This window comes from Pseudopipra pipra, chromosome 8, assembly GCF_036250125.1.
Source record: "Pseudopipra pipra isolate bDixPip1 chromosome 8, bDixPip1.hap1, whole genome shotgun sequence".
Taxonomy (NCBI): Eukaryota; Metazoa; Chordata; class Aves; order Passeriformes; family Pipridae; genus Pseudopipra; species Pseudopipra pipra.
In genome coordinates, this window is record NC_087556.1 from 16,158,968 (window position 1) to 16,735,683 (window position 576,716).

At 40.8% G+C, this 576,716-nt stretch overlaps 11 protein-coding genes and 2 long non-coding RNA genes across 83 annotated transcripts in view; 8 read left to right on the top strand and 5 right to left on the bottom strand.

The window, feature by feature from the left end:
• Positions 1-491: 491 nt before the first annotated feature.
• Positions 492-110,670, bottom strand: SEC24C (SEC24 homolog C, COPII coat complex component). 7 transcript variants are annotated; one of them, XM_064663757.1, is made up of 27 exons: positions 110,503-110,670; positions 110,026-110,087; positions 94,123-94,261; positions 31,227-31,429; positions 28,198-28,284; positions 25,600-25,741; positions 24,533-24,711; positions 22,871-23,320; positions 21,471-21,601; positions 20,206-20,274; positions 18,345-18,456; positions 17,388-17,515; positions 14,666-14,804; positions 12,679-12,794; positions 11,419-11,543; positions 10,968-11,159; positions 9,838-9,931; positions 7,995-8,111; positions 7,351-7,521; positions 6,865-6,961; positions 6,452-6,597; positions 5,926-6,064; positions 4,994-5,112; positions 4,442-4,621; positions 3,589-3,780; positions 3,075-3,164; positions 492-2,638 (listed from the first exon to the last, which is right to left on the bottom strand). In XM_064663757.1, exons 4-27 carry the CDS (start codon positions 31,399-31,401, stop codon positions 2,498-2,500), a joined length of 3,531 nt encoding a protein of 1,176 aa, XP_064519827.1. In that variant the 5' UTR covers positions 31,402-31,429; positions 94,123-94,261; positions 110,026-110,087; positions 110,503-110,670; the 3' UTR covers positions 492-2,497. The 7 variants fall into 7 exon arrangements, with proteins under 7 accessions (XP_064519827.1, XP_064519826.1, XP_064519828.1 ...); XM_064663756.1 differs by lacking the exons at positions 94,123-94,261; positions 110,026-110,087; positions 110,503-110,670 and adding an exon at positions 39,020-39,110; XM_064663758.1 differs by lacking the exons at positions 94,123-94,261; positions 110,026-110,087; positions 110,503-110,670 and adding an exon at positions 38,330-38,525.
• SYNPO2L (synaptopodin 2 like) lies at positions 41,277-79,512 on the top strand. 2 transcript variants are annotated; one of them, XM_064663763.1, is made up of 4 exons: positions 41,277-41,790; positions 56,028-56,179; positions 58,932-59,593; positions 72,881-79,512. In XM_064663763.1, exons 1-4 carry the CDS (start codon positions 41,686-41,688, stop codon positions 75,196-75,198), a joined length of 3,237 nt encoding a protein of 1,078 aa, XP_064519833.1. In that variant the 5' UTR covers positions 41,277-41,685; the 3' UTR covers positions 75,199-79,512. The 2 variants fall into 2 exon arrangements, with proteins under 2 accessions (XP_064519833.1, XP_064519834.1); XM_064663764.1 differs by lacking the exon at positions 56,028-56,179 and having other exon boundaries at positions 41,709-41,790.
• On the top strand, positions 85,829-103,026 carry MYOZ1 (myozenin 1). Of its 2 annotated transcripts, XM_064663832.1 has the most exons (6): positions 85,829-86,027; positions 88,174-88,275; positions 89,922-90,103; positions 99,095-99,329; positions 101,465-101,624; positions 102,458-103,026. In XM_064663832.1, exons 2-6 carry the CDS (start codon positions 88,200-88,202, stop codon positions 102,687-102,689), a joined length of 885 nt encoding a protein of 294 aa, XP_064519902.1. In that variant the 5' UTR covers positions 85,829-86,027; positions 88,174-88,199; the 3' UTR covers positions 102,690-103,026. The 2 variants fall into 2 exon arrangements, with proteins under 2 accessions (XP_064519902.1, XP_064519903.1); XM_064663833.1 differs by lacking the exon at positions 88,174-88,275 and having other exon boundaries at positions 85,830-86,027.
• A 257-nt stretch (positions 110,671-110,927) lies between the features above and the next one.
• On the top strand, positions 110,928-118,351 carry LOC135418423 (uncharacterized). Its single transcript, XR_010432434.1, has 4 exons — positions 110,928-111,219; positions 113,106-113,238; positions 114,807-114,942; positions 117,872-118,351. It is a non-coding gene; the product is annotated as an uncharacterized LOC135418423 (long non-coding RNA).
• A 12,131-nt stretch (positions 118,352-130,482) lies between these two features.
• On the top strand, positions 130,483-191,927 carry LOC135418407 (inactive ubiquitin carboxyl-terminal hydrolase 54-like). 2 transcript variants are annotated; one of them, XM_064663780.1, is made up of 17 exons: positions 130,483-130,600; positions 154,203-155,039; positions 157,701-157,793; positions 167,265-167,399; positions 168,539-168,652; positions 168,812-168,894; positions 171,302-171,407; positions 174,451-174,597; positions 175,937-176,086; positions 177,332-177,500; positions 180,592-180,762; positions 184,755-184,886; positions 185,191-185,571; positions 186,641-186,875; positions 187,694-187,833; positions 188,870-189,043; positions 191,792-191,927. In XM_064663780.1, the coding sequence occupies exons 2-17, from the start codon at positions 154,893-154,895 to the stop codon at positions 191,875-191,877; spliced, it is 2,463 nt and encodes an 820-aa protein (XP_064519850.1). In that variant the 5' UTR covers positions 130,483-130,600; positions 154,203-154,892; the 3' UTR covers positions 191,878-191,927. The 2 variants fall into 2 exon arrangements, with proteins under 2 accessions (XP_064519850.1, XP_064519851.1); XM_064663781.1 differs by lacking the exons at positions 187,694-187,833; positions 188,870-189,043; positions 191,792-191,927 and having other exon boundaries at positions 130,484-130,600; positions 186,641-186,879.
• A 257-nt stretch (positions 191,928-192,184) lies between these two features.
• On the top strand, positions 192,185-204,698 carry LOC135418428 (inactive ubiquitin carboxyl-terminal hydrolase 54-like). Its single transcript, XM_064663836.1, has 6 exons — positions 192,185-192,190; positions 193,270-193,405; positions 199,483-199,601; positions 200,726-200,866; positions 202,346-202,532; positions 203,244-204,698. Exons 1-6 carry the CDS (start codon positions 192,185-192,187, stop codon positions 203,900-203,902), a joined length of 1,248 nt encoding a protein of 415 aa, XP_064519906.1. The 3' UTR covers positions 203,903-204,698.
• Positions 204,699-215,147: 10,449 nt separating this feature from the next.
• On the top strand, positions 215,148-263,414 carry PPP3CB (protein phosphatase 3 catalytic subunit beta). Of its 8 annotated transcripts, XR_010432427.1 has the most exons (16): positions 215,177-215,393; positions 225,902-226,102; positions 228,197-228,321; positions 231,691-231,802; positions 232,695-232,840; positions 238,021-238,160; positions 238,259-238,336; positions 238,437-238,531; positions 240,060-240,185; positions 241,849-241,926; positions 243,418-243,444; positions 246,615-246,699; positions 247,582-247,679; positions 257,118-257,176; positions 257,803-257,874; positions 263,044-263,414. XR_010432427.1 is itself a non-coding variant. In XM_064663788.1 (15 exons), the coding sequence occupies exons 1-14, from the start codon at positions 215,324-215,326 to the stop codon at positions 257,126-257,128; spliced, it is 1,392 nt and encodes a 463-aa protein (XP_064519858.1). In that variant the 5' UTR covers positions 215,177-215,323; the 3' UTR covers positions 257,129-257,176; positions 263,044-263,414. The 8 variants fall into 8 exon arrangements, 7 of the variants coding, with proteins under 7 accessions (XP_064519856.1, XP_064519858.1, XP_064519852.1 ...); XM_064663788.1 differs by lacking the exon at positions 257,803-257,874; XM_064663782.1 differs by lacking the exons at positions 257,118-257,176; positions 257,803-257,874; positions 263,044-263,414 and adding exons at positions 253,157-253,186; positions 254,879-256,580.
• Positions 260,192-273,750, bottom strand: ANXA7 (annexin A7). 3 transcript variants are annotated; one of them, XM_064663821.1, is made up of 13 exons: positions 273,626-273,750; positions 271,506-271,563; positions 268,780-268,975; positions 268,393-268,491; positions 267,258-267,298; positions 266,769-266,871; positions 266,388-266,482; positions 265,583-265,696; positions 264,173-264,343; positions 262,536-262,706; positions 262,352-262,427; positions 261,058-261,170; positions 260,192-260,545 (listed from the first exon to the last, which is right to left on the bottom strand). In XM_064663821.1, exons 2-13 carry the CDS (start codon positions 271,560-271,562, stop codon positions 260,423-260,425), a joined length of 1,359 nt encoding a protein of 452 aa, XP_064519891.1. In that variant the 5' UTR covers position 271,563; positions 273,626-273,750; the 3' UTR covers positions 260,192-260,422. The 3 variants fall into 3 exon arrangements, with proteins under 3 accessions (XP_064519891.1, XP_064519890.1, XP_064519892.1); XM_064663820.1 differs by having other exon boundaries at positions 267,258-267,301; positions 273,626-273,749; XM_064663822.1 differs by lacking the exons at positions 268,393-268,491; positions 273,626-273,750 and having other exon boundaries at positions 267,258-267,301.
• Positions 273,751-276,947: 3,197 nt separating this feature from the next.
• Positions 276,948-283,971, bottom strand: EIF3F (eukaryotic translation initiation factor 3 subunit F). Its single transcript, XM_064663831.1, has 8 exons — positions 283,663-283,971; positions 283,511-283,581; positions 283,312-283,391; positions 282,116-282,253; positions 280,978-281,069; positions 280,652-280,788; positions 280,416-280,529; positions 276,948-279,544 (listed from the first exon to the last, which is right to left on the bottom strand). The coding sequence occupies exons 1-8, from the start codon at positions 283,943-283,945 to the stop codon at positions 279,467-279,469; spliced, it is 993 nt and encodes a 330-aa protein (XP_064519901.1). The 5' UTR covers positions 283,946-283,971; the 3' UTR covers positions 276,948-279,466.
• A 56,728-nt stretch (positions 283,972-340,699) lies between these two features.
• On the top strand, positions 340,700-507,921 carry SORBS1 (sorbin and SH3 domain containing 1). 50 transcript variants are annotated; one of them, XM_064663717.1, is made up of 38 exons: positions 340,700-340,857; positions 383,038-383,096; positions 422,722-422,829; positions 439,665-439,720; positions 440,567-440,632; positions 442,598-442,693; positions 445,304-445,423; positions 446,936-446,962; positions 447,133-447,248; positions 449,354-450,160; positions 450,721-451,092; positions 453,961-454,108; positions 459,062-459,091; positions 462,694-462,869; positions 463,650-463,713; positions 464,854-464,928; positions 465,269-465,331; positions 468,973-469,020; positions 469,133-469,262; positions 471,231-471,345; positions 474,507-474,590; positions 477,520-477,585; positions 478,148-478,249; positions 479,589-479,638; positions 482,519-482,694; positions 484,279-485,793; positions 486,524-486,609; positions 488,167-488,334; positions 489,773-489,819; positions 491,341-491,455; positions 491,563-491,688; positions 492,732-492,926; positions 494,807-495,535; positions 496,857-496,973; positions 502,731-502,790; positions 503,422-503,612; positions 504,877-504,989; positions 505,794-507,921. In XM_064663717.1, exons 4-38 carry the CDS (start codon positions 439,711-439,713, stop codon positions 505,859-505,861), a joined length of 6,471 nt encoding a protein of 2,156 aa, XP_064519787.1. In that variant the 5' UTR covers positions 340,700-340,857; positions 383,038-383,096; positions 422,722-422,829; positions 439,665-439,710; the 3' UTR covers positions 505,862-507,921. The 50 variants fall into 50 exon arrangements, with proteins under 50 accessions (XP_064519787.1, XP_064519788.1, XP_064519790.1 ...); XM_064663718.1 differs by having other exon boundaries at positions 340,742-340,857; positions 383,041-383,096; XM_064663720.1 differs by lacking the exons at positions 340,700-340,857; positions 383,038-383,096 and adding an exon at positions 396,085-396,208.
• Positions 446,970-450,233, bottom strand: LOC135418420 (uncharacterized). Its single transcript, XR_010432432.1, has 2 exons — positions 450,113-450,233; positions 446,970-447,479 (listed from the first exon to the last, which is right to left on the bottom strand). It is a non-coding gene; the product is annotated as an uncharacterized LOC135418420 (long non-coding RNA).
• A 2,275-nt stretch (positions 507,922-510,196) lies between the features above and the next one.
• On the top strand, positions 510,197-554,424 carry PDLIM1 (PDZ and LIM domain 1). Of its 2 annotated transcripts, none has more exons than XM_064662671.1 (7): positions 510,197-510,358; positions 522,769-522,920; positions 532,191-532,275; positions 542,559-542,749; positions 549,071-549,225; positions 552,152-552,269; positions 553,887-554,424. In XM_064662671.1, exons 1-7 carry the CDS (start codon positions 510,263-510,265, stop codon positions 554,071-554,073), a joined length of 984 nt encoding a protein of 327 aa, XP_064518741.1. In that variant the 5' UTR covers positions 510,197-510,262; the 3' UTR covers positions 554,074-554,424. The 2 variants fall into 2 exon arrangements, with proteins under 2 accessions (XP_064518741.1, XP_064518742.1); XM_064662672.1 differs by lacking the exon at positions 510,197-510,358 and adding an exon at positions 518,381-518,482.
• Positions 554,425-559,391: 4,967 nt separating this feature from the next.
• HELLS (helicase, lymphoid specific) overlaps positions 559,392-576,716 on the bottom strand; it is a 21,218-nt gene continuing 3,893 nt past the window's right edge. For 2 of the 3 annotated variants that reach the window (XM_064662669.1, XM_064662668.1), the window contains exons 3-22: positions 576,555-576,677; positions 575,211-575,270; positions 574,605-574,641; positions 574,447-574,511; positions 573,919-573,960; positions 572,951-573,175; positions 572,195-572,377; positions 571,796-571,939; positions 571,006-571,202; positions 570,236-570,332; positions 569,134-569,295; positions 568,472-568,614; positions 567,164-567,302; positions 565,660-565,743; positions 565,437-565,556; positions 564,384-564,500; positions 563,391-563,550; positions 561,816-561,912; positions 561,533-561,609; positions 559,392-559,913 (exon numbers count right to left, since the gene is read on the bottom strand). In XM_064662669.1, coding sequence (XP_064518739.1) covers positions 559,816-559,913; positions 561,533-561,609; positions 561,816-561,912; positions 563,391-563,550; positions 564,384-564,500; positions 565,437-565,556; positions 565,660-565,743; positions 567,164-567,302; positions 568,472-568,614; positions 569,134-569,295; positions 570,236-570,332; positions 571,006-571,202; positions 571,796-571,939; positions 572,195-572,377; positions 572,951-573,175; positions 573,919-573,960; positions 574,447-574,511; positions 574,605-574,641; positions 575,211-575,270; positions 576,555-576,677 — 2,370 coding nt within the window. In that variant the 3' untranslated portion in view covers positions 559,392-559,815. Of the gene's footprint in view, positions 559,914-561,532; positions 561,610-561,814; positions 561,913-562,244; positions 562,309-563,390; positions 563,551-564,383; positions 564,501-565,436; positions 565,557-565,659; positions 565,744-567,163; positions 567,303-568,471; positions 568,615-569,133; positions 569,296-570,235; positions 570,333-571,005; positions 571,203-571,795; positions 571,940-572,194; positions 572,378-572,950; positions 573,176-573,918; positions 573,961-574,446; positions 574,512-574,604; positions 574,642-575,210; positions 575,271-576,554; positions 576,678-576,716 lie in introns of those variants that run through there. The other variant, XM_064662670.1, reaches the window with a different exon arrangement.

Genomic DNA, 576,716 nt, shown 5'->3' on the forward strand with positions numbered 1-576,716 from the left:
TACACTGCCAGTTCACTCTGAACTTTATTTTTGCAATTAGCACCCCCCCCAAACAAAACAAACCCCCCAACCAATCTACCCAGCTTCCCTGCTTTCTTAACTCTGAAATAGGAGCTCTATTTCTCTGAAAAGTTAAGAATACAGAAGTCATTAAGCTGACATTGCACAAGGTAAGGGTAATATTTGCCAAAGTAGACAAAAAAGCCCCACCCCAATCAATGACTCAAAGCTGTGTTAGCAAAAAGGGAAATCTCTTTGCAAAATGGAAGTTTAGAAGGGACAGAAAGTCAAAAACCAATCACTTAAGCAAATACTGAGACTGAACAGTATCTTTTGTCAGTTGACTCTTGTTGAATTTCTTATCATTCAGTGTGAATAACAACAACAACGAAAAAAAGAGACTGAACTTGGCCAGCAGAAGATTGGATTGTAAAGGAGCAATGAGTTAGACTTCATCCCTTCCCATTTCCCCCCTCCCGCAAAATACAGGGTTTGGAAAAATAAGCAGTGTTTATTTACTAACAATGACATAAAATACATCTTAATATATTTTTATTTCTTTACAAATTAAAAGATGCATTGGAAAAACAAGTGAAGAAAATGAAAGGTTCATTCATGATTTCATTTCCACCCCCACACCCCCCAATATTAATACTAGAAATTAGTATTTGTGGAAGTCTGTGGTTGCTGCACCTTATATTTCTGGGAAGTTCTTTTTTTCCCTCTTATTAAAAATCCTCTAGATTTTTTGGTTGGAGGCAGTACATGGAGTAAAAAGTTGGCCACATTCATACAAAAACGCTGAAGGTTCTGTCAACTACATCTTGAAAGAGTTTCTCCATTACAATTTTCATATTCCCCTTTCTGTGTAGTGATGGGAGGGAAGACAAACTAGCAGCATTAGAAGAAAAATGGATTTATATACACGCTACAGGATATGGAACTAAAACCACAGCCAGATATTTTTTCTGATCTTAACAAGGACTTTCCTATGAAATATCAAGCCCAGATCACATGTTCTCTAATCCATCCACATTCTTCCTTCCACTTTTAGTGCTACTGGTAGCTTAAACTCCTGGGTATTGGAAGAACACTCATTAAGTGTTCAAGCTAAAATATACAAGCCCCCTTTCAAAAGTGAATAAACGAAGCCCTTAGAATTCTGAATTTGATTACACTAGCTCCCTCTTCACAGGAGTCTTCTCATCCACCCTCGCAAAATGGAGCAGCAGAGCAGCCAAAGTGGATGGATTAATCTGTCTGAGGTATTTTAGTTTAACAAACAGGCTTATAAAAAGGTTTTGTGCAAGCTGATCAGTAGGTAGAACAGGGGAGGGTATAAACATCCAGTAATGAGACTCTTTGCTATGGCCCAGATGCTTTCAATAACCAAAATCGGGTACTTATGATACCTACTACAGTACAGTCTAACTCTTAAGTTTTTGTATCTCCTTCCTTGTATTCCAGGGTACAAAGCAATCTCAAAAATCCGCATCAGTATAAATCAAACTCCTGCTTGTTTGCTATGATTCACAATAATATGGTTGAAAATGGCCACTTCCTTATCATCCAGTTCCTACACAGCCCCCCATCACCTTGTTAAACATAGTTTCTGCTTAAGGTTAAGAGGATTTTGTTCCCACCACCATCTGATAGACAGGTAAGCTCTGCAGGAGAGGCCATGGAACATGGATTGAGTAGGACAATACAGAGCCATGCAATGAGAAGGAAAGGAGTCACCACACACGCCAACAGGAAGTACCATCTCTACCCCTACACTGTTTAGAAGCTGTTGATTTTTGCCCACTGAACTATTAATTACTCCATTACAGATCTGCACAGCAACTTATAGTACAGGGAAGATTGTGGAGAGAAATTTGTCCTGCTGCCTCCTCACTTAGCTCTCATTTCATTTTTCATGGCTTTCTGGTTCAGACAGCCGCATGATACATCTCTGCTCTGACACATCGTGTTTCCCTCTTTAGAGAAGACATAAAATGTTTGGCTGCTCCAGCTCCCGTTACCTGACCTACCTCTCGTCCTCCCCACCTGTGCATCACCTTCACACTTGGAGCATGCACACACACCCACATGAACACACAGCAGCTACCAGAAATTTTGAAGAGTTATCGCTTTTTCACCCAATGTTGAATCATGTACAGTGAACTGAAAAAACCTACATTCATTACGACAGGATTAGCGAGCATGGGGTGGGGGGTGAACTCCTGCCAAGCACAGGAAACAATTTAGATGCAAATAAAAGACCTGGTATCAAAGGCCTTTTTTTTTTTTTTTTTTCAGCCCTCACCAGGAAAATATTTCATCTCTCATACAGGATTGGGAAAGGTTGAAAGGATTTCTGCTTATGCAACATGTATTAAAAATTATGGAATTGTACAGATTTCTATGTTGTCCTTTTTGAGGGCGCTGGGCCTTCTGATCAGGTCATTAGTGGAGACTGAAATGTCACTGCTGAGTTCCAGCACCACTCACTCCTCTAGCTCAGTAGCTGCCGAATCTCCTTGTGCATGTGACACAGGAAGTCCACATATGAAGCCCCCCCACTCAGGCTCTTGTCCTCCACTAGAAAGTGTTTGAACAGCATTTCCAGCTTATCTTCTTGCTTCACAATTATCAACTACAAAACAAACAAATAAACAAAACAAAACAAGAACAAAACCAACAGTGAATAGGTAGTAGAATTATTCTTCTTGGGGAAAAAAGAGCAAAAGGCCAATGGCTCAAAAACCCAAAGACAGATAACCAGAATCCCAGCTTATGTGCTTTGACTTCTGTAAATCAACTGGGTTAAGTCTCAATCCTTTCTAAACAGAAGAAAAATACCACATATGTGGTTTGTACAGTAGTATATTGTAATAGGTCTGAAAAAAATAGTTTTAGAACTATGATAAGCAGAAAACTAGTGAAACTTTTTTTTCAGATCCTTGAAAACTTTGAATCATATTTATGAGATTGGGAAGAAATAAGTTCAGAACTGCAGCATTACCAGGTATCACCTGCTCTACACTAAGGGAAGGGGATTTAAAGCTGTGAATGGGGAACAGCATTTTTACCTTCATGTAGCGGGATCTCTGCCCTTGAAGCATGTCAACAATAGATCGTACTTTCTTTGAAAAGGGGTTTTCCAAGACAGGCAGGGCACTCTGGAATGAAAGATATCCAATCCCCATTAGTCATGTGAAGTAGAGCAACGTTAAATAAAACTCAGCAGTTTCGTCATATTATATAAGGGTATGGACATATCTACCCCCATTAACATACAATCTCTTTGACCTCAACTACTTAAAAGAGAATATAACAAGATATCAGAATTAAAGGTCATTTATTTGTTCCATTTAGGTATCAACTGTTCTCTTCACTGTTAGTGATGTGGCTTGCCAAGTAAACCTAGGCAAAAGCATGCCCAACATGCCCAGACTAGGGACATTTCCACTAGTTTCACATATCTGTGCTTCTCTTGTTCCCAGTATGAAAAATGTAACACTATTTTCTCAACTGGCTTTCTCATTGTTTTAAGTTTTGGGTGACTATCACAGACAGTAGCTCCCACACTGCCATCCAGCTCACCAAGGTGTTGCTAATCTGACCGAAGGATGACACTCCAAAGAGGTTCTGGATCAGGCCTTGCTGCACGCTGACTCCCACCCACACAAAGATGTTCAGCCCATTCTCCAGCAGGTATATATCACCCTTGGAGAGACGCTCCTCTGAGTTCCGAATGGCTGCTGGCAAGGAATCACTGTCAACATCTGCTTTGGTCTGTTTTAGAGGGAAATAAAAATTAAAATCAGTAAAATAAAATCAAGGTTATAAAACAATAACATCTTATGAAATCCTGAAAATTTCTGCCACTAAGACCCCAATGACTTTTAATTTTTAGTTCTCATAAGACTACAATAGCTGTGACTGTGGTATCATCTTCCTTAGCTTAGTTTTCTTACTGAATGTGACACAGAGAGATTCTTGGTCAGCAAAAGAGAATATAAGGCTTCTGTGAAATTACTTTGAAGTTCCAATATAACCTCCTGGACTAGGAATGTAATTAGTTTTTAGTATTATTCCAGCAACTATGCTACTGAAAAGTCAGAACAGTATGTAGAGTTGCCTTGCAATGATGAAAATTACTACAAAAAGTTGTAAAAAGCTTTAGGACTTTTTTAAAAAGACTATGAAAGGATCAAAAGTGTCTTTGCCACTGTTCATATGCTCACAGCTCAGGAAAAAAAAGTATCCTCCAGCAAGTTCACAAGATGCAGTAATGCATCTATCACCGAGTGAAATTAAGTGAAATATCCCCACAGATGGCAGATCCCAAATACTTCTCAAATCACTTTCCCTTGCTAACAAATAAAGGCCAGTCCTTAAGACAAGTCAAGACAACAGCAAGTCTCAAGTGGTAAGAATATCCTGAATTACTCACCAGGGGCAAAAGCCTGGGATAAAAGAAAACATTTGTTTCGGCGACATCCATGGATGTCACTAACTGCCGAATGTAGGCACGGTCATCCGTCGTGACCTCCGGACCAGGCTGGAGGACGTCACTCTTCAACACACAATTCAAGTACACAGGAAGTAGCTTCATGCATTCAGGGAGGATCAGCTACAAGTCACAAGGAGACAGAAGCTGATCAGCTGTCTTGCTGAATAAGCCTATGTTTGACAAAATGAAGCTTGCATGAACCAACCAAGTGTGGTACAGCTATGAGGAGTGAAAGCTGATAGCCTCATTATATCATGGACTTGCAAAAGAAACATAAAACTTATCCCTGCTCCCTGGGCTCCAGACAGCTGTTCAAGAAGCCATTCTCAGCTATAGTTTTACTTTCAGCCTCTCTACTTTCCTGACTCTTCTCTTTACAAATTTCTTCTGAGCAAAGCAATTGACTTTATTTGAGTAGGCTAAGTAGGAAGATGATGTCATCACTTTTTAATTCCTGAGCCCTGGGATTCAAGCAAAAGCATCAGAGTTTACCTGTCCAGCAGAAGAGGGACTAGCACAGTTCTTTCGATAGCAAGCAAGGATCTGGGCACACTGGTTGATCAGTGCATCTCGTACAGTCTTCACTGGACTACTCAGAACTCCTCGATATGCTGCACAGGAAGAGGAAAGAGATGGACTGCTGTCAAGTGAGTGCTCATGAACAGCAAAAAACCCAACACTACTTCCACAAAGTAAATCTAAACAACTATTGTTTATGAAAGTGTTTATTCCTTCTGCTTCAATAGGAATATATCATCACTTTCCTACAAGTTTGAAGACCCGAAGAAGCTCATTTACTCTGTTTTATTACATGTTCTTGAACTGTCTATCCCCCCTGTACTTAAAATACACTTATCATAATTGAAAACATGAGGTTCTATAAAAACTCCTTTTATAGCCTGGCCATCTTTCTTTAAAGGTCTGAAAATGGACTGTTTCTGTAATTTTTAATGGCAATAAACATACACAGCTCTAAATCTCTGTTGGATTCCTAAGCTTTTACTGCAAACTAGAAAACGTAAATAGGGTACAATGCAAGAGAGTATGATATTTAACCCAGATCTATGAACAAAGACCACCATTTCCTACTGCCAGAGCATAATTTTGGAACAGTTAAAGAATGAATTAAACCAGTCCAAAAATAAATGCAAGGATGAGTTCAGACAGCTGCCAATACAAACTGTTACTAAAAATATTTAGACAAGAACTTGTATGAAGAATAAGCCTACACCCTCCACCTGTACCTCTCATCCTAACCAGCAATAGTATCGTCACAGCTTTATGCTCTTTCCCGTAACTGACTGAAGTATCAGGATTCCCACCTGATATTTGAAGTAAGAAGAATAAACAGGTGTCATTGGATGACAACAGATATTTTACCAGCAGTTAAAGGTTGCAATTCTTGATACCAAAATTACCCTTACCATACTTAGCCAAGTAGTTGATGAGTGTGTCTGTCTCACAGTTTCGATAGAGGTCAGCAAGCTGTGTGCAACAGTTCAAGGAGAGGTTGTGAATGCGGAGTCGTCGCTGTCCTGCACAACTTGTATATAACAGAGCACACTGTAGAAGACAAAAACGCCAGCATATAGAAAAATGAGGTCCTGCTACAATAAGAAGGGCAGGGTTTGAATATACTTCATTAAAAGCTAGGACTCAGATGCATAAACAAATTAGATAATTATGTGAAAGCCTTGCACAATCAGCTAAAAGCATATGCTAAGAATTGGGGTCAATGAAAGATAACAAGTAGCAATTTTAGCAGTTGTATTAAGGGACCTGGTCTTAGAAAATAAGACTGTAATTTGAAGCAGTCTTAGGTCACCCTGAGAGCAAGTACGCTGAAAGATCAAGGGTATAGAAAGAACAAACAGTTCCTTGAAGAAATGTCTAATAATTCAGTTCAACTGCCAACTCACTTCTTTCTCCTAGAAAGCCTACCCCCCTCACCTGAAGGAGTGCACCACTGTCTTCACTCAATTTGTCATCATGCTTGAATTCCACTGTAATTGTTTTATCACAGTCCAAACCTGCCATCTCTACATCAGTTGTGTTGCTCATATAGAAAGCTCCAAAAAAGTCAGTTGCTCGAATACCTAAAAGTGGAAAAAACCCAACATGAACCACAACTTTCAACAGAATAAAAAGACAGACAGCCTTTGGAATTGACACTAAGTTATCCTGGCAGATTGCAGCAGGGATCTTTCCAGGGTTTCAACAAAGTCTTAGAACTCCAAAGCTTTAGCAGAGCTTTTTGCATAGCCTAGTCTCAATATATTTTAAATTAGGGAAAAATCTCTTACTTCCCATGGGACATGCTTGAAGTAGTCAATTTGTTAAGATTCATCCACGCTAACACCCACCTGTGCTTGTGCGCACTCTCATTACAGCATCAAATCCCACTTCTTTCTGGACATCTCTTCTCAAGTCATTCAGGAACCTATCCTGGTCTGTCTCCAGCTAGAAGACAAGCAGTAATTGAAATTTCATATTCCCATAAATCAGAGCTGCTTCATAAACCATAAAGTCATTTAAAACCAGATATTACCGCCTGCAGTCTCACTGTAAAAGTCAGCCATCATACAAGGCTCAGTGCCCTGCTAATAAAATACTGTGCTCAAAGGTAATGGCATAGCTCTTCCTGTTGTGGATTTTATTATTAACAAAGATGTTTGTGCAAAGCCACAAAGCTAACAAAATCATTTTGGTGAACATCTTGAAATTTAAGTAGCCATTTATTTCCAAATAAATACTTCTTCACTACAATTCACACTATGAAAATAGAAATATTAACTAAACAATAATTCTTACTTCTATCAAATACCACTCTGAGTCAATGTCACTCCTACCTGGAAATATGCATACTTATAGATGGAACCTCCTGTCTGGTAAGGTACTACACCCAGTGTAGCCACATCTAAATACTGGTTTGGAAACAGGAATAGATCCACACAGCAGCCCTGGGCCACACAGTCCTTGGCCAAGTTGTTGTAAAAGCTTGTCTGTGGTTGAAACAAAGTCTAAGAAATGAAATCAGAGATGAGATTAGAAGTTTGTGGCAAGAAAAAGAAAGTGAGATACAGTTTATAATCCCAGTCAATACAATTTTATACTTTAAGTCTCTCTGTAGGGAAATTAGGATCATATAAATTCTCCCTGACTTTGCCTTTGAAGAACTGTTAATTATTATGAAAATTATTACTCATTTTTCTTTAATTGTAAGTTCAGCACATTTACTTTAATTCGGTATTTTATCCTGTATAATAATCTAGACCTAACTCTTCTTGTTCCTAGACCAGAGCTGTCCTTATGATGTCAAGTCTCCAAAGCCCAGCTTGGGAATGGAAAATAAAAGGGGAATGCTAAAAGATATTAGCTGGGACTGTTACATTATGTGCTATCCTTGTGATTTTTAAAATGTTGTTTCAATTATTTTATTCCATAAAGAGTGTAATATACACCCTTATGCAAGGATCATGCAAATCATTATTACCTTCTCCTTATCTGTGTTGATCAGTTTCCTATCATCCCTGTTCTTTAACTTTCCTGGGGCCTCTGCGATGGGCAGAGAGGTGTGGAAAATGAAGAGTTTGCCAGCACATTCAGCTGCCTGCAGGAAAGTGAATACAGTAACAGAGGTTAGAAACATTTCTAAAAATTGTAAAGGAAACTGCGATTCAAGAACAAACATTCAAGCGTCCTCATCACACTTTTACATCAGGGTGACTCCCTCCAGACACACAGGCTGATTGTCACTTGGTTACTTCACTGTTGTCCAACACAGGGAACACAGATTACTGGTCAGCTACAGAAAGGCAAGTTTCAGTTCTGCTGGATTTCTGCTAGTTCCATGGCAGGGAGAAAAGGACTTGCTCCAAGGAGACAGAACAGTAAGCAGGACCCAGATACAAAAGGTTTTGTGCAAATGTGTTGCACTGCCTTCTTTCCTGATTTGCAGCTACTGAGTTTGTGGGAAAAAAAGTCACAGAAGTGGCAAAGAATTTTGTAATCTGAGCTTCAACAGATCATTAATTTTAAACCAACACTCTGTGTCAACACTAGCCAATGCTTAGTAGGTTATTTTCTCTGACACATGTAGTATGTAAAAAAATCAATCAGTAATTTTTATTATTTCTTGATTGAACAATTGTCATGAAAACTGAGTTTAAGAGAGACATTTAAGGATTATCTCCCTGTACCCAGCACTGAGAAGGCTGCACCTTGACCTCTTGGGCTCCTCACTACAAGGAGATTGGGTGCTGTAGCATGTCCAGAGAAGGGCTATGGAGGTTGTAAAGGGTCTGGAGCACCAGTCTTCCTTGAGGAGCGGCTGAGGGAGCTGGGGTTGTTTAGCCTGGAGAAAAGGAGGCTCACAGGAGACCTTATCGCTCTCTACAACTACCTGAAAGGAGGCTGTAGCCAGGTGGGGGTAGGCCTCTTCTCCCAAGTAACAAGCAATAGGACAAGAGGCCTCAATAGGCCTCAGGTTGCACCAGGGGAGGTTTAGATCAGATATGGGGAAAACCTTCTTCACTGAAAGGATTGTCAAGCATTGGAACAGGCTGCCCAGGGAAGTGGTGGAGTCACCATCCCTTGTAGGTATTTGAAAGATGCGTGGCTGTGGCACTTAAGGGCATGGTTTAGTGATGGACTTGGCAGTGCTGGGTGAATGGCTGGACTTGATCTTAAAGGTCTTTTCCAACCAAAATGATTCCATGACTTACATGACAGACAAATAGAGCAAACTGTCAACAGTTTTGGGCAGAATCATACAGGTAATTACATCGATCAGTAGATACAAGTCAGACTTAAACATGTTTAACTTCATCTGGATGAAGTACTAGAATAGAAGAACTTCAGGAAAGGTTTACTTGGTTAGCACATTATTGTGGACAACTTCAACAAATGGCATTCTCTCTTTTTATTTAAGATTCTACCAGAATTTCAGGCACAGGATTAGAAAGACACCAAATTACAGAACACCTCCATGCGGCTTCAGAGACTTCAGCACTTGGTTTTAAGGCTGGAGGGTCTTTTTTTCCCTGTAGGTTCTATAAACTGTTTAAAGCAAAACCCAGACAGATAACGGAGAGTAAGCCACGTCTTGTACTTCGAAAAAATATTTAAAAAAGAATTGGGTAGAGAATATAGGTAGCTACACAAAACTGAAGGTACATCCACTTGAAGAATGAGTCAAGTACTCCGTACATGTAATGCATCTACCACAAGGAGCTTACAAAAAGGTTCAGAATTGTCTTATTAGTGTGTGTTTGCAGAATATGAACTTCAAAGTACTTGGGCTGAAAGCAGTTTGTCATAACAACACATTTACTAACCTTCAGTGCCTCCAGCCCTGCTTGAATTACAGGTGCAAAAACAGTTTCTGTTTCTCTTGTGTCTGCAAACATTTCTGGAATCTGATCCAGCAAACTAGCAAAGAAAAAAGAAAAAAAAGAGGAATTCAAGATTCCATTTAATTGGAAAAGCCACACAGTTGTAGTTGATGATCTACAAGACTGAGGTGGTTTAAACAGAAGTCCTCAATATGTTTGTAGATTTACATAACTTTTACAGTATTTGACATCTCAGCTATGAAAAAAATCCTTTGTTATTCTTCATTGGCTTCCCTCATCCATATCCTCAGTGTTTGCCGTATAGCCTCAACTGATGCCTACTCCCATAGCTCTTCTGTATTCTTTCTCTTTTAATATATCCCAATATATATATAGGTAAGTAAATTCTTAGGAAATACTAGTGACAATTGGCCTCTGTTTGCCAAGCATCCTGTGTACTATTCAAAGATTAATAGGTTTAATCCACAGGTTTGTATTTAGGCTTGTTAATGCATTACAAAACAGGCTGGAAACCTTCTCTAAAAATATGCAGTGCCAGGTCTGGATCCCAAAACATAAGTTAGCTACACACCACAGTTTAATTACAGGTCAAGTATCACGTTAAATAGTTTACAAAAACTTTCCTAATTAGTTTCTTTCCTTCTAGATTTGATCTTCTCTATCCCATTTGCTCTATTTTCTCCACAGAATCAAAACTGGACACCACTGTTGTCTCAGTTTGCAATTATTTAAGCAGTTGCCTTAAAGACAGTGACTCAGTATTCTTATGGCTTTCACTCTGCATCATTCTAGTTGTGTTTTGTTGTGGCTTTGTTTTGGGTGGGTTATTTTTTTTGTGTATGTGTGTGTTTGTTTTCCCTTCTCCCCAGAAATGCCCTTCTGCACTAAATTCCCTTATATATATTTTCTGATACGCTGGACTATGAGCCAAATACACCCTTAGCCCATGAATTTTGCCATCCTGCTTTGCCAGCTTAATCTCAAAGAGTACAGGAAGTTAAATAAAATACATGGAGAGACTTCTAGGTGAGTAACACAACAGTTAAGCACACAACATTTGAATCTACCATACAAGTATTTTACTGCAACCATTGTAAATCAATTTATGTTACCTGGTAATAACTGTCCTGGACTCATTCACATTCACCAGAAAACCATCCAGGAGTGGCACAAACATATCTGCCACATCTGAGACAACCATCATTTGTGGCTGTGCCAGAGAGCTCTTCACGTTATAGAAGTGTAACACTTTGTTGTAGGTGACAAAGCCTACTCGAATGGCTGATTCTTCCATGTTGCCTTCCCTGTAAGAGACACACTTGCCTTCACATCTAAGTAGAAAGGGAAACCATTACACATAATCCAACACAGTAAGGGAAAAGTAAATGGAAGTAAAACTGATTTTCACCCAGAAGAGTATCAAGAAAAATGTTCTGTTTGGTCCTTTTCTGGAGAAAAGCTTGACAGGATTATCAAATAATTTCTTAATTTCTATGGTTTTTAAAGAAAAAAGTAACAGTATCCTCCATTTTCACCGGTTACAGTAGTTCATAATATACCTACCTGGGCAGGTAATCTAGGAGTGACTTTAATTCTTCACATATTAGCCTCACTAAGCCACTCTTCACAGCATTGTAAGACACATCAATCATGAAAATGAAAGCAGGTGGACTGGGAAACTTGTTATTCTGTGGAAGAGGGGGATGAAATCACATTACTGCCATGTAACGTAGCTCACATAACAGCTCTCTAAGACAAACACTGGTCAAAACTTTAATAGCTTTTATGTACTTTTGTACTCATGAGCAGCACCTGTTTCTTCAGATCATTCTCCCACTCTTTTCCAACTAACAGACATGTAATCACATTGTGCTTGAAATGGACTGGTATTAAACGCCCTAAACTGATTTTACCACTGGTCAGAGAAGAAAGTCTAGTTATAACTAAATCATCCATTTACATGACTAGGCTGGATCACAAAAGTAGACAGGGAAGATTCCTGCCAGTTCTCAAGACTTTGGAATCTGACCAGACTCATTATAGGTGATTTCACCAATATAAAGCAAAAGATTTTCCTCTCCAAGAACTGCAACCTTTTCATTCTTAAAGCTGGGAAGATCGCATCTTGTTTGAATAAAAAATTATTCTTATGCTATTAGAATATAATTGGTTTTTTCTCTTAACTCAAAGTAAACCGGTATAAAGTTGCAACATTTAGACTTCTATTTTCCCAGCATATATTTCAGCAGAAATGTAAGCTGTTTGAATAAATATCTTGGACATATTTTTCCTATTCCTTAGAAGTTAATTATTTAAATCTTTAATTTAAAGGCAAACCTGCTCTCACAACATGTATTTCCACACTATTCTTGTGCTTTTAACCACTGTGGCTGTATTTGAAATTAAGTTCAATAGGTAAGGTCTGCCTTAGGCAACAGGTGCCACATTGCATAGTCAGTATTGTGCTTATCTTGAATCTCTCCTACAATCCCTTTTGCCCTCCAGGGACTACTGCACAAGAGTCCCTTCTGTAGAATTCCTAAGGCAACAGCAGCTATAGCTGCTCATATGGCTCCAGAAAAAAAAGAGAGACAGCTCTAATAAAATTATATTACGTCATGTGTGATCAGGACTTCCTCTGCTTTGAGAAGTAAGCAGATAAGCATGTTATTTTACACAATAAAGTGGGTTGGATTAATACTGTTAATTATCTCTGCCAGATAGAAATCAGTCCCAGACAGTTCATGTCATTCTTACTTTTCAGAAAATAAGCTTTTTATTTAAAAGCAAAATAAATATAGTAATAAACACATACTACTGTACCTTGCAATAGTCAACTGTTGCTAGAAACTCATAAGACCCCAATGACAACTCAGGTCGGTCATAGAAGTCTACTCGCTTTCCAGTATGATCCAAATGCTGGAAGTAGTGAGGTGGCACTGGGAAAAGAAAAGTCATTCAGTTCAGTGACATGCCCATGATAAACAATGTGACTAGAGAGCCAACATGACAACAGCTGTTTCAAATAAAACTCCAAGGAAGTTAGCTAGCACTCTGGGCTAGCACACAAGTATTACTAAAAAATATTACTGCAATTGAAGAACATCATTAAAGCAAAAAAACATAAACTTATTCCAGTTGTCTTGCACACCAGAAGACACACTGTATAGTCACTGTTGCATTTTTCTTGAATCACCTTTCCATTCTCATTTTACATTTCATATCAGAAACATCACTACAACACACTTCTAGGATTATTCTGAATGATTTAGTTCAAAGGAAAAATATAACCATCTCGTCTAAGTAGTAACAATGACTTAAAATAGAGTTTGAGGCAAATTACAGGCTGACAAATTACATTACTGACTCAGATCAGGCTTACTAAAATACCAAGCTCCTTATTTTGCTATATGACTTAGTTTTTTTCCTTCCCTTCCCATGCTGCACAAGAATAAAGCCTCCAGGCACTGTTGTGTGCAGAGGCTGCCCTAATCCTTTTATCAGAATAGACAGGGTACTTCTTATGGTGGATTAAGAATGTCCAGCACCCAGTACTTCTGTGCTGGTACCAGTCATCAGAAAATAAAATGGGTAATAATTAAAACTCAGTTTTTGCCTACAAAAGTCAGCTGCAGAAACAAAGCACTCCCATTGTGCCCCAAGAAATACCATGACAGAGAGTCCCTCCTGCAGAACTGCCAGGGTGACAAAATGTGTTCCAGCTATAGCTGTCTATAGCTCAGGGGAGAATAAAGTGAGGTTACCTTTAAATTATTCTAAACATTCAAAATTTCAAAAGTTCAAACCAAAAAGTAATATCATTAAGACTATATATAAGAACCTATCACTATTCTCTCCAAGTACACACCTGGTACAAACTAATTGCCTGACTGTTTTTTGCAGAGAAAACAAAATTTGTCCTCAAGTTTTAGGTACGACTACATTGTATTTTCACAGCATTGCTTTCATCAGCAGTCTCTCAGCATCCCTCCCTTTTCTGCCTTTGCTCAGTTGTTACAGGTACAGCCATTCACACAGCTGCTGAGTGAGCAGGGACAGGGAATGCACACAGGCTGAAAATCACCAGATAAAACTGGTTTTTAAGGTTAGCCATTTCTAATCCTCATTTTGGTTAGTAAAACCAGTTGTACAGCATAACTGAAGTGGTAAGAACAGTCCATTAAAAGCCATCAGTGTTACCAAATGAAACACTGAAAACATCATCGTAAGGTTTGTTGTACCTTACATTCCACTGTGCCTTCAAAACAAATCTAGAGATGTCATGCTATGAGCAGCTGATTGGGAATTGTGCTTAAAAGGAAGCACGTTTTATATTAATTTAGAAGAGCAACTTACTGGCCTGTACTGAACACTCCTATTCAGTTGTAGCAGAGTTAGCTGCAATCTCATCTCTAGGCAGTGTTTCAATAGGCTTTGTGAGGAAAAAAAAATCCTAACTCATGCTACTGACTATATCTTCATCTCAGTCTATCAAAGAAAAACGTAGATATGAAATACCCTAAGAAAATACAATAAATAGTTCTCCAAACCACCAGGCATTATGCTACAAAAATCTCATATTAAAAACTTGGTACAATACTGCAATGCATAAGCACCTACTTAATTTGAACATCATTTCAGAACCAAGCACTGAACATGCCTTATAATGATTTTTTTACAAGACCAGACACACACTAAAGCAGAGTATTCATTATAAATGATCATAACATGATAAAGATTTATTTGCCTGCATCTTGTTCAAAGACCTTTCCGACAGAGCCTATAGACTGATTTCCAGAAGAAATCTTACCCTCAGTGACACAGCTGCAGAAACAACACTGGAACCTCCTTCCACCCTCAATGAATTGCATAAAAGGGCACATGTAAGCTTTGCACCTATTACATCGGACAGGACCGGATTCTCCATGGTCTACCAAATAAGGAAGGGTCTGTGGAAGCAGGAGAAAAAAACATAAAAAGAAAGGTCACATGATGATGAGAAAAAAGTGACCATACATAATGCAGAACTTGAAACTATCTCCCTGTACATTGCATAGGATTTAACACTTTGGCAACTGTGGGAGAGTGTGCAGGGGATGAGAGAAGCCTGAACAACTATTTCATAAATGCTTTCCAATTCAAGCTCTAGCACAGCAGTTCTTTGTGGGTGAGTCATTAATGGGCTATCCCACTTTGTCAGTAGCCTGTTTGAACAACATGACTGCAACACACCGCAGAGACGTATCCCAAGTGTACAAAAAAGACTGAAAGAATGACTGTGATAACCTCATGGGAGTGAGCATACAATTAAAAAAAAAAAAAAAAGGTAACTCTTCACCTCTTATCTCCTTCCCTTGTAAAAAGCAAGCTTTTCAACAAAAGCGAAGCCAGTCATTGCATACATTCAAGAACAGAGAATATCTGTCTTAAAAATTTTGCCTGATAAGACTTATTTTTGAATCCAACCATGAATTCAAAAGTTCTTGTTGTCTTGACCCCACTATACAGCAAGTCATCAAAACTGTTATGTAGCGATACCATTTTTGAACTATTACTGCTAATATAACCTTTTTGCATCTAAATCAGAATAAGATTCTTGGCAACTTCTACAGTTTCTCATCATCAGAATGAGCAGGAAGCACTTTACAGTGATTGAGACAGAACTCATAGAAGTTACAGGTTGCATTCATAGCTCAAAGCACCCTTCATAATCATTAACATAGCTCAAAAGAAAGTTTAACTACTTCTTTTTAAATTTTCTGTCAGTAAAGGTGTCTGGTCTTAATTCTCTCAGTTACCCTCTGATCACGTTTAATAGACAATATATTCACTGAGGAGGAGTTGAACAAATGCTCCAGTCACTTTCCTCTTCATGCCACAGATGTGTCACATCTTTCATTCAACCTCACTAATCATTTATTGACAGTACAATGGTTTTAGAGCCAGAGCTTCTCATTTCCTATAGCCCAGGCTGACCTCTTCAGAGGAAACAAATTTTGAAATTTTCGGAATGGCAGGCAATGTTGGTATTGTACTTCAACACAATCAGCCTTTTTCCTCAGCCTCCCTCTGTGACATGCGAGCAAACTACAAAGTTGCTGTAAACACGCAGTGCTATGCATAACTTTTACTAGCCACTTACTCCCAGAAGACACAGAGATACTTCTTCCCAAAGCCTCAAGCTTGGTTTTCTGAACATTGCATTAACGTAGGGCAAAGGTCTTGTATTTGGCAACCAGGTCCTAAATTTTTACATGTTCTAGACTTATCTGAATGCTATAGTTTCATGAGATATTATTTTCATGAGACATTTATCCTCTCATTACTGCTATGTAAAGCTTTAGCTCTATTTACAGTCTTATTGCTTTGAACACTTGAGTCTTCATCTGTTGGAAAGGCCCCTCCACAGGGAGTTTGCCCTCAACATAAAGAACTTCCAAATAGTAGAAGCTGACTGGTCTCCAGAGCAATTTTCTGACCCTAGCCATGTTTTTTTCTGGATACCACAAGTGTTTGTTCAAAGCCTAAACACACCAGAAGGCCGAACAACTCGTTATTTCTAAAGCTTCTCTAAAAACGTGCAGCTCCATGTGCAGCTCCAAGTTTCTCAGATAAGACCACATTCTCCTTCTGTGCTCCTTTTAAACTTCAGCCACAGCTCAGTTTTATCACAGACCAGTTTTTGAAATTCAATCCATAGTTTAGGAACACTAATGAAATGCAACAGGAAAAAAACACCCTTAAAAACCCAGACAAAATTGCTTTCCTCAGCAGATGCTAAACTCAGGTTTATCAGAGAACACAGAGAACACAGCAGACGTATGTATCCAAATTTAATGAGGCTATTTGTCTTTACGACACTGCTCCAAGCAGGCTAACACCACACAGCAGCCAGAGCATTTAGACTATTGAACAAAATGTCTAACTCTGTAATAGTCTTGAAGCTTTCATGTTCTCAGCAACCAAACGTGAGTGGGTAAAAGGCTAACCAACCACACATTACACCTAGAAGGAAATAAGTGCTGTAGAGGGAAGAGCAGAAACACAAGTGCAGTTCAGCAGTGCCCCATACTCAATGCTGTGCTGTCATCCCACACAGTGCTGTGCATGCACACTAGGTAGCTTAACCAGTGCTGTTTCATACATTCTCCCCTAACTGCACAACTTGGCATTCTAGAAAAGACTTGACACCTGTGATTAGTAGCCATTTAAATACTTTAGACTAAGAAAGAAACTGAAATTAGATGAAGTGTATGCATTTGTGGCCATCCTAGTATTTTGGTTATTTAGTCACAGCTACTGCAAAAATGCTGAAATTATCACAGCAATCAAAATATTAAATGTTTTAAACACAGCATTCTTCTGCTTTACAGATCTCTATCACATACCTGTTGGAGAATCAAGGTTTACCTAGTCTTCATTACCTAAACATGCTCTCTCAACACATCTGTTAAATGCTGCCATCTAACAGCATTCTCCTGGCGAGTTCTGAGTACATGCAGGGCACGTGTACCCTCACACACAGCTCTCACCTCCTCCGGCGGCAGAGTAGCCAGCGGCTTTATGACGGCAGCGAGGGGAACTTGGGACTGTTTGGCCATATCAGAGGTGCAGGGAATATTGTAAGATGTGCATCTTATGTAGCGAGGGCTTGCATTACCTGGGGGACAAATAAAAAATCCCCACAAATTTCAGTACAAGTTAAGTTTATATTCAAGAGCAGAAACAAAGATACCTTCAGTTGTGCTGTCAAGCCACAGACAGATACTACGAGCTTATCTAAACAATCAGTTTCAATCTATGGAAACCTGAATTCAAATAAAATACCTCTTTATGATTAACTATATATAATAGAAGTTCTTAACTGAAAACAAATGAACTTGACTCCCCATCAACCTAAAAAACCATCCTCTAAAAAGGCATTCCTGTTTCACTCTTTTTGCAGACAAACATACTGTAGACAGAAAACTCTACTCAAACTTTTCTACTGTTTGATTTTGTAATTTTGGCTGAAGAGTAAAACACTTGATCATAGAATCAGATTCTGCATTTTTTCTGGAACTTTAAAACTCAAAAAAATTGTGAAATATTGTTTCTCTATTTACATTCCACTTGATTTTAAAAAATACAGTTTCCCCATCCCATTCTAATGATATTGTTAACAAACTTCAGTTCTGAACTGTTGTTCATATTGCTCTCCAGAAGAAGCTTCACTTGCTGCTTTCTGATATCTCTGATAATACTGGTCCTAGGTATCTCCCTTGGAAAACATTTTTTACCTGCAAATTGATTACTAGCTACCAAACAATCAGGAGAACCTAAACTGAGATCAAATCAACACAGCACCTGAAACTAAGCTTCTGTTGGTAAAACACAAATCCCCAGCACAGAAATCATTCCTCAAACTTTTCCTTTAAAGACACAGACAGTTCTGTCACTGACTCTTTTGGGTTTGTGTTTTGTTTGTTTAGGACAAGAAAAATATTTACCTTGATCCTTGACCAAGAAATTCGTAGTAACAAGAGGTGGGACCTGCCCTCGCGCTCCAGTGACAAATGGTTCTGACCCACGGTTACTTCTGTCATCTTCAATCACTTGAATCTATGTTGGAAAACACCAAGTTAATACTTAGAGGCTTGGTTTCAAAGTACTGTAAAGTACAAAATCTGTAAGGCAATGAAAAGGGGACTGGAAAAAAACATTACTATGTCTAAAAATAAGAAGTCTAAAGAAAGTAAGTTTTGTCAAGCAGTCACCTCTCAGTTTGATTTCAAACAGTACTTAATGACTATCAATAAATTACAAGTTGCAAATACTATTTTTCCCTAAGTATTCTTAGTAGCAGCATATTTTATGTTTTAAGGCCTGATCTGAACTCATAAAAGCCAAACTCAGATCAAGAAAGGAATTTTTGGTACTATTCCCTTGTATGACTCTAATCATATTAAAATTAGAAGCTTCTGTAATCCTCAAGTTGAAGTCTATAGGTAACCTATAGACTATAGCTTTTTCTTTCTGTTATGTTCCCACGATTTTCATAGTATGCATTTATTTCTAACCACTGTAACTCTGATCTAAAGACATGCTTGCAAGCTCAGGTGGAAGTCTTCATTACTTTGTAGTGCTCAAGGGTTTGTGATTTGAATTCTGGGGACATGGAAAGTGAAGTTTCAGTAGACTTTTCAATGAATTAAACTTCAAAGCCTGTAAAAATCTTAAATTTCTTAATATTTCAAATTCTTCATTATTGCAAATATGCTTAAGATAATGGAAACTTATTGAACAGTTTTAATCTACTAAAACATCCACTGACCTTTGCCTAAGGACAGAGAATTTAGTTGTACACAGTTTAAACTGTATTTCCATAGTGATAACTGAATGAAAGAATTAAAGTTAACATTCATTCTTCTGATCTTATTTTGCCACCAAACACATATGCCTTTGCCTACAGTAAATTCTGAAAAGCAGAAGTTAGCATGGCAGAACTTCCACTCTCTCACTATGGATTCCAAGCTGCCAGCAGAAAGCCTCCCAGAGCTTCAGACAGTGACTACTCTAGGATAAATCTATTCTCGTTTCAAAAGTCAACAGACTGACTGATGTTCGTGATCTCACCACTGGTACCTGTTACATGATGAACTTTGACTAAATGAGGAAGAAGCAACACAGGGTGACAAAAAGCCAAACGTGCTTTGTTTTTCTTCCCATCCAAAAGGTAGCTGCTTTTTAATTTCTTTATGTAAGATTCTCTAACATAAACATTAAATTTTCAAATTCAAAATTTAATGGTTATGTACGAGCACAGATAATGAGAGAATGTTTATAGCTCCCCATGCCTCATCCTAAGCGACTAGAAGATTTATATCAGGAATTAACATCAAAACAAAACAGTTCTTCTGCAATTTTAGAACTTCAAAGCACCGGCCCAATACTGGTGTATCAACAAGAACAGTAATCAAATTCTGATCCAGACTGGTAGAAAACATGGCTCCACAGGCTCATGCTGTGTATGAGACACAGACTGTATGCACATTCATACTATTGGCTTACACTGAAAATGCCAGCTGGAATCTGATGAAGGTGATATCCCAAAGATCAGACAAAGAAGGGGAGACATTCTTCATGATCTGTTTCTGAAACACTCTGCTTTCTATTGCCTCACCATTTATCACAGAAGATTTTAACAACCTCATGTGGTGTAGTGTTACTCATTTTGATAAGGCAAACAGAAGACAGCCAGAAAGGGTAAAGGATTAATGATGTAGGGTTAGCGAGGTGAAGTTCAGGTTTCAGGCATGCACAGATGGTCACCAACACACAGACTACAATTGACATATATACAGCACTTACTGGACTAGGAATTGCATCTGGGTCTATTCTGTGCCTGGGTTTCTGCTGGGGTGGCAGCTCATTAAGTTGCTTTTTGTTTAATAAAAAGTAAGAGTGCCACAAAAAAAAAAAAAAAAAAAAGAAAGAAAGAAAGAAAAGAGAATAATAAACCAAAAAGTAACAGTGTTACTTCTCTCTACCCAAACCTGTAGCACTGGAATTAGATACATTTGGATATTGGTTCATGCAACAGGAGACACCAGCTTCTACAGCATACACTGACCCCAAAACCTGTCTTGCCAGGATATTGGGCTTGGGCTCTGAACACACTGCTAACAGAGGCAGAGGCTCACCTGCTCATTTTGGTTAGAAACTGGGGATTTATGCCTTAAGAACATGCTAACATGAAGGCAACTGACACAAGCCATTTGAGATCCATTTAGTGGAAGAGAAGAAAGGCAGACAAGCAATTCAAGACATATTCTACAAAAAAAAAAAGTCATAAGCTTTACATAAACCTGGAGTCTAAACAGAATCTTTTTGAGTGGAAGTAATTTCTGAAAAACATCAGATCTAAGATGTAACTCAAGACTAAATTATTTTCACAGTTTTGAAGTACAGAACAGCATCAGCAGCAGTGGAAGGAACAACACAGTAGACTAGTGGCAATAATACCACCAGGCTTAATATTAGTCATCACTGCTAAGCTTTACATATAACTGCTCATCCTTTCTCAGAACCTCCATTCTGAAAGATAATCCCATTTTGAGAAGCTGTCCATAATTGAATGATATAGCATCATGACTTCATGACCCAAAAAACCACAAACCAGCTTTTTGGCAGATTATAGGAAAAGCACCAAGATCACCTCCTGCTAACCATATTTTAAATGTGGATCATACAGTTCACAGACTGTCACCATAAAACCTGAAATTAGTTCACCTTGGAAAGTCATAATGCAAGAATCCAGATATGGAGAAACAAGCTTAATAAAAGCCCTCAAGGATTCTCAGAAGGTAACACAGTATAGAAAAAGACCTAAGGAATTAGAGAAGTGATTTCCATATGCAGTGCCTCTCTTTAGTCACCAAGAAAAATACTGTCTGTGGTCTTATTCATAAAAAAAAGAAGATGGATATAAGAGAGAAAAGTAGAGCAGGAAAACAGACTGATGTTCCTCAGAACAAGGTTTTTGTCAGCTTGTTTTCAGCTCTGGTTTTTGTCAGTTCTGTTTTATCCAAACACACTGTGGAAGAGGTGATGCTGGTAAGAACAGGTAAGCTTACAGGGCTAGGAATGGAATCTGGATCCAAGCGTTTTGGTGGAGGTGGCGGCCCAGGTGGACTTCCATAATTTGGTGTTCCTGGATAGGCTCCTCCATAGTTTGGTTGGGGACCCCTCACCTGCCCGAAGGAACCTTAACAAGAAAGGAACATCAGAATCAAAGAGGGGCTTAATGCTAGGTGTTTCCTCGTTAGGCACTTCCCACTTTTCCTGCCATTATAAAAAAAACCCTCAAGAACAACAAAGTTATGTGCTTTTCAGTTAATTAGGATTAAACATATTTGTCACAGTGTTTCAGCTTACATCCGTACATCTCTACCAACAATCCAATAAACTGATGGATACAGTACTCAAAACTAGACTTAAAGAAACACATATTTTCAGTCTGAACTCTATTAACTCTACCTCAGCCAAAACCAGCACACCAATGTAACTATTTTTAGAGTAATATGATTACAATACACATTAAATTCACGCACTATGAACATTTAAATGCAGAACTGTGTAATAGAAAGTGCACACAAAACAGCCAAATAAGCTAGTGGATGACCTAATTCTTCAAATCAAAGATATGCAAGGAGTTGACTTGGGCAGTTTTGGCTGGTCTGAGGTTACAGTAATAGGTTAATGTGTGATTTTCTCTTTTGTTTTGTAACTATTTGTAGTTATTTCATATTATTTTAGACAATTCCAGTCACTTACAGAATAACAGTATGATTTAACCCATGAGTATTTTTGTAGTTTATAGGAATTCAGACAGATATGTTTAAGTAATTTACCTGGCCAGTTGTGCAAAACTGCGTGGGGGATGGAATTCTCAATCCTAACATTTGCACAGGATTACTTTATCCTATCTATCTGTAGGTGTTATTGATTCAAAACCAGCCAAAACTGTTGATAATTCAGAAAGCTTATCTGGTCTTCTAAGCATATTCAAGATGTGCAAGCTGCTACAAGGAGCAAAATACGGTTATGTGAATTAAAGGAGAAAACATAGTGACTCCTTTTTCAATGTTCAACAGCTGCTCTCATATACATTGTATATGCACAATAAGGCTTTTCAGTATTTAGATGTCTATTTTTTAACAGATGAGGTTGCAGATATCAAGTTAAAGTCCATAATAAAATTTTGATAACAAATGCTGGTATTATTATGGCACTAATTACTAAACAGGTTTTGGTCAAGTAAGCTAGGATTCCTTTAGTTACATTAATCTGATTAACATCTGTATGATAAAGTCTCTTAGAATGACACATGCTATTGTTTATCTTAGACATGAGCACAGGGAAACAAGAGAGAAGTGCTGAAGTGCAGCCAGGAGCCAAGTAACAAACCCGAAATTCTCAGTTTGCAGAATACAGAGAACGCGTAACGTAAAATTCCACCACTAGGAATACTCACCATTCTGCTGCATTTGGTAGCCTGGCTGAGGAGGATGAGTGGGAGGAGGCGGTCCATGGAGGCCACTCATGGGAGGCCCAGGGTGCAGCCCTGCCAGAGCTGCTGGAGGTGGTGGTGAGGTTACATGGTTGGGCTGGGATGACGGTGGTCCAGCAAGGGTCTGCCCAGGCAGTGGTGGGCCTGGCATGGCAGGTGGCCTTGGGGCACCTGTGGTGGGAGGGTAAGAGGAAGGTCCAACCCCTGTAGAAGGGGGAGGTGGGGCAAAACCAGGGACTTGAGTAGGTAGGCGCTGAGTTGATACTGTCTGACCAGGAAATGGAGGCTGTGCCACAGGAAGACCCTGAGGCACACTGGTAGGAGGGGGTCCTTGGGTCGCAGAGTAAGGTGTGTAGAGACCAGATCCTGGTGGACTAAAGCTTCCTGAGACTGGGGGAACCGATGTTGGGGGACCTGGTAAGAATAAAAGAAGATATAATACCATTTTCTCCTATCCTCAAGACAATTAAGATGCAAGCAAGACCCATTTGCTCTAGATTACCTAAACAGGTCTACCACTTTCTCATCTTCAGATCGATTTTCCAATACTAGCAGAGACAAACCTTAAGTGACCATCCTCCTAGATTGATCTGAGAGCTGAAACTCCTTCAAAGGATCTGAAACTTGGTAATTCTTTCATTGTTCTCTCTCTCAAAGTCTGAGCTGCTTATTTTACATAATCAGAATACATTTCAGGATTCAGGGCCAGAAAAAAGGAGCAAAGCCAGGAATATACAAAACAAGAACCACCACAAGTCTATCTATGAACTTCTTGAACCAAAATAAGTTTCTATCTCTAACTCCACACTCCACACTTGAAGCCTGTAGATGAAGAATGGTTTTGAGCTTTTTGGTTTTAACAGCATGAAACTATCATCATCTGTATTCACCACTGTACTATTTCTGAGGATGATTTTTGACAAACGCACATTGCCAAAAAGCTGAAGAAATCTGCATTTCCCTATCTACTCCTAATTTTCCTGTAAAATTTGCCTAACAGTACAAGATGCTTGTTAAAAAGTACTTAGCAAAACAATTTAAAAAAAGTGTAGTCAATCCAGCTTACATATACTAAAGACAAAACTCTAGTCTTCAATTCAAGAAAAGTATTGTAATCTATAGCAATGAGATTGTAGATCTAATACAATAGAACCATATATCTAAATTCAATTTATACTGTTAATTCAGTTTATACTGTTTAAGTAAGTTTCTCCTTGACTTCCAGCAGAACCCTTCACAGAATCATTCAGAGTGATTTCAGCCCTTTGTGATTTATGGGGCCATTTCTCTGTTTTATTGTTTGTTTGTTTGTTTTGAATGGGCTGCTGCACAGCAGTAGCAAGGCATGTAGACTCTCCAACAGCTTACTTAGGGACAGCTGATACTCTCCTTTGTTATTTAGGTCCAGCAGTGCTTCCTGCACTGTCCCCTACAATGGTCTCAGTTCAGTTTTCCCCTATTATGACATTATTAGTTAAGAAAACTACTATTTACTATGGCAGATATCAACACACAGACAATTCCCATAACCATACGGCAATGAACCATTGACAAGAAAAAACCTTTTACTAGATTACCAGCAAAACCGAAAATCAATAGCACATTTCTGTAGCCAGGAAACCTTACCATATCCCAGTCCAGCTGGGGGAGGAGCAGAGGCTGTAGCAGTGCCAATTGTCATCCCTGCCATGTGATTGCTGAGCTGCTGCACGCTGGCTGGGGGGGGCCCATATTGCTGGAACGCAGACGGCTGGCTGACAGGCGTGGATCCTGAGCCTGGCAGGAACGGCTGGGAAGCAGGTGGCCTGGGAAGGAAGATGATAAATTTCACTGATTCCTCATTATACAAGATGTTACCATTCTCTGTGTCTTTTAAAATTGTTCTACCAAATAAACACTCGCTGGGTCTTAATTATATACATGAAGCACTGTAACTCAGTTTTGGAAAAATAATTACATATCCTGCAAGGATCTGAATCCCTTTCATCAAAAAAATCTATTAGCTCTTAAAATACAAATTCTATATTTTTGTGAATTCCATTTTCTTTACCACAACAAATCAGAAACGCTGCAATGGAGTCTATAGGGTGAGCAACAGTAAGGCCTGCACAGCTATGGAAAAAAATGCTCTGTTCCTCAAAAGATTTGAACTCTGCAGGACTGTTGCCACTTTCACCACTGAGGTAATGGCAGTGTCTTTCTGGAGAAGATACTGAAGAGCTTTAGTTGAAGATAACTCAGGGATCTGTAATGGACAGAAGAGGACTCAGAATAGAATCAATACTAAGAAATTAGTCAGCAGTGACAGCAACATGCTTCAGAGATCAATTCACACTGCCAAGGAATCAAACACTATGGCTGTGTGGATGCAATAGTTTTAAGACAAAACAGATCATGGGAATCAGAATTTTTTTTTTAGGGGAAAATGACTACCACAAAAAGTCTTTGGAGGAGAAGCGGCTTTGATCAGTCAGTGACATTTGCTTATACCCTTCCAGAAGTTTTTAATCTCCAGAGATACTTATTTTCTAACACATAATCTTGTTCAAAAACAGTAACAAGGTAATGAAGAAAGTTAATATCCACCAGAGAAAAAAACAAGGTATTTAGTTTGCTCTAGATCTAAAAGGTCTAGACCTAGCATAGGTCAACTAGGGCAAGATTTTGTTACAATTTGCTCTTCTTGTATGTACCTCTGCATCGGGGCTGCTGAGGCTGGAATCCCATTCTGCACATCTCCATGTTCAAACTGACTGTATGCCAGGTGGCCAGAAGGATGAGATGCTCCAGAGGCTGGAGGGGGAGCTCCAGATGTTGGTGGGGCTCTTAATGAACCTACAGGTATAAGGAAAAAAAAAATTAAACTATCACAAACTACAGAAACAAGGACTTGAACCAACTACCATGAAAATCCCAGTGCAGAATTGTTGTATAATAATCCATTTATACAGCTATATTAGAAGTAGCAAAAATGAAAGCACAAATATTTTTAGTCAGTGTCACTGGTTACCATCTCCACACAGATCAATCAGAGAATATATGCTATGGAGGGTCTTCAAAAGACAACTCCATCTTTTATGAAGAAAAAAAAGCATCTTGTCAGTAAGTTACTGAATTCTTCCCCCTCCAAGTCCAATTATTTTTATCCAGACCAAGAAAAGTATTCACATGGAACCTAATGTTCATTACAGGTCAGTTTTCCCTACTTGTAAGGTAAGCAGGTTATGCAAGTAGATTCAGTTTTCAAAAGTTACATTTGACTAATTGTGTTCATATATAACAATGAGAGCCACCACAGATTATTCTTTACAGCCTCTCAAGGTTGAAGGCTAACACAAATACTTTTCCATCTTTCAGACTGAGCTGCTTCAGTCACAGGCCAAACATATTTGCCTCAGAAATCGGTCTTTCCACAGAGGGCACAATATTGGACACAATACCAGCAGACCAACTGCAGTTCCTACTTCCAAGAAAGAGAATATGAACTTCTACTTTAATAATATTATGTTAACAATATTGATAATTAGAACAACTGTATGACCACGTGTGCTAACCACAAAGGAACCTATTTCATGCATGGGGTATCATTAAGCACAGATGACTAAATAAACTGCCCCGTGAGACCAGGGCTGCACACACTTACTGCTGTGCCACTGCCAGTGACCAGCATGGCAAGTTTAAAAGGGACTCAGAAGCCTCCTTGTGAGGAACCATTACAAAACAGGAAATAGGGGGAGCCATTTCTCAATTCTACAGCTAAGTTATACCCCAAAGCAAGATGAAAATACATGAGTTGAAACCTCCTATCTGCTACATGCAATTCTTAGCAAGCTTGGGGATGTAAAGTCAAGGAAGGAATTAACTAGGCCTTGCATGAATAACCCATAATTTCTTGCATTCTTTTCTTTATTACTAAACCTCCCCCCATCCTTCATTTTAAGATTTAGGATTTAATTACTCCTAGAGACACTTAGTATTTTTATATACCTTCCTCTCATTAAATCTTGTCTTTTCTAAACTAGAAAGGTACTATTACAGCACCTTTGTCTTACTGTTTCTCTAGCTAAGCATTTCCTGATCTCTAACCATTTGTATGTTATTTCTGAATGTCTTTTGTGATACCTTTCCAGTTGATTTGATATATTACCATCTATTGTGCAATTTCTTTCCTTTGATAGTACATGTAAACTATTTGGCCTTATCAGCTCTTGTCTTTGAAGGCATAGTTAATCCAATTTCTGGAGGGATCCTACACTTTTTTTAAAATATAAATTAAGTTAAATTTTTCCCCCTCAAACTTAGCAGGCATACCATTTGACAAACATGTGTTTGCTTCAGAAAAAGCTTTGGAAGTATTCATTTTCTAAATCTTGTCACAAGATTTAGAATGGTTACTTCTGTAACCATTACCACAGACTGCTTGAACAGACACTGAAAAAAAAAATCACTTGAACAAGTATAGGTATCTAATGGTTTATTAGCCTAAGATTCATTATTCTTGAGGAATACTCAAGTTCCCCTTCCAACATCTTTGAGATGTTGCTCTTTCTCATCACAGACCTCAAAATCAAGGTTACAGCAAAATGGGAAATTCCTGTGATTTTCCTCAAAGGCCTAAGACTATCTGGTCTTCAATTCCAACATCCTAATCTTCTGAACAAATGGACACCACTAGAAATAGCTATTCCAAAATACCACTAGTTGGAAAGAAGGAAAAATACAATACGATTTCTTGCAGCATTTCTAATTCTTACATCTTGATTGCTAGTTTTGAAAAAATATTTCCTTATTCAAGTCCCAGCTTTTCGAATCATGATTATTCCTAATATATATTTGGTTTCTAAATATAGCCAAGGGAGCTAAAAACTTGTTTCTTCCCTTAAATGAAAGCAGAAGCTATAAAAATCTCATGACTTCCAGTAATACTTCTTTGCAATGTTATCATTTCAAACCTCTCAAGTGGGAGACTGAGTTCTTTTAAACTAAGGATTTTACCTGACAGAACCTGAATGGGCCAATTCAGCTTTTGAAATTAGACTTCAGAAAACATTAGTCATAAGTCAGGTTTTATCTATGAATCTGCATGCATAAGGGATTTCTACTAGGATTATTTCTTCATATCCTATTTATGCTTCTGGAATGCTGCCTACAAATAGATTGGGAAGTGTCCCACCCACCTCTGCCTGAATAATCAGGTACCCACACCTCTGAGATAAGTATCCATATTAAATGGGAACTTAGCACAGAAGAAGTGACAGCACAAACACTCCCACAGAAAGGACACCATTTACCTATGAAATTAGGTGCAAGAGAAGAACTGTCAGAGTTGAGAGATACAGGAGAGCCCTTCGAAGGGAACCCCAAGGAAGGAAAGTAACCTGGAAAGACAGAATACACCAGTAAATCAAGCCTAAGAGAAAGCACCAAGAGACAGTGTTTCCAATGCTAAGGACAGTCTACAGTGCAAAAAATATCATATACCCAAAATTCATGTCATTTACCACATTGTTCCTTAAGCTACATTCCCTCTGTTCTACCATGCATAACATATTACCAACACAGTTCCTGTCTTTACACTAACACAAGTGTTAACACTTTCATAAACAAAGTAAAACAATCCAGCCACAGCCTAATTGTTCCTGGTATTCAGATAATTGTCTTTGCACTTTTAGCTGCATGACCTCATCAGAAGGAAACCAATAAACAGACTAACTGAAAGACCGGGGCAAAATTGTCCTGGTTCTTTCAACACTCTCACAGCAGCTATTTTCAGACAGCACCACAGCACTCCACTTCTGGTCCCAAGAAAGACTATCATCACTGCCACGGCATTCCCACAATTCCATTTAGTTAAGAGTTAGGGACTGTCACATAAATCAGATGAGAAAGACTACCTGACTGAGGCTGGCACCTGTTCCCATCACTTCTCCACTCAGTCCTCCAAGCAATTTTATTGTTATTTTCAAAATAAATCTTAAGACAACTAATTTGAGATCACAGAATAACACTGGCAGTTTTCCTCTCACCCCTCAGTGTTCCCTAAATTCCTGCTGCTCTAGCACCTCTGAAATTAATTCTCTCTCGTCTACATTATGCAGCTACAAAAGGTCTTGCTACAAAGACTTGCAATAAACATCTGATGGAGATGGTGGTAGAAGGGATAACTGTCAGTATCTTTACTATCACCCGTCCGCTATCTCTGGTCATAAGTTGTTTGTTTGACTCTCACTTCCACCTGGATGTCATACTCAGCAGCCACTCACAAGTCAACTTCTTGCTGTTGTGTTAGTGCCCCGAATTTTACATTCCTTCCTTCTAAAGACAGGAATTCTGGGCAGTAACAGGTCCAAAATGCACAGCTTGACAACTGAGATTTCCCTAATACAGTCTGCTAACTCCAGGAAGGATGGTCTCAGCAGAAAAGATGGAAGAAACAACTCCACAAACTATGGTTGGTCTTTGCCTGATGTATTAATAAAGTACATGAGACACAACTTGAGTAGTGAAATACAGTTTTGTTGTCCAAGTGAGACCATCTTGTTGCCCTCAACATCACACCATCTTCAATCATTACTGGCACAAACAAAGCCTGCATTTTTTATCTGCACAAGTTTATATGAATGTTACCAAAGTATTTAGGTATGTCCTTACTGAGCTGTCATGAACCACATTTTTCCTGTTCCAAAATTTAAAAAGGCAAACCAGAAATAATACAGAAGAAAAAAGTTAATTATCTTAAAAATAAATGCAACGCATGTAAAATCTAAAAATTCTTGAAGTATCTGATGGAAGATGCTCATCAGCTTCTTTTCAAAAACACCCCAAACATTCTTCGTATTGCTAACAGCCCAAACCTGTTTTTTATAAATAGCTGCACTGATGAAACTTTTCCAAATCTGTACTAATTTTTGTTCTTCTTAAATTCCCTTCTCTCTGCCACTAAAACAAGTCCAATTTCTCCCCATTCCTTCCACCAGACAGGAAACAATGGCTACAGTGAGGAGCCAAACAGAGAACTCAATGCTTAAGAGCTCTGCCTCTGCCTTCCCAGGACACAGAGTTTCTTTCCTCTGCTCAGAGCTGATTTTCACTACTTCTATAGGAATTTAAACCCTATGTGAAATTAGCTCAAAACTCTCAGATTAAAAGTGCTGTTGGAAGAGATTTATTGAGAGCATGGGAGGAAGAGGATTAAGGAAAGAAAAGGAAGATGGAGCAACTGAATAATTCATTCTTTACCACACCACACTTAACTCTTCATTACTCTACTAACTCCAGACAAAAGTCCCATAGCGTATTTATTCAGCACCCAAATTTCAGTTTCCCACTTCCGTTAGTTTCAAGAGAACTACAGGCACTTCTGTTGTTCTATCCTTCTCATTGAATCTGGTTTAAAATTCAGTAACTTGCAAAAGATTCAAGATGTACTTGTAGGGGGGAATAATATGGAGACTGTTAGCATGATCAGCATAGTCCTTATTACCTTAGAATACCCATCTGAAATCCAAATGAACATTTTTAAGTTCATGTTGTGCTTATTTCAGCAAAACTGAATTCATCGCCACGATTTGAAAAGGCAGACACACTTCTATCAAAGCAACAGTATTTTCTCCTCTACATTTCATATGTTAAAGTCACTATTAATTTCTCAAAGCAATTCAAGTACTTGAAAACAAAAACTCACAAATTTCTCTAATAATTTTAAGTCAGCGTTTCTTTTGAAAACAGGAGAACAAAAGTTGAACTACTTTCTTTCTTTCTAACAAACAAAAATAACAAGGGATATGATCCCGCAGAATCAGTGAAATTCTGGAACACATAAGCTTGCCACATGTCCACAAAACTGTCTATTGAGTTGAAAGGCATTAGAGAAAATAGTTCCAAATACACTTTCTGCCTAGAGTGTATGTCTTAATCTTTCAGGATGGAGTGCAGATCTTTCTATGTAATAATGTAAGGCACTCTCAATTATAAATCTGTTGCAGCCCCTAACTGCTCACAACCTCATCAGGAAGACTGCTCAAGTCAAGTACTCCAGTACCACGGGGGCACAGACATACAGAGAAAAGCAGGTTGTTTCTCAACTTGTTAATTTTATGAGTTATTAAAAACAAGAGTAAGCCTTACTAAACCGGACAAGTGACAGAACAATAACCTCAGAACACAGAAGAACGTGATTTTTAACATCGTGTAAGTAACATACAGAAAAAAAGACAATTGCTACCACAAAAAAGACTTACAATAGGAAGCATACAGAAAAAAAAGTCATGCACACCACAATTCACAGGTTATCAATCTTAAAGTATTGACTGAGAAGTACCTTGTGGAGGGACTGGCTGCTGATATTCTGGCATCGGACCATTGTAAGCTCCATACTGCGAGCGAGGAACCCCCGGCAATGACTGTCCTCCGTAGGCAGGCTGCTGGTATCCCTGATATCCAGGCTGAGGTTGCCCGTAAGGAGGCCCCGTGTGAGCTTGCTGGTTTACACTCATTGTATTCACATCCCCAAACTAATCTCACCTGCAAAAAGGAGGGGGGGAAATGGCTTTTAGCAGACATAAAACCAAACTGGCTGACTTCCCTACCGTTTTCACATAAATGAGAGCTCCTAAGATATTTGGGAAGGTAAAACATTAACGGTAATTTACTCCTGCACAGCAATTTTTTCAAGTAAGATAAATGCTTTACAAGAGCTAGTTAAAAACCTGTATTTTCAGAAACTGTGTTTTCTAATTGACTTTTTCAGTGCTTCCTCCTGGTTAGACTTGTGATCATCACCTAAGATAACAGTACCATCATTTGCTATTCCACAGCAGATTATTATCAAGCTTCCTGAGAAACCTTATGAACTACTGCCACCTCACAGAGTATCAGACCAACAGAAAATAGATTTCATGACACAGATGAGTGATTCCTTAACATAACACTGAACAAGTTCAGCTTTCACCTCTATGTTAGTTTACTGGATCACATTTCCTTGCTACAAGCAACACACACATCAGCATCCACAAAGGCAGCTGCTGCAAGTGTTTGATAGAATCTAGAACAGGACCAACATAGGGAGCTCTAGCCTTTTTTTTTTTTTAACAATAGATTATTTAAAGTCCTTGTTATGTACATAAATTTTAGAAAAGGAAGATATTCCGAAGTCAGAATGTTCACTTAAGAAAGATGTTCAAAATGGAAAATCATCACAGGCAAAGATGGCACTAAAGGAGTTACACAAAAGTGTAAGACCTGAAACAGAGCATCGGAGACAGGAGAGACATTTCTTAGCAAACTCATGCAAGAAATCTAGCTGAACAGACAGACTCCCAATTCCCCTAACTCATATAAAGAGACTGACCTGCTTTTATAAAGAGAAAAACAGAAATGTCATTGGCAAGACCCCGAAATCAAGCAGGCAATTCTCACAAAACCAGGGTATCAAGCAGGCAGATAAGCCACAGTGCCCTCCGGTTGTGGAGAATTAAGGAGATAATTTCATGGGCAGGAGATTCCTTCATCCTGTGTTTCTCACAGGAATATTTTGCATTTCCCATACTCCTTTGCACACTCCATATGTCACTGTTATCCTATTCAGCTAAGACTATCTACACTAACACTGTGAAGTATTTAACACAATTAAATTATTTACTAAAAAACTTCAGTTTATGTAAAAATGCAAGGTACAGTTAAAGCAAAAAAACTAATGTTGCCCTCCTACTTTTCTCCAAACAGTATAATGAACTTGTGTGTTAAAGATATGCAGTAAATCTTAACACAGAGGAGACACAGCTGCAACAGCCACCAAACAGTTGAGGCAAAACCCTACAAGGAATCTACAGTTTAACTCAAGCAGTTAACAAATACCCAAGCTGGTTTGCCTACACACTGATTAGCCTATGCCAAATAATGCTAAGGTTGGTTCTCTACATTACCAAAAATATGATGCCAAAGAATTATTTCAGCAAGTGATACCACAGTTGTATAGCAAATGTACTAAAGGAACTACAGTTCTGTAAGAATTACCTGCATGAAGAAATTCTTTCAGATCCAAACATATAATAAAGGCAAACTACAGAAATCACAACAGAGCAATCTAATTATTTACAGAAAAAAAAAGCTAGCAGAAAACATAAAAACTACATTTAACCTCCTATAGCTAGTAAACATGACAAATGTCAATACTAAAACTGCTAATGTTTACTCTGAAATTAGATATTAAACTTTCTGAAAGGAAATGAAGTTTTACATTTTTGTATAAAGGTAAAGATAGGGCTTTTGTTTAGAAAAAGAACTCATCTAAATATTTAAAGGTAATTTGCTCTTGAAAGCAGTATGTCATTTGCAACAGCTTAAAGCAGTGTGACAGAGTTTTTGATCAGCCTGGTTTTAAACATGACTCTTCTCTTGCTGTCATGTTTATCATGTGTAATCTTCAAAAATTCTGGTTTCCCACACCACCCTTGACTTAGTTCTCCAAAACAGTCTAACCTGACTGGGGTCAGGAAATCTGGACTTTGGGACCTACTCCCTTCCCAAGCTCTCTGGAAGGTTTACCTCTTCCTTCCCAGTACTGCAGCCAGTGTCACCACACTGCAATCACAGACCTACTCTCAGCCACCTCCTGTCCAGTACAAACAGAAAAGCAGGAGAATGTCTCCTGCAAAGGCGGGAGCACAGGGAAGGAAGAATGCATAGAGAATCCTACTATCCCCACACATCTTGGAACATCTGGGCAGGGCTTTCTGGCAAGGAAGGAGAGTTGCTTTCTCTTCTTCCTGCCCCTGCTTATTAGACTGTGCACGAGGAACCTGGCTTCTAATCATTGCTCCTGCAAACAGGTCCTTCCTCCACGAAGAGCTGAAGACATAGTACCAGCATCTCACAAGATTAAGACACTCTTCACAAGTTACACTTATAGAAATCCTTGAACAGGGGAACATGGAATGCTTGAACAAGGAATTACTACAGGGCAGAAGATCAATCTTTCATTCTTTTTTTTCCTCTCATGCATGATGGGACAAGAACTCAAGTATGTCCCCTGCAAACCACTTCTGACTTAACTGCTGTGAGTGTATACTCAGTAAGTGATCTTACCTGACAACCTTTTGCTATTTCCTTTTCAGCCTTCTCTCCCCTCCATCACGTGAATATCAGTATTTCCTGCCTGAGCAGGTAATATCTGTCAGCTTGTTGCTCTCTCCACAATAACACCAAAAGCAAGAGGTAAGCTGATTTAATGCACAACTTACAGAGAAAAAGAGTTTTGAGATAATCCCTGGCACTTTTATGGAAAAAGTAGCTACGCAAAGGAGATGGTTCTAACTCAGTGTCCCAACTGAAAGCTTGGTGTGATAGACCTTCGGCTACCCCATGTGCCAGCCAGCACAGGCTAATCTCCACCACAGCACAAGTTGATGCTTGCTCTACACTGGCAGAGGGTCAAGGAGGGAGACTCAAGAACAAGTCCAGTGCTGAAGCTGAGGACAAGGCTGCGTCATAATTTCGGTTGTTGGACTTGCTCTAAACATAAGGCCAGTGGCATGCTTGCTCATCACTGATGGGAAATACCACAAGGGCAGGGCCAAGAGTATCTGCCTCTGTGAAGGTGGAAGACAGTTGTCACTGAATGAGTCCATTTTCCTTCTTCCCCAATACAAGTTATTTGTATCAAACATTCATTTTGTTTCCACTCAAAAAACATGTATCTTTAAATTAGAACTTGGTCACTTGAAGAGACATGGAGAAAGGGAGAATTTAATGCTCTTTCTTATGACATGAAGGGTGGTGGTGGTGTGGAGAATCACAGAAATAAGACATATACCAGACAGGTAGAAATGAAGAAAACAGCCCATTTCACTGGGTAAAAATACTGAGGATATTCCTTTGCATGTAGTGACATATTACCAAAACTAAGCCAAACATAATACTAACACATGGTGTTGATCATGATATTACTACTCAGCAGTTAGGATACACAAAGCTCAAATAAGCAGGACTGACACTACAGGAAAAATGCTATGAAAAGTGGTCATTACCATAAACAACAACTTTCCTGCAAAGCACGAAGCAGTCGCTCTGTACCATTTTCTGTTCCTCTGCACAAAGGCAGTTGACCATGGAAGTTTTAGTCAATACAGTTACACAGCTACAATTTTACCAGAAAGCTGTGTGTTATACAAGAGAGACAACCAGTGCTGATCAGCCACAAACTGATGGGAGGAAAATACACAGGAATACGGAGGCGGGGCTGGAATATTTTAATTTTTACAACAGCTTCCGGATTCCTTAGTATCCAAACAAATCAGACCACAGTGCAGTTTTTATGGCCTGCTGTAAAAAAACCTAGTGATTCATATGAGCTTGTTTCAATGAGCAAATCTCCCAAACGACTGAAAACTGCATATTCATCATTTCTAATGGTCTGCATTCACTGTTAACTTCCTTTTGAAACTGAAAAGCTTGATCTCATCAGTTCTTGTTCACTTCTAGAGGAAAGGCATACAACAAAATTACTTTCCTTCAGAAAGATGTTAGTGCCTTTTCTAACGGTCCTGAGAAAGAAAAGGCTTGTTTGCTTCAGCTTCTGGGGAGACTGATACTTTAAAAAACAAACAAACAACTCCCTCAAAACAAACAACAAAAAACCCCCCCACACACAACCCAAGACAACAGCATGGCCTCCTATTATTATGCTGAAAATGAAGGAAATAGTCTACTTCATTTCTGAACACAGAAATCCAACATTTCCCTTCTGGAAAAAGGGACAGAAGAGGACAATCAGCATTCTCAGAGACCAATTCAGAATATTGCCCACAGTGCCTTTAATGCTTCCATGCTACAACTTCCTGGAAGAAGTAGCAAAGTTTTGCTGTTCTTATAAACACATAGACTCTGGTGCTAAGAACGATCTTCGAAAAGGCAGATGTCCTTGCTTTTGTTTCACTGACAGCTTGACCACCAGGTCTTCTACAGGCACTCATGGAACACTTAGTTCTTTTCAGATATAAAAAACTCCTGTTTTGTTTTTCTATAGAAAATCCTGGAAATCACAGACTGGCAAGTAATCTAGAAGCACATGGGCCATTTTAACACATGCCTCCCTTACATTTGTCCAAATCAATCCAAATGGCAACACTGGAACCGACTCCAGTTTGGTTGTAAGATGTGGTACTCTGTCTTTCCGCCCGGGCAGATTCTCAACTTGTCACACCACAGGTAATATTTTTTTCATCTATGGACATATTCTCAAAATGCACCTGCATTTTGAGTTAGTGCTAGAAACATTTAACAATCCATGAAAGGTATAAGACACAGTTTTCAAAATGAATCATCTAAGGTTTGATCACTTCTATGTGCATCTAAAGAAGGGCCACATTAAACCCATTTTTTTAGGCCAATTCATCGCCTTGGGCAAGGTACAATACAACATACAGGTTACAAGAGTGAAAGTGGTTAAATACGGAATACAAAAAAACAGCTTAGTCTTGACTAACCTTAAAACTATCACTATTTCCAACTCTTGCCATCACCATCATATTTTTACTTCAATAACATTTTATACTCTTTGTCTCCTGATGAGACTGATTCACATCTCTATTGCTGTAATAAAGCTCTAGGAAAAGATTTGAAAAACACTCAGTTATGAGCATTGCTTCTGAACAGCAACTCTGAGGAAGCAAAAGTCACTGAAAATACAACGCCAACAAAATCATAGTAAAAGCTTTCCCTCTTTCTTAGATACCTCCACATGCATGTTACTTGTGAAGTCATCTGACTCAATCCTATGAACTTTGCAGAAGTATAATTGATTAGAAAGTTACATGAGGAGTTTCGAGTTTAGAGAAGAGGCCAGAAGGAAGAAGAGAAGAATAGGACTATATGGAATAAGACTGAAAAGCATTTTATAATGCTAAACGAGATTTCTTCACATACATTGTAACTATGACCATCTTTCATCCAAAATTTCTGTGCCCTGACTTCCTCTACACTAGTATGCTTTACACAATTTCCATCACTCGCAAGAAACAAAACAGAGGCCAGAATTAGCTTTTCCTAATACATACTGCCCAGTTTACACTGTCTTTTAGTGCTTTCTACGTTAACAATGAATCTTGCTGAATATATAAAAACAAGCTCTATCTTCACAAATTAACCCTAACACAGCTTTTCAAGCCTAAAGTACAAGAAACATCCACTTTCTTCTGTGGAGACCTTGTTGTTGATCACTGTTAGTCACTCTTTGTACCTTGCCCTTCCTTAGCCAACCATCAATTCTTCTTTGCATTTTGACCCTTCTTTTGATAATAAGTGTTACAGGAAGATAATATAGTCCTACAGTAGTAGGAAAAAAACATTCAAAGAGGTACAAGCACCAAACAACTCATTAAAGAAACGATCCTTTAGGTGTCTGTTCACTACTATAACTCAGCTTTCATCAATGAAATTAGAACCTGGAGTGAATGTCACAGCATATTAAGAAGCAATTACATATTCTTTGTATCAATGTCCACTTTACAGTCTGTCTATAGCAATAAAGAATCCTGAGTGGTATAGCCTCAAGCAGAAAGGGGTAGTTTCAGAAGCAAGAACCTGTTCCACATAAAAATTGATAGAAATACTTATGCTTCCACAGACAGTGTGCATATGTGACTGAAAGTAAGTCTCCTCTAAAGAGGAAGGCTCTGAAGTTTTAGGTTACATACATTTCTATCCACTCCATAACTGGAACACCTACTCTACTAGAAGTTTGGTGGAAAGAAAAAAAAGTTAAAGCTAAAGCTCCCTAAACTTACTCAGGACAACTTCATATTAATAAACAGTAAAGACTTTAGTACAAAATCAGCAGTCACCTCCCATTCTAGTGGTGTGGTTTTACACTGCTTGTAAACAACAACAAAAAAAATAACTGCCTGTTATGTCTCAGATGGTGATTTCTGTCCAACATCCCCCCCAACACGTGGTAAAATTGACTACAGAAACCTGTAACAGAAAAGATCGGAAAATATTTTTATGGAATTATCACATTAATGGCTACAAATCAGCTGAGCACTAAACTGAAAAAAATCTGTGTATTTACATGATAGTAAAATATTAACTCTTGTGGACAACTTCTGACATAGGTGTAAGCAATTCACCTATGTTTCATCAACCACTTCCATCAGCCAGCAAGGTTAAACACAATTTCAACTACAGCCGAGTTTGGATGGTTTTGCAAAGTCTCTCTGACAAAGATCTCAGAGCTAAGACGTCACACACGCACACTGCAAAAAATACTCAAGTACATTCCGAATCTAAAAAAAAGGAAACTAACCTTCACTGTACTCCATAAAAAGCATTGCCCTGAAAGAATGAAAGCGAACTCCAACAACAGAAAACAAACACCTTTAAAGCAGCATCTACATGGAAAGCAAGAGTGCCATATTGCATAACCACCTTTTCAAGACTACACTTGTGTTCGGATCATGTCATCTCCTTTCCTTTCCTCCTTCCTTAGACCACCACTAAGTTTCACAACCAAATCGAACCAATCTCAGCCGCCAGGTCTCCGCACGGGACGATCATGCTTTACCAAGCTCGAATGAATGGAAGATTGAACAGCACAGCGGAAACACTAGGGGAAGGCTCCGCGGATTACAGGAGATTAGGAAGGCTGCAGAGGGGTATCTGCCCCCGGCGCACCGGGGCCGAAAAGCAGCGCTCTGTTCTCCGGGTGGGAGCGCCGGCCCGGCTCGCAGCGCGGGGAGCCGCCGCACCACACCGGGACGCCGAGGGCCCCTCGGGGCAGCCCGGGCACCAGGAGCGCAGGCCCCGCCGAGAACCGCCGGGCCCCGCAGGCCGCCGGCCCCCGCCGGGCCGCGGGCGATGCGGACGCTCCCGCCCGACGCGTTCCCGGGAGCCCCGGGGCTCTGCGGAGCCGCCCCTGGCGCGGGGCACGGCGGGCCCAACGCGACACTCCACCGGGGCCGCCGGGCCTCGGCGGGGGAGGAAGCGGCGGCGCCGCAGGTCCGGGCCGCGGCTGGGCCGCCGGGCTCGGTGCCGCTCGCCCGCCCGCCCGCCCGCAGCGGGCACCGCACGGCCGCGCCGGCAGCCCCGGCCCCCCAGAGCCGCTCGGGCCTCACTCACCGCCGCTGCCGCCGCCGCTGCCGGGCCCGCTTCCGGCTCCCGCCCCGCCGCTCCCCGCCCGCCGCTGCCACGTCCGCGCTCCGCCCGCCGGGGCCCGGATGCGGCGCAGGCGCCGGGAGGCCGCGGCCGGTGACGTCCCGGTGGGGCGGGAGGAGCCGCGGAGCTCGTCCCGCACAGGCCGGGCCGGCACTGCCCGCACGGGCCGCCGAACTGCGGGAAGGGCGCGGCCGAGACCGTGGAGCTTTTGGGCACGTGTCCCACGAGCGGCCTGTGAAGGACCGCGACATGGGAGCAACCAGGGCCAGTTCTGCGCCAAGATGCAAAGGTTGTTCACTACCGAGTAACAGCAGGATTAGGGAAGTGATCATCGCGCTGTACTCGGCACTGGGAAGGCCACACCTCGAGTGCTGCATTCAGTTCTGGGCCCTCACTTTGAAAAGGAAATTGAGCTCTTGGAGCGTGTCCAGCAAAGGGCAATAAGGCTCGTGAAAGGATTAGAAAACATATCTTGTGATGAACAGCTGGAGGAGCTGAGTTTGTTTATTCAGGGGGGACCTCATCGCTTTCTACAACTACCTGAAAGGAGGTTGTAGTGAGATGGGGACTGGTCTTTTCTACCATGCCTGCAGTGAAAGGATTAGAGGCAATGGCCTAAAGCTGAGACAGGGGAAATTCAGATTAAATATTAGAATTTTTTTTTTCACTGTTAGGGTGCTCAGGCATTGGAATAGATTGCCCAGGGAGGTGGTGGAGTCATCATCCCTGGAGGTGCTTAAAAGGCATCTGGATCTGGCACTGGGTGATAGGATTTAGTGGTTTAGAGTTTACAGTGGAAGTGTCGGGTTGATGATTGGACTTGGTGATGTTAAAGGTCTCTTCCAACCTTGATGATTTTAGTGTCCTATGATTGTGTTGGTGTGCGCCCACCAGCACCATGCAATGGCACCGAATGAGAAGTGTGGTAGTACTGGCAATGGAATAGTCAACCAAGTAATAGTGTCACAGCAAAACTACATCCTCTGCATGTTAGGGCATCACAGATATCTGTAAAATATATATTAGTCACTGAGAGGTGAGCACTTGCAGAATAAGGAAGAGCTAAACTTGTCCTCAGGATCCTAACAGAAAATTATGCTTAAAGCCTTGTAGCAAAGGGGGAACATGGATTTTAATTCTTCTATAACTCCCTGGCTTGGGATAGCCAGGAGGTCTTGTCTGTCATGATCCAAAAGAAAAATCACTGAAGGACTCTTCTCAACTCTAATAAAACCCCACTTGGAGTCTTGAGTCCAGCTCTGGGGTTCTCAGCACAGAAAACACATAAACCCATTGGAGCAGGTCCAGAGGAAGGCCATGAAATGATCAGAGGGGTGAAGGCCTCTCCTGTTAAGAAAGGCTGAGGGAACTGGGCTTGTTCAGCCTGAAGAAAGCTCTGAGGAGACCTTATTGTGGCCTTTCAATACTTTAAGCAGGCTCATTAAAAAGATGGAGACAGACTTCTTTTCAGTAGGGCTTGTAGTGATAGGAAAAAGGGTAATGGTTTTAAACTAAAAGAGGGTAGATTTAGACTAGATATAAGGAAGAAATCTTTTGCAATAAGGGTGGTGAAACACTGGGGCAGGTTGCCCAGAGAAGTGGCAGATGCCCCATCCCTGGAAACACTCAAGCTATTGGATGGGGCTCTGAGCAACATGATCTAGTTGAAAAATGTCCCTGCTCATTAGAGGGGGGTTGGACTAGATGATCTTTAAAGGTTCCTTCCAACCCAAACTATTCTACTGTCTGGGTGCAAAGCTGTTCTCTTGGCCATGGAGTCTATGTAAGCAGTGCCCTACAGAGAACTGTTTGAATCCTGTCTGTGTAGCTAATCCCAGCTATACTTGTCCCAGTGTCTAATATTATGAGTGGATGTAGGGGATGTCAGGGAGCAACAAGCTGCAGAGGGAGCACAGTACATCTCTAGTCTGCCTTGAGGCTTTCAGGGCAGACACATAGTGCTACTGTGTAGTTAGTAACACCAGCTGCATGGAGCAAACAAGTGGAGAGCGTATCACTTGCAAGCTGGTTTTGTTCGATTTCATAGGGTCAGGTGCTATCACCTGATCTTGTACAAGTTTGTGCCTGTGACATGTCCTTGCCTGAAGCTCACACTAATGAATCCTGAGTACAGGATGACTCTAGGGTTTACATTAGGAATGAGAAGTAGAAATAAAATTATTACTGAAATGCTTTTTAATTTTTAAGTTTTACTTCCAGCTTTAAAAGTGTCAAACAAAGCTCTGGAGAGACAGGAGGTGTGCTATTTTCAGCCACCCTCCTGTGAGAGATCCATCGTGTGTGCGGGGGGGCACAGAGGGTGAGATTGACATGACACGTGTGTAGGACAACTCTGGCCCCTTACCAAGAGCAGAATCAAATGTCTAATCATAGGCAGAGCAGCAGCTGAGAGTCCAGAAGAGCAGTGAAGGCTGGGCTTGACAGTCTCAACTGTCTTTCTCAACTGTCTTGTGTGTGTGTGAACTTCAGGGAGAAAGTGAGCAGAGGGCCTTTTGGGGGACTAGAGAGTGGTGTTGTGAATTGTGAAGATGGGAATAGAAGATACTGCCTGTTAAGAACTGGAATCTGTTTTGAAGTTGGGAAGACAAAATATCTAAAGCATAGAAATCATGGGAGCTGAAGAAGAAATGCTCATCACTCTGTCTGGAGGTGCCCCCTGGGGCTTCCGCCTGCAAGGGGGTTCAGAGCAGAAAAGACCCCTTCAAGTGTCAAAGGTAGGACCTTGAGATGTGAACCGTGAGCGCAAAGTTGTTCTGCTGAACTTAAATATCCCTACTGAGTCGGGCATCTTTCACTACTGTAAAGGAATGCAGGAACTCCTTACTATGGCAGCAGATCTTAGAAGGAAAACTTGGGTGGTGTGGTCAAGCAGGGTGTAGGGTGGGATGCGTGTCCTGAAATAGAGGCTATTGAGGTAGAGACAACTGTCTCAGTGCAGGTCTGTACAGCTCAGACACTTTATAATCTGTATGTCTCTCCCTAGTTGTCAGCAGAGCTGTAACCACAAGGCTAGTGCAGGGAAAAGGGCTCAAATATGGCAGCATCAATGCTTGTGTAAGACATCCAACCAAGGAAAAAATAATCTAAATTGAAGCAGCAAAGCCGTATTTGTAATTCAACTGTCCCTAATGCTTAATTACTATGTTCCAGCTTTCAGAATAGATGCACATTTCTTAGTGTCTCTTCTGTTGGTGAAAGTTTCTCAGTACTGTCTGAAGTGAATATTTTTGATGCTCTACGCAGCAAATATTGGTACCATTTGAAGAATTAAAGGAAAACCATTGTTTGGATGGGAGATGAAATAATAAAAAAGGAATAAACATGAACCTTGATTTGCACTCCTTTTGATAAACATCTGTTACTGTTCTCTTTTCATAAAGACTACTGAATAGCCTAAAAATTAGGAAAAAATGGTCCTCTTTATTAAGGTCCTGACAGCTGCATTAGCCTTGACACAATGGTATGTTGGGATGTCTCCCTGGAAGACACCCAGCAGCAGGAATGAAAAAATGTTATGCCCAGCTCCTTCTGTTTCCTTAAGCAGACCATGTCTCTGACAGAGAATTTTGAAATGAAACATTCTGTGTCATTTGGCTCACCCCAGATCACAGACTGTTTGTAACTTCTGCCAAATTGTTTGGAATCCCATAGCTTGGCCCCAAAGTGAATGTTTCTTAAATAGCGAAAGACGATTTTTCTCCAGAAAAGCAATTTCTGCACATACTCATAGAGATTCAGGTGCTGAAAAGAAAGAATCAGTATCCTTGAAACAGGTGTCTGGCATCAGTGGTTGTTAGGAAAATGTGATTTTCAGTGGCCACATAAACTCTGTAGGGTATAAGATTATTTTGACTCCTGTTTTTTCCTCAGTAGACAAAAAACTGGGACTGAAGAGGGAGGAGATTCTAATTGTCTGTAAAGATTACTCAGGAGGGATTGAACAGTATCAAGAACTAGCCATTACCCAGGCTGTGTTGCACCTTAAGGTGAATGGAATATTGCTCAAGGATTAGTAGCAGGAAGGTATTAACTAGAAGCAGCTCTAACCCAGAACTGGGTGTTGTATTTTAAGTCTAGCGATACAAATATGTATATATAGTTTTACAGTACTTGGGTATTGCATTAAAAATAATTATGGAAAATATAACTGATACAAATCCATTTGAAGCTCAAAGTATACATAATTTTTCAAGCAGGAGTTTGATTTTATAATTGTCATTTTTGTCTATTATTGCCCAGAGTTTAATGGCATCCAGGTGACCACAGGTCACCTGTCTTAAAGGCAACTCCATTTAAACAGTCTCCAAAGAAAGGATTTGTAAAAACTTACCAGAAGCCCAGTAAGGTCAGACCTGAATGTAAACTGCTTAGAAGAGAATAAACCACCAGGAGTCATGTGATAGAACATACAGACATGAATAGCTGATGGGTGCCAGGAGATAACTGAGTGGATACAGATGGTGAACCAGGGATTCCAGTGCTGTCAGTTTAGACAGTTTCAACTTCTAGACTAGAAAAGTCATAGTAGTAATGCTAGGAAAAGATGCTTACCCTTGGATGCTTAGTCAGATTGTTTCTATATACCTTTCTGGATGAATAAGCGAGAAAAAGCTAATTTGGGAAATTAATCAATTAAGTATAACAAATAAGTTATATATAAATGATATACATTGTAGTTATGTAGAGACAGTGGAATTGCTAGACCAGACTAGGTTAAGAGTCACTCTATGTCCTGCTTCCTCTTTCCTTTGTGTTTCCTGCAAGTATTTCAGAGGAACTTGCAAACTTCTCCAATGCATCTAATTTTTGAGTAATGCAATGCAGAGGGTAATTCTTTCCCCCAGGTAGTTGTCAGCGTGCCCTGTGAAGTATCTAAGAATTGACAGTCCTAGTGGTTTACCCTACACAGAAACAGAAAATCGTTTGTGAACAGCTACTACCTCACTTGTCTCCCTAAGTGGTTTCCTAATGAAGATTTGATAACATGAAGCAGCCAGGCCTTCCAAAGACTAAATGTTGCACAAAGTGGGATTTCCTGCTTGAGTTGCTCTTATTGTGTTACAAAGCCCTGCACAATTCCTCACTTACATGATCAATTTACACAGTCACACAGTCTTCTTGCCTTTATTTCTTCTAAAGTCTTTTTATTGCTTTTCTATATGGAAATTACTATAAGATTAGTCACTAATTGCTGTACTTGGTACCTTTTTTTTGTTCTCCTGATATTTTTGTGTCTGCTGTATGCTTTCTTTTTTTTTTCCTTTTTTTTTTGTTTTTTTCAAATACATTGGTGGGCCTCTAATTGGCTGTTCTCTCATAAGCTGTTCACAATGATGGCTTAAATTATTGGCTTTTTTCAAATTGCAGCTACCTCAAAATGTACAGTGGGCATATGCATTTTAAACCATCTTTTCTAACAAAGCATTCAACTGGCTGCAACTAAATAAAGTACATGAACATGTTGGAAGTGGGGTGTGAACCCACTTTTCTAAAGGATACATAGCTGTAGTTTAAACTGTTTCTCCAAGCAAGGGATCAGTTCTATACCTCAGTCTGTCTAACACAAAGGGATAGAAAAGCAGCTGTATCTTCACATGCTGGATCCAGCTGCCAGAGAGCTTCTGTGCCATCCAGCAACCCCCTGTGAGTTATGGGTTCAGGGACACACCTAGAACAAGATGCTGGAATTATACACCTTGTGGAAAGCCTCTTGGGTCACACATAACTAACTACATGAGCCAACAGTGTGCGCTGGCAGCCTAGAAGGCCAACAGCACCCTGAGCTCCATCTAAAGAGGAGTGGTCAGCAGGTGGAGGGAGGTGATTCTGCCCCTCTTCCTTCATGAGACCTCACCTGGATATCCTCAGTGCAGGAAAGACATGGATCTGTTAGGGTCTAGTGCAGCATCTCAAAAATTATCTGAGGGATGGAGCACCTCTGCTATGAAGACAGGCTAGGAGAGTTTTGGTTGTTCAGCCTGGAGAAGAGAAGGCTCTGGAAAGACCTCAGTGCAGCCTTCCAGTACCTAGAGCAGACTTATAAAAAAGAGGGAGAGCTACTTTTTATACAGGTAGACAGTGATAAGACAAGGGGGAATGATTTTAAAATAAAAGAGGAAAGATTTAGATTAGATGTTAGAAGACATTCTTTACTCAGAGGTTGGTGAGGCACTGTAACAGGTTCCTCAGAGAAGCTGTGGATGCCCTATCCCTGGAAGTGTTCAAGGTCAGGATGGATGGGGTGCTGAGCACCCTGGTCTAGTGGAAGGTGTCCCTGCCCATGGCAACGGGTTGGAATGAGATGATCTTTAAGGTCCCTTCCAACCCAAGCCATTTCATGATTCTATGATAACTAGCTTTGTGTTCAAATAAACTTACGGAGCCAAACCAGCCGTGCCTCCTTTGGGATCAGAACATTGCTTCTTCCAGCACTGCCCAGTGAATATTGAGGAAAAAGCTCAAATTTAAATAACACAGGCAAGACTGAAATGCTAGTCTTAACACCAACTGATTATATGTTTCCAGATCTGTAACTGCAAATGGCTATTCCTTTCATCTTAAACTTGCCTACAGAAACACGTACTGACTATTTTTTTCCACTCAAACAATCATTTGCAGTGTTCAGGTGCCAAAAATGTCTAATGTGAATCCGAAGGCTACCATACTACTGATGTGTATATAAAAGGGGTACCATTAACAATTCAGTCTCATAAAAACAGATACTGTCAGAGTAGGGGTAAGACAAAAGAAGAAACAAAAGAAAATTTGTAAGTGTCTGAGGAGCCCTCAGTGAGAAAGGATAGATGATTTTTAAATGAGGGTTGTAATAAAATATCAACTCAGTAATAAGTAAGCTGAAAGAAAAGCAGGCATTGTTATGCTCAGTAGGCAGATACACAGCACAATCAAACATCAATAGAAGATATGAATCATTCTGCAGAAATTAGAAAGGATTGGAATATTGAGAACTAGAGAAACAAAATAAAGGGTGAAATAAAGGCTAAGAACACAAAAAGCAAAGGAAATCTCCATTTTGGTCTTAGTTACAGCAGTGTTCTTTTAAGTTAAATCAGTTGAACTACTGAGGATTCATACTGGGTTATTGTGATTCCTAATGAATCTTTTAACTCTTACCTAATGAAGCAGATGAAACATAGTGGGATTTTACACTACCCCTCACCACAATAAAGCTGATTTGGTATAGCTCAGTAGTTGGGGTGCACATGGCAACATAACACAGGAAATCTTTAACCAGAAAAAGTCATCAGGAAAGAAAGAAAACAAACACAAATACAAGAAGCAAAAAGGATCCATAGATGGTAAGATTTTTATTTTAGAAAGGCTGAGTGTAAGTACCAGATCCTGAGATGTAACTATAAATGGCAAGAAGGTTCACCCACTCTGAAAAGATAGTAAGAGAGAACAATACCATCGGGTTCCTGGAGGATTTCTCTGCAGTAAGGATATGTGCATCAAATGCACTTGAAACAAAACAAAATTTAAAATACCTTGTCTGAGAAAATTGTAAGCACTAAGCCTGGAATTAACCAAAGTAGAAATCTAACATGAAGCTATATTATGGAAATAATTTTTACAAAGATAAACGGGGCAGCTTTAGGATGATGCAAGTGCATGCAAACCTGCCTTTAGGGATCCTGCTACAAAACAAGATTTATTCAGTGAGGGGGAAATGCAGTTACTTGCAATACAAAGCAAGAAAGGCACACACACCTCCAGCACAAGTAACATAGAGGAAACTGGAGTCTTTCCAGCAGGTACTGATAGTAGATGCAAAGGACTTGGGCATATTAGTGCATCATTAATAATGAGCCAGCAAAATGATGAATCTCTGAAAATTAGGTAAACATAAACAAATGAGCCTCAGGCAGCCTTGTCTGACTGAGATAGGAAGACGCTGATGTTACTTTCTAATGCACAAAGAGGAATTAACTGGAAGTACCATACTTACAGTCAGCCACTTTCAAGTAAAATGAATGTAAGGTAGAGCAGCTGTAGAGAAGGAGGGGAGGAGAGAAGGCTTCTTCCACATAGCAAAATGTTGAAAGATATGATTGCTGTCTACAAATGGATATTGAGCAAATACCAGCATCACTATTCAAATATAGGTGACATCATTGTCACCAATCAAATGTGCACAAACAACTAACCAGGGATGTTCAGCAATGACTTTCCAATCTAGAAAAAGAACTGAAAACCTTTTGAATCAGTTTATGAATCTGGAGTAAACAATATGGCCTCTGAAAACAACGTGGGATTGATTAGCCCTGATAACTGCAGAGACTTCTTTCAGTCGGCTATTCTGTACAAATACTCTGCAGCAATGGAGTGAATTGTTAGGGGAAGCAGTGACACAGGATTGTATAGGTTCTAAAACCAAAAATCGTTTTGTTGTTTAAGAGCAGTTCATCATAACCTCCTTTTTACCTCTTTCTCACATATCTCCACTTTCTCCTGTATGTTTGTCTGATGATAATTCACTGTTTCTACTGTCTCCTCTGCCAGATGTCCTTACTGCCTGTATGCCATGTCACTGGTCCCTGTGACCCAAAGCCTAGCTGTTCTGTCCTATTCACCTTTGCTCATGTGACCTTATTCCTGCTGGAGGTGCCAGCTCTAATTCAAATAGGTCTGATCGCTTCCCGATTTGCAAGCACCTTCTCTTCCTCTCCCCTTTTCAGTGGGCAGGCCGTTATTTTTGTTTTCACAAATGTTTACTGTCACATCTAAAACATCACTGGTGGCGGCCTACTCTATAGCAGTCACTAATGCTGATTTTGGAGGGCTGAATATGCCTGCCAGCACTGTGGAAGGAGGGCCTCAAGCTGCACTGGGAGCGCTCCTGAACATGTTTTATGGCCTGTCGGCACTTAGGCAGGTGTTACCCTTGGCTGCTAGAGAGGCAGCGCATGCTGCAGCGCCCGTGGAACTTTCCAAGGAGCAGCTGGGACCAGCAAGTCACTGCCTGCCAGGAAAATGTGGGGGGCTCCAGGGCTGCTGTCTGGTGGAAAAGCTGCAAGCTCTGTACAGTGCTGGGACAGCAGTGAGCAAGGTGGAAAGTTTGGAAGGGGAGTTATACTTCTTTTCAGCAAAGATGGAGGGGTAGGACCTCCAGGACAATGATCAGAAGGTGGCCTAAACAGAAAGCCATGTTATCATGGTTGCAAATGACCACTGTTGATTGTATCAGCTACTGATTTAGTTCACAGTTCCTTGTACCTCACCGTGGCTTAGAGCTACCTTCAAGGGAAGCAGCCTTACATGGGAACTCCCTCTCGAAACAAGTACAGAGAACAGACTGTGTGGATGGACTGCATTGGTGATTATACCCTTTCCTCTAACTCTTAGAATCTTGATTTATGCTCTGTGTTTACTCCCAGATAATCTTTAATCATTTGTTAACTATTCCTTTCTCACTGCCCAAAACACTTCACTCCGTGTTTATTCTTTTTTTTGGTTCCTCCCTCCCTTTGCAAGGCCATGAGGCAATCGTGCCAATGACAAATGTGATGTTGGCCTCTGGTCTTTCATACATTACTGTCCTAAATGTGTTCTCTTCTGCCATGTGACCACAGCTGGGCTGCTCCATGCTTTTTGCTTCCACCAGAGGTCTAAGACTTCTGTGTGAAGGGCCCTGGTAGAAAAGCTCTTCTGCTCTTCCTTGCAGAAGTAAAGGGCCCGGCCAGTGTCATCTTTACATCCTATTTGTCCATAAGGATGCAGGCATAATGGAAGAATTTCTTGACACTTATCAGAGGTGGCAGTGAAACCATACATGCTACATCGATACCTGCTGCATTAAATGCACCTGGGACCATTCTCTGGCACTTTTGCCAGTTGCTACAGAGTGTAGCAAAGCCCAGCAATTAACTTTTTCTGTTCTCCCAAATAAGATGGCTGCATGCCCACAGGCAATGGCTCTGGGAATTATCTGTTCTAGCTCCTAGACTATGCCTGGGAATTGTTCTGGACAGCATTAGCTGGTCTGAGCCAAAGGTGTGCCAAGGATCATTTCAACAGTTTAATGCTACAGTCAGTTGTGGTCCAGAGCTCAGGTTTATTCACTGGCATTAGTCAGCCTGCAACTGGTTAGAACTACTGGATACATCTGTGGAGGCTGAGCCTGGCTTTTGATGTACGTTCATACCTACAAGACGACTACAAAGATGCCCCAAGGCACAGGAAAGTCTCTGTACCAAAGTGCCCTGGATCCTTCAGGTGAATGGGGTACTTCTGTAATCCATACCTCTGGCTGATCCTGTCCTTGCTACTGCAGAACAACAGTGCTTATCCTCCTCAGACTGTTGCTGAGAGGCTCTCTTTGGGTTAGCGACTGCTGTGTTTTGGTGCAGTAACCCACACTTGCAATATTAAGAATGCTGTGTCCAATATTTTTTTGCAAACATAAGTGATCCTCATCCTATCAATATAATAGTAGGTATGTTGTCGTCTTCTAATTTGCCCTCTCTCAGCACAAATACTGTGGAGGCATATTATACTTAAGACTGCTGCTATTCAACAATTAGTAGCAGCTGAAAAGAGTCCTCTGTTTTGAGAAAGCTTTTTATTCAGAGTTCACATATGCTCACTGCCCTTTGGAGCACAGTATCAGCATGCAGGGCTAAGGTTGAAAACACTTTATCCTGGAGGACTGAAGACATATCTCTGGATAACTGGTCTGTGTTCAAGACTCTTCCACTCCTTTCAGCCCAGTTCAGTGCCCAGTTCTGTACCCGTAAAGAGACATTTTGGTGGCTAGATTTGCTTAGGAGCTCCAATTCCCTTAGGTTTTGATTCTAAAATCTTTTATGTCTAAAGGAGCCAGGCTGAGCCTCTAGAAAAAGGACCTACATGGGACATGTATAAGCATGTTTTTTCTGAACACTCAGTTGCTCTTCTCACAGCAGCTAGATGTGGGATCTGGTACTCTTGCTTTTGACAAATATATCTGTTCCTTTTGAATCCTTGCTTCATAGAAAAAACAATGATATCCTGCTGTTTACTCTGTTGAGGGTAAAATGTTTGTCAAGTACTTTTAGTATCTATTCTAGTATATGTGGCATTATTCTTTGTCATAGGTATTATACTTCGCTCACTTTTCAGCTAATCTTCCATCAAGTAACAAAAAGCTATGGAGATAAAGCCTCTTTTCATTTACCTGCAGCCACCTCTGGCTAGAAACTTGCTCCTAGCAATGAAACCTGTGCTAAACATCTTGCTTAGGCAAAGAAGGTGGATTGTTTTTCTCTTCCTCCCTTTGTATTATCACAACAAAATGTTCTTTTAAAGGCAACTGGTTTCAGTGAGAGAAAACCAACAGAGAAAGAAAACCAACAACCTCTGATTGCTTGCATTTGTTTTATATCACCTTGTATACCCTGGTATAAATCAGAATTAAGTCTAGGGCATCTAAGAAGTTGTTCTCCCTTTCCTTCATAGCAATATCCCCCCACCGGTACACTCTAGGCAGTAACAGATTAGAGTAGTCTGCTATGTACTCAGTTGATTGGCCAGCACCAGCATCCTCTGCCACTACCAACTCTCATCACTAAAGTCACCCAAGTCTGTCCTCCCACTCATGATATCTTCTTTCACCACTCTCCATTGCTGTGTTCATCCCACAAAGTATGAGTTCTCTCCTCTCTTTCTCTATATAAAGACTCCCTAATTAAGCTTCACCATGGATGCCCTGTGAAGGAGGTCTGCAGAGACACCAGACCTACTTTATGAAGAGACAAGTCATCCAGTGTCACCTCTTAAAAAGGAATACAGAGTTTCATCGGGAAGTTAATGAACTAAGTAAATAAATGTAATCATAATGGATTAGAGTAAATATTCTCCTGTAAAATAGCTTCCAATAAAAATATGGCATTGCCAAGAGGATGTGATGTTATTTACTACTTAATAGACAAGGCATAGAAGAAGTATCTTAGTGGACCTCTGTGTTCAGGTGGGCAGCTGAGATAAAGACAGACTGTTGAAAAACATCCTGATTTTCAGGCTCCTGCCATTTATTACTCACAGTCTTTCTCCAAGGTGTTTTCTCCAAGGTCACACAAAAAATCATCCAGGTCTCCTGAACGCTCCTCTAGTGATCTACCCACTTTTGCCACAGGGGTATCTTTTCTTGCACAAGTAAAAATTAGACCCTGGTCTTGGAGGCAAAACAAACTGTTCCAGTAACCAAAAAGATGTCAACGCAGATGTTAAGAAAGAAGAAGAGACAGAGAGTGTTTGTTTCTGCTTTTACATCTAACAACTGCTGCGTTTGTGGTTCAGCTGAGCAGGAAGTTCTAGAAGGAGGAGACCCAAATGGTCTCCTACCTTTTGGTAATGCTTTATACACAACAAGGCAGTCCTTAACTCTCCAAGTGAACCCTGTGACAGGATTGCATTTTGCAAAAGGCTCGGAATGAAATTTAAATACTGCCACGTTGCCATGGAGCGTTGGACCCCATGGCATTATAGCTGGTGGGGGAAGGGGAAGCTGTGTGTTAAGAGATGCAATCAGAGATTGGAAGGGCACTGGATGGGAAGACAAATTGTATTCAGTATACAACTCTGACTTGAAGTGATTTTGCTAGGTTGCTGCTGGAAAGATTTTAGATTAGAGGGAAGACTGATAATGTAATTTGTCTTCTACAACAATGAGAGGAGGTGAGAGGTGCCTTGGAGAGGTAAGGGGAAAGATGCCATGAACCTATTACAGGTTATTTTCTGAAAGGCACTGCAAACCACTTCTATTTACCCATAGCTTATTTCCCTATGAAGAAGCAGTGCTGGCCAGCAGGGAAGGTGGTTGCAAAGTTCCAAGACAGGTTCCCTGGGCTGTACTCAGGCAAGATGTGAAGCCACCGAGTTACTATCAGGATTACTCTATTCTTAGCATACCAGTGTGTGTTCAGCCCCCACATACCACTATCTAAATATAGTCCCTACTGAAGGACAGATGCTGCCAAGTTGGATCTGACCCCTCCTCTTGCATTCTGTTCCTGAAAGCTAGGCTGAATTCCCCAAGACACGTCCAATAGTCAGCATGTCCTTTTGTCTCCCCAGGGCTGTACAAGGAAACTTGTACTGTACTGTTAAAGCCTGATCCCAACCCTGGCCTTCCTGACCTCTCCTAACACTGCTCTTCCCTTTAATATCTTTTTTTATTCCTTTCCTCCTCAGTTGTCACCTTCACTCTTTTTCTTTTTTCCCCTCAATTGTTTCAGTCCTTCTCCTTCTGTCTGATTGCACATGATCAATGAGAGGAAGCAGGTAAAAAAAAAACATGCACATGTATGTGCATGTACCTGGGTGCTGCAGACACCCAAACCTCTCTGCCAAGAGCTCTTTTGTCACTACAGAACTCCTGCTGAGAGGGCAGGGAGACAGACAATTTTTTGAGTAAATCTGTTCCAGTTTTTCACACTGATTTGTATTTCCAGTAGCATAAATCAGTAAGACTCTGAAATTAGGATTTCCTAAAGCCATCTGATATCATAACAGGACATTCCTCCAATTAGTCAAGGTATGCCATGGGAGAGTGTGTCTTCTGAGGCACAGAGTGGAAAGTGTAACAGAGAGTTACAAGAGGCTCACAGAATTTGTGGGGCTCCTCACACAAAAGGAGAGATCAGTCCTCGCCAGTATGTGCCAGAAGGTCAGACAGTGCAATCCCCCAGGGCCAGGTCTGGGGCCAGCCCTGACCACTTGTCAGACGAGTCCATCAGCCTCTCATGTGCACAAGAAAGCTCTCCAGATATCTGCTACAGGAAGCAGAGAGGTTTTCTCTTTGAAATGCCACTTTTTCCAGCCTTTACCATATCTTTAGAACAGCTGTCTGGTGACACCTTCCAACATGTCTACAACCTAAGCAGAAGCTCCCTGTTAGTGACACTTCATGTGGCTCACTGGGTGCCCAGGAGAGGGCCTCTGTTAGATATGGGGAGCAAGTGGCTCGAGCCTGAGGGCAAACTGACCTTCAGGATGGGCAGCGAGCCTGGCTTTTGGACTAGGCAGCCACCCTGTCCTGGACCCTCAAAAGCTCAGTGCTGCCCTTGCTGTAAGCAAGGTGTGCAGGTTATGGGTTGTCATTACAGTCTCCACAGCACTGGGCTGGCAGGCATATAAAATCTGGCAGGCATGTCCTGGTCTCTGTCCAGAGGCTCTGCAGCCTCCGGCACACTGCACCCTGCTGTCATGGTTGTGGATTAAGTCCTGTCCTGTCCTTTCTGTTTGACGAGCTTTCTTCCTTCTCTCCCTGCACAATCCTCTCTGCCTTTAACCTCTTTGCCTTCCTCCCTAGCAAATCAGTGGGGTAGGGATTTGGCATAAAAATTAAGCTGTGGATAGTTCATTTCCCTCTGACCCTGGGAAGCAAATTCATAAAAATTCCAGGGAGGGTTTATAAACCTATGGGAGACTGCGCCAGAAGAAACATGTTATTTTCAGACTCGCTAGGTCTCTTCCTGTGCCAAAAGAGACCTGGTCCTGTTTTCCCAGAGAGGAATGGAGACAGGGAGAAGTCCTTCCTAAACTACAGAGCTAGTTTGCAGACTCTTGCAACAGCACTGAAGGACCAATAGTTGCTTTAGCGCGTGGGCTCTCTGTCACTCTGGTAAAATCTGAGCACAGACCAAGCCAGAGCCAGAATCCTCACCAATGACGAGAGAAAAGCTTTGCCTGTTTGTGATGCTCAGCCTGCATGGGACTGCTCATGTCCCACCAGCCTGCTCTAATATAAAGGTACCTGAAACAGCAGCGGGCAGTGTTGGGACCACAGCCTGATCCTCCCTGCCTGGGAATACTGAACACTTGCCTGCAAAGTCTCACATACTATGGGACCAGAGGATCGCAGGAAGCTTACTATTGCTGCTCTGGTTGGTCACCAGCCTACATCCAGTTGGTTTCAGTGAGCATGGAGGAATACGATCGGATGTGAGCAATGCTCTGAGCACCTGCTGACAGCCTTTAACCCCCAGTCTCCTCACTCCATAACTGGAAGACATACTCAGCAAGTATGTTCCTATCCAGTGCTAAGCACCAAGCACTTGGCCATGGAGCAGCAGTTGGCCTTTTGGGGAATACCAGGGGACACTCCTTCTAACCTCTCTTCAACTTCCTAACTCTCTTCCTTAGCCGCCGTGTCAGTAGGCAGCACTGGAAAATGTGTCTGCTCTCTCTTCTCAGTTAACAGCTGCTTCTCGAGGGAGTATCAGGAAGCAGCATTTATATTGTAACAGCAGAAAAGTGGTTCTTCAGCAGTAGTTCATTAGAGACCCACACATTCTCATTCCAGGCTTATATTAACAAGGAGGGAGATAAAGGACTAAAATGACAGAGGCTGATGGATGTGGCAGCTGGGATGAGCCAGTCCCTATTTTAAGCATGCAGGCAAAATTTGGGGTCAAGCTGGAAAGGCTACAGAGCGATAAAGTGCCAGTGAACACAAAAACAACTTGAAGGATAGCCCTCCTCTTTCCATCTTTTTCCCGAACACCTCTCGGTCCTGCTGACAGGCTGACCTGGGAGGAGTGCTGCTCTTGCCTGAACATGGGCCAGCAGGGTCGAGTTCTGGGTGCAAGCACACCCCATGGGTGCAGAGGGCCTGGGCCCTGAGCCCAGCCAACCATGACATGGGACCTCCTTAGGGCTCCAGCCCTCTCCTTCCCTGCTCCCCTACTGCCCCTGCAAGAACAGTGACAGGGCAGCAATCCTCCCACATCCACTTTTCTTTCATAAGGCTGCCACAGAAGTGCAGGCAACGTAACTGAGAGTGGTTGCTCCAGCACAAGGCTGTAAGATATGGGAGAAGGTGCCCTGCTGTGTTACCTCTCTGCAGGATCTGCCACAGTTCGTTCACTGCACCCTCTGTTAAACAGCTCTGCGCTGATGTATCTCTCACTTAACTTCAAGATTCAAAGAAATCTTCTAGAAGCATCTACAAATCCAGTGTATTACTACCTTGGCCCTGACTTCCTCTGATCCATTTTTTCCTGAATATTCTTTTATGTGCAAAATCAGTCTATTATGGGTATTAAGCTGTCCTACAAGACTATCTCCATTGCTTGCCTATACGGGAGAGGTCTGTGGTTTTTGGCTGAATGGGCATTTGGTTTCCTTGCTTGCTTGACTTAACAGAAAGGCTAGGCTGTGTTGGTAAGAAGTTTAACTGATAGATGATAGAAAAAAAGGGAGAGGAAACACTTGGTGTAAGATGGCCATGAGAGGCCAGATCTAGGAACTAGCCTGGAACTAGAGACTCCAACTCCATTCGCAGATATAGCAATGCATATCCTGCACAACTCCTGTTAAGGCTACAGATTTATTCCAAGTTTACACTTGTGTAACAGGACACCATATGGTCTGATGCAGATGTCCAGAAATACACTGGCCAAAGCCATTGGAACAGGAATGCTTAACAGCAGAAAGTGCCTCTTTCACGACAGAGCCACCATCTCTCCCCAGTGTCAGCTTCCATGAGGAGGGTACCTGCAGGGGCTCTGCATGAGAGCCAGGGATCATACTGAGGAATCACAGTAGGGTTGTGCAGAAGAACACACAGTCATGTACAGGCATAGTCTGGAAAGAGTTTCTGTTCCCTCTCTGAAATACAGACTCCCTAAGCAACTTAGGAGATAGGGAGCAAGAGGAGAAAAGCATGTAGATGTTCTTGAGTCTTTCATCTGCCCTGAAGAAGTTGAACTGGGTTGGTGATCAGGTCAGGCCTATGCTCAGCAGAGATGTTCTTGGATTTAACAGGAATGCAGAGACCACAGCCAGGGCTCTGCAAGAGGACTGGTTCTCCACCCTGGCACGAAGCAGTCTTAGGCCTTATTTTATCCTATCAGGGACAGAGCAATAGAAGGGACAGCAGGAGACAAACGACTGAACTAAATAGCTGCTGTTCTTTCCTTCATCTCTATCCTCTCTCCTGCTTTTCCAGATCCGAAAGAGAAGCAAAGCATGCCGTGGAGGCCTGTGGGAAAATGATGTGATAGTATCTATCAATGGGAAGTCATGTGCTGGCCTTTCCCATGCTAATGCCATGCAGATCATCGATTCTTCCAACGGCATGCTCAACATCCGTGTGAAAAGGTAACCTGCACCCAAGCACCAGTGCTGTGACAGTGCAGACAGCAGGGCAGCTTCATCCAGCACAGAAGCTCTCCATACCTAGCAGAAAGAAGGCAGGCAGGAAGCCTTTGGTTTTGCCATACTGCTAAGTGGGAGGACTAGGAGGACTTCTCCATGGCTAACGTGCAGCCATCTCAATGTTTTGCCCTGTCTCTGTGCTGCTCTCCAGAGTGACTGGCTCTGGGGCTGAACTGACCCCAGGCATCCCCACCCCTCAGGCTGAAGGGAAATGTTTGCAGTGTGAGGGCTGTGCTGGAAATAATGAGCTATTTAGGCTCCTATGCCCAAGATGGCATAGGGCAGTTCATCTCAGCAAGTAACAGACTCTGGTTCATTCTGGGTAAATAACTGTTCTGTAGAAATGGATTTGACTATACAATGAATAATTAAGCCAGGACAAGATTACCCAAGTATTTACTACATCAGGCCAGTTGTCCAAAAGTCTGTGAACTCACTTCCACAAAGATTAGAGGTGTGTGGCTGAGTCCCCCTTTTATGGGAAGAAATATCTCTGCCAGTCTCTAGTTCAGCAGAATAGTGGAGATCAGCTCAAATGTAAGCATAAAAATGGTCCCAGTAACGTTCCTCATTCTCCCTGTGCTAAGTTAACCTAGTGCCTCAGTGCATGCTGGATGTGGCCCAAGCTGTAAATGAATAATCATATAAAGATGAAGGCAGAAAAGCTGTGTGAAGTCCCAGTCCCAAAACTACTGCCAAAACAGAAGTCACCCTCAGAAAAACAGGCCCTGGTGAAGGGGGCTGGGAGATGGGATTTTCTACAGTCCTGAACAGGCAGAGACTGTGAGCAGTGAGGAGGGACAGCCACGCTGGTTGCTGACATCTGTAAAGCAGGGGCAGAGGTGGGCAGTGCTCAGAGAAGGAAAGCCTGAGCATGTAGGATGTTTCCCTTGGCTTTAGGTAACACGCTGGTGCCTTCTGATGTGCTCACTCTATACCCTAGCTGTGATTAAGTGGGATGAATAAGTTCTATACAAGGTGTCCAGAATAGCTCCTGGTCCCTTGCCAAGGCCTTGTCTCACCCCATCGGAGCCTATCTGCAGCCAACAGTTGCCTGGGCAAATTCCAGTGGGGCAAAATCAGCACACTTTGAATTAACAAAGTGACAAAGGCAGGCTTCTCATAGCCCTCTGGGAGCCAGCATTGGATGGTTTGGAAATAACATAACCAGTTGGCTGCAACCTGGAGTAGCGGAGAAATCATCACATATCGCTTTCTTGACCACATCTCTGTTCCCACTTCATATTTATGTTCCCAGAAAAAACACCAATCAATCCTGTTCAGAAAGGAGAGGTAGCTGGATGACTCTGGAGTATGTGTATTTCAGAAAAAGAGGGAGGGAGAGACACTGTGATCTGACAATGAAGAACAAGAGAAACTGGCTTACAAGCAGTAATGCTTTTCAGTTATTTGGTTGAATATTTAAAGAAGAAGAAGGACTGTTCTGTATTGCTTGTGGAACTTTGAGTTTGCTCCTCACTGAGAGTTCATAATGGCAAATAGTATTAAAAAAAAATAAACTGCCAGAGAAATTGTCCCACCCTTAGCTTCGACAAAGGTTTGCATTTGATATGAATATAAATTTTTCACAGTTTTGAACTGGGATCCAAGTCATGAATTCCACAGCTTTAGAGAGGCAATGCTGTCTGCCTGGCTTCCTGGTATGCATGTTCAGAAGGCAAATACTTAGGACTCCTTCATAGCTCTAATAAGCCCTGGCAACTCTGACAAGGGAAGGAAGAAGTTCCCAGGTCCATCTTTATGGTCTAGAGTCAAACTGCCACCGAAATCAAGACTCACTCTTGAGGAGAGGGAAGACAGAGCGGGCTCTTTCCCTGTCAGCACAGCCAGTTCTCCTTCCCTCTGGCAGTCAGCAATAGGACTGATTGCCCCAGTCTGCCCTGCACCTACTCCAGACATTCTTCCAGATAACTTACAGACTTGAAGTCGCTATACAAATGCCACTATGGATTGGACTGGCTGGCATGATTGCATATGGTCATCAGAATCCTGGTAGCTAACTTGTGAAGCAGTCCCACAGTGAGCAGGCCAAACATCATGGTGGTCTGCTATCACAGGATACTAGAGCCCTACCCCCAAAAAACACTCGGGCCTTTTAATCCAAAGTATTGTCTATTTACTCCCATGTAGAGGTCAGGGCAAACAAACAGCACTGACTTCTTTGTTTGGAGCCCACTCTGATCTAAAGTAGTTTGGGGGTGCCAGGATCTGCAGAGCTGACACAGCTCCATGGTGCAGTCCCAGCTGCAGGAGCAGCTGGAGTGCAGTGTGGTAGCTGAGGCACCTGTGGTAGCTTGCTGACAAGTGGCAGGCTGAGAGGCACGTCCCACTGTCCTGGGGAATGCTTGCTACACAGGTATTCATATCCCCAGGAGAAATGCCTGGGGAGCTGATTAGGCTGACTGGTAGAATTTTATGCTCTTAGGGCATTCTGATATTCAAGTGTTTAACACCTGGTTTCCATAGAGTTGTGAAGCAGAAAATCAGGATGAGAGCACGTAGCTGATGTCAGAGATGAGTCTGCCCTTGGAGTTTTCACTTCAAGTGGCTGTACCACCTGAAAGACACTTGAAACACCGTTTTTGATCCATAGCTCTCTCACACATGTCAGGGTTTCCTTCTCGCTTAGCCCCACAAACCAGACCTCTCTCACCACTTTTCCTTCTCCCTACAGGATGGTTGGTGGGGACCAGACTGGCCCACGGTCCCAGCGTTCCCCTTCTCCAGGGCAGCGAGTACTCTCCCCCCCATCCCTGCTCAGCCCCCCAGCACAGTCACTCAGCTCTGAACCAGCAGGAGCCCCGGCCACCACACAGCCCTCGCAGCCACGGAGGTCACAGAGGCACCTGGAGAGCCTCACCTCCCCCCCGGACAGCGAGGCCTACTATGGGGAGACGGACAGCGATGCCGACAACGTGGCCCAGGAGAAGCACCGCCGGGCTCGCAAGAAGAGCCCGCGCTCCCCACCTGACAGCACCGCCAGCAAGGCGGATGAACCTCCGGATGAGGTGTCCCTGTCTGAACAGAGCGGCTACGAGAGCATGCCAGAGGCTGCTGTGCAGGGGGGAGCAGAGGTGCCCAGCTCCAGTGGGGTGGCCAAGAGGGAGATTGTCTGCCTGCCTGGCAGCCGCACAGACACTCCATTCTCAGACAGCGAGGGACAGCTGCGGCCACCATCAACAGAGGGACGGGAGCCTTCTCCAGAGGCAATGCTCCTGCCCCACGCCACCAAGGCTATCCGAGCGGAACGCCATCTCATCCCTATGGTGGGGCCAGTGGAACATCCGATTGATGAAGACCTAACCACCACATATACAGAGAAAGCCAAGCAGGCCAGTAAGTCCTCTGTACCCTGCCACTCACTCATGCCCTTTTCTTATGCTGGATCTCCTTCCAAAAGCCTAATTCCTGCAAATATCAAGTGGGTTAGCTCCTCTAGCTTGCAAAGAAGCAGAGTCAAATCAGACCTGCAGAGACTGGGGCTTCCTATTGCAGTTGGGTCTACCTCACCCAAGGGGTCCCAATGAACAGATAAGAGAAAGAGTCTGGGTCTGGGATCTGGGAGTCACTCATAGAAGCTGCAGCCATGCAACCAGCTGTGGCTCTAGCACCCTGTTCAGCTCAGTTCTCCATGGGTACAGAGCCATGTAGTATTACACATGACTAAGGACTGATGAGATAATTTTCAGTCAGCATAGCCCTAAAAGAGTCTTGTCAGTAAGTCATTCACTTCTCTCACCCTGTCAGGGAGCTCAGGGAGGGACTTGTCTCCGTCGACTTTTGGAGGATGTTTTCTCTGCAGGCACTCACTCCAGCAAGGGTGTCCATGTCTGGCAGCAGCTGGTGAACTCTGCTAGAACTGGGTATTGGCAGAGAAGGGTTGCCAGCAAGGATAGGCAGGAGCTGCTAAATCAGCTCTTGAGACAGTTCCTTGTAGTGCAATCCCTGATAGTCAAGACCTTTCCACGTGGAATAAAGTACTGAAAAATGTAGTGTAGTATATGGGTGACAAACCTGAAGTGACCTTAATTGTGAATATCTTTCCTGGTTTCTGCTACACATGGAGTATTTCAACGCCAAACATGAAGGTAGAACAAGACATTACCAGATTTCACAGTTGTGATCTATCCAATAATATTAAAAACAAGGTGATCAAAAACTTATTTTCATATGAGTACCTCAGTGTGTAGTATGATTGACTAATTTACACTTCTCTGAGCCTAGAAAAAAAGCAAGTTTTAAAAAAGTGGTTCAGCTGGGGGACAGAATAGAAAACAGAGACACAAAAATTGCCAGACTCAATCAGAAATAAAGCACATGGATTCTAACTTCTGATTCTCCGCTTCAAATGCTAGACATTTTTACCCAGACCCAAGCAATTATAAAGCCTCTATTTTATCTTTTCCTTGGGCTAAACATTCCTTTATCTGTTCTGCCTAAGGGATCCTATAGAGGTAACTTTCAAACCTAGGTGCTTCCATCAGGCAGGGCACTGTCTTCCTGCTCTTCCCAGCACTGAGAGGACAGACTCAGTTGGGTCCCTTATGTCTGGCCCTGCTAGGCAGTGTAATCGACCTGGTGCCTTGTAGTATTTCTTCCTAGTCTCTATCACTCATTTTCCTTAGGACAAGAAAGAAAGTAGCAATTTCAGCCTCCCTGAAGATGAAGTTATTTTTTCCCTCTTTGAATAATGTACAGGCATGAGGTGAATGTTGAGAAAGGCATGTTCAGCTGCTCCCTGCCACCTGATAGTCCTAACAGTGGATGAGCAACTGCTTTACATCAAGACTTATTTTCACAGACTACATGAGTACAGAAGGATCTCAGGAAAGCCATGTATTTAATTCAGAGCATTTCTGATGGCAAAATAATATCCCATGGCAGGAGGTGATGCAATAATATTTCCAGCTAGAGCTAGGGTTCCCAGAAGCACTGCAGACTGAGATAATATTTTATTCTCTTATTACTCCCCCACTGCTCACTCCCTTTCTGGTTTATGTTTGGCCATGGGTGTCCTTATGTAAGAGTTACTCTGCCATGGATGGCAATTCACACAGACAACTTGGTCTTTTCCTGGGTTAGGGATCTTGGCAGTATATGAGAAGGCACAACTCTACATCCTGATCATGGTGGAGCACAGCAGCCATTAGAACAAAAGTCAGGTTCAGGAGCCAGTAACTCTGTGAAGGAAGGAAGCAAGGAAGAAATATGGAAGGTGTTCATTAGATGGTGAACAGAGCTAAGGAACACCTATACCTGGAATAAACCCAGGCATAAACACAAGAGGTTGTGGGACTGCTGACCTGCACTGGCTCCATGGGGAGGCTGCTTGCAGAGAAGCTACTCATTGGCATGGGAGGCACATGACAGAGCTCACTTATTTATACTAGGCAAGGATTTGACTCCATGAGCAGAACACAGTGTGGTGGCAAGTACCAACAGCCCAAAATCAGGATTTGGCGGTGGGTGGGGTGGAGCAAAATCAGCACAGGAAAGAGGGGGCAGCAGCTCCTGTATAATGCCCTGCATGTCATCAACTGCTGAACTGTGCTTTTTCATCCCCAGCAAAGACACAGTGTCTTGGAGGTCCTTAGAGAGCCAACACCCTTGCAGTGAAGTTTGGGCCTCTCTCTTTCCAAAGTTCATGCTGTATTTGCACATTGGTACTGGTTCATTTTTTCCAACCTATGGGATAAGTGTGTATGTCATCCGAGCCCTCCACAGGACACATGACTTAGATATGCCTGCTCAAAAACCACTCAGAGCATTGCTGGTGCAAACCACTGGGGCACTGTGGGAAGCCACACACCACCCAAATGTGGGGGAACTTGTTGTACAAGTAAAAGGACTTCAGTCTTCATCACTACCCAGTGGCTACCATGCACTCTGGTGTTCTGCTCAGTGGGGTAAGAGAATGGCCAGCAAACAGGGACTCTTTGCTTTATTTTAAATGAACTACAGAACAGTCATATTTGTGAATAGCCAATATTTTGCCTAATCTGTAGAAACAAAAGTACAAATTTGTTTACTTCCCACTAAAACTGTAACTTTCTCTCTTTAAAGAGGTGATTAATCCCTGGGGAAACTGGGGATCTTTAGGGCTCAGTTTGTCATCACTGTACAGGGCAAAACTACGTCCCTTCCTGAAATTATTTATGTGCCACTTGGACAGTGCAGAAGAAAAGGAAGAGATAACAAGATAGAAAATACTAATTAAAAATCCGAATCAGTTTCAAAAGGTTAGCAGAAAGTGGGAGCTCGTGGCAGGGAGAATCAGACTACAGTTGTCATAAGTAGTTGCTAGTGAGGTTCTTTGTTTCCCCATAGCTCCTGCAGTGCCCTTCTCACCCCACCCTCAGAGGCTCAGGATCCATCTGTAGCCAGGGTTGCTTCTTCTCAGCCACCTGTGCTCTCTAAGGTGCACTGTATTTTCACCCCCACCCTAAATCATCTCACAGGACAAAGGGCTCAGCCTTTCTCACCACTGAAAATACCAATTGCTAGTAGAAGACAGGCATACCAAGACAGCAGTCTATTCCTAACTTGCTATCACACTGTGTCAGTGCAAGAAGTGCTTCAAAATATCTCAATTTAAACTTATCCTCTGGACTATTTTTAGTTCCTAGGACTCAAGAGCCTCTCCATGTATGGTTGGGGAAGGGAGGGAAAAATGGGTGGGGAAATTTCCTCCTCTGCTTTATATGGGCCTGGCTGCCTGTGCAGAGTCATCAAAGATACTACATTCCATATCAGAAAAGGAAATCCTTCTTGTTTAAAGCGGATGTACAGCAGCATCACTTGAAAAGATAGGGTGCTTATAAATAAGTGGCCTATTCATCAGAGGGTCATATAGATTACCTCTTCTAAGAGTGACTGCAGTCACATTTCTCTGCAGAGAGGGTGAGTGCAGCAAGCCATCTCTCCACCTATTACAATCCGTATAGGCCACAGGAGCCATGAACAAGATGAAGTACCTGAATGGCAGTTTGAACTTACTGCACCACATTTTCTACTTGGCTTTCAGCTTTGACAGTTGTGACTCTAATGATCACATTTATGTGGTTGTTAGACTAACTTCCTGGTTTTGCCATTCACTGCAGTCTAGGAGACCAAAAGATTCAGGATAGTAGTCAACTGACCTGATCCTACCTTCTTTAAAGCAAAATAGAAAAGCATTCTGCTCAGACCAGGAGATTAAAATTAATTGCCTGAACTATTGATCTTACAGGAAGTCTGTTCCTAGCAGTATGAAGCAATGCTGAATCACCCTTGGCCCTTGCTACTCAGTGAGCAGCCAGCCACTAGGAAAACAAGGACAACAGCTTCCATGGTTGAACAACAGATGGAGAGTCTGATCTCACTTCAGCACACATTAAACTGGGAATTGCATCTACTTGGGGAATCAGTTTACATACAGTGCTGCAGCCTAGTTGTAGGTGTTTGCTTAAGAATACCCCACTTAATAAATAACATTCAACTTTGAATTCTCTGCCACTTGGAAGGCATTTATTAAAGAAGATCACAGTGAGATAAACTCTGGGCATCTAGAGCCCTCTTTCTCTGCTTTTAGGCTTGAGTATGACATTTGAGCTTATGCCTTCAGTTTATGTTCCTCTATCGAAAGCACAGAGGTGATATTGTCAGGCTGATGTATCAATGGTTTGGGCAGAGACTATAAACTAGTGTTGCACATCTTGGCTAGTCTAGTTGAACTTTTCCTTCTTTCTTAAACCATCTCAAAATTTGTCACAAGTAACTGGCCCTCTTCCTTGGGTGTTCTTACTGGAGACCTCCAGCATCGTTCCATCGGGCATCACTCTTGTCCAGCATTTCAGTGAGGATGCTGTGGGTTGTAGCACTGCAAGTGAGGCAGATAGAGCTCTGCTCTGCTCCACCTTTGTACCTCACTGCTATCCTGCTGCCCCAGAGCCGTGCAGAGACATGGATTTAGCTGAAAATATATTAACTCAAAATAAATTTAGCTGTATATAATATTCTCTGGGAGGTGAAAGATCTTTAGTATTTGAAGATGTATGGAGGAAAATTATATTATCCCCAAGATAAAAAGGTATATAGTCTCTTTTGTCCTAGTATTTCCACCTTATGTCATTTGGGGCATCTTTTTAAAACTATCAGTTACTCAGACATTATTATTGTCAGCACAGGGACTCTGCCTCTGGGTCACAGTTCCTCAGACGGGATAGGGGATCATTCATCCTCCTGCTGCTGGTGAAAAGTGTCAGCAGTTCTTTTCCAAGCTCACACTTCCATGGCCCTTGCAGAGCCCCAGCTAGTGATTTTTCACACTGTGCTGCCACATACATTCAGTTAACATACCCTGTCCTTGCATGTGCACTTCTGGTCTGACTTAGGATGTGAAAGATTGATGGGGAACAATGGGATTAACCTAAATTTTACCAATAATACAGATCTCAAAGGTGATTAGAGCAATAATCACACTGAAACAACTATATCTATATAACCCCTGTCTTAGCTAAGCTGATAGTTTTAGCTTCCAGGATTTTGAGTGCTGAGTTGAAAGAAATCACAATGTAAACAGGCAACGGGAATCCCTCTCCCTGTCCAGTTGTTTCCATCAATTCTGAAAGTGATATGGGACTTCCTGACGGGGCTGGGACAAGTCTGCTCAGGGACAACACTGAAATGAGACAAAGTGATAGTGATGGATGAGGGAGAGGCATAAAAGGGTCAGGCATAAAGAGACTTTGACAAGGGGTAATTAAACAACAGTCATTACTCAAAAGAAGCGAGAGAAAATTATAGCTGTCAACCTGGCAAATAATCATTCTCCAGTTTCACTTAAATCCATCGTAGGAAGGGAGATCAGTTTGTTGTGAAATGTGTAAAGCTTCACTGTCATCAGTGTTAACCAAGAATCTACCTCTTTGAAAGAAACAGGAGCAGAAACGAGGGCAAGTAGATTTAACATATCTTGATACACAGACTATACTGAAAGGACAAGGCTGAATCATATTCTCTATAGAGGTGAAATGTAAGGAATTAATAAAAATTGTATCAGAATGGTCCTCAGTTCTTGATAAATACCCTGGAATAATGGGAAGGCTTTCAGGGAAAGAGAGAGAGGATATACCCTTCTAATAACATTGAGGATAAGAAAAAATTAATAATAAATATTTAGCTTCAATTAGGTGAATGAAGTAGTTCTTTTGAGCATACTTTGTGGAAAAATCAACATGGACTAATAGAACATAGAAAGAGAGAGAGTCTTTGACCTGCTCAGTAAGATAAGAATTCATGGCTAAAGAAATACGGTGGACACAGTATGTGTTGGCTTCTCTAAGATACCTGATATGGTTCCACATGACTTTTCCAGCGAGAGAAATATGGATGAGATAGGACTACTGTAAGGTGACTGCACAATTGCCTAAGAATAGAACAGAAAACATAGCTATTAATGGTTCATGATGTCATATTAGCTAACTGGCTAAGTTGGTAGTAGTGTTTCACTGGGCTTTTGAATCTAACAGGACTACCTCTATATTTTCACCCATGTAGCTTTAAACACTAACATGCCAATCAAAGGTCCTCTCCACCTCAATGTTATATGACTGGCAAGGAGACGGATGATTAAAAATCCCAACCCTCCTCTCTTCTGTCAGTGGATCTTGTCCTCTGGCTGCATCTAGACGGAAGGAGCAGTATGTGCTGTGGGGCAACCACAGCCCCGAAACTGCCACTGTTCAGAACGGGACACTAGCTGAGACACCTTGCAGCTTTCCTCTGGTCTTCCTTCCCACAGAAACCCAGGTGTGTGGGGGACACAGGGGAGGGAGGTGGGTTACCTGGACTGAGGAGCTCAAAAGTGTTCCCAGGTAAACCACTATTGTCTTCCTATTTGCTTTTTCAGCTGCCAGTGCCTGGTGGTGAAGCATTGTAAATGTGTTTTGTTTCTCTTGACTGTTGTATTTAGCAAGCAGTAACAGGAAATATCAATAATACCATTTTCAATGGATGGCCTGGGGATTCAGTGGAGTTTGCTGTGTATTCATCACCAGATGACATAACACATGGAGGGTATATGGCTGTCGTGTGAAAAGCTAGATTTTTAAATGTAGTTGGAACTTGAATAGCTGCAGAAAAGGACTAAAATCAATTGGATAACAAGAATATATGGCAAGTGCTACAGAATTAAACAAGTCCACATACCCAGATGGTGAACATATACTTGTCTATATTACTACACAGTAGATTCTGGAAACATGAAAGACAAAGAGACAATGAATCAGTATCCTGCTGTCAGACATAGCAGAATTAGCAGATCCTAGTGTCCTTTTAATTAATGTTTTGTATTTGAGATCTCATTCTCTCATGTCTAGTAAATGCAAATCTGCCTGATGTCTCTCACATTCAAAATGAGAATGCATAATCTCTTTGTTGTGTGTGTTCTTCAGTTTTTGATGCCTGATTAAGACTGCACTCAGGCTTCTCACTTCCTATGGTGGGGTCTATCAGCTTTGTCAAGCCACTTATTCCCACATAAACTTTTACAAACATTGTACCAACATTGTACCTTTGTGACTTCAGACTTAAAATTAGCATGGGCTCAAAAGCTATTAGCATGAAATGGGTAATATCAAAAGACACACAGCATGATTGCATAAACCTTCCTTAGGAAATTGGGCTAAAACGGCAAAAGAGCAGCATTCAACAGGTGCTGTCCTGGTAAAAGAAAGCTGTTCTTTGGCAGAACTTTGGCAGTGTTGTTGCAAAAGACTAAGTAGAGAATATCCAGGGCCTGAGTGTGAGCGCTCAGCACAGAAAAACTGGCCATGTGTGCTGCCTCCTGCACTGAGGACACTTTTACATCGAGCTCAGGAAGAAAGGCAAACTCTCTCTCAACTGAGGGAGATTTTTTGAGTGAACAAGCTATTCAAGCAGGATATCATGAGACTAATGTATTGCAGCCATGCACAGTGATGTCTCCACATCCTCTCTGCCTCGCAGAGCTCTTCAAGATCAGCGTGGCTAAGAATGGTCAAAAATCTACAAAATGACTGGGCATGTTTTTTTTTCTTCCATGGGCTGTCAACTCATCTGCAGAAAAGGTGATTCCTGTTTTTCAAAAACCAGGACATTGCAGTGGGGTAGTGTCTCACTGGGACACTTAAAATCACTAGCCATTTAAGAATAAATACTGGTTTGACAAGTATTTAACTATTTAACCTCAGACCTCAGATACGTACTTAAGTGTTGCAGACTTGAGTAGGACTGAAGCATTTGCCTGTAGCATCCTAAACTGGAGCTGAAGCCATATCTATGGTTTATATTATGCACAGGTTATGTGATGGAAGCGTGCAAATATCCAAGAATGAGAGACATGTTTCCTATCCTGAGAGTTTTACCACTTCTTTCAAGTAAAAGAATATATACTCCTCTGCTTAACCGTTTGCAGTTTAAATAGTGATCAAAGCTTGAAAGGTTGAAGCTTTCAACAGGGGAATATTTAGAAGGTCAATATAACCCATCCAAATCTTATTTTGAAAGGACTCCAGGTATGAAAAGTATGAGATGTCTATAGCGTCTGATGACTTACTGAGATATTTGCAACATTAGCCATGGAAAAATGACCTTGTCTAACATAAATAGCTCAAAGAACAAAATTCTAGGTGATCCCATGTGAAAAAAATAGCAGACAAGTAGCATTTCACCACAAGGAACAGGCTCTTTATGTCTGAAATTACCAAAGTGCTTATTTTCTATGGTAATGTTTTTTCTAGAATTTGATTTTTGGTAATAAAATTTACCATTTTTTGTTTCCTAGAGAACATGAACAGTATCTGACATCACATAAGCCTGCTTGTTCAGTAGTTTTCCTGAGCACATATTAAAGTGCTTTCTTTTAATAAGGCCTTATCTTGAAAAGACTTATACTTTTTACACTTCTCTTCACTGTAATTAGTAGCAAAATTCATTTCACTTCAGTGAAATTTTGTTAAATTAAGTTCATAGAAAAATCTTCATAGGCTTTGCTTAATAGAAATTTTTCCTTCTTGTGGACTTTTCCAACAGAATTCAGTGGGGACATGAAATTAGTGATTTAAATGCTGACAAAAACTTCAATAGAAATTATCCACCACACCAACAGAATTTATGAGAGTTTTGTAACTCTTCCTTTTACTCTTCTATCTATTCCATTTGAATATTCTTAATAGATACTGAGCTGTATTCCCATTCCAATTGCATGTATCAGATATTACAAGGTTTCCCCAAAGAGGATGTTTCTCTACATGTATATTCATCAAAGAAGAGACTGAACCACTTTCATTGCTCTTGCTGTAAGAGCCTCTGTATGAGCCATGACAGTCTCCCTATAGCAACGCTGCCTGTGGGAGTTGTCTCCTTGGCCTGCAGCGATGGCCACTGGATTTCAGGAGGCATGGTCAGACCTTCATTCTTCCAGACTCACAAACACTGGAGGTCTGCTCCAGTCCTAGGCTACAGAGTTGCTAAGGCTGGTGCTGCTGGGAAGGAGAATCACAGCCCCTTTGGCCATGGCTCTGGGGTTCTCTCACTGGGGCTATTGCTGGAGTATAGGAACAGGCAGTAAGGCAAAGTGTGAGGAGGTGCTGAGCAGGCCATGACTGCAGAGATTTGCAGACTCCCTTTACCATCTGTTCCCTTCCTCCCTGTCCACCACAGTCCTTACTACCAGCATCTGATCTCTCAACACCTCAGTCTCCAGTGCTGGAGCTTTGAATGGTGATGCCAAAACGCCACTTCTTGGCCTCCAAACATTCCGTCCCCCTCCCTGTGCACAGCCAGACTCTTCAGTTGTGTAGGTAACAGCCTCTGCTATTTTAATTCAACTAAATGACTTCACTGCAGGCACCCAGGATCCTAATGCTCCTCTGTCAAGTATTCCTCAGTCTTGGTACACAACAGCAATCTGTATCATGGACTGTTTCTCCTCGCACATGGAAGAAAACTGACATACACAAAAAGAAAGATGTTCCTTTCTCTTTTCTCCCTTATGTTTGCCTGGAGCTGTGTGCTCTCTGAGGATTTCAGACAAGGAAAGTTGCTTTCCTTCTGTGTGGGTTTCTTATGCCTGCCCATGCTGGACACGTGCACTGTGTTAGTTTCATCTCTTTGAAGGGCTCTTTGGCACAGAAATTCTGTAACAACCGTGTTACAATTGGTAACACTAACTTGAAGTTTGCACCTTTCAAACCTGAAGCTTGCATCAAAGAAACTGCAAGAATATAGACTATATTTTCTTATTTTAAAATAATAGAGAGGAGTTTCTCCTCACACAGAGTACAGGGTGGGGAAAAGAAGGAGGGTGTTTAAGTGCCAGGTGACAATGTCCATCACACTGCTCAGTGATGAAGACAAAGACAAAAATAGACAAAGTGACCTCATGGCTTTCAGCAGCAATGCCTATGAGACAAAAGAGAGGCTTTAAAAGGCTTGTGGAACTGATAGGAAAGGGCTTGGACATCTCAGAGTTTTGGTTCTACTCCAGCAGGGAACTGCTTTGCTCCTCTCTCATTGCCTCTCTCTCTGTTTATGGGGAGTTGTGAACTAAACGGGCTTTGTGACATGCCCAGCTCTCCAGGTTTGGACTCTGCCTTCTCAAGCTTGGATCAGCCTTATGCAGGTACAAATGTCTGTACTTTTCTGATTTCTTTTCTTTTCTTTTCTTTTCTTTTCTTTTCTTTTCTTTTCTTTTCTTTTCTTTTCTTTTCTTTTCTTTTCTTTTCTTTTCTTTTCTTCTCTTCTCTTCTCTTCTCTTCTCTTCTCTTCTCTTCTCTTCTCTTCTCTTCTCTTCTCTTCTCTTCTCTTCTCTTCTCTTCTCTTCTCTTCTCTTCTCTTCTCTTCTCTTCTCTTCTCTTCTCTTCTCTTCTCTTCTCTTCTCTTCTCTTCTCTTCTCTTCTCTTCTTTCTCTCTTTTCTTTTTTCTTCTCCCTTCCTTCTTTCCTTTCCTCTCCTTTTTACTCTACTCTCCTTCCCCTATTCTTTTGCCTATTCTGATTTCACTCTTGCTTTTTACCTTCAGCAAGTCATCTCAGGAAGGTTTCTCTTTTCTCTTAAACTGCTGTGGAAGATTGTAATTTGAATAGTATGATCATTTTTCTGTTAGGAGGATTGGTATAAGTAGTTATGTGCTTTAGCCTTTGATGATGAAGAAAGTATGAAAAAGAGAAGACCGAGGTGAGCAGCAGGTCCCGGAGGGCCTTAGTTGCCAGCTGCTTCAGAGCACAGGGCAGTTCAGAACAACTTTCCAGGGAAGTTGTACATGGTTGCTAATGCTAAGCCAGGATCAAGAGCTGGTGGAGTTATAGCCAAGACTGTCTATTTTATATTTTGTCTGACAGTATTTGCTAGCCCAGACTCGAGAGTTGGTGCTTTCATAGTACTCTGCTGTCAGAAGGGGCTGTGCAGACCCTCCCTTTGGATGCTGTAGCTCCCTTGCTGTTAGTTCCTGATGCCAGAAATCCACCCGCGAGTCATCCAGGGGCCAGAGTTTCCATATTCTGCACTTGACTAAGATTCCGTAGTGCTGCTCTTTCTCCCTGTAAATTTACAAACCAAATACCACGAGGTGAGGTTTCATAGCTTGTAGCAAGGATGCTTGTAGCAACCTCCCTTATCTCCTCCATTGTGAACAACCCCCAGAGACACACGCATGCCGATTTGTAAGTGGAGTGGACAGTCCTTCAGGGACTGCAGCTTGTTTCCATCATGGAGAGCAGGTCTTTGAGAGCAAGTCTATGACTGCCCTCAAGAGCACTAAAACACAAAAACCTGGACACTACTTCAATCTTGGTTCAGCAGGGTGGAGTTACTCTGTCAGGAAGGGTTCGCAGGGAGCCTTCACTTTGCAAATGCAAGTAAGAATAGTGAGCCATTTTTTCAGCACTGATTTTGCTGTTTCCAGTTTTCTGGGTGCAAAGGAGAGGAATGGACTGTGCATCCAAATGAGGTGATCTCAAACTACAGAAGCCCTCTTGCTGAAATCCCAAAGCAGCAGCATGTGCTATGGAATGTCTGCAAATTTTGAGTGCTTCCTGGAAGGATGATTGCTCTGCGAATCAACACCTTATTTTCAGCATGGGGTGGGAGAGGGAAGCTCTTGCTGCTGTGCTTACTGATGCAGTGTGGAATGATGACACTTGCCACAGTTGTGCAGCCTAGCCAGGTTTTGGGAGACATTTGCAGCCCTCAGGAAAACTAGTAAACTTCTTAGCTAAGCTCCCTGTCCCCCACTGCAGGTGACTTTGCCACATTAGCAAGTTCCCATTGAACGAACCCTTTGTGATAAAATGGTCAGAAGTGAGATCCTGAGAGGACTGAGCAGCTTCCATCATCTCTTGAGCTAACACCATCCCCCAGAACTGCCTGCAGCTCTCCTCTCCCCTCCCACCCTCTCCCTCTTCTGCAGGGCATAATTTTTTACCTCTTTCTTGAGAATGTAGGGCCAGACAAAGTGTTAACACATTTTTTTGACAAATTATTAGACAGTGGATGGTTGTTTCATCTGCACTTTTGTGCTTGGAAAAAGACAACAGGAGTAAGGAAAAGGATGAATTGAAAGAAAACTGAAACTAGTCTATGGTTTAGGTATGTGGGGCTTTTTTCTGTGCAAGGTTAGTGTTGATTTCTGTCACTTCAATACTGACTCAAGACAAGTCCATACTTTCCTTAGGGCAGCTGAGTTTGGTTTTACTATCGAATCTTGTTCACTGCCTGTTTTCCCTGCACACAAAGACAGAGAACCCAATATTCCTCCTTGGGGCTTTACTGACCGCTGGGCTGGCAGAGCAGGTGGAAAATGATTATCCCACACTTTTATGCCAGTGTCCAAAGCAGTGTTGTCTAAGCAAGCCTGTCTAAGTGGATTCCTTCTGGCCTGGCTGATCAGTTGTGTGGATCTAGGATTCTTGGTCAGGAGCAAATACTTGTCTTCCTTGCTGGGCATGGGGCACAGGGAAGGGACTCCAGCAAGGGTGAGAGCATGCCTCCTTTGCCTCTTGTGGTTGCAGAGCTGCTGTAGGGCAGCGAACAGCCCCTAAACACAAGGCTGCTGCACAACACTGACTGTGGCTGGCATTGCAGGGCTCAGATCAGGAGAAGCCTGGCTGTGCCTGCAGAGCATGTCTCCTGTTGCACACATGCATGGTGCTAACAGTAGCAGTGGCTGCTTCCTGAACTTTCAGGGCCAGAGATATTACTTGTTCCTGGGAGTCCTCTATATGTTAAGAGGAAGGTCTGCAGAAAGCAGGGCTCCAGCTTCAGGGTTATAAGTAAATGGTAAAAATTCCCAGGCACTGTAAAAATGCCTGGGACTCTTAGCCACCTCCTTCAGAAATAGGAAATCCCAGGGGATTTCCTCCCTCTGGGAGAAGTTCCCTGCCCACACCTGCATTTACTTGTATTGTGTTTGCAGGGAAAGAGAAAACTGCTCCTGGGTTTCTATTGACAGTTCCTAAAGGCCCTATCATCAGCAAAAGCAGGAAAGAAAAAGAAGGACAAGGGGTTTCCTCCCATGGGCACTAGAACACCTACTGCCATATCACTGTCCACCTTTGCCCACCCAGCCTTTTGCTGAGCTGAGATTGCCTCTTTCTCTCTCTTTCAGAGCTCCACCGCCACGAGAGCATCCAGGAGAAGAACGTGAAAGAAGCCAAAACCAAGTGCAGAACCATTGCATCCCTGCTGACAGATGCACCCAACCCCCACTCCAAGGGGGTGCTGATGTTTAAGAAGCGCAGGCAGAGGGCTAAGAAGTATACATTGGTAAGCTTTGGGAGTGTCGACGAAGACCGCTCCTACGAGGAGGAAGACGGAGTTTTTCCAACTAGTGAGTCTGAATTTGATGAGGAAGGTTTCTCTGATGCCCGAAGCCTAACTAACCACTCAGACTGGGACAACACTTACCTAGACATTGAGAAATCCAAGTCTGACACTGAACAGAAGGAAGAGAAGCAAAAAGGTTTGAGTGAAGCCTCAGGTAAAGGAGCACGATTGTTTGAGCAGCAGAGGGAACGGGCTGGGAAGTACACAGTTGAGAAAGCTCCAGTGCAGAAGAGCCCCCAGCTTGACCCAGCTGCCCAGCCAAAGCAGGGCACAGTGAACGGAGATATGCCTGTGCCAGAGGAGAAGGCAGACAGCATGCCCCTCAGCATCCACCTGGAAAGTGTGCAAGTGCCCAGCAAGCAGCCAGCCACCCTCCCTACTGAGATTCAGGCTGCTCCTAGCCCCACTTTCTTCCCACCTCCCCCAAGCACCCCCGACCCTTTCTCTGCAAGCTCAACAAGCATGTTCAACAGGTCTGCACGGCCCTTTACTCCTGGCTTTTCTGGCCAACGCCCAGCAACATCCTCTGTCATCTTTAGGCCATCTGCACCCAAAAAACCCAGTGAAAATCTGAGTGGGCAAAGCACAGTGGTTTCCCCTTTCTCATTTCCGGCTCCTGCCAACGCACCAGTGCCAACACACCGTGGTGCAGTCAGCTCCTCCACATCTCTGTATATTCCTGCACCAGGAAGGCCAACATCACCACTGGAGTCACAGCCAAAAGGAGGAAGTTCTCCAGAAACTAAGCCTTCTGCCAACACTGCTCGGACATCCACCACTTCTATCTTCCTGTCAACTCCCTCAAAGCCAGGAGGGGATGTGGCCTCTGCAGCATCCCAGCCACAAGTCCATGGAACAGCCTCTTCTTCTTTGTATATTAGTCCAGCACCATCACAGCACATGAGAAGCAGTTCCCCTGTGCCAAAGCAGCCTTCTCCTGCCATCACTCCAGCAATGCCACGGCCTCCTTCAGAGCCCTTAACCTCCAGGGAGCAGAGGATTGCTGTGCCAGCTCCCCGCACAGGCATCCTGCAGGAGGCTCGCCGGCGGGGCAACAAGAAACCCATGTTCAGTAAGATTGAGGAGAAGAAGAAGAACTCACCCAATCCTGAGCTCCTGTCTCTGGTGCAGAACCTGGATGAGAAGCCGAAAGGTGACCACCCCGGGGCAGGCTTCGAGTCTGGGCCTGAGGAAGACTTCCTCAGCCTGGGTGCTGAGGCCTGCAACTTCATGCAGTCCTCGGGCCGTAAGTTCAAGACCCCACCTCCAGTGGCTCCTAAGCCAGATGCTGGACTGGTAAATGGGGCCCAGGACATGCCTCAGCTTAAAGGCAAGGGGGCAGAGCTTTTTGCCAAACGCCAGAGCCGCATGGACAAATATGTGGTGGAGACAACACCGAAGCCGGACCCCAAGCCCAGGACCCCCTCTCCTTCCCCTTCTCTACCCTCATCCTGGAAATATTCACCCAACATCCGGGCTCCCCCTCCAATAGCTTACAACCCAATGCATTCCCCTTTCTATCCCCTGGCAGCCAGCAAATCTCAGGCTAGCAAAGCAGAGAGCAAAGTGAAAAAGGCACCTGGCCAGAAATCAGGGATCAAGGTCATTGATATAATGCGCCATCAGCCCTATCAATTAAAGTCAGCCATGTTCTGTTTTGGGGATCCCCCAAGCCCCAGCACTCAGAATTCTGGTCAGCCAGCCCCGCAGGCTAGCTCATCCTTCATGGCAGCCAAGCAGGTGCCCGTGAAAACAGCCAAGACCCAGGAGATTCGTCGCTTCTCCACTCCGGCTCCCATGCCAGCCTCTAGCAGCCTGGCACCTACCGTGCTTATGCCCCGCTCAGCAACCACGCTGGATGAGCCATTGTGGAGAACAGAAATGGCCTCTTCTGCCCCTGCTACACCAGCACCCTTTAAGGTGGAGCTCAGCCAGTCCCCAAAACCATATCAGAGCTCCCCAGAGCCTGGTCAGGTGGGCCAGGGGCCTTCTCCAAATCCAGCCTCTGCCTCTCGGTTTCAGGTGGCCAGGCCCAAATTCTCAGCAGCAAGAACAGGGATGCAGGCCAATGTGTGGAGGCCAAGTTTTGGCCACCACTGAGGCAAGTACTCCTCCCATCCCGTCTGTGGCCCCGCCGAGATAGTGCTTGTTTTGTCTTTCATGTCAGCTCAGTACATTGGGGTGAGTGACACAAAATGAAGAAAAAAACCCAAACCAAATTACTCCCCTTCTGCACCACCCTCTCCCCCAGCCTCCCTTTGGTCTCAGGTGGGAAACTTCACAGAAAGGCTTACTGGCTGTGGCTATAATAGGAGGAAGAATGTGGAGAAAGGGTACATGTGTGGTATACAGAGACTGGGAACTTGTACACAGCAGCAAAATTCACCTCTGGAGGGGGTAATGGCAGGAGTTGTATCACACGAGGACACACAGGAGGCAGTCATTTTCCTTTCCCAAGGGCTTTGGAGTTACCGCTGAATGGAGGGAAACTGGGGGGCAACAGCTTTTCCAGAAGAAAGGGTGAGAGGTGGGATTACAGAACAGAAGTCCTTTCCCGTTAGACTGCTCCTCTCTGAGCCTGTCAGTCTGTACACAAGCACCTGTGTGCACACACACGTGTACACAGCAATGCTCAGCAGGAAGTGAAAGTAAAAGTGGGGCTTCACCTTAGGCACTTCTCCCAGACTTCCCTCTGGAAGGGCATGGGAAAGAAGGCAAGAGAGCAGAGTGAGCAGTGGTGTTTGCCCATGCACATGTGGGCAGTGTGCCCTGTGCAGGAGAGTGGCCGTGTGTGCCCCATTCCTCCAGTCAGCAGGGCTGGGGGTAAAAGGGAGAGTCATTCCAGCTGATACAAAACATGACTTAGGTCTGGAAGCAGTTTGCCAAAGAGGGCCTTTGAGTGGACTTGGTGGGGCTATCACCAGCTGTGGAAACTGCAAAAGGAGGTATCAATTTCTGAGGATACACAAAATCAAAGCTAAGCTCAGGCAGTGGCTGGCTGGCACAAAGAAAGGCTCTGCAGCATTAGTCCCACTGGAACAGGATATGGATGCTGTAAGTACAAAGGTGGATTGCATGGGAGAAGGTACAGTTGACTTTAAAAGGAGGCAGGATCGAAAATGCATTTGCATATGATCTGTTTGTTTATTTAGGATGGAAGTGTGGCTAGATTAGAAATGGGTCATGACATAATACTTGCTGAAAACTTTGTGATGAGCTGGAAAACAGAGGCCCTTTACAGACATTCTCAGTATGGAAGTGGAGGTCAGGAAAACAGAAAGTCACAAGTAAAATTTCATACTAAATGATTTAGGTATCCTTGGGATCTATTTGGTAAAAACTGAAGTGCTCTGAGAATCCCAGAAGATCTGCACTCATACACATACAGAGCTCAGTTTGCTGGCGATACTGGGGAAAGAGTAATGGTTATTCCCTGAATGTCCCAGGCTAGCCTCCGACTTAATCTCTACACTAAAGGCATACAAGAAGAAAGCATTCCATTTCCCAAGGAAGAATTCAGCATATTAATAGGGACTGTGCATGTGTATGTGCATGTCATCTGTACTCTGGTTTACACACACCCCTGCCATTTACTTTCTGCCTGTGTTCCTCCTTTTCCACCAACCACTTTTACAGTGCAATCCCACAAGTACACCAAGAAAGCATTGCTCCTGAAGCACTGGGTCCAAACACAGCAGATGCCCCAGTTGCAGGGAAGGGGCTTGCCACCTCTTCTTGGGTCAGGGTTGCCCAGCCTTTTGCTAAACCCTTAGGAATATGTATGGGAGGCAGAATGAGTCTCATAGCCCCACTTGAGACAAGTGTCCATCTTGTCCACAAAACTCACTCCTCTCCTTCAAGCAGTAGCTGTTCTCTGACTGGACTGTGCACAAACTTTGGATATACAAAACTGTAGGTTCTGGGGAGAAAAAAAGGAGTGCAAGTGGGGCTGATGCAGTCTATAAGCAGTGCAGCTAGTATGGTTTCACACTAAGTCTGAGCCAACCTTCCTCTGCACGGCAGGAGCTTATGATGTGTAGCTCTTTTCATGAAAGCTGAGTCTATACTTTTCCTTGGAGGCTCTAAAGTCCTTTTAGAGCCTCCAAGCTCAAGGTGTGAGCACCTTGAGATTTTTCACATGTGCTCTCCCATGAAGAAAAAGAAGGGTGGAGAACCTTGCTAGCAGCTCTAATCCTGGACAAGCTTGGGAGGGAGAGAATGAGAGAAAAGAAGTTATACACAATCCTGCCTTTGAATCCTTCACTCTGGCTGGACTTGTTCTGCAGGCCTGTGTTTGCAGTGCACATTCCTGGGGGCCCTGAAACATAGGATGAGCATGCTGGGGAGAGAGGAGGACAGCACTTACACTTGGCACACTATCAGCCATGGAAGATGATCGTCAGAAAACCCTTGGGAACACCTTGAGTTAATGGACAAAGGTGTGGCTGAGTCAGAATAGGTGCTGCACCTGATTGTATGACATAGGAGCAGTCAAGTTGAATTGCTGAGGGGATTGTTTGTGTCCCTGGAAAGCTCCAGAGAGGATGTCTCAGGAGAAATCCTCACCACGGAGTTAATTCAGATCACCAGAATCCACTTAGCTCCAGTGAAGGAGAGCAGCCATGCTACTAAACTTATCTTGGATATTGCTTTCTCACTCATCCTGTACTGCATTGCATTGCCAGCATTTCTGGAAAAAACATCCTGAGTGCTAAAGTAAACTGAATATCTGTGTTTCTTCCCAAACATGGAAGGAGGAGTCTTCTATTTTATCTAGGAAAGATGTGGGAAGGAAATCAAGGACTAGCAGTGCTACAAAAGCTTTGTCTCATCTCCTTGTGGAGTGTTGTCTGTCACTGGCTAGTGGTTTAAGCCACTAGCCTTAGACAGACAAGCCAGCCCAGGCTGAAAGCATTACTGAACTCAGGTGTAGAGAGGGGTTGTGTGGACCAGAGAAAGGGTGCTCAAGATAATTCTGCAGTGAAGAAGTAATCTCAGAAAGTCTGAATCTTACTCCAGTGTCCCTTTCCCTGAGGCCCCTAAAGTTAACTGCTCTCAGGGCCTGAGTGTCTCAGGAAATTCATTTTGCCACTGGAAAAATAGAGATGTCTGGCCTTAGTATGTAAGGGAGATTGCATGTGGTTAGTATTTCAGTGATCCCACTCCAGCTTTCCGGGAGACAATGACACCTGCCAAGGCGTGGTGGCCAAATGCTGCTCAGTGTTAGATGTCATGACCCAAGTGAGTGGAATAACTGCACTTACCCCATCATTTCTGATAATGTAATGGGCAGGAGATGAAAAAAAAGGTAGGTTTGATTGGAGAACGAATATTAAACATAAGAGGAAGAGAAAGAACCAGAAGGCTGGGAATCCTGCATTTTACTTACATCCTTTGTTCAAAGCTATGTTTAGAAGCAAATCCAAAGTAGTGTAATGGATCTCAGCCCTTTACAAACTTTTCTGGATCCTATGCTGACACAGAACATGATCTGCAGAAGCAGAGGGTGTTGCAGATGAGGCCTACACTGCTTGTGGTGTATTCCAAAGAAGGCCTGTAGCTGCGAGTAGGGTGAGATGAGAAATAATACTGAGATGCATCTGTTAAGGTGTAAGGAAGAAACCTGAACTAGTGCTGGCTTTAAGCAGCTCTGCTAGTGTCTGCTTTTGAAAATATTGTGGCTAGCCTGTTAGAAAGGTCACAGGTGATATTACAAGGAATACTTTTGAAGCATATAAGCTTGTTTTGAGCCTCTCCAAATGTCTAATTCCTCAGCTGTTGAACAAGCACAGACAAACCCAGTTGTTTAACAAGTTTTATGTCCCACCTGCTAAGTTATAAGCTGCAGTGGTAGGCCAAACCTCAGTGTCCCCTTTGAAGATGTCTGCATGGGCTCTGATTTAAAACTGCCTATCATCCCTCCTCTCTATCATGCTGCAGGTTACACATTGCAGCTATGGCAGTTCTGGGGTTTTATCTTTGCTTCAGAAGTAACAGTCCTTTCCCTCTGAATTTATGGGAACACTTACCAGAGATAACCTCAAGATCCTGCAGCAGCTGAGAGGAAGAATCTCAGAAGAGACTGTGTGTGATGAGGAGTCACTGATCACCAGACACGAGCACAGTGCACGGCAAGATTGTCCTTTGTAAAGAATATGCTCCCTTTCTGCTATAATATCCTGCACCCCCTATCAGACCCATCTAGATCCTAGAAGAGACCTGTCAGTACTCTGAAAATGGGAGCCCTGCATTAGTGCTCTGTCTGGTGCAAGATGTGACCTCAGAAGACCAGAGCTGGCATCTTTGTTTATGGAAATCCTGTTTTTCCTTTTCTGTTTTGTCCTTTTTTTTTTCCAATCTAAAATCACTTTCTATTTGTTTGTGCAGAAAAATAAACTTGTGATATGCACTTTACAGGTGGTATTTTTTCACTTTCTTTGCTAGGCACCCAGGAGGAATTGCCATGTGTACAGCACATGTAGTTAGCACTATCATCAAACTCCTAAGGCCAAGAGAATATAAAGAGTCCAAAAAAGGATGGGATATCTCAGGAATAAAAACACCTAAGTTGGACTTAAAGCCCCTATACATTAAAAAAGCCCCATGCAAGCAAAAACTTAAGTGAGATCCAAAACTTTGGTACTACGGTCTATAAAATGCTCACTGACAGGGTGAAGAAATTCATGGCCCAGCCTGAGCTGGCTGCCCCATCACTGCCCCTCAGCCTGCTCTAACCTACCCTCTGCTTGTAAATCTGACATCAATGGAAGTTTGTCAGCTCTATTAAATCCAATTATAAACTTACATTGAACGATTCAACTTAATATTAACCAAAAGATCAGAAAAACAAAATCAGCCAGAAAATCAAATATATCCCACTGTATCCTCAGGCTCCAAGTCTAATCCTAGCGCTAACCTTAACTCAGTTCATGTTAATGTCTACTCAGTTTCTGGTTCCCGAGAGGTTTATTGTGTTCAGTTTAGGACAAGTGGTAGGAGGTCACCTTTTCCAGATGCATCTCACTCACAGACAGCAATTCCTGAGCACTGCAGAAGATGCTGGAATCAGCTGTAGGATTAGACTGCAGGCTCTGGACATTTGTCCAGGTATAATTTTGAGGATGTTTTTCAGATTAATTGCAAGGAGATGTTCCTTATGCAGTGGTCTGGAGGTGAATCTTCGAATTATCCAGCATATTTCTGATTGACTTGCTGACAGGAAATTCAGGAAGGGGCAGCAATGTTTGCTGATGTCAGACTTGAGCTTCTGTCCAACCAGAAGAACAGCTCACAAAGAAATAAGTCTGCAGATGCACAGGCTGCAGATTAGGACTGCATCTTGTTTTGCTTAATAAAGCTGGCATAGTAGGATTATGACTCCAGATGGTTTGACACATTGCAGGACGGTTGCTGTACCCAGGGCTCTGATTAAATTCCCTATTAACCTCTACAACCTTCTCAAGTGAGAGTCATTTCCTCTCACAGCAGATCATGTCAGAAGGAGCCAGACAAACAGACTTTGAAAGATGGAACAAAAGCCTGCCAAGCCAAAGGATTACTAAGCACCTACGCGGCAGGCTAGGGATAAACTCAGCCTTCAGTATGCACCTCAGAGAGAAGTTTTAAAACCAGAAAATAGTAAGGTGCCTAGTGGGGATATCTACTCCCAAACAATCATACCTGATGGAAGGAGAATGTTCAGCACTGAGCACATCAGGGTAGTTATGTGGTATGTAGGAAAGATAAAGGGTATTCCCTGACGGTAGAGACCTATAGCTTCAACGGCCACTAGATGTTGCCACTGTTCTTCTCTGAGTTACCTGGGGTTTTGGCATTTGCCTGATGTGGTGTTAAGTCTGGAGGGTTTAAAATCTTAGGAAATCCTTTCGTCCTAATCTATCCTCTTTTGACGTTTACATATGGTGTTGCTCAGTCCCACATACCAGAGGAGAAGGTCAGTCTCATACCAGGGAGTTTTGGCAGCGAAGGGCTTGCTGCAGCTTGGAGGGGATTCCTGGGTGGTAGCATGCGGGTCATGCAGGCAAACAGGCAGCCCAGCAAGTAACACACCATGGGCACGCCAGCTATTTCAACACACACTGCAGCTCTGTGATCAAATCCTACATATTTCCACCCCAGACCTCCATCTCATTGTGCATTAAGCTCACTTAGTGGCAACAGGGAGCCTGGCATTAACTGTTTCTCCTATTTTGGTGCTACAAAGTGCTGACAAGTCTTCCTGATGTCTGTGTAAAAGTGGAAGAGATTAAGCATATATTAAATATTTTAAAATAACAAATATGATATTTATTTGAAAATAATAATTAAAAAACCAATTGGGAAAAAAAATGCCAAATCAAGGGTTGTGCAACATTTTTTCAGAACAGATTGAATCATTTTGAAATCTGCTGCTTATGAGTACCTTCAGCACAGATCAGTCCTGGACAGCAGGGAAAAAGGGGATCAGGGAAAGGGTTTAATTCTCTGTCTTTGGAAAATTAAAGTGGTGAAGACTGATGCTGTTTGCCTGACTTACACGTGATCAAAGGAGACAGCCCTGCTGATGACCACTGTCTGAACTACTGCTTGTGTCCATACAGCACAGTGTAATGAGGCAGATCTCATGCACTGCTCTTGAAATGATTTTGTAGACAGCAATGACTTGAAGCTAGACTTTTTGAAATTAGATGCAGAAGAATGCAGTGCAAAAATAAATTAATTTTGAAGAAATGTGCCAGAGAAGGTAAAGCTTTGTTCAGGCTGTTCCTAAGGCCACTTAAGCAAAGGGTATATTTGGAAAGAGGGAGGTGGTCACAGAGAGATACAGACAATTCCTTGTATGATTAAAAACATCTCCCTGAAGTGCTGAAATGGCCTACAGGCAGCACACCTACTACCTCACTGGCATAAACAGAAATTCCATGTACTTAAGCAAAGATTGAATTTAGCCACCACACTCCAGGTAAGCCCCCTACCTCACCTCAGTGAAAACTACACCAGCTCATCAAGCAAGGCTTGTAGTGATTTGAAGCCCTTAGCATTGAGTAGCATGAGTGTGAAAACAAATACTTTCTTCTCTATGCTGAGTTCATTGCATTGCTTATGGCAGAGATAGCAGATTGATGCAATATTCCCAGTGCAAAAAGCCACAGAGCTGCTGAACCCAGCACCATGGCAGGACACAAGTGAAGTCTCTGCTAGACCTGCAATTGATATTTCTAGACTAGTGAACAGGACATTCCTGTGTCTCAGGAGAAACTGTGTCTAGAGAGGAGAAAGGGGCAGGATTTAGTTCTCAGCCTGGTAACTGAAAATGAAGACATTATTTGAAGGTAGAGTAGGAGGTAAGAGTCTTAGTTAAAGATGTGTCTTGGTGCATAAGTGTCAGACACAAGACTGCTTTATCCAAATCACCCTATAAATCCTGGTGCCATACTAATAGGATAAACACTCTCACATTCCTTCTAGGCTCAAGGCTCAGGCTCTGTGCAGCACACTCCAGATGCACTCTTAGGTCCTGTGTCTCACCCGGTCTATGTACACGCAGATGAAAACAAACTCTGGAGGACTGGGGTTGCAAGGACAGAACAGGACTTCATAGAGTGCTGAATGAGGGTTATGGATCATCTTTCAAAATGGAGGAGGCCAAGGTCTCTTCAGAAATTGAGGCTGACGACAGTCACAGGGATAATAGCACTCAAAAGCCTGGCTAAGAGACTGGTCTAAATCTTGGATTTTCCTACTGGAATTTCTGATGAGTCTGATGATTGGTCTAGGAACCAAAATACTACCCATCACCATGTAAGAAATAAAGAAATCTTCCCACGTGATCATTTCAGCTTCCAGGTACTATTTCTGAGCCCTGGATAAAGCTCCTGCCCTATATTCTCTACTCCCAGCTTACTTCCCTTCATATGCCTGCTCTATCTGTCTTGTTTCCAATTCCTTGCGCCCCCGGCCTACTTCTCACACGAGACCTTGACTAGGCACAGAAATGCTTTGTTCTCATCTGACCACGGTTCCCATCACTCCTTGAAGCTGGACTTGAGAGTCCTTGGCCTTGCCCCTAACCCTGCTTGCCTCTTGCCCTTCGGGCTGGGGATCCACAGGGGACTCTTGTCCCCTGGAGTTGGCTCACCCTGAACTGCTGTCAGTGCCTCGTTCCTGGTCCTAATTGCAGGGCATGCCTGCTCCTATCCTGATTGACATCCTCGCACACCATGCTAGACATGCCTTCTCTTCACCTTGCTATTGCTTTTTCTTAGTCTCTCTTGAGTTTCACAAGAGGGCTCACATCCGTTTCCTGCTCACTTCCAACTACCAGCCAGCCATAGGGCACTCTGCTCCCTTCCAGCCTGCTCAGCTCCTCTCTCTCTGCAGCTGCCTGGGGTGGAAGGAAGCAGATGACCATCAGGTCATGTTTGTGGCAGGGAAGAGCAACCACATACTTCCCTGCTACATCATCTTTTGGAGCTACAAAAGATTTATCTCAAAATCCAGTAGGTTTCCACATGATATTCAGCTGGCACAAACTGTTCCCTAAGGTATAATTTGTGCTCAGAAGGGCACAGGAGATGACTGGAGAAATAATACAGCAGCTATAAATTGGTCTGAAAACAGCTGCTGGAAGCAAGTAGAGAGGAGGTAGAGATTAGCATCAATCTAGTTACTGCAAGAAGATGCCATATAATTGTATCTGCATTTCTCAGCTTCTCACCTGATAATATAAATCACATTAATTTCTTAAATCATTATCAAAATCTGTCTAGAAACTTCTTTAAATTAAGAGGTGTCTGTAACTCATGCCTTTTGGAAAGGAGAGGCAAAGGGCTGCTGATTTTAAACAATACAGCAGCATATTGTGTCTGTTCTCACTATGTCGCCCCACATGCCATCACCTTATGACAGGCAGTGTCTCCCTTAAAGAGTAGGGTTTAGAACACAGGGAACTTGAATAGGAAAGCAGCATCTCAAAGAGCACAACTGCATGTCACAGCAAGGACTGCGCACTCTGGCCAAATGCCCAGCATGGTGCTAAACCAATCTCAGAGAGAGAATGTGGACAAAAGGTATTCCTCCTTGTACAACCTGCAGGTAGCAGGGCTTGGCCAACACTAAGAGACCTGCTCCTGCATGGCCTCCTGCACTTGTGCAGAGTGGGTGTGATGTTTGGACAGATGGTCAGTTGTGATGGTAGCATTTGACACCCTCCAGCTCTGTGCAGATGTAAATGCCTTCACCAGGCCTGAAGCTCTGTGATGGTGCCCAGAGCAGTGGGTATTTACAGTTCAATTGTGCTATCCCCTGCACCTGTTTTACACTGGCACTGTTCCAGGGATTTACTCCCCAGTCACCAGCATGGGAGTGTGAGGGCAGGATCCGTGCTGGACATCATTCCGGTGTATCAGCTGGGCTCAGTGAAGGACGCAGCACTCTTTTGGATAGTGGAAAGCTTACATCATGCTTTTACAGTAGATATGAATAAGGGAGAATGAGAGCTATGAAGTAGGCACAATGTAAGGTATTCAGAGTGGTTACGTGGACGTAAGCAAGAGGAAAATGGGAAACTTCGGCCAGGAGATTGTCATATGTGCCCTGACTCCAAGCAGGGTATGAAGACTGATTACCCCCATAGGTATGTTACAGCAGTCTTCTACAGGACCTTCCAAACAGTATTGGGGGTTAACACTTTGTGCTTTCAACACACTTATCACAGTGGGAAGTTTTCTATGCATTTGGTGCAGGCAAAACCAACAGTAAAATCTAGGGAAAAAGGAAACTGGCTGTCTCCTGATGTTCCTTTATATCAGCTTTGCTTGCAATCCTCTGTGCATATTATTTTCTACTACAATCACAGTTGTGTTTTGGTTCCCCCCCACACACACTAGACTCTAGGATTATTCAGTGGACGACTTGATTTTGATCCAATAGGAATCCAATCTTTAAGTGTGAAATAGGAAGACAGTGTTTTCTGCAGGATTTCTGCTTTATTCAGAAGATGAAAAACGTGCATCTTTGAGTAATCCAATGAAATGAGATCTGTTACCTTCATGCTAAAACCAGAACCCAGCTGGGTAGGGGGAAAAAGAGGGAGAGTCACCTCATAATGAACAGGAGCTAAGGAGGGTCATTTGCATGTACAAAGCTGCACCAAATACAGGTAATCAACCCTATTTCTGTCATTAATCAGGAAATTAGTTTCCTTGCTATTTGATTAAGCTCGGTTTCCCATACACATTACATAGCTACTTCCTAGAACTCTGTAAATAGCTTTCTAGACTTTGTGGTTTTCCTATTACTTCTTGTTTCATGCATACAATTATTTTGCTTCTATATTTATTGATGCATTTTAGGAATCATGTATGACAGCCTAGAGGACACTGGGCTGAATAACTGAGGAAGGGGCAGAAGGAAGGTGTAAAAGAGCAAGACTCAAGATAGCTTTTGAGGCATTACTGACAAACAGGATATTGAGAAGATTTTATGAATTGCATCAAAAAGCAATAGGAGGAGGAAGGGGAACAGCATGTTGATTTGAACAGAGAGGAGGAAGAAGTGAGGCACCTACAGACAGCCTGGTCTTCCTGTGTGCTGAGACAGTGACTGCAGGAGACCTGAGGAGCAACCTTTTCCTTTCCCCTCTCCTCAGGGATGGCAGTGGTGCTATCTGAGACTCTGCCCTCTGGGCCACTGGCTATTAATAACTGCAGGATGCCTGTGCGAGCAGCCCTCGGGAGTCAAATTCACAGCACTTCGCATCAGCACTTTGTGCTGGGCAGAGCTTGCCCGCACCCAGGCAACCTGGGAGAGAGGGGCTGCTGGACAAGCCTCCCCAGCAGCACCCAGGGACGGGCTGGGAGGAAGCAGCCCACTGCCGAGCTCTGGGACAGGCACGTGAGCTGGTCTGAGCCTGGCACTGCAAACCTGAGGTGAGTTGGCTGGGCAGCAAAATAGTGTAGAGCAGGTGCAGGAGGGGGTAAAGAGTGGTTTGGTTTGCAGCCAAAGCAAGGAAATGACTTCTGCAGAGGCCAATGCAGAAAAAGACAGAGGAATTGAACAAAGGGATAGAGCTCAGGGAGAAAAGGATAATTGTGGCCCTGGTTTTATGTAAGGGATAGTGGGGAGGATGGGGACTGAGGCTCCAGCAGCCTCCCTGTGGTGGGAGGGCTGAAAGAGCAGTAGTACCGGTGTAGCTCTGGACCCTGTCCATAGAGAGAGGCTGCTGCCCCTTTCCTTACGCTAGACCAATTGCATGTAGCAGGTTTCTCACTCCTCAGTCCTGCTGGATTAGTAAAGAAGGACAGCAGAATAGGATGGACTTGTCCTCACTGCTCCTTGGGAATGGACGTGTTAGAGGAGCACAGCTCCCCAGCAGGGCCAGCTATTTCTGCCTTGTCCCAGGGAGTCCACATTTGGGGCATACAGATGATTTCCCTCTGTTTTGCCAGTCCTAGGACCCATCAGAGGGACTGTAACCTCCCACCCCTGCTGTCTCCTGGCAGCACTGCCCCTTTCCTGTCAAGCAGGGCCTGATTCTTTTATATAGCCAAGCAGATGTCTGGCTGCTCGAGGAGAATGTGCAGCGCGTGCTTTATGGCTGCACCTGCTCACGCTTGCTTTGGGAATACCCCAGTATGGGCTCGTTTATGATGTGAACTGCATAGGCAGCATCTCAGTACAAGGAAAAGCTTGCAAATCTGAAAGAAAAACTAATCCAAGGGAGTATCTACCAGTGTGATTGGAGCTGTTTTGCTGTGGCTGGGCTTCCTTTAGCAGTTATCACCACCTCATCACATGAAAATCATGTTGCAAAAGAAGCAATGGATGAATGAAACTGCAGAATACACAGGAGATAAAAATGTCTTGATCACAACAAAGGCAGTGTACAAATTCCTAGTTCCAGCTGTTTGCTTGGTAGTTTTAAAATATAACTCACAGTTCAATGTTTTCAGTTCTGAAATTTTAAGCAACAAGAGTACAAAGGATCACAGGGGCAGAGGTGGTTAGTTATTGCTGCTGCTGAAGCCAGTGGGTCTTCGCTCATTTTTTTTTGGTATTGTACTGCCTTGTATTAGGTGAGGATCTGTCCCTTTTATGGTGGTGTTTGGGCATGGACAGTGTTGAAGTGAAGGCAAGACATTTGTCATACTTAAATTATGTGCGATAACCCCGAAGAAGGACTCTGAGAAGCTGCCTGAAATGGAATTGCTGAGATTTCTCCTGATTTTCCCTGACTTTGCACACAGATTTCTCATCCCATCTAGGGATGGGGAACACTGTACCAGAAAAAAAATCTGCCTCTTCTCCTCTTTCCTCCTTCACAATGATATGGACTAAGATCCATACATAAGATACAGGTGCAAGTGACTTCAAACAAATTGGGTGAACAACTTTTCCTTTAACAAGTTTTCCTGTGCTTTCTTCCTCTACCCCTTCTGTAACAAAAGAGTAGCAGTTATAAAAGACAGAAGTACTTAGAATTTTGGTTTGTTTCTTTCTTTTTTTCTGTTTCAAACTTGCAGTCTAGAGGCTTCCTGAATACCTATTCTAATTCTAATAGGACTACCTAAATATCCAAACCACACTTGCACGTTATTCAAAGTGCTCCCAATAACCCATGGACAGATCTGAAATCTTCATACAAAAATATATATTACCATCTAATGATAAGTGCATGGTGTTACAACACTGTATTTCACAGTGACAGTGTGTTACTGCAGCACAAAATGGGAACAGAGTACCCTGATGGCACATGTGGATTCTGGGAGACTGCCATGCTGCAATTAAAATGCATCTTTTGGATGCCAATGCTATATGGCACCTTGGCAATGCTTCTGCTGCGATCTGCTACCGTAATTTGTGTCACAATGCTAAGTCTCCGGAGTACACCACAACAGCCTGCCTATGATATTCTGTATGGGAGGATACCATTCACTAGCTCCATCATGTGGAAGGGATAGAAAAGAACCCGTGTGTGAAATGAAGGCTGTGTATCTTTTGCCTGTAGATGGCAACTAAAAGAAAGGCAAGAAATACCTTTCCAGTGTTTCATTCTCCATTTCCTTGTGTGTTTAGAGCAAAGCAGAGAACTCTTTGTGGGAATGCCCCTTGCAGGGACTCCTGCTCCTCTTAAAAGGAAAAAGTCCACTAAACTCATTGGGAAGCTGACACAAGAAGGTAAGATACGCAAAACTGCACAACTAAGAATTGTTTGGATTTCAACCTGAATTTCAGCCTTTAAAATTTCACACCTTGTCTCACTGAACTCTCACAGCAAGACATGCAGTGAACATACCAGCAGGCAGAGCCCCAAATATTACTAAAGCCCAGCCTTCAACCATATACATTTTCTACCTTACAGTGGAAAAGCATTGCACACACTCAGGCCAAATGTTGATCTACATCACACACTGTAAACCCATATTCTCCTACAGCAGTAATTTGGGTGCACACCAGTGTGAAAGGGAAGAGAACATGATCTTTTACAGGAATCAATATTGTGGTGCCTAGTTATACTCTTTGTTGTTCTCTCTCTTATAACCTTTGTCTCTTATTTCTTTTCTTCTGTGTGAGAGAATTCCTTTTACTCTAGCACCTATTTGCTGAAAAAGACAAGGTCTCTTAGAGAGGTTAATAGAGCAGAAAAAATTTAACCTGGGATATTTTTCTTTCTACAGAATACATGTGTATTGGGGAGGGTGACTTAAATAACTGTGATATCCTTATCTTCTCTTTACTTTTGACAGCATGGGGAAGATTTTTAGAGGTTAAAAAAGTAATAATTCAATGGTGTTCTTTCTTCAGCCCCCAAAAATGGCTGTAGAAACTTCTCTGGTAGGGTACAGGTATATATTTTTCTGTTTGCCCCTAATCCTTTACTCAAGTAAACAAGCAGGTAAAAATCCAATTTTCAGTTAAAGGGTATTTCCTCCTGTGCTATGAAATAGTGCTATATAAAATTGGCTTTAAAAAACAATAAAATTCTTCAGAGAATGTCTAATAAAATGAATGGGCTTTATACAAATTTTATAGCAGTTTAAGCATGGAGATTCATTCTCTGTTGTCAATGAGAAGTGGTCTTAACCTTAGTTAATATAAAAAACCCAAAACAAAACAAAAAACAAAACCAAGGAAAAGTTGCATGTTTCCAAATGAAAAACTTTAACTGCATTTCTGCAAGATTTTTATACTGAAAGTGTTTAAATCCATTGCTTTGATGGTGAATTGGTGGTACCAAACTAAATGGAAAAGTACTTATTGAATAACCAGCATATTAAGACTTGAAGAGAATTTCAACCACTTTCCCCTTTAAAAATTCTCCCTAAAACAAACAAACAAAAAGATATAATAACATTGAATCTTGCCATGGCTCCAGGATAATGTTTAAATCAAAGCACACCAGAGTTCTCTTTATTTATTATAAGTCAGCCCAATCTGAAGAGCTGACTGCCACTCATTTAATTGCAGGGGGAGGAGGTAAGTGTACTGCAGTAACCACACGAGGCAGTGGTGCATTTTGAGGCAGCACTAAGGAATCCTGCTGCACTGACTGAGATGCTTCAGACTGTGGGACACATCCATCTAGCTCCACCCCTATGCAATTCATCGCTGCAGATTTGCTTTGCTTGCAATTCAGAGTAAATCCCAAACATCTATATCCAAACTGGCATCAATGTAAAACCTTGGTGCATAGCTCATTTCCTAAAAACTTAATTTAGAAGAGAATTTGGGTGCTCTGAAGTCACTACTGATGCTAGGAAGCAATAGACAAGAGATGTGGACCAGAGCACTTCCTAAAGTGTCCCATTGCATATGTCTTATAGACATGCCACAAGAGGTGTCCAAGCTGAACCTGGGGAAGAAGATCAGCATCCCCAGAGATGTGATGCTAGAAGAGCTTTCTCTCCTCACTAACAAAGGATCCAAGATGTTCAAATTACGTCAGCTGAGAGTGGAGAAGTTCATTTATGAGAATAACCCTGATGCCTTCACCGACAATTCCGTGGTAGGTCGGAGACTAAAACTAAAAAGCTATTCCATACACCCGGGGGAAACAGGAATGGAATGTGTGCAAGCTCTCCTCTATATGTGCATGGGCCAGGGAGGATCTACTAGCAAAGAAGTGAAGGAAAAAGCTGAAATTATATAAACACACAAGTTTTATTTCCTTTTGGCAACAGCATTAGTTTCCTCTGGCAAATATTTGGTATCACATATGCAGAAGCATGAGAAAATTCAGTACTGAGTGATGGAGGAGGACTGCATGTTTGGCAGGTGTTCAGACCTCAGAGCAGGGCTAATTAGTTTTGTACCCATTCCATTTCTTCTTTGCATGATGGCAATGATTCATCCAGGTCTGACTTCAGCTCAAGTAGATGCAGTTATATTTTTAGTCTAGGATGCTTTCATGCTTTCTGCTGGACTGAGTCCTCTGCTCATTTCTGCAAGTTCCACAAGTGAAATTTCTGCCAGAAACCTCTAACCTGACTCTGCAATATCTTCAGTTAATTTGCTAGAAGCCAAGTTTGTTTTCTTCTAGAATATTTTCCTTTCAGATATGATGTATAAACATAAACATTCTTTTTTTTTTCTCTTTCCCATGAGCTACTACTGTTATTTAATCTTTGAACTTCTCTCTACCGTTAGTTGTTGGTGTAAAGTCTTCTAAGGATACCTAAACTTTTACAAATTAAACTCTCCTATCACATGATTGTCAGGAGTTCAGCAAAACAAATGGAAAATGTTTCAGGTTTATATGCATTTTGACGTAGCACCTCATCTTCTGATTCTTTAAAATTCATTTGGTGTCATTTTACCCCTTTATGGCATCTATTTTTTAGTCCAAGGAAACTGGAGGAAAATAATAAAAGCCAAGCTGAGGAAAATGTTCTGCGAAACAGAAACATGTTTGTTTTTAGCCCTCTGATGTTTTCAAAAGCAGCAATAAGTAAATAAGTTCACTCCTAAAAATGACAATATGGAAATCAGGATGTGGAAAGATGCCTGATAAAAAACCCAAGTCATTAAAATTACAACAGTAGGTCAGATTACAGATGAGTGATGACAGACCAGAAATATAGCAAGCATATCTGGTGATGTTAGACTTTGGGCAGCTTCTTCATCTCTTTATGCTTTAGGTGGTTTATCTCTTCAGCAAGTTATTTCCTAGAAAGGATGTGAGAATGAATGGTGTGTTGAACTTTGGACTCTTCAGATTAATATTTTAGAGAAGTGCATGCTATTTTTATAAATACTTGGCAATTTCAGAGCTCCTAAGCCATATGAAGGCCAAGTTCACATGTCAGAATCTGCTGTAGTGAGGAGGAGTGAGAAAATAATAAAGCGACGGAATGAAAAGGCTGAAGTCCAAGCTCTCGAAAATGTGAGGGTGTCACTAAAGAATGTCCAATCAGAACAATACAAAGCAAATAAGCTGTAACAAACTGACTCAAAACTGGACATGTACGGAGTCCCTACATGACTAACATTCCAAAGGCTGATGACGACTGCCTCTTTTTTGTTAGCTGTTTTTCCTACTTTATTCATCTGTACCTGACTTTTATTCTGTACCCTTTCTGCAGTGAATCTCTCCCTCTATTCTGTAGGAACAGCCCTGCTCCCAAGCTCTTTGAGCATGACTGTAAGATCCTGTGCCACGGAGAAATGTCTTCGGGGTTAGAAAAGACCCTAACAAGCCTAGTATTTTCTTTATGGCTTTGCTGTATGAGAACATGGTCTCCAAACAGCAGCTGGCACTCAGCTTTAAAATCCTCCATGTTTCAGGGCTATTTTCTCTCCACATTCATGGTACAGATAAAAAATCTCCATTAGTCAGTGCAGGAAGACTTCGATCTGCCCTACAGCCCTCACTTGCGCCCAGCTTAGCAGGATCACAAACATAATTGTTACCATTTTCTGGCTGCCCCATGTGCTCTGTGCAAGGACTCTGGCAGGTTGCATCCCTTGCCTCTGTGGGTAACAATTCTCATCAGCACAGCCAGCACAAGTTAGCACCTTTGCTGGTAGTCAGAGCAGTGCGAAGAAAAGCTGAGCAGTCGCAGCAAGTGAGTCATCTCTCAGAGAGCTGGTTGTTCTTGGGCAGGTAAAGGCAACAGATCTGTGGCCTGTTATCTTTCAAACCATCAGGACAGCACCTGACCTTAGCAACAAATAACTTTCATCAGGAAGGTCTTTTGATTGCAATACCTGATAGCTTTCTGTTCCTTTTCTTTCTTCCTCCTGTATCTGCTCAAAGGCAAGATGCAGAAAAGAAAGCTTAAACACAAGGGAACTGTGTGAAGAAGATAATGGCAGAGTAAAGAAGTCCTACTGCTACATCTGGTTACTTCCCTCTCAATTAATTTCCATGTTCTTTGCTGCCCATCCCAAAGATGTCCTTGTGTCTTTATGGCTGTGGGACAGTGAAGGGTTTTGAAGCTGGGGGTGAGTTTTCTGCTTTTATATCACAGATTTCCTACCTGTCTTAAAATATTCTTGGGACACACTTAGCAAAGCAGAGCAAGACAGGTCTGGGATGAAGTATGGATTGTTTCTTTCCCACAAAAAAAGTTTAACAGCAAGGTAATGTAATATTAAAAAAAAAACACAAAGAGAAAGGTTATTAAAAATAAATCCAAACCATATAAGGGGTTCCAGAATAGCCTGTGCTGTAGCCATAAACATTCCACACAAGGGAGAAGATCTCAGCAGTCATGTGTCATTGATCCACTCTCTTGCTTCTCTCCTCCTCCTTCTCCTCCAGCCAAACAATCACACTGGACAATCAGATCACTCTCCTTATTTTAAGCAGAGAAAACATATATTGTGTATGCTGGAATGTCAGACACCTCCATGTAAAAGTGAAAACCTGCCACTCGATCACTGCTGCAGCTCTACCTGTCCAGTTAAAGCCAAATGGTAGCTAAACCCACAGTTAAAGGGACTGACCATTGCCAACATGAGTGAAATGAAATGCACTACCTACTGTAATAGCTGTTTTCAATACTGTGACCCTCTTCTCTTGCAAATACAAGGGGAGTACAAGTACAAGTACAGTACAAGGGGAGGTTTTTAAGGAGGGCTGTGTTTGACACTGGTATCCTGGCAAACAGGGAGAGTTCAGGCAACATCCTTTGTGTTTGGTGCTGTGCTGGAGAAGATGGGCTCTTCTGAATCCTGTCTAATAAATCAGAAGAAGGATTTCTTCTCCTCATGCCAGGCTGTGCCGCTCTGTTGCAGAAACTGTAGTTCTTTCCATGTCTCAGAGGATATTATCAACTTCATTGTGGAGCTGCAAGATGCAATTTACTATTGACTACAGACCATGAGGAAACCCCATATTGCTCTGTGCTCTATTACTGTAGCATCTGGCCAACCATAGCATGAAGGAAATTACTACATTTATTTTTTAATGGTGAAATTGAACCATAGGGTAGATGAACAGGTCACGCAAAATCATAGAGAGGGTCTCAGTCTTATCTTTGGGTCTCCTAAATCCCACTTCACTGTTCAGCAATTAACAGATCAGCACTTCACAGACCTTGCCCTCATAATGCTAAATTTGTTTGGCCTCAAACACATCAAGATCATGCAAAATGATGTTTCTTATCCTTACAGCCTCACTCACTATTGCCTTAACTTGTTCCAAGGTCTCACCTCTGCTTTGGGAATCTCTGTGTAAGATCTTGCTATCATCAAGGGGAAACTCTCTAACACCTTCCCGCTAATCATTAAGTGGAAACGGAAAACAAAACCATAGTATTTTGGATGTTGCTGTTTGTCTTCCAGTGAGGATCCTTAAATATAGTCTTTCTGCTAGTCAAAACCTGTGGCCTGATTTGGGTTACATGTAGAAGACCTTTTTCTTTTCCCTTGCTCTTCACGCTTTACTATCAGATCTTAATTTAAAACCATTACGAAGGTGAAATAACCAATATTTGAATAGACAATTACCAGCAGTAATACATCAAAAAACACCCAGACCCACAAACAAATAACTCCACCTTGATACTTTCTCAGACTCACCCACAAATTAAAATAAATGCAGTTTCCAATCTTGTACCATTCCATTTCTTCTTTGCTTGTACGAAAACAATCTGAACATATGTTGGCAATTTCTGTTGGACTTCAGGTCAAGAGGTCTCTTCAGATAAGCTGACATCAACTGTGAAACAAAATATAGGAAGTGAAAAAGGTTTAAAGAATTGGATTACTGTACTTCTGGATAATGGAGGGAGTTACTTGGTATTCCCTTTGCTGCTGAAAAAGAACTCAGAGGAGTGGGCAGAGGTAGCAGGAAGAGAATGGAAGAGGTTATGTTAAAATGCCAAAAGTGATGCTTCACAGCAGACAGCAGTACATAACCAGCCTGCCTCAGAGATTTTATATGTTAAATAGCCAGACATGAAATAGGGTGTGAAGGAAAACATAAGGATGGAGAAACAAAGATGTTACCATGCACAAACATGCACTGATGGTTCTGTTTGCCACTTAATGTACTTAGAAGAACGTCAATCAATATTGCTGGAGGTAAGGTTAAATGGAAAACAGCAGGAAAAGCATTTTTTCTAGGAATTCTGTTCTGCAGGAAATATTTAACCTCTTGAACAAATGTTACAGGATAATTACAAGCTGAGCTGTAAGTCTCAGGTAATGACCTAAGTGGAGTGAGCTGAGTGAGATGTAACTTATCTAACAAAATGAGCCTTGCTGCACTGGAGTTGGATTGGTGCCAATGACCTAGAGGTCCCAACTATATCCAAAGCTGTGTAAGAGTGAACATGGAGTTCAATGTGTTCTTATTCAAGAAGTGGAAAAAGCAGAACAACAGAAAAAAAGGATCCTTTTATTTTCCACAGCAGCTTGTTGGAGCACTGTGAGAAAACTTTGGACCAAAATTCTGAAACTCAGTTTCTTTCATCCACAAAGAAAATATGGCGAAGATATTATAAAATATACAAATAAGATATATCTAACTTTGGGTAGCATTAGATAAAAATTCCCATTATTTAGATGGGTACATTCAGGCACTGAGGCAAAAAATAATTTCCCTAAGATTAAACAGCAAGTCAGAAGTAGACCTGGAAATAGCAAAAGCTCAACCTGCTGTACCTCTTGGGGTAGCAAGTTTTAAAAAACATAGCCTAGTACTTTAGCAGCTTCTTACTTTCATCCTTTTTCTAAAGTGAATCACAGGTTTAAGGCTATGAGATTCCAAATGAAGGACTGAGGTGCACACTGATAAAAACAGCAGGCAGTCTATGAGACTCTCCAAGTGTCTGAATTTTAAATCTCCCATCCCACCATTAAGGAGCATTTGAGTGGCTGCCACTAAGAGAACGCAGACCAGTAACTTCAGAAGTGTTAGTAACTACATAGGTATCAAACATTTGGGGAGCTCTTTATCAGTGAGGTGGAAATAGAAACACATTTGGTGGCCTCAATCATTTTCTTTAGGGCACAGCAAGGAGCTGAAGGGGAGCACATAGTGTCTTCTCCTGGGGACTGCCTGGAGTGACGTCAGGGCCTTGACATACTTAGAGATCTCAGCTCAGTTGGATCATCTTTCATTATCTAGTTTTTATTAGGCACATGCTCCAGAGAACTCAGAATTTGTCCATCTAAGCACTCAGCCCGCAGGATCAGACTCTTGCTAGAACTAAGGACTTCAAAGACATGAGCCCAATTTGTTTAGCCAACCCAGGGGACCACATGTCACCTGAACTTGTGACAATTGTTTTCTCATGAGAGTGGATTTAGGGATGCACAGGGACTGATAACATCCGCTACCTCCAGCAGTGCACAGACAGGGAGGAACCTACTGTGGAGGAACTGTGTGATCTGTCCCCAGAGCCAACAGTAGAAGGCTATCAGCATTCTCAACTGACATTCCTGGGCTTCTCTCCTGGAACTTCCAACAGGGTCAATCAACCCTAACTGAGAGGCTGGTTTTATGATGTGAATATGCATATATGGAAAAGCTCCACAAGCAGTGACCCAAGACTTGTATTCTCCTCAACTCTAAGCTGTATCTCACTTCAAAACTGTGACCAGAGGTGTGGTCTACGTACCATAGACAAAGTTGCACCCACCCAGCTTTGACAATGTTGAGACTACTGCTTGAGGCTGCCATTCCTGAGCTCTGCTCTCTCAGAAAATCTTTCAAAAAGATTAATTTCCCTTTGCCTCCTGTTAATTTGAGCTAAGACAAACTATTGTGGTGGCCAAAACTAAAGAAAATTATATTTTTGTCCTAACAGGTGAGTAGACTGGGGTATTGCATGGAAAATGTGTCTTTCCTATCTGAATGGAGATGCCTGCTTTCAGCAGATCAGTTTTTCCCAGCAGGTCCATGAAGAATCATGAACTAGCCTAAGCCAATCAAACTAATTTAATTTGCAGCTAAATAAGATTTAGGCGTGGCTCTCCTTATGCAGACCTTCTATTTCAGAGAAACTTCGTTCCTATCAGTGACAATACTGCAATTTAAAATAACACCAGTGACACTGATGCCCCTCCCTGGTCATATCAAATACTGCTGTGAACAGAATCAAAACAGCCCATCTTACTGCAGCTCATGTTATGCTGATATTTTGTGACTTTTTTTTTTCAGGAGGGCACATGTAAGTAACCAGAGGAAAAGAGAAATAAGCATTTAATTCTCAGGAAAGGCACAAAACATGAGTGAAACTTGAAGGAAAACAGATGCAAATCCCGTTTTGAAAGTACTGAGCAAATCAGAAGCATTAACCTTGCATATATATTAACATTTTGAGAATAACCTCATTCTGACCTCTAGCCCTCAAAATACCCTTTTTTCAGTTTGCCTTTTTACAGCTACACAGCTCCCACGCATAATTGAGCAGATTGCCCTGCTAGCTCCTGTGTACAGCTTAATGCTCACAATCCTCTCTGCTGCCAGTGCTTCCTGACATTCAGGGGAACATTTTCTCCTCTGTTCCTAAAAAGGGAATTCCCTACAGCTAGGAGAAGGACAGACAGTCCCTAAAGGCCCTGGGGGCACCAGCTCTGCCACTTCAGCCTGCAGCTGGCTGCCTGCCTGGGTTGCAGCCTGGTGACCTGCTGTGAAACCCTGGACACTGTTGCGGGAGACACAGGGAGCGGAGGGTTAGCTAATTCTGCCTTGAGCCTTGTGGGTTTTCACTTCTCATCTATTTTTAGCTGGCTGAACAGCTGGCCTTGGAAGCCTGTTTACAGCCTGGAAAGCTTCTTTTTGCTAAACTGTGCTAGGTGTAAGAGCCCTGAGAAAGCCTTAACCCTTTGAGAGCCAGCTCTGAAGCTGGCACTCTGGTTTCCCATTGACTGCCTGAGATTAATTTATGCAAGTAGAATTGCAGCATTAGGAACCACAGGTTCATTCCATTGCATTGATTTGTATTTGTTGCATCTTTGTGCATCTAACAGCAAACCTTCTAGTCCAATAGGAAAGACCATATGTAATATATAACTCAGGTGAATTGTATTCTATAGCTGTGTGGGCTGTAGTACACAAGAGACACCATTTTATGTCTGATAGGAGTCAAATTTTGATGTCACATGACTGATACGTAAAATATCTTGTGACCATATGCTATCAGTTTCTATTCCACAAAAGTATTTATTAAAATTTCTGTGTGCAAAGACAGGACATTGTGCTGGCACCACAGGGTCTATAAACCCTGCCCGGACTGTTTGCTCTTTCACTATGTACTGCAGGGATTGTGCCTTCTAGCCCGGACCGGGGAGAGCGGATGGCCAGCAAAATAAGACCAACCTAGTTTTACTGATGGATACAACTTTCTTTCTTTCCTTGGTGCTGGTTAAATTTGGTTCATTAATGAACATACAAACAAAATTCTTCCTTTTTGTCATTTTTCACTTGTGGTCTCCAGAAAGTATTTTCTGTTTTTCCAGGCTGCTATCTCTTCAGTCTTTCTCAACACGTAAATACTTCTCCCCATTCATACCTTCACATATATGGAAAACAGGCACACAGGTAGACATCTCCCTGGCTTTTTTATTGTCACAGGGGCCTTGTAACACTTAGCTCCCACACTGTAATCAAGCTGACTTTGTTGGGTTATCTTAACTTTGACATGAAAACACTTCCTATTTCTTGCCCCGCTTACTTTCCCACAGGTTAGCCAATGTATCTCTGTTTGGACCTTTACCTACTCTGGCAGAAGCTGAATTTCCTTTCCCTTCCTCCTCTGTTTCATACTAATCACTGCTGGGGACAATACACAGATCTCTCTCTTCTCACTCTCATCATATAAAATGACTATGAGGTGTGTGTGCTTCCATTGCTTTTGCTGCTGTTCCACAACTGCTCCTATACTGGATAGAGAGAATAACATACACAAAGTTCTGCCACTGGTTTTGTAACTGAGATACAAAAACTACTTTCTGGAGACCACAAGGGAAAAATGACAAAAAGGAAGAATTTTGTTTGTATGTTCATTAATGAACCAAATTTAACCAGCACCAAGGAAAGAAAGAAAGTTGTATCCATCAGTAAAACTAGGTTGGTCTTATTTTGCTGGCCATCCGCTCTCCCCGGTCCGGGCTAGAAGGCACAATCCCTGCAGTACATAGTGAAAGAGCAAACAGTCCGGGCAGGGTTTATAGACCCTGTGGTGCCAGCACAATGTCCTGTCTTTGCACACAGAAATTTTAATAAATACTTTTGTGGAATAGAAACTGATAGCATATGGTCACAAGATATTTTACGTATCAGTCATAAGTGACATCAAAATTTGACTCCTATCAGACATAAAATGGTGTCTCTTGTGTACTACAGCCCACCCAGCTATAGAATACAAGTCACCTGAGTTATATATCACATATGGTCTTTCCTATTGGACTAGAAGATTGGCTGTTAGATGCAGAAACTCAGATGACAGAAATTTGGGAGTTCATGTTCTGGGACCCAACCCTGCAAATATGAATGGGCCATGTCCTGTAACAAGGATCCATACGCTCTTTTCTCCTGCCTCAGGATCACTTCCAGAAGTTCATCCCACCGGGAGGGCACTACGGGGAAGATGCTCATGGCTATGCCCAAGGGCGGATGGTAGGAGGCGTGACAGCTGGGCAGCACGGCTCCAGTAAGCAGCACCATCCTGGTGTCCCTCCCAGGCCTGGAGGCAAAGGAGGCCCTGGAGACGGCGAGGGGGAGCATGCAGGGAAATCGCCTGGAGATGGTGGAGAAGGAGGCAGTGGTACTGAAAAAGGCAAGTATCTCTCTGAAAGAACAAGAAATAGCTAAAGCTATCAGACCTCACGCCAACCTTACTCTTAAGGACAAGCAAATTAATCTGACTAAAACCTGAATTCTTCCAAACTAAGTTCCATTGCAAAGTCTAGTTGGACTGCCTCTAGCTTGATGGTTTTGTTTGCATGCTTCTGTGTTGCTGAGTCACAGGCAGGAAGCAGAAATACCTTCCTTGACTGGATTGAAGAAATTATAGGAAATTTAACTACTGAGCTCCTAAGGGAGATACAGCAGTATTGCCAGCATGGCTATGCCATGCCTGTATGGCACTCTTTCCTTTCAAGGGTTTCACACTGACCACTACTGGAGATAGTAGTATTAGCTCTTTAGCTAAGTAGTCTGATCTGACACATCAGTCTTGAGTATCTCAGCCCTGATTTCAAACCAAAGCTTCCACCTAAACGAAGAGCACTTTTTGGATCATCTTCAGAAAGGAACAGCAATATTTCTAAAAGTTATCTGGTAACTAGTCCACTGAAGCAATATCTTTATGAGTAAAAGTAGTTTTATTTCAATTTAGTCTTTGCCTAATTTTATCCTCAGTTCAGTTTGACCAGAAATCTCTAGAATTGAATACCTTGTATGAGCATCAGCAGGTGAAATCATTATTTTAACAGCACCTAGAGGTTTTTACAACAAAAATCAAATTTGCTTGGGAACCAGGAACAACTGCCTTAAGAGACCAAATGAATGACTTGTAAAATCCAAAGTTTTTAATTGACATTCTAGAAGAGTGTGCATTTTATATCAAAATCAGTTTTTACATTTCTGGGCATCCCTGTGAGAAAGAAATCTGTGTAGACTCTTTTAGTCTTGTTATAGGAGATTCTTCTCCATTGTTATCCTTTTTCCATGTGCAGGGAGAAGGAGGATTAATATCATCCCATAGCTTTCACTGCAGAGACGAGTCCCAGCTGCTTTTATTCTTCAACCCTAGTGATCAATTTTCTTGTAAACTGCTTAGTTTAAATACTTCACAAAGAAAGAGGGGAGTAGTAGCTTTTATTTTTTTAGTGAAAATTAGATTCTTGTACATGTCTGCAATTCTTTGAAAGCAGGAAAGCCCAGGATTTGGCAAGGTTTGAAGAAAATAAGTAAGACAAAGAAAGAAGGTGTGATAAAAAGAAGAAAAATTCAGATAATAGTGTTCCTTTTTTGCCACTTACTTCATAAGTGGCAAAATATGGTACCATGAAAGCACCAGAATGTCTAACTCAATTAACCTATTATTCTCATCTGCTCTAATCAACCTAAGTAGAAGTCCTTGCTCAGGAGTTTTAAGGTTTATGAAGGATGAAAATCTTAAAAGTGTGCTACATATTGATACACAACTGATGCTCTTATTACACAGCTGGGAGAAAGAGGGGGAAGGGAAGGGAAAGGAAGGGAAGGGAAGGGCATACAGAATGAAAACCCTTGTCTAAGATCATTTGCTTAATCAAGCAGCTAGAAACTATTCTAAAATTTCTGGCAATCAAGTATCCGACTTAACAACAAAGTGCAGCTCTTGTCACAGACAGGATTTTAACTTCCAGTGAGATACCCCATCATATTTACAAACTGCTTTTAGCCATCCTAGGGTGTGTGAGCTAGACTTGTCTCTAACATCCTGGTTCAGAAGCAGGAAAAGATGAATATCTGTTCATGTAATCACAAAGAAAACACCATGTTATGTCTGCTATGGTCTGGCAGAAAAGAAAAAAATAAATTAAGAAATTAGACAGCACCTTGCCTTACATAAAGCTTCCTCCAAATTAGTGAAAAAGATGATGAGGTAAAGACTTCATTTCTTTCTATAGGAGCAACCAGAGAGAAGAATAAAAAATTAGCGTTCAAATAAACATATGCTTTAATGCAAACTCCTGGATGAGTGGCTCTTAGACTGTGTTACACTTGCTTTTATGGATAAGGACAGAAGTGGTGTATGACCATTTTTTTAAAGAGAAATCTAACTATTAAATCTCAGATTGATCTAGGAGTTACAGGATCTGGAAACAAAGCTGGTGTCTCAACTTCAATAGCAGATTACAGGAAGGAAATGTATTTAGAAGAAGTGTCATCTAACTAGAGTTCTTTACCTTCCTCTGTTTACAGATGGAAAGTCAGGAGGCAAAAAAGTAACTATATTTAAAACTTACATCTCCCCTTGGGAACGAGCGATGGGTATCAGCCCCGAGGACAAAAGTCAGTTCACCACGGACTTACTGTCATATAGTCCCAAACCTGATTTCCCCCATTACAAGTCTTTTAACAGGTAAGTCTTCTTAGATATTCAGTTCAGTTTATTTAGCAAAAGAAAACACAGTGACTGACCACAGCTTCCTGTCTTGTGCACTGTAAAGGAGTTTTAGTTGCACATCATTTTGCTTAGCACAGTCTCCTGTGGATGAAATGTTTGGAAGACTACAAAGAGAAAATATATAAAGAGCTAGAGATTTTAATTCAGCTTATGGTCAGAAAACCTATGCAGCTGGATAAGAGAACTTTAATCCTATTTCCCTTTCTTTCTCACCCCATTTGACTGGGGAGATTTAGCTTGTCACTGTTTATTACTGCAGCCCTTCAAAGTTCAAGAGTTCAGGAAAAATGCTTATGATCCGAGGCCATACACTTCACAGTACTTCAGATAAGAATCAGGATCTTCCTGCTGCTTCTGATAAGAACTGAAAGTTTTACAAATAATTCCAGGGCAGCAACAATTTTTTGTTAATGTCTTGATACAATTTTGCCACCCGCTTCCACAGCCTCAGGACATCAGTACCGAGGATAAACCCACATCCCAATAATTTCTGCAATAATGCAGCCTCTGCCTTCTACACACAGAGTACCAACAAGTGGGAAAGGTGTATGGTTTGATGGAGATTGATGCAACAAAGGTGGAGGAAGTGCACAAGAGTGTGTGTGTATTTACATCTTTGTTTTAGCACAGGGACAATGGACATATATATGTTCTTGTGAAGGATTTGTTGGCCAGTCAACTGCAACAGTGGCAAAACTTACAATGTCGATAACTTCGATCATTTATTTTCTAAATCCTATTGTTTACCTATGCTCTGTTCACTAACTCCATATATTCCTCTATGCCAGGACTGCCATGCCTTATGGGGGTTACGAGAAAGCAGCCAAAAGGATGACCTTCAAAGTGCCTCAGTTTGATATCTGCCCTTTGCTTCCAGAATCTCTCATGATATATAATCAAAATTTCAGCAAAAGACCCTCATTCAACAGAACCCCAATACCTTGGATGCCTTCAGGAGACTCCTCAGAGTATCATACCGAGATCAATGTGCCAATAACTGCTGAAACAGAAGAGCTATAAATCCCCACTGCCAAGACCTTCCCTTTTTTTCTCAGCCCTCTCTATCTGCAAGTTGATAGTAAGAAGCTGAAAAGTGCAACTCTAGTTCTGTCAGCCCTTCCTTTCTTTTGCCCTTAGCCAAGACAAGCTCCTAGCAGGTTCTAAACTTCTCTTCAACATGGTGTTAATCCATATCAGAAACAGTTTGAGGGAAAGGAGCTTTTTATTCACCAGGGCATAAGAGGCCAAGACTAGGAAGTGTTTTCCTGTTTAGCAATGCTAAATGCTGCCTGTCTGATTGACAATAAATCTGTTTTGTCATATATTAACTGAAAATAAAACACCAAGATGAAAAACAGCCTTTGTGTTTTCTCCTTAAAAAATGTCACTGAATCAATCTGAGGATTAGCAATAACAAATGTTTCAGTCTCACAACTAGACTGTTAGCCTGGGAAGAAAGATCTTATGACAGGGATGGTCATAAGATAGGTATACATGAAGGTGTCTTGGATAAATACTGCAAAAGTGATGGTGAAGAATGATAACTTTGAGAGGAAATTATAGCAACATCAGAGAGAAAACAGCAAGTCAGCCTGTCAGTGTAACAAACAGCTTAAAGTATTTCACTGTCACCTAAGATTCCCCCAGTTCTCCAGAGAATAAACTAGGTGATGGCTTAAGCAGTTTTTGATTTTCTTTCCGCAAAGACCATAAAATCGATAAATTGGGAAGGAACAGAGGCACACCCAAGTGAGATGGTTTGCCCACAGTTACAGAGGAAGAAAGGAAATGCTTTAGTTACAACAGAAATAATTTGACACTCTCCACAGTGCATTATTTATTCAAATACACAGCATCAAAGTCTATTGCACTTCTTGTAACAGCTTTAGCAATGCCACACATATAGGAAGAAAGGCAGGTGCTATGGGAAACTAATAAAGAACTCCTGCATGGAGACTGGAATTCTGTTCTGCTGCCTCAACATTTCCTCTTAGAAACAGGGCTAAACAACTTGTTCATGGGGACAGCTTCCACTGAAGGAGTTTTTCCTCCTTGTCTAGAAATCCGTGCAACCATGTATTTGATTTTTATTCTGTTGGGATAGTTATGAGGTTGGCTTTATTACACTCCTCTAGAAGGCTACTGACAGGGCTACCCTGAGATCTCTTCAAAATTGTGCTAATAACAACAAGCTGCAAAAGTAATGAATGAGTAGTTTCCTAACCTTTCTGCTGCAATGGCTAAAGAACATTTACTATATGTCCTATTAAATGAATAAGAAGTATCCATAACCAAGTTCTGTGACTAAACTTAAAAATACTAAGGTGATGCTTTGATCTGAAGAATGTTTCAACAAAAATGAAAAAGGTTGTCTTTTTCGACATGTTCCTACAAAGTAGCTGCAGTTTGAGTTGAAAGCAAATCCTCAGAAAAACTTATTTTGTTTCTTTGGATAAAATAGATCCAGTAATTAGTTGAAAAGACATTTCTCACATTGAATTCCTTTTTTAATGCCTACATAATACATGCAAATTTCACTGGTGAAAGACATTTAAATAGGAAATTCTCGCATTTTACCAAACTATTAGTTTATTTCATATTTGATCTGTCTGGAGATAAGGTTGCTGTGTTTTCCAATATTTTAAATCAATCTAGCTTTTTAATTGCATCACAATTAAGAAGGACGGACTTCTTTTCCAGTTTGAAAAGTACTCTAATACAAGAATCCAGACCACAAAGAGAAGGCCAGAAGTTCAGACAGACGAAGTTTTAGAGAAAACTAGGTGACACTAAGCAAAATATTCTCCTACCACATATGCCATTTATTGCCTCCCCTTTTCCAACACAGATTTTAGACTACTGCAATATAGAATTACGTGATTTCTTTATAAAGTGAAATACACGACGCTTTCATGGTAAATATGTCGTGAACAGCAGAAACAAGGTAGTTTGGTAGCTGGATGTCACAATCTATTTTCAGTTGCAGGTGTTTCAAATCATGGCCAGTTACGGCACATCAAAGGTGCAGAGAGAGCTGAATGCTCTGCGGAGGAGTCAGTCCCACACAAACCCAGCACAGGCAGTGCCCTCACCAAACAGCACAAATCTCATGACACCTGAGCGTGGCAGTCAAAGCAGAGTGCAGGGGACAGGTCCATCCATCTTCCCAGGCATGGGGAGGGGATGAATCAATCAGGCATGGGGGCCATACAGGCAGTGTGGTCAGGAGCCAAGTACTGGGTCCTGCACTTGGGTGACAACAACCCCATGCAGCACCACAGACTGGGGGAAGAGTGGCTGGAAAGCTGCCCAGTGGAAAAGGACGTGGGGGTGCTGATCAACGGTGGCTGAACACGAGCCAGTGCATGCCCAGGTGGGCAAGAAGGCCAATGAACAAGAAATAGTGTGTCCAGCAGGACTAGGGAAGTGACCATCCCCCTGTACTCGGCACTGTTGAGGCCTCACCTCAAATCCTGTGTTCAGTTCTGGGCCCCTCACTAGAAGAAGGACATTGAGGTGCTGGAGGGTGTCCAGAGAAGGGCAACAAAACTGGTGAAGAGTCTGGAGCACAAGTCTTATGAGAAATGGCTGAGGGAGCTGGGAGCTGGAGAAAAGGAGGCTCTCTACAGCTACCTGAAAGGAGGTTTTAGAGAGGTGGGGGCCAGTCTCTTCTCGCAGGTAACAAGTGACAGGACAAGAGGTAACAAGCGTCAAGGGACGTTTAGATTAGATATTAGGAAAAACTTCACTGTAAGTGTTGTCAAGCATTGAAACAGGCTGCCCAGGGAAGTGGTGGAGTCACCATCCCTGGAAATGATCACAGACCATGTGGATATGGCACTTGAGGACATGGTTTAATGGTTAACATGGTGGTGGTGCTGGGTTCACAGCTGGACTTGATGATCATAGAGGATTTTTCCAACCTTAACGATTCTATGGTTCTATGAATCACAGCTTGGACTGGACCCAAGCTACAGTCTGGGTCCAAAGTCCATCTAGGAGACAAGCTATCTCCAGCACAGATCTCAGGTCCACCCAGGAGACAAGAGTGCAGGTCAGCACCCCTCCCTACAACATTGCTTAGACAAGGACCCCAGGCCCAGGTCTGAGCTTAAATGGGATTTCTCAGCCATAAGTGGGGTGAAGGTCCGAGATGAGGCTGGTCAGGGCAACTAAGGGCCGTTGGTGCACCCAGGACAATGACAGCAAAATGTTTGGGAATTCCAGTAGAATCACAACCCCCATTTGAGGTTTGTTTTATCACAGAAAAAAAAAAAGATTGAATAAAATAGGTCCTTAAATATGCAGGGAAAGGTAAGGAATACTACGCAGAAATAGCACAATGCTCTCTGGTGGTGTTGTTTCAAAGCTCTAATGTACAAGAAAGGCAGCAAAATCCTGCAAGTACATAGAGGACTGGGTAAATACCCAGAGCTTTCTCTGGTTCATAATGTACTGTTGGATAAGAGTTTTTGTCTACATACTTAATTATCCCAAACCCTAAACGGGTACAAAAAGCTGCAATGTCCTTGGAATTAGTATTGTATCACTGCAAGTTATTAGTAATGTTGCTATAATTCATACTTGTAAGCTAAGAGGATGCTTCAGTTTTGGAAATTTGCTTAATGAGGCATATAGCTCTTCTTTTGCCAATACAGTTTCAATCTCAAATCCTGTCAAGCAGGATTTATGTGCTTTTGTTTCTAACACAAAATGAGAAATATAATGCTACATGCCATAGAACAATTCAAACAACTATTGTCTTGTTGTTTACACAGCTTAAATTACATGCTAGTTTAGTCATTATTCAAAGTAACATTACAAGTGAGAAAAAATCAGTAATCTAAATTCTGTCTCAAAAATAATTAATTTGAGTAAGGCTTGAAGCTACTGTTATCAGGGCAGAAGTTTGTCCAAAATGATCAAATATTTAAGAGGAAGCAAGAAACCACTCCAGCTCTTTGTTTTCCTTGGGCTATGAGGTAGACTCAGGGGAATCGCCTGTGTCAGAGAAATGTTTATATTGGGAACTAGAGGATTTTATAAGATTTAATTACAGTGGATTTTCCTCCACATAGTAGAAGCTACAGAATGGAAAGTCAGTCATCTGCTTTTAAGCAGAATCATCACAATTAGAGATAAAAAAGCACAAATTGTTGAGCCCACCCTCTTGAAAAGGCAGGCTACAATTCCCTTATAGAGGATATAGTGGATACTAAGATTATACTCCATTGAACAGCAGCTAAAAATCCATTTAATAGAGAGGGGCTGACCCATGAAAAACAGATTAGACAGGACTTTGTGGCATTCAGATCTTTCATTCAGAACAAAAAATTATCACATTTTTAGTTATTTACAGTGTCATTTTGAGGAATATCATTTTACAGTTTCCAAGCTTTGAAATGTGTCTCTCATGAAGATGACTTGTATGATAAAGAATTCAAGCCAGGCTGAAAATGAATTAAAAAATAGTGCCCACTTTTTAAAGTAAAAGAAAGGTGCTTAACAAAATCTCAGCAATATTATCCATAAATACAGACTTGTATGCTTTTAAAACCAGCCTGAAGTTATAGCTGATGGCATAAATATTCAGCAGGTAGTAGCACAGTTAGTATGCTTCTCTGTGTTTTGCAGAAAATCTTCCATTTAACTGCAATATATTCCCTAATCAAAGGGGTTGCATCTCATAATTGCCTCTCTCATGCGACCAACTTGCCATTAGTGATGATGATGGAATAATTCATACAAATAACATCTGGGAATTACATTTTATGTTGTTATTGATAGATCATTTAGAAGAGATGGCTTTGTCATCAGACCTAGTCTCTCAGAAATAAAATCTGGAATAGTTTCAGGCTCTTAGGAGAATATGGGCTTTGTCTTTCTGACTTTTTTATAAAATCATACTGTGAATACATAAAATGCATTCATTTCTTTTACACAAGATGGCAGGCACCAGACAGCCAAGAGCTTGAACATGATCTCTCTGTTACGGAGCAGGGGCCTGCACTTGGCCATCCCTCCGTGGGAAGCCTTGTGGCACAAGGCTTGAATATTCACTGCACTGAGGGTTTTTTCCTAACTGCTCTGCAAAATACATATTCTCTTCCATAGAAGACTGCCACAGATATGATCATCTGGAAGACATCCCACTTTCAAAGGACTGCCCTTTGGCACAACAAGCTGCTGTTAACACTGCTCTGGCAACTTCCAGAGTCTACTGCTGCCCATCAGCAGCACATACATTAGTCTCTCTTCATTGAATATTAGAAAAGTTTGCAAGCCATCCTGCTGGCTCACAGCACATTAATACATTTATATGCAATCTCATCTATGAGCAAACTGCAGGTTCCTAACTAGTTTAGACAAATTGCCTTTCCTAGCTTGGAGATGTGCCTGAACAGGGCTACAGATAACCAAGGAGAATTTGCAGGCAGACACAGAAGCAAGATTGCACACATTTTGTGGAACCCTACAACTTTTGTGAACTGATGAGTATGTGGGATTTGAAACATTATTGATTTTATTAATTATAATCATATATCTACTAGTAAAAGTCTCTTCAGTTAATGTAATTAATTAGCAGTGCTTTTATGCTGTACCTCTTGCTCTCTAAGTATTTAACACACAGTAAGTGTCCTCTTCTCTCTGATGATCATCCTCTGCTTGCAGTACAGCTTACAGGAAACATTAATGAGTGCAAGTACTTTATCAGATATATATTGTGTTAACTAACACATGCAGTAAAGGGAAGAGAACTACATAAACCACTCTGAAGCAGTTCTCTTGAAATGTAACCTAAACTTCAGTCGCCTTAATAAACTAATTCTCAAATAGAAACTCTTTCTTTGATTTTCAATTATACTTTTTAGAAATATTATTTATATCAAAAGTTTTAATGCATATTTTCCAAATATGTTTTAAGAAAACCCGCAGGCTCCTCTGTTTGTTTTGATCTTTTGATTAACAATAAAAGAAACACAAAATGTTTTGTGCAAAGCATTTTAATTTTAAAAGTCTGTTTTTCATTTAAAGAAAATTTTATCTGATGTATTTTCAGGGACATAAATTTGCAGACAAGGACCACTACCCTCTAAAAAAAATTAGAAGAAGTTATAGCTATAGCTCTAGCCAGAGTGATAATAAACATTTGCCTTTCAAAAAATCCATCATGAACAAATAAATGTATAAGGTGAGATTAATTTATGGTTATAAGTTCTTCTTGAGATGCCAAAGCAAAATAGTTATTCTTCGTGGTTATTGTAACAAGGCTTACTGGAACAATTATTTTCTGGAAATTCAGACAGGGACGACACAACCTTACAACAGAAGGCTGACAAGGGTCTCAACTCCTCCCAGGCTCAGACATGAGCCAAGGGCAGCACCACTGTTTTACTCCAAGTCCCTGCATCTGTAGCTAGGGAGGAAAAAAAACATGCAAGGAGGACACAAAACACAGTGGAAAAGGCCAGCCACTAAGCAATGCTGCATTTGTGCTCCAAAACATCCCTCTACACAAAAGGGTAAATAAGGACTCTGCAGACTTCCCATTCTGACTGGGAGAAGTTCCTGCTTTAAGCAACAACCTCATTATACATCGTTCACTGCGGGGAAAACAAAGTCACCCCTGGAAGGAGGGACAAACAAATGAGAAACTTTCTGCTGGCCAGCCTAAGGACACCCTATGGGCCTTGTGGCACAGGACCTCCCCTGCTCACAGATGCTATACAAATTCAATTACACCGAAGAGTGCTTCAGTCCAACTCCACAGTGCCCAGCTCAGATCTGTAATTACTTCCATATTCTATTATAAAAACAGCCATACTGTCATGGGCCTGAAGCTAGCATGTATTCAGGGCTTCATTATATATACTATCTCTAAATGTTTCTCTTAATTATCTTTGGTCCCTAAGAGAGGCTTGAGGCCTTTCTCATTTGCTCTCTCTTCCAGTATGGTTGGCTTGATGCCCGAATCAAAAGACTGAAATGGGATGGGAAATCACAACAAGTAAACAAGTATTCTTCCAAATGCATACACTTTTATTTGTATTATTTTAGCGGTGTCAGAAGTGCCATATTAACAGCAGCAGCACGAACAGTATTGCAGACACAGGTATATACAAAGAGAATGCTTTGAGTGTTTGCTCAAAGGCAGCACAAAGGACAGTCCCAGACCCCCAGGCATACTCTATGCATCTGGGACACCACTGGCAGGATACCTGAATTATCAGAAGCTGGTAATTCTGGCATACAGAATACATCTTTTATATACAGAACGTTATGCATCAACTCACTCACTTCTCTTGTGTAAAAATGGACTCAATAACTGAATAAAAAGAACTTTCTGCACACTTACCGAGGTGGTGGCACTTCTCTAAGGATTGTTACAAAAGCTGTCTCTCTCAGATGTTGGGAACACTGAAAATACAAGGGCAGAAAAGAAAACGTATTAGCTCTCCTGCCTTCATGTTTCAGTTTGAGTAGTAATTACTATTTTTACCCAGGTAGCACAGAGATACCAACTCCTCATGGAAATGGAGGTCCCTGCAGACACTCTGTCTGTGCACGATCCTGAATTCATAAAAAAGGACTCATTTATTTCAGTGGGCTTGAAATGTGTTTCCTGGATACCACCAAGAATACTATTACACCAGAGTTAGTATTACCAGCAGTTTGCACTGGTGACAGACTGCAGTGCTGCAGCTGACGCAGTTCAGGGAATGCGAGTTTAATATTGATTTTTCATGTTACCTAGGATTCAGAAAATCAAAATACAAATTTCCAGAAGACCTTACTCCAATTTTCCCAGGCCCTGAGATGGTCTAATTCTCACCTTAAGTATGCGTGGTGCTGAACACACAACGTTTGGGCTCTAACCTGTGAGCAAACCCAGCTCACATCAACTACAAACAAACTTCTGCTAGACATGAACGGGTCTGAGTGTGTCCTCTGGCTCCAGCTGCATCTCTCAGCTATCACTGCCCACGCCGTGCAGTTGTTAGCAGTGATAACGGGCAAGGACACCCACTTTATTTTCGGGCCAGCACCGCCATTTGCCCGCGGCGGCTCTGGCGCCCCCTGCCGGCGCTGCCCGGGGCTGCCTCAGCCCCCTCACCAGAGGAGGCGCCCGCGGGCGCGGCCCGCGCCTCTCGCGGGAAGATGGCGGCTCTCGCGAGAGGCGCGCGGCGCGGCTGCCCGTAGCTATGGCAGCGGGGGATGAGCGCGCCCGGCGGGACCGCGCGCGGGGACAGGTAGGGATTAAACCGCTCCCGGGAACGCTCGGCATTCCTCTCCTCCCGCGCCGCCCCCTCGGGAGAAACCACGGCCGGATCCAGCCGTTCTCCGGCGGCGTGTTCCCTGTGCCCGGAGCCCCGCCGGTGGCGACCCCTGCCCTGTGCAGCGGCGCAGCCCCCGCACGGCGACCGGGCCGCGGCGGGGTCCGTGCGGGGCTCGGCCGGGCCGGGCCCGACCCTGCGGGACCGCGAGCCAGGGGCCCCCCTGCCCTGCACGCCCGCGGCTGGTCAGCTTGAGAAGAGGAAAGGAGTGGCAGGTACGAGAGAAAGAGAGTACTGGAGGCTAAGGAGGGATTTTTGAAACGAATATCAGGGGCTTTGCATTATCTTGGTTAATAATTCAGGCGTGATCGGTTGCCGTCAAAAGTTAAACTTGCATAGGAGCTGTCGGTTAGAAGAAGCTGCTCAGTATTTAACTCACTATGTCGGTCTAAGGTAGGCAAAAACGTGTGCTTTTTTTTTTTCTTTTCTCTCCCTTAAAAGAAAACAGAGGCTTTTTGCTTTTCCAGGATCTGATTTCTCTTGAAACCATTCGTTCAGTAGAAGGATTATGAGTGGACAGTCGTGAAGATTACAGCCATAAATAGAAAGCATGACAATATACACCTTCTCCTTTTGAAAAGTTGCAGGCATAATGGCTTTCTGGTCTTCCAGCTACGGGAACTTGTGTGTATTGGAGTGGCTGATTGTGTACGTGAAAAGAATTTGAAGAGCTTTTCAGATTTCAGAACAAATTCTGAGTGTTTTAATCATGGAAAAAATATGCATGTGAAAAGGGAGGGAAAGTAGTTGTGTATTTCTCATGCAGTTTGAAAGAAAGACGAATGTACCGAAAATAAACCTCTCTAAGCTAGTGCTACTCTTCAGACTTGAAAAAAAAATCTACGGCTGAAAGGTATTGTCCTCCAACATACTTGACATTGAATAGCAATTTTGGAAAACAATAGCTACATAAATAGTCTTATGTTTGTTTCCAGAGGGAAAGAAAATACTGCTGTGCTGAGAACTGGTGAGGCAACACATAACTTGAATATGACAGCTTTTAAAAATAATTACCAAAAAAGTATTATGGGCTAAAAAATACTTAAATCAGCCTGCTGAAATATGTTCTCATATAGGAAGCGGTAGAAATAGTGACAATTTAATTAGATAGGATACTCTTTAAGTTCTATTCCACCGCCTAATCAAGACTATATCTAATCAAGCATGCTGCATATCAATCAGACTTAATTAAATAGGAGCTTTATTTTTTTGCCTGTTTGTTTCCCCCTCACCTGAGTGATGTCACTTTGGAAGCCTTTTGCCACAATGTTCTTGAGGTGGGATGAGGAGTAAGAGTGTGCTTGATTTGTCCAATGCAGACAAACTTACTTACAGTTATCTCAGGGAATTTAGAGATTGGAGGGTTTTTTATGCTAGTAATAGCTGTAAAAGCATTTAATTTCTTTCAGGCATTGCAGGTAAAAAATATGTCAGTTCTTTCATTTCTGGGTTAACAGTCTATTTTGAGAATGTAGTCACAAGTTCGTTAAAAAGGATAATGGGAATTTAAATCCTTCTCTATCCAGTCTTGGAGATGTTATTAGGCATTAAGCCTTCTTAGGCTTCTAGTTTTCATGGAGAGTACATAGAAGAGAAAGTGTGTTTATTTCCCAGTTTGTGGAGTTTCAAAAAGTTTGTTACCTTGAGAGGCTCAGTGTTGGAGTGCTGTATAAACATACCCGTATAAAGAACAGTCATAGCTGGACAGAACAGTTTTTGGTGGAACTGTGCAAAATGCAGATGATATAAAAAGGAAACTGAGATAAGAGGATGAAAGCATAATGAAAAGTCACAGCTATTGTTTGGGTTTTTTTAAATCTGTTCACCTGACTTCAGAACCAGTAAGTGTCTTATAATAAACATACCTGTATAACTTATTAGTCTATCATTTTTTCTCCTGCAGCCTTTTGAAATCTAAGTATCTTGCACATCCTTTGGTTTTCTAACATATGTTCCACTCACATTTAGTCAAACAGTTTTAAGTTGTTCTCTGAAATATTTTGCTTCTTTTTTTTGTCTAAACTTTGCTCTTTAATTTATTTTTTGTCAATAGTGGCTGCAGTCAGAATTCTAAAGTTATCCTATATTTCTGTCACCGCAGGTCATTCCCTAGCACAGATATGCAGTGCTTGATGGCAGAGGGGAGCAGCAAGAGATCTTATTACTGACTGTCAAAGAATTTGGATTGACTTGCACGAGTCTCTCTACTGGTCCTGTCAACTGCAAGTCAAGCAGTAGGCAATCCCCAATCCTTAAGATTCTGCCTTCATCTGTAGGCAGCCCCTTTCCCTTGGCTTGCACTCTGTGAGACTGCTCAGAGGAACCGTCTCCTGGTGCAGTCTAGACACTTTCTAAGACAAGTGACACAATGTAGTTGGTTTCTTGTTGTGTCTCTTGACATGCAAGTTAGTGTCCAGTTTATTCCTTCTTTTTTTTTCTGTTATGTCACTTGATGCATGGGGTTTCCTGTTCTGTGACCTAGGGAAGTTGGGTTTGGGTGCATCTCACCGGCCACTGTCTATGGGAGATGGGTCTGTGTTTGGCCAACCCAGAGGATGACTTGGCTATGCTACTCTCTGTTCAAACCTGGTGTCTCTATGCACTCCTCTAGCAGTTATTGCTCAGTAAAATGGAGAAGGGTGGGACCTGTTGAGTACTTAATGTGATTGCTCCCAAACTATTAAGAAGCAAGGGAAAGGTCTAGACATGGTTTTGAGGCTTTATGTTCAAATTATGAAGGCATGTGGAAAATTACATACCGTTATGATTCAATCCATGCCTTTTCTGTCTAATAATTTTGAAGAAATACTTAAAAAATATGATTTCTCTAGTATCATTCATAATAATTTATAAATAAATCTGTTTCTGAATTAAACCTATCTGCAGGAAATACAATTCTTGCTCCTACAAAACTTGTTTAAACATTTTGGCTACAAATGGAAATTTTGGAAACAGAAATTAAATTTGATATTTCTTTTATAGAATACTGTGGCTATTTTCTTCAAAACGTTCAGCCTTAAGAAAAGCATCTTTCAACAAGATATCCAAAGAGATCTTTAAGCAGCCCTGTGAAATTTGAGCTTTAAAACCTTCATATTGGTGTCTCTTCTTTCTTTATTAATATAACTCCTGAAAGCTTTGTACTGGTACAGAGGAAATTACAGCTGGGTATCTGAGAGTCAGAAGTAACCTTTATCCACAGAATGATGTGTTGCTACTTACTAGTGGTGTAACTTTCACTGTTCCTCTGGCACTCTCCCGAGACCCTGGTCTGGAGATGGTGCCTGAGGAGGAAGAGATTATTTCTGCTTGTTCAGTTTTTTGTTACAATCCTGGGGTGAAGTTGTTTTCAGAAATGCGAATTGTAATGTTGAATTTTGAGTTTGATGGGAACTGGACTGAGCCTGACAAATCAATTTGCAAAGGCCAGTGTTGTCAGATGATAATAGCTTGCCTTCATTACCAACCAGTTTAGGTTTGAACCAATGACCTAAAGGTGAAAAGCTCACGATTGCATTACGAATCCTCTGATCTATCCATATGTTCTCTTGTTTAAACTCCCTGTAGTCCTCTTAAACAGAACATGCAGTAAATACTGAGCATTGTTTTGCACTTGTAAATATTAGAACAGTGTCCATTCCAGTTGCCTGTTGTGCGTGTGAGGACACTGCAGTTAAATATAGCAACAATTTCTTACACTCTCTGGCTTTTCATGAGAAACCCTCATAGAAATCCAACCATATGGCAAACCCCAGCATTATCATAAAACCATTAACAAAGAACCTTTTGCTACCATTAACAGGAAAATGAATCTACAGCTCTAAGCAGCATACTGGGAGTTATTAATAAACATCAGGCTGCTGCTAAGAAAATGAACTTAAATGAAATATCATTAGGAGCTGAGTCATTCCACCAACACTTCTGCATGTTGTTTCCAGGTTTGTATTTATCTATGAAAGCCTTTTCAGAATATATTATCATTATTACATGCCTACTTTGTTCTTCATTGAGTATCTTTTAATGCTGTAGAAAAGCATAATGGAGAATCATTTGCATAGATTTCATAAAATAGATTCAAAAAAATATTTGCAATGGTGCGTACGGGAGCTCCTGATCTATTTTCCCATTCATTCAGAGGTAAGATGTTCCTAGGCAACCTACTGAACAGGATGAGGTCAACAAGTGTAAATGCTTCACCAAGTGATTCTCGGTTTATAAAGCTGTTAAAACAAGTTACTGTCCGCAAGCCATAGTTTCTGTGAGCTACAGAAATAATAAAATTAACATTTGTATGTATTTGGATTGTCTTTTTATCTCCTTATCCCCTCTTCTCCAATCCTTAATCTCATTCTACTCTGTAACAACAGACACCGCCGTGTCTGTACTGATTGACTTGCTGCCAAATCTAATATAAAGAGGTGAATTTTCCTACTTTCCCTTCATTATGAGAGAAAATTAGGTCTTTTTCCTCTGCCTGACCAACTGCTTCAAAAGGTGTTGCAAGGATACTCATTTTGATCAGATGCTTCTGTGGGCAATAAAAATAATTTGCTGCCTAGTTACTAATGAAACAAGGCATATGATCATGGTGTTTGATGTATCCCATTTGTTTTGTCCCCCTTTTTCAGTTAGAGCATATCTCTTGGAGCAGTATTTTCCTTTTTTGCGTAGCATTTCTGGTATACGGGATGTGATCCATATCTCTTTTGTCTTTTTTTTTTTCCCTGCTCCTTTGATGGCACTGCACTCATCTTCCAGAGGTTCTGTCTTTGAAAACAAAATGTCTGAATTCTTGAGGGTTTTTGAGAATTGGAGAAATCAGGCTTTTAAACCTCATTGTGAATGTTTCCTTCTTTTGAATATCTTTCCAAACCTGAAACTGTGCCATTTTTTTGTCGTGGTTGTTTTCTTTTTTAATGCAGATAAGACTTCACTGAATTGTGGTTGTCTGTAGAAGTGTGAGAGGACATGAACCCTGGTGATCTTTTAATTATTTTGCAATAAGCTCTGGCTTGTTACATTCTACCATAATTGATTTGATGTGTGCATTTGATCAAGCATGCAGCCCTTGAATTTGAAGGCTAGAAGCCTGGCTTTTGGAATTACTTTCCCCTTTTGTCTGTCACAGCACTGAAAATTCAGACAGTTAAGCCTCAGCTGCTTTCCCATTCTATTTAAATAGAACCAGTGAATGTGAGGTTATTGTAGATAACTATTTTTAGAATGTAATCAAGCTTACTAAATGGTATGAACACTGGAACAAAAGTGGGTGTTTGGGTATGCACACTGCAAATAAGCAGTAAGTAATTGCTGGTTCAAAGGTAGAAGTAGGTAGGATGAACTGTAATAAAGAGTTATCACATATTAGTGTCTTGACTAGAACCCTCTTTTCATTGTACAGTGTGGCTCACAAAATATATGCAGAAGTACACACTGTATATTGTGTGAGTGGGGGGGAACAGTTCTCATGTGAGAAGCCTACAGGGAATTGAGGGGAAATTAGCCTTTTTTGTTTTTTTTTCTTATCTGCATGAAACTTGTTTTGGCATTTTACACACTTAGAACAGCTAGCTTGTTTATTTCTAATACTTGGTAAATGTAAATCAGTATTTGTAGTTGATAATGTTTGATGCATGTAGTTCTTATGGGTCCATTTTTAAGAAATGTTATGATTTATTACATTTTGAATTTTGAAAATGATGAATGGACCAAAAATATGTAAGAGCGATTCAGAAATGGGAGACTGTTTGAAGAGGAGGAATCTTCTGTATTTCCACAAAACATGAAAATAAATGTATTCTGGGAAATAATTAATCAGTAAAGTGTGTCACAAAGCAGAGGATAGCAAAAGACTTTCTAATCCTCCAGCTTGTATTCCCAGTAGAATGAACTTATAAATGGATCGATAAACAACAGCTAATGCATCTCAGCACATGGGTACATGAGCTGTTCCTGTGACATGGAAACAGGTTAATGTCCTCACTAGGTCTGCATGTTATTCAAGAAAATAGGTCATGGTGGGGGAAAGGGAGGGAAAAAGAAAAGTGAGGATTATGTAGTCTGCCTGTTCCTTAAAACTTTTCCAATATACTGGATCTGAGGCACGCTAATAAATAGACAACAAAACTTCATAAGCCTTGTGACAGTAAACTGCAGCACTCCCTCTGATGTCTGTTATGGACATTGTTATGCACAACAATCTGTGCAGTCCTTGTAATAGATGATATCTGGGGAGTTCAGGTAAATACTTTTGAAGTATGTTAAAAAAGGCATTGCCAACAAGAACTTTAGGATCCTTTGATTATGGATGTTTGATATGTTTTAAATACAGATTTATTTATTTTTCTCAAAGTAAATCAGGAAAAAATGCTGTGGTGTGAGCTTGGCAGTGTTGCTGGATGACAACAGGTTTCATTGAAAGTGCTCCTAATTTGTTTAAATTCTCGAAGACAGACAACTTACACAAATTTTTCAGGGAAGCTTTTTTAAAATTTCATTTTTGGTATTTCTCTTAAAATGCATTGTTCAGGAGAGGATGGAGAAGGAGAGATTATATCTTTCTTGTTAGCAAAAACTAGCTGGGTTTAAGACTGTTACAGAAATAGCCATCTTTTAAGAAGAAAGACCTGTTTTGCAAATGTGTTTTCTTAAAGGGCTCTTCCGTTTTGAGAGAGATAGAAAAGTAGTTTAATTAATTTAGTAATGTATTTCTTTAATCAGTCCACTTACTGTCGTTAGTAACTGTAGCAGTCATATTTGGCTATAGAATTATCACATAAACTAAGCTACTTGCCACTTCCCCATTGTGTTTTCCTCTCTTCACTGTGTGCGATGGGTTCTCCTCTGCCTGTTTGTCTGATGCTGCAGCTGCAGCCTGGAGAGAGACCTGGGCAATTCCACTGTGTTTCATTCTGGCTCTGGTAGGAACTGGCAGCGTTCACAGGCAGAAGATGGACTCTTGTCACCTCCACTAGAACAGAGACCTTCTCAGGCCCAGGCAGCAGAGACATTTTCAAATTGAAGTTGCTTTTCCTGACTGCATAGCTCCAGGAACAGTTCTATACAAAAGCAGCAGTACTAGGAGGATCTTATTTTTCAGGATTATTCTGTGAAGGAATACTTGAGGGTTTGGTAGGTTTTGGGAGAGAAAACATGGAAAATGTATGACTGTTGCATTGTCATGCCCAACTGAATTGCTTAATTCTGCTCTGAAAAATAGTATGTCAAATATCAATTACAATTTTGTTTTGCCTTTTCCTTCTGATAAGGAGTGTATGCACTGTTTATTCAGGAGTTAGGGTTCATGTGCCATTTGCCAATAAATTTTAACCTTTGAGATACTTTATCTCTTGTTCAAACAATTTCAATTAATTTTTATTTATTATGCATACAAGAATCCAAAGCTTAAAATAAGATTTCTAATTAATCCTAAACTCTTTAAAAATGTTTGGAGTTTTTTAATTTGGATTTTTATAGCAGAAAACATTAAATATTAATGTGTATTAGTATTGTTTTACTTCAAATTTAGCTGTCTCTGGTATGTCTGAAAATGGTTGTGTTAACTGTAGTGCTTTCCTCATGTCTCTAATGTCCCACTTTATGTTGATGGTATCAGTGAAAAAACGTGCAACAATTTTCCAGGTTTCCCTTCCTTTGTCAGGGTGGAGAGAAGTTGCCCTGGCTGTTTACCAAAGGAATTTGCCATTGACTGATAATATTACCACATTAATGAGAAACAGTGATGATGATTTTGACTCTGCTAAGGACTGGTGTAGGCCAACTCTGGGCTGCTCTAAAGAGGTTGTGGAAAAATTCTTTATCTTGAAGAGGGTGATAAACCCTCAGTCCCTTTTATTGAAAGCCAGTATTTTTACCTTATCATCCATAGGTGCTCTAGCTCAGGACAGCATGAAGGCTCATGGTTACTAGTTCTGTTGGTAATAGTGCTGTCCTTAACTCTTCATCTCATAAGCAGTTCACCCCAGAAGAAATAGAAAAAGAAGTACAATATGCTCCTTGAACAAAAAGTATGTTTGCAACAGTAGCTGATGTGTAGGTATTTCTATTACTCTAGGGAGGATTTATCCATTTATGTTCATGCACTTCTGGAAAACCATGCTTTGTAGTTTTCCAATCAGTTTTTGCAGAGGATTTGATTATTGATCTTGTAAAAACATAATAATACTAATGGAACACTACACAGATCAGTCTAGACAAAGCTAATCACTTGAATTCTGACTTTTGTAACATGGACACTTGTAACTTTTTATACTGGTAGGAACTTCCTAAAAAAGCTAATGGTCAAACAGGTGTACACATGTCAATTTTTTTTCCTGTCTGGGCTTTACAAAGTAAATGACCCACCTGCAAAGTCTAATTACTTAATAGTTCCTTCAAGTGTTCAGCACTATTTGTAGGCTATAATTATCCCGTTGACTTTAGAGAGTGGAAAATTATGTTGTTCTGCCTCAAAGGCAATCACTTAAGTGTCTTGGTTTGTGAATTTGGGGGCAGAGAATGAAGCATGTCCATGTGTTTACTTGTCATCTGCATATTCCTTGGGAAATGCAATGCCAAATCCGGTGCCTTCCTCTAAGCTTACTTGGACTTAATGTCACAACTTGTTTATCTTCTTGCCCTGTTGGCAGATTGAGCTTTGAAATCATGGTTTTGAAAATTGAAAGTTGGACTAAGAAAACTGTATCACTGCCAAAAATCCATTTGACATTTTTGTAAAGAAACCTATGCTGGAGGAAATTCTGGCATCTTCGTGTACTTTCAAGGCAAAATTGCTTTGGAGATTCTTTAAAAGAGTCATTAGGGAAATTTTTCCTCAGTTTCACTGGGATTTTTTAAATGCATACTGGTGCTGCTGAAATGACTTGGAATTTAGACTAAGATTATGTAGAGTAGGATTTGTCTCCTTTTTAATGATGTCTGTTCTGCTTCCACCAACTAGAGTAGCTTCTCTTTTGCAGACAGAGTTTTCTCCAAGGAGAGAATTTCTGTGACTTCGATGGCTGTTGCTGCCTTAGGCAGCAACCCAAGACTGGAATTACAGACATTTTTACAGCTGGAATCAGTCCTGTTTTCTTAGGCTGTTTAAATTTCAGCCTTGTGAGCCTTTAACTCCCATTGAATCGTGTAACGGGAAAATACGTTTACTGGTACCTTCAGATTTCAACATTGAAAGCTTCATGTTATGAATGACATATGTTTTATATGTCACTTGATTGCATATTTAGTTATGTTTTAATCAGAAATATAACTCCACCTAATAGAAAAGATAGGTAGAATTGCTAGGCAGAATATTGAAATGTGTGTTCAAAATGGTGTAAATTAGCAAGATGTACTAATAAAAAGCAACCATATCTATTATGTGAGTAATTGGGAAATTTATGTGCCTTGCATATTTACACTTTATACAATTTCTGCCTCTTTTATAGAAGTCCAATGACATTACTTGCTTACTCAGCTCTTTCAGGTCCTTTTCAGTAAGGAGAAGTACAGAGGGAAATTCGAAAGAACTTGATTCTGGTGTCTTGATTTCAGACATTTGTGAGCCTTAATGCTGAGTTGGCTCATTAAATTTTTTACAACCAATTTTTAAGTTGCAAAGCTGTTGATCTATCAAGGGGGAAGTAAATATAAAGGAGAGAAGGCTGGTGGGCTTGGTTTGTTGGTAGATACTTAAGAAAGGAAAATGCACAATTTATTTTGCTTCACTAATGTCTTTATGTTTAGCTTATCCATTCAGATATCAACTGTTGGTGGGTTGATACTGTGGAAAAGATGACAGCACTTAAAATTTAGAGGAATGAGAACTGGGCCACTACAGCATTAGTTTGCACTGGGTATTTATTACATTAGTGTCCAATCCAACCTTCCCTGTTAAATTGTATGGAGCTGTTATCCAGATCTACATGCGTTGCAGTCAGGGTCAGCTGCTTCATGTGGAACTGCTCCCTTGCTGCTTGTGATGGATGTCCAGAAACAAGGCCTCCTCTGACAAGGAAGAGGCTGAGGATTTATTTCTTGCCTTTGCCACATAAGCAGGCAGAATTCCTTTTACTGTTTGCAGTTCCAAATCTTGGTGAACTCAGTTTTGAGCATGTTTTTCAACTTTTCTTTTTTACCAGAATTTTGTTTCAAGTCTTTCAGTCCAGAGATTTCAACAAAATTAACTTTGGCATGGTATTGGAAGTAGCCAGAACGGATGGGCACAGAGGCTTGCCTTGTCAGAAGATGTTAGTGTAGAACTCAGAATAGAATTTGGGTGTTCTGGCTGTTCCCGTGCTGTCACAGCCGCAGTTCAGTGAGAAGAGGAACCAGATCTTGAACTGTCTGTCTTCTTACAGAAATAGTTCTAAAATCTGTTAAGTTCTACTTGGGGGAAGTTCTTGGAGGATGTGCAAAGTAGCATAATGAAACATTACAATGTATTCTTACGAGTTAGCAGATGATTTTGCTAACGTAACTTAGGTGCATATCTATACACAAGAGACAGAAATCAGATTTCATTCAGAAGATCACCTTCATAGAACAATCTTTCTCTGCACACAGATTAATCAGCAGTAATTATTTCTTCTTATGGGTCCTGACCATACAGACAGGATGCAACTGAGCTTGCAGCTAAAACTAAACATAAACTAGCATTGTGAAAACAGACTGTACTAACTGTTCAAATTCTGTTAGAGAATTATTAAACTCCAAAATATGTGTTTGGATTGGACTCCAGGTGGCTGTGAATAGAGCAGACATGCTCTATATACATGCTTATCATGTAGCAAAAAGTGAACTAGATAGGAGAGAGCTTTTACTTTACTCCTTTCTAAGTTTAAAAGTAATATCAGGATCCCGCATCAATGTGATTTTTTTCTATCCGTAGCTATGACATATATGAAGCAACAATACAAATCAAGTCTGCAAGATGATATGCCTCTTATTGTGCTAATTTTCCTAAACACATTAAGTTCTTGAGCTCTGAGTTGAAATGATTGTTATGGGAGCAGTAGTAATTAATCTACCTCATGTAAAAGAAAATCAAACACAATTGTTATTTATTGTCAGTTCCAAAATATACTGAATGCCAACCCACTTCAAACTGGCCAGTAAAATGCTATCTGATTAGTGATTAGTTGTGATTAGTATTAGTTAATATTGTTAGGAGGAAGAAAAAGAACAGTAACATTTGAAACATTTTTACTAGTTTCTAAAACATTAATCTTTTAGTGTGCCAATAGCAAAAGGCAAACAAGCCCCCCTCCGCCCTAAATCCCACCAGTTGAAGCCTGAATGTTTGTCCTTGTAAATTACTTTGTCTTATCAGGAAAAATGTGGTAAGGTGTAAATTAGTGACTGAGCAGTTGCAGTGTAAATTTTCTTTTGTTGTATATTGCCTGAGATTTCCCTGAGTATATATATAGTTAATTCACTAGTGGTTTATACTAACTTGTTTTGGTTCTCAGAGTAATTGGACTAGAAATGCATTAGTCAGTTAATGCAGTTCAGCTGATGGTCAGTATCTCATTAAGTCATGATAAATCAGTGTTTTAGCCTTTTCCTTCTGTGATGGACAAAGCTGGGCATATCTGGAATGGTACCTTTTTTTTCTTCAAAAACATTAGTATTTGTACTTTTAACAAAATGAACTCAGATACTCCCCAGAAGCTAAGTATTCATTTACTATGTTAAAGTACACAAATAGTATTTTTATTCCTTTTCTTCTAATGTTACGCTTGTTAGATTTTGCTCCTCTATTTATAGTCATAACATTAGAGAATGTCAGAGGAATTCTGGATAATCTTAGCGTAACTAATTAGTTTTAAAGATACTTTTGCATCTAACTATTAATTTTTATTCATTTACAAGTATATTACAGTATCGTACTTCTTTTGGTCCCTGGTATTTATGGGAAGATTAAACTTTTCAATGAAGGGAAGGGCTAGAAGGCTGTGAGTATGCTTAGTGTACACGAAAGATAACGAACAGCTTTCAGTTTTGTGTAATCATTGTATAACTCTTGTGAAAAGGAAATAAACAATTTGGGTGCATGGTGAATAACCTACAATACACTTGAGAAAACTTAGGTATTAGTTATCTTTAAACTCATGTCTTTAAACTTTTTTTTCTTCCCGTTCTTTGTTGCTGTTTTAAAATAATAAAATCAAGTATTTACATCTTAAACTGCCACATACATATGTACTATAATAAGAATATTATTGTGTGGTTTAATTTTGGGCAACATCAGCAAGTGAATAATGTTTCTAAATGTAATGGTGCCACCATGCAGGAATGTACAGAAGGGTTGCTGGTTTTGTGAGCTGTGCTATCAGAGCAAATACACCGGGAGAGCCAGAGTATCTGCAGGATCTCTGTGTCAGGCTTAATCCTGTTTATCTGCAATCCCTTATTCAGTATATGTGCAGGAATACTGGGAACAAAGTACTTGTGTGTGTGTGTGTGTCCCCCATCCAAGCCAGCTCCATACTTAGCTGGGTGCAGGGAGACAGATTTCCTAATTGACACAGAAGCGATGCTGATATGCTGCAAATGATCTGGTAATTAATTGGTCTCCCCTTGCTGGTGTGATTCTAAGTCTGGATTGCAGAACTCTCCTTCTGTGCCTGTTCCTGTCTTGCTGCAGATTTCCTCTGTGTTGCCATTGCACTAGAAGTGGCCATCCCAGTGAGAAGTAGCCCTTCCTTCTGGCAGGGGTGTCCTACTCTGTCCGTGGGGCTGCACAGCTGAGCTGCTTCCACTGCAGTTGTGCTTCTAGCAGCCATATGTCCATGGCTATGTACTGTGGGGGCTTTGATTGGCAGCACAGTTTTGTAAGAGGGACTTGAAGTAACCACTATGAAAAATCCTCAAAACATTAGCAGAAGCAGAGTGTAAAGGAGCAGCAGTTAGCACAGGGAGGAAATAAAAAGCACAGAGGACTTATAAGATGGATGGCTAATTGGAAGCAAGCCTTTTCCATACTTTTTAGTACTTGGGTAGGTTATTTATTAGGTTGGACCCAATGACACTCATCCTTTGATTGGTTAAGGAAAAAAGGTGATGAAAGCTCTCTCAGTACAACTAGCTGCTCTTTGAGATGCTGGAAGAGCTGAAAATATAAACAGGGTAGGCGCAAAGGAGCCAGGAAATTATAGACCATTCCTCTCATGTTCCACATTTTGAATAAATTCTTGCAGGAAGTATAAGCCTCAGGGAGACAACAAGAACATGAGGCACAACCACCATGAATTTAAGAAGAGTAAATAGTCCTGCCAGTTTAATTATTTTCTGTAACATGACAATAAGGCCAGTGAATCGACAAGAAAAGCGTGACTTAGTATTTTTCATGTTAGTGAGTTCATCAGCACTGTTTCATGCTATAATATTGCAAACAAGTGAAGAAATGTGACCTGAAAGAAACTCTTGTAGAGTAGGAGCAAGACTTGTTGGATGACAGTGCCTAGTAGGTGGTTATTAACGATTGTCTGTCAAAATGAAATGGTTGTATTGAATGTGGATCCGCCACGGTCTGTTGGGTCTGTACTCATTCTGCTTCACTTCAATCTTTTTGTTAATGATCTTGATGATAGAAAAGAGAGTGTGCTTACAAAATTGATTCACTAAAAATGCCCCCAGAACTTGGAGGGAGTATATATACATAGGACACAAGTTTATGAGCACAGTTATTTTGAGAATTAAGTAAGTCTTAGGAGATAAATAGGGACAGATTGAAATTCTGCACTTAACAGAAATCATGAAATACACAAATACAGTGTAGGGAACAAGTTATTAGGCGAAAATTCTCCAGGACTCCTGACATTGTAAAAGAGTAAGTGTTATATTAGGAGGGATAAAAATATAAGTGATAAAGCATAGAAAACAATATTTTATTTTTTTTTAATCTACAGGTAAGTCCTTTGTTCTTGTGCTACATCTCATTAGGGCAAATGTGCCAAAAAATGCAGCTCAACTGAACAGAGACTGAAAGAAGAGTAATCAAATAATTTGAGGTCTAGAAAATGGGACCTATTTGGAAAGACTGGCATGCCCCCAAAAGAGAACGAAAGGCGTAACTTTGTTTGTATGTAGTAGGCTATGTCAGGAAGGTAGGAAGTTATCAGGTGTAAGGCCCATGCATGAGAGAAAGGGCAAGATGAGCGATCTTCAATTGTAAAAAATGCAGATTAGGTCTCAGACAGGAACAAAGGACCAGTTTCTGAGATAAAATTCTTTATGAGAAAGAACAGTCAGTTATTTCTTTAGGTGTATTTTGAACAACAGCATTATTTTAAGACTGATGAATAGTATATATAGAATTTTTGGAATGTTACTGATTAAAAAATTAACACTTTGTATATGTAGACAACTTACCCTGAGACAGTATCCACTAGACAATGGTGATTCAGACAGTCTCCATATTGCCAGTCCTTTCAATTCTAACATTCTCTAACTCAGTAGCCTTCATCTTGCTTTTGTTGATACCTCACTACACAAATAATAGATGTACCACACAAGATTTTCAGCTCACTTTTCCTATTCACAGGCCCTTGACAAGCTTGTCAGTAGTCAACTTTTATTTCTTTCTCATTTTCGTAATGACTTCAGTTGTCAGTCCAGCACTTTAGGGACTCAACATATTATTATCATAAGAAAACAAGGAGTGTACTGTTGGTAATTGTTTTGTTTATAAAATCTTTCCCAATTTCCATTGTGTATTTCTCCACTGAGAAATGAGTTCAAGCCTCAGTTACCCGAGGCTGTAACATATGTCGTTATCATGCTTTGAGTCTCTGTTTGCATTGTTATACCCTAGAATACATGTCTTTAATCATCGCAGTTGGAAATTACCTTACTTAGCAATTTTAGTTTCTGTTTTCTCAGAGAGCTTTTATGAGTCAAACCCAACAGCCTCTGTACAGTGTAGCCAGCCAAACCTGAATTTCGCGCCTGAGAATGGAATTTGTCACTGCTCCAAGCACTTTTTAATAGGGCTTTTTGTTTAAGTAAATGTGAAGGAAATTCCATTATTTCAGTATTCCTTCTTTCTAATAAATTATTATGAGCTGCTTCCAGTTTACATTTTTACCTAATATCCCCTTTTCTCCCATGAGCACCCTTTAAACACAGGGCAGATGTCTGATGTGGAAGCATTCGGCATCCAGCATCCTGAAGGGAAGCACTCTGGAGCTGTTAAGAGGTGAAGATTTTTGGATATTACAGAAAGGATGAGGGTGACTTGAAAAAATATATTTTTTACTGTTTTGGTTATGAGGGTATGGTTTGAACTCCTCTCTCCTCTGCTGCTACTATTTTGCTTCTCCATCACACAGTGAATTTGGGCTAAATGCTGTAAATTCTAATGTTTTTCTTTCATCACATACCTTGCTTTGCTAGCTGGATGGTCATGTTCATATTATCTGCAAGGAAAGTTATTGCTGACATTGATTATTTAAATGTTGATCACTAGCTTTCAAATTTCCAGACAAATTCATGTGGAAAACTCAGAAGTTTGTGCTTGTTCAGGCTCTGGTCATATTTAAATGGTATTATTTTTAACCATCAGAGCCAGAAATTCTTGCTCTTAAGTAGAAAATTTAAACCTAGCTGTATGAGTCTAGCAGGTGGTATAGTTATTAAGAATAAATAGGAGGACCTTTACTGTAGTGGAATGCAAAGTAACACAGTTATTGCCCATGAATACTGGTGATAAAATAATCTTTGAAAAATATGCCCAAAATGCTGAGCCTTTGAGAGAATGCCAATAGCATGTGCCACTGGAACTGGAAGGATGAGACTACTGTGTAGGAGGAATGTATAATAAAGATGTGCCATAGTATAGAAGTTGCAAGATGTTGCAGCCTCATTAACCAGCTCTAAGTGGTACTGATGCTTTTGGGTATGGGAGGCCAAACCAGCCCCTGGTGTGATTGAAGTGATGGAGCTGAGAACTCGCAGGGTTTGGGAGTGCTGAGTGCTGAGCTCCTGCCAGCCCTCCGGGTTACACCAGAGCTGCTTTTCCCCGCCTGGCTGGGGAGCAATGAAATCTACAGCAGCAGAGAGCTGTTGGTCAATGGATAATTTCATGTTGTATCTTACCTGTAGTTTCTGAAAGCCATAGGTAGATCAGAAAACTCATGGCTTTGTTTTTTCTTAAAGAGCTGGAATGTGGATGCCTTAAATAATTTAGGTTCTCATGGAATTGGACTTCCTTTCTTAGCTGCACTTGCAGATCTGCTGAGGAAGCACAGACCCATCTTAACTGTTTATAGCACATCAAATTGTACTTTCTATGCTTGACTTCATGAAGATAATTAACTTACTCTTGACCAACAAAAATTGCCTTTGCTTTGCTTTATTTGGTAAAGGAAGGATGCTGCTCACTGGAATGCTGGATTAGGCTGTTGGATGTCCTTTTATAGTACCTAGTATTTGTCTGTCTCTGTAGAGTTACAGTATTAAGGAGCATAATAGAAGGTTTATTTGTAAGCATAAAGTGTGGTGTTGTGGAGAATCTGTTTCTGGAGAATTACAATCGAAACTTGAAATTTAGAGAGAGAGATGCATCCACTTTGACTGTAAAGTGGAGTTTTAACTATCTTCTTGCAATAGAAGTAAATGGAGTCAAATACATTCAGAGGACTAAAAGGGCCCTGAATTTATTTAGGCTACTGAAATGTGGGAAAAAAATGTAGTGGTCTTTACATAAAATAAAACTTAGAGTGATTTTATTGTGACTTCACTGTGCAAAACAGGACTGAGCTGTAATTTTAATTATTAAGTCTTGCATAATTAACATTGTTAGTGGGACAACTGTGTTGGATGCTAATATGTGTAAATATGTTGGTTTAATTTAATAGTTAGTTCTAGGGGAAGGCAACAGGAAGGCAACACAATAGTCTGGATAAGCAGTAGCCCTGCAAACATGCTACAGACAATAGTCAATCTGTCAGCTGTGAAGAGTTGACTTCCAGGCTCCAACTGAGGTTGCAGAGCCGTCTCCCTAAGGGTGGGAGCTCAGTGATCAAAAGGGCACCAAACAGGATGGATAACAATCAAGCAAGGGATTATTATTTTTTTAATATGACAATTTAAAGTGATTAAAATTATTTTTATTGAGGGAAAAAGTGTATTTGAGTGTATTTAAATTCCACATTTATTATTATCAATAATTAAGATAATTTGTTCTAAGTATACTTTAAAATCCCACTGTTTGTTTGCCATAAAAATTTTAGCAAGTGAGATGCTGAATTGAAAATAGCACTAATGAACTGACAACCTGACTTTTGACAAGGAGTGGGGTTTTTTAATTATAGTGTGGATATAACTGTTTTGATTGTTCCACAAACTTCCTCAGCTTAGAATAAAAGATAAAAAAGCCAAAAATTTTAATGTTTTAGTAATAACCAAGAGAGCTGACAGGATGAGGTCTCTTAGTTCTAAAAGTGTTTAGCATTGGTGCTTACCTTCAATATCAATTTAATTCAGATTACTCTAAACCCTTTTTTTAAAGTAGTTAAATAAAATAAGGTCACATAACTTCTGTCCACATGCAGTTTGAAATAAGTATGAAAGTGAAATTGTTTTAGAAAACATACTGTATCACATTCACCATTTTCTGAGAAATAGTCCTGATTATTTAGTAATCATAGGTAACTACGCTCAGTAAAGCAGAAACACAGATCTTATGAATACTCAGAAAATGAAAAAAAAGGGGTCTAAATGTGAAGAAAACGGTTTTAGACATATGGATGCCTACAGATGTTGCAGGGAGGAAGTAATAATCTCTCTAAGGGAAGATGAGAGTTGAATGTAATTGAGGTATTTGATTAAATGTATCTTTATGGTATCTCCCTTAGTAACAAAACAAGAAGCGAGAGTTTGTGTATGAGGCTATAATATACTATGGTAAAGTATAACTCAGCCTGTTCCTATATGAACACCAGAATGCTGTCTCTCCTCTTCTCTGAATGCTGCACTTCCAAAGGCCAACACTGTTTTTGATGAGTGCTGGTATAATTGATGGTGGAACCCATGCATAGAAACAAAGAAAAAGGGGAACTTTTGCAGACTCAAATCATTGTTTGGAAATATCTGTAGAAGCTTAAGTGAAACCTTTATGATTATTAGTTGGACAATGAGTGACACTTTCCTCTATTATGATTTAATCTTTGATATGTAAAAGTAAGAACTATCACTAAAAGCATGCGTGAGAATTAGAGAAATAAGTGTAATTTGTCGGTTTTACAGATGAGGAATTGGAGTAGACAGAGATGAATTGATTTGCATGAAGTTGCCCTGAAACTTGGAGGATGTGATGAATAATCCTGGTAGTCGGTCTAGACTGGTGGCTTTATGCCAGTGGTAGTGAAAGAAAGGAAACAATGCCTGCACCTTGAGAATTTCCAGCAACCTCCTCAAGGTTTAGGCAAGAGTGACGTGTTTTCATGTCTGGCTATGTAAGAATACAATTTTTCTTTATGGATTAGATAGATACATATGGATAGATAGAAATAGAAAGGATGACAGTATAGGAAGTGCCATGTTTCTGTTCAAATGTGCTTCTTGACTAGGAAGTTTTAGTGTTTGTATCTTCCATTTCATTCTTCTCTCTTCCACATTTCATGTTACTTGCCTGTCTGAGTGGAAGCGATGCACATACTGATTTAAAGGTCTCTTGTCCTCCAGCACATTTCCTTAGTGGAGAGGATCACTGATCCGGGTAAGAGGACAATTGATTTTGATTAGGGAAGAGTGTAGTGATAAGTTTGATTTGTCCCAGTTACATTTTGAGTCTGTCTCATTTGTCTGGCACTGATGGTACAAAGTAAATGGTTATCAGTTTTGTGCCATGGTAAGTTGGTTTGTTCCCTCTGGCATGTTCTGTGTCTAGTTCTGAACATGGCTGAGAACGGTCAAGCCGTCCTTTATCGCTGGGCAAATTGGAGTTGTGGGTTTGGGGTGAAAGAGGCAAGTTGTGGCCTTCGGGTGTTTGAAAACTGCAGCCGTTTGGATTTGTGCATGGCAGGTGTGCCAGGGAGGCACAGGCTGCTGTGGCCACGGCTGCCTCGTAAAAAGAGCTGTGGAAAGAAGGGGAAAGGATTTGAAGTGTGCTGCTAAAATCCACCAGGAGAGTGGTTTGTTTACCTAAATTATTTATATAATCATCCTCCTGGGATAACATCTTCCGGGGAGGGGGGCTGCAGGCACGCGAGGGCAGTGCGCGGCTGAAAGGTCTCCTCGCGTTGCCTGGAGGTGTCCGAGAGGTGCTGGAAGGCCCCGCGGGGGGCGGGTGGATGTTACCTGGGCGCGGCCATCGCTGCGGCCGCGGCGGCCCCTTTAAGGCCCGACCTGCCCGCGATCAGGTGCGCGGCCGGAGCGGTGACGTCACTGGGCGGGGCCGCGGCTCGCGCTGGCGCTGCCCGCGCCGCGGGACGGGGCGGTGGCGGCTGCGCACGTGCACGGGGGCGCGCGGGGCCCCGCGAGCGGGAACGGCCCCGGCGGGACCGGGACGGGCGTGTGGGACACGGCGGGACCGGGACACGGCGGGACCGGGACACAGCGAGCAGGATTCTCGGTGCGGGGCCGCTGCAGCAGGTGTCGGCTTGTTTTGTGTGGGGCTGGCTGCCGTAGGAGCAAATGTCTGTAGTCTCCTTCGGCAGACTAGACTGGGAAGATGTGCAGGGTGTGCTATTATTTGCAAACTTCTTAGCTTTTTTCTTTGTGCAGCCAAACGTCATGTTGTATGTTTCGTTGTATTTACTTGTTGCTGAGATAGTAAGAGAACAGCAGATGCTGCCGTAGTTGTTTCTGTTCTTCGTGGTGGTGGATTGTGCTGTGTGCCTGTTGTCCTTGGTAGAAAATGTTGTGCTAAATTTAACTCGTCATACTTGGGTAAATCAAGGCAGTTCCAAACACCCAAGTCTGCAGTACAGGAGGGGTGTAAGATGTCTTAGAGCTGCTCTTCCTCCCTTGCCAATGGAAGATTATATCCTACCGGTATGGAAAACAGACCATAACCTTTGCCAGTTCGAGGGGAATGTGCAAACCCATGTGGAATTTACACCACTTAAATATCTGTATGCACAGGATTGCATTTGGTAGTTCTGCTGAAGAAAAGCAAAGTATTGGTTGTGGCTTTGGTTGTGGCTTTTGGTTTTGTATTGTGTTTGTTTGTTTTCTTCTTAATAAGGATAGAGGAGACATTGAAACCTTTCTTTGAACATTCATTTAATCTTCATGATAAATTGACTTGTATATTTGAAGTTCTAATTTCTGGCCTAATGTATTCACTTTTCACCAGATAAGTTAAAATTGGCAGAAATAAACATTGAAAAATATTCTTTGCTTAAGGGAATTATCACATGAAGATAAAGTTGGCAGGAAGGCCTCTGTAATTTTCTGGGTAGCAGAAGGATGTGGCAAAGTAAAGCACAGGCTTTAGCAAGGTTGACTCTTGACTAGAGAAAGGTCTCTTTGGTATTCTTATGCTAAAAATGTGGGCTAAGGCTTCCCTTTGAAGTCCCGATTTGGAAAGGCCCATCTCTACCACATCTAATTTCTGCATTAGATTCCAAAGCAGATTTAGTGTCTTTTAATCTGCAGAGCAGGGTTCTGGAGTAACTCTGTTAAAATGAAGAAAAATACTCCTATGTATGGCTGTATGTATTTGGTAAGAGATGTGCTATTTTTAGTTTTGAATACACACCTATGAATCCATCGTTCTGCAGGTTTCTTTTTTTCTATTGCCTTGATAGCATTTCAGTCTCATCAGTATGCAATGGATGATGTTTTTGCTCTCTAAATTTAGCTGCTGATGTTCATATACTACTTGGTATTCTGTATTGCTCTTTGTAGTGGGCATCCTGCATAGATGGATGGGCCACAGTGGCTTATGTCCTCGAAAATGCATCATTCCAGTTGATGTATTAACAGTGGGCTTTTTAAAGGGGTGAAGTATGTTAATCTAGCAGGCTTTAAGACCAGTGGAGTCTTTAGGTGTATTTATGTATACTTGTTCTTTGTGTGTGCCTCACATCTTGTGGAGAGGAACCTCTCTGGGTGATTGTCACATTACTCTAGTGTTTAATTACTACTTTTTTCATCTTTATGCAGAGAATATGGGTGTTCTGTCAGAAGCAGGTTTGTAGTCCAGTGGGGTATTGCAGCATTAGGACACCAGGCTAAGGTGAAGTAGGTAATCCAGGATTAGGCCACAGGGTGAAATCTGGTCAATTACTTTTCTACCTGAAAATCTCTTTAACTTCTAAGTATATTTTTTCATTACAACACCTATTACTGTGACAGATGTGACTTTCCATAGATTTTTGGCAAGTGGCTTATTGTTTCCTCTGGAAGTCATCAGCTTCTTCTTACCTTCTTTGTTCATATTTTAGCATCTTAAGCCAGTTTAATTTCACTGGTCTGTGAAACAAACAATAGCCATCATAAAGTGATTGTGTATACTATTGAAAAAGTGACTGGATTGTAAACAGCTTTTGTAGGTACATGCAGTTTTAAGAAATAATGGCTGTTTTAATGGAATTATGAAAATATGTTTCAAGATGGAAAGATAGATGACTTAAAAAATGCTGTTACTGCCCCTCTCTTATGGCAGATTTTCATAGAGGACTTGCATTTATGAATTGCAAATAAAAATTTATTTTAAAGTACTGATTCCCCCAGCAATGATTGGGATGATTCCTGGAATCACATGCGCCATTGACTTTTGTTTTCAGCTCTTCCATATCATGGCATGGATTTAAACGCTCTGGGGAGTTGTGTGCTGTACATACATCCTGACTGAGTGTCACTTTGCCAGGGTTCAGTTGTGGGACGAAAATAAGACACAGCAGAAAATAATTAGTGCAGGATGTGAATTTGTGTAAGATAAAATTTTATTATTCTCATTACCTTCTCTATTACCATGGCTTGTGATCTTGTTTTTTCTGTTGTTAAATAAGTGATACAAAAGTAAACTAATAAAGCCAAGGAATTAGAATATGAAACGAGACAAATGAATATAGGTAGGGAGAACTTTCTTGTGAGCTTACTTTGATTTTAGTTTCACACTGATGCAAGTTAGTTTCCAAAGAGAATCTTCCACTTCAACCTGTCATCTCCTTTTTTATGTCAGCCTAAAAAGCATTGGTTTTATTTAATGCAGGAAGGTGAAGCAATCTTGCATAATCTCCTTTCTCAAGATTTCCTGCAAGCCTTTTGTCAAGCACCACAGTATTGCTAAGATTCAAAGCTTACAGGTTGGGTGCCGTAATTTAGGGTAACAAAATTGTCTAAGTTCTAGGAAAAGTGGATATGTATTTATCACTCCAGTTATGCTGGTCCAATGCCATGTGTTTGCTTTACATAGGAAAAGTTGATTTCTGATTCCTAACTTGAACTATAAATTGATTTGTGAATATCCCAAGACTATATTTAAAACACAGGAAATTCCTTTTCCTACAGGGAATCAATTTTGTACCTTGCCTTTTAGGGCATAAAACTGTGTGTGTTTGTCTTCCCCATCTGCACAGGTGATGGGAGACTTGACTATAGCTTTGGACACAGCAAGGCATTACACTCATTTAAGGAATGTGCTAATGCTTTGACCAAGAAATTTAATTTAGGGCTTTATTTGTTTAACAGGCATCTATAGCCTTGTGTCTTACTTGTGGTAAAGAAGACCTTTTACCATCTCTTTTTGATAGGGTATTTATAAAACATTCTTTTGGCTTTGGTCCACTTACTGAGGTGGAAGTTACAAAAAGCAGGATGGATTAAATGCAGTGCACTGTGGTTGGCAGTCAGTGGGAATAAGTATGCAACAGAATTGCTTTCGTTATGGGTTTAGGAGTGTAGTAGCAACAAGAAGTGCAGTTATTTGTGGTATTTGTGGTGTTACCTCTGTGGTAAAGAGTGGTGTTTTGCTTCCTGCTTGTGTTTGTTAAGCTTTAAAGCCTGGCTCTTGTAGTCTCCCAGACTTCCCAGTGCTACAGGTAAAACTAGTTCAAAGCACTTTGTTAGATTTCCTTGATGGAGTAAGTCAAATTGCTAGCAGGATATGTTCACAGTAATGTGCTTAGGTTTCTAATGCTTTCGTTTTCTCCCAGTACTTTTTTTTTTGTTTGAATCATGTACCAAAATACAGACTGGTTTCAGTGAGGAGCACTCTGCTTTGTAGCACATACACATAGGAAAGACGACAGCTTTTTCAGTGAATTGGAAAATACTGAGTGTGTATACCAACTTTCTGCTCTTAAGGGTACAAATGAGCCAGATTCATTTGTCAAAGCATAAGGTTCAGAATGGAATTACAGCAGTAGCACTCTTGTTAGCCAAAGTCTAGACTTCATATACAAAGGAGTCTTTTCTGCTTCATTGCTCCTAAGCTGCTTTTTAAAGCAAGTTTAGATTTTGGTTTAGACCACATCTTCTCAAATAATTTAACTGGTACTACCACTGCAGCCACTCCCCACAAAAAATACTTGTGGGGCTATGTAGGGATCGTTGAGGAACAGCTCTGACTTCAGACTGACTTGGCTTCTCTTTTTCCTGGTTGCTGTTTACCCTGAACCGGTTGTTGTGTTGGTAAGGACTGCGCAAGGATGAGAATACACAGTTGGGAGGCTGAAGGAAAGTGGAGCCCATAAAATCTCTGGCCTCACAGTAGAGGCTCATCTGAGAATCATCTGATTCTCTTTTGATAACTACCAATGCAGCAATCCTTGGTTGTTATTTAGAAATACTGAGAAATGTCAAAAAAAGATTTTTGCTCATCTTGTAATTTACAAGCTACTTGAATAGCTCCAGTTTACCTGATTTTAATAAAAGAATAGCTCAGATGGTAAGAGAAAAAACAGTATGAATTTTTATTAGTTTTTGTTATATGGGTCCATTTGGCTTTAAGGCTGTGTCCACCCTACCACAGTAAACTGTGCAGACAAAGCAAAATCAAGATTTTGGTGTGCCTCCTGCCTCCCCAGACTGTATTCAAGTTGTCTTGCCATAAGGAGAAGCTCAGCTCAGTACAGCACCATGTATTTGCTCAATACGTTTGAGCACATTGCCTTAAAGTTTGTTAGATTATTTTCTTTTTTATTGGCTTTTTTCTCCTCCTCTTGCAAATTGCAGTGCCGATGTGGGAACATGAACTTCTTTTTCTCAACCTACCTTCTCCACCCTCCTCACCCTGAAAAACAGAAATTGTTGCTGGTCACTGGTTTGTATCCACATAACTTTTTTGACCTCAAAGGTTTTCAGTGAAGGGGGCAAACATCTGTTTTCAGACTTAGTAAAAGTCCAGGGGAGGCATACTGTAAGTTCCAAACCACTGTCCTAGAAAAATGTACTTACTTAAAGGAAAGAGGCTAGAAAAGATTAAGCAAGGGGTTTACTTTGCAGCAGTTGTTTTGAACTGATCTTTCCTGGAGTGCAGTGTGTTGTTCACCTACGGCAGTTTCACTCTGGCTGCTTCAGGGCAGGGCGGGTGGCTGGGTCTTGCCTGGGTGCTCCTGCTGTCTCCTTGTTCAGCTTCGTGTTCTTGGTTGAAGTGGCTCATGCAGACTGCTCACAGCTCAGTGCAATGCTCGGCAGCAGTGGGAGCATGAGGCTGGGGAAAGTAAACACACTGACAGAGTCTGGTGTTTCCCACAGTTAAATGAATCCGCACCTTTAGTCTGTGATTGCCACACAGGCATCTGACTGCAGATGGAGGGGCAGCTTTGTTGTCTGGGTAGGAGGATCTAACTTCAGGCCCCTGTCAAGAAGCACTGCTCACCAGGCCTGCTTTTCTGCATTCTGAGAGAGATAGCTGATGGAAAAAAAAATATTTTCATTGGTAGAGTTGTTTTTTGCCAACTTACTGCCCTATAATAGGTCATTTTGCAAACTTACCAGTGTTAGCATCCGGGGAGCAGAAGGAGCACATGACAGTGAACGGATCCACCCTGGTAGCAGCTGTCACACTGGCACAGCTGTATCATAAAACATGCTGTAAGTTACCTGTGCAAGGAATTAATGGATCTACTAGTACATCTACATGGTGTCTTGGCTTTGGTGGCAAAGCTCATAAAGGAGCTGCTGTAACTCCTGTGTCTGTGCTCCTGTACCCCCTGTAGTTTGCTGGTCTGTGTTGTGCCAGTTACGACTGCAGGACTGCTCTGTATTCTGAATAACTGAAATTATAAAAGTGGCCCACTTCATACTTTTATTTTCAGGTTGTTTTCTTTTTTTTTAACCCAGATGGTTTTCATGAGGCAATTTGTAATGTGGTCCTACACAGGCTGCCATCTGCAGAACAGAGCATCAGATGAGAACAGGAAGAACTGATTCTGTGAAAGGTGGGCAGGAACTTCTGCAACCAGCTTCTTTGTTGGCAGTGAAGAAACTACATCTTCACCATGTAGCATTTATTCCTGACAAACTTCTCCATGTAGACAAACTTATGGTATTTAAACTGTACTAAATGTGCTGACATTTACAGCTCTATGAGTAGGAGTGCTGTGGTGGAAAATTATTCGAAGGTGAAGGGAAGAGCTAGCATAGCCTTTGCTGGATAAGAAGCTACAGGATCTGCAACAGCAGAAGGAAGCTGAAATCACATGATTCTGCAGACACTGGGAAAAGAACTGTTTTCAGTATTAAGAGAATGGTTATTTCAGCTCTGTCATCTATACTTTGTTTCTTCAATTTTTTTCTGACTTATGCTTTTGTCATTTTCCTTGGCAATCTCTTTATCTTGCCAACCATGAACGTTACGCTGTCAGCATACAGGCTTCTAATAGATTTTCAAATACATTTGCTTCTGAGATTGCTGATCTCTGACCCAAAGCAGAAAAGCAAGGAAGGCAGAGAGATTTTGGGCTTGTCTCTGTTGCTTTCCTTTGCCTGGTTTTCCTCCCTCATTTCAGTCTGAGGTAGCTTTGTGGATGGCTGTGTAATTGCTAGCATTGTTGTCGGTCCCAGTAGCCCTAGGGGTTGCAGTACTTGATCAGAACTCCTTGAGGGTTGCTGTGCTGTCCTAATTTAGATGAAATGTTAGAAGAGTTGAAATGCGTTTTTTTTTTTTTATTCATCCTGTTCTGTGCAAAAAATGTGGTAATTGCTCTGAATTCTTTCTTAGTTTGGTGGCAGTGAGTCAGATTCTTAGCTGGTATGTTTGGCAAAGCTCTCTTTTGTAAGTGCAGCAGTGCCATTGTGCTTAGGTTGGGGATGTGTCCCCTTGCTTCTCTTCACAGGGTGTGGAGCCCTGCTTACTATTTGAATTGTTTGACCCTCATCAGGGCAGAGCAAAATCTTATTTTCTGTCTGATGCAAAGGGGTTTGTTTTAGTAGTAAAACCCTTACCCGTCCTTTGCTGCTGTATGGTTTTAAAAAGTTTTAATTTTAGGTGTGATGGAAGCAGAACTGATCTTTCCTTAAAGAGAGCATTTAGAAACAATTTTCATGCTTTCTTCATGCAATGAAGTATTGAAGAACTGGGTGTTGTGTAGACTTGTAACTGTCTCCACTATCCATGTGCTGAGGGACTGTGCAAAATTATGATAAAGCAGGTATTTGAAGATGTCCACAATTTGATCCATATTTCTAGTAGTTACTCAAGTATGTGTGGTCACCTGAAGCATTTTATCAAAAAGCCGAGAAGGAGTTCTGAAATTAGGGAAACTGAGGCTGAAGCAAATAGGAATTTGTAAATACCAGTATTACAAAACTCTTGGTATTATTGATTTGGATGCTTCTGCCATTTCATGAGCATTGGCCTGTATCACCTCAGCAAGGAAGTCAGTGGAGTCATGGGAGATCTACGTGGTCTTTTTATCTGAGGAGGGAAGGCAAATGCTTTGTCCTTTGGAATGAGGAGGACTAAGGGAGTGTAGAGACCAGTGTTTTCTCTCCTAGGGCTCTTGCCAAACTCAGGTCATTGAGCCGTGGATGTAATGCCACTTGAACAATGGATTTACTAACTTCTGGTAAGACTTGTACAGCTTTTTGAAAGAAAACCTGCAGATCTGAGTAATAGCATGAGACACAAGGAAGCCTTGGTCACTGTTTTTATATGCTAAAAATCATGATTGGCATATGCTTTTGCCTGGAAAAAGTCTGTGTTGGTGTTGCAAACTGTTTTTAAGTGTCTTGGCTTCCTTGAAACAAGCTGTTTGAGGAAAGAGTGCTGCAGAGTTAACATGCTGTTTTAACCACACACAACTGTGGAGCAGGTTTTGAGCCCAGCATGATGACTGAACATTGGTCTGTTTTTCCTTCAAATTTTTGCCACTGTTAGCGCACTTTAGAAAATTATTTTATTTGAAATTTACACACACTAAATCTTAAAAAAAAAGCTATGTAGAAGCCGTGCTGAGGTAAAACACTGCTTAGGGTATTGTGCCTTTGCTGTATTTTTCCTTTCTTGTTCTCCTATTTTTGTCTCTCCAAAAGTCTATCATTATGGAAAGACATAGTTAAAGCTTGGCTCAGCCCCTTCTGTCCTGGAAGACTGAATTGTTCTTAAGGCAAACTGATTTAATTGTATTTCAACGGCTTCCTTTTTGCATTGTTTGTTCCTATTAGGTAAATGGTCCCGGTGGGGATAGTATCTTCAATACCTTGTATGGTCCAAAGCGTTATATTTCAGTCTGATTCTGTTAGCATTACATTGTGCTAGAGCAGAAAGACAATGGTTTGCATTGGAGTTTTTTGTAACGTAACCAAAGTTTTCTTTAGAGTTATTTTGGTCTTGGACATACAGTAACTCTCCCTGTCCATGCCCTGAACGTGACCATGTTAAAAGAACAAATTGATGCTGAATGTGGACGGCACCAGTGTCCTGAAGCTGTGCTGTAAGAGCATCTGGGAATAATTATGTAGAAATGCTGGGGATAGGAAGCCGTTTTTCTGAACAAACTTCTTTTTTCCTTGATCAGTATCAATGGCTTTGAACCACAGGGGATGGTTCCAGGAATTGTCCTGCAATAATGGTGCTTTGAAAAACTGCTTTTAAATTTGCATTGCAACTGCAGGGCTCTAAACTGAGGGATCAAAACTGAAGCCATTTTTTGATTTCTTTCCATTTTTTTTCTGTTAAATGGTTACGTGTCACTCCTGGTTATCAACCTCTCCTATGAGAAAACATCCTTCATGTTTAACTGAAGAGTTTGCAGCAACCTCTCCAGATCACTTGTCACACTGAGGGCAACCCTACCTTGCACAGGCAGGCTGCTGCTGTAAAATGAAGTCATCCCTTGCAGCCTTGTCTTCCCCCGATCAGGTCTCTTTTATAAAAGGGTTTGGAAAACCTTCCTCCGTCCTGCCTGGCCCTGTTTCCAAAGGGAGTTGTCGGTGAGCGGGGCAGGGCCTCGGGCCTTATCTCTGTTGTCAGAGCTGCCTGCCTGGTAGGTGGCAGCGGGGCAGCGCTTTTCCAATGAGACTTTCCTGTGCTGAGGGAGGCCCTTGTTTTTTGTTTTAACAGCTTCCTATTGTTTGAAACAGCAGGTTGTCCCCTCCCACGCTATTCTAGCTCTTTCCTCCTCCCTTAAGTAATTTCTCTGTGCAAGTATTACTCAGAGCAGTTACTCTAGCAGTGAGTGCTCTGAGAGTTTTCCCAACTCACTTTGATATCCAGCTGTTGTTGCAATACCAGTGTGGAGTTCACGCAATAAACAAAAAGTGGCTTCTGAAGGTAGGTCTTTCTGATTTTTAAATCTGTTGTTTTAATTCAGTGTCACCACTGCTGCGACATGACTTTTTTTTAATTGAATCCAGATTGTCATAGGAATTCTCTCCTACGTATGGTATTGAAAGGTAGAAATTTCTGCTTTTCAGTGTGGCTTGCCTTTGTTTCTAAGATGCAGAGAAAGAATATTGCTTCAGTTTGTTAAGAGTTTTCTTTTCAATATTCCAGTCCTGCTGTTAAGTGGTGTTTCATATGTGCACATTTTATTTATGATGTTCTACCTCTGTGCAGAGGCACTTTCTAAGCCATAAGCTGCCTCTGGTCCACCATACTGTAGGTTCTTCTATCTAATAGTATGTGTGATAAATTTGAAGATAAAGCGAGTCACAATCTCTTCTCACCTTCATGATTGTCGCAGCTGGAAGGGATGTTGGCAGTTCCTTTCCAGTCCCACTTACTTTACAGTGTAAGTATTACCTAGTCAGAAGCTCGCTAGACTGTTTTTTTGGTAAGTTAGATGTGGTTTTCCTTCCTTCTCTTCGTTGAATTCTGTGTTAGAAAGTTGATAATGAAATGAGGTACTAAATGTAGATAGAGCTTTTCTGTTATTTTAATGTTTTGATTTATAAAAGTCAACTTGCTTCAGCTGGTTTCCTGCTCCTCTGCCTTCTGTAAAGTGTCTTGTGTCCAAAATTAGTAATCTTTTTGCAATTGTTGGAAGTCTATCACTATATTCCATACGTCTCACTGCTTCAGCTTAGCAAGAAGTACATTTTTATTTAAATTTATAGATTTAAGAAAAACCCCCAAAACTTCACACTATTTTGATACATTTGGTGACACTAAGCAGAGGTTTTAGTTCCACAAAATGATAAATCCGGTTCTAGAGTTTGTCATCAGAGGAGGTGAGGGGGGACTAATCTGTGTATGTGTTCAGTACTCAACATTCAGAATAATAAACGTTCTGCTTGTTCAAATGCATTCTAATTTTTTTTAAGGAATAAATTCTCAGGCAGCTTAAAATAGACCAGGATTACAAAGGTATTGATCACAGTCTGCAGAGGCAAGGTTTATCTGATCCATACCTGGAAGAGGAAGTCCCACTCTCCTTGCCCTAACATCTTGATAAGCTGATTCAGGTTACTAACCCAGTAGCAAATACAGTAAGCACTCTCCTCCCTTCCTACCATCCTTCCAAAAGTGCTAATGTTGTGGGCTGAGTTTGCTTCTGTGAGCCTAAGTGTGAACTGCCCTCCCCAGAGCACTTGCATGGAGAGAGAGAAGTGCCCTCTTCACTGCAGTGGTAGCCCTGAGATTTTGGCTTCCTTTGGTTATTTAATAGGGTTACTCTCAGATGATGCCTGTCTGAGATATGTCCTTTATGTCCTTCTTCTAGTACATTTGAACTTTGTGGAGTTAGGGAAGCCTTAGGCTTTTTTTTTTTTTTTTTAATTGGCAGTTAAGAAGCCTCTTGTTTTTTTTTGACAGAGAAGTGGTGCAGTGGACATACAGGAGTTTTCTGAAGTTGTTAGTTTATAATGTAGGCATAACTCGTGACAGTGGTCTCAAAGTTTTAGTTGTCCTATAAACCCAAACAGGATAATTCCAGGTTAAAGAGTTCTCCGTTTAAGGCCAGAGAAACATGACAAACAGCCTGAGGAGCGAAGGAAGCAGACTGTGGTGGCTGTCAGGATGAACAATGGTTTTGGCACACCTGCTGCTTTGCTGCTGAGCTTCTCCGTGCTTGGCAGGAAAGGAGTGATTTGGAGGATAACCAGATAGTTTTGTAGATGTTTTTGGTATGTTTCCATCTTCTCTGAGGGAGAGAAAACAGAAGCACTTGCTTTATAATGTAACTAATGGCTGGTGAAGGCTGGCACCATCAACTTTTGGGGAAGGATTTAATAATGCACTTACAGATGGGAAAGTCAATATTATGCTAGAGTCAAAGACCCTTAGAAAGGAATATAGGGAGACTGACATACCATGGGAAGGGGGAATAGTGGGATATAGTCACAGCAATGTGTTAGAGAAATTTATGCTCAGACTACCCTTCTGAATAATTATAAACATAATCAAAAAGCAAAATGAAGAGAGCTGGAACAAATGCATTTCAAAGAAAGTTTTGCAATACCACAGTTTTTGATTCCACCATGAGCCAACTGATGTTAATCAGTTGCTGTTTCTCCTGGGAGTTTTCACAAATATGAGACCAGATTACTTCTTCCAAAGAATAATATGTCACAGCTATGTCATTTCATCCATTTTCCAGTTCTATCTTTTCAGGTTCTGATGTTCTGGATCATAATAATAGTCTTTTTAACCAATGTGGAATTCCATGCCTATTAATATAGATTTTATCTGAAGCTTCTCATGTACTTGATTTCACAAGAGGATGTGAGTTACTATTGCTGCCCTAAATTGTTGAGTGCCTGGGTCACCAGAGTATGTTGGAATTGAAGAAGTTGGGTGAACTGGGAAAAAATGAGAATGCCAAAAAGCCAGAAAAACTTCCTTCTAGTTTAGCAAAGAAAAAATATGTAGCACCACACATTTTGGCTCAAGCTCAGAGTAGTTAAGCTTCAAATAGAGTGACTTCAGTTCCACTTGACTAGAAATGTAAGATTTTTCCAGATCAGCCACTTAGTTGCATGTGTGCACACATATGTGTATGATTTATTTTATTTTCTTAATCACAGAGGAAGGATGCACAGACTCTTAATCTAGATAAAATATTCTTATTTTTTCCTGTTTCCCTTACAGGTGTGTGTATAAGGAAGTGTGACTTCTTGTAATGCTGGTTAAGCAACGGATGATAATAATAATTATAGTAATGTCTGAATGCTTTCTTCTAGTACTGAAAAAAATGTTGTAAATGATTTCTCAACATTTATCGTGGTGTAATGACGTGACTGAAAATACCATTGTGGTGTAGTAACTCTTCTTGATAAGGATAGCTGTCACAGATATTGCTTTCTCAGATGTCAGCTGATTGTTCCTTGAAGCCTGGTTATTCTGAGGGAGAGGACTTTAAACACTACGGTGTTTGCTTTTGTCCTTTTATTGCCTTGCTGGTGTTCTGGGTCCGTGTTTGTGCACAAGTTGCTAATGCAACAGTTGCATCTCTTCAGGGCTTCTTGTGTTGCCAGCATTTGGAACACAAGGGGAATTCTGGGGAAAACGAGTTCTATTGTACAGCATTACAATGGTTGTAGAGGTGAGCCTGGAGCAATATCAGCAGGTCTTGCACTAAGAGGATTTGGCAGGAGAAGGTGTGGGCAGCATGTGGCATGTGACTGCTGTACAAGTGGAAGGTGAAGACTACCCTGTGACCAGCTCTAGGAGATCCTGGTGTGGGGGATGACTTTGTAATCCGTACTGGAGCCCGTAGGAAGAAGCAAGCCTTAGAGACTAGTTTGAGGTAGACATTTCTAACCCTTCTCCTGTGGTGAGTTCCTAAAAGAGTGAAAGGATTTTAACATCACAAAAGCCGTCTTTTACTTAAATAGTACTAGAAATTTTGCTTTTTAAAAAAGAGAAGATTGAAAAAAACCTAGGGAAAACAAAGTGAAACTAAGCTTGTGTGCAACTTCATTACCACCTATATCTCAGCTTCCCAGCCAGTCAGTCACTGAATGACCCCAGATGTCTTACCAGAAATGTTGTGCCATGTCTGAAATCAGCCATACCCTGCAGTCCCTGGAGCCCTCATCTTTGAACACCCCTGATCTCCCCAAGAGGGAAGATGGGGCCGTACCCGTGCCCCCAAGGGTGATGTGTGGCACAGCCACACTCCTAAGAATCACAGACATAATTAGAAGCCAGAAACCAAATGCTTACATAAACAGTGTCATCCTGAGACCCAGTTACTTTCCCATTCCCTGTTGCGTGTGATGGAGCAGAAGAACCCCTAGAGCTGCGGTTGTCTCTTGCCTGAGACCTTTCCCCAAAACTTCTCTGTACTCCAGCCCTGTTCCCTGAGGCACTTTGCTTTAGAGGTGACACACATCATTGTAGGCTGGGCATTTTTCTCTTCGGGGGAAAAAAAGGTGAAATGAGTACACAGAATAGAATGTATGAATTTAGGATAGTGTGCTTTCTAAATTTCATGTGTTCTGTGCTGGACTAAGCCAGGAGCTGTGTAATCCTTTGTGTATGTGGTTTTTGCCAGGCACATGTGTTTAGTTTCACAAGTGATTTTGGCCATCAGTGCAGGATGAGATTTGGGAGAGTAACAGAAGTAGCTGCTTGCTTTTCTGTAGAGCTCAGAGCCACAGCAGCATTGAAACTGAAAGGAATTAAACCTCTGAAGTAAGCATCCTTTTATTTAGAGGCTGAAATCCTATTGTGATGTTGAGCTAGACTGCAGTTTTCTGTAGCTACTCTTTCAGTGTTGAATTTAGTGGCTTTAACATTTGTTGTTGGCTGGGTAATTTGCAGTGCTGTCAGGTCAGGCCTTGTTTTTGTATATGGGGACATGTGTACATATGCTTAAATTTACTCCTTTTCATTCTGTTTTAAAATAACAACAGCAACAAGTTCTATTAAGGATGTTTCCACATGTACCAGTTTGTTAAATGTATTATAACTTCCTGGGCACCTTAATAATTCTGTTTTAATTTCATCTTTAACAGGCTTCTTCCAGTTGCAAAAAAAACCTCTTGTGACTTACCTTTTCATGGTCTTTTTCTGGCAATGAGCAATCTGCAAGTTATGCAGAAGGACTCCTTCCAGGGTATATACTTGCTCTTGAGTGCTTCCTGTTTTGGTTTTTTTTGTTTTTTTTTTTTTGTAGGGAGCTTCTGGTGCCACTCAGTAGGGTCATTTTATCGCCAGGCAGAGAAAAAATAAATCAAAGCTGTTGACATCATTCTTCTTTTTCTTACCCCAACACCCAGCTGGTCTGTTCAGCTTGTATTATACTGCATTTGCACAGCTTCTGCTTCTGTGACCCATTAGGACAGAGCCTGCCTGTGCTTAACAAGAGTCTCTTTCATGCTTTGTGGATCTCTCCAGGCCACAGCAGGACACAAAATAATCCCTTTTGCATTTGGTAGTTTCACGGTACTTTTCTGGTGAAGATGAAATAACCTTTCTGAATGAAAACAATAACATCATTTCCATAAGCCTGGTTTTAATACAAGGTAATTGTGTCATTGTTTCTGCATTTTATAAAATGAACAGCATTTTGTTCATTTTTTTTTCCCTCAGCAAATTCCTTACAGATTTTAATACCTTAAAATCTTGGGAAGAGTTTTATAAGCTCTTTAAATCAATATGGAAGTAGTTTCTTATGGTAGCATCTGGTAAGACTTAGAGAACCAGTCTCTTTGAATCGTAATTTAGAAATTTGAGTTCAGACTTTGAATTCAAAGAGGCCAGAGTTCTGTGAAAATTAGTGTGCAAATCTCATGGCTTCACCTTACTATTAGTTCTAACATAAAATGAAAGATCTGTATTTCAGAAAACTTGCTTATACAATCTGCTTTGACATGTGAAGTTTCTGTCTGTGTATACTATATGTATTCTCTAATATTTGAGTTTCTGAAGTGTGTTTGATGAATATACTGTGTATGATAGTCAAGGAATCTTTTGACAGTTTTAGCCATTTACTCCAACTTTAACATGGTGAAATAGGTTAAACTTGGTTTGAAGACTTTTATTACAACTGCTTGATTAACAGATATCAGAGTGGTTTTGTTCTCCAAAATATTTGTTCTAGTACATCTTTCAGAAGATGTCTTATACCAGAAGAATTTAAGCAATTTGTCCATTTGTAAGGGGCTTCTCAGTGACAGTAAAATTTCAGGTAATGGAGTTAGCTGCACATCCTGTTATACAAGGGCTCCTTTCCTGTATTTGCAAGAATCATTACATGACCTTGCCTGTGTTTGATGATTAGCTGCAAGTTCAGGACTGTTATGAGTTCAGTTGTCATTACCCTCTTCTTTAAAACACACAGGGCCCAGTAAAATGGCTCTTTGCTTGCTGAGATTGTGTGGTGGAATGAGTCTGCAGCTGGGGAGAGGCACAGTATGTCCATGGCTGTTGGCTCAGCCAGCAGTGACCAGTTGGCCAGGTCAGGTCTTGAAGTGCAGGAGCCACAGGGATGCCGTGGCAGCATATGACAAACACTTTTATTTGCTACTTTGGGATGTAAAATTCCGAGGTTTGATCGTGTCTATTTGTTCCCTGTTTAGCAAAGGAAAAGACCCAGCTCACCAACTTGCAGAGAGAGTCTTTTCCTCTATAATTTCCCTAAATGGCTCAGTCAGATGTTTTCTTCTCCTGGTCTCCTGGTTGTACAGAAAACAAGAAATGAGGCTTAGAGTTCTGCTCCCCCTGCTTGTCTGTTCCTGGTTGTTAGTGAGATGTGTGGTGTCATGGTATGTTTTTCCCAACCTGTTTGTTTGTTTTACTCTTTCCATATGCTGTTAACTGCTGTTGGATATGGAATGTTTTGATTCAGTAAGCTTTTTCTTGTGGTATGTGGAAATGTTTTTCCTACTCAGGTTTGGAAGTCTTCTGTGGGTTTTGTGGCAAAATGCTTCTGTATCCAAAGCCAAATGAAGCAAAAACGAGTTTCCCTGTTCCTATTAGTTATACTTCTTCCTCTAAAACTAAATAGTAATGATCTTAAACTCAGCTTATGTGTGCTTATGCACACTCGTGATTCTGCTGAAGTGTTATTTATAACTATACAGCACAGATGATTGCTTAAAAAAAGAGAAATAATCAGCATGTTGTGGATGCTGGGTGCATGGTTTTATATTTTTATGTGAAGTATGAATCTGTATAATGTTCTGCAGTGTAGCAGTGCTCCTTCTGCTTGTCAGTTTTAGCAAAACAGGGGGAAAATTATGTAAGTATCTAATACTGGGACCCAGCACAAGCACCATAAACTGCTGCTCACTCTTTCTTTACTCTCTGTTTATATGAGTTCCTCTGAACTGCTTTAGTTTTGCAACTTGGTATGTTATTAGTCTGTCAAGAACATGAGAGCTGCAAGCTATCCTGATATGTGGTAATGGTGGTATAGATAAAACACAAAATACAGTGAATTAATAGTTTGAGAATAATCTAGAACCAAATACTTTTAGACCAAATACTATACTGAGCTAAGAGAAAAGAGGGAGCCAATAAATGCTTTTATGGTACTAACAAATACATTGTCTGGCCCCAGCTGTTGATCACAAGCGAGGTGGGATTGGTTGCCCACCCTTTGGGGAGGTTTTCACTAGGCAGTGGTATCAAAAACTCCATTAAGTGCTCGTGTTCAAGAAACTGATATCTGCTCTGGGTGTCATCTTTTCTCTTGAGCACTACCTGGGCACAACAGTATTTGAGATTCTGAACATATCAATGGAAAGACCTATTTTTCCCACCCAAAAACTCTCCATCTATTTGGTCAAAGTCTATTACTACTCTCAGTGTGTTGCTGCCTTTGCTTAATCTGCATTGTTTCCTTTGAAATCAAAGTACTAATGGTGCCTGGCTTCTTCTGTTTGTTGGTTTTCTTGCAAAATCCATTTCTTGTTTACTCATGGTTGTTATTCTATATGGATATTTGTATTAACACATTCAGTTGTTCCAAACTTAACTGAAATCAAGGTATAATAAATAGAGTTTAATGAAACAGGGTTTTGTGGTGCTATAATGTAAAGAGTATGATTTGGGAGTTGATAGCTACTGATTTCTGTTTTAAGCTAGGAATGGGGTGTGAAGATTGACAGGAGAACTCATAGTTATAACAAGGTAGCAGTTACAGTTACAGAAGAGGAAGAATTTTTCTGTTCAGCAGTGAAAATCTGCAAGGTCAGGAAAAGAATGGCAGCAGGATTTAGGATTTAAAAAGTTACCAGTCAATAAGCCTTATGTTTTTGGATACTACTGACTACTTAAAGCTTCTAGGAACTCTTTAAGTCATTGTTGGGCTGGAATTTACAAGCCAAAGTGGAAAACTCTTGTTTTCTTGGGTCAGTGGTATTATAGGAAGAGAGATGAGGCTTATTTTTTTGTTAATAAGATGCCATAGGAGAAAGGGCCTTGAAATCTTTTTGCAGTAGCTCGTGGCTATATAATACAGAATTTTGCAGTCAAAATGTTTATATCTGGAGGCTGAATCCAATACTGAATTCATCTTGCAGCTCCCTTTGGAAAGCCAAGGTGAAGTTTGAAAAGGGAATAACTGGCAGCTGAGTGTTCTCTAGAATCAAACTAGAACCTTCCATTTCACCATATGGTTGACAGCTGCCCTGTTCCTATTTGTCATGATTTTCTGTGTTATGCAGGATTGATTGGTGATGTTTAACTGCTTTTGAACACTTGCATAACATTTGAAGCTGCTGTGTTTTTTCCCATTTATCTAAACTCCACAAGTTCCATGTGGAGTGGGATGAAAAGCTGGCTTCACCCCCCCTTCTTCCTTGTGAAATGTCTAGCACCAGGTCTAAGGGAACATAGGGTGTTTTTTAAATGCAGGCTTGGGAGAATAAACTTAGATTTCATGTAGAAAGTAATACCAAACTTGAGAATAAGCACTTTGGAAATCCAGGTGTGTTAAGATGCAGCTTTTATTATCATGTATGGCAGTCTTTTAAAAGAGCTGCACAACTGTGAAGGGGAGATCTGAAGGGAGTGCAGATTGTTTTGAAAGGGTTTGAATTTCCTTAAGGTTGGGCAGACTTTCTTAATTTTACTTATATTCTTTCCTTCTTCAACTGTCAGAGAAAAGTTGCTGAGATAGCAGGGCTGTGTAATATAAAGGGGGGCTGCTGCTTCCAAAGGTTTTTGGAAGTAGGCTGTGGGTTTCTGTGCCTCTATTCCCTGTAACCTTCACAGCAAATGCATGTGCTGAAAGTACTGTGGTGGATGAGAGAAGTGGTTATTAATATCATGGTTTTGATATGAGTAGAAGTTTTATCCAGGGAGTAAAGTGTGTTTTGGCAATAAGCCCCACACAAAGTAAATAATGTGACATTTGCATCTCTAGTTCTGACCTCCACTTTCTCATTATTTGTCTTCTGACAGAAGCCCTTTATTACTCAATTATCCCACACTGTGATTTTATAAATTACAGTGTCTAAGAAGAGATGCTTTACTCCAGAAGCTTCTAGATCATCTTTCAGACTAAGTTATTGTTGATCAGAAAAGGCCACAATGCTGGCTTTAGATAAGTAGACCTGTGTGTTTGGCCTTTTTATTTATTTATTTTATTTGTAATTTGCCTTTGAATAATTGTCATGTTGTATTAGAGCTCTTTACTGGATGAGTGTTAATAGCTTTTCTTATTATTTGAAAGCCAGCTGAATACTTTGAGTCTTCTTAACTGCTTTATGAAACTCTGGACATGGCTACCCTACTGTCCCAATAGCTCTATAGGATAAGTGACAATTCTGAACAAAAGTCTGCATGGTTGTGAGTTTGCACAGAACACAGGTGTTTATCAGCTGAGGTCCTTCTTTCAGGAAGGGCTGCAGAAAAGACTTTGTAACCTTGGGGGAGAACCTGCAGGCATGTGGGAAGAAGCTCCCTTGAGCCTGAGAGGTAGAAGGTAGAAATTTTCACCCTTCCACCATCACTGAACCTTCTGCAGTTCAAAGCCAATGACTTTCTGCTGGTGGTTTGTTTTTTTTTTTTTTTTTTTTTTTACTGTGAAAGATGCTCTTTAAATAGAGTTGGCTGACTGTCAGGCTTAAAATCAAATGATTCAGATTAGGTAAGTGTTTGCAAGATTTCATTACACTGTTTTAAGAGGCAGTCCACTGAGTCTTATAAAACCCATGAGCATTTTGGATGAGGAAGTTGGAGAACTGTATCTGCTGTAAAGAGTATTTTCATGCAGTATGAAGCTATACTTGACCCCAGGAGCTTGCAGAGTCTCACTTCGGGGTGTTTCTGCAGAATGTGGTCTCTCCATGCCCCTTGCTGGTCTGAGCAGATAACAGGAACATATTTGTTTTCATATTTCATGGGTTATTTATTGGTTTGAAAAGTCTGTGTAAGAACAGACTCTTTCTTCATAGAATTTTTCAGTTTTTTCCTTCCAATCACTGTAGAAGCAGTAAGCTGTCTACAGTAATGCCAGCATTCCCACTTCAGGCACCTGTATTCCCAGAAGGCAATTTGACCCATCAGTGTCCTGATTACAGGATGGTGGTTGGTAGCTGAAAAAATACCTTGCTAGTGACCAAAATTAGATCTTTGTTATGCTAGTTTGCTTGCTGTTCTGTCTGCTCCTTTCAGTTTTGTTTTCCATTATCATGAGGTTATCCCTCAGAAATGACCTTTATTGTGTCCTCTGGGAAACCTTTAATCAGGTTTGCGTACCCCTACTCTCTGAAATAGTAGTCTGTGGATTTGGGGGAAGTTTTGTTTTTAGTCTTCATTCCAAAATCATTTCGATGGTCTTTACTAACAACTTTTAGCCAAACATTTGGATAATTACTTTTGCATCAGTTAAGTGGAAGGATTGGTGTTTGAAAGAGCATTTATCTTAACCTTCAGAAATTCTGAGTATATTTTCCAGCAAGATTCTGTGAAGTTAGCTTAAGTCTCTGATCCTCAAAGCTTTGTTGTAACTTTACAGCACTTGAGAGACTGAGAATTGTGCAATAGCAGAATAAAAAAGAAGGAAGACCAGTATGAGTCTGTTGTGGGCATGAGTGGCACTGTAAGGTGCTCTCAGTTCCTGGTTCCACCCAGTGGGCACAAGTAGCACAGAGCCAGGTAATTAAGTTGTTCCTTTAAGAGGAAAGAGTGTCAAGTGGGTGTAAGCTTGATAGGAAAAGCATTACAGACTCATCCCCACCCCTTTTTCCCAGCATTGCAATCAAGACTGAGAAAACGCATGCATAAAGCAGAAATTTTTTTTCCTCTGTTGTCCCATTTCTACTGTCAAAAAATTCTTGGTAACAGAGATGAATGGAAATCTATCATTTTGTAGTTGTACTTTATCATCTAGGTGTGCAAATAAATCTGTCCAGTATTTCTGGCTAGCTAAGAATCTCAAAAAGAAGAGACATCCTCAAAGAGGAGGAAGCCATCCCCTCTTTGGTTGTGCAGCAGCTGACGTCTGTGAGGAATGTTTACCTTTGAGGTCACTGCCTTGTTCATTCTTTTCTTCATCCAACCTCATGGTTACTTGGTATTGGGAACTCTTTCCATCCCTCTATTTTATTTCATCACCTTCAAGATTGAATTTAAAGTGACTTGCAAAGCTGACTATCTTTTGGGGTGTCTAAACTGTAAATGAAGGTCCTAATATTGATAACTCTGCAATTAAATATAATTTAATCCATGCAGAAGTTAGCAAATACTTTCATCATTGCAGCTACATGGAGAAAGTGTGTTCTCAAGCCTCTAGTTCTAAAAACTTTCCCTCTAGCTGAGAACAGCCATGAGATCAGTCAATGGGATCATTCTTGTGTTTCTTCAGTGGAAGAGCCACACTGTCAGAAGCCATCTGGGCGAAAAGTTTCACCAAACCCCATTGTCTTGGACATGTCTGTCTTTCTTCTTTTCTTGTTATGAAAAAATATTTAAATAAGGGATTTAAAAACTGTTTCTCACCATTTAGGCTTTCAGAGATGTCATGGCATGGGAAGGAACAATTTGCCCTTAACACCATTAATCTACTCCCTACCACCAGAAGAGGTGGTAGGATCTTGGGGATGAGGAATCTCTTCTCTAAAATCACACACGTTCACACATTGAAGCATTTACTTTGCTTAGTGTTTTCAAAGTTTCTTTAGAAATAAAGTAATGAACAGTAAATTCTAGACTTCCTACTTTTATTTAATAGTGTGATAAATACTTAGTTGGTGGTTTCAGCCATACCTAGTGCTAAATAGAAGCATCTCCTTTCCTGAACAAATTGTTCTAATTCAGCCATGTGCCTGGAAATGGGGGTTCAAGCAATAGCCTAAAATGTTTGGAGAGACATGGACTGCAGTAAGAGAGGGGTGTTACATTTCCCCCCCCCTTCAAATGAACTGTGATAGTGGGACCTTGCCAGAGAACAAAGGATGCAAGTTGAGATGTTATGTTTCTTTATGATTGATTTAGCAAGGGAATATGGAGATGAACAGGGTCTTGAAATCTTGTGTGGTACGTCTTGTAGAGTGCTGTGCTGTGCTGGCAAAGGGCAGCCTCGCCTTTCTTCAGGCCAGAAGTACATGCTGAACTATGGCCAGCTTTGCTTTGGGGGTGCAGTGCTGGAGTGATGCCCCGTGCCTCTCTTGTCTGCTCAGCCTGTCTCTGCAGCTCAGAGCCTTCCCTGGTTCCTGAAGAAAGCTGCTACCAAACAGCATGAATTGATGGGATAAGCTAGAATGTTTGGTTTACTTTTTTATTATATACTCTTTTTTAATATTTTATTTACTCATAACATTTGTATAACATTTGTTTAACATGAGCTGGTATATAATGTTAATAAGTTTTTTAGAGTTTGGCACATTGTGAAGCTGCCTCCAGAGATCTGGTTTTGTCCTAACTGGGTGGTTACCAGCTTCAGTGTTTTCTGCTTGTTCATAGCTTTGCAAGGTCCACGTAGCCAAATGAGCAAACTGAACTTGCTCCTGTGAGCGATCATGGCCAACGTGTGGTAAGAAGTCTGTCCTGCTAAGCCTGTGCAGTTGCAGTGCAGGTACTAAGCTTGCACAGATACTCTGAGGGTTTGGGCCAGCTCAAAGTAGTCTTGCTGCAACGACAGGCGAAGTACAAAGCCTATAATCTTGATTCTGGTTCCAAGACAATAAAAAATTGTATTCGCTTTGTCATAACTGAGACAGCTTGGCTCAAAAAGTACTTAAAGGTTAGTTTTACAGCCCATTTTGAGAGCAGAATTTTGTTTTGAAGTTCACTGGATAGGTGCTGGTCTCAGCTGTGCATCTTGGGCATGTTTTGGATTGCATTTTTCATTTTTTGTAAGTGCTGCAGAAAGAAGACAGTGCTTGACTCAGTGGTTTTTGTGAGGCAGCGCTGCCTGTCTTGGCTCATTCCTCGCAGCGTTCTGCTCAGTCTCTGCGGTGCAGGCTTAGCCATTGCACCTATTGCAAGTGGTGGTGGTTTATAGAGATCCCTGTTGCTTGAAACTGAATTAGCTCACACGGTCTGGTTGGCTCATGGTTCATTAAGGGATTGAGCAAAGAAAGGGGGCTGAGGGTGAAATTGCTTTGAAATGAATCCTGTGTGTAGGTTCAGCGCTCAGGAATGTTGTGTGACAGGCGTGGTAATGGTCTGTGTCTGCAGGCTTGCAAGCACATCTAAAATTTTGCATGGCACATTGGCAACCAAGAAGACTATTCATCTGTATGTAGATATTTGCCTGCCTTACAGCAGCGCTGAGACTTCATTGATATTTGTAGAATGCGTTTAACAGAAGTACAAAGAAAATATTACTAGAAGGGAATGTGTTAGGCTGCTGTAATCCATTTGCAGATATTGAGGAAGTTCTTTTCTGTCTTTTGAGAGAAGATGAAGAATTTGTAATTGTGAGGAAGGTGAAAAATGTGCCTTTGTGGATACCCAGGATATCTTTGTAAAGTATTATTCTCTTAGTTAATTTTGCTGATGCACGAACTCTACATATGTCTATTTTGAAGTGACTTCATGCTGCAATTAACACTTGAGTACATTTGGATTAGAGTAATCTTGCTCATACCAGCCATAATAGGTAATTTCAGTTGTTATTAGATGTATCAAAAATGGGATAATCCTAAACGTCATTGGGAATGTCCACGGAAAATATTATGCAAGTTTCTGTATGTATGGGTGGACTACACTTGGAAAACTTTATAAAAGTGTTTTGCCATGAATCTCATGGTTCCTCTTCCTAGGGATTTCTTAAATAATTCTGGGTTTTTTCTGCGTTTTTGGCGATGAGGGAAAAAGTAAACTTGCGATGGGAAGAGCAGTTTCTATCGAATAATTCTGACTTCAGAAACATCTGTGTCTTTTGGAAGACATCATATATCCCATGTACCTAGATTAAGCGGCATTTTAGACATACACAAAGTTTCTGGTGGCGAAAGTTTGGAGACTACTTTTGTTCTGAAGAGAGCTGTGGGCTGCTGAGTCAGGGATGAGCCTTGTGCATGTCTTCTTGGCCTTCCAAGTTCAGTGCAAAAGCCCAGTTCTGGGGTGGACAGCACGTGTTCACAGAATCACAAATCCTTGTACAACTGCTTGAATGAATGAGAGCTCTTAAAAAAAATTAACACTACGGGATTGTAAAGGATATGTATGAAAACTGCTGTGAGGTTCACTTGAATGTTGTATTTTATTTTTTTAATCTAACTTCCTTCTCTAACCCTTCTAACATACTCCAAGCCCCCTTGCTTTTACATGCTTTTCTAGTAATTCTCTGTTCAGTATTTTATTTTTCGGGTGGAGGAAGGTTTATATTTTTTGCTTTGTCTCAGAAGATTTAGTGTATTGTGGGAGGTGAGGCAACACTGGTCTTGGCAGAACACCGCAAAACCAAGAGAGTAATTAAATGACGCAAGCCTTTGATTATTTTTCTCTCTCAAGCTTTCTGGCACGGCTGGGCATTCCGATTGCAAAAGGAGGATCAAGAGAAGAAATTTCTAAAGATCGCAGAATTAGAAGAACTGTGTTGGAGACTTTCTGCTTCTTTACAGCTCTTCACTCTCAAGTTGTGGAATTGCTTCTTTTTCCCCTGTGAGGATAATGTCTCTCTCATCACCCAAGATAGATGTGACTGAAAGGGAGCTGCCAAGGTTGCGGTTTGATTTTGGTTTCTTTGCACCCTTACTAATTGGATTTTTCCCGTCTTCTGCAGGAGGATTATAGAAGGATTACAGAAGCTGGGTTTTTTGGGGTGTGGGAGGTAGCTGTTGTTTTTCTTCCCTTGCTTCTGGGACCTCCTTGACTTGCCGTTTGTTACTGCCTGTTTGGAAAAGGGAGAAGCAGCATAACAGATGAACTTGCATGACCATGGATTCCTTCCCTTTGCAAACGTTGTATGTGGCTGCTCGTAGGAGAGGTTTTTGCATACGTAAGCAGCAAATGAAGAATAGCATCCCAGGCTGGATTTAAAAGAAGCAAATTGTGTCCTGGCAAAAGGATAAATACAGTTTAAACTATAGTTTAAAGAAGATTGGATGTTGTTCCAGTTTCAAATTTTTTGAAAGGAGGGGTCTGATCAAGTCAAATATTCTGCCAGCCCAAACCTGCATTTTCTACAGCTGAAACTAGAAGATGTCTTGGAAAAGAAATTACTTTTCTGTGGGTCGGGGGAATGTGCAGGGCATGTTTACTCCACGAAATACCACCTCAATAGCACCCAGTAAAGGTCTCAGCAATGAACCAGGACAGAACAGTTGCTTCCTGAATAGTGCACTACAGGTAAGAGTATAGAATAAAGAATGTTTCTGTCTTTGCCCTCTGTCTGTTGCAGTATTTTCCTGGGCTTGACTGTGGAACAAATATAGCCAAGCTTGAGTACATAATTGCTTATGGGCCTGGATAGAATAAAGCTACATTTGGAAATGCAGATTAGTTGAGTTATAGAACAGCTTTTTTAATTTTCATGTTTTCTTGGTGAAATCAACAGCATATACATAGTCATCATTTACTGTACTTGAATGTCTTGTGTAAACTTGTAGTGTGTCAACCAAAGATAAAAATATATGTAGAAAATTTATTTTAAAATAGTAGAATATTGCATAGCTTGTAATATGTATACTCCTTAAAGTAAATTTAACTTTTTTGTTGAACCAGTCAGGTTCAAGGTTTGATAATGCCTATACAAGATCTTTTTTATGTAGTTCAGTTTTCTTTCTAACTGCTGATTTGTAGCTTAGTTTAAATGGTTGAGTGTTTACCTTTTGATTTAGAAGAAAAACTTTTTCCAGTGCCAAATGCAGTGGAGTGGTTTGGCTGCTATAGAGGTATTGTCACCATTTAGATGTTTTGAATGTCTGATGGTTGAGATTTGGTTGTTCTGGCAGCAGAGTTTAAAACCCCTTCTCCACATCAGTTTCCATCCCTTCTTATGGCTTGTCTGTGCAGCACAGACTGTGTCATTGTGGGTTTGTTTTTCTATTTCCTTTTTTTCCTATGGGCACAATCAGGTTCTTGACTAACTTCAAGCTTCCAGATAGCCCCCATACAAATATGTATACCTATGGCCCTCAAGAGGCTTAATGTGTTAGGAAATACAGGACTACATGCAAAGAGAAACTATAACAAGAAAAGTGGAGTTTCCAGTGATGTTCTGTACCAGTTACCTTTACTAAGCTGTAAGGTGTAATCACTGACTGCCTCCTAATACCAAGTTACTCTGAACCTAGGTCAGAACTAAGTAGACCCTGACACCAGCTGCATGCCATGCATGAAGATGGAAGCGTATGGTGTGGCCTTTAGACTCCTACAGAAACCCTTTTCTTCTAAAGCTCAAGAGAGATAGGACACCAAAAGTACTTAAAAGCAAAGCTGAATTTAAAAAAAGAAAGATGGTAATAATTCCATAAAATATATACTTCTGGGGCTTATCTTAATTTTTTAACACTCAGTCTGAGATGCTCTTGAATGTTTGTTGCTCCTTATTTTTAAGAATTTCTATAAACATTCAGGATAAACTCTAAAGGCAATTACATAAAAAAATTGGACTGATTCCTAAATGTAGTTTTTTTGTCCTTTTGTAAAGACTGTAGTAGTTCTTCAGGAATGTTGTGTGTAATCAAATGTTTCCAGGGCTTATGTTGCCTCCCAGGCCCTTAAGTATAGGGAGAGTTCGAGTATAAACATAGCCATGGCAATTCTGAAGTTTTAGGAAATTTTACAGACTGTATTTAAAAATGTTATTACTGAATATTACATACTGTTATGGTTTAGGTAACAAATTTTTCCATTTGGAAACACTTGTTGAAACCAGCACAAATTTTTTCAGGGTGCTAAACTTTGTCTAGCCAGTAGCTCCAGACAAATTCATCAGAAATAAGACACTGGGTTCCTCTGTGCTAACAAAGCATTCAGCCAGCACACAGCAGCCCAGACCTTGCTGCTCTGTCCGGAACCTGGCAGGACGTGATTTAGGTCAGAGCTTCTTTCAGTGCAAGCTTCTGCTTTCTGAAAGGCTGGTGGCTCTGAGGGTTACAAGAAAGTCCAGTTATTGTCAGTTGAAGCTGAAATAGCCAGGGCTCACCACATTTATACATAAAGAGCAGACTGTGAAACACCTCAGAGATGGGTATTTTCACTGTTTTACAGATACAAATTTTAATAGTTTCCCAAGAGTGGACAGATTTAGTGGTAAAACTTAAGAATAAAACTTGGTGCTGTTAGAGCAAATGTCACCACTCGCTGTTGCTACCAGAACATATAAAAGCCTGCTTGGTTTGCTGTGCTGTGACCCTACGTGGTCACACACCTGATATTACCACCGTACCTGTCCTGAGAGAAAGGTACAACTGCCCAAACAGGTTAGAGTTAGAAATCTGCCAGTAATCATGGCCTGTAAGTGCACTTTCTAATGGTAATATTGGGCATAACGGCTTTTAACATTTTGCCATTTTTACTTGTGAGAACTCCGTAATATGTTTGCTGTTGGTCCTCCATTTTTCCAGCATTTAGTCTTTCTGCTCAGAAAAGAAAGCTGCATAGGAGGTGGAAGAACGCAAGAGTTTTGGCCCCAGCAGTGGATGGGGTGTCCTTTTGGCTGCTCTGCTCAGCTGGCCAGCACAGGGGAGCAGTCAGGGAAGGTGCTGTTTAAGCCAGCACTGCCACATAGACAAAGAAGAGAGTTTTCTAATCTAAAAGCACGTGGCAAGAAATTCAGAAGGAGATTCTATTGTAAATTAACATATGTGAAGGTTACAGCTAAAGAAGAAAGCTGAAGATGTCAACTTGCAGTTACATAAAAGGCATCCTTTTTAAAGGTGATGTTCACTGATAACATTAGTGTACTTCTGGGATTATTTAGCATGTACCGTTTTAATCAGAGGTTTATGGAGTGTTTTATTTTATATATTCATAAAATTGGCTGTGCTGCTTTTTGTGTTTCAGGTTCTCTGGCACCTGGACATTTTTCGCCGCAGTTTCCGGCAAATCACAACGCACAAATGTATGGGTGATTCTTGCATCTTCTGTGCTCTTAAGGTAAAAGTTAGAAATAAATTGAAAACCATTTTTAAAAAAGTTGAACAGAAATATTTATGGTACTTGATTAATATATGTAATCAAACTTGCACCTGAAAATTTGGGAGAGCAAATATAAATCTGATAGCTACTGATCCAAGACACTTATAGTACTGCCTTTAAAATTTGTTCAGATACAAGGGCTCTTATCAATGGCATGTGGGTTATTGTGAGACTCCTTGTTTGAAAGATTAGTTCAGGCAGTCAAATAATTTTGTTTAATTTTTTCCAATTTGCCATTTGGTGTACAAATACAGTACTGGATACAGTTAGTATGCTCATCAGCATTTACCTGTCCCTTTAGAGCTACTTTAAATGTCAGGATGGAGAAGGCAATCTATCTTTAAGCCTTTCTGTTCAAAACTGTTGATTATGTAAGACTAAAAGGGTATTTTCTACTGTAAGTATTGATGTCTGCATTAAATGGCTCCACTCTTTGTAGTCTCTGTTTTAAAAAACATCAATTCTGTTTGTAGATGCAGATGCAATAGCTGACTGTCATAGAGGCTGCCTGGACAGTAAGATCTGAATGCTAGCTCTGCTTCTGAGTACTGCTATTTACTTGAGTCAGTTGTGCAATCCTGTGTCTCCATTTGTCTCTACCAATTAATTTGTAGCACTTTGGGTTTTTTTGTGGCCTCCTTTCTAAGTTTTGCTTCTTCAAACCCACAGCTTCTTGTGGGAGAAATGGACATGATGCAAACATGATGAAAATACCATCTTTAATCTTCCTGAGCAGTAATTTTTCTTTCTGAAATCAAGACTGAGACTTTGATCACAAATGGGTTATAAAATCCAACTAAGTATATAAATTAATTGTGGTAGAATTTATTGTGTCAAGTATTATGTGTGCAGTAATGAAAAGCACAGACAGCATATCTTACAAATATGGCAAAATAGTGCAAGGTTTAAATTAGGATCATCTGACGTTGATACAGGCAATAGTTATGGTATAATAGCTGTCTTGCTACTGTTAAGTGACTTTACAGGTGCTCTGGTAGAGATAGGCTTGAAATGAGTTATCTGGTTAGTTTTTGGACTGTTAAGGGGTTTTCCTTTGCACAGCAAAGAGGAGACTATTAAGGCATGAAGTGGAGTTATTTCCTTCTGAAGGGAAATTTGTCTCAAGATGTATCTGTTGAAATGACAGGACAGGATGATATTTACAGCAGTATCATCAGAAGAGGATATAACAGTGGGTTAGGAGCAAGATGGCACATCCAGACAAGAAAAAGATGGAGTATTAAATATATCCCCTTCCTTATAGGGAAGTGGCAAGACTTAGTCATGATCTGGTTTGAGTTCATTAAGTTCAGTGGAATAAATAATTTGAAGGTATTTCTTGGATCATGCCCTTGAGTGTTGCCAAGGGATTGTTGACGTTCTTTGTTAGCTGAGGTCAGAAAGAAAAGGATTTAGGAAATCATCATCAATGTAAGCTTTTGCTGTTCAGGGGTTTAACCTAACAGCAAGATATGCCAAGGAAATACCAGGAGATCAGACAGGATCTGCTGTGGTTGAAAGTAGGTTCTCAACTCTGCATCAGACTCCTGGTTTTAATATAAAGATAATAGTTAAAAGTGTTTCTCTGCAAGAGTACTGGAAAAGAGGGAGAGGAATGTGAAAGGATATTACAGGAAATGGGGAGGATGGGTCTTTGTGGAACTGGTCTTGAAAGATGAACTGTGGACAAAGATGCATGTGGATTAGCAGTACCAGTATGAGAAGGCAAGCACTACAGTAAGACTGGGAGATGACAGGATCTCTGTATTTTAATATGTATTAAAAGCAGACATTGGGTCAAAGAGTGTTTCGTTTTGTTGGTAAAATCCTTGCTTTTGATGTCTTGAAGTGTGTGGTAAGCTATTATAAACTTGGAAGTGACAGGTAGAGTGGCAGATTTCACAAATTGCATGCCTGCAGCCATATGCTTATTTTTTAAATTAGGCAGCCTTTGAAAAAGTTGTTGTGCTCTCTTCTCACTCACAGATATCTGCAAGGAATTTTTTTGTGGTTTTGGTTTTTGGTTTTTTTCTATCTGAATTTCTTAGCAATGCTATGCTTAGCCAGGAGGTGTTACAACCCTTAGTTTCCAATCAAACTATAATGTTGCACCAAATTCTGTACTACTTTTGCACATTTTAGGAAACTTGCATCTTGTGTGCAGAATTCCTATAGCTCACAAAACCTCTAAAGAATGTGTAAACAATTAAAGAATTATCTAGACAAGTATTTATGAATGTGGGCAGTAGCGAATACTTGAAAAAGTAAACAAATTGCAGCTGGATCAAAAAGTTAGCATTTTCTCTGTTTACACTCCATTCTTCATGGGAGATTGCAGTGTTCTACCCAAGCCCATTGCAGAATCTTTTTCTCTGGGTGGTATTGTGACACGCTTCCACCTTTATCTTGTGTGAAATGATGATGTGTGTACATAAATATTTGAAAAATCCCACACCCATTTTTGTATTGTTATCAAGTCAAATGTTGTTATAAAGGTGAGTAATAAAGGTGGTCACTTATAAGTGAAATTGGGGATGCAAACCTCCCTCACCCCCCCAAAAAAAACCTCTGAACACCAGAAACATAGGTTGGTTGCCTTGCTTGCATGAAGCTGAAAAGGTAGGGGTATGCACAAGGGACAGCCCCAAACTGTGGAGATGGTCACATTTATCTTCATAAATCCTTAAGCAGGCATCAGAAGTGGGGAAAAGGCTGTGTAAGGTATTTATTTGTTCTCTGCTGCCCTCTGGATCAGTGTTTTCAGATTGCTCTATTTTTTTCCTCCTGTACAAGTCTGTCTGTCTGGTACATGGTGTGTGTAAACTTGTGTAAGACATATGGGATAATGTGCTTAATGTGCACCTAATACTGCAAGTGTAACCAAGAGCATGTTTTGTGTCCCACTACAGCAGGATCATGCCCTCCCTTCTGTGCTCAGCTTTTCCTTCTGCCTCAGCTCTCCTTTCTGCTCTGGAAGCCTTTAATTGTTGTCCTGCCAGGGTAATGCCAGCTTAGCCTCCAGGTCTTTGACATCTTCTTTCTCTTGAATCTTGCCTTAGGCTTTGCTAAGATGAGGGAGAAGATGTGACTGGATCCAGTGGGAACACAAGAATTTGGAGCTCTATACCATGCGAAAATCTCCCATTAGGGTCTGGGGAGAGGTAATTAGCCTTGCATGCTGTCAGGTGGATCTGCCCAAAATATGTGTCCAGACACGCCAGGTGGAGGCAGGATGTGTTTACTCCTCTTCAGGTCGTGCTGGCACGTTCAGATTCCAGCCTGGCCTTGGAAAGGGACAGTACTTGAGGGGAGTAGTCTATGTGGAGTCCCCTCGCTCCACTTCAGGGGCCCTTCCCAAGATACCTGATGCCTCCTGTGTTGTGCAGAGAGGATTCATGCTCTTCTCTGACTTTGAAATGTTTCTCTAAAGCCAACATCCTCTTCCTATTGACTCTAGAGGAAGATAGTCTTCATTAAGCTAAATTTAGCCTTTGAATAACACCGAAGAAGTTGTATTTTTTCCACACTTTCTTGGCTTGCTGCAGCTGTTTCTAGGGATTCTGATGTCATGCACAGTATTTACTGTAAATGCTCAGCTAGCTCTCTAAATACTACTTGTAATTTTAAATGTAAAATCACAGGACAGCGATGTCATACTTGATATCAAATCACATTTTCTTTTTTTACCACATTGAAGACTTCCATTGCACAAATTCTTGAAGTGTTTTTAAAACTTACTCTGCTACCTGGATATGTTTGTGGCTACAAAATAAACCTTGAAATCATTCCAGACGTACATAAGTTGGGTACTTTGAAGGAACCTTGCATCAACAGCTATAAAAAGACGAGAGAGCTGCAGACTCTGAGCTGGAATCCCAAACACTATTCCTTAAGATGTGACATTATTTAAATATTTTTTTCAGTACACAAGCTGTCCTTACCTCTATGGTTTGCCTGCTCTAACACCAGAACAGCTTTTTGATATATTATTGATGTTGAAGCCTATTATGTTTTGGTTTATTTTCCTTTTTCTTCAGCGTGACTTTGCTTTGGTGTTTTGTTTATCACAGCTGGAAGAGGGCAGGAAGGGGGAAATCCGTCCACTGTACTGAGCATGCCACAGAGAGTTTGTTCTCCTTCCAGGGATTGTACTGGGAGCTCCATAGTGCCAGGATATAGGACAGAGTGTTTTTTGTAGATCGCGAAGAAGAATGCTCTGTTGATTGATAAATTCCAGTAGGGCTGGTCTTTTCTGTAATTTTGTCATGTGCAACAAAAGCAGGAAGAATGTGAATTTTCTGTGTAAAAATGATGTGGTTGTCCAAGATGAAAACTGAGAACAGTAAAGTTTTAGAGTCCTTTGAAGAAATGGGATGACTATAGTTGGTTCTGATTAGCCACTTGCTTGAAATGGAGTGATTTGTTATGAAATGTTCATCATGTGGTTGAGACAGTAATAGGTTGGTTGCAGAGATTTCATCTCCTTGTTTTGTGCATTTTTCAAATCACGATAGTATTTCAGGGTAAAACAGTAGTCAAAATACATAAAATAATTACTTTTATTGTTTGAACTTTTTTTTTTTTCAGTTGGCACTTGCAGTTAACTGCCTGCCAAATAAACTAGCAGCAAGTACAGTTTCCTGAGTTAATAAACTGGTAATTGAAGCTTCCAAATAACAATTGCCTGTTTTGATCTTGATCAGGTAGTTAATAAATTGTTACTTAGTAGATGTGCACATTCTATGATTTGGGTTTCTTTTGCTGCCCCCCTCCTAAACAACACTCGTGGAAAGGATTATTTTACTTGATTTTGGTAGTAGCCACGGGTGCCTGACTTGACAGTGTGTATTGGGACCTGATGTTAATGTACAGGATACAGTGTAACTACAAATGGAAGAGGCTCTAAAAGAAGGGAATAAATGGAAATCTAAGTTGATTGTTACAGACTTGGAGGTTTGGGAGGAGATCCAAAGACACAAACCCAAACAGAGCTAGAATTTATTGCAACCTTGAAGGCGAATATAACTTGAGGAAATGTGGGGAAGAAATGCGAGCTAGTGGAAATACTGTGGGTGGAGGCTGATGTGTTTGAATGGGAGAAAAGTGATTTTTAGCAGCCAGAATTTTTATTGAAACAGGTTGTGGTGCTGAGTAAGAGGCTTCATCGGGAGAGTGTTATATTCTGAAGGAGAGATTAGGTGCTATTAGCAAGAAAAATGGTCAAGAATGGCATGCTGTTGAAATGGAGAGAAAGTTTAAAAAAAATTATAAAAACAACCCCCCCACACAAACCAAAAACAAGAAACAGTTGAGTGACAGCAAGAATAATATTGACATGCTGAGCAGTGAGAGAAGGATGAGGATTGGCCATGTTAATATTTGTAGCTTTTGCTAAAAGGTGGAAACTATTAATGTAGGGAATACTAAGGCATTTGGGGGAGAACATGTTTTGTTTTTTGAAAGAAATACCACACCACTAGAGCTGCAGTGATATCCCCATTCAGAAGAAACTTCTGCATAATGCTGGAAGGGAATAATTAGTTCTCAGAAAGCTGCCAAGGACACAGCTCAAATTCACAGTGCACGAACACTGATCTGATTCAGTAGCTGTTGCTTATTGTCTTCAGCTATCAGTTTATTCTTATGTCAGCCTACTTCTGCATGCTTGATTAAAAAGTCACATGTGCATGTATATCAAGTTTGGTTTTTTTAATTGGCATGGTTAGTTGTACACTGCAGATGTCAATTTACCCCAAATAAATGGAATACTTCCTTCCTAGGGAGGAGATTGATTGGTAATTGGTAACTGGGAGCAGATCATTGGGAGCAGATCATATAAACTATGGGAGGATTCACAGATATTGGAACTTTCAAATCTTTAAAATTTAAAAGAATTCCAAAGAACTCATGTCAATCCCATGAATTACTTCAAAAAATATTTGTTATCTTTAGTCTCTAAACTGCGTGGAGAACAACATGGTTTGTGATCATTCATATTTGGGGAAGGACTGTATGCAATGAGATGGACTTTGGGAATGTATTGGTCTTAAGGAATGCTTGCACATCCTAATTTTGTTGTCTCTGCCACCCTTTCCAGACCTTTGAAGATGTGTAGGGAAGGGGATGTGAAGGGAAATGGGCTTCTTTTTAATATATACCTTAGGAATGCAGTGTAACAAGAAGATATTCTTTCTATCTGAAAAATCCCTTGCTCATACTGTTCTCTGTCTTGGCTTGTAGAGTTACCAACATGCCAAGAACATGTCCTCAGTGTAGAAAGCAAAGTACTACTATTAATACAATATTAGTAATTTGTTAAACTAATTCTTTTTTTTTGTTCAGCATCCTTGATTTTAGTTACTGACAACTGGTTAAATGAAACTTTTAACAGTGTCCATTCATATTGTTGCCACTGTAAGGGATATGCTCATTTGTGTTGGAATGTAGCCATTGAGGGGGATCAGCAGTGAAGTGAATACACTGGTGGGATTTTCACCATATTCAATTTCAGTTGAAGAAGTTTTTAAAGAGAACGAAGTTTGAATGTTTTGTATATAGAGTTCTCATTATGTTCCAGAAGCACTGGGAGGAAAGGTGTCATGAGAGCTCCTGGGGCAGAATCAGCAGTGCTTTCCTGGTCTGCACCCAGCTGGCTTTTTTCATACCTGTATATGGAACAAATGTTTTAGAGATTAACAGCATCACTCAAGGCAAGACCTTAAATTAAGGAGAGAGATGTGACTTAGATAATGTTAAATGATGAAACTGCAGGAAATGCCACACCTGTCCATCTAAGGCTGAGAGACAAGAAAGACCTGTTCTGAAGGGAAGCTAAGAACCTGTCTTGAAAAATAAAGGAGAAGGAACCCAATTGCCCCCCTAAAAAATCCCCAAAATCCCAGACCAAAACTCGAGGAAAACCAAACTGCCCTGTGTGTTCAAAGTGTTTTTGACTCCATTAGAGGTGCTTTTGGGACTTCCTATGAGCACTGTGTTCCATCATGCTGTAAACTACACTGTGCAGTGCCATGATAAGATTTGATCTTTATTAGATTCAAATGCACAATTACTCGCTGGTTTTAAGACTTTTTTTTCTTGTAATCTAAATTAAACTATACCATTGTATGCTATGTCATTACAAGTTTGAGGAAGTATTCTTCCATATAGTACTGGGATCTCTTACTTCTTGATTTTTGCATTCTTCACAGAATTCTTTAACATTATTGAATTGTTTTTTGTTCCATGGTAAATATACTGTTTCTTTAAAGATGAAATTTGAAAGAGAGTTTTGGGTTGCTAGCTTCCTTTCCTTTTACCTAGTTTAGAGCCTGCATTGTTTCTCACTCCCCAGGAGTGCAGAGCCATTTCAGGACTTTCATTGAAGCAGACCAGGTCCCATCCATCAGTTCCTGGCAGTGAGGTTGTGGACCAGTTGCTAGGCAAGTGTCTTGGTTTCCATGAAGTGAGATTGATGATAACCAGAAAAAACACATTTCCAAAGCACAGCCATGAATGTTTTCAAGTGCTTGTAAATTATTTAATGGGAAGTGCTGAAGCAGGATGGAGTTATGTCTCACTGCTTTTTTTTTTTTTGTTCACTGAAATGAGAAAATTCACTAATGAAACATGAAACTTGCTCAGTTATCAGAGTGACAGAAATGGCGATTGAGTTTAAGTGCAGAGACTTTGTAATTCTTTCAGTTTTTATATACATATATAAAAAAGGTAACTGAGGAGAGGTGTTGTCTGTGATTCATGAAATATGAGACTTATTGCCTCACATATTTCTCTTCATTACCACTTTTCTAATGATTATTTGATATTCTAATAAAGACAATTTTAGGAGGGCTCTGAACTTCAGCACAGGGGGTCCTCACCCATGAATGAGCACCATGAGGACTACCAAAATAAAAGTAGCAGTAAAGAGAGATGGGCATTTTGCATCTATCTTAGATAATATGTCAACACTATAAATTGTTCCATTCCTACAGGCAGAAATGGCAGGGGTGCAGAGGTTGTGTGCTGGCTGTGCAGTGACAGCTGTGTTCTGCTCTCTTTCAGCTTAAAGCAGACAAAATTGTACCATTTGACAAACCCTTTCCCAGTTTACTTTCTGATTTCCTTATAAGGAAAGTAAGAATAGTTAAAGGAGAAAAATATTCAGGTTATTTCCAAATAATAGAGGTTCTAAATATGCTGGAGAGAAACTTTCTGTGATTACAGGAGGAAGTGATACATGAATCGTGACTCACTGCTCATTAGTGTAGATTTGAAAGAAAACTAAACAGACAAACCAGTTTGATTTTCTCCTTGTTTTACTGAGTTTAGAAGGCAGGAAAGCCAACTGGTGCACAATTGAAGGTTATCCGTTATCCTTTTTTCCCTCTTGCAGTAAGAATTGAGGTTTTCCACAATCTTCTGAGAAATCGTGAGGAAAGTTTTATAAGAAAGGACAAGCAGAATTTTGAGATTGACACTGATGAGGAAGGTTGCTTGTCATATGAAATTAGGTAGAAGGTGGAAGAGTGGTGTAGAGACCGAGTGGCCCTATATGAAAATAAGGGTAGAAGTTTTTTACTGAAACAGAGGATCTTGCATACAGAATTCTGTTCCTGTTTTTGTAGGAAGGGCACAGTGAAAGTTAAATAACTTCAGAAGATGTTTTGGATATTTCACACACACAAAATAAATGTGAGGTTTTAATCAGCTGGGAATATATACTGAACTTTCACGCATGTAACCTGCACTTTAGACAATAATGTGTCTTTATAGAACTGCTCATCCTTGCAAATGGTTACCCAGCTGATGTGTAAGTTATGAAAATGCAGGTTTATGGCAGCAAGTGAAGAGCTGGCTCTACACAGGAACTGTTTTTCCTATTTGCTTTGTGCATTTTCCCTCCAGCATGCTGACACAAAAATCATCTAATTGTTATCCGCTTGGATTTATGGAATGTAAAGTCCTTAAAGCATGCAAGTAACAAGTTGTTGCTGTTTAAGGGCTAAGGTGTTTTGAAAGAATTGCTTAAGAGAGAAAAGAAAGTGGCATGTGTAAGAAGAAAGTTTCTGAGCTGAAGTGAGAAAGTTAATTGAAAAAGGAGAAACAGGAATAAAAGTGAGGAAGTTTTAGCATTCATTGTATTTGCTTCAGGAATCAGATTTGGAGGAAGATCCAAGTGGGATTGACAGTGAGGGAAATTTACTCCTAAGCTCCCCACCCTTTCTTGGATATGTGAAGGGAAAGGAAAAAATACACAAAGGTGCATATGATTTCAAAGGAGGAACTTTTAGGATTTTGTCCTGTAGTCCACGTACAATACAAGTGTGTTCCTGGATCAAAGCAAGTTAAATGTTTGCTGTTTGTTTTCAGATAACTTGAGTCATATTTTGAAAATACAGTAGCTTAACTATCTTTTTGGGTTTTTACTAGGGTATCTTCAACCAATTTCAGTGTAGCAGTGAGAAGGTGCTGCCTTCTGATGCCCTGCGTACTGCTCTTGCAAAGACATTTCAGGATGAGCAACGCTTCCAGCTGGGCATCATGGATGATGCTGCTGAATGTTTTGTGAGTATAACTCAGATGGTTTGACAGGCACAGATGTGGCCCCATGCTACACAATCTTTCCTTCTGCTCCCCCTCTTTATTTTTTTTCTCCTCTGTTCCTCCTTTCCCCAGATTGCAAAAGGGTTTGCATGTGTGGCCTGGAAAAGTCCCTAAGAGATCCCTAAGCTAATGATTTGGGAATGGAAATACCAGTGTTAACCATTTTTACAGTTACTTTTGCTTGCACTCTCAAGTGTATCTTAGATATGAATTGTAAAAAAAAAAATTGCACTGCAAGAATGATCCAGGATTCTAGTTTTAAGGATCACCTCAAAAGGGTGAAAGGACATTTTGTTTGCCAGTTATTCTGAAATCATGTTTTCACAGGAAAACTGTTCAAGCCAAACTGTACAAGGTCAGAGCTGTTTTGCCTAATAATTAATCTTGACCTGTTTATTGCAGGCCTACAAACCATCCAAGCAGCCAATAGTGATAGTGAAAAGTGTGCTGCTGGAAGAGATGTCAGTAAACTTATGGTACCCACAGGTTAATGTTAGCAACTGTGGAAGGAGAGAAGGTCTTGGGACAAGACCCCCTGAGAACTTTAAAACAGATAGAGTTGTATGAAACAATGTCTAGCAAACATTCAGTGCTTTTGTTTCATATAGAATTTAGTCTGTCTCTTCATTTATTAGTTCTCACCCTTTTTGATAGAATGTAGATTATGTGCCATATTTCAAAACCCTTGTGGAATGTAGAAATTGGTTTGAGTTACTTTGTATTGATGAGAAGAAGTTAGTGTGAATCCAGTGATTTTTAAAACTGCAAAGCTGCTCTGTCTGTTACTTTTGGTCAAATCCATTGATGCTTGAGAAGTGGACAGAAGAATCATCAACAGAATCTTCAGCAGTGCTAGTAAATAAAATAAACCTGACATAATATTTCAAATCAGTAGTGGAGGCCATTTTTTTTTTATATCGAAGAAATATAAATTTCTTTGGGTTTGAGGCAACTTTCACAAATTTGCAGGAGCCTTCTGTTTTTGTAAATAACACTTGAAACGTTATTGCATCTGACATGCTCTTGTAATTTATATCTTAACTTTTTTGTCTGCATTTGAAATTATCTAATGCTTTTTTTGCCTTTTCTTCTTTGACTAGGAAAACCTGTTAATGCGAATTCACTTCCACATTGCAGATGAGACAAAGGAAGATATTTGCACTGCACCACATTGTGTTTCCCACCAGAAGTTTGCTATGACTTTATTTGAACAGGTGAGGTGATCTGTGCTTAGTACCAATCACCAGTTCTCAAGTTTCGTATTTACATTCCTAAACCATGCATTGCCCTGGTAAAAAGATATACAAACAGAAGTATTGCTACAGAAATACCTGTTTAATCTTGTCAATGTATTATATTTTCTTTCTTCTTAGTGTGTTTGTACCAGCTGTGGTGCCACCTCTGACCCATTACCTTTCATCCAGATGGTACATTATATTTCCACAACCTCACTCTGGTGAGTTGAGTTTTTCACAAGGAACTTCTATTTTTTTTCTTTTCCTTTCTTTTTTTCTTTTTTATCCATACTAGTATTGCAGTTTAACCTTTATGATCACAAGATCAAATGTGCAGAACATGATTTGTTCAAAGTTTGTGGAGCTTTGATAACTGTGATAAAGAACATGAGGATTTAATGAGGCAGAAGACAGCAATTTAGGCATGAATCAGTGTGTCTGCTTGTTTATAATCCTGAATCTTAATAACTGGAGTGGGAAGGACTCATGTACATTTTGCAGGACCTTAATATGTGAGCAGGTGATTTAAGAAAACAGATAAAAAAATTAAAAAATAAAAAATTATGTTGAAAAGGACCTTCGGATATCTACTCCATCCTCCTGTTCAGAGCAGGGCTGACTTCAAAGCTAAATCAGGCTGGTTGGGGTTTTGTGCAGCTGAATTTTGGAAGTGTTTAAAGGACAAAAATTCCATTACTTCTCTGGGCTGCTTGTTCCAGTTCTTAGGAACTCAGTGTGGAGCTTTTTTTCCTTATATCCAGTGAGAATTTCCTTTTCTGTGTCTTCTGCCTCTTGTCCTTTCTCTGTTTGCCTCTGTGAAGGGTCTTATTTATGTTCAGCTTGTCTACAGCTTTCTGTAGTGTTGCTCCTCAGCCACTGGATGCCCAGGCAGTACTGCTCCACTGAGTGTGCTCTGTCCAAGGTGTAAGACTTTGTATTCTTCTTGACTGAATTTCATGAGGTTCCTGTCACCTCTTTTCTCAAACCTGTCAAGATCCTTCTGGATGGCAGCACTCTCTATCTGGATATTGACTTCTCCATCCAGTTTAGTGTCATGTGTAGACTTGGTGTGGGTGTATTTCAGTTCATCATCCAGGTTGTTAATGAAAATGTTAAATAGCTTCAGCCTCAGTATTAACCCCGAGGAACACAACTCTTAACCATCTGCTGTTTGTTTTGATCCTCTGAGCTTAAAGGTCTGGTTAGGTTTTCCCCTGCATTGTATTCTACCTGTGCAGTCCACATCTCCCAGTTTGGCCTCAAGAATGCTGTAGATGACTTGGAAACCTCACTAGAGACCAAGTGATATTAACTGCTCTCACCTCCTCAACATAACCCATCATATGATAGAAGATAATCAAATAGGTCAGACATGGTTTGCCCTTGGTAAATCCATGCTGGCTACTCTACTCACCTTCCTGTCCTACATATGCTTGAAGTTGATTTCCAAGGGGATTGATTTGGTCTGTCATTACTTCAGGTGATGGAGTGAGACTGACCAGCCTGTAGTTCTTCAAATCTTCTTTCTTGGACAGATATATAGCTCTTGTTTTTTCTAGTTATTGGGGAAGTGCCCTAGTCACTGTGACCTTTCATTAAAGGAGATGGTGCACAGAGCAATAGCTGTGGCTCTATAGCAGATTGTTTGAATTAATGCTAGAGGAGAGAAGTCTTCTCTTAATAGGTAGTTTCTCAGTTAAAAGTTGCTTAAATATGGTCAAGGCAGGAGTCTGTTATTTGGTTTTTTTTCTTAAAATTTTTATTGGGATTAGAACTTTGTTTTTTGTCTGGCATGTGAGACCTGTAGTTACAGAGCCTGAAAAAATTGTCATGAAAACCACTCTTCTAATGCAGATCTGTTAAAAGCTACCACTTCACCAGTGTACCAGGAATACTGTAAAGCATTCCCCCTTGTGGCTGCTGCCTGCTGTTCTATCGAGCTGTAGTTTTCCACTAAGTTCCAGAAGACACTTTATATCAGAATATTATTTACTAGAAAAATGGGAAAATAATTATGTAAGTGGTATTCAGGATTTTATATAAAAATATATGAAATATCACAATAAAAACTGTTGCGTTATTTTAAAAGCACCCATACATAGTAGCATGTTTATTTACCGCTGAAACCATTTTAAGCTTAAACATGCTTTGAGCACTAGTATTGTGTACATATTACCATCTTTCTTTCAACTTGGACAGTAAAATAAATTGGGTACTTTGCTATTTTTTGTTTGCAGTTTTGTGATTAAGGGTGTTCTTTACTGTGTTATTTTACTACGGCTGTGATTGTTGAAGGGAAGCATTTTGAAACAGATATTTATTTGGAAATCAAGTATTTATCAAAATGCTAAAGTTTGCTTTTAAGATATAAATTTTAAACCCAACAGTGATCTGTTTCTGTTTTGAGTTGTACTTGTTTTCTTTATGCAGTATTATAAGGGAAGATGATGTAAATCACACTGAACAATGTGTGTTTTTTCTGTACTGCAGTGTTAAATATAAAAAGCGTTGTGTATTTTAAGGTTCTTAACTTTTAACGAAATGTAAGTGAAACATATACTGGCTTAATATGGGTTTGTTTTATTTTATTGTTAAACTTTTGTTTTTCCTGTTTTCTCTTTACTGAAGCAATCAAGCTATTTGTATGCTGGAGAGGCGAGAGAAACCAACTCCAGATATGTTTGGAGAGCTCCTGCAGAACGCCAGCACCATGGGAGACCTGCGGAACTGTCCAGTGAGTATCCTTACTTTTCTTTGGCTTTGAATTCAGTATCTCACAGTCATTCAATGAAGGAAGGGGAAAATTACTGATGATGGGTGCTTCTTTGACTGGACACAAGTATTGAAAACAGGAATAGATGTCGTGTTTGGGTGGAAACTAAAAATGAATGTTTCTCAGAGTTAGAAACCACGAAAAAACATGATGAGAACAAATAATCGGGAAATGCTTACGTTGCTCCCAGGGAATGGCCTTGAAATTCCTTCCTGTTCAAGCCTGTGTTGCTGCTAGAAGCACCTGGAGCTGAGAGTTGGTGAGGCCTCCAAGACTAGCAATACATGAAGCTGCAATAATGCTGTTTTCATCCTATGGTGAAAGTTCTTGGATCTTACCTAAAGAAATGGGAATGACAAAGAATTTGGAGGCCATGTCTTGTACAGGAGATTTCTATATGTTGGCAGTGGTTTTGGTTAGCTAGGCTTTTTAGAACAGTGTTCCACCAAAGTTCATCCATGTTCTCTAGTGATTATTTCTATTGAGGGCAGTGCACTTCATCTGTAAATAATAGCATGAGAAAAGTACTTATTTCTTTCAAAATGTTTTCAGCAGTACTGTGCTTGGGCACAGATAGCAGAACTTTTGTACCAGTCACTGTAATCATCTGTACAAGTTGTTGGAGTTGTTTTGCCTAGATGAGCTTCCCCTCACCTTCTTTACTACCTCTCAGTTGGAATAAATTGAACTGTTGACCAAACTGCTGTACCTGCAGCATGCAGCCAAAATGTTGATCGAAGGGAAAGAGAAAAGGACTTCCACTTCCCACTGCCAGAGAATATCCTGACAGTGAAGGGCTTACAGGCTATACAGTATATGTGCAAGAGCTAATCCAAAGGCAGGAAGCCTGACAAAAAATCTGAGGGAGTATTGGTTTGTTTTTCTGAGTGAGGTTTGGTATCCACGGTGTGGGAGTTACTGACTAGAAGGGATAGGCTGTAGTTGTCCTGAGTGCTGACTGATGGTTAACTATGTAAAAACAATTGCTGCATGTGTCCAGTGAATAGTCACAGGCTGCTATGCCTAAAAACCTTCATTCTGCTGTGCAGTGAAAGTCTGGCCAAATTCAGGTGAATCAAATCTTTGTATCAGTTAAGAAAAATAAAAGTTTTTCTTATATATATAAAATGCTTGGGTTTTATATATATCATAAAAGCTAGATTTCTAAAGCAAGAGCTTAATATCTTGTTCTGCCTTTTAATTTGAATATGTTCAGATCCAGGACTTTGGATAAGCATGCAAAAAGAGTTATGATCAAACTTTTTTTTCATATTGATTAATAGGTAGGGCAAGAAACAGCTGCGTAATTGCTGCTTCATGTAACGCTACTGTTAGCAGTGAAGCAATACAGACTTTACCAGGAATGGCTTGTGTGCCTGTTCCCTGGTGGCAATGTTAAGTATTTCCATTTTATACCATCCCCCCCCAATTTATAACTCTGAAGCCTTCACTTTTAGTCTCCATTGAAACATTTTTCTTTTTTTTTTTTTAATACTGGCAAATAGTTGCTCACTGATTCAAAGAAAAGAAATTAAGATATTGTATTGTCATTTAAAAGATTAATATTAGTCCAGCTATTTTATCACTAGAGCATGGGAAACTTAATAGAAATACATTCTTGGTCTGGGCAAACTGTGAAATAATCAGTTGAATAAAATTGCTTACCAATATTTGCTGCTGCTTTCTTTTTATACTCAGGAAATTTTTCTATTGAGTCTTAGCTAAGGGTGGCCTCAAAGCCATGCAAGAGAAGCTTTTTTCAGGATGCCATGTTCCTCCTGTCATGCTGAAAGTGCTTTTGTTAGCTAGCTGAAGCTAAGAAGACAATTGGAGAGTGTAAGATGTATTTGTCATGAGGTAATTCACAGGATTGCTCATACTTTGAATGACCCTTGCAAAATATGTGTTACTAAGGTCATCTTAATATGAAAACGTCTTACCTACATTTAAACATCACAGTCCTCTACATTTTCTTTCTGTTTTTTTAATTTTTCATTTTTGTCTCCCATTGATGATTGGGACTGAAATTCTGGTTAATTTTCTAGATTACTGTGGGGAAGAGACGCTTTGTGATCTCTTCCCTGGTTGCAGTGTCAGAAATTATTATATCCAATTGTGAAATTGGTCTCTGTAGACAAAAGAGACTATTCTTGCTATGAATTTATTTTTTTTTTCCTGGAATCTTACAAAGGTACCTTTGTGACCTGCCTCAGGGGAAAAGTGAACATTGCAAATGGACTTTGTCATAGTTTTCATCATATCCCCCCTCCGTCGTGTCGTCCTCCCCACTTCCCCCTCACTCTTCCCCCCCCCCCCATAAAAGAAGGAGATAATGTTTAGGAGTGAGGGGAGAGTGGCCACTCAATAAACACTGGTAGTTATTAAAAAAGTAAAAAATAGGAAGAGAAAAGGAAATAAATGCAGAACTCCTATGGGTTGGTAAAGCACCTCTTGATCTCCCAGCTACCCTTCTCATATTTATATCAGTACTGACTTAATTATCCTGTCTGAGAATGGAATGCTTGAGGTACCCTGGAGAACCACTCAATTTTAACAGCAAGGCAGCGCCTTGAAAGCTTTTCTGACACTGTCATATAAAGCATGGGTCTCTGTAAATGCAATTTTCAATCTGAGATTCTTGTCAAAAGAAAGTGAGCTTTCCCTCCAGTTCCTAAGAATGTTATTAGAATCTTTCATGTATATTTGCTTATCTTTTTTTAAATAAGCTCATTTTTGTGCTATATGTTTTAATCATTACCAGTAGTATGAGTAAGAATCATCAGTGTTCACCTGAAAGCTTGTGAGTGCCAGATAGCCTTGATAGCACACCTCATCTGTGACATGACTAGCTCATACCTGCACACTGAGCATATTATATCTGCTGTGTTTTACCACCACCTCTCCAGAAGTTGTACATCTGAAACTCACACTTCTTAGTGCCTTGCCCTAACACTGTAATAAGATAAGGATTATGTTCAGTGTTTTGTTTTATTTATATCCTCAGAGTAACTGTGGGGAAAAGATCCGTATTCGTCGTGTGCTGATGAACTCTCCACAGATCATCACCATCGGTTTGGTTTGGGACTCAGACCACTCTGATCTGGCTGAGGATGTGATTCACAGTCTGGGAACTTGCCTTAAACTGGGAGATGTGAGTTTTCTGTATTTTGGCACTACCTACAAAGGCAGTCTTTCTCATGGTGGGCTATAGCAGAAAATTGAGAAAAATATAAGGTCTTCACCTTTATCTTTTTGGTGTCCATAAATAGAGAAATAGAGGGCAGAACCAAGGATCTGACTTGTTTCTGAATGCCTTAGAAAACCTGTGAACTGTATATTCTTGAGTTTCTGAAGTGTCTGAAAATGTAAAAATATTTTGAAGTGAAAGGAAATTTTGGATCAGGGTTGTGCTATTTCTATGAAAATACATATGTGGGCTTTCATTTTGAAGAACAGAAGTTTATTTCTAGTTCTTTTGAAGACAAAATGTAGTTGGTGGTGTTTGGTTTTTGGTTTGTTTTTTTTTAGCTTTAGCTCCTCTTTTCATTGAAATACATGGTCATAACACTTAAAAGTTATTTGTAACTGAGCAGTCTCTGAGAGATGGTGACTGGCACTGTGTGATTGAATGACAGACTGAATTAAATAGGATCTAGAGGTTTGTCACCTGGAGGATTCACTTATTCTGCATTGGCTGGTGCTTTAGAGTTGAATTACTGGTATACCAAATTGTAGCTGTATCTTATTGTAGCATTGAGATAGAACATAAAATAATACATATATATACACACACACACATAATAAAAAAAATGCACTGACCAGTGCACAGTATACCAAAATCAGTGTGAATTGATGGAAATGTCGTTATGAAACAGTGTGGTCCTTGCATGATGAATCAGTAAGGCACAAAAAAAAATGAGACCTGTGCATTTTTAAATTAATAAAATTCAATTAAATAGAAAAGATTTTTTTTTTGTTTGCTGAATTCTTTTGACCTACTAATGTCTTCAGTTCATCTTTTATGTACTGGTGTCATAAATTGGTCCCTTCCTAAGTCAGAATAAATGCCAGCTGTTTACCATCCAAACTGCTTTGTTTCTACAAAGAGGAATGAATGTTCTAAACAGGATTTGATATAATCAGCAAGCATGACACAGAGAATACAAATTTTTGAAATAGAACCACACTTCAAATCCTGAAAAAGGTATTATATCGTTGTTGTAAATGTCTTTAAGTACAGCCACAGACTCCAAGTCTTACTCAATTCATGAGCATCTGCTGAGTTGGTTGGAGTCTGTTTCTGCTCTGCCTCTCCGTGTTTGCTTGAATATTGCTTGATTACTTACTTATTGCCTTGTTTTCCCTGTCTTTTGAAGTAAAAACTGACACCTCTCTATAGTACTTTGAGGTGTTTTAACATAAAGCATTACGTAAAATTCTGGGCATTTTATTAATTTCTCCTTTCATTTTTCTTACCTCTGTTCTTGAAGCTCTTCTTCAGAGTAACTGATGACAGAGCAAAACACTCAGAGCTGTATTTGGTGGGAATGATCTGTTACTATGGAAAACACTATTCAACCTTCTTCTTCCAAACTAAAATCCGCAAGTGGATGTACTTCGATGATGCTCATGTCAAAGAGGTGAGGAAAAAAATGTTTAGGAAAATAATAAATAATCTGTTAGGAATTTACTTGCATGTAGATCCATACTGTTTTCTACAGATTTTGAGAAATTTTTCGCTGGTTTTCCACTCAGAATCCATAAATTTGTTGCTCCTTTTTTCTCAGCAAGGTGAAGTATGCTCAAAAAAAGCATACCAGAAATCTCAGAAACCCTAGTCTTAGTTCTGTTCTGTTGGCTGCCAGTCTTGGTTTTATGCTGTTGTTTAAAAACCTACAGTTTGCTTATGCACACAGCTAACATACATTTCTTTCCCCTGCTGACAAGCAGTATAGCTATTTAGTGCCTGCTTTTGGACTCTTTGCTGGAGTATCTACATGCCAGTCTTCCCTAGTGCTTGCTGCCAACAACAAATTTTCCGCTTCTGCTGTTAGTGCTTTTTTTTTTAACCTTTTCACCAAGCATGAGGTCCTTGACATTAAAGATACCAGTGCTGGGATGTTGGCATGCTGTTATTGTAGCCCATTAGTTTGTTTGGCATTATTTCACACCACTCTCCTTTTTCCCTTCTAGTCATGGAACCACAAAGATGAGAGAGGAAAATTTTCTTCTGTAGTCATGCCAAGCACAGTCTCATAGGGAAAAAACTCTAATGCATTTGTTCAGTTATACTTCTCTGCAGGAAAACTTTGCCAAGGATAGGTACTGCAGTGCTTTTGTAGAATACACATGTATGGAGCAAATTTGTTGAAAGAGATATTCAGTGTATCAGGTGAAACTTGTATTAGTACATCAGGAAGATGTTTGAGATTAGTATAACTACATGAATTACTGCCTGGCCTGTCAATGCTTGCAGAAATATTCACACAGTGAAGTATTTAGCTTTGACTTGAATTTACTGTCCTGCTGTCTTTTATTGTTCATTTTGTTTGTTAACAAATTCTTTTCTGCTGATGAAAAGTTTGAACGTCTCAGAGGATGAAAAAATGTTTCTTATGGAAAAAAAAAAGAAAGGAAAGGATTATTTTTGTAGTTGTACTGTAATTTGTTTAGACATAAGATGTTGAATACCTTGATTTTAGTTAGATTGGTTCAAAAGCTTTCTTGGTGAGTCCGTGTCAGTGCTGGCTATAGAAGGAGTTAAACAATGTCAGTAGAAAATCAAACTCTGAAAGAATTATGAGGGGGAAAAAGAGAAATTATTATAGAAAATAATGACAGAAAACCTTTCTTGGTTTTTTTTGTTGTTGTTTTTGTCAATTCAGATTGGTCCAAAATGGAAAGATGTTGTGACAAAGTGCATTAAGGGTCACTATCAGCCTTTGCTGCTGCTCTATGCAGATCCAAGAGGAACTCCAGTGTCAACACAAGACTTGCCCCCTCAGGTGGATTTACAGCAATATAGCAGGACTTGCTATGACAGTGAAGACTCTGGTAAGCAATCTGGGCTGTGTGCCTTGTACCTTTACGCTGCAATGCTGCGTGTGAAAAGTTTCTCTTCTTTTGAGTGTTACTGTTAGCAGAGGTCCTTATTGCTTGTCAAAGCTGATCAGGAATTCTGAAGAGGATTTCTAGTGTTTCATCTTTGACCTTGCTTGGTCCAAGACTCCACTGATTGTTTGGTTAGTAATCTTTTCCAAAAAAGTGTGGAGAAAGGAACTGGGGAAAAAAAAAAAAGGGAAGGACCTGGTATGGATGTAGGGCAGAACAGTAACAAGTGACTTCACTGATTGAGTTCATAAATTCATCAGCAGTTTTAACAGGGAGGGAATGAGACCGGAGATGCAAGAACACCAAAAATTAAAGGAAGCTGCAGAATTAAGCTCTGGGGGGAAGTTAGGGAAAAGAAATATTGAGGAAACATCATAAGTGAGTCCTTTTGTAGGATGGTGAAGGGATTTTAGAAGGGGAAGAAGTACCATTTTTTTAAAAATAGAATTGCTGCAGCTAATCTTGAGCCAATTGGTTTGTTTTTTATTCAGAGAAAGCAGTTCAAGAATGAATGGATGTGGGGAAACTGAAAGGGAAGAGATTGGCAAACGCTTATGCCCATAGGTCATGTTTACTACTTCATTTCTCCTCGTCTGTTTTGTGTCAAAAAAGATCTACAGCTATAGATATGTAGCTTCAGAGGTTAGAACTTGGTCTGCTCAAGATACCAGGAGTAGTCTGAACAGGTTGTTAGTTTGTTGATGTTCTAGATCATTTCGGACATTTAGTCACACTGTTAGGGATTGAGGCCTCATATAAAGATGAATAAGTAAATTCTGAGAAAGATATTCAGTTTTAATACAGACAGGATGAAAATAAAACCTGGTTGTATGTTATATTGTAATGATTTTGCAAGATCATAAACATGCAAAAATTGAAGCAGAGAATATCCTCAGTTACAGATGGGTTTATAAATTGCCAAGAGCAGCAAGGTGAGACCAAAATCACAACCTTTCTTCCAGGATTTTAGCCCACTTATACAGCTGTAATTCCAATAACATTTTGTGGTTTTCCTGGCTAATTGCTAGCTTTATGCTTCCTGGCCAGTGAATCTGTAGAGAACATCTACTGTCTTCTTATTTATGTGTTGACAATCTACTAGTAATGAAACAAATCTCAAACACCTCTTAAGATAATACAAATAGAAACACCAGCAAGATGACCTTCACTTCTCACTTGACAAGATGCCTTGCAATTTACAAACCTGTCTTCCTGTTCCAAAAAAGAAAAAGAGTCTGGAGGAGAGCTTTTAGTGCTTTGTATCAGTTGTGAGCACTTCTGCAAGCTTCAGCTGTGAATTTGCCTTGCTGACCTCCAGGAAATACATAGATAACTCTTCTGCTTGTTTTCTCTGCAGTATCTAATATTGTGTTTTAAAATGACTTCAGGAAGCTGAATACAAAAAAATACATCTATGAAAAGGTGTTTCCTTTCAGATAAAAATCAGAAGGCTCTAGTGAGTAACCTGGTCTTTCATTTCAAAAACACTTGGTGAGTCCTCAAGGCTTACTCTTGCAGTCTGTAGTGTTCAGCATTGATACCAAGTAGTTGAGAGAATTTGTGAGATATTGTAGGTTGAAGTGCCAGAAGAATTCTTACCCTGTATGTTTTCCTGTCACATTGAAGTGAATTATTTTCTAGGCTTGTTGATAGCCAGACTTTTCTACTTTAATATACCTTTTTCAGAATGACCTTTTTGTCTTTTAAGTGTAATTACAGCTGCCTTTGGATTCTTCAGTGTTACCAGATGTCCACAGCCCATAATTCATTAACCAAGAGATTGCTTCTTCTTAAGTTGTTGATCACTATATTGTACCTGAGCTTGTGTCAGTGGCATCTGATAAATGTATCTAATCACATCCAGATTTAATACTGCAAATTATGGAGGAAAGATTGTCAGAAGATGCTGGTACAAAATGTTGTGCAGCTGAGTGCAAACAGCTCCACTTCATGTTTTTCATTTCCCGTTGAATAAGGACTTCAGGATGCAAATAGTTTTCTAGTTCTCAGTTCCACAGCGCTGATTTCTGTTGCTTACATTCACCCCTCTTTCTATTACTGTCATCTCTGTTAACAACTGTATTCTGTATTTCTTTAGAACAACAAGGTTTTAACCAGTAAGGAGGTGGGGGGAAGTTTCTGACTTCAGAAGTTCTAAAGCATCATTAAGTAGGACATCTGCTACAAGACTTGTTCTCACCAAAAGTGTGAAGTGCCCTCAGGCTGAATGTTTGCATTTAAACATAAGAATTACTTCCTCCTTTAATTTTTTTTCTTCTTCAATTTCTCCACTGAGAAACAAGTATGAAACAAATATATGGTATATTAAAGAGTATATGCATCACATATGTAAAATGGCCAGCAGTCTTCAAACTGTTTGAACTTTTTTACTTTTACGTACTGAAAGTGGTGGGAGAAGGTTGTCTTTTCCTCCTCTTTTAGTGACTTCAGGAATTACTGTACTGAAGTTAAATCATGATGCTTTATTCTTTACAGTAGGATCAATGCTAGTTTCTTGAGAAGGAATAGGTTACTTTGCTTTAAATAATACTCTTTCAATATAAAGTTTTTACTGGATAAACTTTTGATTCATAATAGATGAAACATGTTAATTATTATAACTTGTGACGTTCTTGTTATTCTTATCAACACTTTGTATTTGACCGATTTTTTGACTTCCCCTGAAGAAGTGTATTTCATGTTGTAATGGCACTTGACAGTGTTGAAACTTAACAAGCAATAATTTCTGTATGGTACTATGTACTTTCAGTCCAATGGATGTAGTTTAATTTTGCATATTAAAAGGATTTGATAAATTTGAAGTTATCAAAGAGGAAGAAATGAGGGTTTGGAGAAAGACTGACACACTCTCACAACTTCAAAGGGAGAGGACCTTTCCCATAAGCTCTGGTGTCCTTGAATCTGAGTTTGTATGCTTGGTATTGTGTTTTTCCATTAACTTCTTGTGTAGTTGCCTCTGTTTTCTCTTTAAGAGCTGAAAAATATTGAAATTTGACATTGCTTCCTTCCCCAGGGAGAGAAGCTTCCATCTCGAGTGATACCAGGACAGATTCCTCTACAGACAGCTATCCTTATAAACAGGCACACCATGAGTCTGTGGTCAGTCACTTCTCCTCTGACTCCCAGGGGACAGTCATCTACAATGTGGAGAATGATGCAGCTTCACAAAGCAGCAGGGACACAGGTAGCAGATGCCATTACATCTCTGTGATTGTTGTCATTAGATAAATGCAGTGGATTCCAGTGGAAAAAAAAGAAATATATATACAACCTATAACAGAATAGTGAACAGTGTTTAGTATTCTAAATGTTTTTGATATTTGTAACAAACTGTTGGCATTCACCAAAAAAGCACATGATTTAAAGGTCTTGTTGGCTTTTGTAGACTTGTATCTAGCCAGACAGGCCTTTACAGGTTTGTTTTTCTGTTATCCACAATACAATCTGCTCTCTTTGTTGCATAATTCTGTGAGTTGGAGTCTGTACAGTGCCATTGTAGGGTTTGGTAAGTTCTGTGTGTGCTCCTTATCTGCGGGCAGTTACTTCATTTCTGGAGTTGCAGCTATCTGGGAAAGGCTCTTTCATCACCAGAATCTGTCATACTTGGGCACTGAGGACTGTGTGTGAGTGTTGGTAGGATTTACTGCACCAGGGAGGAGCATAAGTTAATTTCCTCCTGTGCCATGTAAGGAAAGTTAAATTGGAATAGGCAGTGAGAAGACAATCTGTGTATATGTTCCTTTGGGCAGCTGAACAGTCTGCCTGAACACTTTAGTTGAAAACAGGTTAACTGGAAGTCTGAAGGCTTAGATCTCCTCTGTTATTCATGGCCAATGACCCTAGTCAGCCTGTGTCTGCATACAGTAGCTTCTAACACCACTTCTGAAAACGTAGTGCGTAAGTTAAGGTCAGACTTCCATCATCAGAAATAGGATCTGCTAAGTCAGTTTGAAAGGCTATTTTGTTGCACCTTTAATAGATTTTCTAAGACATGAGAGTTGAATCAGCAGCCATCAGTTACACCAGAGTGTCAAAGCTATAATTTTGCTTTCTCCTTTTAGTTGCAAAATTGTTGCTCTTTTGCATGCATAATTGGTTCATTTGAAACAATCTATGGTACATCAAAACCTAAAAAAAATATTTCAAACTTATTTTATTTAGCATTCTTTGATTCTTCATCAGAGATCCAAGTAACTGTAACACACAGATTAAGACAGACCAACAGTCCTTCTAATGTTTTAGCAAATACTTAGGTACCAATCGTAGTCTTAGGTAGGGTGTGAGAAAGGAGAGAAAGTTGGAGCAGAATTTGAGTGATGAGGAAGCAAAGTATATGTTTATCTTCAGAGAACAAAGACAAAATGGAAAATGCTTGTGGCATATTTTTTAAATAAGTCTGCAAAAATGGCACAGATTTATTGGATTAGGTTCCTCCCTGCAAAACTTGCCATGCAGAAGTCAGCAGAAAAGGAGAGTTAAGGGGGATGGTCGCAAACATGTAAGCATGAAGTTCAGCATGTAACCTTTTGTTCTGTCATTTTTAGTGACTTTGTCCTTTTCTTTTTCTTTCTTCTCCTGTTGATTCTATCCTGTGTTATTCCCTTCAGCTTAGCCTGTCTCTCCACCTAAATTCAGTTGTCCTTATCTTCCCTGATTCAGCCTTAGCTATAGTCAGCCTGTCCCCTTAGCTAGCCACTTGTCTGGGCATTTCCCCTCTTTTTTTACCTACCCAAAACCTTTCCAAAAAAGTCAGTGTGCCAACTCATACAACTGCTCAGTCATCAAATGCTGATCCGTGGGGCTATAAAGAAGCCATCCACATTTGACCTGTCAACTGAATCGTTCTGGGCAAGAGCAGGATTCTTCATTTAATGGCCATTTACCCACTACTCCAGTCCAGAAAATTATGGACCCTATCCCACATCATCCTCCGGGGAAGGACCACCATTGGGTCGTATGACCTCAGGCTCCTGGGTACTTCAGAATGGGGCAGAAGAGTGGCTGCATAAGCCCTCTGTTTGCTCCTACCAACCTGTGCTGCTGAGAAAAATGTGCGTATTCTGGCTGCCCTATTCATGCAACTGAGATTTCAGGGGGAGGGAGTAGGGGGTGCTCTGTCTTAACCCATTTGATTTCATTTTCTTCTTTAATATGCTCTTAGACACGTGCACACAACTCCTACAAAAACAAACTTTTCCTCTAAATATCACTGTTTGCTTATAAAGCCATCCCAGCTCTGGAGGATGAGGTGTTTGAGTGATACATTGAGCAAGAGACATCTTTTAAGCTTGTTAGTGAATTTTAAAAAGTGAGTGTAAAGTGTTAGCTAATATCCTTGGGATTTTAATTCTTATATTCATGCATTATGTTGGATTTAGTTTTTGTTTCAGAGTGTCCAAGTAAAGACAACAAAGCCTGTGTTCTGCAGACTTCTGATTCTTGGCCTCTTCCCCATGGCTATTAAATGTCTGATGACAAAGGGACAAAATTTGCGGTTTTTAAAAGGAGGAGAAAATATTAATGCAAAGCTAGCAGCCTTTATTCTACAAGGCTAAGCTGGGCTCAAAGTAGTCTATGCAAATCCTAAGTTAGTTCTAGTAGCACTAAATTTTGTCAAATAATTTCTATTATGGTAGTTGAAGGATGCTAACCAAGCAACCCCTATCAGGTTGAGTTGTTTAAGTAGAGAAGTTATGCATGCTGAAGTGAAACATAAACCTCTTCTGTCTTGAGAGGAGACACTACAAGGTATAATGCTGTTCTTGCAGTCCCTGAAAGGTGTGTGACAGTTCATGCTGTGAAGGGAAAAATAAATTTATCCAAAGCACAGTCTTGTGTTCAGTCACCTAAATGCTACACATTTCTCCCTTCACTGCCAACATTTCTTTTACTTCCTTAATTTCTTTTTTTTTTTTTTATAATCTGCTTGTTTCTAAAGAATTTGGCCACAAAATCACTCTCCACTTGGCAAACGAATAGAAGAGCAAACCTTTTGTACCTTGCTTTTTGTTGTTTGAATTCCTTCTTACTCATTTGTTGTAGTATCTTTGTAGCAATTGTAGTTGTAGTGAATTGGTTTTTTTAACTGTTGAAGGTACAATTTTACGTGTAAAATCTGCTTTAAATGTTATTAATTTTTATGTTAACCTCTAGAGAAGGGAGAAGGCTCAGGAGAGCCAGCTGTGAGTGTAGTCTGGGGGTTGTTACTCCACTATCCGGCAGTAGGGATTTTCCTTTCCTATCATCCTACGCAAGGGGAAAGTTTGTGATATAAAGGCTAGAGAAAAGTCTTTGTAGCTTATTCATAAATTCCCTTCTTATCCTGCATCTCTGCTTGGGACTCCTCACGTGAGTAAAGCCATGCGTGTGTCTGTGCTTGCAGGTTTAGGACTGTGAATGTGTGAGAACCATAAAATTCAGAAAAGGCAATACAGAAAACTTGTGATGTCAAATACTCTTAATTCACATTTCATGTGAGGAAATGGGGAGTAAATTAGTAAATTGTGTGCAAGAGAAAATACTGGCATTCAGACACATAAGCTGTAGTAAGGGAATGTGGTTGTGTGTCAGCTGGTCCATGTTCATGGTTTGTGTGTGTGCTCTTAGCTTGTGGCAGATGTGAATTAGCTGGCTTAGCCCTTGAGAGCCAAGTGAGGCTTCTTCACTGTAGACTAATCTGACTCAGATTACTTAGTGTTTGCTACAGGCAAAGAGAGTGTATTTGGATAGTTAGTGCAGAGCAGCTGATGATGTGCAGTGATTTATTATTAGATGGTAGCTCGTTCATGTGTTTGAGTCCTTATTTAACAGAGTAATGTCAAGTAAGCTGTCCTCAGGAGTTTCAGGTTCATGGTCATTAAAACTGAAAGCAAGAAAGTGGTGTCCTTTGACTGTTAGAAGACAAGGCAGAGTCAACCTTTTCCTTTCCCTGTGGATAAGTGTCATTAACCAGAGTCCTTGGAGGGGCTCTATTGCTCTTTTATGACCTTAAAAAATGGAACATACTCCCCAAGACAAAACCAAAAACTTATGGATACAAAAACTTATCTGAACTTGCCAGTTAGCATTGGAGTGTCTGCAGCTCCTGAGGAGCAATAGAGTCCTGCTGCTCTTAGCACAGTGAGCACCTGATCTGAAGGCTCTTGTCATCTCTACTGCATTCTTCTGTCCTTCCAGGCCACTTGACTGACAGTGAGTGCAATCAGAGGCATGTTTCCAAAAAGAGCTCGCTAGCAGACCGCAAGAGGAGTTCTAGCCGGTCTCGGCGAAAAGGAGATGAGGCTCAGTCATCAGGATACCACAGTGAAGGCAAGAGATGTTACTTTATTTCAAATATCAGTATCTCTGAATGTTTTTAAGATCCTCAGTGTGTGCATGCGTTTTGCTCATTTCCCTCCTTGTTTCTTCTGTCTTTGTCTGTATTTAGTCCTGTATTTGCTTTTTGGTTGTTTGGTTCTATTTTGTTTCATTTGTTTGATTGGGGATTGTTGTTTTTCTGTTATTTTGTTGGTTTGGATTGCACTTTTCAAAGTCTTCATGAAGATGCTGCAAGTAGGTCTGCTCGTTTAACTGAAGTTATTTTTGTGGCTTTTGCTGTCTCTATAAACTGCAGGAGAAACCTTGAAGGAGAAACAAGCCCCCAGAACTGCCCCCAAACCATCCAGCAGCACCAGCAGGCTGAGGGAATTTAAAGAGACAGTGAGCAATATGATCCACAGCAGACCACAGCAGATTTCTCAGACCGTCCAGAATTCCCCTCGTGGAGGGAGTACTGCGGATCAGGCAGAAACACGACCCTTGAAAAGCCTCCCTGTGCACTCTCGAGACTGGGATGTGGAGAGTACCAGTAGTGAGTCTAAATCCAGTTTGTCTAGCAGGTACCGACCAACCTGGAGACCCAAAAGAGAGTCTCTGAATATAGACAGCATCTTCAGTAAAGACAAGAGGAAACATTGTGGCTACACTCAGCTTAGCCCCTTCTCCGAAGAAGCAGGTAAGAGTTTGAGAAGAAAGATTTATTTGAGTCCGTGGAAGGTGAAATTCTGAACATGGAATTTAGGTCAGTGGTGAGTCGTGTCTGTGAAGGCTGGTTTCTGTGTGGGTATTCATATTGCATGTATGACACTTCTGTTTGACTTCTGTGTGTTACATTCCTTGTGTAAGGAAATAATAAGGGAAGCATAGTCACCTACCCTGCTTAAACAGACACAGGGCTATACTGCTAAGTATCTGGAAGTTCATCCAGAGTGTCCTTTTGTCTTGGTCTATTTTTTTCCTCTGGTTCATCATGGTATTTTTACATGATGGCTCAGAGTGTGGTGCAGAAAGTACCTTGTGTATCAGTGGAGTGTTCTTGTTGTGAGGATAAGAGTTGGCAGCCAGTGATGATTTATCTGTGACTGTTCTACACCACAGAAACTATCAACTTGTACATAGAGACTTTGTCCTCAGCTTTGGTTTTGGAGGTTGAAAAGAATTGGGAAGCATAAAGGAATATGTATAGGGAAGGTGAAGGGGAAGAGAACCCAGCTCCATGGAAGGAAAGCAGACAAGAATCAAGTGAAAAGACTGAAATATGTAAGAAAGAATTTAAAGAAAAGCAAACCAAGAAGAAATTTCCTGTCCTCTCTGAACTGATGTTATATAAGCCTCAACAAATCATAAATGGTAAAATAAACAATGTAAAAAATAGAGCATCTGAAGTAGATATGACAGAGTACTGGAAATACAGTTGGGTATACTGTAAAATTATCTTTTACAAATACAAAATATTATGGGGAGGAAAGGATTTTCTTTCCAGACTTGATTGTTACCTTGGGGGCAATATGGTAAGTTATACAAAAGGGGGAAGATTCAAAACTAAATTCGTTTAACAGATTATTCTTAATATTGCTAGGAATGCTGCGAAAGTATTGGGGTTTTTTTCTGCTTAATACTGTGAATTTTTACACTAAATTAAGGATGGTGCTTCTGGTTTAGCCATAGTTGAGAAGCTAACGTGTATGGATGTTTTGCTGGTATTGAAGCTTGCAGTACCAAGCTATATGGTTTTGTCTTGACAGGTAAAGAACTTACTGAGAATGAGGTGAAGGAACACGCTGTTCACGAAACAAGGTCAAGCCAGTCCAATGTGAGATACAAGCGTGGTGTGCTGGGCCGGGGCACCCAGCACCATATGGTGGATCAACACCCTCATCTCATCCAGAGGATGGAGTCCGGCTACGAAAGCAGTGAGCGCAACAGCAACAGCCCCGTCAGCCTGGACATGCCCTTGTCTGAGAGCTCAAGCACCCACAGGTAGATTTCAACAAACCTTATGTTTTGAATGATTGAAGTCTCGATTTCTACGTAGAACATTTTTCAAAACGCTACTCCTAGCTTGTAAAACACCTCTATTGGGGCAGGGGAGAAATAGTAGGGAAATGGGAGCCTTTTCTTGTCAGTATATTGATAGCTTACTGCTAGTGAGAAGGGAAAGAGCAAATTGAGTGAGAAATGTTGTCTAAAATGATGCATCTGAAATAGTTGTACCCTTAGTCTAAGGTTTAAAAACTCCATTAAAATATAAAACTCTGTGCTTGTCCTTTGAGTAGCTCATAGTCCTTTTTGTTTCGGTTAAACCATTGCTTCATAGAAGCCTTGTAAAAAATGAGAATTCAAGTCTCGTGAAGAAATCTTTGTTTTTAGACATACTTTCAATATCTGTATGTAAAGTCTTTGACATTTTTAGACACACTTGCAATATTTGCATGTAAAAATAAATAGGCAGCACACTGTGTGTCTCTCCTTGACTTAGGAAGCTTCAAGCAACCACACACTGACACTGTTTATGGCCAGAATAGTAGATGTGCAGCTATAAGAATTTGTTGAGAACAGTTCTCAGACCACAGCTTTAATATACATTGCCTACTCTTATGGAGGAGAATAGAATTATTGTCCTCCTACTTGTTAACATCCTCTTTCTCTACTTCTCCCTAGATTTTCTTATAGTAGATTTCTTTTAAAATTAAATTAAAGTGCAAGTAAATGTTTATATGTGGATACAAAAAAGGTAGATAAAATTTCTCCTGGAGAAATTAATAACATGGTAACCTGTAATGACTCTCTTTTTGGAGGGACGTTCATATGAAGCGAGCAGGTGCATTTGTTCCTGCCTGGCGTAACATCCCAAAGTCTCACAGTAGCAGCATCTTGGAAGTGGAGTCTGCTTCATCAATTGGGAGCTGGACAAATAGCCCACACACCATTGGGAATGGTAAGATGCACTTCAGTAGGAGTGGTTATGCAAGGTAAATTGTATTGGAGTTGTTTTTTTTTACTTTCTAGGTGTTTATCTTCACAGTGAAGTTATAAGGAAAGGAAAAAGAAACATTGAGGAGCATAACACAGTTTCACAAGATAAAATTTATAAGATTTACCAAAGGGGATTGCAAAAAACTTTGTTGGAATATTCCTTGATCATGTTGCTCTGGCGTCTCTTTTGAGTATTGACTTAACTGATAAAATAAAGCTCTTTTTCCTGTTTGTTCTTATAACTCAGTATTCTGCCTCCCAGGGCATAACTCATGATAACTTAGTAGAGTCCTGAAAAGAAGCTCATAATTCTGTACAGATTTCAAAACTCTCAGAAATGTGACTGTTTATTTACAAGATGTTTGGGCCTAAGACTGAGCTTTTCTGCAGATATGCATTCTGCTTATGTGTCTGCTTTTGTATCCTGAGCAAATATTTTATTCTGGAGAACATCTGGGGAAGGGAAAAGGAGGAGAGGAGACACTTTTTGAATACCTGTAACAGTTGAACTGAGAATGAGGACTGATTGATTTCTGCTGTGTAGGATATTGATATGCTTTTTCTTCCCATTTTCATCTGCTTTATGCAGTTAGGTGAAAAACATCTCACTTCGAATCCATTTTACTTTCAAAAGCTAGTGATCTGGCTAGATTGACATAGCATTATTTACAAATTACAAGCACAGTAAGAAGCCTCAAAATTTCATCATCAGTTTCGGGTTATCTCTTCCGATTTTTCTCTCTGTTCCATATGCTGTTTTCTTGGGTCAGGGAATCCAGAGGTGGGCTGTGCTTCAGGGGAGCTTGAAGCAATACTGTATTGGGTGAAGTTTTAAAAGTAAAATTTAACATAGCAAAATTTACAATCTGCAGTTCTGTGGTCTTTGTCAGACTGTTATATTCTAATGTTATTCTCCACTGATACTTTGTCTTTTAAGGGATGCTCTTAAGAGATTTAACTATCAAAAAGTTTGGGTGGTTTTTTTTTTTATTTTGAAGGTGGAGAGATGTTTATTCCTTTGAAGAGTGAACTGGATGAATTGCAAGAGGAGGTGGCAAGGAGAGCACATGAGCAAGAACTACGCAGAAAAAAAGAAAAGGAAATGGAGGCAGCAATGGGCTTTAATCCCCGTCCCAGCAGGTTCATGGATCTAGATGAACTGCAGAATCAGGGTAACTTTTTGACTGCAGTATATTTTGCAAGATGGTAGTGCTGAAGTTGTTTGAACTTGTAAGTGTGGGTGTCTCTCTCCATCCCCCATAACAATTTTGTACCTTCAGTTAGTGAAATACCATCCATTTCAAACCTGTGAGATGTGAAAAAACTATTTGGTATTTTGACCAAATTTCCTCTTAAATGAGAAAACTAATGCAGAGGTATTTTTAATATATTTGCATCTTTCCATTTTTACAGTGACACATGCTGTTAATAGTATTGATATCTAGATTTAGGTATAAGGCTTTAACCAGCATCTTGGAATGAGCAGGGCTTTTTGTACTTTTCAGGCATCTCAGCTCCACCTACAGCATAGCTTGTTTATATAAACCACTGTTTTGTTTCTGATTGATTTTAGTAGCTTTACAGCCCTAAGCAATTCTACTTGTTCCTGCCCTTGTGCTTTCCAGTCTTTCTCACTGCCCAGCTGTGCAGCCACAGCACAGATGTGGGAACAAGTAATCTGGCAGGTTTAAGCTGGATCTAATTGAAAATCTGAGCTGGGTTTAGGTTACGTATCTCTTCTAAGAATTAAAAAAAAAAAAGCCAAATACTAAGTTTGATTGTCTTTTCATGACTCCTCATCTTTCTGGCAGGAGATGGCAGCAGAAGAGCATCAGGATTCACATGTAGTACCTTTGTTTTAGCCCTAAATCTCCATCAGCCAGTAAGACAAGTCAGAGAGCAGTGGGATAAAGTGCACTGACCCAGAGAAGAGTGAACCCCGAAGCCTGCTGGAGCACTTAAATGGGGGTCATTGGTGGGTCAGCAGAGCCAAGAAAGGTGTAGTGAACACCTGGGCTCTGGTCCAACAACTCCATGATCAGGGCAATCCCACTGTGGCCCCCTGTGTTGCCAGGCCTCCTGGCATCCCCATGCTGCTTGCAGCGACCTGATGTAGATAATAGTTGAGGTGCTGGTTTGCTGATGCAGTGACAGAGAGGAAGGAGAGGGGCAGCCCGCAGCATTGCCAGCTCTGGACACAGTTCCAACTGTGCTCTGCAGCCTCCAGCCATGCCAACTGCTCAGCAGCCAAAATGGCACTGTGCCAATGGCAGTTGAAAAATATGATCTCTATGAGAATGTCTGACTGTAGGAATGTTTTTATAATTTTTGCCGACCATCAGTTTTTCTTTACAGTTCTACTATGACCTACTGGTAACCAGGTGAAAAATTTTGATGTACCAGGGTAGATGGTATAGTGTAGTATTTACTTTTGTAATATGCTAACGATGTAAAAATTGAAAAGTAAACCTCTGTTGTTGAGCATGAGGATGATGTCTTCTCTGCTTCTCCTGCCTGAAAGAAAATAGCATGTTCTCCAATACATTGTCCCTCTTTGATCTCTTGTATTACTTGGTAGAAGCAAAATTGGTTAGCTTTTCTTTTGTTAAAAAGAAAGTAAACCAGACTGGTACCTAATGAAAAAAGAACTCAGTAGAATGTTTGAATTGAGAGGCACTGACTTGAGATCTGGGAAGGTCTTTGTTGATTTCTTTTAAGTCTTTCCCCACCCCAGTCAGAGATCCAATGCTTAACATTAACAGACTTAACTGCCTTGAAGGCTTGCTTGTATGCAGAACTGCAGAACACTTGTGACTCATTTTCCCCTCAAGTAAACTGCTAAGAAAGCTAACTTTAGTATTCTGGCCTTGATTACAAGCCTCAGTTGCCTTGATTTTGGAACTGAATATGCTGCTTGATTAACTCACTGCTCTAACAACTCTCACTTCCCTCTCTGGTACCAGCTTTTCATGCGAGTTCTTTGGGGTTATGGTATAAGAGTTTGTATTTACATCTGTGCACAAGGGTGTTGGGGAGCAGGTCAGGCCACAGCATGTGTTATGCAAGTTGAGAGAACGTAATTTATTGTTGGCTGAGAAAGATACTCATGGTCTCTACCACAATGACAGAGTGGTATTCTGTTAAATACTCTGTTAAAAAAAGCCCACCCCTAAACAAAGCAAAAAGTCAAGTTTTATTTTCAGTTTTCCCCTGCCTCATTCAAATGTGTATATTTTTGTGCATAACTCACATAATGCCTAAGAGGTGACACCAGACAGTTTGGGCATTTCTTCCTTTTGGAACAGAATGTTCCAATGCCAGGACCCCGTGTCTTTTCTGTGTCCAAGGATGACTTATCTGTCTCTTCTCCAACACTTTTTCTAAATTGTTGCAAAAAGAATTCTTGACAGTTTTCCCTTCCTTCTCAGCTTCTTACACCTGTGTTCTTCAAGCTGCAAGACTGTTGAGTTTTCGTATTCTGTATGTCTCTTTCAGCATTTGAGTGTATGCACTGAACACATTTGTAGCAGTATTTCATGCAGGCATTTACACTCATACTCAAGTCTGAGTTTTCTTCCCCTATGGAAGTGGTTGGATATCTGAAGAAGACACAGATGATTTCTGTCAGAAACTTAATGTACAAGGAAAAAGCCCTGATCTGCCGTATTTTTTTTTACCGATATGTTTTGATTTAGATTTAATTCTAAATTTAGATTAATTCCTACTTGACAGAAGTCATTTGACCTGACTCTGTGATGTGTCTATTCCTTTTTTTGTACTGATTTAGAGTGTAAAAATAGTAGAATAAGCCAGTACAACTCTCTCAACCAAAGAAAATTTGAGTGGAAAAAACAGTTTCGTGTTGCTTTACTGTGTGGATGTCAAGCATATCAGGGTGCTCAAGATCTACTTCTGCTTAGGGAAGGTTAGGTGGTGCAGTCTGGGATACGTGCAGCTTCTGCAAGACTCCATATGTGGAAGAATTTGGCGATCACAAATGGGATGAGGGTAAGTGAGGATTCTGCAATGAATGAAACCAAAATGAAGGGTGCTGCCCATTGCAGGGAGGAGTGATGGCTTTGAGAAGTCGATGCAGGAGGCAGACTCAATCTTTGAAGAGTCGCTGAATCAGGAGCAGAAGGGGGATTGTGCTGCAGCTTTGGCTCTCTGTAACGAAGCTATATGTAAGTAACTTTAACCGCCTGAGCTATTGCGCTTTTAACAGTGTACTAATATCATAGAATAGAGTCTGAAACATTGAATCCATTAAGTGGTCAGGTAGTAATATGGGGATCCAGATGGTCTTTAGGATCATGGAGGTAGACAGAATTTTTCATTTTTATGAGCATTCACAATGGGGGTTTTAGTCCTATTCCTGTTCATCTCTGTTTTTTCATGTTTGCATTCATTTTGTTGTTCTCTCCCATGCTAAGGTAGTAACAGCACTGGGCTGCTGCTACACCCTTTTTGATGCTAAATGGTATGTTTCAGCAAGCACCTTGTAGGTAACTCCCCTACCACTTGGTCCTCACAATTTTTCCCCGTTGTCAGGCCAAATTGCAAAGGCCATTAAGTTCCCCTTTATGTCATGAAGTGTGTAGTATAGGAAGAAAATAATAGCCCACTCTTGAGTCCTCTGGATTAGGAGAAATAAACTATGCCGTACTTGAACTTTCATGAAGAAAAAAGCATTAGGACATTGAAGTGCTTAAATGCATTGTGACCTTTGAGAATGTGTGCTATGTGATTTCATTTTATTTTTGGTGTTTTTCCATTATTACTGGCTGGCTGTCTCACCTCATGCTCCCCTCTGTCTGTATAGAATGGCTGCAGACAGGGTGGGTAGCTCCTGTGCATTTGCATTTAGAAATTGGCTTTTATCGACTGCAGAATCAAGGGTGCAGCATACGGCTGTCGCGATAGTTCTGTTAGCTTCCATTCCAGCAATCTCAAATCCAGCTGAATCTCAAATCCCAGCTGGGTATTCCTGCACATAGAGGGAGTCCCAGGTATGGAGGATACAGGAGAAGAGTAGATGATGGAATAAACCATCAATGCGATAGGGTTGGAAAGAGCCTGTGAGGAGGGGATGAGAAGTTGGGTAAAACAAGGATTTTTTTTTTTTAATTTTATTTTGGTTTAGTTTCAATTAATATATTTGTACACCTGGCTAAGCTGAATGTGCATTAATGGAAACAGTAGCATCCTTGTGAATTCTTTTGTGGCAGTATTTGCATGGTCCATGTTTTATGTTCCTGCTCCATCTTTTTTCTTTTTTTTCTTTTTCAATTTTATTCCTTTTTTCTGTTTGTTTTCTGCTATGTTTTCTTTTGCATTTTAGCTAAACTAAGACTTGCCATGCATGATGCCAGCGCTAGCACTCACAGCAGAGCCCTAGTCGATAAGAAGCTGCAAATCAGTATCCGAAAAGCCCGGAGCCTCCAGGATCGCATGCAGCACCAACAGCCATCGCAGCCGCTGCCGCCGCCAACCTGCCACCCACCGCAGGGCGGCACCGTGGCCCAGTCTACAAGGTAGTCCAAGCACATCACCTAGACCCAGATCTGAGCTGCATCCATGAGCAGTGCAGTCTGGAAGGAAATAGCAAACTATGTATTCTCCTCTGGATAGTCCAAGTCCTACTGTGTTACACCCTGTTCTTTTCTTCTCTAGGTTAAATCCTATTATAAGGGAGGCAACTACCCCATCTTCCCCCTCACCACCCTCCTTCCCCCAGTCTTTATAAAATGGTTCCATGTGCATGTGTTCAGAATGTGATCTGTGACAGAGAATTGTAGCAGTCAGTGCCTGCCAGCATTGATGTCCTATGCACCAAGGGAAATAATACAGTAGACCATATCCTGGCTAAAAAAGCTGGGCTGTGTTAGGATGAAATGTGACTGCTTATAATCAGGAGCAGTTTCAGGACTCAGTAAAAGAATGTACTACAGTAAAAATCATGCTATACTTGCTTTTATGTTGGGAACCAGTGTGTTTAGTGCTCTGTAGTTTGAAAACTGTCAAGTACAGTGATCTTTTCTTTCTAGTCCACTTCTATAGTGGTGCACTGGTACAGCTCTTGGATCCAGATCCTGATCCTGTCACCTTGACTACTCTATCATTCTTCATTTTCTTTCTGTGCTTCCTAGCATCCTGTAGCCTGGCTTACCAGCCCTCCTCAGTGTCTCTTCATGAGTCTTTCTTCCATACTGACTTTAACTATAGCATAATTAACACTCTGCTGTAGCTGATCCTTTTTCCTACCCTCTTCAGCATGCAGCTTAATCCTTCTTTCTTCCCATGCCATTCGCTCCGAGCACTAGACCATCCCTATCCAATTTCTAGGTTGTTTCTTGAAGTGTTACTTTTCTTCCCTCCCCCTTTTCTTACATGTTGTATTATCAGGAGCTTAGATGAAATCTCAGATGAGAACCCTTTTTCTGTTCCTTTTTGTAAAATACCGCATACAGCTATATACAAAACCAGTTACTTTGCATACCTGCCAGCCTACAGTTCATAATGTTCTTTTCTTTTCCTGCAGTACCTGAACTACATGTAATGAAGACTGATCTTTTTGTCAATCAGGGGTCCATTATATCCTCTTTTACAGGAGAAATGCAGAGCTGAAATCATGCATTTTGGCATATTCAAAGAAAATGAAAGAAAGGAACTTTCTAAACTACTTTTGCTAATGCTAAACTTGCTCACTGCTGCTCTGTGAAAAGAGCATTACTTTTGCAGAAAGCTGTATCCAATTAAATGTTAATATTGCAGCCAATGAAAAAAAAACTATTCATAGCCAGAGTTCTGTACTGATATAAACAACATTATAGATAGTGCGAAGTTTGCAATTACTCACAGACAGGGTTGTTCCGCTACACGTATCAACTTGGTCTGCACAGTAACTTGCATTCTGTGCCTCTCAAGGAAGAAACAAGGCAATGATCTTACAGTTGCCTTAAGTTTTCTGTTGGAGCTGTTTGTAGCCTGTCACTTTCTCACAGGCACATGGACTTGGTATGTTTTTTTCTCTCTGTATATTAAAATGCTAAGTAAATGCAGAAAAGTACCAAGGACATCTATGAACCAAGGATATAATTGTCTTGCATTGGTAAAGAAAAGAATTAAAATTATTTTCTAAGTATGCTTAGAATACAAATTATTGCAAAACAATCGTTATATATTTAGCTCCAACTTTATTTAATGTTTTGGATAAATATCTCAAAAATGAGAATACAAAGATGGCATGAGAGAAATTTCAACCTGTTCCTTCCATTTGTCAAGTCATTCTTCATTAAGTTGCCTGGAGAGAGGGAGACCTTACAGAAATATTGTCAGTTTGTATTCAGATCAGGAACATGTCCAAAGTATTTTAAAAAATATCTAAGATGTTATTGTTGAAAACAGTTGTTTTATTTTATATAAATGCTATTTTTACAGTTCTTACAGTTATCCCTACCCACATGCTCAGTCTCCTGGTGGAAGTGCCTAGGGTGCTGTACAAGAATTCTTTATATAGAGCCTAATTGTAGCAAAAGACTCTTAAAAAGATGAAATGGATTCATATTTTCATAAATAGTTATATACTTAGATCAGTTAGAGTAGGAAATCAAAGTTAGAGGCGAAGGACTAAAATGTATGTATCTACCAAGTTACTGCAAAGTCTTCATCAGAATACAGTGAGCAAAGGGAAGTGTGTTGAGGTATATGTCACCTATTGCACGTTCTGTACCCTTGGAATAAACATAAGCAATGACTGCTGCTAATCATTTACTCTTCTGTGTGTTTTAGTGAACAGACTGGCCCGCTCCAAGTACTGCTGAGCCAGGAGGTACCACTGGAACCCAACAAAGAAGTGGAATTTGGGTCCAGTTCTTTCTTCCACCCACCTGCTTCCTGCCATGAATTGCACTCATCATTATATCCAGAGTCTTCCTCCTTGCCCCCTTCTGAAAGCAATCCATCCAACAGGATCTCTCCAAACTTCCAGTCTGCTTCTGCTGATTTTCATGACCAAGTTCCCTCTTTTCCCTATAGGCAAGGGTTGGCAGAGAGGTCTGCAAGAACTGAGAATGATGCCCACAATAGTGGGGAATTTGCTGACACCACAGCCACAGGGCCAAAAGACTATAGGGAATGCTGCAGTAGCAGCAAGTTAGAAGAGGTTCATAACATAACGCCTATTCTCTCACCTCAGTACAAGTCCAAGGCTAACACAATAACCTCTGGGTCTTTGCCTACACTGTTTCCTTGTCCACATCCTCCGCAAGCAGCATCTCCTGAAAAGGACAGCCAGCACAGTCCTTGTTCCAAACTTACCAGCTCTCCAGTGCGACCCAGCATTGATCATTTAGGGGCTTATCATGCAATGACCCCTGCAACTTCATCCCCTACACAGCAGTGCTCCTCGGATCCTTTGCAGAAAACAAATAAGTACTCCAGAGCAAACAGTCATGAGATTTTATTACCCTCACAGGGTGAATATGGCACAGCAGAAGGTTGCAAATCTGAGGCTTTTAGTACAAAGGGACATGTTCGCTCCTTGGCAGAGCAGTTTCAGAAAATGCATGCAGTCTCCCAGAGAAAAGGTACTCATGAAAAAGGCTGGATTGCTGCAGTGTGTCAGGATGAGAAGTCTCCAAAGTTAACACAAAAATCTTTCATCTACCCTTCATCCTCTGGTTACAGACAGCTAATCCATCAAAACCAAGAAAACAAAAACCAGTCTTCTGAAAAATTATACTCAACTGTGGATATTAGGGACGGGGTAGTTTCTTTGCAGGGTTTTAGTGCCCAGCATGTTGCTTCTAAGAGTATTTGTTCTCACAGTGAAGAGCTGTGTAGAAGAGGTGGACAGAATATAGGAGACTCTGCACCCTGCATGGAAAGGCACTGTCATGATGGAGGAATGAAAGAGGTGGATGATGGATCTACTGGTAGCATGGTTGCCTCTATGCCTGTGGACCGTTGGGTGAATAATGTTACTAGGTATTACAGTTCTCAGAAGGCTAATAAGAATACTGAATGGCTTCCTGTACCTGGGAGGAGTCCACTCCTTTCTGATCAGAGAGCAGTTGGAGATGACTTGAGCAGGATCCCAGTACATCTGCACCCACAATGGAATCAAGACACAGAACAGGAGCTTTCAGAACTGGAATCCCTCTATCAGACTAGTCTGCAGGCATCTCAGGCCACTAGGCCTTTCTTGGGAAGACAGGACAGTGCTAGGTATCCATTTGACCAATCAGGTAAGAACGATGCAGTTGTTTTTCTTGGTTGACCTGCCTATGTACTCCAATATAGGTGCAGATATATTTTTCCAGTTGATTTAGTTAAATGGGCATTAATTTGTGCACAGATGCAGAAAAATTCAGGTTGTAGACTCTGAAAACCTTCCAGCTAAGTAGAGAAAGCAGTGTGATCGTACTGCCTGGGGAGGCTACAGAGTAGCTGTTGGTCTTGGCAAATGGAGAGCAACATCTGTTAAGAGCAACATAGAAATAATTGATGTTGTTTTCAAGTAGGGAGCTAGCTGCTTATGTCAGGCTGCTAAATTTTGCTGTTTGAAAGTTTTGCATCACCTCTGGAATTTATTAAACTGTTTCTATGCCTGAAACATTCTCCACATCTGTGAATTTTAACTGATTGTACTGTATTCGAGAATTTAGTCTGTACCTGGTTCAGGGGAATAACTTTTAAAAGTGTTTCTAGATCTATGAGAGCTGAACCTGTGTTTTGCTAAGGACTACCTGCTTTAAGTTCTGGAAAATTACTTGTGAAAGCAGCACTACAGATACATGACCTGCACTAAGATCCATGAAACCCTGTGGATTAGTTGGTGCCTAAAGAAAATGAACAGATTCTGTTGGTGAGGTCATCCAGCTGTTGCTAGAGACATTCAATTAGAGTCTGAGGACAGCAGTGTGGTTCCACTTAAGCCGATCTAATCTCCTGCCTGAGATAGAGCAACCTTGTTTCTCTGCTTAGCACAAGTGAAGCAAATTTCCTTATAATCTGTGTTGTAGCATTAAAGCTATGAATTTTCTGGTTAAATACAATGCAGCCTGAAATTGGATGGGTGGGTGCCAAAGTGATACAGATACAGCTATAGAAATATTATATATATTGCAATACATACACAAGACAGGTTTTGCCCTGCCCTGCACCCATGGATGTGGAGCCTCCCTCATTCCTGACAATGTCAGACCTGGGTGTGACCAGAGTGAGTACTGCAGTAAACTCTTGAACAGGTTTTTGTTCAACAGCTTGAGTTTTCTCTGGAACTCTCTTGTCTTGCAGTCCACTCACAGGCCATTTGAGACATCGAAATGTGACTATTTCCCATTTGTTGTCCTTTTGGTTTTCTTTCAGAGTTAGGCAGGATCTGACCTCAGAGCTTTGCAGGCGCTCTCTTGCATGGGCTTGAATCTGAAGGTCTTTTATGTTCCTACCGGTTGACTGATTATGGAAGTTCTTTCTGGAAATCTACCATGATAAAGCCCAGTTGCTTTAGTGTTAGCTGGAACTTCAGAGTTCTGTTATCAAATGCACCATTTCTTATGTCAGCTCTTCTTGTCTATTTTCCCCCTACATGTATGAGGGTTGTGAGATATGGATATTCTTCAAAAGTGAAGTGTGTGTTTGAGACCTTTACTTCTGGTTTGCTGTGACTTTCAGTTTCTTCCTAAGTTCTGCAAATTCTATATAAAACTGAAAAGTTTGAACCAATGCATCTACTGTGATGAACTGGATGAAAGTCACCTGAGTTAGGTCTATGACAGCTCTTTCTTGCTTTTAACTTGGATTACCTAATCATTTGCAAATGCTGTTGAAATTTTCTGACCCATGTCAACTGGTTTTGTCAGACCTTTACATTCAGAATCATGGTGAAAATGCCTGTATTTCTTTAGTGGAGCCTTACAGCAGAGTTAAAGCCAAGACCTTGCTCCTCCAAGTGCAGTACCTCAATGCAGAAAAGGTGTCATTATCAGGACATCACCTTTCTTCCTTTACAGTGAGATTCCCTGTGACAGTCTTTATTGGGCCGTTGATGTGCCTGTCTATTCCATGAGAAATTTTAGGGTTGTAACTGGTTGATGGGGATTGCACTGAGGTGATTGTAGCAATCCTAGTTAAAAATAACACATTTATCTATTTAATGAGCACAACTAATGGCTGAGAAACTGTTGCATTGGGTGGGAACAAGCAGGTTACTCTGTGGGGAACTTAAGGCTGACTTGTTTATCCCGAGTAACTTTAGGTAGCTTCCTTCTGGTAGCTGTCTTTTGTCCCTTTAGGCCCCCTAAACAATCTCACCTCTGTATCAAACAAGTGCTGGTGTGCACTTAAATCATTTAACTCTTAAATAGTTCAATTAACTGCTCCCCAGAAGCCTGCAAAAGGGCAAGTGAAGCAGGCATAGTATCCTGATAGACTGTCTCCCGTTGCAATTTTGGGAATTAGCTTACGTATTAACGTTCCAAGGATCTCTGACTTCTTGTTCTGTCTGTGTAGTCTGTCTGTCTTTGCTGGTGTCAGACCTAAGATAGTCAGAAATGTGTCTTAACCTGCAGTCAGGCATTGAATTTAACCATAGTGTTTTCCTTCCCAGTCTCAGTGAACCTGAATGTGAGGAAGCTGCCTGCTACAGCTGGCATGGGGCTCTCGAAAACCCCGACAGCAGAGATCGAGCGCAGTCTGTGTGGATCCACTGTCTCTTCTGTTTCCAAGGTGACATGTTCTTACTTAAGATGTGCTAGAGGGGGAAGGGCTTGGCCTGTTCAAGAAAGAATTTATAGTGGAATAAGTGAAATACATTAAGCAAAAGGTACTGGGGTCGTTGATACTAACGTTAATGGGAATTTTAAGTGCAGTGTAGCTCAGGATTAGTTAGCTAAAATACGAGTGACTCATGCTGCATGCACCTTGTATGCAGTCAAATTATCTAAATTCTGACTTGGAGAAACACATCCCTGAAAACTTTAAGATCTAGTCTCTTTGAACTTACTGACATGAATTCCCTTGAATCACAACTTACGATAACTGCTTCTTGATGTTACTACTTGCAGGGGCAGAGTCTATTTTTTTTTTTACCGTGCCACTATATATTTTTTAAGTGGGGGATAATTTGGTATTTGCTACAGTTAGTAGTTGGTCACCTCAGAATGGGAAAATATTCTTTTTCTTCTTTTTTTGGGGGGAGAAACTATTTAAGTAACTGGCAGTTACATATCAGTGCCTGTATATGAAGACATGAAAGTATTTTCAAGGGGAAATGGCATTTCCTGTAATATTTCCACACTCAATAGCAGGAGTTTAAATGGTCTTCCTTTTACAGGACAAAGAAAAAGAAAAAGGGAATAAACATTTCCTTTGCTAGCATAAGATTAACAAGCTTCCAGCACTCATCAAATAATCCTAGATTTATTTTTTTTTGTTATGAGACGACTGTAGTACTTTATCATAAGATATCTCTCAGCTGCAGCCATGATTATCTCTCCAGGGGCAGTGCCTTGTAGCAGCAGTCAGTCCTTTAGGTAGATTCATTACAGTAGAGACATTTTGTCCTGGCTGTAGATACTTATAAAAGAGTGAATCTCAGGCAAGTCAATCAGTATACAATTATTAACAGAAGAAAGATTAAGGAGTAATATTTTTATTCACCAGATCCAAACAGACCCATTTATCTTAAGTTTCTAAGGTAGTACCTGAAGGAAGGATTAAAAAAAAAAAAAAAAAAGGTCATGGAATATCATTGAAGTATATTGTTAGATTTCTATCATCTCTTCCCTAAATTATTATACAAAATTGATATTATGGAGAGCCTTTTCTGAAATGTGTGATATTGTCTGCAGGTCACATATACCCGAGAACATAGCAGGGAATCAGAAGAAGAGGAAATATACAGTGCAGAGAATTTCCGTCGCATTGCTCGCAGTCTCAGTGGGACAGTTATCTCAAACAGAGAAGAGACCTTGGTCTCTTCTCACAGTTTTGTAAGTAGAATGATGTGCATCTTTCCAAAGAGCCATCATCTGTGTATAAAGTTGGTGTTTTCTCTGTCTGCATTTAGTAGTTAACTAACAAGACAGCAGACAGTGGATATTAAGCCACTATGAAAGCATGTATTTTTGTTGTGTCTTTGGAAGAAGAATAAACTTTTATTTAAGTAACAAAGCCATCTTCTTCAGGTGTCATTGCAGAGTAGTAGCTGCTGCAGCTGGTAGCTAACATTACTTGTCAGTATACAAAAATACCCAATATAAACTTTTTTCAGCTGACTTAAAGTATTTTCAAGAAAGCTTCTCATATACCTATAATTTAAAAAACTTAATAATTTAAATAGCTTTGTGAAAGTTTCTGCTCTCCTATGGGTATATTCAGCAAGTAGCATTTTAGAGAGTAAAAGTAAGCTCTAAAGGGGAGACAATTCAAGACTTGGTACATAAAATGCAGACATACAGGAAGTAACTAAAAATAAAGAGATTGATTTTTCCTTTGTCCTCTCTGTTAAGTAGTCTTAGATGCAAGTTAAAACTGTCAGTGAGGAAAACAATAATAGAGTGTTTAGCAACATAGCCAGATATAATGTGACATTTTGGCTTGGACTGAATTTTTTGCAAACTGTACTGAAGATTTATTTATTTTTATTAACTGTATTAATAAGTGTAGAAGAGTTTCAGTTACCAAATGAGTTATTTAAACTGGTTGATGCAATTGCACCTTTCTGCTGTGTACCATAAACTAAGAACACGTCAACTTCTGAGTGTTTGCTCCTCAGTGTGCTTTAGTTAAGGGCTTTAACACATACCTGGAGAAGCTGGCAGAAGCAGTTACAAACCCCTGGTGTCCAAGACCCACCCTCTCTGCTGGAGGTTTTTATTCCCACAACACAGGCAGCCAATGGGATGGCTGTCTGTTACTACTCTTCAAGTTAACACTGGGCTCAAGTCTGTCATGGTTTGTTATTCAGCCATCCCTGCTTTTTGGGGCAGGTACCTCCTAACAGAGTGAAACAGCACAGCACAGGTAAATACTTCAGCTGCAACAGGTAAATCTGTTCACAGTCTGGAATCAGAGCTTTCAGGAAAGCCTGCTAGAAAATAGGAAGGAAGGATCAGCAATCTTCTTATTTCATGGCTTGTATAGCTTGCCAGTTCCAATGCTGACTGGCCTGCCATTGTTTTGTGGGTTCAGTTTGTGAATAAAACCTTCAGGAATGGTTTACGTTTGTTTTGGCTTTTTCTCTTTGGTTCCAGTCCAATGATCCTAAGTAGCCCATCACTGCAGTAAGAGCCTTACTGGATTGATGCAGTTTTTATTTGTCTGTCCTTTTCACACACAGATGCATGTTTTTGTTCTGGTGACTCATCCCTTTCTTCCTTGGATCAACACAGTCTTTGCTTGATTCAACCCAGCTCTGTGTTTACTCATCATTTTATGTTCTGTTCTTCTCCTTTCTCATTTTATAAAAGGAAGCACCAAATACGAGGAAAATGCCAGTGGACACCAGCCACCGTTCTTCCAGCTCCACTTCCCTTCCTTTCCCCCATGATCCTCCTGTATTTCCCTTTGATCCCCAGCACAACCCAAACCAGGTGCAACACCCACCCCATGATGTACTGATGCCCAGCATGGTGGGCAAGGCACGTAAACTGTCAGGTAATCACAGGACTTTTCATCCTTCTTCACGATCAGAAATTTTGCTGAAATACAGTTCCTCAGTTCTTGTCTTTCATAATGGAGTTTCACCATCTGCATAATTCCTCCAGAGATCTGGGAGGACAAATCATGTGTCTTCTCTGCCCTTTGGAGTTTTTCTGTGGTTCTGTGCTAAATGTGCATAACCAAACTCAGTAATCTTTATGGAAACATCATGATGACCTTATAAAAAATCGTATTAATATTTTTGTGAAGTATTTTCACTACTGTAAAAGTAGCAGTAAGACCCACCACCTTGTTGCCATGTGTGAGAGTACTTCCACAAGCTACTCATTCCTGCAAATCACACATATAGTTGTGCCAGTAGAAATAACTAATTCCTGCATGAGAATTATTTTCCCTGTAACAGCATCAAAACCAGTTTGATCTACCAGCCTTGAAATGTTTCTTTGGGCTTCTCCATGATGACACAAAGGGCTAGTAAAGAAGTCTGAAGTCTGTGCCAACAGCTGCAGTAGGATAAGGAGGAAATGCAATGAGGAAAATGAATGGTAGAAAGGGTGCAGCTAGCTTTTATTCAGAATTGCATGTCAACCAGTAACTGGATATATTGGTCGTTTCGTTGTTCTTCTGTCACCTGCTGGCGGCTGCTGAAAATTCTGAGAGGATGAAATAAAAAATATAACTAAGCAAACTTTTTTTTTTCCTCAGGAGATCAGAAGAACATCATCCAGAAACTTTTGGTTGTGCCTGACAGGAGTGAAGCTTTCCAAGGTGAAGACAACCCAGGTGTGGCACTGAGCTATGGGAGTCTCCCTTGTGCACCCAAAAGCACCCTTTCCCAGGGGCAAAAGCCTCTTGTTAATCTGCATTTAGGAGCTGGAGCATCAAGTGTCTCTGGCCATTGGCTGAACACAAGTTACCCTGCCAGGCAAACAGCCACGTTACCAGATAAACGAACAACACTCTGGGGAAAACATGCTGGCCAGCCAGGCAAGAATTTACAGGAAGGCTTCCTCCAGCAGCCTTCACAACATCAAATGCATGAATCTTACACCATGGGTTGCAGGCTACCAGCCAGCACAGACTACAGCACTTTAAGAATACCACGTGAGCCTTCTTGGGATCCCGGTGCCTCCCAAGGTTGCCCTGTGCCCCCTTCTTGTGTTAAGGCCCCGGGTCCAAGGAGAGTTGACATGCCTCCAGAAGAAGACTGGCGGCAGAACAGCTACACCCCTCAGCCTGGCAGAAGGCGAATGCTGCCAATGCATGTGATGGATGGGACTTTTTCTTCTGCTTCAGAGGCACACAGAAATATGCTGGCTCGAGCAGCAGCAGCCACTGGCACCACGCAGAATAATGGCTGGTGAGATCCTGTCCACTCCATGTGCCCTAATAACCTGCTCTGGGAATGGACTGTAGCTGTTGCCAGAGCATGGATTGCGTGGAGACAGGAAACTCTTTCAGTCAGTATCTGTGCCAGTTTTGTCTTAAAATGTAGCTATACCGTCTATGGAAACTAATTGCACTGTATTTTGTTTCTGACACTACTGAACTGCTGTCTGGATGGGGAATCTTAGCTTTTCTAGTCCTGGCCTGTCCTAGCAAACAAGTGCTATAGGAATGGTGAGCTTCAGGGGCATTGGTTTACGGGTAAGTTCAGAAGTGCGTGCATGTTTTGAAGGAAGACGGCAACTAACAAAAGGACATTTTTAAGGACTCTTTTTCATGAAATGTAGCTTTGGTAAATTCTTCACATAAACCCCCCAATCCTTTTGTTTTCTTCTCCTTCATCTTCTCCTGTTCCTTCCTGAGGAAAAAAAAAACTGACCCACCTTCCAGGTTCCAGTAAATCTGTACTTGGCAGGTGGCAGTTAGTAAAGCACAGTTAGTAAAGCAAACCCACTTTTCAGTGTGCTGAGATCTCGTGCAGAGATCACAGGTGTAGTTGCTGCAGAGGAAGTGGCAGGGAGACATTCATCAGTAAACCCCAATTTTCCCCACTTCCTTAAGGCAAACTAACAATGCTTCAAGCAGAAAAGACTGTTAATGCTGCACGCTTAATTACACCAATGTAAACACAGAATAAGTTTAACTATTTTAGTGTCAAACATACTTGCTTTTGTAAGTATTTTTCAAATAAATCTATGAAAATAGTTCTATTTACCTGTCTGTGTATGAGCTTTCTTTGCTGTTTAGCTGTACTCACCAGTTGGCCTGAAACTTTTGCTTTATTTTCTTACATGTGAACAAACATGAGTCAGTTGTTTATTCTAGTTCATTACCAAAATTTATGTAATACAGACTTAGATCGGAAGACATGCCTAATTTTGACTCTGGACTTGATGTTTCATTACTACTCAGCACTTAAATTTTCCCTCATAATGGACAGTAGTTAACAGTGTCCTTTGAAAAGTATTTTGAGACCTCTTGTTTGAGGGAAAACTACAGCCTCTATGCCAGATGGTAGTGTGTGCAGATACACAGAAAAATCATTAGAAATTGTTAGTGCAGTGAGAAGTGTCATTTTAATCACACTTGTGCCCCTGCTCCTGCAAACGCTTTAGGGTGTGTTGGTTACGAGGTATTGAAAAGCGTGGAGGGTTCTGTTTCTGCTCATCCTGGGACACGCCTCTGTCGGAGCGGGGCTGGAGCCCGCGAAGGGCTGCCCTGCCCTCTAGTGCTCGGCGCGACTCCTGCGCCACCTGACCTGAGAGGCTCCGCGCTTCGCACTTCAGGGCTTGATGGCATTTCATCAGTGGAATTTCTCGGTTTCTTGTTTCTAAAGAATTGCTGTTGTATCTGTTACTGTTGCAATCTCATGTAACTACATCGTGTGAAATTGCGTTTTACCTTTGGGATTATCTTGCACACTTCTTTGTACTTAACTGCCCCTCTAGCAGTGGTTACCCGGACAAAGCACTCTGTTCTTTCACCCTTCCATTCCTGAAAAGCTCTCATGAGTTTTGACTTTTTCACATGATGGTTTTGCCAATTTAATAATATGAAACTTTAAAATACTGATTTTTTAAAATATAAACAATTGGAGTATTATTTACTTGAAACAACTATTTGATTGAGGTTTTTCAAAAGATCCAGAATTGTTAGTCTCACACCATAGCCAACTGCTAAGTTTCTAGCCATAGAAATTATGGCTTTAGGAAGTGACTGGAATGTAGGGTTGATATTTGGACAGAAGCATTCCTGTTGCCATTTTTTCTCTCTCTTACTGGTAGAAGGATAGTATTGGAGCAAAGGAAATCTGGGCAGAAGCAGCCTCTGTTTGTTTTCAGCTTTTGATACCTTCAGCAGTTGGTGAAAGGTGCCATAGCCCCAGGATGCAAATGAGGACATGGATAAGTATTTGGTGCTTTGTTTGACTACAGCTCTAAAAAATTCAGGTTGCCAAGTGAGACTTAAGTAGTCTTGATTATCTAAAAGAGTAAGCTGCCAAAATAAAGTAAAAAGTCACCTCTTCAAGAATCAATATAGAATCTGAAACTTTTGCAAATAAAGACAATATGCATGCTTAGATTGATTTATTATATCCTAATGACCGGGAAGGAGAGGAAGTGTCCTTCCGTAAAGCTCTGCAGAATAATTCTGAATTGATACAACTCACTTAGTAGTGGCATCCAAGTTGGCTTTTTAAGGCTTTATTCCATTATTATAGTTCTAGCTACTGTGTTTCAAAACTGTTTTGTAAATGTCCTGTGTGTATCAATCACTGTGACGTGAACCAGAGGCCTGAAAAGGAAAAGCGGGGTCCATACGGAGCACGTGTTAGTACATCTGAAGAGAAACAAACTGAAGTACATTGAAAAATAAATTTAACATGGGAGAAAATGTGAGACTGGAAAAATACTTCATCTTCAGTTTGTGCCTGCAAATCTTAGTGAGGTCAGTAAGTTAATATTTACTTGGTAATTCGCTTGACTAACTGCTAACTTGCAAGTCTTTTCACTGATATTTATAGGTTATTTAAACCCTAGAAAAATCAATTATGTAGTAGTTTAAGATCTCCTTAAAGTTCACTGTTTCCTATTGGAAGGATGAGGAGGGAGTTTCCACAAGGAATTCAGCAGCTATTTAGAAGTCTTAAGAGTTTGTAAGCTTTGATGCAATATAACCTTTTCTTTGTAAAATGCCCATCACTGGCTGCAGAGCATGTTACTAGATGGAATTAAGTGAAAAGAACACAGTACACACTGAAATTTACCTTTTGAAAATAATTTCATTTCAGTTCTCCTAAAAATAAAATTCATATTCCCTGTTTATGTGATCTCTCATTGTGTTTGTAATATGCATTTAGACCTGACTCTAGGGGGCAAAAAAGAGGAATAATAAAATGAAGAGTAACTTGGTGTCCTAGGAGTAGCAAATTCATGTAAATATGATCCTTCTGTGTATGGAAAAGGAACTACCTAGTGCAGTTCCCTCTCTTGAAGGCAGCTGAGTTTGTGCATGGTGTTTGTGGGAAATCAGGTTCAGACCTGCTGAGCAGCTGATTTGGTCAAATGGAGAGTGTGCTGGACTGTGCAGCAAAATGTGCCCTGCTTTAGGGAAGTGAAGTGCAAGAGAAGTGCTTGATCCTTTCTAAACAAAAGATCATGTTAAAGTGTGGGGAATTTGGAAAGAGGGAACTGTCTTACTGATATTTTCTATGATTTTTCTATGAAATTGGCTTACCAGTGGTGGTTGGGTAGCACATAGAAAGTACAGGCAGGATTCCAGAATACTGGCAGTCATGCAGATTTTGCTTCTAATGTCATTTGTGGAGATGGACAAGGGCAGGTGTGTAGGGAGAAGAGAAGGAGGAAAGCAAAAGACAAGAGGGTGGATTGGAATAGGGAGGAACAGATGGATAGGTGAAGAAGGCAGAATGAAAGGAAATGTGTGCATTACATATCTCCACTCAAATGTGTCTGCCTTTCCAAGGAACACTCAGTAACTGGTCTAAATTTTCTCTCCTTTTCTCAGTGGATAAATACCTGTGCAGAGAGGGTCCTTGCAGTCTGGTGCTGAAGCTCTTAAGAAGGGAGGATTGACTGATGGAGAGAGAAGGCAATGTTCTTTATAGCAGTCTTTAGTTATGTTCATGCCATGTGAAATGCAGAAGCACTTACATACCTCTGCTATGTGTATAAATAGACATTGGACAAACAGTGTAGGTTAAGTTAGTGTTTGTGCCAGCCTGGGCAAAGAAAAACGTGCTTGGGTTTTACAAACACCTCGCTGAAGTTAGATGTGTGCTGGAGTCTCGTTACCCTACTGTGTTGTCTCCTGTTTAGCACTATAGGTGGTAAAAAGCAAAAGTAGGATGTTTTTATCCATCTATGCCTGCTGCCTCTAGCATTTTATCACTGCACAGTTCAGAACCTTTTCAAGTCTAGTTAGATATCTGTAATGCTTCTTTTAAACTACTTCTTCACCATTACTATCGTTGATGGAATTACCTTTAATGTTTCAGGAAACGTTTTAGAAAAAGCATGTTAGTCAATTATGTTTTTAATTCTCTTGCACTACTTCTGGAATCATTTTATATCTTCATCGTTCTTCTAGTTCATAGAAGAAACTTTTTCATCCTTTAAAACCAAAACAGTATAACTTGGAAATGTTTTTAAGATTGATATTTGATTCATGGAAAAGTACCAGCTAAACCCAGCTATACAGTCACTTCAGAACCCTGAATATTTTTGCTGGCGTATTTGTGGAAGCAGATGCAAATGGATGAGTTCAGCTGAAGAAACATAAACTTCCTTATTGGCATCAATAGAATTGTTTTAATGTTCATTCTTGAGTGAGTAAATACTGAATATACTCGTGAATAAGAAGATCAAGTATCTGTTTGTAAACTAACTTACAGTAGGTTTGTTGGAGAAGGATTATGTTAAGTTTTGGCTGGCCCAGGCCCAGATGATTCACCAGTGAACCACAGGCTTCAGAAGCTTTGTGTGTGTATATATCACTAATCAAAATAATTTTAAATATGAATACATGAGAAAAATGAGTACAATAAAGCTGAACTTTGATAATAAATCTAAGAATCATTTCATATTGCTAAATTTCAGCTTCTTTACTACTTGGTGGCAGTCTAGGGTTATCTGTCATTCCAGGCTTTTACTCAAAATTTATACCAGTTCATTGTGTGACTGTCAATTGAGGGAGCTCCAAGCATAGAACTCTTGTTGATTACAAAAAAAAAAATTTAAAATCAAACTAATAAAGATTGTCTTAAGTTGCCAAAAGCACATTAAAGCATGAGCATGTTTAACATGCACTATCTATGTGAAGAGTAAACAGTAGCTGAACAAAATTGACTTGCTTTGATTTACAAATTTTGACTTACTAATCTTGAATTACTTGGCTGGAATGCTGCACAAAAGTCTAATTTAACTAATGAATGTATATTTTTATTTCACTCGTCTGATAAGATGTAGGTTGTGAGAGAGATAAATATGACTATAACGTACCATCACAGCTTCTGTACTACTTAAAAAAATCTCTGGGTTCTGTTTGCTATGGAACTACATGGTTTGTTACTTGAAAATCAATTGCTTTCAAATTCCTGTAGGTCCAATACAGCATACTATGGCTTTTTGTAAAGGTTCAGACTGACTTTTTTTGAAGCTATAAAATATGTCAGTCAAATGCAAGTGAACATTATACGACAGTTAAGTCAGCTACAAGACTTTAAAGTTGGGTATTTTTAAGTACATTTAAGAAGAAACAACTAATTGTTCATGACACAATGTGTTAATTGTTCCTAATAGAATTAAATAATGCATACATTTCTATTTTTTTGTAATTCAGTTAGTTTCTCCAGATGGATTAAAAAAATCTCAGTTGATATTAAACAACTATTTCAGTGCTCTAGACTGGTTTTGGAAACTGCCCTTAGAGGCTTCAAAGAAGCTATTTAATATAGCAAGTATAACAGGTATTTGACCCCTTACTCAAGAGGGAGAGGGAAGGTATGGGTGTGGGAGTCTTAACTGATTTTTCACAGTAAATTACTGATTTGGACACAAGGATGTAATTCATGTGAAGAGCTACGTAGTGCAGACCAGAAAATAAAATTGTAATGTCTTCTCGTGGTGGGCAGAGGTGGGGGGGGAAAGCCCATGTCTTTCCAATGGTTTTATAATTTTCTATTTGCATATAAATATGTAGTGGAAAAGCTTTTAAATGTTTATGTGGGGTTATTTTGGGATACCCTTTTCTGCATTCCTTCTTCGTGACCTCAGGTTTGTCCAATTATGAGGGTCATTTTTTGTTCAACCCTTTTTTCAACCCTATCCAGTCCCAATGTAACAGTTAATTCTTACTAATACTTAATGGTGTTCTGTCTCAGGAGCTTGAGAAAAGGGTGCAGAGGGGTAGGCTGAAAGCACAGTTGTGTTTTGGCCATGCAGTAACAATGGCCAGATGTGTTTGTGACAAAAGAGTGCATATACTCTTCAGCAACTGAGTCATCATATATCTGCCTTTTGTTGGTTTGTTCCACTCACACTTTCCTTTAAAACTGATTAATGGGATTTCTCCGATCTGTAGGACATCCTGTTCATGGATCAACATAGAATCATCAAAGTTAATTTAAAAAAAAAGTATCACACTGGTTTGTTTATATCATAGTTCCTATTACAGAGCAATAAGGTGGTTGGTTTTTTTTTATAAGGTCCTATACACAGACCTGCTTACCTTGAATACTTTGTCAGTTAAGTCTCTTGCTTGTGGAGGCACTGAGGAAATGAGAGAACACAAAGGAGGGCAGCAAAAAGCAGAGTGAACTCAATTTTTAGAGTGAGTAGAGGTGACTATTAATACTCTATTAATATCGTCAAGGTAGTAAGATAAATGAAGAGAGGGAATTGCTTGGTCTCAGATGGTAGGAGAAAGAGCAATCGCTTAAGGCTAAGGAAGGAAAAGTTTGAACTAGATAATAAGAGCGGGGGAAGGAATGCTTTAAGCAGAGAAAGTGAGTGATGTTTTGAGGAACCTAAAGAAGAGTTTGAGGTACTATCACTCCAGAGGTGTGAGTTTTAAAATAGTGTGGCCACCTGATGTGGCTGGGTTTGGTATATAAAAATCACCTAAAATTCTGGAGTCAGGTTTGGTTGCTTTAACCTGTTTTTCACAGTTGTGATATGATGCAAGTAATGACTGTGGCCTTGACTAGCTTTTCTAACTAGTGCTTCCTCAGCCTGTTCAGAGAGTTTATTGGGGAAGGTGGGAAGTGTGTGCAGGAAGGGAGTGTGACAGGATAGACTGTAGTAGTAAAGTAGCTTCTCATTTATACCAGCAACTATCTGATAATTTGGTTTTTGTTTTTCTCTTTTTAAGTCAGTGCAGCTTCTTGGTACTGGATGACATTGGCAGTTGGAGTATTGCAGTAATAATGATTTTGTGATGCTGGAGAAAATTACTTAAGACCATGGTTTCAACCTTTTTGAAAGATGCCTTCATATAATAAGATTTGCCATAAAAAAATTACTTGGGGAGCAGGGAAGTCTTATGTCCTCTTTAAAGAAAGCTTTCAAGTATTCTTATTGAAACTTAGTACAGCAACATGTCAAAAGGTATTTAAAATAAAACGTGCCATGTTCTGAAGCAGTCTCAGAGTTTATGCCAATCACAATACCATTTCTGGCAATTCAGAAAGAACAGTTTCAAACAGTCACTAGTGAGAGTCAATGAAATGGAACAACTTTAAAGTTTTGTCTTCATCTTCTGCTTATAGCACGTCTTCCCCTCTCAGACCTGGTTTATCTCTGCAAGATTTGCTCTGTGCATCTTTCTCTTGGGATCTGGAATATATCTCTCTCTCCTGTGATTCAATTTCCTTCTTAGTTTTCAAAAAGTTCTTGTTGGGTAATTAGATGATTCTGGGACATTGCATTGTGCCAGTTTTTAAGGTATGTCGCTGTTAGAGTCAGAAGAGACTGTTCTGATCATCCGCCCTCCTGCAAGAGATGGTTACAGAATTTCACACATCCATTTTTATGTCTAACTTCTGCCTCAACTTCAATAAACACCACTTGTCTGAGACAACAATTTACTAAAATATATTTGCTTCTATACCTTACAGGCCTCAGTCAGGAGAGGTGTCAGAAAAGTCTAGGTTTTCACATAGCACCTTTTCATTTAAACAGCTTTTGCATGCAGCTTCAGCGGGTACTTCTTCGAGATGGAGCAGAAGGAAGTCAAGGATCATCTGCATCCCAAATGGCTCCATTCCCTGTAGTACAGAAGAAGATGGATTGGCTTGATTATTCTGTGTGCTTCTCCTGCTAAATTGTTTCTCCATTATGAAAGCAGTTATTTGGAAAGCAGTCCAGTGCTAGCAGCCAGGTAATGGTATGCAGTGTTCAGTCAGAACAGGAATGAATTAGCTATTTTTCTTTATCTTTTTTTTTTTTTTTTTTTTTTTTTAATTCAGTGTTCAAATGTGTGGAATGGAATGGCCACTTGGTGGCAAAGCTGAACAGGAAGTAAAATGTGACTCAGCTTTCCAGAATTGCTTCTATTTGTCTGGCATTTGTGGGAAACGGGATTATAAAGGCACACTGACCTCTACCTGCAAGGTCATGTTTGTTTGTAATTGTGTTCCTAATTTTCTGTAATCATGATACTTGTGGTGCTGGTGGAAATTGTTTGATTACTTGAACACAAGATGTATCAAATCAATCATCTTTGCCTTCATCATGAGGTAAATTGGGGCAATGTCAATGCCCCTTCAGAGTCTCTGGCAGATTTAGAGACAATACTACATGAAAAAGCTTCAATGACAAGGTAAAGGGCTTAGGGGGAGAGGGAACTACAGATTCCTGCCTAATGAAGATTTTGATACTGTCCTAATGACAGTGGCACATGCTCTGTATTTTAATGAGGCAAGATAGAATATGTCAGAAAAATTACTATAAAACAGCAAGGTAGCTGTGCTAGCTAACTTCTCTTTCTAGCTGTTGTTACAAAAAAAAATCAGATCATTATTTTTAATGTTTTAAAGGAGGTGTGGTTTGTAGGGAGACATAACACCATTTTTTATATCAACCTAATGTATTGGGGGGGGGGGAATTGTGAACCCAGCAAGATCTGATCTATGTGAGTGTTTTCTTCAGGTAATGCCTGGATATAACTGGAAGTGTTTCAGCATGCAGGGCACTGGGTATGCTGCCTAGAGGCTGATAATGTCTCCTTCTGGCGCTGCATCATAAGAAAATAATATTATGCTATGGTTTTTCCTCAACTAGAATTCCGACTGCATCAGCCCCTTTTACTTCACACCTCAGGGGACATGGCTACAGGCTCCTGAGGGAAGTGAGCAGCTGAAATAAGTATGGCATTTCTCTTGCAACTGCACTTCAGGTGAGGTGAAGAGGAGATTCCTGACAACACTCAGCAAGGTCTCAGGCTCCCCATGTGTTTGGAACTGTATGGATAAATGAATTTCTTTATAATATGAGAATCTCTTTGCTGTTTCATGCTGTCAGACATTCAAACTGCATTTATTACTGAGCTTCTCTTGATTTTAAATAAGAGACTGAATTTATTACCCGTGCCTCTTGTTCCAGCAGATCTACTTTAATCTAATGCTAAAGTCAATAGGAGGAACATTTACTTCCCTTCCTGTCCGTACTCTCATTCCATAGTCTGAGTGGATACGTGTCCATGATATTGAAGCAAACGAGATTTTGTCCTATTTAAAAAACAGACCCTTTGAATTGGTTGTACAATGACAGACGTTTGCAGAATATGTGGTATAAAGTAGTATTTCCTGCTGCTGGATGGCTTAGTGATTAAATCCAAAATAGCCATCCAGGATTTCTTCCATGATGCTCTAATGTATCCCAGCTCTCTTTCTATGTGCATGCATGTATTTTATTTGTGGATGTAGAATTAGTAGAATTTTGTTTTTTCAAAACTTTGGAGTCTCACAAGTGTCATTAATAAATACCCCAAGGGTTTGTAATTCTTATTCCCTTAAAATTTCCAGTTGCATCTTTGAATGTCTTTACAGTGATGTTTCATTCAGCTTTTCTTGTTGGACTGTCTTGACTATTGAATAAAAAAAGCAAGGTCAACTCAAGCTCTTGTGTAACACATCAATTTCAGTCTCTTTTTGCTTGAGCCAAAGAGCTTTTCATGCTTAATGTGGCAGGTCCTCACCTCAGGTGTCATCCTTTTTCCTTGGACCTAAATGGGGCAAGAACCAAGACCTTGCTGGAAACTGTTACCTCTGAGTGGCTTTTCTTTCTTAAATTCCTGGTTTATTGTATAGAATAGATTGCACAGTTCAGTACAAATAATGCATAAGAGCTGTAGGGATAGCTGAAATGCAAACCAGCAACTCTTCAGATATAGTGCATTTGATTAAATATGGTTGTATGTACATGTTTAGGTGTTTGCTAGATCTGGCTGGATGTGTTGGAAGATAATTTAAGTGATGCACAATTTGAACATTTTTGGTGTGGGTTTTTTTGTTTGTTTGTTTGTTGGGGCTTTTTGGCTGATTATTGTTTTGTTTATTTGCTTTGGGACTTTTTTTGTTTGTTGGTGATTTTTTTTTTTGGTTGGTTGGTTTCTTAACCTAGCCAATTTCTGTGATCTCAACTACACTGCCAGTCCTACAACCTGCACTGGTACAACTGGGGATAGACTAAATCAGAGGAGACAGGGTGAGGTTAACTGCTGCTACAAAAGGAGAGCAGGAACGAGTTACCTTTTTTTCATCAGCAAAGTTAAGACAGAGTAGTCATCATAACCAGATTTGCTTAGGTCTAGTACAGTTGTACCAACCTTTCTGCCAAGGCAAAGTCCTGCCTTATACACTGTATGTGGCTGGACCTGTTGCACCAGCTTTGCAGGGTTTGTGTGTGACATAAAGCCTGTGATCTGCACTTGCCAGGACCAGGCCGTGGTGCTGAGCCTCTGCCCCGCTCTCTGCCCGGGCGGCTCTGAGGGGGATCAGGGACGAGGAGGGGGCAGCTCCTGCTCTCAATGCTTCTTCAGCTTCAAGCGTGGAGCTGAGTTTGGCTGAACTATCTGGTGCTGGGAGCTTGCTGCAAGCCATGCCCAGGTTCTTCCTTGGGGGGGAATTTTCTACTTTCTCCTCCCTCTCCTGCCCTCGGCCCGCCCTGCACCGACAGGTGAGGCCGTGGTGCCCCTTCCAGCCGCGCTGTGGGCGAGAGGCGCCCACTGAGGGCAGGGGGGCTCCTCGACCTGCGGTCGTGCCCGGGGGGCACCGAGGGCTTCGCCACCTCACAAAATGGCTCCCCCGGCCCCCGGGGCGGCCCCGCGGAGCTCTCCATGGTGGCCGCCGGCCCTCTCCCGGCGGCGCGGGGTCGCTGGGGGCCGGGCCGCCCGCCGCACCGCCCCCTCAGCCCCGGCCCGCCGCCCGCCCGTGCCGGGGCGGGGGCGCTCCGGACGCCTCACTCGCTTCCCCGGGCCCTGCCGGGAGGCGCCAGGCCGCGTTCCCCGCCCCGCCCCGCGCTGCCGCCCCGGCACGGGCGGGAGAGTCGGCGCGGTCCCGGTCGGGGCCGGGAGTCCCGCGCGCTCCCGCGGTGCCCGGCGGGCGGCGGCGCGGTGCATGCCGGGCCCGGGGCGGACCGTCCCCGCGCTGCGCCAGGAGCCGCGAGCCGCGCCCGCCGCCATGTTCCGCCGGGCCGCCGCCGCCCGGCGCCTGTAGCCGCCCCCGCCCGCCCCGCCGCGCCCCGCCAGCCGCCGGCGGACGGGCGGACGAAGGCGCTGCCGCGCCCAGCACCGCCGCCGGAGCCCGGCAGCGCCCAGCGATGTCCGCCAAGGAGGGGAGCAAGGTGCTGCTGCTGACGCCCCACGCCACCAGCGAGCGCGCCGTCAAGGGTGAGCGTCCCCCTGCCCCGCGGGGACGGGCCGCGACCCCCTCACGAGTGCCCGGAGAGGGAGAGGCGGCCCCGCCGCGGGGAGCGTTGCCCTCCGTGTGCGGGCCGGGCTGCCCTGCCCGCGGGTTGGGACGGGAGCGCTGCCCGGCGCCGTGCGGGGGCGTGGGATGCCCGCTCGGGCGGGGGAGCACCGGGGTGGGCTCTGCTGCAGGCGGGGGACGAGCGGGGCGCGGGCGGGCCCGGCGGGGCCGCGGCGGGAGCGGTGCCCGAGGCCTGCGGGCCTGGCGCGTCCCGCCCGGATGCGCTGCCCGGAGCGAGTGCGGGGCCGGCCGGGGGCACCCCGGGCTCCGGCTCCGCGGGGCTTTTCCGCCGCCCGCGCGGGGCAGAGCCCGGTGATTGCAGGAGCTGACAGCGCCGGGAAAGAGCGAGTGGGAAGGTGCTGCCGCCCTTTCTATTGGCTGCTGTTCTCAGGTTCTAGTTCTGATGGAGAAAATTCACCTTGATCTATTTCTTTGTGGCCTTCCTTGGTAGTCTCGCGGGGGGCCTTTAAAAGTCAAACGTTATACTTCTCAGAAGAAAAAGTAAAACGTTTTAAATTAGCCACAAAAATGCTGTAAAATATTGAGTTCTTTCCTCTGAATCTCATCAAATGTGTCATATTAGTAATGTGGGGGGAATAATCCTTTGCAACCAGAGCATCCTAAAATATATTTGTTAAACCTAAATTGTCAGCTAAGAGCATAGCATAGGTAGAGCTTCAAAGAATTCCTAGGTTGTGTTTGCTCAAATTACAGATCATTTTATTTTGATCTCAGCAGTTTTCATGTTGAACTGTGTTTGATGGTGGCAGTGTGGACGGTTGTGATGGCAGGCCTGGTCTGCTGGAATTCATGACTGTATGCAAGCACTCTGCTTTTAGGATTGACGTTCCTAGTAATGCAGGGTCTTGCTGAATTTGAAGGGGTGAATCTGGTCATTTAACTTTTTATATAACAGGGGGCCTTGAGAAACGACAAGGATGTATTTTTCTTCAGCAGGTCTTAATTAAAGCCTTGGAATCCCATAGTATGTTTTGGAAATCGGCATGTTTTCCAGTAAGTTGGAAAGCTTTGCTCACAGTAAGTTGTAACTCATTTTGGATTGCTTAACCTGTTGATTTTTTTGAACAAATTGCAAGGGTAAAAGTAGAAAATATTAAAACCAGTCTATTGGAAACTTGTACTCGTTAGTGCTGCTTTAACATGTGGTGTTTAGAATCGCTGAATTTTTGTACCTTTAGTGCAATTCGTGTTAAGAAATTAAGTTCTTTAAGCAATGGAAAAGAATTAATAATAAATGATTGGATACTTTATAATACAGTGGAAAGCCTGCTGATTTCTAATCACTTAATAATTCAGCTTGTTAAACGTGACCTATGCATCTGGTTGTTTAAAATTGCAGTTAGGACTTGCTTCATTCTAACACAGTTACTGCCTGAGGTTGCAGTATTTCTTTGAACCTGGGTGTTCAGGATGCAGAACTATTGTAAAGGTAATCAGGCTTTGATGGCTTCATCTGACATAATTACAACCAGTTAATACAGCATTTTCCTATACCTTCTGTTGACCTGTCCTATCCATACCTATCCTGCTGAATCACTGGCTTCTGGAGAAAGCCTGGCCAGTTGTGCCAAGCCATCTGTGTAATTGATACGAAGGACAAGGTGGTTTGGTTCTCCCCTCCTCCATTAGGTGCAGTGCAGTTGAAAATATTTATTTTAGACAGTGACCCCAGGGGTGCAAGATTGCAGGTTATGTCAGTCCTGAGTGGGAGCATCTGGGCAACAGAAGTACATTTGTTGAAACCACCTTAAAATGTGACAACTGCGTCACGTCCCTGCTCACAAACAGATGCATCGCCTCTCACGTACCAAGAAACGTTCCCCATACTCTTGCTTGTTGTACAATAAATATGTCACTTATAATGTCTCAGGTTCTTGAGAAAAGCCATGGAGAACAATGTAGTAATATTATCTGGTGTATCTGTGTATTGGTCCATATTTCAGCTTTCAGGCTTTCCATGTACTGAGTCTTTTGGGGAGGAAGTGTGAATTCAAGACTTAAAGCTTGCTGTTACTTGTATTGTTCCTCTTGCTTTTATTTAAGCTTTATTTTCTTCCTCTGTATTACTGGAAGAGCGAAGAAAGAACAGAATCAATTAAATTTCAGCTGCTGTGAGAAATGAAATTCTTTACCACTGATAATATATGTTAGCAGAAATGGGCAAGAGATGCTCACCCAGGAAGAAATGGTTAAATTATTGCATCATCAGTAACTAATATTTTTTAAGAAGTAGGATAACGATTAGGATGTGTCCCCCTTCATATTTTGACCTATATATTTAGCAATTGGTGGGAAGTATGTATATCTAGAGAAATATATGAAAGGTTATCAGGTGTAATATGCTCATATTAGACATATACATAATAAACATAATAATGGGTTTAGATATGCAGTCTATACAATCTAGCTGTGTTGGTCTGACATACCTTTCCCAAGTGTGAATTATATCATCAAAGATCACTGGTTGCTTTTAAAGCAGATAAAAAGCTCAAATTTTCTTTTTTCATGGCTTAGTTAAATTGCCTAAGTAATTTGTACTTGTAGAGTTTCCTATAAATTAATGGTTAGCTATGGAATTGAAATGTCTAAGTCAGCTTTTGGCATTTGGTTCCCAAAAGATATCTTGTGATGAGCCTTTTGTTACTGCTTTTTTCTTTTTTTTTTTCTTAATAAAGAAGAGAAAATGTACCTGTCGTCCTGATTCACTGTTTTCTAAGGCACCCTCTTCATCTTTGAAGGATACTTAGTGTTTTACTGCCTTGTGGAAGATAGCAGGTTCCTCTATTATGTTCTGTCAAAATCTTTTTTCTTTAAACTGCTGTTGTTATCTAAGTGCTGTATCTGGTTCTTTTGGATTTGGGTTTGCCTTTCTTGTTGGATGACAATTGACTGACTTCAGTCATTGCGCTTGACCTTTCAGTGCACGTGGCTTTCAAACTTTAAATTTGTGGATGTATCTTTTCTGCTTAAACAACTGTTTCAGTACCTCCTACTAAAGTGCTTTTCACTTGTAGGGAGGAAGAAGTGCTTGTAAACTCAGACAGATTGATAGAGTGGTCCTGGGCATGGCAGGGATGAGCCTTCATTGGCTTTTCTTTGAGGGCAAAGCACTAGGGCTTCTCCAACCCACCTGTGGGTAACTACACCCCAAAGTTGTACTTGGATGTGCTCTATCCTCCCCAGCATTGTGCTTTGTCCACTGTGTGGGTGTTGGTAGACTTTGGGAAGCAATCCACAGGACCTTGTCATGCTGACCTAATGCTAAATTTGGAGATTATATCTTTTCTTCTGGAAAAGGAAGGCTTCAGAATTCCTTTGTTTTGGATAAAAGTCATGGTACAGTCTGATTGGCAAACTGTCATTTTGGATATTAAATGGAAGCTTATTGAAACAACTCTTCAGAGAAGCCCATAGAGATGTAACCCTTGAGCAGGATCCTAAATTAAGGCACTAATAGCTACTCTTGGGCAATTATGTCCATGTAAGGAGAAAAACAAATCATTGCAGTATTTAACTTTACAATTCAGAGTCTGGTAAAAAAAAGGTAAAAGGTTAAAAGTTGACATGCAGCATGAAGCCTGTTTTAAAAATATTATAAGGCACTTACCCTGCTGGCTAGAAATTATTCTAAGATGATCCAGAAAAGCAGCAGTGTAAAGAGAGTATTAAAAGGTCATATTTAAAAAAATCACAGTTTTGTTTTGGGAGAGAGGCAGTGGCATGGAACTGAATTCTGACAAGTAAGCGTTCAACTGATCTTTTTTTGTTTTAGGGGATAGAGTGGATAAAACTTGAAGTAACAGCAACTAAACCCAAAAAACCCCACCCAGAAATGGAAGCCTGCCTCAGTTTCAGTAGGGCAAATTGGCAGTTGAGGGTTGGAAGGTAAGGCCAGAGCACAAAAATCAGGCAGCTACTTACATGTACGTTTATTGTGTAAGGAATTAAGGACTCTTTTGCACATGAGTCAGTTCTTACTGCTGAATGGGACCAAAGAATTCTCTAGTTGAAATGGAATTGATTTCAAAACATATCAACAAAAGAAATGTTCCCAAAAAAATATCCCAGAATCAGAAGATATTTCTCTGGTGCTTTTAAAGTAATTCTTTGGGGTTTTGGGTGCAAAATTGTGGATTTATTTTTCATAGCCAGTGGCATAACTTGTCTTCTGAGTCAGAGAGGTGGAGCAGAGCAGCATTTTTTTTAAATTCTAGATTGAACTGGAGAGCGTAGATCAATAAGTTTAATTTAAACAGATTCATGGCACTTGTAAGAAAGAGTGGACTAACTATATCCCTGGGGAAATATAGTATTAAAGAGGAGTTGGTACAGTTCTCAAAGATGAAAATTAAGAGAAATTGTTAGAATATTTTGAAGGAGCCAGTAAGCTTGCTGATCCAGGCAAAACTATTCATCAGGTTCCTTCATTGAAGCCTTTAAAGTAAACAAAAGAGGAAATATACTCTTTTGGATCAAAATTAGTTAGCAAAGAAAGGATGTTAATAGGTAATAAACTCCCATGGTAGAGGAAGGTTAACATCTGTCATCTGTGCTCTTTAAATGTGTTGACAAGTTCTTTAGAAAACAGAGTGAATGGCATATAGTGACACTTATTCAGGATAGCAAACTTCCAGAGATGTTTCAGGAACCTCTTGTTAGACTGAGAGGCTGGGTAAAGAAGATGCTGTTCAGATAGAGCAGACTCTACAAAGAACAGAACAATTCTTGCTTAAATGTAGAAGGTGGTGAACTTGAGAAAGAAATATTAGGATCTGTATGGATAATGTTCTGAAAATATTAGTGCAGTGGCAGTCAAACAGTCTGATAGGAATTCAGGGATTACTAGATGATTGGTTTAGAAAAAAGAGATTGCACCAACATGCCATTTATATGTGCATCTTGAGCAACAACATGTAATTTTGTTCCATCTTCCTGATCTTCTTCTTTATCTAAAGATATGTTCAGAGGCACAGAGTGGCTTTCAGGCAAGGTGGAGTGACAAAGATGAGAAATCTCTGACTTGGAAAAGGGGTGCTTGAATACGGGATGGAGTTAGATACTGCTTACCTTATGAATGGTATTTAATGGAAAAGTTGAGTAGGAAGAAACAGTTATTGTTGTTGTGTCCCTGTGAAAAGTAGAAATGCAGTACCAAACGAAATAGAAAAGGTGAAATACTTTTTCATATAACATGTAATTAAAATTGTGGATTTCATAGCAAAAAGGTGCAGTGGAGGCAAAAACTGTGAAAGCATCTATTCAGGATCTGGAAAAAATAGTGGAAAATAGTTATATGGGTGATCATAAACATGGCGGTCTGGATGAAACTAGGGAAAATCCTTAAACCACCCTGTTTGGAAAAGAGAATAGGGGAAGGGAAAGAACTATGCATCCATCATTGTCAGAAGCACATTTAAGCACTAAGTAATCTTTTGGCATAGTAATCTGTGGCCATTTAATGGGAGAAGTATCTTTTAAATACTTTTCAAACAAATAATTATGTTTTTCCTGAGAGGAACTTCCAAAAACATCAACCAAGTTAATTGAAAAACTACACAGACAGTATAAAAGATGCACCTTGGCATACTACGTATATAGTTCCATTTGAGATCTAAAATTCTGTGAAATTTATAAGACTGGAAGTACATGATAAGTGAGGATGAAATAAATAGTGCCTGCAGTGCTGTTGTAGGGTTTCAATGTTTACAGGGTCATTTTTCTTGCTTCTAGAATGCTTGCTTATTAGCTTATTAGCAAGAACCTTCCATTCAAAGAAACTTTGGATAGTTTTTGTAAAGAAACTGACTTAGCTGAATCTGTGCTTTCTTGTTTGGGATGAATAGGGTAATGTGGTTTTTGTCAGCTATTGATTGTAGCTTTCTGATTCCAGTAGACACTGCTGTGTATTTGTGCTTATCTGGTATTTTCAAGGTTGCTGGTCCACAGGCCATCTGTGATGTCTTTATGCTATTTTTTTCAAATCTGTTCTTCCAAATGCAGAAGGATAATTGGATATATTCTGTCCTCATAGCAGTCATGGGTGCTACATCTTTTCCTTCTTTATAGATGTTGGCAGAGGTGTGAAAATGCCAGGGACAGACTGAAAGATGTGGTAGGTGTTAGGCTTTGTGATTCTTCTGAGTGACAATACATAGACAGCAATGCATTTATAAAACCAAAGGCCCACAAAACCTGACTAAGTCACAGAAAACTCACAGACAACTCTGCTATCATGGTGATAAACCTGCTGACAAAATGAAGGATGCTGGCCTTTCTTGTCATGGAACACCATGGTTGTATTGATATATGATATCATTTGGTGGAGACAAACATTATATATGCTGTTTCATGTGTATCTATCACCAAAGCAACAAATTCTTTACAAAGAGAGTGTCTGTGTTTAGCAACCCTAGTAATGTGAGCTGAGACTTTATCTTTGAAATCAAAAACATTCTTAAAACAGAAAATGCAATCTGGGACATTGAACTTGGTATAACAGCCAAAACTAAGGTCATGAAACCTGTCACAGGCTTCTGATTATTGAGGAAAAATGGCTAATTTTCTTTCTCTGTCAGAGAAAAAGAATTATTTAAGTTCTACAGTCTTAAGGACAGAAACAGCTTTGCTTGTGGAAGTACAGTACCTTGTGCAGTTAATCCCTGATGCTTTTTCCTACAGTACTCCAGAGGCTTTGATCTCGTCTTGTTTCATGAGCCTGTTCCAACAGGGTGTCTGTGATACAAGCCAGATTTAACTGAGGTTGTTACAATGGTCATATGTATCAGCATGGTTTAAATTTACAGTATCTACATGTAAGATTTTATTAGCAGCTGCTGTTGTACTCAGTTACTAGGCAATGTGAGATCTGCTTTGGGTCTGGAAGTAGCATGTTTGCCTTAGTTGCCATATTGCACCTCTCAGCAGGGATTATTGTATTGGGTAAAGTGCCACACTAATGTAGTTTTTCTACTTTGAACCTCTTTGCTATGTACTGGGAATGTGTCCATTCAAATTGGTGCTAACCTTTGGGTCTCCACTGCATGCTTTATTGTAAGGTATAAACCCAGAGGCTTGTAGAAGGTCAGTGTAGAAGTTCAGAGGTTTTGCTTTGGTATCTCGTAGCAATACTTCAGTATAAAGGAAAGGTGATCTTTTTCCCCTCTTTGTTAACGCTTATACAAGTAGTAATAAAAACATCAAAGTATTTTACTAACAAATTCCTCAAACTACTCACTGTTTTTTTCCCCCAGAATTACTGTTTAAATTTTTGGATCAATATAGTTAAAATTGTAACGTCTATATCTATGTATTTCTGAAGGGGAATTGATTCATTTTCACTACTAAGCAATTGTTTGTTTCGGAAAAATCTTGTACATTGTTGTAAATCGTGATATGTTATGTTTGTTATTAACATCTACACTTTTACTAATAGGATATGTCTGTTATTTTGTACTGCAGTGTGTATTACTTTAGAGATTCATCTCTAAATGCTTTTCTCTTGTTTGGCTTTGCTGGGAATGGTAGAAGGGAATCCCTTAATGCCCAACACCATGTTATTTCCTTAGGGTAATTCCTCTTAATTACCATTCTGTTGCAGTCCCGAGAGCGCAGGTTATGCACAAAGACTTTGAAACATGGATTATATTTCTGTCTTGGAACACATCATGCTGCAATTCTTTTTCCTTAGGCTATAACATTCTATGACTGCTTCATCAAAGGTTTAATTAAACCCATTAGTTTGCCGAAATTGTCTACATGTTTCAAAAATTATCATCCTTAACCTATTAAAAGATGTTGTTTGTAATATTTTTCAAAGGTATGCACTCTGATACAGTGTTAACTATTGCTGAGACAAAAATTAAAGTGTAAAATGGAAAGAAACACTTCTTGTAGTAAGTGTTACTTTTTATTCACTGGGTGGTACAGATAAAATCTCTAGCCATGTTTTATTGTGCCTTCTCTGAAGATTATTCTCAAAAAATCATTCTCTAGCAATGGGAAAATACATGTATTGTGTGAAAAGGATTTTGTTAAATTCTGAGGAATGGGTTTTTAAGACTTCATTTTTTCATGAGGCAAATATAACTTTAAAGGTGCTTAATTACTTCTTATACTACATTTGTGGGTTTTGGGCATTATGGATAACCAACCCCTGGATATAGTTTTAAATTCAAATCTTCTTAAGTATATTAGTTCAAATAAAGTGAGACAGATCTTGACACTGGATTAAAATGTAACTTGATAGAGAAACTCAAAGCTATATTTTGTTAAAATAGAATTAATTTTTGTACTAATCTGATCTGAAATACGTTAAGTAGACATAAGAACTTCATTAAGAGAAGCAAATTTCATTTATCATGGACTTAGAACTCTTGAAAAGTCTGAACTGTCCTAAGGAAGAGGTCAACACCATCTTTTTGAATCTGCAGCCATTGGTAGTCCTAAATCAGTAATGATTTGCACTTAAGAGCATGAAGAACAGGTGGTCACCTTAACAGACCATTTCCCACCACACCCTGCTTCTACCCAAAAAACCTCCAAAAAGAAAAGAAGTCATCTTTCCCTTAAGTAGATCTTATCTAGGAATAATACTGGCACTAATGAAGCACAGTTCTCCCAGAACTTGGAGGTGATTGATTCTGGGAAGGTGTGTGTGATCTCTAATGCTTTTGCAGCAATTAAAGCAGGAGAAATCTGCTTTGTGAATTGTCTGGTCTCATAAAAGGATGAGCTCAACTTTGCATTGCTGAAGGCAGTTGTGGGCTCACAAATAATGTTTTAAAAAAAGTGGGGGAATAAAGGGCCTAAAGCTAATTTATATACAGATTAATATAAACTTTGAAATAATGCAAAAGTAACATTGAGAAAATATGATGGTTGGAAAGTCAAGTTCAGAAAAACAGTGAATACTGGAGTTGGTGCTTGCCCAATCATAATGAAGTGCTTCTAAAAATTAAATTTATTTTGTCAGAACAGTTAATTTCTCTTTTCAGAGCCAGATTTAGGTTTTTAAACAATTTTATATGGAACAGAAGTAATTGTCTTTTGATTTCCTAACTCAGTTAACTTTATTAACATTTGGACTACACAGAATTTTAACATTTCCCACTGAAACTTCGATCACTACTAGAGGAGACTGAAGAAAACACATGTAATCTCTCTTTTGTTAATAAAACACCTTCTGCCCAAAAATAAAGTGCCAAAGTTGTTCTACACTGTGGAAAATAAAAGCACATTTTTCAGCCTCTTCCTATTTAGAAACGTTTATAGGAAGAATAGTAGAAAATTCTCCATTTTATTTTCTAGTCTAATTTAATTTCACTGAATATATATGTATGTGATTTATGCATCAGTTGTTTTATTGATAGATTTTAATTATTCCATAAAAGAGAAGACTAGCAATGTGTTACTAGTAACTAGTAATCTGGAAATCAATTTAAGTGAAGTCAGCAAATGTTTTAGTATTTAAGCATTGATTTTTGGAATGTAAAGTTTTAACTCTGGAGAGTAAGAAAATAAGTAAGAATAATCTATCTACAAGTCTATTCTTATCTTTGAATAGATGTGCTTCTCCCATTTTCTGTTTTAACTTTTAAATGGAGAGAAACAGAGTGGTTTTGCTTCTCATTTAGTTTGTTCTTTCAGCAGTGGTTGGCTTGAAGAGGGGACAGGGTCAGATTAGTTTTATTTCCTGTAAAATCCTGCCTGAGTGAGATCATGTTCTGACACAATGTTTAGTGGTAGTTTTGAAGTATCCTCTTTTTCCATGTCCAACATCCATATTTCATTTGTGCAGTGAATGAACTGCCATTGTTTGAATTCATGGCCATCAGATGTTCTGTCTGGACAGTTGCTGAGCCTGCTTTGGTTCCCAACCACTGCTTATTATCTCCTTTTATTTCTCATCTTTCAAACAATATTGTATCCTTTTCTTGCTGGTTTTGGATTTGGTTTGGTGTGGTGTTTTGTTTGGTTGAGGTTTTTTGGTGGTTTTTTCCCCTGAGGCTTTGATGATAGGATAATTTTTAAATGCTTTTGCAAGTCTGAGTGAATATTAAATGAATATCCTGCCTCACCAATACCTGAGGAGTCCTTCAGAGAATGGCAGTATATTGGACAGAGATTATTTCCCTCTGCAAAGCCAGTTTTGACCCTTCCAAATTTTGTACATTGTGCCTTCTAACTCTGCGTTACAATTTCTACAACCTTACGTATTATAGATGTTTATTTTTTTAGATATGTACACAGCACTATTCTATCCAGATTTTAATGATGTGATAAATTTGGGTGATTTAAAAAAAGTTTGCTACTTTGGATAGCAGCTATTCCATGATAGATCCAATCCTAGATGGACTATGTTTTTAAAATAGCGCTGTCGTGACTACTGTTTCTTCTTTTTACATTTTAGCTGTCCCTTTTCCACCAACGCATCGCTTAACGTCTGAAGAAGTGTTTGACACAGATGGAAGGCCAAGGGTTGACATTCTGAAGAACCACTTGATAAAAGAAGGTCGAGTGGATGAAGAAATTGCACTTAGAATCATCAATGAGGGTGCTGCAATATTACGGAGGGAAAAAACTATGATAGAAGTTGAAGCTCCAATTACAGGTAATATTTCTAGATAATTTCACACATTATTAAATTTGAAAAAAACCCAGACTTTTTCAGTAGTAGAATTCATCTTATAATCACTAAAATAAAATTTCCATGTTAGTCTTATTGAATTATCCCTCACAACTGCATTTGCTTGACAATCTGCACATTGTTTTGCAAAATGAAGGCATTAAACCTGTTGAAAAAGCCAGTATGATTGGTATTAAAATTGGTTAAAAAATGAAGTAGTTAAATTATGTTGAATTATGGATTTCTAACTCCTGCAATGTTGTAAGCAGGAATAAAGGCATCTGCTTGAACTCGGGATAATCCTGAAATCTAAATATGTGAAGAGAAGCCAATTGCTGTGATTTGAAGCAAATACTGTGAACTGAGATTCTTAGTGAAAAATGCACCTTTATAGTTCATCTGTAAGCAAGACTGGTGATTGCGTGTAAAACCATGTTCTTGTGAGACTAGGAGTACTGGAAAGTGCTTAAAGGTTGTTTTAGCATCTTTGACACTAGGACCAGATCCACTGGGATACAAAACTGACTCAGCTTTTTTTGGAGTATTTTCATAGTTTTACAAGTTCTATTTCTGTTTGACCTGATGAAAGGTGGAATTGATGTCCTTTAGTATTTTTATTTATAAACAATCTAGACTCATAGAAAGTAGTTTATGTTGCATATCTGTTATTTATGATAATGAAAGTAGATTTGATTTTTGTGCTCAAATCAGATTTTCTTTAATCTGAATGTGGTTTCCTCTAAATGGACATATATAAAATTAGTGTCTGAAAGCTTCTTTTAGGGCATCAGTATCGGTTAGTATTGGGTAAATGAAGACATTAAAACAGTACATTATTATTCTTACTGATGTTTTCTGAACAATGAGTGGTTGAAATGGTGGAAACCACTAAGTGGCTGTCTCTGAGCTCAGTCTTTTGCAGTTCCAGATAAAGCTCAAAACTACAATTTGTTTAGAATTTTTATATTTCCGTTTGTTCAGGTAGTTGGTATATTGGCAATTGAAAAGGAAGGAAAGTTCTTTCAGTGTTTGAGTAGAATTTTTTAAAAAAGAACATATAAGTGGACACATTCTATTCAGCCTCATATTTTGTAGGTTGTCATGACAAATGGCCTGATCTAAGAGAATAATAACCTTTGAAGTGTGGTGTGCCATATCCAGTATTTCTTTCCAAAATTAGAACAACTTTTTTTCCCCCAAAGAATTTACAGATAAACTCTAAGAAGTCAGAAGATGCTATTTGTCAGTCAATCAGTGACATTTTACATCCATGAAAAGCGTAGTCTCTCAAGTTCCTGTTAATGGTTATCAGCAATACTTCATGCAGAAGTGAAAAGGGAGCTCCTGACTTCCACTAACTGGGAACTCCTGTGGGAAAGAGGAGATCGGAGCAGTTGTCTCTTCTGTGCAATTTTTAATTACTTCTTTTAATTGTGAGATGACCTGGCTTTGCTGTATGTTCTTCCAAGACATCCCATCTGCTATCTTTGGCACTTCTGCCTTAGGTTGCTGACCACTGGTCTGGTCCTCTCATATTCTAAAAGTACATGAAAAATCCACTATTGAAATAGTGAACATGGTTATTTGAAGGAGAAAAGTAACTGAGCAAAGAGAAGATATGGTGATATTAAAAGGTGTGTTAGAGTGACTCAGAAAAAAAAGCATACTCCCCATTTTTTTCAAGCTGTCATGGACTCAAGCTAATCATTGCAAAGCAGCAGGCATTTCCAAATACACATACCAAGGAGAATTAGCAAAGATACCTAAGGGATTGGGGAGGACAGTGAAGAGCTGCTGACAGCTTTCAAGACCACAGTGCTCAGTGCATTAACTGTGTTGGAAAAAGAGTCCACAGTCTGCTGGACTCAAATAGGGCTGCCATCAGCATTGCCACAGGTGGCGAAGACAGCATCTTAATGAAAAGCAAATGGGGAACCTTCACAAATTTCTATTGTTCCTACTTTATACCTGCCTTTCCTCTTAATTAGAAGTGCTTTGTGGCTGTTTACTTAACTATAACTTAGTAACTTTTCTGTTAGATTTTTTTAAAATTAATTTGAACAAAATTTTTGCTTGCAGTGTGTGGTGATATTCATGGCCAGTTCTTTGATCTAATGAAGCTGTTTGAAGTGGGAGGATCACCTGCTAACACAAGATACCTCTTCCTCGGTGACTATGTAGACAGAGGTTATTTTAGTATAGAGGTAACTGAATATATTAATCTGTTTTGTCCTAAATTTTTCTATAAGCACACTTTCACTGAGGTTTTCAAATGAAATTTTAGGTCTGCTTTAACATGTGAATGTGTTCCTTGCTGTGCTTTCTCCTGTGACAGAGGCCTGTTTACAGGAGGATACTGACCAGCTGTTTGGACTGTCATGTTGAAATCACCAGTCTTACTAATTTTTCCTCCTCTTTCTTTAGTTAGTTTTTTGAAAGTTGAATTCTATAACATTATTACACATAATGCTGCTTCTGCGGTAATATGCAGGAAGGTGTGTTTGTATGTTTTTGGAGAACAGGTGAGTCATGACTGCAAGGTCTTTTAATTTATTATTTGCAATATTGTTATCTGTTTAATATTATTAGATGTTTATTTTATAAAAGAAATTAATTTTATTTGTGTAATCAAATGTTTTTTAATAATTATTAATATTTTCTTTACTAAAATTCTGCAAACAAATACAGATATTCTCCAAGGATGCCCTGTATTTCTGCCATTAATTTTACAGTTATTTGGAATTCAAATAATTTTTTAATTTTCAACATGTTTATTAAGTGTGCTACATTTCAGAGATATTCACTTATTCACATCGATTAGTTTCAGAGCCATGATTATTAGGTTAACTATTCTTCTGGAGCCAGCCTGGGAAGTGCCTCAGCTTGGGATCTCTGCATAGATACCAAATCTAATGGAGTAGAATACCACTGGAAATAGTGTCTTGCAAGGCACGGTGTATGGTCTTTCATTTCTGTATAAAAATGTTGCCGTTCTAATCACCTGTGGGAGTATGTGCTGTGAAGGGCATGCACAAGCCTTTTGGGGTTGTTAGAGATGGTAGACAGACAGGAGATGCAGCAAGAGCAGTTGCCTCATCTTCAAGGAAAAATTTCAGTAGACATTCCCTATTTATTAATTTGATCTTCTTGGCCTGTTCTTGATGATTACAAATAATGTAATTGTCCTCAGAAAGGACATTTACATAGTAGCTCTATGTGTTACCACATCAAAGCATGTTATTAAAGCTTTTCAACCATTACACCTAAAAATACTTCTGAAATAATTGTTCTTGAATATATTAATAAGAACAGGCTTGCTTTTTTTTCCCCTCTCATTTTAATTTAGTTTTTAATATAATCAAAGAATCACAGAATATGCTGAGTTGGAAGGGAACCACAAGGATCATCGAGTCCAACTCTTAGCCCAGCACAGGACCATTCCCCAGGAGTAACAATGTATTTGTCAAGTTAAATATACTTGCAGAATATGTAAAGATATGTTAAATAGATTCTTGAAAACAACTCTAGGGTTCTTAAAAATCTCATCTTTCATTGAGATAATTCACTCACTTCTATTCTGAGTGGCTGTTGGACTTGGTGATCTCAAAGGTCTTTCCCAACCTAAACCTGTGTATGATCCTATGAAGTCCATGCAGACTGTCTGAATGAAATAGAACTGCTGCAGATGCATCAAGGCAGGACTCTGCTTTGTGGTCTTGTTGAGAAATAAAAAAGGTAGTACATGAAAATTACCCTTTTGTTCCCCATTTTAACCTTAAAATTTTTTTTCCTACTTCAGTTTTTGTTTTAATTAACATTTAGGAATTTTAAGTTGACCTCCATGAGTTTTCATATATGGTTACTCTAAAATCTTTCTTAGGGATTGGAAAGGTAATATAGTTTTGATAAAATACTCGACTTTTCACAAAAAGGTGACATTTTAAAAAAATGTAGGAACAGTGAAATTTGATTTTTCATTAATAAATTCTTAATCTGTCTGTCCTGAAACATATTAAAGTGCATTGATATTTTAGTAGTAATGCATTCTAATTTAAAAATGTTATCACTTCAAATAGGAAAGATAAGTACATGCTACCATGACTGTCTATAACAAACTGCAGGGATCAAGCTGGACTCCTTCACAGAAGTGTGTGCAAATTCTTCTTTTCTGTGCTGGAAGTAACAGGACATAAAGAATGTTAACATTAGTCTGTCTGTATTTGATAACAAAAATAAATATGCCAGTACAGGAAAGGTAAAACAAATAATTTGGTTTTGTACTTAATAGGTAACATACCTGAGAACATGTAAATCTCAGCAATTTAATCAAATTTAGTATCCATTCTCTGAAAGGAAGGCACTATTTTGCCACTTTTCTATTAAATGTTTTCAAGTTCGGCAGCTTCCATGCAACCTGACTTAACTAAAACAGTTCACAACTGTAGAATTTGCCAAAGTGATTCATGTATTCATTTGATGATAGGCAGTTGTTTTGATTATGCTTTCTGCTGGGAAGCACTTTTTAAAGAGTCTGGGGACTTTGCAATGATATTTTAGAGTTACAGAAACATTGGAAGGCAAGCGTTATCATTAGCAAAATTACTATTTCGCTTATTTTTACTAAGAAGATAAAAATTCAGTAATTAGTTTAGCTAAACTTCACAATGAAAGTCTTTGATGTATTTCTCAATGTTTGTGGTGGTTTTTTAAAGCACTGATTGTTTTCTTTCTTTGTTCATATCCTCTGCTATTCTGTGCAAAATAACTTTGAAGAATGATAGCTTCAGGGTACACGTATTGATTAGGAACAACACTAATAATGACTTGCAGGTGACTTCAGTGGAGTCCAGAACTTCTGGGGTTTTGAGATTTCTGTGCTCAGTTAAAAATACACGAATTAGATTTGAAATTTAGGAAGTACATTTTGGGCATTCAGGACTGCTGGGTGGTAACAAGACTGTAAACTGAAATACTTATACATGTTCTGTTGCTCTGTCTTCAACTCTGTTCACTGCAGATGTTGCAGTAACAATGATATATGGAAACTTACTGTAATTATTTGAGTTTGCTGCTTGTACACTGAGAAAGCAACCAGTTTTCCCAGTGTATGTCCATTCTTAGTTTAGGAATGATCTCCAAATGATACAGCTAACTTTAATGTAAATGATTTTGTCAGTTTTTTTTCTTCAGTCTCTATTAATAAATGTCTGCTTTCCTTCTTATGCGAGTGTTTAGAGTCGTATTATAAAATTGGATTTTAGGCACAAACACATACAGTATTTGTCTAGATGAAAGTGTTTTGCAGTTTAATTCTGCTGACTTTATTTTATTATTGAGTGTCCATATTTTTTCAGCATTCTATGTGGCTATTATTAAGAAAAGTAGTAGGCAATCTGCATAACTTGTGTCCAGAACTGGACTTGGGGCAGTAGTGCTGTATTTTAAAATGGCACATTAAGCTGTGCCTGCTTTTGAAGCTGTTACCTTCCTTACTTAGAGTTTCTCAGTAATAATTTTTAAATTTCTTATAAACTAGTGTATTTTACTGGATCCCTTTTTTTTTTTTTCAACAGTGTGTGCTGTACTTATGGGTCCTGAAAATTCTCTACCCAAGCACATTATTTCTTTTGAGAGGCAACCATGAATGCAGACACCTAACAGAGTATTTTACCTTTAAGCAAGAATGTAAGTACTGTCTAAGAATGTAAAATTAGCTTACTTTCAACCTGCTGATCTGCAGTCTGTCACTGTGCTTAAGACATGTTTGTTTCTTAGTTTAATTAAGGTCTTGCAAACATTTGGAGGCCCCATTGACTTCTGTAGAAGTGCTTGCAGTTTAGTGTGGCATTGGAGTGCAAGAAGACAGGTGCCTGTAAATATACATTATGGAATAAATTTTGATGTATCAATCTTGATTTTAAAATCCTGAAGAGAGGAAGTTTGTTTTGCTCTCTTGGCTGTAATCAGGAGTGCAGAGTAACTTGCTGAGCAGCATTGTGAAGCTGGCAGAAAAACCCTACTGCTGAGTAATCTTTCCATTTGGGGAATTGATTTTCAGCTATACTAGTAAGATAACTCTTTTGGTGATGTCAGCTGCCTCGCCATTTGAAGGCTTGTGTAAATATTGATCCAGTGATAAATGGATCATTTGGCCTGGTAAAACCCTCTTTGATGTAGGTAAAAATGATGTAATCTGTAATTAGTTCTTACCTTCTCACTCTAAATGAGAATTTGCAAATTTCTCAGTAGGGTTTTACACTGACGTATGCTGTGTAATTGTATGAAAATAATAAAAAAATTATTTGGTGGGGGTTTTTTTTAAACAAAAATAGTTTCTCCACTCTTGAGATAACAGAAGAAGAAATGAAAGAAGTGTATTGTTCTGGAAGAGAATATGTCTTAGAAATGTGCTTGCTTTTGTGGTGTTTGGAAATGTTCATTTAAACCCAAAAAATACTCATTGCTTTAGGTTTTTTTAAGCATTCACTTTGATATTTGCTCTTACAATTATGATCCGCTAGTTGACTTCATGCATCTATTATGGATTTTTTCATGATTTCTATTTTCTTTCCTACAGGTAAAATAAAGTACTCCGAAAGAGTCTATGATGCTTGCATGGAAGCTTTTGATTGTCTCCCTCTTGCTGCTCTCTTAAATCAACAGTTTCTTTGTGTTCATGGTGGACTTTCACCAGAAATTAATACACTAGATGACATTAGGAGAGTGAGTATTTTGTGTATTTGGAAATAAGTGGAAATAGAGATATTTATATGATGCTATACAAAATCATCTTTTTGAAGTTGTCAGTATATTGTTTTCTGTTCTTGTTTCTTGTGGAAATGTGAATCAGGAACTGAAATGTAGGCTAGGCAGTATCATAATTAAAAACTCATGGATTATTAGTGCATTTCCCATTAGTAGACCTCGTTGGGACAGCTGGGACTGTTACAAAACACACATAAAAAAACTCCCTTGAAAACACCATATGGTTTCCTGAGACAGGTAGTATGTATAAAGAGCTTCATATCCAATCAAGATAATGCTTAGTATTTCTTTCTAGATAAGAGCTAGTGTTTTCATGGCTTTCAGGAGAAAAGTTGCAGAAGTTAATTGTAGTCTTAAAATTGTTTGCTATATAAACCGTCATATTTCAGTTATTCTCAAATTTCTTTGAATTTTTTTTATTGTCCTAATCATGTGAATTTAGTTTTGACAGAGTGAGACATGGCAGTATTTAATAGAAATTCATATTTCTATTTAAAATGGCAAATTTGGTAGGCAGTTGAGTAACAGTTGTAGAGTACTTCTCACTGTGGTAAATGTTCTATCAGTAAGACAAATGAAAGCAAGTTTTTAAACTTTTACAATGGAAACACTAAGCAGTGATGTGCAATTTATAGAGAAGAGGATTGTGATGACATGAGATATCTGTTTCTAATAATGTGAATGGACTACTGATGTCAGGTGAAGATTTTATCAGATGGGAATTTTCAAACTCAGTTGCTTTCCTTTTTGCATACTCCTTTTTGGTTTATTTTAAGTAACTTAGCTGACATCTTGACTGCTGCATTTGGAAATCAAAACCATTCCTATTATGATTAGTAACAGCTGAAATGTAGTTGATTTCAGCTTAAAACATAAATAGATAGTTATAAGAAAGCTTTGGGATTATAGGTAAGGATGGAAGAAAAAAAGTTGTTTATCCACATATGGAAGAAAGTACGTGGAGGCCTATTATAAAAAACAATGTAAATGTCACAGAGAAGGTAAAAGTATGTTCCTAATTTGTTTCTATAATATATAAATATTGACGGCCCATTTTGTCCTTTTATCTTCATGTATTGTATTTCTTGTTTTCTTAACATTTTCTCCTTTACTTGTGCTCCATTTTTCTTTTTTACCTCTCCCTCTCCTCAGAGTTATAGGCTATCCAGTTGAATCTCATTTCTGAATTTACTATATTTTGTTCACTTGGGTTTTTTTGTACTGATGGGACCATTTCAAAGTCTGGAATGTCAGTTTATTTCACTTACAGATACTACACTGCCAAGCAGAGTGATGTGAGAGGAGAATAAAATGGTAGAAACAGATAGGAAGCATATTTACAAGATCAGTGGTGTAAATGGGAAAATGTACTGAGGCCCATGGCATTGTTGGAGCAAATACTGACGTGTACAGAAATCCATGTGCATTGTGCAGAGAAAGAGAAGTAAGAGAGCAAAGCAACTAAATGGTGCCATTCTGACAATGCCTTAACAGTTCTCACATTACAGATGAAAGGAAGCATGGTCAAGGCTTTTTGGAAAGTAGTGTAAAGGAAATATATTCTGGAAAAGCATTTTGGAAAGCCGCTGTCGTGACAGGATTGTGATTCATTTTTCTGTTAGTCTCAGTCTTGCAGCTGGTCTTGTTTCAAAGTGTCAAATCATCTGGCCTGTACTTTCATATGTGCTTCTATAGTGTTCAAGGTTACATTGGGGTGAAGCATAAGCTTGTATGTTTTTATATATATACATGAAAATCTGCATTTTATTTTGTTCTGATAAAAAACATGTTTATAAATGTAAGGCAGTGTTATTAGAACTGCTCCTTGGGCCTTTTTTGTTTTTTAAAGAATCATCTGGTAACTTGGAAAAGGCAGCTTCAATAGCTGCATTAGAGCTTGACATGCACTGATGTTCTAAATGTACTTAAATAGGTGACATGAAATGCTCCTTTTATATCTAGGAAAATATCAAATACTTTTGGTACAAAAGTATTTGTGTGAAATTACTTCTTTAAACAGTCAAGACAAGCTTTTTGGTTTATTAGCAGAAGTTCTTACTAAGGAGAGGTCTTCGCTGCAAGCATGTGTAGGCATAGTCACCTGGCATAAGAAGGGAAATCACAGCTCTATAAACAGTATAGGAATCACCTAAGAAAAAAAGAAAATTTCTGTGCAGGTGCAGTTTCTTCTGGATGAAGTCTTTTGTCAGTATTACTGACTTTCAGGATGGTGATAAAACCATACAAATTAAATTATTATTTTTGCTGTCATAAACTTACTTCCAGAATAGGACAACTATCATACTAGCCCTGACTGTGAATCCTAACCAGAAAGGTTGCTGCAGGTGCTTCTTATTTTGGGGAAAATGAAAGTTTGTGAAACTTGCAGTAATTTGATTTTTTTTCTTTGAATGTCCCTTACACAAATATTCTGATTGTTTTGATAAATAGTGTCTCTTTCAGACACGTCCATCACCTTACAGATGCTGTTCCATTGATTTCATTTACACTGCCAAGAAACAAAATTGCAGGATTTTGATTTTCAAGCTTAGTATTTTACAAAGAGGGAAGTGTCCAGATAAGATTTTGATGACTCTGAAGAAGAGAGACAAAGAATTTTCTTCCTCATTTACAACAGACAGTCATTCTATTGTTTAGCTCATGGTGATACTAAGACTCGGTCAGCAAATTGCCTTGAAATATATGGGGGTGCTCCTGGGAATCTGTCTTTATAATACCTTGCTTCCTTCTGTGGTCTGCTGAAATCTCCTTTTGTTTAGTAATACATCAGATGACAGCCACACTTCACTGGCCCTCACATTGTTCTTCAGGCTTTACGATGTGATAATTCACAGGAAAATTAGGACAGATTAATTAAAACTGATGTCTGTATGTGAAACTTCTGTGAAGGTCTTTTGCCTCAAAAGTAAAGTTGTTTCAATTTGCTGTACCTTAATCTATCTCTGAGGTTTTGGTACTCCTCAATTTGAACATACATGTGGAGGTATCATGTACCTCAGTTTAGTAGCCCTGACTGCATAATAGCTATAAGTTAATTTAAATTTAAATATCTCACAGGATATTAAATAATATATTACCTATTTCTGTTTTAATACCAAATGTATTGATTCTTATTCTTGAATGAAATTGTCTTTCTTTGTTACCTTAATCATATTTAGAAATACATTAACCTTATTTGTACTGGGATTGTTTTGCCATAATTGAAGAACATTCAGAAATATTAATTAGTAACAAGTGTTTTGAATTGACTCATGTCCTTTGTTAACTTTCTTGCTGTGCCAATATAAAAAAAACCCTTAAGTTGATTATTCTGATTTGATATGTGCAATCTGGGTTGAGTAGCCTGCAGTGACATTTGCTTAAATTTTGAGATGTCTTGAGAACCATGGTAGACTCTCTAGTGAAGGAGACACTGATTTGGTGTGTATGTAAGTATATTTATTTTTTACACACTGACCTTACTTCAAGAAATGGCTGCATTATTGTTTCAAAGCTATGAGAAAGTAGTTTGGGAGAGAGACACGTTAATTGCAGCCAAAGCTTATTATTTATAATGTCTCTGTATATTTGGCCAAAGTCATAAGGAAAAGTCCTTGAAGACTAACTAAAGAAAAAAATCTTAGAAATGTTTTCTAGACTTTCAGCCTTCTGTATTGCAGGAAACATCAATCGGCAAACAGTTGAAACTTCCTTGTATGAATGCTTCTCTTAGCTTCTGGACCCAAATTTATTGCTGGAGGTTTAGAAACTTGATGGTTTAATCTACAGAAATTCAGGTACTTGCAGAAGTTGATGGACTGACTTCTTCAATCTGGAAGAAATACTCCATACCGGGTTTATCATCCAGTGTGGGAAATGTTAAACCACAGGATTTTTAATATTGAATAAATTCCGACAACAACTTCAGTTAATACCTGCCTTACCATTATCTGGCAGGAATTTGTAAAGATCTGGACCTCTCCACTTATGTTACAGGTGGCAGCCTCGGGAGCTCTGATTTTCCAGGGCATGAGAGAGCTTGGCACTACTGCTGGTTCCATATTTGAATGGATTCCTATGGACCGTTAGACTCAAATTCACCAGGTGCTCACCAAACCTTCCTTCGAACCTGTCATGAAGAGTTAAGTGTTCTCTAGTACCATCAAAGTCATCTTCTTTGGTATGGGAAGTGAAGTGAGATAAATGCACTGTCCATCAAAGAACCGTTCCTACATTTCTTGGATAAAATCATCTTGTGAACAAACTCCAGCTACATAAAGATCAAATCAACTTTACATTGAATCTGGGATATCTAATTTCATTTCTGGGACATGAGAGATTGATTGCCTGTTACTTACTGAAGCAGGGTATTTTCCTTTTACGTTAACAAATGCGCTGTCCTCCTTACTTCTGCCCCTTTTGACTCTGGTTACTAGGAAAGTTGCAGGCTGCTAAAACAGGTGTTTCAAGTGGAAATCAGTAAAGAAACAGCAAGAGAAAACACAGACATCTCCCAAAATGCTTATGGCCCGTTACATCAGGGCTAGAGCTGAAAAATAAAGCTTGTATGAAAGAAATCTAAGACAGCTGAGCTTAGTCACATCTTCATTGCATTGTTAAACAGTCCATTATGGAGACGGGTGTGCCAGGGTGGTTTGTTTTTCTTTTGGTGTTTTTTTTTTTAATTTCTTTTGGTAATATATATTTAGTCTCTTCTAGTCGGTGCTAATTATTCATGCTTTTCTTTCATAATTCCTGTTTTCTGTACTGTTTCTCTTTGCTAATTCCTGGTAGTGTCTCCAGATTGGTAGATGTGGCATGTGCATGAAAAAGGACCATTTTGTTCCTTGTCTGTAACTTGACCTGTATTACACATATCCATCAGTCTGGAATTTATCTCCCTTCTTTTTACAACTAATAAATCTTATTGCTCTTAACAGGTTTGGTTCTTTTGGCATGCCTCTGCCTTATTTCATGAGGAGGAGAGAAAAAAAATATACAGAAACTACTTCTCTTTGATATGGTTGGGATTTATTCTAAAAATGCTTGGTATTGATGGATATGTAGTTTAACAAATGTGTAAAACTTACTGATTTAATATTGAAAGAGTCTTTGTGCTGTTGCCTTTTGTTAAACAGTTAGATAGATTCAAAGAGCCTCCAGCATTTGGACCAATGTGTGACTTATTGTGGTCAGATCCGTCAGAAGATTTTGGAAATGAAAACTCACAAGAGCATTTCAGTCACAATACAGTCAGAGGATGCTCATACTTTTATAGGTGAGAGTATGCCATGATCTCATTGGGTGTTTTAGTACTGATTCTTGCTGTTTATTTTAAGAGAATTTCTTTTACTCATAATTGTTTTCATTTCACAGCTATCCAGCAGTTTGTGAATTTTTGCAAAATAATAATTTGTTGTCAATCATTAGAGCACATGAAGCACAAGATGCAGGGTAAGTACTTTGTGTCTTTCAAGGAATTATTCACAGTGTAAAATAAAAAATTAATTGCTTATTTGCTGTAAGATGTAAAATAATCTGTTTGGTTTTGCAGTTATAGAATGTACAGGAAAAGTCAAACTACAGGGTTCCCATCATTAATAACAATTTTTTCAGCACCTAATTACCTGGATGTCTACAATAATAAAGGTAAGAACTTGTTATTAATAAGTGTTTTTAATAATAAAATTGTCTAACTAGATAATCTTATATCAACAAATTTTTGCCAGATAAGAAATTAAAGGACAAAAAAAGTATTAATGAAAGTTATATTGTGAAGAAGAGCATGTACCATAAATGACAATCTCTTGTAAGAGTACCTGGAAGCACTATTTGGGGCCAGTATTTCCTTTGTGAAAGTTGTTGCTATTTAGTTATTATCCACTATTGCTGTTTAGTTCTTATGAATTTATCATCTGGTGTTTTCCAGTCAGGAAAAGTTTTCCAGTGCTATGAGTTGTCTTTAGTTGGTGAACTAAGCAAGGAAGGGAGGAAGCATTGATCAGAAGCCTGTGCATAAGGTGGTTTGTGTTGTGTATTGTGGCACCTGAGAGTCTTAATTGCAATGATAATTCTAATAATGGCCCTGTATGGGAAATCAAGAAAGAGCAAGTAGGGATCAAAATACTGATTACCACTGGAAATATTATTAAGGAGGTATAAAACAAGGAATTCATTTTTGTCCATCTTTTACTAAGTTGAACAGGAGAAGCATGCTTAATAGTGTGGAGAACATCAGAATTACAGAGAAGAGCTTAGCTGTGAACTAATGTTATTCATAGATGAGAAAAAATTCAAGAACAGAAATGAAAAATAAAACCTGCTGAAATTAAAGTATGATATTAAAGTAAGGCATTTCAAGTATGTGATGAATGAATGATCTCCAAATATTAAAATAGCATTCCTTTGAAACCAAGACCTTTTTTTTTCTTAAATACATTGCGTTTTCTTCCACCCACCTTCAAAGAACCACCCCCCAGCCCATACCATTTCTGTAGGGTGAACAACTGTATACAGGAAAAGATGAGCTGTTGTTACTTGCACTGATTGCAAAGTAAAGGGGAAGTAAAAATAGCTTCAAATGGCTATTTAGGTTTTTTCACTGTCTCTATGGATACTGTGTTCATAGAATCCTTTTTCACATCATTCCCAGTGTAATGCAAGTGAAAGTATGGAAAAATGCATATTAGCTTTAGAATCATATTTAGCTTTAGAATGCTTCTGGTTTTCTGTCGTATTTCTTTGTGCTTCCCCTTCTCCCTCATCTTCTAGATGTCTATGGTTTTACTCCAGACTTACAATGTGGGAAGACACATATGAAGAATAAAACCTAAATCTGCATATACTGGATATACTTCTGTTCTGAGTTAGAGTTTTGTTGAAGTTGCTGGAGTTATACCTTTTCAATACCTTTAAAAATCTTTGTTCATTATAGACCTATAGTAGGACAGTACAGAACTATATTGACATGTAAGAGTGCCTTAAACTGCAACATGTGCAGTAAAAATGCAAAGCTTTCCATTAGAAATCTGTCCTGTAAATACTTGAAAGAGAATGGAGTATATCTGCGATTATTTAGTCTATGATATAAATAGAGCTAAAACAAGACTGTGACTTTACATTTGTGGTACTCACAAGTTTTAAACATTCTTTTCAAAATGTCTGAATTTTATTTTAGCTGCTGTATTAAAATATGAAAACAATGTGATGAATATTCGTCAGTTCAATTGTTCTCCTCATCCTTACTGGCTACCAAATTTTATGGATGTTTTCACGTGGTCTTTGCCATTTGTTGGAGAAAAAGGTAAGCAGATGTTACACATTAGCTAATATCTTTCCTATTTCTCCCAGATTGATGTTGGGAAGATTTTAATTTTTTTTTAAAATATATTTACCAAAGTGAGATTAATTGCATTATTATTATTATTGTGTCGTTTTCTTCACCTGTTTCAGTCAAGGTAGTTAGAACTACATCTAATATAGCAAAGGTGCTAACAGAAATTATGATTTCCATTGAGGGTGCATATCTGCATATAAAATTTTAACTTTCCCTTACAGATATAACAGATTGACCTTCATTAAGGATAACTTTTTCAGTTATAATTTTTTCTTGTAAAAAAGATAATTTAGCACAGATCCTCCTTTTTTTTTTTTTTTTTTTTTCCCTCTAGAGTTGATAACTGAATCTAGGACACTGGGGCCCCAAGTAGTCCTCACTTGAAAAGCAATGAGGTTAGAGGCTATTTGGGTCTGTTTAAAATCCTTCCATGAAGGAACTGGTTTTTTTATAAAAAGAGATCCAGAGAGCTCTTTAAATTTCTTTGAAAAGTATTCTTGTAGTTATATATTTACAGTCGTGTAAACATAGAATTCTGGCTTTCTGTTATCTTTAGTAAGCAGTTTAATGCAAGTAATTTGGACACTTTGTACTGTGGTTAACTCACTCAGCAATTTTTTAATATTTAACTGAAGGGACCTGACATTTGAAAGGAGATTTTGTTTGTATCTCTCTTGCCCGATAATGCAGTAGATAATATTATTGGACTAATACACATGTCCATTTATGATGAAGGATTCAGTGTCAATATTGTCTGGTCTGCATTGAACAGATCAAAATCATCATAATTTGGTTGGGCTTTTTTTGTTCTTTTCATTACTGTAGGGAGTAACTCTTTCCCAAGAATTAAGAATATCACCATAGCAGATAATACAGGGATTGTAGGAATTAGTAATGAATTGTATGAGTTAATATAAATTAGTAATGAATAAATGTAGGCAGCAATTTACAGGGTTTTTAACAACCCAGCTGTACTTCTGGATAGGTTTCTGAACACTCTGTGGTGAGGAAATGTTTGAATGTTTTAAGAAAGGGTCTGATATGTGTGGGAAAGATTGAGTGGCAGCATAAGGAGGATTCCTGGAGAAAGAAAATACACAAACTTGTCTCAAAAAGCTTGTATCTACTAGGTTGATATTTTTAAGGGGAGTTTGAAAAGAGATGTAGTTTGCACCACATTTATATTCTAATATTTTCCTGCTTGAGTGCTTCTGCTACATGCCTGCAGGTGCCAAGAACGGAACAGTTTTCTCCATTCAAGCCTGAATTTGAGCAGTGAACATTTTTCAAATTTAACTAATGTTTGCATAAAAACTAGTTCAAACACTTATCCTAATGTAAAACTACTGTTTTACAAGAAGAACTCCTTGTGAGACAGGAGAGGAAGCTCTGCTATGGTCTTTGATTATTAGCTTGTGTAATTTTTAGCTGCTTATTTTTCTGAGCTTTTTAAATTCTGTGACAGCGCACATCAAGACAAACACTGTTTTTGAAACCACGTTACTGAGCAATGGCTATGATGAGGGGAGTTCATTCACTAGAGCTGCTGGTGACTTGCTGTATCTTGTGTGCATGGAAAAATTTTAAATTCTACACGGAATGAATTAAAGTTTTTTTTTTTCCTATACAGTAACAGAAATGTTGGTGAATGTTTTGAGCATTTGCTCTGATGATGAACTCATGACAGAGGGAGAAGATCAATTTGACGGTAGGGATTATTACTTTAAGATATATAAATCTTCTTAATGGTAATACCTTATGAACAATAGTTAACTTAGACTGGTGTAATATTGCCTGGAGTTTGAAGAAAATTGCCTTCAAATTTTTCTTTAGATAATGATGCTTTGGGGAGCCAGAGAAGGGAATCGTGTTTGTGTTTGTGATCAAGAAGCAGTAATGGCAACCTTTGCAAATATTCATATCTGATTTCTATTTAAAACAAACTTTTTGTGGAAAATGCTTAGAATTTCTTGGCACTTAAGATTTGAAACATACTAACTTACCTTGCTAATACATAGAATAAATTTATTATAAGACATTAAATTTTTTAATGATTGCTTTTCAATAAAGAGTTGATGTAGGTGAAAGTCAGATACAATATTTTTTATGGCAAAGTAGTATAAAGTATGAAATGCAAGTTTATCTTGGTGTTTGAGTTTAAAGCATAAAAGTTAAAGGACAACCTGTATATGTACATTTGTACATTATATAATATGTATTTGTGTACTGAATTATAACATCTTTCTGTCTCTTAAACTGCGATACAGTAGGTTAAGGAGGTGTTTGTAGCCTGATGATTAAGAAGCAAAATTACCATGAAGACCTAGTGTTTGTTGGTTTTTTTACAGTAGCACTTAATGTCACACCTAAAAGTTTCTCAGACTTGCTTCATTTTATCTAACAACAGAACTATCTTGTGAATTTTTTGTTGGTGGAGAAGGAGGAAGGGAAATTTCAGCAGCCTTTGAGGAACATTGAAGTATCATTTATAAAGATATTAGATACACGTTTGCTAACTCCTGTGTTCAAATTGGCTAGCAGGGTGGTGTTGTGCTAAGCAGCTGTGTGTTTTACTTTGGAATGCATTGGTTCTGAGCCCCTTGAACTTTGCTGTCATTTAGATTGTTGTCAGAAATGTGGAAACTTTAAAAAAGTCTCAAATGTGATCCTGCAAACAGTCAGTTTCTGGTTTTTATTCAAGTAATCCTGCTAAATTGAACATAAAGCAGTTGTAGAGTAGGGTTAGGTGGTATTCTGAGGTGTTAGGATTTATGTTTGCAAGAATAGTTGGTCGTCAAATGATTGCATATGCCCTGTCTGTAGTACAGTAGTTGCAGTTTCCTAATTTGAATTATTTTATTCTTCTGTCTCCTTTAACAATTTCTTTGCTTGATGCATCTCTTATGCCACCTAGGTACTGTCTACGCTTTATCTTTCTATGTGAATGGACTTTTTTTAACTGTTGGCTTTCAAGTTTCCACTTGTTTATCATCAAATTTTAAAATATACTCAACAATTCCACTTCTTGTTTGATGAATGCATTTTTAAGTGTTGCAGTTTTCCATCTTATTTTTTTCACATTTCTTCTCCATTCCTTCTTTATTACCACTGCCAAGTTAAATATCTTTATTTTTTTTTTGTCTCACTCACCTTTTTCTCCATCGTTCACTTCCTTTTTTTCTGGACTCTCCATCTGAAGAGCGACTCATATATGGCAATAAAAAAGGTACAGACCAGACAGAGTAGGAATGTTTTGAAATATGACTTCACAGAACCTGACAGTACAAGTATTAATGAGAAAATACCTTTCTGTTGAGAGACATATGTAGTATTTTATGATTATTAACCTTTTTAGTGGGATGTTTCTAAAGACTTATGTATTTTGTTATCAGAAGTCATATTCCAAGACATCTGTCTTTCTGTGCATGAATTTTTTTCCTCCTTTCTTCCATTCCTTTTTTTGGTAGAATTTCATTCTTTTACCTATTTCTAAAATTTTATCTTTGGTCCTGCATGTGTAGGGAGCTTTCAGTTGTCTGTCTTGCTCTTTAATACTTTCCTCATGAGCTGTTTTTTTGAGGTTGTGCATGGAATGTGTTTATACAATGTTCCAAAAACTGGTTTGTGTAGTACTTTTAGTTTCCTTAACTGAGATGTCAAAAAGGTCCTTTTTGATTCGTGTGCTATTTTGAAGATTCACAATGTAAAAAGAAGCCTAATAACTTAAATTCATGTCTATCACCTGTTTTTCAGAAATTCCAGGGTAGACAGTTTTGTACAGAGAAATTCTTCTGACCATTACTTACCAATTATCAGTTTGTACTCTGTGCAAATTTGTCACTTTTAGAGAATATTTCTAATACTTGGGAATGCATCAGGTTATAGACTTGTTTCCAGAGGTTATGTGAATTCTTCGAGGCAGAATAGTATCAGCATTCCAGCATTTGTTTCTAGTACCGGCATTGGGAATAGGAAATGGGAGAGTTCTTTGTCGTATCTCCTCTGATCTAGGGTGTAATCAAGACATTCTCCAAGCCATGTCTTCTTACTGTCTTCTCTAAAGTAACCAGGATTCAGTGGCCACATTAGTTCAGTGCTGCAGCCTGGAGTAATGCATTTGGCCTTTTGCCTTGGCTGTGTTGATTCTGGAGGGCTGGGGCAATGAGAGATCATGGTGAAAAAAACAAACAAAAAACCTAAATGAAACCAAAACCAAAGCATCTAAGCTGCCCAAAAGCAGCCTTTCTCCTTTTAAGGCATAGGGACCTTCCAGAGTTAGATACAGACACTAGCACTGCCCAAAGTCTTTCCAGCCTGCACGTTGTAGCTCGGCATCAGTGAGGCCTGTAAATAGGTGTAGGTAGGAACAAAACTGAGGAACCTACAGAGAAAGATTAATGGTTCCTCATTTAGCCCTGACCTTTTCAAAAACACTGAGAGAGTCCCCTTCTCATTCTAGATTCTCAAGCTGCTACTCAATAGTATTTAAAGAAAGGAAGTAAAAACTTCTAGAACTTCAAAAGTTCAAATTTTAAGGAAATTATTTGCAGTGAAAGTTGAATGTTTCAGCCTATCCTACTCAAAGTTTTTCCTGAGCCACCTGTTTTGTCCTTTTTTTAATTTGATGTCTTCAGTTTGTTAAAAGTTTTAACTTTGTCTATTAAAAAATTGTACTCAGTAGTTCCTGGTTTTATTTCATTTTGTTTAAATGGATTGGCAGATACTTGTCATACCCCGAGATTCTTCCACTGTGGTCGTCCAAAGGTTGTCTCTTGCTCCCTTTTTTTTCTTTATCACTGCTACACGTTTTCCATCTTGTGTGGTTTTGTTGTTGTTTGACCTTATATGCTTTATCTTTTGTAATTTATTTGGTTTGGTGTTTGGGGTGGGAAGGCTACCCATTCTTATGGACAGAAGGCATTGTTGCAGCTGTGCTCTGAGAAGTGTGACTGTTGTGCTGGAGTGTGTGTCCTCTATGGGGAAGCTCCATACTAGTGAGCAGGGATGCAAAAAAGCTTCTTCCACAGCTCCCTTTTTTTGAATGTGAGTAGGTGAATCTGTGGATATGCAGCTCTCCTGTGCCCACTTCTGTGATCCTCTCTTCTACATTCTTGCAAAATAATATAAATTTATAAATTTATATAAATATATAAATTAATTAAAAAAAATTAAAACGTTGCAACTTTTTATTGAGTACCTTTGTCCTGGAACTGAACAACACTGCCATATGGAAGATCTGGAATACCTAACAGAGCTGTCTGAGTGTTCCCTTTTGGTCCCCGTAGCTGAATTCACAGTAGGACTGAGTTACGCTTAGCTTGGTGTCATTAACACTCTCCTTTCTCAATGGCTAAGGAGAAATAAGGATTTTGATACCTCCTCATCTGCCTTTACTGTTTTAGTGAAACTGAGAAGTCAGCAAAGGGAAAGAAAGATCCGAGGGCAAAGATGACCCTGAAATTACCTCAGCTGGTTAGAGCCTGGTGCTAATAATGCCAAGGTTGTGGGTTTGATCCCTGTATGGGCCATTCACTTAAGAATTGACTTGATGACCCTTGTTGGGTCCCTTCCAACTCAGAATATTCTGTGATTCTATGACTTTCATACATTGAAACAAGACAGCAACATTTAGTGTTGGAGAAAAGAGTTTTGCTTTCATGTCAAGGCAAGCATAGGTGGCTCTCCTTCCCAATTGCAAGCTTCCTTTCAGAGTTTTGTCTTCACTCTTGTCTGTCACAAATGGTAGCACTCTGCCCTATGGGATATGCAGTGTTTACTCCAGGTCTTTTGGTATTTGTAATTTCTGCAAATGATGCAAGCCTGAGATGATGTGGAACATAGACTTAGATGGTAAGGGAGGTACCAGTGCAAATCTTTACCATTTTATTTTTCCTTTTTTTTTTTGGTGGAATTTTTTTTTGGGTAGTTGACATTAAAAAAAAGAAAAAAACTGTTTTCTCTCAGACAGCTGTGTAACAATTAGAAAATGTTTATTTTTTGTGGCTTTAATATCTCTTTGGCTTCTGTATTGGGCTGCATGCCTACATCTTGATATATACAGATGTCAGTACTAAGAATTTTAACTGTAAAATTTAGGCAAATGAGTTACAATAGTTACTACAGTGTAGTGATGGTAATTTAGATGCTCAGTAGCTTTGGGAGATCACTGTGAACATCCTAAGCTTTTTTGTGTGTGTTTCATGGACGCAGAGGTGATGGTGGGTTTGATGGCATTCTGAAGCCATAATTTAATAACTTCGTGCCCTTAAGTGTTTGGGTACTGACCTCCTGTGACGAGTACTGAACTTAAACGGTTGTGTTGAGTTTGATGCACTTTAAAATGGTGATCCTCGAAATAGTCATGAGCTTGAGACTCTTTTCTTATTCCATTGAAAGTAGGTACAGCTGCCGCACGGAAAGAAATAATCAGAAACAAAATTCGTGCAATCGGCAAGATGGCGAGAGTCTTCTCTGTTCTCAGGTACTGGTGCGACTTCTGCATTCCTAAACCCCTGTTATGTATGTCAGGGAAACATCTCTGTTTCAGGATAATGGATGCCAGACATTTTTCAGGGAGATCGCTGTGCATCAGCATCTTGTTTGGCATATTGGTGCAGCCCATTAATGTTGGTATTTTTGGTTAAAGAATATTTTTGAGTTCTATTTGAGACATGTTTGAAGAAATTAGAGAACATGATCTCTAGTTTACGCGTTGTTTGCACATTGTTGGTCCAGATGCTGTGAGTGTTGGAAAGATAATACCAAAATAGAGATTGAAATCAAAGGTGTAATGGAGGAGGTCAGGACTGGCTCTGAAACCAGAAATTTGAGGACTAGAGGGTTTCTGTTTCAGGTTTTTGTTTATTTGCTTTCAGATATTTAAAAAATACTATATTCTTGTACTTCTTTAAATACAGAGATTTCATGATCATATTTACCCAAAATGTATAATTTTTCCACAGACCGTAATTGCTCAAATAGGGATAATTTTTTAAACTTGTTATTTCCTGAAGTATAGACACTTTGAACAAAATGGGGGATTGTTTTATGGTACTGAGATACATTCAGTACCTCTTTAGGCATTCAGTGCTAATTTCAAAGCTAATGAGCCTGCATGTGAATAATTGCTCAGAATTTGGTTCAGAAGTAGTCAGCATTTATAACTCGTAGGCAGAGGAAAGACTGGTATGGAATAGAATTATTTTCCCCTTTTTAGTTGTTTGAATTTGAATTTACATTCAGTCTTGACGTGCCTAAAGCACAGCAAAAATAGTCTCTCCCTCTCCCCATCCATTATTTTACTTCAGTGCAAGTTTTCATGCACAGATATTTAAGATTTTGTTGTTGTTTTTTCTCACACCAGGGAGGAGAGTGAAAGTGTGCTGACACTCAAGGGTTTGACTCCCACTGGAATGTTACCTAGTGGAGTGTTGGCTGGAGGACGACAGACCCTGCAAAGTGGTAATGATGTTATGCAACTTGCTGTGCCTCAGATGGACTGGGGCACATCTCACTCTTTTGCTAACACCACACATAATGCATGCAGGGAATTTCTTATGCTTTTCAGTTCTTGTCTTAGCGGCTGATACAAGCATAGTGTTATGTGTTAATCAGGCAATGTGAAATGGATACTTAACCAGGGTATAAAACTAAAAGCAAATTAGTTCAGCAGTGCCAGGCCACATTTTTCAGACTTGGAGCTTCCTTAGTTTACAATTTTTCAGGTGGGATGACCTTATAGATCTGGTATTGAGGCATTTGATCATTACAGATATGAAAATGGCAGTGTAATTTTGCATCATTGTTTGCTCTCCATTAAAATGGTTTTATTAAAGTTGTGTTAGTATTTTCATTGACAATGTCAAATACTTGTTGATATCAACAAACAGCTACAGGCTGCATAGTTCCATATTACACTCCATTGACAGATTGGAATGTGCTACGTTTTGTACCCTGGTAATTAATGCCAAAGTTTGTTCTCTATGTTGTTTGTCAAATGTTCTATGTATAATTGACCTCCCTGAATTGTCCTTGTAACATGCTGTTTCCTTCCTCTGCAGATGTAGCTGCTTTCTTAGATCTGTCTGTCTCTCTCTAGGTATAGATGTATGTCTGTATAAGTGTTAAAATTAAACCACTATCCCAGACACTTGTCTGTCTCCTGATGTAGAAGCAATGTTGTAGCACCTTGTTTTTGAGGTTTGCTGCATTTGCTGCTGCACATTGTCTGTGCATTTGAAACAATAATGTACTTGAAAAATATTCAGCAATTGTTATAAAATCAGTTGAGAATAAAGGGATTGAATTTAAAACTTGTAAATAAATCAAAATAAAAGGGTGTTATTAAGTGTGCATATATTTTTTTGCATGAAAATAAAAAGAACTCTATACAAAATATACCTGTAATCTGGCTCATTGAATATTTTGTAAAAGGTTTTTATTCTTTTTTTAGTTTGTTGAATCATTGGATCATATTTTTCACAAGGCCCATAAATGATTAACTAGGCTTAGGGAGAATGCTCTGAGATTGTACCAAGTGTATTAGAAGAATGAAGTCCACGTTTCTGTTCACAGTGGTGGATAACTAAAATATACCAGTCTGAAACTGGACTTCATATCAGCAGCACTCTTAACATAAATTGTTCAAAGACTTTTTATTGGCCATCTTCAGGCTTTACTAGAAAGTATAAGACTGTTGTATGGGACTGCTGAATTTTATAACTATTGAAAGATTGTGATATATGAATACCATTTTTTACACAATCTATTTTCCAAGAGTAGCTGCTTTTCTCATTTTGTGATTTAGACTGTTTACTTGAATTTTTTAAATTTTCTATGTAGTTTTTTTAAAACCTTTCACTACATTTTCTATTAAACTATCAAAGCTGTTTTTAATAGCTTTGAAGCACAAATGTCACATTTTAAATCATTTTTCAGTGGACATATAATGTCTACAAGTAAGTTTATATGTCCAGTGTATGTATGTGATTGTTTTGTGAATGTCTATAACAAGAAATGGTGTATGTTTCCTAATCCATTCAACTATTCCAAAAGCATATGTTCTAGCTTTAATTTCCATTGTTTAATAAGATACTTTATTATGCTTAAAAAATGAGTCTGCATTCCTCTCATTTAACAGATTTTTATGCATGTTGCATTACAAATATCAGAGAGGATCAAACTGACTAGAAAATTTTTTAAACATAAAACATGTGACTTTCCACCATTACTGAAAATGTGGGACATTTGGAAAGTATGCAAAATGCCTTTTGGATTTTTGTGGGTGTGGTTTTTCTTGACTAGAACTTTTGATGGCAATATTCCTGGACGCACGACATTAATAGACCTCATTTATTTTAGTCATGTCGATTGTTCAAAATAAATCATGCCAACTGTTAGTTCTTCTTAAACTGAAGTAACTTCTCTTTACTGATAAGCATGTTATTGTTTCAGTCTTTAAAAAGTAGTTTTCAAATTATAATGCTCAATTGCAAAGCTAGAAGTAAACCAAAAATAAAATAAAGCTTCACTAAGTGATACTTTTCTAAACCATCATAATATCAGAGAATTTATATTGGCAAAAATACAGTCACTGATAGTATAGTAGGATTTCTTACTACAAATACTTAATTACTCTTTGAAGTATCTTGTTGATCAGTACACTATCAGTTATTTAAACTAGTCTAGATTTGCAAAAATAATAGAACATAATATTAATTGAAGTAATATTAATTGAAGTAATTTTTTTATTCTGTTCTTTTGTTTCTTTAAAAATACACAGAATCGACCAGTATGTTTTCCTGGTTTCAGTCTTCAAAATGCTAATTTTTCAATGGCACATTGAGAAAAGCTCTGTTTGTGCTGGTTGCTATTAAATCTATAAGGAAGCTTTGAAAGTTATAAGAAATTGGAGTATATTTCTACATTTCTCTAGAGAGCTGGGCTGAAAATTTTTTATCAGGGCAAAGAGATATACACATATATGTCTGGAAGTCACCGTTAAGGTAATGCATCTGCAACTTCTGCATGTACACCTCTTCTAGTTCCTAATGGCAGTAACACAGTCTGTCCTAGACCTTAGGAAATGCCACTATTCCTTCAGGAATTTGTTCAGCCCAGCTGCTGTGGCCCGTGAGCTGCTGGCCCTGCTCAGAGGATGGAGCCTGTTGGCACTGACACTGCACAGGAGGGTGCCCACAACACAACTCCTGTGAGGGCAGTGCCTGAGCAGATTCCTACTGCAGAACAGAGCAGCCTGAGGGAGAATTGCAATTGGGAACTGTAGGGAAGAGGTCAAACAAAGACAAGTCAGTTGAAAAAGATAATTTTGGAAAAAAGTGCAAATCTGCATCCTATAGAAGAAGTCAAAGTAAGAATTTCTTTGTTTTTCATAAATATATGGGTATATTTTTGAAAAACGAATCATAAGTTACTTTTAGATAGCTTTAATGTACTAGGATAAAAACAGACCTTGGGAAATCATGGCCTTTGTATGTTTCTAAAATTTTTTAATGTAGACTTTTTTTATTTTATTTATGTTACTTGCATTATAGTAGCTGAAATATTAAAAGTCCATATTTAAGTACTGTTATTTAAAGTAACATCTCCTAGTGACTTATTCTGTGAACTGAATTTGATAAAATTATTTTCCAAATTGAGTCAATATCTTTTAAAAAGTTACAAAACACCTAAAGCTTTATTCTGCAACATATTAAATGCAAGCCTAAATTAAAAATTGTAAGTACTTCCATGGAAATCAGTTGAACTGTCTTTCATATCTGCCTCTGCTGTTAGTCAGGGAGCAGTAAGATAGTTTTTTGGTTTTATGTTGAAAATTGGCAAGGATTTTCTGTTGGATCCATCCCTTAAGTAAAGCAGGGGGAGACCTGAAATTGAGGATGGAAATGCTATTGAAACTTGTTGCTTAAAAATTTGCTCTCAGTTGAGAATTTTTAGAGCAAAGACTTCAGAATTGCCTGTTAATATGATCCAGTATTTGTTTGAAGTTTATCAAGGTTTACAGAGAATATAGTTTTAATTTCCATGTACCTGCAAAAGAGAATCCAACAAAATTATTTTCCAAATTGAGTCTTTGCAGTGTGGGGTTTTTTTAAGTGCCTGTATTTTCCAGTCAGTTTGTTCTTTTATGTCAAGTTGAAAATTATCTTTTTCTTAACTGTGATGTATATTCCAAGGTCTTTTTGGAATAATAATACTACAAGTAGAGTGAAATAGGAGTAAATTTTGAAATTTGTATTTATGACCAAGCTACATAATTTGCAGAGATAAATCAGTATTCGTGATCTTTTCAGGAAAAGATTGAAAACAAAGACTTCACAGGTAACAGGAAATGGTGGAAAGAGGTGGTTTTTTTACATAGATTTGTATTTGTATGGCAAATTGGTTATAGCATGAAATTATTTATTTGGTGACTTTCTAAAATAATTCTTAAATTTATTTTTACAAATTGAGAAGGTTTCCTTAATCTAAACATAAATAACCATCTATTCAAGTGGCTTTTTGATTTAATTCTGGAATTGCCCTTGTCTCTGTAGATTTAAGTGCAGGAGTTTTTCAGGGTTTTTCTTCTTTTTTGTGTTCCATGGGAAGTGCAGTATGTGCAAGTCAAAATGCTGCATTACCCTTCAATATTCTACATTATTTTAGTAGCACTTAATGCAAGTATCCCATTTTTTTTTTTATTTATCTCAGCGGAAATTACAATCTTATGCAACAGTGAGCCTAAAGTATAGTGTAGGCAATTCATACATAACAACATAATGTAGGCATAGTGTAGGTGATTGGAATGTTGTGTCTGGGTTTTGTTGGATAGAAAATAAGAAGTAATAAACTTAATTCTCTTTAAAGAAATCTATTCTGACCTAATGCCATATTTTCTTATATAGGTATTTTCCCCAGCATTTGCTTGAATACTCTGTTATGACTTTTGTTGTTAACAGTATGTATCAAGCACCACACAAGTAGGTTTACCACTATATGTGCTATTTTTTTGTTAATATTTCTGAAATTATGGTATTAGAGGCATGGCAAATAGTAGGGGAGGTAAAAAGTTGTTACTGTTATTGAAACTTAGCTACAGTTCAGGGTGTAGTAACAATAACCTTATGTTTAAGCTTCACGTCTACAGCTAAAACTATAAGGAAAGATCTCACAAGAAATTACAGCAGATGTCCTGGTTATTTAGTTTGAAAAACAGCTAGTAAGATAGATTTTTTTTCCATATTCACATTAATTCACCCACCAAGACTATGTTAAATCCAGACCTCTTCCTGATTTAGACTTTGTTGTTGATTCAACTAAACAATTTACAAGACTTTGTAAATATACCTTGCTAGATTTGTCTTTCACAGCTTAAATTTCACAGATCAGTTCTCAGAGATGCCCATTTTAGCTTAAAATATGGTGAGGAATTGAAGTACTAGTTAAACTTTAGGGAGCTAAAGATAAAGAGAAAAATAACTTCTTATTATTAGAATGTTGCTAGTTTATTTTTATAGGGTCGTTCCTGGTAATTTAGTGAAGCTCAGTAATGCATTTTAATCTTCAGAAACAATCTCAAATAGATTTTTAATATTTTTTAAACCATACCACAACTTTAACATGAGCTGAAATTTTCTCTTGGTTTCCTAAAAAAACTCAGAATTTACAACCAAAACTTACAGAAATGTGCAGTTAATAGCATCAATTAATTAGTGTTACCTTGATAGACTTTTAGTTAATAAACTGTACTAGTTAAAATTTAGGAGAACTTTCACTTAAAAACAACCCCCCCAAACCCTTAATTGTCATTTTAACTAATTGTAATCTAATCTGGCGTAGCATACTATATTAAATTGATCATTGCCTTTTCTGCTATGCGATATTACACTCTTCATCTTTCTCATTCATTTTGCATGCATCTGCTCACTTCTGTACAGCCACTGTAGAGGCAATTGAGGCTGAAAAAGGTATGATCAGAGTCTTTGCCCTTGGCAGAGATCTGTGGTGTCTGGGAGGGAATTCAAAAGTACTCTGTGTGGGTGTGTTTTATTTTCAACTTGCACAAGCAGAGATGAATCAACTGCATTGATTCATCCCTTTTACATGTAACATTCATTTCTGGCTTTAGGATGATGATTATCTTTAATATTTTAGGGAAATTCTTGGGGTTTTTTTGATCTCTTTTTGTTTGTTTTTTTTATACAAAATATGCAGTAGGTTTTTGTATAGTAGCATGTTGTGATACGTGGTGTTGTCTTGAAGTCCTTAAAAATGGTAGTGTTTAGTGGTTTTTTTCTGCATTCAACTGCAAGGTTTTGTTTGATTGTGGGGAGGGGATGTTATATGTGGAAGGAGGGTTGTTTATGCATGCCTTTTCTCATAAAATCTATTTAATGGCTTTGAACATATCTTTTTTAACTTTCCATGGCACACCTGGTAGTGCAAGATGTATAAATATGTTTTTTTCTATAGATTTCTGATATAATTTGTTGATCAAATTTACTTCCAGTGTATGTCCCAGACTGCCAGTATAAGACTTATTAAATTCCATGGATTATCAGTGCTTCTGTGCTAAATAAGTTGTATATATGTTATATACATCTTCTGTTAGTGGTATTGAGCAAAATGCCACCAAATTATTTGGTGTTCAGAGTATTCAGCTTCAGATTGCGTGTTTTCAGAGAGACTGTAGTTCCCTCTTGCTCAGTATTCAATGAAGTGAATGACAAACAGCAGAGCAGTTGAGAGAGCTGCCTTTGGGGTTTTTCAGATTTAGTTGCAAAGCACCATTTAATGACTCTATTCTTTGTTTTTTTAATTAAGGAAGTCAGATCTCCAAAAATATAAACAAGTGCCATATTCTGTTCTCACACACACCTGCAAGAGGTCCTGTTGTTGTGAGTGGAAAGCTGTATTTAAATCTCCAAAGAATTATTTCATCCCAAAGACTTCTGTTTTATTATGTGGTCAGCCATTTTCAAGTGTAAATTCAACTACAGACCTCATTCATTAAAATAATCAGTAGCAAAATAATATCTATTTTCTATACTTATTTTAAATACATTTGTATTTAAATGATCCCATTGTTGAACCACAGTGCTAATTTGGTGATTGTGGTTGTGTCCATTTCCATCATCCACATGATTAGCACAGTGTGAACCACATCCTGCAGTTTTGCCTGCATGAAAACTACAGGATCAGGCCATCAGTGCGTGTGCAGGATGTAAATCTGCTACTACTTTTGTAACCCTTTGCTGCTTTGCCTCCACTGCACTTGCTGTGCTGCTTAGATCTTACTGACATTGCCCCAGACAGAAGGGGGATGTTAAGATAAGCCCAGTGTGCTGGGCAGCAAAAGCAGTTGGCGTTGATAGCTGGCCCCGCCAGGGACAGGCAGAAGCAATCAAGGGAGCTTAAACCCCTTGATTCCTACTTGCAGAATATTTGCCATACTTTGTTCTTTTTGTGACAAACTAAAATCATGATTGGCGTGAACAGTTCAGGAAAGCAGGGTAGGGAAGCTTTTAGTAATACAGTTGCAGAGCCATAAGTTTCTTTGGCTGATTTCTTACCCGTTTTTAAACATCATTTGTTAGAAAAAGTATATGCTTTCAACTTATTTTTCCATTACTGACATATCAAATTTGCATTTTGTTAAGCAATACGAGGATTCTCTCCGCAACATAAAATCTGCAGTTTTGAAGAAGCAAAAGGTTTGGATAGGATCAATGAGAGAATGCCACCAAGAAAAGATGCTCTTCAGCAAGATGGTATTAATACTATAAACACAACAAATGCCAATGGAAACAATGGAACTGGCAACAACAATGCACAGTGACCACGTCAGCTTCTGGTTTACTCACTCATGTCTTGCCTGAGAATTCCTAGATTACTGCTTTTTGATGTGACAACAAATGAAATAGGGGGATCACTTGAAGTGACTACTTAATACGAGGTGAAAAACCATCTGACTTGATCCCACTGAAGAGAGACCATCATGCTTTTGAGACAACAGCCCCTCTCTTACACGGTGACCCAGCCTCCTGGGAGCGTGCCTCACCTCTGTACACAGATGTCCATCACTGGCTGCTGGAGCTTCAGAAGGGATCTGGCGAAAGAATCGGGCTGTTCTCACTAAAGCACACCTAGACTAGCATCTTATGCTTATCGTTGTCAACACTTTTAAGTTTACAAATGGGATTTTTCTTTCAGTAGAGGTAGTTTGTTTGTTTGTTTTTTTAAATCAGACTTTCAAATACAACCCTAAGAGCTAACTATTTATTAATGGACATCAGTTTCATGAAATGTCTTTAAAATTATAGATTAGAATGGTCTTAAAATATCTGAGGCTGCAAAAACTGTATTTTAAATACACAGAAAAAAATGCCAAAAAAAATCTCAGTTGGTCATTCTGTAAAATGCTGACCTCAGGTTTACTCCTTAGATGTTGCTAATTCTATATTGTATTCACTGTATTTTTTAGTTACAGCTTATCAGAAGATTTCTATGTAGGAATGTTTATTACTTGAACACAGATTTAAAAAAATATTTAATTTAGAAACTTTTTTGCCCAGCTTTTTCAAGACTCTTCCCCACCTTGAATTTAAAAAAAAAAAAATTATATATACTAATTTTAAAAGTAAAAAAAAAAAAAATGGAAGTGTTAATTTTAAGGTACTTTTAATTGAACTTTGTACATTGTTTAAGTAAATTTTGATTCATATCAAGTCTGTAAAGCTTGGCATTGTATTTTGTGTATGCATGTTTTCATTTTGCAAATATTTAATATATAGACCTATGATGTACATCTATAGGTTACCTAGATGTTATGGGTACTTTTAGTTTATTGTGAGTATTATGGTTGCATAAATAGCTAATAATCACTGGGCTGAATAGCTGCAAGCTTTTTATTATTTTTGAATCTGTAAAGGAAACTGAAACTGTATTGGACATACTTTTTGTTTAAGCAAAGCAGTGCGTAAGCAATTGCTCTGTTCAACTGCTAAGGCATTAGTGAAAGTGTAAACTTGAGACTGCATGTATTTTGGTATCTACAGGACTGCTTGGTTAAAATAAAAATTGAAGCCCTGTGCTAATTTGTTCACAAATAATGGACTGTACTGATTGCCAGTGTACTTTGTTATATATTTTGACATTTGCTACATGTTCTTCTCATCCCCTGGAACACGACTTGAAACTTATGTCACTAGAGTTCATCTCCCTTTTTTTTTTTTCTTGGTTTGCCATAAACTACAATCTGTACATACCCCTAAGTTGGAAATTTTATGCATGTTCTGAACTATTCAAGTATTTTATAAACAGTAGCACACAATAAATTTTGTGCATGGGCTGCGGCTCCTATCATTGTGTATTGGTTTTATTTGGCATATATAGGTCTGACCTTGAAAATTGTTGAGATATAGTCTGCAATATTTATTTGAAAAAATAGCATAAAAGGTCAGACTTAGCTTGCAGAAAATTAGTTGAATGTAAACATTATTTAATTTAAACTGTATTCCTGCTTCTTTTTTTTTTGCTTTTGGGTTCTCTCTGATAGATACTTTGTGTCTGCTAAGCCAGACGTCCCCTGCTGGTTTGTACAAGCTTGTCAGAGCAGGGTTAGTTGATTCTAGAAAGGCTCTTAGGCATAGCTGTGTTTTGTGTGTTGGTTTGAACTAAACATTCAGCACTATTGAAGTGTGTTGGGGCACCTTTTTGGGCAGAGGGGAGAACAGTTTGTCTTGACAGTTGGTACAGATACATTAATTAGTCTTTTTGGCATATTCTTTTTAAAAAAAGGACAAGTTGCTCATCAGGATGCGAATTAAGATAAAAGGTAAAAATAAGTGGCACACTGTTGTTAAGGGAGTTTTAATGTTTGATTTTACTTTATTGCAGATGCATTCTAATTGGAGACTCTTCTCAAAGTTTGAGTGCAGAAGATAAAGTTAAAAATGGTAAGTTTTTTGGCTTTTTTTATCAAGTGCTCCCATACACACATACCTGTGAGCTGTGCAGTCTGCATATGATGTCATATTAGAGCAGAACAAAAACCTGTTACTAAGTAGGACTGAAATTTTACATGATGAACATGACGATGGTACCTTTCTCCTTCTGAGCACTAGTGGAAAATGTCTCAACCTCTCTAGACATTATTTTTTGTTGACACTCAGATCTTGGTTGTGATGAGTAATCTGACTGGCTGGAGTTGTGTATGTGAAGAAAATACAAATACAGTCTCTGTCTGGAAAATCTTCATTGTAATTGGAGAGAACTGGTTCTCATACTTGTGTTGGCAGTAAGTGCCCAGGTGCAATGATGTTCGCTTCCCTGAGGACTCCCTCGCAGTATCCGTTTTGCTGCTTTAAGGATTCCCTCACAGCATCCATTATCTGGAGTAGTTTTTGCCAGATACGAAGGCAGATCTGCAGTAATGGCAAATATTTTGGGCAGTTGCTGGCCTGATTTCTCATGCTGTGTGTCTCCTGTCCCCCTTTAGGCAAGTAGTCAGGTAACAGGGTTGTGTCTGTGGGTGTTGTTTGGAAAGTAGGCACTCATTTTTTTGCTACTGTGTTTCTGAAAGGTGGAGTCTGGAGCTGTCTCTAATTCTTGTATTGTTTGGGAGAAGAAATTATATCCTTCCTCCCAGAAAACTGTAAGTAGTTTGCATTGCTCATTTTATGCTTTCAGCATTTTAAGGAGGGGAAAAAAAAAAAAAGAAGTTGTCTCTGTGCCCTTAGTCTGTTCTTGGGTAGGGAACAGAGAAGCCTTGGAAATAGCTTTGACAGCCAAGGGACACAGGTGGCAAAAGCTGTGAGAGGCATGGCTGGTGCATGGTTTGAGCTGGAGTGGTCAGCACTTCCCTGCCCCACCTGGGCTCAGCGGGCATCATCTGGGTCACTTCTTCCCTGACCTATGGGTGGCACTGTCACATCTGGGATGCTCTTACCTGTAGGGCAGTGACAGCGAGGAGTATGTAGAGGTGGGCTGGGGTCTCTCACTGCTCTGAGGAGTGTACATGTGTGTTGGTGACACTGAGCAGCAGAAGTACAGATTGTGCTGGGTCAGATTTTGGGGGGTTATTTTCCAGCAGACACTTGTGCTGTCGGGGAACTTGTGCTGGCACTTGCTGATCCAAACGTGGAAGAGCAGCATAGTTCACAACCTACCTGTATCTAGTTTAATGGCAAACCTGTCCTCACCTCCCAGCATTATGGTGTGAAACATGAGCTCTCCTTTCAAAGCTTATTAAACCCAATTGTGAAATGGAAAATTTGCTCTAGTGGTATCTGTTGAATTGTGAAGATTGGCCTCTCTTGCAAAAAGACAAATGCTTGGGACTGGGGCTGTTTTTCTCTTAGAAAGAGGTAAGTCTCTTCTGGTCTGAGTCTGAACACTTTTGAGAGGGAGTGTCATAAAGAGCTTGTTTTTTTTCTAATGTTTGAGCTGAAAACACCATTATGTTACATAGAAAATTAAGGCTATTTCAGAGGCAGGATAGACAGTGTCTGTTCATTCTTTCCTTGCCTATTTTTTGCTACACTTTTATTATCAACCATTCAGTTCTTGCCATGGATTTAACAACTCTTTGTTACTAGCATGTAATGAAAACCTTTTTGCCATAAAAGAGGGCAATGTTATCAGAACATAGAACCCCATTCATCTGTTCGTTTCCTTGTGGTAGTGTGTGTAAGCCAGATTTATTGATACTGTGCTTTGAATGACAACTGAAGTGGTGGGGATTTTTTCAGTCACAGAAAAAGATAAAGATGCACTAATATGCTTTAATTATTGAATAGTAAGCTGCTTCACTTGTAAGGAAGTTTGCTCAAGAACAAAGAAACAAGAACCAAAGCTTATGAGAATCTTGGTCAAGCTTGGAAAGCTACTGAAAGATATCTATATTTATATACACACACATGTATATCTATCTCATTGAATACTTGCACGAAGGATGACAAAGTAATGCAGAATAGAATGTCTTTTAGTCTCTCCAGATCAACTTCTATCTATTTCATATTTGAAGTAATTAATTTTAAGCTAAACAGAATTTCTCAGTTTAGTATCAGAAAAAGTCTAAAGTCAGATTTAGGTTCACTGATGTAAGTGAAATACCTAAGCCTCTTTTGTATGTACAGTTGATAAACTGTTGTTGTTTTGCAGAAATCTCTATGAATGTGCTGTGCAGTGGCAAGTTTGCCATATTGGAACCAGCTCCACCAGCCCTAGTGATTTTTGTCTGAGATATACTAGAAATAGGGTTTTGCTGTTTGTGTGAGGGTATCCTATAATACAATTGTTATTTGTTAAAGCATTGCTTAGAAATATTAAGGAACACACTACTAGCTGTTGGACTTGAATTTTTATATTTATGGTTGGAGACAGATTCACTGTGGCTTTCTACAAAAATCCAAATATGCTGTTCAAAGTTGTTCTCTTTAAACCCTTTGAAATCATCCACATAGTCATTTATATTATCTAGGTCACAACTGCCTTCAGTTTGGATTTCATGTGGTAGCATTTAGCTACAGGGTTTTTCACTGCTCAGCCATTTGCTGTATAACCCACTCCTTTACGAGGAGAGACTTCAGAATCAAATCTGAGATGATTTCTCCTTTGCATTGCTGCCTTAAGCATAATGGTAACTAACCACTAATGTAAGAAATTTAATAGGGGAGTACAGTCAGATTTTGCCAAGGTCCCTAAACTGTCAGCGTATTGTGACTCAGAGTATTTGCATGATTTTCAACATTGTGATGGAAAGGCATTAAAAGGGGAGGGGTGTGTAAAATGCTTCACATCACAGCCTCAGGCTTTTTTTTGTCATCCACAGTAAGACCAGCAGTTAAGTTTAGGTATTTCAGGGAACTTCTTGCTTGCTGGAGATTCATTTGGCTGAGATAGCTTACTCATGCAAGAGTCCAGGAGATGGGAGGCGGTTTTGTCTGGGTCAAAAAGACTAAGGCTTAGGGTCTGATAGACAAGATATATCTTTTATTATACAATAAAGAATATTATGTGCTGTAAATTAAGGCATTGTAAGTGCAACAAGCTTATTGAATCATTAAGAAGGCATATTTGATTATGCAAAGTTTAAAATTATTCATTTACAAGGATAGTTAGTGTCTACATAAAGCATGTTTCATGCCCTTTGGTTTGTTTCAAAAAAAAAAAACAACACCAAAAAACCAGATAATCCTCTTCTACTGCCCAACAATTGCCAGCAGCAACCTCCGGTAATCACCACTTGTATCACTTGCTATCATTGTAGCCAAAGTCTTCTGATACATCTGTGTGAACATCTGTTTAATTTGCACAAGGTCAATCTGTGCAAAGACAAAAAAAAGCAGAAAACTCAACCACAGTGTATGATTTAAATCCTAGACTCTCACCCTGCATCTCCTCCCTTGTGGACTAGAGGACACGTGCCAAGGGTGAGATGTTCAACTGATTAACCCCGTGCAGTGTACAAGCCAGCTGGTCCCTCCAAGGACAGAGGAGCAGCTCCCAAAGCAGAGTCCAGCAGTTGTTCTGTGCTTTGTTAGCACCGTGCTGTCCTAACTCTGAACAGCTGAACCTCTGACCTGGAGGTGCTCACTGGCTACATGGACACGCAACCACAGTTAAGAAGGAAAACAAGCAGTCACTACTATCTAGCCAGAGTTAATTAAATGAAAGCTGGCTTTAAAACTAATTAAGTGATTCATCTAAATGTGAGCCCCATAAAAGCTTCATTGCAGTACATGATTTCACAGCTGTGAAAGGACCAAGTGACAAGCTTGTTTGGGTAGGTGGCTTTCTGCTGCAAGTGACTTATACACAGGAGAAAGTTTCTTACCTCACTGCGAGTGACCACAATTCTGATGAGGGTAGAATCGTCTGTGCCAGCTCCTTTCATAGAATGATAAAGTCTTTCTGCAAAAAAGGCTGGGCGATTTAAAGCACATTGCACTGCAACAAAGTATATTTTTAGGATTAGTTCCAGTATTGTATCCTGTGTAGTGATACCTGGCAGGATCAACTGGGGATTTTTGCTGTAGAAATCTAGAAGTAGGTCTGGGTGAAGATCCAGTCACTATAGATTATAGCTTATTTTCAAATTACCAAATTAGTTATTTCTTCACACAAAAACTTACAGTTACTAGCAGTTAACTTCTCTGGAAGTGCTTTTCAAAGCTGTCTGAAATGTTAATTCTCTAATAGGTAATTCAAAAACAGTTCTCCTTGGATAGCTGGTCCTGGGACATAAGATATTTTACTCATGTTTCACTGCTAGAATCCACTAAGAAAGGTACAACTGTAGAAGGTTCTCCCTCTAGTAGTTACAGAATGGATCTTGTTTCAGTTAGATTATTCAAACTCAGAGACAAGCCATTATTCTTTCTCAAGCCTGAACTTTTCCCATTAAACTCTTGAGTAGAATATTCTCTGGAAAGTTTTTGCTTATCTGTTATGGCTACAGAAGTGCTGTTGTTTTGGCAAGCACTGACAGGACAGGTGTCTTCAAATTTACCACTAAATACTGATTCTCACTATCAGTTAATTGTGCTGAATTGTGTCGAATTGCTTTACTATAACAAGTCAGCAGGAAAAAGTGAATTCAAAACAGCTCTTCTATTTTGCCAAGGTTTTCCTTATCAATAGCTGAGCTTTTGGAGGGTAGATGGTGGTGGGGAAGAGGAGTAGAAAGGGAACTGTGTCTTAAGTAGGTTCATGTTGGTTCTGAGGTCATCTGTGTGGGTGGCTCAGCTGTCTGTGCTGAGATGCCCACACCCAGAGTCACGGCTCTGTTACACTGGGAATCACTCATTCTGCAGAACTCTGAAATACACAGCTACAAGCACGAACCAGTAGCCCCTGGTTCCGTGCAGTTGCCTGCCCTCCAGAGAGTAACAAGTACTTTCTATGTGGCCTTTTCTTATTTCAAACTGACTTGTTCATGGTGGATGCTTATTTTGTTCAATTAAGTGTAAAATGAGTAATTTGAATAATTGAAGTTACTTTTGTGCTAGCAGAGTCTCAGATTGTGTGATCATTTGCCATATGGCCAGTCTTGAATTGGATTTTTCTTTGGTTACATTTAGAAGGTTTAATTCTTAAAGGATAAAGGAAGAGAAGGACATATCACTTACCAATAGTTTTCAAACCACGTTCCACATTCCCAGAAAATTCTCGGTCAATGCTGCTTAATAAATCACGATTAGCAATCTACAAATGAATGAGATTAATATGTGAATGATGAAATGCAGTAACAACTGGAACTTTAATTTAAAATACATTGACCAAGCTCATTTGAAATCAGTGAAGAACTCCTACCCTGGAGTATGCCTCAACTGTTGCTTTCAGCTGGGGAAAACTTCTGCTTGCCAGAACCATATTAAAGCAAGATTCATCAGTCCCAAGTCTTCCTTCACCTGCTTGGTACAGACGCTGAGCATCTTCTTGAGCTTTCTGATAATCCACAGTTTGATTCTCATCCCGATTACCCTAAAAGCAAAGACAACAGATTTCAAATGAAATTTCACAGAGAAGGCTGTGCTTTATCTGTGTAGACCCCAAGCATGTATCTTCCAAGCTTGAAGCAGAAAGAGAAATAGCAGTTTCTTTAAAACTTCTCTTTGGTTTAATATTGGTTTAATAGTCCTTATAGGAAACAAATACAAAAGTGGCCCAGAACCCTATCTGTAGGGCATGCTTTAAACTGCAGATAAACTGACTCAGATAACGTCACCTCTACAAACCATCTCAGTTCTAATTAAATACTGTACTTAATTCTCTATTTTATTTAATAATGTCAGCTTTCTCTTGATTTGTTTGTTTCTAGGCTTCAAGTTGCAAAGACTCTTCCCAAACAAACTAATGAATTATCTTACTGAATATGCACACCTGAAATATCTCAGGTCTCCTACTTTATTTAGAAGTTGCTTATTTCAAGTAAGAATGTCTCCAGAAAGCACTTACTGCAGTTATGTCAGTAGGGCTTCTGTGACATTTTACATGCTTTGGTGGTTGTTCTGGTTTTTTGCTGCCCAGTGCATGGATGGATACTGCTAAATATACTGGCTGAGTAGGCTTGAATACATGCTCTCAAATACTGTTGTATCTATAGTGGTTAATATACTCTTTAAATTATGTGGTTGTCGGTTACTGTAAACTGCTGGATTTATCAAAATAAAAATAAGCAGCATGAGCTTCTCCAGGTTTGCTTTCTTGTGGATTTTGACTTTTAAATCCAAATACCTAGTGCATAGCTGAACTCTCACACAGGTAGAGGCCAATGAGGTAGAGAAGTGTAATAGTAATTCTAATAGAAATAGTCATATTGATCAGAGAACTGTGGAAAGTTGCACACAAGTTCCTATTCTTCAACACAAAATGAGCCCTAGTAAATGATATGGGATAAGCAAGCTCCAGTGTTCACCTGAGTTCAATAGCAGCACCTCCCTAATTCTCATGGTGTGAAGGGAAGGAAGGCTGTGGTGTAACTTGGGAGGTAAGTTCTGCCCTGTGGCACCTCTTAGCTTATTCACAGGGATTCATTCTCACAGGCATTCTATGTACCATAAGGGTTATCCAATCAGATTCACACAAATTATTTTGTTATTGTATGCAAAAAATAAAAAGCATCTTGCTTTAACAGCAGTGTGGACCACTGATATAGAGAACCACTCGGTTGCATCTGCACAGTATTTACACATAAGTTCTCTGAAATTAATCTAGGGTGCTAAATTAGGTCACACAATTCATCATAGATTTGAAGATAGGAAGTATCTCTTAAGGAAGGACTGAAGTGTCATATCTTAGGGAATAAATTAATGACCCAGGGCTAATTTCTTAAAAACCTGGCTCTTGCTAAGCATACACAGGCTATTTATGGAGCCATTATGACTACACACATCAGACTGTACACTGTTATCTTACTGAAAAAAAAAAATTTAAAAATTAAAGCTCACTTGGCACATGGATATAAGCAATCGCTCAAAGTGTCCTGAAGTGTCAGCTCTGATGTCTTGTTCGATGTCCCTTCCAAATTCTGATTTATAGCAGTTCACTATTTCTCGAATTTCCTGGTTTGTCCTTGTGCAAAGGATCTCAATCAACACACTCTCCTGAGTGCCTGCTCCCTGTAGGCAGAGAAAACAAAGGCATAACTACAGAACACTACCTATGCAGTTTTCTTCAACTGTGAAATAAGGCAGGCATCTGTTATTTCAAAACTTAATACAATCTATATTTTAAGAACAGTATCCTTGCAGTGTGAAAGCACTAAGTCTTCTCTATAGACTTAAAATGGAATGAAGATTCCTCAAACATGCCATTCTGCACCAGTTCAAAAACACACCCCAAAACTATACATCAGTGACATCAGCCAAAGCTGGAAAATGGTTTATGAAAGAAATTCTTTGGCAACCTTAATCTGTAAACTTATTGAAGGAAGGTAGAGCCTTAGGATAATCAGTAAAGCCAAGGATAGACATGCAAATTCTGTTTTGGTCACCATACAAATGTGTTCCCCATTCCAAATGTGGCTGCTTCCTCAACATGAAACTTTTCACAGATGCTTCCGTCTCCCCAGAATAAAAATTAACTGAGATTTCTGTGTACAGTGAGATGGCATGGTCATCTCAGTTCAGGCAAGGACCAGATAGGAGAGTGGATCTGTGTGAGGCTTCTAGGTAATGTTACATTACGAATTTTTTTAAATGGTTGAGTGGCTATTCACTCCATTAAAGGCAGATCTTAATTTAAGCTCCACATTCTTTAGAAGACCTCCATTCAAACTCGGTTGAGTTACTCATATCCACCTGCCAGCTGCCACAGATCACACCAGCCAGAAATTCTGGTAAACTGGATGTACCAGTTTACCTCAGCTAAAAGACTGAACCGAGTAGCTCACCTAATCTCTAATGCTCTCTTAATACTTGAACAGATATATGCATCATCTGACCTTAAGAAATTAGTTTTTCATTGTCTTTTGGAAAAAAAAAAAAATCCAAACCCACCTTTCAGTAACAATGGTTTGCTCCTAGTCAGGAGAGGTACATACCTTCACTCTAAACAGTGGTTATGGTTTTTACAGCATCCTGGCCCTTCCTAGGCTCTAGCAAAAATTATGCTCAAGTAGCAGAGAACAAGGTTCTGTCCTGCAGCGTTTCATGCTCTACTGGAGGGACAGCTGCCCTGTACTGGCCAACTGGCAGAAATTGTCTGGAACTCAGGGATGCAATAGAAAAGAATTTTAAGCCCTGTAATCCCAAGATTTGTTTTACACTAAAGGATTTTTCAGCAATGCTGGGACCAGGTATTCTTAAATGAGTATTTTAGAATAGTTTAAAACTATTTCCTTCACAGGAATACCATACCTTCATTGCATGACGTAAACTCCAGGCATCATAGTAGGTACTGGGCATGAAGAGCGCTAAAATCAATTCTTCCACATTGCCACTTAACTCAGACTTCAGATCTTTAATTAAATCCTGTTAAATTATAAAAACAAAAAGGGCTTTGGAGAGTGTTAAGCAGATAGCTTATATACTGAAAAAAAAAAATCAAACTAGAACTTAACTTTCATTACTGATTTCTACCTTTGTGTTGGTTTTCCTGTAAAGCTTTGTTTTATTTCTTATTAAGAACTCTGTCACTTTTGCAACTTAAAGTGAAATTTTATAGTTGTGGCATTTTTCAGGACCTGATTAGGTCTTAATTAGTGAGGAGATAATGGAGAAGAGCTGAGCTGTCAGAGTTTTGGACAGAGTGAAGTAAATTAACCTGGACTTTCCTTGACTATCCAGTCCTCTGTTTCTTAGGAAAGAACAGATTTCAGTGCTTGTGTGTGTGCATAAAAAACTCAGTAGTTTCAGATACTAATACAGAGGCAGTTTAAGCTTGATTATTTTCTGTCTATCAAGCAGTAGAGAAGCAGAGAAGCTTCTTGTGTGGTCAGGGACAGAGACAGCCTCCAACCTTTCCCCACCTCTGCTTCTGCCAGGTATCAGGACAACCCTGTGTCAAATACCAGACGTTCCCCAATACACAAAGAATATAACCAAAAGAAGTGCATTTTAAAAATGCCTAAATCACTCCTCAGGACTAAAATGCAACCAGGCAGTTCAAGCAGCAGCTGAAAGTTTGGTTTGGTTTACGAATTCAAAGAACTAGTGAACATACCTTGCCATACATTGTCTTGAAAGCTGCCTTGATCTTTTGCCTTTGATCGTTGGAGCGGTTAGCAACAACGTCTATGATAGCCTGCTCATCAGTTCCTTGGAAACAGAAGGGCAGTGCCACGTAAGAATGCAAAATAGTCCCTCCGAGACTGGGCATTTTATACTGTTACATTTGGGCATAGTTACATAAGAAGTGATTACCATTTAAGACCACTAAATTTTCCATGTAACTTCATCCACTAAATAGCCCAAACCATTTTGAAAGTGTGACTTTTGAAAAGGCTGGGGGGGAAATGTGTAGTTAAATAAAACTTGAAGAAAATAACAAAACGGCATTAAGAATTTAGCTCAATAGAAAGTAAAGCTTCTGTTGCTTACTTACCAAAACCCTTCATAGCTTTGCGTAGAATTTCTGCGTCCCTTCCAGCATCAAAGTCTGCAGCAGCTCGAATTGTGCCCTGGGTACCCTGAACCATTGCTGCAGGCTGAGAATAAGAGTCACATGTAACTAGATATCCTGCACAATATAAAATCAAATTAAAACCACAGCTTTGGAATCAGTACTTCAGAAGGAGTTGTCCATTAGTTCTCCATTTCTTCCTCTAACACAGCATCAGGGTGACATTTGGTTGTGTTGAAAAGCTTTGGCCCACTAGCGCCAAAGCCTTGCTTGTACCCAATTGTATGGATGAAGACCTTGATGACTGAGAATACACAGATACAGGGTTATGATCTTGTTCAGTTTGTACTCTGAGGGTAGAAGGAAACTCCTGATGCAGAACACACTGTAAACTGTTGGAAACCAGCCGTAAAAACATTAAAACTACAGGCACCATGTAAGATTGATTATAGAAGAGAATACAGCACATACCGGACCAGGCATTGGGGATGGTGCTTGTCCACCAGGAAATCCTACTGAAAAGAAAGAACAAGGTAGAAGACATTAATTAGGTCTTCTCTTACTATGGAAATGCTATCTAATTGGAATATAAAGCCAGACCTACCACTGCACCAAACCTGTTTCCTAAGTAATGATAAACTATCATGATCAGTAACTGAACTTCTTGCCCATGGGAAGAAGCAATCACAGATGCATTTTAATATATACATTAGCAAGGTAATTCTAAAAATACTAAATTACTGGTGCTGTGGGAACTGGGAGAATCTCTCCTTATTAAATCATGCTATTTTTGACAGAAGCCAAGACAGCCCACACAAATAAGAATGTGTGTCCCATGCTTTCTTTAAAAGCCATATTATATACTTGAAAATGTCTAGCATATAAACAATAAATATTAAGAATTCATTGATGCAAAAAGAATTGAAAGAATCTCATTTTGTGAACAAAAGCACTGTGAATACAAAAGCTGCAAAAAAATTTTTGTACTGGAATTTTACTTTTATTCATAACGTGTATGCACATTTCTTTCCATTTTAGTACTAGAGCTAACCAAGCAATCATTAAACAAAAAGATTTTGCTGCTCTGAATTTCTTAAAAACAACTGACACATTCCAGGACAAAAATCATCCCTGTGGTAACTGACCACTCAAAGCATTACAAACACTGCACTCTTTTAAGCAGTTGTGTGAATTCTCCCTTCCTCCTTCCCCAGTGTGCCAGGGATCACCGTGAACACACAGATCTGAAAAATGCAATTCAGATTAACAGCTCATTCATGCAATTCAAATTAACAGTCCTCATTGTATGTGGACTCTGGATTTCACAGTTCTTATCAGATACTTGCAGTCTGAAGAAGGACAAGCACCTAAACCTCTACATCAAAACCATTAATCGGGGACAGCCATCCCTTTTGGATGTAGCACCTGCAGAGAGCTGGTTCTCATCAGCCCTTCAGTTCCTTTGTCAAGAAAGGGGGCAGGATGTAAACAGCACACAGACCTCAACAGCTAAAAGTAACAAAGGTAAGGGCCTAATTTGTTACTACCTATCCTGAGATCTCTTGGTTTAACCTTCGATGCTTGAAGTTTCCTATATATGACATACCTGGAATTTGTGCTGGTCCACCTCCAGCATAGTTTTGGGCAGGAGGCTGTGGATAGCCACCAAAGCCAGGGCCAGCGGGAGGCACACCAAACCCAGCGCCTGAGGGAGCCAGGGGAAAACACAGACTTTAGCACCCTCAGTACTTGACTTCTGACACCTGAGCAAAGCTGCACAACAGGCTAATTTCTCCAGTCTGTGCAGTGACCCAGAGCCATCAAGGCCCTGCCATCAGCATGCAGGTACTGCTAGATGGCAGTCTGGCTGCCTGCCTGCCTGCTGCTGCCTGAACTGATCGCTGAACAAAGCTGCTTTTCTTTACTGTTTCCAACAAGCACAGGGAATGGTTACACTGGCAATCATAAGTGGTACTCTAACAAAGGATCCTACCTCCAGGGTAAGGTGGCATTCCTCCAGCCTGGGGAGCTCCAGGGTAGCACCCTGGGGCAGGGTATCCTGCCCCTGGAAACCCAGTGCTGGGTGGTGCTGCAGGATAGGTCCCTCCTCCTGCCGGAGGGTATCCTCCAGGAACAGCAGGATAGGTGTACTGACCAGCTGGTGGATAGACAGACTCTTGGCCTGTCGGCTGAAACACAAAAATGAGATGTCTGTATGCCTGTTAACAGGACCTTAGAGTAAAAACTCCCAAGCTACCAAACTGTCCAATTGTATAATAACAACACAAATTGTTTAATTAGATTCAGGACTTGAAGCAGCAGCAGAATTCCTGAAGCCTGGAAGGGGTCCTCCTGGCTGGGTTTTCTGATGCATCTCCCAGGTTGAAAACAGAGAGTGCTGCAGGGTGGAAGGCACCTCTGGATGGCCTGTGATTCCATCCACCTTCAAAGCAGGGCCAGCTTTGGACTTGGATGAGATAATGCAAAGCCTGATTGTCAAGTTTTCAGTATCTCCAAGGAACAGCAAACTCACAGACTCTTCAGGTCCCTGTTCCAGTGTTTGACTACTCTCACAGTGAAAAGCCTCCTCCCTGAGGACACACAGTGCTGAGCCACATTTGACTTGTCAGCTATCAGAACATACTGGAAATCTGCTCCTTCTACCCCACATAAGGAACAGGTGAGCTCAGCTTAGCTTGCTCTCTGTGAATCATTAGGAGCTCACCTCCTGTTACAGGACTTTTAAGAGCTTAGAACCTTGGAAACTTCTGCCTCTACTGCACAAACAGTGTTTTCAAATGTTACAGAGTGAGAACTTACAAGAGGTGTTGGGGTTTTCCTTTGGAATCCAGGTTATAAAGCATGGACATTCAATGACTAAATCTGGACCACTGACTCAAGACTGAAGACCTATTACATGTTTTAAATAGAAAGAACAAGTCAAATATCTGTATGCCTTTGTTTTGCTATATGTATGATTTACCAGCCATACCACAAAGGCTGCTATTAGCATTAACATACATTAGAAATATTTACTTGAACGACCTGGATCTCTAAGGAAAACCCTGTAAGGTAAATGTCATATAATTGATCTTAGAAATCATATATTTAAAATCACCTTCATAATGAAGCATACTGTATGGACTCATCACTCACTTGCTGGGAATCATCTTTACTGAATGCTTTTAGAAATATGGGTCACACATTACATACAGTACACATTCAGTCTTGACCTCAGAAAACAGAAATAAAGTGCAGACAGTAAGGCCTAGCTCAAATGTTCTCCTTGGGTTTGATTGCCCCAAGATTTCTACCTCTAAATTACTATGTCCAGGCTATATAATATTCTTTTCCCCAGAGGTACACTCTGATATTTCTCTGCCAGACAAAAGATTTTAATGGAATTTAGACTCACAATTCCAAAATTAGGATCCTCAAAAGCCCTGCCCAGATAACTACCAGTACTGCAGAAGAAAATTTCACATAGGTTTTTTTAACTGACTGTCACTTTAGCATCACCAGTGAGACTAGGAAATCTAGAATTGCTGATACCAAATCTAAGAGGTCTTTTAAATTAATCCATTGAAATTGGTTATGGTTTAGACGCTAGCTAAGGAAAAAATATTTTCAGATGTAGTTAAAAATAAACTACAGCTACAATCATGAGGGTTCAGCAGAACCTTGAGGGGAGAAGAGAAATCCTGGATTTAATAAAATCTTGTTTCTAACATGTCTGTCTTTAGTTTGACAGACTCTAGTGTTTCAGAGGAGTAAGGGTAAATTGTGAAGCAAAACCATCACAGAATTTATTGCATGTATTTATACACATATATTTATACACTGCATGTATTTATAGCTTTTCAGTATTTTAATGGCATTCAGGCTGAGCTCCATGCTTAAATCTAGTTCTGTACTACATAAAACACAAGTAACATTCACACAATTACGGGGCCAGGAAAGTGCCATGAATGCCATGATCAGTGCCATAAAAGCAGAGATGAATCTAGCTTTGAAAAGTGATGCAGGCATATCAAAAGCACTGCAGTATCAGCCACACCTGATACATTTCAGCCTTCCATTAAGTTTCATTTAAATTTTTAGTCCATTCAGTTGTGAGCTGAAAGTGAAACAGTCCTGTGGCTGAAGGATAGAGGGTCCAAGTCAAGATACAGTGTCCTCTGTCCTCAGAAGAATATTTACTTGGTGTCATATGAAAGCTGGGCTGCTTGAGTAAAGCATTCCAAGCTCTTCCTGAGAGCTATGACCACAAGTTTGTTCAGCATCTCTGTAAATCCTGGGATATGGATAAGCAAGTATTTGGTAGAGACAGGTTCAGAGATTACCTCTGACCCTGTATGTAAAGACCCTCATATTTATAGAAGAAACTTTAAGAAAAAAAAAAAAAAGAATTGCTGAGATAGTTAGCTACATTAAAAAACCAAACTCACCAGAAAAAGGTAAAATAAGATCAAATAATCAAAAACCTTTCTAGAACAGGCATAATTAAAAAAAAAAACCCAAACTTCCTTCTTGGAATCTTTGAGACAGCTATAAAGTCATCCTCAGGGATAAACAGAGGAAAACAAAGACCATAATCTCTACAGAACATTGTATATGAACTGACAGCTAGTATTTACACTCACACAGAGCACAGTAAGAAGGGGTATTCACAGAATATAAATACATTAGGAATGAAACACATTCAAGAGCCATACTTACAGGATAACCAGGGAAAGCAGGGTAGCCATCAGAAGGGGGATAACCTGGGTATGACATTCTGGGAGAAAAAGAAAAAAAAGGTATTTTCACTGTGAAGGCACTATATATGAGTTTGTAGTCGATATTTTCTTGCTAATTACCTGTTAAATCACTTGAAGAATATGTTTAGTAGGTTTAGAATTGCTTGTACTTGTCAGCTGTTAACCCACAAATCTTTTCCTTTCTTTTTATACATCTGACCATAGGTATCAGAATTCAGAAGGGAAGCATCTTCAACTCTGTAATTAACTACCACACTTATTTAGGGTCAGATAGACATTGAAGCATGCTAAGAGGCTTGAACCTCCAGAAAGAACTCTGAAATACAGGATACAGTTTGAGGTGTCAGCAGGAGGGAGCTGAGCCCTTTGCCAGGACAGAAACAGTGCAGCCCCCAGTCCTGCACTGCACCAAGCACCTGTCTCCCATCACCCTGCACTCCTCTGCTCACAAGGGCAGTTCCTGAGAGAAGAGCAGGACTCTGTCTATCCCATGGAAAATGGTAATTTGACAGGAATAGGTGTGATCCCTCAGCATTACTTCATTTGTGTAGCAGATTTCTGTTTCATGCCGGTAAGTGTTTATTTTAGTCTCATTTTTAAGAGAGGGACTTGGGGAATAGGGACAGAGATCATCCCCCATGTTGCCAACGAGTTGGGCAGGGAGATTCAAGACCATTAGCCAGGTTATGAAACGTTTAATGGCAGGGAAAAAAAATCATGTTAATGTTAACCAGACAGATTCCCTGATCAGGGCCTGGGGGTTACTCATGGCATGTTTCTAAGACAGTGTGGACCTTAGATGCACAAATCAGAGGACCTGGCACATATAAAAACAAATGCAATACAGCAAATGATTATTCACATTTCTAGGTATTCATTGGCCAAACCAAATGAATTTGAAAGCAGAATTCTTACTGCACTGGACCATTAAGAGAGTAGATGGACATAGAACTAAACGTCTGAGAGTTGATATGGAAAACCTTAAAACTTTGCATAGAATTGTTCAAAGAAGACTCAAAAACAACTGGCAGAGAAGCACTGCTACTCCATCTCACACTGATAGACTTGGATCATCACTTCCAAATAAATAAAAGGAAAAAACAACATAAGGTGTATTTGCAAATCTACGCTTTAATCATAACCACTGCTTATGGCGATTTATTTCCCTAAGGAACACCTTAAACCAGCACCTGTACATTATTTATTACTGACCGCTGCTTAAATGGACTTTAAATTTGGCGCAAGCGTCCTCAAGCAGGACGGAGGCTCTGACTTGACTACTTTTATAAACAAAGCAACAACAGATTTCCCCGTCAGACTGCGGTTTCCCCGCTGTCCTCGGACGGGCACAGGGCGAGTTAAGCCGGGAGTCCGAGGGTGAGTCGGCTGCGGCGCCGGCCAAGAGCACCCGCCCGTTCTCTGCGGGCTGAAATGGAAATCCGAGGAGGGGATCTCTCTTGGGGGGGACAGATGTGGCTCTGACGGTGACAGATCAGCGGACGCTCAGCGCTCGGAGTGCAGTGCAGGGGCTCGGCAGGTACACACGGACGCGTCTCCCCGGCCCCGCCCCGCAACCCCCGCGGCCCCGCCCGGCCCCGCTCTGCCCGCGGCTGAGCTCCTTCGGGCATCGCCCCCGCCTCCCCCGCGCCCTCCGCCGCCAGCCCCGGGCTGGCTGAGCCCTCCGGCGAGCCGCAGCTGCGGGCGGGGGCACGTATCCCGTATCCCGCTACCTATTCTCCTGAGGCGACCTGACCTGGTCCCCCTCCAGCGGGAGGGCAGCCCCGCCGCGGGTGCGGCTCCCTGAGGCGGGCGGCGCCTCCCTCGGCCGGACATCTGCGAGCCCTGAGCGGGGACGGCCGCGGCTCCGGGAGCGCTGCCCCGGGCTCCATCCAGCTCGGGCGGAGCAAAGCGCAGCGGGGCTGGGGCCGAGCCCCTCGGGCCGGTGTGTGAGCAGAGCCGGGGCCGAGCCCCCGGGGCGGTGGGACAGACTCTGCCGGGCCGGGGCCTGAGGCGAGGGGCGCGTGAGTCTGGGCCCGCCGGCTCCTCCCTTTCTCCCCCCCCTCCCCACCGCCGCCTCACCTGAGAGGAACCTGCAGAACCTCCGGACTCCCTCCGCAGCCACACCGCAAAATGGAGCCTGTGCGGCCGGCGGTGCCCGCCCCGCCCCCGGCACCGAGCCCGCCCCGGCCCGGCCCACGGGCCCGGCGGCCGCGCCCGGTCCTGGCGGTGACGGCCCTTGGCTGCCTGTGCGGGCTCGTCCCGTCTCGCTGAAGGAAAGCTGCAGTGTGCCCAGTTCTCCCGCAGGACGGATGAGAGGTAAGTTCACAGGCGCAAGTGCCACAGACGCAGAGCGACTCGCCACTGGAGCTGTGCCAGGGAAGCACCCGGGAGTCCTGTGCCACCTGCTAGGAAAGTAGGGAGAAGTCCACACTGCAGCTTTCCTGTAGCACCACTGCAGTGGAGTTCAGCCCTAATGGGTGTACCTCTAAATCGAGTCTGTAATCCAGTAACACTTGAGTCTTTAGATCAGCATCATCATTCAGTAGCCATCAGGGAGTCAGTCAAGTCACCTAGGCCATCAGAACTGCGTGTAACACGCCAAGAATATAAAATACATAAGTGGATGGAGCTGGAGGAGTTGCTGCTTTTGATGTAGTTTTGATGTAGTTGAGATCTAGGTCCCAAGAGGACCAAAGATAAGATTGTCCTGACCACTACATACAGTTTTATAGAAAGAAATCTTAATTACAGTTATTTGTATGTAATTAGGGAAGTGTAGTGTTTTGTTTCTGTCTATTGTAATGTTTATTCATAGTGTACTCTGAATAGATATTACATACACGTTACCTGATGGTTTATTCATAAGACATTCTGACCAGCCACATACAATTTAGGAAGGATCCACCTATGATATTATGCACCAGTTACTTGAGGTTATTCAAAATATCTTTTTTTATGATAAACATGTTAGCAGTTCAGAGACCATTCAAATGCGAACAGGTTTTTTTTTCCTGCAATCTGGTGCAGCATTTCAGCTCTAGATGAAACAACAGCCACTGTTTTATTTGTCTGTAAAACAGCGTGAAGTGCAGGCAGCAGAAAATAGGTGGGTAATAATTTACTGTGCTTGCTTGCTTGCTTCAAATGAAGAGCACCTAAAGCCACATAAAGAATCTGATAAATTACCTATCTAGAAAAACTGGGCTTGTTCTCTCTTGTTTGCCCAGAACACAGCAGGAGTGGCTTTAAGAATTTAATCCTCACAGCATTCTTCAGCTGACACTCCAAGTGTCTGTCTACTTTATTTTACCTCTGTTAAGCACATTTCTTTCAGGAGAGGTATATATCTAAATCCCTGTTTCCATGGGAACCGATTACATTTATAAAATACACAATTCTTTTACTCTTCTTCCATTTAGTGGACCATTTGGATTTGAGCTATTTAGGAAAAGAGCAATTTGTTTTAAAAACAAAGCGTGAAAGGAAGAAGAGAAAATATTTTAACAAACTGACTGACAAATGTCTGAAGAATCTGTTAGTGAATATTAGTGTCAGCAGGAATATTTGGAATTACTTTTTTAGAGCATGAAATGGGATCATTGTGGTCATCTAATTTGACTCCCTGTATTTAAAGGAAATCCCTCGGCTTGTTGGTATAGCTGGAGCCTGCACATTTAGGAAACCTTCTAAAACCCCAGGCACAGTCAAGGCAACTTCTCACTATAAGAAAATTCAAGTTCAGTGAATTTAAGAGACAAACTCTTGTTCTTCTCTTTTGTGATGTTCTTACATCTGCTCCTAAGACATGACACTGGACAGAATTCTGGTCTGGAGTGACTTGGCTCCACTTCATAACAGTGCTAACTGAGTGCTATCAATAGAGCTGAAACAATTATTCTTTTTTTCCAGAGAAAGTTATTGTTGGTGGTATAGGTCACTAAAGCATTGCTGCTCCTCCTATATATCCTGATTGGAACATTATTCCCCACTTAAATAATAAGAAGCATTACTTTGATGTTCTATTCCAGCCAATACAATTAAATTAAAAACAGAAAAACTTTCCCTCAGTTTGTTGTAAGAAAGAAGTTCTGGTCAGCTTTGAACCATAGGTCAAAGTATAACAAACCAACAGGATACTGAAGTGGTCCAAGTCTACATTATGTACTAAAAATACTTTTCCTGTTAGACTGCCTTGTGACTGCAGTCATTAAAATGCACATAACCCCACTTGGCTGTTGAGTTAACCCTCCATGTGTGCAGGGAGCACGTTCAGCTCACTTCAGGAGGAGCTGTGAGTTTGGTTAGTTGCTCAAGGGAGAGTCATTGCCCAGTGAGTCATGTTAGTGCTCCACCCACTGTGGTCCAAATCTTAGGATTTCACACAGTCCTTACAACTGAGTTGCCAACGGGTTTCTAGTTCCGTTGTGTGGAAATAGAAACTTCATCCTTCCTCAAAGCACAGGAGGAGAACAGCAGGTTGTTCTGCTTAACTGCTCTAAAAGAGTAATATGTGTAACATTTTTCACCATTAACCTTAGGATTAAAGCCATGCATTTCAGGTGTACGTGGCGTTATGTCCACACGTTCACAAATTCACACACCAAAACACTACTTCCTCTTTGCAGCAGACTTAAGTGTTCTGCCAAAAAACTTAAGTGACTCAACTAACAAAGCAAACTTAAATGACCTTCATCCCAGTATACGGAAATAACCACCAAATGAAATTATAATTCTGGAACGAAAGATTTTTTTTTAAGTTTCAAATTGCAGATAAAGTTTGTTATTCCCAACAATATAGAACTTCGTACTGCTGAGTTAAGAAATACTGGAGCATTACCAGCTCCTCCTTAAATTTTATGAAGGCATTTCTGTTAAAGATAGTTCTTGATTTTGATAAGTAACACAGCGTGCTTTCATGTGCTTGCATGTTTTACATGCACTCTGACAGATGGGAACCAGCACAGCCTTACTACGCTAGGAAGATATCAGAGCAAAGCATAATCTGTGTGCTAATTAAACTGCAGATTGTCAGAAGTCACCATGCTCACTGAAAAAAACATAAGGTTTCATTGCCTCTGTACTGCACAGAGGTGCTTTGCTGAAACTCTGGTTTGTTGAAGCTGACTGAGATTACATGTCTGAGAAGGGCCCAAGGCAACAAGGTGGACTGATTTTATACAGTCCTCCAACTTCTACCAAAAGGGAACAAGAGAATCAATTGTAACATTGTACTCTGTTCTGAATATTGTTATGTATATTGAGGAAAAGTGTTCAAGAACTTCATAGTGAGGTAAAACCCCAAGATCAGTTCAACTGATTGCCACAAATAAACATGTAACACCAGAACATCCAGCAATGTTGCACTCATTCAGAGAAGCCACTGAAGAAAATGAACACGCCAAAAGATAGAAGAGCTTTTATTATATTAATGAGATTAATAATGTGACTAAATATAATGTACAGAAGCATATCCAGAGAATTATCTATCTCAGCTATTTAAAGCTAACTTTGTCAAAGTTACTTGGAGCAACACATCCTAAACAATCAAACAAAAAAAAGGAGAAAAGTCCCCTAATAAATCCATGCAGTTTACAAATCAATAGTAAGTTAAAGCTTGAAATCCTTGATGTTTCTTGACTCTGAAGCTTTTCCCACCAGATTTTCTATTGAACTTCAAATTTTTAGATAGATTTCTGTACACTGGAACAATTCTAATAGAATACCTTTACTAATTCCTGTATACATTTTACAATTCCAGAGAAGGAATGCCTTCTAGGTAATAACACAGCAAAGGCTTTACAGTTAAGCAGAATGATGCATTACATCTGTGTTTGCAATGTTGTCCTTCACAAGAGTGGCCACTGAAATTTGAAATCAGGCATTCAGAACTCCAGAGTCAAAGTAAGGATCACCATGTGTCCATTCACAAGGACACAACAGATGGGATTAGTTTCTAAAGGGAAACTCTTTTCCCACTCCAATTCCTAGCATTTGGCACTGTACTGTCTGACATACACCCAAATCCATGGACTTTGGTCTCTTCAGACAGCTGCTTTGAAGTGAATTGTTTTAGGTAGGAAGCCATAACCTCAGTCCCTTATGATATGTCTTCATTAGTCTTCAGGTACTTCCAAGGACTGGCAAATTACACGATGATCACAAATTGATTCTTTCATCTCAGAACTTTGCATGTTGTGCACACCAGCTTATTAAATGACATAGCTATTCAACTTGCAGTGTTAAAAATCTTTCTTCTTACATTTTCTCACTTTCCTAACAGGGAATGGCAAAGAGTTTCCTGGCAGAGGAGATTAGGGAAAGAATATTATGCTTTCCCCCCTGCAACGTTTTTGCAGTAATTGACTTACCCACCTTTGCTGCTTGCTCTTTTCCTCCATCAATGTCAAAACTTACTTTAAAAAACCTTGTGAAATGTTAAATGTTTGAAGTTAAGAATATCAAGTTTAAAGAAGAGAAGGGAAAGCAAAACATTTTTATTCGGAGTAATAAAAACCAGGAGTTGAGTCCTAATGCTCACAAATAAGATTTTCAAATGAGATGGGGATCTTTTTATACCTTCAGTTTTATACATATTGTCCATGCAATTAGAACTTAGAATTTAGCATTAAGTCACTGGGGGAACTCTTCTAGATTGGAACCAGTACAGGATCTACAGATTTGTAACCTGAGTCTTATTCTGGGGATTTATCTGACAAATTAGGACAGCAATTATTTTGGGGAACACTGTCTTTGCATACTTCTCCAACATTTCAAACTCATTCACCGAACAGTCACAAGTAGTTAGGTGGGAACAGGTATTGTCTTAGAAGAGGGATGCCTTAACTCCATTAGGTAAACCTCCTCAGTACAGCTGAACAGCCTTCTAAAGGTGATGTTATTAGCTGAGACTGAGTGAAGTTGCAGATAATATTGGTATTCGCTCAGCTAGAACTCATTTAACATGAAATATGTCTTGGGGAGAAAATGGGGTTTCTGTTTGCATAATTTTAGCAGCAGTACAGGGTTATGAAACATAAAATTCCTATTTGATGACATGCAACTTTTAACACCAAATTTCATGAACTGTCATTTTGCTGTCCTTTTCTTCTTTGGCAAAGATGAAACTCCAGGAAGCACACTTATTTAGCTACAAATGCTTTCCAAGCCCTTTTACCATAAACACAGTTGCTGGCTCTAATTCTCTGAATCCTCACTTTATGAGGGGCTAATGCTTTTGATTTTGACTTTCTTTCCCAAAAGATCATAAAATAATCAGATGCATAAAAATTATATAATAAACTGAATTTACTATCAGTTTACTGATAGTAAATTTACTCTGTCAGTACCCTGCTGAAGGAATATACACAGCACCACTAATAAACCAGTGACCACTCTGTAGTCCTTCATGGTAAAGCATATTACATGCAACACAAGACCCCACACTTTCAGTGTGCTTTAAGAGTTGGAAAAAAAACCCTGCAAAGAAGTCTGCAGAACTGGAGTTGATTTGCATCTACTTCTTTCCTGATGCTGTTACCCCCTCCCTTTCTTTTAAAAGTGGATTGATTACACAATAAATGAGAACAGTTTCTTCCAGACAGAAGCCATTCTTGCCACTGCAATGGAACTTTTATTCCCAATACATTCTTACAATAAAGCTGTATTTTGTTATACAAGTCAATAAACCCAGGAGACAAAAGATTCTCATATTCCATTTTAAAATATCAGGCTCAACTGAACTGCAGCCATTCCCATTCATTTCCTGAAGCATGTTAGGGATTTTTCAGGGCAATGGGAATAAAGATGTAAACCAAGTCATGTAGGTAATTAAATTACGGTCCAAGGAAGTTTGTAACACCATAGAAAAGTGTATCTCTACTCATTCTTCGCTCCTTTAAGTGTAGGATGGCAACAGTTTCTTTATAAACTCAGAAGTTTTTCGTTCAGAGCAATCTGTGACTGTGTGAGGTTTGCCAAGTAGGTTACCATCAGTAGGTCCTGAAAGAGGGAGAAAATAACAGTGATCAGAAATATGAACAAAGATTGTAGTATATTAGGGAGCTGAATTTTTAACACCTGTAAAGCATTTTACAATCAGCTACTAGAAATACTGTTAGTCCTGAAAGTCCTACCCTGAGGAATGCTTCCCTTGCAGGAAGCTTTTGGCATTCCTGGAATATGAAACACGGCTTGTGAAATTTTAACTTGAAGTTCACCTATGTTAACCAGGCAAGTTAAAGGGTACAGGCAAAATTAAAAATTAGTTCTGGTCTTGCAGACTGTGGGTGAAAAACTTATTTCAGAACTTCAGAAACTTATTTCTGTAGAAAGAGAAAACTAAGGTAGCATGCTAGAACCTTGTTCAAGTCCTAAGTGCTATGCAAAATTAAAAATTAGTTCTGGTCTTGCAGACTGTGGGTGAAAAACTTATTTCAGAACTTCAGAAACTTATTTCTGTAGAAAGAGAAAACTAAGGTAGCATGCTAGAACCTTGTTCAAGTCCTAAGTGCTATGCAAGGAGACAGAACTTCAGCTCAGGCAAAGGAAGCTGTCAAGTCACCAGTTATCCTTGAAATTCAAACTTTTTAAGTTTTGTAATTCATATTGTCCAATCAAAATGAAAGAAGAATTGGTGCTGGTTTGCAGATTACTTGCATAATTCCTAACTACTTTAAAATTTATTCTTTGATCTGCAGTTGATTGCAATATTATTATGGTGAGCTCCTTTATCCACTTTCAGCCCTGACAACAAAGGGCTACTAACACGTTTGTATGAAAAGATTGTTTTGATCACAGACAAATTTGTGTCTGTATGACAAATTTTCAAAATTGCTGGCAATTCACAGAAAAAATTAAATTATCAACTTACATTGATATTGCTGTTCAACATTGTCTCAAAGTCCTCTGGTGAAATCTTTGGCACCTGGTTAATAAGATCCATCAGGAAGCGCCCAACAGTGTTGTCAGCAGCCACTTTGCCAGACTAAGCATAAAAACACACACTTCACATGAGTAAAACTCAGTAAGTTTATGGCCCAGAAAGAAAAAATATAAAAAGAAGTTTACATCAGACTTATTTTCCAGCTGATAGAAAGCTGGCCTTACCAACACATCCTCGGCGTACTGCAGCACCATGGTCAGGGTATCCTGAATCCGGGCTGAGGCTGAGCCCACCTGCTGTAAGTCACTGGACAAGCCAATCACTCGATTAGGGCTGAAACAGGTCTTCATGATGAGATCCACTGAAAGCCAAAGGAGAATCGATGAAAAAAACTGTCACAGAACCCAGCTGAAGATTTTTTAGGACAGCTTTAGCAAGACAGTCTAATTCCCAGTAGAATTCCCAGAATGGCAATTTTACCAGGGTAAAAAAAAGCATTTGAACAGTGTCACAACGATGGTTATAACCAAAATAGGGAAGAAGCATTTACCTCCTATCCGCTCTGTATCATAATAAACATATTTCACTGTTAGGGGTGTGAACATCACGCCCATAGTTTTACCAGGGACTCCCATTGGGGCACTAGGAAAAAAAAAAGAACAAAACATTTTCAGCATGGACATATATAAAGGAGGAAGAAATAGATTTCCATCTCAGTGATCTCTGTTAGCACTAAAGCATGAACATGAGTAGGTTACTCATTCTCACCAAAATCAGCAATTTTATGACTAAGGATAACTGAGAACAGGAAATCAGTTCTGGCATGTTATTAATTGCCCATTTTCATCCAAGAATATTCCTAGCTGTCTGACATTTGTCAGCATGAATGCATGAAGAGCTAAGTACTATGATCTTAACAACAGTTCCTTGCTTATAGAGCAGGTATTCTTCTATCCTGAAATACTTTGAGAAATCACTGAAGGAACAAACAAATATGGCAAAATTCAAGTTCAAAGCACTCTCAACACATTTACTAATCCTAATATTCCAAGTATTCGAAATCCATTATGCTTCAAGTAATATGTCATGGAACAACTCCCTTTTTGAAACTGCACAGTCAAGCAGCAGTACCTTCTCTACAAAGAAAGGCTTGGGATTTTTATCTTACAGAGGAGAGCTCTTCAGCCAATACTGGGAAGAATTCAGTGAAGCAGAAGAGTTTAATTTCTCAATATTTAATCTTCATTAATTGACAAAAATGAAAGGGTTAAAGGGAAGAAAGATTCATCAAGAACATGCTGTTTCAATTATGTTTTAACCACACTAATCCTCCAACTTGTATAAATAAACCCAGTGGCTACAGGCTAGCATTCAGTCAGTGTGATGAAGTTAGTGACATTACTGCTAGCTGTGTAAATCCTGTGAAATGTCCCAGAGATGCTAATTAAGTCACTATTCCCCACCCCAATGAGGTACCAGCTTATGAAAGGTTAGGTCTTTCAACCTACATGGTCAAGACATTCCAATGAGAAGTAAGCAATGGTCCCTGGCTCACCACTGTGTTTTAGCTACTGCCCAGTATTGTCCAAAATGGGACACTGCAGCCCGTGACATTACTTGTTACCCTGAAGGGGTGCCTCTCAGTAATTCCCACAGCTCCCCTGCAGAAATGCAGCCTCCCAGAGTACCTGACATAGGCTTTAATGCTCATGCGTGAATTCTGGAGACTTGTGTCCACAGTGAGGTGGATTGGGTTGTGCGCTTCCCGGCTGTAATACTCGTGGATGAGGACTGAGTGTTCCGTGATGTCATGGCCTGTTGCATACCTTCAAAAGAACACATGTTGAGGAGCCATTCTTCCAACATTCAAGTGCCTGCTCTTCCGTACTGTTGGTATTTAACAGCTTTGTATGATAAACCACTGATTTCCAAACACTGAGCTGCAGCAGCATACTAAATACAAGTGTTTTAACTAAGGATTCTGTAGTTTTATGGCCACCTGTCCTGGAATTGTAGGAATCACAGGCTGAGTACACCCTTGCCCAAAATACGCACGGGGCTGGTGTTGCAGTACCAGCCATAAAAATGTTGGTACAGCTGACATCAGACACCCCATATTCACTTATCTGTCACTGTGTTCTGGACCAACTCTTTACTTCTGTACAAATTCAGACCAGCTTTGTCTTCCACAAATCAAACATCTCTCTGCAGGAGGTATAACTCGTTCATCTGGCTCCTTTAACTGCTCTGCAATTAGTGTCTCACATCCATAGGGAAAGTCCTGTCATCAGAACTGCACTTTGCTGTGCCATTAGAAGGTTGTTGAGGAAGTCTGCTCCACAGGAACAGAACAAAGCTATTTGGTAGGATCAGAGAGGCAAGAAAAGACTAATAAACACACTGTCACACACTCAGACACACTCTGTTCCCATATATATGTACTGATCTTGCTTTGCAACCAACACACAAGTACTTCAACCTTTTCTCAGCAGAGAACTATGCACTCCAGCTGGTATCAGTGATTCCCTCTGACGCCTTTGGTACTTGAAACTACTCTTTTGTGTTCTCCCTTCTTTCTAACCAGTTAACTTCCATGTATCACAAGTAGTATGTTCTAACAAAGCCGTGAAACCATTTTCTAACTCATCACTTCTCTGCGATACTTTGCTAGACATAAACCAAACCAAACCCTGTAAGTCTCCAATACTCTCTCTTCCTTTTATGAATTGGAGGAGCTTTACCCCTGACTGTAGAACAAGAGTTGCAAGATCTTACTGTCACAACCATTAGTGCTTCTGCTTCTCCATCTATGACAAGCTGAATTATGTATTTCAAGTAGTTTAAGGGACCAACATAACTGCTTGCGTGTTCTTGCAGAACTTACCAGCCCAAGATGATCTCGCTAGGAGACACCTTTTTGTGCAGCTCATACATGTTTTTGGCAAACTCCATATCGACTGCCACCTGAGAAACGGGACAGGGCCGAGTCAGCGGTTACAGGGCTGTTTAACCCTGGGCGGGAGCAGCTCAGGCTCCAGCCCCATCTGCGGAGCCCAGAGCCCCCCCCCAGGCCGGCTCCCTACCTCATCCTCGGACTCATTGTGCGGGACGGAGAAGCAGTTGGTGACCTCCACCGAGTGCTTGTCCACGGTCCCTGCGGGAGGGAGAGCAGCGGGTTAGGGGGCGGCGGGGGGTTCTCGCCCCCAGGCCGCGGAGGGGCGGCGGCGGCTCTTACCCAGCAGCGTCCCGATGACCCGCGCCGCGCCCTCGTTGCGCCGCTCGAAGCTGTCCACGATGGAGGCGAGCACGACCGGGTGCAACCGCACCACGCGGCCGCCGGGGAAGGGGCCCGAGAGCGCGGCTGACAGCGGCGCGGCCGGCGTCGGCGGAGCCGGGGCGGCAGGCGGGGCTGGCGCGGCTGCGGGGGGGGCGCTCCCGGCTGGGGTGGCCGGAGCCGCTGTCGGGCTCTGCGGCGGGACTGTCGCGGGAGGAGCCGCGCTGGGCGCCGTAGCCGCCATTTTGCAAGGAAGAGAGGTTGGAGCCTCCGCGCCGACAGTGATTGGCTGAGCCGAACGCCTGTCACGCAGTGCTACCTTCCTATTGGGGAGAAGGGCGGTCTAAGGTCCGCCTTCCACCTGGTAACCAATCCGGGGAGCGCAATGGGGGAAGGCGCTCTGATTGGAGGAAGAGTTCAGTCCGTGACTGAATCTCATTCTTGTTCCCACCCCCCAGGGCCGGAGAGGTTTTCAATTGGGCTCTGGCATTCCCCACCTCCCTCCCCATCCGCTCTTCTATTGGCTAGCATGGCCCCTCCCTGCTGTCTGTCAGGCAGAAGAGCTGTTTATTGGCTGCGGCCGGGCCCCTCCCCTACAGTGGCGGAAGAGCCGCGCGCTCCCCGGGCCGGCGGGGCGGTGTTGCTGCTGCCTCGGCCTGTGAGGGCACAGGCAGCAGGTGCTGCTTCGTGGCTGTGTGGTGACGCGGTAAACGTGGCAGTGCAGGCGCGGCGCCCGGTGAAGATGTGCCAGTAGTGCTGAGCGTGGGGTTATAGAGCCCTTGGAGTCTGGGCCCGGTGAGACCGGCCAGTGCTGTTAGTCCTGTTTGCCAGCGCTGTGTTGGCAGTGACGCATGGAGGAGTGAGTGGTTGTCAAGTTTCGTGTAGAGAGCAAATGGAGGTGGTAATCTCTAGCCAGGGTTTAGCGATTACCCAGCAAACTGACTGACTGGATATAATTTGCCTATTGCTTGTAGTGCCCCGTGTGTGCACTCTCGAGGAACAAAGCCGTGTGGGTGGGGCAGGTGTGGTGGTGAAATGAAGCACGTATGCTCTCAATAACTGGTGAGAGGACTGGATTCCTCAAGAGCTTCCTCTTCCTTCCTTAGCCGTGTGTATGCAGCTGTTACCAGTTGTAGTAACATAGTAACAGATTTACCTCTTAGTTCAAAACACTTCACCGCTGTTCTTAATGTTTGACAAACTTTCAAGGCAGAACTTTACATGTCATTGAAAAGTTTGGGGCCTCTTTGGCTTCAAGCTGTTCTCTTCCCACAAGTAAATTGTGTGTATACATATCTATAATCAGCAAAAGATAGAGAAGTCTTGCCTCCTGATAAAATGCTTAGTCCAGTGAAACTATGGTAGCCAAAAAACCTGCATCAGTCCTCTGGCACTACTTTGTCTACCAAGTGGCTATTTGAATAATTGAGAACATTCCCAGGTAGTTGTTTCCCAGGTGTGGCAGAGAGAAAAGTGCAGTGGTGGCTCTGGTGCTATCTCAGATACAATCATCTTAACTCTTTTATAGATCTGCTTTGGGCTCCTGGCACACTCTTTCCCACATTTGGCTTACCAGGTAAAGTAATTTTAATATAAAAAAAAGATTTTATCATGATGGATGGCCTTTGGAGTTTTCTCTGCTTCATTAGTTGAGGCACGAATGTGTCATTGAAGACAGGCTCTTCAGTATAAAAGGAGCAGCCCAATAAAAAGATCACACATCCTGCCCATGTGCCAGCAGTTTGCTTCTTTTACGTAAGTGGGGAACACCCGTCAAAGCTACAAAGGAGAACTAACGCACAGGAACAGGACCAGATTTTATCTCTTCATTAAAGCACTTCCAGGTCTGCATACCAGCAAAAACTAGATCTCCTATTCTTAGGCTTTCTTTTCTCTGCAGCCTTCATTTCTTGTAGGTGTGCCTGGGTCAAATTGCATAAAGCTTTAAAATTGTTTCTGCTCCCAGGGCTTTGATGTGTCATTGAGGAGTCTAATGTGTGAGGTGTTCTTATTAGAGAGCAGCTGTTTGATCTCATTCTTGTTTGCATCAAACTGTCCTTGGTGCCTAATTTGACATAGTCAGCTGCAGAGTCATGTGAAGCAAGCAAGGCTGTATAAGAGCTGCCCATTGTACTTTTATGTTGCCACCTTAATAACTGGGCAACTTAATATGGAGCTGCAGTTGTGCTTCAAAACTGGCAACTGTGATAACCTTCTTTTAATATGTAGCTGTCAAGTTGCTGGACAGAGTGTTGGAGAGTGTACAGGGTGAGTAAAGATGGATGGCCTCTATCTCGGAAGTCAGAGATCAGGGGTTGGCTCACACAAAGCCCACTTAATACAAAGATTGTATAAATCTATAGGAATATCAGTCATGTCATAGTGCTTGGAGATGTGTCCAAGCTACAAAACTGTTTTTCCTTGCTGAATAATTGCTGAAAAATCAAGACCTGAAACAATACTATTTCACAGAGTATCATTTTACTTTTAGAGGAGGGTAGATACACTTATCATTGGTGTCTATTGATGAAAAGTTGATGTCCATCTAGTGAGATGATTAAGATGTTCTGATACTACCCCCTTATAGACATCTGTTTGCCTAGAGGAGAAACAGAAGACATGTTCATATGTGTACATAGATCAGCATGGTAACTCAAGGCCCTCTGATTTTACATTTTTCCTTGCTTGGTTTCTCTGCATCTGATTTTGGTGGTGAATATAATTAATCACCTAGCTCTGCTCTTATATGATTCCTCTTTATCATCCTTGCATGTGACCGAGTCATTATTATCGCATTTGCTGTCATTTCAGCTGCATTTTCACAGATGATGTATAATTTTTTTATCAGTAACTATCTTCTTATCTTGCCTGTATTACTGGAAGTAACATCATCCCTTGCTCTAGGCAAGGTATATTTCTTACATTGCATTACAGGTAAAATAAAATACTTATAATTTATTTGATTCATCATCTCAGGATGTAGTTTTATCTGGTTAGTTTCATGGGATTGAATCTGACATTTTTATTCCTTTATTATAAGAAAAGTTTTCTATTGTGCATTCTGTCTACAAATGGAAGGAGACACAGCCAGGACAGGTGACCCAAAATAACCAAAGGGATATTCCATACCATATGGCATTGTGCTTGGTATATAAAGTGGGAGCAAGAAGGTAGAAGTGGGGATGTTTGGAGTAGTGTGTTTGTCTTCCCAAGTAACCACTACATGTGATGGGTCTATGCTGTCCTGGGGATGGCTTAACACCTGCCTGCCCATGGGAAGCAGTGAATTAATTCCTTGTTCTGCTTTGCTTGTGTGCACGGCTTTTGCTTTCCTTAAACTGTCTTTATCTCAATCCATGAGTTTTCCAGCTTTTACCCTTCTGATTCTCTCTCCCTGATCCCACTGGTGGAGGTGTGAGGAAGTGGCTGTGTGGGGTTTGGTTGCTGGCTGTGTTTAAACCACAGCAAGGATCTGTATATTCTACCTTCTATGCAGGACTTTTATATGATGCAGTCGTGGGCAATGATTTCAAATTTTGGGTTGTGAGGGGTTTGTTTGGGGTTTTGGGTTTTTTCCTATTAAAAAAGGTAATAGTTCTCTTATTTATTCTTAATTGAACATCTTAGATACTCATTTACTCTCATGCATTTGGGATTGCCAGTAGATGAAAGACAATTGTTGACAGCCACCAGCTCTCAGTGCAATGTATCAGCTCGCTCAGCTTCATCATTTCAGCAAGAGGGATTCCAGCCCTTCCCTGCTTTTGTGTAATGTTTTATGGGGCCACCTTAATTATTGGAGAAATAACACTGGCACATAGGACTACTGAGGTAATGCTTAGAGTGAAAATCCAAATACCACCTAAAAATAATGAGGTGTACTGTTAATTGCATACCTCACTGATAAAAGAATATACATTTGCTAAAGTTAGAGTGGCTATGGAAGTTATCATTAGGTGATCAAAAATAGCACACTGGGGGCTGCCAGGCGCTTTTTAGTCACTCCATGGAAATATAGAGATCCAAGGTAAAGTAAAAGTAACTTTGCAGTAAAACTTACCATAAAAAGTAACTGAGAGCAATGCCCACAGGCTGGCATACTTAGGGCAACAGATACTTTCGTGGTCAGTGTTTTACTCACTGAGGAAGGGAAAATAGAGAAGAAGAAAAATGCAAGACAGCAAATACAAGGATGAAGTAATAATAATAAATATATAGGAAATGGATGAAAAAAACCACGGATAACTAGAAATAGGATTGTTTGGGAAACGTGAAACATCTTGACATCTAAGATTTGTGGCCAATGAAGGATGGGGGATCTTGGGGTGGCTCCCAGAAGGCAGACCAACCAAAGGTACCGCCTCTCCTGCCAGCCGGAGGACAGGCCACCCTGCCGGGCGGCTGTGCAGGCTCGCGTTGTGCGGGCCCTGCAGGGGTGGTTGCCGGGGGCTGTTCCCGGCTCCCGGAGCCCGGGGGATGAGCGGCGCTCCCCGGCAGAGGGAGCGCGCTGCCCGCCGGCACTGGGGCCTCCGCGGGATTGAGGGGTTATTTATTGCTGAGGGAGGCACTTCGGCTTTCCCCTCGTACCACGGCAATTAGAGAGTCGCGAACACAAACCACGGCCTTTGTAACCACTTAGCGCTAATTAATTGGTGACTTCACTCTGCCTGCTTTGAAGTTAGTAGCGTAAGCGAGAATTTGTGCACAGTGCTTTTCCCACCGGGGTTTATTATATGTATTTCACTTAGCAGTTTATTTTTTCGGTTAATAACATTGAGGTGGAATCAATGAGGTGGAATCCATTAATTTTACCTTAATCTTACCTTAATGCCTCTGTGCCATTTCACATAAGAATGTCACAGAGTGATTTACTTATGGGTGTTATGGCTGTGCAATCCTAACGTGTGCTGTACGACCCCAGATTTTACTGAAATACATGGAAATGAAAGATGTTTTGAGTTTTTGGTGAAAGCACAAACTCTCCAACCCCTCAAGACATTCCTGCTTCTTGATGATCTACAATAATGATTATTTTCTGCTTTTGACTCAAATCATGGTCAGATGCAGCTTTTGAGTGAGAGGCATTTTATATACTACTTGTACTTAAAACTAAGATAGAATGTGCTTGCACTGACCTAGCAAAGCATTTAGGTGCACTAATCTGCAAGGTCAAAACTTGTATCTTTACAATACATTGCATTTTTCTTGCCTGCCCTGTGCAGTGAGAACTGAAGAAAACTGAGATATGACTCTTAGCATTTTTTCTTCCCCAGGGAGTATGAGGTAGAAGTGTGGCAGCACTACTGTCCTTTCCATGTAATCAACTTGAATAAGTAATCTCTGGCAGGCAGCCTTTAACACAGTGTCCCTTTGTCTGGTAACTTGCTGCTACTGTGCTTGACTTAAAAGCATTTGTAACAGAGCAGAGCTGTGTCCTTGAATACCTACTGACATCCAAATAAAATTATGTAATGTCACTGATAGCAGATAAGTGTGAAAGTTCTTGTGCAGGCGAGTTTCAAATATTAAAAATTTCTAACACTTATAACAGCTAATGTGTCAGTGTGCTATTTGTTGAGAAAATAATCTCTTCTCAGAGTCCCTTGTTCTTACAAAATCACTTTACAGCTTTAATTCTCTTATCAGTAAGCATGTCCTTTCTTTGGTGTCTTTACAACATGGGTCAAAGTCACCATTTTCCATACATTTCAGCTGAGACCAAAATTGCATATGTCCCCAAAAGCATTGAGCGAGACCTTTGGGACTGGCAATGTTCACTGTGTCACTCAGCACAAACATTTGCTTTGGTGTCTTGAGACAAAATTTGCATGCAGAAGTGAAGTAACTAGACTGGAAAATACGTATTTCACTTGATGGTGTAGGGAGGCCTACTGAGAGAGAGAAGGGCAAAAATGCTGTTACTTTATGAACTCCAAGGATTATATTTCTATGATTTTTACATCACCAGAGTCTGACAGTGTTGTCTGTTTCTTCACAGCTCTGTGCATTTTTTCCTGTGTGAGGCAGCTGCATCATGATATGTTGGATGAATAAGTGGGCAATGAGGGAGAAGGTAAGAGGATAATGGGAGCTGAAAAGGAACAGTGGTAATAAAATTTAGGGGACAGTTTCTATGTAAAAGCCTGGGAGACCATTGCATTTCTGTTACTGGCATCTTGATTGTTGTTAAGGCAAGGCATCTGTGAGACACTGGATTATTATATTAATTATTGGCTTAGACCAACTCAAGTGTGTGTGGGGGGGGGAAGGGACAGGTCGAATTTCATGGAGCTGAGGTGATGCCCTGTCCCACACCCTGGCCCCTGTGAGTCTCCTGGGACAACTCCAGAGCAGCTGTAAAACCCCTTTGGTGAGCTTGTAGCTCAGGCCCTGGGGTCTTACAGCACCCATATAACTGAAAAAATGACAGAGACATGCTTTGGGTAGTGTTTGAGCTCTTACAATGTGAAGTGTCTGATAACAACTAGATAGTATTATTCTCCTATCTGTGCCACTGACTTTGGGGAAGTAATTTAACTTTTAAATTTCAGTTTTCCACTTCTGCAAAATATGATTAATGATGCTGTAGTGGATAGGTTTGTATATAGGACATGCACAGATAGTTTACTGAGGAAATACCTTACCCTTTGAGGAAACAGCTTTGAGAGGAAGCTGAAGAGTGCATTTCCTGACCCAGAAGTTGTTCCTTTGGAAAGAGAGGAAGTCTTCAACTAGCCTAAGCAAGAGTAGAAGAGTATGGAGAGTAGTCTCTGTACTGTTTCCCAGTAATAAATGGAAATAATTCATCAGCTAAGTTGAGTTGATGCTGCTGAGATCTCAGGTGTAGCAGCAAAATTTCGTTTCGTTTTTTATCAAACCTATCTATCATGAAAGCTTGGATTATACTTGCAAGAGCTACTTTTTGCTAACTGCTGTCCTAACCAATCTGTAGATTTGAAATGCCACGAGCGCTGACATATGAATTCATCTTCTATATTCTGATTGCCAATTTGTCTTTCTCCATCAGAAAGCACGATACAGCATTGGCTGAGTGGACTGCACAGGACTGGATGGACTGGTCTGCACAAATAAAGAACTGATTTCAAACTGCCCAGTACTCCAGCTGAATCACAAGCCTTTACAACACTGCTCAACTTGAGCTATTGTGGCAGGTAGGGGAGTACACCAACACAGTTAATTTGCCTGTTCAGGTTAGATTTCCAGTCCTATTTTGAAAAGTCAAATTTCTGTTTGCAGCTACCACTTCACAGTTTTCACAGTGTAATTTGACCTGAAAAGCTCAGAATTTCCAGATTTCTTTTTATATTTTCTGTGGATTTTCTGTTCTATTTCTCTCAAACATTTGGGATTTGCCACTTACTATTCTGAATGACATCCCTTTGCATATCTTTTTTTTTTTTTACATTGGAATAAAAAACAAGCTGATCCATCACTGAAATATCCCAGTCATTTGTTTCTGTAGCTGCCAGCAAGGCTGCCTTCTGCCAATGGCAAAATTTATGGGAGATATCCCTCACTATGCCCTGTCATCTTCCCTTATCTAGCTCTGTCTAGAAATCTTTAATTCTCTGCCCTCTGAAGTCTACAGTGGATTCTGCCTTTTTCTGAAAAGACTGTAAAACTCCCTCCCAGATTCTTTTGTTGTTAGGCATTTTCTTTATCAAATTTTATACATTGCCTCATTTTTAAATGCGACAATATGTTACATTTTTTCTCTATATAATTTAGAATATTCTGTAGAGTTCATTAACAAAATAGTCAGGTTCAGTAAGTACATTTTATCTTAAAGACAGTGGAAGTCAGGACCTTTTGCGTTTTTATGCCTTGTCCCAGTTTAGCAAATATGAGGAGAAAATCCCTTCCTCATTTCTGAAAGAAAAGAGTTTTGAATGGTAGGAGAAGCCTACCCAGAAAAAGACAGTACTTTGAATTCTTTATAAGAAGTCTCCCAATGGCTCTAAAACAGAAGAATATGTAGGTGTTGCAACCTTACTATTCACTTTTCTTGTACTTCATTTGCTGTTTTAAAATCAGGTAGCCCAGAAGTTGCTGGGTGATACTTCTCTAGTAATTTCTGGGACAGAATCTTGAGTTGTATTTCCATAGTCTATCTTTTCTCTTGGGTGATTGCCCCTGTTTGGAGCCTGGACTCTCAATGTTCTCTCTGTGGTCACTGATAAGAGAAGTACTTCCAGAAGGCAACTCGGTCACCTTGCTAAAGTCTAATATAGGTGCTTGTAGTTGCCCTGTTAAGGCAATTGTCACTCTGAGTATCGATTGTATGGGGAGTCTACAGAGCCCAAAGAAGGCACCTAATTTACCTGCTTAATGCAAACCATCTGAAGGCAACTCTGAACTGTGAAAACAGATTGTGCTATGGCTGGCCAGCAGTGGGGCAGCTGAACTCCTGAGTATTTGGGAATGAAGGGGAAGCTGGGCTAGCAGCTTGCTTTTCTGTTCTTGCTTCTACACTCTAATCATCGTACTCTAGTTCATGAATGCATCATGAATGTATTTTATCTTATTCTGAGCATACCTGCCTCTATGGCTTTAAATACCTCATGTCTGTATAGCTAAAAAAAAAGTTTTATCTCTCTCAAGGATCTGGTTTTTGGGGAATGGTTTTGTTTGCTTTGTTGCCTTTTTTTTTCTTTAAAAAAATAGTTTGTTTTAGAAACAGAAGGACAGGAGCTAAGGTCTCGTTGTGGGGGCAGCACAACATCTCTGCAGCAAAATGAAAGTCTAGAGGTTAGATGTACACTGTGTCCAGTGGAACTGAGTAAAATTTTACCTCAGTCCATGCACTGAGTCCCATATTGGCTGATGTGGCCTTCAGAGACATCTAGCCTTTAGGAAACACTGAACTTAGAGGCATAGGTGAAATATTGGTCATCTGAATATAGCCTAGATTCTTTCTGCATCAGAGTAAGACATGGATAGTAATGCTACCTTGCTTTGCAGGACAATTATGGGCACAATTATTTTAGTTTGTTAGAAGTCCAGATATTCTGTCCTGAGAGATGTATGAATTCAGTAGATAAATAAAGAGAGTGAAAAACACTTCTCCATATTTCTTCTGTAAAACATTTCTGAGACTGGCAGTCAGCAGTGTTTAAAATCACTCTCTTGAAAAGAAAAGCATCTTGCTCTCTGTGGTACTGCTTGCTGTTTCCCAGTTTGAAATCAACTAGCAGGACCCCAGAGGGTTTCTCAAACAGCTAACCATTAAACACGGTCAGGAACAAAGATCAATTGAAAACACATTTAGAATTAAGCTTCCTGGTCTGCTTTTAATTTCTTTGAGTCAGCATTGGGAGTTATTACTGTGGTCAGTCTGGCCTTTTATTGTCCTATGGCTTATTCATATAAACAATCAACTTCAGGGATGGCCAACAGCTTTCTGGTTTTTTCTCCTAATTTTTTTATTTAATATCTTCAAATATTCCCAAAGTTATTAAAAGGATTATGGTTTTAAATGCAGACAGCATTAAATAGAATCACGTTATTGGAAACAGAACTATATTTGTGAGTCTCAAGGGAGTTTGCAAGAAACTCACTTTGGAAGCAGAATTTGGGTCATGGGACCTTAAAGCTTCAGTAGCTTTCTTGAGTCAGGGATCTGGATTTGTGTAGCCTGAAATATTATTTCTGTTTGAATGGCGCTATACAGGCACAAAAGGATATATAGCTCCTAAGGATTTGCAGTTCAGATAGAAATCAGGAATAGTCATGGTTTGGCTGAGATTACTCATGCCTTTAGGAGGGGAATCCTAAATGTAGTTTGTAGCAACCTCTGGGCAATAAAATGACTGACACACCTGCAGCTCTGTTCATGGCTGTACTGATCTCTGAACTCTTTCTCATGGGTAAGGTGCCATGCTACTGTATTGCCACCAGAAGCCTCATGCCAAGCACATCATTTTGTTACAAGTGTTGCAATAATTGCTAGATTTGGCTTTGGGTCTTTTTCTTTTTTTCATTTTCCTTTTTTCTTTTTTTTTCTTCTTTTTTCTGACAAGCTACTGTGGTCTACTCTTGCAGTTTTGGGGATCCTTAGGATATTTGAGTGTTGAAAGCTGAAAGCAATACAGCATCACTGTCAAGAAGATAATAGTAATGGATACACAAACATACATATGTTTGCCTTATATATGTTAAAAAAATATGTTGGCAAATACATTGCAATGCAGACACACTCCAAATAGAATAGGTCCAAGAAGCTCTAAGGCTGTGTTAGCACAGCAGCCTCCCTGGACCAATACACCCTTCACAGTGGGGCTACTTAATTTCTGTGCTCCTCTGTTTGCCATCTCAAGCTGACCTGCTCAGGTACCACAGCTATTGCTGTATGGCAACGTTTGTAATGCAGGCATGGAACTTCACAGAAGGACAAGCACATGGGAACAAACAAGACCCCCAACAGAGATCTCAGGCTCTGAGTCAGTATGCTGAATCTTTTTAAGGGAATAGCAATAGTGATAGCTTCAATACAGAACAGGGTATTCATCTTGAATAATGGTAGCCTAGAGCCAGCTAATTATGTTTGCTAGGTGGTTTCCCTAAAAAGCAGATGTTGGACAGATGGTAGTCAGATGATCAGTCATGCCACCACCTACAGTAAATCTGAGGGCTGTGGGGAAAAAGATAATGTGTGGAACACACTTCTCATTTCTATGGGAGCCTTGTACTTTTTTTACAGGTATACGAAGGCTCATAGAAATGTATAACTTGTTGGTTAAGAACTGTAGAACTGCTGCAGATAGTTGGCTATAAAAAGTTAGCAAAGCTTCACCTTGATATCCTTGTTACCCATGGGTGACTGAATCGTATAAGAGAACTCTCCAAATGTAATGAGACCACATGCTAGCCAGAGTTTTGCAGAAACCTGTTTTAGGCTGGAACACTTCTTGGTTCTCTTTTTTCATTTTCCTTGAAAACTTTAGTATGCTTTTTTTTCAGTCCGCTTTCTCATGGCACTCCTCTGCTGTTGTGTTGTGTCTTGATAGCATTGGAGTAGTATCCCTACAGCTGAAAATTGTATTTCAGTATTCTGTTGCAACCGAGGTACTCGAGCAAATATAACTGCCTGCATAGATATGACTTATAGCACAGTCCAATATCTAACATGGCTTAGGTAAAGTAATGTTCAGTCTTTATCATCTTTGTTCAGTATGGGAACTAGAAATGTATTTCCTGGGTAATAGCAAGCCTTTCCTGAGACATAATTCTGACCATGGGTTCAAAACTGTACTGATTTTATTGTATCCTAATTGTTACTGAATACATTTGTTTTCTCAGCTGAAGTCAAATTACAGGACATATGCTATTCAAATAGAATATGGTGCTTAATTGTTTTAAGTGGTATGTCTAGTTTGAGTCACCACAGGAGAAGTTCTTCTAGGTTTTGGGTATAACTTTTGCAAAGGCTTAAAGACTGTTCCATTAAAATGTAATCTTTGGTTTCCATTGCCCTTTAATCAAATACAAACCAGAGCTTCCAGGGATTGTAATAATGTATCAAGTTGAATTTGGCACTTTTGCAGCCCATCAGAAGAAGTTGTCCTTGACAAAAACAATATTTTAAATATCTACTCGCAAGCACTGGAGCCAAAAGGTTGTTATTTCATTTGGCAAAATACCTTCCCAAGAACAAGACTGCGACCTGAAGCAGAGCCAAAATAAGCTCTAACAGATGCTTAGCCTAGAAAGCAGTAGATTGAATGGCTAAAATTGTTAAAAGAGTATATAGGAAAAGGGAAGGGCAGCTACCTAGTTCTGCTTCTGACTTGCTGTGTGGGCAAGCTGCATCCCTTCTGTTGTAGTGCTCTGCCAACTAGAGGACCTATCTCATCAGCTTGTCATCTCACTTCAGCTTCTGGGGCTGAATCCATGTCTTGCTGTGAGTACTGCCATGGTCAACAACAGAGCTGCTTCTGTTCATAATGGCAGAGGAGCCCAATTTTGTTCTTTCCTGACAGACTCTCTTTAGCTTGAATAGTGAAAACTCTTTGATCAAGAGGCTCTGCTGTGGCCTTCCATTCACTCCATCTAGTACTTGTGCTTGAAAAAAAGTTTCAGATGCTAGTGAGATTCAAGAATTGCAAAATCAGTGCTCCTGTGGTGACTGAGGTTGATCTAATTGGCCACACATTCCTTTCCACTTGCTGGTTCTGGCCTTATCTGTCCTCATATAGTGCTGCGTTTGCTCTGACATCTGATGAGAAAGTTAGTAACTTTCTTAGTGTCATTTCTGTTAGTGGAAGGAAGGGGTATGGGACTCTGAGGCAAGGACAGAGCAGGACTGTGGTGGCCAGCAGTTTGGATTGATTCTGGTTGTTGTAAAAGTACAGCCTGACAATGCTGTTCTATGACAGTTTCTGTGAAACTGCAGCTTAAATCATTCTCCAGGTGCTGACAGAGGGAGGAGGTGAGGACGAAGAAGCTAAACAGTTTTCCTGGGGTACAGAGATGCCTGATCCATAACCAGAACTGTGGTTCCTGGGTTCTTAAGTCAGACTGTAATCACAGATATCACCAGGATAAAAGCAGCTGTTTGTTGCTCTTCTGGTAACAGTCAGTCTCGGTGGCCTTGTTCAAGTCAAGAAATACCAAGTGTCAGTGCTCAAGGGAAAAGTTAAATAAATGCTGGTTGTGCTGCAGTAAGAGGTTGGGACAGATTCTTATCTCATTGACTTTGATGCATGCCTGGAGTTCTTAGAAGCATGCTGTAATGTGATATAAAGCAAACTAAGTTACATTAGTGGCCACGAAGTACTCATGGTGAACAGGAGATATCCTTTGGAAGGTGTTGGTTCACATTTATTCAATATCTTTTCTTGGGGATTCCAAAAGCACTTACCTGGGCTTGTCACAATCTTGGTGAATTTTTATCCTGATGTTACTCTAATGAGGTGATATGAGCATGGTGATAACAGAGAAAGCTTTTGGGAAGTTAGGATGTAGGGGCAGCCACTGAAAATCTCGACTTGACTAAGAGCATCTGCTTCTCCCTAGAAGTCTGACCTTGTACTAAATATGTGCCAGCACTGTGTTACCAAGAATGCATGCTGGGAAAGAGCACTGCCACAAAAATCTCTTTCCCAGTATTTCCTAGGATTCCTGGGATTCAGTTTGGCCACATCTTGAACAAAACCACAACTGCTTGGTTTATATATCTTCATATGGCTACTTCAGGGAGATGTTTGGGCTTTGGCCTTGTGAGGTCTGGTAGAAGAAGAGGTTTTCTTCATCCTGTATTTAAAGAAGCCTCAGTGGGTTGCTGGGATATTGGCCTCAGCTTCAAGTTAATGAAACCATAGCAACCTGCTGTGGGATGCAGTAGATGACATGCTATATATCAAGAGTTGTTCAGGCTCTGCGAAAGTGAGAATAAACCTGATTTTAAAGAGCTACTACAAGTTTGGATAAGACTCTGCAGTTAACAGTGAGGGGTCTAGGACACAAATAAGCTATTCAGGTTCCATCTAGCAGAAGCTAGATGTGCTTGCTTTAGTGTAACTATAAGGAACTGTGTCTTCACAGAGGGACTAAGCCTAATCTGAAACCAGTTGTCTCTCTATAAGCACAGACAAAGTCACAACAAGGAAGATATGCTGATTATTGGCTATAAAATGCCATGAAAGAGTTAGGTGGCTCAAGGAGCAGGTAACGAAGGACTTTTTTTTCCAGTCTGGTTTGGCCTCAGATTGTGTTGTTCATTCTGTATTGGCCCAGCAAGCCATCTTTTAAATAACGTCTGTATCATTTGTAATGATTTTTCTCTTTGGTTCATCTCTGGCATTATGAAACACTTCAGTTGAACAAAATCTAAATTTCTGTGGTTAACTTCCTTGGTGTGCTTGTAGGGTTTTTAAGTGGTACCCTTAAGAAGCCATTTGCAATGCCCCAAACACTTACTGATATTCTAAAAAACCAAATTACAAGCAATGTTTATTCTTGAGCATTATTAACTTGAAGTATTTCTGGCTCATAGGAAGTCTTAGCTCAAGTTTATCCCAATTCAGAATAAAACCAGTGTTTGCAGTAATCTGCAAACCAGGAATTCTTACATATCCCCTTGGAAATGGCAATTGCTACATGAAATCATGTGTTTGTTTATTACACAATGAAGTGTTGAGCAAGGCAGAACATCTGATTAGAACTGGGAAGCCTTGAGGTTTCCAGCCCAGAGTTTCTGCTTTGTGAGGCAGAGTACTAGAAGCCCAGAAAGTAATCCTTTGCAATGAGTTCCCTACATTCTAGGTTACCTTGGAAAAGAAGTCTAGGGGCCCTTACTGCCTATAGTCCTGGTTAGTGCACTAGATTACTAGACTAGTCAGACTAGACTAAAAATCAGATAGGGCTTGAACAAATTTGATTTCTTTTTAATTTTTGACCAGTGAGGTCCTACCTTCTGTGTGGTCCTCTAGCAACTGGCAAAACGGAAGTGTGGTGTGTACATAGAACTGTAAAAGGATGTTTTTGCCTGAAGAGGTTCTTGGGTTTCTCAGTCCTGAGACTGGATTGAAATTTAGCACATAGAAGAATTAAATACAGCAAGGCCCCTGACCTGGGATGCATACTTGTATCAGGAGTCTGTGATCCTGTTCTACTCTCTGCTTTTGGTGTGGGGGTTGGGAGTGAGGAGGATGAGGACACTGATGCATAAGCAAATAAAAGGGTTGCTTTGCTATTGCAGCTCATAGCAAGGCAGGATGTGCTTACAGTGTGGATACAGCATCAGGATAAGTCAGCCTTAAGTGGCATTATGTGGAATAAAAAAGCTGTTTCTTACTTAGGAAGAACTTGTCTTGCAGGCTTTGGCACTTTTTTTTTTAATAGCATTGTTTGTGTTGCATCCTCTGTTTTACTGACATTTCCTGTTTTCAGTTTTGCTGATATACTACAGTGGTATTTCTGTCCTATAGAGAGGAAAGAAAGGAGTTCACCTTCCTTTATGCTGTATGTCTCATGGTGGGATTTGAAATCCCTATTATTTGTAGCAGGAAAATAATGAGGGTCATATAAGAGCTCTCTAGCTGTCTGTCCATGTAACTGAATGAGGTGAAAGTTGATGACTTTGTATTATAGCAGTTTTGAAAACTCTATTTGGGCAAGTGACTTTCTTTCTTGGGGTTCCTCACATCTGACAGCTCTATGCAGAGCAAGTCAGTATGAACTGCCATGTTTGGTTGGTGTTGGCTTACAGGCCAGCACTCTTGTTTCCAGTAATGTATACTTGCAATTCCTTCCTGACTTTTGCAAGGGATGGGAAGATAACTCTTCACCATGAGGGCATCTTTCCAACGGAATAAAAAAATTGTTGTCTAAAGTACCAAAACAAACGGGAAATAACACATTCTCCTATATGTCATCTGTGGCCTTTTCAAACTGAGGGATGCAGCTTGAGGACCGGCTCCATGAACATCTGAAGAATTGATAGATCCACCCTCAATCCAGACATCTCTAGGTGGTTCTCCTGTGCTCCAGAGGAAGGGAACCAATTCCAGGAGCACACTCCCCAGTCAGATATGCAACACAAGTGTGCAGGCATTCAAAGCATTTCCCACAGGTGATTTTGATGTTTTCAACTCCCTAAGGAGACCAAACCTTTTGCCTCCACTTTGATGAACTCCAGCTGCCTTCTGCATGTGTCAGGGGGGCAATGGGAGTGGCTTCTAATCTCTTCCACAAAGCCCTGTGGAACACCATTGTGTGTGGCACTGTTGAGATCCCACAAGAAGGGACACTTGGAGCAGACAGAGGCAGGGCAGAGCTGGCAGGAGTAAGGATGAGCCAGCAGTGCTGAGAGGTTTGATGTGCAGCTTATGAAGAACCTTATAAAGGGTGTTTTATAAAATGTGTGAGGCTATGCTGTTTATCCACATTTTTGTTTTTAGCTGTAGCAGGCACTGTTAAAAATAGACAGATCTTCAAAACATCACCAGATGTTTGAGACCAAGAGTCAACCTCAGTTTTGTTTGAGATGGTCCTGGGCACTGCAGAAAATCAATATGTGAGGGCTTTTACAGCAGAGGACACAGCTGTGACAGTAGAAAGGTAGGATGTTGGAGTCTGCCAACTTCATATATACAATGCCATTGATTTGAAGAGTTATATTGTAATTTAGATTCCTAAAAGGCCATTTCTCTTTTTATTTTGGAGAAGGGACAAAACAGTTTCCTGGAGAGCTGAGGGCTAGGAGCAAGCTGGGAATTGGAGTGTTCCCAATCTAATGGATAACTGAGGTAGCAGCGGTGGTGCTCATGTTGACATCAAAATGAAGCATTCTGGGGATTTGGCTGTGAAAGGTCTGAATATATCTGGTGAAAAAGCTTTCTTTTTGGTTTCATTAGAGACCCACGTGTTGAGGAAAAAGCAAGAGAGTAAGAAAAGAGATGAAAGAACACATAAGCAAGATTGCTTATGTTGGAGTCTGGATGAACAGCAAGATCCAGTTTCCATTGCTGTTGGGAATTTTTAAACAGCAAGAAGATGAATCTGTGAAGAAGGAAGCATACAAAGCTTCAAGATGGAGGTATGTGACAATCCTTGACAAAGCTTAGAAACACAAAGTTGGTCTTAGTGTATCTGTTTGCTAAATCCTTTATCAGAATTCTTGCTGCTCCTCAGAAAATTCTGCAGGCTTATAAACCAGCTTTTTTTTCCTTCAGTTTGAATCTTACATTTGTAAGAAAAAGTGTTTGGAAGCTTAAACTTAGACTGAATCATCTTTACATTCCTTCAAATCATGGTTACAAAAGCTGGTTCTGATGCTTATTACTAGTTTAACTATGGTATCTGAACTGCTGAGTTTGTCTCGTTATCTCTATAGAGAGGTTGTTCTGTTTCCAGGTACTGTTAGACTGGAGAAAGGAAAAGTCCAGCAAAATAATATGAACAGTTGTGTTAGTTTAAATATTTAGAGCCAACCATCAACTTCTTGTGATTGTGTTGTAACTGTGTGTTTTTATTTCCTGCCTATAAAACGTGACAAATAGTTTCTTCTCCCCATTATATATAAAATTATATGCTCATTAGGATAGTGACTTTTCCATTCATGGGGCTCACAGGACCCCTTGTGACCCTTAAGCACACCAATGTTGTCACCAATATAGTGATCTTAAGTCTGTGGCCACTGGCTCAATATCCAAGCCAAGTAGAATGTTCAGAGTTGGCACTCATAGGAAGCATATCCTAAATGAAGTGTTGCTGTAAAACAAAGCACTATTTCATGCTACTCTTGAGATCAGCTAAATACTATTATGGTGTTCCAGTGTTTTTTTGGTGGGTTTTTTTGTTTGTTGGTTTGGTTTGGTTTGGCTTTGGTTTTTTTCTGCCGATCTTATTTTGAAGGGTGGGAAGAAGGATGTTTTCTCTAGTGTGTGCTTCTTCATTGAGTACTCTGTTGGATTAACAAGTTAAAAAAAAAAAAAGAAGATAAAAGAAGAAGGAAAAAAAAAAAAAAAGAAGAGCCTGTCTGGTCTAACTCAAATGCAATATTCTGGAAATGTAATTTTTACTGACATGATTTAACAGGCTTCCAAAAAATAACTCTTACATGGAATATACTGTTCTGTTTTGACATTGTATATATCTAGCATTATATATTTATCTAAAAGATAACTGATGAAATTAAAGTACCTCAATACCATCTCCAGCTGAAAAAACACAGCATTTATACCACGTAGCCCTTGGGAATCTTGGATTTGTGTCTTTGGGATCAAATTACTTTACAAAGTTGGAAATCACTTTGGAATTTTGGATCCTCTTTGTTGAGTTTAACATATGATCAAAAGGGCAAATTTGGCATGTAGATTCCCTGTGTCTACTGATTCACAATGTATTGGTGGGAGTTCTTTCAAGAATCAGTTCAGTATAACTTTTGAAAAATAATATATATGTTATAAAATGTTATACAGTGAGTGATTCTGTACTAGACTCATCCCCAAAGATGAGTTTCTAGGCAATTGTCTGTGTGCTAAAGCAAGTGCCTAGAGAGGGGTTTGGGTAAACATTCTCTGTCATGGTCTCTGTTTGAAGGAGACCATAGTCAGTTTTGGTGAGATGTGGAGTATCTTCAATAGGCACTGCAAAGCTGGTTGGCCATGAACTGCACAGTAAGGTGTAAACTGCTGGGCACAAAATTATTTAGGAAAACAAAGCAATAGCCATAGAATGGAAAGCTACTAAATAAGTGCACTGTAGAACACACAAGGGTGCAAACTTAGAGTCTAGTCCTTCCCTTCATTCCTCATTTAATCTTCCCTTTGGGTGAGTACCGGTAAAGTTCAGTTCATCATGAGTCCTAAATTTGTCAAAACTACTTGAATATTTGATCAGTAAATACAGGTCTCCTGGAAGACAGGGAAGATGGTTTGAGATGGTGTGAAAGATCATACTGTGTAATACTGTCATGCAGTTTGTGGTATTAGAGGTTGACCTTTCTCTTTTGGCAGTGCAGAATATTTTCCAAAAGAGGGACAAACTGGTAAGTTCCAACTTGAGAGCTCTCTGAGCTGTGAATCCATTCCTAGCAAGGGTTCAAATTTAAAGCATCCAGCTTTGTCTTGAGATACAAGTCCTTATTCTTTGCACATAAGGAGTGGTGTTATTCTCTTGTAGTGAAATAAAATGATCTGGAAAGAATGCATTTTTATGTATCATCATTGTTTAGAGTTCTGAAGTTTATTGCTAAGGTATTAAAATGTCTTTTGCTTTCCTCCCCAATTACTATCTCATTTTCCCCCCACAGGCATTCATGTTTTATTTTAATCATTATGTACCTAAAACCTCTCTAACTATGACTCTGAAAACACTAAATATAGCTGATTACACTGCTAAACTCTAGTAAATCTTTCTTCCAACCAGTTAATGTTAAAACACACAATGCAGTGGGCCATGGCAAACATTTTGGATGTTTGAGAATTACAGAATGACTTTTTGGTACCCTGGCTTACAATAGGACCAGGAGTTAACTTTATTGGAATAACTGACAACCAGTGGGGCTGGAGATCCACTTGGTGGCAATCTCTCCGTTTCTGATGAAGGTTATATTGAGCTGGTGAAGGGTCTGGAGCACAAGTCTTATGAGGAGCAGCTGAGAGAGCTGGGGCTGTTTAGCCTGGAGACAAGGAGGCTCAGGGGAGACATTATCACTCTCTACAGCTGACTGAAAGAAGATTGTAGTGAGGTGGGGGTTGGTCTCTTCTCCCAGGTAAAAAGTGACAGGACAAGAGGAAATGGTCTCAAGGTGCACCAGGGAAGGTTTAGATTCAATATTAGGAAAAATTTTTCAGTTAAAGGGTGGTCAAGCCTCAGAACAGGCTGCCCAGGGAAGCGTTCAAAAGGCATGTGGGTGTGGCACTTGGGGACATGGTTTAGTGTTGAACAGGGTGGTGCTGGGCTAACAGTTGGACTAGATATCTTAGATGTGTTCTCCAACCTTTTTGATTCTATGATTCTATAAGTTTTTCCATGCTGCATTTGCAGTAAAGGTAACAGTGTGCCCAGATAGGCAGTAGTTTGATGATTCCTATGACATGGAAGACCTGTGCACAAACTGATTCCATGAGATAACATACAAGCAGAAAGAAGGTGGTTTTCAGTGCAGTGTTTATTCACCTTTTAAAAGCATGCACTACCTTTTAGCTCCATTGATAACTTTCAGAAAACAAGGAAAGCTTTGTTGCCATTAGAAGAAATGAGAGGACAACAGATTGAAAAACTCCCCCCCATTAGCCAAGTTCATTCTTTTTTTGACAATTCTCTGCATGTGTTTAGTCCTTGTTCCTGTTTTTTTTTGCCTCACAGTTGTGGGGGACAGCATGACATAAATATGCCAGTCTAAATATATAGCTCACAGCCTAATGTTCTTGTAAATCTGGTGTCCCTTAACCACTCCATTATGAGAATTTTGGTTCAGGACTGGAGACTATGGCTGAAAATAAAAAGTAATCTATTCTCTTGGTGGCTGGTAATTAGTGTTAAATAACAGCAAGCATACTCACCTGCTTGTCAAAAAAATTAATCTGTGCTGTGAACTCCTACTAAAAGTAAATGAAAAATGTCTAGCTAGGCTCATATGATCCATGTTTGCTGTATAAACTCTGAAGACTGCTTATTGTTAGAGAAGTGATGGGTGTAGCAATTACCCTCACACAGGCTCTGTTAATTAAACAACAGAATTTTGTCCCAAAAAGGCACTTAATGAGGGAATACAAATGATCAAGTTTGAAGTTACAGGACTATTTTACCATTTACAGCAAGTATTTTTGCAGTAGCAGAGAGAAGCTTGTACAGTGTTACAAAATTTTTTGCTGGTGTCACGAATGATGTGAGTAAATTGGCCATTAAAAGCAAAGCCTAAGCAGGTAACGTGCTCTGTGAGCTTGTGTTTGTGTCAGTATCACTCTGACATTCACAATTTGCAATGGACAGTGTAGAAAACTGCCTTGGGTCAGAAGAACCTGAAAGGACTTGGTTTCCTCATGTGGCCCCATCTCTGCTCTTAACTTATTTATGTCACTAACTGGTTTGTTCTGGTAGCACAGTGTAGTACAGGGCACAGAACCAGAATGTTCTCTGCTGCTTCCTGGAAACCTGATAGCCTATATTGTTAACTTTCCAGTGTTTGATTCCTTCTTTTCAATGTAGCATTTTCTAAACTGTTAATTCATTTGCATTCTGCTAGAAGAAGATATGTTCCTCCAGGCAGTTGAGAGAATAATCTGTAAGTATTGTGGTTTTGGCTAGCATACCAGGAATGCTGGCTCAGGCCAGGCTGCTCAGATGGGCATTCCTGGGACTGCAGAGCAGTCTGAAGTGTATATTAACAGCAGTTGTTATAACTAAAGTCAAAGAGCAGTAGCTAGAGATCTAGAAGTACCTCCCCTCCATGCATTTTTAAGGTAGTATCCATGCAGAGAACAAGAGACCTCAGTTGCTTCTGAGCTGATCTTTGTTTTGGAGAAAGTAGTGTGTGTTTTGTTGGAGGGAGCTGCTTTTACAGAAGACTTCAGGAAGCATCACAGCAAACCCAGAGCAGCACATTGAGTAAGTGATCATCAGATTTTTCCAAAGTCTTCCGGGAAGACTGTTTCAGTGACGTGGACCTACTGCCCAAAAGGAGCTGGAAATCAGTCTGGCAGCAGTACGTGGCTGCACTACCCTTCTGCAGGCCCAGTGTGAAGGAGAAGGTTATCTAGGGTAGTTGATAGTGGCATGACCTTAAGAAAGATCTTGAGTTGCCCAAATTCACAATGTGAGTGAAAGACATATGACTGAAGTAGCTTACATGGTATTTTGTTCCTGCTTTTCCTTTTTATTTCTTTTACCTTTAAACTTCTCTACATCAACATTATCCCAAGAGGTCAGCTGGAAAAAAATGAGAAAGAAATGCAAAAATAAAGACTAAACACTGAATGCTGAATGACATTGCCTTATAGACAACTATGCACACTTAGCATAGTCTGAAATTTGGAAAGGTGCTGTGTTCTTTGTAGTTATGTCACACCTTGGATTGGATTGATTGTACATGTACAGGATAATATGATACTCAGGTACTACAATTTAAGGAAAATCCAGAATAATGATGATTCTACTTATGAGCTACTAGGATCCCTACAAGTTTGTTTATTTCTTATTTAATGCTTTCCAGAAGTCTGTTGAATTCTTTTAGAAAAAGTCACACCACTTGCGATTTTTTTTTTTTTTATTCTCCACCTTTCCCTTTTTAGAAGGAAGAAGTATTTGGGACTATTGAGAACACTTACTACAGCTAGTTACTGAGATTTAAAATCTCCTCCAGTTCCCAGAAATTATGCTTCTAAACTTGTCATACAGCATGTATTTCAACTACTGGTGAGCACAAAATTGCCTGATTCCCCTATAATAGAGAAGACCTTCTGTTTCATGATTTCTACTGTTATTAGGCTTTCAGGTATTTTTCACAGATTAAACAGAGAGTCTACAGAGCCCTAAACTGCCAGTTTTCTTTTTCATTCAAGGGTCAAATACTTGTCCTCAATGGGTAGTTGTATGTGGAGAAGGAAACTGAGGAGAGGAAATATCAACAGAAAATATTTGCTGAGAAACATCCAAAATTATACCAAGGCTAAGGAATCTACTGTCCATTTTAAATTATAAATGCCATTAGTTTTCTAATGCAGTTGATCAGGTGGTGAAGCATTGTCTTGCTAAATCTGCTGGCAACTGTAGAATGATATCAGAATATAAAAGCACAGATTAGTGGCTGACACAACAAAATTGGTTTGCAAATTCTATAGCTCTGTTGAAAAGCTATCTGTGGAATCTTTTTTCTTTTTTTTCTGCCTCCAATTCTTCAGAACATTTTTTCCATTTCTGCAGTGTGACTTAAATTCTTAGGTTTTGGTATGTAAAGGACTGATATTGCATGAAAAAAATCTGAGCACAGAAGTATTGCTTTTGGAAGGATATTGTAGTTGATATTGGAAAGGCACTGAACTAAAAGAACTGTGGCAGACTAGGAAGGAACAGAAGTACTGAACCTTGGGTTTGTTAATGTAGTTTCCACTCCACGAAATAGAACTGTCCCAGAAACTTAGCTACTGTTTTGAACAGACTTCACAATGGATCCCCACGGCTTTAAGCTTGCCTGGGGATGAAAAGCCCTGTATTTTAAGGAATATTTCTTATTCACATGCTAAATTAATGACTTAGCTGTTCAGGAGCTTGAACTCTGCAGCAAAACACTAGGAAATACAGTTATTGAACACACACTCTTCTTGGTGTGGGTTTTCATTGAAAAGGTTTATGTTTGATCTGAACAGAACTTCTAGGTTCAGGTATTCCTCTTTTGTTTTCTGAAGATTACACCTAAAATAGTAGAAGTTGTGTGGGGGTAATAAGTCATGGATATAATTGAGACTTTTCCATTGAAATTACAGGTCAGGGCAGTATCATGTTTTGTACTTGTGACCCAGAGAAAGAAATTACATACTGTGTACAAACTTCTGAAAAGGCTCTTTAATGAGTATGTAAATAGCAGGTAGACACTAAAAATCTTAAGTCTTTAAGCTGATATTATGTCCAGGATAACAGGGTTTGTTGGAGGCATGGTTTTGCAGTAACTCATATGACTGGGCCAGAGTTTCTAGGCAGAGGTCTTGTGGAAATCCTTGGCTGGGTCCAGAGGCTGTCACTCTGGGGGACATGTGGGTATGATGCTGATAAGTGGCCTGAGGAAGAGGTTCAGGGTTAAGTAATAGAACTAGAAAATGAAATTTCTCCCTCCAAAGTTGAGCTGAGAACATTTCAAGAGACAGACCTTGTATAAGTTTTGGAATGATGTGAGTACCAAATGCTAATACCCTAAATACTTTCTGAATGTTGGAGTCTCTCTGAAGGCATTGGACTGTGATCTCAAATTCTACTTCATTTTGCAGACTTTGAGTATCTGGTAGTCGTTTATGTGTGTTGTCTTCATCCCCCTATTACCCCCCAAATCCATGAGGATCTTTTAAACTCTGTATCTGAAGGGATTTTGAATATTTTCTGCTGTTTGGAAACATTCTTGTACATTGGATAAGGACTCTCTATTTGCAGCTAAGCTCTTTAAGGATTACTGAAATGACAGACAAACTATAATTATGATAGAAATATTAATTATTGGAAAAATGGAACAAGTTCTAATTTTGAGACTGCTAAATATTCAAAACTGTTAAATATTGTTTTTTCGAATTCAAATTCACTTCACTTTTAATTTAAGCAGTCCTATGAAATTGATTACAGTATTTTTGAATGTTAAAACTGTAGAGTTTTAACAGTTCACAATAATTTATAGTGGGAAGCAGATAAAAATATTTGAATGGGGAGAAATAACCATACTCATTAAAGAGAGTACACTTTTTGTAAAATATAACTTAAGAGGATCTTTTGCTGTTCTGTTCTCTGTCCCTTGCTACTATAATCCATAATATTGCTGGCAGTAAGCTGGAGCTTCAGCAGTTGTTGTGAGGTGCAGACAAGTCCTGCCCAGTAATGTCTATGCAAGAAGAAATTTGTGGGGAAAGTAACAGAAGGGGCACTCTAGGCCCTCAATATTACAAACATTGAGCCTATTTGCTTCTTTTAAATTGTAGTTTAATGCATTAATAATGTTCTGCTTAAAATATTTGGGTTTTCATCTTTGTGATTAAAAGAAGCGGTGTGTGAAAATACAAAACCAACATAATCACTGCAAGCCAGCAAATGGGACTTTATATCCCCCAACACGGAATCAATTATAATTGATAATAAATTGATAGCTTACGGCATTTGTCAAATGTGATCTGTAGCATGAATTGGAATATAAACCATGTGGATTAACAATTCAGTTGCCATAGAAACTTCTGAAACTAGAACTGAAACTTGCTGAAAAACAGAGACCATGACATCTTGATATCTCTAAGCCTTTATATGTCATATCAACTGTAACAATAGCTATATGACATGGTTTCTTTTTTTGTCCTCCTATCTTCCATTGACACTGGAAACAGGTTCTTTATGTTTAACTGTGTGATTGCTCTGGTTGTTCCAGCTGTGTGAATCACTCCATACAAGGGATCACTCCAAGTCCTGATGTTGCAAGTATTATGTAGAGAATAATAGGCTGCAATTTAGTATTTGCATCCAGATGACTTTGGCAGTCACAGAACAATTTCAAGAATAACAATTTCAAGTATAACCTTGCAGTTATACCCCTATATATACTGTTCTCTCTTTAAAAGCTGAATTTAAATAGCTGAATTCACCAGCTTCCACAATTCAGCTCCTAAACTGGATCTTGAATGACCCTCTATGCAATAACAATTAGCTGATTCAAATCGTAGTTGACAGCATGTGGACCTTCTGTTTCTAGGACAGTATTTTAAATCTTGGTGTCTTCCCATTGCTCTCTGGGTTTGTTCAGCTCAGTGCATCCGCAAATCAGACATCTGTAGCTTTTGAGAGAGGCTGCCATTACAGTACACAGACAGACATGTTGGTGAAGTTGAAGTCTGCATTCATATCAAATCCACATTTATATCCACCAGGTGGATCATGATTAGGTTGATGAAAGGCTACTCTGTAACTCTCTGTTGCCTGGTCTTTTGTCTTCAGAGACAAATACTTCTTGTGCTAAAATCTTGAAATAGAGATTTTATTGAGCTGCTAGGATGTAAAACTAAAATGACTTTGAAGTGATTTACTGCAAGAGAAAATGTCAAATCCTTGTTCAACTGAAAGTGAAGGGATAAAAGACAAGGATTTTGATCAAGTCTTTAAGTGGGCTAAAAGTCAAACAACAAACATCCTTAGCTGTAACTTTGTTCAAAGTTATATTCAACACTTTTGTCTTGGAGAAAGCTGAGGCTTGGCATGACAAGAGACAGCAAAATCTTTAAATGATGACTACACAGCCAGGCCTGGCTACTCCAGGTAGCTTTTAAAGCCTCCATGAGATTAATAGAAAAGCCTACGTTGTTGACCTCTTGGTTTGCTTACACTTTAGGCCTTTGGATACCTAGACATCTAGATGAGGCATCCGTGGATTATTGAGGTCTCCTTGTAGTAATAGCTAACTGAGTCCCTCTTTAATCTCTAGCCTGCTATTTAACATGTTATTTACAAGTTCTCAGTGCATTGTGCTTGAGCAAAATATAATACATATGCTCATTGCTAATAATCAACGCAGAATCACATTTGAAGCAGTACTGTCTTGTGTACCCTGATTCCTCAACCAAACTATGTTTGATTCCTCCATTTTCAGCATTTTTACAACTTGTAAGGTCTAGCATCTTGCTGCCATTTTCAGTCTGTTCTTCTTTGAGGAGTGTTGTTTAGATTTTAACTATTTATAAGGGCCCTGTAATGTGCGTTTTGGCTGTTCTTACCTATTAGTGGAAACTGAGACTGGAGTATTATAAAAACATAACTGGTGCATGCAGCCTTGGGCTGTGTGCCAAAATAAAGAAGGGATTGGGGGCAGGGGGAGGTAGGAATAACTGGAATGAAAAAGGTCATGTTCTCAGAATAAGTGGCTGCAACTTGGCATAAATTTGGAAATTGCATCTGTTTATGCTAGTGATGAATTTGGCATAAAGTTGTTGCCAGTTCTCTTTAACCTAGAATTTAGCTCTGCAGCCCTTCTGAATATCACGTCAAATTCTAATCTTGGTCTGGTGTGTCTTGTTTCCTATTTCTCTGAAATTCATGGGTTAATAATGTTGGCTAGGTCAGAAAATTTGGAAAACTATTTGTGCATTTAAAGGGGCTGAAATCCTAAAGACTCCTAAAATTAATGTACTTATAGCATAGTTTTTACAAAAGACTTTGCAAAATAACAATAATTTTAAAAATCATTAAAGCTGTAGTTAAAGGATACAGTGGACAGATATCAGTCTCTTTTCAGGCCATAGTTCCATCTAGAACATGAATCCAAAAAAAAAAAAAAAAGGGTCTGTTATATAAATAGTTGATGCTGTTGGGTCTTTGATTGTTTATGGAGCCTTGCAGAAGATATGCAGTTTGCAGGAGTGAGACATTGACTTCTTGGTGTATGAAACTTGAGGTAAATATCCTTTTAGCATATTGCACTTTACTATTTTGATGGATCTGATAATCTGCATAGCAGTAACAATTAGCACCTATGCTACTGAAGTGTGCAAATCTGGACTAGTTACTGTTGTGACATAGTGCTGCTGTATCAACAGGAGAAGATTCAAAAACCTATATTTGTCTGCAGTTGGTTTTCCCTTTTTTTACACTATTCAGTTGGCAGCCCATGTAGTTACTGTGCAATCAAAGGAAATGTAGTTCCTTAGTACCTGAAAGCTAAAAAATTGTTCCTAGAGTTTATAGAGTCTATTTATAGTTGACTCTTTAGCAGTAGTGGAATCAGGGCTGGGGGAGGGTGTGGGGAATTATATAACTGTAAAAACAAATATAATTGGAGTGATATTTCATAAAATTATGAAATAGACCAATGGGAAACTAGAGATAAAGAATGGTAGGAAATGTACACAGAACCTCATTCTCTGGAAATCACTTTCTACAGCCTTCCCCTTTTGACAGCATGTAAGGGGCCAGATCCTAAGTTGGGACAAATATGAATCACTGCATTGATACCAGCTTAGGGTTTGACACAGCCCAGCTGACTTTCAGCCTGCACTTGGTGTAGGATATAAGCACAAGCATGGCAGAAACAGGAAAATGCCACAACCTTTTATTCTGCAAGAATAAAGGCTGGCAAACACCTGCAAATCCCCCCCCCCCAACCAACCAACCAACCAAGCCCCCTGACAGCCCTTGGATCTTACCATTTTCTATTAGTATTTATCCATGCAAATTTTTGCTTACATTACAGGATCATTCCTAGACAGAGAAGACTAAAACCTTTATGAGAAGTGCTTGCACCAGTACTTGTGCATGACTTTTTGTAGTGGCTGTGTTTTGAATCATGCAGTGACCCACAAATTGATAGCATACAGGATAGAGGAATGAACATGAATGATGGGTGATTGGTGTAAAACAGTTTTGAGAAGGCTGGCATAAAACTGTCAGTTTACTCATGCTTTTAGGAGTTCAAACAATGACTGAGGAGCATAATTCTGAATTCAAAGTCTGGTCAAATATTTTTCTATCCAAAAAAGGGTAAATATTTGTTGAAGATTTCTGTTTTCATGAGCAATTACGTAAATGTTTTGCAAAATTTGTTAGGACCATGACTTAGTAGAAGAGCGCATGTAAAAATCTGTATCAAAACAACTTTTGCAAATAGATTTTTACTCTATTAATGTTCACAATACAGTTGACTTTGCTTTCAGGAATGGTTCCTCTGAATTCAGCAGGATTTATGGACTAAAGAATAGATGGTCTAATTCTAAGACTTCAGTAAGGAGATGTTTGAAATGCTATAGCTAAACACAGGTGTGCAACATCAGGTTGAAACATGTATAAAGGGGTGTGGATCTGCTGTGATTGTCATTGAATCCTCTGTACTCACTACAGTTTGTTATAAACTCTTTTAGTCCTGTCTCTGCTTTTCACATAAAGCACCTTGTAACAGTAACATTACATAATAACAATATTATAATATTAATAATGACAACAACTTGCTGCTTCTTTGTCTTAGGATGTTGCTTCTCAGTGTTAAGAATTGACCTCACTTTCTCTAAAGCTGAATGTTAAGGAGCACAGATGTCTGTCTTTACCAGGTCATAAAATATCTGCGCTCAAGAGTGATGCAAAAGTTCTAGGAAAAATCTTTCTTACCTGCTTCATTGAGGTTCCCTGAATGCCATTTATTAGCATCTTTTTTCAGCACAAAAAGAGAGTCATGTGAAAAGAGACACTCTGAAAAATCAGTCTTTCTTGTATAAATTTACCAGAAAAATTGATATGGAAGACTAAAAAGTCCATAAGCTTCCTATAGTTCTACCTAGTGCACACAAACTGACAGTCACATAACACTTTTACAGGCATTTTGCTGCATTGCTCCAGCATCTTCAGAGTCTTGATCCAGCTCTGCTTACAGTTTTGCAATGTCATTCTTCTTTGCATGATCTTGGACAGGTACAGCCAGCTGTGTAGGATGGTATGTACGTTGCCTAGTAACATCAACGCCTAAAATAACCATCAGAATATTCTCTATAAGGACTATTTCCTTAAGGCCTACTAGACTCAAGGAACACTTAAAAGGCATATTTTAAAAATATGTGACTACATTAACATGCTTACTCCTTCTGTAGCTTCCAATGTGAGGCAATACTGAGACACTGATAACATTGAGCTTGGCCTCATTATCTGCAGTGTGCCACTCAGACTGGCTCAGCACTAATAGCCACGATACATTGTCTGTAATAATAACATGATAGCCGTTTTTAATTTTACCTTTTATTTATAAAAGGTGTTCAGTCAGTGCTATTGATGTGAATGCTCCACTGCTGTCTTGTAGGAATCACACAATGCAATAGATGAAAACTTCTTCCTTGACTTTTGTAATGTTTCAAGCAGCAATTCTGTTGCCTGCTAAATGTGTTCCTGAGTATCTGAAACACCGAAAAATGATTCAAGAGTAAAATCCTAAGTACAAAACCAACTTAGATCATCGGGTTCCTTTTGTCTAACAAGCCATGATAATCATCATGTATGCCAGGACTATTTCTCGAGATGAAAATTGACTTAAACATTTTGCCTTCACTGAGGTTTTAAGACCTGGCAAGTCATGTGTAATTGTGTTAAACTGCACTTTGGGTAAAGCTTTGAAGTTGACCACGGTGATTACTTTAATTTAAAGAAAAATACAAACCATCTACTGGTCTGATGAAGACACAACTGATGATTCAAAAGCTTAAATAGAAAGTTTGAAAGGCAAATAATGACTAGACAAGGTCACTGTATTAAAAAAAAAAAAAAAAGCACAACTATAACACTATGCTGTGCATGGGGATATGGAGTTAGTAACGTTTTCTAATCTAATGCTCTTATCAGGCACTGAATTTGTCCTGTTTGTAGCCATTCCATATCCTGCAGGGAGAATTATGAAGGAGGAGTCTCTGAAATAAGCCAGAACTTGGTTTCTATCTTGTTCATGCAGCTGAATTTACCCATGATAACAAAAAACCCACAGTTGCCTTTCAGCCATCTGTTGGGCTTCCTGGTAATTGCTATTAAAAATATAATGAACTAAACATGGCTTTCTCAGTAAGGCTCTGAAGTTTTCTATATTGAGGACAAATCTGATGCAATTTAAATAATTAAATATGCTTGGGGATCATGGTTTTAGCTGAAGTCAGAATAGTGAAATATCTCACAAAGGAAAAGCAATATAGGTAGCTCAGACTAAGGCAAGAGAGAGAGTTGTGGTAAGCAGAAGTCAGCAACTTTAAGCTTGAAATGATGGGTAAACTGTTAATGATGTGGATAAATGAACAATTGCAAAATGTGCCTAGAATGCAGTGGACTTCATGTAGTTTGACATCCTTAGATCAAGACCGGCTTTCATGCTGAAGTTTTCCAATAGTTAGTTACTGTTTCTTCCTTCTTATGGGACGTGCATGGTGTTCTTGTGTTGCAGTCATGAAACAGTGACCCCCTGGAAAACAGTGGCACTATCAGCATTAAGAGAGTGGAGGAAGGTGAATCCTTGAAAGATTAAATATTGGATTGTGGGTATACCAATGCAATGTTGTGACTTGGCTCTGGTAATTTTTGTTTGTCCAAGTTGATGTCAGCCATGGGAAACTGTGCATTAGTCTTCCCATTCAGCTGTCTTGTTTGTCCCTTAGCTACCTAGCCTGTGACCTCCTGTAGGTACAGGTGTTCTGCAGCTTGAAGTATAGAAACTTAGCACACCTTTTGGAGACTGCTTATTGGTTTTGTATGACTTAACATGCACATGGGAGTCTTGGCTGCCAGCTGTCAATAGTGGTTTGTAACCAAAACACAAATCAGAGGGATCAGAGTCCTAAAATGAGGAATGCCATGGCCTGATGTGAGCCCTTGCATGGGTGAGGGGAAGCTGTCTAGGCAAGGCAGACTCAGTGCCAGCCTCAGGCTGCACTGTAGTTGCATTTAGATATGCAATATGGAGAGGATGCAATATGTTATAGTGATAGGTTTCTTTTTCTGGCTGCAGTAGGAGCAGGCTGAACCCTCTGATAAGGATGTTGAGCCTTCTCAAGCAGTGGGTTCTGACTCTCACCCTCACGTGGGCCTTCTTGACAAGTTCAGCCTGTTAAAACAGGAGATTACATTTAAGCCACTGGAAGTAAGGACTTTGCCTGCTGTCACTATGTTCCCACCACCATGAATTGTGTCCTGTGTGGACCACAAATCCATGTTTGTCATGTCTTCTCTGAAACAAGATGACCTTTGTTTTAAATACCTGATGGTAACATGGACTGTTTCCCTTACCCTTACCTTCAGCATCTATAGCACTATGTGCCGTTCTCCACATGCTGTGCACGTGGATTTATTAATGTACTAAAGATGATAAATTTACTTGGAACTATTTTCAGCCCAGATCACAGTGCTGCTTTTATTTGCTGATGGCCCTCTGTATTTCTTTGCCAACATTCCTGTATGTTTCTGGTTCTTATTTATTTATTTTTCTAATGCTGGTTTCCTCTCCTTAATCACTCTAAACCTACACAAAAGTGATTTTCTGATATTACAAGAAATCTCTTACGGGGCATAGACCTTATGTTACTTCCTGAATATTATAATATCTTAATTAGGCTATGTATGAAGTAGCAAAATACTTGATTAGGTCACTTACTATTTCTGTCTGTTACAAACTAGTATCTGCAAGCTTAACCCTAGAGGGTGATTCTGGCTAATCATATAGTGCATAAATCATGAGTGGCCTCGATGTAAGCAGCTTTGTAATGCCTCAGTCTCTCAGCCCTCATAGGACTCTTCCCCAGAGGACAATTCAACACCTGGTTACTGATCATGAAAAGACAGAAGTCTGTAAGGTAGATAGATTTGTTTCCCTCTTACCAGGCATAAAAGAGCTGGCTAGCTCTAATTTTTGGGAAGATGGTCTGGAACTAAAATAAGATTGTGCTTTTTTAGCATTGGGTGACTGAAATACATAAAGCAAACCCTGCAGCAGAAATATGTGTCAGTTATAATTAAGCATCATCTATATGTGTGTGGGGGAAGAGGACTGAAATGGGTAATCTAAGAGCAGCTTCCTCCTACACTGCATCTCCTAGTGAGAACAGGCGTGAGCCTCGTTGTACTGCAGTACTTTTTACATGTCTTCTGTTTCTGAGAACCCAGAAAGTGGTCAGAAAACAAGTGAATGCCTAAAAGAAGGGGATTATAGGGAAAGAATCTAAAGCATTCTTATGGTGCTCAGTTTATATGTGTCAGTCTGTAAGGTTTGGACAACTGGGTACTGGGAAGATGGTCACTGGAATTTCAGGAACCAGCCCTTGTTGAAGAGGAAAGTGATTTCTTATGCCAAATTGCATTTTATGGTTATTACTCATTCAACCCTGTTTGAGGTTCATGCAAGAAATTTTGGGAGTAAAACTACATTACTTTTAAAATGCATCTTTTTATGCTGAAAGAGCAGGTATTTTTGGAAGGCTGAGAGAGGAATACTGAGGGAAGGATCAGTCTAATTCCCTGTATAAAGCCTTTGGCAGGATTGTACCTGCTGAGCTCTGTGCACAGCTATTGAGTATGCTCAGTACAGCTTTCAGGAGCAGAGAATAAACACTTCCAGCAAATTTTCTCAGGAGGAGCCTGTCTGCCAAGTGGAGTCACCTCCCTCCTTGGTTGTGTTTATAAAAACATTGTTTAAATGGAGAAAACAAGAGAAGAGCAAACAGATTCCTTGACCCACCCAGCACTGCTCTCTGCAGCACAGCCACTCCTGCTGTGTGAGATCCATCACATGACAGGGAGATGCTTCTGGGAGCTGTTATTTTAAAATATTGGCAGCACATCATCGGGTGGGACTGCTCTGTCTTGGATCTTCTTACATTCTCCTGCTAGCTACTTCTCCTGTTTTGTGTCTCTTGCTCTGGCTGTATCAGCTATAATAACAAAATTCTTGTTTGTCCTCTGTGTGACTTTTTCATATGCTTTGAACGAGAGCTGTTCTGTGGATGACGTGCCAAAGACCAGTCACCAAATCTGACACTTGTGTGTCTTTGGATCCCCAGTGAGGAAATAGTAATCTCCAAATGGCACAGATGGCTTTTGATGCTGCATTATTGCACCTGCATGGGCCAGAGTCTGTCTGTGCTCAGACGCATAAAGAGGCAGTGCTATTCCAAACTCAGATTATCTGTGCAAGGTGTGATAAATGTCATTGTGTGTCCTTGCTCCCTGGTACAGTAGCGAGCCAGAACTTCAGTCTGACTGCAAGTTCTTGCTGTGCTTTTTACAGCAGTTTGCACTTAACTCAGCCTGGCTCCAGGGGTTCCTACCTTACAGTGTCCTGTTTCATTCACTAGACAGCAACCTCCTGCCCTTTTATTGTTTGGGGTAGGGGTTGTGCATGGGGACAGGGAATGGTAAAGAAGTGATAAAGCATATGTAAGCCCCTGCATTGTGTTTTTTCACTGTCTTGCTGTTTTGAATAGTAGCTAATGATATTTGCAAAGCTTCTTGCTGTTACACAGGTTTGTTCCATTCCAGTGAGGGAGACCCTTTGCTTCTTGCTGGGTGTTCAGAAACAATGGACCGGTCACAAAAGGATTTTGCTTTAGCAGTTGTTTCTGTTGGCTGGGCTACTCCTGATAACATCTCCTGCTGTGTACAAAGAGTGCTTGAGCTAAGGGCTTTAATGTCTTGTATGTCAAGGTTTTTTTCAAAGGGTGTAGTAGTTTATTTTTGGAAGGAACTGAGGAGCGGCCACATAGCATTGAACTCTCCTATCCTGTTTATCACCTCCAAGTCCAGTCCTTCTCCCAAAATGGGTTTTCAAGATGCAGCACTCTGCTGAACTACAAGATAAGATTTGGCAGTCAGTTTTCTGCTTTTGGAAAACTGTTAGTTGGCACAGAAGTTTGAAAATGGAAATTGTTTGGGGATAAACTACTTAGGCTCATTCACACCTAGAATAATCTCATACACTAGTGGAGTTTCTTTACAAGTGAATTTGTTCTCTTTTCCCCATATGTTGTCTTAAGTCTGGTGTAGCATGACTGCTATAGCCACCATGGAAAGGCTGATTAAGTCAAAGAATGGATAACACAAGCCTTAGCTGAAAACACTTTTAAAAAAGTAAAATTCTTGAATTTGTTTGTCTTATGTATGTTGTCCTGTCCAGTATTTTGCCTGTGCTCTTGAAAGAATCCCGCACAGGGCCTTTTCAGCACTGCAGGCAATTCAGGAGAACAAAGTAGAGGGAAAATTACTACTTAAGAGACCTGTCTAAGCTAGATGGATGGAAACCAGCAATACTAATTTGCAGAGTCTTGGAGTTCTGAATAATCTAATTTAGGTGTCTGAGAAGGATAATTTTGCTAGACTTCCAGTTGTGTGCTGCAGGAGCATGACTAGAATGCTGCAGCAGGAACTCTGGTGTACCTAAATGCATCGCTTGTATAGTTCCTTGAATGAATGCTGATAAGCAAAGGGGCAACAGCCCACGTGGTTAGATCTGTTGACTTTAATGAAACTTGAGACCCTTCTTCCTGCCCTTCTTGAATTGGTGTCTGACTACTCCAGTACTTCCAAGGCAGTTGTATCCAAGCCAAGAGAACTAAGAAAACTCAAACTGAACAAAGCCCCACAACCTGTCTTGGTTAAGCGCAGGTGTTGAATGTTCATTCTGGAGTGATGGGCATGAGACAAACAGTACAGAAGACTGTAGTGTGTTTCCTGTTGCTGTAAATGAATCTTTAAAAACATTACCAAAATCCCCTGCCTATCACTGTGACTAATTAATAGTAATAGGGTAAGCCTTTTTGTTTAGAGTGTCATCCAGCCTAAAGTAACAGGGCTTCTCTTTGTACAGGCATATCTACAAATGCTTATCTAAAGGGTTTGAAATGGATCTTCCAATTTTAGAAAAAAATCATGAATTTAAATCATGTTCTGCTTCCCTTCTGCAGAAGATCTTGGCATATGCATCTGAATTGGTAGTTGAACACAGAGCTCTGTGCCAGCCCCTGTAGCAGTGAGCAGATTAGCAAGGTTCTGATATAATTGGAAACTCCAGCTCCCTGAAAGACTTGCGTTCTACGAGACTTGTTTTCTCAAATGTAATTGAGAAAGTGTCAAATGCAGATGGAAGTAGAGTTGGTGACAAAGTTAGGGATGTAGAGAACACACTAATTTCCCAGTTTGTGTGACAAACTGTGCTAAACTTGTCCGAGCGAAAGTTGGACAAGTCAGCTTATACCTTGCTCTAAAAGTTACATGAATGATTCCTGACCTATTATTCCAGAAACTGGGAACAGAGGAATTGTTGCTGTCCAGGCCTTGCTAACTTTCCCAGCTGCATTTCCTATAGCAGGAGCTGAGGAAGGAACAGTTGCAATTGTCTTTTGCTACAAAAGGATTCCCTCTGACTGGAAAAATCCCCTGCTGAGTGGATTCACTGGGTTTTAAGCCTGCTTAGTGCAGTGTCACACATGAGGCAGCTGTAACAGCTACAGAATTCATTCTTTCAAAGATAACAGCAGATATAGAACAGATGATTTCTGAGAAGTGGTATTAGGACACCTTGTCTGATGTTCCCTTCTCACAGTATTCTGTACATATTCTTTTATGTCCTGTTAGGCACTATGTGTGTGGCTTGCAGTTCTCTTTAGTTAATCCATAACTATGAGGTTTCTGGGCCTTGCCAGTAGTACCATCTATGACAGTAATGCTCTACTCTCCCTCAGTAAGGATTCATGCTCCTGAGTACTGCATGAAACTGTAACCTCTTCCTGAAGTTTATCTAACTGTAAACAGTCTCTTTCAATAACTTAATGTATTGCCTTTTCCTTCTCTAGATCCTGAGCAACTGTCTTATTCCTAACAGGGATGCAAGTAGCTATCCATGTGCATTACTTAGGTATTTCACCTTAGTCTCCCCTTCCATCAATCTCAGTGATCTCTTTTTTATTAGAAACAAATATTATTGGCTGGATCTGTTTCACAAAGAATTAGAGAGACAAGTGGCAAAAACTAAATGCAGAAGCAGTTGCTGTTTCTTCAAGAGGTCAATTTAACTTGTTAGAAGTGCGAAGCCTCTGGCAGGAGGATATTTATGCACATTGGAAAATGCTTTAACAAGTCCACACATTCTAGAAGACTCGTCAGAGCAACTGAAATGTGTTGTGCTAAGTGTTGTGATTTTAGTGTGTGTTTGGAACAGTGAACATTTTAATGAGTGTTTGGATACACACTGTGTAGATAGAAATTATCACCAAATTGCCGTTCCTTTCAATAACATAGTGTGGCATCTGTCCCAGCCAGTACTGCATAGTTCCTTTTCCTGCTGGAGGTTGTCTTGTTCCTTGAGCAGCATTTACTTAAGCATAGAAGATTCTTTCACATTTTCTGATAGTTTGCTTGGAAAGCAGTAGTTAAACCTCAGTTCAAGCCACATAATTATTGTGGTAGTAAACCGCAATATGATGCTCACACATATTCTGGTATTTAATTCCTGTAAGCATTTGTTATGTAACACTTTGTAATGCAGATCAATCCACGATAGAACAGAGGTTTCCAAACACACTTTTGCTGTGACAGCATGTGTGGCTACAGAAAATTCACAGTGGATGAAGTCCTGGCAACGGTAGCAGTTACTTGAAACTGTGCTGGTCTTGCACAATGTTTCTGGTGCCTTCATTTGAGAGATGCTCTGCCAGGCCAAGTCCAACTTGAAGGTCCTTAGGACAGTAATTTTCATCCCATCTTTTTTCTTGTGAACTATGGAGGACAAATGAGCATGGGGCAAGGGGACTTGCCTAAAACTAGGATGCAAGTCAGTGACAATAGGGAAATACAATACCTGATGGTGGGAGGACTTCAGAGAGAGTGAATCACCTCTGCTGCTATCTTGTCCTCAAGATCCCTCATGACTGGAAGGGAGCAGATGGGATTGATGCAAAGACACGGACTGCCCCATTACCCAAGCCAGACAGCTGAAGCAGGACAAGGCAAGGTTTGGCTAATGCTGCTGCAGAAGTACACACAAACAGTACAGGCAAGCTCCCAGCACATCCATTTGAAAGGCAGGCAGGTATTGTTTCTGCAGCCTTTATTTTGAGCTGTATCTGTGCTAGCAAAAGAGAAAGCCATGTTTCTCTTTTGAAATAGCCCAGCTAGGACTCCACTTGTTGTTATCACCAGGGTATCTAGTGTTATTTTCATATCAGTGTTGCTAAAGGCAACAAAGAACAGGTTGCCTGTGGTTTGAACTCTTATGATTGTTGAGCAGACCCAGGGTCATCTTTGCTGGGGAAAGCCAATGTTTGAATGAATCCTCATCCTTGATATATTTCAACTGAAATCCACATAACTTAAAAACTGTTTTCAAAAAATGCTGCATACTGCACACACTCAGCACTTGTGAGGAGAAAAGTACAGACACAAGGAAGTTCAAATTGGGCACCTACAGTCAGCAATCACTTAAAACAATTTTTACTCGATTTGCTGCTATCCTCTCTAGTCTGGTTGCTTTTCCTTACATAATACAGCTCTGATCTGAACTTCCATGCTACTGAATTCTTAATGTCATGTAAAAAAAATGCTACAGGACATGTTTCTACGTGACCGGACTTAATTTATTTGACGTTTATACCACTGAGATACCTGTTTAGTGCATTCAGAGTGTCAGCTTTAAATAAACATCTCTCATTTTAATACTTTGTGGAAAGCTGTGAGTGTTGTAAAAGACCTCAGTCACACTGGTTTTTTGGGAACCAATTGTTGAAAAAAAGAGCCCATTATGTGTAATGCTTTTTACAGAATAAAACTATAATCACATTTGGTTACAGTTTACACTCCACCCGCACATGCTGATCTGCAGCTCAGACTAACCAGAGCCTGCATGTCTTGAGGTTCATGATCAGAGGTCAGGAGACACTTGTTGCAGCTCTGCTACTTCCTGAGTGTCTTTGAACAAGTTCCACTTGTCTCTTTAAGGGCTTCCTCATTTGTCAACAAGATTAATTAACAAAATCTTACCTTATACTTTCAGGCTCCAAGAAGCTACAGATGTACCCTGACTGGAGCAGGAGGGAGCAAATAGTGTATGTGCCCTCTGACTTCAAAAATGTTATGGTTATTCTGAATGACACAGGGTCCCAACAGAGCCTCATTATTCCCTTATTTCAACCTCAATGAAGTCCTTTAATCAACGTTTCCCTTGTAGCAGCAGATCAAGAGGTAAGAAAAAGAGGTAATATGATGGAGGAAAAAGAGCCCATTCTGTCAAACAGAAATGGCAACAGCTTCTCTTAAACAAGTGAATCAACATTGCCACAATCTGATCACTCTGGGACATAAAAAGCAAAGCAAATCCCACAGGACGTAGCAGACAGAGGAGAGGGAAATTGAAGACTAGGAAGGGCTTGTAGGGCTTTGAAGGAAAACATCCATTCCACCTGGCTTGTAGGCTCCTAAAGATTTTCTGTAACAGTGCTCCAGTGCTAGACTAGACATGGTTGTTTCTGTACTGGGCCATTGTTTCACACTGTGGAGTTTGGTACAGAAGATCAGGCCCAGGCATGTATTTCAGACTTCACTAAGAATATGCTGATGCTGGGAGACTTCAGTTACACCACTGCCTGGTGACAAACACGGGTCAGTAGCACAGCGTTCAGCTGATAGCACCTCGAGTGCTCACACCAGAATCCAAGCAGTGTTGGCAAAGTTGACCAAAACTGCATTAAGTGTCCCAGCATCTTTGCACACTCCAGCAAGAAAATTTTCATGTCTTTACAGAAATAGCATCATTCATGGAAAAGAGGAGACAGAATAATTTTTATTTACTTTCAGGTCACTGATATATCATTTGGGATACTCCTAGGGATGCAGACAAAGACAAGTTTACCAAGCCAGAAGGTAAAGTACATTTAGCATTTAGGTTCAAAAGAGTTACATATTATCTAAATGCACAATTATTTTATTAGTAGACAATTCTATTTTATATATATTTCTAATGGATATAAAGCAGTAATAATACTTTTCTGATTTACTGCTGAGCATTAACAGAATAGGAGAGAGCAGAAATATGAATCATTAGTATAGTCCTCTCTGTTGTTAGAAACAATAAGTAATAATAACTTTTTGTAAAGATAATATTAATAATATATTAAATTATAATCATGCTGCATAACACCTCCCACTAAATGTAGTTTTGCTAGTGACAGCCCCACCTTTTCATGGCCTAGCAGCTTTGGATAAACACACACTCTGCAACTATGTCCTGACCTTTTCATGAAGTAACAGAACTGGTTTGCCAAGACTTTTCACGTGGTTTAGATGGCTTTAGTTTCCTCGTCTCTGTTAGGGATATACTAAGAAAATGACATTTGAATTTTGTAAACTTTTGGCAAGATTTGGGTCAGGATTTTGTAGACCTTATGAACTGTGAATTTAGTTCCTTTTTGGTCCTTGTAAGAGAAACCTGCTCTCAACTGGTTCCTGGATTTTATAGTCTACAATTGGAAAAATTACTAGCCATGTCCGAGCTCCTGTCTGACACAAACTGAAAATAGCTGAGGGAGGGGAAATAATAGCTAAGGTTTAGATTGACTGCATGGATACATGGATTGTGTTAGAGTTTTGGCCTTGTTCCAGCTTTTCTATGAACCTTGCACAGCATCTGTGAAGTGCTCAGCATCAGTTTGGACACATCAAGTGGAACAGAGACCTCCTGTGTTCCCCGTCCTTCCTGGGAGAGCAGCCTTTGGTTTGGCACCCTCCTGGGGAGCTGCTTTGCTGTATTGACAAGACCAATACAATCATCTGTAACACATCTTCCACACTATAAGTGCTGGAGTTGGGCTTGGTCAGTAAGTAATATCTGCCACACCAGATACCTGCTAGTGGAAAAGTCCTTCTAACCCAGTCACTAATGGTTAGACACTCTTTCTCTTCTTTGATTGAGTTTGTTGCTGTGGGTTTTTTTTAGGCAACAGTTGTACAGTATATACATTTCAAGTACAGTGAGCTTGTTTGAAGTTTCTCTTAGAACAGTAGCACTCCACTCAGGCTCTAAATAGCCGCTTTCCCAAGTCAGATACATGTCCAAAAGCAGAATCTTAGTGTTACAGAGAAAGAGCTGGTTCTGTAGATTAGCATAATACTGACAGTAGTCAATGAGCCAGTGAGTGGCTCCTAAAACTGTAGTATTTTATGCTTGGGTACATGCCCTCACTACACAGCACTGAGGAAGGTGTGAAATTTCTCTTTGGTTTTCTAGAAATCTAAGGAAATCAATGAATAGCTTTGGGTTTGGTTTCCAATAATTATTTGCAATAATAATTAAATGGTCTTTGCAAGTGCTCCCTCTTTTTGATCACTCCCAGATGCCAGTGAAATCCGTGGTCTCTGTCAGGACCTAAACAGGCTGGGATCCAGGCTTGCAAATTTGTTCTAGAATGCTGCTTATTGGGAACATCAAATTTAGGCTCCTGTTTGTTCCTTGTCTGAACATGTTCACGTCTTACTCAAGATTGTGTTATTCTCTCTAGTTATGTTACTACTAATTTAAATGGCATCTTCAGGTGTTGTATCAGAGGGTCAGAGAAGGTAAATCTGCTGGCAATGATGGAGTGTTTCTGTCAAAGGCTTAGGAAACTGTTATTACCAGAAGCTTGTCTGTTATTTCTCAAGTGTGTCAGTTAATTTAGGAAGAGATGTTACCCTTGCCTACAAAACTTGCTCCAAAAGAATCTAATAATAACATGACTAGTAGTTGTGATTCAGTAAGAACTACCGAAACAGGCTATAGGTGAAAGATACTATCAGCTTAAGCAGGGATACAAAGTTGTATCTGTTCTATTAGATTGATTTCCCCTGCACCTTGTTTCTTAACAATAGAGTAATATACTCAGCCTTTCACCAATCTTCCAGTGAAAGCTCTTAATGTTTTTGGAATGTGAGTGTTTGCTATTTCTCTAAGTGGGAAAAAACCCAACAAGCTTGTTAAGGTAGTAGAAGCTGAACATTTAAAACTAAGCAAAAAATTATGTTCATTTAAAAAAATCCCAGCTTTGGTATTTAAACGTGAAGGAGCATTTTCTTTTTCATTGCTAAGACTTCATTCATTATTTATTGCAATACCTGATTTCCAGTGTCTTTGTTTTATTCCAACAACGTTTATCTCCTTATTTTTCTGAATTTTTCCATTTAGGCACCTTCTCTTGTAAACTCTTCTGCCAAACTTCAGCTACCCCCCTGACTGTCCTCCAAAATCCCTGAAAGGCCTGTCTTTGCTGCACTGCCTACAAATCACTGTCACCTGGCAGTCTTGAAGCTGGAGGCCATCTGTGACCATGGTGACTGCTGATTTATGTGAGCACACCCATCTTCATTGTTATTCATGCCACCTTCTTTCATACATTTTTCCCTTAGTCACTCGATTTGTTGTCTTGGGAACATGGAATGCAGAGAGTCTGGGGTGGGAACTGCCTAAAATAATGAATAAAAGGTGCAAAATAGATCTAGAGCTTTGTGAAAAATATGGCGGGAAATAATAATATGTTTGATGTGCATATTTGTCAAAAGAAGATTGTATTGAATTAATTACAGAAGAGGACATATCTACTGAAATATGTAGGCCAGAATCACTGATCCAGCTGAAGACTGGAAGGACTTTGGTGACTTAAATAACCGATAAACTTCAGAGCTAGACAAGCTGCTGTCTGACTTGGGGGAACCTTGAAGCTTGTCTGAGTTTTTGTATCTTTCACAGCCCTCAGGGTGCACCAGAGCTTTGACATTTTTGGTACATATTCTCTTTCATGGGGCTAGACCCCCCAGCACAGGTGGCTGAGAAAGGTACACGGTGTGACAGAGAATTTTCTGGCAGATCTATCTCATGTCGGACTCCTCTGCCCCAGAAACTTCTCAAGGGACACAATAGGAAAGCTTTATGGCTGCCATGTGTCTCTGGAAAGAGATCAAATCTTTACCCTTTTATAAAACCATATTAAGGCAAGGTAGGAAAATATCTAAGTGGATAAATCTGTGTAAAGAAAATTAGTTATATAAATCAGAAGAGACATTGTTTGGGAAAATTTGTGTCTAGTAAGCATAAAATTAATTTAGTGGTAGTCCAGACATTTTAGAGGAACATGCTGTATTCAGAAACAGGAGCCCAATCCTGTCTGCACTGAAGCAGTAGTAGTGCTGAAGTAGTTTCGACACAATTCCCAAGGTATAAGTGAAGATTATTTCTTTTTTCATAGCCATAGAAGATGTGTAATCTCTACATTGCACCTATCCTGCCTCTGCATTTTCACATGCCCTAGTAGGAACCCGAGATGACTGTGGAGAAAGCTGGCTTATCTATGCACAGAGCTGTGCTGCAGAATCAGCATAGCCTTTTTGATTTATTCTTCAAAGCTCTTCTGCATGGTTTCTGTCTTGATTTTCTTGTCAACTTGATTTAGTGCAAATCTCTGGGGATGCTTTGTGCATTATATGAAACTGGTGTTACTGTTGTTGAAGCAGACTCAAGCAAAGAGCTTCTGTTTGTGGAACTGTTTTATGTTACATACATTAATAATGTCAAACTTCTGAAGAAAAATCTCTTATAATAATCTAAAGCTGCCTTTGCAGAGCAATCTCTTCACTCTTCCCTGTAGTCTTAATTTTTTTCATTCCTTGTTCCCCTGATGAGCTTTTTTGGTTTGAGACTTGGCTGATTAATAGCTCCATGTCAGTGCTCTAATTTGAGCCTGATTTGCTAGCAAGGTGCTGAGCACATTCGTTGAGTCAGTGGGAGTGGTTGGTATTCAGCACTTTTGCAAACCAGGATGCTTACTTCAATGCTTCAGTATGGTTTCAGGAGCTTGATTTAGGCTCCTATTTTTATAAGCTGGAGTAATGATATCCAAATATATTAACTGATGTGTTCTTTGAATAATTACAGCTCGCGTTTTTAAAAAAAGATGAAGTCACTCAGCGAATTTTTAATTGCCCTGAGCTTCTCTAAAAATCCTGTCCTGTCCCTTTTGTTCAGCATAACTCTGGGCCGGGAGGTATTTCTTTCTTCTATCAGCTTTGCTAAATATGTATTTGGTTCTTCTGCTTGCTTGAAACTGCCATGCCAATGTAACTGGGACATGGTGAATGCCTTAAAATGAGGGGACAGTCAAGATGAATTGATTACTGTAATTGATTCCAGTACATGAGTGTAATGAATGTGTTTAGGGCTGTGAAAGGTGAACAAGGAAGTAACAATTTGTCTCTGTGTTAAGCATTTCTCCAAAAGATCCTGTGAATCTTTGGTCCTACTGAATCTCTCATTGCATAAATTGACCCAATGAACATGTCAGATCCTGAAAACTCAACAAGCTATTGCGGGTGGTGTCTGAAGTGAGCTGCAAAACAAGACAGCCTTTGATAGGTGTATGAATTTGTATAAAGGTATGAGGAATTGTTCACATAAATCCCTGTGCTGCCACAATGATTTATTATATGTGCAAAGCTCAGAACATCAGAATGAACTGTAGCTGTGCTGGCTTACAGTTGGACCTGGAATGAATTAATGCAATATCATAATTCACTAAAAGAGCTCTGCTCATGTCACAGAACCAGAGAGCAGCATATGAGTGTTTTATCAGCCTAGCAGTGACCTGAGAGTATATATACAAGTATGAGTATATATTGCTGTTGAGCCATTGTCCTATGCATTAAGACATTATTTCTACGGCATCACACTCAGATTTAACCAATAAATGCAATCTAGGTAGAGGAAGGAGCCAAAGAACTAAAAACATACAGCTAATTGAAAATGTTAATAGAAAAAAAAATGCAGAAAACAGCTATTACTTTGGTCATTTTCTTTGACTTTTATATTCTTCCCTATCTGAACTGACTGCTGCACATGGTCAGATGAATGAAAGTCTCTTTCTCAGCTAAGCATTAGGAAAGCTGCACATGGAGGATGAAATATGCTCAAACTCAGGAACTGAATGCTTCAAATCTTGGGACTGTATAGCCTCATCCTTCTTATCACAACCACTAGCAGAAATAGTGAAATAGTGTAGGCTCTGATGTATTGATAAGCTTACCTGTACTATGTATTACTCATACATGTTGCCATACAGATATTTTCAGCCAGAAAAAAGTGGAAACTCAGGTTTCCACCCGGGTTGTGTGAAAGCTTGCTCATTTCAGGTTAGTTCTAGTTTTGCTCCTTAGGAAGGCAGCCTGCTTCAGACAGGTTTATAATTCCACCTCTCTGGAGACCCATCGGTGCATTGGATGAGATGAGTGACTGAATGGTACCTTGTGCCCCCATCCCAGAGAAAACTGTGGAATCAGCAGGAAATTACCTGGTGTTTTGTACTTGGTCCAATCTGACATAGATCATAGTCCAATCTCCACAGAAAGGACAGTTATTTCAAGAATATTTCCTTCTGTTTTGAGGGAGCCCAGAGACTGGTCAGCAGCACTCAGTGGTCCCTAGAAGAGGCCTTAGGCTTGATTGCTGCTTTACAGTTCCTGTGTTTTTTTTTTCTAGACCTGAGGGGGCTGTGTGGGATGGCAGTGCCGTAGGGCTGGGCTGCACTGCACTGCTGGCAGCATGACAAGTAAACTCAGCAGGTGTGAAATCTCCTATTTTCCTCCATTCATATGCACAGATAAACATAACCCTTGCCAATAAATGGAAAAGGGGCATGGCAGGAGGAAAAAGACCATGGTCAAGACAACTTGAAGACTCTTAATTCCCAGCCTAGGCTAATGTATTCTTTTGTCCCCTATTTTCCTCATGAGGCTGCTGGCATCTTGAGCAACTTCAGAGCCCTCTAGCCTAACTCTGGGGAAAGGGCCAGTACTCAAGTATTAACACAAAAGTAAGCCTGAATCTTACTTATCTTGTCAGCTATGACATTCATATCATGGCAGATATTTCTGTTCACAGCTCTGTGTTCTTGTACATATATTTCACATACAATTTGTAGGTATTAGTGGGTGAAAGATGCAATCTGCAAAGTAATGACACAGAACTCTACAGTTAACATAAGGGATACTATTTTTTTGCTCCCCTTAATTTTTATCAACTGCTGTTTAAAGCTTTCCCTAATAGTCTAGTAGCCCTGCTGCCTGTTTGAGAATTGCCAGGAAGCTAATGCTTTTATTTTGACCTTTTCAGATATGATATTCTTCATTTTTATTGCGTTATAAATCCTGGCTATAATGTATTTGTCTAATTTGTTTTCTCTTGCTTCTACAAGTAGGCACTATCTCTTCATTTACTCCTACAGTTAGTTGTGAACGCATTATCAAACTTAAGAGATGCTTTGTTCTTTTCCATTCCCTTTGAAAGCTCCCCCCCACAAATTGGGCAGTTTATTTACTTCTCACCCCCCATTAATCATTGCCATGTGTGCCTCATTTTGCAGACCATACTCTGGGCCACTTGTGGCTGTTGAGCAAATGTGTAAGAGTTGCTAATCATACTTCACAGAGTGAACAGACCACACACAGACACAACCTCCAAAGTCTGAGAAGTCAAAGGCGCCTGTTAATTTAATATGGTGCTGCTTTTTACAGCCAGAGAGAGACAGGGAGAAACATTGACTTCTGGTTTTGCACAGAAACTGATTACATGGTGATTATTTTAAAGAGAGATCAGGTCAGATCTCTGTTGATAATATATCCCTAGGAATCTATTTTAATATGTATCCAGCTTGAGGCTAAGCTCATGAGTTTAATTGGAGTTCACAAGACAGAGATTTGGTCTATTGTTCTTTAAATAAAATATGCTTTGTATAGGTGATATAAATCTATTTGCACGTTCCAGTAATGTGTAGTTGCTTTGAGCTATTCAGTTGGTTCCAATACCCAAGTTGCTTAATTACATGGTTCTTCAGGGTTTGTAATATGTCTGGCTGCTGCAGCAAAGACAGAGCAACAACAACAAAAACAAACAAGTGTGCTGAAGTAGCTGTACAGGAAATATTTTTTTCCAAACAGCATTCATTAATAAAATTAAGGAGTAGAGCTTACTGATGATTAATGTCATCGAGGCTAAGAGCTTAGCAAGATTCGAAGTGACAATAGATCTTTATAGGCCCCTGCTATGATTACTCTGCCTAAGCACAATAAAGAAAAAACCCTTAGAACTTAAGAAAAGTTCTTGGTTTCATGATGAAGCAACAGTTTTAGAATGTCAGCTAGTAAAGACAATCAAATCTGAAATTTCTGCTAGATCTTTCCATGGTGCCAGTGGTGGTTTGCCTAAAATCTGAGTCCTGCTGTTGTCCCAGTACTGACTATTTATCCTGTTAACACATCCCATTTACTTTTTTTTTTTTTTTAATATGCTTATATTACCGTTTAAGGGTTCCTAAAAGCTGAAGCAATGAATTGCAGTGGATTAAGTTTGTGAATTTGTTAATTTGTTTGTTAATTTGTAGAATTAACATGTTGTGTAGCATGTAACCGTTGCATTTTTTGCTCTGTAATGGTAAGTTGACTATTCTTTCTCTTTCCTAATAGCAGTAATTCAGAATGGTGTATGTGTACTTATTACATATTGTTATATTTTAAGAATATATACAACTTTATAAACATTTAGAAATGATAGGAAATTTACAGGAGTGGATGGCATAAAATGAATAAGAAAACAATAAAGTCTTTCATAATTTCACCACATGCTTTACATGTCCTGTTGGGACCCGTGGGGAATGCAATTCAGTGTTGTCAAATATTTGCTTTTGAAGGGGCCTTTCTCAGTGTACTCTCAATCCATTCATGTTCTGAGGGTGAAGGAAACTCAGCTGCCAGTATCATGCACATAAACCCATCAGGGCCTTGCTCAGCATGTAACTCATGTAATGTGTTGGCCCAGAGCTGTTTCTATCTTGGTGCTAGAGGTTTGGAAAACAGTTTTGACTCCATCTCCTTTCCTGCTTGAGACTTCTGTCAGCAGAAACAGCTTAGCCTACAGGCCTGCTTCTCTGGCTCAAAGGTATGATAAAATATTTCAGAGCATAGTTATTGTGTTGCTAGCACCAGGTTTCAACATGTTCATAAATATTGCTCTATCAAAAATGCTGGCATCAGTGGCAGGAGTAGTACCTTGAGGATGAAGGTTGCTCTCCATAGTAGCCATCTGATCACCATTCCTTTTGCCAAGGTGATGCTTTTGTATTGCAATTTCTTCTATGAACTTCTGAAGGTTAATCTATAAAACCCAATGTGGTACAATTTCTGTCATTGACAATAGTTCTTTTAAAACATCTTTCTCTAGACCATTACCCTCTGTCATATAAACTTTCCATTTATATGAAAAGTGCATTCAAATTAACATCTGACATTTTCTGCAAGCCATATAGAATATAGAATATGACTTTGATTCTGCTGCAGAATAGTCTCTATGGCACTGTTGTCTTGCCACAGACTGTATTTGTGTGGGATGCAGAGGGATACATGTATTTGCATGGGATACAGAGGCATAGGATGACTGTCTTGATGTACCCCATTCATGAAGGGATGTATTTCTCTTTTATTTTGAAGCATTAGGAAGCTAGTCTTTCTCTACTATATGCAGTTAATTTTTCATAGCCACCAAGCACCTTTTACAGACTCAAGCTGCAATGAAATAACAGGGAAATGGATTACGTTTTCCAATACCACATTCATTACAATCTGTTTATCATAACAGTTAACATTTAGCAAATTAAATGCTCAGTGGAACGCAGAGCAGCGTCTTTAATCTGTGCAGCTTCAACTCCCACCAGAAGATGATGCTCACAAAGTACAGTGATTTCCACATAATGCATTGTGTGGCATGGGAACAAGATATGCATATATATGTAAATACAAACATGGGTTTTCAAACAAGAATGTACCTGGCAGGCTTATATTTGTACGTACTTTGGACTGTGATTGTGTCTGACTATCAAAATTGCTAGTGAACGTGTCCTTAAATCAATCACAGTGAAGTTCTTGTTGGAAGAAAAAGCCAGAGTATACTCCTTGTAAACAGTGTGATAAAATGGCACATGGCAATGTTCTTAAAATGGTTGCTGCAGCCATGAAAGCAGGAATGGTCCTGATGCCATGTCCAAATTTATTTATTAAGTCAAGCTGTATGACTGATAGTCTTAATACTTGTTACATTTGCATATATTCCCTTAGTTAATATGCAGAGGAGAAAAATCTGTCCCAAAGCTTCTGGGTAATAATGGCAATCAGACTGACTTGGCACAGGAGATTCATCATTGCCATCCAGTATCTAAATCAGTGCCCCCAGGCTTTGCCCAGTATCCCCAATGTTGTTATCCTCTCATAACTTCTGAAGTGTGTGTGCTAAATGATACTCAGTCTCTTTTCCTTTGTCCACCCCATCAGGGTCAGTCAAGCAAGGTGCCAGCTAAATAAGGAAGGTGCTAATTTGTTAGCAATGCTCTCGAAACAGTCGAAGCATAAAGACAGTATTCTAAATACCCCAGTAGTCACAATCTAGATCACTGTTTAACACAACCAGCCTCATATCCATAATCCTTAGGTGGAAGCTCTTATCTTCCTCCTTCAGCTGCACCATATTACCTGTTTTAAATGTTTATTGATTTGTCATAGATATGGTTTCTATTGATAAACTTTCTTAAAGGCTTTTGTACAGATATGTTTCCTAAAATACTGTGCAATCCCAGAGGAAAGCACTAGTTTAACAACTAATAGAAGTGTTGTGGTTGCAAAATAAAACTGTGATTATTTTAATGGCTTGGAGATAATGAAGGGAGTTTTCAGTGTAATTCATGGGTATAAAGGGACAGATTTCTTAATTTGTGTTAAGAGAAACTATTACACCTTGCAGTCAGTGTCCCATGATGAAAGCATTTGGTGCACAGGACCTCAGACTGGAAGTCATAACAGCAGAATTTCTGTCCCAGATTCATGGCTTGGTGTTAGACTGTGTGACAGTCATCTAATTTTCAGAGTCTCAAAATAATGAGCTTTGCTTTCTGTCTGAATCTGCCTTGAAAGCTACAGAGGAAGCTTGGCTCACAGCTTGGTCATTAAAGGTATCCCAAGTTAAACAGCAGTATTTCTTTATGCTTATAAGGTATATGTCATAAAGAAATGGCTCGTTGATATTTTGTATTTTCAACATAAAGAACTGACATTCCCAGAGTGGAGCAGCTTATTCAGTAGACAAGTGACAGTGAAAGCCTCGTGGCTCAGGGTATGTCTTTCAAATGCTAGCACAATGATTTTGATATTATCTAAACATTTCAGAACCTTAGGGATTCTGTACGTACAGCTTATTTCTCATTCATCAGTTTTAAGCCTCAAACTGAGATAGATGTAGACTGTGTAGCAAAACACAAATGCAAGGAACTCAAGGGTATTGGTTGGCTAATTGTGATAACTTTTAAAACACTACTGCCCCAACTTTTCCCTTTTGCCCCTTTATTAGAATTAAACATCCTGTAAAAGGGCAGCAGAGCAGGATTTGCTCTGTCCTAGGACTTTAATACTGATATCTTTGCTTAAGCCACTTGGTAGATTGGCTGTTGGGAAGCAAGTCCATGTCTACAGTTTGTAGACAGCATTTAATTTACCACAGTGGGTCAGTGGCTGCTTAGAAGACTAGGAAGTCATGATTTTCAGAGTGTGGATTACATTGATAGTTTGGGTATTTGAAAGAGACAGGGAAGAGTCAACAAGGCATTACACTTAAATTTGCCATGAAGAAGAGAGGCCTAGAACTAAACTGGGTACTGAAAGCTGGCTACCCATGACAGGCTGGGACTCAGAAGGAGCTACCATTCCCAGCTTCAAGTAGATTGGTCAAAGGACTTACTACTTTACCCTGTCTCTGGCATTACACAGGTTTTGTGTGAAATTTCCATCCCTTAGTATAAGAGACTGTGCTGGTGGAAATGGAGATTTTGGAGGCTTGTGAATAGAGAAGGACTGCAGCTGTAAACAGGCCACTTAGAGGATGGTTTGAGTTGGGCTATTGAGTGAAGCCTCCCAGGTTATTTTAGCTTGAATTTTAAGATGGAGGGGGGAGTACTCACACCATAATACTTTATTCTTTGACAAAAAAGAGATTTGAAAAAAAACAAAATCTGTGCAATAGCTGGACTGGGAATGTTAGGTCAGTGATAGTTCCAAAATGCCTTCCGAGCCTTTAATGGAAAGGAAGATGACGATGATGACTGCTATTATTTCAAAATCTGGGTGTTAAGTTTACCACTATTTATTATTCTTTATGCAATATAGGTCTGAACTTAAAACTAACATTCTCTACAAGCTTAAATCTCCTTGATGCAGGAGAGATGAAGGAATCTCTATGCTTTTTTTATCAACAGTTGCTTTGTTTCTGGTTTTGTTTCTGTTTGGTGTTGCTGTGCTCAGATCCTTCACACTGCAAATGTTTTAGCTTTCTGAGGGTAGATAGATTCCTTTGTGTTTGACAGAAATAAAGACAGCAAATTAAATCCCAGCAGAGAATAAGTGCTTTGCTCCTCTCCCAAACTGCTTTCAAGACTTCAGTCTTACAAGTGAAAATACTAAGAAATAAACCTTTCTGACAGTGGTGTTGAGTAAGAATCCACAGGTCAGAGATTTGGTGATAAGCCTTGGTCTAAAGTATTACAAGATTAAGGTTCTCTTGCTTTATTAATTTCCAAATAATTTTAGATTCAGCATATCTCTTGGGTTGTTCTTTACCTCTCTTTTAGTTAAAAACAGATAGAAAGAAATGCAAAGAAGAAATGTCTGAAATTTTCCAGATCTGTTTGGTTCAAGTTGCATTTTAAATTAAAAATTAGGCTACAGAAGCTGTATTGGTATTTGATCCAAAGCAATTGGCCTTAAGTAGTTCTAAATGAAGGGGAAAAAATCTAACATTGCATGTAATTTTGCTCTTTGTTTTGTCTATGTAAAGAGTTAAATCTAACCCTACATTCATCCATCTAACCCTACATTCTTTCAGCAATTTCACTTTTAAAATCTCTCCCCAACAACACAGTTTACCTTCTCCTACAGGTTGTGGTTTTGTTTTTTTTTTTCATTTCTTCACTCTCCTTTCCCAGGGTTGATGGGGCAAGAATGGGCAGAAGAGCCACTCAATTCTTTCAAGAATGAAGGAAGGGAAGAAAATGCCTTGAACCACAGACTATTTCTATTCTTTTAAGGTAGGAATAATATCAAATCTTGAAAAGGGGGATCACAGAAAAGGCAGTCAATCTGAGGAATATATTTTTACAGCTAGCCATGGACATACTATTAGTGATTGCTCAGCATTTTCCTCACTGTTTACCTTTGAGACCTGGCACACTTTATGCATTATGCTGGCTTGTTACCCTTTCCAGCTAGGTAAAGATATTTTTCTACCAGTAGAGATAGAAGGGAAAAGTCTCCCTACTGCTGAAGCATCTTGTTCCCGTTGTTGTTGTTGTTGTTGTTATTTGCTGATAAACATTCTAGTCTGATGTCAGTACTATTATTCACAACAAAAAGTTGAAGCAGCATTATAATGCACTTATGAAAAGCATTTCAGGTTCATAAATTATTATTATTTTTATGGAAAACCTTATTCTACGCATTATCTATATCTTATCAGGGAATACAATGTTACCTATTGAAATGATGAGCTGTGTTTAATTAACAAAGATGGCTTTACGTTTTCTGTGTGAACCTATGTATATGTGCATGTAAATATTAATAGATATGAATGACCCTGCATAACCTGCCAAAGAAGAATCGGTTATTGAAATTGTTTAAACAATTACTTAGGTCAGGCAGATACATATGCCCACACACCCTGTCACAAATGCACAGCAAGACACTCCCTTTGAGGAAGCATGGATTTCTTGCACATATGGTCTGCAATAGACTTAGACAAATAAAAACTTTCTTGACTTCCTGTGTTAGGGACAGAGAACACATCTGTGCACAGTGGTATGTGTGGCAGCCGCTACTTGAAATGAAGGGGCTGAAAATACAGGCAGTGTGATAGAGTGGACAAGTGTTTTGTACAGGGCTGCCTGCAGTAGTGGCAAAGCTGGAAACAGAACCAGGTCTCTGAATGATTAATTCTATACATCCTCCTCCATACTACCCTGTCTACCAGACAGAAAAAAGGAATAGGCCATGATGGTGGAAGGCAGAGAAGGAAAATTCAAACTTCATCTCTGCTCAGAAGAAAACTACCTTGGTTTGCAGGGTCTGCTTGTTCCCTTTACATAGGTCCCAGCAACAGAAGTGTTAAACCAGCATTCAGAACCCTCATTCCTCCTGGGATCTGGAACATAACAACAGATGCCGAGGTTATCTTTGTCCTGTCTCTTCAGTGAGGCTCTAGAGCAAGAACAAACAGAATGCTGCTCTTTTCCCTTTTTACTGTCAACACCAACAATAATCAGAGTTTCTTACCGTGATTCATTTAAATTATAAAGAATAAAGGTAGTAGTACTGCCTAGTTTAAAAGTAAATCAGTCTTTTGAGCACAAATGAAGACTGATCACTGAGTTTAAATCCTTTTTTTTCTAAAGGATTTCCAGAAGACTATGCTGTCCTGACCCCACTCATACTGGCTTGGAGTCAGTAGCATTTACCACAGCTGAGGTTGAAAACCATGACACAAAATCCCTGAGCTGTTCAAAATCACTTCATAGCTGAACCTTTACACAGTGTAGTTTCTCTGCTTCCTTTACTTGTCTGTGCCAAGTTGGTATAAATCACCCTAATCCTGGTTTAATAAATTGTAATGATTCTGATGCAAACACAAGGCAGTGCTGCCCAGTAGATAGATGATGAAATTAGGACTATGAAAGCCTGAGGTCTCTAATACACCACTGATTTGTGGAGTGACCATGGTCATATTGCTATTCTTTGCCTCAGTTTCTCCATTTGCAAATCACAGGCAATTTGTTCACTTTGCATTTTCTCACCATGGATGTGAATGGTGGTCTGTGATGTAAATAAGGTGGATTCTGGCTTTTAATTTTTTTCCCTGTGTTTTTGGCCCTCATCCTTGACATCCTTTGTATGCTGTGCCATCATTTCCACTCTGCACTTTTCATAGAAGACTAAATGGGAAAGGACTCCTTCCTCGATGGTAGCCCACGTGCATTAGTCAAGACACAATGTCGACAGAAAAAGCAGGGAGGTGAAGATCCAGGCCATTCATCCTGACAGATGACAGCAGAAAAAAATGTGTCTCACTTTTGCCCTACTATTTACTCAAGCAGAAAACAAAACAATGGAGATGGGAAAAGATCTGAAAGAGCTGTCACAGAACAAGTGCACCATGCCAATAATTTCAAGGATTAAGGACCCCAAGCTTTATGTCCTGACACAATAGCCAGGACCATCCCGTTCGCTGGGTTCATGGATTAGAGGGATGTTTCATATGATTCTGGTTTTCTTTTCAACTCTGGTTGAACAAACATAGCCTGTGTGCTTGCAAATCCCTTGTTAGCCATGCAAAAAGTCAATACAGTTTCCCTTTCACTACACTCTGTGATTTTGCCTTTGGAAAATGTTGCAGTTGCTCTGTCTGGATGCCTTCATAGAATCAGCATGACTTTGTGTCTGGTTTAAACAGTGTGATGAAGGATGGTGGGAGCCCAGAAGAGGGGCCTGGAGTCAGTATAGTTGCATTGAGTTGGTGACACAGAGACTTACCTGAGATACACTTGATTTTCTTGTCTAAGCTGCTGTCTTATGAAGTAGAGTAGTTCACCCTTGAAGTGCACTTTTGCTCAGGCTATCACTGTGGAAATGGCAGGATTTCGAATCAGTAATGTCACAGATTTTATTTTAAAGACATCTTTATTTTACAAATTAAAAAATGTATTACTTTAGTGCTGTGGAACGTTTATCTGGGTTTGGGTCAAGCAGAGGTTTTCCTTTTTCTCACATCCGGGCCAGCAGGCTGCTAACAAGCTCTGTCCCATCCAGTTCCTGTGCCACCTCAGGGAGGGGATCCCTTTCCAGCACTAAATGGGAGCAGTGAGCATGTTCCTGCAAAGATCGAATGTGTGTCTCCTTTGACATAATCCTGGGACCAGCATCAAATGCTACCTGTCTAGAGAAGGGTAAACTTCTCTTTTAAACTCACAGCTCAGAATTTCAGTGGGAAGGAAAGGGGGTGGGGAGGAAATGTGTAGTGTAGCCAAAGTCTTCCTAGTAAGAAGGATTCCAATATATGTTTGAGTGCTTTTTGTCTGTGTTGCCCCATAATCCATTTATCTCTGTTTTCTCATACCAGCTATTTAGCCATTACATTTATCTTGTTTCAGTGAGGGTATTTAGATTAGCATTAAAATTCCAATGCACCTGGGTAATGTCTCAGGGTTGTAAGTGTGGTGCAGTCTTTGTATTTGCACACAGAACAAGCCCTTTAAAGAGAGGGATGTCTGTCAATTGATGTTACTGTGAAGGCTACTAGTTGTTCTTACAGGCCTCTACCTGAAGTATCAGCAGTGTTAGTCTCCTCCTTGTAGTTGTCCTTGAGAGACACTGTTCAAGGGAAGAACAGAGCTCAGTCCTTGCTCTCTGGGGCAGTTTGCTGAGGATGCATTGGCAATGGGGAATATTTATGCATTCAGCCTGAGATGTCTCTGCATTGGATTCAAAGCAATAACTTTGTGATGAAAGATTTGTTCCCTCTGGTAACATGGGGCTTCACAGGAAGGGCTGAGTTCACTTCCTAATGAAACAATTGGCCCTGCTACATACTTTAAGCTCTCATGTTCATGTGTCATCTTAGACTAACTGCAGTTATTAGGTTGGCTGCTAGTAACATAACAGTCCATTACATGCCTTTTTTAATACAGCTGGGGCACAAGCAGGAAGGCAGACTTCCTGCTTTTGAGACGAGCGGGAAGATGGGGCATTTCAGGAGACAAATGTTTGCTATTTGCAAAATGCATAGCATATGGGCATCTGTAAAGTCACCTGCTGACAGCAGTGAGGTACAAAGTCCTCTCCTGATACAGAGGAAATGTTGGTTTCTCACAGATAGCCTGAGTAAGGTTTGATGGATTTTTATCTGTATCAGCTAAATGGTGGAGGTTTGTTTTTTGAGCATTTTTTGAAAGATATCTGCTTTTATTTAGGTGGATTTTCAGAAAAGCTCAACAGCTTTTGAAATCTGAGTCATGTATGTAAGTGTGCTTTCACCTAAAGTCCTCATTTCTCCATGGTTTAACTTGCAGTTGCCTGCTGCTGTGGATGGGGTGGCCATGTCAATGCTAAGGTTATATCACAACAGACCTGACTCTGTTGCAAGCAGAAAAGACCTACATTTGTGCATTCCCTGCAATCTTGTCAACTCATTTTTAGTGCTCCACAGTGTCCATAAGCAACTGTATAATCTTTCTAAGGATAGCAGGAGTGGTATCTAACAGTGCAGATAAAAAACATGATCCATAAGTTCTTGCAGAGGCACTAATGCAGCAGAAGGGTAAAACCAGGTTTGGTATGTGCTGCTGCTGGATCTGCCTGATGGATGAACCTGTCCTGCTAAGCACTCATCTGCCTTCCCTATGCAAGATCCTGGAACAGAATAGCTATTCTAGATTGGCAGATTGATATTCCTGGGTTCAGAGATGAACCAGCAAGTCCCCAATATACTTAAAGGTACTTGAGCTGGTTCTTAGAAGCATTGTTTCAGGAGCAGAGACAGGCAAACAACTCTTACAGACCTTACAGGTCAGGAGAGATCATGGTTACAATGATTAACTGCCTGCCTACCTACACTGATCCTGTGTTCTGCCTCTTTTGCATGGAGATGTACGTATATGCTTGCACACATTTTGCACTCTGATAAGTCTCTAAATTAAAAATTAGCATTTCAGCTATGAGGTCAACCCCAGGCCTTGCTTTCAGTTAGTCTCACAGATGGCTATTCTTATCATGCAAGGAATCTTTTTGTTTGGTTGGGTTTTTGAGGGGTGGGAATACCAATGAATAAAATTTCAATTCTTTTTTTCTCCTTGATGCTATTCAGCCTGGGTAAGATGAGGTTTTGTGCCTAAATGGGTTCAATAGTTTTGGCAGGATGCCACAAATTTTATCACCCTGCTCTCCATCAGAGAAGAAAACCATACATCTCTTTTCTGCCCAAGCTGGATTTCAGATTTGAGAATTCCCGGCTGTCCATTCTGCTCTGAGATGACGGTCACGTTCGTCTCTCCTGGGGATTTCAAGAAGCCGAGGGCTGCTCGGGATCATCGCTGCAAACTTCCGGTCCCCATCTGGAAGGCAGCGAGCCTCCTTTTGTGTGTATTCATCTCTCTGAAATGAAGGAGGTTTTTCCAGCTGCCCTTGCGAGGTTAGTGTGGGGGGAACAAAGTTTAGGGTTAAACTTCCTTTGTGTCATCTGGCAATTGGAGACAAAATATGTTTGATCTTTTCTCAATTTACAGATTGAGATCTAATCAATTTCTTTTGGCAATTGGTTTGAATTACTTGGTGATATTTTTGATTCAGGTGTAGTATTGAAGTAAAGACAAACTAGATTCTTATGGCTGTCAGTATATTAAAGACAACAAGAACTTTGAAGGTGAAGAAGAAAGAAAACAGAATGATAACCTCTGAAGATTAAAAAAAAAACACAAGATGTCATGACAACCTGAGAAGGATGAAATTCCCTCTGTACATGGTGTTTCCTCTCTACACAAAGGCAGCACAGTCAGGCCATCTGTGGGTTGGTACCTTCATATGTTTTGTGCGTAATCTCGAGTCTGGACTGGCTTTCCCTCACTTTGGTGGAGTACCTAAGCTGATCTGGGAGTTGTGCCCTAAGCATTAATGAAAACAAAATGGTAATATTAATTCAGTGCAATGGAGGGTGAATGAGACAGATTTCCCCTCTCCTCTATTTGATCTCTTTTTTTTTTTTTTTAACCAGATGAAGCATTCAGTGATCTACCAGTCCTCTTCCCTCTTCCTTCATATTTTCCTCTCCATTCTTCAGAGAGAAGATGCATGCATACATACAAAATTACACACAATCGATACACCGATGGCTGCACTGAAAGTCCCTTGCTCAGCCGTGTACCCACCTCACCGGTGCACGGCTTTCCCAGCCCTCAATCCCCAGCAAATTTCATCACCCTGGGAACCAACAGCGACCGACACACGCAACAGGTCGGGCAGGGGCCGCCGCGCCCCCCGTTCCCGGGCTGCCAGCCGGGCGGCCGCGCTGCTCCCGCCTTCCTCGGGGTCGGCTGGGGTTCGCCTGCCCGGCTGGGAAGCGCAGGCCCTTTTTCCTCCTTCTCCGTGGAAGGGGCTCGCTCCGTGCCGGCGCCGAGCGGGTGGTTCCCGCGCCGCTGCCGGCGGGCGGGCGGGGGGCGGTGCCCATCGGCGGCCGCCGCCTGCCGGGGAGCCGCGGCGGCGCGGGCGGCTCGGCTCGGCTCGGCTCGGCTCGGCGCGGCTCGGCTCGGCGGAGCTCTGGCGAGCTGGGCTGTGGCGTCCCGTCCGGGCGGGCACGGAGGCTGCCGCTGCCGCTCCGAGGTAAGCTCGTCTGCGCGTTTAACTTTGCCGGGGTTTTTGCAGCCGGGGCTTTCGCAGCTGTGGCAGCTGGTCATTTCTGCCCTCTGCAGTGGAAATCGCCTTGGGTCCATTTTATTTTTGAGATTATTTATACCCATAAGGACTAGTCGTTCTTTAAAGGGCCATTATGCTGTGGGATATTAGCGCCTCTCTCTTCTTCCCTAATATCCGGAGGCGCTGTCGGTGTTACACCACAATTTTTGCAAGTCTTTATTCAAGCCTTATTATTTGCAGGTAGAATAGATTGCAGATGCAGAGAAGTAGGTTTGGAAATGAGCTTCTGGTGCTTGTAAATAGAAGTGCTATATTTCTGTCAGTGGGAAGGGGGAGCAGATTACAACGTTGCTTTTAAAATGAGAGGGAATTCATAGGGGTATATTCTGTGTACCTTCGGACTCAGCAAACTGAGTGAATCTGGTGTGAGGAGTCTGTGTCTACTTGTCCCGAGAGAGCTAAGCCCAGGATGTATGCATTACGGTTGTTCATTCATCAGTGGCTGCAGATAATGCAATTACCAAGTCAGCGGCGCATGGATGCTGCCCTGCGTGTGACATACAGAATACTGTACTTTAGGAAGCCAACACTTAGTGTAGTTTGGATAAAACAGAAGCTTGGAATGGTAGGGTATGAAACCGTTGTGTCTTTAAGTGGAAGGGAGGGTACTGGTTAGCCTAACTCTATTGTTTCTGAATATTTGTATTTTGTGTGCTTCTCTGCAGAGGTGTAAATACCTTTCGCAATTAGCGCATAAGAAATTCAGGAGTGAAAAATAATTGGCAGCACCTTCAGGTACCACCAGAACCTGATTAATGGTAGGTGATTTAAATGTCTGAAAATATACAGTAGTTTAGTTAAATCCTATCATAAAAAGGGCTTCATTTAGGTCTCAGTTTTTTATTTACAGATCAGATTCTGCAGCCAGGGTCTGGCTACCTCTCTCCTGAGGTATCTTGGAAGGGAAAGAAAAAAAATCACTAGCATGATTACCATGGACACAACTATTCCTTATTTATTTATTAGGCTATTAGGGTAATGAAGAAAAGCCATGCCTGCCCTGCTGTGCAGATCTCATTTCAGCAAAACTGCCTGGGCTCCTGCTGTTACCCTTGTTTGATTTTTAACCAGTAGGTGACCTGTGCTGGTGTCAGTGCCATGGTTGTTACACCTCTATGTATGTGTTCAGTAAAGAAGCCCCCAAATCAAGGGCACCAGAGTGAAACCCAGATGGTTGATAGTGGGATTTGTTCTGAGCAGAATGTGTTCTTCACTCTTCTGCCCAAAGATCAGTGTTTCCTTACTTCTGGTTACTGCTTCTTTATTCTGCTTGGTATGGCTCTTACTGCTGCTGTTTCGGGGAAATATTTGGTATATTAGTATTTCATTTTTATAGATTGTGCTACTTGAAGATTGTTCTCTCTTGTATTTGTTGCTACCTTGCCATAAAAAGAAACTGTATCTGTCCCAGACTCTTCTCTACCCAGAAGGTATGGCAAGGCAAGGGGAGGTTTAGCTTGCTCAAGGTTACTTGCAGATATATCTCTTGACTTCTAGAAGCTGGACCACATTGGTTCTGCTACAGGGATACACATACAGAAGAGATGTATGTATCACACTGGTGTGCCTAATGAATCCTATTTCTTTTATTTTCCCCTTTTCTTGTTGAGTAGGTATACTTATTATCTTCAAATAGTAGTTATTTTTAAAGATAATCCTGTTTTATAAAGCCAATATGGATTCATAATGCCATAAAAGTATATAAGTAGTGATATTTATAGAGTCAAAACACAGCAAGTGTGCCTTTTTTGGAATACATCAGATTTTTTGTAAATATAAACAGAAACACACACATACACACAAGCTCACACCTAAGCTGCCTAGAACAAGAAAGAAACAGTGCCTAATAAATTTCACATGCCCAGGAGGCTAATCTCAAAGTCAGAAAGTTAAGTATTATGTGCTCTATGTGAATATTATTTGCAGCTTCCTTTTTCTTTGATACGCAAATGATTCAAAGAGTACAAATGTAAAGATTCCTCCAAAGGAAGGTCATGTGATAAGCAGGTCTCTTCTTGTGTTTTCTGTTTGTAGGAGAGGGAAAATATTTGGAGTAGGGGGAAAAGGAGAATTCAGAGAAACTTTGAAGCATTCTGCAAATGTTGAATTACTAGTTTACTGTTTTTTGCAGAGGTTGAATCTGGGGAAAAAACAGGAACTTTAAACCTTTGTGAAAATTACATGTCACATTTGAAGAATGTGCTCTGTGTACATGGGTGCATGTGTGTGTGTGCACACACTCGGGTCACTATTAGGACATGGCAGCAGATACTGGTCATGGGACTTATTTATACTGATATGTTACTGTATACAGTGTGCTAATTAATTGATGAAACTATTACAGAATGCTTTGTCTCAATGGTATCCGGCAGCAGAGAGCTACATTGGTTAATTCTCTGTCCCTTTATGTTTCTCTGGTGTTATTTTTCAGTTTTCTGTACTTGACTTCACTGAATGCCTCTTTGGTTTTATGACAGCACAAGGCAGTTGGGGAGACCAAAACAGTGCCTTTGCTGGTATTGTTTGTTTTGAGCAAAAACTATACTATATATCTCCTAAGATGGATGAAGAGTCATGGTGTTTTCTCTCTCTTCTGAGTCCTTTGCAATGAGCCAGAGAGGTTCTGCTGGTCTGATCCCGAAGTCTTCAATCCCTTCCATAATCCCATTAACTTCTGTGGAGCTATATATGTGAATAAGCATTATGGAATTAGGTTGTACAGTGGATGTTGTTTGTGGTTCAAGTGTTAAGATAGGCTCAGCACTTTCATTGCTTAGTGTAATTTATATCAGTGAGAGGCTACCTGCAGGATTATGGAAACTGCTGCACCTTAAGAGCTGACAAGAAGTTTTCAACAGAGAAGCTTTTTTTTTTTTGTGAGATTTTTGATTTGGATTTATTCAGGGCTGGGAAATGCACTGGCAGCATGGATAAAGTTCAGTGTTCTTTGAAAATTGTTTTTACTTCAGGCCTTTGAAGTTCTCAGTCATGGGTAGGTTGTTTTAGTCTTTGCTCTTATTGTGTAAAAGAATATGCTAGGGCTTTTGCTTGCTACTTAACATTTCTGAAGTAGGAGCCTAACAAAAGCCTGAGTTTTCAACAATGCTGGATACCCAGATGTTTTCCTTCTCTTCTTCGTTTTCTTGGGTGATTGGCACTTAGTCTGTATATCTAAATAGGAATTTATGAACTTGACCTTTGACATTAGTATGATTTCAGCCTCTGCTCCTTTGCAGACTATACTGTGACCCTTCTGCATGCCACAATTTAAGCAGGTTTTGGACTGACTTAGTATTTGGATCAGTTATGGGAGAAGGTTTGGGAAGTGATGATGTCATGTCTTCACACTCAGCCAAGAGAGTGCTTACTCAAGCATGGCAGTAAAGTCAAATGTGCTACTGGAAGTGTCTTTCAAAGAAGGTGTCACACTGATGCCATACATGCTTTGGTTCTTCAGCACTTTGCAGGTTTTTTTGCATGAAAATTGATCCATGCCAAACTGCTTGGGCAGTGGTGGTCAGCCACTCTGTGATAACTCTGCCAACTAGATATAGTCATGCCTCATTCTCCTCTTTGCATGTAGTTGCTGAGTGTTGCTAAAACAGACATGACATGCCATCCCAGAGAGAAATGCTATTTAAATACTGGAAGAAATAATAACATCATATATGCCTTTTCATGGTCTCACTAATATATAATGAAGCATGATTAAGTAATTTTGGATTCCTGCATCATGGATCCTGTTTGTTGGAATGTGTTTAGGAAAACAAATAGTATTAGATGAGAATAATGAGGTAGAAAAACTGGTTTGTGATGTGCTTCTCAGATCAGACACTTCATATCAGAATTTGGGTGTGTGAATGCCCACGTGTCAGTCAGTATTTTATTCTCTGTCTCTCATCCTTTGCATCTAGATATCTGTCTAATGCATATGATATAAACCTGGGTGTTTGGATTTCTTACCCATTCACAGTAAGAGGAGGTAATATGGATTGATTTTTAGGTGAGTTTTTTCCATATCCTGTGTGAAGTCTCTCTAGCTGCAGAATTACAGCGTAGCACTAAATCTGTTTCTTATCTACAGATGTCAGCATAGGCAGGCAGCTCTGCTATCACTTTCCAGCTGAAGGAAATGAGATGTGGAAAGGTAAAGCAATTTCTACAAGAAATTATCTTTTATATCCATAGCCAATCTTGTAACACTTTATTGATGTTTGCCCTCTTCAGAAACAATAAAAACTTTGAAGTGAGTGGCCTTATCTTAGACAGCAAACTGTTGCTAAAATTATTCTTTGTTAGGAAGACTTCTGAAATAATTCCACTTCCTCTTATCCTGAGAACTAAGAGAAGATTATTCGGTACTATGACAGCTGGGGTCTTTCAGTGCCTCCATCAAAATGGGAAAACAGGAAACAGCAGCATGCATGAAAATGTAGTTTGTCTACAGATTTGATTTATAGCTTTAAAGGTCTTTCAAAGAATCAATTATTTGTGTAATATGAATGAAATACACTCCAAGACCAGAAGGCCATTCTGGTTTTGAATAAACACTGCAACACTCATTCACATAAGGAACAGCTTTCCTAGAGCAGAATGAACATAATTAGGATGAAGATGACTATTTGGAAAGGGAGGCTGATACCAGAATTTGAATTAATTTTCCTTTGTTTCCATGTCTGTATTGATCCTAACTTTTGAGAGTCAAAAGTAGCAGTTGGTCAGTTATTATTATGAGTTTTGTGAGTTTCAGCCCACTTTCCAGTGTCTACAGCATTGCCATTACAAGGGACACACCAGTGGTGCCCTTGCAGGAAGGCCAAGTCTAATGGTCCTCGCAGTCAAATGCCTTTTTATAATCATAGGCATAGTTCTTCTGGATGAAGCAGAACAAGTTAGTTGTGTGAGGCCCTAAGAGAGAAAGGCCAGATTTAGGGACTGTGCACTTGGAATTTTGCCCAGCTACGTCAATAACAGTAATGTCATGTATGGTAGTCTTAGCCCTCACTTAGCTCAAGCCCACAGTTTAGAAGAGCTAAGAAAAAGCAATGAGCACAGAATCTTATTTGACATAATGTGGAATGATAGCTGTCATTATCTCAAAATACTCAGATCAATTCAGCTGAGAGTTTGTATAGCATTTATGGTTGATAGTAATACATTTACAAAAACAGTCTAGGTGAATTTATAGATATTTATCCTTTAATCATTGGTGATAATTAAGCAAGGGACAGTACTAGACTGAACTAGGTTTCCTTCCTACTCTCCATATTCTTTGTTGTGATGTACTCTGTCTGAGATCTTTAAATACTGTGGAAAACTGTTTGCAAGCAGTTGTTCAAATAAGACATGTCTTTGCAGTGGTGGTACTTGTAACTTCCCTTTTCTGTCTAATTTTGTAGAATTTTATGGATTAAAGTGTTGGTTTTACCAATGGTTATTTTTCTGAAAACTCAGCTGAAATGTATTTGCACGTGAAGTACCTCTATTCCTCATGGAAAACCATTCTTGTGTTTTGGGGACAAGCCAGTCACAAAACACAAGCTGTACTGAGAGAATAGCCAGTCATGCGGCACTGAGCTCCACAAACACTTGTTGGATATTTAAGTGTGGTTGGCACAGAAGTTTAGTCTTCTACTAAACTTCAAGCTGAGTTTTGTATGGTCATGACAGGAGGCATCAGAGCCAGTGCTTGGCAGGGGAGAAAAACCCAGGAAGATTAATGTGACCTGTTGGTGTCTACACTGTGCCTTAGAGGATGACCCAGGTCCTAGATGCTGGGTAACACACTGGCTCCTGGGGTCTGACATCATACTGTCCCTAGCAGAGTCTGAACTGTGTGAGCTTAGGCTGCCTAAAAATGTTACAAGTTCTTGCAGGTAGTACGAGACTGTGCACTATTTTCTAATAATTCCCACCTCATCTCGCCCAACCGGAATCATCACTGCAAGGGTAGGTGACTTGACTAGAGGCTGTACTGTGTAGGGTCTCCTCACAGTGTTTTCTGTGTCTAAGCTTTTCTCTGGGTCACTGAATGCTCATCCTGAGATTCCTTCCAGGAAGGGAGAGAATTCAGTGCTCTAGGCAGTTATGAGGATGCGTCCGCTGTCTCCAGAAGCCTTAGAGAAGATCTTTGTGTGGAGTCCCCTCCATCATGTAGTGTGAGAGATACAGTATGTAGTATTCAGTATATCAACTTAGAATTGCCAGTCAAGTCTTGTGTTGCAAAGAAAATTGCAATGAATTTCTGCTTAGTGGCCTGTGCCAGTAAAATGTGTTTCGAGAAGATATCTTCTCAGAAACCTCTGGGGCACAAGTCTGCAAAATGGGGAAAGAATATATCACATATCCAAACATGTTGAGGAACAGTTAAAAGCAATAGATGCCCCAGAGTTACAGCTTCCAGAGAAAAATCATTAGGTATTGCAGTTTCTCCTGGTACAGTGTGACAGAAATAGTACTCTAATAACACATTTTAATAGTTGACTAGATATTTAGGTTTTTTTCTTCTCTTGAAAAGTCTGGCTGTGCTGTCAGTACAACTAGACTGAAAGCTCTTAGGCTGATTAATTATTAAAAGAACACACTAAATATTTTACAGCTTTTTATTTTTTTTATTTTAATCTTATCTATTGGTACTTATCACAATACATGCTGAGAACTTATATCACTTCCAATAAAAGATTAAAAAAGAGTGAAGGTTGTGTAAATATTTGTTTCCTCACTTTATCTTTGCTTCAGTGTCTTCTCTCTTCAATACCTCTCTGAATCTTTTTTGTTCTGTAAGTAACCAAATAATAAATGTTTTTTGAAAACTTATATGTCCAGCAGATTTGTGCTCCCCTCATGTAAGATGTTATATGAATGTACAATAAATATGAGTTCATTTGTCAGAAAATTTGCTTTTGAGAAGATAAGATGTGCCAAGCAACAGTATTGTAGTGCTGTAAGACTGGGGTAGACAAACATTCACGAAGAACACATGCTTTGTGTCCTACCTTGCCGTATTATTAGGCACCATCTCTTAGTGTATCTGTGAGTCAGGAGTCTTTCCAGACAACTATACAAATGTACAAAAAAATCATAGAATCAGAGACTCCAAACCTGGAAATCACATTTCCTTGGGCACTGAAGATGCTTGGATATGCATTTAACATCTTGAGCATATCAGCAAAATATTGTGCTTGCTATAACAACATCTAGATGTTTCAAAGACCTGTAAAAATTGTGTTGTGGTTCTCCTAAAAGTGGTGCTTAGTTACACATATGGCAGTGCACATATGTGTACACCAACAATGTATTATTATTCTTGACCTTTTTTCTATTTTATTGCCTGGATTCAAAGAACCCTGGCACCAACTAAGATCAAAGTCCTCATAAGAACAGGCCTTGTGCAAATCCACCAGAGACAGCATCAACCCAGAATGCTGTTGGGCTGAGTGAGAAGACTGGACTAGGAGGAGGATGAAAAGACAATGGGGCATTGTGCTGTTGACAACCACTCTTGCATGAGGAATGACATGGGGTCTGGTGGTCTGCCACCTTTTCCTTTCCTTTGTAGCTTGGCTTTGGTCTGTGATCTGACATTATGGGGCAGTTTGCATTTGGTAGTGAGTCTTCTCTTGCCTCAGACAGATATGAGACAAAGTTAGCAGAAAAAACTCACAGGCACTCTAACCTCTTTCCTAAGCCCACGTAGTTTTGTGAGACTTCCTCTGTGAAGACTGATAAACAAACACTGTTATTCAATCTGAGATATATTATCCATAGAAAAAAATGCCTGAAAGTACTCAGAAAGAAAAGAAACTTCACGACATCTTCACAAAAATATGGTTCTCTTACTGACTCTACGACGGATACTCATGATAGAAGAGATCTTCTAGGCTGGATATACCTATTAACAGTAAGCTTTTAATTAAAGTGTTCTTAAAATTTGTATTATTCATTTGTTTAGTTTACTAGGTGGTCTCCGGAACACTGTTCTATAAACATTATCAATATTTTAATCAGAAGGCTGTGCTTGTTTTTTTAAAAATTATTTATACTTAGAAAAAGGATACAAAGCCCTCAAAGAGTGTTTTCTATTACAATTCCTGGGTCACTGTACCCCATGGTATAACACATGGATATGAAGATGACAAATGACTGGCCATCAGTCTTTGTGTTTATGGTACTGAATGAGTGATTATTAGACTTAAATCATGTTGCTTATGTTTTATTTTTAATTAGCTGAGAAATGTGATGTATGTATCTTTACATGATTGTTGTGATCTTCTTTAAAACCACGAGTCTGTATCTTGGTGCTAAAACTGAACTCCAAGAGGAAGGGTTTATCAAGCAAGTAAATTAGCTGGAGATTCTTGGGTTAGAAGCAATGGAGGAACAGAAAGGAATACTGTTATTTAGCTCTGAAGGGTGGAAAGTGGAATAGACTTAGCAGTCAGACATTCCACATAAAATCACTCTGTTCAGTGCAGGAAATGAATGCAGCAGAGGTGTTCCTTCTCCCTGCAGCTGGCTTTAACTCATGGCACTCCTGCCAGTAAGTCTTTTTCCTCAATGTACATATATTGTATGGCTGTTTCTCTTTGGGTGGAATTTTGATTAAAAAGAATCCAAGTCTCTTGTTTTGCAGTCAGATTGCTGGCAGGAGTAGAAGCACCTCACATTGTCTCCTCTAAGTTCTCCCTGGGAGGGTGTTTTATAGTTATGTCTTAATGTGTGTATTCGTAAGATTGGGAGAGGGCATCTGGAGAATCACCTGCTATGTTGTGAGGCCTCATTAAAGAGAGAACAACAACCCTTTGCCATCTCACAGCCTTCACTTTTGTTCTTTCTTTCTGTCTTTCATTGTTTTTTACTGGAACAAACAAGCTATGAGCACACTCAGATGTGCGTATTTGTGCCCAGTGAAAACCATCCTGTCCGGCATGCACTCGTTGTGTTGATCTGAACAAATGTTCTGCTGCTGATACTGCATTTACTAGAGCTCAGACACAGTGTGAGCTGTGGTATTTTGTGACTCATGCTTCATCAACTATAACTGTTAGCTGTGTTCTAGCCTTTGCCAGCTCAAGAGACCCAGTATTTGATCCAAGCTTGTTGGGGTTGATGGAAACAATCTCATTGCTTTGTTGAGTTGTCAGGATACGATGTTAAATAATTTCTCCCTTTTGATTTTTAAATTTAAATACATTGGCCTGGAATTAATAGTCAGTGAGAGAGAATGTGGAAATGTTGCAATGGCATTGTAGTTACTTTTGAGCAACCCTTGATGCTCAGTGGATGGAATAGTCCATTACTGCCATAACATAGTTGCCATGTTTCACAGCAAATGCCAAAAACTCCTTTTGAACACCACAGTGTTTGCCCTGTGATTTTCCCCACTACAGCAGAGATTCTCTGCTGTAAAGAGAGGATGTTTGCTATTTCCAGAGGCCAGCCCACAGGGAAGGTCCAGTCATGAGTGGTTCAGTGTTTCCTGGGGGTTTAGGGCTTGTACAGATTCCTCAAAAGAGAGTTGATAGTGGAGCTCTGGAGAGTGCCACAGATATTGCTTGCTGTCCAGTAAGAAAAGACAATGTGAGTATCTCTGTCTCTCCCTCCCAACAGAGAGCTGTTGGAAATTTCCCCAATCTTAACATGTTTAAATGAACATTTTAGTTTACTTGCTGGCTGTCACTGGAACTGGAGTTTTCTTTTTTATTACGTGTGACATTTCTCCTCCTTTTTGTCATTGTCTTGCTGCCTTCTTAGATGAAGTATTGTGTCATGTTGTTTGTTCTTTTATTTTTAAAAACAATATAATCTAACTTACAGAATCTAGTTTTTATAAAGGTTTTAAGTTCAGCCCTGTGAAATCCTGTGACTAATTCATGATATGTCCTTGTTCTATTATTGAAGCTTACAAGCTGTTGTCTAAGATATATGAGGGATGTTTCATAGATAGGTTCATTTCTTTTACAGGAAAACTAAAATTTTATGACAAAGGATTTCATGCCTGTCTGTTGTAAGTTTTATGCCTATACTAGTATTTTTCAGTACAGTAGCAGCACAAGGCCATGAGGTACCCCACCCTTGTTATGAAGATTGGAGAAGTCTGTAGGAATTTCAGGCCAGTCACAGGTTTTAAGAACCCATGTGCTCTAGTACATTCCCTGCTACATGAGCTAAAGCAAAGTCACTGTTAGTGGATACTGGCTGAATGCTCAGCAATTGGATCCCATATAACTTATATAAGTCAATTTGGTAAAGCTTTTTGAAGTGAAATCTAGTTGTTGAATTAAAAAAAATCACCCATAATGATTTTATATAGACTTGTGGCCTTCAAAAATATCACGCTGCTTCTCTGGCACATCAGCTAAGACTACAATTCAGTCACCTGGCAACAGAAGTCATTTGTGAGTCCTGTGTACAAGGACACCTCAGAGCCTCTGTTTGCCTCATAGCATTGAGTGACAGGAAATCCTCACTGCTTGAGCTGCTGGATGTCACAGACCTCCTTATCTTAGGTGACTTGTTCGTACTGAACTAGCCTTCGGTTGACAGTTAGCTTCTCAGGCAAAACTTAATCCTGTGAAAAGTCTGCTTTATATGGCATCTTGCCAAGCCATGGTCTGTCCTTCTATTAATTCAGATTTAATTAATTAATTCTGTTTGTAATGGTTTAGTAAACTAAGGCCAAGTCTGAGAATGTAATTAATTTTGTATTTGGGAAGGCTACCACTGAAATGAAGACCATTTTGCTCAAATAAAGAGCATTGGGATCACTGCCTTTCATTGTTAAGGCTCTATTCGAAGTGAGTCACCCTCAAGTTCCTTCCTCTTGTCATCACATAGGTGCAGACAGAATGATACAAATTTACCTCCTGCAAGCTGGTGACTACATACAGGGTGGATGCAGGGGAAAGCATTCACCACTAAGCTTAACTGTGCCTGTCTCAGCAGCCATCCTTGCCTCCCTGCGATGTCATGCCCACGTTCCAGTTGACACATGCTTTGGAACAGGGCTCTGCGAAGCACCTGTCACACCTCTTGATGTGGTGTCTAATAGGGGAGGTTTCTATTTTCAGCTCTGTTACTGATGTAGTACAGAGTCAAGTGTAAATTACACAACGTTCTTTTATACTTCCACTCTCCTATCTCCAGCCTGCTACTGTACAGTAGGAATCTTGGTTTATTTGTGCTAGTGCTCAAGGTGATTTTAGGGCATACAACTAATATGTAAATTAACATGAAAACATAAATTATGCAGGAAACTATGTTGATGGCTCAGTGCAAGGCAGTCCCTGATAGGTGCATGCTGATTGTGATACTATCCATGGCCAAGTAGCTGGTGAACTCATAAGAGAAAATGTGAGCAAGAGATCTGGTTGTCTTTATGTGGCATTTTGCAAATGTAGACTGATATTAGCTCTGGCAATATCCCCTCATTTTGAGTATGCCGTAGAGTCCCAGTTCCAAGCATCTGTTGTAATCTACTCCAGAAGCATCTGTGCTCCCTGTAGTGAGTACAGGAACTTTCACCACGTGTGGTTTATGGGAGTGACTTTTGAGTCATTGTGAGTGTAAAGTACAATAGAGCTGTGAGACACTATCTTTGTGGGAAAAAAAAGTCATTGCTGGAGTTGATTTAATCATCTTCCCCACCATAAGCTTCCACTCTAAATACTAGAACTTTCTACATTTTCTTTTGTTTGGTTAGTGTTTTGTACAAGTCTGCTAGTCACAAGATTTTAAGAAGCAGTGTATGTTATCTTTCAATTCTATTTTGCTTTCCCTTCCATGAAATGTTGAGATAAACACTTTTCTAGCCTCTGAGTGGTTGTGGACCATATGTTCCTGTAAAAGCTGTAATTTCCCACTGAAGGCTTCTGTTTCCATTAAGCCATTCTGGATGTGTGGTACGTGCTACAACACACACTGACTTGAAGAGCTGCACTGTAACCCAGCTGGGTACAGTGCTGATGCCTGATGCTGAGACCTGAACCCAAAGCATAGCTGAACTATTTGGAGCCCAACCTGATGCCAGATCTGAGTGTGAGTGAGAAAAATTTCTTTTTTAGTTGTATGCAACATGTGCAAAAAGTGTCCTTGTGTGGTCAAGAGACTGTTGTGTATGCTCACAGAACAATGCTAACACAGGGAGACTCTGAGGGAGATAGACAGTGTAATAGAGGAGCAGCTATTCAATCACTAATCACACAGAATTCAGTTCACTGGATACTGCAGGCATTAAAACAACTAAGATAAGACTGTCACTTTCCCCAAACCATTCTATACTGCAAACACTCACCTTACATGTGAAGGTGTAAGTTCTTCACCTTACATGTGACGGTGAAGTTAACAAGTGCCTTGGATCTTTCCAAGGTCCCTCATGGTTCCTATAGAAGAACCACTGTTTCCCGAATTTCAGGCTGAATGTTGCTGAACTCACTCAATATGCCACAGCATTCACATCCTCGGGTGTGAATTATATGCTCAAGCCCTCTTAAAGTGCTCATGTAAGTTTACTTCCTTTTTATTAGCATTAATAAGGATGACCAGCTTAAAGGGTATTTGGATCCATCGGTTTGCACCTGGCTCTTTTTTTTTTTTTTTTTAAGAGCAAACTCTGAATCAAGCAGGGATGTGGATGTGGCAGAATGAACTGTTAATTTTTGTTGTGACGGCTGCTGGCCTAGCGTGTATCATAGGTGTGGGCCTGTGCTGAGAGGAGGGCTCTGCACAGAGTTCACTGTGACTATGAAAAAGGGGTGAGCAGTCTCCCTGCTGGGAGCTGGGCTCTTGTGCCTGGTGGTCCCAAGTGTGGACCAGGAGACTCTTGTGCTCTGTGCTCTTCCAACCAGAATAAGAGGACAGAATGATAAATCGTGTGGTTTCTTCTTATTTCACTGTAGCTTTCTCTGGTTACTCTGAATGATTAGTTATCCCAACTCCATTTACTATAGAAAGCATCTACATAACTAGTACTTGGCCAACTTGTGGATGCCCAAATTAGGAAACCTGGAAGCACAAGAGCAAAGGAGCACAAGGAAACAGAAAACAAATACAGTTAGCTGAAGGAAGAAGAGATTCAGCACACATACTCCTGTCAGCTGGATTCACGAGCAACTGTTTTCCTTCCCTAATCTAAAAAAACCTTTCTATAGTTTAAATTTTTTAATCCAAAGCAATTCTGCTTGCTATGCAGATCTTATTATAACTTCCTTTCCTGCCACTTTAATATTTCATAAGAAAATATAATTTTGAATCTAAAAATTGTGTTTATGATATGCTTGCAGAGCAGCTAACTGCCTGCTAGATGGTTGTCCACAAGCAGAGGGTTGTTAATTTCTGTAACCCCCTGATATTCAGTGGATGCACTAAATGTATGAAATATTTAATGTCCTCCTGGGGACTTCTGCAAGCTATCATTAAGGAATCTATAAAAGATAAAAAAATATGCTTATGATTTATTATGGTGGGTTTTTTCCCTGCTCTAAATAAAAAAGGCCCAAAGAGTCCCTCTGTTTTGTACCTCTGGTTTTCTTCTATATGAGAAAAGCATGTCTTGTTTCCTTTTATTTTCCTTTTTTTAAAAAAAAAATAATTTATTCTGGAGTATATGTATAATTGATGATCTGGTAGAATTATCTCAGGAATATTATAAGAATGAAAACCGACTAACTGTCCAGGAAAGAAATGTTTTTATTTTGATGGCTTAAAAGTTTAAACCAAACAAACAAAACTCCCAGTCTTTTGAACACCTGAACAAACATTTGGGGGAAAAGTTGCTGTTTGCCAGAATGTAACAGCTTGCTCAGGTAGATGGCTGAAGAAGCTTCAAGTCTATGTCTAAGACATCTAAGGACACCACAGAATAAGACAAGTGATATTTTAAATGAAAAGAACAAGTGGCCAAAGAAAAAAATCCAAGCACCTCTCTCTCTTGTTTTAAACAATTTTCAGGCCTTTAGAGAAAAAAAAATGAAAAAGAGGGCACAGAACTGAAAAGGTCATCCTTTATTTATTTTACCGTGGAAGGCAATGTTATATATATTAGACTGATAAGCAAGATATTGACTAATATCTTGAACATATCTTTTTGTATGACATTAGCCAGGCAGCCACTGTTTGCTAGAAGTAAAAAATCTTCAACTTGCAACTTTTTTTTTCCCTCACCAGTTGAACAGATAGCTTTGCAATTTCTGTGCCATAGAATATGGAGGCATTTAGAAAACATCTTTTTTTGCTACTGTTCATGATTAGTAATTACTCTAGCTTCAGGGAATGATTCCATTTCTTTGAGCAGGAGGCTTTTGTTTTTCATTTTATCAGGCCCTAATCATGACACTGTTTCTTGCTGTATAAAAGCTGACTTTGATAGAGGGTCAGCATTTATATAAGTGTGTGACTGGGAGTGAGGGAGGTGCACAGAGCTGAAGTGGAAGGAAGGGCTGAGAATGCTGCTAGACAGAATCTGTCTGGCAGTTCAGACCAGGATTGTCCTCCCTTCCTAGGAAGCAAGGTAAGTCATAAAGTCATGTCCTTCAGTTCCAGACAGAAAACAAACTCTAGACTCCTGCTTCTTTCTTGCTTAACTCTATGTATCTGGTTGACACTATATATGTCTGTATGTAATGTCTTCTGGGAAATGTTTTTCAGTTGCCTCAACATAGCTAGCCAATTTAATTGCTTTGATTCCTTGAGAAGCTTAAGAGAACTATAAAAAAAATTAGATTTTATTTCTGAACTATTTCATAGCCCAGAAAGTGTTTTCCATTAGATGTTTTTGGGGATTCTGAGGCGTTCTACTAGTGCTGGTTTTTGATTGATTTGTATGTCTGTATACTCAGTGCTCTGCAGTATGAATGCTAACTGTTTTCACTGTGAGAATTATTCCAAGTCCTCTGCTGCCTTTGGAGTAGCTATTGGAGTGTACTGGAAAGCATTCTCTCCTTGTTTAGGGATTTGTGATTTTGGAGCAAGAACATGTGCCTGCTATCCTTTCTGAATAACTATAAATTACATAAGTACTGTGTCATTAGTGAGGCCACAGGTAACTCACATGTTGTTTCCATAGCTGAGGTTGTGCAACCTTACTGCAATAAGGTACTCCTTTGCACAAACTGGTGGTTTATAAATACCATGGGGAATATGTCTCTCAAGTGCTACTTTATGAGAAAGAGAACAACCATGAGAAGATATTGAGGAGAATGTGAAATACAAGAGGAGAATCATGAGTCTTTACAGCCTCAGGTCTTCCTCATGTTGCTTCTATCTTTAGGAAATGGATGAGGGGGTGATGCTTTTTTTCTGTACTGGTTTACTTTATTCAGGCTTAAGTTCCAGGGAAGATTAGAAGTAGAGTTTTGATCTAGATTTGAGCAAACTGCTGTCACTAGAGCTGCATGTGATTACTCCAGGGCAGCCTCTGAGATCTGTGGTTCTGATGGACACTGACACTAAACTGGGAAAGATAACCTTGCAAGGTTAATCTAAAAGAACAGTAATGCCTTCTCTGTGTGAAATTCATCATACCAGCATGCCCTGAACAAGCCCTGTGGTGTGTACCATGTTGTTGGGGTGCTATCAAAGCTGGTATCTAGAAAGCTGTCTTTGTAGGTACTTCAGGATAGGCCAGAATTCCAGATCCTCTTGTTAAGAACTGCAGGAATAGCAGAGGAGTACTGCGGGTTTAGTTCAGTTGGCCCTTCTTGGCCTTAACAGCCATCATCATAATGAATTTGGAATGATCACTAATATGTATTTTCCATAGAGTGCAGTGACTGTCCATTTTCTCTGAGGGAAAATGCCTTCACTTATTTTTAGCTCCTGCCTCAAGGAACCTCAGTATTCTACACAGAAATCAAATTTTTTTCTTCCTATTTCTGAGCCAACTCAGAGCAGCAAAAACCCCATCGTTATGTCTGGACAGAGTTCACATTCTGATTCTTGTCACTGATTTTCTAGTGCAAGTTCAGGTGATGCTGCGTGAAGCTCCCATGAAAAGACCTGCATGGAGTATGGAGAGGCTCAGTCACAATAATTACATCCCAATAGCTGCGCTGCTGTAATTGTAATTGCAGTATGTAATTAAGGTGATATGGAGCTGCATTACTCACATGTGCCTTTTTTATATTAGAAATGTATGATTGTATTTAAATTCTCAGGTGACCTAATCCAGTATAGTCACTAATGCCTGCAACTGAGGCAAAAGTGCCAATGTAATCATAAAAGCCTTTATACTTGGTTCAGTGAACCTGACATCATTTCACTCTAACTTGTCTCTCAATCTAATCCAACTGTACTAGAATTTAAATTCAGCACTTTGTTTATATATTGTCATGGTTTCTGTCTGGAACATTAGGCGCTGGTCTTTTTATTTCCTCTCCTGAGAAGCATGATGGTGAGCAGTAAAGAGCTCAGTGGCAGTAAGAAATTGTTTGATGACAGACAAAAGCACGTACAAAAGTTTTGTGATTTTCATATGTGGATATCTCTACAGCTGATCCTCCCCCTCCCCTGGAACAGTATCTGAGCAACATGAGTGCTCTCAGAATTCCTTTTTGTTTTCCTCTTCTTTCACTAGTAAGGTCTGAACCAGAATCTCTCAGCTGGACATCCTTTAAGGTTATATATATGTGGTATCTTAAAACTAAGATACAATTTGGACGGCTCAGGCTCAGATTGAAATTATTTAGTTATTGATGTTTTTCAGGTACTTAATCATCTGAAGTACTTCATAAATAATTTTAAATATTATCTTGTTTCTCCTTTCCAACCTCCCTCTTAACCTTCTTTCAAAGGAAAAGTTAAGATTTTTTTTCATTACAATACCAAGGTGTCCTAGCCCAGAATGACTTGCACCACAAAAACCTTAATTCAGTGCAAATCCTAACACCAAGTAGTGCTCTGAATGGCTGTTATGAGGTGCAAAATCATCCATTAAAGTTCTCCCATAATGATAAAACTGTGTGTCAGACCCACGCTGGCCAGGGCCCATGATTGCAATTTCTATCTCCAAATATTCTGTGTGAAATTTGTCCTTTAAATTATTACAGTTGTGTTTCCTCAACCAGATTTAAAGTTGAATTTCCCTGCTTCTGTAATTTCTTTGTTGGTGGTGCTGCTATTCTGAAATTTTATCTGAAGTAAAACTTAGCAACAGTTTCTTGCTGGGTTTTGCTGTTGTCCTGGCTAAACCTAGGCATTCCATTTTTCCTAGACACTTGTCTATCCTGCTCTAGCATATAACCATCTGCTTATTTTTCTCTTTCATCACTGCTGTACTGATTTCTTTTTCTGACAGGCTTTTCAGTCTCTTAGCAATTATTCTGATGCATCTGAGATTCAGGTTATTGATGAACAGATCCTGCTAACCATTTCCATGCATTCAGGTACTGGGATTTGGCATAAAATGTCCCCATGCTGCCTGTCAGACACATTCTGATGGGCTGCGTGCGTTGTGTGGTGTAGTCTCATGTGCGTTTCATAGGTGGCAACAGAGAGAGCATGTTGTCTGATGCTTAGAGGAAGGAACTCTGAATCAGTGTTTGGTTCTGATACCAGCTCTGTCAGAGTCTGACTGCCACACTGGGCAAATTTCTTCATTCTTCTACCTCACGGTTCAGGAACAAGAACTGCTGTGGCAGGCGGGTGATGCAGGCAATGACTGTCAGAGTGAGGCTTCTCAGTTCCACAGTGTCGTTTCCCTGGCTTGCCCGGGCTGGCTGGCACCCCTTGCTTACCCTATGCTCCTGTTGATGTCTGCCCACCGCTTCACACCTTCGTTAATTCACGTGTGAAATGGGGAGGAATGATTATCACACCAAATCCACCCCTGCACATGTAACCTGAGTTGAAACATGCTTTGATCAGTGCTTGTGGTGTGCTGTGGAATCTTCAGCTACGAGATGCTGCACCAGGACACTATGAAGAGAGAGATGTGTCTGAGTCCTGGGAAGGGAGTCATGTGTAGGGAACAGGCCTTGCCAAGGTCTGTGTTTCAGGTGGCTTTGCAACACTTTCCATTTGGTAACTTTTGTTCTTCAGTTTCTACATAAGTCCACATCAAGCGTTCAGAACTCCTTGTGAAGTGGAACTAAAAGATGAAAGTGTTATTTACAATTTGTTTGTCTGCTGATCAACCTTTTTCTCTTGCTTCTCCCCCCTGCTCCCAAATAACATGAGAATAGTTCTACACAGTGCACCAGGAAGTTGTGAGGGTTAATGACTCATCTCACTGCGCTCTGAACGTTACAGAGTGTTTGAAAGGGAGTTTTGTCTCTAAATACAGATTCTGAATTTCTGATCTAAGCTGAAGGATTCGAGCAGGTTTTTTAAAAAGCATCCATCTGCATCTAAGTCATGCATTGCTAGAGCTTCATGTGACCATTGTTGCAAAATTTATTGGAGAAGCAGTGGGAGGACTCCTGCCACCAGTTAAGTTGTTTGAACAGTAAGAAAGGGCAAAGCTTACACTGTTTTCAAATGCGTAGGGCCAAAATTCTGCCCGTTGACTTGGGCCTACTTTTGTTTGGTGAAATTGCAAATAGATTATGAAAATGTTTGTTGTGAAAGATAAATTAGTAGGAATTGTTGCATTTGAGACTTTTCCTTTTTAAGTAGAAACTTATATAAAGAGCTTAATTAAGCACAGAATAAATCTCAGTTTTGTTGCACTGATTGTATAAAACTAGGCTGCTCTGCTCTACATTTGCCTTTAAACTGTTTATATTACTTAAAATGTCATTCCAGAGGAGAGTTTGGCTTAGGACTGCAGCGAAAGCCATTTTATTCCATGTATGGACCTGGTCTCTCACAGCTATTTTAGTGAGTAGCTAGAAAATATTTTTTAGTGAGGCATGATTTCATTTGTGCTTATGTGCATTGGCCAGTTTAATGAGGGAGCTACACTGTTTTGCAATTCTTCTCTGCATTGTTCCATGGAAAAGACAGGAATTTTCAGGTGCAGGCTGGGGTTATGTTTTTTTAAACACTTTTTTTAGAACCACATCTTGAAATCACTGTGTTCTCAGTTTAGTTACTGAGCAGAGAAACCCTTCTGTGCCTAGAAGAGGCTCCATTAAAAAAATTACATCCCTTGTTGTTGTTAATCAACATTCCCTTTGACAGAACTAAGCCATTTTTAAACCATTGCAGCCACTGATTTCAGCTTTCACAACTCAGCCTTCAGAAAAGCATCGATTTCTCTTGTTAGAGCACAGTGACAGGTGGGTGAAGAAGATCCCCTGGTTCTGCAGTGGAATCTAAAGTCTTTCTTTCAGCTTTCATCCTTGGGACTGTATTGTGGCAGTTCTGTAGAAACCCAGTGTAAGGACGTGCTGCTCTGGGCATGGCAGCTGGGTATTTGCTCCCAGGACAGCTTCCCTTAGGGTGGATCCCCAAAGAGTGGTAAGGAAAGTATATATGCTTGACTGTATTTTTATTTTGGCACTATTCCGTGCTAAGGAAATAATTTTGAGCCTTTTTTTGTTTGAGGAACTATTTGGTGTTTGTTCGGAATCCTCCCTAGTAATAATTGATATGATGTGGTCTTTTAATTTGGAGAAAATGTTATAAAAATGATGACTATATATTTTTATGCTGGATATAATCAGAAATAGTAGTCTTTTATGCTATTGAATACTCCTTTGAAAGTGCAGAACCTCTAAGTAGCAAATGGTCATTCTAATATGGCTGCCTAGTTTTCTCCATATATATTCTAGAAAGTTCCTTATTCCTCTTTCATGGGATTTGTCTCTGGAATTAAAGGGCAAATTGCACCTCTGACAAGACATGCAGCCTTTGTGCTGAGACTGCTTTGTACTGACTGCTGACATCCATTGTTATAATCTTTATACTTTAAGTGACCTGGAGTCAGATTTTTGAAGGTATTTATTTGCTTAAGAGCCATTAGACTAAATGGGATTTCAGAATTGCCTAAGTAAATTAGAGTCCTAATTCACACTGCAGATCTAATTAGGAGACTTCATGTATCTTTAGGTGCCTAAATATCTTTGTATAGCTGCCTGCTGGATACTAGGAACTAGCCTGAAAGCATCCCCAAAGGCCACAAAGCAATAGTCAAAACACAGCAATTTTTGGTAGACTTTTGAAATTAGTGATTCAATTCAAATTACTGAAGAAGAGGCAAAAGGCTTTGAATTTGTTATTGATCTTTGTGTTTCAAAGTACTGTGAGTGAGTACTTGAGTGAGATCATGTTATAGAGCTGGGCTGAGTGGATGTGGGGCTGATAGAACATGTGTATAGCCAGTGCCACTTCCAGCACCAGCTGGGCTCAGCCTGGAGCTATTTCATGCTTCTCCTATTGATAGGAGTAAAGATTTACAAGAGACATTAGCAACTGTCAGAGAAATCCATGGTTGATATCTCATCAGCTTGAAGCTTAGTGTCTCCTCAAAATACTGCCATTCCTTGGATTACTTTTGCTCAGTTTGGAGTTCTTGCAAGTTTGTCTTTCGGGCACGTGTTCAGTTGACAGTCCTTTAAGAAATTCTGTTTGTTTTCAATGAAATATCTTGAAAATTTTTTAAGATTATTCCTTGAACTTACTACTTGGCTTCATCTTTCTCCTAGCAGAGAAATGAGAAAACATGCAGAAACTTAATAAGTTGCAGAATTGGGTAAGTCCTGAATACGTCGTCTTCAGAAATTCAGCTGTGAAGCAGTGTGATTTTTGGATATTTTTATATTTAGATGTTTGGAGGCATTTAGATGTATGATGATTATCAATTTTGTGTATCTCAGAGAATCGTCACTAAGTTCTTAATAGTCAATTGAGAAGGTTCTTGCACAAAGAGAAGTTTCCTTTCAAGCATGTGGCTAAACTGAGCTAAACCGTAAGTTCATCTGTTCTTGACTTTGCTGTTATGTCCACTTATATCAGAATTAAAGCTCAGATTATGTGGGTCAAGAATCTTATGACCTACTTGGGATATCACTTTGGGTTATATTCAATGCCAGTGATAAGTATGCAATATAGACATTGTTTACTCTCCTCCGTTGGTGGTGTAAGAGCCAGGCTTTTCTTGAATTTTAGTAAAGTGCTTATTGTGATCTTGAGCTGAAATGGCATAGTAGTCACAGCACCAGAGTTGGGCAGATGTAAGAGGCAGTCTGAGTAATGTCATTTGTCTCAAGGCTGCTGAACAACTGAGAGAGAGCTTGATCTCTCTCAGATTGGTGTGTTGACCATTCAACAAGGCAGTTTAAAGTGAGCAGTGAATTCCAAGGGGAAAATTTTGAATGGTCTACCTGGGTCTTATATGTTCTAGCATCACACAGTGGCCATGTTTTTTCATTCTCTGGTAAGACTTCTTTGAAGATGAATGCAAAACAATTCCTCAGAAACATTGTTCGGAGGTGTTTTTCTTTATTTACTTTTAAATGTCAAATATTTGGTTTTCCCTGTAACCCTTGGAAATTATTACATTGTCAAATACACCTGGAATTTACTGGATGCCGAAGAACACTTATCATTAAAAGTGTTAAAGGTAGAGAAGTCAGAGAAACCTTTACTAACATACAACAATGTCATGCTAGAGTAGCTCTCAGTAATAAAGAGTGGCTCTATATTCCCCAGGGCTGGACCACATGGTAGAGCTTTGTGTATTTGTCTTTGAGCTGTTGGACGAAGTCTTTTAATCTGAAGCAGCAGAAATTCGTGTTTCTAAGTTAAGGTGGTTTGTATGGGAACAATATTCCTAGCACATTCTTTTAGTGGGACAAAGAAGGATAATCGGTAGCAAAACACAAGAAAAAATTGTTGGTTAGGGACAGTGGTGCTGAGAGAAGCAAACTATGTTATAAAATTTAAGCCCCAAATTCCAAAGAGCTATTTTGTCTCAAAAGCTAAGTTTGAAATGTCAGGACAAATTCCCTTGTTTATTTTACTGGGAATTTCACAGGTGCTGAAAGGCGTGAGATTCTTAATAACAGTTGGGTTCCCAAATACCTTGGACCTCTCTCTGAATATCATGAGTAGAAAAAGTCAATAACGCTTTTTTGAGAGTGTACAACATGGAGAGGACAAAACACCTGTTTTTGAGCAGTCGTTAGGAAAAGGCTGTAAAACAGCTGGGGAAATATTCTGTATTCATAGTTATAATGGCATGCTGCTGTCACTTGAAAATGCTGAAGCTCTGTGGTAAGCTGTTAAATTGTAGTCCATTAATATCCCCTTTGAAGTTTTTCACTCCAGGTTTTTGAATATATCTGCTTCCTTTTTTGCTACAATAGGCAGTTTTGTTTTGTGCTGGCTTGCATACCAAGTACAGTTAGTTAATGAATATTTAATTTCTGTTAATGCAGAGGCTCTCGTTATGTAGGAAAATATATTGTACAAGAAAAGCCTCAGAGTCATTCTCACACTAGAAACGAAAGTCTGAATATTTATTGTAAGTCCGCTTCTGGAAAGTTTGCTAGTTTATTCTTGTTTAAGTAATCTTTGAAATGGCTTGATGTGGAAGCTCCATGTTTACTGCATTTTTATTGTGACTGTTATGAGGCAAAGGGGTGCTAGATTATTGAGCACACTAATGGAGAAGGATCAAATATAATGGAAAGGATTGTGATGACTGATTCCTAGGCTTCAAGGCTTTGAAACAGTGTTTTTAGGTGCTACAATACATTCCAGCCTTCTTGCTGTCTAGATACATGTGGAGGCAGGAGAGAAACCAAGTGTTAAAGGCTTATAAATAAATATTAGCAGAAAATAAGATTGTACAGTATGTGATGCAAGTACAGGTGGATGAAGGGTAAACAAACTCAAACCTTTAGAAATATGGAAGTACATCTTTAATGCCTAAATCCTCAAATGAACGGGTCCTTCAAGGTGATTTCTCTTCTGTATGAACAAAAGGTTGTGCTGTGGTCTGACTAGTCTGGTACACTGTGTAACAGGCATCAGGTTGCCTGTGGGTAGGGATCTTGAATTAGTCCAAAGTCCTCACAAATAAGATATTCAGTGCTCAGACAAACAAGTATTTTGGTAAATGACATTGCAGCTTGAGAACAAAATAGCTCCTGTGTGTGTCTGCTGGGTTAGGTGATATGTGCAGTGTAACAATCTCTCCATTTGATAGCATGCTTTGAGTGTTTTAAATATTATGTTTATTTGTTGGTCAGGTATTATGCTTTCCTATTGAGAGCTCAAATGATTCACTGACGGTAGAAATTCATCTATAAAAATCTACCTTGAACTTTTTTTTTTCATTAAACATGAACTAAAATTATTTGCTGGAGAATCAGAATGAAAAGCCTTTTAGATTTAAAACATTTAAACCAAAATTGCTTTTCACACAAGATCCTTTGCAATGCCCTTCTCTTTTGAGCACTTTTTGTAGCACTATTCCCAGAGAGATGAATTCACTAACAAGAGATAGGGACTGTAAGATAAGAGTCTAAAACCTGATCAGATATCTCAATGTGAGCTGTGGGAAATGTGCGTATCATGGAAAAAACAGCTTTTAAAAAGAACACCACAACCAAAAAAAACCCCAAGCCCTATTGTTGTGAAGATCTGTGGATATTATTCTTTGTGTAGTGCCAAGAACAAGATCCAGACTTAGGAAGTGGTATTTAGCTTTATTTGTTATCTTAGAGTTTAAAGTCCATGATCTCTTGTCTGTAGAGACAAAGTCAAAGGAAAAGAGTAAAATTTTCTCAGTAGCTGACAGACTCCCCCAAGAACTGTTTTCCCCAGGTCACTTAATGTAACTGCTCTATGACTGCCTAAAGTGAAATGATAAACTCTTTTACTGCAGCCTGGATATCTGCAAAGGGTGGTGAGGGATGAAAGGATGTTGTATCTCCTATTTCCATACAGCTACATTTGATGGATGTAGCACCTCATAGTTAGGAAGAAAGGAGACAATATTTTATTACACTATTTGTATTACAGTAGTGCTGGTAGGAGACAGTTAGGACCACAGCCTCCATTTCTCAGGCTCTAAACAAAAGCAAATTTGGTTCTTGCCCCCAAAAAGCTTACATTTCAAACAAATGCTATAGTGCAAAACCATTGTTTTATCTGCCTAATTGAAGAATCATATAATGAAGTGTAAGCTTGAGAAGAAGTGGAATGTAATTTTCATTTAGCCTAAAACAATACTGTGTAATTCTTCCTTATGACATTATTGAGTGGTTTCCCATGCTCTCAAACTGTAGCAGTGGCTGCTACTGAATGTCTGTTTATCTGGTTATGCCTCAGACCTCTCCAATTCATTTATTCTCATTTTATTGGACATCTACATCCTGCATCTAAGTTTATCTACATGTCAACCATTCACAGCAAAGTTATTGTTAAAGTAAGATGTTGTATGAATTCAGCAGTACTAACTCAGCAATGGAAGCTGGGTGTATTGTGGGTTTGCAAAGAAAAAAAAAAAGAAAAACCTCAACCCCAGACCTCCTCAAACAGTTTGATTTGGAAGTCTTTCCTCACCTTGTTATCATGGTCCAATGTGCAGTGTACATGAGCATACATGTAACAGTGTGTGCAGAGCCACAGGACAGATAAAATTGTGAGCTGAAATGTGGTTGTGCTATTAGAATCAATTTTGCACTGCATTTCTTGGTGTCTCATTATGGGAAGAGCACTTCATTCCAGTCATGCATCAGATCTCTTTGACTTACACCTACCATGGAATATACGTAAGTAAAACAAAATATCTTCAGGCATCAGAGCTCAGAGAACTTTTTCAGCAAATGTAACATTCCAGGTACTTGGTGCAACAGTATACACTGAAATAAATAATGTCAGGGGATACACAGAGGAGGTATTTTTAATATTTTAAGTTCGTGCAGCAAACCACGTTGCCTTCAACAGGTTTCTTGGCAAATCACCAAACCTCTGTGATGATTTAAATAAAGATGAAAAATATTTTGTCAGAATGGCAGAACTGTAATGTCCTCAGGGGTCTGGAAAAGCATATAAATGCTGTTTAACATTGTGTTTTGTTGTACTGTTACAGTAGCTTCTTTGTTGTCATTAAAATTTGGTTTTATCTATTTAGCAAAATGCTAAACATGTTTCCATAGGGAATATGTTGTCCTTCTAACATCAAAAAAGCTTGTTTAGGATTTTTTTTTGGTGTTGTTTTCTTTTTTTTAATGGCACAGACAAGTCATTTGTGGTTTACATCCTGTGAAGGGCTGAAGCCTTTTAATTTGAAATATTGAACAGTAAATGTCTCTTTTATTCAGATCATCCCAAAGCAAAACATAGGAAATTCTAACTCTGATGGACTCCTGCCAAACAAGACATAAAAGCCAAGCTTGAAAAAACAAAAAAAAAGCCCAAATTGCCCAAATTTCACCCCAGTTTGAGTAAGCCCCAAACATGACTTTCAAGAATGAACATTCTCAAGCAGTGCATTAAAATGAGAAATATTCTGATAATTAGAGCTCATAATTTTAAACCTATAGATACTGTGTGACACTTAGACGATATTGATGCACATTAAAGTACATTACTCTTTGGTTCCAATGACTGTGAGGTGTGGGAAGAATTCCAGTGCATTATTTCTAGCAAGCCACATATTCTCTGAAATTGAAATGTGCTTCAGAGATAGCTCAACTTTGACAAAATGCAGATGGGATCCTATCGACCAAACACATTTCCCGTGTGCCTGTCTGGATCCTTGGTTGTTGATTTGCTGAAATAGTTCGTCCCAGAGTCACTGCCCTGGGGAGATGCTGAGTGAACTGCCTCTGGGCTGCAGGTTTCACACTTTCAGAATCCACAGCTTGCCCTAAACAAGTGCTCTGCACCCTTTTGTGAAGAGTGGACAAAGATTTGATACACCTTCATTCTAAGGAAGAGGAAAAAATAACTAAAGATGGAAAAATTCCCCACACTTAAAAATTAGCCTTTTTGTGCACTGTTCTAGAGCACTGTGTTGCCAAGTAGACCAGCTATAATGGAATCAATCGTGTTGCAAAATGGAACCACCTTTTTTACACTTGAAGGCTGGCTCCAGGTGCCCATGTGGGTGTGATGATAAGGGTTTGGGTGGTGGTACGAACTGTAACTAAATTAGAAGCTCTCTTCCTGTGTTCTTCAGCTATAAAAATAGGGAACTTGTTATATGCCTTGGTTCAGTCATAAAATGGAGCATGTGGGCGCAGTTGGGGAAGGCTTTTATGTTCTTAGCTTCTAAACTAAAAAATGGTAAACTTAACCCTTTTTTAATTATTGTATTTCTTATTTAGCTGTAACATAGCATGGCAAAACCAGGAAGCATCCATAATAATTGATGGCCTTATCTATAGTAGTGTTTCCCTTCCTTCCATAAGCTGCACTATGCACACAGTGAGAAGAGATACCTACTGGTATTTGAATTGGTGCCTGGTGTCCTCTCACTGTCACCGTGCCTGGATTGTTTGGTAGTCCCAGCTGGTGCCCATGGGCCACTCGGGTTAATAGGAATGCAGGCACAGCTGGTCTGGGTCAAATCCCTGCATGCTTTAGTTTGTTAAAATTTCCGATGGCCTCCAGTATGTGATAGAAAGGATATAGCAGTTGAAAGGTATCTTTCATTATCATAGACTAATTAGGGCTGTCCTAACTTCCTGAGGGAATATGTAGCGATACCCAGTAGTTACAGAAGATTTAAACCAGGCAGGAATTATGAGGCCGTGGAGGAGAAAATGTACTTATTTCTGGTCCCGTGTTCTTTAGCTCCTTCTTCTATCTCAGTGGATGAAAAACAACACGGAGCGGGGGAAATTAAAAAACATTCTCTGTTCTTTGGAGCCTGTATACTTAGTCCCTAAAGGAGACTAGCAATGTTTTCTTTCTCACTATGGAAATGTGATTACATGGTAGCCTTGCTTTTTCAAATTTGGAGATTTTTTTCCTCCTCCTCTCCTTTTTTATTTCTCACTTGCGTTGCTGAGTCTGGTGCTATTTTGCCTGCATCTCTAGAGTGAAAACAGGTTTTGTGTTCGTGAGCTTCTAATCAGAAGTGATGACAAGTCCTTGATTGGGGCACCATTGCCCTTGTCCTCATGAAAATATTTTATCCTTTCTGATATCATTGGACATGCAACTGCAATAAAGGCCAGTTTCTGCCACTGATTATGTGTAGAAGTTGATGCCTGTTATCTTTGTGCAGGAACACCTCACAGTGACATCTGTAGTTGTACTGAACATGGTTTCCTCCATTTCACGGGAATAAAATGATGCTTGTGCATTATTAAAAGGGCCTAACAAGTTTCCTGGGGAGAGACTGTGAAATGTGGTATATAATAGTATTTATGTAATTAATGCCCTGGGATTTGAATGAAAAATACTGCTATTTTGCAACCATAATTTTCAGTTTCTGGGAGCCTCAGAGTAACAAGGAAAGTGTAAATTGCGCTGTAAAGTCCCTAAGCGATTGTCCCTGATTGGAAGGGTGGACCATTCTGCTGTCTCAAAGTGATAATTAGTGTCATCAAAGTGTCCTTCCAAGGATGACATGTGGCAAGAAACTTTCTTTTTCCCCCTTAAGTTTTTATTTGAGAAAAAAATGAAGGAAATTCAGAAAATAAGAAGCAAGAAGTGAAACAAAGTGTATATGTTGCCTCAGACTTCCCACTACAGCCCCTCCAGTGACCCTGTCCAGGTCAGATACCAGGTCAGGAACTAGGCAAGCTAAATGAACTAACTTCTTGAGCTTTCACTCTACTTTTTAGCCTGGACTGCCAGGTTTCTCTGAGCTGTCTGGGGTTGTGGCTACACTGCAATCCGTACCTGAGCTAGCAAAGCCATCGGTGTCCTATGTTTGATGGTCGCAGAAATGACTGAAGGGTATGTGTACCTACAACTCCCTCTTCTTTGATCTTCAGAAATGTAATATACAGGCATGTTGAACCCCTATGCTGATGGAGTTGTAGTCCCTCCTGAATGTTCTATGCCTTTGCAGGGGACATCATTTGTCCTTCCCGTAACACTGTTGAGCTGAACATAGTGCCCTTGACCTGACTTAGTTTACACTACTGTAAATCAACTGAACAAAGGTCTGTCCATCCTCCTCTGTCCATCTGTCCTATGGTGCTGTTCTCGTGACAGCAGGTTCGTGTATGAGGAAATGAATACGAGCTGTAACAGTCTCTGTGACAGCAGATAACAGACAGTTTGCAGTTGTCTCTTAGGAGAGCCCTACCATTCGGCTTCATTACAGAAGAGAGTATGGGAAGATGAGGGTAAAAGCTAGTTGTTGGTGACATGGGTGGATAGCCAGGGCTCTCTGGAAATGGGCTGTGTGGACCACAGGCTGGTAGAGCCAGAGCAGCCAACTTAGGAGAGCTGCTGTCAGGTAGGATGCAAATTGTGGGGTTTGTTTCAGCAGAGGATGGTATGAAGTCCTAAGCAGACTTGTCCAGAGAATCTTTGCCAGTCTTACATTGTGCCTTGTACTCAGTGATTACTTTATCTCATACATTTTTCAAATGCTCTGTGCACTTCAGCTCAGAATGTTTTTCTTTCAGACCAAATTTTCAAGGGGATCACATACCATACAGTGACAGTGGATAGTCCAGGTCCTTTTGGTCCCAAGAGAATTTCTGGGAGAGTGCCTCAAGTGAATGACTTACTGTCTGTTGCCCTGTTCCTTCTCCAACAGAGCAGAAATAGAGTGACCTCAAAGCTTACGCACTCCAGTGTCTCTGGATGGAGACAACAACATTTTTGTCAATGTAGTTTTGGAGGATTGTACTCCCTTTAATTTCTAACATTTTTTGGGATGCTTCTAGCAGAAATCATGACCTTAGAAGCATCTGCTAGGAACTAGTCACTCCACACACACCAGAGAGATGAATTTTGCTCTTCATGCTGTGGTACCCTCCCTCTGGGAAGTTGGAGCAGTTTCCTGTGTGTAAAAAAGTGTCACCCTCTGGCTTGTCATGAATCTTTATCTGCATTGTCTTAATCAGACTACTGGAGTTCTTTTATTTATTAGCTGTCTCATAGTCTGTGGCTACCGTTATTTGTCAGAAGGTTTAGGAAAAAGCTTCACATGTAATTCATATCTAAAACTTTCCAAAAATTCTTTTATACTGAAAAAAAAAATTGGCTTATTTCCTTATATTAGTGTAGTCTTTTCTTCACAAATCTCTTGCTTATAAAAATATAAACTTTCTCACTTGAAAATCCAAGTGTTGTGAATATTAGAACTCTGCATCATTCTGGCATATAATTCATAGGATCTGTTCAAGTGACAAATAATTGACTCTGCACTGAGGTGGACAAAAGAGATGTCAGTTCTTGGCATTGGTGCATTTCCATTGCGTGGGGTAAAGAGTCACTCCTGTGGTACATTTGAAACAGTTTAAGGAATTGGACTGATTACAACACTTCAGGTATTAATGATATTGCTCTCATTCTAAAGTACACTACTGTAAGTTGAGAGTAATGCTATTTAGAGGGAAGGTGTTGGATGCAGTGTAATGAAGATCAAAAGCTTGTGTGGGATCTATAGCTAAGAGATGTATTTCAGGTTTGAAATTCTGATGTTGGCAAATAAAAACAGAAAGAGGAGAAGTAAAATTCTGTGTTTGTTGGTAGTATGGTATTACACTGTAAACTGGTGTAATGCCATTGACTTCAGAAAGTACTCTCACTGTACTTATTGAGAATCTGATCTTTTGAACATATATGTACTCCAATTACTGCTGTTACTATAATAAAAAGTTATCTTGATTACTTCTAAAAATGTTCTCTTAGTTTCCCAGATGGTACCCTGGATATGATGGGAAGTGGCCTAATCAATTTTGCCTTCCATGGGCTGATAACAATCTGTTTATTAAAGGTTTTTAATCCTTTCTGTATTCATGTTCTGCTTTGTTTATTCACAACTGAATGCCTCTGATTATTTTAGCTGTCATGTGCTCAGTATTTGATGCTTTTCATAGTAGAACTGGAATAAACTGGCTGTGCTATGAGATATTCAGTGTATACTTAAGACAATGACCATTTAGCTGTCTCATTTCCTTAGCAATATTTTCAAGATTAATCATAGAGAGCAGTGTAAGCCAAGAAAAAGATAGTTGAAATAGATTAGAAATTAAGTGTTTTTCTTCATGGTGTTTTGCTTGGACTCAATATTTTGATAACTTGGTGCAGAATTCACAACAACCATAATGACTTGTTCACGTGACTGAAATTTGGATGAGCGCGATAGAGCAATTCTTAAATCTGCAAGGCTAAATTTGCTGGGTCTGGTTTTTGGCCTTTGATGAGACTGAAGTAAGATGCTTAAGTCAGATGCTTAACACCAGTGGCAGAAGTGGATATGCCTCCCTTGGGGTTGGAGGGGTGGCCACTCATTTGATAAACCCCAGACAGAGGCCAAGGTGTAGACTTCCAAGCAGCTGGAGATTGCTCTTGGGGTTTGCATGTGAGAAATAAACTCTTAAACTGTTTTTTTCAGTTTAACAGCATGGTGAAGAGAGGGATGGCTTTAAAACATCTAGGGCAAGTATTCTGTTTTCACTTACTTCACTCTAAATACAAATGCATTCTTAGAAATCTTTGCAATTGGAGTTTGATTTTTAACTGTTTTGATTATCATATTACTGATTTTATGAGAATAATTTTGTAGCCTGATTTTTTTATATTAAAATCAAGTAGTAGCCTCAATAGCAACATGTTATTTACCTGTGTAAAAAACCCAAACCAAATAACCCTCCCCCAACACCTCACCAAAAAACCAAGTACCTCCACTGAAAGCAATCTTATCCCTCCCCCCCACCCCTTAATACTTATATCAAAAGGACATTATGTGGTCTTGCTTTCTTTCCTCCAGAGTAACAGGTATTGACTCTGCTATGGGATGCCTCTTAATAGGTCATGATTCACTCTTGCAGGTGACTTACTAATTCCACCACAGGCATGAGAGTTGGGAATGGTCTCTGTTCTCTTTCTGAAATAATACATTGGTGTGTTTTGTTTTGTTTTCTGACTGGCAATCAGTCAGTCTTAACTAAGTAGCTTTGAATGAATGAATCATGGGATCAACTAAACTTGAGGATGGACATTTAGACTGTATTTTATACAGTTTGTTTAATTGCTTAGTAATACAGCAAAAAAGGGCTGGGGGAATTTTGACCTTACCTAATGTGGATTTGACTGTTTTGAGAAGAGACAGCATGTCACGTACATGCTGGCTGCTTATAATCTGAACACTATGCATTTAAACCCTGGGTGGAGATGTCCCTGGGAGGGAGGACTCTCTGAAGCTCAGTGGGGCTGGATTGCCTCTATGCAGCTTAAGACAAATCCTTAGAAAGGTTACCTAGTCACTGCATGGACCTTTGCCAGACCATGTGTCTCAACAGTTATGCCTCAGCTGAGTAAGTGTGCCCTTTGAGCAAGGACCAGATTTGACAACTGAAATAGTGTTTGTCATGCTTTCAGACTCAAGCACAAACCAAAGTCTTCAACCTTGCTTCTGAGAAGATGTCAGCAATCAGTCGTGTTTCCTGAAAAATGGGCTTTGTGTTCTGTGCTGTTGGTAGCTTTTCAAGCACCCTCTATACCTTCTTGGTTCCATTTTTTTTACCTTCTTGGACCTTTTTTTCTAATTGCTTGGTCTTTTACACATCATGATAAAGAGAATGTTTAATTCTGCTGCTCTGATGTGGTGTCATTTTCATCTTTAATTACATAAACACTTTGTATAAGATTATTCAATTATTTGTTCTGTGATAGAGTCTTAGACTTGTCTCAGTCATGAGTCAGGGCCTCCTAGGATTTTCACAGATGCGAAACAGAGGGTGTATTGCTCATAAGAAAGATCTTAGACCTACTTTGGCCTATCCTGCTTTTCATGTAGAATGAATATGAAATTACTGTAAGGTACAGTTCCATTGATTTTGAAAGCAGATTATAGTGCTAACATCTGAGAGTCAGAGAAGGCATAGGATCTGTCTGCTTCACTACTTAGTTATTCAGTATTGCTGCTGTGTACTGTCCCTGCATAACACAAAAGATTTCATTTGACTGGAGCTACCTCAAGCTGTCACAGGTGTTCTTCTTTCATTTACAATAGCTCCCTTAAAATATAAATGACCACATTTATTACATCAGCTCTTTTTCCTTCTTTGGAATACCCCAGCTAAAGTTACATTACACATAACAAATGTTCTTTCTCCCTGGAGAATTAGTTTAATTACTGATGTAGGTGGGTAAAAGATCTATTGCATCTGAGATGTTAATTTTTCCATGCTTTAATTAAGAGGTCAAGTGTGAAAGGCTAGAGAACACCTCCTGCTTAAAGATGCTGAATAGAATGGTGGGGGTAGAAGGCACTGATATGATGAGGTTTTCTCTGTCTGTAGGAGTATCGACTTTCCCTGTGCATCTCATTACAACGAGGCTGGCATCTGGAAATACATGCCAATTTCTGTTTGCTCATTGTATTTCCTAAAATTAAAGGCTTTTTCTCTCCAGAGTCTTTGAAGCTCCAAAATGGCATGTCTCTCCTTTTAAAGGTGATGGTCACTCATAGGTACCACCAGTTTCCATCAGAAATGTCAGGACTGCTCCTCCTGCCCTGAGTGTTTGAAGAATGGGGCTGTGAGTATCTTACACCCCTGTGCTCTGGCACAGGAGAGGATGTGGGGTGTGCATTCACCAGAGGACCACAAGTGCTACCATCTCTGAACACAGAGTTGTTTCCTGCTTACGTCTCACTGTGAGTGTGGGCAGATTCCTTTTGGCATTTCATTTGAAAGTCTTGTTTCTAGCTAATTCCAAAAACAAGGAAATGGACTTGGAAAGCATTTAGGGAAAAAATGGGCATGCAGAAGGGAGTGTCTCATAACAAGATTAGAGAGAGCTAGACAGTAAGAACTCCTTGCAGTAGGGTGTCTGGGACATCCCCCACTGAGCTAGCTATGTTTACTCTGGCAACTAGAGCAGCAATGGCAGAGATAAGAGCAGGTGTTCACTGGCTAATGTTTGAAGATTTTCTTGAGATTGACTTATTGCACTTTCAGCAAGACTAAGTGACCAACTGAAGCAGTACTGTTGCTCTCCAAGCAGCCCTAAAGAGGAGAGTTAATGATTTTTGTTAACTCCTTTTTCATCACTTACTGTCTATGTGAATTGCTGATTCATGAAGATGTTCTTGTGATGTGTGATACAGAAAGTGTCTTTTCAGAAGCTTTCCTCCTTGTGCTTGTATTTTTTGCTGCTGGTGGGTTTTTGGTTGGTTGGTTTTGTTTTGTTTGTTTGTTTTTTTTTCTTCTGTGATGGTCACTTTCTCTTACTTTTGGAGGATAGTAACAGTTCAGCTATGCCACTGCCTTCCTCTGCATTCCTGCAGGGAGATCGGTGTAATACTGGAAAAACACAGAGTTAAATATTAACATCTACTGAATGTTCCCACTGGAAAAATCAGGAACATTTCCAAGCAGTGAAAGCAGACTTTCCTTTCCTGTGGTTAAGTTTTGCTGCTTAACTTTTAAAACTACAGCTTTCTTGATCATTTTAACATGGTTTACAATTAAAAATTGGAAGTCCTTTATTTCTCTCCCAGTGCTCTTGCCCAGCCTGCTTCTCTCTTCCAGATGATAGGGGAAGAATTTTATGTGGTGAATTAGTGCTGAAATGTATAATAAGTTTTTTTCAAGGTAAGAGGTTGTTTTTTTTTTTCCCTCTGTACTTTGTCCTGGAAATAGAAGTTTAATTGCTTGCTCTTTTGGTCAGGAATGTGCTTTTAATAAATGTTGTGATTTGCTATTGATGCTACTGTAACTCCTTAAGGCATACCCAGAATTTGGGTTCCTCTTGGGTTATGAAGGCACATAGCTGCCCCCATTTGTATTAGCTGAGGATCTAATCAACTAAGGCCACAAATGCAGCATTTTCTTCTACTGTCTTGAAATGTCACCACCAGTCTCTGCTGACATAAAATGTGCACGAAGGAAATCGGTTTAATGAAGAGGAGGATTCTTTCACCCTTAACAGTTTGATGTATTTAGAGTATGTATTTATTTGATCTTGATGGTTGTCTCAGGTGTCAGGACTTCTCTCTCAGTGCACCAGGAATCCCTGCTCAAGGTGTTAAAGTTCTAATCTTTGTAGAGCAGCTCAGGTATCTATCAGCTGTGGTGAAGCAGAAGTACGGCCTAGAAAGGGCTAAATTGGTAAATGTAATGTTTGTGGGGTGATATTGCTGAAGCGTCTCTCTATATGTGTAAAAACTATGCATGATTATATAGACTTAATCCTTTAGAAGTAAAATTATGTTGTTTATTTTAATTCCTATTTACGCAGTAGCATCCCAAAGCAACAGAGATCTTGGCATTTGCATGAGGCACGTGCTTCTGCCCACAAACAGCCAGTAAGATAAGTCAATAAAAACAAGCCATGCAAGGCATGAATTGCTTAGAGATGGAAGAGACCTATTAGGCTATCTAGCTCTCCTGTATGCCAGGGAATAATTGCTTCGACTGAATTTGCTTTAAAGGGCAGATGAACAGCTGAGTAAAGCACAGGATCACATTTTCTGTAGGATATGGTGGAAGGGCTTCTATGCTTCTGTTTTTACATGTATGTCTAGCTTCGAACCTCAGAAGCAGCAATATCCCTGAGAAATTTTTTCCAGGCTGTTTTATTTAAAGTGTAACAATGGTCTGAGCAGAAACTGTTCTGATTGCACAGATGTGCAGTTTTTCATTGTGGAGGGATTTTTATCTCATCAAAGGAGAACAAGAAGAAAGGCGACAATCTGTGAGTATGGCTGTCCAGGAGAGCGTGCACCCGTGTGTGTGTATTTGACAGAGCAAGGGCTCTGTCTGTGTTACATCAATTGTGAGAATAAAATTCTACTACTCTGCCTGGCCGTAGGGAGGGAGTTTTACAAAAGCAACACATTGGGAAGAGAACAAAGGCCGCAGTGCGTTCTGGCTGTGTGTGACACACCGTTAACACTAAAGCGAGCGACCATTTCCTATTAAAGTAGTGTCTCGCACGTTCATGAAACAGAGGCAGAAATGCAGTGATTCAGCTCACTGGGAGCTGATGCATCTAGTTCTGATACAGATATAGGAGGTCTCTGTGGTCAAAAAGCAGAAAAACATGTTGGTGCTGGTGTTTTAAGCAGCTTCATCTGGCGACTGGACAGGGAATTGCAGGCACATTTGTTTCATTGCATTAATTTTTTGCATTATTTCCCTTTTGTCTGTTATTGTTTCCTTACCAGTATTTGAATAGAAAAAGAACTCTGCTAAATTATGTGCATGCCCAACTTCTTTCCAGACCTGACATGTTTATATATACAAAGAATTATGGAGGAATTAAAGAGAGGACCAAAGAAGCTCAGGAATTCTTTGGTAAAGCTTGTCACGTTTTTAATAAATGGGCGTATAGCAGAGGGAATGAAATCTGTTGCTCAATACCATAATAGGCAGTGCAATGCTTTTGCTTCACTCTGTCATCCTTAGCAGACAAATTTATTTTTGGTAATGAGACATTTATCTCCTTTGCATCTATTAAAAGTCAGTTCCAGTGTCAAAAATCAGTTGAAAATAACATGAGGAAGTTTAATGGTGAAATGTGTTTCTTTTGAATGCTTGTCAAAGCTCCTTCAAATCCTGGGGATCCCTTTTTCACTTTGTTTTGGTGTATTTTTGCCTTGCTGCAACTTGCATTTCCAGATGATTTAGCTGTTTTTCTGAGATCACTGAATAAGAGTGTGAATATTTAGTTTGTGTAAAGAGGCTTAATGAAATTATTTTCAGGGCAATAATTAACATACCATCAGTTTAAATAATTGTTTTGCAACAGTTTTCTGTGTGTAGACCCTTTAGGATTTTTTGTCAGTGGCAGATCCTTGCCTATCTGACTTAAATCTATTGAAAGCAGACTTTCTTTTTTTTATGATCATCTTTGAAGCAGTCCCCAAAAAAAACACGTGTAAGTAGCAGCCTGGTTGAACTCTCCTGGTGCCACAGAGAAGGAGTCCACATAGAAGTAATTGTGGTAAAAGAATGCCATTAGTTAAAAAATATGGGCTCTGCATGTATTTCTGGTCCTGACACAATTCAGTTAGGAGAGTATTTTCACAGTAGTGGACTGAGTAATGCAGGTCAACAAGCAAACCACTTTGCTTAATCTGTGCATTCAGAAGCTTGTGTGGATGCTAGATGAATGCAATGGTTTTTTGGTAGGCATTTGTTTTAAATCCCATGGGTTTTATTATATGCCTTTCAATGGGTTTTCAAACTGTTCTATAGCATTCTGCAGGTGGAATGTAATTTTCCTAGTGAGATCTGAAGTGCTTGACAACCGGTAAAAAAAACCTGCCTCCTTTTAGATTTGTAAATAAGATTTCTTTAAAGAAGCTGCTGGGTGCCACTGTGCACCTCCATTTTGTTTGCTATAAAAGAGGGGAAATGGCCAGGATATCAGAAAGGCTTATTGATGTGAAGTGACCCTGAAGCTTATTCCAGGAAGTTTACTTTCAGAAAGTGTTGAGTATTCGTACTTTGAGAACCCTTTAAAGCATTTATGATTCACACCAGACACTCCTTTCAGTCTTAGTTGACATCCATCTCATAAAGGTGACATAAGACTAAATATTGATGCAAGGAATGTTTTGACTTTTTAGCTGATAAAGTGCTAATTATAAGAACCGCAACGTGCTTAGTAACAGAACCACAGATAACAGACACTCAAAGGTTACTATTCCAGAGGAGTTACATCATCCAGCTCCATGGATGAAACATCTTTTTCCATGGAAGAAATTGCATCCTACATGGAAGGGATTCTTTTCTGTACTGTACAAATCCTACAATTGTCCTTACCTACCCATTTCCTTTCAGTCTTCCGTTCTCGCACAGAAGTTATTCTCCTCATTTGGCTCCTGCTGTACTATAAACAATGCTCCCCTTTCTTCCCCCTGTCCTCCTACACTCGCTTTTGAACAATTCCATTTGCTAGGATTAGAGTCCACATACAGCTAGAGGTGGGGGGAAAAGTGTCCTTTCAGCTTCCTTTAGTGATCTTCCCTTTTTCTTTGCATTACCTAAGTAATTTTTTCCAAAAGCATGTTAATGTTTGCTTTAAGAGCTTTCAACAGCAGCACTGCTGCTGTGCTCCTTGATGCTTTTCCTGGCTTTTTGTTTAAAAAAGCATTGAAAGTCAGTGATTAAGTTGGGGAAGATGATTTATTTTCATTGTATGCTGTGAGTTAAACTTTCAGTACCTTGCACACGGACTGCTTTGTGATGAAAAGGAACAAGTGCTCCAGAATGGCAGAGACAGTGACACTCCATTCTGTACCCTCTCCTTTCTCCCTTCTCCCAGCACTCAGGTTTTACAGACATGGATGCTGACTCTGATGGGTCACGTACTCTGCAGAGTCGGGCATGTCTGTCTTTCACAGGCAGTGTGTGGAAAATGACAGCCATCACATTATTTCAAGTGGCACAGCAATCATCCTTTGATGTGCCAGACTACTTTTTGCAGGCGAGAATTGGCACTGTGTTAGGCTCTTGTGGGTAGAAGGATGGATATACATGCTCTTTGTTTTCTAATAAGCATGTGCTTCTGTATAGTGTGAATGCTGGGGGGGTGGGGGGTGAGGGGTGAGGAGTGTGTGTTTGTTTTTTGGGATTTCTTTTAAATGTGGATCCTATTTGTCAGCATACTTGAGCTATGAAGATCGGCTCCAAAAAGTTTTAGTGATTATTCCAGGGAGCTCTATAGCCTTTCCCTGCAAGGGTTAAAAAATGAAGTAATTCTGGAATCTGCGTAAAACATTAAGCTTGAAATACTTTCATAGTGCTCAAATAGTACAGGATGGTACCAAGTTCTCTGGAGCCCACTGGACCTGTCTCACAAGGCAGGAGCTCATTTTGGAAGAAACCGTGTTCCCATGGGTCTTAACACTTTGCCCGAGATATTCAGGAGTGAGCTGTTTAATAATAATGCTGCAGTTGAATGATCCCTCTCAGTCAAAAGGTCCTGCATGCAGCTATGATGAAGAGTGAAGCTTTGAACAGCCTGGCACCAACCTCTGCATTTCACCAGCCTGGCTCATATGCTCTAGGGAAGCAAGGAGCGAGGGGCAGGAAGGCATGTCCACCTGAAGATATGATGTGGTTAGAGAAGGGCAGACATTCAGCAGTTGACACTCTAAAACAGTAAATTCAGGACAATATTCACTCCATCAAAATCAAAGAACAACAGGGAAATGTTCTTACCCTTTCTGTCACAGCACAGATTATATTAGGATACAAAACATCTCTGTTTAAGCTTCCCACTGGGTTTTGCGTACAGAAAACTATCTAGTTTTGTCAGATAGATTCTCTCTGCCAGGTCTTCTAACTGGTTGCTGCTTGAATGTTTAGCAGGTGTGGCAGAAATATTGTCTGGGAGGTTGAACAGTGCACAAGGGAAAAGTGAAAAGCTCATGGTGCACAGTAGTTAGACAGTACTGCAAAGGGTGGTTTGATAGTTAATAATGAGATTTCTGCATGAGATGCAAGGAAGATTGCCCAGAAGGGGCTCCTCCTACCTCCAGCAACTTCTAGTACTGCAGCATCTTTAATGACAGTATCTAGAATATGTATTTTTGCCACTTCTACCTGGATATCCAAACATTTCACTTTTGTCAGTAATTTAAAAAATTTGCTTGAGCCCTATTTTCATACTACTTAATCGAAAACTCGATAATTCAGATACTGTATTCTCATCTGGCTCAAGCTGTTGAGAAGGTGCATGGCTGCCACCTAACCAAAAAGATTATTGCACTTGCCAGAAGGAAATCTCTGCATGTTTTACCCTCACCAAACCATTTTGCAGGGAACAGGCAGCATCCTGGATACTGTTTCTTCAAGCTGTAAATCAAAAGTTTAAAAGTAGAATTTAATTTTTCTGTTTCTGCCTTTCAAGCTGTTTGGAATGTAGTTGCAAAGTGTGTCTGATCCTCAGGGATATCCGTAGGAAGCATGTGTTACTGATTGAACTTAATTGGACTTTCAAAGATTTTCTCCTCCATTGCAAACCTGTGGAAAGAACAGCCCTTTGGCACTCTGAATTAACATTAGATAATGGTTCATGTCAGACTTACTTATCTAATGATAACACCTACTATTGCTGCTATTCATAATAATGTTTGCTCCTTTATACTTAGTCTTTTGGCTGTTTTGTGGTGTATGGAAAGTCCAGGATTTTCCTTGAGGAGTTCCTGCTGGAATCAGGGTAGATGTGTCTCACTTACTGTTCTTGGCCTTTGACTCTACGTTCTAGCCAAAAACATCCAGGCCTTTTTTATTTTTTTGTAAAGAGGTCTGACTCTGTTTCTTCTTGTTTTGTTTCTATTTCCAGAGGCATTTATTTGTGTGGCTGAGGGTAGGGCATGATTTGAGTTTAAAGCTGTTGTGCAGATAAACAATCCAAGTTTGTCACATTACAGGTAACCTGTAGTCAGCTTTTGCCCATCATAAATTAAGGCAGGGTGGAAAATAAACTGTACTTTCCATAACAGCATTGGCATTAGAGCATAAGATAGGCATTGGATAGCTTAGATCCAGAGTAAGTATAGGACTGAAATGGAAGATATAGCTGTGCCATTGCTGGTATGCCTCTCTTTTTTCTTTATTAGAGTTCCTCTGTAGGGATGCCAACACACCCTAGTGCCCAAATTGGGTAGAATAGGGTTACTCTTCTCACTTCACAGACAGTAAGTGTAAAATTAAGGACTGAATGACACAGGAACACAGCTAAGCTAGGCATGCAGGCAGAATGTATGCTGGTGAAAGGGCCTTTAGGGTATCAGTGGTACCACATGGTATCTGATCGTTATGCCCAGTGGTGTTATGACATGGTTATGGGTGGTGGGCTTTATCTGTTGACTCTTGAGGAAAATGAGGCTCAGAAACTGAGAAGATGGAGTGAAAAGGGATGGGGTGTTCCTAGCCCCAGTCCTTACTTCTGAGTTCCGGTAGGCAGTGAGACATATTGCTTTCTGAGAGGGTAGAAGAGGTAGGAAAGTTGATAGGCATTTTATTTCTCAGAGCAACAGGGAGAGAAAAGTTCTTCATTGACTGGAGGACCAACAAGAGCATATCAACAGATGCATAAATCTTGTGATTGAGAAAGGATCAATAGGATAGAAAATCGTAGAATCCTAGAATGGTTTGGGTTGGAAGGGACCTTGAAGATCATCTAGTTCCAAATCCCCCACCATGGACAGGAAAACCTCCTACTGGACCAGGTTGCTCAAAGCCCCATCCAGCCTGATCTTGAACATGTCCAGGGACATGGCATCCACTACTTCTCTGAGCAACCAGTTCCAATGCTTCACCAACATCATAGTGAAGAAAAGTACTAGGCCGTCCACCCACTGTAGAGCAGCTCCCCAGAAGGGCTTCTATTGCACAGGACAATGGACTGATCTTTATGTGAGGGGTTACCTGCCACTGTGGTTAGGAGTCCTTTCTGGTGACAGAAGGTGTCTTGGAGAGCTGCTGTTTTTATCTTCTGCTTCGGGACTACAGCTGTCCTGACTCACACATAAAACTTCCAGTATGAGAAAGGGAAGTTTGGACATGGTATATATATCCAGCTGAATGAATACTTTTCGTCCTATGCCCTTCCCACTGGGAAGAAGTCTTTTTCCCATCCAGAGATATCTACTGATCCACCATTTGAAAAGCAATGAAGCACCATCTATTGTATTGAGGACAGCTTTTCATTGGGAATATACAGAAAGCATAAATGTTCCCTTATCGGGATCTAAATACAATGATGATGCAAAACTTTGAGCTCTACCTGTCCTGTGACTCTGTAGCATGAAGTGAAAGACAGCTTTGAGCATGGGCCCTGCTTGTATCATCCACACTAGACTTGGAGAGTACAAATTTAATTCCACCGCTTGCTGCTATTTCTAATTGTTTGTCCTTGTTGGTGGTAGCAGCAGAGAGTGAATTTCCCAGCTGCTATTGCCTGCTCTTGAAAACATGTACAGAAGTGCCTGTTGTGGATGAGGGAGATTGTTGGGTGGGTTCCCACTATATGGCCTTAATGAGGTGAGAAAAAATGAGTTTTAACCTTGAGCAGAGATCCTTAAAACAGATCTTCTAGAGGGCTTAGATCTCATTGAAATACTCCAGCTTTTGCAGAACTGTCTTTTTAGGCAGCTCTGCTCCCAATTTTTTCTTCTGGAGGAAAAGACAGGCAAAGGCCAGTGTCTTCAGGCAGGAGGAGGGACTCTCCTGAGAGACTGCAAGATGGAGAAGCAGCAGCATAATGTCCACAGGAGGGACCTGGCTCTCTGGCACACCCACTGTATCCCTACATATAGGTTTCCACAGGCTGTGTCCTTGGCAAGTAAGAAGGCACCTGACTAAATCATAATGGCCAAAGTTCTGAAGCAGATTTCGTTGTATATAAGAACGTTTGTCCTAGTCCTGGCTCACATGTAACTTCGTATTAAACTCAACATAGTTAAAGTAGTATTAGAGCATTCATATCCGTCAATCAGGCTGTCATTTATGTGACAAACTATGAGAATTTAGCTATTTACCAACTTTCATGGTATTTTTAGAAAATTTTGAACGCTCTTGAAAAAATTCAAATATGATGAGAAGTTATTGTGCATAAGTTGCATACAGAGTGTTTTCATATTTGTCTCTATTTTAACCTATTACAGAATCTAGTCCTTTCTTGTCACCAAATGAGTCTGTGTCTGATGTATTAGATAAAAACATATCCCTGACTCCAAATGCTAACAGCAGCACATTCAGTTCTCTGGATTTCAGCAGCTTAAGTGGGTGTTGCAGAAGTTTGGCACTGTTTCTCTTTACAGAATGATAAACACACATGATGTTGCCTTGGGTTTCATCTAGACACAGAGGCTCTTGCCTCATAAAAGCTGATTCATATGCAAATGGTGACTCTTAGCTTTAAAAGATAACAAGGCTAGTTGAACTGGATGGGCTAGAAATAATTGTCAAATTTTCTTGCTTATCCCAGGGTGGTGGTTTCTTTTATTTTAGACTGAGAAAGCATTTTATTGTTCATTTTTTCTAACAGCTGCATTAGATTATTGTATTCTATGACACTTTTTTTTTTATTTTCCAGTAGGAGTCCAGAAAATACCTGTAGAGCTGTGGCTTCTCTTTCTCTGAGCTCTGCCAAAGGTATGTATGTTACGCACTGTTACTCTCTTCTGTATTCATCTAAATTGCACTATGGAAACTTCCAGGAAAGTGAGTTTCAAAGTTATTGGCAGAAGACGACTGCTTCCTTGATTTTTGAATGCAGTATTTCAAATACAGTACAAAGGTCTTCTCTGGAGAGTTGCATCAAATCAGAACTAAGCTTGAGAATTCAGGTTAATTCATACAACAGTGACCATCTTGCTTGTGTACTGTTGCAAGTGATGTTCAAGTTTGGGCTGCCTGATAGTAGATAGTAGGTAAACCCTTGTTTTCAGAGGCTCAAGAACAACAACAGTTATTTAATAGCAGTTATACACTGATTTCAGAATGTCTGTTAATTAATGATTTCCCAAGGTTATACCCTAACTCAGTTATCACTCCTGAGCAAATAACGTGGCATAATGGAAGCACTGTCTTCTCCACCTGCTAAGTCTGGGAGTCTTTCTCCTAGCTCTCTGTAAGAGTGTCTTGTTTTCTAATTAGGCACTGAATCAAGATAATACAGCTCCTCCTCAGCAGCTTGGTACCTGAAGCAGTTTTACCAGAACTGCGTGATGTAGAGAAAGTGCTTTCAGCAGGTGTGTAAAATTTTGACCTAAAAATAGGCTAACATAGTAAATAAGAACCTGATGTTCAAAGCTTCAAAGCTGTCTTTACTGTCTAGTTTGTTGTATAACTTGGAAGAATTGAAATAGCTTTCGTGGTGATAATTATTAACATATGATTGCAGAGTTAAGAGTAAACAATAGTGTTTTTCTAAAAAGATAACTGTAAAAGCCCCTACTATAACATGATATTTCTTTTTTTTAAAACTAGTGCAAAGAACTATGTAGCCTAATGATTAATTTTTATATATATAAAAAAATACAAAATTCCTGAGTAAAATTCTGATTTCTAATGTACATGTCAGCTTGACAGTGTCTTCCTAATAACAGAAAGTAATGTATGATGAGGAACAGTGGGGCTCTTTTTTTGGTTTGGTGGTTTTTGGGTTTTTTTTTCTTCCTCTTGAGCAGAGGGTAGGATGTGGTTCCTTTGAACTGTTGCACCACATAAGCTTTGACAACTGCAATTTGTACTCCCTGCAGTACCTTCTAAGTGTACATCCACCCCCTTGTAGCTGGAGCTGGTGGTGGCCCAGATTCTCAGTGAGCCAAGGGCAGGAAAGGTTCTGGTTCTCTCTTTCAGTGTCCCAGGAACTACGAACATTTTCTAGTTCTTCGTTTGGAAAGCCAGATATTCCCTGACCCTGGGTGAACTCACCAATGCTTTTCAGCCTCCATAGATCCCTCTTTTCAGTGTGGAAGAAAGAACTGAGAATGAATCAGAATTAATTTCCGCAAAGTTTTCCCAAGTAATTCTCAACCACCCATGGGTTTTCCTGGAAGACTGGTATACAATAGGCCTTTGTCTCCAAATGGATTTAGTTATTATTTTTGAATCTAAATGCCTAGTTGACCCCAGTTTTAAAGGGCTCTTTAGTCCCCAAGGCTTAGCAGTTCATGCTTGAAACCTTTTGAAGATGTGACTTTTCTGTGAATATACAAGGCATCATAAATTCTTTCAGTACCAGAATGAATGCAAAGTAGTCTAATCATATCTGAATCTGAGCTTGTTACATTTTGAAGGAGCCAGAGACAAAGCAAAATGTCTCTGAAAGAAGTTTTATTATTTCTACAGAAATACATTGTGAATTAGGTCTGGATTCCTTGACAAAACTAATTCATAGTGGGGCATACATTCAGCAACAGGTTTGGAGTTCCTACAAGCTGTGAGCTCTGAATTGATTGTATAAGATTAGTTGCTCAGTTTACTATCTTTTTGGTTATTTCTATAACTTGAAACTGTGTTATTTAGAGGCAAAATAAAACATTCTCTTGTGAAAATCCTCTCACATGTGAGCTTTGATATTTTATGAGCTGGAAAGCTCATGAAAATTATTACATTTTCAGGGGAGATGTTCCTGACACCGGTTTCAGTAGGTAGAGAATTGTGGACAGGTTTTGGTGCCTTTTTTTCCCACAAGAGCTGAACACTTGCAGCTGAATGGGAATTTCTGTAAAGAGTTCAGCTTTCAGTCATATAGGGGCAGATTTTCTAAAGTGTTTCTGTTCTGATCTTTCTGAAAGTCTCTGTCCCTAACTCACTTGCACTAAGCAGCCTTGCCCCTCCTTCACCTCCCTTCAGATCTGTAACGCTTACCACTTGATAAATCGTGTGCCTCTTTCCTCCCAGACAGATAGGAATTTACACCAAATCTGAACTCTGAAAATTGCATTGGTTGCAGGTAAATAGATGTTGATTAGTACTGAAATCTTGTCATGCATAATCCTGAACATGAGAGAAAAGAAGGTATTAGCTCTTTTACTGCTGTGCTGATATTGCTGTGGCCCTGCAATGTATTTTTGTACTGCTTGGTCCAATCTACTTTTAAATGACTGAAGTGGTGGAGTGTGTTTTATGCCATGGAAGAAACTGTATAAAGTTCAATAGATTTCACTGTTACAGGGGTTTTTTCTATTACAGTTGACGTTTGCTTAGACTTGCTTCCATGAGATATAGCTTTTTCTTTCCTAGTGCACACTGGCCATTGTGAAAACCTTCTCAGTTCATCTCTTGGTCAAATCTCTTTCAAGGATAAGACATTAAGAATACTATCATTGAAACTGTATTAAAATTAATAAGAAAGAGAACCTGATTGTAGGAAGCAGTGTTGGAAAGTGGATGGCTGGATGGGCACCATCCAGCGCTCATTGTTTCAGAGCCCCTACGAACATGCCACAACAGTGATTCTTTCTAGCTCTGAATTTCATGGCAACAGTGCACAAATTGTTGACATTGTGGGATAAGACTTGTCTCTAATCTCACCCTTAGGAGCAACCTGGTACAGAGAGAACAAACCCCATATTTTTCTTTTCATACTAATTGTGGAAATTTGTGATGTGGTTTGTTTGTCTCCATGAATGTTAGACTAGATGACATGAAGGCCTGACTCCCCTGCCAGCCTTGTTGGAATTTCTCCGTTAGCATCACCGTATTTTATTCACTGGCCCTGAGGCCAAGGCATCATACATTCCCTGTTTGCTTGAGCAGTCGCTGCTTGTGTGGTGTCACTGGTGAATCACAGCTTCTATTTGGTCCCTGAAATAAAAACTCTGCATCTGGTCTGCTACTGGGGTTTCTGTTTTCCAATTAATGCTACACAGGACGTGATAGAGTCAAACCCAGAGGGAAATCATACTGAGACCAGTGTGAAAAGTGGATGGGACCATTCTAGACTCTTCAGCCAACATTAAAGAGAAAGCAAAGATCTGAAATATTTTTTTAAATGTCGTGACCTTGAGGGCCTGGAGATAGAGGAGTTAAGGTACAGTGGTTGTAACTGAGTACGGCCTCACGTCCACAGTACTGAGATTTCAAACTCTATCCTGATCCAAACATGGGAACAGTAAATAAGGCCATTTCCAGGGCTGTGATGGTTCATTGGACTATTTCAACAGTTGGATCCTTTCACTTTGAAACTGCAGTGTCACCAAACAACTGCATTTTTTTTAATTCCAGAAGCTTCAGACAGTCAGCGAGGATTGTATCCAAACAGTACACTGAGTATTAGTGTGTTCCAGCAAATGCATTAGTACCTATTAAACATTTATACAGCAACATAAAGTTAGACAAGGATTCACAAACATAAATAAGGCCTGTTCTTTGCACTGTAGAGTCATCAGTCTAAATCCTGCCTAGATAATGACATACAGCACAGCTGCTTATAGAAGGAAGGGTGAGAAACTTTTGAAGGAAAAGTGATTTCTGAGACGGTGGTGACTGGAGAAGGGGATTTGCAGGTCTAGGAACTAACAAATCAGGTGGTGTAAAAAGAGTGTAAATAGGAATTGAGGCAAGATAACAAGTCTAGAAGGTAGTAAAGAATGGAAAACAAGTTGTTAGCTGTGAGATAAGCTTGAATATGAAATGGTCAGGTATGGATAGAAGAATTTTCTCTTGCCACTTTTTAACACTCAGGCAATGTCTTCAATATGCAGACCTGATGGAAAGTGTCTTGCAGATATTGAGGATGGGACAGAATGGAATAAAGTCTGAGCAAGTCTGTGTCTTTAAAGCAGTACATATAGTTACTTTGGTGTGCCCTGATCAAAATGCAAGTGTTTTCTCTTAACCTTTTGGTATTTGGAGCTCTATACCTTTTTTTTCCTCTTCTCTGTGCTCCACCTGGGAAGCTTTTTTTTTTTTTTCTTACAGCAGTGTCAAGGAATTGAAAAACAAAGGGTGGTACAGATATTTTTATCTGTTGCCTGGAATGTGTCCTATATGGGAGCTACAGGAAACACTGCATAATGAGCTTCCAGCCAAATAGAATCTCAATAAATCTGTAAGTCTAGTAGACTGTATAGGAAGAGAGAAAAAGTGATATTATAACAGGGGCTGGCTCTGAGCAGAGCTGTCTAGGGCACTAGATAGCCCTAAAAAAGCTCCAAGCCAAAAAAAAACAACAATCCCCCTAACAAACAACAACAACAAGAACAAAAAAAACCCAAAACCCAAAACCCCTGATGTCCTCTCTAGCTGGTAAAACTAAAACTGTCAAAGTGAAAGCTTACATGAAGCAGTGAGGTAGGTAGTGTTGAGAAAGAAGTGCCATCAGTTGCTACTTTTCCTCCTTGCTCTCTGTTGGCAGTACTGGGAGTAGCAGGGCTTCACAACAGTTTTGACACATCCAGATTCATCATTAAAATGCATTCAATCTTGCCCATACTGCTGGGAAGCTTGTCACCTGTTAAAACTAGTAAGTGCAAGTTCTTGGTGGCTCATAAAAAAATTTCATGTCAGTGCTACAAAATTATGGACCTTTCTGCTGATTTTGTTTTGTGGTGCCTTGAAGTTTCATCTGAGATCTCGGCATAATGAAAGTCTTCTTGAGTATACAACCTTAATAATATGTAGCATTAATGTAACCTTTTGGTATTATGAAACACCAGAAAGTTAAGTGGTACAGCTCAAGTCCTGGAGAAGGACTCTGGGTAAGGCTGAAAATGAATTGAAGGTGTTTGCTTAGAACTTTTCAGTGCCTACACACCCATTTTGTCCCTGCAATAAATCTGCATGCGGCATTTAGAAAGTAAAATTTTTCTTTACCCAGCATTACACTTAATGTTCTCTGACCATTACACTTCTCTTTGCTCTCTCTCACTCTCACAGTACTTTCTAATATACAGATATCAGAGGAGTTAGTAAAGTTTGGCTGAATGCAACAATTTTTATCGGAGCACTTGTGCAATGTGGGAAATCACGTGCTGGAGAGCTACTTGCATGGAGACAGCAAATTCAGGAGTAATGCTGTCAGAAAAGGGATGTCCTGCCACCAGCTTTTGTTTTCCACTACAGTTGCCAGTGGAGTGAGGGGGCTGGTCATGCTGCCCACCCTGCCTGCCAACTCGCTAGCTCAAGGCCATTTGAGAGGGACAAGTGCCATGGCTGCAGGGCACTGAGAACCAGCACAGCTACCAGCTACTCCCTGCTTGAGACTGAGACCGGAGTCAGGACTTTAAAGAATGAAATCCCTATCGACAAGTATTTTGTGGACTGTGTGGTATGGACAAAATCTGCATGACTTAAGTTTCAGGTTGCTAGGTGCTTGGGTTCTTCTGCTGATCTCTCTGTTGGCAGCTGCCAGCGCTGCATACTCTGATGCTCACCCCTTCCTTGGGGCAGGGTTGGCTGACCAGACCATGCAGTTTTGTGCTCCTTTGGCAAACCGATGATGGTGTTCAGGACCTGGCCTAAAGTCAGTCAGCCTGCTCAGAGAAACATAATATTGCACAGGAGGGGTTGCAAATGCTGCACCCGTCCCTCTTCCACAAAACCTGTCCTTACATATGAGTGACTGGAAGTTCTAGTACCTTAAAATGGGGGTGTTACAGTACCAGTCCAGCTGGAGTGTATTGGTTTAGGTCTGATCTACAGTTAACATAAGCTTGTGAAACTAGATTGAATTGGCCCGATATTGAAACCAGTTCTTGAGACATGAAGCAGAGCGAAGGTAATTTGTGTAAAAGTCTACTGCCACTGCAGGCACTGGTCCAAGGAAAGACAGATGGAGAGAGGGAAATGTCACAGAGAAGGGGGAGGGGACCTGTGAAGTATGTATAAACTTAAGATTTGTACCTGTAAGTAAGACTTTAATGGCAGCTAGAAAACAGAAGGATGAAGTAGAAGGAAAAGTGGCAAATGATGCAGATATTAATCCTGTTTAACAAAATATTTCCAAGAAATAAAATTTAATTATGAAAGGAAACCAGAAAATATCAAAGCCAATCATCTCAATGTGAAATGGGAACCAAAGGCAGTGCTGAGGTTAAAGCTTGTTTTTGTCTCCTGCCCATGTATTACCATAGAGGAAAAAGTAGAGACTGTTGTTTTTTGCTTACCCCAGAACCAAGCTGGGCAGGTTGATTAAGGGGTGCTTGCACTGTTTTAGGGTTGGATCTGGAAGATGAAGGCAATAGTCTGTTACTTGCATTGGAAAAGTTGGGGGTGGGTAAGAAAACAGAGGGTGAAACACATGGGAAACATTTGCTCCAAGGAGGCATTTTAGAAATAAGCTTACGCAGGAGGGAAGGAGAAGCAACTGTGCTGCAAGCAGGGACCACCAGGGCTGCAGTGAGAAACAGGAGAGGAGGCAGTGTTAGGATAAGGTTTCAGCCAAATCAAAGAAATAGGCAGAGGGAGGACCTAGACTGCAACTTTATGGCCAAGACACCTCTCTGGTCTAGACTGAAAGTGAAAATTTGGAGTGTCTGTGGATGGTGTACTTCCTTTAACCTAGACTCCTCTCAGGGAAAGGAGCAGGGTGCTTTGGACTCGTGCTGAAAGCAGGGTAGGTGGTAAACATACAGAATGATTTATCAGAAATGGTGTGTCCTCTGTGGAGGGGGAGATACCACCCTATAATCAGGAGAGAAATGAGCTGTCTAGAGAACAGTAAGTCAGCCAAAGAGAAAAGGTGCTCGGTTAGGGCTTCCAGACTGTGCTTCTTACTCTACTACAGGTTCTTTACTTGGCCTCAAGCAGAGCATTTGTGAGTCAATTCAGTCAATTTGTTTCTAGGTCTTCAGAAGTGCCTGGTAGATTGCTCTGGAAGCACAGACAATCTTACTTGTTCCCAAATAACTGGTTTTCTGAACCTGAGTTATCTTGGCTTTTACTTTGTTGCACTGAACTGCAGAAGATCTTTCAAGTTCTTCTGTGGATCTGTGGTTTCATGACTGGTGCAAACTGATCCAAGCCTTGGCTGCTACTGAAAGAATATGCCCCACGCTACCCCTACCCCAGCTTCACCCTTACTCTGTGTTAGCTCTGGTGTTGATGTGAAATGTAACATCAGGTGAACTGATAATGAATCCAGCTAAAAACTTCTCCAGCAAAGATAAAATGGTGCCTCACTGACATGAGGAAGCTGTTTTGTGCCTTTGTCAAATGGGAGGGATACCCAGCTGCAACTTCCCCAGAATTGCTGATTGGTTTCTTGTATGTGACCCTGAGGCTTCTGGTACTGGTAAAGGCTTTTGTTTTATGTAAATCAGTAATCTGATAATATGTGGTATCTCCCAGGTCTTTTTTTTCTTCAAAGTAATTTTTCTTCTTCCCCCCCCTTGCTGAAATTACACTGTCCTTGTTTATCCAGTTATCTGACTTCATATCCTTTACATGGTGCTCATGGGAGACTGATCCAAAGCCCATTGCAAGCAATAACAGGATACATGTTACTGATAGCAGACTTTGGATCAGAAATAAATCCATTTATTATGCCTGGGGGTTGTACTGTTTATACTCCACAGATCAGTTTCTATATCCCATGGTGTATCACTAAAGGCAAGTTAAATAAAATTCATCCTATGCATCCAGTTGTCTTTATTACCCTTTGAATTTATTGATAGTTCTTCCTATACTTAGAGACTGCAAATGCCCTAAAATTGATCTAATCCCTGTTTCCATAAAAGCATTTTTTGGATGAAAGCATCTCAAAGTGCTCTACAATAACTATGCTCAAACAATCCCAGTACAGCTCTTTCTGTGGTCATGCTGCACCACCATTCCCATAATCAGCCAGAAGAAATTGCAATTGTGGGATTGCTTCCTTGCAAGTTGAAAAGATGGGCAGATGGGCAGAGTTATTATACTGGATTTTGGTTGAGACTAATGTTTTTTTCCAGCCTAGGTGGGCTGGAGAAAGAAAACCGACTAAACTTTCCATGAACCACATTAAAAGAAAGTTTCGCTTCCCTGGTGAGAAGAGCCACTCCCAAAGCAGAGTGCTTTCAGAGTGGGTGGGGAAGGGAGCTGGAAGGGAGAGGCTTCACAATCCAAAGAACAGATTGAGACTGTTGAGGTTCTGCTCAGCATCTGAGATGCTTGATCACATTGCTTCAGCCTGCCAGCTTTCCAAGTTATGTCAATCTCAGTTTGGTTCCATAAAGCATGTGCATTTTTTTTAATGGATCCTGAGAAATGTGAACCTTCTGTGCTCAGAGTGGGTATTGAAATATCCCATGGGACTTCAGTTTAAGCACTGCAGTTTCTGGTGGCCTTAGTGAAAATGAATCTTTATGTTCTACAGTCATGAAAAATGCTGGGCACTGACAACTTGCTAAGAAAGTGCTTATTTTTTTTAAAAGGTAGCACTGCTGAGGAACTTACTAGTGCTTGTTAGGCTGAAAGTGGGAATTGAGAGCTTATCCAGCAGAATCGCCCTTGTAGCCTAGTGTTGGGTCTGATTTCTGAGGCCCACGGATTTGCTCGCACGTGCTAGTTAAGGAGCAGTGGCCTTTTACTACCTTTTAGGGTTTTGTGGTGAGAGCAGTCAGGTTGGATGTTGTCAACTGGCAGCTTTTCAGTGATCTTTGTCTCTGTGGAAGCACAAAGCTGTTTTTCAATGTAGACTGTAGAAACGGCCTGAAAGAGTCAAATGTGGCAGAAATTGGGAAATTCCTGGGAACCCCCTGATTATGTCATAGAAACATTGGTCTAAAGCCAAAGTTAATAACCTTATGTGTCTTAAGTTAATAATTACAGGTATTAATAAAATCACTGTGAATTTTCCAGAGACAGTAGCATCACTAGTAATACAGTGCATGCCATTCCAGAACCAAAAGCCAAAAGGTTGTTGTTTTGATGCATTTGGCCATTCAGTCCATTTATATTACAACTCACCTCTCCCTCTCAGTATTTAATTTAAAATAATTGTGAATGTTTCCAGAAGGAGACAATTGCTGATCCAGACTGTATAACAAAATGTGGCAAAAGAATATCTTCAGTTTTAAGGTCACAAATAACTGCATTATTTTCAGAACGGGACAGAAAGTTTTCACTTTTCAGCTTTGAAATCCCTTTGTTTCCTTGAGAAATTGTTCTTCTTTCTGTTTCTTCTTAATCTAAATAGCTTTGCTCTCCTTTCCTTTTCATCTCTTTGCTCCACTCAGTGGAAAAGAGGATAAGGAGGAAACAGAATTGGGAGAAACTCAGTGATCACAAACCTGATTTATTACTTTAAAAAAAGAATATATATTTTTAAACGAGACAACATGAAAACTCAGAGGAACTGCACAGAAAATATTCTTGTTGGATTGCAGTTGCTGCAATAATTTGTTATGCAGTTTCAGCTCATAATGCAGGTGTAACTCTCATCAACTGGGCATGTTAAAGGCTATCCATTTGCACCTTCAAACACTATAGCAACTTTCCTTATCTGTAAAAACACTTGTGTTTGAAGGCTTTGTGCTAAGGTACTTGTTCAGAGCAGAACAGCACTTATTGAATGACCATTTTCCTCTGTAACACCTAAGGGACTTCCTATCCAGCTATTGAATTGTCAGAAGTCTACTAATTCCAGGGGATTTTTATGAAGTGGCTTTATGAAGAGGAATGCCTGTGGACACAGAAGAATCCCAGAATATGTCCCATCAGTGTATTGATCTCTCATTAATCTACTGAACAGAGTATCTGGTTGCCCCTTGGCTGTTGTTTCAGTAACCAGCATTCCACTGAGTTGCATCTACTGCACTTACTCCATCAGTCATTTCCTTAATGTCTTCTTGCATAAGAGGTGTAGTTGTGACTAAAGGAAGATAATGAGATTTGCTGTAAGCTGCTCTTGATTCCTCTTGATTTACCATGCAACTTTTAATTAAAAAAGGGAAAGAAGGGGTGAGGAAGAGAGATCTCAACCCTTTTAGTCAAGTCTTGAGGTAGGGAAGGTAAGACTGCATCTAGGAAAGGTAAATTGTCCTGAGTTATTTTTAGTTTTGCTGGTTCTCTAGCAGTAGAAACATTATAAAGTGAAAGGGAGAAAGGATGGACTTGTCAGGAATCAAAGTTTGCTGCCACAAATGGATCAAAGATCAGGACCTGAAGATTGTTGACTAGGGCCTGTACAGAAAGAAAGAATGTCTGTTCTTGTTCTATCATCCTCTACCCTGCTGAGGAGGGGATGGTACTTATTTTTCAGGTTGTGTGAAGCAAGAGAGGGGATAGGAATGAAAGCAAACCCTTCTTTACATTTGTGTCTCCACCATTTTTCAACCCGTTAGCACTAAAACACTCGGAATTTTTCCAGAAGGCTAATTCAACATAGTGTGAAGCCTTACACAGGAAACATGCATTTTCTCAGGCAGACATAAAAGTCTGTGATTTGTTTCTTTCTGGTGACCACACATCTTGTACAAGCATAAAGCCTTAACCAGCCCAGGATTTAGAAACCACATTTCTCTTTGTGAGTCTCTTCTGCAATTTAAAGGAACTATCTGGCAAAGATGGCATCAGAACTTTCTTTTTAACATGAAGACAAATTCTGACAAAGAGAACAGTATCAGACCTTAACTTGGATTACTTAGACAAGAATTAACCAAAAATAGGCAGCATCTATATTTTACGATGTGGACGGAAAGCAGTAAATATTTATCTGTCTTTTCCTTCCCTTTGAAATAAATGCTTAAGACTCTGCTGTCATTCAGATAATCTGTTTCTATACTGACCCGTCTCTTTAAAGGAGACATCTATTTTCTATTACAACCATATAGAGGCCCTGAACTAAAATATTTTGCATGCCTTTGCAGGCCTCCAGGAAACATTAAACACACCAAGACAGACAAACAGCTATGAAGCCCCTGTTTAAAATTAGGAGCAGAGAAGGGAAGCAGAGTTTCTGTCTGCTTTTCTCAGACCTTATATGAAAAGGATCTCAACTCAGTTCACTTGTTTTGCATAGAAGTATCTTATTTCTCGGTATTAATTAAGACCAGCTGTTGAACCAGCAAGGTCAGTGGGAAGTTACACCTTTTACCACGCAATGAATGCTTGGCCACTACAAGGGTATATTTAAAGTATGTCTCTTATTAATAAAAACCAAAAACTAACCACCAGAACAACAACCTTGATTGCACAAACTATTTGCTAACTGCTGCTCTAAGAACATGCAGCTTGCTTACACTGAAAAATGCTATTTTATAATATCTAAAAAGCACATATGTATTTAAAATAGCTTTTGCTACAGTTGGATTTCACTATCAGCGTGCATTAGTAACTTTACTCCTGAAAGTTGTTATACTGGAGTGAACAGGGAACAGTCACAAGTGCAGAGGTTTGAGAAGCAGGCCACCTCAGGTGTTGCCCTTTAGAAGTACAAAGTCACTTCAGGATGACATTTAGGGATAGTTACTTAACTGCTGAATTGTGGTTAGTCGTCAGAATTTCCAAAGAGTTGTGCTGCTTTGGGCCCTGATGTGCATAGTTAATTCCCTATCTGAGAAATGGATCTAGCAATACAGACAATTTCTCATCAAGGAGTGTTGTGAAAAATAGACAAATATGAGTTTGGGAATGGGCACAGTTGTGTCTCAGAGATCCTTCTAATGCAGTCTGCTGCTCTGGCAGTGCTCAGTGTCACCCATTTAAGGGAAGGATTAATGTAGACGGCAAATTTAAATTGCTACCTCATATGAGATATCCGCCCCTTCTAGTGACTTGTGGTTGATAACTTCCCAAGTCAAGAGTTTTAGCTTAGCTTTGTTCTTTCACTGTTTTTGAGTTTCATTTTTTGAGCTTGCTCACAGAGCAGACCTCCACAAGATCCTGGGCAATGAGCTCTGCAATCCAATTACGCAGGATGTAAAAAATAGCTTCCTTTTGTTTGTTTTAAAACTGCCTGAAGATTTCTTTTGGTGCCCCTTAGTTTTTGTGTTACCAGCCACCATTCTCAGATCAGCATTTTTGGTGCATTTCACAATTTCTCATAGACTGAAGAATCCTTGTTTATTCAGTGTCTCCATGTCAAACAGTTGAGGAGCTTTCATTGTTCTTACCACCTTCCTCTGTTCCTTATCTGGTTTTAGCATTGAGGTGCTTATCTGTAAGAGGCATGCTATCAATTCTAAATGTTGCTATCTGTGAGCTTGTATTTGTTGTTTGCTTGGGACTTACTGGTGGGAAGTCACTCAAGATGAATTGATTACATTTTGTGAAGACTTAAGCACTACATAGCACATGTGTGCTTGTACTAGTCCTTGCAGGGGGGAGAGGGAGTGTCTGTTAGAAATCTGTTTTCCTCTAATAAGATGTAATGATTTTGAAAATGGGGAGCGACTATGCTGTACTTACTGCTAAGATGAGCTAGAGCCACTTTCTTTAAGAGCAGTACAGAGGAAGAGTGACATTCAAAAGAAAAATTATTTTTCTTATGTGTTTTCCAGAATGAAACCATTTTACACCTAAGAAAGTTAATAAAAAATAGCCTGGACATCCTCTTCCTTTCTGCAGCAGCTGTTTCCACTCTGTATTTTAATGAGTGGGCTGAACTAAAATCTTTGGGGAAGGGCTTTTCCCTCCCTCTCCCCTCTTTGGCATTGCTATGTAAAAGGCTGCACTACAGTATTATGCTCTGTGCTTCTGTTGAATGAGTAAGTGCCTATGGCTGGACAGTCCAGAGGAAAGGCTACATCATGTTCTCAGCTAGTTATGCTCCTTAATGCAATCTTTTTAAAATTTTCCTGGATATTCCACTGATGTGATTTTGGCTGCAAGAAGTAAGTATTTAAAACCTCAGAAGTTTTAAGATCTTTCCCATCTCTTCTAAATTTTCTGCTATAAATAACTTGTGGAGTATCTGCTGGTTTTGGAGGTAGATTCTGTTTGAATCACTTCATTTTATATTTCCTGTTAACTGTTTTTATATCTTCTAAATGATTTTTAATTTCCCTAAAGTTGCATACTGAGATTCTTGGAAGAAAGTAACTCAAATGGTGTTGTCTGTCTATAAAGTGTACTGGAAAGCATTGATTCCCCTTTATTTTATAACAAAATGAGACTGTCTTACCACTGCAGATGTTATTTCCAAACTGCTTTTCGTGTCCCCTGTTTCTTGATTCATCTCTGCCTGCTGAGTGACTTTATTTTTTTTCATTCTGGTTGTATGGTTTTATTCAATGTCCAATCAGTCCTTCTTATGTGTGCTGAGAACATCTGTTTTGCAAGTTTCTGTGTGCTTTCACAGTAATACAATAATCTTTCTGTCTTTTATATGATTTCTCATACAAAATAGAACTGAGAAAATGGTGAAAGCAGCAGCATTTTCTGCCCCCCCCCCCCCTCCGTTTTTCCTTCTGCACTAGATTACATTCACTAAACTCAGCAAATAGCAGAATTCCCCCTGGAGTACTGGGAAACAGCCCAAACTCACTACAGTTGCATTTTGCTGGACTATTCTTATACTAGGCTTTTCTTTTTTCCTGTCTTTCTCTTTTATGGTTTGCTGAAATTCTTTCTGTTGTAACTGCATTCCTGATTGATTCCATTCTCAGATAGGCATCTCTTGCCTGTTAAATTTCCCCAAATGAACATCCCAAAACAAAAGTAAAAGAGATGCCATACATATAACTGCAAATTCAAGTTGAGAATTTTTTTACTAAAACTGAAAGTAAAGATGGGCTCAACCTCAAGCCTGCTTAGTAACTTAATTTTGGGCTTAAATTATTGCCTTAATGTACCAGAAAATCAAGGCTGACATTAAGCCTTTGAAACTTAAAGTTTGGGTTTAATTCTAGATTTCTCAGCTGCAGCTGGAACCATTTAGGGCCAGTCTCAAACTTGATGATTTGACTCTATAATTCGTAGCACATTTAGAACATTTAAATGAGACCTAGGGTTAGGTCTTTCTTAGTTATGCTGGCATAATTACAGGAGAATTAGTTTCATTTCAAAAGTTCCAGTCTCCCAGTATGGGGATGCTTGGGCTTTAAGACAAGCATTGTGGTTGATACCAGGGCAGGATCTTCACTCTCCTTTTCCAATTTCATTCTACTCCAGTAATCACCCGCATCTGTCCTTGCAATATTCACCTCACCTGAGACTTGCATGGCAGCCAATAACCTGTGCTTCCCCATTAGCAGGGTATGAGTGCTCTGGGCTTTCCTGTGGCCACAGTTAGCCTGTGTTGTGTAGAGCAGCCCAGCTACTGCTCTTGGGTACCGGAGTTCTTCTGTATGCTCTGGGTTAAGGAATTAAAACTGCAGTTAATCTGCATTCCATTCTGACATAGCTCCAGGCTATGAGCAGCCCCTCTGTTGTAGTTGAGAAAACAAAGATTAAATTACACAGATAGAGTTTACAGTAACTCCAGGATCATTTAAAAACCGCTTTGATTTAGGTAGATTTGGGTGATAGCTGAAGATAGTAACCCTCTCTCTTTCTCATGATTGACTTCAACTTTGATTCCTTTAGGTATTCATCATCTTGTTTAGTAATTTATGATCATTCTGAAAGGCTGGAGCTACATGATATGTTATTGCAAATAAAGGCTGCTGCTGCTTCCATGTGGGGTCCAGCTCTGCAGGGCCTTCTTCAGCACTTGTGCCTTCCCAGTTCTCCCCTCAATGGCTTGAGATGGCTGCTAGTGGTCTGAGCTCAGGAGGCTGAGTAGCTCTGAATACCATGCCTCAGTTTTTTGTTAAGCTTTTCCAGAATATTTTCTTGAAATTTAAACGACAAAGTTTGTTATTCCAGAACTTCCTAAGGCAAACAGTTCAACAGAGACAGTCATTTAGAGGAAGAGCCAGAACCCGGAGTGTGGCTAATAGCTTTTAAAGCACCTTGTAGAGAGCTTTCTGCCTGTTCTGCAGCAGAGATTTCCCCTGAGACTCCTTTGAGGTGACTGAACGGTCTCCCCTTATTCAAAATATCCTCTCTATATGACCAGCATATGACAGTTTACTGTCTTCCACACCTATGGTCCATGGCCAACAAGTGAGAGTAATAACTAGATGCAGGCATAAATGGGCACAGCAGCCTTGTCCAACCTCCCCTGTGGCAGATGAAAATGAGCTTTGGCAGTGAACTGGGGCTCACTAAGAGGAGCAAGTTTAATATTTAACTCTGTGGCATGCACTCCATGTGATCTCAAGCATGTTATTGTATCTGTCTGCATTCAGTTTCCCTACCTCTGAATGTAATAACGCTTTGTTTGTCTGCATTGGCTGTGAACTAGTGAGTATAGTCTTATACACACCTAGCACATGATGGATAGGATTTGAACTGGACCTTTAGGTAATGCTGTGATAAAAATACTGAAATATGAAAACATTATTTCAGGTAAATGCTTCATCTATATTTATTCATACAAAAGCCATATGCTGAATTAAAGAACCACTGAAAGCTTTATTAGAAATGAGTTGTATCTGTCACATAGAGCATGTCTGTTTTTCTTCACTTTACTCCAGTTAATCCATAGAAGTGAGAGATTTGTCTCTTCTTTTAATTTCTGGTAATATCTGAAAGGAGGGAATCAGAGATTTATGTGTTGATGTCCCCTACTAGGCAAGCTGCAGTAATGTTTAGCACAAGACCAATTAAATTCAATTAAAGATTCAATTAAAATCTGGCTCTGTATGCGGCAGGTTCCCCAGGGCCAAGAATACATAACTTAGGGGTGTCCTGTTGTACAAGAAACCCCATCCAGCCCCTGACTTGATTAGTTTCTGAATTTCCATAGTTGTATGTTCTGAGCAACCAAGACTTGTAGGACCCACTTAATTTTTAGAGAGAATAAACTCTGAAACCGCTCTCTTTTTTTTTTTGTCTATATCTCATTGTTTTTCCAGGTAATGAGGAGCTTTTTGCATTCAAATCTTTGCTAACCTGTTTAGCAGCCTGCTCCTAGATACCTCTTCAGAGTTTTCATCCTCACTCAGTGTTCTGATATGTTCTGTGTGACAAAATAATTTTCAACTCTACTGATTCTGGTGTTGGGGTAAAAAAGTTGAAGAAAAATGTGTGAACAGCAAATTTGTGTTCTCGTTAACGAGTAAGAGACAGAGGGTAAAATGGTAAAAGATTTATAGAGAGTATTATTTAAATGTATGATTTTCTGCTTGATGTGGGAGTGACACTTTAAAGATTTTATGAAATGAATGAATTTCATGAAGAATAGAGTATTAATTATCTGTAATGATATAGTTTGATGTGGACAGTATGCATAGAAAGACTGTCATCCATGAAGTAATTAAAAGGCATAGGTCCATTTTTCTTTCAATGTATGCAGTATTCTCATTTTCCCCAATTTATTCCTGTTGTGAGTCAGGATGGCGGGGGTAGGAGAGAAGGTGGGATTCATAGAAGTAAAGGAGTTGTTAATGATGCTGTCAGAAATCAAATGGCACTGGGAATCACTTTGGATCTGTATTTCTCTGTATTGCCCTTCCTAAATTATTTTGTGATCGGGCAGACGAAGGCACACTTTCTGGTTGGGATCTGTATGGCTGCAGGAACTGTCATGGATCAGATTCCATGATGAGGGGCATGACTTGGATTTACAGCAATAGAACTGAGACCTGGACTAACTGCATTTGAAATCAATTATTCTGGAATGACACGGTAGTAAGTGGAGTCTCTGCTTTTGAATAATCATGTTGAGGTTGAATTGGTGTAAATGTTGTCTGAAATATTCCGGGAGAGTATGAAAAATAAATATCAAAATCTGGTTGTTTTCAGGTGGAGAGACTGAGTACTTAACATGGTGATAAAAGGGAAAGCTTTTATAGAGTATTAACCAAGTTTTTGAATGTTTGAGAAAGAGACTGGTGGGTTTAGTTCTGTTTTTTAATTGAGAAAATGAGACAGTACTCTCTAATGCAGTGATTGCAGAAAGCTGGGAATAAAGCTCAGATTTCCTGAATTCCAGTTCCTCAATGCGCTCTGTGAGAATCTGAGTCCTGCTGAATTATCTTCAGGGAGGAAATATCACACTGAATTGTGATTACTTAGCAACACTCTGAATGGGAATATCCTAAAAAGTTTGAAAGTGAGCATCATCAGACAGTCTGTTTTTCATAAAGGCAAATCTGGTAGATGCGTGGATAAATGTCTTCTAAACTATGGAGGGGTGGGGAGAAAACATATCCATTAGCTTTCTTTGCATCTTACAGTATTACCAGGAGCAGGATGTTGTCCATGGTAAATTCCACATACTTCTGGGTAATGTCTTATCATTGTGTAAGCTTCTACACAATGTTTCCTGTATCCTGGATCTTTCTTCAGTGTTGTGTTGGATTTTTTTTTCTTCCTGAAATGTCTGTTTCTTATAGGAAAGAGGAAGACTGCTGTAATATTCTCCCCAGTAAATCATGTGCTGTGAGAGGAGATGTTTTAGAGCTTTTCATGCGATCAACAACTCTTAAAAAAGGCGTTTTCATGCGCATGAAATAAGAAATAAGGTTGTAAATAAGAAACTATCCAAAAATAACCACAGGTTTTGGCATGGACAAGAATACTTGGCAGGAAGCTTGTCTGCAGATAACACACAAGACTACTACTTTAGATATTGGAGTGTGGGGGGTTTGTTGTTGTTTGTCGTTTTTTAACAAGATCAAAAGGTTTCCTGCAGTTTTTGACATGATAATTTGTATTTGAACAGTTTAGGGGGCACATTTGTATGTAATTAAGTTTATGGACTTGTCCAAAACCTCAGATCACCAGCTCCTACACAGAAATGGCAACACATCCATCACATCTTCAGTAGCAAGGGAGAGCAGGCTGTCTCAGAGCCATTTAAAATGCTTTTCTTTCATATTTGCCAAGTTCTTCTATTCTCTGTAGGTTTTAATGACTCAGACCTCTGAAATCTCTTCCATACATGGTTAAAGTGTAACTGCTGGTTGGGGGTGGAGTGGGAGGATGGAGGGAACAACCTACTGAACTGATAGAATTTTAAACAAACTTGGGTGGTTTTCTCGAGACAGCATTTCAGTCCGAAGTCATACATATATATTCACATGCAGGGCATTCCTTAGCCTTAATTGTGCTGGCAGCTAGAGGAATTAAATATCCTTAGAGAGTGAATGCAGTCTGTTGGTATCCAGTGAGGGTAGGTAGCCTCTATGCTCCGTACAGGCCCATCTTCTTAGCCGGGATCCTTTGAATCTTATTTCTGCAATATTTCTTCAGCCTTTCTAACCTTTGTCCATCTTTTACACACGTTATTGAAATAACTTGGTTATTGGATCTTTTAATGGTGGGAACCCTTTGCATATCTATCTTGTTCTCCCCTAAAAGTAGCTTATCACAGACAGCACTTACGTTTGAGCAATTTGGTAATGGATAATCAACAGAACTATTGGATCAAATGTCGTATACCATTTCAATTTTTAAGATATCCTTAATTTAAAGATTTCTGTGTGACTGAGCCTTCTTCCAAGCTAGAAACATATTCAGAGGGACTGATTTGGTCTAGTGCTCAACATCAGGCAAAGTTGCCATACTGCCTCTGCCATAAGCCTGTTGTGTCATATTCGTCAAATCCAGTTGTGGGTAGAATTTTCAAAAGCACATAGCATTTATGTAAATCCATCCCTATTCAAGCCGATGGAGGCCTAATTCTTATTTCCACTGAGGCTCCATTACACTGCCTGGGCAAGGTCAAGATACTTAAAACTTGGCTTTTTGCCCTACCAAAGGAGTATAAAGGGACCCTATGGAAATGCAAATCTGGCACTGACAATTTTTCCATTGACTTCTGTGGAAGGAAGATTAAAAAAACACAGCAGCTTTTTAATAATTTCAACTTCAGCTTCCGTGTTTTCCTGATGTAAAAATAAGCCTACAATCACGTACCTACTTCATACAAATGCAACAAAGCTAATTTAATGTTTGCCTGCTCTTTGAAGATGTCCAGTGCTACCTAAAGTGTCAACTTGCATAATTAACTTGAACTAACTTGCTGATCAGTGAAAATTTTGTATTATATTTTATATCTCTCTGAGAAACATCCCCAAATCCAAGTAATTTAGTTTAGTGAGACGATGTCTTGGTCATGAATTTAAGAGCCTTGAGTGTGATGAGGACTTCCGATGCCCAGGGCTGTATCATTGCAGGAGGGTGTTTGGTCCCGTGTTAACCACACTGTAGGTCACAAGACTGTTGATGGGAGCCAATTGCTTTCTGTTCCAAAGCTACAAGAATCTACCAGTTGCTGAGGCCATTTTGTATCAGATCCTTGCAAAAGTTCAAAAGGGTATGAGGATCACTGTCTTCTAAATGTCATGTGTATTTTGCAGACTGATAATGAAGCATTTTGTTACCCTGATGAACTGCCTTTTCTTCTGTTGACATTCTAGAGCTCAAATTAATACCACACGGTAGCTTAGGACCATATCATTCCATTTGTATTAAAAGTCCTAACGCAGGTAAAAATAAAAATGTATTTCAAGGGTACTTGTTACATGAGCTGAAATGGTTGTTAGATTAATTAAGAGACTACAGTATTAAGTGTAAATTTAATTGGAACACACATACTAACAGATGCCTACAAACCCTTTCCTGCGAGAAAAATCTCTGCCTACGTAAGCGACTGCCTCACTGTCAGTGGACTTGCTTAGAACAGGCTGTTTGTGTATGAAATTGCAAAATCAAATCCTAAATAAAGAATGAAGAATAGTTATTCTCTGCAAATGGGAGGATTGCCTTGAGGCACAGAGCTTTCGACATCCCTTTAAATAGATAAGTATGGTGCAAAAATGGTCATGGTCTAAAGTGTTATTTCAGGAAACAGCTCGTTCAGTTTCCATTCTTTAGTGTTGTCTCTGGATTTACATGATCAATAATGTACATCTTTCATGGACTTAATATGTATTTCCTTGGTGTTGTATTTTTGTCTCTGCTAACATTGGAATCTATCAACAGAATCTGCCAGAACAAATTGTTAAATACAGCTGATATTGACTGTTCCTGGAATGCAACCTGACCTTAGGATTAGAAAAGGCTAACTGGAGTTTGTTAACACAGGAGCAGTAAAGCAGGTTGGAAATGAGTAAATCAGCACTTTTCCGATAACTGTGTAGCCAGCTTAGAGAAGTCCTCACCATCTCTGGTGTCCAGTGCAGCATATGTTGAGCAGCTTATGTTTAAATGCATTACACTTTACTGGCTACACTGTGTTACAATTGATACAGCTGGCCAGATCCCCCGATACTCCAAAGATGATGTATTCAGAGAGAACAACAGTGATTAATGACCATCCTTAGGACTATGCTTTTAGCCAGGGTGCAAACTTTTTCATCTGAGGACTGTAGACCCTAACACAGCTTTTACTAAATGGGCCCTGGCCTCACCTCTGTCAGAGCAGAGAGGGATGCCAGGATTTTAGTCTAATTTGAATGCTCAGCCACACAGCCCCCATGGGAACTTTGGTTATGGAGCTGCTGTTTTAGCGTTCCAGTCCTTCCACTTTCACTAAGAAACTATGCGTTTGGGCATTTGGTTAGTTATCGTAATGCTGTGAGATCCCAAATGTTCCAGCATAGCCTGGTCTATATTTTAAGTACAGCCACTTTTCCAGTCTGGAATTGACACCTTCAGCTGTGGTATTTGCCCCAAATATGGTTGGCTTCAAACAATCTCTCTGCCAAAATGCAAACCACAACTTTAAAACCCACAGATTTAAGCCTGTTACAAGCTGATGCTACTTAACCACTGCATGTACTGTTCTGGTGGGCAAAGGCATGGCTGTTTAGTGCCAGTTGCTCCCTTTCTTTTTTTTAAAGGATTAAGCATCTCCATGTAGCAGGGAATGAGAGCAGCCCATCAAGTGGGAACTGCTGCCTGTGTGCTATGATCCACCTCTACCTAGATGTTGTGATCTTGGCTATTGCTACCTGAGGCTGTGACAGAGATGTTATTGCTGTGTTTCCTGAGGGAAGTACCTCACACACCTCTGTACAAGGACTAGATTTCCAAACTCTTTCCATCGTGAGTAGAGAAAGAAAAGCACTGCCATGTGGTGATTTGTTCCAGCTTATGTGCTTGTTGTAGCACAGGATTACTTGTCCTCTCAAAGCCCTTGTTGCTCACCATTAACTGCAGAGGTAACTGTCTAGATGCCTGACATTTTGCTGATTCCAGTTAGGTGAAGTGGATCCTGCCATTACTATTTATCTCTCATGTTTATTCATGTGGAAATGTCCATGTTTAGAATCATTGGCATCTTGAATGAGGATTATGTTTTACAAAGTTCCTCTATGTGTGTGTGCTGATTTGTAAGCTACACTTTGGCAATGTTTTTTGGGGGGGTTTGTTTGTTTGTTTAAGTTTTTTACTGCTGGAAAGCACTGGGTGGCTGGTCGTGTTGAGAAATAGAAAATACTGGATCATGAAGAGATAATGAAAACTACAGCTCTCTGCAAGATCTAACATTTTTGGGAATTTAAAAATACTAGATTTTTGTGCTACAAATGCTTCAAGTGCATGATGTCTTCAGTGGTTACTTGGAGCTGAGTGGGATTTCACCTTTTTGCACATGTGACACTATTAATTAGGAATCGACAGTTCTGCTCTGAACACATAATTGTTGCAAAACCTTATTGTTAAGAATTTTCAAAGAATGTAAGTATCCAGAGGGAGTTAGAGGTGAAGTTAAATCTGTCCAGTGACACTTGCCTAAGTGGTGTGCCTCTTTGATAGCCTTCTGCAATGCAGCTGATTACATCCTTAAAGTTACAGTACTACTTAATTCTGTTCAGTGAAACAGATCATGGACACAGTTAAATAGTTGTAGGGATAAATCCTTGGTTTGTAGCTTTTTGAAACCTGTACCTGCTGGTATCCAAGCCGTATTGGGCTTTCCATAATATGTAGAATGTCAGGAGACCCAGTTTATCATTTCAGCAAGAGGGCTGGTGTTCTGTTTGTATGAATTTGGTTGGGGATGGAAGGAAGGAGTAAAATACTGTGTCCTTGTCTAGTACCAGTAGTAGATTTCACTCTGTTGTCTGCAGAACTACTTCACTGATGAGACCTAAGCTGTTTCCTGGTAGGGACTGTTTGGATGGAAGATGCTTCCATGCACGTGTGATGAGTTCCTCTTCATGAGGTACTGGGCAGATAACTTGTTTCACACAGTCCAATGAAGTTATAATATAGAGATGACTTCTGTTCACTCCTGAACTGGCTTCAAGATCCTTTTGTCATAGAGCAGTTATTACGTAGAGAGTGGCTCTCTTCAGAGTCATCCACTTTCTTCATTATATTGTTTACGTGCTTCTCTAGGCATGCTTGGGGAGTGTGGCTGTTGAAGGGAGTCAACGCTTCACTGTGTAAGCATATTAATTAACTCCTATTATCTTTATTGTAGACATGAAGCCCCAAATCACTTTGCTTATTTAGCGAAGCAGAGCCTGGAGAGGGCTTGCTGTATTATTAAGGATGCTCTTTGTCATTTCAGGAGTCTACTGACAATTGACTGCACTGTAGACTCAGTTCATCAGGCCACTTGTGGCTTTCTTTGAGACTTTAGACAAAACATCCTACTGGTGCTTCAAATTTCTCTCTTGACAGAACAGGGATAAGTCTTGCTTAGTCATAACAAGAGGGACTTCTGGGCTTAGAGTTGCTATGAAGTTGCTGAGATGACATATGTTACAGAAATGTATCATTTTGTTCTGACTGAAATGCAACACTGCCGTTCTCCTTGAAATTATCTTTTAGAAGAGAGTTCCAGGACTTCAGCTCTGATAGCAGTTCTCTTACTGCAATCTGGGCAAGTTCTTGCTATTTGTAACAGCATAGTTTCCATTTGTCATGACAGACTATTTCTAAGCTTTGCTCATTAGTTAGGACTGGAATATATCACTTTATTTGTTTCTGTAGATGCTTTCATCAGAAACCAAGTCCAGATGTAGTGGGTTGGCAGTCGATCAGGTTGAACTACCCGAGGTTTTGCTGAGACTAAATAAGGCTTAAATATTTTCATTCTGTTTCCTCTTCACCTTACTTATCATGCTGGCATTGACAGAAGCAAGGCTGCTTTCCTGAGTGTTGATCACCCTTCTGCATCGTCAGTAAGTGCTGTTAGCAGTGTTTAAAATACAAGTGACTTGTTGATGCAAGAGAGAGACAGGGGTTTGAATAGCTAATGCTCCTTGTTTTGGCAAGCCTATTAAGATGTCAAGTGGCTCCCACAGTGGACGGGATTCTGAGCCCTGCAGTAGCACAGTCCTGACATTTGGAACTGGCAGCCAGCCCTGAAGGTAACAGTGCACTCAGTCTGTTTTCACAGTGATTCTCCTCATAGGTCTATATCTGGTAATAGGCTGCCTGCTGCTGGCAATTTGCATGGAAATCCTGACTAATTGCCAACAGTGTTGTCACCTGTCACAAACAATTCCTAATCAAATACTGCCTCTCTGCAACTCTGGGCAATTACCACGTGTGTTACAAGATTGTCATCAGTAAACAACAGCATTGGCTTGTGACTGTAAACAGCACTACTGACTTTTGCCTTCTGCTTCCTGAAGAATGCTGGTGGAAGCCAACTTGCTGCAAGACATGGCTACCTCTGACCCACAGAAGGCATCCTTTGTTTTTTTGTGTGCAGGAGCCAAGAATGAGGAATGGTTTACGCTTGGAGTGGAGTGTGTGACAAAATACTGCTTCAAGGGTGCTGATGTCCCCAGAAGAGCCTCATGGTGAGGCAATTGGCTTTAAGTCGTCCCCTCAGAAAAAAAAGACACAACTCCTCAAACTCAGGTCTTGAAGCAGTGTGGGCTTTATGGAAAGTGCTGTTCTGACTTCGAGCAGTTGAGTTAGTAAAACAGCGTGACTTGGCATCTAGTTATAGAAGTGATTGGGGAAGGATATTGCTTGCCAAATATGCAAAGCATTTGTGTGATTTACTTCAGCAAAGATGTGAAATACATCCTACTCAGTCTGAGCTAAGGAGGAACCCTGGGGCTAGGGAAGTGCAGAGTTCTGAATGACAAATGGAGAATGGAAAAGCTGTAAGCCCCAAGGAGATGCCTTGTCTCCAGCCTGTGTGGTGACAGACCTACCTCTGGATTGAACCCCTAGGACAGTTCTCTATGTGACACAGTGGAATGATAAGATTTGATAGAAGATGAAAGTGAGTTTAGGCTCCTGTTTCAGAAGAGCTCCTGCAGTGTTTTGTTGAACACAGAATGCAGTTGGAACTTCCAGATGTGGTTGGGGCCACTGCTGGTTTTCTGCTGATAGGGAGGTCTATAGTTTGTGATACAATTTAGTTATACATGACAATAAAGTGTCAGCTGTTTGTTTCTGTAAAGCTATCATAGGAAACATCTCAAACACTGAAAGCTAGTTAACTGCAGGTACTACTTAGTTACCAGTATCAAATCTGTTGAATCATCTATGTAAGGACTTTTGACTCTGAAAGCTGTAAGTTAGAATTTGTCCTTTGCTTGTCTGGGGTTAGGCTTCCTGAATGCTTTCCCATGAATTATGCAAATGCTGAGTAGAACAAAACAGACCAGAATACATCCAAATTTGGTTCACAGAAATAACTGGAGTAGAGGTTCTTTGCATTGCAAAATTCTGTCTCTTTCTAGGAAACATATGTACTAGAGATCTCAGTGAATCAGTCTTCTCTGGAAGATCTCATTCTGTACAACTGAGATAACTCACTCAGATATGTGATCTAAACCACATTAAAACATGTTTAGTCACCCATCTCTTCACAAAGTACATGCAGCATTCCTCTTCCTTTGTTACTACATGACAATTTTCTGATAACAAAGCAAGAGAGGATTAGTTTCTTCAAGAAGTCAGGTCCATGAGAACATTTAACTGATACACTGTGACAGAAATGTGTGCATGTAAGTTATGGAATAACTGCACCTTCTGGACACAGATCACTCTACTTCTGTCATTCTCTAAAAAGAAGCATCAGAATCCCAGTGCATGGGTATAACTGCACTGACACAAGCTTGGTAAAGTTAGTAATGGATCATACTTCGTATGTCAGCAGATCAGTTTTCATTTCATCAGTTCCCTCCTTATCAAGGGTCCTGGTCTTATTCCTGTTAAACAAAGAGCTGCTGCTTTATTGCTTTTGACATGGGGCTCAAGAATTCACTCACATAAAAATGCCTTGAAATCAATGGGTGCTTGCCATAGAGTATGCCATGTTCATCTCCTGAACACAAAAGGTTTATTGTCACTACATCATCAATCAGACAAAGAGGTGTGATAACTGCTGGCTCAGAGGAGCTGGGCCTAGTTAAGAAATTCTTCCAGTTCGGATGTGACTTTGGGGTGAAGCTGAGGCTCAGGAGACAGAGACTGTTCATGTAGTTAGCTCCATGGCATGTATGTGCCTGGATGCTCTAAGTAATGCAACTTCTAACTGTTACAGGGCCTCCTTAGACTATTCTGTTGATCCCCACTTCAAAAAACACGAAAAGTATCTAGCTCAATAAAATGTGGGAAATGGGGGTAACATTTTTAATTATTGTGCAAGTTCATTCAGCTTCTTTTAGCATGTAATACAGCTGGGACTGTTGTAACATATGTGAACTATAGAGAGTTTAGAAGTAAACAGTTCTCCTTCTAAAGTTTGAACATGTTTTAGGAGTAAAATATATTGTCATGAGCACACATTACAAATGACAGTATAGCAGTTCATCACTTTCACTGAGTACAGGCCTCACAGATTTTAGCAGTCAAGAAACAAAGAACTGAGCCTGAATGCTTTGTGGCTCTTGATACTGATCTTTGGAATTGGGATATCTTCCTAAGTAATTCCAGTCCTGTCATGCTGGGAGCAGCTCTGTTTACTCTGATTACAGGGAAATGTGGCGAAACAATGCTGACTTATGCTTGCTGAAAACAGGAGTACAATGCAATGGAAGTTCCCAAGATCCCGACAGCTTAGCTATTGGACACTCCATGTCTTTGTTAGTGTTTGAAGATCTGTTTAGTTAGTAACCCCCAAGACAAGTGAGCACCTTGATCTTTTCAGGACAAGACTAATAAAGTTTGAACAACTTGTTGAAAATGTTTTGGCCCAGCATCTTTATAGCTAGCTGAGCTGTGTTATAATCAAGCCAAGCCCTTTATTATCTGAATGGATAGGAAGAGTATTTATTGTATTATAGCCAAATACAAAGCAGATGAATTACTGGTCTTCTGAAACGTGAGTCACATTTACTATGAAGTGAGGTTCAACAGGTCTTTCCAGCCTTACCATCCAGAGGAAATTGTCTGCTTGAGTCGAAGTATTTTCTGTTTCTGAATGCATGGCCAGGCTCTGCATAGTGGCCCCTTTCCTAGGGCAGGTGACCTGCTTACATGAGTGTCTGCTAAATTCCAAGCCTGTATTAAAAAAGTGCAGGTGTGATAGATGATGGATGGGTGAAAGGATACTTGTTTCTCCACAGCACTGATTTGCTCTAGCTGGTGAATTTCCATGAAGTCAAGGTACAAATTTCAGTTCTAGGGTATGAAAGGGAAGAGGCTCTGTGCAAGATCTGGAACAGGGTTAATAGAGAATTCATCTAACCAAGATGTGCTCTCATAAATGGCAGCACTATCTGAGGCTGAAGTTTTGACTTGGATTAAATGTATAAAGATTTGCAAAGACATCAGTAAGAGTAGCTAGAATCTTATACAGCACTGAATAAGAACCAAGCCAAGTTTGATCTAATGCCAAATAAGTTATTCATGTACTTCTCTCAGGTTTTAATGCTTTTTATTTTTTTTAAAAATTTAAAAATGGAGTAATGTCACCTCAGGACCATTTTAAAAATCACGAGACCATTGGATAATTTTTTCTTAGCCTTACAAACAGTATCTTCCCTCCATTTCAAAATTCTGTAACCATATTTGACTGCTCTGTCTGTGCTATCCTAGACATCTTTGCTGTTCTCATCAAGTACATGGCTTAGTTGTGTCTTGGCGCCAGTTTGTAATCTGCCATATCTTTTGTCTCTGAATTTTTTTTTTAATGATAAGTCTGAAGAGTTTATAGTTCATTTGAGTTTTTGTGAGGTGTCCTCATCTCTCAGTTATTTAACGACCATATTAGGGAACCTCTGAAAGCCCAGAGAATCTAGTTTATAGGATTAGTTCTGAAAGTTTAGTATGCTTACAGAATTTGAAAAACAACTTGACTTGATGGCTTGCATTTTATGCAAAGCTGTAAACAAGAGGAGAGTAATCAAAGCTTGACTGGTTCACGGATACAAATATTTTAATAATATCTCATGGGAAATACAAGAAAAGGCCAGTTATTCAGATCCATGGATAGCATCTATTTTGGCAAGTGACCTCTTGGAGCATGTACAAAGATATATACGTCATACTCTTGTACCCTTTCACCATCCTGAGTGACATCTTTAAAATGTGAGGGGCCAACATGCCAGTGCAGGACAAGGAAGCATTGATGTTCCTGTAGACAGAAATTCTGGGGGATGTTCTGTACAAGCTGAGCAGATGTGCTCCATTCTTAATTGGTTACCATTATATCTCACATTCTGTGTGATATTTAGCTATGAAGTGTATCTGTCTCTGCACTTTAATAGAATCTCAATGAGCAGAAGGACTTTCAATGCAATACAAAGTTGTTGTGGTTAATCTGTTAAGAGGTATGTGGATTTTTAAAGAGCACTGGAATCTTCCTGTGCCATTTTGTTTCCTGTTTTCTTCTGAGCTTTTGATAATATTTTTGAAACTTATTTTCTTTAGCCACAAAGAAACCTGAGGTTCTTAAATATTTATATCGTTCATTAATTAAAAAAAAATTTAAAAAATAAAAGATTAGCCCTTTAATGATGGCTGTACCTGCTCTGCAAGACAATGGAGCCATTGCAGCTCTTCTGCAGTGGAAGTACAGTGCTTACTTTTGCACAAAGTGCAGGTAGTTATTGGCTCTGAAGGATGATGCTGACAACCCGGGCCTTCAGAAGCAGAAAGGAGGGTCTTTGAGGGGAAGTCATGAATGTAAGAAGCAAACACTGCCTAGGCCTTGTGTAGACTTACACTAGAAATACCCACATGAAACACTTAATTGATCTCAACGGGGAGATCAGTTGAGATCAGCGGCCTTTCCTGTGCCCAGGAGCATGGTGCTGCCATAGCTGGGAAGCAGCTAGCTCAGAGCTTGGTCATGTATCTCTGTATAGCCCTGTGTTGTGCAGAGCAGGCATTCCCAGAACGTTATTTTTTTTTTTGTTTAGTTGAAACCTAAGATTCCTGGCTACTGCATGAGCTGCAGACTTTGCAGAAAAACCCAGCTATCGTGGGAATTGCAATCAAAGCATAAGAATTTGCAGGATTGCGCCTTCTGCATTCAGTTCACATTTGACATGCTACCGGTTAGCGTCCTCTGACTTCACAGGGAGGGAAACCCTCCTGTGAGGCAGGATCGAATTGTATTTCATGCTGCCACAGAGTAAACTGTGAAAGGAGCTGGAGTCAAGGAGAACTACTGCTTTGACACTTGTGCCTCTTTTCACTGAGCTTGACACTCTGTTCTCACATTTCTCTGGCTGACCAAGGCACATCCTCCTGTGTTAGGAGGACAGAACTTCCAATCAAGTATGTTCATGTAAGGTAGATGGGAAAGCAGTGGCCCCTGTGAGATTCAGCTCTTTCTTCTCTTGAGCTTCTGAAATTACTGGACACCATGTGCTTCAGTGCTATGAGACTGAAGAAGATGCCTGATTTTGTTCAGGTTTGGCTTTTTCCATCTACGCCAGACACCAGGCAGGATGTAGCAGCAGTCTGATGTGTTTGCTGCTCTGGGTCTCATTGTGCACAGGCAGAAGTGACTGATCCCCTGTGGGATCCTCAGCTGAGCACAACATTGTCCTGCCTCCAGCACCCAGAGCACTCATGTGATGGTCAAAGGGAGGTAGTGACTCCTGAGAAATGTCACCAAGTATTTAGAAAACATTCCGCATGACAGCGTTTCAGCTTCTTGCTTTTTGACTCTCTCCCCTTTTGTACTGTAGGCCTCAGTGTTAAAGCAGGATCTGTATTTCCCAAGAGTGAATGCCCAGAGAACAGTGTGAATTCCTGTGTTGTATGTTCATGGTATTGCAGCTTCAGATATTCTTGAATCAGCATGTGGGTTCCCCCCATCCCAAATTAAGCAATCTTTGTTTATCATGTAAGAATATACATTAGAATTACTTTTCTTTGCTTTCTCGTTGTGATCTTTTCTTGTTCTTCAAGTTTTTCTCTTCACCATGAGTGAAGAAAAAACTTTTTTTTTTCTTTTTTCTTTTTTTTTTTTAATTTTAGGATTTTTTTTTTATTTACCTTAGATGAAAGCTGAAATTCTCATGCAGTCTCTTGTTTCCATCAGGTGTGGCTTTATGAAAACATCACACATTGTTAGAGCTGACAACACCATTCTAGACGTGCAGTGCCCAAGGGTGTATCAAACTGGGAGGTGACGCTTTGTGCTGTGCCCGTTCTGAACTGACTGGGAGATTTTACATGGTTTAGAGGAGCTCTCTTGTGGGCAATTCTGAAAGGGTTCAAGCTTCAAGAATCCCCCAGGAGATTTTTGGTTAAAGACTGAATGTTGTTACTTGACTAGAGCTACACGTGAAGACTTCAGTACTTTTGCAGTGACATTTTGGAACTATTTCAGTTACTCTAACAGTGGAATTTAAAAATCTGGGCTGTTTTTTAGCACGAAGGCTTTGTTGAAGACAGGATGACTTTTAAAGCCATTATATGAGAAATTAATCTCAAATCTTGTGCCCTTTGGGAAGGTCTGAGTACGAAGACCAAAGATGGAATTTTTTGGTGTTCATCTTCATTCACAGGAGTAGGCTGAGTCACAGCTGGGGCAGGCTTTATGGGGAGGATGCTTGAGCTAAAGTAATCAACTTGCTGCTGTGCTCCTTAGCTTCCCAGCTCGCTAAAGCAGTAGAATTACCAGTTGTTTCTATCAGATAAAACTCCAGCCTTGCTCACTGGGATTGGCACAACCCAAAACTGTTGAGTCTCTGAGCTGTTTCTCCCCTGTGGTCTGAGCTTCCATCACACACAAAACCATGTAAGGGCCAAATAGGAATTTTACAGCCTGTTTAATTCTAACAATGACTCAGAAAGGGCAGACCCTGCCTGAAGGCACAAGTATGGAGCTGCCAATGGAAGAGAGAGGTGCCTTTGGGTTGATAATTCTTGTAACTCTTCATGTAGCTTTCCCAATTGTAGCTATTATTTATGTTAATATAATTTTCTAATCATTTTTAAAAGCCAGTAAAGCTATTTCCCTACAGTGTTCCCTCCTTGCCCTGTGGTAATAAATTCCTCAGGCTGATTTTATGCCACCTTTTAAAAATTATTTTTATAAAATAATATCTATTACACTTAATGCCCTTTTTATAGCAAGGAACAGGATAAATTGGTGCATCCCAGTCTTGCTTCACAATTATTCATTCATTACTTGACTTGCAGCCTGAAATTAATCAGCTTTTCTTCTTTGCTTCCATCTTTTCCAGCTAAATATTCCTCTAATCTTTCCTCGTAACCTCAATGTACATTTGTCATTTTTAGTCTCTTAGGCATTGATTTGATTCAGTTGTCTAATCTTATAAGGTTCCTCAGTATTATTCAATTTATACATTGGTTAATGAGTCAGATTTTCTGGTTAGCTGCTCCAAGACTCTGCCTGATTGTTTTGTGGCTGTTGCCTGGATTGTTATGAATCCCAGCCCAGGTAGTGATGTGGTCCCAGGACTTCAGCAGCTTCCACATACCTGATTCAGGGCTGCTGCTTCCATTATTCCCTTCTTTGTGTTTAAGACAAGAAGGAATTGTCTTAAATCATGTTTGTGAGGCCCTGCCACCATAGGCAGGGTGGTGCATAGTCTAGCAGCAATACCAGCCTTGAAATTGTCCACTCTGTTCCCCCTTCAGCATCCTGTAGCTGTACCTTGCAGTGTGAAGTAGTTGTAACTTGTCATGCTCTGGCCCAAACGCTGATCTTCTGAGAGCTGCTGTTAGATCAGGTTTAGACTCCTAGAAAGGCTGTCTGAGCAGAAGATGTTTCTTTGTAAGTTTTTTTCAGCCTTTCTAAGGATGCTTTACTATTAGCGTAACCACAATCACACTGGATGTAACTTTTCCAGCTGCTTGATCACTTGCAGTGTTCAAGCCCAAGATACAGAGCTGGAAGGGAATCTCATGAGAATTTGTCTTATAGTGGTTACAATTGATTTTCTTTTCTTCTGTTCTGTATAAAGACATCAAAACAACATGAGGTTTAAAGAAATACAAAACATGAATTAGTTCTAAAGAACAGGAAGCATTCTTCTTTTCCTGTAGAGCCTTAGCATTTGCCCTTTGTTTTGCCAAGAACAGACCACGTTTTCAGGGTCTGAGTCTAACTTCTGAATTACAAGAGCAACAAAAAGAACTCCGTTTTTAAACTCTCCGTGGAAAAATAAAATAGGCACGTGTGCAAATGCAGGAGGGGCTGTGTAAGCACATTGGCAGACAGGGATAGGAGCAAGCAATGTGACTTGCTTCCATAAGACACACTTGCAGTTTCATTGCAAGATGGAGCTAACGTGCAGAGAAAGCAGACGGGCATTTCCCATCACTTACACAGCTCATGGACAGAGTGGTGTGTAGCTTTTCTGTGAGCTGATAGTGACCCCATGCAGTGCATTGTTCCTTTTCTCATTTCCATCTGTTCAGTGTTTCAGCTTCTCAAATCACTAGAAACCTGCTGTTGATTTTTAAGATGTGTCCTCTTTGCCATAAATTTTATATAGTGACCTCATACTGGCAGAAAAAAAAGATTTTGAGACACCTTCAGCCCAAAGTCTACCCTTAAATAAACAGAAGATGTTCGCAAATCACGACAATCTATTTATAGCCCTTTGGGAATGCCTGAGCTGAAAGATAATCACTGCCACCTTGGTGGTTATTGATCTCTGCAAGGTAGATCTTTCTTTTTATGGGAGATTTCAGCCACTTTACTCTTTGTTCTCTGTATTTTGATATATGTTCATCTCCCTTTTGGTATATGCATGGCAGCACCAAGTCTTAACAGTTGTGTCTGTCTTTGCCCAGCATGTTGTGACTTCATTGTCAGGCGATGCAGTCTCTGTGTTAGATCAGATGGATTCTGCTCTGGCAATGGTACATCTGCCTGACATGCCCCATTGCTCCTGCAATCTATGGCTGAAGCCTCATTCCACTGTTCCTTCTCTCATTTCCATCTGTTTGTCATTCCAGAGTTTCCTGAATAAGGGAGACACAGTGATTGCTTTTGAGATGTGTCATAAGCTTGTTATAAGCATTTTCTTTCCTTTAATAGCCCCCTTTGCCAGACAGTGAAGTTGGAGAATACGGTGAGGGGATTTGACAACTTATTCCAGCTGTTCAGCTGAAGCAAATGCCAGTGGCTCTTCTGCATGTTTCCTCTCTTGCTGTCTCCATTGATTTTCTATTATTCTTGGCAAAAATACAGAGGCCTGTTACTTAAGCCGCTGAAAATTAAGGGGACCTCATTGCTTGAAGTGTTAGAACAAGGGAGATTAGGAAGATGAGGAAAATAAGTGCTTTTACTTTAAAGGATTATTGATATAAAATCTAAGGCAAAAAACTTACTCCTGTTCTCAATTTTGCATGCTTCACCCTTTCTGCGTTCATTGAGGTAAAATTCATTACCACAGTTGTTAGCTGTGAAAAATTATATTCACTGTGCAGTTAACTCACGTGGCTGGATTTAAAGTCGCAGCTTTATTTGCAGCTACCCAATGTTTGCTTCAAGCTGTGATAAAGATCTTATGACTTAGGACTCCAAGTGATTTGCAGAGAGTTCAGGTAGAAATAAAATGCTGTCTTCCTGGCATAGTGTTCTTGAGATACAGAGGGAGGATACATGTGCCAAAGGCACCTGCCTTCCATGGGAGTAACAGGGGCTAACTATGGCCCTATGGGGCCAGAGCACAGCAGTGCTGTGACCAGAGAAGCGTGGGATCTGTGCAGCCCCTAGAGCTGTGGCTACCATCCCCCTCCCAGTGTAGAGTACCTCTCTCCTTCCTGCAACTGTGCCTTACAGTAGATGGAGATCTACAGCCTGACAGCAGCATTTTCATCCCTGTACAAAGCCCTTCATGAGTGATATTGCACATGGTGGAGAAGTGTTTCACTGCCTTCTCTTTCTCAGCCTTTTTGAACCCAACGTGGTGAGTGTGAGGTCTCAGTGAGATTTTTGTTGCTTTACTTTTCCCTCTCCCTGGAACGAGGGGCTGTTGTTTCCTCTAGAGAAGTGTAGTCAACACAGTGCCCCAAGGCCAGGTCACTATGTGTTTGACCCTTTGCCTTGGTCACTGACCCACTTTTCATTCAAACACTATTGGTAAATAGTGGCACTTCTTATGTCTTTAAGATTTATGTAACAGACAGGAGAAGATTAGAATTGGAGCTATCTCTTACTATTTCGGGGACCTGGGCTGCCAGCCAGTTTTACTTCTTGAGAAGCAAGTGTGTGGTTTTGTGAGTATGAAGCGTGTGACTCATTCTCCTTGACATGCTTTAATACATGCACTGAGTGGTAATTTACATGAGGATGCATTGAGACTCTGCTTGAGCTGACAGCACTTGGTGCACTTTAATCTCACATGTGGATAGAGGAAATGAGTTAATCTGCAGTTAAATATAGAGGTGGTGAAAGAGGTGGTAAGGGGGAGGGGTTGACTCTAATCTCACTTAGGTTGGGGTCAGTTGAGAGTAACCTCTGTATCTGGATGGCATTACTCTGGGGTAAGTCGTATCTCACCTCTGTGGAGCTGACAATATTAGCTAATGGAAAATGGCGACAAAGTGAGAATGTGCCCTAAGCTCTGGCGTTTCTGCAGTGTTTTCTTTCTGATCCCCATCTACATATTGGCGACACCTTTTTTTTCTTTTCCTTTCAAAAGGCAACCAATGAATTGTAAGGGGAAGCAAATGCATATTGTTGAAATTACATCTTAAGGACCAAATCTGAGAGTGAGTCAGCGTTGATCTACAAGCTTGGTTCTCTGTGATTGTTGTGAGGATGTACCATGACCTTGTTCCTTTGCATGTTTGTTTTCTGTTTATTCCTGACCTCAGTTTTGAATTGGGGATGTAGAAGAATTGAGAAACAGGATACCTGCTCTGTAGTTATCCACTTCTCCTTTGTATGCAGATGTGCATGTAAACTCTGTGTTAGACTGAGAGCTGCCACTGACCATTCTCTCCAGCTTCCTGAGTGCCTAAATGGGTATTGGGGGAGGAGGGGGGAAGTCTGCATTACTGGTTTGGATATATTAGCTGCTTCTGAGCAGTTTTTCTTCTGCAAAGTGCTGCTGGCATGCTGCCTGCCAGTGTGCCCAACCAGAAGGACAGCCACATCTGAGCAAACAGGGGTGCTTTGCTGCCAGACAGGGTGTACTGCCTGTGCCATGGAGCTGTATGCTTCCTGCATTGTGTTTGGAGAAGAGGTGAAATGGATTTTGCTGGCTTATTTGGGCAGGTAAAAGCAGTCTTTTGGGCATGGATTGAGCAAACTAGAAGGAGGAATTTCAGCAGCAGCCTCTTTTGAGGAGACAGCTTGAGCTAATCTGTTATGTGCTGGCAGCGTTTTCTCAGCAGAGTTGAACCCAAGTGGTCCATGTAAGGAATTTGTGTTTGGAGATCACATACTATATGGGTGGTGTTTGTTGAGCAGTGGGTGAAGAAAGCCCCTGGTTTACATAAGCTCACTAAAATTAAAGGTCTGTCAGTCAGAAGAGTTCATTTTTATATTGGAGAAAATCTAAGCCAATTTTGAGAGATCAAGATCTATCCTGGAATGTACTTGCACCTCTTTTGTTGACTTCACTGGGAATGACATGCTTTTGCAGGATTTGGCCTTGCATGTAGATTAGTAACAGCATTGCTGTTGTCTCTAATGTTCCTATTGGCCCAAAGCAATATTCTGTGAGTCATTCTAGTCCATAGATGGAGGCTGAGATGGAATTTTTGTTGTATTTGATGCTTACTAAGCCAGAACTCTGATGATGGAGTGGCTCAGGGAAGAAAGTTTTAAAAGATCCACAAGTCTTATGACTTCCAGAGTGGAAGGACATAGGGACACTTGACTAAGGACAAGCATCAACTTAGCAAACAGTTGCTCAGGTTGAAGACAGGTACCCTTGTCTTCTCTTCCACACTGCTGATGATTGGCTTCACACAGCTTTGCCAGCTGAAGAGTGCATGTGTGCACTGTGTGATCAGCATTGAGAAAATAGATGAGCTTGATTTATCTTCACTGATTGTTCAGTTTAACTTGGTGGATTCAGCTTTTTGTGGATTATGGAGTGCTCACATGGACACCTCTGCTACCAGCACTGTAGGGAGTTGTAATCTCCAGCAGGTGGGATGGTGAAAGCAGTTTTCATTGAAAATGCCTTCAAAAGGTGGGTGTCAATTTTCAGCCTTCTAGGCAGTACAGACCAGTGAAAGAAGCATTTTGCTAGGAAAGCTGGAGTCATAGTTTGTTCCTGGCACTGATCCTGGTGTTAGGTGATCAGGACAAATCACTCTTCATCCATGCATCTGTTTCCCCTTCGTGTGTCTTGTCCATTTAAATTCCTTGAAAAGGGGCTGCCTGTTCTTATGTGGACAATGGCAGAATATAATATTTTTATCCTGCTAGTCTTACAGAGCTGAATTTGTTAGGTTTTTTTAAATGGCCTTTAGATCTGAGTATTGTTTGTTGATTTTAGTTTCCAACCCTTTGCTTTTCCATTGGAAAGCTGGCCTCACACTGATGTGTTTGATTATGTTTTCATTGCCATTGTACTTGCTTTGATTTTGCAGCTCCGTGCCCAAAGCACAGGGCGCTGTACAAACAAGATGATGAAGTCAAGCAGGGTCAGTCCCTTTCTCTTTTTACCTTGAAAACAATGTGAAACTCCTGTGTTTCTTTTACTTGGCACTTCCAGTTCTTGAGCTTGAGGCTCCGTGTGTGTGTGTGCTGCCCTCCTGTTGTGTTCAGGTGTGAGATCACTTGGACACTGTTTTCCCTTGCTGCCTAAGGGGGTACTGGAAGCTGCGCTGTCTGCTTGGTTTTGTGAGCTCAGGCTGTGAAGTATGGAAAATTACTGCAAGAATAGCAGCATGCTGAGCTGATGTTCATGTGTACAGCAGGGTAGTTGTGTCTAGGTGTCATTGCTGGGGCTCACAAGTGTGCTCGCAGATAGACTTGTCCTGCTGGATCATGCTTGGCCACTGTCTGCAGCAAGAAGTTTTTTCCTGTTTCTCACCCTCTCCTTTTCATTTTTGGCAGTGTTCCTTTCTCTATAGGTATGTGGTTGACTGTGGCCTGTATCCAACCCTTTTAAGAAGTGCCAGATTACTGACTGTTGATCTGAAAAAGGGAGAAGGAGCTAGATAGCTTGATTTTGCACTACCGTAGTATTGTCAGCTAGTGTATCAGTGCTTAGCATGAATAAAGCAGCCTCCAGAAACACACCTTCTGCTTTTGTACTTGAGGCTCCTCCCCATCTTGTTCCTGCTATGCTCTTCCCATGTCACTCTGAAAAGCCTCTTATGGCAGGTTTGGGTACCAGGACATTCTGAGGCTGTAGCTCAATGCATCAGAACTACACAGGCTGCTCTAAGCCACAGTGATTTATTTTAACTCAAGGAGTGTGTAGAGTTAGGGAAATCCCTAGTTATAAAAATCAAAGGGGAGGAAAAAAAAAGAAGGAAAATCCTGCAGGGAAACATCTTTATTAGCAGTGTGGTAAAGTTTTGGTTTGGTTTGGTGGTGGTTTTTTGTTGCTTGATTTGCTCACCTGCTGCATTCGTTCAAAGTTTCCTTGTGTAAGCTGCTTTTTGTCGCTTGCTGAGCAGTTCAGTTACCAGCAGTGCCAATGTGCTGGCTGCTTGTGCAGGCAGAGTCAAAGTACCTCCTGTGTTATTCATTGGAAACTCTTTCAGCAGACTTTTCTGTTACGGAAAGTTTTATTGGAAATCAAACTCTTAAAAACAGATAAAGCCATAACACAGCTGAATACCAAAAAATTAAAATATGTTGAAAACTTTTTGGCAGTGTCCTTCCTCTCTGACACGGTCAGCTCCCTAATTTTGCTGCCACTGACAGAAAGAGAAGTTTTGTCTCTAACAGCAGTGGGTATAAAGTTTGTCTAAACTGAATCCTTCTGTGAATCCTGCATTGATTTTTCAGGAAAAAAAATAGCTTCTTAGGGTCCTCCAGGAGCTAGTGTGGGCCATATTTCCAAGGTGAAAGTTTGAATGTTTAGGTGCCTCTTCTAGACTTGAGCACAGACCAGTCATAACCTGCCTCTGTATTCCTGTGTCTTGCTGTGCTCCCTGGCTATGTGCCAGGTTATAAACTTAGTTGTAACAATTCTCAGCACCAGAGAAGTTTCTATCCATTTACTCCCTCCTCCTCCTCTCAACCTAGCTCTTAGTCCTTGTGATAACAGTTCTCTGCTTTGGGCAGCTTTTGGTAGCTGGGAGTCTGGCCAGCTTCAGCCTTTTGCCAACTCACAAGGACAAGGCAGGTTGGGAAGGCAAACAAACTGTAGTTAATGCCAGCAGGGCAGCTTCTTGTGTTGCGGGAAAACCAGGACTTGACCTTGCCCAGGAGTATTAACTCTCTCATGGTGCATACTCTGGGCACCTTTATAGGAAATTTTCTTTCCAGTACTAGCAATAGACCTTTCAAATGTGTGTCCTTTCATTGATCCCTTTCTACTTGTTGGGGATGGAGAAGCTGCTAGACTGTCCTGGACAGAAAAGTCTAATTTTTCTCAGCTTGTGTTTTCTTAGGACTATTCTAGTTTTATTGAAAAACTAGCCTAGTTCTTCTAGGCTCATTTTTTGCGATATTTGTGGGTCTTGAAAGAAATCTTGAGGCTTGTAAAAGCATCATCTTATTGAAGCTCTGTGAGCACATTCTGAGGTGGCTCCTATACAGGGTCCTTGATACTCTTTCTGAGTGCTTTTATCTCTGAGCATCACCTTCTGTTTTTTCCATGTCATATTTATGCCCCACCTGCACTGTCACGAGAATATCTAACTGGTGAGGCTTATTGGCTGACAGGCTGGTTGTACAGGGCCCTTGGAAGTTCTTGTTTTGAATTGCTTGTTGAAAGAAGTGTGATTTCACTCCCCTCGGAGCTTGAATAAAACACTCATGAGGATTTGTTCAATCATACAGCGTAGGCATGAAACTTTGCTAGTTGGTCTCCTCAAGTTCTTTTTAGAGTTGTTGAATACAGAGAAGTATGAAGAAGGCAGTGGGGAGAGAGGTTGCATTGCCCTCTGGAAGAACCCCTCTGTCCACTCAGTACAGCAGAAGCTCAGGGTGACGGGCTGATTGGTTCAGCCAGATAAATGACATGATTAAAAGTTGAGGGGTGTCAATACTTACCTTATAAGTCAAACTGTAAAGACATCTCACTAAAGCAGACTGCTGTAAATATTTCTGAGTAAAACAATAAAGCTGCACAGCCCTCTATTAAATCAATGTCAGATCATACCATTTAGACATAATATAGGACTGGAGTTAAATAGTCTCATTTACTAACTCTCAATGCATGCAAAAAAAAAATTAAATTGTTTCTGTGAATTCTGCCTCTGTGTCTGTCTGTCTAGCTGTGTACCCTAACCAAGGAATTTGTCCTAAGACAACCTGATGTGTGTGTGTTTCTTAATATGTGCCTATTACCTGCTCTTCTTTGAGAGTTTTTATTCCTGGGAGCAGGGAGTTATATTTTGTGGCTTCTTACCCCTAGCTCCCAAACCAGGCTCTGTATCAGATGAGCCTGTTCACACATCAGGGGTAACTGCATAGATGTGTATTTACTTCTCTTTTTTTGCATTTTGCAAACTAGTATACTAAATTAAGCTGAAATCAGCAGCAATTTACATTAGTAAACAGACTGTAGGTTGTAGGGAGGCGTGAATATTTGTGCTATTCAGCTGTCCTTGCTCCTTGAGGGGGAATCTCAAGCAGAAAAGCAGGAAAACGGATGTGGTTTCAGCCTTCCCTGGGGACAACTGTAAATACTGGTTCTCACACAGGAGATGTTCTGATGCGAGTCTGGTCAGACTACTGTTTATACTAACTATGCTATACTTCCTGCATGGTAAGCAGAGGGAATTGCTTTATCTAAAAGTAGCATTATTTCTGTGAAGGCTGATTGCTTTAGTACAGCCTTCTGTGATTGTGTTGGACAGTGGGACTAGTGGTGATAAAAAGCATTTTCTTTCTCTTTGTCTTTTGTAGGTATGAGCTGTTACGTAGCAGTTGCATGTGAAGAGAAGACGGAGTGGAAGTTGTTGTCAGAGGATCCTGTCCTAAGCTGGGCCTGAAGAGTTCATCCAGCTGACTGGTGTGAGTACCCTGAAGGGAGGGGAAGGAGCATGTCACTGGGAAACCTTATCCTGACTTGAGGCACCAAAATCGCATCTGTCTCTTATGACTTGCAGTGGAACAGTTTTCATCCTAGTAGCAGCCTACCTGGGTTGTGCAGCAGAAAGCTATAGGGTGGTGAGAGCATCACTGTATTATAGAGGTTTTTTTGGTATGTGAACCAGTCAGAAGTTCCAGTTCTTGAAAGAGGATAAAGCTCCAAGTGCTATTTTTGTGGTGATTCAGGGATGCATTAGATAAAACATAGTAGTCCCAACAAGGATTAAATTCACCTTTGCCACCATCAGATGTGTTCCTTGTTTACTGTCTGTGTTTTTGACATCCTCCTTGTTTATTGTCTGCATTTGTGACATCTTTTTCTATTTATATTGATGGTAGTGCCAGTAAATATTTTGTGCCTCATTCTAGATCAGAAACACATGGAGATAGTGGGATTTTGGAATTGGAGTAGTAAAGTTTTAGGATAAGGACCAGAGTTTAACAGTTGGCCTTGAATAGGCTACAAATCCAGATTTAGCACTGGTGCTTGCTTGCATGGTAATAGAGAGCAATGGATTCATCTGTAAGAGGCCATTAGGTTAGATTTGAGTGGCTGTCAGCATGTGTGGTGACTTGGTATAGATTTAGAGCAGACAGGAGCTCTTGAACTGGGATTGAACTGTTGGGGGGGTAAATTACGGAGTTGATGATGGTCAGACCCCCAGTGTGGGCTACTGGACTAGGTTTAGGGTAGCTACAGACAAGACAACTACAAATATTGGTGAAGCTGATTTGTTTTCTTTAGAGGAGATGGTGTGAGGTCTTTGGTACTGTTTGCTCTAAGATTAAGTCCTGGAATAAAAGAGACTTGACAGAGTTGAGATGAGGTTTGATTTTCTTACTTGCCTGAGGCAAAAGTACCTCAGCTTTTGAGAGCTCTGCATTGAAGCAGAAATCTTAGACATGATCAAGGCTGAGCCTCACATGTCAAGCTCTTGAGACCATTTTTTCCCCTTAGGATGACTGTTCTATAGAGCCTGTTTGTGATCAGGAAGGCAAAGGTCAAAGCAGCAGTTACCAAAGACTGAATCTCTGGCATCCTAGACATGGCAAATAAAATTCTTTTTGGCTACTCCTTTCTTTTTTACTAAAAAGCTGAAAGCATCAATTTCTCCTGTCTCTCCCTTTCCCTTTTCTCTGCATAGATTCTCTAGTGGTCTCACATTTCAGCTCTGTATGATAATCTCAAGTCCTTTCCCATATAACACTGTACCTGATGTTTGTCTCCATGCCAGTCACATCCATATTCATGTTGTGATTCTCAAGGGTTGCTTATATCTCTCTCCTTTGGGGATATAGAGCCCCTCCAGCAGGGCTACATCAGCCTCTTGCGTGCTGAACATGCAGCAGCTGTTGGCAGCCTGATGGCGCTGTCTTTTATGAACTAGTTCTCTCTGAGGAATGAAAGTTCAGGATGTTGGAGAGGAAGCTGGATAAACTTTTGGGAGGTATCAAGCCAAATTCTACGTCATTCTCCTACTGCTGCCTTATAAGCAAAATCACATGGACCCCACTATTGAACTGTACAATAACTTGGTCTCTTCTAGAGATGGGCTGTTCTACACCAGGCCTGAATGTGATCCTGTGCTTTGGCTGCAAAAAGGAGGGAAGCTCTGTCCCCTCAGTTTAACTGCTTTAGAGGGAAGAGATTGTGATACTTGGTTCTTCTCCAGCCAGAAAGACGCAGTCAGGCATTGATCTGGAAAAAGAGCATCTCCAAGAAGCCTTGATTCTCAGAGACATGCCTGGGAGTCACAGTGCCTCATGCTTGTGCTGTGGCTGACTTATGTCATCAGCTAAGCGATGACATCTGCATTTCCTTCTTCCCTTATCTTCGATGCCTTTTGGCTGTCAAGTGACAAGCATGGCACATCTATTTTTCAGGGAGTGCACAGCATTGAGTACCAGGGCCTGGATAGCCCATATAGAAGTTTGCAGGAGAATGACTTACTCTTTAGCCCCTATTCCAGGTTAGGTGGAGCCCTGACTGGCTCTTTTTACATTACCTTTTTATGTGAGAGAAACTTATTTGCTTTTCTGTAGAAGAATCTGTCTGATTCTTTTCCTTTAGTTGGAGGCTCATGGGAATATAGGGAAGTAGTTGTATACCATGCGATTTTGTATTTATGTTTTTTAAGATCAAATTAAGGTGTTGTGTTGGTTTTTAATGTGACTTGTAATGCATGCTGCAGATCATTACTCAGTTCAGACCTTTAATCCAGGAATCTGTCGCTTCGTGAAGACAAAACAGTTCCAGGCCTGTCAAGCTGGACCAGAGGCACAGAAAGGGGGGGAGGAAAATACCTACCCAGTGCACCAGGAAACAAAGTAAATGTATGAAAACACAGTGGGTATGTCTTGACTGTGTCTTTTGCTGTCATAGGTGAGGAGTCAAAGCATGGAAAATGGTACAGGAAGTCCAAGACTCAGAAATGATTTCTCCCACAAAGGAGAAAAAGTGCCAATAGTGCACACACAGAACTGTTGCAGAGGTTGCTAAAGATTTGCTGTTCTTATTGATGGCCAGATTTTCCAGGGTCTGCTGCTCAGTAGCTGCTGCATTATTCAGTTCTGGAATTCATTTCTTCAGGTGAATGCTGAAGGTTATTCAGACAGGCTGCTGTAAGGTGCAACAAGTCTTTCACAACTTTCCCTTGAGACAGAGCAGAATGTCTTCTAGAGGAAGGTGTTGCCCAGAATGTCATTTTGGCTCCAGCCAGTTTGTCACACCAGCTCCACACTGGCTCTGCCCATCTTAGACTGTAAAGAGGTTTTAAGTGGTGCAGCACTGTGCCGAAAACCAGAGCAGTAACAGTGAGAGTGAGTTTATAGAAAGCAGGAAAATGGAGTTTCCATTTTTTTCCATTGAACTTTTGGGAACAGATGGAGAGTCGATGAGGCAGAGATTCTGGAAAGGACAGTGTGTTTCAAATGTTTTCCTTAATGTCTTCCCAATCTGCTCATAGATTCATAGCTCCTTGTCTGTTTGGCACAAGGCAGTTAGTATAGGATGTGAAAATTTCAACGCCCTTGGGTCTTCAGAGGTGGATGTTTCCCAAGGCCTATTTAGCTGTGTTTTTTGGGCTAAGGAAATTGATGCAAAGGGTCGTGGGAGCAGCTCATGGCCTGATGGGCAATGTCTTTGTTTACTTCATTCCAGGTCACTAAAGTGTAGGATCTGGACAGAGACAATGACCCAGTAGCATCTTAACTGCATGCTGTACTGTTGCTAATAGGCTAGTCCTGCCTCTTCTAAATGGCCAATGTGTTTTCTTTGGGGTTTTTTTGTTGGTTGTTTTGTGTTTTGGTGTTGGTTTTTTTTTTTTTTTTTAATCTGTTTAGAGGCCAAGAACAATCTAATCAGAGTCCAGCAGTGCACTGAGCAGCAGTCATTATCATTACTTAGTCATCCAGTTGCTGTTTCTTTGCTCTGACAAGAAATGTTTGTGTGGTGGGAGGGGATGGGGGAAGATAGCTTTTGTCTTCATCTCCTTGAAGAGATTCAAGCACCTTCCTCTCAATACACCTGTACCCAAGTGTTGCCCTTAGAAGACAGATTTAAAGTCAGTAAGGCCTTCAAAACTCTTGAACAGCCACAGTTTGAGGGAGAGGAATCAACAAGAAGGGGGAACTTTAACTCTGATTAACTCCTAAAGGAAATGACTTTCAGCTGTGAACTGTGAAATATGATTAGTCTCTCATTAGCTTTCATAGTTACAAATGTAACTGGTTAATAATTCCAGCCAGCTGGCCAAGTTAGAAGCAAATCTAAATTTCTCCTCAGCCTGGTGTTTTGGGCTGGATTTCTGCTTATTAATGACACACATAGCAAATACATTGGCCAGAACTGCTGGGGCTTAGTTTCCATGAATGCCCAGGCTTGTCTACTGGATGGCATGCTGCCTCTTTTGGCTCTGCAGTTCTGTTTCTGGAGAACAGAAGATCAGCTGTGGATAGCCTGATTTGTGATATTCACTTGTTTTTAGCAATTAGGGTGCAGTGAAAAGCATTGCAGGAAAATAATGCGATGGAGAAAGAGCACAGTCTGAATTTTCTTTGCTGCTTCTACAAGTTCCCTTCTATGCTGCACTCCTACCTCTCCTTTTTTTACTCTGAACAACTTAGCAAATCACTTGCTTCCATTTTGCCAGAGTGTAAATGGTGATACCGGGTACAAAGGGCATGAGATGCTTATGTGTGGGTGAGGATGCATGTTTTGTTGATTGTATGCTGTAACTGTCATTAATTTCCTTAGGACTTGGGTAAGCATAGCTGAGCCCTAAGTTTTTCCCCTGGAGCGTTGCATTTAGCAGGTCTGAATTCCATAAAATTGCTTGGACCAGGATCAGCTGCTGTGCAAGGTAGAGGAGCAAGGTTATACTTTCTTGTATGTGTGGGAGTTGAAATAGGTCAGCAGATCAGTGGGAGCTGGGAGAAACTGCTACTCAGGTGACTGCTAAACAGCTGGTCAGTCCTAGCTTGCGTTGGTGTGAGTGCTTTCCAGCTTCTGCTGAGTGCTGCAGTCAGAAGACAACAGCTGCAGATGCCACTCCTCTCACTGAAATTTCTCTCATGATGCTGTAGATCCCAAATGCTGGTAAACTGTGATCCTACCAGGTAGTATTTCATTCTGTTAAATTTTGTTCTGTCAAATGAGGGATCACCAGTCCACAGCACAGCCCTTATCTCCAACAGCCGAAAGGGACATTAGGACAGTTCTTCAGCAAGGAAGACAAATTATGCATTTGCTTTTCTCAGCCACCTGAGAAAATTTTCTAGCAGTTTGTCTTGTGGTCCATGCTCTTCTTTCTGTACATTTAGAAGGCTATGTGCTTTCACTGGATTAATACATACCTTATTGTTACAAGGACCGCTTGCTAGCTCTTAACCTCTGCCCTGCAGACTTGGACTCCTACTGACAGATTAAGTTCCTATCTAGAGCTCTTAGAAGTCCTGTATACGTCTTTATAAGGAGTTTTGCTCAGTCTCCAGCGACAGTCTGAACTCCTCACGCCTTGCAGACTCAGCTATAAGTGCTTCCTGAGTCCTTGTGCAGTTGCACTAAGCGGCCTGGCATATTGTAGGGGCTGCTGACAGCAGTATTTCATTCGATGGGGGTGCTGGTTCCCATGGATTTTAGCTAGGGAGGACTGAGCTGCAGAGTTCAGGCTCAGGTCTGAGGCATCCATGGGGATCTTCTGGGTGTTGGGAGCTTTGGGGCAAGGTAGGGCTCATCTTTTATAGCAGGGAGGTTGCTGTAAAACTATCCCAACCAAAACCTGGGTGGCTGTTTTGTAATAAAGCGGGAGCTCCAGCCCAGCAGGAGGAGGATGCTGGGTGAATGAGTTTGTGCTCATTGACGGTGCTGGGTGGAGCTCTAGCAGCAACGTGTTATTTTGGCCGAGTTTTGTTTTGCAATTCAAACCCCAGAGCTCAACTAAAAGCATGAGCGTGATGTAAGTTTGCTTGCCTTCCCTGTCCATCTGCAGAATGAAGTAACCTTAATCACTTTTGTTTAGCATCTCCCAGATCTATCAAATCACACTGTTTTCTAAACTGCATGTCACAGCACCTCTGACCTCTTCTGGTGGCTGGAAAGCCTAGTCCCATGGCATATTGGGGTGGGCATAAAAGAACTAGTATGGCTGTGGGACATTTATCAAAACTGGAAAACTGTGGATTGTGCAGCAAAACTTTCCAGGGTAGCTTGTAACTGGGAAAATTACTCCCTCCAGTGAAAGCAGGCTTGTTCAGTGGCTACTAGAGCAGTGGTCCAGAATACCCTAGAACTGGCATCTGCTTCTGTTATGCCAAAGACTCCCTTTGTTGTTCAAATTGTTTTGTCCCTCTTGCTATTTCCTTCAGCTGTTATGGTGAAGTTATCTTTCACAAAGATATTATGGAGAAAAATACAGCAGTGATTGTGTAGCAATAGATGCCAGGAAAATTGTGGTGCACAGTACACTAGTTCTGTGGGTTGATGGTAAACCAGCAACATTTAATGAAGCTTTTTATCCTGCACTCAAGGTTGACTTTGGAAACAATGAAGTTTGCTGCTCTTCACCCAAGTGGAATAGCAAATTCTGTGAAAATGCAGTTTTCCATCCAAGTGGTGGTCTGTAGTACAAACTCTTCCCTCCTTGCCAGGCTGTTTGAAAGTTCTCTAAGCTGGTTCCTGCAAAGACCAGAAATGTTTCAGACCCTGTCATTGAACTGACCATCCTAACTTTGGACCTGAGCTGGTTTCTGGATCCTTCCCTACTTTGCCCCTCCCTAGGTGCCATACTTTTGTTCACTAGCTGTAGTTTTTACATTGTGGTTGTTTTAGTCTCGGTCATTTTTATTACCTGAAGACAAACTATCAGGGGCTTGTTTATGAACCTCTGCTACACAGCAAGTGTGGCTTCCAACTGACACGCTCTCATGTGGTCCAGGCTCCACAACAGACTTGAAGGAGATCAAGGAGGTTATCTTGAGTTATGAGGAGGGTTTCCTGTTGCGTACTGTTGTATAAATAAGTATGTTTCAAGTATTTGGTGCTGGTGATGACTGCACAGCTTACTTAGGACAATGGGGGGGGGTGTTTTGGCTTTTCTGGTTTGTTTTTGAGAACAACATGGGGTTAGGTTTTGGTGGTTTTTGGGTTTTTTTTTGGTTTTAGGTTTGGGTTTTTTTCATATAGGAGAGTAGGGTCTGACCACTCAAAACATAGTTTTCCATCATCCTCTATTCTGACTCTTGATATATCTGAAATAACCCTCTTCCTCCTCCACCCAAACCAAATATACCTGACTTGTATAGGGACTGAAATCTAAATGTGCCCTTCTGCAATCAGCAATTCTTGCCATCTGTGTTGCTTTCTAGGTCTTGTTTGAATGCTAATGTTTGTCTTGCAATAACTTTCAGTATATTTTATCAATCTGTGAGTGTGGCAGCAGATCAGTGCCTGTACATACATATTTGAGGAACCAAAATCCAGAGACAGGCTGCAAACGGAAACACTCAGGAGTGTCAGTTATGAAAACCAGCAGTGCTGGTGACAAGGAAAGTAGCAAAGGACTTGGGAGTTCCTTCAAATTATTTCCACTGTTGGGCTAGCACTTGGTCTTCCTTAAGCCAACCTTCAAGGTCTGAGTTGAGGAAGTCTTATTCCAGTGGTTTGTTTAGTAGGCATGTGCTGTGGAAGGAAGGGTGATTCTGTGCTGCAGCTCACCTTGCTCACTAACAGGCTGCCCAGGCCTGGGGATATATGAGTATACCCTCGCTCTCCTAAAAGCTGGCACCTCCTCCACTCCAGTGCAAGTCTTAGGTTGCCCAAGAGGAAGCCAAGCTGCACTGTGGTGGGGACACTCCACTCTAGGGACACCCTAGTACAACTTGTGGCTCAGAATGATGCCTGTTATGATGCCCATGGAGTGAGCATATAATATGTAAGCAGTTAGTTTCCCCTTGTGTCATGTCAGGTATTTATGCTACAAATCTCAACTGCCATATGCAGAAACTTTAGCTGCCCCTTCAGCTCCTACCCATTGAAATAGGATCTGTCATGCCAATGCTAATGAAAATTTTCCTTCACAAGCAGATGCTGCCTGGTTTAAAAAAAAAAAAAAAGGTGCTTTTTCAAGTACTTTAATCTCTTCAAAGTCTTTCTGCCACTTCTCTTCTGAAGTGCATCCCATACCAAAGCTACCATGGAGCGTCACCTCCAACCTTTTTCCCTTCTCCAGCTCCAGAGCTGCAGGAAGAGTCTGTGTCCTTCGTGCTGACAGGGGCAGGGGAGTGACAGGCAGGCTGGGTGGGGGTGGCTGTTGGTGAGCAAGCCTAGTGACAGGATGGAGTGACTAAGAACCAGCTGGCTAATTAAAGCACAGCAGTAGGAGGAGCAAAGTATTTAAGGGTGCCGGAGAGAGAGAGAGATGCCTCCACAAATTTCTTGTTACACCTCAGCAGCCAAGTGACTGGGCACCACAGTGAAAGATTTCATTAACTCTTTCATACCTCTAATGGAATGAAATCAAGAGACTAAGAAAATGGCACCATTGACTGAAAAGCCTGAATCAAGGTAAGGACACTGGTAGGATTTTTAGTCACAGTTAGTCAAATCTAGCTCTCCTAGAGCTGCTGTGAGCTGAATTCTCAGGACTTTACTTGGCACTGGCATATGCTAATGTACACTGAGTGGGTAGGTCTGATGGGGCAGTGCACACTGCTTTTCAGAATGCTGCTTTCATTTGGATAGTTATTTCCAGTTGCTGATTGAAAAAAGAGGCAATATCAAGGTAGTAATACATGGATTTGTGTTTTCATTAAGAAAAATAGGCATCTTCTCGCCTCCTTACCATTTGTGATTGGATCTTTCTCCTAATCATTTTTATGGGAAGGAGACTTTGAAATCAGTTCCTGAATGTTGATTCTGAGGCTGTTACTAAAAGGAAAGTGAAAAGGGTGGATGTGGAGTTCTCAGCAATATGTGGATTTGGTCACCTGAGGCTGGAGGAGTCAGAGGGAAGTGAAGATGAAAACTGGCTTCTGGAATGTAACTTTCTTCTATTTCTGGAGACATTTGGAGTATCAGATTGTTGCTTCACCCATCAGTTTGGTTTTCTGGAAGTATTTTCAGTACTGAGTAGAGAGGCAGTTACTGTGTTCTTCATTCTAGTGTGTAGGTGACTTTAGAAGCAGCACAGTCCAGCAAGGCTAGCAAGCCAGCACTCCAGCCTGAATTCCCTGGCAGACACAGGTTTGCTGTCTGGCCTTGGATGCCTGACAGTGACCAGCCTTTTGAGTTTTGCTGAGACCATATTGTTTCTGATATCCAGGTAGATGAATCAGTTCCATGGCAATTTTTCTAGCGTACCAATGCTTCCAGGTTGGCAAAGGCTAAGGAAAATGACCCTGTCTGGTTTCGGCTTGTTTGTCAGAGGTGTGTCAGAAGCATTATGTGCCTGGTTCCCCATGTGCACTGATTTGACTTAGCTTCATGTGGTTCCCTGGAGGTTGGTGCAGTTGTGTGTAAATGGGACCAACTCTCAAACTGATTTTGGTTATTCTGAAACCATAAAAAAACCCAAACCTGTAAGGCTGATACCCATAAGACCCTGTTACACTATGCCAGCTCAGCTGATTTCAGATGTTGCATAGAATAGAGGCCCAAGTCTTCCATCTCTGTGTAAAGTAGGACTATCACCTATACACCTTGAAAGTGTTAGCTGTTGCTTAGTCAGTGTTTGTACAAAGCTTCAGAATAGCTAATGCTAGAAGAGGTCATAATTAAAAATTAATGTTTGGTGTGGTTGCCACAGTGAGCACTCATTAATGCCTGTGCAATTCCTCTGCCTTGCACAACTGGAAATCTCAGGATGTCTGGGATGGTGTAAGGTGGTCTGTAGCATTAAAGTATCTGTTTTATATGTCAGAGGTGCATCAGAATATTCTCTCTACCCCCATTTTTGTGAAATGTCTGTAAACTGGATTTGAACTTTGTAATATTTGTCAATCTCTAATTAGTATTTCTACTTAACGCAACTTCCTCTTATTTACTACTTCACTGTTTGATAGTGTGTGACAGAGGTGAAGACAGCCTTTGTAGTCTTTGTTATACAAAATCATGCACGGGAAGCTGCTGGATGTTGTTTAGATGATCTAATTGATAGTATTTATAGAATGCCATTCACTATACTAAATGCAATGCAGTGTTTGTGTCCCTTGATCCTGCAGTCAGCTGAATGGATCCATTGTTATACATAATGAGGGCTTCTGGAATTTGTGTCTGTTTATTTACAGCAGTTGTTCTGCAGAGACACAAGTGGCCCCATATCTGAGGTATACAGAGTTCAGTGCAGTACCCAGAGCACTCCAGCTGCACTGCTCTTACAAGTAGTCTCACAACAGCTTGGAACTGAATGAATCTTCTGTTTCTTCCAGCTGAAGCATAAAACCAGCATCCTCTTGGCTAGGTGTGGCCATTGCAGATTGTCTGAAAGATTTTCCTATTGCAACAAAGATAAGTTGGATGTCACTGAATTACTTACCCCTTAAATATAAATAAATCCCAATTTCAGTAGTTACATGCTCCCTGCCCCAATTCTTGTATGAATTTCAGTTAAGTGTCCTGAACAGTTCCAGGTTGTGGTATGCTGTTAAGTCATTAACAGCTTTCCCTCTGGAGCTGGCATCCTGAGAGCTGAGCTCAGTGAGCTCCCTTGTATAGGATGTACATTGGCTTGTTTATATAATGGTTCCATCTATGAGGTGTGAGCATACCTATCACAGATAAATCTGAACAGAAATCTCAGCTTCTGCTGCTCTCAAGTGCTGTGCTTTGTGTCTCCTGCTAAGATGAATGTGAGATTTTATTTAAAATAACCTAAAAAAATTTATTTTTGTTCCTGAAGTTTCAAAATGTTAATGTGAGCTGCTTGGGTGTATGGGTGTGGCAGAAAGGCATTTGTTTCTTCAGCAGACACCCATGATATATGGGCCAAAGCTACTGTCACCATGATCTCAGCCATCAAATACTAAAGACAGAGGGCAGTCATGACAGACTCAGGAGGAAGTCAAAACCCAGTTACAGTGCATTTGGAATCTATTATCATGAGAAGAAATGTTTTTGACTGTAAGGTGATGGATGTGAGCAGTTAACTTATCCAGAGGGAACCAGTGATGCACTGTATGTCGAGTCTGCTCTGTGCCAAAAAACCCTCTGGATGGCTGTTTTTCAAGCCCCAAGTCTGTAGCGGAGTGGGAGCTTGATGACTCAAGCAGGAGCCACCTTTCATCCCCACAACCCTCTAGGTATAAGTCAGTGTCACTTGAGGAGGGTTCAGTGGCTGGTGTGAAATTATTCCAGTCTATTTCTTTGCAGGGAGGTTCCCATAGACATCAAATCACTATCTGAACTAGCACTAGTCGTGGAATTCATTTTAGTAGACAGGTCAGAATGAGAATGATCAAAAAAAGCTGATTTACCTTTTAAACTTTGCTTTTCAGCTGTTGGATATGTCAGCTGTAGGCTTTGTTCTCCGGTTCTGTGACGTTAAGTGGAGTTTAGACTTTGGCCTGATGATCTTTTACAGTCTTCTGCTGTTTGTCAGATTTTAATGAGATGGGTAACAACGTGCCGATCAATTTCTTTGGAAATGCTTGTTTACAGGCTTGTAAAACGAAGACTCAGAGGTGCAACTGCTTTCAAAAAATGCACGGATGGGGGTAAGCGCGAGGAGGAAGAGCTGCTTAAACAAAAAGATTGTATTGGTGCTAAACAATTTAGCTGTAGCTGTTCATGAATTTAATTTAGGTTGTGAATTAGAAAAAGCATTCAAGCCATAAGAGGAATGAGTTCTGGAGCAGGCTTCCAGGAGGAGTGGTGGAGGCGGGAAACCTTACCAGTTTTAAGCTGGAATGTGAAGTGTTCTTGCACAGTATTGTATGACACAGTTTCCTGCAATAGCATGGGAGTAGGCTTGATGACCCAAGAGATCCTTTTCTGCCCTCTGCTCCAAAAGTGGTGACCTTGAACTGAGTTAACTCAGGTTGCAGATAAACTTTGTTTACTCTGAAGTTGATGACTGTAAGATGACTTAGTTCAAAAGCATCTCTGAATTCTTAAAGCCACATCTCCTAGTTTACTTTTCCTTTTTGACTTTTGTTATTAAGAGAGGCACATTCCCCTTACATTGCCCAAAACCTGGCACATATGCCCCAGATAACTTAAGTTTACCAATTAGGAAGTAAACAAACACATATTATATTTAAAGAAAAAAATAGAGAAGTAATACTGCATATGAAATGTGCTGTGTTTCTTTATTGTAACAGCTGTAAGTTCAATTATTTATAAGAACACCTTACCCAAGCTGATGTTTAATGCTGCCATTTGTTTCATTTAGTGATCTTTCAGTGCTCTCTCTCTGCTGTCGTAATACGTGCTGAAGAGTGTGGGGATGTTGTTGTCTTGTACAGAATTGGTATGATTCTTCTAAGTGCACTGCTTACTTACTCAGTCTTTTCATGACATTTATTCTTAGGAGCATATCATCTTCTGAAGGAATGACAAGCTGTTCTTTAACCCTTAAAATAAAAATGACAGGCAATGTATTTCAATATTTCAGAATAAAAGATAATGATACTTGGAGAGAGAGCCTGATTGCCTGGGTTAACCTGGAACTGCCTACTGTATTCTAGTTATTTTTCTTCTTACCACGTTTTATGTGATGCGAAGTGAGAAGTGCAGAGATGTGCTTTCCAGCAAGTTCCTTTAAGCAGAGGAACCTGCTGGTAGGAGGCACTGACTGCAGTGCAGCCGCTTGCCATCTTTGCAGATTTGGGACTCTGCATTGCTGACATGGCTCACTGAGCAGAGCCTTTAGGTCAGGGAGACTGGTGGCGTTGTGACAAAGGGTCTGAGCCTGGGGTGAAAAAAATGAGTGCTGCCAGCGATGTGTAAGACATGACCAGGTAAAAAGTAAGTTTGGTGATTGTTAATCATCCTTTAAGTCTGAAAGCTTACCATTCTTCTGAAAGCCTCAACTCCTAGATTATACTAATATAAAAAAGAATTTGATATTAAATTTCAATGCAGCCTCAAAACACTTAAAGCTCATGTATAAAGAGAGGAAACTTTGAAAATGTGAAAAACTCAGAACTGAGAAAATAAAGCAGGAGTCTAAATCTCAGGAATATACGGGACCAGCCCAGTAAGTTTTGAATCCCCATCTCATATCTAGCAATTGTTTTAAAATCCTGTGTGAGTCATCAGAGCTGTCAATAATAACAAGAGAAGAAACGAAAGGAAGTTGCTTCTCCCCACACTCGCATTAGACCACCAAAAATAACCACCGCCTGCGACTCTTAGCTGAGATACCAGTGACTTAAGAGCATGTGTCCTTGCTCAGAACTATTAATGAGCTGTTTGTTACCCCCTGCCATTGTAGGGGGAGTACTCAAACCTTTAGAGCATGTGAGATAATCCAGACACGCTGTACAGAAGTAGTTGCCACTTATCTGCATTCCTCCTAAATAGGCTTCTGAACACACTGCTCTCTTTTCCACACCAAGTAGGGAAGGAACTGCAGCCTTGGAAGAAATGTGCTGTGGGTGAAAGGGAGGAAGGAAATGTTAAACATCCGCCTAGAGGTAGGACTGAACTGACAAGGAGTTGGTGGATGTTACATATGGACATTGGCATGCTCAGGGTTACAGCTGCTGGCTTATGCCCTGAGGAATTCATTACCTTTCATTGTGTTTAGAATGTCTGCAGCTTTGAAGCCTTTGTTGCTATGTCTGTCACATTTCAGGAAAGGCACTAGTTCCAGACTGGTAAGGAGGTTCTGGTTAGCTGGTTAGAGCAGGGAGCTGGAAGGAGACATGTGGGGGCTTTGTTTTGGAGGGGGTTTTTTTTGCTTTTTAATTTTTTATTTTCTTTGCCCAATCTGTCAGTATGGGTTCCTGTGTTTTTAATACTGACATGAGGGATTTCATTCTTGGTTCCCTTTGAAAGGCTCCCTTCTGAAGTGCTGCTGTGCATACTTGCATCAATGTCTAAGGAATGGCTTGGCCATGTCTACAGGAAGTTCTTGAGGCAAACTGGGAGTAGCAAATGTTTCCAGAGCCACCTGCTCGGTCTGTCAAACCTGGCAGAGACTGCTCTGTATAAGGATGTTACATCCAAACCTTCACGGCACACTGGCTTTTACAGCACGTACCTTCCCAGGTGTTAGAGCAGACAACAGTTTGCTATACTGGGACCATGGAGCCAGATGTGCAATCTGGCTGGTTTATCTGGTCCCAAGAGCAACTCAGGACTGAGATAGGCCTAATAGGACATCAGTATGTGGTTTGGGTAAAGTATATGGGAGACAGGTAGAATAACTGTAGCCCTGATGCAAAGAGTTGCCAAAGCACGTTCTCAACTCCAAACATGCAGATGTCAATCTAAACAAGAGTTAATTCTACCTGCATACAGCAAGTCTGTATGCAGATTCTCAACTGATCAAAATCAACTTTGAAATGGAGTTTCTGGAATTAGACCAACCCAGGGGCTCAGGATTAGTTACACTCACCCAGAATATGCTGAATCCATTCTGTGTATGGGAGCTCACATTAAGCATGTGTTTGTGTGCTTGAAGGATGTGGATTAGTTTCACAGTAAGTGAACACTGGATGTTTGTTATTTTAATTGAATTCTATAATTGCTAGGAAGTGTGGGGATATTTGGGAAAGTAATTTTTATAGATCTAGTTCTAATGAGTTTGTACACATCTTGCATTTTAGCAAGCTTCTTTAATTATCACTTTATTTTTAGCCTCAAATCACCATTTTGTAAAAAGTAATTTGTTCTATTAATGCTAAATAATTGTACCTTTTTTTTTGTAAATTCTTTCCTAAATGCTTTTGTTAATGCAGTGGAAGCCAGTACTTTACACTGTAAGCAATGTCAAGACTCTTGAATCAGAAAGACATCACTGAAAACAGTTTTATGGCATTTGTGATGTCACTGTTTCTAAACAAGTGGCTGTTTAAAAAGTATAAAGCATGTGGTCACGAGTTTAATTGGTCAGATACTGCCATTGTGGAAGGGGACATGTGTTGCTCTGGGATTGCAGCAGTAGTGGAACCCTGTCTTTGCCCAGACATGGGAGCTAGTAAATTATCTTTCTATCCTGAAAAGGTAACACATTAAATTATTTTTCCCCTCCTGTTTTATCTTGTATACCAGAGGAAAGCATTGCAACCTTTTGGGAATGTTTGGAGTGGAAGAAACTTTGTGTTGACTTGCATGAAGCCTGTGGAAAGGGCCAGTGTTGAGTTAAAACTTCAGGGTACCAGCAACCTCTTCAGCTTCAGAGAGGGATTAATCCTACAGCTGAGTTGAGATTTTTTTGCAGTACTGCCCCTTCTTGTGGTTTTCTCCCTGCCCCATGGAGGGACTTGTATTTATCCCAGTCAGTTTAGCATGTAACGTTTTCCTATGTGTAGAATAGTGTGATATTGCTACAAACCTCCTTAGGCTGGATAAGCCATCATTTTAGGCTGTTTCTTTCTAGTTTGCTTGAACTAAGGCCCCTTTCTGTAATGGAAACATATGGAGATCAGAAAGACCATTATTATTAAGTACATTTGTCTGTGTTTTCAGGCTGTGTCAACCATTACTATTTCAGGGTACTCACTGCTAATATGAAATGGTAGAAACAAAACGCAGATACTGTATGGGCAGGCAAAGTCAGGCAGCAGACCTTTAATTTGGACTCAGCTTTTGTTGACTGGTTTTAGATTGCACCTTCCACTTCACACTGTATTTTACTGGGATCAGCTTGGAGTTAGGCTGCATCCTGCTGAGCCTTCACCAACCTGCAATATATATCTTGAATGGATATTTTAGTGAACAAAATATTTAAATAATTAAGTATTGGCAACTGTTCCTAGGGTGCCATGCTGGGGACCCCAGATATTGGCTGATTTTATGGACTCTTCTGTTACTATATTTGCTTCTTGAATTTTCTTTCCTTTTGAGTGTCTGTTGAACATGCTCATTGTGTTCTGGCTGGTATGAAACAAATGCTAGTTAAGAATGGGGACTCTTGCTTGAAGCAAGAGAGCAAATTCAGTTCCCTGAAGGAATTTTCCACCTCTTAAAAATGTCCCACTGCTGCCTCCAGTTCATGTAACAAGAAAACAAATATTTCCAGCTCTCTTGTTTCGTTTCTTGTTTCTCTGAGCAATTTCCCCCTATACTTCACTGATTGCAGTCCTTGTTTCTGCATAATTTCATGGTTCCAGATACATATTTCTACTTGTGTCATGGAAGCCATTAATTGTCTGGAGTTACACTTTATCTCACTCTCTTTAGCATTAACTTTTTTTTGGGGGGTGAGGGGGTGTAGATTGGAACACAAAATTTTAAAGGGTTTTTGACTCAGCCTAGGACCTTTAGAGAGTTGAGAGATCTTGTCAAACATGGACTTGTTTTGTAGAAAGGCTGCTCTTTGGCTATTCAAACCAATATCTGTGACATTGAAACCTGTTTGTTTGCTGCAGGTATCAGCTCCCCACAGGAGTGAGTACAAATAGGCCTTAGAGTTGTCCTCTGTCACGACCATTAAATTTAACTTTTTTCTTGTCTGATCCCCATCTGGTATTTTTTCTCTTGGGTTGGTAATTTCACTGCCTTTGGTTCCAGAAGGATTAAAGCTTCCAATTTTCAAGTTTCACTTACTGGAGTCTGATCCTGAAAATATCAGCAGCATCACAGGACTGGAAATGATAGGTGCAGAAGTTAATAGGCATTTTGACAAGTGCCTCTCTTCTGTAATGTAATATCTTTCAAAGGAGAGACAAACTTTAATCTGAGCAACAGATTGCCTTGAAATATGGAAATGCTCTAAGTTGAGGGGTTTAAAGCTTTTAGTGTCACTTTGATTTTTAAAATTTTTTTTGAAAGGTGATGCATGTTTTATGTATTAGAAACTAGGCAGACTTGTACTTTGCCCTGTATAGAGCCTTAGGCTTTAATCAGTATATTTTAATTGAATATTGAAGATTAAAGTCTGGAAGTAGTACCTATATTGGGTGGAAATACTCTTTAATTTCTGATAATTATCAGCAAAAAATGTATCTGGTGCTTGACACAAATCCATTTGGCATTTGAAACTAATTTTTTTAAAGAAACTGTCTTGACTCTTGTGAATGTTCAGTATAGTGTCCAGTGCTTTCTGGGCTGACATGAAACATAATGTAATCATTCTGCCTTTCCCTTTAAACAGACATAAACAAAATCCAGAAGTGAAAAAGGAAAGTCCCTCTGCCACAATGAGCTCTGGTAAGTCTCTGTTTTCTACTTGCTGTCATTGGCCTTCCTTTTTATTACTCATAGTATTCCTGTCTGTTTCTGATGCAATTATTTGCATTTGTTGTTTGAATTTGACCCATAATGCTGAAAAAATTACTAGAAACGTCTTGAGCTGGAGTAGGTCACTTTGGCTTATTTCAGTTTGGAATACAAGAATTCAGAATTACTGATTACCTGAAAAAATTATCTGAATTTGATGTGTTTTTGTAGAGATGAATTGGGAGTTTGACATCTGGATAGGAAAAATCAGCTCTTAAAAAAAAAAAAAGGGGGACCAGGAAATGGGGGCTGATTGGGAAGAGGAAAACTCCTGGCCTTGCCCAGGGAACAGGCTAAATCAGAGTGAAAAACAAAGCAGATGCCATACTGAAGTGTCGTATGTAGGATCTATGGAATAATATTCCCCCTTGATTTTAGCATTTTAGCAAGTCTCAACTGGAGTATCATGTCCTGGTTTTGGCACCACATTTTGAGAAAAACATGAACTGTTTGAATGGAGTCCAGAAAACCATGACCTCAGAATTTGGTTTAAGCACTGATAAGCTTACAGGCTGTTAAGCACTGGAACAGGTTGCTTTAGGGTGATGCTGGAAGTTTGTAAGAACTCATTAGGAAAACATTTGTCAGCAGTAACAGAGGTAGATTTGTTTCTGTCATGGCTCAGGAATAGGGCTTTAGATGACCTTTGATGGCCCTTTCAAGCACTGTCTTCTGTGTTTCTCTTAATTCACAAGAGCCAGTTTTATTCAAGTCAGCTCAGGATGTTGCAGACTTGAAAAATCTTTCTTGAAAACCGCTTCTTCATTTGTCTTGCAGAACATGAAGAAATTGATGTTGCAAAAACTGTTGTCAATGGGCTGAGCAGCAACGGACAAGAAAAAGGTGGGTTAAGAGCTTCAGAGACATCTCTGCAGCTCCCCCTGCATGTCAGCTGCGTGATGTGGTTGATTTCCCCGGGAATTCACTGTAGCAGGGGTTTCCAACTTTAGTTGGTGTGGCAACTGATACAAGAAGAGCCTTGTGCTGCACCATGCTAATAGCAGCAGCATTTCTTAGCTCAACAAGTGTTCTTTGTTTCTTAGAAGTGGCAGGCTGGACTTGCCTCTTTGTATATTTTTAGTGCTGTTTTGAGCAAAGCTGTACACTACTTGCAGTACTTGTGACCACCTGTGAATCAATATCTTAGTGTGTTGAGACAGCATGGGTTTATGGGTGCCTGTGTGTCAGTGAGAGGTGGAGGTTTAAGACCAGGATTAAAAGGCAGGAACTAACCATTTAAGTGATTAAAAAAAAAAAATTGAAACAAACTAGTCTTCATATTAACATCAACAGGTTTGCAGTGTGCTTTATAGCATTCAGTTTTGTATGGTGATAGTGTCTCTTTTGGCAGGATGAAAGTATGTGGTTGTATGGGTTGGTTTTCTGCTGGTTTAATTTCCTTTCTTTTCCTTTGATGTCTTTTTATAGTGGTTAGTATTTTGACTGCATTGTGGATGGATAAATTCAGTCAGTTTCAGAGCAGAACAGAATTAGGATTGTTTCCTAAACCACAGGCTGTTTGATTTGGGATCTGTTGTATTCGCAAGGTCTCTAGTGCTCAGGGAGAAGCACGGAAAACAGGATTTGATTTGGGTTCCTCTTTTATAAAAAAAAACTTAAACCAATCCTATCAAATTAAAAACTAATGATTTTCTGAAGTTTGAAAAAATTCTGTCGAGCTCTTCCCCCATCCTTTTGCTTGAGATCCCTTTCCTAGGTTGGTGAAGTCTGTGCTTTCCAGTTTTGCGAGGAATCAGAAAGATCTGCCACAAGAGGGGGTGTACACACTACCCTGATGTCAACGTCTCCCTCAGGCTGGCCCAGTGCTCAGTATTAGTGTGTAAAGTATTAGAAATGTGGTTCCTCTCACTCCTGATTTTGCAGGCCTGAGAGAGATGCTGTGGAATGTGAGGAGGCATCTAGCATTTTGCAGCTAATACATGCAGAAAACAGGTTCTAAAGGAGAAAATCCTGACCCTGCAGAAATCAAGAACACAAGTTATTCTGGTAGAGTCATGATATCCAAGATGTTTATCTTAGCAGGTCCTGTTGAGCTTCACCTCTGAGTAGTTTTGCCTTTTTTTACAATGATCCTTATTTGTACCAGTTGGTTTGAGCAGTTTTGTAACAATTACTAGGATTTTGCTTAGTGCTATGTGTGATTTTCCCCAATGTTACTACATCTAGTATAATTAGTGTGCTATCTGATGGAGTCCAGTAGAAATCTCTTCAATTTACTGTTTATACAGATGGGGTTTTTTTCTGAAATAACTACATGGATGCTACTCTTTGGCATGGGACTATTTTCAAGATGATTTCATGTTTCACTTCCTTCTGTTGCTGAACTTGTAAAATATGTACCATAAAATTCAGAATTCATGTAATGTTCTTCTCTCAACATTTCAGTCCTTGTTTTTTCACTTTATTTTGTTTTAACTGAGCCATATTAATGTTGTACTTAACATTTTTATTTTTGCATGTAGTGTACCTCAGTTAAATGACTACACTAAAATTTTTTGATGGCTTCTAAAAACTAATGCTTCCAGATTCTTTTCGCCAGCAGCATCGTGGCAGTCAGCAGTTAGTCCATTCAGTAAGCAGTTCTGTATGCTGCATAAAACAGACACATCCTGAATTAGGGAGAACGAAGGGATATTTTTAACGGTTGCATCATTGCTCTGTAGACTGCTTTTGTATTTGAAATTTCCTGCTATTGTGTCTCCAAGTACATTAGTAAATTTTGTGGCATGCTTCCCAAACTCTGTTCTTCCCTTTTTGGATGTGCCATTTACACTTTTGTGTTTGCAGCTGTTGGCGTCCCTTTATGTACACGCTCTATTTCTGCCGTTAAAATAATCCCTGTGAAGAAAGTGAAAAGTTCTCCTCACCTAGTGCTGCCTACAGGTATCTTCTTCCTTCCTCCCCCGCCACGCATTAGTTGGCCATCATTCTCTCTCTCCTCTCTCTCTTTCTCTGTCTCTCTGCTTCACCCACATGCTTTGGCTAGTTCTCACTTCATCCTCTTCTCACTCCTCCCAGAGCTGTAGATTTCATCAGTAGGTAATGCAGTTAGCTCTTGATGGCACAAATGCACTGTTCTCAATTATGCTGCTCCTCTGCAGACATAATTATGTCTGCTTGAATCTGGGATCATTGTAAACTCTTATACTAATGCTTGATTATGAAAAATACTATTATTAAAGACTTATTTTGAACCAAACTCCTGATGAACCAAAGAATGTTTCCTGCATATCTTTGGTCTTTATGAAAATAAATGGTTCAAGCGTAGTTCAATGTTGGTGGGATGGTTTTGTTTTTCTGTACATACCTTGAATTTAATCTTCATATGAATAAATAAGGATGTTAGGCTGCCTGTCACCCCTCCACAAGCACATGCTTGCACACTAAAAGTACAAGATTATTCTTGTACTTTCCTGGATTTGGACAATCAGACTAGTCTAGCTGATACTGCTTGTCTCTCCTAATTTGTTACACATGTGCTTTGTTGGACTAGTGCAGTGCTAATGTCCTGTTTATTACCATTTGCTGGATTTCTATGCTGAGATATTCAGATTTCTGTTTCCTGTCATTTCACCTAAATTGTGAGGGAATTCAACATCTTAGGTATTTGTCTTCATCTCCCAAGATGAAATAGTCTGGCAAGATTTTATTTTCAAAACATTTTTTTTTTTTTTAGTTCAGAGCATTTTTTTCTGACTCTTATTCTTTTGGTTCGGTATACAGGTTTAATATGTTGTATGAAAAATAAAAAAAAATGCATGGATTCCCAAATTTGATTCTGCTCCAATATGATGAAGAAGGTATTTAGACATATATGACATGTTGAACTCTCAGTGTTTCCGTTTCTCTCCAGTGCCTGTGAAGGGAATATAGGCATAGGGTAGTAGAACAGCTACTTTGCACTCTTTGTGGATGTCTGAATTAGGCCCAGTGACTCCCAACAGTGTGTCCATACCTTAGAGTTCCAGCACTCTTAAAACTGGAGTCTTGGAACTTAAACCTTTGTCCTGTGATTTGAAAGTGAGTCTGTAGAGTCCTTGGGCTGCATGTTTTGCAGCGCAGATGGAAGTGATAGCCAGAACTGCACTCTTGGGCAAAAAGAATCCTGACTCTTTCTGAATCATGTGAAAATGAGTTGAAGTCAACTTCTATTTCACAAAGCAGAAGGGTGATCTTAGGTTGTGATCAGGTGTGTGGTGTGAGTGCAAATGTGTCATATTTAAGGATTAAGCAGCTTTTGATATGTCTGTGTGGATAGTCTTTCCCCTTACAGAGGCTGCATCAATGCTGCCTAAGTTAACTAGAGGCTGAATTGTAGTAAAGTATCCTCTGATTTCTTACTTACTCCATCCTTTCTGGAGTCCTAAATATGGGTCTGGAGAGGAGCTGCATCCCTCCCCATGCAGAGGTAGCATGATCCTTACCTCATAAAAATAAAAATCATTGTGTTGTCACTTGTGTAATGCAACATGTGCTCAGTACCTCTTTGTGCTCCCTGTGCAGTATCACAGTAGGTATCTCTAGGTAGGTAGGTCAAAGTGAAGTCTGATGGCAGCTGCTAGATTACTAAGAGTGCATGAGAAGTGGAGCTGATGTGTTTTTCTCTGGAAGTAGCTTAGAGAAGTGAGAGTTTCTTTAGGCTTATTTTTTCTGTAGGTATCTGAAAGGAAACAACTTCCCAGAAAGATTTTAAGTAGGGGGGAGAAAGATAGCCTTGAAGCACTGGTTTGTTATTACTTAATAGGATGACAGGAGGAGAAAACCCAAATCCATGGACTGAAATGCACAAAGGTAAGCCTGCACAGAAACTGTGCTGAACTGTGCCTCAGCAAGGACACTGGTATGATCTGGTATCTGGTTCGCTGGTTGATCTGAACAGGTATATGTTAAATCTCCTTCTAGGTTTTGAGAGTTGGGTTCCTGTGTCAGAAGATGAAGCACTACCATGAAATGAGGAGATAGCAAGGAGGTGGCTTGCAGTGCCCTGCCTTTAGATCATATTCAGCATAGCTACAAGATTTTGTCTTTCAGTGGTCATAAGTTTTTTTTTCTCTTTCAGTCCTCCACAAAAGGCAGTTTTAAGCTTCAGCACAAAAATCATATTGGATTATACCACTGGGACATCCCCTATAGAGGAGCCACAGGTGTAATGGTAGACTGTCCTTGCTAGCACAGTATCTCCATGCAAAGCAGAACAAATAAAACCAATGGACCTGTGACATCTGGTTCAAACATTCATCCTTTTTTCCTCCTTTCTTAGCTCTGTTGCTCCAACTCAGAACTTAATGCTACATTCATCAATTACATGAATATGAAACTGCTTTGATTTCTCAATGCTTTAAATACAGAGCTAATGTTCATCTGCACAAACATTACTAGATTGATTCACCTGGAGGCAGCCATGCTAAAATTACTCTAGAGCTCTGATGGCTCCTAATAGCTTTGTATCATCCCTTTCTGTGTGTCTCCTCTATGCATGTGCATTTCCTGTAGAAACGGATCCCTCTAAAGTCTGCAGTGGAAAAGGAGCTGTAACCCTCCGGGCAACTCCAGCCCATGAAGGGAATCGGAATATCGCTTCGCCATGTCCTCAGGATGTTGAGCAACCTGCAAGTAAGTGGGTGGAAGGTTAACTGGAATATGTTACTTACAGTAACCTCGAGACAGGTCAGTCCAGGCTCTTGGGGTGACTATTTAGCTATAGTTTAGAGCCCAAAATTCTGTAGCATCGTTGGAAACCTCTTGCAAGACCCAGACCAGTAGAGGGAGACTGACTTGTGTTTTTTTTCCTAGTGCAGGTTTCATGACCACTCAGTCATTGGCTTAAGTTTGTCATGACTGCCAGAATCTCTCAGTTCTCTTTTTTTTATTATTTTTTTCGCCTGGCTGGCCCGTGTCACCTCCTTTTATCCCAGGCGTGAGGTGGAACAGAAAGAAGCTGAGTGGTGCTACTGCCCCCACAGCTTTCAGTTGGGTTGTCAGGGGAGCGGGGATAGCGTCCCAGACAGACAGCGTCGCCACAGAGCTCTGCCATCTTTCAATAGCAGACGTGTAATTACTTAATTGTAGGAGACAGGCAAAGCATAACAAACCTGGCCAGTGTCGTGGGTCTGGCAGAGAGGATGAACTCCCAAAGGCAAGATGCCGTTAAGGGGGAGGGGGTAAAACTTGCTCTTGAAAGCAATGCATACATCGTTTCTGACTGTATTGTTGGTGAAAGGGCAATTCCATTAATTCCAGCCCCAATGTGCCGATTTCTGCTCTGTCTTCTCCCATTCTGCCCCACCCGTGACCCTACCCCCTTTTTATGCTTGCCATTCTCTGTTTCTTCACTCTTACCCCCCACTGTTGCCTCTCTCCTTTCTGTTGATGGCTTCATAAATTTCCAACAGCTTGAATGGCAATGAGCCCATTACTATGGAAATCAGCTCGTTAATACTTCCTTTGCTTACTCTCTGAACTGCTTTATGAAATGTACTTTGGAGCTGGAAAAGCTTTTTGCATATAACTTAAACAGCAAAATGAGGGGTAGGGAGGAGCCCAGTGGGAGGTGGGTAAATATGTGATGAGATTGCTGCATGTAGCTGCAGGGACTGCATTGTAAAGTGACATCGTATCTTATAACTCCCCTCATGCACTTAGCCTGCAAACCTGATCTATTTGTTGGCAGTCCTTTATCTCAATTAATCATATATAGTGATGTTGATAAGGATATATATGTCTTCATAAGCTGTATCATGGCTGAATACAGGATCCACACGTTTCCAGTAATTCGCGGTGTCCGGATGTCAAGCTGCAGCTTTAAAAAGTAGCAAGCTGGGCTGCCTTTTTGCCTCTGAAATAAGAATGTCAGTGAACAATTGTTTCTTCATTACTCTGAATGAATTGCCTTGTGTTTACAAAGGTCAGAAACAAGGAGGGCATCATGTTTAGGGATGGTCTCTATGGTAATTAGGCTGCCCTGTCAGAAAGCATTTTATGTGTGAAATGAAGTAGCTTGACTCTTAACTGCAATTGGTACATGTTTTCTGTAAATGTAATGGTTTATTTTTTTCCTCTTTCTTTCCCTCTCTGCCTATCCTCCACCCCCACCTCCTCTGTCCCTCCTTTCTGTGAAATGCTTAGGTCTGGAGCCAGAAAACTCGGAAACAGGTACAAACATTGTCTGCTTATGCTGTTACTTCTGCTGCATTATTGGAATTATTTCTTGTTGCCTGGGAAAAACAAATGGAAAAACAAAAGGAAGAAAAGAGTCCCCCCCTTTCACTTATCCTGTAGCTGGAAGGAATCTTCTGTGATCTGAGTTTTCTTTCCCGTCATAGATGATTGGAGGTCGTCGTCTAACACTGATGCCAATGGGGATTCCCAGCCATCTTCTCTGGCTGCCAAGGGTTATAGGAGTGTGCGTCCAAACCTTTCTTCAGATAGCAAGCCACAGGTAAGCCTTTCTTCTGTGACCCTGAGGGTGATCATCTGGGTTCAAGCGCTGGATTCATGGTCAGGAGTCCTGGGCTGAACTCCAGACTTGGCTGCAGATGGGTAAGTTGCTATGCCTCAGCTTTTTGTACCTTTAAAATGGGGGCAACCCTTATGTCAGCAAAGTGTTGTGGAGCTCATGTATTCAGGCACACCATAGTGTTTCCTTGGTGGATGAAGGAGGAAGACAACGCTATTTGTTCAAAAGAAAAAAGGTGAACTAGTCATCTGTAACTATTTTGTATTTTATGTTGGTTTTATTTCCTAGAGGTTGCTGCAGGCTGAAATCAGAGTTGCACCCTACATCAAAAATAATATATTGAGAATGTCTTTCAGTTTTAACACTGTAACTGATACAAGCCAACAAGGGAAAGGTTATTTGTACCTGACGGTAAATTGTTGAAGTCAATCTGTTAAGAGAAGTGTAAGTTCATGCTTTTTCTTTTGGATGCTCAGTCTGCACAGAAGCAGTCTGAAAGCCTGCAAGGAAACCTTTCATTAGAGACTGCATTCTTGTGTGAAACAGAGTCCCTTTAAAGCCTTGTCCCCCTATCAGCGTGACTGCTCCCATCATCAGGGTCCTAAAGCAATGCTACAGACCAGACACTGTTCCTGAAATCGTAAGTGAAAGTGGAAGAAGGTACAGCTCGAATGAAGGTGTGGGAAGGAGCAGCACCCTAAAGAGAGACCCATTTCTGCTCAATACATACAGCTCTCCTGTAGTCCCTTCCTGATTTTGTTGAACAGAGGGAGCACTCGTACACATAGTACTTGTTATAGAAGTCTCAAGAACTGCTGTTCAAACTAAGCTGAAATGGAAGAAATTCCAAAAATAATGAGCCTGTTAAGAGGCAGAAAACCTTCAGAAGAGCACTTACCATCCCTCTTCTCTACTTCTTTATGCATCAGGGAAGGTGGGGAGGGGCAGAGGGGCAGTGTGAGGACAGTAGATTTTGGGACAGCAGCTGTAATGTTATGAAACTTTTCTACATCTATATTCATGTAACAAGAATAGTTGCTGGCCACAACTTGTCATATGTTGATGAATTTTAAGGGATGTTGCTTTTCAGATTTGAATGTTGCAAACTGTTAAGGCATCTCCATTCTCAGTTTTTTTCTCAGAAAAAAAAAATCATTGTAATTGGAATTGCAGTCAGCAGGCAATTTGGAGTTAGCAAGCTATGTGTTGCTAAGTACCAAAACCAGTAAAGCTTTTCTTATTATTTACTAGCAGCAGGATTTCTCTGTTGGTGATCTTGATTCTGGAGGCAAATTCTGATGAACTCAGTTCCTCGAGAAACTTAAATTGTTCCGGTCTTCCCAAAAGCATTTTCAGGATGGAAAAATGCTGAAGAGAATTGAAGAGCTAGGCTTTAGAAGGAAGAAATGCTGACTTTTTACTTAGCCAGCTGTGGTAGAATAGAATCATAGAATAGAATAGAGTCAGCTGGGTTGGAAAGGACCTCTGAGATTATCAAGTCCAACCCTTGATCCACTACCACCGTGGTTACTAGACCATGGCACTAAGTGCCACATCCACTCTCAGTGAATACTGTAGGCTACAGTATTCACATGATGTCTGCTTTCATTAGCACTGGTGAAACTTCACAACGTTCATTTTTCAGGAGTGCACCTAACATGCAGACATGGCCTAGAGCTCTGAGTTTGGCTTTGTGATTCAAACGTCCCCAGTGCTGGGAAGTATTTAGTTTCCCAGGGGCATGGTGGGTGTTGCTGTGCAGGTCTGTTGAAACAATACAGTATTGAGATTTATTTTGCCCAGAGGGAGAAACATGTAGGCAGAGACTTGAGAGCTGGGTAAAGTTTGTGTGCTGCAGTGAGCTGTGCTAAGAAAGAGAGAATGTGTGAGATGATGTATGTGAGTGAGTTCTGCACTGGCCTTCCAGATACTGTATTTGCTTTTTATTCTTGCTGTATTAAAACCTGCTTAACCCAAGTCTAATGATCAAATTCATTCTTAGAATTTAATTTTTTTTCCTTCCTTTTTCCTTTCATTTGATGATGCTTCCTTTCTCCTTTTCTACCTCCTTGATTCTGCCTCGGCAGGCCCTTGCTCCTCCCCGTCCTCCTCTTCCCAAAGAGGAGAGCTTTGCATGGCGTCCCCGCACTGACACTAAAGCGACCAACCTGTTGCCAGTGCCCATCATGGACTGCGTGTACCTGAATGCACCCAAGCCTTATACGCAGCGTGCATCACCAAACATGAGTGCACGGTGTTATTTGTCATCACCTACCCCCTATGGGGCCATCCCCAGTGGGAAGCAAGGCTTGCCAGCAGGGCATTCTCCCTCTTCAGGCCCCAAAGACGAGGTGCATGCTGGGCAGCCACTCTTGGAAAGTCGCTCCTCGTCGGGTGCATCATCCATACAACACAACCCTGACAGGGCAGATCCCAGTAGTAAGGCTGGAATGAATTCCAGTCATGAGACGAAGGCGGATAAAAAGGTCAGCAAACTATATGTAGCTTGTTTATCTAACAACACTTGCTCAGCTGCATCTCAAAATTCCGCTGGCACCACACATGACCCAGCAGCCAGCACCAGTTTGGGCGCTGAGCTCACTCAGGCACCAGCCACCAACATTGTTTCCTCTGTAACAGACACTGAAAAGTCTCTTCCTGCTGCTCCTCCTCCTCCTATTCCTCCCAGGCCATCCTTTTACATTGTCCTCAGCAAAGACGCAGTTAGTTATGGTGCGAGCCAACCCTCCCGGACTCAGTCGCCAGCTCTGCAAGCTGTGAGGGACAGAGTGCTAGAGCCCCAGAGCACAACTGCCACAGAGGACAGGATGAGAAAAGAGCCTTACCTTACTCAGCAGCGACAGCCACCATACAAGGCAATGGGACGCAGCATGGTACATGTTTTCTCCATAACCTTGTTTTCTTTCAGCCGTGTGAACAGTTCTTTAATTCATTACAATGTTCCCTTAATGCTTTATTCCCCTCCTACCTAATTTCTGAGCACTTCTTGTGCTGCCTGAGTCTTGCGATCTTCTACTCGATAATATTTAACACCCCATGCGTGCCCCTTCAACGTTGATCTGTGTGTTTGTGTGTGTGTGGTGTTTGTAGGGAGTTGGGTTGGGCTGGTGAGGATCTTTCTATTTTGGGAAGGTGTAAAAGAAGCAAACTCTGTATGGGGATGGCTAGTGCTTCTCAAGTGATAGTGAATGCAGAGCTGTTCTGTGGTTTTCTACACAGAATGGGAGAAGGGTGGTGAGGGGAATGAAGATTTTTGTGGAAAAACGTATGTTCATAGGGGCCAGGGCTGCAACCCTGAATGTCTCCCTAAGGAAAGAAAATCTGGTGGGGCTTTGTATCATTTTGGGTACACTCCTTGCATGACACTATATGGCTGCATTCGACTAAAGTATCGATCCTCCCCCGTTGCATAACAACACCTTGTTTCCTACAGGATGCCACTGCCACCACCACAGCTCAGCCTGGAGTTATAGTAGTCCCCCTCCTCCAGGTTAATCCAGACAGACAACAAGAAAGCAGCTCCAGCACTCCACCACCGCCTCTGGTTCCTTTTGGGCAAGGCTCCGCATTCCCTGAGATTGTTTCTCCTGGCTCACCCCTGACTTTTCCAACTCTAGATGATTTCATTCCCCCACATCTCCAGAGGGGCTCCCACCATAACCAAGCACCTTCCACATCTGGCACATTACCCTCTGTTTACCCGAAACTGCCATTCTTCTCATCACCACCTTCACTTGTCCCTCCAGTCACGGGGGCTTTGCACAGGGGCTTGAAGCCTGAAATCACTGGAGTCATCTCACATACAGTAAGCTTGCCAAGTACCCTCCTCGCCCTTTTCCTAAATTTGTATTCCCAGATTAAAATTACTTTCTCCTTGCAATACTAAACTTGAGAGAGGAGCGATGACTCACTCCCTGCCGGCAGCATGACAACTGAAACCTTGTTTGCGTCCTGTGCTAGTGCATGCGTTTTGCCTGCCTTGTGCAGCTTTGAACTTTCTATTGACTTCTTGCAACATTTGACTGGCTCCCTTTGTGCCCGTTCTGCCAGGTGAAGCACACCATGAGAGTCTTCACAGGATTTGCTCAGAATGATGGATTCTGTATAAACTGAATAGCTGCAACTAACTGATCTCTTCAGGCTCTTTTAATAGCATCCTTAATTGTGTTTGAATAACATTTAAAGTAGCAACAGCAGACCAGTTAAAGGTTAGGACTGGCTTTCTGTTCCACTTGGAGCCACAAGACCATATGGTGTCTACACAAATCCCTGATGAAATCAGTGTAAGATTGCTGCCAGTATCCAATGACCTACAAGTTATGAGTTACTGAGCTAAGTGTCTTCCAAGCATGTAGGTGCTCTTCATTTTGGAATTGCTTGTCTTTGAAAATTTTGAAGAATTCAGTCCACAACAGTTGGAATTTACTGTGTTCTTCTTGAGTTAGGTTTTGTTCCGCTTTCAGCACATCAACTATTTTAAAAAGTCCTCAGGGACAAGGAGGAAAAGTAGCTCTCAGTTAAAGTTGCAGAGGAGGCAAAAAGTACACAACCTTTCTTGCACTGGAAGTCTTAAAACCACAACCACCTTTTTTTTTTTTTTAATATGCTTGCTTGTAAGGACAAGGAAGAAGTTCAGCAGAAATCCCCTTCTCTCATGATGATTGGTCTGTCCTCTGGCTCTGTAGGGATCTAGCAAACAGGCATGTGGAGGGGGGGAAAGAAAAAATCAACTGAGGATATTTTCAAAAGTTCTCAGCATTGGCCTTTCTACTTTTGTTAAAATCAGTGGGGGTTTTATTGCAGAGAGTAATCAGTTTGGGTTTGGTGTTTCATTTTTGATTGGGGGTTTTTGTTTGTTTGTTTTTTAAATGGACCCTATCTGCAGGCTCCAGAAAAAAATCAGGAGGCATCCAAATCAAATCATAGAGGAGTACTGGAAATTTTGTTGTATCTGACTTTCTTGAGATGAGAGTTTTGAAACGTTTTTGGACATGCTCAATTCAGGCATGTGGTCACAGAGCTGTTTTCCACAATGATATAAATGGTCTTTGTTCACCCACTCTGGTGACTTTTTTGAGGCTCCTGAGCCTACCCTGAGCCAGCATCCCTCTTCTTTGAGGGATTCCTGTTTGTATTTTAGTTATCAAAGTGAAGCTCAAACCCAATTCTCATACTTCTCCCCGCCTCTTGCTCCTTTTTCCTAATTGCACTGTTTTGAATATTATCACAGTCAGCAAAATGGGGCTGGGTCTTTCTCTTGGGAACACATATTTCTGAAGAACACTGATTCTTTTCTGTCCCCATGAAATGTCTATGGCCTGACCAGATGCTGCTTGGACCAAGATCACCTTCATCTGACAGAACAAGATTGTTTTTCCCCATTTCCCCTCTAGGTTGGAGAGACTGTAGATTCTTGTTCTGAGTATGGCCAATTCTCACTATGATTTATCTCTGAGCTCTGGTGCCAGACCTCACTCTGGCCCCTGTTCAGCCCCCTGCTTGATGCTGTAAGTCCTTTCCTCTGATGCTGGTGGGTATGAAGGGCACTGAGTTGCAGTTGCACTTGGCCAGAAAAGCCAGAAGTAGGGATTTTTCTGGAGCAATATTCTGTGCATATTCAGGGGGTTTTTTAATAGTGATGAAAGTACCGTTGAATGCTCAGCTGATTTTACAGATCAGTGGATTGCAGGATTTCATTCTGACAGTGGAGCAGCAGGAGTGCAGGAATTTGGTCCACTGTTCCATACTCTCTTTGTTTGGATGCTCATTCCCCATTAACAGTAATTGTTTGTCCAAATTCCTTAAGAAGCTTTGAACAATCTCAGTCTAAACTGGCACACACACAGTCATCATCCCTTCTTTATTTTTTCCCCTTACCACCACTCAAAGCCCAGTATCCCTGGACTGAGGTTTTTCAAAGATGAGCTAGCTTTCAAAGTCTCCCTGCTGACACAGCCTGTATTTCTACAGAATAGTGAGAGCTGTGGTGATATCAGAGGTGGGTTTGAAATAAGCAAATAATGGAGCTGGATGCTTTAGGAGAGCAAGAACAGATTGCTGTCTGTGCTCCAGCAGCAAAGCCATGTTAAGTATCTCCCTTGCTAGAGTCCTACCTTTTACCCTCTATCAGTTTTGGGGCTTTGTTATGTCATTTTTTTAATCAGGTAGGTATCACACTGTCTCCTGAGTGATGATGCTAACTTCTCAGACTTTCCTTACCAAACCATCTGCAGTAATAATGTTTTACTCCAGAACTGCATGAGTTTTGCATGTCTGACTTGCTATGAAAGGAATACTTTTGGAACAAAAATATTTGTGTGTGTATGTATCAGGGGAAAGATGTCTGCATTTTCTCCCCCAACCAGATTTGCTCATTTCTGTCACCTAGTGTTTGCTCCAAAGGGTCTGCTAGATGAATTTAGTGCCCTCTTTTGGAGTTGGAGTTGTGAAACCCAACTCCAAATAATTATAGTACCGCCTTAGCAAACTAATTCCATTAACAACAAGCAGGGTATGTACAAGGAGCAGGGTAACACTTGTGCTTATGCTTTTTATACTAAAATTTGCTGTGATTATGCTTCTCTTTCAGCTTAAAATGTTGGGATTTTCCCCAGATTTTCCCAGTGTAGCAGCCTTCTGCATGTTACTAATGATGTGTTGCTCTTCTTTTCAGGACCCAGGTCCTGTGCTAAATGAAGTGCCCCAGCCTGGCACTGGCACTGACTATCCAACCTCCATCACTTCAATCAGCAAATCTGCCTCTGCCTATCCTTCTACCACAATCGTCAATCCCACTATTGTCCTCTTGCAGCATAATCGAGGTAAGGAGACTTGCATATAGATAGTTGTAGCTCAAACTGAGCAACCTGCTATGCTACAAGGAACTGGAGAATGTGTGTGCTGTGGACAATTAGGTCCAGACTACTAAGAACTAACAAAGCTGCCTCAAAAAAGTTGTAGTGACTGGAACATACAACAGGCAAGTAAAAGGTTAGAGGTGCGTGACAATGCCTACTTTGTAATTAAAACCTGTGGATCAGAAGCTCTCTAAATGTGTGTGTGTGGGGGGGGATTTAACTGGGCTATGGACAAATGAATAAGCTATTGCAGGGTAACAGGTGTCTTGTTATGGTGGAAAAGGGGTGTATGCTCCTGTATATCTGTCAGTAGAAACAAGGTAGCTTGGAGTAGTTTCTCCCTCACTTGAAAAGGTGATACAGCTATATTTTCTGTTACTGTGGGAGAGATTTGACCTCTGAATTTGCAGCAAAATTTGCCCAGTAGTAAATAATCTGCTGTCCCACAGGTTTGAACTGGGCAATTTGTTCCTCTACCCATAACTGGGTCAACTCAAACTCATACTGCACTCGTCCTTGAGCTCTGGATTTGCATATGAGCAAAACAACCTTGTTTGAGAACTCCTATGCTCAGCAGTCAAAGCCTTTCTTATAGCAGCTCTATCTGAGTGAATAGTTCCATCTCTTTACCTCTGACATTAGAGGGAAACTTTGCTTGTCCTTTCTAGTTCTCCTGGTGGCTGGCATTACCCCAGCCTCCCAGTTCATTGTGCATCACTAAAGACAGTAGCTTATAACAGGCCACACAGATGCAGTCCAGTTTGCCTTGATTTTTAGTGGACTTGGGAAACTCCAGGAATCTACAGTGCTGTGGCTTACCTTTTGCAAAGAAAAAAATAAAATCAGAAAATAGGGTCAAGGCCTGCACTTCTCATACTGTAGTCATTCTAATTACAGCTCCTTTGCAATCCCTCATGGGGTATTTTCAGTGCCCTTTTAAAACAGTTTTCAGTCTTTGATCCTCAAGATAGTGTCCTCAATGTAGCCCAGCCCCTTATAGGGGTAATGAGTGGGTTATCTCTTCCTTTTTTGCTAGCATCTGAAGCAGCTTTACTTATGTGTTTCTGAATGAGGGTGCCTGGATTCCTCAACTGCTTCAAGAGGAGAAAACCTTATTTGAGGCCACCTTTTTATATCTGAAAGCGTTTTTGTTGACTTTCTTGGGGTGGCATATGCTTTTGGTAATTTTTTTTTTCATTAAATTTGGGGCATTTAGACTTTAGGAGTATGAGAGATAAATTTATATAACATGATGATACACACACTGGCTCTGAGAGAGCTGATATGAAATTGTTCTGTTTGCTAATTACCTTCACAGTTAACGATTTGTCCTGTCTGAATATTGCTTTTGACCATTAGTAGTCATGATACTGTATCCTGATAGATTGAAGAGCCTTCTCTCATCATGTTTTTGTGTGATATAGATCATGGCCTGATGAGCAAATTGATCGGGTCTGTGAAGTATATAATTCTAATGCCCATTTTTCAATCTGTATTAGTCAAACTTGTAAGTTCCAAGAACCATGTTGAACTGGTTTGACAAGGCATTTAAGTCATACAGTTGTATTGACTGACATTGTGTGTCATACTGTGTATTTATTAGAAAATCTCATATAAAATATTAATATTTATGTCGACTTGACAGATGTCCCAGCCATCAAACTAATGTTTTTCAAAGATTGTCACAACATTTGCTTTCTTCCTTGTCCTGTGGAGTTTCCTTTGCATTCCAAGACATACTGAGTTTGAATGTGAATGGTCCAGTGAGCTGCTCTCACTGCTCTCACTCCATAGCTGCTCTCTTTAGAGCAGAAAACTGCTCTAAAATTCTTAACTTTGGTTTATATCAATGTGCTGATTTTCATCTGACCTCAGTTGTCGTCATTTAGCAGAGTCCTTAGTTATTGTTGCAGTGGAAAATATTTCTTCATCAGGCAGTAGGACATCATACTTTTTTTTTTCCCTTCTTTTTTTTCAAGTGCAGAATGGAAATAGTAATCAGATCTGTCATCTTTTCTACCCTCTTATTAAAAGTTCCACACTGCCTATTTGGTAAAAGAACAAGATCATTGCTAGATTTCTGTTTATTCTTCATGTGCCTCAAACTCCATTTTTGAGTCTGAGACATTCTGTTAATGCTTTTACTTCCGTTTTAATTTTCTTTCATTTTGTACCTACTTAAAGGTGTACATTTCCCTAGTTTTCCTTCTTTTTGTGTTAAGGATTTCCTACAGTTCCTTATGCTTCCATTCCTATCTAGGCTTTATGCCAGCATAAGCATTAAGATTTCTTCCTGCTAACTTATAGTTTTTAAGTGGTTCTCAGATCTTAGTTATCTATTGAATTGCTGTCCTGGCTGACGTGATTCATATTTAGTTTCACCTCTATGAACCTTATCTATTCAAGATTAGTTTGGTCTCATGGCATATAACAAATTGTTACTAGGTTATGTTTTACCTTCCCCTTAATGGTTAATTATGTTTTGTGCTGAAAATAATTCCTTCCTGTCAAGATGATGTTTAATATAAATTCCTCTTGTGTGCTCTGAAATACCCTCTGAATTAGAAATTTCAAGGTCGTTTTAATGCTGGCAGTCTGAGATTTCCAGTAGTTTAGTTAGTCTTCCAGATGGATAATGTGGCTTTCTTTCTCCTCAGTGGATTATTGATTGTTTTTTAAGCAGCTAGTTCTCTTATTCTCTGAAGTGCCTCTTACAGCAGATATCACCTACTTATTACTATTACTTTTTAGTATTTTGTGCTTTATTTGCTCGTTTGTTGATCTGCATGTAAAATCCTTTGAGCTATCAGAGACTTAGGAACAGGTAATGGAATTTGAAACACAGGTAGTACACTGTATCCTTTCTTGTCTGCTTGGTCTTACTCAGTAAATTGTGATGACAGATCTGAGAATTTTTTTCTCCTGGATTTCAATAATTTCAAGTGAATAAAATTCATGCTTATAAACAAGTCATTTCAGATCTTCTTGTTCATTTCTAGCGCCAAGGTAAGAATTTTTTCCCTTTAAATCTGTTTGGTGTCTGGATAAATATTCTTTTTGACACCTTTATTTTGCACTCAACATGTTCTCAAATACTTATTTCATTTTCCCTCTTTTTTGCTGGTTTCAAGTCTTACTCTCCTCCAGTGCTCCCTCCTCTGGAGGAACTCTGAAGGCATGTGTAATCATTCTTTCACTGTTGTGAGCAGTTTAATCCCTCTGCTTGACCCTTTCTCTGAGAAGCCAACAAGTTTTTGGCCTTTGCTTACAGTCCCAGAACACAAGATCAAGGGTGAAAGCCTCAGTTAGTTGGTGTGTGCCTGGGCTACAATCTGGCTCTGGTCAGGTGGGATAGTGAAGTAGCAGACACCTCCTGCTCCTTCTGCTTCTATCCATCAGCAGTTCCCTTTCCTACATAGAGATACAAGTGAAAAAAAATCTTCTCTTCGCATAAAAAGTATTTTTTTCATGAGAAGTGTATTAATTCGTGGTATTCTCTCCCTGTGGAAAAGAGATAGGACTGACTTTTTTAAACCACATGTTCTTGTCAGAAGAGTTTAGTGAGTCAACATAGTTCTCCTCAGTGAAGGTGTTGACTGAAGCTGAGACTGTTCTCACTTGCATTTTTTCTCTCAAGTAATCAGAGATGGGCATCCTGCCATTTCTCACTTGTGTGTTCTTATAATACAGCAGACTTTTGCTGATGGCCTGCTTAGACCAGTGAACCCTGCAGCAGGAGGTTCCCACCTACTCTTTGGTTCAGATTGCTAACCCTTCCTTCTACCCAGCACACATTGGGGTTTGTTTCCTTGGCAGCTCTCAGATGAACATAATGCACAGGAGCAGCTGCCATCAGTGATTAGCAGGGCCGAAGGCTGGGGTTAAAGAACAGAGTTCATAGGTATTGACAAGGGATCTGCACAGAGGAGAAATATCTCAGTTCCCTTGCTGTGATGATCCACTTAGTACAAATGTCTAGTGAAGGTGTGGGTTCTGCTAACAAACACCATATACCTGGAGATTTGTGACCTGCTGCAGACTTACTTGGCAAGTGTTACATGCCACCCCAAAGCACAGTTATTTCCTGGGCAGGCATTGCATGGCGTGGTTTATCATGAATATATAACAGTTGTGTTTAATATATTAAAGTTTTGAAATCTTTTTACTAATAAATAAAATAAATAAAATGATTAATTGCTAGGGAGTAGAAAAAGCAGAGTGGAGTGCTAAGAATTCGTGGTTTTATTCCATGCTGTGATTTGGGCCAGACAAATGGGCATCCTTTTAGCAAGCATCAACTTTAGGGTGGTCAAACATGCTGAAAGATACCACAAATGTCCCAGTCTAGAAACTCATTAATGAGAGGCCCCTAACTTAGGGGACCATTCTGAGAGTCGAAACCTTCAAGTTGTGTCTGTGCACAAATCACTGAATCTGTGCTCAGTGGTATGGGATGAGACTCAGCAAGCACCAACAATGACTTGTTCCTTTCCTATATCCCTTTAAAATGCTACAGCAGTATTATTTCAAAATGTACTTCATGCTAATGGTAACAGAGTTAGTTGTCAAGTTGTTCGACTCCGTGAATTTTTACTGTTTTTCGAATTATCCTCTGTCCGACATTTTCATTCTCTGATGTTACGAAAAAATGAAAATTTAAATGAAAGTGCTCTTTGCAAATGTATCGGTCACTGCATCATGAGATTTATATTATTCCATGAGGCTGCTGTGTGGAGAAGGGACAGTAGGCTGTCACTTTGGCAGGGTATTTGAAAAGAGATTCTCTCCAGCAGCTGCTGCCATTCTGTCTACAGCGTATTTCTTGCCTGTCAGAAATGCAGCACCAGAGCACTTGCTGTTTATGTCTCACCCATTTGTTCTGTATTTCTTTTTGTTTTGTTTCTCCCTTTACCACAGAACAGCAAAAAAGGCTTAGTAGCCTGGCAGGTATGATGTGAAAGGTCTGCTACTCCCCAATGGCTGCCTCTGCTGGAGCAAAGCTGCTGCTGGTAGCTTGTGGAGTACCTTTAGCAAACACACTGCCCCGGAACTGCAAAGGAATATACCAAAACACTAAATTACTCATCTGTCCCTCCTAAGTCAAAAGATTTACAAACGGTTTGATTGACTTTTGCGGCTGCCTTTTGAGCCTTTAGTTTTATTCCCTTGGGGGCATATTCTCATGTTTCTCTACACATCCAGTACAGTTAGTCTCATGCGTGGTGAGGGGAGAGGAAGATAAATAAAAATCAGTGTTTACAGGACTCCAGGAGCAGAAGTATTTGTGCCAGATGTCAAGAAATATGTGGTAAATTTGTAGTATACACATATGCATGTGTGCTGCTACCCCTCTCTGCACAGGTGTGAGAGTCTCTCCTTGAAAGATGAGCAAGTCGTTTTCATGGTCATTTTTTCCTTTCCACGCCCCAACTAGAAGTAGCTGAGTCTGCAGTGGGTGTTATAGGAACAGCGCATTATGCTGTATTATCATTCTTTGGTTGTGGCCATGGTGGGGTAAATGGAGAGGTTAGAGAGAAGAGAGTCCTGGAGAGTGCCTAAGCACTTGAAGTATCACAGTAGAAACCCAAGAGAACCAATACTGCATGCTCCTACTCTCCCATGTGGGCCCTGGACTAACAAAGCCTGTCCCACTAGGACAGAATCTGCCCCTGAGGCAGTTGCTGACCTGGTTGGACTTCATACACTAGGTTCCTTCAGCTGCACCCCCAGACTGTCCCTCCTCTGTGCTGCTACCCTTCTGAGGTGACAGGCTCCATAACAGCTTACAGTGGTTTCTCTCAGCTCCTTTCCTTGGTGTAGCTGTTGTCTCATCAGACACCACTCGGCTGAGAGTTTAATGCTTGTCTGCAAGTCAGAACAGGGGTTTCCTGTTGGTTTGACCCTTTGCAAGGTGTTTCCCTTCATTATCAGGACCTCCTTTGTTTTCTGAACTACAGATAGCCACAGAGCAGTTTGTTATAGCCTGAAAGATCCTCAATCTGGAGGATTGTACTTTGTGGTACAGCTGGGTCTGCATCTGCTCTCAGTGTACCAGACAACCACACAAAGCTGCTGACTGCCCCCTCTTCCCTGAGTTTTATGTCCTGTTGGTCACAGCAGTCAAACTCTCTTGCTGTGCAACACCACATGTTGCTGCTGCTGTTGCAAAAGGGTGGCTCAGGTGCTGTGGAGTGTGCTGACTGGTGCGATCTGGTTATTTGGGCGATTAGGCACCAGATTTGGCTCTGATTTTTGAATACCTCCAAGCCTGGTATATATCTTCATAAACTCTCTTGAAATTATTGGAGCACCATGGCAAGTAAGTTAGGGTGACATTTAGCCATTATTCTCCAAGTTGTAGGATATTGTAGGAAATCTTTGACGAAAGATGTCTGCTTTTGTTCCTCTGTCTGCAAAGACTCATGCAACAGGTGTTGCACGCCTGAGAACCAGCACACTGAGAACCAGCAGATAAGTTGGTTCTAGTCCTATGAACCTAGGAAGGACTTACCTGGAGGGTACACAGGGAGAACTTACCCTAACACAACTTGTACTGTCAAGTAGGCCTTTCCTGTCTCCAGGGTTTTCAGTCCAGCTCCTTCAACCAGTTCTAAATGCACTCCAAAAATTATTTTTGAAAACTCCTTCAAAATACATTTAAGGGGCTGGTAGATTTTTGCCCTCGCTGTCATTCTAGGTAGCTCCCAGACCTTCATGTTTTAATATTAAAAATGTGAATCAAATGTTTGGCAGAAGGCCAGCATGAGCCATCTGGTGGGTTTTGTGTTTGCAAAATCATCAAAATAAAGATTTTGTTTAGATCATGGCGGTGGCACTGGGAAATCAGATTGTAATACATTTTCCCTGTTGTTTATGTCTGTATTAGGTATTTTGACTATTATCATCATAGTTTCAGATGAGGTCTGCCTGGCAAACAGCCAGCCATTTTTCCAGTGCAGGGAGCTAGGGAATCAAAGAGAAAAAACATATGTTTACCAGTCCTGTTAGAGAAGGACTTTGTGCCCTTCTCTGGCATTGAATTCTTTAGTCTGCAGAAAATAATGACTTTTCTAGACCAGAAGTCACATCAGCAGTGACAATGATAAGTAATGGAGAAAAGTTGTGACCTTTCCTAAAGTTTGTATCCTCTCCTCATCCCCATACAAAAACCTGCTTCCTTTTGGTCCCCAAGGTCATGGAAGAATGGTCTAGTTTCAGTTGCTCTTTTCATGTGCAATTCCTAGAGGCTGAGTAAAGAGTCCCAAATATGTCCTACAAAATGGAAAATTCTGTACACCAGGGACATAGAAGACTGCACACATAGGGAGGGGGAAAAGGATGAAAATGCCAACCAAGGATTTAATAGATGCTTTGCCCCATTTTGAACATTTATAAACGTTACTATTTTACATAAACATATAAACATTATTGTTTTGTTTTTATCTTAAAGAGGAGGGAAATTTAAAGGTTGATGTTAATTTCAAACCAACCTTTTAAATGCAAATCCTTCAGTACTGAATTGCATGGGGCAGAATTGTGTTTGCTCAAGGTACCAACAGATCAATGCATTGCTGTGCATGAGCCTTTTCTCTGATATCTGGCCCTTTCAGATTTCTGCACATTTAATGGCTTTGGGCAGTATGGTGATGTGCATGTGAATAAACATCTCTCTCTCTCTTCAATGCATGCAGTGACGTAAAAATGATAGGATTTGGCAAAGTCTTGATGAGACAGACTGTAAAATTACAGATATTTCCTCTTAAGAAATCCACATAGAAAAAATTCTTGACTGAGCCTGAGTTGCTGAACTGCAGCTCTCCAGGGCATAGTAGAGCTTCAGAGCAACCTGAAGTCCCTAGATTCCTTGGCCAGTGGTGGTGCCTGCTGCTACCTCTGAGTGTCAGTTGGACAGCTTCAAGGAATTCCAGTTTGGAAGCAAGTCCGAATTCCAGTTTTGGAAGCGGTCTGAAGCAGTTAGTTACTATTTCCCTCCGTCTTTATGCAGACTTACGTGCAATCATATGTCATATGTGTGCATGCATGCACAGAAGTTAATTGAAACATCATATACTGACTGTAATAAATGGGATTGTCAGGCAGGTGAGTGCAAGCTGTTACAAAGTAGTGCCCCACTGCCACATAGGATGCTCCTTTAGATTGAGAACACCAGCAGAATAAAGATGTCCAGGAGACTCTTATCGCTGGTGCTTTTTGATGAAGAATGAGATTGAAGAGTTGCTAATTAGTCAAAGGGACACAAAAACCCAACTCTCAAACACTCCTTAAAAATAAAATTTTCCCTTGTTTTATATGAGAGGTGAGACTGTTGTGAAATGTGTGACAGTAACTACCTGAGAGATGCAAGCCCGCTTTTGCTGGCATCAGACAGTTTCCTGGGAGATTTCCTTCAATCCAGCTTCTAACCACAGTTAGCAGTGACACAGTCTGTCTCATCAACTACTTGCTGGGATTTTTGCCTTAAAAGAGCAGAATATGGTGATGTGGTGAAATGCTGGGATGAGATAAGAATCCCCCATTGTCATTTCCAGATTCAGTGCCAGACAGATTAGTTTCTGATAAAGTTGATTCAGCACTCACACGGGACAAGCTGGTTCAGGAGACAGTGCCAAGTGAGAAGAGGTCAACGGAGGAAAAGAGAAGCACTATCAAGAGCCCTCACCACATGGCTGATACCTCCGTTGATGATATTGGGATTCCACTGAGGGTAAGACAACACTGAGCATGCGGTTGATGGATAAAACTTGGGCTCGATTCTGCCTACCTTAGGACGAGGGAATTCACTAAAGATGCAGAGATGTAAGGGAAGAGAGAATTCTAGTTTCAATGTATTTTATGATGAATGATTCCATTTGCTATCAATGACCTGTTTCAGCTGCCTCAGGGGGAAAGAAAATTAAAAATTAATATTTCTTCTCATAATATTTGAAAATACTGTCTTCTGCTCCTCTGTTTCTTTCACAGCTATCAGCTGAAGGAGAGTTTTGTCTCATTTTAGCCATCTTAAAGGCAGATATCTCTTCTGTACAACATTTTTAGGTTCTTTCAGTGTTCAGGGGAAATTATGAAAAAAACTATTAACCTGTTCTTACGACTGTTATGTGGAGTGAATTGAACACTAAATGTTTCTAACTGTCCATTGAATACTTAGGAAATTGGTATGTATAACTAAAATAGGCAAGGTGCCTAATTTTAGATGTCAAATCAGATTAATATGCAAAACCTTCTACACAATCTGCAGTTCTATAGAAGTTATAACCTGCCTCTGCAAAGTTTGTACTTTATTAGTAACTTGAGTGAAACCTATAGCTTTGTTACGTATGAGATTGTGTATCTTAAGGGAAATCACTCATATTTCGGAGTATTAACATCATATAGCCTTCACATAGCAGAGCATAAACCTTTTTCATTTCTGGAATATTTGTAATGACTTTGAAAGGCTGGTAGAAATCATTGTTGTGATGATTTACTTTTATTTTTCCAATAGAATACAGACAGATCGAAGGACTGGTACAAGACGATGTTCAAACAGATCCACAAGCTAAACAGAGGTACTGTAGCACAGATGGTTTTTATTTACTTTAAAAGACTACCTTGATGACATATTGTTTCATTCATGTGAAAAATTGTACTGGATGTTAAATAAAAGCATTTTATGTTAACTAGTGTTTGCTCTGCACCACAAAACTCAACTAATGTATTTAAAATCTCTGAAGTCAAAGGTGAGAGAACAGTGAAGTCCAAAGAAAGGTCTGAGTTGTTCTGAAACGTGAACTGTAGTGCCCTCATGAAATCAAGTGTACTATTTGAGACCAGAAAGATGATAATAATTCCATAATTGTAGAAAATAGATCCCTGAACTCCTGTTGTAGCAGACAACCCCATCCCACACACTTTTAAAGGACAGTAGGTTATCCCTGAAACTCCTCTGTGCATAAGAGAAAACTTTTTACACTGTAAATCTTTAGTATCTGCACTACAAAGTGATTTGAAGTTCTTTGAAACTAATGGAAAGGTTTCCATTGATTTTTTTATGAGTTCAGAATGTGAACTCTGCTTTTTCAAAACCTTAAGCTTTTTCCTTTCAAAACCTGGAATTGTGGTGAGAACTTGCAAACTTTGTGGTGGTGCACTTCAGGAGATTCCCACCTTGGGGCAGTTCTGTGCCCAACTGCTGATACATTCAGATTTTTCTTCTATGTGAGAAATGGCTGCAATAGCATTTGCAAACTGAACCCTCTGAACAGCCTGATGTGCAGGCAAATGCAGTTCATATCTGTGCTTATATAATAAAATGTAGAGCATGCAAAACTGGAGCTGTATTTGGTGCTGCAGGTGCTGTCATGATGAGCTTTATGCATAATTAAATGCTGTGTTATATTGGATGGAATGAGGAGGAGTTGAACAGTTTCCTAATCCCACTGCTCCTAACAGAGGTTCTTCAGCTCAGCCAGAGCCCGTGCTCAGATGGAGGAGAATGAGTACAGTTCCCTTGGCTTTCAGGATCTCTCACAAGGCCCAGACATGCAAGGCAGCAGTGAGCAAAGAGGCATTCTAGGTTGTGTCATGCTAGAAGATCAGCATGAGAGGGCCTGTTCTGCAGTCAGCTTGAATGGATTCTTGTCTTGCCCTTTTTCCCCTTTAAATCTGTCCTCTTTGTTCTTTTTTGCAAATCATGTTCCTCTCCTTAGACACTCCTGAAGAAAACCCTTATTGCCCTACCTACATATTTCCTGAACTTCCTGAAATCCAGCAAAAAACTGAAGGTACCAGAAGTTTAGTCAGAGTATCTGTTGTCTTGTGCTTTGAGTTAACTGTACTATAGCACCCTAATAGTAACTAGATTCAGGTTCTAGCTTTCTGTTACCCACGTGTTACATTATACTGGCTGGAAATTCAGTTATGCCCAGTATATCTTCTTAAGTGATGCATAAAATAACTAAATCTTTGCTAATCCATTAATCTTTTTTTAAAATATGATGCCAACTACACTAGTGTTATTAAAGTAGGCAATAAAATCATATAGTGATAGGAAATTGGGGGATGAAGTAGGACCTCCACTTCATTGTGGATAGTCTCAAAATCCACTGCTTTTCTCTGCTGCAGAAGACAATCCTTATTCTCCTACATACCAGTTTCCTGCGTCTACTCCTAGTCCTATCTCTGAAGGTAATCATAAAGGTCCATATATATTTTTCTGCACAAATGCTGCCTTATCCATTTATTTTCTTCCCCGAGTTTTTTCTAGTTGCTGAGCGTTGTGCTGCCTCATAATGATTTGCTGCACTCTAAGCGATGCCTTGACTGTATGATGCCCTTTTGGCTTTGCAGTGCTCCTCTGGCTTTGTAACTGGTATTTGACTAATGCTACAGACTTGGGGTTTGCTTGGTTTTTATGCGCTTATCAGTTGTGCGTGCGGTGATTATTTAACATGTTTAGATTGCTGACTTACATATAAAGATGTTTAACTGAGATTTCTCTCCCCTCCTTTCAGATCAATAAATTTCGCTAACTATTTGCTTCTGGTTTTTAATATTAACAGTGTTAGGGCCAGATCCAGAATGTCACTGAAGCCTATTGGTAAAAAGGCTGCTTGCTTCAGTGGCTTTTGGATCGGTCCCTCAGTATAGTCTTTTAAAATAAACATAACTTGGTAACATAGGTTCAGGGCTGGCCTTAGGTGCACTTGGCATATCTAGGCAAGGACAGAGTTTGAAGGTCTCATCAGCACATCTCGCAGCTTGAAGTAACACTGTCTTTATCTCTTCGTGTGCTCAGCAGATTCCTTTTAACTTCATATTCAAATCAGAATCCTTTGCAGTCGTATTTCAGGGATGAGGAAATAGCATCTGCTGCAGTGTTAATCATGTAACTGTGCAAAATACTTATCTATGAGAAACAATGGAATCTGCTGCACACATTGGGCATACAAACATTTCCTGATTGGGAAAGTTGTTGGTGACAGCCTTGTTGACTTGGTGCTTTGGTGACACTTTAGATCCTGCAATGTAGGAACTTGCCTACTTAGCCTGTGCCTCAAGCCAACCCTGGTGAGACTGTTAATCAACCATTTCATTCAATGTTCATATTAAACATCTGGTGGGGATTGTGTAAGAAGAAAGCATATAATACGAGCTGAGATGCTCAAAGAAGACAAGGAGATGTAAGGTGCATTACACTGTTAAAATGAACCTGGACAAAGTGTAATACAGGTATCTAAGACACTTGATAATTTCTTGGTGAAACCTATTAGGTGAAGAGTCCTGCCTTGCAAATCATAATGCAGTGTAAGTTATTTTCTATTAGCAGAATGTTATGTGGGTATGGATGAGAGAGAAACAGTTTCAGTTATTAATGGATAAAGGAGTTTTACAGAGAAAATGTCCTTGTTCATAATGAGGTTTGAAAATTTATTTTACTTGCCTGAACTAACATAGTTTGCAAAACCTACTATGGTAATATATTAAGAGTCTGATTTCCCATAAATGTCTCCTGTGCACTTACAAATGTGCATATGAAAGTTATTTGCTGTTTAGGTAGTTGAAACTTTATTGGACCTAACACTATTTTTTATTCTCAATACATTGAGAAACATTTCTCTAATATTTGCTTGGATTCTTTCCTTGGTAAGGAATATATGATGATGTAGATTATTTGGAGTGTGGGTGGGAGCCTCAATTTCATACAATTAGAGTCAGATTGGATTGATGCATAGGATCTCCTAGAAATATCAAGATTTGAGCTCCTCTCTAAAGTATATTTAGAGTCTCTAGAAACCCAACCCTGCAGATTCTCTAGGTTCTGCAAGGAACAGCCTCTTCTCTTTAAAGGAATCAGATTTTGAAATTACAAACTGTTGATACCTTGCTCCATTAAGGAGGGTCCCACAGATAGAATGAAGCTTTGAGAGACAGGAGATGTTGTTTTAATGCTTAATTCTGATTTGCTTTTTAATGTTATCAAGTCATTCCAGATTTCTGTGTTTCAGTATTTCTTGCTGTCAAAAGGAAAGAAATGTAAACATTCTTCTTGATAAGATACTCAGAGACAAAACATACCTGTTCTCATTATTGTAGATATTAGAATAATAAAAATTGGAAAATAGCAATTATCTGAAGTGAATTTTTTATTATATGGTATTTTTGTTTGAATGATGAGCTACAATAAATATTGATATTTCTCTTCAAGTAAGTAAATCAAATTATTTTTTATTGATCACCAGCACTAAGTAGGATTATTAGAGGTGAATGAATGGTTGTGAAGACAGTATTAGACATTTGTTCATCTGTATTGGTAGGGACTGAGAGTTTTGTGATTTACCAAGTATTTTGCTATCTGAATAAAACAAACATATATAAGAATACCAGTCAATTTTGTCAACAATTCAGTATAATATAAATATTTGTTTTCTGTCATTAAGATTTAAAATACAGGAATTGGCCAGAAAATTGACCTTTTCTATTTTTTAAGCCTGAAAGTTATGATAAGCACACCAGAGTCAATAACTATCTTTTTAGAACTTAAACCTTCTGATTAATTCACCAAGAGAACTAAAGAAGAGTGGCTAAAGTTAAGACTTCCCCGAGCCTCCCTGAAAGGCCTGATTAAAGCTTGAGTGCAATTTCAGGTCAGCTGTGTTAGCCAGATTGTTTTTCCAGCAGATGAGATTGGCTTTAGCAGCTGATTGATATTCTCCTTGATAGAAAATTTGGAAATTGTTTCAATCTGTTGATTGACAGCACTAAATTCACATAACACTTTCTTAGAATGTTCTTTTATCTACCTCATTCTACCATCATCGATTTTTTTTTTTTTGGTCTTTTTATCTCTGTCACACTAGTGGTTTCTTCGCAGGGATATTACTAATACTTTTGCTGACAGCTCTATACCACTATTTTTTTTATCAAGTCAGTCTTCTCTGACCATCATCTGTAGAGCAGAAGGTGGTGATGCGGCCACCCTCCCTTCTTTTTGGGCACATCTGCATTGTGCACTCCAGTACCATGTTATCTTTGAATAAGGCATCGTGTGGTTCCATGGCCCAGGGTAGCAGTTGTGTCCTGGAAAGGACATTGCTGTGTTGATGCAGTGTAGCACTGTCACTGTCAAAAAGAGAAAGTTGTTCAGCTTGGGGGCCAGACCACACCACTCCGTTACACTGATGTCATTCCTAGCTCTTTTAGAGCTGTGTTAATATCTCTATACACATTCTATACCTCTTTGCTGTTATAAGCTCTTCAGAACAAGAACTGTTGCTTGGCCCAGGTTTATGTGTGTGTCTTGTGCCAGAAACATCATCTGTGCCTAGAAGATCATCTGAGTCAGTGACTATGCTTCAACTTGGTATGCAAGTTAATACAAGAAAGGTGTCCCAGCAATTATCATATATAATTGGGAGCAGGAAGCCTCAGCTCTATTCCTATGTCTAGCACCTAATAAGTTATTTTAATCATATACTGTGGCTTTTAGATCCTCTATTTATCTTTCAGCTTTTAATAAAGTGTACAACCCATGATGTACAGGAGTTTTGTGATAAAAAGAGATTGTTTAGATTCTAAAGTGCTTAGAGAGCCTGGAGAAAAGTATTAGTGTAAGTAGTATGTTAATATTTATATCTAATCTAGGAATTATATTTAAATGCAATTTAAACCTCATTGGGATTTTATTTTTTAGGATCCTCTCCCTGTGGTAAGTATTGGGCATATCACTCAAATTATGGTGAATGTATTAGTAGGGAAAATGAAAGGGTCTTTGGTGCTTCTTCTTTGGGGCTTTTTCAGCTCACATGCAAAATGTTTTTGTCTTTCAGATGAAGATTCTGATTCATACTCTCCTCGTTATTCCTATTCCGAGGACAGTAAGTAATTCATGTCTTGTTTAATCTGTCAAACAGAAAGGGCATGTAAAGTATGTATTTATTTGCCTCCTATCCAATTCACCAATATTCCTATTTCTGACTTATCATACAGGCAGAACCCAGCTTTCAGTTCCCCGATCCAAGAGTGAGATGGACAATATTGATTCAGAGATGGTTGTAAAGAGGTCTGCCACTTTGCCACTGCCAAACCGTACTTCATCACTGAAATCAAGCCCAGAAAGGTGACCTGAACTGAGATACATATGGATACATACTGGAAGAATATCTGAAAGCTGTGAATGGGAAGGGGACAAAAGTGGAAGCTTTAGGTCCACTACTGTAGTTAAACTTTTTTGGGAAATTGGATATATAGTTTTTACCCCGAGTCTTCTACTAGGCAGCAGTGAACTCCTTCATTGTCATAGCCCAGTCCTGCATTCCATCTGTCTTTTTTATCAGATATCACACAGTTTGTTGCATAGTCTCCTGCCTGGATGAGGAGTGTTTCCTTGGGTGTCATGCCTGTACAGTGCCTACCACATAGGTACAACAGTGGAAACTCTTGGCTCAGTGTGATACTATAAAGTCACTTCAGAATATAAGCAAGTAGACATAATTGCAGAGAAGCAAAATTTGGATTTACGTTGGACCTTGATAAAAACTTTGTTACATTTTTCATCTTTGAGAGGTTCCACTCACATGAACTTTACTGGAAGTAGGTTCTAGTTAGCAGTGTCATTTATGATCTTTCAGGATGACTTTTTTGCTTTGTTTATTACCATGTGTTTTATACCTTTCTGTAACAGTAATGAATGCACTTACCAAATGAAGGGAAAGCAGAATGAGCAATGAATATTTTATGTCCTGAACTGTGCCTTACTCTTTCATGAACTTCCACAGACTCTTAATGTTTTTCACTTGCTGCCTTGCTGCAAATGAGCAATGCTGTAATTTGAGATTGCTAATTTAGTGAGCATCTCAGGTCACCAGATCAGGAGACAAAATTTACTGATAGAACATGTCTTCCTGACACAGGAATTCAAGGCATAGTGTCTGTCCTCTGAGAAAACTCTTGCAAGTAAAAGGATTACAATAATTAGTGCTTCCTATTATCTAGTAGCAAATGAGTATTTCAGTAGGGGGAATTTTTTCTGGGGTTGGAATCTTAAGCAATCAAGTTATTCTGGATAGCAAAAATCAACCTTGTTGAAATTAGTACAGTGTTTGTAAGCCAGTCATTTTGGCTGTCATCTTGCCTTACTTTAGAAAGAAAAAAAATTAAATTGGTTGTCTCTGTCTCTCATCAGCCAGTGGAGAGAGTTTGGGCTCTGAAACTCAGTGGTTTGTTCCTATCCTAACCAGATCAGTAGGGTAAGGGAGAGGAAATGTGGAGCAGTGGTTTTGGTTAGATGCCTCCCTTTTGTTTGGTGAATGATAGGTAAGATGAATCCACATACACATTGCCCATCAAAGAGAACATGTCAGGAGCAAAATCAAAATTAGTTTACCATCTTAAATGGCCTGATTTCTGGGGTTTTGTGGGGGCATTTGTTTTTCTGCTTGAGGTGTTTGAGTATATTAATTTTCAGAACAGCTGGACATTGTAGGATATGGACCCTGAATGCTTTGTAACTATTGTTGTCTGAACTATGCCAGTGTAGACACTGCACAAAATTTTAGTGGTTTGGGTAGTCAGTGGACTGTTCCTAGTCATCTTTAGATATGCCAGTCTGAGAGAATTCATTCATGTCTCTAGAAGAGACTTCCTCTTGGACTCCAGAGTGCTCCCAGAATCCAGAGCAGTGGTAGTCAGGTAGTCAGTAATGTGGCTAAAATGAAGAAGTTTATCAAAAGAGATTTAATCTGAGTTCTGCTCTGTTCATATTTTTGAGCTTAGTTGAAGCCCATCATTAAGCTATTTCTGATGAGGAAAGATTTGGAAATCTGAAAGTTTATTGAAAGTACTTGGAATAACCCCCCTCTGCTCCAGTGGTTTCAGCAGCTGAGCTGTATCAAACTCTGCTTGCTATAGATAAAAAAATATATGTCCGGAGCCCTATCTGAACTGTTCCTCTTGCAACAGACTCCTTTTCAAGATTAAAAATGTACCCTGATTAAACCATAATTAATGGAGAAAAGTGTCTGTCAAAATGAAGTGTTTGTCTCCATAGAAACCACAGAATTTTGGATTAATTGATCTTTTTTCTCAGGACGGACTGGGAACCTCCAGACAAGAAGGTGGACACCAGAAAATATCGTGCAGAACCCAGGAGCATTTATGACTATCAGCCAGGAAAGTCCTCCGTTCTGAACAATGAAAAGATGGTAATGTTTGATTTATCCTAGTTTGTGGCTTTACCCTGCAGTTATGAAATACTCTCCAAATGCTTGTCTGGTTCTATTCGGATGGGATTCCTTGTGCTTACATTGCAGTGCTCGTGTGATAGATTTTGAAAACTGTTCTGCATAACTTCCTAACATTTTTGTTCTCTATAGAGCGAAATCCAGGGGGATTGAGAGGTTTCTTTCCTTTTGGACGTGTTGTTTTCCGTGTTAAGTATGGATCACTAACCCTAGTTTTTAATCCGTGTTTGACACTGTGACCTGTTCAGCAGCTGTTTTGCCAGCTGTACTTTTTCTAGGGCACAGCATTAGTTGATGCAGGAAGGTTGAAGGCATTATGCAACAAAGCGGGCAGGTTCAGTTTCTTTGTTCCTCTGATGCTTTAAACACTGATCTAGTTTTTAGAATGCCTGTAATGTGCCTCAGTGGATGCCTCTGAGGTGCATTAGGACATGGCCATCTCCCCTGGGGTGCTTTCTTCATCAGTTGGATCTCACCACTTCTGTGGCAGGGGTGGCAGGATTGAAAGGGAGCTAGCTCCCCAACTATGCCAGAAGGTAACCTAGAGTATTAAGCAAGCTGTTACCAGTTTGAGTATGAAATTAGTAAGCAATGCTGTGAATTGTGACAGCTAGGGGACATAAAAAAGTCTCTTCCTGAAGCCTTGGCTGAGAACACTTGACAAAGAACAGGGCAGAGAGGTAATGCTAACCTCATTAGTCAATCCTGTGTAAATCACCACAGATCATTTAAGATGTCCATCAGTGGTGCAAGTGTGACACTGTAAGTGCTGGAAAATACTGAATGATGTTAGTCGTGTATAGCAAGTTTTGTACATAAAGATATAGTTCTATATAGACATTAATTTGAAGGATTCAATTAGAAGTGCTAATTGCATGTGAGATTCAAAATGTAAACTGGACTTTGTGCCTTAACAGCTCAGGCACTGATCTATGCATGAAGTAGGTAAAGGAATGCTTCTGGAAAACCTGCCAAGGATTTTACATAAGAATGAATAGCAATTTAAATCAATAGAAATGTAAGAATCAAATCTAATCTGGGACCTGACGTTTCTCCTTAGTATTTTGGTGGGTTTTCTTTTTTCCTTCCAAGTGCAATCGAGGTCCATCACTTTTTGAAGATCCTGCAACCAACTTCTTTTCACACCTGTGTCCCTTCATTGACTTCAACAAAGTTGCTCCTTATGGGAGCATGATCCTAGTGCCTATTCAAAGGGGCGGTGGATGACTCCCTCTTGATACTATTGGGCATTGCCTCAGCCCATTAGAGAAGTGCCAGTGAGGAGTGGTTTGAACATGGTATGACAACTCCATTCCTGCAGTCCATCCTGGAACAAGATTTCTGCTGACTTAAGCGGCAATTTTGTCTCACGGTAAACAGACAAGATTAAAACTTGTGGCAAAAGGCCGGCTTCATCTGTGTACTTAAGCATTTGCAAAAGGTCTGTCATCACCAGTGGCACTGTTTACATGTTCAGACTTCATCAGACACTTAATTGAACTCTGGAGTCAGAGTCTATAAGCCACAAGCAGGACCATCATCAGCATAATTGAGAAAAGTTGTACGTACAGAGCTCGTCAAAACCAAGATGAATGTGATAGCTGTGTTACTTCCAATGTTTTTTTATGAGCTTTAATTTAAAGAAGGTCTTCACAGTCTCCATCAGTCTCATTAAATATAACAGTAGTGGTTAGTGACTAGATCTTTCAAGAAGGGTGCAGGAGATTTGTGGATATCTCCTAGTAATCTCCTAGCTGTGATTATCAGAATCCCAACCCAAAAACTATTTCAGATCAACGAAGAGCCTCCTGTTGACATCAGTGCACTTTGTTTTAATGTAAAGGCAGTTATATAAGAAGATGAGTGCTTTTAGTTGGAGTGCAGTAAATAAAAAAATGGAGGCATTGATTCTATTCTGCCTTTAAGAAATAGCCAAATGATTCTCCAGGCCATCAGGCATCAAACATGATGTAACTATTTATCTTACAGATTGAAGCATTGCCTCTCATTCAGCATCAATCCTGAGCTCTTGTCCCAGAGCCTTTTTTGTGATGCTAATGGCTGTGTCAGAGTCTGGGATGTCTAAGTCCAGCACTGTTGTCAGCTGCCTCAGTAACACCATCACAGAACAATTTCCATGGGACACATGGTGCCTCTGTGTGGCTCATTGCTTACTGTGATGGAGTACTTGGGATCACACTAGCAAATCAGACATAATGTGTTTATATTTTTAATGCACCGAGATCCATTATGTCTAAGACTAATGTACTAAGATGTACTGAAATGCAAGAATTAGCTAGATATCTTTTGGGGAGTGGCATTTCATAAGCCTCAGCAGTGGACTTTTATTCTCTTACCTTACTAGTAGTGTTTTTGAACAGCTAAAACTATTTCAACTTTTTTTGTTTCATTAAAACAGATGGTATGAACAAAAGGGAATTTCCTTTTCAGCTGTACTGTTTTCTGTCTTGTCTGGTTTTCCTTCACTGTAATTTTGTCTGATACTTTAACATTTATTTGTGAGGAAACATGTAATATTGTCGCTCTATCCATCCCTTCAGAGATCTTTCAGGATGCGCTCTCTCTGACTTGTGTCTCATTTGATTTAGAAAACCACCTTCCACTCTGTTTGCAGTGTATAGAACAGGGTTTCTCACATATTCATGTGCTGTTAAAGATGCAGTATCTGATTCAGGTCTCACTAAATCTCTCTTTTTTTAATCAAACAACAATTTAAAAAAAAATTAAAGTACATGCAGCTTTGGACTTGATGAAAGTGTCTTGACAGTAGGACTCCTTGACTCCCAGCTCTTCCATTGAGTCTTCCTGTGACTCTGGGCAAGCTGCATAATCTCTCTCTATGTGGGTCTCCTGATCTGTAAAATGCAATTCATTCATATTCATGTTGCTCACAATGATGCTATTAGGCTTAACTGATGTTTGCAAAGAAATTCATGGCCTTTATGAGAGAGGTGCTATAGAAATGCCAAATTATAAGGCTAAATATCTACATTTCAGAATGGAAACCATAGGATCTGCATCTCTAACAGTCCCTTTCTGTGTATTCTTTGCATAATGTTATCCTTCTCTCTCTTCCATTCCCCTATCACCAACTCCTTTAGACTCGGGATATAAGCCCAGAAGAGATAGATTTAAAGAATGAACCTTGGTATAAATTCTTTTCGGAATTGGAGTTTGGGAAACCGGTAAGTTTGATAGTTGCAATGACCAATGAAGTCAACCTGACTTTTTTTTTTTTTTTAATGATTGTCACATCTCTTTGCTAGGCCCTAAACCCGAAGCAGCTGTCTTACTCATATAAAGATGTGATTGTACGTAACATCATCCTGGTACTAATGTAAAGCAGCTGTTCTGTGGCCACTTTTAGGATTTTGAGGCCATTTGCAAACATTTCCCACCTTCCAGCACCATGTATCAACAAGGCAATGTTTTCTCACACACCATAGTTCAAACTGCATTTTTGTTGTTAATGTTAGAAATAATATCCTATTCTCATTATTCAAAGCCTCTGTTCTCCCTCTGCCTAACAAGATCTAGGATAGCTGAGAGGTAGCTTTAAGTCAAGGAGAATCATTTATTCCTATCCCTGGCTTGCAAACTGTAAGTCAGTAATTTCCAACTATCCATAAACAGATCACAACACTTTTTTTTCCTGATCATTTCCCTATGCATGTAGCTGCCCATTGCCTAAATAGAGGGCATCAGCTTGTGTTGAATAGCCCTTGCCATTCCCTGAAACCAAAGGAGTCTGAGAACAGTGTGCTTTCTTTTCAAATGGACCTGTGTTGCTCTGTGTGGAGAGAGGGGGGAAAAAAAAAGCTTTGATTTCCCCTCTGGAAAAGGATGAACCAAAGCTTAATTATTGAGTGGAACAAAGGACATTTTGATGGAGGGAACACATCAGTGGTCATGGCTACTGCAAAAAATACGACTTTAAAGCATTTTATGGCCTGGTTCTTACTGATTAAACATTATTAAGTTCATTACTAAATACTGTTTAGTAAGCTACTCTTACTGCACCAGGGGGTCAATATCAGCCTCTCACATGTATTGGAGCATAGTGGTTGGTTGTTGCTTCTCCTTCCTCCTTGAGGTCAGTTGTCAAATTCCCATACACTCTGTTTTTGAGTGCTGCTGAGATTTCCCTGCATGTACAACAAAACAGAAATATGTTTTAAGGTTCAGTACTGTCTTCAGAGGCAACTGCACATGAACACCAGAGAGCAGGTTTTCTTTAAATCTAGTCTTTGTTCTGACAGAAGTGTCAAAGTTCCTCTGCACAGAATGTAGCTGCCTGGAGTTGAGTGCTCACTCCAGTCATGTCATAGAAATACAGTGTAATTTTTACTGAGAAGCAAACATATACAGTGGTTGGGTAGTACATTCTTTCACAGAAAACTATATTTTATAGCTATGGACCTTCCATCCTAAGCTAAAGAAGGAGCTGCAGCAATGCTGGAGATGAGACCCCCTAATTTTTAGGTGGTAGAAGTCAGATAAATCTCACCTCACTGAGGCTTTTAAGTGTTGTCAGTATAAGGATTTAACCCTTTACAACTTGTCATGGTTTAAGATTTCCACAGTGAGAAGAAACCCACTTATCTTTGCTCATGTAATTAATAGCTATATGCTTTTGCAATGAGTGGAGGTTTGTCATCTCTATGGTCCTTTGACTTAGCATGAGTTAATTGAAAATGTGTCAAAGAAAGGAGAGCATTTGTGCCCTTGGTCCTTTCTAGGTGTGGGGGTATACCTGTTCCTTAGAAGTATGAATTTGTACTTTCAGTCAAGCAGCCTTGGCCTTATTTCCGAAGAGGGCATCTCAGGGTACACCAGCAATCCGTCTTGTGTTCAGCAGAGCATCTGTTCTAGTGACAGGTTCTCTGCCTTGCTCAAGGCACTGTTGTTAAGTGCTGCTTTCTTACAACTTGCCTTGAAACGATATCCCATGTCAACTTGCTCCAGCTCCACAGCCGTGCAGCCATGCTCCCCAAGAACTATGCCAGCTCCTGAATGTCGTACTCTGTAAATAGTGTTTCGACATCAGGCACTTGAATTCAGGATCCCATCTCAGACTTTTATAGCTAGCAAAGGCCTCTCTGAGCTTCATTATCACAGCCAAAAGAGCATGCTTTTTGTAGCTTTGCTCACTCCAGTCATGGGAGGGCCAGATTTTTGTGACCAGCTAGTGGCTAAGCCTCTCAGCTGAGAGTTTCAACTGATATTCACTAGTATCTGGGCTTTTCAAAGATTTTTCACAAAATAAGAACAAAGTCTCTTTGAGCATATCAGTGAGAGGTGCATATCTGGTGAAATGAGGATGCTATCTTGGCATTATTTGGATAGGAGTGTCAAGACAAAGGTCTTTCACTTTGAATAATCCTACCTGTTATTTGCATGGGCATTCAAATAGGAAAATCCTATTTTGAAATTGGCACCTTCACCTGTAGGATGAATTTTAAATAACTAGTTCCCAAACTTTCATGTGTGCCACTCTCTCCACCAAAAATCACCACAAACAAACCCCCAAACCAGTGAAATACAAAATAACAAATCTGCATTCTCATTGCCCCACAATGCCACCACTGGAAAATCAGCCATTTGTTCACATGGTATGTATTCATAGTCTGACACAGGTGGGAAAGATTTTCCCTTTTCTTTATCAAAGGCCCTTGTATTATCCTTTCATTTTGAAAGAAGAATGAGCAAAACAAATGCTTTTTATGACTATGTGTTTTTTTCCCTATTTTGTTTTGGTTTTATGTTAAGAATGCTTTAACAAACAGCTGTGGGCTCCCTTGGAGAGTCCAAAAATCTGTAGAGCACCCTGCAAAAATAAAAATTTCCTCCCATACTACTGAAAACAGCCCCTCCCAGACTGCATGTATGTTCCCTTTTGCCCCCCATGATTTCTTGATATTTGTGCTATAGCAGATTTATCCGTCTTTCTCTCTCTCTTTCTCTGTTGTGATTTGTTGGTTTTTTATAATTTCTTTTCAGTGTTGATGCAAATCCCCTATTGTATTCCCCCTCTGTTCTAATCCAGTTTCCATATTCTCTGTGATGTCTTTCCTTATCTTCATTTCCTCATTTCCTTCCTCTGCTTTCCATCAGCCTCCAAAAAAGATTTGGGATTATACTCCTGGAGATTGCTCTATCCTTACTAGAGAGGATAGAAAGGTAATTGTGTCTCATGCACTACAGCATCCAGCGTGTATGTATGTGTGTATGTGGTTTTTTGTTTGGGTTTTTTTTTTTGTAACATTGCTTGGGTTTTGTGTGCTTGTGAGTGATTTTTTTTAATTGGGCTTGAGCTCATTAGCCTAACAATTAAGTAGCTAGTAAATTGATTTAATAAACAATTCTTAAATCATAATCAGCTGTAATTTAGAGTGGTGGTTTTGCTATCTTGACTTGCAATGATAATTATACTAACAGCATAATGCATATTGTTACAGTATCTTTTTTTTTCTTACAGGTGGGTTTTATAACTTTATGGTTTGTAGAAATAGATTCTAGCAGGCCTGTGCATCTCTTGATTTGAATGTTAAGTGCTTAAAACTATTTCCTCTGTAATGATTGAAACATGATTAATTGCTAGTGAATTTCTGTGTATTGTTCATACCACCTTCATCTTTTTTTCAATTAAAAAGGCTCGCTTTTTTTTTCAAAATTAACATTCCTTTGGTTTCCCCTAACCCTAAGCATTATTTTCCCATTCTTCTTCTCCTTCTTTAACCAGACTGATCTAGAAAAAGACCTCTACCTCTACCAGACTGAGTTAGAGGCAGATTTAGAAAAAATGGAGAAGCTTTATAAAGCGCCACATAAAAAGCCACAGAAGGTATTTCCTATTCTTTTCATGCTGCCAATCCCTGTTTCCAAACTCTCTGCTCTAATCTATTCACTGCTGGATGATTATTAAATGAGGTTGGGATAAATAATGGCTCTGACCGTTCTGACTGCATGGCTTGCTGTGTCGCTGTCAGAAATAATAGAACATGATGCTGAGAATCCGGCTTGAAATCCATTTCAGATACAGTGATTTCCTCTCTCCCCCATTTGCTTTCAGCTGCCCCCCACCCCCATCTCAGTCCCCCTTTTGGGTTTAGAGTTCAGTGTCTGCAAAAAAAACCCTCTCTATTTTTCACATGAATAGGCAGCAGCAATCAGCTTAAAATTCTTGGTTGGCGTGTCACGTCATCATCTCGTGCCTTTCAAGCGTGTTGCCATCTACCCTCCCTTCATACAAGCTCTGCTCTGTGCTAGGAGCTCACGCCTACCCAAGATTTTGGATATTCCCAAGAGATTTTACACAATTTTCCTTACACTGCACCTTGTCGTGGCCTTCTAGGGCAGGTCAGCTGCAGCTGCTGCTTCGAGGGTCTGCAGGACTCGACCCATGAAATGATAGATTAATTGGTAACACGCCATTTTTTCTATTTTTTTCTGTTGTTGATTTTTTTTTTTGAAGCTGCGGCATTTCACCAGGACTTGAAAAAGCTGCTTTATCAAACCCAAGATTTGCTTTTTCTTCTTACGTGGGAATCCTCACATATATGAGGGGACACCAGATAGAGCATTTCTGCTAAAATTGTCTTCAATTTTTAAATAATGTGCCTAGGAAGTGTTAGATGGATTTAAAGCAAGCGGATAAGAACTGGCTTTTGCTATTGAACCTGTGCAGCTGGCATTGCTTCTCTTAAGTAAGGAAACTGAACTGAAATGTTGCTTTTCTTATTAGAGCTTTGATATTTTTTTGAACGCTGAGGAATGTACTGTGCTGCAGAAATGTAATATACCTTTAAAGCAAAGGCGGGCAGTGACCGGCCGGGGGAAAAGCTTGGGGAAATAATTATGAGCATGTGTCTCCTGGTCATGGCCCAGCTGGTTATCTCTTCTTGCTTTTGGCTTTATTCACAATGACTCATTTGCAGACAAAAGAATAGGCACTGCGAAAAGGCATCGGCTGTGCTAAAAACCTGTCACTGCCCTGAAGGAACTCAGAAATCCTTGCTTTTCTGCAAAGACACTGGCAGCTTAAACTGCATTTTAGACTTAAACCCCAGTGTCTCCTATAGGCTAATATTCAAGCAATAGATGGAAAATTACTTAAGCAAGCCTTTTTTTTTCTTCTCACGTATAAGTGCGTATCAATGACTCCTTTGTTTGGACTTTTGCAGAATACGGCAGGTGTTACTCCTCTGGAAACTTCCACAGACCATTCTTCCTAGTAAGTTTTTCAGTTGCTTTTTGATGTCTCTTTTGTGGTCTGAGGTCATGTAGGACAGGGGTTTGTGAACTGGAAATGGGTTGGCTTTATATTTTGGGGATGGATATAGGCAAATGCATGTACCTTAAGAATTATACGTGTGCTTTAGATGAGACCAGGTACAATATCTGCTCTTTGATCTTGAATGAATTTTGAAGCGATTACATGAGAGATTGGATTGTCTAGACAAGATTTGCTGATTGTGCCAGGCAGTGGCTTAAAAAAAAACCCAAGAGACTTTTAACTTCATCTTGATGAAGTTTGCAAATTGACTGTATCTTCATGCAAGTAACATTATTGCATGGAATAAACAAAAATTGTTTGTTACACGTGTATGATAGATTGGCGCCTGCTAGGTATTCCCTGTTATGTGCACCAGATCAAAAGGATGCTGTTGATGGAAGGCAATAATTTTCCAGTCTACAGAAAGGGAACAGTGGTAGGAGTAACAGTATTTCTCAAAGATCTAACGTGGCACTGATTTTTCAGAGGAATATATAATAAGCAGTATATTCTGTCTAAATGAGTTGGTTTTTCTTAAAAGAGGAACACATGACAAAAAAAAGCAGAGAAAGATGCTGAGCTGTGCTGAGTTACTTGAGTCGTACTGAGTTATTTGAGCCATGGAGCCAACTCCTACTGTGAGCCTGCTGCTCCTTGTAATTGGACTGAATACTTAATATTGTCCATAGGCACAGTGATCCCCTCTACGAGGATGGTTTGTTAAAAAAGGCAAATTCTTCTCCAGATACCCATTAATACCATGTGTGTTCATAGCCCCTCTGGGGGCCTTAGAGGTCTCCTGTGCTTCTTTCAACTCAATTCCCTTCTGTTTGGGTTCATTCTGCTGGGAAACACACACTGCTGCATCTTGTCGATTGCTCCTATGACTCTTTGTTTTGGCAGGAAGAGAGCAATAAAATAAATGGACAAATCAGAGATTAGCATAAATAGCTTATTTTTTGCCCATGACTGATAAGGTTTCTGCCCATGGCAGCACTGTCTCTGCCACCCAAAACATTCAGGAGTGCCAATGTCTGATCCAGTGGAGAGGAAGCAACCTGAGTATGCTGGGAATGGGACACAATAGTGAGGCCCAGTGGAGTTGCACACTCTTTCCTGTCCTGCTTTTAGAGAGCAGGGAGAAAAGATCACTGGAGTTTATTGTATTATTTTTGGAGTGTTGCATTTCTCTCCATTCACCCAATCCTGATCTTGCAGACTGCTTTGGCCCTACTACAGTACTGCTTGCTGGCCTTATTAATAAGGAAGCAGCTGGTAAAGGGATTCTTTGAAATGCCTCCTCTCTCTCCCACAGGTGTATGCTGAAAGAGGATTGTTTTAACCCTTTGTTTTTTAACAACTAGGCTAACAACTTACCTCATGGCAGTCATTATTCCCTGCAGCATCTGGCAGGACTTCCTCAGGTACCTGACAAAGAGAAGCACTGGGATAACCCTTATAGGAAACAACAGCTTTGTAGCAGTGGGCCTGTTTGAGCATTGTTTAGGTTGAAAAAGTGACAGTATTCCCTTCCCCTTTTGTGGTGCTTTTCATGAGCTTTTACTCCAGAAAGTAATTTGACTGCATATGACCTGGTTTTCCTTGTCTGGAAACTAAAATCATCTTTGTGATCCAGACATTGTGTAATTTCACCTCCATAGCCAGTCCTCTGATGTGTTTGAAAGCTTTCTCTTTGCCCCAGAAGTACAATGTCTGTCCAAAATAAACAGATGCATGTACAAATTTATCCACAACAAGCAGGCATAACCACAAGCATTTCCACATTCACATTTGAATCACTCTTGGATATCAGGATGTCAAATATTTCTATTAATTGGCAAATCTGTATATTTTTTTTCAAACTTTCCAGCAGTCATGCTTTGGCCCCAGAATAGCTTTGTGTGAGACTCAATCTTATTCAAGTTGAGCACAAGAGCTGGTATCAGATGAGCTTAGCTTTTAGGAAAACATAGTCTGCCTGATTGCTCAGTAAGTTTTTACACCTGAAAAGTCATTTATACCATGGCATTATTGGTTAATCTTTTAGAGAGAAAACAGTGAAATCTAGAAATCAGATGTGTGAGCGTACTTGTGTCGGTGCATGACTAGAAAAGGGGTTTGAAATAAATTTCCAGTCTTTAAAAGCCTCTTAAATTAAAATTGTACTCATTTTAACAGCATTCTGTTTATATATCTGCATGGTAGACCTAGAGTCCAGGGGTTTTTATTCCCTGTAGCAGAAGCCTGAGACAAAGCTGAGCAGAACTCTGCACATCTGGGAATTTCTTTGGCAATTAAAACAGTAGTGTCTATAGCCTTGTACTATTGCTTCTCTGCATGGTTCCTCACTAATGGGCTTCAGAAGTTGCTCTGGGAGTCTTGAACTGTAGTGTTGACTGGGAGGCTGAACTGGCTGAGGTGAACTGGTTGAGCTGTACTTTATAAGCAAGAGACAGACATGGCTAGTGTTTAAGGAGAGGGAACTGGGAGCTAGAAGGTATTTGTGCTACTTCCAGCTAACCAATGAATTTCTTCGTGTCTGCAAAGAAACCATGCATCTGCTCTGACTGTTGCCTCATCTGTAAAATAGAGGAGTGCCTTCCTGTCACTGGTTTTCAGGTGGAGCCTGGACCTGCTCCACCTCAACTCAGGTGGAGAATGCTTCGTAGTGCCAAACCTAGAACATCACAATGTATTCATAACCTCTTCATTCAGCACCAGTTCTTCATATACAATCTATTCTGGGTTCAAAAGTGTGTTTTTCCCTTACTTTTACATAAAGCTCTCAGCAAACAGAACTGACCCCCTGGTGTCCCTCCCCTTTTTTGTGTATTCCAGCTCCACCTATTCACCCAACTACAATGCAGTGAAGAGGGAGTCGGAGCAAGCTCTGGGAGACCCTGCTACCTTGGAGAATGAAAGGCAGATTTATAAGAGTGTACTGGAAGGTGGAGATATCCCATTCCAGGGACTGAGTGGTCTCAAGCGACCTTCAAGCTCTGCTTCCACAAAAGGTAGGTGGTCAGGGCACTAATGTCTTCTGCATTCTGCACAGTGTCAAAAGCCAGGTGATATGGGGCAAACTGCTGCAAGGTTTAGAGTCCTATTCAAGCCAGTTGAGATTTTTGCTGTCCTTCCTCCTTGCCATCCTCTGTGTTCCCACCCTTTTTTCTCTCAGACCACGCTGGCCAATATTTTTCATGATGCCTTTAACCGATCCAGGTTCCTCTTCCCAAGAGAGACCAGCTCCCTCCATCCAGCACCTCAGCCACACCCCAAACCCTCATGTTCTTCCTCGAGGTAGCTTAGGCTGGCCTTGTAATCCATTTGCTCCCACTGCCTTGCCATGCTAGAGCCCTTCCTTGCCTTTTCTGTTCTTCCCGCTGAAGTATCTCAGCAGGCCACCCCAGTCTGCTGGCCTGGCTACCCTGGTGTAGCTGGTGCCATGTGCTCCACAGCCTCCTGCCTGCCAGGGGTGTACAGAGAATGCATGGGTCACTGAACCAGCAATTGCTGGCTGAACCAGCCAGCTCTGGGACTGTGAGGCCAGAAGAGATCTATCTCCTCCCCTTTCCTCCCCCCATCACAGACTCTCTAGAAGAGTAAGACAAGGAAGAGCCTGACTCCCATCAGGGAGTTGTACTGGGGAATGTGTCTCTGAGCCAACTTCAACCTAAAAATGGCTTGAGATGGGGAGAGGACTGGAGAAGGAATGTGTTGGGTTTCTGAACTGCTCTCCCTAAAAATAGTACATCACACCAAAAAGGTCTCTCTGTCTCCATCTTCCAGCTGTTTTTCAGCATTTTGTCAGGCCCGTAGGGCAGGAAGTCAAACTGGATCTGAACAAAAAAAATCTGTTCAGTTATTTTTCCCCAAACTGCAATTGAACCTGAATCATTATTTTGACATTTGAATTCGAACTCAAATTGGAAACAGACCTAAAAGCTGCAGTCTAAGCTGAAACCAGGCTGCATCCTTCTTAAAAAAAAAAAAATGTCCTGATCTGACTCCTTGAATTTTAAAGCAAACATGGTCAGCCACATTGTCTGAAGGACACTCAGCTTATTCCTAGTATGGGGAATCTCTAAGCAGGCATCTCTTGGGCAAGGTCAGCAGATGTGGTGTGCTTGTGCTGGCACAGTCAGCCACTGATTGTTTTCTCCCTCCCAAGGAATAAACTGTTTGGCAAGCACTGTGGTGAGACCATAGTAGGTGTTATTATAGGCTTGGTATAAAGCCATTTTTGTGATGTTAGTGCCTCTGCATTCTTGCTGACACCCTGATCCTGCCCAGAGTTCAGTTCCCTTTTCCATGGTGCCACAGCTTCCTTGGAAGCTTAGCACTTTTTAGGAGGGTACCTTCAAAGTGCTCCAGATCTGCTTTTGGCCAAGCCTCTCATTTTAGAGACATTAGCAGCACTTCACCCACTCCTGTAAGCGCAGCTTGTTTTGCAGTTTCTTCCTGCTTTTCTTTGTTTTGGAATTTTGTTTCTTTAAAGTGCATTTTATGACATCCAAGCATGTTCTTTCTCCTTTCTCAATAGCTTTCTAGCACTTAAGCTAACAGGTTGTATTTATTTTATTCTGCATGCTTACCAGTGGATCGTAAAGGTGGGAATGCTCATATGACTGCACCCTCTTCAGTTAATAGCCGAACCTTTAACGCTAGTCATACCGGTATGTTAGGTCACGCATGTAAACATAAGAAGCCCTTATCAGCTGCAAAAGCCTGCATTACTGAAATCCTCCCTTCTAAATTCAAACCCAAACTAGCAGCTCCAGCTGCTCTTGTGCAGGACAAGACGGGTATCTTGCTGTCTCACGAGAAAGCTCAAAGCTGCGAAAACCTTCGTAGCTCCGTTGCCTTGTTTGATAATAAAAAGGCTTTCATGGTAGATATAGGGGAAAGCATAGAAAACATCTTTATGAAGTCAAAGCAAGAGTATGCCATCAAATCTGGCAGTACCATGAGCCTGCAGGAGTATGGCACCAACTCTAGGAAAGGCTGCCTGTTCCCTGCCTCCAGAAAAAGTGGGATGGAGTTTACAACGCTCTATAAAGACATGCACCAGATCAACCGTTCCAGGATCCATTTGGACACAGTCTCCTCCTGCAGCGTGAAGGATATTGCATCTCAGTTTGAGAATGAAGCAAAGGACAAGATGGAGCACAGCCTTAGTCGAGAGGATTCAGAGCAGATCCCCAAAGACACTGTTTCCTCCCGTATCAGTGCCTTCGAGCAGCTGATCCAGAGATCCCGATCAATGCCCTCACTTGACTTTTCCGCTGGACAAAACAAATCCACCACTTCTCTTCAGTCTAAAATTTGTCTGAGTGCTGCATATTCTGCAGAGATTCTTCTGGATTTGTCAAAAGCACACCAAGAAGAGAAGGATGCTGCCTGCTTGGCCGACAAATCCTCCCGCTCCTGCAGCAATGTGGAGGACACGGCTTCGGATGTCAGTGACGCCATCCCTATGGACACACTTTCAGCTTGCACGGATGAGATAGATCTTCTCTCAAATGCCTCCAATGACAGTGGCAGCAGCAGCAGCAACCTCAATGGGCCTCAGAAGCATAAAATCAACAGATGCAAAGGCCCATGCCCAGCTTCCTACACCAGGTTCACTACCATCCGAAGGCACGAACAGCAGCAAGCCTCCAGGAACCCTGATTCCAAAGGGGAAGTCTATGGGGACAGGCACATGCTCCCCAGAAATGTCTACCTAATGAGCCCGCTCCCATTTCGATTGAAAAAGCCCTTCCAACACAAATCCTGCAGAACTCCACCCCCAGACTGCCTGGCAAGCCTGGCAGTGCCCAGCCCTGAGAACCCAGATGACCCCATACAGCTGCAGGGGAATGTAGGAAACAAGAGTCACCACTCCCAGCACCAACTGTTCTCCAGAAGCAGGCCTCTTGCCCCCAGGCGCCTGTCTTCCTTTGACATTGTGGAAAGGCTTGGCTACTTCCCCACCATGGGACCTAGCCGAGATAGCTTCATGGGCCGGGCTGACACTCCTGACTCCTTAAACAATGGGAACCCTGTTCCATATGCTCTCAGCCTGGACACAAACAACAACCCGCAAAGTGAACTTGGGACGTACCTAGGAGGTGGTTTTTGTGTTCTTTACCAGTTTCTCTTCATCTGTCTTCTTGCTTCCTTTCTCCTCCCCTTTTCTTCCACAACCCTTGCATTTTTACTCCTCACCTTTGCATCCCCTGACTCTTTTTTCTTTTTCCCCCTAGTGTGTCTATCGTCCTTTGCGTGTCTTGCTCAGCATTTTTGTTCAGGACTTGTTAACAGCTGCACTTCTGAGAAACGATTTCCGCTGCCTTTATAATCACATCAGGTTCAGTTTATCTCTCAAGCAGCTCTGGGGATGCAAGAATCTCAACATGAGATGTTTCTTATCCTGTATCATTTACACACATGGGAATTATAAAGCAAACCCAGATGATTTGCTTTAAAGGAGTAGTTTCTCAAGGTCTAGTTGTGTGTGCGTGTGTGTGTGTGTATTAAACTTTTCTCAACAGTAAAATGCCAAATCATTCTTTGATGGCAGTGAATCTTTTCTTTACAAAGTCCTTCTATGTCTTTACACTTTCCTGTACCGTTATTTTCTCCCTATTTTTGGATCTTTGTTCACATGTACAGCCCAAAAGGGAAAAAAATGAAAATGGATAAATTATTAACATCTGATTGGCAATTTGGTCAATGGCAATTGAGAATCCTTACTGTTATAATGGAAACAAATTGTTTAAAAATATCTATTTTTTTCCTTTCTGGTTATGCTAGATAAATCCATCTGTATTTTAACTTCCTTATGTTGTTTTGAAGTAGATTCAGAATCACCAAGGCATTTTGCACCAGTTGATTACATGGAAACTCCAGAAGAAATTATCCGCAGGCGGCATGATGACAAAGAGGTAATGCTCTCCTTTATGGCCTCATAACAGTTGTAGGAGCCCCACACAGAAGAAACATAGCATTCAGCCTTATGGAAGGACAGCTTGTACATCCATGACACTGTACTGGAAAATAGAGCACCAAGCAGGAACTAGAATGTTTTAATTTCAATACTATCTCTGCCACTGATTTGATGTATAATGTGTATAGTTCAGTTTAGCTTTTGTTTCAAATTAACCTGATAGTTCTTATCAGTTGCACAAAATTATATATAGGGGCCTTAAATAATAAAGGTTGGAGATGTATGTGAGATGTGGTCCAACACCCCAGTACTCTCAGATAAAGATGGTTATCTGTTGTTGTTCTTCATGCAAGCCACTTGAGTCGGTATTGATCAAACTGGTGAAAAACAGTATTTTTCCTGTGGGGGTCCTCAGGTTTTGAATAGCAAATGTGAGATATTTTAAGCTATCAGAAAGTGGGAAGTTTTTCTCCAGTGCAAAATGGAATTCTTTATGGTGTCTGAAGTTGTACCAGTCCTTTTTGAACTGTCTGAGCAACACTGGGACAAGCCAAAATAATGGAAAAGCCACATAGACTTTTCAGCACTGACTGTACTCAAGCTGAGTTAAAGAAGTTATAAAGTGATTGCTTTCCAGGAAGGTGGAATTAATTTCCCCTGCCTGGGGGAGGGGGAATAAAAAGTTTTATTTTTCATGTTAATTTTCTGAGTTCAGATAATGTTTATCTATGCTTTGAAATATGGTAAAACCCGCTCTTAATTCCTATGTGAAAAATGTATTTTTGCTGTCTTCTCCTATGAAATAGTTAGTAGTCCTCTGACTTCCATAATCCAGCATGAGAACTCGTATAAGACCAGAACTCTGCATTCAGTAAGGCCTGCTGGCTTTAAATGAGTTAGCAGAGAGCTGAACTCTTTAGCCTACAGTCAGCCCCAAAAGGTGGGAGAATCCCTCTGCCCAGGTACTCAAGAATGCACGTTTCCATTAGTGTGCTGGAGACTGAAGAAGTCCCAAATAATTCTTTGGGGTTTATTTACCTTATTTTACCAAGTGTGTTACACGAGCCGAAAGGAAGTGTGGGAGAACTTGAATGTGGTTACACACTCTCCCAAGCTCCTTGCAAGGCTCAGGGGAGTTCAGTGCCTCATAACTTACCAGTGGGGCTGATTCAGGTCTCTTGAAAGTCAATGAGAGAAACTCCTTGTTGGTTGAAGGGGGTTTGGATCAGCTCTCTGCATTATCAGCAATCTTCTTAGAAGCTCCCAGGAGCTGCCCAAAACTTAGAAAAACTCATTGACTTTCATCAGCTTTGGATCAGATCCTCTGTATGAGGTGGATTTCAGTTATGCCATAATGATGATGTACCTTCTGTGCTTGCAAAATGAAAGGGTATTGTTAGTAGATAGTAGATAGTTAGTAGAATCAATATTTGATATTGAACTGTAAAACCCCAGATATTTGCAGGGACCTCAGGAATTTTAGTCACATTTATGGCAGCTTTTGAATGCCTTTAACTAGATGATTTACTGCCCATTTTATGCAATTTTATGGCAGAAACTTTTAGAGGACCAGAGACGGCTTAAACGTGAGCAAGAAGAAGCTGATATTGCAGCTAGAAGGCACACAGGGGTTATTCCAACGCACCATCAGTTTATCACTAATGAGCGATTTGGGGACCTCCTAAATGTAGACGATACAGCAAAGAGGAAATCTGGGTCAGAGGTCTGTTTTAGTTACCTCAGTCTGCTGCTTGACCCAAAGCAATAATTGCCTCTCACAATGTTGTGCTTTAGGCCGACATTAGCTCTTCAGAGAATGTCGTTTGTTGTTTTTTTTCCACCTTCCCCTTTCCCATTCTGGCTTCATTTAGATCTGCTTTGACTCTTGTGCCTGGTAAATTAATTGATAGCTCTATACCAAGCTGCATATATTAAAGCATGCCTGCTGAGAATTGCTGGTGCACACCTGTGATGCATGCCTTTAAATATCAGCTACTTAGTGAATCAAAGGCATTCTACATCTTTTGCATCATATTGCTACATTGTCTTCTTGTCTGTGCCTTATGCTTAGAAACTTCATGTCTTGTTGATCCTGGCCATGTGACATAGGAGGTTTTTTTTTTAGAAATACATAGTTTTTTCTCTTGAAATATGCTTAATGTGCTTTAGAAACAATCGGAAAAAGTCTCAGCATATTTCACTGCATATGACCTGGTTGGACTTTCTGAAAGAGACAAAGGAAGAGGTAGATGGCTTTTCCAAGAGCCCAAGGCACTTCTCCTGGAGACTGGATGCTAGTCCAGGTGTCATGGCCAAATGCCTTTTCTGCCTCACGTGGACTGCTGCTGGACTCCTGGCATCAGCTCTGTTTCCCCAGAGGTGCCGCATTGCAGTGGTGGGTGGGGTGGTCACCATATGGCTGGAGTACACCTGTCTGCCCTTTATCTGATTTCAGATGCTCTGGAGCCTCATGAATGTGACTACTATTTATTTTATGCTCTGTTATCAAAATGACTTTAAAATTGTCTGAATATTTTGTGGCCATTAGAAGATTAGCCAAGTAAATCAAGCCTTAAAGCCTGCGCCTGCTGTCAGCATCATTTTTGTCTTTGTAGCCACTGAAGACTTTTTTTAGACATATGCTTAATTTATTTATATTTTCTCCTCACCTTTGTCTCTTTCCTACCAATTGACATGGAGTACATGGGTCATATTGCAGTATTCAACAGGGTCAGGTAATAATCAATAAGAGCCACATCAAATAATATCCTACTGTTTTTTCCCAGCTAGTAAATTTTTCTTTTCCATTTAAATGTCAAGAGAAATTTGGTCCTGGAGCCCCAGTAAATTTAGTTACTGGAGCAGCTTTCATTTTTCAGGATTAGTCACATTTAAAAGTTACTGCTGCTAAATCCATTTCCTGTAGAGCTCTTAATTACTGCTATACCAGAAGTTGGCACTTTGTGTCCTGGTGGGAGATGCCCATCCAGCATACTTGGACCATAATACCAGTTGCACGCAAGCTTGTAGCAGAATACCTGCATCCAAGTTTTTCCCCATGCTAATGTTAGCTATAGAAGAGTTTGGGTGCTTTTCCTCAGAAGAGGGTTGAAAACCTAGTTATTATTTTAACATGTTGATTTTTTTTTTTTGATCTCTAGATGAGACCTGCTAGAGCCAAGTTTGACTTTAAAGCACAAACGCTAAAGTGAGTACAGCTTGCTATGACTGCCTTGAGTGTTATTCCTCTGCTTTTTCCTCTAGGATGCAGCATTTATGAAGTGTCATGCAACTGGATTCATGTTTTTGAAGTGTCTTCCCAGCAGCATAAAGCAAAGGTGTCCATAGTAAGGCAGGGAAAAGTAATATGAATGTTGCAGATAGTAGCTTCTGAAGGACCTTAAGGAAAATGTCTTATTTCTCAGTGCATTTCTGTCCCACATGTTTTTTTAGGGCAAACCCACATTCTTCACTGGAACAAGTGAGTGCTCCTCTGAGGGTGGGTGGAGCCACAGGAGAGCAGCATTCACTTCACTGTGCCAAGCATAGCCCAAAGGCAGAAGAGACTAAAAAAGATGCCTAGCTTTAAGTGTGTAGGTGGGCCCTTGACTCAGGATTTCCCTGATTCAGGACCTGTAAGTCTGCAGAGTGGTCACTGCTCTCCTGGCATCTGTGGGTACATAGCGGGTGTTTGTGGTGTCATTGTTGTACCTCCAAGCCCTGTTATGGTCCTCTGGGTGAATTACACAGCACTACTTGTTCTTTTTGGGAAACACTGCTTTGAAGAGAAAGCCTGGAAGGCCTTTCCTTCTGCATAGGGCTGGAGAAACTCTCATTTTAATATTGCTAGGAGGGAAGAAAGAAGAACAGAATTCAGTGAAGGACCTGTTGTTTTTCTTCTCAGATGCTAATGTCCTGGGAATATTTTTGTTATATGTTCTGTAGATGATGATTTGTAAGGATTTACATAACATCTCCCCAGCACTTCTAGTAAAACTGAGGCAGATGTAAGGTGTAACTGTTGTGTCCCTTGAGCAGAACATACCAGGGTGCCAAACAAAAGTAAAGGAGAGCTTGTGAAAAACGTCTTAGGAAAGGCTGTGTTGTTTGTTTTCTTCTGGGGATCCAAGTAGTAGGTTTATGAGTGTAGTACAGGCTGCCCATAGTAGATGTTCTTCAGGCTGCAGACATTCCTAAATTTAGCACTGAAGACTGTAGATTAAAATTCCAATTGTTAGCCCAGTTGAGATCAGTGGTTGCGCAACCACAGGCTGGCCAGAAACGTAATCATTGCAGGATCAGCATTGGCATGTGAGGAGGTTAATCTAATCAACAGACTAGCTCACATTAAAATCATGTGTCACTGTGGAAGGCACTTGTGACATGACTGTTTCAAAACAATAATTGAGGGCTGTTCATCGTATCCAACATGGAAAGCAGCCAGTGTCATCTTTGGCTTAAGCTTGACCTCATTGCTGCTGTAGAGTGTGTGGTTAATAGGGCCCTCATAGGCCAGCTTTTTTTGACAGGATGCTCAAAGAGCAAGAGAGTCCCTGCACATCACAATGCAAACAGAGTAATTCTCAACATTTAGCTTTCACTTGGGGTGGAGCACGCTGTGTATCAACAGGCTGAAGCAGACCTTGGTACCTAGGGATTGCTGGACAGAAAAGGAACACGTCTGTTCTCCTCCAGTGAAGTTCTGATGGAGTGTTTGTGTTGTTAACAGGGAACTTCCTCTGCAAAAAGGAGATATTGTTTACATTTACAAGCAAATTGACCAGAACTGGTTCGAAGGTGAACACCATGGCAGAGTTGGCATCTTCCCACGATCATACATAGAGGTAGCTGCTTTCCTTGCAGGTGTTCTCTTTGTCCACTCCCTTTCTGCCACTGACCAGTTTATGGGCTTTTCGTATGAGACTTACCTGATTCTGTTTGTTCATTCTAGCTCCTTCCACCAGCTGAGAAAGCTCAGCCCAAAAAGCCATTACCATTGCAAGTATTGGAGTATGGAGATGCTATTGCTAAATTCAACTTCAATGGGGATACCCAAGTGGAAATGTCCTTCAGAAAGGTAGGACTTTTGTTGTACTGATGAATTGAATTCAGACATGATTATGTTTTTAATACTAGTAACTTGCAATGTCCAAATGAAAGTTCCAATAAGATGAACTCTGTATTCAGGAAGGATTCCTTCTCATCATCCATGTTTTTACTCTACAGTCATTATTTAGTGCATTGTAGGTATTGTTGCAAGTAGACTGAATCAAGACGAGCCAATTGCTTCCTTGGGGCTAACTGAGAAGATACTTTGAGCACAAGTGCTGAGAGCCTGGCTCTGCAAGGCAAGTTAGATACTTGGTGACATGCCTCTCCAGTCTGATAGTATTCAGTGGAGATGCACACAGTCCACGATAATGGTGATTTAGAAAAGAAGGAAATTGGATTCACCTTCCTTCATACTACAAACCCAAATCATTGAGCAAGCGAAGTTCTGTGGTATTGAAGTGACTGGCTAGACCTGACTGCAGAGTGAAGGGATGGGAAGGGATTGTGTAATGGCTGTTCAGAACAAAGTCAGCCATATTTAGATTAAGTAGCAGTATTTCTACATCTCAACCAGCCTTCTGTTTTGATGCTCATATTAGTTCTTGTCTGTCTGCTCTTTTAATTATACATGAAGCTGGGACTTGCATTTTAAATTAAGAATCTGGAAGTCACTTCATTTGTCAGCAAAACAGGAGAGAGCATAGAGAGACCTAGGTTAAACTGCAGACCTGTGCATACCTTCTGTACACCTCATACCCCTGAGAGGCTTGTGGTCAGCCTAAAACTGCTGGTTTCCATTTTTTAACTGGCTTTAGCAAGTAGGATCTTGAAAATGTGAGCATAACTTAGTCTGCAGACAGCCCAAGTCAACACCAGAAGATCTGCATTTTTTCCTTCTCTCAGCTGAAAAATGTCATTCCCACCCAGAGTTTAGGGTTAGGATCACATAACTGGAAATAGGGCAAGCTGACTATTATTAGGTCAGCTGCAGCAAGATTAAAAATGTCATCTGCTTTGGAATGATGAAATTTGTTAAAATCAGAACTACATTGCTATTCCTTCTCATAGGGTGAAAGGATCACATTGATTCGACGAGTGGATGAGAACTGGTATGAAGGAAGAATCTCTGGCACCAGTCGCCAAGGCATCTTCCCTGTCACTTATGTGGAAGTGCTCAAAAGGCCAGTGGTCAAGAATGCTGTTGACTATCCTGACCCGCCAATGTCCCTCTCCCCCAGCCGCAGCATCACAGCTTCACCACAGGTATTTGGACTAAGTGCAGCCAGTTTCAGCACCTTGCAGAACAGAGGGATTTTGCCATTGCTGTGCGAGAAGCAATAGCTGAAAAAAAACTGTAGCTAAGACTAGTATTTTGTGCCATAAAAGCCATGTGGTCCCTGCAGTATGCTGCAACTGCAGGAAAAGGTCATGTTTCATTACCAGAAGGGTTAATGAGTGGATCATTTGGGGACTTGGAGACCCAGCTTTTTACCTCTGATCTGTAGCTTCAATGCAGTCCAGGTTGAAAGTGCTGCAGTTCACAGCCATGGGATTAAATTTCACTGCCAGAGATGGAATGAATTGGTGATCCAGCCTCTCCTAAGTGTGCGTTTACACTTTACAGACCTTCACTGTGATAAGTGAATTTCATATTATGACTGTTAAAAGGGTGTCACAGACTGCTATGGTCATTATGTTGATCCCAGACAGCTTGAATTAAGCTGTATACTTGCCCCTATCTGTTCCAGCTTGTGACCAAGATTTTGAGAGACAGGGTCAGGAGAGGAGCCTGTATTGTTTGAAATGGGTGCTAAATGAACTCAGGTTTTGAGAGCAGGTCAGTCTGGCATTTGCCATGAATATTAGATTCACTATAAATCATACTGTAATTCAAAGCAGAAATCAAAATGGCAGCAGGTATGGGGATCCCAGAATGTTTACTGTGGAAAATTTATCAGGGAGGCACTGAGTCTCTAAATCCCTTTGTTTTGCTCCCATCCTGCAAATACTTAAGTTAGAAGGTCAGTATGCATACCTGGGTCATGGCCATGAGGTTCTGGTGCATCCCCCTCTCACCTGTGGGACTAAGGCAAGGTCATTCTGAGGTTAAGACTGTAAGGAATATAAGTGAAGAACTGGGACTGGGAGGAAAGGATATACAATACAAGATGGATGGGGAAAAAAATGCCATGACTCATGCCTGTTGTCTGTCTGGATCTTCCTGAAAAGGAGTGGCTTTAGTCTTAGCCACTGTATAAAGAGGAAAAACTTGTTGCTTGTTTGGAATTGCCTGTGAAAGTGGACCTCGGCTGAGCTTTTCTGTTTGAGCTTGGCAGCCTCTCCATAGCTGTGGCCTATCTGCCACAAGCTCTCTGCAAGCTTCTGATGGAAGGGATCATATCCACCTTTTTTTGGTTTGCTTTGCTATTCTTTCGATTCCTCCCCTAGTAAATCAATTCTCTCCCTGCTTTTTTGCCTGACTTGGCAGAGGACTGAGAACTACTCTGACCAGTGCTAATGTAGCTGTTCTCACTGATGTCACCGGTCAGGGCAAGACTTGTATATGTTCTGCCCTTATAAACATAGGATGTGTTTTAATCACCTAAAGAGCAAATAGCCACAGGTGGCTTTTGTGATCCCTTTCTCCTGCACAGCTTCCGCAATACAAGTTTCTTGAGGAGAAGGCATTGCTCATACTAGAGTTGGATGAAGTCAAAATTCACTGCAGCAGTGAATTCTGGCTGGGTCTGCAGTGTGAGTTATGGGCCCCCAGCTATTGCTGCCAGGCCAGACAAATGCTGCATTCTGCCATCATGGATGGTGGCTTCAGCTGCTCCCTGAGGAACTTAGGGCATATGGTATGAAGTCAGAGGTCTTCCACAAGATGTTTTGTGTCTGGGATCCCTGCAAAGTCTGGAGAGGGGTATTAGCAGCATAGATACAGACTGAACCCTGTGGTTGGGGTAGCTGTGAACAGCATGTTCTCCAACAGGATGCACCATAGAAAACTTACGCACGTGGTCACAGATCTGCTTCTCTCTACACTCGCTCTCTCTCCTTTTACTTGTGCTCAGTTTTGTATTTCCTTTATTATTTTTTTGTTCATTTCTTTCTTTTTCTCTCCTGCTTTTGTCTCTTTCAAGTCTCCCAGCTCTGAGCTGCTCCATACACCAACTCCTCCGCCTTTGCCTTTCGCGCGCCGCGCCCTATCTCCAGAGGTGCAGGCGGTCACCTCTGAGTGGATTGCTCTGACCGTGGGAGTGTCTCCCAGCACCACTCCTGCCATAACTCCTCCACTGCCTCCTCCGCCTGAAGCTTCCCTCTCTCACACTGACTATCTCTCGCCTTCTGCTGCAGCCAGCCCTTCCCCCACAGTCAGCCTCCACCATTCTCATCTCTCTGGCTCCTCGACTCCCAGGTCCATTAAATCCCCATTGCCCTCTTACTCATCTAGACCTCAGTCCTCTGCCCACAGTTTCTCTCAGGCCACTCCACAAAGCGAAGAAAAGTTTGTTGACTCCCCTCCTCCCAGCGTGACCTACTCTAGCTCCTCTCGCTGGGCAGTGGAGAGCCCCGAAAGCATCCTGGCAGAGCAGCGGGACACCACTGGCAGCCAAGCCTGGTTCCAAAAGACTAGAGAGGGCAGCAGCAACCCCGAGCAGAGTGCTCATGCTGTTCCCAAGATCTCTGTCGAGCGCTGCCTGAAACCATCCCAACTAGACATGCGTGCGAGCCCAGAAAAGAGACCTGTGGGTTCCTCTGAGGACAACCAGTTGTGTCAGGAGCTAATGGCTATTGTTCAGGGAGGTAAAACAGAGAAAAAAGATGTGAGGAAAGGTGATCTGGGAAAGTTTCAAAGCGGGGAAAAGAAGGTACTTCTCCTGCATGTGTGTGTGCTGCTCTGGACTGCTGATTTTTATTTAACTGACGTGTTGAGGTTTGTGCTGCTCTGCTGGCCAGGCAGAGCCAGTGGCTGCCACATGTCATTTTGATGATCCTAAGGCTGTCTTCCAGGGGTCACCAGTGGCATTCACTTGATAGCAGATCAAAAAGTTTTACAAGAGGGCTCAAGAGCAGTGTAGTGCAAATTACTTTAGAACGGATAATAACACAGGACTGACACAATCAGTCACATCTAATGAAGTGATTGTCCCAGACAGTGGCTGTTACCAAATGTGTCAGATCAAAGTATGACACAGGCCTCATGCCCGCATACCTCACTGTGTAGAATACAGACAATTCCTTGCTATTCAGAGATGTTTCCAGTGTGCAGTGGATCATCTTTGGTTATAGAATTTATTTGTTCCTTCTAAATCCAAGGGCTGAAAAGCCTTGTAAACATCAGCCTGGCTCCTAGAATCACAAAAGCTGTCCCCTTTTGGTCCTGCAGCCTATGATTTAGTGAACCTTAGTCTGGGATGTGCCTGACTAAGGGAGTCTTGATTGTTATCTCTGCATTGAGTGGAATTTATTACCTTTGCATTTCTAAAATAATGTGAAAGGCTGTAGCCACAATTCCCACAAATGGGAATTAGACCTAGTGATACTTTTGCCCAAGAGTTTTTAGTTATATAGCTGTATGTTACAATGAGAGGATACATGTGAAACTCTCCATAACTTCTACAACCTATCTTCTGCCCTCAGTCTTGGTATAGGAGATATCCTCTCCTTGCAGCTCTCGGTTGACTTGGGGTCCATTGTGGGCTACAGCCAGCCCAAGTACATTACAGCACCCCCATGAGTGGAACTTTGGAGAGCTCAAAATCATAGAATTATAAATACTGTCTTGGATGGACTGCGAAAGCCTCCATGACATACCCCATCTAGACAACACTAAATAATGAGAAACTAGGGTTTCCAAGATGACATGTTTCACACTGGGAAATCTTATGACAAATAATTTGATTTCTGCTTGAATCATAACCAGAAGTGTACGGAGAGCTGTGTAAAGACTGTACTGTTTACCATCTAGATATGTTTTAGTAGCATTTTTTACAGACATAACCTGCATGTTTAAAACAGAATGAGGTGGTCAGCTCAGACAAACCAACTGGAAGCTGCACTTGCCCTTGCATGGAGTAACTGTTGCTGTGTGTGCTTCAGATTTACTGGATAGTAGATGCTCTTATCACTAGCAGTGATTGTGATAAGAGAGTGTGTGCCAAGCTGACCAAATTTTCTTTTCTTCAAAAGACTGCAGACTCAAAAGTATTCTCTTCATCTGCTTCTCTTACTTCCTCTACTCTCTCTTCCTCTACTGTCACAACACAGCCACCTCCCAGACTTACACGCAGAGTCAATAAGCCACAGGTAATCATCTTTGCTGATTACTGTTCCATTAATTAGAGTTGTTTCCGTGCCATGCCATTGTTTTGTCATATGCTTATTTAGCTGTTCGTGAGATAATTTTCCTCTAATTTAGAATTTTTATTTAAAAAAAAAAAAAAAAAATTACTTCCAGACTGTGCAGAAGAGCAGATATGGACAAAATCTTCAGCTGGTGCAAATCCACATAGCTCAAGTCCAGGTTTCTGTCCATTTGTACCAGCTGAGGATCTGCTTTTCTGTTCCTCCAAAAGATTAACTCGGGGCTTACTTAGTTCTGACCTTGAGTTCCTACATCTTGGTTGCTTTATAAAGTAGTGCTGGTGGCCTCCTTAGCAGGAAAGACATAGCATGAGATATTTTGGTTCAAGTATTGTTTAACCACCTGAGATCAGGATTCAGGATTTGAGCATCTCAGAGCTGGGGATAAGGCATACACAACTTGGTATCCACAATGTTAAGGGTCTGTTCTGGTCTTCCCAGGTAGGATTCAGAGGTTCTGAGCTCTATTGCTGAGAGCTACAAATGTTTTTAAAGAGGGATGCAGTAGGGTCTGTGCAGCATAGCTCAGCTTCAGCACTGTGTGGCTGGGGTGTCCAGGGTCTGGGAATGAGTGGTGCTCGCAGCTGCTGGTGCCTCATCAGTCTTTCCAGGCAGCTTCCACAAGATGGCAATATTTGAAACAGAAAGCTCACAATTAGCAAAAACTGGACTGTTTGTAGTGATGGGTATTGGGGAAGCAATCTTTGGCTTGATCAGTGAACCAATCAGGCTGCTTGGTAGGATGAGTGTGGGAAGCAGTTGCCAATGTTCCTTATTTTCTCGATCAGTTTATGAGAGATACACCTTTAACCCTGACATTTTCCTGTTACCTTTACTGATTTTCCTCCAATTGTGAGCTTGCGCAACTTTTTACTGAACAACCACTTCCTGCTTCCCTTTCAGTTTCAATATCTGCATCCAATAGGATACCTGTTCTGCTTCATGTTAAAAATCCACATAAGTTTCCTATGTTGGCCTTTCTCCTGACCCCTGATCTGCTTGGTCCTGCGGGTGCTTACATTAGATGTATGTGATCCGAAAGAGCTGCATTTAGAGAAAGATGTTTCTCCCAAGGGATGGTTAGCACACAGTTCTATTTTGGGTGTTGCACCTGGTTGTAATAGGACCCTGTGGCCTTTTTCTGGAGTCAATGTCAAGTCAATATTTATGTTTTATATGCCTTGACAATCAGAGCATTGTCAGTGTCAAGTTAAAACTGTGTGTGACATTACCCAGTAGTTTTGACCTCCTTTCCAGCTCTGGATCTACAGTTGTTTAGGGAGCAGGAGTGGTATTTATATGTGCAAATGACTTCTTATTATCTGTGTGACCCATACAGAGGCTGATGGCTTCAGCAGAACTTCAGGTAGTACCCTGGAGGCTTTTCAAAAATCTGTACCTCTTGATTGATTTTAATTGAATGAGAAAAGCACTTAGCAGACATGGAAATGAGCCATTACATTTGAGTTTTGTTTCCATTACTGTCCATCCCTGGTACTTTACGATTTTGAATTTTAGTTTTCTCTCTCATTATAGAGAGCCTCTCCAGTTATAAAATTCTGACTGAGGATTATTTGCAAGTTTAAGACCCCTTTTGGTACAGCACTGGTGTTAGGACTGTGTTCTTGCCTGTTCTGTTAAGTGAAAATATAAATTGCAATGGCTCTTTGAGGTACTCTGAAGTTTCCTTTTGTTTGCTTTTAGTTGAAACTAAAAAGAAAAAGGAACCACCCCACCACTTTCACAGCATGTGAAAGATATTCCAAGTATAACTTACAGATAATTTATTTCAATATTCTGGAAAAACATGATATTAAGGAATAATGTAATCTGTCAGATCAGTTTATTTCAGGGGACCCACAAGAATTTTCTAGTTTAATTCCTGTTTTACTTTGAGGTCTTATTAGCACACTTATTAGCAGTGGTGCTAGCACAGTGTGATCAGTGCAACAGCTTCAGCCCTGGGGCTGGACTGTGGCTGTGGGGTGGGGAAGGCAAGAGTGACTGGCCAAAGGTCCCTGTATCACCTGGCAGCATGAGGGTTGTTAGTGGGGACCTCTCTGCTCCTTTGCACTTGTACAGAACCACTCAGGCAGAGTGTTGAGTAATTTCACCTGGTTTTGGCCAGTAGAGAGGAGAGCATATGAGGCATATGTTCAGACCCCCATGTTCCCCAGTACAGACCAACTACCCTTCCTTAGCATGTTCATTACTTTGCACCATATCCAAGGTAAACTTTAATCCCCCCTCCAGTGGTTTTCTGTTGCTCCACAGATTCAGCACAGCAGTGTTTCTGCTGAGTGCTTACTGTCCAAGGCAGAGCTGCCCAGCCTGCAGCAGGCGTTGGTACCTGCTTTCATGGGAAATGCATTTTTCTGCTGTAGACACAGCCTTTAGCTTCTGATCCAGGGGCTGGGGACTCTTTCCACTGACTGTGGCAGCCTTCAGGTCAGGCTGCTCCACTCTGCAGCCTTTTCAGTGTCCTTTGTGAGAGCTCTTCAGCCAGCTTTCCATTTGCTTTCACCAAAGCTGGGGCTTGGTGTGTGCAGAGGTTTTTCTTTTTTCTTTTGCCTGGGCTGGAGAGGCCTCCTTGCTCATGGTTCTCCATTCATGTGTGGGAGCATCACTGCTGATGTTTGCCCTTCTCTGAGGGGATAACAATTTTTCTGTCTGTCTTGTCTATCTGTCAGTCTGTTCTGTTTAACTTTTTCTTTGGTCATGTAGTCCTTTAACTTCCACCTGAAATGGATGAAAGAAGACATGTAAATGAGACCTGCAACAGATGCTACTTGATGCTACTTGACCTGTCTAGGAGCAGGGAGAGCACTGTTGAGTAGTTCCAGCATCTTTCTTCCTAATATTTAAAACCTGCCTTAGAGCTTTTCTAGGCTCTTAATGTAGAACCTTTTTCTGGTAGTTTTACAAACTTGTGGTGCTCTTTAGACCCATCCTCAAACACTATATGAGGTGGAAACAGTGGCCAGCTGTGTTTTAGGACTGACTGTACTGCACCTTTGTATACCTAGTCTGTAGACATGGAGACAGAGAGCCTTAAGCACTCAGTTAAGTTTATTCACTTAGTCTTTACAAAGAGTAAGCGTGGCTGAGGGGGTAGGAGTTGAGGTGTCCTCGTGGGTTGTGAGTACTTGGTCACTTTTAGGGCCCTCTGTCTAGCTCCAGCAGTAGCAGGGCTGGCTCACTCTTTTTGGGGAACCTCTGTGTTTTATACTGTGGAGCTGTGCCCCACACTTGCTGATTCCTCAGCCACCTGTGGCACAAGGAGCCACCAATGTAGGTAGTATATAGGCTTTCTGAAACTGTCTTTGAAGAGCATTTAGACCTATAACACTTTTTTTCTCCCTTTAATCTATTATCTCCCTGTTAGAATAGTGTAGGGTTTGTTTCGTTGATTAAAAAAAAAAAAACAAAAGCCATCTAGATCATGCTATCAAGGTCACTTGTTTAAAGCAGTGAGGTGGTACATTTACAGCCTAAAATTATAGTGTTTGATCTGGTGGTTTTTCATCCTGTTTGGCTAATACTGCATAGTTGCTGACTGTAGGGTGTTTCATCACCTCACTGCAGGGCTCTGCTGGAGCCCTGGGAGTTAGTGCTTTGGTAGGAGCTGCCTGGATCTCTGGAGCAGAGACCAGAGGGATCCACTTAGTCATGTGTCTTGTCAGGAACTGGAAGCTGCTAGGAGGGCAGGGAACTGCTTGGCCTTTGCTCCTGCCCAGCTGCCTCATAGAAGTCCCTATGAGGATCCTGCCAGGAAAGGGAAAGTGGCCAGAGTTCTGTTGCTGGTAGGCTGCACCTCCTGGTAATACACATACAAGCTTGCACCATGGAGCATTCAGAGGTAGTGTCAATTTTTTAGCTTTCAAATAACTAATTTAATTCATAGTTATTAATGCTTACAGGAGGAAAAGCGGGTCAGGAAGGTCTCAAGTAATCAATGGGAAATGGACCATGTGGTCTTAGGAGCTCATGGAGCAATTACAGCAGTCAATTTATTAGTATGGAGCCAAGAGGCACTTTCTTGAATAAAAGAAAAAAAAAATCATTCTTACTGCTGCCTCAGCCTGGAAATTGATTTCCCCAGCTACTTAACCACCTGAGTTAGCTCTGATCTCATCATATTTGATGCACTATATCCAGTTAATCTGCTCAATATTAACTTTAAATTTCTAATTTTTCCATTTGCCTTTCAGGGCTGCTGATAGGCAGGCAGAAAGGACTTCTAGAAATCCTGTGACAATTTCGGGCTCCAGTAAATGCTTTGAATGCAAATTGCACTGCAGTTAGTCCATTCAAGTTACATGTAATTTTCTTTCTATAGAAATATACATGGTAACAAAGCAATGCTTCTTAGGGCAGTGATCCCAGATTCCAGCCCCAGACAGTAGAGCTGACAACAAAGAAGTTGCTGTGGGGCTGCATTGGCCTAGAATGGGTCACAGTCGTTGAGAAAAGAGACAGTTTGCTTTATTTAATACAACAGTGGGCACAGCTCCAGGGGTCCAAGATGTGGTTCAGAGGAGCTTTGAGAACAGGACTTAGACAGGGATGAGCTCATCACCCTGCACTTCTCCAAACTCTGAGCATGCTGGTGCTGAAGGTATCACAGACCTCTAGCTTCTGCTCTGTCTCGGTATGCCATGAGAAAGCAAGCCTTTACTGAAGGGCACTGTTGAAGTGAATAAAGAGGTGGACAGAAAGCATAACAATTTAGGCCTTTGACATTTAGTTTGAAAGTTGTGTTGAATGATCACAGAGGATGGCCATGCTCTGTATCTTGTCCAATCCACTTTACCAAGTAGCACTGCAGGCAGTACACTAGTTCAGACATCCCATTTGCTCACAGCATGCCCCTTGCTTTCAGTGGGTGTATGAATATGCAAAAAGTGTGCAAAACCAGGCTATGGATACCTGTGTGACTTTTTCAGTGATGTTCCCCTTCCTCATAAAACCTCTGGCCTCAAACACCCTGATTTTCCTGGATGTGCCCTGGGACACAGACAAGTCTCTGTGAAGAGTTGTGACTGGGGAGAGAGGCAGGGCAGAGTCCAGCAGTTTCACTGGTGGTGGTGTTTGGAGATGTGTTCTCCAATCAGGGCCTCCTCTGCCAGTTGTGGGAATTAACAGAACATTTCAGATCCTTGCTTGGTACAGGCTGAAGTGATTTTGATGGAGCTAAATGGCATTCTGAGGACTTGAGCTGGTTTTTTTTAAGAAAGCGAGTTGCTGTTCTCTTCCGCGTCAAAGTCATTGCGGACTTTTCTAAAAACAGCAGCAGATTTTTCTCAGCATGCTTTTGGCCTTTCAGTTTTGATGCTCTCAAGTATGTGTTCCTGTCCTTGTTCTTTTTCCCCTACAGGAATGCAGTATGACACTATGTACCATTTCTGGCTGTAGCGGTGTCCATAACATTCCACTTCAATTCCCTGCTCTAAGCTTCTGTTTTGCTGTCATCTTTCTCTTTGCAGCATTTTGTGTGCTGCAGTGCAGTTGTGTTACTGTAGCCTCAATGTCTCTTGAGTAAATGAAGGACCTTGCTGTCTAAGAAGTGTGGTGTTGGGGTGGGGAGGGGAAGAGTTTTTCATTTTCTTTTGTCTGCACTCCACTGACTTTTTTTTTAATTCTGACCAATGTAACATCTGCTAAAATGTCTTCCTTATCATTTGCTTGGTGATCACACAGCCTTCTCACCATTCATTGAGAGCTGGACCAGATCTCACAGAGTCTGAAAAGAGCTATGTGGTAAGGCCCCTGTTTAACTCAGATGTGTAGTCCTAGACACTCTTCACCCAGACAGTAACACCTCAGTAGAGATAAATGCCAGCACTATTTTTAGTTGCAAAGTAGGTACATATTTATCTATCTGCATATACTGTTTTGTTTGCAACAGAAAAAAGGAATTTAACAATTAGAAAAACTGTCATAGTCAATGAGAAGTTGGGCTAATTGTGCTGCCAGACCCTGAGTATAAGTTAAATGAAGCTAAATGCATGAATGGAGTAGCCCACCTCACCTTGCATTCTGAACTGACTTCATAGCATTTGTAATGGTGCCACTGCATAACTAATTGCAACCTCTTATGCTGCTGCTTTTAAAAATATATGCATATGTATTTGTTACAAATCTTTAAACTAAATGCCGAATTCTTCTGTATCTTGCCTGTTTTTCCATGCTTACACCTGGATCCCTTCTGCACTCCACTACCTGGATATTTACGTGGATCTACAACTCTTTTTTTTTTTTTTTTTTTTTTTACTGGACTTATGTGCTGCAACTGGAATGTCCCATCTCTTCTTGTCTATATTTTCCCCTCCCTTCCCCCTGTTGACTGTCCTTTGGGTGTTCTTGGATGTCAATGCTGCCTACCACGCAGGAAGCTGTTTGCAATGAGATCATAAACATTGCAGAAAAGTCTGTTCATTACTGCAGTACTATTTCTCAGCCTCTTGACTCTCGCCACAAGGTGACCTCTAATGACCATAAACCATCTCTCATCATTTCTCAGCAACCTCAAGCACAGCAGCAAGGAGCCAGCCCTGAGCGAAGTCAAACACCACGAGACATGTAAGTCCTTTTGGTTCCCGTCTCTTCCAAGGGCCTTATTTCTGACTGATGGTGAAGATAAGGAGGTATGGGAGTTTTCAGTGATTCAGGAGTTAAATTAGAATTATGCAGAAACGTCAGCTTTGCTTTAAAGAACAAAAATAGCCACATACCATCATAATGGATAGTTTCAAACTGTGACCTTTATGTCTGTATAGCACTTGAAACAATGACCTCACGATCCAGGACTGGGTCTCTATTACGGAGACTGTGTTTTTGTGTCTTGAAGCTGGAGACAAATTAATATCCACTGGCTACACCTGACTCATTGGTGTGGCTCAATGTGTTCACTGCTGTTCTTGGCTCCTCGCAGTACAGTGAGCTGTCCCAACACTGATGCCACTTGGTGCATTGTTGGCCAGTTTCGCAGGTGAACTGGTGACTGAGAGACCAAGGCTGAGATTTTCAAAGCTGTCCAGTAGAGCTGCCACTGAGCTTGGTGGGGCCTTTTGCTCATGATTTTGAGAACAGTAGCCTGCACTGTGTCCTGAGGACTGACACTCCTTGGCAGTTGGCTCATGAAAGGAGCCTTTGCCTTCCCTTTATGCAGAACAGAAAGTCTCACATTAGCTCCATTTTCACTTCCTACAGGCAGAGGACCAAAGCCTTCCCAAATTTGCCCACTTGTTTGTTTCCACTCCATAAGGCTCCTCTCTAATACAGAGTTCCTCTGGAGCAAGTGGTGTCTCAGGGCAGGATTCAACCTTGGGTTTTGTTTGCACCATACCTCCTCAGGCATGATTTATCCAGCAAACTTAGTGTTGTAGAGTAGGCAGTATCTTTTTCTAAAGTCCTTTTCTCTGCCATTTGGTTACTCACAGCCCTGCCTATGTGTCTGGGCAAGGGAACAGATGTCTCATGTAGCCAGGAATGAATGTATCTAGGTTTTGGCTTGCATTCAATAGGGTGTCTGCACTCACAGGGTCTCTAGGTGCTACATGTTAGGAAGACTCTGGTTGTTTCAGTCTGTGCAGACAACTACATGGCAAAGAGGAAACAGAAGCTCTCCACATATCCCACACAGTACAGGCATGACAGTTTTTACTACTGTGGCCCTTTGACAACAGCCAGCTCTATGCAGTTGGGTTCCAGCTCTCAAGAGGAAAACGCAGGTCCAGACTGCATTGAACAACATATAGTAGGAATCAGGGGAAGGGAAACGTCTCCTCCTGATGGGGTGTCAGAGAAATCCAGTTGCTAACATGTAGTGTCTTTCTGGTTTTAGAGTTAGCTATCAAGCCCTCTACAGCTATACTCCTCAGAATGACGATGAGCTGGAACTGAGGGACGGTGACATTGTTGATGTCATGGAGAAATGTGATGACGGCTGGTTTGTGGGTGAGTGTGATACTTGCCTGTCAGCAGAGCTTTTTGGGATGAGCAGTTTTGCAGGATGTCTGGAAGCTGCTTTCATTTGTGGGGTCAAAATGGTGAAAAAATCAATTCAAACTTTCCCACAGTTTCTGATCTTTTCCCACCAAGAACATAAAAGTTAAGCTGCAGGGTGGTGGACCTTTGTTTTCCTTGCTAGGTCTCTAGTTTTCCCTTTTTTATCTTCTCAGTATCTCCATTCCCCTCTTCCTCCTGATCCTTCTTGCTTACACGGGTGGCAGAGCAACAGAGAGAACCAAGGAAAACTGGATTTCTGTAGCATTTCCAGAGCTGAGGGAGCCATGACAAGTTACAGAAAGTGGCAAGTAGGGGATGAAGGGAACACATGGGTAGGAGTTGCAGTGCCTGAAAATACAGACTCAACTGTATGTTTAGCAAAATCCTTTACCTTCAAAGAGTGCAAGTCTGGACAGTGTTCTCCATCTCAACACTGCAAATCTAGACTTGTTATCTCTTCTTAAGGGAGATTAGCTCACTTACACTGATAGGAATTTGGCTTCTAGACTATAGGCCTAAGAGCTTTCACCAGCAGCTTATTTGTTGTTAAAAGGGAAGACCAAAGATGATTAGTAGCAGAACTAATTGTGATCTGGTCTGTACCAAAAGGCTCTTTGATCAGGACTCCTATTTAGTATTAGAAATCAATGCCTGCAGGCAGAAGAGGTTGTCACTTCCACCTTTTTAAACCCCTAAGCCTTCCTTGCATGTCTCCCTCTTACTCTGGATTCCTTTTGTTTTATTCTGCAACAGGTACATCCAGGAGAACAAGGCAATTCGGCACCTTCCCAGGCAACTACGTGAAGCTTTTGTACCTGTAAAATAACAGTGATCCCACCATGTCAGTGATGGGATTGTTTTCCAGATGATGTTTTTTAACAGTGAAGAAACAGACAATTTATGAATGTAATGGACAAGAGATGAGATGTGTTAGGAGGATGTGGTTATGTGGTACAGCATTGAGTTGAATGTGTAGCCCTGCTTCCATGGAGTCAGGGTGTGATTTGTTTGCTGAAGAAGAGACAGTTTCTAGTTTACAGTGCTGCCTTTGTGTATTCTTCTCCCTTCCTCGGCAAGAGTTTTGATGATAATCTTAATTTGTACGGAGTACTTACCTCTGAGAAGGCTTCAGGGAAGCATGTGGTATAGGTTTTGTTTGTGTTGAGGTAGGATAGTGCTTTGGGGCAGTACACAGCCGCTCATGTTCATTGGCAAGGTTCAGAGAGGCCAGGCTTTCTGCCCAGTTTCTGCCTTGCTGAAGATTCACTTTGCTCTGCTTTCCACTTCATGTCATGCATCTTAAGACCCAGCAGAGGCAGAGGACAGCTGATACAGTTAAACTGCAGAGCTCTGTGTGGAAAAAGAGTTTGGGACTGGTTTAATCCAGAGACGTCAGATAAAGTATAATGCAAATGTGCAAAAATCCCAAACCCTTTAATAATGTATTACCAGTCTCTGCAGGGTTTTTTCTTTTGTGCAGGGTGTGTGTGTGTGTGAGTGTATTGTGTGCATCAAAATGAACTGAGTCCTTGTTTTTAAAGAGAAAGCAGCCTGGCTTTGACATTTATCTGCACAAAGAATAGAACCAATAAACAGAACATCCGTGAGAGCAAATCCTGGGTTTGAGTCCTACGGTTGTTCACTTTTTCTGCTCCTCGTGCCCTATTGCTGGCCCTAAAGGATCACACACTTTTTGCAGTATATGCCTCAGGATGAAGATTTTGCTTCTTTCCCAGCATTAAATCTTAGAGGCTCTAATAAATCTGAGCAACGTATCACTGAGGGTGCCTTTTTTTTTTCCTTTTTGTTACAGTGTTGATGGTAGGTCTCAAATAAATACATGCATTTTGGCTGCCTCTTAGTCATACAAAAAAGTCTAATCAATTTTGAAAGCTGTTCCCAGCAGTTACTACCAGTTACACAGATTCGTATTTCCTTGAGGAAAAAAAATAACGTGGCTTGGCTGGATGCTTGCCTGTAAATCCACTATGAATACTCTTTTGATAGACATTTTGTTATCAAGAAAAAGCATAAACAAAACCGGTTCTATCAGACTCTGCTTCCTACAATTACCGTACAAATAGCAAAGGGTTAGATTGCTATTTTGTCATAAGCCGTATTTAATAATATAAAATGCCTATTTTTATGCTGATGCTTTTATACAGATTTATTAAGAGTAACTACAACTAACTGTTAGCACGACTTGCAATGTTTTGATAAACTAGCCATGCTCCTGGGTTTGAAATCAAGTAGGCTTGTCTTCCGCCTAGGTCAGTGGAAGAGAAGACTCTGTGTCTCAGAAGTTTGACTGTAAATATGTATATTTAACTTTGTACAGACAATGTACTTACCTTGTATAGAAAAATAATTTAAACACATAGAGTGAAGGGAGGGAAAAAAAGGCAGTTGTGAAAGGTTGAGATTTTTTTCCACTTTTATTTAAACAATGGAGTTCCATGTATGTTCACATAAAGAGTTTTAGCACAAAATATTCATTATGAAAGGCTTTCAGATATGACACAAAGCACTACTGTTTCTTTTCTGCAGGAGATACCTTGAATCCTGCATCTTATTTATGGGTTTGTTGTTCTGCTTTGGGTTTGCCCTCCAGTTATTTGCAGCAATATTTAGGCTTGTTGCTAAGATTGGATAACATCAAATTAATCTATCCAGCAAAATAATAACATGTTGATATTGATTGTATATAACATACTTGTTTAGAGGTTAATTTTCGGTTCTTGCTCTTGCCAGTTTAAGTTACACACACACACACACACACACACACATCCACACAAAATGCAACTTATTTTTGTGTTGATTTTTTGTTTCTTATTGCAGTGGATTACTATTTGACAATTAATAAATGGAATTATTGAATTACTATTGTGTTCCTTGTACAAATTATTAAATAAAATCTATTCTGGTTGTTCCTGTACTTTTGTAGTAGTGCCCTGCTGTGGCTGTCTTTGGCTGTGTCCATACTGAGCTGTAGGTGTTTGCCATGGGCTTCCCCACTGTTCTGCATCTGAGGATCCTGCTTGTGACTTGGCCTGAGCTCACTGGTTCTCCTTCCTGAGCCGTAGGCTGGCTGTGACTTTTTTGAAACCAAGGTGTAAAGCAGAGACAAAGCTGGTTTACACCCAGATCTCACTGTAATGTGGGGTCAGAGTGCAGCTGCTGTGGCATACATGCAGACCTGTGGGGCAGGAGTACACCCAAGTCCACTGGTTTACAAAGGGTCTTTGTGACTCTCTCTCAGATGAGAAGACCACACAGACAAGAAACCCCAAATGCCAGCCTATGTGTATGAAGGGATGTCAGTTGATGTTGGGCTTATGTGTGCATTTTTAACCCTGATTCAGGTCAGAAGCTTTAAGACCCTCACTTCTGTGGTAGCTGCACTCTGACTGGGCAAGTATGGCTACAGCATTGAATCAAGGGATTTGTGCAAGCTCTGTGGTGATCATGTCACATCTCCCAGCCCTGTAGCAATATAGCTAGCTGGGATTTTTTGGGAGTGCCTTCTGTAAGGGAAGTCCCTGAAGGAGTAGAGCAAGGGAAGGCGACAGCTGAGCTACCTAGGTGGGCTCCCTGGGGTCCAGTAATGCACGAGTACCCCAAGAGCGCCCTGTGCACCTCCACATGTCTGGCTCCTGCATGCTGCCTGTGCAGGACTGGGCTCACTCCAAAGACTGGTATTTCACAAGGAGTTTTAACTTCTTTGAGACCTCCACCTCAAACTGAGCCAAAATTGGGCAACAGATTCAAACTGTGGTGATGTGACCGGATGGCCCAGCAGACAGATAAACATCACAGCTGCACTCACAATGATTTTAGGAAGCCAAACTATAAACAAGCCAATCCTAAAACCAAACTACCAGGACAACAAAAGCCTCAGGCTATTTTGCGTGTCTTTAGAAAGCACACAGACACAAGCCCATCTTTCTCTTTTGCAGGTTACCTTATATAAAAGCCAAAGAGCAGCCTGGCCATGGCTTTGCTGCAATCACAAGCACTGCTCGCCTTTGCTTTACAGCATCCTGGACAGGGAGGGGAGAGAGACTCATCTACAGCTGCTGAACATGGGTATTTACTGATGTCACTCCCTATCCTAATCTAAGGTAAGGAACAAGCTAGAGATGGTTTTGTGATTGCAGAGAGGGGAAGATGACCCAGCAGTGTGCCACAGTTCTCTGGAAGTCCTGCATACCCTGGGGTAAAGGAGCTTTCAGTGTCACTTTCTTCACTGCCAGGAGATGCGTAATGATGTGGTTGAAGAACTACTCTCTGATAGAAACAAGATTAATAGTCTGGACGCATGGACCCTGGAAAGAAAAGACCTGTGAAATGACAAGTTAAGGTAGGAAAATGAAGGCACACAAGAAAAGGGACTGCAGAAGTAAGGGTGAGCCTTGCAATGGGATCATTCATAGCCATCCATGTCTTGTAAGACCAGTGCCTTGTAAGACCAGTGGTCGTCCCTACTTGCTGACTGCTCCATGCTCCCCAGCTGTGCCTAAATCCCAGCCTCAGCAGCAGCCTTGAGCTGTGGCTCACTGATGTTCTGCTTGTGGGTGAGCTGTATTTATTAACTAAATAGGCAGCAATGCTTGAACTCGAGTTGTAACCAACCTCTCCCACGTTCTCCATCATCAGAGTAGTGTGGGCTTAACATGCAACTGGAACAACTTATTTTTCCTGAATCACAACTGAGAAGGTTGGCTGAAAAAACCATATAGAAGAATTCCTTTTGTTAGTGGTACCATGCCTAAGGGGTTAGATATAAACAAACCCCTGCCTAAAGCAGTGATGAACCTGGCATAAATTAGCAGAAAGATAATACCCTTCCCAGGCTCCGCCCTCACTCATCAATTCCTGGCTGGGCAACTGCACGCCAAGGCCGCTTATTTGCATCGCCCCCATTAGGTTTCAGAGTTAACACTGCTCCAGGATGGAGCAGGCCGAGACATATTTGCCGGGGAGATGCCGCACCGGGGCGGTTGCCCGCCGGTGGCTTGTCCTGCCTGCGGGCCGCGGTCAGCTCGGCCGGGGCGGCTGAGGGGTCGCGGCGCCGCGATTCCTGCCCGGCAAGGCGGCACCGGGGCTGCGGGAGCTGCTCTCCCCCGGGGCGGGGCCGGCGGGGCGGGGCGGGCCGGGGGCGGGCGGGCCGGGCCGGTGCGGGCGGCGGCGCTGCCGGGTGACCCGCGAGGTGCAGCGCGCACATGGGGACGCATCGCATCGTGCTGTCGGGCCCCGGGCCCTGGGGCTTCCGCCTGGTGGGCGGCCGGGACTTCGAGCAGCCCCTCGCCATCTCCCGGGTAGGGCGGGCGGCGCTGGGGGCGGCCGGGGCCGGGGTCTGCCCGGGCTGGCAGGTGGCACAACAGCGGGGTTGGTGGCAGAGCCGTGGCAGGAGGGCGTGTGTGTGTGTGTGTGTGTGTGTGTGTGTGGGTGTTGGATTGTCTTTTTCTCCCCCCTGGTTTGTTTGGGTGGTTTTTTTGGGGGGGTGTGTGTAATGTTAACGGGGAAATCCATGGTGGCTCACGCAGCCCCTTCACCTGATACAGACTGAAATCTTTGCTTCCCACCGAACCTCCCTCCTCAGCCTGTCCGTAGGGAACCCCTCGGCGAAGGCAGTGGGAATTTCCTCAGCCCCGCCAGCCCCTGGTTCGGGTTTGGCAGCCCACCCCGTGGGAATCCGTCTCCCCGAGGTGGGTTGAATGCTCGCCTGCCTTTGCTTGCCATGTATAGTTAACAGTCTTTGTTTACAGAAGCCATGTTAAGGTGTGTTAAGTGCCTTTGCCCGACTCTGTTCGAAGTCCTTCTTGTCCCCCCCTTAAAGAGAAATTAGTTAGGAAATGAAGTTTTGCATCTAAACAATTTTAGAATCGTACCTTGATTTTCCCGGCTCCGCTCCAGCTCTTGCCCGTGGAACGCCAGGGCTCGGTTCAGGCTGCCTCTCTTTGCTGTCCCCGTCCCCACCTGCACCAGGTGCACGCAGGTGCTCGGCCGGGCTGTTCCTGGCCGGGAGCTGGGCCCTGTCCCAGCCGCTCCCAGCAGGCCGACCGGAGCACAGGCACGTCCGTGGGGGCAGTGAACTCCCTGTGCCTTCCTGGCTCGGCACAGTGGGGTGTGCTGGTCAGTGTCTTGTCAGGGCTGGCTGCAGGCCTCTCCCAGGGGAGAAGCAATGAAGGAATTGCTCCTTTTTCCAGCAATCCCGCTAAAAACCAACGGCATCCAGCGAGCTGCTGAGAGCCCTGGGCTCTGCCACCGTGGTACAACTTTGATGTGCCCGCAGGCCCCAGGTGAGGAAGGGCTGTGGGAAGTGGAATATACAGGAACTTGAACTTCTGTGAACTGCCCTTAAAGAAGACCAGGATGGTCAAACTTGAAAATTTTTATAAATGCCTCCTGCCACAGGGTCTCCTGCCATGGGGTCCCACAGCCTGAAGGACCCCAGGTGCTACGGGGGAAGCTGCCAGCTCCAGGAAGGGCACAGCTGGAAGTGCTGTTAAACCCTCCGAGGGGGGGAAATTTACTAGTGTTCTGTGTAATCTCTTTCAATTACAGTAATAATGCCTCATTTTTCTAAAGCATTTTTGGGACATGAAAGCAGCTTTAGCATGAAGGAAGTGATATTTACTTCATTGTTATGGTAATAATTGCTATTTCCTTCCAGCAAAAGACTCAGGCAGAAGTGTGTCTGAAGCCCTACCTCACTGCTCTTACCTCTTCTTGGTCGCCTTTGTCAATGCTGATAGGCACATACCAAGGGACATAGATCAGCTAAGTGGCAAAAATAACCCCTCATGAGAAATTGTGGCCCTGGGGACTAAAATGTAATAAAAGAACCTATCTGGTGGTGGTGACGTAAATGCTGACAATTAACAGCTCTTATCAGGGCTTTCTCTTGTGGCCCCTCTTACATTTTTAATTTCCCCTCTAAGACTTCAAGTGATTAATCTTTCCTGTGGCTTGCTCCTAAGAGTCCTGGGTTTGTCCCTTTGGCTCAGGAGCGAAGCTCTTGGCAGGTTCTTCTTTTACCATGTAAAAAAATTATCTGATCCAGTTTTGACCTGTTTTAAAGAATATGATCCTCCTTGTGTGGTGACTTTACAGGGCTATAACTTTGCTGTTCTTGCTTATTTCATTTGGTACCTGGGCTCTCACCAGAGACCTTTTTGGGCACAGACCCCTCTTTCCCTCTCACGATGGGGTGAGCTCTGGCTGTAGGACTGCCAAGGGTTATGAGAGCCTTGGTCCCACTCAGGTATGATATGGGGGGCTACCTGAGGGGAACAAGAAGGTGGGGAGGCTGTAAGCTGTGATAAGAGCATTGTTCTAGGAGCAGGGGGGCATGTGGCTATCCCTCCTCAGCACTTACAAGTTTGCTTTGTGCTGTAGCAGCAGGAGGTGTGTCAGTGGCACAGATGCACTCGGGGGGAGCGCTGTTAGCAGGGGTGCACAGGGCTGCCTGCCTCAGGCCAGATGTGTGTTCTGGATTGCTCTGGGGAGCAGGATCCTCCTGCCACTGACAGCTGAGAGCACTGCAATTCAGGTATGCTATGTGTGGGATAAGCCCCCTCCCACGTAGCCAGTGGAGCTTGTCTCTGCCTTATCCAGGGCTGCCTGTCTCATTGATGCACTGATGGGGTCACCATGCTGCTCCAGGTGTATGCTGGCGTGGTGGGATGCCAGGAGAGACATCCATCCAGTCATGGGCCTGAACTGGGTGTCTTGCAGCTCTCTTTGAAGCAGGTGCCTAAATTCAGCCTGCATTGCCTGCCGGGAGCTCATATTTGGTTTCTGGCAGCATCATCCTGATGATGACCTCTTGAGCTCATCTTGGTATTTATGGCCCTCATCACCACTGTACCTCAGCTCCTTGCTAGTAGCTTGTGGCTTCTCAAGCTCCTCTATGGTGATGTAGGGAGGGTTTATCCTGGTCATGCTGGTGAGAGGCAGCACTGCTTGAGTTTCCAAAGCATCTCATTCTCCAGAGGAGGTCATTGGAGCTTGGTGTTGTAGTCCTGGCTCCCAGAAGGATGAGGAGCACTGGTGCCGTGAGCATAGGAGCCAGCAGAGCAGCATGGCCAAGCCTGGTGCTTCTGGCTGACAGCAGCTGCATGGCACCAATGCCTGCTTGTGCCTTAGGAGAGCAGCAGATGAAAGATTGTGGCGTTTCCGCAGCTGCTCTGTCTTGTCTCTTGTCACTGCCCTACCTCCCTTTCCACTTGAAATGTGTGTTCAAACCTGCTTCAGGCCCAAATACATCACAAGCATCTTGTTGTGAGAACGCTTCTGGTTTCTTGGTTGTGTTGGACCAGTTTTCCCAGTGCAAGCTGGGTGTGGGGATTTCACAAGTGCTGCTCATGAGACTTTTTTGGGGAGTTTCCCTTCTCTTTAGGAGAGGTGCTTCACAGATGTTTCTAACTTACATTTCTTTTCAAAACTGCAGGATTCTGGTGGACACTTTATAACAGTCTTTGTTCAGAAAAAAGACCCCACACTTGTATTGATCAGTGTGATGAACCCTGAGCCACAGTCTGCTGGATTGGAGTAGGAAAGACCCTTGTCTTTATCACTCTTTGGGTGATACTGTACAGTGAGTCAGTGGGGTAGAATTTGAAAAAAGCTCTTTCTGAACTGTGGATGGACACAATACAGGATAACAGTTTCTGTAGAGCTGACCTATGCACAGGGTAGTTCCCAGTTAAATCCCGTTGAGGCTGGTGGAGCTGATGGAGGAAGCAAGCAGCATATTTTATGAGGAGAGATGCTGATGAAGTGGAGCTGTGTGAAAAGCAGTGCAGTTGACAGACCCCATCCCTCAGGTAACATGAGCTGCTGCCTGTTTGGTTACATTTGATTTTGATAAACATTGGGGCTTTTTGTTTCCAGTTGAAGGTATACATGGAACTGTAAACCCTTGTTATTGATTATTTTTGTAGTTTGTGGTAGTGATCTTGAACATTTGACCCGAAATATGGGCAGAGTGGAGTTTTGCTCTGTTTTGTCATGTCAAAAACCTCCCAGCCCCATTAAAAGAAAGGTGTCTCTCAGGGTCTGTGAAACTGGACACTTTTGTTATAAAAGTGAGCAATTTTCCAGTGAAAAAATGGTTTCAAGACAGACCAGTTATGCAAATAGATTAAAAAGATGAAATCCCAACATGATGCTTGTTGCAATAATATGAATTCATCTCTGTTTAGTTTGATGTTTTATCTATTCATGGTATTTTAAAAGCTCAGAATTTATATAAAGTACAGAATTTGATCATAATTGGGTGTTTGAGTGTTTTCATATTGTTTTTTGAGCACGGACCTCTGAACCAGCTTTATAAACTTAAAGGTTGATTTAGTGATAAAACTGGACTTAATGGTCTGAAAGCAAGCATGGGACTGAATCTTGTGGTGTCAAAAGACACAATGTTTAGCTTTGGTACTGGCTCATATTCTTCCCCTGTCAGCCAGTCACCCCGGTAGGATGCAGCTGAGCAAAGGCATCCTGAAATCACTGATGAGAGAAAGCCCCAGTGGTGTGGGACATGCTGCTGATGAGCAACTCTTGTGAGGGTGGAGACCATCCTCCTGCTGGAGCATGCCAGGGCTCAGCTGAATGGCACAAGCAGCAGGAGCTGGGCTGCAGCCTCTTCTCCAGGTGGGAAAAAAAGGCTGTGGCTGCAGGGTATTTTTCCGAGACATGGGGAGAGCTGCTTTCCAGGGAGGCCACTGCTCCCAGAGGGGAGCTGGAATGCCTCCGCTCTGCCAAAGGAAACATGGGGTGTGGTGGATGTGATAGGATTTAGGGTTGGGCTGGCTTTCCTTTTCAGCCTGGGGAGCCTTGGCTGGACCCCACTGTGCACACCTATGGCTGAAGTTCCTCTGCTGCACCGTCCAGCTTTTGTGCTTGTAACTGCAAACACCAGCATTGTGCCTGGGTCTTGTTCTGAGGTTGGCTGGGCAGAGGGAGACAGCTGGGGAAAGCTGCTGGGGTTTATAGGAAGGTGAAGGTGGCTATGTTTCCTGCTCTGATGTTTACTCTTGTGCTGCTGTTCCTGGCTGCTGGGTGGGGTGGGGGCTGTGGCAGTACCAGCCCTGCTGTGCTGTGCCATGCTGCCCAGGGTGCTGGGCAGAGCTGCTCCAGAACTAGACAGCTGATAAGTGCCTATGGAACACTGGCCATTAGGGTCACCTGCCAAGAACTTCTGGCCCTGCAGAAGTAGTTGGGTTGGTGTTTAGAGGATGGGACGATGTCTTGTGCCTTTGCTCAGAGGGAGTCCTGTCTGGTCTGTCTGAGCACGTCAAGTATGGAGAACAGAGGTTGTGCTCCTACAGACTTTGAAGTCAACATCAACTCTGACAGTTTCCTGGGCAGCTGCTGTGGCTGGGAAGGCCTGTGCTTCAAAGATAGAAATGGCTGCTGAGAAAAGACCTTTCTGATCTCCCTGGCTGCCAGGGTTCGGATGACAAGAAATCATCCTTAACTGTAGCAAGGGCAAAGCAGCAGAATTTTCTTGTGGTAAATGCAGAGTACTTTGGGGCACAGGACAGGCTTGATCTTTTCCAGTCCTGTTTCCTGAGTCTTGGGGGGCAGTTTTATCTTGGAAATAACTTCTGAAAGAATTGGCATGCTAATTAAACTCCTTCTACCAGAGTTACATAGAGGAGCAGTATCCTTGTCTCTCCTAGGAGCCAGGGTTGTATTTTCTAAAGTTCACCTTTTCAGACCAATTTGTTATGCAGCAGCTTGATGTCACTCAAACTTTGGAATTCCTTTTTCTCTGTGCCTCTTCTTTGTGACCAGTATAATCTCTTTTAGTGGTGTCTGACCCACCTTGTTCTGGATTAGTTCCCTAAAGAACCTAAAGAGAGAACTCCACATTTGGAGGGAATGTACAAGCCCCAACCCTATGTGAGACAAAAGTAAATATTGGACTTCATAGGAGAAAGTCCTTTTTGTTCCCTGATCTGCTTGTTCCCAGATGTCAAGCTGTGCGTGGTTGCAGGCTTCTTGGTACCTTTTGTCCTCAAAAATCAGTTTGTCCATCAGGAACCTAATGGCACTGTTACTCAATTGCCTGGGAGCAGTCACCTCAAGGTAGGGCATGGCTTTTTTCCAAAGGATGCCCTTGGGCATGATGTTAGAAGGTGTGCAGAGCTTTATTCACCTGCCCATAGTGTCCCTGGAACTGGGAGGCTCCTGGCACCTTGTGATGCTGCCCACGTCCCATGGAAAATTAATTGATTTGAAGGATGCAGCATCAAAATTATTTTTTTTTTCAGTATAAACAGGGAAATTATACGAGAACTTAACTGCATAAACAGTTGATGTTGTTCTGGACAGTGACACAGTATCTTAGATGGTTGCTGATTACTGGACATGTTGATTTATTTAGAGGATGAAATAAACCATCAGGAAAAGCTCAGCTGTTTCCGAGATGTTTGTTTGTTTTACTGGGAGGCATGTTGCAAAACAAGCAGTGAGGCTGAGTAACTCCTTGACCACTATTTGAGCATCTTTCTGAGCAAATAATCTTTGTTTTTTTGTATTGCCTTACTGAGGTCAGCCCTTTCTGTGCTGATGCCTTCCCCTTTCTGTGTTAATAATGCTCATCTGGCTGTCAGGGTAGGATGTGAAGGCAGGCAGGAAGGTGAGGGCTGGGCTGCTGGAGGAGCTTGTGCAGTGAAAGCCCAGATCCCACTGGGGTGGGCTGATGCTCAAGGGTTTCACCAGCCGGAGGTATGTCTGCCTTACCCTTCTCTCTTGGTGATGGTGTGGTCTAGGCCAGCCCAGCCAGTGAGATTTGAGCTGCAGCTGTGTTGGACTGTAATGGTGCAGAGAGTGGGAGCAGCTTTGAAGGAAGCTCTCCTGGAACCAGTTGTAAGGAACCAGCCTGTCATTCCCCCTCCCCTGAAGAGAAAGGGTGGGGAACGTGCCTGCCTGAATTTTCTCATAGCCTCTGATCTCTGCTGACCCAGCTGCATGCTTTTGCTGGGAGAAATTGTGACTGCTTAGCATAATACTCCAGCGCTGAGGACATTACTCATGGTAAAAGAGCAGTGTGTGTGGGTGGGGAGGATTAAACTGAATGTCAGAGATGTCTTGTTGTCACTCGTGGCCCTGGAAGAATGTTGCTACATGTCTGTCCTGTCCAACAAAGATCCAGCTGGGTTTTCCTCTCAAGTGCACATAGGTGCAGTTTCTCCAGATCTTTTTCTTGGCTGATGTTAATTTTGCCTCTTCATCACTTCTTGCAATGTGTGTGTAGGTGTGGAGTGATGGGTGATGCCGGAGGCTGTAGGGTCTGTGAGAAACTGAAGAGATGACAGAGTGAGCAAAGTAGTGTGTTGGAAGGGATGGGGGGAGAAAGCCAGAAAGAATTGAATGAATTTTAGACCCACCCAGCTATCTTTATACATGGAGCTGCATTATGCTGCTTTTCATAGAAATGCTTCCCACCCTTCCTCCCTCTGCTGTGGGCAGCAGCTTCCCTTGATATACCCACTGCTACCTCTTGGATCCTTGCCTGCAGAAGGAAAACAGGCACCATAATCCCTGTCCAGGGACTGCAGAGCTTGTTAGGTAGTGTGTATGGAGGGATTGCATCAAACGTAAAGTGTGGTTTTGTTTGGCAAGCTCTGGGACAGACAGAAGTTTTTTAGAGGTCCTGGGAGCTGGATAAGCAGCCAAATGTGTCTCCCTCTGCTAAATCTAAGTGTTTTCTGTTGTAAATGCACTTGCCCAAAGACAACCTGAAGACTTGATATGTCACAGCTGAATGCTTGTTTGCTGCTTGGCCGCCAGTACAAGGAGATGACAGCCAGCAAACTGCCTGAATTCAGATGGACATCTGAACTTTACAAAATCCTGGTGGTGCTGACAAGGTGGAGCCCAAAGTGTGTGTATGAGGGGGCAGTGTATATATACATATATATATATACACACACCTGTGTGTGCGTGCACACATCTCCACAAAGCTTCACTTTGCAGTATAAGGAAATAATGTAGGTTTTTCTTCTATCCAAACCAATCCTGAATCTGTGGGACCTCTATTAAAAAGAGGGGTCCAAGCATATAACTGGTCTAAACTGTTAATCTACTACATTGAGTTTTACATGAGTAAAGAGTGCACAATCAAGCCCATGGATTATGGGGATTATTTGTTTCTTCCATGTGCTGGCTCATGTGTCTGAGCTGGTGTCAAGGGTGTAGCTTGATGTGTCTGGTTATAAGTATCTAGATTATTTCTGTAGTAGCCCAGATTTCTTACACAGAACACCAGCCAAAAAGAGCATTACTGTAAGCACAGTCCGGTGAGCTCTGGGACCTGTTCTGGATACAGTACCAAGAAGTGCTGCTCTGCCTGTCTCAGCGTTGTCTGTTCAACAGTGAAATGACCTAATGGCACTGTTACTCAATTGCCTGGGAGCAGTCACCTCAAGGTAGGGCATGGCTTTTTTCCAAAGGATGCCCTTGGGCATGATGTTAGAAGGTGTGCAGAGCTTTATTTACCTGCCCATAGTGTCCCTGGAACTGGGAGGCTCCTGGCACCTTGTGATGCTGCCCACGTCCCATCTGCCAGAGGCTGCTCAAAGACAGTGGAGGAAGCCCAAGCTAGTCAGGGAGCTCTTTTAAAGGAGACAAGAGGCTGTGCCTTTGTACGAGGTGTGATTTGGGCAAAGTTGTGTTTGCTGGTTTTGTTCCTTGCAGTGTCTTTCACACCTCCTTGCCTTTCCATGCAGAAGTGCAGCTGTATCTGCTCATTATGGGGTCATCTGCTTGTACAAGGTGTGCAAGGCACTACCTACTGTCCCCTTGTCTCCTGCTGCTGTCTGCTCCATGCTCAGTCAAGAGCAAAGGGTAAGGAAAGAGGTTGGGGCAAAGCTTTAGATCATTTGAGAGCAGGAGCAAAGCAGTTTCAGGTGGCGCAAAATTTAGTGGATGCCTGTGAGCCTGAAAGCTTTTGTTCATTTATGGAATCCTTTTGTGTAAGCTGGCCGATAGCTGTCAGTGCTCTGAGCACCTCTGCCTGCCTACCCTGCTGCTTCCCATGGACCAGGGAGGGATGGGACAAAAATAAAAGCAGGAAAAGGTCTTCCCAGTGGCAGCTTTGTGCTCCTAACTTAATAACAGAAACGCCTTTTGCTTTCCTGACTTAACTGGTAGGTGAGCAAATATCAAAAGCAGCATTGACAGCACTGAGATAAGCCCAGGCCTTACTGCGAGGGGGGAAGGGAACATTATTAGTAGCTATTAATCATCCTAAAAGGGTGGGGGATGGGTTACGTCCGGTACCCTGCCCTTGTGCAGACATGTTTCCTATGAGCAGTCCTGGCAGGGAGTACAAGCTGGATGTTGCAGTGCAGCAGTTTGTGGAAGGTTGCATTTCAGGGCAAGTTATTTCCAGAATGAAGAAGCTGAATTTTAAAATGTTTCCTTTTGGCAAATTCACTTATCCTTTTTATTGCTGTGCAATCCTTGTAGCTTCCCCTTGGGGAAGAGGTTTGGGTGGTACCTTAGTGGATTTAATAGCCCTTGTGCTACCAATGGCTCTTATCTGATGGAGAAGAGCACTCACACTTCAAATTCCTCTGAAGTGGACACAGAAGGGGAACTGACACCACAAGCACTGGTAAAGTGCTGAGGTGTCACTGTGAATGCTCATCCTGGGGGCTCTAGGAGTTTATTCAGGAGGCTTCAGCATTTCAGTGTCCCTGGCTGCTCCAGCTTAGCTGTTCCTGGTGGTACAGGATAATTTCTAGTAGCCTACCACATATTGTGTAGATTGTCAGTCTTGAAATGCAAGATGTATAGCTGAGTCTCCAGCAGTGTTCCAGCGTTGGCGTTAATCCACTGTTATTCTTGACCCTTTGGCAGTCTTGTCTGATTGAAAATGAATCATGGTAATAGTGTGCTGAGCTTGGTGTTCCTCAGGGAGGTGAGTAATGTGCCCCTCTCCCTCCTTTGGTACCACAGGAAATAAATGCACCAGGAAACCAAGTAACATGGTGAAGGCCCAGCAACCAGGGTAGGACCCACACTGTGTCTTGTGCAACAGGAGGACAGGTCCTTAGGGATATGTCTCAGAGTTTCTCTAATGACAGCTTCCAAGTCTGGTGGGACTGTGGGCAACTTTCAGTGCTCAGGGTTTCCTCACGGCTGCTAGCTGTCCCTGTGTGCTGGTTTTGGCTGGGGTAGAGTTTATTTTCTTCACAGTGGCTGGTATGTGGCTGTGTTTTGGATTTGTGCTGAACGCAGCATTGATAATATAGAGATGTTTTTGTTATTGCTGAGCAGAGCTTGCACAGAGCCAAGGCCTTTTCTGCTTTTTGTACTGCCATGCTGGTGAGGAGGCTGAGGGTGCATAGGAGGCTGGGAGGAGGCACAGCTGGGACAGCTGACTCCAACTGATCAAAGGGATATTATGTACCATATGGCATCATGCTCAGTTATATAAAGAGGGGAAAGAAGGTAGAAGGGAGGGATGTTTGGAGTTAATGGTGTTTGTCTTTCCAAGTAACCATAATGTGTGATGGAGCCCTGTGCTCCTGGAGATGGGTGAACACCTGCTTGCCCATGGGAAGCAGTGAATTAATTTCTTGCTTTGCTTTGCTTGCATGAGCAGCTTTTGCTTTACCTTTTAAACTGTCTGTATCTCAACCCAGGAGTTTTTTCACTTCTACTCTTCAATTCTCTCTCTGGTCCTGCTGGTGGGGGGGTTAACGAGTGGCTGTGTGGTGCTTAGTTGCTGGGTGGGGTTGAACCATGACACCCTGTCACAAGGTTTACAGAAGGTACTCTCAAGGCAGTGTATACAGTGGAGTGGCTGTAGATTACACTCAGTGGCCTCGATAGTCCACCAGTCAGCTGCAGGCTGCAGCTTGGGAGATGATGATCTTGACATTTAAAGCAGATTTTCTATATCCATCTGTTGCCTTGTTTGGTCTTTTCAGCAGTACTTCCTCTGTCAGTTCATAGACTGCTTGCAGCATTAGAAGTGGTGTGCAGGTAGACACCAACTATTTGTTTGATCCATCTGAAGCTCTTTGGATTGATGTTGAGCACCTTAGTCAACCTTGGACATCTGTGATACACATCTGCGTCCTTCCCTTTTCCGTGAAATACTATCCTAGTAGAGATGTGAAAAAAGAAAAGCATATTGTGATCTTTCTTCTGGTTAGGAAAAATACCCCCACTACAGCTGTGAGGGGATGTGCTGAAAACCTTGGTTTCAGCCCAGGGAAAACAGTAATTGTAATTGCTGATAATGTGTGACACTTCTAGAAGGGAAATGTTTTCCTGGGCGCAGTGATTTGCCAACCAAACCCACGTTAGGAGGGATCTCTAAATCTTGTGAGCAATGTTTATTTACGTCTGACAGCTCTGCTGGGTTTGCTCAGCTGCTTTCCAGCATGCTGAAACCTAGCATGAGTGCGTAGAATGAGTACCACTTGCAATGGACTCATAAATGAGGTATGTCTCAGCTGCGAGGCATGTTTTAATCTGTACTCATGTCTGGGAGCAGTCCGCCCTTCTCATTTCCTCTGCCTATTAACTAATTGATGAAAGCTCACAGAAATCATTACAATCCTTCCACAAAGTCATTAAAACTGCACAAAATCTTATATAGTGCTTGCAAAGCCACAAACGTGACATTATTCACCCTCCACCTAAGCAGTATGTTTGGCCCAAAGAGGTCTCAGTTGTTAAGAGGACACATCTTTAAAAGAAGTAGGGAAAAATGAACCATCCACTTAGTTGATTTTCTTGAAAATGCCAAGTTTTAACTGGGACCTTTTAATTTGGAGTGTCATGCCAATGGCATTGCTGCATAGTTTCTTCTGTCTGGGATCTCAATGAGATTACCCCAAGCTCCTTCCATCAGTCGTTTCTCAGGCAGAGCTCAGCACCTCTTTAGCAGTGCAGTGGTGTATCTGGAAAGCAAAGCACCATGCATGGAGAGGAAAGGGAGATGTAATGTGGCAGAAGGTATTAAGGTGAGCTGTGGTTAGGCTGGGGGTGATGCTTCTACTTTTTCAGAAACTATTGTCAGCTTGTGGTTTAAAAGATGAAGTTTCTGATGCCTTTCTCCCTTCCACTCTGCTCATTAGATCATGCACTGCTTTGGGATTGATCTTGCTGAAGCCAGTGAGTGTGTGTTGCACCTGTTCCTGGGCAAAACCAGTTTATTACAACTAAAGAAGCAATCCAAAATCTTGAGCCCAAACCTTTCTTCCAGGGAAGGAAACAGATGAGATCGTGATGCAGGCAAAGGTGTTTGTGATTGGCATTGACTGTATTGCAGTGAGTCTGATACTTTTCTGTCACCTCTGTTCTTAGAGGCTTGGACTTCTGGCTTTGCTCAGCACCTTGTTCCACAGAGCACTTCTCTATCCAGCAGAGAGTTGCTTTCTGGATGATCTTGCTCTCTAGCATGAAATCAATTGCCTTGAGTGAAAATATGATTTTTTTTTTCAGTCTGCCTGTTGTTCCCTCTCCAAATTTCTATCTGTGGGTGACAAAAAAAAAAAAAGAATCCTACCCCTAACTATTGCTGAGGAGTATCTAATAGACCCAGATAGATTTCTGCTAAGAATTTACTTTAGTTTTCACCTCTTTGCTTCCAGGTACCAGTGAGAGAAACCACAACTTGTCCAAGTGTTTTTCAGATGTTGCTGTGGAAAGCTCCTCACTGGAAAGTCCATTTACTCTTTTTGTTTTCTCTTAGGTGACTCCAGGTAGCAAAGCTGCAATAGCCAACTTGTGTATAGGAGACCAGATCATAGCCATTGATGGAGTGAACACGGATAACATGACACACCTTGAGGCTCAGAACAAAATCAAGGGTTGCACAGACGAACTCACTCTGACAGTCAGCAGGTACGTTGCTGAGCAAGGCTGGGGATGCATAGAGGGAGGGTTGCAGGGTGGGCAGTAGCTGTGTTTTGGTTTGACAGTAGACCTCTCTGGGTGGTTTAATTTGACCTCTTAGTGCTCTGTCTGGCAGGTGGTGACTAGCAAGAGGGAACTGCATTTCATCCTTTAATCCTAATGCTGCTTGCATTTGCTGCACTTGACCTTACAAAAGCAACCTTTCAAGTGAGGAATTGGCTGATTCTTTGTGGCAGAGTCTCTCAGCTTATTCTGTGGCTCCTGACAGCAAGAAATCAAAGATGGTCTCATGAAAACTTCACTCATAGCAGAGGAGGTACAGGATGACCTTCCTTCCTGTTGCACTGATTTAGCAGTTGAAATATATGGTTGTGTGTTGTTCCAAGTGATTAATTGCCTGGTTTCTGGCACAGAGAGACTCAGAAATGTACGTTGTGAAGCCTCTTGATCAAACAGCACTGTCAGTGCTAAACAGTGACAACCCAGGGTGCAGCAAGACTGTTAGGCATCAGTCTCTCCAAGTCCTGAAAAAGTAAAGGAAGCTGACAGCTGAGCCACAATCTCTGTCACTAGTGTAGAGCACAGGCTGACTTCAGCCTTCCCACCATCTTGAACTGCAGAGAAATGGACAACTTCATTCTTTTCCCTAGCCATGCTTTATTTTTGGACCATCTTTGTGAAGAGAGGAAATGGAGATGGGAAGGCAGGGGTCTGCTTTGCATTGACCTGTTGCTGCTTAAAAGAACTGGAGCCTGCTTTTTGGTTTTTTTGGTTTTGTTTTTTGAGGATGCTGGGGATTTATTCTTCCTTTTGGTTTGAGTTGCAGCCATGGGTGCCAGCGCTTCTCAAAGTCAGATGGTAGATACAGTGTTGGCATCTGGAGTGAGTTTTTCCCGTGCCTACCTTCCCCCAGAGTGATCATCCATCAGTTTCAGGGCAGATGCAGAGGAAGTGCCTTCAAAAGGAGTGCAAAAGCATGCCTTAAGTGGCACAGTGGTTCAGTTGTTCAGTGCTTTTCTGTGATAAACAGAAGTCTTTTACCGTAGCTTGGACAATGCCAGGAGTTCAGGAGGCATTTCCCAGTTCAGGAAGAAGCGATGGGTCTTGGCCAAAAAAAGCCTGATGGTTCATTGAGGGAATTCACGGAGGGAAGAGTAGATCACAGTGCAGGCAGTGTGAATGGATGGTGAGCTTTGCAGTGGCCTGTTAACCCCAGAATTTCTCATACTGGCCTTGAATTTGGCAGCCTGTAAGGCTGCAAAAGAGTGCTTCTTTTCCTCTCCGAAATATCCAGCTGTTTGACTTGACAAACGAGTGCCATGTGGTTCCGGCTGGGAGACAGGAAGGGTAGCAAGGGCTCTTTCAGCCTGCAGGCAAGTTCACTCTTACAGATCATTGAGTCTGTAAAATGTGTTTGCTAATGTTAATTACAAAGTCATTAACTTTATAGCTACCCCATGCACATTTCATTGGCCTTGGGTGTGGAAGCTGCCCAGGGAGAGATTTCTAGCTGGATATGCAGCTGTGTAAAACTGTGCAGGGGCTTTGAGTTTGCACAACTCAACTCTTTCATGACCTCCTTTTAGTGAGGTAGCATGAGCGTGTGCTGGCTCTTCTGCTGCTGTACTGATCGCCGAGTATTGATGACAGAGTAGCCAAGAAGAGTGTCAAGACTGCAAAGATGTGAAAGCAATGATCTGACCACTTGCCACTGCTCTATATAAAATCTGTGTGCATCATTTTATCTATCCTGGTTGTACTCTTTTGAGAATATTTTATCCCTAGTGCCCAGCTGTCTCCGTCTAGGCCCCCACTCCACTGCGTTGTCCTAAAAACAACTGTACTCAGTGGTCAGAGTAACTCTGTAAGTAGTTGGCTGAGTATGAAAAGGAAAGTATATAATTTGCACTTCAACACCACCAACTCTAGGGTCTGGTGTCTATGCTGTGTAGTTGTAGCTCACTACCTGAATTAGTTGCACAAGGAGCTGTGCTGGCATGGACCATTGGTCTGACAGGACAGCAGCTCTGTGGGCTGGAGCATCACACACTGAGGATGTGCCCAGCTGGGCCAGGTTTTCTGGAGGGAAAAGTCTTCCAGTCCTTTTCTACTCATCGTTGTAGAGATGTCTTGTGAAAGCATAAATCCTTAGTGATTTTTAAATTGCTAGCTGATGAATTTTAAATGTTTACTCATGTAAATGATTACCCAAGCTAAATGTTCTCTGACCTGCATTCAGAGTGGCAGCAAGGTTGTGCCAGATGAGATTTTAGACATAGGTCTGAGATCACATCAGATGTTTCAGTTCCACCAAAGGATCAACACCATCATGACAGCGGAGACTTCATATGTGACTGTGCTGTGAATGTGAAAAGTATGTGGTTTCAAAAGTCTAGTGGGTGAATTAATGGTAGACAAATCTATAAAGGTTGATATATACAATGGAGTATCTCTACTGCAGAAAGCCTTTAAGCTGCAAGTAACTGGAGGCTAGGAGAGTATTTTATGGAAGCATTGTACTATGCTTATCTTTTTCTTGGGCTCTTCTGTGAACCAAAAAAAACTTTAAGCGTTTGTACTCCAAATAGGCAATCCTCTTCTCTTTTAATGGTAGTCAAGCAGTTAAGATGTCTTCATGTTTGGCTGTGCTAATGATTATTTAAGAGAAGTGTAATTATAGAGAATTGAAAGGACTTAAACACTTCTGGTAAAGGAAATGCTGTTTGCACTGTATACTTGATTGTGTATATCAACAGCATTCCAATGTTTCCTGTTTCAGTATTTTTCTTAACGATGGTAACAGTCGAAAAATATTTCAAAACAGATTGTAGGCAGGAAATCGAGTCTTAACACATGTCACCATTAAAAATGGATCAAATTTCTAGCTGAAAAAAACATGCCTGGTGTCTGCTTTTTCACCCAAGGGTGCAAATCTCTTAATTTCCTAGGATTTAAAACTCAGCCACAAATTGCTTTCTCTGAATACTCTTTTTTTAAGTGGCACTGCCAGGTGCTTTGCTGTTTGATGTGTGAACAGAGTTGGAAAGGTCTGTTTTCTGCCTCCAAAGTGGGTGTTCAACAATGTTGGTGCATATACCAAATTCCTGCTGAACTTACTGTGTTGGGCAGCTCCCTGCTCTTTTCTGAGCCTGTGTTTGTTCATTCCTTTTGCTTTTTGTTTCAGGACAGAGAGTGCTTAGAGAAATGTAGTTTCCAAGGAACCAAAGTAAAGGTTCCATTATTGTCTTCAACATTATAAAATCAAGCTCAAGACAGTATGCTTCAGTCAACTGAAGCCCACCTGGTTGCTAAACTGAGAAATTCAGAGAGATTGTAGAGCCTTTCCCATTCATGAGAATAATGAAGTCTGGGATCTCTTCTTTTTCCTTTTTTTTTTTCCTTTCTTTTTTTTTTTTACAAATAGAGTGTGTATATCGCTGCACTGACATTTTAGGGTCGAGCAAAGTTTTGTCCCAGGCTGCTGCACTCCATTAGTGGGGGTAAGCGACAACGTGTCCAACAGATTGGAGAAATGTATCACCCTCCATTGGAAATATAGTGTATTTTGGGTAAGACACTTGTTCTTACAAAGAACATTCAAAGAAAGGAAGGTGCAGGAGGAACAAATACTACCACAAAACACACCTGGTAGCCAAAGATCCAGGCATAACCAGTGTTGGTGGAAATGCTCATGATGAATTTGACACAGAGCTCTGTTGTAGCTGCAGAGGTACAGAAGCAGACAAATGTTCATTGCAGCACGGGTGAAAATTATTTCTGAAACAAATGGCTCTTTGCCTGTGGCTACAGTCACCAAATGGGGGGTAGAGCTGTGCAGCCCTGAGGCAACTCAAAGGTAAAGTATGTATTTATATGGTGATCTTTTTTTTCAAACAAAAAAAGAAGCGTTCCTATAGTGGGTCTGTCCTTCCCTTTATGTCTGGAGGCAGTTTGGGGGTGGTAATAAGAGAGGAATATTTGTGAAAAGGGATTGCAAACATGTCATCTCTTGTTCTGCTCCTACTGTCATTTTCCTCAAATTTCAAGCTGTTTTTCTGCAGCTCTTCTGCCAGCTTATACTATATTAATGCACCTTTTTTGTTTGCAAAACAGTCTTTTAATTTGCTAAAAGTTCTGCCAAGGAGCGAAGCTATGTATTTGTTCTTTGAAAAGTGCTGGGATTAGGGAAGTCAGATCTGCTCCCAGCACATGTTAAATGCGTTGTCAGAAAGGATCATGTGTAGATGCTTATGAAGAAGAAGGGAGCACGTGTGTTGCCCTCTACGTTTCGTTCAGTAGCTTCAGTTGTGCTCTTGCTTGCTCCATGTGTTCCTGGGTCTGAGCTGTGGGAACGAGTTGCATGAAGCCACAATAGGCTCAAATTTGTGTTCTAGGAAGTTCATGGAATCCGTTGACTCATTTAGGTTTGCTTTTTTGCTTCCCTGCCAAGGAGAGTTTTCCAGTTTCTGTCATCTTACTAATAATTCTTTTGGCCCTGGGAAAAGCCAGCTGCTCAGTGTGCAGCTATATAAGGGCATGCAGGTTGCCTGACCCTGAGTGGCTGCTCACAAACCTCTCCATGGCCAGTGTGGTGCTCCCAGTCCTACTGGGCGCATGCCAGCAGCTTTTACTAACAGCTGACACATTCAGAGTGATTTTGGCAAGTCGAGATAGGTATTTGTTGGCATTTTACAGCCTGTTTGGCAAGGTAAAAATAGTTAACTCTGCAGCTGGCTAGTGGAAGAGCAGTGTGAGCTTGAGTGTCAGGTGTATCTTATCTTTTGTAGCTCTGTAATGAACTTGCTTGTAATAAACTTCTGTTGCTTCTTCTGTGTAACTGGAATTGCCTTTTTGTTTTTAGCGGTTGTGTGAAGAGACACCTGAAATGCAAGAGGGCCATGCGTGGAGAAATGCATTTGGGGCCTCCTGTCTCTAGGGAGTTGTGACTATCAGTGCTGTTTGAATTGACAGTGGACTGCATGCAGCCCAAGTACAGTTCTACTTGCAAAGTGAATATGTCCATTAGTGGGTTGTTGCTAAAGGTGACTTCTCATGTTTAGGGCCAAGAGCATGTATTTTTCAGCTGTTGCAGCTAAAGGGCTGATTGAAAGGTATCCTCCTGGTGGCCTGAGAGCTCTTGTAGTTAGTTTCTAAACATTTTTAAAATGCCTGTCTAAAACTCTGGGGACGGGATTGGTGAAAGATAAATTCTTTAGGTCTTTCCTCATTTTTCAGCTAACAAACTTTGTGTTGCGCAAGAAACTTCTCTGTCTTTTGAGGTTTATTCTCTGCTTCAGTTTCTTAGTTGTGTCCATCCTAGTGTTTGAAATGGGAATGTAGATGTGCCTTTCTTCTTTATGGAAATTACATAGTACCTGTCACAGAACTAGACCCTCCTTTTCCAGCTCTGAATTTTCTCTTGAAGATATGGCCCAACTTTGCACACAAAGCACTGCTAGCAAAATCTAGGCTCTTGTGATGCTTCTGTTATACTGTGTTGAAGCCAAGTTGCTTGAAAAAGGTTGTGTTTCATAAATACCTCTCCAGATTCCTGTCTTGACTTGCATGCAGTTTCCTTCCTCCTCTTGCTACCAGTACCTCCCCATCCAAACTAGCATGGGAGAAATTTCTTTCTAAACTTGGGTCTTGGTTTCTGTCTGGATAAAACATCAAATGCATGGCTTATTCCCTGCCCCTGTCTTGGTAACTCTCTATCCTGTAGTAAGGAAACAGCATGTAAATGTAAACTCCAAACATGAAAACGTTTGTATATCTACGTGTCTGCAATTAATTTGCTTGACACTAATTCTCAGGCCTGTTTGTGTCATGTTTTTGTCTTCTCTGCACTGTTTGAGCATTGCTCTCTGCTGGAGTCTCTTTTGAAAGAATATGCATTAGAAACCATATTATAAAATAAATCATTAGTTTATCAGGAGTCTCTGAGCTACAGTAAGGATGCTGAAGCCTGCTGGCTTTCACTAGACAGAGTAGGATTCCCCAGCAGGCTGTTGGGACATCCAGTCCTTCCACTGGAGGTCCTCTCCCCCAAGTTTGTGAAAAAATCCTCAAGAAAGCCATTACCAGTAGCAGCCTGCTGCAAACTGAAAGCACTGTTACCAAGTTTGGGGTTGGCTGTCTACTCTGTTCCCTGCTTCATATAAATAAGATGTGAAAACATATAGATAAGATGCAAACATGGTGAATCTAATCTGCCCTGCTGTGGTGCCCACACTTCCCAGTGCTGCAGAAAATAAGCCCTGGGCCAGCAGTGGGACATAAAGTCAACTTCTAGGTGCTATTTTTCTTCCTTCTGCCACCACTTCAGTAGAATTACAGGTATTGACACCAGGAGCGGAGCCAGGAAACCCTTGCTGAGAACTGGGACCATAGTGGCCCTACCTAAAACCTACAGGCTGTGGGCTCCACAGGCAGTGCTGTGGGAAGGACCACATGCCTTGAAAGGCCTACTTGGTAAAGCCGGGCGGGAGCAAAGCTGTCTCCTCTTTGAGGCTTCACAGGGGCCATAAATGGGCTGTTGAGAGTGGCCAAGGGGCTCTGCTGCAGCTGTTTTGAAGACAAAGGGAAACTTTATCTTCCCTGCCTTAGAGGGGCAGATGCACGGGCTATTTAACCTTTCTATTTCGATAACTTTTTATACTGGATTGAAAGTAAAGCTTGGAGTGATCTTGCTGCTTCCATTTATATCCAGTGACAGATCAGAATGGCAGCAGGCTGGGACACAAACTTGAGCTATTTGCCTTGTTAATAAATAAGGGAGAAAAATCTGGCCAAAAACCCGTTGGCTGCAGTAGTTGGCCATAGCTGCCTCCCCTACACTGGAGACCAACATGCTGTGTCACCTTAAGCTCACTGAGCGAGGGGCAGTGGGGAGAAAGCAAGTGCCTAGGGGGAAATTTCTGTTCTGTATTCATACACTGACCTGCTCTAGACTTAATTTTTTCAGTCTGAATAAAGCCTTCTGGTGGTTCTGAAAGCTGATAATATTAAACTGCTGTAAAAGAAAACACTACCTCAAAAGTTCTTGGGTCACTGCTGTGAGAACTGGCACAGAGATGCTCATGCTAGAAATCAGCTGAAGTGTTTAATGCTTTCTGAGCTGCTCTTTCATTTTCAGCTGATGTCCACTTGCTTAGAGCCTGACTGGCAAGATGTTTGATTTCCATCTACTTTGCTGTATCCCCTGTTTTTTCAAAGGAGATGAAACTTGATCACACATGATCTCCAAACACTTCCAAGGCTTTGTATCGGTCAACAGGCTGCTGCCCTATGTACAAATACAGTCATCTGGTGCAAAATACAGCCATCCTAGAGATGGCTGTGACTTTGTGATGCTCAATAGCCATAATCTGGGTAAAACTGCTGGTTTCTCAGGTACCTTAAAGCACAGGTTACTAGAAGCAAGGAGAGAACGGTTGTTTTGTGTTCGCATGGGGCATATTGTGCATCCAGTAACAGCAGCTGTTGCAACAAGATGATCAGATTGGCATAGATCTGATTCCATGCAATTATTACTCAGTACTCAATACTTGTTAGTCTGTATGTGTCCCACCTTGCCAGACAGCAGGATTTGGGTGGCATAGGTTGTCAGGTATCAGCACAGCAGGACGCAGTAGCTAGGAGTCAAAGATTTGCTATACCTGAATGCTTGTAAAAGATATGTGGTGTGACCTGTGTGATTGTACTTTCCTGTGAAAGGAGGTACAGCACAGCAGACTTTGTTCAGGTTTCTTCTGTATAAAGTCCAGAGTGTAATAAAGATAATATCAGGTCAGTAAAACTTTTCCTCTTCCCTGAGTGAGAATGGTGCCTCCCATCTCCTCCCACTGAACTGCCTTCTGGATGCAAGTATTAAAATACTAGTTATGCAGCAAATGTCTGGGATATATATATTTATATGGGCATCACAGCTAAGACTGGGCTCTTTAAAAAATGTTGTGACTTTGAAGGGCTTTTAGAGTAATGGTGCAGACCAGACTGAATTTATCCTGGGTAGCTCTATACCCTGTTTCTCCATCCTTGTCAGTTTTATGTGTCTTTTCTGTTTCTAGTCTCTTTCTTTAACTGGAAAGTCTCTTTCCAGTTATCTAGTTAATTCCTGTTTTGCTAACTAAGTACTTAAATTATAACTGGTCCTGGATCTACAAATGTCTGGGAAATACGTCTATCTGCAGTTTCAGATTCCAGAAGGGGCTCCTGTCAAAACAGGACATGATTTTCAGACCTCATCCTAAGAGTTTATCAGGCATCTGATTGCTGCATGATGCAGTGTTTAGCATTGAACAATGCTCTTCATTCAGCAATACTGCAGTCACTCATTCCCTACTTTTAAAAAGTTTGGGAAAAGCTGCACTTTTTAGTCCATTTGAGATGCTAACTACTGTCTGTACTTCTGAGAAATGTACGTAGCATGTGTTTCCTACAAAGTATCTCAAGCAAATCTAAGCACTCTGCTTCTTCCTCCCCACTTGTTTGTCATTCTTTGGGACATAGCAAAATTCCAAAATGATTATGGCAAAAGCAGTTGGTTTCAGTTGCAGAACTTGACTTGTGTTTCAGGCTGCTGTGAGTAATTGGGTCAGACCACAGATTAGTAAAGGTTATGTAGACTTTCTCTAACACATGATGTCATTTCAGTTCTTAGTCCCATTGCAGGCTTGGATCCTTTTTTTTTTTCTTTTTTTTTGTAATTCCCAAGATTCCTCTGTTAGTTCATCATGGATACCACCATATAAATAAGAAGAAAATTCTGGAGACTCAAACCAAAAAGTATTTCTAGTTTATCTAAGGCAGTTTAACTTAAAGAACAAAATGTTCTCTATATAGTCAATACAGACAAGAACCGTTCCTCTCCCTGACTACCTGTAAAAGCTGAAACACACAGCAGTCTTAATTGTCTCACTTAATTAAAGGATCTGCATCTAAGAAATATCCCCAGCTTCTGCTGTTGGGTAGTCCCCAACTTGACTGCCTGGGTTGGAGCCCATAGAGTCACAAAGGGTAAGCCAGGACAGTCACTGCTGAGATTTTGTCTTTCTCCAAGGATCTCATGCAACATATCTAAGTCATCTACTTTATGTGCCTAAAATGAGGCTGTCTACATCTCTCCTAATGGGGATAGTGCTGTATAGGAGAGATTGAGGAAATGTTTGAGAAGTTGATGAACTTTGAGTCTTTTAATAACAGCAGTGATTCTCACTGATGAAAACAGATTAACTGCTCAAAATTTTTGTGTTGCAGAACAGAGGCAAAAGTCTGGTCACCACTTGTAAACGAGGAGGGAAAGACGCATCCTTATAAGATGAATCTGGCCTCTGAGCCACAGGTAAGTGATGGAGTAACTGTATGCTCTTGTTCCTGCCTGCTCCTGTAAGAGCAGTTCCTGGCCTGATCCTCCAAGGAGCTGAGCATGTGTCGTTCCATTGATCCTGTTGGGGATAGCACCATGCCCCATACCGTCTAGGGATCATGTGGCCCTTGGAAACCTTGAGACAGACTCCCTCCCTCATGGTGAGAAGCCTGCTGCTGTAAGAGTGAGTCAGATACCTTGCCAGGGGTAAAGTGTGTGGGTCAGGGGCATCCTCTGCCATCTGTATGCTTGCATCTACCGTGAGGCACAAAGAGCACTGTAGAGCTGTGGCTCAATAAGTCATTGCTACTATGCTAAACCAGTTGATTTTCATAGGTAGAAAAGTCTTGAGAGGCAAGGAATATTATTCAGTCTTACAGTGTTTTCTGTGGGTTTGGATTTTTTTCTCTTACTAGCAGTCTAGCTGTGGAGGAAGTGGAAGAGAAATACTCCAGCCGGTTACTTTTTTATCTGTGTGGCAGATCTTGCAGCCTCTGTCTAGGAGGTTGGAGTTGTAACCTGTTGACAGCCTTGCTTTGATGGTCTGCTGTCTCTGTCAAGTAAATGCAGTAAAAACAGTGATCTGTGCAAGGGCATCACCTGGACTAGATTTAGAGGATTAACACTGCAAAAATCTTTAATAACTACACTAAAATCAGTGGCATTCCTATGGATTTTTACTGGGGCAGTGACATGGATTCTGGCCCTAGCACACGTCCTCTGTGAGTCTTTCTAGCAAAATAAGTAGATTATACGACTACTTTGACTCTGCAATTAATTAAGCTCTAATATTGATGTTTGGGTTGGAAAGAACCTGCAACTAAAGCAGCACATGTGCAGCAACACCCTGCCCAAACCTTGGCCTGGGATCTGTCCATGCTCCCTTTCACATCAAGCTGCTCTGTGTTGCTTGGCTTGAGAATTCAGTGCAGCATTCTCCAGGTATTTCATAACTCAGCCAAGGCACAGTGTGAGACTGAACCATTTGGACTTAGTTTGAGCTGGGGCCGTGTGGTGACACCTGTCTGTGACACTGTTGAGCTGAGATCTGGTCTCTCTTCTGCTGCCCAAGTTCTTGAAATGCTCTGCTTCAGCCTTGAGTCTTGGAGGCTATTTCTTGCCAAAGTAGTGGGGCAGGGTCTGCACTGAGGCTTTGCTTCAAGGCTGCAGAGGGCTGTCATTTAATTCAGCAGGAGACTCAATCCTAGAGACCAATTTCCCAGCTCAGCCATTTATCAGAATTTAGCGAAATGTACCCAAATTAAACATAGGGCACAACACATGCCTCAAGAAGGAAATTAAAATAGCTCACTAAGTTTAGTTATCTTCAGCAAGAAACCTGCTGCTGCAGCCCTCCTGTCACTTGCTGCCCCACCACCGCACTTTTCTCCCCAGTCCAGCCTGGGTCACTGAATGGATGTCCACTGCTGGTCAAGTACTACACATAAGCTATTATAATTAACTGGTGCCACCTCTTAAACTCACTTCCTGTGGCAGTTTTAACCCTAATCAATGGCTTTCCTTTAGTCAACTGCCTTTTGTGTGGTGTATTTGTATGTGAATCAGCCCTGGACTCTTTCAGGGATTTTACTGCAACGAAGAAAGAAACATGGGTGAGAAAGACCAACCTTAACTCTAGTCTTGCCCTGATTTTTGAAAGTCCTGTTAAAGGGCATCATGAAGATCAGGCTAGTCAGGATTTAGTAATAATGCTGGTGGTGGAGCACTCCCCCTCCTGAATCGTAACCTCAGTCCTAGTCCTCTAGCTCTGGCCATTGGATAGATATCCTGATACTGCCAGTTTGTAAGTATGGCACAACTGAATTTGTTGGTAACAACCTGTAACTGATTTGAGCAGAAGAATTTGATGCAAAACTGACTATGGAGAGACTCCTGTTACAAAGCTCTCTGATCAGTGACCCTTGTCTTACTGTTGTACTAAGAATCAACTGTTGCCTGAAAATTAGGCTTTGACCCCTCCTGATGGCTGATACTAGAAAAGTTATTTCCTAATGTGAAAGGAACATTCAAAATTCCACAGAAGTCTTGCCTTTTCTTCTTCCTTTCCTTAAAATTAAGCCAATCAAGTAATTTGCAGTTGCCTATGTGAGTGGGGCTTGCTGTTGTTCAGAGCACTGGGCTTTCCTCTAAAGGGCATTGCCTGCCACATATTCAAACAGAGGAGTTCAGCAGTGTGAGTGGACATGTGTCATGTCTCCAAACCACAAGCTCCTATTTACTCTTACTGCATAATAGTGCCCAAACATCCTAATCTGCTGTGCCAAAGAAAAGTGTGAACACCATCAAGTTTTAAGGTGTTAGGTTTTTTGTTTGGTGAGTTGTTGTTTGGCTTTTTCTCTTTTAAATATACCCATTTCCTTTTTCAGTAGCTGAGGGCAGCAGATAAGGTTTGTAGTGAGGTCTGTCTGCTTGGAGCATGAAATCAGCAGAGCAGCTGACTCCTGTCAGAGACTGTGGCAAGTCTCAGCCAAGTTGCTGTGGGGCTGTGTCTTTGCAGCATCGGCAGGGGTTTTGGCCAGGCCTGCTGCACATCAGCAGTAGCAGAGGGCAGAAGATGCTGTGCATATATATACCAACATGGCAAACTGCTATGAAGTTTACCACAAAGATGCTGATCTCATTTTTCCAACAGGATTGGTTGAAGCTGTGAGTAGAGCTGAATCTTCAAAGGCAGTGCTGAGCTGTTCAGGTTTTTTTAACTTGCTGGCCAGTGAAAACAGTATATTTGCTTTCCTTGGCATCAGTCTTGTGCAGAACACTTATTAACTCACTTACCAAAGAAAATAGGATACACTAAGTCCAAGGGGTTCGTTGAAGTCCTGATCCAGGGTCCTCTGACAATGGTTGTCACTGGCTTCACACACAGCCTTTTGAATGCAGACATATAATCATATGAATAGCCTTACTTCAGGCTGAAGGAAAAAAAAAAAGCTTTTAAACCTTTGCTGTCGTAATTGGACTGTAGTTATTCAGATATGTTACCACCTTTCTTAGAATTAATGTTTGATGTTGCCTTTCCTACCTTCAGTGTCTTAAAAAAAATTTCTCACGCTTGTCCACTTCCTTTTTGTCTTCCTATTTTATCAATGCAGTTACTAGATCTTGCAAAAAAAATTTCAGTTTGTCTCAAGAACTGTATGACTAGCTAGATCACTTTTAAGATCACTGCTTACACACTTTTTACCCAATTTGAAACAGACTATTTCTTTACTTCTGTAATCCTTTAGGAGGCTGACATTTGGTGACATGCTGTGTCATCCCTGTGGAAGTGTTTTCCCTTACTTGGAATGTAAGTTCAAGATACTTTTGTTTGCCTTTGGAAAACAAAAAGGCATTCTACAACCTCCCATGCATTCCCCAAAGTTCTGAATCCAAAGACTGACTTCATTGTCTAAGCTGACCTTTGCCTATAGAGCTTTATTATTATTTCATTGCCATTATCCTTATCCTTCTAAATTAATTTAAACTGAGATAAGAGTGACAAAATTGTATTTCATCAAAAGCTGCAGCAGCTCATTGGTGGTGATGGCTCAGCAGCTGAGGCAGCTTTGTTTTGGTGTGACCATGGCAACCTTAGAGGAAGGAAATGACGGTTTCTTAGTATATTTACTGAGTTATTTCACTTGCCCTTCTCACCCAGCTCCTAAGGGCAATCACTCGCATCACAGGCATTTTCCCATCGAGAACTTTTCCTCACCACAGTGGGAAAGATTAAAATAACATGTCTGCCTCTCCCCTCTGCATAATGTTTCTTGAGAAAAGTGATCTCAGCAAGAGAGAACAAGTTACTTGGTGACTAAGGTAATTTTAATTGCTTATGATACTGACCAGAGACCGGCATACCTTTCAGAGTCAGCCATGTGCTCTGGTGATTCTGGACCAGGCATTAAGCTCTGGACTCATGCACTGGTGTGCATGGCTGTGTTGCCCCTTGGTAAAATAAACAATAAAACTCTATACCCTCTGACTGTCTTGTCAGAGCTGGGCTCTGTGGGAGAAGGTCTCTGTTTTAGCTGAGTGAGCTAATGGCAGGAAAGAGCTGAGAGTCCATCTGCAAGGGCAGTGAACACCAGAACTATTTCCAGATAAACTTGTCCAGCTCCCTGAAGACCACATACTCCGTTTGCAGCAAGGCACAGGTATTAACATCAGCCCTCAAGAATGTCTGTGAAAACTCTTGGTTTGAGATGGATAGATCAGCTTCTCTTAGCCCCAGAAAGTATGGGCTTTCAAACACAAGGAAAGCCCATTTTTTTTGTTGTTTGGTTTTTTAAAAAAGAAATAACTTCCAGACATGTATCTGGAGGAGCTCTGAAGGTGAATCAGGGTAGTTGTAGGATGAGAGAGTCAGACAGCCACTTCTGTCTTCCCAAGACTTCTTAGAAGTGCCTGTCCCATGCTCATCCTTATCCTTGCAGAGTGATGTCATTGTTTCCGTCTTATGTATTTTATTTCCTTGGATACAAAGAAGGCAGGGGCTATAGAAACTGGGTGTGTGGCTGACTTGGCTTTTGATAAGGCTGTGCGTGTGTGGGCAATGCATGAAGCAATAAGCATATAAAGTAACAACACTGTGTTTCAGACAGGGAACTGTGCTGGCATATCGTGACCTGCTGGTTTTGGTTAAAAGGCGTTACTGCATGGGTGTGGAATGTGTGAGGGACGTGAAGGCAGAAGATGTGGGAAGCCAGTCTTGTTGTTTTACCCCCCTACAATAATAAAACCCCAAACCCTTCCTAATTTCTAATCAGATTTCAAAGCATTGCAAAAGATCTTTCCATAGCTGAAAAACCCCAAACAATAACAGAGGGAGAGGTGAAAGTAAAGGCACTTTTTAATACTTGTGATCACAGCTGATGAAACATAGCATGGGGTAGAGTTTGCCATGAAGGTGTCCTCTTCTGAGCCATTGCTGCATGTTTGGCACAAGCAGCCTCCCTCCCCAGCACGCCTGCTGGGCATGAGCATTTGCCCATGGGTGGCTTTGCAAGGGCAAGGATGGAGCTGGGGTTTGCCTGCTGGTCTTTGCTCTCCTTCACTGCCAGCAGGACCAGAATGCTCTTGCTCCCTGAGGTTTGGTCAGGGGCCTGTTTTCTTAGAGCTGAGTAAACATTTATATTGAGAGATGTTTAATCTTGTTTCCTTTTGGCATGGCTCTCGAGGTGTGCAATCCAGCATCGCCGGCCCCGAGCCTCAGGTTCTGACTTGGGATGCAAAAATATCCCACGTTTCTGGGGCCATGTGGGGCAGGGGGGTTTGTCGGCTCACTCAGCTGCTCCAGGGGTGGGGAGCTGCTCTGTGGGGCTGCGGAGGCTTTCACTTTTCCTTGCAACTGCAGGGCCTGGGCGCTAATTTATTTTTTTTTAATTTGTAACATGAGGTCGGAGTGAATCCCCCTATTCCAAGAGCTGGAGCTTTAGGAAATAACTATGCTGGCCAGTCTCCAAATCATTACTCCGCACCTGAAACTAATTTTTGGTGGCTTCAAGCAGCCCCATGCTCTGTATTTGGCCTGTCTTTCCTCTGAGGACTGCAGAGAGATGGTCTGGGAAGGGGCAGAGGTGTGGTGGCAGCAGGGCAGTAGCCAGCACCTCTGAGGCCCCAGCCCTGCTGGCTGCCTTCAGGCTGTGCTGTGGGGAGAGGAAACCCCACTAAACGGGAGAGGCTGTCTGACCCCTCACATCTTGGTTTAGTTTATTTAGTGAGTACAAAAAGCTTCCAGTTTCCTGTTTATGGTGGTGGTGAGGTCAAAGCAGCCAGAATGGCCTTGGACATGTCACTGCAGGGTGGAAGGGTGCCAAAAGCCCACCCTCACCCTAGTCTACCCCCAGCCTGCCCAAGGACACGCAAGGCCATGGAGGTTTCCAGATGGCTTTGTGCCCCTGGTTCATGGGATGAGCCCCAGCTTAGCTGATTGAGGTGGCTCATCCTGGACTGGCTGTCTGTCTGTCTGCCTCGCTCACAGCTGGGAATTTCCCTGGAGTCCCACATCCCAATTCCTGGTACAAACGGGTTGAGTGGTGGTAGCCATGTCAATCTCTGGTGTATGGTGAAGCAGCTGCCCACACCATGAGCTGGTGGCTGGCCCCAGGCACAGAGGTGACAGCTGATGTAGCTGTGGGCTGGGTATCAGTGTCGCCAAGCATGGCCTGAGAGGGAGGAAGGGGCCATTGTTTTCCCAGAAAGTTCCCCATGACGCAGCCTGCAGCCGGTGCAGTAGGAAATGCTGATCTGCTTCCTGCCCCGGCACAGGGATATTTTCTCTGTCCCCCCAGACTGGTACCTTTGCTGGCAGCTCTCTGCCAGGAGGACTGGAGTGACGGTGGTGAAGCCCCTTAGCACCCAGCTGGAATGGCTGTGGTGCAGTGCCCCCACCTGCCCCCAGAGAGGGCTACTGACACTAACAGCTGGCACCCAAAAAACTCATCTGGCAGAAGACGAGCGTATTTAACTGAAAGCTGGGGTCCTGCAAACCTTGTTTGTCCTTGGGATTGAGAAATAGCTTTTTCTGTGGGATGGGAAGATTGGCACTGGTGCCTGGAGCACATGAGGTTGGGCTCCAAAGCCACTTGGAGCTTGTTCTTATAGGGGACGTGGTTTCAGGTAGGGAGAGGGCTGTTGAAGGAATGGCTAAATTTTGAAGTGGGAGTTCAGAAGCAGCTAGCAGAGAAGTTTGTGCAGTTGCTAATCTGTTTTAGCTTGGTCTAGCTACTCTGCCAGCTCCTCTGGAGACATACCTCTGCAGAGAAAGGAGGGGAGCAGGGCTAGTGTCTGTGCAGACAAGGCAATTCAACTATCACAGTATCAGATTATAGTGGTAAAATACTGCTCTTGAATATCCTGCCTGGAGGATTTGGAGCTTCCATATATCAGCTTCAGACCAAAATAGCCACTGTCAGTATCCCTGCTTGCTGCTGACTGCAGCCCGCTGCAGACAGGGCTGGCATAAGGGGACTGAGTAAGGGGACTGAGGCAGCAAGGAAAGCTTGCAAGGAAGGTGAGGCAAGTGATTCAGATCTGCCTGCAGGTGCCAACCGAAGATATCTCTGAAGAGATCTAATGTTAGTCACCGTCCTCTGTACTACTGTCAAAGAAAGAGCAGGTCATGTCCTGACTGGATAAGATCTTGTCCTTTTATTCTTCCTTTGCAAACAGACGATTGCTTACTGCTCTTGCAGTGTGTGCCCCAGCCATGGATGCTGTTTAGTGCTGCTTGCCCTCTTTTCCTTGTGTTGGTCCTGGGAAAGCCACAGCTTTAGAGACGCTGCAAACCACAGGCACCTGAACTGCATAAACCAATTGCTGTCCCCACACATACACAGAGTATAGCAGCATTTTTGTACTACCATTTTTCACTTGCCTGCTGGTGGACAGGTTTTTGGGAATATCACATATCTGACTTTTTTTCCAGTACTAAGTCAGAGACTCTTACAGAAGCACATGATTCCAGAAGCTGGGGCTTTAACAAAACTGCTGCACAGCACAGGGCCTGGATTGGCAGTTCTGGAAAATCCCTGGGTAAATATATTTGACAGTGAAAACACATTATCTTTTGATCTTGGGATCATGAAAGCATTTGTTCTTTGGAAATTCCTTCCACAGCTCAAGCAGAAAGAGCAGCGTGGCGTGACGGGAAGCGCTGGAGAATTTGGATTATCCAAATGACCTTTATAATGTTACTGCTCTTGTAATACTTGTCTACAGACTCTTGGGTTATACACCTTCAGCGCTGTTCTCCAGATGGGATTTTTCTAATCTAATCTTCAGACACCACCTTTTTGCACCGATTTCTCTATTTAACCATTATAAACTCCCTTATGATCAGTGACCTTTGTCCACCTGAGATCTACTACAGGTGTCCTGATACTTTTGAAAGCTTCATTTATGGTCTTAGGTTTTCTGCTGTGTAGTAACATCTATCTGGTGGTCAAAAGTAGGCCAAAAGCTCCTGTGTAGATTCTGTGCCTGAGTGCGTGTTGCAGTTCTTCTTGGAATCAAAGTTCTAATGTGGTGTCAGTCTCTTTTCTCTGTCTAGCTGCCTTATTTTCTGAACACTTGTAGCAACTTAAGGATCCTTGAGGCCTTCATCACTGTCAAGATGATTTGGGCTTAGCTGACAAAGGTGGATGTGGAAATGTGCCCATGTGCATGTGGGGTGTGTAATGGAGATGCTTTACTTCCTTAGGAAATCAGAATTAAAAAAAAAAATACTGTAAATTATTTTCTCTAATTCTTGGTTATTACTTAAATGTTTCTGCAATACGTTTTGTGACATGTTTTCAACTTTGAGCCTATTTGACCTAAGAGTATAGCCCCCTTAGCCTAAATCTTCTGCCTGTCTTTCATTAAAGCGACTATTTATGTGCATATCTGTAACCCTCTCCCATTCGTGGCCTCCAAATGGTGGGCTAGCATGTGTATTTAATGCTGATATCAGATCATTTTTCCCTATGGTGTAATATACAGGCTGAAGTAACTTTTTTTTCTTTTGCTGAAGTCTACATTTTTTTGCCATGGGAAAAGACTGTTTTCATGAGTGCTATTCTGTGGTTTGAATGAGATTGAAACAAAGAGAGATTAGCTAATTACCCCACTCTTTGTTCCTTCAGTGTGTGGGAAAGCTTCATGGCTGACATCCATACACATTGGCCAGAAAGCCATGGGAGAGCAGCCCTGTCACCCCACACCTGAACAACTTGAGCTACCCCACTGATTTCAAATGACTTGTAACTAATGAGTGTTTGGATCCATGCTGCTCTTCTCTGAGGGATCCTATGCTCTGCTTGATGCCATAAGTAGCATTTGAACGCCATGAAATGAGATGACTCCCATCTGTCAGTCTGGGAAGGCTATCCAACTGCCTAAGGAAGTCTGGGGACATAAAAGTGATTTAAAGAAAAATCTGTAGGTGGATTTAGTCATACTTTTTTCTGGAGACTGTTTATCCTGTAACTGTATCTCTATCAAACAAATGCTGTGAGATGTTTACAGTGCAGTGAAGGCTCACGTCATTGCTGTAAAAGTCAGCGCCTGTATAGAGTGGGAGTGGGAACTGGTTGTGTTAATTAGAGCTGGGACCCATGGGCCCAGCATGCTAAGAAGTGCCCTGTTTCATCCTATGCCATTGGACATTAGCCCTGTGTTGAAGCCATGCCAGATCTTTACAGCTGGCTGAAACATTTCAAAAAGCATGTTTTGGTGCCATCTTTTAGCCCTCCATATCTCAGCCACCTCTGTGACTGTTAGTCCTGCTCTAGTAAGGCCCCATTGTACTTTCTACTTGCTTTGGTCAAGTATTTTCTCTGGGGAAAAGTAAACCCTGGATGTTGTTATCTCTACCCTAAGTCTGCCAATTCCCAGCCTGCTGAACTGATGATGGGATTAGAAATATCCCCATTTTTGTTAGCGCTGCCTGTGATTAAGAAGAGTCTTACTTTGTGTCTTATTTAACTTGGATTTGCCCCTTATTAAATACATATTTCTAAGTATACACTAATACTGCTGGGAGCCTCCAGTTTGCAGCAAACCCAGAACCATTTGGGTGATATCTTATACTTCTGATGCTGAAGAAGTTGCTGACAGTTAGCTGTCACTGCCTGTGGACAGTCTTTTGTATTAACAATGGTCATCTTCCCACCTTTATTTTGGCAATTTCATATCCCGAAATTCCAAAGTCGTTCATCAAAGAGAGCTGTGAACCCCAGTCTTAGCTGAAGGAGCAGAGATGCTCCAGAGCACTTGTAGTAATGGCAAATCCCTTCCTTTTGGGTAGCCCTTATCTAAGGGAAGCCAAATTTTCAGATGTCATTGAGCCGTGCTCCTCCTTCTGCCTCTCATCTTCACTTTTCCATAGAAATCAGCCCTCCTCTCAGGAATTGCAAGGAATGCTTAAAATCTATAGTCTTGCATGAGAAGGTAGCTCCTGTGGCTTATAGGCTTGGAGGAGTTCCCAGGTGTGTGGCACCTTGAGCTAATAGCTCTGGCAGTGTTCCTCAGCTCTTATGTTCCCAGTATGTCAACTCTGAAATGTCCTGAAGGTCATCCTGAAGCCCTCCAGGGTGGGCCCTCATGACATGTGGAGGATGCTCACCTGCTTTGGTGGTTGTGGTCGCCTGTTCCTTGGCTGACACCACACGCAAAGGCCACCAGTGCAGTGGCTGCTTGCTCCAGGCTGCCCTCTCACATCCACCTGCATGCCTGAGCACCTCTGATTTTTGCCTTTGCTCCTTTGCATGCAGGAAATAAGGCACATAGGAAGTGCACACAATCGGAGTGCAGTGCCCTTCACTGCTGCCACAGCTTCTGCCCCCAGAGTGATCACTGCTCAGTACAACAGCCCGGCAGGCCTCTACTCCTCAGAGAACATCCAGACCTTCAACAGTGCGGTGGAGTCAAAAACATCACCTGGGGCCCCAGAGCCTACCAAGCCGTAAGTACCTTCTTTGCCTCCCATCCTTCCCTGGGCCTCCAGGGGAAGGCTCCAGGAGACACGAGTTTGCTGCGACGGCACCAATTTGTTAACTCAGAAAAGTTCTCTTCCAGATCAAGGGAAGTAGCAGAGGCACAAGCGTGGATATTGTTCCCAGGAGCAGGGCTCAGAGGAGTGGGGAACATTTCATGAGATGCAGAAATGAAATTAATGCTGTTGTGTTTCTTTGTTTAGCAGAGACCGACGCAGTTTCCACGTGCATTCAGCATGACATACCAACCTGCTGGTCTGAACAGGTGCCTGACAGCTTGTTATGAGCACTTTGTAAAGTTAATGTTTTGCGCCGGCTTTGCTGCAGTGCCGGGCAGGAAAGGTACCAACTAGAACAGAAAGCGCACCCATCCCTGTTTCTGGCTAGCCTGGGATTCATAAACAGGCTCTGGCACAGTTAGGGTATTTCTGTGTTTTGTTAGCAAACTTTGCTTTCCACGGGACTTTTTAAAAGTAGCTGAAACATTCATACCTGTGTGAGTGATTTTATGTATGAGATTACAAAGGGTCCCAACCTTTAAAGGGCCTGTTAATTTTTGTATTTGCATTTGGGCCTCACCGAAGACATTACTTTATCCTAGAAGTTAATGTTTCCCTTTTTTTTCATTGGAGGTAATAAACCAGGAGCTGTCTGAAATCTTTCTAGCTGTGTTGGTCAGGCTCCTTAACTGCCCTAAGACTCTGCATAACAATATCGAACTGCTTGGAAGACTTTGGCCACTTTTACAATAACAGCTGCAATACCAATGCTTTTGGTAATACTCGACTAAATTTCTGACTTGTGAATGGGGAGACAAAAGCAACTTCAACCTCTGTTTTTGCAGGGTACAAAGACCTGAGATTGTGGTTTAACACAAACCTGAAAACTTGCCCCTGACTGAAGCTGGCCCCTTGCATTGGCAGCCCTGTCTGCAACATGGTCCCTTCTAGGCAGAGTTACAGTGCTGCAGCTGGCAGACAAGGTGACAGATTGTTCCTCATTTGCTTTGTAGACTCAGCAACCTTGCTCAAGGGCTGAGCAGAGGCAGAGCAGGACAAGGAAAATCTGACTTTGCATTAACCTGATGGGACCAGCTGGCAGTCAAATAATACCTCTGGTCTAGTCTGGAGTCCCCTCCAGGTGAGAGCACTTTCCTGTAAGCCAGGTAGATTTGGCTGGAAACTTGTGGCTGATCCTTTTTTTTTCAGGGATCAGCAAAGAAGTGGGTTCCTTCTGGTGCTGTGGCTCACTGTGCTCCTCCTAACAGGAAGGTCCATTGCCAGCCCTGCTGCATGTGGGATACATGGCATCTCCTTAATCTTTTCCTTGCTGAAACACAGCAAGTTGCAAAGGAATGCTGGGGTAACTGTGGATGAAACCTTGGATGCTTTTGTTTACAGTGTCACCAAAAACAAATTAATTGCTGCCACTTTTCAGTGGGAGCCAGGGACCTCAGCCTGCCACTAAAAACCTGCTGTTGTCTCCCCACTGCACAAGCACAGGATTGGTCCTCCCAGTAGGTTCTCCCTACACACAACCTTCCAGCTACCATTAAATTTCTGCCCATCTGTTTTGCTGAGTTATTTGGTACATGGCTGACCTTGCTCTGGGTTTACCTGACATTTATCTGCATCCCCATCCTGCACTCTGCAGATACACAGCCTATCTGAACCCGGCAGCTTGATCCTGCCACTACACATGGTGACATGACTGGGGACCTAGTCCATGCTTCATCCTTATAGGGTGTGTGATGTAAATGCAGGGCTGGGGTACATACAGAAAAAAAAGCAAACATCTGTGCTGGATTCGGTGTCACAAAGCAGGCAGGAAGGGAGAAGCCCTGCTGCTGAGCACATCTGTTTTGGGACTGGAGGTGAGCTTGCCCATCAGTAGGATGCCCAGGCTAACTTTGGGAAGAGCAGCGATGAAGGTGGCATTCCTTGTCTGGACAGTGGGACCATGAGTGTCTGTGCAGGGAGCTAGTGCATAGTGAAACCCCTGCTGCCACATGTTCATGGTTTTACAACCCCTGCATTTGCTCATCAGTAGAATGCCTGCATTTTAGTTTTTGTGTGGACACACCCGGAGTGCGAGACCAGAGCCACAGCATTAGCCAGAAGCCTTTAATGTAAAGTCATATATTCAGTGGGTGTCCTTCAGACAGTATTCTGCAGCTGCTTGATGGCTTGGAGTATTTGGTTTTATCCTTCATTAATTTCTTTCTTCTTTCCTTTCTTCCTCCTGTGCATTTTTCCCTCAATTCCACAATGTAATCTCCAAATGTACCCCCAAACAAACACAACTTTCACTGCCCATGTGAACACGTGGGGCCGTAGCTGCCCATTGCCAGTGGGTGCCATGCGGGCTCCCGTCGCCTCTGTCTATAACCCTCTGCAGGCACCGAGCTCCAGGTCACCGCAGCGGAGGCACAGCACCTCCTCCGTCCCCAGCCAGGTCCGAGTGGGGCCTGAGCAGCTGAAGCACGCGGCCCAGGTCTGCCCCAACAGCCCCATGGAAGTGGAGGTGCCAGGACTCAAAGTGCTGCACAGGCAGTTCAATTCTCCCTTGCAGCTCTATTCGCAGAGCAACATCATGGACACCCTGCAGGGGCAAATCTCTTCTGTTAGCCCTGATTTCCCCAGGTAACCTGTCCGCTGCCTCTGCAGCCAGCTCAGCACATCTGCTCATCTGCATTTTGGTGTCCACAAGTCCCTCGTCCCTGTCTGTGGCTCATGACATTGGCTGGTCACAGGAAAACAGCATTTACATTTCACCCTTCTGACATTAGTGCATGACTCTTCACAGGAGCTTCGTTTGCATTTTGCCTGTACCCAACACTCTGGGAAACACCAAAACATGGCTTTAGCCTGTCGGTGTGTCCATTGCCCCTGCACACCCACACAGCGGGGCCTGATGGCAGCTGGTGGCTTTCCTGGAGGAGCCACCTGCAGCAGATGGGTTTGATGAGAGTAGGAGAGTGCTTTATCCTGAAAGCTGGTGTTTCTCCTGCACTTGAAATGACTGTTGTTGTTTGTGACTGGCAGGTGCTGCCACACGAATTTGTTCTTTTGTTTCGCTGGCCATGGGGTTTGTGCTGGGCATATTTCATTTCAGGCTGAAACAGGTACCCGTGGTCTCCATCTTTGGCTCATAGCATTCATGGGTTTGGAGCAGCAGGCATGTGGAGGGCTCAGTCCATGTTCCCACCCCTGCCTGCTTGTCTGCAGAGGTTGCTGCAGCACAGGCTACCTGTTTGCCTGTAGGTGCTGGGGATGCTCAACACGCCTGCGTGCTCTTTGATGTTTGCTTTGTGGAAGTTGAGAACCCCCTTGCTCATGCCTCTGAGTGACAGGCTACAGGGTTTTACAGGGAGGACTTCAGTATTGAGACAGGTGAAGCAGAAGGCACGTTTAGCTATCTCACAGGAGGTCTCCAGTCAAGGCTGAATTGTGAACCTTCAGCAGTTATCCCACTATGTGAACAAGCAGTTTTCAACTGTGTGACGGGTCTAGGGAGGTGTTCAGTCCTGTGGCCTTCATGAGACAGAACAAAAGGACACAACCAGACCTCATGGCTCCTCAGCTGCTCCCAGTCCTCTTCTGGGCTGACCACCATGTAGTTCAGAGCAGAAAAACTGGTGTCCTCATCCATGGACCCACATAGCCAAGCTTTGCTGCATGCCAGCAGCCTAGAGATAATGGGAGGCTGAGGATTTACTCCTTCCTTGTTCTCAGTGCAGTTACTTGCTGTAAGTCGCTGTGCTGGCCTGGACGGCTGATAATGGTCACAAAAGAGCCCCAGACATCAGCAATTGTTTCATTCCAAAAGTGAGCGCTCTGAGCACTGGGCCTTCCTGTAGCCCAGCTTTGAGATCCTTGTAAACTTTGCAAAATGTGCTGGCATAAAATAGTAAAATATCATTAGTAAAAAATAAGCTGTGCTTTTCTTTCTTTTTTATGGGTTTTATTCCCATCTTCTTGAAGGCTCGGTGATCCAGTGTTAGTCAGTCAGCATTGCAAGTTGCCCATGGCAGCAGCAATGAGATCCAGTAATGGTTGTATGAGTCTGAAACACAGTAAAGGTTGTTGGAGTTGTCCCCTACAAAGTTTCTGAATCGGGGAACTTGTGTGCATAGAAAAGGACACCAGTTGCTAGTGATTGCTGCAAAAAAATACCTTTGTAACAGGAGGTACCATAAATCAGCTGGCATAGGGAGACTCCTTAACCTGCAAGTATAATTTCTGTGTCTGTGGCCTTACCCTTTCAGAAGATACATGTGCTTTTGGCTGAAGTTTTTTCTGCCCTGGCAGTTGGAGGTATTTCACTCTGCTGGTACAAATTCTAGGATTTGGGGGTTTTTATAGCCTTTTGGAAGTCTTGTATATATGTAAGTGTATGTATAGAGTGCATCTCTGGGAGAGTTGATTTGTGTATTTTCCACTACCACAGTGCATGGTTAAAATGTGATGGCTTTGTTTGACTCTAGTGCTCTTTAAGATGATTTAGCCTTTGCTTTTTGGATGCATGTTATTGAAACATTCTTAGCATGCAAACTGCAATGAAAGGCTTCTTGTGTAATGCTTTTATGGGTGGACAGAGTGGTGGGAGTATATGAGTTTACATGAGCTGAATGTAATGTGGAGCATGGGACATTCTCTGTCTAATAGAAGGCACATCATTATTTTATTTGGGGCGAGAGGCTTCAGTAATTCAGAATTCCTGAGATTCAGGATTCAAAGTTTCAGTTGCTTGCATGTCCGTGCTTCCTGCTCCTCTGAAAATTACTAAATATGGAAACATTTTATTAAATTCTTTTTATGGAAATAGCATTTTATAACACATTTGATGATTTTACCTCTGATGCTTGAAGAGTTTATTATGTAGAGTAACTCCTGGATGACTCAATTGCACATTGGCATGGAAAGTATGCAGCTGCCTCCTCAAGAAAAGGATTTCCCTCTGCAATTTAGTCTGAACTTCAGGATGTTTATGTACTTTTCAGGCAATCACAGAGTGCAGGAATGGTGAAACCAAATAGATAGTTTAGATTTTGAAGACTGCATTATAGAATTAAACCATCAGAGGAGACTTGTCAGATATCTCATTTTATTGTATGTGTTTTACTGCAGCTACAGAACACAAGGCAGGCAGAAACTTCCTTTGTCCTTCAGTCCATCCCCTAGTCCAGCATTTAGCAATTTAAACCATTGATTTAAATAATTCCCAGTGGATATTTGTCCAGACTGTTTTTAAGTCCTTTAGTATGGAGGTTGCTCACCTGTCCACGGCAATCTCCTCTGGTATTTCAGTGCCCATTGGAAAACTTTTCCTAAGGGATATGCTAAATATCCTCCTGCAGTTTAAGCCTGTAGTTTATCAGGTACCCACTGGATGTGGAGAACATCCTAGGTACTGCCTCCAGCCTCCTTTTTCTCCATGAAGACCCTTCCAGTGGCACAATGACCGCCCTTTGTGCCATTCTGCACTGTGAAAAGCCTCCCCTGAAGCACCTCAGGCTCTAGGCTGAGGGTGCAAGTCCCTCCTGACATGAAGGGTGACAGCAGCACCTCGGGGACAGCTGAAGGCTTAGCCTTAGCAGGCAGAAATCTCCTCTGCTCTTGACCTGCTCATTAACCTTAGTTAAATGCTGTAAATGGGTTGTGGCTCAAAGCTTCCACCTATAAAATGGAAATAATAACACTCACTTGAAAAACAGGTTAAATTATTGCTAATCAGAGAATCTTCTGGTTAGATTCTACAGCTTTTACTTTGTGAAGGTGGCATTTAGAACTAATTCATAGAGTAGTGGTAAGGATTTCTTTTTAATAGAATAAACTTTACTTAGTTTGAGATTCACACTGGTGTACAGTAGCAGTGTAAGGTAGTTTGTGCATGCAAGGCACATGCATGGATGGCACAGCTACCATGTGGGATTCCCATCCCAGCACATGAGTTCTTTATTTTCCTGTTAACAGAGCAGTGATTTCCTGGGCAGAAAGCTTTAGTTCCTGGAGTATATAGTTGTTGTGAAGCAGGGAGAACACCTGGGGACTGGCTGGGGGCTGTCAGCGAGAACCTGTTCACAGTAGCGAACACAGACAGCCCAGTGTGACCCCACCCGGGCTGCACTGACTTGTGTGAGCACATCCAGCACCTCTGCATTTATGGCCTCCTGTTGTGCGTTTGTTTTGTGCATTCATTCTTCAGTCATATTATGGTGAAAACTTTGCTAGAGGGATTGGCTTTAGTGTTTATCTGTTTAACAAGAGTATTCTCTGTTCCTTCCTCAGTTTAGATCAACATAGTCAGCCCCCAGGCAGCAGTGCCATAGGCAGAGAATCTGAGGTTTACAAGATGCTTCAGGAGAATCAAGAGTCAAATGAGCCACCCAGACAGTCTGCCTCATTCCTTGTGTTGCAAGAGATCTTGGAGTCAGAAGAGAAAGGTAAGTACTGAGTGTGCTCTTCCCTTCTGCCATTCCTTGGGCCATGTACAGTGTTTAAGAGTAACATTTAAAACTTTATTTTCCTTCCTTAGCGGTTGATTGTTCAAGATAGCATGTGTAGGTTATTTCTACAGAAATCTACAAACACTGTCACTAATTTGACTCCTCTCATGGATTAGTTTCAGTGTCTATGGGCCCATATCATTGCTTAAGAAATAAACCTCTGCAACATTTAGTTATCAAGAAGGAATTTTAAAAGTCACAAGAATTCTTCTATACATTCTAAAGTTTGGCCACCTTTAAGATAATATTCACTGATTAAAGACATCTTATTTCAAGACTTTGGATGGTAACACAAGATAGTGCTCTTCAGTGAATCCTAATGCTTCTGAACTCAAATCCCCTACACAAGAAAAAAGATCCACTTCTGCAGCTGACTGTAATATGGAAGCTGAGTCATGAGCAGTTCATAGCTTTTAACCTCTGAAAATTCTCTCTGCTTGGCATTCTTGATCTGACATCTGGACTTGCACAGTTCAGGGCTATAGAGTTTAAGATAAAAAAGCTAATTAACGTAGTTGGGGGCCAAATTGTACTCTCTTCTCCCCTTAAATAAAATAAACTAAACAAATGAATAGGAAAAGAATGCCAAGAATGACCTTTATTTTCCTTAGGCCAGTTGAGACTCTCTCTGTTGTGTTATTAGCCTGGCAGTGGTACGTTCAGTTTAATCCAATTCGCCACAAAGAGAAACAGATCAGCCAAGTGCTAGTAGGTCTGAGGGATCTGTAAGGAAACAGCAAAATGAAGGACATAAGGAAACAATAGGAATAAAGAAACCAGAATCTTTGAGTCTTTAATATGCTGTTAAAATACCTACCCGAAAGCGTCTTTTAAATATTGAGTGTTTGCAGCTTGCCCTCAGGGTTCAACTCCTGCATGGAAGGGACTGGAGTAGCCGGGACTTCTCACAAAGCCGAGGTCCAGCCCTGTGCTTAGTAGTGCTGAAGAAGATAAGAAGCAAAAGCCTCTCTGTTTTATCTTTCTTTGAAGATTTGCAGCATTATTGGGATTCTCTGGCACAAGGTTTGCCTGCCGGATCACAGGCCAGGATAGGCTTTGGCATTACTCCACCGTGAGCTGATAATCACCCTTGGGGAGCTGGGCTGGGAGGTTACGCAGCCCCAAAGGAATGTCTGTCCCCGAGGAGACAGTGCCCCAGCCTGCAGTGCTGCTGGGCCAGCCTCAAACACTGCTGCTGAGTCAGAGCATGTCCTGCGATAAATGGATAAATGGCACATCGATGGCAGCTTCTCCCAACCTGCCTCCAGGCAATGGCTTGTGAATAGCAGCTGTGAGCAGCTGGGACAAGTCCCCTGGGGCATTGATGACTGTATCCTGCACGGACTTACACCAGCTGAGAGCCTGGCCCCAGGGGCTGAGCCTGGCCACGGGTGTTTGGAAGCACCATGACTAGTCTGTGGTTAGACTTGACCCTGTACTCCTAAGTGGAGAGTGTTTCACAGGGTGGAACCTGTCATGTTTCCTGTGGGTATTTGATTAAGCTGATTCCTTTAGAGAGATTTAAAAACATGCTGTCAGTGTTGCTGATATGAGCAAAGTGCTGGTTGAGGCAGAGGGAGTGGGCAGAGGTGATAGGGAAGAGTCTGAAAATGTGGTTGCTGCTGCATCCTTCCCAGTGAGAGTCGCAGCAACTCTGTTGGAGGCCAGGTGCTTCCTGCTGTGTTTGGAGGGTTAAGGAACTTGCACCTCTGACCAGCATCTCTGCACTGGGTGTAAACCTCTGAGCTGAAGGCTGCTCCAAAGGCAAACCAGTGCAGCATTACCTGCCCCATGGGTGAACAGTGGTGACAGGGAGGTGTGGTAGGCAGTTCACCCCTTTTTCCTTCAGCTTTTCTATCAGTGATGCTGCTCTGGGCTGTGACGTGTCCCTGACCTTGCTGGTCACTAGGGTGTGCCTTTGGAGGGTTTTCTGCCCCTTGCACCAGGAACACTCATTGTAAGTGTGCTCTTGATTTGACACCAGTCAGAAGGTATCAGTGTTCCTCCCAGTCCAAGGTGTGTTGGTGAGATATCATGGAAGTTTCAGCAACACTCCTTCTCTTGTGTGAAACTCCTTGCAAAAGCCATATAGATAAGATGTCCCATCACTGGTGTCATTTTATAAGAGGCTCCTTTTTCCCTGCAGATTTAAAGGCTTGCCTTGTATCCCACATCTAGGATCCACTGCTGTTTTAGGCATCCAGGTCAGCACATGTCTCCTGCTAAGGCCCTGCAGAACATCCCTGTCCAGGGAAGTTGCACTAGGGAGATCCCTGGAGCATGTTACGCAGCAGCAGGGGTGTGCAAGGTTATCCCCAGTATCTCAGGGCTCTACAAGAACAAGGAGTTTGTTAACCAAATCTTGCAGGAGTCTTGGGGCAGCCAGCTCCACTGTATAGCAGACAGCAGACTGGAAAAGGACTGTGCAGCCCTCCCTATCTTGCCAGGACACCCATCTCTTTCTGAGCCCAAATCTGGAAATAAGCTTGATCCTGAGTGTGTGATCAGGACACATCAGGCAGATTTGAGTGCTGCCAAGGCTGGGGCTGAGGCTTTGCTTTGCTTTGTGCATCTGTGCATGTGAAACACATCAGCTGAAGTCTGATGGGCTTTTAAGATAAGAAGAGACTCATCTGACTGCCCACAACCTCAGGCCCTCAAATTTCCAGGGCCGGGTTCAGTTGTGTCCCTTCTCTCCCTCCTCCCCACACATCCCTAAATCCCTGCCCACTTTCCATGCATGAATCCCTGCCTCAGAGCTGGGGTTAAAGAACATCATGCCCCCAGCACAGCACTGGCTTGGGTGGAATAGCCTTCAGCCACACAGCTCACATGCTCTGAAGCACTTTTTTTCCACCTCCAGGAGACCCTACCAAACCATCTGGATTTAGGAGTGTCAAAGCCCCCACCACAAAGGTGGCCTCATCGATTGGGAATGCCCAGAAGCTGCCCATGTGTGAGAAGTGTGGATCTGGCATTGTGTAAGTAAGCCTGTCCCTGGGGTTGCAAGCCAAGCATCCCATGCCTGTGCGAGGGGCTGAGGTACCGCACCCAAACCACTTCACTTACCCACATCCAGTGCACCCAGGAGCCAGCTCAGGGCACAGTTATTCTCACCAGCTTTAATAATGCTAATGTGGCAGTCCTCTGCAGTGAGGCAGGAGCTGGGTTTCCATCTACAGATCCATATCAATGAAAACCAAAGCAAGTCCCTCTGAGATGAACTTCGAAGCAGTTGTTGCTGCATGGTTTTGCTTCTTACCTGAAATCTATTTACAGCATCTGGAAAGAAAATGACCTTTCCATTCAGGGCCTGTGTATTTAATGCATTTCATGTTTTGGCGCTCCCAGACGTGGTAGGATGACTTGCCTTGGTGGTCAGAGGCAATGGGGACCAGTAGAGCTGTGTTCTGCTCCCTGCTCTCCCGCAGGAGCACACACCTCCACTGCGTCTCCACAGACATATTTTTTGTTGTGGGTAAAATCCAGCTTCCAGCACAGCAGGGGTTTGGGTTTGATACAGAGCTGCTGTATCGTGTGTGACAGCATGAGGGACCCAACCCATGTCTCTGAGTTATTGTTCAGTTTCTCAGCCACATATTCTTCCCTGCAATCCCCTTAACAGTTGACTACAGAAGTCAAGTACTGGTAGCCCACCTGCACTGTCATGAAAGAATTCCAATTTCTCCAGTGCTGCCCACCACAAGCTATCAGACTGTTGCTGAGACCCACTGCACTGTGATTGCCTGGTCCTGGCATGCCTGGAGCACCTGGACCAGCAGAGTCATTACAGAGGCAATCCATACTCTGTAAAATATGAATCAGAGACAAACCCTGTAATTATTCTACCAGCTGGGTAGATCTGGAGAGAAAGCACAGAGCTATGAATAGCACTCAAAAGTAATGAATTATGGAAAATATAGATGGCTGCTGGAACAAAACAATACTGGAAAATTGTTGTGTTGTGGCTGGTGGTAGTTAACGAGTTGCTGTGTAGTTTTCCTCATCATTTGCTGGGTTAAGCTATGAAGTTTTCCAGTAAGGGCTGGCCCACATTTGGCTGGATCTGTTCACTGCAGCTCCTGAGCAGCAGTGCTAGAGATCAGAATCTGGATCTGTGCTTCTCCCACATGTACCAGTCACTAGCAAAAAGGCAGTGGCTGGCTGAGCAGCCTTCAGCTGTTGGCAGGCAGTCATTTCTGAATTTTGCCATCTGGTCATTCTGGACCTGGATTTTGCTCCCCCAAATGGTCTGCCGTTTGATCCTGGCATTCGAATACTTTAGCCATCAGCTAAAGATGCCATCACAGTAATTCTTGCCACCACAGGTGATAGGACTGTCCTGGTGAAACTTAGGCAGGCCAGTGCTGGGAAACACCTTCTAGATGAGGGCTGCCATGCCAGCACATGTTGGGCTTCTAAAAGTGCTGTTAACATCTGCCTGACCAGAGGTAGAACCTATACTTTGACTTGTCAGGAACAGGAGAAAATGGTCCACCTTCAGGGCTGATGTGGGTCTGGGCTGGATGGGAGGTGGCTGAGGAAGAGGGAGATGGTGGTGGGCACCTGGCATTGAGGGGTGCTGGTTCCTTCCCCAGAGGGATGTTTGTGAAGATCCGGGACAAGCAGCGTCACCCTGAGTGCTACGTGTGCAGTGACTGTGGCACCAATCTCAAGCAGAAAGGACACTTCTTCGTGGAAGACCAAATCTACTGTGAGAAGCACGCGCGGGAGCGGGTGGTTCCCCCAGAGGGCTACGAGGTGGTCACTGTCTTCCCAAAGTAAATCGTGCTGCTCACAAAGCCAATGTGGATGGTTTATCCTCTGCTGCTTTTCCTTGGAAAGCATTATCCCTGCCCCCTGCAGAATCTTATTTGCAATAAGGAATGCTAGGCATGGCTTTGAATTTCCTTGTCATTATTAATCCTCCATCTGTTCACAAGATGTCACTAATTGTCCAACATTTTTTCATCCCCTCTTTCACTGTTTGGGGTTTTTTTTAATACACAGATTTCCCCCCCTCCTTTATGCTGTCAATCACACAGGAAAATCAGAGGCCAAAGTCAGATTACAACTCTTCTATGTCCCCGTTATTTGCCTTCTGTTTGCCTTCAATAAACGGGGTGAATCCACAAAGCAGAAGTGTCCGCTTTCTGCTGTTTCCCTTGTGCACGGGATTGGGGTTCCCTGGGCAGCAAAAGAGGTGCCCAGTGCCTGGCTGTGTTTATCCCGGAGAATAATGGGAGGGATTTACAAAGTTGAGTCAGACTGGCCTGGCTGTGAGCAGCTGCCTGCTGGCACCCAGCAAGGGCCAGGTGGGCACAGCCAGGCCTCAGACTGTGGTCGCACTGGTGGCTTGTCCCTTGTGCAATGCAGCCAAGAGCTGCCTCTGTGTGCAGCACTGCTTCATGATGATGGGACCAGACATGTCAGTGTTTCCTGTTACTGCATTACCCAGGTGTCCCTTTGTTCCCCAAAGTCAGAAACAGCTCTGTGAAAAAATGTTCACTTGATGCTTGCTGGAAACCAGGGAATCTTAGAGCAAAGAGGGGAAGGTTTGAGTGGCCATAGTCCCTGTTCTGGCTCCCCCTTGGGGCTGGGTGCAGGCTGGTGGGGGTGGTTCTTGCCATTGCACATCCCTCATCCAATTCAGAGTGGACCCCATGGCCATAGTTGTTCGTGTCTGCAGACATTTGGGACAGTCCTCGGTGCTGTGGCTGCCCAAGGGAATACCCTGTTCCCTGTGCTGCTGCTGTGCACAGCTGCTGGAGGGTGCCATTGCAATTGATGCAGACAGGGGAGCACGTGCCCCTTGTGCACTGGACGAGGGGCTGATGGTGCCTGAGCAGCAGAACCTCCACCCACATATAGCACAGAGGTGTTCTGCAGTGGTTATTTCTCTGCTCATACCTCTAAATGAGATGCTGGCTGTTCCTAATGGTATAAAAATTAACAGTTCTGATGTAGTGTCATCTTTCCCTTAAAACTAATTTTCTGGTTGAAAACAGAAGGGTTTGTAACCCCCACACAGGCCCTCTCTGGCAGGCACAGGGTTAGTGGGTGAGTCTGCAGCAGCTACAGACAGGGTCATGTCCCTGTCCTGAAAAGTCCTGGCTGTCTTCAGTAACGTTGTACTGCTGCACCCTCTGTTCCCTCTCCTTCACAATTAATCTCACCACAGCACAGCTGCCTTTCAAAAAGACCCAAAAAACCAAACCAAATCATAACAAAAAACCCAAACTCAAACCACAACGCCAAAGCCAGTCCTCATGTGAGTTAAAGCTGACCTGTCACCAAGGCTGTAAGCCCCCTGCTGTTCAGATAACCTGTGCAGCTCTTAGGCATGTTGGGGAGGGGACTAATTCACCAACCCAGCTAAATTTAGTTCATCCCCACAGGCTCCTTCTATGGGCAGTGCCAAGCAACAAAGGATGCCATTGCTCAACCAGCAAACTCCTTGTCCAGCTCATCCCTGGGAAAAGCCTGGCTTTTCTGTGCAGTGGCACACACAGCTGCACAAACTCCAGATAGTAACACAAGCGGCTTTGTTTTTCAAGGTGAGAGTGGAGGGGTGTTTTGGCCTGCTGGGATGACATCTCCCCTCACGGCTGCTAATGGGGGTTAATTCCCTCCCCTCTGCAGCACAGTTCTGCAGGGAAAGGCTCTCTGTGCTGCAGTGCTGGTGGCCAGACTGGACAATAAGCCAGTGCAGTGGTGGAAAGCACAGACCTGCAGGGTGAAGGAGAACCCTGTAGGCACAAATTGCTCTGGCTGCATTGCAGACCAGCCTCAGGCCCCGCTGTGGGGCCATGGCTGTTCCCAGCACTGTACACTCCACATTGCCCTCTCTCAGCAGGCTGGCTCGGGGAGAACACCGGCTGCCGAGGCCATCTGGTGCTCTGTGTCCTGGCCCGGAGCATGGGCTGAGCCCACGAGCACCTGCAAAGTCACTACAAACGTCTGTCAGCAAAAGAGGGCTCATTCCAGATAACCTCCTGAGCTTGCTCTCACGTTGGGAGTGAGGACGGAAGAGCCTGAGCCGTGCCTGGCATTTCCCCTGCCCTCCCCACCCCAGCGCTGCAAACAGGAGACAAGCCCTGCTTTGTCCAGAGCCGCTGCTTTATCACCTCTCCGAGCTCCTGCTGGCAGCAGTGCTGGGAAAACACCAGTTGTGTGGGGCTTGATGCAGGAGTCGGGAACTACAAAAGATTTGTAGGATAGCTCTGGAAGTGTAGGTTTCTAACATGGATGCCAGTGTTGATCCAGTTTATTAGTGTGGGAACGGGTTAGCTGAGGCAATTCACATTCATTACTTGGGGAGGACTTTGATCAGTCTTTGCTGTAGCTGGCTGAGAAAAGGAATGTATTAATTTTTTATGATGCAGGACAAAATATTTGACAACTGCAGTGTTCACTGTAGTCTGACTTTCCAAATTCCTCTGGAGTTTAACAGTTAGCAGCTGCAGTCTGTCAACAATAACGAGATAGGTTAAATGGGGTCACTCATGCCTTGCAACCACACTGAGCTGCCTGCTTCAGAGGTTAACAACAATGTAAGAAATACGTAGCAGGTTCCTATGTGAAGTGTGTCGGGCAGTTTATAAGTTCACGAGTATCCTGTCAGGACTGTCTCATGAAGGTGGGCAGCGCAGCACAAAGCACAATCTGTCATTTTTAACACTGATTACTTGGGTTTCCATTTGCAGTCCCTCTCTGCCACCATTGAGCAGCATGGCCAGTTGCTCCAGTTCTCACATGCAAGTTTCATTTGCTAATGGCTCAGGTTGTTGTCAAGGCGGGGTCTTGGCAGCTCAAACATCATTGCTAAGGCAGGTAAGAAAGAATACCTGGATGCTGGCATGTACAGAGTACATTTGAGTGCTGGTGAAATGCCATTAAATATATTCTAACATTAGATGAGCTTACCACACATTTTCTTGTCATCACCCGGAAAAACTTTGGAAAAAGAAAACCTGCTAATAGACACACAGTAGCAACACACGAGCAAGCCAAGACCCCACATTTCTGTCCATGCATTTGGGTCTCAGAACTCAAACATCCACAAAGAAGATAGAAGAACAAGAGCTAGATGTATCTGGGTGCAGAGAGGACAGAAGCACTGCTTCCAAGTCACCAGGATAAATCTATGCTTCAATAATTTGTCTTGTATCCACTGAAATATTTTCTCTCTCTAATGAACAGTCAGGGGGACATTATTTCACAATGAACAATTTGTTAGCACCAGTCACCCCCAACCCATAGCATCCTCACATTTTCATTATTGCATTTCCTTGTGGTGTTCCCCACCACCCATCTGCAGGAAGAAAGGCTGCTTTCTGAAACACCAGCCCCCTTTGGAGCACGCCCTGCTCTGCCCGTAGGCATTCAGTGCACCAATGCCCCTTCAGAGCTCAGGTGTAGCAAGTGCAGTCATTACTCTGGACTGCAGAAATAAGAAATGCAAGGTTGTGCTAAGAAGGTACCATGCTTGCTTTAAGCAATGATATTTGTAGTACTTTTGGAGAAAAAAAAAAAAGGGATGAGGACATGGGGCTCCTCCCTGACAGCAAGCAAAAAATATGCATTGCTTTCATTTTCTGAAGGAGGGCTAGAAAAGTAGCCACAGCTCTGCAAAGTCTCTCTAAATAGCATGAAGCTCCACACACTGATAAACTCTCCATTTCACTGGAGAGTTAATGCATTAATGCATTAGCATTAATGCTAGTTTATGCATTTTTAGGAAGGCAGCAATTGTTATTAGTTGTGCTGGATCTGGGGTAAAAACTTTTATTTTGCACATTACCACATCACTCTGAATGTCCCCCCCTTCCTCCTTCATCCCTCCACTTTATATACTGACCATGATGCCATGTGATCTGGAATATCCCTTTGGCCAGTTCAAGTCATCTGCCCTAGCTATGTCTCCTCCCAGCCCCTTACACACTCCCAGCCTCCTCACCAGTGTGGCAGTAAAAGCAGAAAAGGCCTTAGCTCTGTGCAAGCCCTGCTCAGCAATAACAAAAACATCTCTATACTATCAACCCTGTGTTAAGCACAAATCCAAAACAGAGTCCCATACCAGCCACTGTGAAGAAAACTAATTCTGCCCCAGCCAAAACCAGCACAATCATTTACTCTTAAATCTTGTATAGGTTCTCACTAGAATTAAAGGCTGCATGAAGAAGAGTACCATAGTGTGTAAATATAAGTACAAGTGGAGCCAGCATATGTTGGACTTTGCATTATTCAGGCTAGTAACTGAGCAGAAAACATAGCAACTTTTGTCTTCGGCAATGAACGACAAAACAGGGCTTTCAGCAGGCAAAGGTCAAAGCCAGCCTACTCATTAACTTAACAGATTTAGCTGTCCCCTCAGAAAGGTATGGCAAAATATCTCTATTACAAAATAACTTTCTCTAAATCAGGCCAACAATTACTCTCTGTGGAGAGCAAATGATCTTGAAGTGAGTGAAAACTATTTTCTGCAGTGTGATAAGGTAAGTGGTATCTATACCTTGGCATAACTAGTACAACTGCAAGTGTGACAGCTCCAGCTGCAATTCCATGACCGTGGCTTCTAATGACACCTGGATGACATTTTCACAAACCAGAGCTGAAAGTTTGAAAGCTGCCTGTTTTCTCCAATACTGTGTTCAGTTCTGGGCCCCTCACAATGGGAAGGACATTGAGGTGCTGGAGTGTGTCCAGAAAAGGGCAAGAAGCTGGTGAAGGGTCTGGAGCACAAGTCTTACAAGGAGTGGCTGAGGGAGCTGGGGGTGTTTAGCCTGGAGAAGGAATACCTCATCACTCTCTACAACTACACGAAAGGAGGTTGTAGCAAGGTGGATGTTGGTCTCTTCTCCCAAGTAACAAATAGGACAAGAGGAGACGGCCTTAAGTTGCACCAGAAAAGGCTGAGATTGCATATTAGGAAAAATTTCTTCACCAAAAGGCAAGTGGTGGATTCAGCAGTACCATGCTAATGGAGGGGTTGGTTTGTTTTTCAAATGTGAGATTAGCTAATGTGCTAAATGAGTAGGAAAGTGTGAATTAATGGACACAAAATAAGCTTTGTTTATTTAAGAAGCCAAAATCCCTAGACCTTTAGAACAAAACAGATATTTATTTAACCAAAATAATTAGCAGAAGTTAAAAACAGAAGCTACACAAATGGCTTAAACAAAGGCGCAAGTTCTCTCCCAAATACAACCAAAATTGACACCATATTTTAAATCAAAACAAATGGTGTTTTAGGACTTCCACAGGAAGATTTTTTTTTTACACAAATCTGCCAGGTTTTACCACTGAGCACAAGAACTAGCTGTAAGTGTGAAATATGCTCATTTTCTTTGTGCGAGTCTACTAAAGCTACAACAAACTATCACCTGCATTATACTCTAGAACATGTTAAAGTTCACTGGAAGAACACAAGGGATTTGAACGAGGCTGTAAAGGAAGTCAGCATCAAGGATCAGGTGTGACATCTCTGGAAGATCTGAAAGACTACACAGAGGCCACATTTGCACATTAAAATACACATTCTCCATTGGACTCTGATGACTCTTCCAGGACTTTGAAGACACCCATTTTTTCCTTTTTCATTTTTTCAGAGGTCTTCATTTGATCTAAGATTAAAACAAACAAAGGTCAACAATAACAAGTGATATAGCAGACACATTTTTTCTTGGGATTTGGCAAACAAATTGATTAAATCATTTTGCTCCTTCATCAACAGTTTGCCACTAAGTTTGTATTTGAAAATATTTTTCAGTTGTATACTTCTAGAAAAAAATTCCAACATCTCTGGCTAAATCTGAACGGAAATAAACAGTTCTAAAAGCTGCCTGAAATGGTCTCATTTTCCAGAGAAAAAAAATCCAGAATGCAGTAAACCTATTTAGTGAAATTACTAGGAGAAACAGAAAAAGTTACAGCCCTGATAAGTAATATTCTTTTCTAAAATTTAAAGACCTGCAACTTGTTTTCCTAGCACTTACCATCACTATTATGCCCTTCCAGTGAATTTAAAGCTAATAAAAAACCATTCATATAAAATTTAATAATTATGGCTTATCAGGGTGGAAGGTGGCATTTCAGTTTCTAAAGCATTAACTGCAGTTAGTGTCAGTAAATATTCAGTACATAATGCTAGACTAATATCTTCGTATTAACATTTTTTGACAACTTTATTATAGTTATTTTGCTTAGTATAGACAAGAAATAAAAAAGCAACCATGATAAATACGATGCACACTAATAACACAAAATAAATGGCACCTTCTTCAACTTGAAAAGAGAAATTAGATTGTTTTGAAGTCTGAACTTGTAAAGATAGAGGTAGACCATATTATATCCATGCACCAAGAATAATTTTCTATATTAGCAGTCAGTTAACTGACATAAGCAGTTTTATAGAACAAGGTCTTAAACTTTTTTCCTAAATTAAATAAAATATAGCAAAAATTTCCTAAGGCAGATTTATTTTATGCAAACTACACACAGCACACTTATTTAAGGCTATAATTTTTACTTCTAAATTCTGTAATGACTGGTTTTTTTTCTGCATCTGTGCATTGGGGATTGTTCTGCTGAAGATGCTGAAGGAAACCAGGCTTACTAAATCTATTAATCTTACAAAAGCATGTTACATCTATGAACTGGACAAGAATTTTTGCTCTCTCAGGAAAGTTAAGGCTTTTTTAATAGTATTTTGGCCTGATCAAGCACGAGAATTTGCAGACAACCTCAAAAAAAAAGTTGTGGTTTGGCTGGGCTTTTTTTTAAATAGTTGATCCACTGACAAGCCACGGGGAAAAGCTTGATTTATTTCCCAAAAAAATGTTAGACTATATTTTGAAATACAATCATATCAAAATAGGTTTTTAAACAAGTTTGCTGAAATAAATCTTTACTAAGAATAATTTCTATTTTGACCAATTAGAGGAACTTTCCTTGAAAGTTGCTTTGCAGAACACTTCCTAATCTATGCTTTTCATTCACAGTGTGCTCAGGGCACACTATGCCTGAATGTGGTTTTCTGGAGTAATTTTAAGTTCTGTTATTTCTTCTTCAGCAAACCATACTGAAAATGTCAGCAAAGGACCAAATATCCTTTTCCACATGAATAACACAGCTGTAGGGAAGTGAAGCTATGGCAGCTTTCTATATACTATATACTATAAAGACTCTTACAAAATATGAATTTACTGTTGAATAAAGAAAACAGATGAAAACTCAGACTTACCAATAAGATCACTTCTATCCAAAAGTAACTCTAGATCTTTATCACTTATTACTTTTTCTTTAGATCCTTTAACCTCCCTGTTGAAGAAGAAATAATCTTTCTTAATACAGATAAAAGCATGTTAGTATTGCATAGTCAGTTTTCCCACATAGCAGAATCCCTAGGACATTCTTTCTACTAAGAAGATCCACATACCACTTCCTAAGACAAGAGAGCTATTGAAAGCTGCCTGAAAGCTACTAGTTACAAACTCATGGTCCAAGAAAACATGAAATCTGCATACCTCTCATAGTCTCTGGATTTCAGTAATTCTATTAATTCCTGAGGGTCCAGGCAGCTCTTTGACTGTGCTAGGCCAGATTTGCCACCTTTAAACTGATCTGTAGAAAGAAGAAATTGTAAGAAAGTACACAGAGACTGGAACAAATAATGTAAATAGTTAAATCAATATTGGATGCATGTATTGAACAAATTACTTTTGCAAATCAGAATTAATGCTATGTTTCATTGCTCTAGCCCTCAGATAAACACACCTTACACTAACAGTCTAACTGGTGAAAAACTCAGATGACATGAAGGTTTACATGCAGGCCTTTCACTTTCTATGATGTGTATGTATTTATATATATAGTATGCAGAAGAACTGATTGAAACACCAATTCAACATGCACACACGCACACACAGAGAAGAAAAGCCTTTAGTTCTACTTACAGTAAAAACATTGTAAATAAAGTTAGATGGTGGATGCTGAGGTTTGTTCCCTTTGTATTGTAAGCTGGTTGAAACAAAGTAAGCAGTATTAACCGCAAGACAGTAAATATGTGAAAGGTCCGTGGTTTGCAGAGACCAGCCCTCAGTTTAATGAAAAAGACAGACATGACAAAATAATACCGTGACACAGGCTGGATTCTTGGAGACTATGCTAGTACCTATTTACAGCAAACCCGGATGTCAGTCCAAATAACCCACATAAAATATTATATACTTCAGTATATGGCAGGAATATACTATTACAGCCCATTCTGCACTCATCTTGCTCATGTGCTCTTGTGTGCTTATCGTGCCACTTCGGTTTTAACTTCAGTTTGGACCGTAATCAAATCATTAAAAAACCCAAACCAAACAAAAAAAACCTTACATTGGTCAATAACATGCCTATAAAAAGTCAGATGGCAGTCTCAGCAGTCATACTAGGACAGCAGTGGCAAAGGCATTACAAAGAAGGCTAATGCTAGGATAAAGTAAGCATCTAACAAAGATTAGCTAACATAATCCAAAACCACAGACAAACCACAGCTTAGGCTTGACAAGCATTGCACCATGCAGTAGGCAGTTAGAGGTGTGGCCTTTTTGCCCCTTTATGCCCTCATGAAAATGCCTTTTTTTCTCCTTAATATGAGAATATAAGAACTATGAGAAGTTTTTAACCTCCTAATATAAGACTAGTTACTGTTCAGAAGCCCACACCAAGTCACAAGAATTGCAATTTTTCAAGAGAGCTTAATGTTTGAAATTGCTACATATGCAGAACTACAGTCCAAATGTCACAGAGTAAGCTGCAGAAGCAAAGCAGAATTCATATAGATTCTATATGAGAAAAATTTATTCTTGAGACACTTCAAACCAATCACATTCTAAAGGCTTTTGAGTATGACCAGCTATATAATCAAGAATCACCACTGCCCATCCATGAAACCAAGGCCTATTGTTCTATTCAGCACTGTTTCATTGTTCAAACAGAACTTGTCTGTTGTGGTTATACCAGACAGGTGCAAACAGGACGCTGAAATTTGTTACAGCTTGAGATTTAAAGAAGCAACACATGTTGACATGACATCATAAGAGAAAGATACTAACTTTTGTGGATTATCAGCTTCTCCAGCTTCCTCTTGGCAGCAGCTCTCTCCACAATCTTCTGGTCAATAGTATTTGCTGTCACAAGACGATAAACAACTACTGGCTTTGTCTGGCCAATTCTGTGACACCTGTCTTGGGCCTGCAAGTCTGACTGGGGGTTCTGAGCAGACAAAGAAACAAGTTAAAAACAATTCAGCTACGCCATTATCCTTTTTTAAAGGGACATATCACAAGCAGCATTTTCAATGGTGAGCTGAGAGTCAGAGCAGAAGCAGTAGGCAGGAGAGACATTGTGTAATAGAACTCTACTTGACTCTTGAATCTTTTGACTCTTAAGCTCATCCATGACAAGCTCTGCTGCTGTAACCGCACAGGGAGAGGAACCCACCAGCTTGGATGCTTCTCCACCCTGTGCTGCAGTTTTCACCACATAGATGTGTTTAATGAGAGATTTAGATTAGAGTTTTAGTTGTAGGTTTGTGGAAATTTTTTTTAGAGTAAGAAAAGTATTTTAAAAGTTTTCAGGCATTTCTAAAGGTGCTTTAGCTCTTCTGAATCTGAACAGTCATGCCAACAGCAGCACTGTCTACTAAAACAAAGTGAAGAGGTCCTCAGTCATTTACTTCCATAGCTCTCTTCTTCCCAGCCTCCAGACATACAGGAGCAGTACAATCCTAGCTAGCTAAAAATCAAAAGAAGGAAATGTATCTGCAACAGAAAAACCCTCCTGCTTTTTGGTAACTCAGAGGCAAACAGGCTAGTTTTAGAAACCAACTTGTAATGTTGTATTCAATAATGCAGGACTTTTCAAATGAGGCTGCATTATCTCACAAAATGTTTGCACACACTACATACTATTATCTTCATGTAACACCTCTTTAAAGTTATAGAAATGGTCTATGTCATAAGGGGTTCATAAATGATTGTCAAAAGCAGCAACAGAGAAAGAATTGTATGACACATATCACTAGGTTTAACAATCTGTCAACATACCCAGTCACTGTCATATATGATAACTGTGTCTGCCGCTGTTAAGTTAATGCCCAGGCCTCCAGCTCTTGTACTCACTAAGAACAGGAAGACTTCAGGGTCAGTGTTAAATTGATGCATCTGGAAGAGAATTCATCCATTAAAAAAAGCAGATGGATCCAACACACCATAGCTTATCTTTTATTTTGAGAGACCTACATTTAAAAAGATAAAATACAGCACAAGCTGTCAGAGCCTTTAAAAAACACTGCATGCACCTGGGACAGGACAAGACCAAGAAGTGAAACTGTGTTTTCTTATCTTATGCTTCCAATCAGTGAGATGTCTAACACATAGAGTGGAGATGACTACAGTGAGGTATGGTCCAAATTACATTCACCTCCACATGATCTACCATCCAGTGATGAGCAAGGTGTCCATCGTCCAAGCTGGCAAAGTCTAAAGACATAGTTACTTCTGGATACAATGAGAGTCTAATGCCAACATGACTGTAACTTTCAGCCACTCTAGTAGAAAACTGAGAGTGTATATAATTTTCAGGACTTTGATCACAGCAGAGAAAAAGAAACCATTATCCCACACCCAGGCTCTCTAAAAGACCCATAACCTCTGGGATCCCCTGGACACCAGCAAATCATGGAACTGAGAAGAGCCTTGCTGAACTTGCAGTACAAAATTCTACCAGCTTAATAAAAGTCATTATAGCTTGCTGACATGTTAGTTAGCCTTTCCTCTTTACAAATCAGGTTTAACAGTAGCAAACTCAGTGTTTAGGGGTTCAGTTTTCCTCAGCCACATCAGTGGCACAGAAAAAAAATGTGGAAACAGAGTATATGAGCACCCACCAGTCCAGGCATACCCCAAGATACTGGTGTGTAGCACACCTAATTGCTTTAGTATTTCTGTGCTGCAGATATCAAAGCAGAAGTAAAGACACTTTTCAACATAGATGTGTTTTGCCTATTAAAGGCTAAATACTGTACAAAATCATGTTCCAGTGTCACAGGGACAAGCAGAATTTGCTAACACTCTTGAAGGGCATGTACACCTACTTACATTTTCTTCTCTCTCCGAGTAGGACATAGAGCCATCCAATCGACTGAATTTGAAGTCTCTCAGATAACAGTAATCCATCAAAATGTCAAGCATCATAGTCATTTGTGAGAACAACAAGACCTAAAAAACCAGAAAGATTCCTCAATACAATTTTCTGTTCATAAGGAGACAAGTGTATCTCCTCCCTCCCCCACCCCCTTCAGCAACAAATCTTTAGCTTTACCTTATGTCCTCTCTTCTTCAGTTCTGGAAGCATTCGGTCCAAGAGTAGAAACTTGCCTGAATTCTTTACTAGATCTTCATCAACCTTGGAACGGGGAAGACAGGATCATATATTAGGAGGGCAGGATACCACAGGCTTCCCCAACTCAGAAGCATCAAAAACAGCTGTCTGAAAGCCTCTCACTGAAACAAACGTGCACCACCTTTTTAACTAAAAGCCTAAGATTGGAAGCAACACTAATTTCAGCAAATGACCTTGAATCAGTTAAATCATGATAAAACTAAATTGAACCCAAAATTGGGCATTCCATATGCCCAAATAATTTAAAAAATAAAACTAATTAGTTTTCATCCCACCTCTAGAAGGAGAAACCCTGGTGTTGTTAATTTTTCCTCATGGAAGAGCACTGATGCTTCTTTCCCTGTTTGTAACTAAGGCACAAGGCTTCCACCTACTGGACACAAGGAGGCACCGCTGAGCAAGTTACTATGCATCAGCCAAGAGTTTTGTTTCCACACTGCGGCCTTAAACTCCTCTTCTGCTCAAGTGTTTGTTGGATCTAATTCTTGCTATGGGCCAAGAGCAGGGATATAGAAACAAACTAAGGTTTGAACCATACAGCAGCTACCTTGAATAATTCTGAATGCATTTGGCTGAGCAGGTACTAACTCCTGCAGATGGTGTCAACTGTCAAAGAGTCTGCATTTTCTACACATTAACTAATTTTCCCTCACCCCCCCAGACTGGGGTATCTGCTTTCTATACACTAACTTTACACTGATAAACTTGGTTGCTCCTGAGTGGAGCTGAACCTGTTATCACAGGTAAATAGGAAAACATGACTACACATGCCCACAAACGTACATTTAGAACGTGCACACAATGCCAGTTGTTCCAAGATTCTTCCAATTTCAATTACTTCATACTTTCCTATATTGCCAACTGTTTTGTGTAGATTAAAGTACCATTTGGCCTTTGTGATATAACTTGGATTCTTCCCCTTTTGAGGAAGAGAAGGGATACTGTATTCTCTAAGCAGACGACTCTGTTGTACTTGGTTCAGTCCTTCAACAACTCACGCTTAGATGTTACCGCTGCACCTCCAGCAGTGTGTACAATTTATGTCATGAACAGTTCACCAAGGGTCAGCATGTTTCAAAAAATAACTCTTGTGAGGAGATCTTGAGGCATACTCTAAAGCACCTGGAGTCAAGGGAACCCAGCTACTGTATTCCATAACTTTCCCACCAGCGGAGGAGCGCTGCCATAGTAAAGGACACTACGGCATAACTGTGCAAGGACTGAATAAGCACAGAGGCTGAATGGGCCTCTGCAAGTGCTGCTGCAGGAAGTTTCAAATAATGATTTAATATACTGCTGGAATTCAACAGGGAGGCATATGCCAAATACATTGAAAAGATCATTCTTTTACTGCCATCAGCTCACAGTCTATTGCTTTTTAATGCCTGAAATAAATTTTCTCTAGTGCTTTCAAAATATGTACCTTGAATTGTTGTGTAGCAGGATCCAACGGATATTCGATGAGATAGGGGTGATTACAACACTTCCTCAGTAACATCATAATATTCTGCAGTTTAAGGTTCACCTCGGAATCCATGGGAATGCTCACTTCTACCACTGGCCTTGAAAACATACATCATCTTATTAGTACTGAAAGTATCATTATGCTACAAATATTTAAAATAAAAAAAAAACCAACAAAATCAAGCAATGGATTCACATGCTGCATCAAATGTCCTCAAAATCCCTCAGAATTAGTAAAGCTATTACCAAACCAAACTTTTTATAGTGCCACACTTGGCAATGAAGGTACAGCAATGTGCCATTGCTGTTTTAAAATACAAAAGGGCAGTCAGTAGTAATTTGCAGAATTTAGCTTGTGCAAGTCACCCAGCACAAAATGGAACAGAACCAAGCCCTCTCCAGAACACATGAAGAGATCTCCTGTGGAGCAACACATAAGATATTCCACAATCAGCTCTCTGCCTATCCCATTTCAGTCACATGTAGACATTGCAGGATTCACAACAAAATACAGCTACTGAGCTCTTCTACATTTAAGTACTGGTCTCTGACATAGATCCATACATACCATAAAACTAATACAAACATATTTAATTGTCTCTTCTTGCAAGCCACACTGGACTACAGTAAAAATCTAGCAAAGTGAATGCATTTCAACCCTAAAGATTAACCTGGTTTTCCTTACACCCAAGGGACTTTCAACCAATTATGAGCCACTAACAGAAGGAAGAAGTGGGGGACACTTGAAGTGATGGCATTTGCCTTCCCAAGTAACTGTTACATGTGATGGGCCCCTGCTCTCCTGAAGATGGCTGAACATCTGCCTGTCCATGGGAAGCAGTGAATTAACTCCTTGTTTTGCTTTGCTTGTGTGAGCAGCTTTTGATTTCCTTGTTAAACGGTCTTTATCTCAAACCACAAGTTTTCCAGCTTTTACTCTTCCGATTCTCTCCCTGATCCCGCTGGTGGAGGAGTGAGTGAGTGAGTGAGTGAGTGAGTGGTTGTGTTGGGCTTGGCTGCTGTCTGGGGTTAAACCACAACATATGTCCTGAAGTTAACTCTAATGAGTCAGTGAGTGATGGTACAACCTAACCATTGTTATCATAGCTCAATGAATACTAGGTAAAATCAAAGAAACAAAGCATAAAGCTTCAAGGATAGTGAACAACTAAACGCATTCTTCTTGATCAATTTCAATAAGCAAAGCTCTGGAAGCAAAGTAAGAGGGAAACAGACAGTATAATAAAGACTCTTTTGGGGCAGGCACCTCTCTTTTTCTACTTCCTCTTGCATTTTGCTGATCAATCTTTCCAAGTCATCAGGTGAGCCATTATGTTCTTCACAATAATCAACCACTTTTCGACTACGGCGTTTTGGTCGGCCTGTAGGACTCAACTCAACTACTTCTTCCTGTGGGAAATGAGAACGTTTCCATCAGCAGCAGTTTGCTTCAGACCCGAAGGCCTGTGCTGACCCAAGAATTCTCAAAGCCAAAAAGAGGTCTCAGTGATGTACATCGTGCAAGACTTACTTAGACTCAGAAGCTTTGAGTATGGCTAAGTAGAAAACGGAGCCCAAATTTTAAACTGTAGATTTTAGATTGTAAATTTTTTAATTGTAGATTTTGAAAGTTTGTTTGATTTTAAAAAGCCACATTAATACCTTTTAAACTGTAACTGTCAATTTTATGAAAACTGTGTTCTTTTCCCCCCTCAATCTACAAGTAATCAAGAACATATTTACACTTATATTGTTTTAGTTCTGTGCCCACAGGCCTATCACAGTAACTGCCAAAATAGATAACAAAAGGATCAGACTAAAAATTTAAGTAAAAAGGGGGTCTAGTTACAAGAGTAATGAATACCAGTGTGGTTTCACCTACAAACTACTAATAGCAAGCACATTTCTAACACCTGTATCAGCAGATACCTCATTATTTCCAAGCAGTTTCCTAATGGTGCGATTTACAATGGCAGTATAGAAAGTTTCTTGCTTCTTTGCCAGCGGTGCATATACCACAACTTCTCGTTTAGGAGGAACCTCCAGAGCAACATCAGATTTCAGTCTTCTCAGTAAGAAAGGTGTCAGAATCTGAAATGGTGAGCAGATGTTACAACTACTCAAAACTCTCAACGTGACTAGTTTAAAAAAAAAAACAAAACCAGACAAGACACAAACAAGCCTACTAATGTAATGCTATTTTGCGCCAATTTAAGGCAAGGGAGTTAATTTGCATATATATTTGATTTTTTAATATGGATGCCTACTCCAAAACTTTCACTCACATGCTGGTAATGACGTGTTGAAACAACACATCCATTGCCATTTTAAAAATCTTGAAGTGTTTAGTAAGGGTGTAGTAGTAACTACATTACAGACCTTTCATATAAATTCCAATAACTGAAAGTAATTTTATTATGAGACAGCTCATTTTGCTTGTTATATTTCCTAAATCAAGTTATTCTGGAAAAGTCTCAAACCTTTAACCAAAATAAATAAATAGTCATCAACAATTATATATAGAAGACACAGTTTAGATCTCTCACTGTCAGCCTTTGACGAGAAAATGATAGGTCTGTAAGCATTTACTTCCACACACCCTCTTAAAAAAAAAAAAAGCTTTGGGTGTTAGCCTGAAGACAGGCACATTATGTAACTAGTTTGTCAAAAGGTATTCTGTTTGACACCTAAAAGTTACATAACTTCTATCAAAGTTATCTTTCAACAAAATACATCCACCAATTAAATCTTTTGACAAACTGAAGCCTGTAAACTGTAATTAAGTATGACTAAAGTCAACTCAATTCCAGAATAAAAATGAGTAATTATCAAAGAGTTATATTGTTTCTTTAGCATTTTTAAGTGCTGTAAATTGAAAAACAAACCACAAGTCTAAGGAAGTCAGAAGTGCCACAACAAAAACCTCAGACCCAAAATTCAGCTCCACAAACAAGATTTTTAAACACTTAATAATAATGGTTAGTGTTAAAAATAAACCGTGAAAAATACAACACAAAGGATAAGTGAAAACCTGATGCAGCATATGCAAGATGTTTTGCTCCCTTTCTTTAGCAATAATATCTTCAGCAGTTTCTGTAATGCTGGTAATATCAAACCAGGACTCAAAGCTATAAAAAGAAAAAAAGGGAAAAAAATTGGTACCTTCGCAGCTATTATTCTTCATTATTTAAGTATACTATTCTTCTCTTATCCTGTGATTTAAGAAAAATAAAGCCCTAATATCCATGATGAATAGAAGGTGTACAGGAGGAATTTCTGAAACACACCTGTCAATTCAGATGCTTGAGGTTGTAAGTGATTTGTAAAAATACTTACATTAAATTGAAATATTCACTGTGATCTATTATATTCAATCTAGTCTGTAACTTTTTCCAAAATTAGTCTAAAGACTGTCTTGGCAGTGTTCTTCCACCTGACCCCTACCACTGCAGAAAAGGACCTGTGGGTCCTGTGTCTGCCAGCCTCACACAGCTTTCTCCAGCACCTCAGGAGAATCTCAAAGCAGCACCAGGCACTTACGGTACGACAAACCTCTCTCACCACAAATGCTCATGTCTTTGCTCAGAGTTGAGCTTCCACTATCATGGAGATGACAATTAATTCCTTCCTTTCTGAAACAACTAAGTGTGAAGCAAGGCACATTTCAAAAAATCACACCAAATTACAACCATACCATAAAACAGCTCTTCACAAGCTGATATAAGTTTAATAATTAAAGAGTCACAATAATGCTCAAACAGAACAAACAAAGATAGTTCCCACTATCAGACTGCAACCTACCTTTTCAAATCATCAAACACATCTGGCAACAGGAAGTTAAGCAATGACCAAAGCTCTGCCAAGTTGTTTTGCAGGGGAGTACCAGTCAACAGGAGTTTATTGTCTGCATTAAAACGTTTCAATTCTCTGATAAGGCGGCAGTTCATATTTTTAATCCTGTGACCTTCATCTACTATCAGGTATTTCCAGTAGCACTGCTACAAAAAGGAAGGGTATTTCAGTAAATTTTAGCTTTACTTCAGTAAATTTTAGCCTTTTTTATTCCATAAAAACAGGGGCCAAATGAATTAAGCAGCAGTAGTAAGACTGATACTGCCTCCTACAAAGATTCTATTTACTGTATTTCACTGTGCCACACTCCTAGAGCTGAGTCCAAACAGTTAATGCCATACATCTGCTTCATGGTGACTGCATTTAGTAAGCTTAGGTGGTTAAAATAAAAGTACAAGAAACTCATCTTGCTGAATGAACCATTTGGATGTTAACCACAATATTTATACACTATAGTTTTTATTCCAAGCCTCCCCAACTACCACCAATAGAAAGGTAATGAAAAGAGCAGGTAAGGCTGTAACTATCTGCTTACTTTTTGGATAATGTTCTGTTTGAAGAACTTCTTAAGCATTAAATTCCAGCACTACTCTACCAAGGAAGCAGAATGCCAGCACACATGCTACAGTATGACACTTATTGTACAGGCAGCGTGAGAGGTTTTTTACTGTATTCAAAAGCAGTGCTGCCAGCGATGAGGCACAACACTGTCCTAGGGCTGCCAGGAGAACTCAGATACCTGCAGGGCATTTCTGTCTCGCATTGCTATTTCAAACGAAGTAATGACCACGGGATGGATCTGGAGTGATCCTTGTCGTCCATGAATTTTACGAACCAGTTTCCGACGCTCCTGCTGAGCTCCATGATAGAGCATCAGTGGAATCTGTAAAAAAGAGGTTACAAGTCAGGCAAACTAAGCTCATTTTAACCTAAAGAGAAGACAGTAGAAATGATGAGATCTCTTACAAGAAGGCTGTAAATACATAGCAAACCACGGCAGTGTGTAGTAACCACAAACACCACAATTAAACCAATGTTCTATACAGAGAAAGTTTCAAGGCAAAGAATTAGAATAAAAATTAAATAATTTGTGCTTTTAAACCTAAGGAAGAAAAAGAAAAGTCTTAATTTCTTTTACCTCTGGAGTAAATCTCTTGAATTCAGACATCCAATTTGGAAGAGTAGACAAAGGACCACATACTAAGAATGGACCAGGGACTCCTCGCTCCACCATCAGGGCTATTGTTGCAATACACTGGATCGTCTTCCCCAACCCCATTTCATCAGCCAAAATGCCATTAATACCATTTTCCCAAAGCATCTGCATATGCAAAAAAACAAAAGTAAGTGCAAAAGAACCAACACACCTTCAGAAAAAACAAAGATCTTTAGGAATGTACTAGCCGTGGAAACTCTCTACTAGGCCCATTTTATATTACAAATGAGGATGATTCCCTCCATTATGAATAAATACAAGCATCTGGTAAACCCCAGATATTCTCATGTAGATGTATGCATTCCAGCACCGTATGCCTGACTATGGTGCAAAAACACAGAACAGTATCAAAGGAAAGTATGTAACTTAGTGTTATACCAAAAGGCACTTCACATTATATTATCCCAGGTTTTACTCATCCCCGGCTCCAAAACATTTACTTAGTTTCCCTCTCTAAAAGACCAAGTTACTGTGCTGATGTTTCAGTTTTTTGTAATCAAGTAGCTTCTGTGGGCATAGCTACCTCACCACAGGAAAAAGGTGCACCTCCTGGCCAACACAGCCACCCGCTCCAGCCACAGTTCTTTGTGCAGACACTGCCCATTCTGACAAGCGACAGAGCAACCTCTCACAAAAGGAAGACACAGAAGTTAAATCTCATCAACAGTTGCTCCTTACCCTTAGCCACTCCATGCCTTCCACTTGGTACCACCTCATTACACCACCAGTAAAAATCTTTGGCTGCTGAAAAGGCACTGGTTGTCCATTATATTTTCGTACTGGATCAAGAGATTGTTTGGCAGTGTGTCGTACAGCTTGACACAATCTATCCTTAATGACACTATTTGAGTCTCCATTTTTCTGCAGGTCTTCTGGATGCAGGTTGTCAGAAGAGCTTTCATCCTATAAAAGGAAGTTCAAGGAACACATGACAAGTGGAATGCACATCAAAGCCCAGCTAAGATACGTTTCCTGAATTTACACCACCCTTAATGTACAGTGGAGTAAGTCAACCCCTGACTCAAAGGCTTCTTTTGAGTATCTGTCAACTCAAGAGCAGACTTTTTAGATTCTTTACTCCTTTAGAACTGAAGAGCAGTGACAGCTACTGAAGCTATTTGGTTTATAATTTTCCACCCATAAAGCAAGCAGACTTAAAACCTTCCTCGTAGCAGGTTAATGCAGCACTTAATGCAGCTATTTCCCTTCTGGAAGTGGGTTCTAAAGAATGTTGGGAAGCAATTCAATTAAGCATGTAGCTTTTGAACTGCAGCAAAAGCAAGAGAGACCTCACTCACTATCTCCACACTTAAATGCTTAAAAATTTCTTAAGGTCTTAAACACCAGCACAAATATTTTTTAGTAAATTCCTATTTCTTTTTTTTTTGTAACTACAGGCATTCTATGAAGTATAAATACATTCAAATTCAGTCTTTTAAAAAATAAATTAGAAGTTTTCACCTTTGATTTCTGAAATAAGTATTTAAGTGCATTCACACCACTTTTTTAAACTTTAATTCAGGACTTCGGTAACTAGCAGAGATGTTTATTTACAGGCAAGTTTAGAGATATGTTATAAAGTGTAAAAAGCCCTCCCTCCCTTTGGGCTTAATGCACTTTAACTGCAATAATATGTGCTGACATACCTGATTTTCCACTTTACTCTTTTTTGCCACTGATAATATTTCCTGGAAACAAAGGGGAAAAAAAAACATGCTTATAGGCTTTTCAACCTTAAAGGCTACTATAATTTGTATTTCATGTGACCTTTTCATTTATTCTGCAATCTGAACATATTTTAAAAGCTTTCCATGCAACACCATTAATCATACAACAGCCTCTAAAACCAGACCACACACCAGAGAATACATCTCAATTACAATGGGTAGCTGAAAATTCAGCTGGCAATGTAGACTCTTCACAGCTTGCCTCCCTAAAGACTTGAAAAAACAAAAGAGCATCCAAATTCTACAGGTGTCAAAACATTGCTTGTTACATGGATCTTTGTTGGAAGAAAGTCATACCTCACAGACAGACTAGAGATGGCTGATGATCTCTGGTAGCAATGTATAAGAAAAAGGATTGCTCTAAAATAGAGATGTCATAGCAATTGCTTGACCCATTAAAAATTGTGCAACAAAAATCCAGACAAGCTATTTATAGTTAAGGCCTACCTCTTTGGACATAATTTCTGAGATGTTATACGTTCCATCTTCCCTCCCTCTCTTCTTTTTTGCACCTATAAAGATAACATTTGAGTTTATATAATGCATCAAATATTAAAGAAACCAAAACCACCAGTATTGAAAAGAGGCAAAACCTAATGCATTACCTGATTTCTCCTCTTTGCCATCAGCGGGGTTTTGACCCTAGAAAATAAACGTAGGAAAAGGTTCATCATCTTATGACTCTCTAACTATCATGACACAGATAAAAAGATGTAATCAGACTCAAACCATTGCCTTTGAAAGCTTCTTGAAACACTCCACTATTAGGCAGTTTTCAAAAATAAAGCAAAAGAAAGGCTCTGCTTATCTTTTTTATTAGTTATTCAGTAACTTGGTTGAATAAGCAATCATTGCTAAAACAAAAAAACTGCTGAAAACAAATTGAAACCATTTTCTCTAATATTAATTAGTCAGAAACCTCCTCTTAAGATGACTGCCATGGTATGCAATTTTTAAGCACTTTTTAAACAATCTTATTTATTATGGTACGTGCTTGCAACAAAGGTGAGTAGAGCCCTTCCCAAATCTTCGTTCGCGAAGCCCAGCCATGATTTATTATGGCTAAAATACATATGGTATATTAGACAGATTCTACAAGTAAAATACTGGCTAATCAAACTTACTTATTTTAGCTACCTCCATCAAAACTAGCATTGTAATTTCTCAGACTTTTAGTCAAAAAGTTGCATAAAATAGCTACCTAATCTTACCTTGGCAGATTTTAACATCATCTCTCTCTTTTTTTCTAACTTCTCTTTCCTCCTCTGTTCCTAAACAAAATAAAAACCACACATGCAATTCTTATCTTTTCATAACACCCACAAGAGTACTATCCATTATAGAAATGATAACAGGTATAGATTACATTGCTAATACTGAGTTCCATGTACTTTATAGACTTTGTTTTTGCAATGGCACTAAAAGTCTCTGCTCTGACACAGTTTAAAATGATAAAGCAAAATTTGGACAAGAAAATACAACTGCTCTGAATTGCTTGTCAGTAAATACTTTAAACATTTAAATACAGTAATTTAGGAAGATTCCAATAAAAATATTCCCAACTGCAAAGTCGTGAAGTTCACATATACTGCAGTTAGTTTTCCATGTATCCAGTTTCCCTTTAAGTTCTACATATTACCACTTGTGTTCATTGCAGAACAGACAGCAATGTAAGTAGCCTAGAATGTCTTTAATGAAGAAGTGCTTTTATGTCTTGAAGAACTTAAGATTCTCATTCCATCTACTATTTCTACTTGCTGAAAGCAAAAGGATCCTGGAGAAAGAGATAAGAGACCTCGGTATTTATCAGATGGAGCAAGACTTAGTACTGAAACACTCACTCTAGAAAGGAAGTTCCTGCAGTCTGTCAATGTCCCTTTTTGGAGAACATTGTCCTCAAACTTTTCCTAAGTTTCTCCCCCTTTCTCATGCATAAATTCTTATAAGTTTGCCCATAAAGGTACAGTTGAGAAAGTCAAGATAAAGCTACATATGAACTCAGCAGCCCATGGATTAATAAAACCACATAAAACTGTTTTATGGAAGCTATTGTTTGAGAACAGCATGGCCTCAGATCACTGTAATTTATAAACTTGTTTGAGGGAGGCCTACATTAGCATATTGAAGGCACACCTCATCCTCAGCTTTCAGTAAATAACACAAACAGGCTACTAAACTTCCTACTTCCCAATTCCTTGCATCTTCTATCCTCCCTTCAGGTCTTCTAGCTCCCTTAAACTTCATTTCTTATTTCAAATACTTGTTTTCCTAGCACTCAGGCCAAATGAAGAATTGTAAAGGCATCAGTTCCACCTTTACTCTGTGACTTGAAAATTATAATTCATGCTCTTCCCAGTCTGATTCATCTATTAACTTATAGAACAAATTTTGAATACAATGTAAAGCACCATTTCATTCCTGTGCAGTAGGGTCCAGTAGATTTTAATGTTACAAATGAAATCCTAAAAGCATTTTACTTTAAACAGTTGGATGGCAAAAAAAACCTAAACAGGCAGCACCTTAAAAATCATCACTGCAGATCAAAATACACCTACCTCTAGTTGCTGCTGTTCCATTTTGGTTAGCAAGAATTTGGAATAAATGTTGCTTTTTTCAAGCAAATGTTGAAGCCTCTTATAGCGCATTTCACTTGATTCCCTGTCCCAAGAAGAGCGAGCCTGCCCAACAAAAAGAGATGTCAAGTATTTATAGATACT

What these genes read in the sequence shown, in the direction of transcription:
- SORBS1 (XM_064663700.1), top strand. Translation starts at nt 434,012, where the DNA reads ATGGGTAACAACGTGCCGATCAATTTCTTTGGAAATGCTTGTTTACAG. An exon ending in TCACCTAGTGCTGCCTACAG is followed by an intron (nt 442,694 to 445,303) that starts GTATCTTCTTCC and finishes CATTTCCTGTAG; the next exon opens with AAACGGATCCCTCTAAAGTC. An exon ending in GGCGGCATGATGACAAAGAG is followed by an intron (nt 486,610 to 488,166) that starts GTAATGCTCTCC and finishes ATTTTATGGCAG; the next exon opens with AAACTTTTAGAGGACCAGAG.
- PDLIM1 (XM_064662671.1), top strand. Translation starts at nt 510,263, where the DNA reads ATGGGGACGCATCGCATCGTGCTGTCGGGCCCCGGGCCCTGGGGCTTC. An exon ending in AGCCCCTCGCCATCTCCCGG is followed by an intron (nt 510,359 to 522,768) that starts GTAGGGCGGGCG and finishes GTTTTCTCTTAG; the next exon opens with GTGACTCCAGGTAGCAAAGC. An exon ending in AAGTGTGGATCTGGCATTGT is followed by an intron (nt 552,270 to 553,886) that starts GTAAGTAAGCCT and finishes TTCCTTCCCCAG; the next exon opens with AGGGATGTTTGTGAAGATCC.
- LOC135418407 (XM_064663780.1), top strand. Translation starts at nt 154,893, where the DNA reads ATGTCTTGGAAAAGAAATTACTTTTCTGTGGGTCGGGGGAATGTGCAG. An exon ending in GCATCTTCTGTGCTCTTAAG is followed by an intron (nt 157,794 to 167,264) that starts GTAAAAGTTAGA and finishes GGTTTTTACTAG; the next exon opens with GGTATCTTCAACCAATTTCA. An exon ending in CCCCTTCTCCGAAGAAGCAG is followed by an intron (nt 185,572 to 186,640) that starts GTAAGAGTTTGA and finishes TTGTCTTGACAG; the next exon opens with GTAAAGAACTTACTGAGAAT.
- SEC24C (XM_064663757.1), bottom strand. Translation starts at nt 31,401, where the DNA reads ATGAGTGTAAACCAGCAAGCTCACACGGGGCCTCCTTACGGGCAACCT. An exon ending in ATAAGTATGCATATTTCCAG is followed by an intron (nt 6,962 to 7,350) that starts GTAGGAGTGACA and finishes CTTGTCTTCTAG; the next exon opens with CTGGAGACAGACCAGGATAG. An exon ending in GTCCCTCTTCTGCTGGACAG is followed by an intron (nt 4,622 to 4,993) that starts GTAAACTCTGAT and finishes TGTGACTTGTAG; the next exon opens with CTGATCCTCCCTGAATGCAT.
- EIF3F (XM_064663831.1), bottom strand. Translation starts at nt 283,945, where the DNA reads ATGGCGGCTACGGCGCCCAGCGCGGCTCCTCCCGCGACAGTCCCGCCG. An exon ending in AGCATTAAAGCCTATGTCAG is followed by an intron (nt 281,070 to 282,115) that starts GTACTCTGGGAG and finishes TTTTTTTCCTAG; the next exon opens with TGCCCCAATGGGAGTCCCTG. An exon ending in AGTACGCCGAGGATGTGTTG is followed by an intron (nt 280,530 to 280,651) that starts GTAAGGCCAGCT and finishes TTTTATGCTTAG; the next exon opens with TCTGGCAAAGTGGCTGCTGA.
- ANXA7 (XM_064663820.1), bottom strand. Translation starts at nt 271,562, where the DNA reads ATGTCATACCCAGGTTATCCCCCTTCTGATGGCTACCCTGCTTTCCCT. An exon ending in CATCCCCAATGCCTGGTCCG is followed by an intron (nt 266,872 to 267,257) that starts GTATGTGCTGTA and finishes TCTTATTCTCAG; the next exon opens with CCTGCAGCAATGGTTCAGGG. An exon ending in ACGTGGTTTGAAAACTATTG is followed by an intron (nt 261,171 to 262,351) that starts GTAAGTGATATG and finishes ACTTTGTTGCAG; the next exon opens with TGCAATGTGCTTTAAATCGC.
- SYNPO2L (XM_064663763.1), top strand. Translation starts at nt 41,686, where the DNA reads ATGGGAGCTGAAGAAGAAATGCTCATCACTCTGTCTGGAGGTGCCCCC. An exon ending in CTCAACATCCGTGTGAAAAG is followed by an intron (nt 56,180 to 58,931) that starts GTAACCTGCACC and finishes TTCTCCCTACAG; the next exon opens with GATGGTTGGTGGGGACCAGA. An exon ending in AGAGAAAGCCAAGCAGGCCA is followed by an intron (nt 59,594 to 72,880) that starts GTAAGTCCTCTG and finishes TCTCTCTTTCAG; the next exon opens with AGCTCCACCGCCACGAGAGC.
- MYOZ1 (XM_064663832.1), top strand. Translation starts at nt 88,200, where the DNA reads ATGCCCCTTGCAGGGACTCCTGCTCCTCTTAAAAGGAAAAAGTCCACT. An exon ending in AGGCAGTGGTACTGAAAAAG is followed by an intron (nt 99,330 to 101,464) that starts GCAAGTATCTCT and finishes CTCTGTTTACAG; the next exon opens with ATGGAAAGTCAGGAGGCAAA. An exon ending in CATTACAAGTCTTTTAACAG is followed by an intron (nt 101,625 to 102,457) that starts GTAAGTCTTCTT and finishes CCTCTATGCCAG; the next exon opens with GACTGCCATGCCTTATGGGG.
- PPP3CB (XM_064663782.1), top strand. Translation starts at nt 215,324, where the DNA reads ATGTCCGCCAAGGAGGGGAGCAAGGTGCTGCTGCTGACGCCCCACGCC. An exon ending in GGATGCTCATACTTTTATAG is followed by an intron (nt 238,161 to 238,258) that starts GTGAGAGTATGC and finishes TTCATTTCACAG; the next exon opens with CTATCCAGCAGTTTGTGAAT. An exon ending in GGCAATTGAGGCTGAAAAAG is followed by an intron (nt 253,187 to 254,878) that starts GTATGATCAGAG and finishes CATTTTGTTAAG; the next exon opens with CAATACGAGGATTCTCTCCG.
- LOC135418428 (XM_064663836.1), top strand. An exon ending in ACCGTGGCCCAGTCTACAAG is followed by an intron (nt 193,406 to 199,482) that starts GTAGTCCAAGCA and finishes TTTCCTTCCCAG; the next exon opens with TCTCAGTGAACCTGAATGTG. An exon ending in TGGTCTCTTCTCACAGTTTT is followed by an intron (nt 200,867 to 202,345) that starts GTAAGTAGAATG and finishes ATTTTATAAAAG; the next exon opens with GAAGCACCAAATACGAGGAA.